The sequence below is a fragment of the Lissotriton helveticus genome, chromosome 7 (genome assembly GCF_964261635.1).
Source record: "Lissotriton helveticus chromosome 7, aLisHel1.1, whole genome shotgun sequence".
Classification (NCBI taxonomy): Eukaryota; Metazoa; Chordata; class Amphibia; order Caudata; family Salamandridae; genus Lissotriton; species Lissotriton helveticus.
The window spans coordinates 1096593299-1097100856 of NC_136068.1; the positions used below are offsets into that span (position 1 = coordinate 1096593299).

At 45.9% G+C, this 507558-nt stretch overlaps 1 protein-coding gene across 1 annotated transcript; it reads right to left on the reverse strand.

The window, feature by feature from the left end:
• Window positions 1–178880: 178880 nt before the first annotated feature.
• On the reverse strand, window positions 178881–487330 carry FAAP100 (FA core complex associated protein 100). Its single transcript, XM_078654230.1, has 10 exons — window positions 487256–487330; window positions 449693–449894; window positions 430123–430241; window positions 385071–386005; window positions 292771–292927; window positions 265742–266541; window positions 220776–220912; window positions 218312–218428; window positions 201779–201865; window positions 178881–180011 (listed from the first exon to the last, which is right to left on the reverse strand). The coding sequence occupies exons 2-10, from the start codon at window positions 449855–449857 to the stop codon at window positions 179880–179882; spliced, it is 2649 nt and encodes an 882-aa protein (XP_078510356.1). The 5' UTR covers window positions 449858–449894; window positions 487256–487330; the 3' UTR covers window positions 178881–179879.
• Window positions 487331–507558: the final 20228 nt, after the last annotated feature.

Consider the following 507558-nt stretch of genomic DNA (forward strand, 5'->3'; position numbering starts at 1 on the left):
TATGGTGCCTGTCATAGCAGAAAGAAGCATAAGGATGCGAAGATTATGTAACTGAGTGCCTCGTAATGTGTGGAACCAATTGTGTGTACATATTGACTGCAATTCATATAAAAACAGTACATTCTGGGTCTTAGCAATGCTTCTCAAACACCTTGGCCTAATAACAAGAACAGTATCCCCACCCCGCCTCCCTCCTCCCACAACGGCAGCCCAATTCTGCCGAGGCCATATCTCTCCCTTAAACTTCAGATAACTCATAAACCGTGTGGGGAGTGCCCATGTAGGGGTCCGCCTAGGGCAAACATCACCATCCAGTGTATGGATGTGGACAGATCATAGTTAAGTGATAGGCAAATAATACATGTCATAGTAGAAAACCAGCTCAACCGGCCTAATCAGGGTGGTGACAGTAGCACAAACCATTGTCTAGGCATATTTCTAGTAGAGCACAATATGTGACACATATTCACGATTATTTACGCCGTCTCTTATTCTTAGTTATGTTCGTGGCTCTTACGTGAATAATCATTTGGGTTGTATCGGGGTTACTTTCAGGTAGTGTCCTATGCCGTATTCATATTGTTAATCCCCAAACAAGCAACAGTGCAGCCCACCCACCTCACTTTTCTCGTGTCACCATATGACCCACTAGCATAAACGTCATGATGGGCTCCGATCTACCTTGAGTCCCGCATATAACCTTCAGATACTACTGTGCATTGTAAAAGGCTCGTAGCTCCATATAGTTCTCAGCACTGAGCCAATCTGTGCAAGCAGGGTAGGTCCTGAGTGAAGTATTCCTGCAGTCCTGAATACTTCGTGGGTAAGTATGCTGCATGCACTACACATGCCTCCTCGCTATACAGTTTTGCTCATTAGCGTCCTAGTAGTATAATGCAAAGTCGTTACACCAGTTAGAGACTGCGAGGATGGGATAGGAAAGTGCGATGTGTGCACAGGGAGCTAGTTTATTATAGTTCACTTCGTGTCCATTCCTAACACTCACCAGTGCCCCAGTTATCATGTGTAGCGCAGTGTCACTTACCACTTTTGGAGCGAATGGGTTCGATCAATCACGCTGTCAGAGTGGTAGACCTACCATGTGCATATACTAGAAACTGCAGTTACGTTGGTAGCCATGTCTTATACATGACCGTGTCCGTTATCTCTCAGTCCGCATCTTGCGCTTGATTTGCTTGCTTCCGTTCTTTCTGTCTAGTGGCGATCTTCTTGACGAATTCCTGAGCTGCTTTTGGGGTGGAAAGAATCGTTTGCTTACCATCCAGTGTGATTTTCAGTTTAGCCGGCTACAGCATTGCGTATTCTACCTGCATGTCACGCAATTTCGCCTTGACATTTGCATACTCTTTACGTGCCTGTTGTACTGCCACAGTATAGTCTGGGTAGAATTCCAGCTTGTTGTTTTGGTAGATCACCTGTTGCTTTTCCCTCACCATGCGTAGTATGTTATCACGATCCCGATAGTTCAATACCGGGCCACTATCGGCCGGGGTGGTGTCCCCGGTGGTGGTTTAGGTGCAAGCGACCTGTGGGCTCTTTCCACTATAAAAATCGGGGAGAGATGATCTTTGCCAAAGACTTCACGGCAGAGTGCCTCCACATATGCCTCCATTCGGCCTGTGTTGGTTGACTCAGGAACGAACGCTATGCGGATATTATTTCGGCGTGATCGCGCTTCCAAATCCTCTGCTTTGTGTCGTATAACTTCCAGCACCTTTTCCATTCCACTACACTTGGAGGCATTCGTCCGCGCTTCTTCTTCTACCGCTGACAGTCTGTTCTCCGTCTCATCTAGTCGCTCACCTTGAGTGTCCAACTTCATCGCCATGTTATCCACTCGGCACGTTAAGTGGTCGAGTTTGCCATTTATATCCTGCAGACTAGACTGGATCGCTTTCAGGATTGATTCCATTCCATTTTCAGGGGTATTGTCAGCTTCCGTCTCAGTATCCGAGTGATTTGTCTGGCCACGCCCGGTTCTCCGCGGTTCAAAATTTAGTTTAGGTTTTTGTCTATCAGGCTTCCCCATATCGTGTATCGGTGTAGTCAACAGGAACGCCGAGACAATGCGTGTCCGAGACTCCCTTGTGCGAAAGTTAGCTTCAGCTGTACTTCCAACGTTAATAGTCACGTTGTGTGTCTACCTCCGCACAACAAGGCTCTCTGCATTAGTGTTTCAGGGATTGCCTGAGTAGTCCACAGTGTTTCAGCAGATCATCGATATGGTGGCACAGAGATTGCGGTATACACGCGGGAAGTAAGCCGAGCACTCAATACCTAGGCTGGTGACCAAATCGCCGCGTGTACAAGAAGTTCAGCCAGGTGCCTCAGCGTTGCGTGATACTGGTAGTCAAGTCTTACATGGCACTGATCATGTATGTAAGTAGTCTCTTTATAGCCTGTCTGTGCAGTCTCTGGACGTGGCAGTTTTTCGTCCTGAGCTATAGCGCGTGGAGTCTGCAAACCGCTTCTATAATCAGATTCTCCGGTTGGCACGCAATCAGTAAGTGCCCAAGATGGCGGTTCAGTTTTTCTACAGGAGCTCCAGCCAGTGCTGTTTAGCGATGCCACCTCTATCAGCCCCTACTTCCAGCGCCGCTGGCAATATGCAAATACCTGCCTTCTCAAACTATCGTATACATAGCAGTTAGCGGTAGGCGTTTAGCATGTTGTCAGTCGCAGCGGTCCGATAGGGATTCGATTCCCGGAGTGAGGTGGAGGGTGATCGCTCAATTCTCAATTATTTATTGTAACTTTTTAAGTGGCTTGGGGCATTGTCACCGTCGCGAGCGCCTACCTCCAACTGCAGCTGGGTGGTGCAGGAGCCGGAGCGCTTATACTCCACTCGTCAGTTGTGGCATCATTGCTGAGCAGTCACTGGGCGCCGCCATCTCGGTTTCTTGGCTCACGCTGTCGATTATTGAAGTTGCGCATCAAACCTCTTATGTTTCCCTGGTGTCTTCTCACCGTCCTCCACGAGTCGTGCCCCACTGCAGCTCATTTCCACTCGTCACCCTCATTATAGGTCCGTCGATGTTCGTCGATGTGCTCCGTAACTGGGGTCTGTATGATGGCCGCCATTTTGCTAGCCTCCGGTTACCGCCGTCAGCAGAGTTGAAGACTTTTCCACCTCCTACAATCCAGATTTCAAACGCTCGAAGCACACCTCAGGTTCGCTGTAGTTTCCGATTGCCGAATGTATTGCTGTATCCGCTGAATTTGCCCATTTTGCGATGTAATTGTGCAAGTCATGCATCCCCCCGGCGGAGCTGTCACATTAGCCAGCCATACCGCAGTGCGCCCTCTAGCGCTGCCCAACACACGGTGGTTCTTGGAGCAGATCGACTAACTACTTGCCCGACGCCCTGCAGCAGCAAGTGCCGAAGGAAGCCGACCCTCCAGCAGACGCACTGAGAGACGCTGTTTCTTCTCTTGCCGAGAAATCCAGCTCCAGTGTTTCTAGCTTACTCTTGCGGGTATCTGGGAGATCGAGTCCTGAGAGAGAGATACAAGACCTCCTTCATTCTAAACCAAGGTACAGAGCTGATTAGACCCTTAGAGAATTCTTGAATAGACTCTTGGCAGATTCTAGGCAAAGAATACTAAACTTAAAACTACTCCTAAACTTATTTCTTCCCTTGTGCTAGTCTTAGGTCAGGTACATCGGGGTAGGCGTATTTTAGAAGCACCAGTTGAGTACTTTTAGCCATCTCTTTTATCATTGTATGTATTTTATGCATTTTATCTATTTTAAGCAACTTATGGCTTAGAAACCATATCATGCTTTTACAGTACTACTTTATAATACTGTTTGTATTATATGCCTTGTACTTTATAATCAGCATTACTAATATAGCAGTACATTTCTCATGCTTGAGATAGAAGACTGTTCAATAAATACCTTTTATTGAAAACGCCCGTCTCTCTAATTTCTCAGCAACTCTGGTGAAGCTAAGGGGCAGATTTACAATAACTGGCGCATCCCCAGGGATGCGCCAGTTATTGTGCGCCGCCGCTCCGCCACCCATGGTGCGCCGCATTTACAATGCGGCGCACCATGGGGCAAAAACGGCACAGATGCATGACGCATCTGTGCCTTAAAGGTGGTGCATTGCTGGAGTTGCGTTGCAAGCGCGACGCAGCTCCAGCAATGCTCTGGGGGGCCCTATCTGTCCAATGCTGCGTCAAGCCTTACGCCTGCTTCAAGCAGGCGCAGGGATTTGACGCAGCGTTGGCCTAAAAGTGCCTGTGTGAAATCTTGTAGATTTCATGCAGGCACTTTTGCGAGGCGCACCTGCCCCGGAACGCCCACCCTGCGCCGGAAAGCCCACATGTGGCGCAGGGCTTTACAACGTGATGCATCTGCCTAGATGCGTCACGCTATAAATGGGTCGCAGGGATGCGCCACGTTTACGCCGCTGTTGCGTGACGCAACGGCGGCGTAAACGTGGCGCAAGTCCGACATAAATCTGCCCCTATGTATACACGATTGACTGAGTAAAATAGTTATCTATTGTTTCCACGACTCTGAAGATTGATTTCTTATTCTTGGGAAACAAAGTTGTCATGTTATATGGTTGTCAGAAACGAATCCCTTCTTGTACTTTCGAGAAAGTTTCTAGTTACCTCTGAGCTAGCTGGCACACACATAATTAAGTCTAATATATTCGGCAGAGAACTAGTTGACCTTAGTCCTACGTCTAAGCTGCAGTATATATTATTCCAATGCGCAGAGCCTATTGGGAATATAGGAACTACACTACAGCTTGAGCAGGGAAAACAGACAGGTGGTGGCTCACGCGTCTCTGCTGAACTTACCCAGAGGGAGTTCTCTTTGAAATTTAACAGTATTACAATAGTAAACCACACACAAAAAATACGAAGCATTATTTTAGAAGGCTTTATTTTTTATCTGAAGCACCTTTTAATGCATAACATGCAAAGTATTATAGTAGATATGTAAATAAAGGTAACAATTAAAAAAAAATCAGAAAATAAATATTACAAACAGAGACAGCATAATAGATTACATTTAGTAAACCCTGGCCAATAATAATCAACACCGAAAGGTCTGTCACCGTGTGAACGCACATAGGACACAAAAGGTGCTGCCTCTAGGACCATTCACACCCCTTTGAACCCAGGATGTCGTCAGTATGCAGCTTTGAAAGAAAGACAAGTTCCACAAAGTCAATCCGTTCCTCTCTCCCGGAAGTGAGCGAAAACGCTGCCCTAAAACCTCAGAAAAATATATTTTACCCTCCCCCATGATCAACATGAGAGAAAATCCATGAGAACTACTTCGCTATTTTAAACATATGTTCTCTGAATTCTGATATTAAAATGCTATTAAAAATACAGGCTGATCGATATGCAAATTGAAAACACACTATCAAACTCCATGATATACCTGCAAGTTATGCAGGAGTTGCAACTATGAATATGCTATGGTACTTTTGATTTATTTAGCATTTAAAAAAATGTGAATGCAGGGCCATGACCCGGACTGTACCATGAAAACCAAATAAAATATGTTGTTAAAAAAATCCATTATATATATAATACATATTATCATATATTAATAATCATAGCATAGAGAATAAACGCAAGGGTTATAAACCTGTGTAGCCTTTGGGCCGTGAAAGAATGATGGGCAGGTACAGAATATGATGGGGCTGCAGAACAAGCAAAACAAAACCCCCTGCACCTCAGCATTATAAAGCCAATCCAGCACCACAGTTCTGAATGGCCTAATAATCGTCATACGTCAGACCTAGAGGGTCGGCTCCTATTCCCCAACACTTGGACAGCTCACCTCTAATACCACAGCATTGCCTCAGTGCAGAAAGTGACGTGGAGTCCATATACATCCACATCCACGTCGGTCTGCTGTTACTACGACCAACTGTATCAATCTAAGGATGCCAAGAGCCATCCAGGTGAAGTGGTCCTCGTCTTCAAAAGACAATTTCAATACATCCATCTGTCCTTGATGGACACACTTTATTATTACTCTGCAAACACTACATGGAGGTTTGAGTAGTGTGAAAGAAGTGCTCTTCCTTTGCCACAGTGGTTGCCATGAGGATGGTAGTCCCGTCTGCAACTGTTGCCATGGTGATATTGGTGCTGGCTGATGTAGTTATTAGGGTGAGCCTATTTCTGTCTTTAATGGCCGTCGTTGTGGCGTGATTTCTATCTGCCATTGCACTCATGGAGATACTGGTCCTGGTGATGAACATGGCGCTGCCTTTACTGCCGCCATGTTGGCATTGTTTCAGTCTGCAAATGTCACTCTGGTGATATTACTTCCGCCTGTCATGATTATCAGGGTCAAAGGAGTTCTGTAACCCAGTCCTTGCAGGGCTAATAGAGTAACGCATTCCTTGGCCTCTTTGCTCGGGTAGCGCCGCACCGCGGGCCCGTTTCCTGGTCTAATGGTCCTCAGCCAACCCGCCGCACGTGATCACATCTCATTAACCCTCCTCGAGGCATAACGCAGAGGCCCGTTGGCAGCAGTATGTTAAATTAATGCTAGCGTTTACTATGACACGGTGGGAATTTGTCAGAATAAAAGTTGCTTTATTTGTCCTCTGGGTCGCATGGAATACAACGAAATCCACTTAGTGACCGAGCTGCTGCAGGGGGTGAGACATTGCCTGTCAGAGCTCCATGGCGCGCGGGCGGGCATCCCTCCTTCCAGCTGGGGCTGCCAGGGGCAGGCGGCGCGGAGTGTGCGCGAGGCCTGGGCAGACTTGGGCACAGTGCGCTGTCAGGGGTGTAGGCTTACTACCAGTCAGGAACAGACCCGATGTTTAGGATAAGATCTATTAGGCGGCAGGGTGTGTTTTTGCAGGCAGGGGCGTAGCTTGAGCAGTAAGTTCGGGGTCGGGTGGGGGGGAAGGGTGCAGGGGGGGTGGGGGGGGGGAGGCTGAGCTTCTGATATTCCAACAATCACTTTGGCACGTAATGTTAAACTACATTATGCACAAACAGGGTGCGCACAAGAGGGACTACGGGGCAGTGGAAAAGTAGAGGAATGCAGATTGACAGGGGCACTAGTTGAGAGAAAACACATTGTTTTGTGACATAACCAACATTTTTGAAGTCTTTCCAAACAGCGAGAGGAAGAGAGTGTGTGTCCGTTTTTGTCTGTGTGTAAAAATTCCTGGATTCCTGGTGAAAGCAGACAAACCCCTTAGCCATACACGACTGAATGCACCTGTATCCAACTATTTATCAAAAAACATACATTTATTACACACACACCCGAAGCTACGCCACTGTATGCGGGGCTGCAAGGTTCAACATTTACTGTGACCCCTACGTTCCCCATGTCTGTCTGGCCTCAATGGGCTTTGAAGCCTCCACCGGCAATCCGCACTATGTGACGCAGTTTATTGGGGAGAGCGCTTAACCCTCGCTTTATTTTATGCGTTTGTTTGTTTATTATCCCTTAAAATATGATGGACCATTTAGGAGCATGCGTCATAAACGGGTGTGATTTTGCACATTTGGACAAATAGTAATTGCGTCTGTTTTCACATTTGGACAAACAGTAATTGCGTCTGTTTTACGTGCATTGTGTACCCCTTTGCACTTGTGTTTCCACCAGCACTACCCGCCATGTGAAACTGGACGTAAACTCCTATGCAGTCACAGGAGGGAACCTGAGCCTAATCTACATTCAGCTCTAGTTTAGCCCTGGTGTGGGCGGACACCGCGGTTTCACCATTTTCAGCATTGTCTAAATGAACCAGAAGTAAAAGTCCACTCACTCTATTAGGAAATCAGCCACTTGTTGCTGGTGAAATGTTGCTACCTTTTGAGAAATGCATGTCTGCAGAGGGACCGCCGCGGTTCCCATGGTGATACCAGTAGTGTGTCACGGTTACCGGAGTGATATTTATTTATTTATTTATTTATGGTCTTGTATCGCGCCTGAATCAGCCCCGAAGGGGTATCTCTGCGCGTAGCTTCTGCATGAGTTGGTAATTTTGTAGTGAGGGGGAAAACAGAGAGAGGCCAAATTATTCTTATGCGAAAAGGTGAGTCTTTAGTTTTTTCCTGAAGGAAAGGAGGTTGGTGATTAGCCTCAGTTGGGGTGGAAGAGAGTTCCACAGCAGGGGGCCTTTAAGGGAGGGTGCTCGCCCTCCCTGCCTAGCTCTGGTGACTTTGGGTACCTGCAGCAGCATAGTGTTGCTGGAACGCAGAGCGCGTCCAGGGGAGTAGGGTAGAAAAATCTCTTTTAGGTATTTGGGACCCGACCCATATATGCACTTGTGCATGATACAGCAGATTTTAAAATGTATTCGCTGTTGCACCGGTAGCCAATGAAGGTGGGAAAGAAGAGGGCGAGAAGGAGTGCGGGGAGGGGCATTCAGGATGAGTCTTGCCGCAGTATTCTGCACCACCTGCAGTTTGCGTAGTTGTTCTTGGTTGGCGGAGATGAGTAGACTATTACAATAGTCCACTCGTCCAAGAACTAGTGCCTGTACCAGTGTTTTCCTATGGGTGTTAGGTAGGAAAGGGAAGATACGCCGTAGAAGACCTATTGTACGGAAACATGTCCCCGTGACCTGACTGACATGATCTTTCATAATCAGTGCTTGGTCCAGGCGCACTCCCAGATTTTTAATGGTTAGTTTGGGCGCTGGGACAGGTCCTAGCTCGAGTGGCCACCAATCTGGCGACCAGAGCCTGGTGGCCCCTCCGAACAACATGACTTCCGTCTTGGACACATTGCATTGGAGGAAGTTCTGGGCCATCCAACCCGCCACCGCTCTCATTCCGTCTTGGAAAGATTTCATGACTGCAGGTGTAATGGTCTGGAAGGGGAACAGCAGCTGAGTGTCGTCAGCGTAAGAGATTGGAGAGAACCCGTATGATCTTATAATCTCTGCCAAAGGAGCCACGTATACGTTAAATAACGTGGGGCTCAAGCACGAGCCCTGTGGCACACCCTTGGTAAGCTTCCTGCAGACAGATTTATGGGAGCCTAATTTGACCCCTTGCTGTCTGTCTGCAAGAAAGCTTTCAAGCCACGCAAGTGCGGTCCCTTTTACTCCCACTGCCTTCAGACGGTCGAGGAGAATTTTGTGCGACACCGTGTCGAAGGCAGCGGACAAATCCAATAGCACCAGAATCACTGAGCTCCCCCTGTCAAGTGACATTCTGATGTTATCTGTCACTGAGAGGAGGGCTGATTCGGTGCTATGGTTGGGCCTAAAACCAGATTGCGAGTGGTCTAGGCCGCCCGCTGCCTCGATGTAGCTGGACAGGTGTGTATTGACATGCTTCTCGGCCATCTTGCTGTAGTAAGGCAGAAGGGAGATGGGACGGAGGTTGGAGAGCTCTGTCCACGGGAGCGCCGCATTCTTGCGGATGGGGTTCACTACTGCATTTTTCCACTCAGCTGGTACTTTTCCTTCTTTGAGAGACTGATTGATTACATCCTGAATGTGGGGGGCTAGCAGGGTGCGGAGGGAGGTTAGGGTTTTAACAGGAATAAGGTCATTCGGTGATCCAGATTTTACTTGGGTCATTATTGTGTAAAGCTCTTCAGTGTTGACAGGAGGGAATGTAATTAATATGAGGTTGGTATTTTTGTTAGGGGAGGAGACATTCAGGATATCGCTATTTGGTTGGGATACAAGAATTTTTTCATAGATGGCTTCTATTTTGTTTTCGAAGTATGATGAAACTTCTTCACATAGACTTTGTGAGAAGTCATCTGGACTTATACAAGCCATGGGTTTTGTAAAAGTATCAAGGATCCTATACAATTCTTTAGGAGAATTACCGGCTTCTGTGAGTTGTTGAGCGATATTGTTTTTACGGGCAGCTTTGATATGTTTGTAATAGTTGTTTTGCGCTGCACGATGTGCCTTTTTGTTCTCCTCGGAGTGTGATTTCCTCCATCTTTTCTCTATCCTCCTGCATTCTTGCTTCTCTTTCCTGAGAGCCTCGGTATACCATTTTTCCTGTTTAGCTACAGGATGCTGTTTAAATGTTTTCAGGGGGGCAATTTTATCCATGGCTACGGTAAGAGATTGCTGGAACATGGTAAGCTTATTTTCTACTTCTTCAGCATCTCTGATCTCGGGTTTTTCCCACACCTTTTGTAGCGTCTCCAGTGTAAGTTTGTGCCACTGTCTGCGTATGGTGGAGGGTAGAGGTTTCTTATGGTGGCCTACATTAGCTTTAAAAATAGTAAACTGTAATAAAAAATGATCTGACCAGTTGATTTGGGTAGGTTTATGACACAATATGTTGTCAAAGTTGGTGTATATCAGGTCAATACAATGTCCACCTTCATGTGTGGGGTCCTGATTTTTTTGTGTCAGACCGATGGTATCCATGTCAGTAGACAGGCTTTTTGCGCCTATGGAGTCAGGTTGGTCAGTATGAATATTAAAATCTCCAAGAAGGAGAAAGTCCTCATTGGCCCGTAAATGGGGGCCTAACATCTCTAACAGAGATGTAGAAAAGCTGGGACATGGAGGGGGAGGTCTGTATACAAGTGCGCCTTTACAAGTCTTTCTGTTTGAGGAAATAATTCGGAAAACCATTGTTTCCATTTCCTTGCAGCATTGTTTGTCCAAAATGTCTAATTTAAGGGACTCTTTGTAAATTATGGCGATACCGCCACCTGTTTTATCAGGGCGGTCAGAGTGATAAAATTTGTATCCCGAAGGTACTCCCAATGTAATGGCAGATACCGTGTGGGGCTTTAACCATGTTTCAGTAATGAAACAGAGATCTGGGGTCAAAGAGTGTATTAAGTCCCAGATCTCAATTTGGTGTTTGGGCATTGAGCGAACGTTGATAAGGATACAGTGCAAATCATGTGTTGGCTTGCTAGAGTCATGAGAGTCAGTAAAAGGCATAGAGGAGTAATGGCATTTTTTGCAAGAAAACGGTCCTTCAAAGCAAGGTCTACTATCCTCAGAGTGACATGGGGAAGTATATTGTTTTAAGGTTTTTAGATATGGAGCCTCATACCTGATTTGTTTATCAGTGCGAAGGAGCGGCATGATGAGAGTATCCCGCCCCGTCGCCGACGGGCGCAGACGGGCAGCTCTTTGGCTGGTCTTCGGCTGCTATGAGGCTGCGCGCAATCGCTGCGCGCTTTCTGTGAGGCGATGGCTAAGTAGCCCCCAGTGGAGAACTAGAGCGCTGACCGCTCCCGGAAGTGCCTGGCCCTCACCTGTCCGCCCTCCGCACAACGGTAATTAATTACCGAGTCGGACCGAGGCGGGCAGGCACAGGAATCGAGACCAGCACTCCGGTGAAGATTTTACAAATACTTTAAAATGCTTTTAAAAAGGAATTAAACAGTTTTGAGCAGTGCTCTTTTAAGAAACGTGCACAAGTGATTAAAACAACAATTGGTCAAAATGCGCTAGTGATTTTAAGCGCTCTGTCAGTCACTCACTCTGATATTAGTTTCCTCGTACAGCAAGCTAGCTAGCGGTGTGAAGACACTGCCACCGGTTCTGACTGTCATGGTGACCATGGTGATATTGATTCGGCCTGTTCTCATTAGCAAGATGATACTGCTTCACCGCTGGTTATGCCTTGATTTCTGTATCGATCTTCTTGCTACATATGGAACGCGTTTGTGACGAAATAACACAAATGTTTTGCTCCTGTGGATTCCTAGGAAATAGCAGTATTTAAGGAAGAAAGAGAATGTATCATTTCTTTCTTGTACATGAAGGAGGTGACTGGTCTGCGTCCTGGGCAGCATCTAAGACTTGCTTCATTCCTTGGGGCAGTGATGAAACTCTTCTGTTGCAAAGATGCAGCCTGGGCCAGTTCTACAGACGTTAAGACCACTCTTTATTTAACTCTTGTCATTATTGTGTATTCTTCATAATACAAACAGGCAACTCAAAAAGCAGGGTAGATTACACCAAAACCAGTATACCCGTAATAGCAGGCCCATCACATCACCAGAAGAAGAACGCCATAATAACTTCTGAGTACAAGTACTTTGATGGGACCAGTTGTTTTAGTAAAATCTTAAGGCATGGAATTCTGGACTGAAGTTGCAGAGTGGAAGCTTGAGCTTCCGGCTTGTGCATGTGAGACTCTGCAACCACAGGGTAGAAGCCTGTAGAGCTGCAGCCGCCTGGGACTCTGCAACCACAGGGAAGAAGCCTGCAGATGCCTGCGACTCTGCAACCACAGGGAAGAAGCCTGCAGATCTGCAGCCGCCTTGGACTCTGCAACCGCAGGGTAGAAGCCTGTAGAGCTGCAGTCGCCTGGGACTCTGCAACCACAGGGTAGAAGCCTGTAGAGCTACAGCCGCCTGGGACTCTGCAACCACAGGGCAGAACCCTGCAGATCTGCAGCCGCCTGGGACTCTGCAACCACAGGGCAGAAGCCTGTAGAGCTGCAGCCACCTGGGACTCTGCAACCACAGGGAAGAAGCCTGCAGATGCCTGCGACTCTGCAACCACAGGGAAGAAGCCTGCAGATCTGCAGCCGCCTGGGACTCTGCAACCGCAGGGTAGAAGCCTGTAGAGCTGCAGCCGCCTGGGACTCTGCAACCACAGGGTAGAAGCCTGCAGAGCTGTAGTTGTCTGGGACTCTGCAATCCTAGGGTAGAAGCTTGCAGAGCTGGAGCCGCCAGGGACTCTGCAATCCTAGGAATGAAACCTGCAGATCTGTAGCCGCCTGGGACTCTGCAACCACAGAGCAGAAGCCTGCAGAGCTGTGGCAGTCTGGCACTCTGCAAGGCAGTGCAGAAGCTTGGAGAGCTGTAGCCACTTGTGATGCTGCAACCGTCGGGCAGAAGCCTGCAGAGCTGTAGCCGTGTGGGACTCTGTAATCACAGGGCAGGAGCCTGCAGATCTGTGGCCCTCTGGGACTCTGCAACTGCAGGGCAGAAACCTGCAGATCTGTGGCCGCCTGGGACTCTGCAACTGCAGGTTAGAAGCCTGCAGAGCTGTAGCCGCCTGCAACTCTGCAACCGCAGGGCAGAAGCCTGCAGAGCTGTAGCCGCCTGTGACTCTGCAATCACAGGGGAAACGCCTGCAGAGCTGTGGCCGCCTGCGACTCTGCCACCGCAGGGCAGAACCCTGCAGAGCTGTAGCCGCTGGGACTCTGTAATCACAGGGTAGAAGCCTGCAGATCTGTGGCCACCTGGGACTCTGCAACCACAGGACAGAAGCGTGCAGAGCTGTAGCCGCCTGGGACTCTGCAATCACAGGCCAGAAGCCTGCAGAGCTGTAGCTGCCTGGGACTCTGCAACTGCAGGTTAGAAGCCTGCAGAGCTGTAGCTGCCTGCAACTCTGCAACCGCAGGGCAGAAGCCTGCAGAGCTGTAGCCGCCTGCGACTCTGCAATCACAGGGGAAACGCCTGCAGAGCTGTGGCCGCCTGCGACTCTGCCACCGCAGGGCAGAACCCTGCAGAGCTGTAGCCGCTGGGACTCTGTAATCACAGGGTAGAAGCCTGCAGATCTGTGGCCACCTGGGACTCTGCAACCACAGGACAGAAGCGTGCAGAGCGGTAGCCGCCTGGGACTCTGCAATCACAGGCCAGAAGCCTGCAGAGCTGTAGCTGCCTGGGACTCCGCAACTGCAGGTTAGAAGCCTGCAGAGCTGTAGCTGCCTGCAACTCTGCAACCGCAGGGCAGAAGCCTGCAGAGCTGTAGCCGCCTGCGACTCTGCATTCACAGGGGAAACGCCTGCAGAGCTGTGGCCGCCTGCGACTCTGCAACCGCAGGGCAGAACTCTGCAGAGCTGTAGCCGCTGGGACTCTGTAATCACAGGGTAGAAGTGTGGTTCTGAAACTTCTGGACTCGTGTAATTATTCTGAACTCGAGAATTAAACTTCGTCGAAACATGACAAATTTGGTATCAAAAGACCGAGAATGACGAGCACACCATGTACAAATATTTTCAGCATATTCGAGTGACGATTTCACCTCAAAATCGTCATTTGCGTTCTGAACCCTTGGCCTCCATTTATGTGTTGCCCTTTACATAGGCCTTAATCCAGCTGAATTCAATTCCACAAGGACACATACTCCTTAATCGACTTTCCTATGACCTGTGCAAGTTGGAACCATTGCCCCAGGCCGAACTCGTTAGGTCAGTTCCCCTCCCAGTGGCCGAACAAGATAGCATCAAGGCTCAACAAGCCATAAAACCATTTCAGCGCGCACACCTGCCGTATCTTGCTCACATCTGTCTCTACTCTTTTTGCTTCACTTACTTTATGGTGGGGAGGTGCCTGTTTTATTGGGGGTCCACCGATATCTGATGAAATGTTGGGCCTTGCCGGGTGATTTGTTGTGGGCAGCACGAAGTGAAATATGTACATGTCATCATGACTCTGCTTTTCTTTTGTAACAAAGAACTGTAAATGATATACTGCAAATTCGAAGAATGTTTGCCTGAAGCTGAATATTCTGTATAAAGAGAGAAGCCTGACTTTGTAAATTCGAGCAGTCTCCTGAGAATATACTTCCCCGTGTGTTGTACCTCTAGGACACTTGTTACCTTGGTTGCAGCCAATAAAATCGATCCTTGACTTCACCTAGAAGACTGAGTTTCTGTGGTCTGAATCAGGAAGAACCCGAGGTCTCTGGGTGTACCCTGACACCGCTGGGTTGCCGGTTCTGTGCCGGTTCTTAAAAACCCAGTACCTCAGCTGGCGCCCAACGTTTGGGGCGATTCCAGTGGTACCAGTCAGCCAGAGGTTCGTGAGGAGCTTCGTGTGGAAATTCTGGAGGACGGCCAACCACTTCATCGACCCCTGCATGTCGACGTGGTCCGAAGGTCTTTGCTGCGAGGTTCCCTGCTTCCCAACGGCTACAGAGGACTGCTGCCCTGGCTATCGCCCTGATTTGGACCCTTGAAGTTTGGTAGAGCGAAACACTAAGACGAGTCTTCTGGTGACGTCATCGATATCTCAGTTAAGTATAAGTGGAGCGTCTCCCAGTCCTTAGTTGGTCTTAGTCTTGGGTATCCTTTGGGATAATTGTTGGTACTTTCAAGCACCAAAACCGAAGGACTCGTGTATTCACGAGAAATATCGTAATCGATAATCCTTTGAAGTTTGGAACTAGACTAGAGAGCGAAGATGCCTAGTCTTAGACTTGGAAATTTGTTTTGTCTTGGTTGTAATAATAGGGACTCCCGATTGGAGGACTCATGTCCGGTTCCTCCGGTTGGAACTCCAACTTACGAGTTATATGTGAAACATGGGGTAGGCCCCATCACATACAATGAAGTGTGGATCAAATAAACCAGAAAAGATGGTGTTTTAAAATGGCCCCCAAATGGTAGTTTTGATACCGAAATCTTAGATAACCTTGAAGTTAAACTTTTCAAGAAGAAAGCCCGGCAGGCGATGTTTGACTCTTTCCGCCTATGGCGTAAGGAGGCCAAACAGAAGGAAATCAAATTAGCTAAGAAAAATAAGAGAGAAGGGGGACTTTCAGTAATGCAAGCTGCTATGCAGTTTAAAGACAATGAAGAAGAACAGATAAGTGAGCAGTTGCACAGGCAACGTAAAATGGCAATGGATAAATGCTATCCAGTTTTGCCGTCTCTTCAGCAAGAGGCAGCAAAAGAGCGTGAAAAAGATCCATTTATGTCGCATTTATTAAATTCGCCACCCCCTATGCGCAAAATGCCACGGCATCCCCGCAATCTTTAGTCGTGCAAACTATGCCTCCTGTTTTTTTTTTGTTTTGTTTTTTTGGTGTAAGATGTTTATTGCACTTTCCATAGTCAAAAAATAATATACCTTCAAGGCGCCTACAACCGCAACGGGCCGGCTACAGGTACACACAATAGACAAAGATGTCGTTAGGTTTACACAGCCCATCAGCCGACATCCAGCGGACCGGCGGCGTTCTGTTTGATGACCCCAGATATGTCGGTCAGTGCTATACTTGCTTACTAGCATGACATTGTTCTTACTTTATCTTATATTCGGCTTAAAGTAAACTAAACATAACAAGACATTACTCAACTTGTATGTGTCCTCTAGCTACAAGTGCTCTGCATCACAGCATCCTCCCTCCTCAGTACCATTATACCATACATTTTCTACCTTATGTCTTTATTCGTAGACTGAAACGTTAGCCTTTGTCCGCTTCCGAATCTGTCGTGCCATGTTCAAGCAAATAGGCACGTAAAAACTCCCAATAGTCTTTGGGCCTAGACCTGACCGGCAACTCTTCCTCATATGTTTTGAGCGTGTCCCGACAATATGTCATATCCTCCAGCCAATGCTTTACCTTCGGGCCCCTCCTGCTGTTCCAGTGGAGGGATACCCTTCTTTTGGCCAACAATAGTGCCACAGCACAGAATTTGCGTTTCAAAGCTCTTAGTTGCGGAACAATGCCTAACAGACAGACTTTCGCCTCACACAACATTGAAACTCCAAGCATTTCAATCAGAACTTGCATGACCTGTTCCCAGTATCCCGCCACTTTACGACAGTGCCATGCTAGATGCATGAAGTCCGCATCTTCCTGACCACACCGGCAACATTGTGAGGTCTCCCTCAATCCGTATCTGTGCAGTCGTTGCGGCGTGTAGTATACCTGGTGTATGTACTTGTAGTGAATGATTTTCAAGTTTCCGTTTGGTGTCAGCATGTTAGTAAGCATACAAGAGGCAGCCCATTCGTCATCCGTTAGAGGCGCCTCCAAACCAGCACTCCATTTGTCCTTAGCTTTGTTCGTATTTCCCCCCACCGCATCCTGTATGCTTGCGTACAATTTGGATACCAAGTGAGAAGCCGTGGGCGTAGTGAGGAGTAGTTGTAATGGTTCAAGTATCTTTGGCTCATCTGGGTGTGTAGGATAGTGTTCCTTAAGTGCCCTCTGTAGCCTGTAGTAGTTAAAACTGAATAATGGGGATAGGTTGCTGATGTATTGTAACTTGTCCAGGTTCTGAAAACCACCCCTCACATACACGTCGCCCAGTGTGTCTATACCAGCCCGTTTCAACAGATCCATGCCAACTTGCTCCTGTGTCACCGAAATGGCTGGGTGGTGTGCCAGTGGAAGTGCAGGTGCGCATAAATAGTAAAGATAGAAGTCTGGAACCTTGAAACTCCCCTTAGCATATGGCAGTGTCATGGTGCGCAGTTCCATCCTCGCCTGTTTTCCCGCCCAAAGCAAAGTGAGCACCAGCGTATTAATATTTTGGAATACTGCAGCTGGAGGTCTTATCGGGATATTGTTGAATAAATATAGGAACTTGGGCAATAGTACCATCTTGACGATCGCGGCCCTGTCCGCCAGGGATAGAGGAAGTCTATTCCATCTTTTAATTTTATCTTCAAGAGACGCTATGGCTCTTCCGTAATTAGTCCTGATAACCAATTCAGGATCTCTATGGAACCATATTCCTAAATATTTCGTTGGTTCTTCCTGCCATTCTAGCGGGTAGTCTAAGTGTGTTGGGCACGTGCTGTCCGTCAGTGACAAGACAAGGGATTTATCCCAGTTGATCTGCAATCCAGATTGTTGACCGAATTTTATGTATTCCCTTAAAAGCGGATTTAAGTGTTGTTCTGGATTCTTAACATACAACACCATGTCATCTGCATAGAGCGAGATGTGGATGGGGCGTGTAGGCATTTGTAGTGCTGAGTAATGATGGTGTTGCCGGATCTTACAAGCCTGCGGCTCTAATATTAACGCGAATAATATCGGCGAGAGTGGGCAACCCTGCCTGGTGCCCCTGCAAATCTGAATGGGTTCCGAAATATACCTGTTCACTCTAATTCGTGCCGTTAAGTTTGTGTACAACATCGATATCCATCCTAGAAAGATAGGGGGAAATCCCATGCGCACCAGAACTGCCTGAATGAAGGACCATCCAATAGTATCGAATGCCTTAGCAGCGTCAAGCAACACTGCCACAGCCTTCGTCTCAGGAGCTAGATAATGTGCCAATGCAAACAATGTGCGGGTGTTATGTGTGGTGGCCCTATCAGGGATGAATCCGGATTGATCAGGTCTTATTAATAGGGGCATAAGTGGTTTCAGCCTATCAGCCAGCAGACTAGCTATAATTTTTGTGTCTACATTCAATAGCGACAGGGGGCGATATGAGTCACACTTGTCTTCCTCCTTGCCCGGCTTTAAGAGCGTAACTAGCAATGCTTCCCTCAAAGACGCTGGCAGCGTCTGGGCCTCATGTGCTGCCCCGTACAGCCGCACCAGGTGCGGGGCGAGCAAGTCTGCATACATTTTATAAAATTCCGTCACAAAGCCATCAGGCCCCGGCGCCTTGTTAGTGGGCAAACGCTTAATGGTATCTGTGACTTCTTCCACTGTTATAGGGCACGCTAAGTATTCCCTATGCCCATCTGCTAGCCATGCTATCTCCACATCCTCCATATACGATAGCAAGTCTGCCTGCGAGGGTGACGGGCGCGCCTTGTAAAGCGTGCCATATGTAGTCATAAATTCTTTCATTATCCCCTTGATATCTTTAATCACCTCTCCGGTCGGAGTGCAAATGGATGTTATATTTTGTGGCGTTTTCCCTGAGCATATTTTTTCAGCCAGCGCCCTGCCTGGCCTGCCCCCCTCTCCATATCGCCGAGCAGTCGCTCGCTTAGACACATATTGAAGTTCATCTGATGCAAATTTTCTATGTTCCGTCAACAGAGCCTGAATGTCCCCCAGTACTTTGGTGTCCCCCGTCTGCGTGTATGTCTGTTCCAGTGCTTGTATGGCCTTTTCTCGTGTGTGTAGTTGGCGTTGTATATCCTTGAGAATGCCTGAAGTTGTACTTATACACACTCCCCTAATTGTGGCCTTAAAGGCCTCCCAAAGCAAGCCCGGATCTTCAGTTGTCGGGCCGTTCAGATCAAAGTAATCAACTATTGCTGTATGTATTGTGGTGACGTACAGGGGGTCTCTCAACGCAGCTGCATTGAAGCGCCAGGTGAAGGGTGGTGGCTCATATTGTGGGATATCAACTTCTAGCATCACCGGATTGTGATCGGACAGTGTTCGTGGTAAGTGTTTGATACATGCAACCCAAGTTAGTACCTCTTGCGTACCCAGCCAGTAGTCCAGCCTGGACCAACTGTTGTTTGCCGCGTTAATGTGTGTCGCTGCTGTCACCCCCGGGTTACCAACCCTCCACAAATCCACCATCCGCAGGTCCTCCATGGCATCTTGTAGCATTGTCCTTGCATTCCCATGGTGTTCCAACGTGTGTGTCGCCCTGTCTAGAGTGTCCTGCAGTGTCACGTTAAAATCGCCTCCCCATATTACATGAGCCATCTGTTGGTCAGCAACGGTGTGCCATACCCTACTGAAAAACCCCGGGTCATCTACGTTAGGGCCATACGTATTTACCAACAGTATACTCCGTCGTCTCACCGTACCTGCCACCACAACGCTCCTCCCCTCTGTATCTCTGTGTACGTTCGTTATCTCAAAGTTCGTCCCCTTCCTTATTAAAATGCTCACCCCTCTGGAGTAAGATGAGTAATTCGAGCTGGTTACAGATTCAGCCCATCTAGTACCCAGTGTGGAAGTGCTGTCGTGTGCCCAGTGCGTTTCCTGTAGGAAAACTATGTTAATATGCAATCGGTCAAAATATGCAAACATCTGCCTGATCTTTTTCGGGTTGCCTAGGCCCCGGACATTCCATGTTAAGAATTTCAGCGTACTATTCCGTGACATGAGCGTGTGTGTGGATGGCATTCATATTCGTTAGGTGTCGACTCTTCATCTGGTGATATAGGTCTGCAGTGCCACATAATACAGAAATCAAAAGCAAGAAAGGCTTATTCTGAAGGAAATCATTACCGCATAGTATTTCATGACCAAGGAGTTTGCCATGCTTCTCAGACACAGAGGTTGTAGCTGAATAGATCCCGGAATCCCTGCCCTCCCCCCTCCCACTTTAGCACCCAAACTCTGCCAAAGCCATCCCTGAACAACTTTTAACTTTAGTGAAAAACATGTCTTGGGGCGCACCCTCATGGGGGTGTCACCAGGTTCACACATCTCCATCCACAGAGTGGACGTGGACGGACGCTTGCGTAAACATCCATGTAGAGCATATATAAATCCTTCTCTCACCCTCCAATCCTCCAAACAGAAATAAACAGTGTTATACGGTGCAAACATAGTCATCCAGACCCACCACAGCCCTGTGACTTAAGTTATCAGTTACTCGAAATCGTGTTACTCACTCATTCCTGCAAACTAGACAGGCAGTTCGATGATTTGTGCAAGGAAAGTGTCTGCCAGAGGCTCCCAGCCCATCTCCCGTGCCATGTGGTCTGCACCACACCCTCCCACTTTTGTCCGCTCTCCAGATACTCACTGCGCAAATGTTCCTTCAGCGGCATACCGCTATCGAAGCCCATACTCACAGCATGTTCGTAACAACACCGCCATGTCATTGTCCATTGCAGTCGCGGTCGTCGTGTTTCTCAGTAGCGCCCACTGTCGGCTTGAGCGACTGCAGGCTGGTGTCTTTCTCGTGAGCTCCGTAGTGCAGTCCAGAAGTGTCACGAACAGAGTCTATCATTCCACATCACTCGTCGGCTCATTTCGATCTTGATCTTTCCGCCGCTTCCCTTGTTTCTTGATATACTCGTGTGCCGCCTGCACTGTTTGTAGTATAACCGGCTTCCCTACATTAGTGATTTTGAGTTTCGCCGGGTATAACATGGCGTATTCCAGACCAAGTTCCCGCAACTTCTTTTTCACCGGAGCGAATTCCTTCCGCGCCAGTCGTACCGCCATGGTGTGGTCAGGGTAGAATTCCAGAGTGTTTCCCTGATGGGTAATCTTGCCCATTTCTCTGGCCAGCCGTAGGATCGTGTCTCTATCTCTATAATTGAGCATGCGGGCTATGATCATGCGCGGGACAGCGCCAGGTTTCGGTACAGGAGCCAGAGATCGATGCGCACGTTCTACCAAGAACACTGAGGACAGTTTTTCCGAGCCAAAGATTTCTCTCATTAGTGTCTCGATGTAGGTTTCCATCTTCCCCGTGTTCGTGGACTCCGGCAGGCCCGAAATCCGGACATTATTGCGCCTAGACCTGGCTTCCTGGTCCTCCACCCTGGCATGTAGGCTCTCTACTGTTTTCTCCAGGCCACTGCAGGTCTTCGACGTGGTTCTGTGGTCGTCTTCCACCCTGGAAATCCGCTGCTCTGCCTCCACGATTCTCTCGTCGTGTTTTTCAATCTTCGCCGCCATATTGTCCACCCTCTGCATCACATTGTCCAGTTTGCCATTCATCTCCTGCAGGCTCTGCTGGATCGCTCGTAATAGTGACTCCATGCCTGTTCCCTCCGTCAGCTCTTGGCCGCCTTCCGCTTCAGGGTCTGTTGCGGTATTTTTAACTTGTTTCCGTGCTTCAAACGGGAGCTTGGTTTGCTGCTTGTCTGGTTTCCCCATGTCCCTGTGCAGTTGCGGCGAGTTGTGCTTGGTCGTCCTCGGGCTGCCAGCCGTTGCAGTGCTGTTAGTAGATGTGGCGCGATGCGCTGATGTCGCGGCCCCCCACCTCGTAGTGCGTGTAGTCATCGGCCGATTAATTAGTGTGGAGTTACGGCTGTGCCCGTGATGGTATTGCGCGTTGTAGTATCAACGGTCGTTGCCGCCTGGGGACCTCATGTGGCACATGTATTACAAGGTGCGTCTCCCCAGCGCCCCCTGTAGAAGAGAGATTCTCCCTGACTCCGGTCGTGTGTTATGTTGATAGAGAGAGGACCCTCCGGGCAATGGTAACTTCCCGGGTGTCGCTTACATCATGTGCCCCTCTCACCCTGCTGGATCCGCGGTCCTCCCCGCTCACAATGTGCCCATCACCTTAGGTACGTTGTCCTGGGGATCGCGGCACAGCCCCTACAGCCACATCCACTGGGCGCGCACTTCTCCCGTTCACCTCCTGAGCCCTTTTCATCCGCTTGTCAGCAATGTGAGGTTCCGTAGTGTCTGCTCCGTTCATCCGCCGTTATGGGTCATATGCGTTCCAGCGGCGCCGCCATCTTGTGTTCGCTGGAACGCACGGCAAAGCACGGCGCTACTGCTCTTAGCCGCGGTCCTCAGTCTCCGCACAGCCTCGCATGATGTTCAACACCTCCAATGCAGTCGGCGCCAGGTAGGTAATTGGTCACACCCCCCTCAGTCGTCCTTTAATTGCAGGTCCGCCGATCTACATGAGCGGCCATTTCGGAGCGTCCTCGGCAGCGCTTCACCTTTTTGCCCGGAATCTCCTTGCACAGCCCTCGTAGTGTCACCTACATGTCATAATGCCATGGGTCTCGAGTTCCGACACCGAATTCTCGCTGTGTCTCGACAGTAGCTGGGAACCGGAGGGGTCAAAGGCCGCTGGATTCGCGCCCATCCGGCGGAGCTGACACACTAGTCAGCCATTCCGCAGTGCGCCCTCTAGCGCCCCCTCCCAGGCAGACCAACTATGCCTCCTGTTCCTCCGCAGCACCCACCAGCTGTTCTTCAGCTGACTCCTGTCTCTATGGTGCAGCCGGCTCCAGGACCACCAACCACATCTGTTTCACCTGTACTTTCTACGATTTTGCCTAGTGTACTTTCTACTTCTCCTAATGCTCCCTCTACGATTTTGCCGAGTGCTTCTTCTATTTCTCCTGATGCCTCCTCTGCTATTATCTCTGCCCCTGCCTTATCTCACCCCGTTTTTCCACCCGTTCTTCCTTCAGTTTCACCTTCCATTCGGCAGAAAATGGCCAACACTGTCACTAACCTTTTCTCACCTCTTTTCGGGTCGCCTACTACGACCCCTAACATGGGACGCAGGCAGTTGCAAAGTCGACTGCCTGACTATCAAGAGAGAGACTCACTGAATCGTTTGGCACGGAAATGGGTTATGGACACTGTAAAGTATGATGTAGAGTCTGTCATGGAAGTCTTCCATCAGTGGGAAGCACCGACGCAGAGATATGTTTTTGAACAGATATGTGTTTTCCTTTGTGAGGATTTGGAAGACAATGATCTGGAATGCAACCCGCAAGAGTTGTGTCATGTACGGTTTAAGTTTGGAGAGGGCATGATTGTAGGTCCCGATGTAGAGAAAGCGGTTGAAATATTGTTATCATATCGGAGTAAGGGGAGCAGTTCTGGGTAACAATCTCAGCCTAGTGCATCTAGTAGGAAAAAGGCGCGACAATACCCGATGAGAGAAGTTCCCCCACAATGGAGGGAGGGCGACACAACTGTTAACCCAGCTATTCTGCCACACTTTCAGCGTGTATGGGTACATGTCCCATGGAAGCGAGCTGAAGTTTTAGCCCGTAAACAAACATTACCTGATCCGCGTAAAAATCCTGCAGGGTATTACAAAGAGTTGTCACAAACTGCTGGATCATGTATAATGAATTTAGCCGATATCGATATGCTATTTGGGAATGTTGTTCCACAGCCTTTATGGGGTAAGATTCGCCATACAGATCATGATCAGGAATTAGGTGACTCGTGGGCTAATATTGCCGCTGCAGATGCCCGACAAGTTGGTGGCGCCAAGCCTGAACCTTTGATAGCAGAACTCCCTGGTAAAATAGTTGATTACATGAAAACGATAATGCCTGCAATACGTGTAAATTGGGATAAGTTGTCTGCATGCAAGCAGAAGAAAGAAGAAACTGTCTCAGATTTCTTCACTAGGTTTGAAGAGACATTTATCGACCACAGCGGTCAAGATATGACCACAGAAGGTGGTCAGAGATTGTTCGTCGATAAAGTCGTGCACAATCTACTTCCAGAATTGTGCAAAAAGTTAAAAGATTTGGAAAGTTCTTGGGCTGTGTCATCTTCAGCCCAGATATTGGCTACTGCACAATATTACGAAAATAGAGACAAGGACGAGAAAGATAGAGCAGAAAAGAAAACCAAGGAGTTGAAAACAAAGGTTTTGCTACAGCAAGCATATCCGCCACGTGGTGGTGGTAATCAAAATAATAGTGGCCAGAATCACTCCGAGAATAATTTTCAGCAGCCTCAACAGTATCAGAGGAACTCGCAAAGAGCCGAGTACACTCAGCCACGTGTCCCTGTAGGCCCCAACCAGTGTTCATATTGCAAGGAAGAAGGTCATTTCAAGTATAGTTGTCCTATTTTGTTACAACATGCAAATGGTGTTTCTGGTGTAAGAGGTCGTGGTGTTCAGCAAGCGCCTAGAGGTAGAGGACGTGGAAACGTCCCTTAGAACACACGTCCCTTTCCACCCCAAAATTCTATGAATAGGTTCGATCAGCAGAACAACGCATCTGACAGGACAGCTCAATACTATGTTGATGATTACTACACAGAAGATGAGTATTTGGAGGGTAATGATTGCTAGGACAGCCATAGACAAAGAGAGGGAGTTGTTTCAGTTCCAGTAGATCAGAGCGGACCTTACGTTGAGGTGATTACATCAGGTGTGTCAGAGCCTTTTCTGTTGGATACTGGTGCTACAAAGAGTTCTATTATGCACTCCAAACTCCCTGGCGCACCTTTGTCTGGCGAAATGAACGTTTCTGTAGGTTTTTCTGGCGCCCCAGTTAGAAATCCGATTTCTGACCCTTTGTCTCTTTCTGTTGGTCCTTGCGAATTCGAAGCACCCCTTATTCTGACAACAGGTTGTGGTGAAAACTTGCTAGGATTGGATTTGTTAAAAAGATTGTATGCGACTTTGTACTGTTCTCCTTCAGGAGTACAGCTTACTTTAGGCAAGAAAGTGGTTTCTCCAATGTATTTGTCGAGGGACAAACTTCCAGCAGAATTGTCGTTTCTTCCAGATATTCTTTGGGCTGCTGGTCCTAATGATGTGGGTCTTTTAGAAATTCCGCCATATGTTGTAACATTGAAAGCCAATGTTCAAATGCCACGAATTCCACAATATAGGATATCTAGTGAGGGTGAAAAAGCTTTGCTAGCGATCGTTTACGAATTGATTGAAAAGGATGTGATTGAAGAAACACGAGGCAACGTTTGCAATAGTCCTGTTCTGCCTGTTTTAAAACGAACTGACCCTTCCCAGCCACCTGTGTACAGATTCGTGATTGATCTTCGAGAGGTGAATAAAATAGTTGTGCCACAATTCCCAGTTGTCCCCGACATTACCACATTATTGACTATGATTCCAGCATCTGCCTCTTGGTTTTCGGTGATTGACCTGAAGAATGCTTTCTTCAGCATCCCGATTGCTGAGGAAAGCAGGGATATTTTTTCCTTCAGTTTAGGAGGTCGCAGCTTCCGCTTTAAACGCGCTCCTCAGGGCTACTGTGAAAGTCCATCGATATACAGTCAAGCTCTAAAAACACAGCTTGATACGATTGTTTTACCTGAAGGTGCTACTCTTGTACAGTACGTGGATGATTTGCTCATTGCTGCAGACACTGAGGAAATTTGTAAAAAGGCCACGCTGTCATTATTGCGTCATCTGTGTGATCTTCATCACAAGGTGTCACTTTCCAAATTACACTATTGCCGACAAGAAGTGACCTACTTAGGTCACCTCTTATCAAAGGAGGGAAGGAAACTGACCCCAGAAAGAATTCAGGCAATAGCGAAATTAAGTGTGCCAAGAACACAGAGAGAAGTGCGTGCTTTCTTGGGCATTACATCGTACTGTAGACAGTGGATTCCAAATTTTTCGTTATTAGCCAAACCCTTGGTGGCATTAACATGTAAAAATACACCCAATCCCATTCCTTGGTCTGAAGAGTGTCAGAAAAGTTTTCTCGACCTGCGCACAGCATTATGTTCGGCTCCTGTGTTAGGCACCCCCAACTACAGTAAGCCTTTCACATTGTATGTCCACGAGAAAGAGGGCTGTGCATTGTCTGTGTTGACTCAGTTATTTGGAGGTAGGCAGCGTCCATGTGCCTATTTTTCGTCGACTTTGGATCTGGTAGCTAAAGCATTGCCAAGTTGTTTAAGAGCCACAGCAGCAGCAGCTGTTTCTATTTGACAGTCTGCTGGTCTAGTAATGAATAATACACTAATCGTGATGGTCCCACATGCAGTAGACACGTTGTTAAATAGAACCAAGACACAGCACTTAACTAGTGCTCGATTGTCCAGTTACGAATTAACATTGCTAGCGAGTCATGTGCACATAAAAAGGTGCAGTACTTTAAACCTAGCCACATTGTTGCCAATTGTAGAGAAATCAGGTGTTTCAGAACAGCACGATTGTTTTCTTAGAACAGAGGAAGAGACGAAAGGGAGAGTAGATCTATCCGATACTCCTCTTGCTGAATGTGATGGTACATTGTGGGTGGATGGTTCATGCTTCAAGTTCCCGAATGGTGACACGACTGCAGCATATGCTGTTACGACTTTGCATACAGTTGTTGAAGCTGCACGTGTCCCACATAACTCAGCTCAAGCAGCAGAATTAATTGCACTCACGAGAGCATGTGTGTTGTCTAAAGGGATGAAAGTGACTATCTACACTGATAGTCAGTATGCATTTGGAGTGGCTCACAGTTTTGGGCGATGGTGGAGAGAACGTGGGTTCCTGACTTCGCATTGAGCTAAGATTCAGCATGGTCAGTTGGGGAATGAGCTTCTTGAATCACTGACCGTGCCTCTGCAAATGGCGATTGTGAAATGTAGTGCTCACAAGAAGGTGACTGATGATGTTGGTCGTGGAAATGCATTTGCTGATGAGATCGCGAAAGAAACGGCAAAGAATGTAATGAGCCGAATGTATGTCGTAGGCCCTGCAAGATGGACTGGTGATGTTGGAATGTGTGAAGACACAATAGAGAGTGTGAAGTCCATTCAAGCTGAGGCCACAGAGAAAGAATTGAGCACGTGGAGAGAAAGTACGGGTAGAATGGATGCAAATGGTTGTTGGATTGAATTGACAGAGCATCAGGTAGATGGTTGTTACCCGATGCATATGTGCTTGCAGTGGTTACAATGGCTCATGGAATGGCTCATATCAGCGTGAAAGGGATTTGCGAGTTGTTGGCCCCAGTATGGCAAAATTCAGGGATTCCCAAATGTGCAGAGAATGTTGTCAAGAATTGCATGGTATGTTTGAAACACAATCCTGGTAGGGGAACCCCAACTCCAGCTGGTCATTTTGCGCCTCCTACGTATCCGTTCGAGGTTTTGCAGCTAGATTTCATTCACATGGAGATGTGCAACAATTTAAAATACGTACTCGTTGTTGTTTGTGCCTTCTCAAGATGGGTAGAAGCCTATCCCCTAAAAGACAACACTGCCTTGTCCACAGCAAAAGCCCTTGTGAAAGAGTACTTCCCCAGGTTTGGAATGCCTAGAATGGTCTGGTCTGATAATGGAAGCGAATTTGTGGGTCGTGTGATGAAGAGAGTGTGTGAAGGGCTAGGTATTCGGCAGAAGTTCCACGCTGCAAATCACCCCCAATCAGCTGGATTAGTAGAATGCTACAACGGCACTTTAAAACTTAAACTGGCCAAAATCCAAGTGAGCACAGGTCTTAAATGGCCTGATGCTCTACCCTTAGCACTCCTGTCCACCAGAATGACTGTACATTCACGAGTGAAACTCAGCCCTTACGAGATCGTTTTTGGCCGGCCAGCCAACATATGGGGAGTGCCTAGACCCACTAAGTTCAGCGAGCTTGAACACCCTATTTTGCTTGATTATCTGTATGAATTGACGGCTAAATTGCGTGTTTTGCATCAACAGGTTCACGACACCCTGCCTCCGGTCTCTGAGACTCCGGGTCACGCCATTGACCCTGGTTCCTGGATTCTTGTTAAAAACTTTCAGAGAACGAAGAACGACCAGCCCAGGTGGACCGGACCGCACCTCGTCCTTCTTTCCACAAAATCAGCCGTTCGGGTGGAGGGGAAGGCCAACTGGGTCCACGGGATCCATTGTAAGAAAATCCCTTTTCCTCTGCCTCATGACCAGTGGGTCCAGAAGGGTGTCGCTGACCCAGAACCTAAAACAGTGCCACATGTCATCCCTTTTAATGATTTGCATGTAAAAGGAACTGACTCTGAACGAGAAAATGAAAACATTTTGCACAAGGCTGTGCCGCCATCCAATCGATTGAACACTACAGAGTCTGAACTCTTGTTCCAGGATCAAACAGTACCTGGAAGGCAACGGTATAATTTGAGACCAAGAAAAACGAACTAATAAAAACGATTTCTTTTGCAATTCTGAGACCGAGACCCATGGACTAATAAAATATTCTCTTTCCTTCCGAACCATTTTTTTGGGGAAGTGCAGCTCTCCCATCTGAGAAACTTGCTCATTTTTGTTTTTCGAACCGGCATCCGGGTTCCGCTGCTAGGGCCGCGGTTGATTAAAGTCTTTGGGGTGCAGCTGACGACGTTAGGTCGGTAGTTCTGGTTGGTCCAAGGGAGTTGCCCAAGACTGACAGAAGCATCCCTTAGCAGAGGCAACTTCCCACCGCGGGCAGCACTTTAGAGAGGATGGAGTTTCCCGATGTGGAGAGACCTGCCAAACCAGCGAACCTTAAATGCAAATTATGTACAGTGATGACAAAGAAAAGCTTTTTAATATTGTGCATTTGTATGCTATTCAGTGTAATGATATTTTTGATAAGTTATGTTTTATTCTCTTTTCGTGTAACATTTGCACCCACTGCATCACCCATACCTCCTCCTACTGTTTCCTCTCACTCTTTCCACCCTCTTCCTGACCATGAATCCAATAGGAGATTGGAGTTCATTAATAACTCCTTTGTTCAGCTCTTGCACCAACACCAACTCGTAATGAACACAACTAACTGTTGGGTGTGCGGTCTTATGCCTCACACCACGGATAAAGGTATCCCTTATCTGGTCCTGCCATTCAGTCACAATGGTTCTGTATGGGCATATAGGACAATGTTCATATATGCACACGAAATCTACCCCCTACGTTCTGTAACAGACAATCCTAGAAAAAGTGCTCTAGTCAAGGGTATAGTAGACATGATTAAGGAAGGTATTTCTTATGAGACTATCCCGAGAGATGAGAAACTGGTATACATAGGATGGAACATGACTGGATATGGAGCTACTCTGAGTGAGAAACAGCAAGCTAAGAGATCGTCCCCGATTTGGATTGTACCCCACCAGGGTCATCTGTGTCTGCAAGGTAATGGCACAAATCCCAGGGCTCAGTTAGGGAAGAGTATCTGCACTAAAACATATGTTTTCGCAGCCCAGACTTCCCCCGCGTTTTAGCAGCTAAGGGTACTTATTTCATCTGTCATGATAGAGCCTATACATGGTTGCCCCCTGACTTTTCGGGCTCATGTTTTGTTTCATTTCTGTTGCCCCCCCACCTACACAGCAGAGGCAGATTACCACAGGACAAGGATAGTTAGAGGTGTCTTGAGTACAGAAGACACTGCAGGTCAAGAATTTGGGGACTTTGCAAAGGGTTTTCTGCCGTTCTGGGGTTCCATGGCTAACAGCAGGAACATAAGGCAATTGACAAGGGTAGTTGAGTCCACCGTGATTGAAACTGCTGGTGCCCTTAGTAACTTGACCGCTGAGCTCCAGTCGGATCGACTTATGACCCTTCAGAACAGGGTCGCTTTAGATGTCATACTTGCAGACCGAGGTGGAGTATGCAGATTGATCCAATCGAGTTGCTGTGTTTTCATCCCAGATAACGCTCCAACAGTGTACCAGGCCATCTCCAAACTACATAAGATTTCCGAATCTATTCATGTGGATAAAGGAGATTGGTTGTTAATGGGATGGTTCTGGGAACTTATATCCGCCTGGGGATGGAAAGTTCTGATGGTCATTGGGATGGTCTTAGCCATTCTTTTCCTGTTCTGTCTATGTGTGCAGTGTGCTCCTGCAATATGTGGCCTTTGTGTCACATCATGTGTAAGGAAGCCTGTATCAAGAGATGAACTGAGTACTAGAATGATGTTACAGCAACATCTCAATGACTTTAGGAATATAGATCTGGACTCAGATTAGCATAAGGACAGATTAATTGCCTATGTAAGGGCAAAAGGAGGGTTTGTGGTTCTGAAACTTCTGGACTCGTGTAATTATTCTGAACTCGAGAATTAAACTTCGTCGAAACATGACGAATTTGGTATCAAAAGACCGAGAATGACGAGCACACCATGTACAAATATTTTCAGCATATTCGAGTGGCGATTTCACCTCGAAATCGTCATTTGCGTTCTGAACCCTTGGCCTCCATTTATGTGTTGCCCTTTACATAGGCCTTAATCCAGCTGAATTCAATTCCACAAGGACACATACTCCTTAATCGACTTTCCTATGACCTGTGCAAGTTGGAACCATTGCCCCAGGCCGAACTCGTTAGGTCAGTTCCCCTCCCAGTGGCCGAACAAGATAGCATCAAGGCTCAACAAGCCATAAAACCATTTGAGCGCGCACACCTGCCGTATCTTGCTCACATCTGTTTCTACTTTTTTTGCTTCACTTACTTTATGGTGGGGAGGTGCCTGTTTTATTGGGGGTCCACCGATATCTGATGAAATGTTGGGCCTTGCCGGGTGATTTGTTGTGGGCAGCACGAAGTGAAATATGTACATGTCATCATGACTCTGCTTTTCTTTTGTAACAAAGAACTGTAAATGATATACTGCAAATTCGAAGAATGTTTGCCTGAAGCTGAATATTCTGTATAAAGAGAGAAGCCTGACTTTGTAAATTCGAGCAGTCTCCTGAGAATATACTTCCCCGTGTGTTGTACCTCTAGGACACTTGTTACCTTGGTTGCAGCCAATAAAATCGATCCTTGACTTCACCTAGAAGACTCTGAGTTTCTGTGGTCTGAATCAGGAAGAACCCGAGGTCTCTGGGTGTACCCTGACACCGCTGGGTTGCCGGTTCTGTGCCGGTTCTTAAAAACCCAGTATCTCAGAAGCCTGCAGATCTGTGGCCACCTGGGACTCTGCAACCACAGGACAGAAGCGTGCAGAGCTGTAGCCGCCTGGGACTCTGCAATCACAGGGCAGAAGCCTGCAGAGCTGTGGCCACCTGGGACTCTGCAACCACAGGACAGAAGCGTGCAGAGCTGTAGCCGCCTGGGACTCTGCAACCACAGGACAGAAGCGTGCAGAGCTGTGGCCACCTGGGACTCTGCAACCACAGGACAGAAGCGTGCAGAGCTGTAGCCGCCTGCAACTCTGCAACCGCAGGGCGGAAGCCTTCAGATCTGTGGCCGCCTGGGACTCAGCAACCGCAGGGCAGAAGCCTGCAGAGCTGTAGCCGCCTGGGACTCTGCAATCACAGGGCAGAAGCCTGCAGAGCTGTAGCCACCTGGGACTCTGTACAACCACAGGGCAGAAGCCTGCAGATCTGTAGCCACCTGGGACAAACCAACTTAACTGGAGCCTTAATACTCAGGCATCACAGCAGCAGACATGGGGGCAGATTTTCAAAACGTATGCGCTGGTTTAGCATCACAAAAGCGATCTCCCCCATAGACTGCATTGCAAAGAGGTGCAGCAACCCTGGAGCGCAGAATCCAGACTCAAAGCTGCAGATGATAAGGGCGGAGGACGGCTTTTATAGCCATGATACAAGAACATTTGATAGGTGGAGGCGGGTCAGAAAACATCCAGTGTCCATTCGCTTTGTACAAGATACAGAATAAACATATCATCATAATAGTACAGTGAAAGGGCAGTAGTATCCCATATACGAAATATTTGGCAGAGTTAAATGTAATTTTGAGAAAAAAGATACATCCTTAATCAGCCCAGTATGGTGGATAAATGATAATGTTTTGTCCCTTTATTCTTTCTCTTCCCTTGCCTTAAAGTTGTCTTTCATAATACACAAATTGTGTCCTCTCTGGATTTTTTCTATGGTACATATTGGGTGCAAAGGTATCTGTATCTATGTATGTAGTATTTCTATTCAACAAACACTCAGAAAGGGGTGAGGTACTACCCTTCCTTTGTGCTACCTAAGTACTATCCAATCACACAAACAGAAAAGGAAGAGGAGAATTCAATACACCTATTTCCTCTTTGGAAAGCCCTCAATAATTTTAAAATTGCCCTCACCCACTAGATAGTGGCATGCTTCATCATAGGGCCTGCTGCTACAGTTTGGCACACACAAACACTCAGAGTGGGGCAAAAAATGTATACGTTCCGGGGCAAAATATCCCCTCAAAAGGAAAGGGATTTTCTACGCACAAAAAACTTTAAAAACTACCTAGGCAGGTACCCTCCTTGTTTAAGTCTAGGCCTCTCTGGGCACAGTTAAAAAAATATATAATTCGGGGTATGCCTCGATTATTTGTCCCCTATACCCCTTTTTGCCGTTATCAACCTGTTTCGGCCTTTCCAATGCCTCTTAAGGTCAATGGCCTTCATCAGGATAAAGATCCCTTATATTGTTAAACCTATACATTTCCTCGCTGTACGGACTTAATGGAGATATGGAATCCCTATTCTGCCATACTTGCCAGTTTAGGAGACACTTGTAGGAACTTCCTGAGTTTCACTTGATTAATTCCGTAACCGGCATTGGAATGGGAAGGCGTCATGTAGTCACATATTTGTCAAGGGTCCGACATTGCCTGTAATGCCATTCTCTGCCCTCTGAAATAGTATTTCTTTAGCGTAACTCTAGCCAAAAGGCAGAGGACTGTTGACAACCCTTACGTTTTCCCTTCTTGCACTTGGGCTACAGAGTGCATCTAGATCCTTGTAAAATGTCCTTATGTTGGCAGGCATTGTATTTGCTCACAAGCTTATTTCCACCTGCTTTGCTTTACTGATGAGGTCTTGGGGGGATTCTAACGAATGTTGTTGGGCAATCAGGGGTCTACAGGCAAAAAGCCATATTGGTACCCTTGAGGAGAATCTAGTGAGGACAACATGTTGAAAGTCTGAGTAAATATGCAAGGTTAGGTCTTGATGTTTCATTCACCAGACAGGGGACACACTGTTCAGAAATAGAAGCACCAAGTTGGTGAGGTGCTCTAGGAGAGAATCCGGAATGGGGCTGGTGGCTCCTGAGGCTGGAGAGGATTCTGCAATAAAATCTTCGGTGCTGGTCTGCATTTCTTGTGATTTTCCTTCCTTCTCTTTGTCTGCAAGCTCACAGTGAGTATCGAGTAAAATGCACGCATGCCGCCTAGTAGAGATACAGACAAGCAGCCATCAAGGGTTGTTCCATACCCAGCAACGACCAGAGTTGGTGGAGTCATTGCCTGTGGTCTGGAAGGTTATCTGAGCCCCAATTTGCTAGGAGCAGCCTATACGCGGCATTAAGTGCCATATCTATCTGCCGCCCCCTAATGGACCAGAGCGGGTAAGTGAGAGCATTGGGAAGTCCCAAGAGTATATAGGCGGGGAGTCGTGGAAGCTCTGTTCTAAACGCGCTGTCTATGACATTCAAGATTGACTACCAGTATCTTGTAAGCTTGGGGCAGTTCCAAAGGAGGTGTATTAATGTGCCACAATCTCTCCAGCACATACCATCACAGAGCGCGTTCCATTTCTGGACACGTGCTGGCGTGTAATACCAGTATGTGTCCTGTTAGAAATGGGGTAGCATGGTGCAGAGCAGGCAGGCCAAACTCCTGAGGACATGTGTAAAGCACCACGCAGTACACACAGACGACACACAAGGCACACCACAAAAAGAGACACAACACCAGTTTTGGTGAAAAAGAATAACTTTTGTATTGTACCAAACCTACTCAGGTAATCACAATTATCACTATACTGCGCCAACTGGCGCCAGGGCAATATTTACAATGGGGATTATGTACAGGGCAGGGCCAATCGGGCCACCACCAGAACCATGACGAAGGGCAAAAGAAAAGGAAGAAAAAGGTAAGTCCATCAGTTCCAAGGATGTCATAAAAACATAAGGCATTAACCTTTGGCATAGAACATCAGGCTGGAACACCTGCCATAAAACCTCTTAGCAGGACATACACCCTAGGCATAAAAGCATTCTCATCCAACATGGACCTGTGGGCATCAACATTAGCCTAAACACATTTAACATGGGGCATGAAACCTCTGAGGCCTAAGAACAGCAGGGTAGGCCTGGTAGCACCTAGAACATCGTGGCTTAACATTAGGCACTAAGCGCGATCATTAGGCCTGACATGTGAGCATAAAGCATTAGTCACAAAATCATGAGTAGGGGACTGAGTCCTAACCTAAGTCCCACCCTGCATCGGGCAAAATCCTAGGCATGAATCACAGTCAACATGGGGCCTATGGCGTCAGCCTAAATCACATGGGTAGGGGGACGTTCACCATTAGCATGAACATCATCGCAGTCAGCTCGCATTAACCCCTACAGTCACAAAGGGCCTCTAGACTCTCGAAGGCCCAAGCACGGTGCAGCTGCCACCATCAAGCGGGGCCAGCTGGGTACTCAGCACCAGGGGCGGGCACCGACAATGTGCCCTGACTTGCCCCCAACCACCATACCACTTCCAGGGGCTCCTCTCTACTCCGAATGTGCCCCCACTACTAGTGCAGCCAGCCTTCCCCCTTCCTCCTCAGGGACTCAAGGGGGATATCCTGGGCCCCTCGTTGTGGCAGGGATGAGCGAGGGGACGCGGGCAGCAAGGTGTGAGCCCCCCTTCTGGGATTCTAAAGAAGAAAGTGCCCTTTGGTTGCAGCCGCCTGCTTCTGCGGTGCAGCTGTGAGGGCAGGGACTGGTGCAGACACCTGTTTGGCTTCGGGGGGCCTCAGGTACCGACCCCGTACCTCGGTGGGCCCCCCTTTCTGGTCTCAGGACCCCGCCCGCACTCAGCAGAACTCCTGCGGGGGCTCCCTGGAATCCGGGCTGCAGGCGCGGCAACATGCGGGGCTCTCTGCACTACACGAGAGCCCCCGCCCACAGCAGTGCTACGGCGGACCTCACCCGGGCCCGTCCTGGGATCCGGGACTTGGGCAGGGAGCCTTCAAGGCTCCGGACGTCTTTGCCAGGCCGCGGGGTTCCATACGGCTTCTGGGGCCTCCTTCCTTTCTCCAGCTGTGTGGCTTTGCCCACGAGGGCACTGACCGGAGGGGTGTCTGTCGTTACTCCCGGTGCTCCCTCGTCACTACGGGAGCCCCGCAACGTCACCACTCGCTCCGGCTTCCTCTCCTCGGTCGGCGGCCACGCCCCAACCATGCGCGCCTCAGCCTGGCTTCTGGGTCGCTCCCTTTACTCTTCTGGGCTGCCGTAGGCAGTGCGGCGGCCCTAGCTAAGTCCTCGGGTCATGGCGGTGAGTTCTGCAAAAGCGCTTCCGACGCGCTTGCACCCGGGCCGCAGTGGTGATTCATGGCGGCAATGAGGGGTAGACTCCCTCTCACTCCGAAGTGGTCGGCGGGGTGGGCACCCGCCGTAGGTTGAAATTAGGCAGTTCTCCCGGGCTGCGGCGGTGATCCCACGGCAACTCTGAAGTGCGGGATAGGCTTCCGCCAGATTAACACACAAACCCCGGGGTCGGCTCCCGCCGGGTTCAAATCGGCACACGGGCTGCCATTACACAGGGTGGGCACCCGCTATGCAAAATAAAGTACACAGGTGGCAATCACGCGGGGTAGGCTCCCGTGGTCCTTCACAGTAGAAGAGTTCTCCCTAGCCCCACAGCGCTTAGGGGTTCACAGCGCTTCCCAGGTAGCACAGCACTTCTTCACAGGGGCCAGCCTCTGCAACAGAGCGCTTGGCAGGCAGCCATTCTTCCCAGTCCTGGGCAGGCGGCGCTTAAAGGCTACACAGCGCTTCAGTAGCACAGCGCAGGGGGTGGCCCAGTTCCCTCAATACAGCTCTTGCGAATGCCTCAGTCCCACCAGGGCTTTGGGGACGACAGGTAGCGCTCCTCACCTCCTTCTGGGGAACGGGCAAAGGTGCTCCTCGGCAATCAGGGAAAGCGCTCTTCTTCTCCAGGCGCTTGCCAGCAGTCAGGGCCCTGGGATAGCGCTCCTTCTTCAGGGGCCAGGTAGCAGAGCAGCAGGCACTACTGGACAAGGTCAGCAGTCAGTGGGTACTCATCAGGACAGGGCGGTAGGCTTTCACCATCCTCCACTGTAGGGTAGCACTCTTCCTGTACAGCAGCCTGTACTCCTGCAGTAGGGCTTCCACTAGCCCTGTGGACAGCAGAGGGGTTTTAGTTGGGTGCAGGGTCCAGCACACAGGCTCAAGTGGCGGTTCCCTCTGGCAGCAGGTCCCCTCACGTTCCTGTCCCTGCTCTGACTGAGCACATGGTGGCACAGCCCCCTTATTTATACGCCCCTCACCCCACCTACCAGGCAGTGCCAGAAGCGTCTAGAAGCCTCTGGGGAACTGGTTGTAACTGGCTCGGGGGGGGGGGAGTAGAGCACCCTGGGTGCCAGGCTTTCCCTCCAAAAGCTGGGATGGCTGGGAACCAAACATCTAGACTGCTAACCCACCACAGTCAGATGGCACAACACACAGCCATGGCATCCATTTTAAGAGCGACATTTCACCAGGGTGCATATTTACAATGGGGGGTTAACAAGTACGCACACCATTGCAGTACATTTACTAGGGCATCTCACACCGCACATGGCCTATACAACTTTCTACCATGGGGGAGACATCCTAAAATAGGGGGGTGAAAAGCGAAAAATTTTGGGAAAATGGGCCAAGTCCAACATGTCCTGTGTTATATGTTGTGTGGTAGGCCCTATAGTATATGTCCTCCCAATCCTTATCAAAGAGGCTATGCCCGAGCTCAACATCCCATCAAAGTTAACCTGGAGTCTTGTGTGAAGTGGAGGCTTTCATCAGAAAGCGATATATTTCGGAGATAAGTTTCTTATCGTCAGTCTTTAGATAAAGCCATTTTTCGAAGGGGGTCATGCTTGCCTTAGATTGGATATCCGGGCGGAGCAGCCAGTGCAAAAGTTAAATGTGAGTAAACCTATCGGTCTCCTCTAGGGAGTATTGCAATTTCAGCTGATCAAAGGGAATTAAGCCAGTGTGGTCAAAAAGGCAGCCAATCCTCTTCCAGCCACCTACCAGCCAGCGTTTAGCAACAGCTGGTGATGACCCAGGGGGAAAATCCGGGTTTGTAAATAGTGGGGTCATCGGGAAGGGAACAATGAGAGTCCGGTAGTGGTTGCCAATTTGTCCCAGAATTTTAGGGTGTCGCTTGTGTCCGGGGAAGTGTAAAGACCCCAGGATCTGTGCGACCGGGGAAACCAGGCTTCCCTCCAGATATGTGAGCCCGCCACAGTCTGGTCCATAAAGACCCAGTGCTTCTCTGTCATAGGGTGGTTCAATTCTGTCAAGTATCTCAGTTGGGTGGCCTGGAAGTATCGCAAGATTTTCGGGACTCCCAGTTCCCCCTCCTGTTTAGTGCATTGGAGCAGTTATTTTTGCAATCTGGGCTTCATCCCTCCCCATATAAAACGATCTATGTCACACTAAAGTTTGTTGAGTTACCCCAGAGGTGGGGAGAGAGGTAGTGTCTGGAAAATGAAAAGTGCCCTGGGTAGCATGTTCATCAATCCTGCCGAGCCATGACAGGGGTGGGCGTCGCCATCGTTCCACGTCCTCACGAACAGCGGACCTGAGATTCGAATAATTGGTGCACACAGTTTTCGGGAAGTTCCGGGACACTACTATCCCCAGGTACGGGAGCTCAGCCTCTACCCAGTGGAACGCGTAATGTGAGCGCAGGATTTGCTCTGTATTGGGCTGAACAGAAAGATTTAGGATTTGCGACTTTTGAAGGTTTATCTTGAAACCTGATACAGACCCAAACGTATCCAACTCTGCAATGATCGCAGGGAGGGAGGAAAGGGACTGGGCAACCGAAAATATAATGTAATCGGCATAGGAGCTGATCAAGTGTTGATCAGCTCCAACCTTTATGCCTACTGCAGTGGGGTAGACTCTCAATCGCTGGGCAAGTGATTGCATGTATAAAGCGGAGAGGAGCGGGGAAAGCGGGCAACCCTGTCTCGTACCAAAATTGTTGTTTTCCAAATAAGAGGCAATAGGAATAAGATTCAAAAATAGGGGTTTATTCAGAAGAGCACAGTACAGATGTTCACAGCAGAAGCTCCCAGCCAGAATGCCCCCATAGCCCCATTCTGAATGATGTAACACAACAGTAACTGCAAACACAACAATGATGGACAGAATGTGGATCAATGTCACACATTCACCCCAGTCCAAAGATCTGGGCCCAAATCCATCGTTTTTCCACTCCACACCACCCTGGGTTAGACAATGGCGATATGCAAATCAGCGCTGACCCTGTGCCCCATGGGAACAGTCCAGTCCGAACTACAAAAGCCATGTCCTTCCCAGAACGGAAACAAGCATCCGAGGACCGGCCCGGTTTCGAGGTAACACCTCTCTTCAGCCCGGCTAGCTTGATTCCAGTGGTGTGGAGTGCCTGGGACTCACGTCTGAGCATCCCCAGTACACTTAGAGCGGTAACTGCAAACACAACAATGATGGACAGAATGTGGATCAATGTCACACATTCACCCCAGTCCAAAGATCTGGGCCCAAATCCATCGTTTTTCCACTCCACACCACCCTGGGTTAGACAATGGCGATATGCAAATCAGCGCTGACCCTGTGCCCCATGGGAACAGTCCAGTCCGAACTACAAAAGCCATGTCCTTCCCAGAACGGAAACAAGCATCCGAGGACCGGCCCGGTTTCGAGGTAACACCTTTCTTCAGCCCGGCTAGCTTGATTCCAGTGGTGTGGAGTGCCTGGGACTCACGTCTGAGCATCCCCAGTACACTTAGAGCGGTAATTGCAAACACAACAATGATGGACAGAATGTGGATCACGGGGCACAGGGTCAGCGCTGATTTGCATATCGCCATTGTCTAACCCAGGGTGGTGTGGAGTGGAAAAACGATGGATTTGGGCCCAGATCTTTGGACTGGGGTGAATGTGTGACATTGATCCACATTCTGTCCATCATTGTTGTGTTTGCAAGTAACACAACAGTAAGGCATGAGCCATGGATTGAAAATATACAAAGGATTAAAAGGGAAACACAATTAAATGGGAAACACAGAATATAACACATTTCTTCTCTTACAAAAAAAACTGATAAAAACTAAAAAATCAAGTAACATTTATTCTACACTTAGAGACACGTCTCATATTCCAGACCTGTCCATCTTGGGTCACCACACTATTCTTGTTTACCTTCACAATCTTTACAGGTCTACTAAATTTAGGTTCATGCTTAAGAAGAATCCCTGGTTTACGAACTCTAACAAAATCCCCAACTATTAAATCAGGAACTTTAACTTTCATACGAACATCATAACTGTTCTTGCTTTTAAATTGCTTCACTTCCACTCTCTTCGCTACCTCCCCCATGTTTAACTGAGGAATCTTGTTATCAACCATCTTTTTAAACCACCAAGGACACAACTTGGAAACCGGATCCCTACCTTTTAACAAGCGAAAAGGAGAAACTCCAGTGGTAGTATGGGGAGTTATACGGTACAACCACAATTTTTTCCTCAACTTATCCATCCATTCGACTCCAAATGTTCTTGCCCATAATATATCTTGTTTGAGAACTCTGTTGTATCTTTCCACTTGACCATTACCTTGTGGATCATAGAGCGAAGTGGTAACATGTTTAATATTATGTAGACTCAAAAATTCACCCATTTCACCAGATTTCAATTAAACACTATTATCCAAAATGATAACCTCCGGACATCCCTCTCTGGCAAAAACTTCCTTTAAAAATACAATGACACTATTGGTAGTGACATGAGGAACCAACTTCACTTCCGGCCATTTAGAGTGGTAATCCACCATAACAATCGCAAATCTTGAAGCATGAGGCAAAAAATTAAAAGGTCCAGAAATATCTGTTCCAACCTTTTCCCAAGGATGATCAAGCCACTTAACAGGGACAAATGGAGCAGGATTACACCTAAGAGACTTCTCACTGTTCACACACTCAGGACACTCCCTAACAATTCTATCCACAAATCTGTCCAAGCCAGGCCACCAAAAGAAAGATCTAATAAGCCTCTTCATAGAAGACATACCTAAATGATTCTCATGACTCAGATTTAAAATAGTTTCACGTAGAGATACAGGTGGGATACACTTACCCTGCTTATAAACAAAATCACCTTCCACAAAAATCTCATCTGATACTTTCCAAAATGGGAACAACTCATCCGAAATATCCTTCCTGGAGAGCCAACCAAAACCAAAAAATGTAATAATATCTTGCAAATTTTTGTCTTCTTCCATAGACTTTCTCCATAACTCTTCAGAAATTGCAGAATACTTATCAGACATCACTTCAGAAAATGTTGCTACAACTTCCCCTTTACAGGGAACCTCACTCTCATCAAACGGAAGACGTGATAAACAATCTGCCATAACATTCACCTAAGCAGGAACATATTCCACTGTAAAAGTATATTCTTTCAAACGTGACATTAACCTAGTAATTCTAGCTCTGGCATTCGACCCCCCACCAGGGGCTAAAATGGTAGTCAAAGGTTTGTGGTCCGTTTTCAAGACAAAACGTGCCCCCCAAATATAGTTCCTGAAGTGTTCAACACCCCAGACACAAGCTAATAATTCACGTTCTATAACAGCATAACGTCTTTCCGTAAAATTTAAAGTACGTGACGCGAATGCTACATTCCACTCATCCTTTCCAGAGCACTGCGATAAAACACAACCTAAACCATAAAGACTTACATCCACAGTAAGAACACAAACCTTACCAACACAAAATGGTTTGAGAGATGGAGCAGATACCATTTCTGTTTTAATGTTTTCAAACGCCTCCTGTTGACTTTTACCCCACACAAACTCCACATTCTTCCTAGAGAGTTCCCTCAAAGGCTCCATTTTAGAAGCAACATTTTTAATGAATTTACTATAGTATTCATACAGTCCTGTAAAGGATAACAACTTCTCTTTGCAATCTGGGGCTGGAGCTTTTAGTAACGCATCTACAAGTGACCTTTTTGGAACAACACCATCCTTAGATACTGTATGCGCTAAGTATTCCACAGATTCTTGAAAAAATTTACATTTTTTATTTTCAAAGTGAGGCCATGTTTTTTTAAAATCTCACACACATTATCTAGGTGTTCTGCATGTTTTGTCACATCAGGTGAATAAATCAATATGTCACCTTGAAAGCATTTCACACAAAAGTCCATTTGTTTGAAAAGATGGCACATGGACCTTTGAAAAACAGATGCTGCGGACGCCAGTCCAAAAGGCATCCTTTTGAACTGGAACAAACCTTGTGGTGTTATAAAGACAGTTAAATGACAAGACTCTTCCGCTAATTCTATCTGATGATAAGCCGACCTGAGGTCAAGGGTCGAAAACACAGTAGCACCCCCCAACAAACTCACAACCTCATTTATATTTGGTAACGGATGACAGTCGATTAAAATACTTTCATTCAATGCTCGAAGATCCACACAGAGCCTTAAAGAATTATCAGCCTTCCGCGCCAAAACAATCGGAGAAACCCACTCTGATGACTCCACTTCTTCAATCACCCCTTTATCCAACATTCCTTTCAATAACTTTCCAAGTTCATCTCTCACATTTATAGGTACATTTCTAAGTTTTTGTCTAACAGGACAAATTCCTTTTTTAAGTTTGATTAAATGTGTGAAACCTTTCAATTTACCTAATGTGTCAGAAAACACTTCTGGAAACTTTTCCTCAACCAAACTTGGTTACACACCATTCTTCATGACACTTACACAATCACTGTTGTCCAACATCATCACAGGATCCTTATTGCGTGGATTTAGCATGATACCTAATTTCCACTGATCCTTCCATCCCAACACATTCACACCTTTCCTTGCTACATACAACTTAATAAAGGCAGTCTTCCCCTTAAATTCAACATCTGAAGCAAGATATCCTATAAAATCAATAGTAGATCCATTGAAACTTCGAGCAGAAATATCAGGACTAGTCAGATCAGAAATAGATAAACATTTTCTAAATTTTTCATCAAAATATGTTTCTGTAATAATGGTCCACGGCGAACCCGAATCCGCCATAAGTTCCAAAAACACATTCATGAATTTCACGGTACATTTAGGCGAACTTAACTCTTCCTCCGTATTAACAGAAGACACATCCACAATAGACACAACCACACCTTTCTCCACTCCAGAATCTTCCTCTGCTAGGTCTATACTCTTTACAGCAGACACATTCTTGTATCTAGAATTAAAATTCTTTTGAGGTTCAACAACCCTCCTCCTATCGTCTCTGCACGCAATAGCAAAATGTCCCACTATGCCACATTTATTACACTCCTTCCCTATGGCTGGACAAAACTTAAATGATGCCACATGACTGTTACTTCCGCACCTAAAACAAACAATGTTTTTGGAATCTTTAGAAAATTGTTGAAACGGTTTAGGTGGCATTGTTTTGACAAAACTGACTTCATCAATACTTTTACTACTATCCCCCTTTGCATTAACATCCTCAATTGTTTTCCTCCACTTATCTGATTGTTCAAAAGCCTTAGCAGTAGATATGGTGTCATTAAGATTAGGATTTCCTAAAATCCACGATTGTTCTTGCATTTTTTTGTTCCTTTGATTAACAATAATCTGATATCTTGTCATCTCATCAGCCAGATTACCAAAGTTACATGAAATTACCAAAGTCCTGAGAGCAGTTAAAAAATCATCAAAATTCTCACTTTCTCTCTGAGCTCTGGTATAAAATTTATATCTATTAAGGGCAATGCTAGAAGTTGGTTTGAAAAGGGTTCCCATACGCATAAGAGCTTCGTCAAATGTACCATAATCCCCACTAGCTAATGGTAATGTTCTAAAAATCGCTTGTCCCTCAGAACCTAGACAATGCAACAAAATACTTTTCTTCCTTTCATTACCCATCCTTTCCCCGTCTATAGCCTTTAAATAAATTAAAAACTCTTCTTTCCAACGAGACCAGGGAATGGGAGGGTCACCCTTAGCTTGTAAAAATTTAGTGGGTGGATCAAACTGCATATTGCCAACAAAGGAGACAAAGTATTAAAATACAAAATTAGCGCACCGAAAAAAAAATATATAAATTGTTTAAATAAGCTTAAAACTTTAAATGTTGTCCCGTGTGCATAAAAAGTACTCTAATTGTATTCCTGAGTGCATCCACGATGAAAGAAATATAATTGTACTCTTGTTGCGCCAGATAGTTCATCAAACCATGACAATGTACCTTAAATGCGCAGCCGTGCGCATCAACGAGGAATTGTAAAATGTAATTCCAATTTCACCAATAAACGCCTCCTTAAATAAGCAAAACACTTTAAATGCGCAGCTGTGCGCATCAGCGAGGAAATGAGTATACGTCGTTCCTTTTCACCCCTCGTTCCACCTCCGTGAACGGTAAATAGACTTGCTATTGCGATGCGTTGCCAGGGTGAATCAAAATGCCCGCGGAACTCGTCATCACATCGGCGTAGGCGTGCAACAGCGTGATGACGACAGTAACTCTCTTTCCTTCGTGACGTTGCAGATCCAGTCGTCGTGCAGCTCGTGAACTTGCGCGCACAGCAACTGAAGCGCGACTTATAAACACGAAACGGTAACGGCCATCGTATTAAAGTAATACTTATCTTGAAATTGTTTTACCAGCGCCGGAATGAATATTGCAGTTCTAGATTGTCAGTGCAGTTTTAGATATTAATTTCTAAATGGTAGATGCAGCTTTAGATGGTAGAAGTAGAGCGAACACGCACTTCAAAGTTGAATGAAAATCCCAAAATGTTTCAGAATGGTATTAAAACCACGCCAACAAAGTAGGAAAATGAAAGACTCCGGTAAAATCCTCTCCAATGCAATCAAAATAAGTTTCTATAAAAACGAATCCAAAATAATAAAAAAATCCTTGAAAACATTTAAATCCCAAAATTGTACCGCACCTGTGCTCAGAGAAGTAGCAGGTACATGTCCTTGTCGCCAAAAATTGTTGTATTCTAAATAAGAGGAAATAGGAATAAGATTCAAAAATAGGGGTATTTTAACAAACACTGTGTATGCCAACAATATCTGGACTCACAGTTAACTACTTGAGGTTGGACCTTTATGATTATCTGAACCATTTACTGGAGGAGGGTGCGTCCACCTTGGTGCTGATCAGCACCACCTCTTCACTGCCTAATTTTGATTTTTGTTGGTTCTTTAGACAGCGTACAGCTGTGGGAGTCTTCTGTTTCTTTTCTGAGCCAGAAATTCTGGCATAAAAAGGATACATCCATTTGCTTGTCTATCCTTTTCCATGACACTCCTTTTATGATTCTAAAGGGAGTTGGTTACATTCACAAACACGACACATAACTACACACGCATAGCACACACACTTAGTCTGAAGATGGAGGAAGCAGGCGGCCTAAGTTTTGATGATGAGGAGGTCGACAGGATTTTAGCCACTCTCAACCCATTTGAAGGATTGAGTAACTCAGACTCAGGCCCGACCACGGGGGACTGGGATGAACTAGCCAATTTGAGAAGGACACAAATCAAGACAGCTTTACATGGTCTAATGATGACCGAGTACTTGAAAGTTAAGACAGCCCCACCTGGTTTGATAGTGAAAAATGAACTGTTCATTTTCACACATGACATGGCATTTAAGAAGGATTAGTCCTTGATAAGCTGGCGCTGTACCAGGGACTGGCTAGTCCTTATTATAAAAACAGCGACCAGACTCACCCAGGAACTTAAAATAGACATCCAGAAGCTCGAGGTCCAGATCAGGAGTTATCAAACACCAGCGGTATTAAAGAAAAGGCTAGATGAACTAAATCAAGGAATGACTGAATTCGAATTAACCCCTTAAGAAGAGCAAGTACAAGAAACATAAAAAAGACACTGAAGGGTTCAGCCACGTGCGCGTATATCCATACACCAAAAAGGATTATGTGTCTAGGAGCAATAGTAGTGACCAGGACACTGACCCTTCGGACACAAGTTCCAATAGCTCAGGCTTGAGTAGGAACAGCAACCCAGGAACCAGGGGAGGTGGACGTTTTTTCCACCAACCACATACTCATGCAGGGAGAGGCTGGCCACCGTACCAAGCCCCCCCACGGTATATGCACTATCCTCTAGCGCCACCTTACATGAACAATCAGTTCCAACTATGGAACCAACAGGCACCCCTTAACTTCAACTACTATGGCCTTTTTTAGGCCAGCGCCATGGTCCAAGAAGAGGCAGGAACAGAAGGGGCAACCAGGTCCACTGGAACCCCAACCCAGAGCAACCTCCACGCGTGTCAACACGCAGCATGACGGCATCAACCAGCCGGTGCACCTAGTGGTCAATTTGTCTGAACTACAACTGACCGAACCACAACACCAGGTTCTGGAAAAGGGACTTGGTTTCGTACCGACAAATAAAAAGGACAAGTTCAAGATTTGCCAGGAAATGAAAGAGTTCATGCGCAAACTGAAATTAAAAGCTTTCTTTGCTAACCAAAACGAAAGTTTGACTAATCAGAAGGAAACAACGGACACTGGCCTAAGGAATAGGTCCACGTTTACCCCTCCAGACTCTGCCATGCCAGTTGAGTTACTAGCTTTTGAAAAAGCTGTCATGGAGGAGTTGATGTCTTTACCGGATAACAACAGTACTACATTTTAAAATACCTCACAGAGGGAAAGAGAGGCTCTGTCAGCATTAGCTAACAACCCAGAGATTGCCATAAAACCGTCCGATAAAGGGGAGCGGTTGTCATTCAATCCCAGACCAACTATGACAGGGAGTGCCGGAAATTCCTAGATGACAGACACAACTATGAGGTATTGAGACAGGACCCAACGGAGGAGACCCGGATCCAAATCCTCATGATGGTTGAGGAGGCCACCGCCCATGACTGGATATCTAGTAAGGAAGCAGAATTCCTGATGAAGAAGACCCCAATTACACCGTACTTTTATACGATACCCAAAATCCACAAGGAGACAGCTTACCCTTCAGGCCGACCTATAGTGTCGGGGATCGGCTCCATACTGGAACCTCTATCTAAGTTCTCAGATGCTTTTCTAAGGCCGCTGGTACAAGCAACCAATACCTACTTGAGAGACACCAAGGCGGTACTTCAACTCATTGAAGAAATACCTTTTGACCCTGAAAATGACCTCTTTTTGGGGTTGGATGTAGAAAGTCTCTACACGAGTCTACCACACCAAGAGACTCTTGAGATAATTAAGGAAGTACTTTTTGCATCACAATGGCAATACCAGACCCCCAGGCATGTGGTTCTGGAATGCATCTCTCTGGCTCTAAAGAGTAACTTTTTCATGTATGAAGGCACATATTACCTCCAGAAACATAGGACCAGCATGGGAAGCACATTTGCTCCTAGCCTCGCTGGTCTCTATGTCCACCACCTAGAGATGACCAAAATCCTGCACGCACAGAACCCCTTCCACAATCATGTGGTCACATGGAAAAGGTACATCGACGATGTGCTAGTGATCTGGAAGGGTGATCCAATCGGTAAACAATTTCATGACCTGGTTGAACCTGCAAGATCCGTTTTTGAAATTTACACATACTGCATCCAATGAGAACCTGGTGTTCCTAGACTTAAACATTTACCCCAAACAGGGTAGACTTCACACATGTACGCACTTCAAGCCAACTACCAAGAACTGTCTTCTTCTCTACAACAGCTTCCACCTGAGACACCTACGGGATAATCTGCCCTACGGGCAATTCCTTCACCTCAGGCGTAACTGCTCTGATATCACGGAGTTCAAGAACCAGGCAGTGGATCTAGAAAGGAAACTACTAAACAGAAATTATCCCACAACTATTGTTAAAAAAGGTTTCAAAAGAGCAAGGAATAACAATAGGGAGGCCCTTCTCGAGGACACAGTTCCTAAGGAACCAGAGACCCGCCCCATCTGCATAACAACTTTCAACTCTAACTCTAACAGAATCACTAAAATAGTGAACAAACATTGGAGGTTTCTTGACGGGGGTTCTTTGAATTTTCCAAAACCTATGTTCTCCCATAAAAGAGGTAGAAATCTTAGAGACATATTGGTCCATAGCAGACATAGAACCCCTGTGGAAAACGGTCCACCCAAACTAGCGGATGTGGGTGGACACCATCCTTGTGGTACCTGCACCCACTGCGAACTGACCAGTAGGAGTAGGACGATACATTTTTCTAACGGAACAAACTGGGAACAACGGGCATTGACGAACTGTAATAGTCATAATGTGATCTACCTCTTTACTTGCCCGTGTGCAAAATAATACATTGGAATGACTTCTAGACCTGTCAAGGTACGCATAGGTGAACACCGTAGCAATGTACGTTGCAAAAAAGCAACTACTATAATGGCCACCCATTACCTCTTGATGAGACACAGTACGCAGGACCTACACTGGACAGTGGTTGAGTCCTTCAAAACTGATAAGAACCGTCTGGAAAAAGAACAGCGATGGGTGTTCCGTCTGGGCACTCACATCACTGGACTTAACGATGACATACCCTGGGCGCAATTGAACCTGTAATGATCACCCCTGAGTTTGGAGCTACAAACCAAGGGTCATCATTTATAGACTACCAATCATACACACAGAACGATGAGAAACTATCTGCGCAACTGAGCCTTTATTGATCACCCCCGTGTTTGGAGTCACAAACCATGGGTTATCTTTTTACATTACACACCGTATATAGCCTCATTAACAAACGGAGGGACCTCATAGCATACTTCCCACATTGTTTGGCAAGTTTGTAGAATTGTACACCCATTTTTCACCATTCCAAGATAGCACCTATAGTCAACCTAGCCATAGTTATCGCCAGTCACCATTCCAAGATGGCGCCTATAATCAACCTAGCCTTAGGTATCACCAGTCACCATTCCAAGATGGCGCCTAAAGTCAACCCAGCCTTAGTTATTACCAGTCACCATGGCTACTTCCCCTGCTGACCAAACCCATGTGCACGTAATTAATCAATTCAGACCAGTTTATAGCAGTATATAAAGGGCATCCCCTTTCGTACCGGCCACAACACGGAAGCCGAGGACGAGGGAGGATGCGAGAACTATTCGTGGCCTAGTAAGTACGGCATAGCCAAGCTAGGGAGTGCTGAGGACTCATTATTGTCCTGTGTGCCGTAATCTCCACTACTACAGGCACAAATCCTTGCTATTTTTAATCTCCACAGATGGAAGTTCCATTTACCACTCATCCCTATCGGCTCATGGGGCATTAACCCCTGCTTGTGACAGTATGTATCTAGCAATGTTTTGCCTCTATTTGTCAACCTGGAATCTGTGTCCCCATCTTTTTACATGTGTGTCTATGTTGTGTTTTGTGTCTATTAACAACATGTAAGTGTGTCCCTTCATCCCTTAACAAAAACCCTGGACCTAGTATTGTCATGATCCATCATGGACATGTTTCTATGTCCCTGTAAAAAAAATTCTCCCATTTTAGGAGACCTATTGCGCTTTGGGATTCGCGCTAACAACATTAACATGCTCTTCCTTGTTTCTTGCAGGCCCACTATTCAGCAATACTGATAGGACTGTACACTATAGGAATTACGTGGATGTTAATAATTCACACGTTTGAGTAAAATAGAGACAAATAGGTTAATTTTCTCTATGTCTAGACCGAATGTGAAATATACATTGCGGATTTAAAACAAAAATAACATATTTGGCTGGAAGTCTAGGGCTGTAACTCAAAGTATAATGATTCCCCACATAGAATACATCAATAATTTTTGGATGCGTGATTTTATTTCATGTAGAAAACTAGTGCTACACCTGCGCCAACTTGAACGATGAAAATAGATGTGGGCCTCTAAAAATATCTCATCACTACCAACATACCGACATTGCATAAGGTTGGTGATTATGAAATAGTTAAACTATATACATCCATGTCAATGCTTTTAGCGTTTTGGCCAGCTCTTCCAATATGTGTGATAAAGAACTATGAGTGTGTTTTCTATCACCTAGTACTGACTGACGCTCCCTAGGTAATTACAGGGATTGATATATATAAGGGTTATCCCTTACAATGGTCTAAAATGAAATGTGTCTAAATTCAGTACCCAGACCTTTATATATAGAGATAGGTTATAGCTAATTGCAACCCTAAACAAACGTGGAATAGACGATGTAGACGTATGTATATAGAGATATATCTGGGCTATTTGCAATATTTGAACAACGTGAAATATGGGCTGTTTTTATTGGAGGCTACTATTTGACCTGTTATATTTGTGCCATTCGTTACACTAGTCTAAAATGCAGGGACAGTTATTGTAAATCTGAGACTTCTACACAAGAAGGATATGTTCCTGTAAGGTCTATATGTCAATGGTCTCATGTGATCTGTTGTCTTCCCCTTTTACAAAATGAGTTACATTTATCCAGATGTAATGTTTTCGAGGAATTTAGATCAAATATATACACTAGAACAACTGTCAATTATGTATATATGTTATATAAACACTGTCTTGCCTGGAGTCGAAATAAGGGTAATACCTATTTATGGTATAAGCTGCTTATGTAAATAATGTATATATAATTGTAAATAATGACTTATACCCTCTCTAAATGTAAACTGTAAATATGATTATGCTACGACCTTTTAAATCTCTAATATAAATTTATATTTATGTTTTGTATTTCTATAGTTTGTTGTCCTGTACAGTATACACGCGAATGACGGTCACCTGATGAAGGCAGAATGCCGAAACGCGCGTAGTGCCAAAATTCACCGCTTTTGCCTACCACAATAGACTATTGACCGACTTGTCTTTTTGGTTTTTTGTGATATATGTTTATGTTTTCATGTCTTTCTTTAAATGTGTGTACCTTTAGAAAATGTAATATGGAATTTTGTATTATAAACATCCATGTGTAAAGTCCATATAGGACAACTAAAAGAATCAAATAATCATTGATATGAAATAAAAAGGTTTTTTGTATATCAAAATATATATCTCCTTGCTACTATAGACATATAGGAATGTGTGATTGTTGTAGCTATACACGTCAATGTATGAGTGAGAGGTTTTGGCATGTAATTATCTGTTTGCTATAAGTCTTTTTCAAAACTGTTATTTCCCTACCTATAGCAAACCTATTCGCGTAGGGGTCCCCTGTTTTTCAAACTGCACTATAGGAATTAATACATACCACATAGGTATAGATTATCTTCACCTGTATATACACATTGCACATACTGTGAATCAACATTAGTGAGTGACAGAGGGATCAGACCCCGTCCTGACGAAGAGGCGTTCTGCCTCGAAACATGTTGACGCCACTAGGAGATTAAGCTCATTGTCCAGCCTTTCAGTCTCCGCTACACCTTTTTAACGATACCAGCTTGTGACTAATAAATAGTTTTTTGCTTTCACAAAGCCAGGTATCATTTTAGATTCACTTTTCCAAACACCCCTGACCCTACCTACACTCACTCCAACTCACATAGCACTTCAATTATTTAAGGTGCTCCAGCGTAGTCGCTAGTCGTAGCACGCCCCATCCCGCAGCGGAACGGGAAGACCCCGATGATGAAGCTTGACACCAAGGGCCCTTTTGGTGTGTGAGGGGTATTTTAACAAACACTGTGTATGCCAACAATATCTGGACTCACAGTTAACTACTTGAGGTTGGACCTTTATGATTATCTGAACCATTTACTGGAGGAGGGTGCGTCCACCTTGGTGCTGATCAGCACCACCTCTTCACTCCCTAATTTCGATTTTTGTTGGCACCTACAAAAATAGCCTGATCTGGAGACTGGAGAGGGGGCGTGGCTAAGAGCCGATCATGGCGGACGTGTAGTTTCTAAGCTCCGTCCGTAGCCCGCGATACCTGCTGTTTATCCTTCTTCCCGATCTCGCCACCCACCAGAAATCCATCCCAGGTGCCTCCGCTGACACTGGCGAGGCAGCGACGACCGGCGGCTGCCTTCCGACGCTGTCCGGAGCTGAGTGCGACCGCGTTGGCTGACTGGGCCTGCGCCGACCAGCGGAGCCACGACCTCGATTTCCAGCGCACCCGGCCCTGCAGTGAATGGCCGGCGAGACACTGCGTGATTACTGGAGGTGCTCGGCGGTGCGGGTTTGCGGCTGCCCGCCTGGCTCCCTGCCTTTCCTGCCACGATCTGAATTACCTACAGGGACCACCTTAGACCCACCGGATCCAGCCCCCCTTGCCGACGAGCTCGGACCGGCACGCCGGCGCACCCCGCCGCGGCGGGGCCAGCGCTTCCTTGGGGACCGACACTCTGCACGACGGCAACACGGTGCTGGGGGATTGCCAAGGTGCCCTGAGACCTGCTGGGTCGTCCTGAAGGCGACCGGCGACTACGCGACGGGGCCCGGCCCCACAACTCCACTGAGGGTCGCCATTTTGCTTTGCCTCCGGCCATTAGCCCACCACACCATCCAAGGGAGGGGTTGCCAGGCGCGGCGCCCGGAGGTACGAACTCTACTCAGCGGTAGGAGAGGCACACAGAGGCCTTCATGAAGTCCGTGGGCATGAATGGGCGCTAGCGGACCCTGGCGACATCCTGGGTTGTGACCCGGGGGCGGGCCACCGCGCCCTGAAACAACACTAAGGGGGCTGCTGCGCACTATTACCGAGGGCCCTTCCTACCGCCCCCGGCGTGACGATACAGCCCGCACAGACTCACGCTGCCCCAACCAGCTCCACTGTGGTGCACTCGACACCGGGCATAGCGCAACAGCTCCCACCCAGAGAGCTGCTCTTGTCTGGGAGCCAGCGAACTCCTTTGCGCTCCGCAAGCGCCTACGCCATTGGTACTCCATCTCCATGCGCCCCCGACTGCAGCGAGGATAGCCCTGACCCCCCGACATAGTGGACCTGCTGGGTCGACCAGAGGGCGGACAGAGACGGCGCGACGGGACCCGGGTCCGCGTCTCCATCGAGGGACGCCATCTTGCTTTGCCTCCTGGGACTCCAGCCCACCACGCCGTCACCGAGAGGGGTTATCGAGCGCGGCGCCCGGAGGTACGGCCTGTATGCAGTGGCAGATGATGCCCACCGTGGCACTCCTTGCTTCCGTGGGCGCACGCAGTAGCTAACGGACCCCGGAGCCTACCTGGGTTGGATCACAGGGGGTGTAATCGCTGCGCCCTGAGACACCGCTGCGGGGACTGCTGCGCACTATTGCCGTGGGCCCATCGCACTGCCTCCGGCGTGCGGGACCGCCCTGCACCGACATACGCTGCTCCACCTTGCGCCACTGTGACGCAGTTGACATTCGGCATAGTGCGCCAACGCCCACCCGGAAAGCTCCACCTGCCATAGAACTGACAAGCTCCTTCACTCCTCACACGTACCTGCGACGTTGGTACCCCATCTCATCGCGGCCCCCCCTGCTGCGAGGCCAGCCTGCTCCAACGACATTATACACCGCCATGCCGCGAGGGCTGTTTCGGGTGAGAGTGCCGACCACAGCGGCGCCCTGCACACCAGATCTATGGGGAGACATAGGGGCAGAGCACCGGACCAGGGAGCATCGACGGACATGCAGTCCACCGGTTCCGAGGACCCGCTGGCCTCCTCCAATGTAGACGTTATCCCGCCGACAGGGAAAGGGTCGCAGGACGCCAAATTAGACCTAATCCTGAACAAAATTAGGGCCACGCGGGAGGCGCTGGAATCGCGCATAGACAGCATGGCGACAGGCCTCTCCCTGCTCCGAGCAGATCACAACAAACTTGCTGAGAGGGTGTCGGAACAGAAGATAGCGCTCAATGACTTGATACCTCAGCAGACGGAACACTCAACGAAGCTCGAGGGCATGGAAAAACAACTCAAACAACTTTGGGACAAGGTGGATGATGCGGAAGGGAGGGCCCGGCGCAACAACTTCCGCATCCTGGGCATTCCGGAGCGCAGCGAGGGGAGGAATCCTACCCAATTTGTGGAAGACTGGCTCAAACAGATGGTAGGCCCGGAAGATCTGACCGCCCTCTACAGTGTGGAACGGGCGCACAGGATGCCCTCCAAACCACCACAGCCAGGGGCGCCTCCGCGTCCATTGATTGCTCGTCTCCTCAATTACAAGGACCGGGACACAGTCCTGCGTGCAGCCCGGGAGAAAGCACCAATCCATTACGAGGACAAGACTGTGTCGGTGTACCCAGACTTTACACCCAAGGTGCAGAGAGCCCGGTCCACCTTCCTGGGGGTGAAACGCAAACTCCGTGAGCGGGAGTTGAAGTATGCTCTCCTGTTTCCCGCCCGTCTCAAGATCCTACATGGCAACAAGTCACACTTTTTTGACTCACCGGAAGAAGCGGAGGAATGGATGGAAGTGACGCTCACGCCGCCAACTTCGCAGGACCCATTTGCCGAGGGTGGGAACGGCGGTCGTCAACGCCGGCCAGACCAGCGACGCTCTGCTTCTAACAATGGCCAATCCCCCTCCACTCGGAACCCCCCAACTAGACAAGACACAGAGACCGGCTTGGAGGGGCAACCGACGGTGGTGGAACTAACAGAGGCAGCCCTGGCTGCTCATGACGCGGGCACAGTGAGGGAAATCGCCAGCGTGTCGGGCACACGCACTGAGGTCTCAGGATCGGCGGACAGCCTGCAGCTCTTCCCCAAGATCACGGCGCAAATGGCTGCGGAATTCTGACTCCAACGCTTTGGACGCTGACTGGGTGGTAACGTATGTCCTGCATGCCTGTTGTGGTTGGCCACAAATGGAAGGGTGACCTTAAGGGTTAAAACCTGCTTAGGGCTTGCTATGCCATCGCGGCCTAGCACTGATCGGAATCGAATTGACTGCACCCCCCATCATATGAACATGGTTATGTTTGATTGTCACCCATGTTGGGTACCGAGGTTTGGACCCCCGGTCTGTTTATCTGGTGACCTCATTGTTCAGGGGTTAACTGTTTATTTGGCACTCTCCCTCCTTTATAGGGTACACTTGGTATGCTCACCTACGAGCGCAACATTGACACAGACCACGATCAGTCATGGGGCCACTTAATGTTTACACCTTGTGCACCTGGAATGTGAGGGGCATGGGCTTGGTCTATAAAAGACATAGAATACTGGCGCAGCTCAACCGTAGAGGGGTCACGATAGCTTGCCTCCAAGAGACACATTTGAACACTGCTGAGTCTATGAAACTGTCCAAGAAATGGAAGGGCCAACTCTTTGCCACGTCCTACTCTGCATTTTCAAGGGGGGCGGCTATCTGGCTTCGCAATTCTGTGCCCTTTCAACCCATGGAGCAGAGAATTGATAGAGAAGGGAGATATGTATATGTGAAGGGTATGCTGGATGGGGCTGCAGTTGTACTCGGATGTGTTTATGCGCCTAATTCGGGACAATCAGACTTTTTAACCAGTCTTAATGGTGTGTTGATCGATTGGGCGGGAGATCATTGGATCATTGGGGGGGATTTTAATGCTGTGCTGGATGTTACGTTGGACAGATCACACCCACCACTACACGCCACAGACAGCCGGAAACAGGCGGCGGCACTGACGCAATGGGCAGATGGGTGGGACCTGACTGATGCTTGGCGTAATAAACATCCATCTGACAAGTACACTTTCTTTTCACCACCACACCAACTGCACACTAGAATAGACCGAGTGTTCTGCTCCCGCCCGCTGTTAGAGACGGTCCTCACGGCACAGCACATGGGGAAGACGCTTTCGGACCACAACCCTGTAGAGCTGATGATACAATGGGGTAGAGTGCTGACACCAATCCCGACATGGCGATTGCCTGTGGAACTCCTAGAGGACACAGTCTTCAAATCGTCAGTGGCGTCCGCCATTGAGACCTATTTCACTGCAAATGCTGACACTGCTAGCTCCAGACAAATAGAGTGGGACGCGTTTAAAACATACATAAGAGGGGAGGCGATGGCCACATGGGTGGGTATGAAAAGGGAGGTGATTGAGGGCCTTAAGGACGTAGAGGGCAAACTGGCCATGCTGGAGCGGGAGGCAGCGGGCACGAACCTACCGTTTACACCACTACAAGAAGCACACATTCGACACGCTGAACTGCTTGAGGACTTACGCTTATTAGACTACCGAGAACACACTGCCAGACAACACACACAGGCCGATAGGTCGGGACCACTATTGGCTCGTATTATACGGGACTCCCCGACGCATCTCCCTATATTGGAAATTGTGGACCAGGGAGGTACGCTGACCTCGACTCAAATGGGAGTCAACACTGCGTTTAAAGAATACTACACTGCACTGTATGGCCGGCATCGGCCCGTCTCTCAGGTAGCATTAGAGAACTTCATGGAGGGGTTAGATCTCCCCCAACTGGCGGTAAGACAGAGCGACGACCTGAAACGTCCTATCACTACGCCAGAGATTAAACAGGCGATACGCGCCCTCCCGAGGAATAAAACCCCTGGGACGGACGGTTTGCCCGTAGAATTCTATGAGGCGTTTGCTGACATCCTGGCCCCAAGGCTACTGATTATTTATCAAGAAGCGCTGCGAACTTCCGCCCTGCCGCAGACGTCCCTACAGGCACTGATAACTTCCCTCCTAAAGCCGGGTAGAGACGGGATGCAACTGGCTAACTACAGGCCCCTGTCCCTACTTAACACTGACTATAAAATACTGAGCAAGATTTTGGCCACTAGGTTAGCGCAATACATCCCCCAACTGATCCACCCCGACCAATGCGGGTTTGTGCCTGGTAGAAGTACAGCCATGAACCTTCGTAGACTGGCCCAACTGATGCCGCGAAACCGAGATGACATGACCACGGAGGGTTGTATCTCCCTAGACTTGAAACATGCCTTTGACTCCCTCAGGTGGGACTTCATGTTTGCAGCGCTTGCCAAATTCAGGCTACCCCCGGAATATATTGCGTGGGTCCGACTACTGTACACCAAGCCCACGGCTCGGGTGCGCACGTCTAGATGAATCTCCGATTCCCTGGCCATTCATAAAGGCACCAGACAGGGGTGCCCGCTCTCCCCACTCTTATTTGTTCTGGCGCTCGAGCCGCTCCTCTGTCGGCTGCGGGGGAAGCTTCTCACCGGGGCATTCAGAGAGGAGGGAAGACTCACGTGGTGTCCGCGTACGCGGATGATATAATCCTATACCTCCGTGATATGCGAGGCAACCTAGACCCAATACCCACGCTTTTCGAGGCATAGCGACAACTGTCGGGCCTAACGATTAGCGGGCCCAAGTCATACGGATATTGCTTTAATGCCGCCGGTCCATCTGATCCGCTGTCTTTCCCGCCTTACACTTTTCAAATGGCGGACACCACTCTCCGTTATTTTGGAATTCAAATCTACAGAGGAGCGGAGGAGATGATAGACGGCAACCTGGGAAGAGAGATACGGGCGCTGAAGTCGCAGGTACAGTTTTGGATGTCGCTGCCACTGTCAGTGATGGGTAGGGTAGCGATCTCTAAGATGGTGGTGCTCCCCAGACTCCTTTATTTCTTCACTAACCTACCGTTCCTGATCCCAGCGACAACTTTTAGGACACTGGACACGCTACTGACGGAGCTGATCTGGGGGTCGGGGCGGAGACGCCTAAGTCTTGCCAAATTGCAGCTGACTACTGAGACAGGAGGACTGGGGGTACTGGATTTCAGAGCCTATAATTTCGCCTGTCAACTACAGTGGCTGGCATACTGGCTAGCAGGCCGGAACTTACATGAGATAGACATGACGGAAGAGGATCGCTCCAAAGGGAGGATCCATGCACTACTCTTACCTCGGTCGGAATTCCCTAGGGACACCCCCCCTCTCCTCCAGCTTGCAGTACGCTACTGGCGGAAGGCGGTCAAGTACACAACTCCAGAGATTGCATACGCCCCCACAATCCCGTTACTGGGTATTCCACTAGCGTCCGGAACACTCTCGGCGCAAAGACTAACACTGTGGCACGACGCAGGGGTCATGCATGTTGGGGACCTATTTGCAGATGGGCGCATGCTGTCATTTGAGGACTTCCGGACCGCACATCACATACCAGGAGGTTCTTTCCTCTTACATGCTGGTATATGTCATTTCATGACAATGATGTGGACGCGAAATGGTGATGAGCCTTCCATTAACCTGCTGCTGTCAATGCAATACCTCATGGGGACGGGTAGCCACCTGACTAGATGGCTTACCACCGGCATCAGAGCGGGGAGGGCGATGTCTCTGTTGCCCCTAAAGGCAAAATGGGAAGCTGACACGGGACGGCCGTTCAACGATAAGGAATGGGAGCGTATCCTACAATATCCCAAGAAAGTGGCTAGGAACCCGAAGTTCAAGTATATTCAATTGATGATAATGCATAGGGCGTATCTCACACCTCACCGTATACACGCTATGTTCCCTGACGCGTCAGACTCCTGCCCTCGGTGTGGTACGGATGATGCCTCACTGCTGCACATGCTCTGGAGCTGTCCGAAGCTGGGCTACTTCTAGTCCATTGTGCAGGAGGGGCTCACTACGGCAGGCGCACCCTTCCTACCTCACACATTGGAACGTGCACTATTGGGGTTGGGTCCAACGGTGCGCAAAAGGAGTGTGTCGACACGCTTCACTGACTTGGCTCTGCTGCTTGCGAAACGTGCTATAACCATGTGATGGAAATCGCCCAAACCACCTGACCCTGACATGTGGAGATCTGAGGTTGTACGCTGGGGCGGGGCGGAGGGGGCAGCGCTACAACGCGAGGAACGCAGAGGCCATAGGAAGACATTGATATCACTAGACTGGTTCACGTTGCTAGGGGCTTTTGAGGCAGGGGGAGATGATGAATCTACTGTCCCATCCCCTGCAGTTTGAGTTGTACCTGGTTTGCAATGCTTGGCCAATTGTCACGGACATCCATGGTGCACTACGACAGAACTGAGCAGGGGTAACCCGCCATAATGTCGATTATGCCTCTAGTTGACTGAAATGTATACTGTGTTTCTCAAATCTGTTTATGGAAGTAGCCGATGCCAATGTACATACTCGACTATTCATACATAATACCAAGGGAAGAGATGCCGATTCTAGGGGTGGGGGATGAGTTGAAGGGGGGGGGGGGGTTTGTTTCATTATTTACAGATGCAACATAACGGAAAATGTATACTCCATATGCCTTCAATATGCTGTATAGACTTTGTTATTGTCCTCTTACCTGTATGTTGGCAGTGGCATGCTGCGCTTTCCCTACTATGCCAATAAACAAATTTTCAACAAAAAAAAATCTGGAGACTGAAGGGTCCCTGCAAGTGCATCTGTGATACATTTCTCCTGCCCTTTGTTGGGGGCGTATAAAGAGGCGATTGTGAAATAATATGTGCCCGAATTTCCAATAAGCGCCCTTTGATCTCATAGCATGCACCAATAATTATCCTTCGAAAGCGATTGGAGAATAGTACTGCCACTCCCGGCCCCTTCTTTCACCTCCCAGCCGACCAGAACTGATGTGGAAATTTCCTACGCTGCATTCTATGGGTGTCTTTTGCTATTAAATACGTTTCCTGAAGAAAACAGATATCCCCTTGTGCAGGTTCTAAAAGAGAGAGTATCGCAGACCTTTTAGTGGGGTTAACAAGGCCTTTTACATTGAAACTGATTAATTTAACCGCCATAGTGTGAGTAGTGGTGAAGGCTATGGAGGGGAACGTTGAAGGTCCGAATTGCTAGCTGATTCGGGGATATGGTCTACATGTCAAAGGAAGGGTCGGGTGACGGAACAGCAAAGTAGTTAAGCCGGTTGATAGTTAGTCGGAAGAGGAGCCCTATACTCAATCCCAAATCCCACAACTAACAAGAAAGAACAATAAACAAATAGTCCATTGAGTTCTTCTGGACCTAGAAGTCTGGATATATGGGGGTTACCAGGGCCGAGCGGGCAGTCATGGAACGAGATGAGTTGACACCTCCGCCCGCGCTCAGGATCATCAGCCCCTCTTGCCGTGTACAATACCTTATAAAGGAGGGTCAGCCCCCTTTTTGTCGCTACCTGAGAGGGAACGCAGCACCTCCAACCTCTGTCTTGCAATAGTCGCCGGGTCTGGCCGGTAAGGTGCAGATCTCAGGCCACTCCTGGTCCCGCAGTCACTCTCCCCTCAAGACCCCCTAAGCTGCGATGGGCGTAAGGAAGCAGCCTCGGTAAGAGTGATCCCAAGAAGTTTGTGCGCCTCTGTCATGGAGCTTAGCTGGTAGGATTTGCCATTCAGCTTAAAGATAAGGCAAAATGGATGGCCCCAAGAGTAGAAGACACCATTGTGAGCGAAGATGGCTTGTGATAGAACGGAATTCCTTCAGTTTCAAAAGGGTAGATGCTGCTAGATCTTAGAAGAGTTGGAGGGAGTGTCCGCGATACTGTATCTTTTGAGTCGACCTGGCCGCTTTGAGGATTTCCTCCTTTTTTGTGAAATTGTGGACACACACCAGTATATCCGCAGGTGGATGAGGAGGTGCCCTGGGGAGCCCCACCATGTGAAATCTGTCCATCTTGATGCTGCCTGACGCGCCCTCGCCCATGATTTCTTGAAATAAGGTTTGGACATAGCCCTCCAGATCAGAACCCTCTGCACCTGTAGGGGCCCCCGTATGCGAATGTTGTTTCTACGTGGTCTATTTTCTAAATCATAAGTGTGGGCCTGGAGGGCTAGATGTTGATCTAGTAGGTGAATGATCTCTTGCTTCAGAGCTTTAATTTCAGCGTCTCTAGTAATGGAGCCCTCCTCCAAGAGCGCCACATGTCTCCCACCTCGTCAATGTCTCGGCGTGCCTCCCTGAGCTCCATAGTGAGGTCTTTTTTAACTGAATGGAGATCCTCTCTCAGCGCTGCTAATAGCGCTTCCAAAAACTCACATGTCACAGAACCCTCTGCACCCCCTTCGCCACCTGGCTGCTCAGCGTCCTCAAGGGTGGTTTTCTCATAGTGAGAGTCCGCTGCACCTTTGATGAACATATCTTTGACGTATCTGTCTTTTTTGCTTTTGGTAGAAGTCCTAGCTGCTCACTAGTGTGTCGGAGGAGTGCAGCATCCCAACAGCAGGAAGAAGTCCTGCTGGGTCCCCCTCTACAAACTACAGGGACAACTGAATGAGTTCCAGCCTCTGCGCTCTGTTAGCCGGCACTAGCAGGACCCAACTAGCTCTCCCTGAGTTGATGGCCATGCCCCACTGAGGATGCTAAATCCTACTGCATCCGGGCTACAATTGTCCAGTACACCATGGCTGTCTTCTCTCAGAGGCTCCAAGGTTCACAAGAGGCCCGATGAGTCGCCGAAGCCTCCCGGAACCAAAGCGTGCATCAGTGTAGGCCCCTTGCTGCCGTTTGCGGGCCAGACAAGTCTCCACGGGCCACAGAGACAGAAACAAGGTTCTCTCTCTTCTAGATGTAAGGGAGGGCCCCGAAGTGCAACCCAGGGAGGTTGAGGAATATTGTGCCCAGAGACTCCGTTAGGGGCGTTAGGGGCGATGTAGGAAAGGGCTTTGGTGGGGCCTGACAAGAACCGCAGGCCCAGGAGACGGTCCCTAGTTGATCGACCCTTCCAGTACTTGGGGCTGGGCCCCTCCAGCAGGCCTGTTGTAGAGTCCAAGAGCAGGGGCATGAGTGCCACCGATCCTGCCGCTCTCGCCGCCCCCCTCTAGGGATCGTCAGGGCCAAAACACATAGAACAGCAGGAGGGCAAGTGCTGCAGCAGGGATTACCTACGGAGGTCGGGCTGGCATACGCTCACTCACTGCCACAGCACCACAGGCGACCGCTCTCTGCTAGGCCGCTCCTGCGCAGATCACCAGACCTGGGAGGCAGCTTCTCCGTTTCTCGCCGTCATCGCGGCAGTACCGAAAGCCGAGCACCAGCACTGGGAGCAGACAAAAGCCACTTTGGGTCAAGGAAAGCCCTAGGCGGAGGCCTGCACCCACTGTCGCCGCACTCCCACTGCCGCGCCCAGCCAGGAATGCCTCATCTCCTGCTAGGCCGCAGTGGACGCCCATTCCAATCTGCCTCGATCCGGGGTCTGGCGCTATGTCGCTGCTCTGTACGCTTGGTGGGAACCCTCTGACCATTCGTTGACCCCCACCGAGCAGATTCAGGCAAAGGGTCCGCTGTGATAAGTGCGAAATGGCGGGCGGGGACAGAGCGCTGGAAAGGCGCGACCGCTCACTCCGCCATCTTGGACACTCCCTTTTTTGAATGTTTTTAATACAAGAAAAAAGTCTTTAAAAGTAAACAATATTATTTTTGGGGACTTGTACTAACGGTCCTTTGTACCCCGTCAATAATACTAGTAGGATACTTTGGTATTCACAGGCAAGGATGTATGTTGGTAGACCCAGATTGAAGGAGGATACAACACTGGCCTTGCCCTCCTTTCCCCCTCCCTCACACGTCCATTGGCTTCTCCTCAATCCCTTCATTTCCTGTTCAGGTCATTGCCTGTCTTGAGAGCAGAGTTGAACGGTGGGACCCCAAGATAAAGGAGAACCTAGCACTATAAGTTCAGTACAAGATGCCCTAGGGCGAGTAACATGTACTTCCAACAGGCATGGGAGAGTGCATCGAGTTTAGATCTTATTCAAGAGGGATGTAGCAGGCACATTATTAGGAGCCAAGGAGGCAAGCGGAAAAAATAAGACGTGGCATCAGAGTTCGAACCATCACCTATGGCATCATGATTGCATAATGGATGAAATGTAGTCCCAAGGGCGGTCTTCAATATCAAATCCATGTGCAGGTGACTTGGAAAGTGACAGTGCTGCTTAACTCTTACAGGATAGAAATATAACCCTGTCCTTTGGCAGCACTCGCCTATCAGGAAACAACCAACTGCCCGATGGCATCCTTAGTAGACTCCTTATAGGTAGATGGGTCAAGAGGTTCCTGGTCTCACCAGGGCAACATTTGAAATCCCTACTCCATCCAGGCTTGAGGGACTTGTCCTGCGCGCTAATATTTAGTCATGAAGACACAAGAAGGATTATTTCTTCACTGACATAGGATTCAGAAACCACCCTGGATAGGAAGGCAGGATGCAGCCTTTCACCATCTTTGTGCTTCCCGCCTGAAGGGTACAGCATGTCTCCTACCCACGTTCGAAATCAGCACTAAACCATACCAGAGATCAGTCGCTGGTGGCCAAAGGACTAGCACAAGGGTTGAATCCCAGCATGAGTGGGGCTTTCTGGCTGAGGAATACAAGAGGAGAAATCCCTCAAAATGCCACGTGTAAATAATGAATCTGTGCTGGTGTGATACACTTTTGTCTGTACCCCTGTGAATGACCTTGGTCTTAGTACTTTTTCCAACCTTCAAATGTTCAATGGTAAGGTAATGCCAATGCAAACTGCAGCTTCTCCGATGGCAGACATGCTGCCTTCATTCATTTACAATGTGCAGTGTTCACGAGGCCTGCTTTATTTTTCCTGCCAAGTCTGTGTCTTTAGCTCAGCGTAGGTAGGTACAAAAGCATCCTTCTTAAGCAAAGTGGGATCATTATTTTAAATTGTTTTTCAGTGTGCTGATCCTGCACAGCCACCTCTGCTGTTCTCACAGACAGGGGCATTACGGGTACATGTTTATTTTATTTAAAATCTATACAACATGTGCCAATGACACTGGGTGCACACACTATCTGCAAAACATGTGCCGAGCAGAAACAGTATGTAAAATTCCCTAAATGATGTAGCAGCAGTTTTGATTTAATGAAGCTGTATATCAAAATGTTTTTGTATGACGATGACAGGCTAGGTACCCTGTCCCCACAAACACAGCATAGCAAGGCAAGGATAGAAAATGGATAATTAATCTTGGAATTTTATTAAAATTAGTTTTAATAGTGAATTATGTTGCATTAATAACATTGTAGTTTATCCAGCATCAGAGATCTTGTCTGGTGTATAGTTTATACACTGCCAGCCACATTGGTGTTCTAATACTGTGGGAACAGATTAGACCTCTTAAACACCCCTTTGTGCACAACACTTCACTTCTAGAATTGAATGTTCTGTATATTGTTAGAAATGTACGATTCTCGAACACTGTCGGGAAGTTGGGTCCAAGGCTGTGGTTCAGCTCAGAAAAGCTTTTTGGTAGCCATATTGGCAAAGCAGGAAGTCACACAAGGGACGTGAGGGCCCTGAACCCACTCTCCTGAGGTTACTAAACGCCCATTTTGCTTAGAAACAGATGGTTGGCAAAACTAGAAAAGCCCCCTGTCTGTTCTGGTTGACAAACATTACAAGCCCGATTTACAGTTTGTGTTCAAGTGCCTCAACCATTGCATAAAAGCGTAGTAGAAGTTAGAGTTCTTTAGTCTGTCAGAGTGGAGGGGTCAGAATAAGACATTCTGGATCAGCTGTGAAAGGCATCTTTCATCCAGCTGATAGTATTTTGCCACCATCAGTGTGCTACACTGAAGGCTCACATTGTGTTGACCAGAAGCTGTAATAACCCTTGCAGCCATCTTCTGTGACCAGTTTCAAAGCCTAAGGTAACCTTTGTTACCTGAATCAACCATCAAGTGGTAGCCTCCTGGTCTACATAGACCTCACCAACCCTTTTGTTGGGACGGAACATGGTGACGGACATGTACCTCTGCCCTGAGCGTCCTAGCTGCAAAGACATCTGTATTCCTGGTGCTGATTTTTGTTGTCATGGGCAAATTTGGTCATGCATGTGTGCCATGACATAGGCCTGTTTCAAGAAAGCACTAGCTCATTTTTTTAAACAGATTTTTATTGATTTTCAAAGAAAATAACAAAAGTATAGAGGAATAATCTCATGGGCAATGCAAAGAAGCAGTAAGGAAGACAAAATTCATTGCAAATACAGTCATCAATATTCCTAAAGTCCTCGCAGATCCAGCCGCAACCGGGTTCCCATCAAAAGGCCCTTGTGAGCGGTCAACTTGCCCCCCTCCCTCCCGGTGGCCAGTACAGCACTCAGGTCATCAATTCTCCTCATCCTATACAGCCCAACAGCTAGATTCAAATAACAACTCCTAGATCCGGCACTCCCCCCCAGACCTCAAACACCCCAATGCAAACCCCCCACCCCTACCACCCCCCAGGCATGCCGCTGATTCAATGAGACACACACATAGTCACCTAAACCCTCTGCAAACCACGCCAGGAAACCTGCCGCATAGACAGCATCCTAATGTGGTCCAGGACCACCAGAGGGATTCGTTGCCAAGTCGAATCCGGACTCATCCTGTTCTACCTCCATCAAGTGCCCACCGTTTCATTCAGCCTCACTCAGCCGCGTCCCCCCAGCCCCCTCTGGCAATCCCTCACCATCCTCAATTGGGTGCTTTACCAGTTCCACGAGCGCCACCCACGGCCAAGCCATTTCCATTGATTTCTCACTCTCAGTGCGCTTAGCCTGTTGTAGCCTGCAGTTCCCTTCACTATCTGCCCACTTCTCAAACTCCCTGCACCAGCACATAAGAGCAGGCCCTCTGCATGCCATCCAATGGGTAGTCAGTTCCATTTTTGCTAAGACCAGCCACAAATCAATGAAGTAGCTTGTGACCCCTCGCCAGTGGTCCTTCAACTGTGGGCAGTCCCAAAACATGTGTAGAAACCCATCCCCCTCTAGAGCACACCAAGGGCAGGCAGTCGACGCCCCAAACCAGTCGTTAAACTTGCCGGGAGTTAAGTACGCCCTATGTAACACATAGTATTGGATCAGCTGAAAGCGTGCATTCCGAGTGCTTTTCCATGCTCACTCAACAACCTCCCCCCATGGTTTCTCCGCAATGGGTTCCCCAAATCAACTTCCCATTTAAGGCGTAGCGCCGTCAGCGGTTGGCGCAAGTCCTAGGTAATCCTCCGGTAAAGACAGGTCGCCGCTTTAATAGTTCCAGCTGCCATCACTATGTATTGACAAGCGAGAGACAGATTAGGCTCCACCATACCTCCCTGCCAGTGCTTTCTAATAGCCGCAGTAAGGGCAGCATGAAATAGAAAGTCCCCCCTCAGGAGATCATGACGCTGCATGAGGTCATTGAATGAGAGGAGGTTTCCATCCTTGTAGAGATCCCCGATTGCGATGACCCCTGCCTCCTCCAAAGTTCGCAGCTAGCTCCAGTCCGCTCCATGTGGTAGCACCTTGCACATCCCCAGCGGAATCTCGGGTGCATAGGGACTCGGACATGCGCTCGCCTTGTCAATCGCTTCCAGCACTGTTGCACCACACGCAAATCCAGTGTCATTTCCCCATCTCTCAGCGGCGCCCACAACAGTACACAGGACAACAGGCGCCAACTCGGATCTGCCCCCTACACTTCCTCCGGTTACCGTATGCGACCCGCCACCCATTTTGCGAACCATTGAAGCTGCGCCGCATGACAATAGGCCTCGGGGTACGGCAGCGCAAGGCCCCTTTCCGCCCTGGGCCGTTGCATAGTGACAAGGGCAACCCTCCTTCTCCCGGTCCCCCATAAGAACCCTGTGATCATGGTATTGAGCTGCGCAAACAACCTACTCGGTATCCAAACAGGGAGTGTCCCAAAGTGATAGAGGAACCATGGGAGGGTGACCATCTTCACCAAGGCAACTCTGCCCGCCACGGATAAAGGAAGAGTCCCCCAAAATATGAAACAAGTCTTTGCACTGCGTATCGCTCGCCCCATGTTGCCTTGCAAAAGAACCTCAGAGTCATGGTAGATCCGGGTTCCTAAGTAAGGCAAACAGTGGGCCTCCAATGCGACCACTTCTGCACTCTGTAGATCCATCCTGCCTGATTTGGTGGGAAACAAGCACAACTTGGCCCACTTCACGCGGAGTCCTGCAATTCTCCCCAAAATTTCCAGTAAGTCCTTCGCTCCCCGTAGTGCTTCCCCCGAGTTGGCCAGGAACAGGAGCATATTGTCTGCATACAGCGATATGTGTTGCACCTGCCCCTCCACCATCAGCCGCGGATAGAATCTCCCAGTCCTAGCATGGGCAGCCATGGGTTCCACCACCAGGGCAAACAGCAGAGGGGACAAAGGGCACCCCTGCCTCATCCCTCGAGCCACCTCGCAGGCAGCAGAGATCAAGCCCCTCGCTGTAACCCTGGCGATGGAAGCACTATATAACATTGCGGTCCATTTTATAAAGTTGTTCCCCAAACCAAACTCCCGTAGAACATTAGAAAGATAAGGCTACTCCAGGCTATCAAAAGCCTTCTCAAGATCAACCGCAAAAAAGCTGGCCTCCTCTTTATCATAAGTGTCGACCCCAAGATGCGCATGAGTCTATGAAGATTCATTGCCGTATTCCGAGATAGTAAAAATCCAGCTTGATCCCTGTGAACCAGCGTCGCCATATGAGGCAACACGCGACTAGCCAGTACCTGACTCAAGATCTTGTAGTCCAGGTTAAGCATCGTGGGGGGCCTGTAAGAAGAGCGATCCCAAGCGGGTTGGCTGGTTTGAGGAGGGGAACTATGATTGCTTCTCGGGTGGAAGCAGGGAGGACACCCTCATGCCGTGCTCTATTATACATTACTACTAGGGAAGGAACCAGGGCCTCTGTATAGGACACATAAAATTCCACTGGCAGTCCGTCAGTGCCCGGGGTTTTGTTCCTGGCCATATGCTTTATAGCGCTCAGCATTTCGCCCGCCTCAATGTCCCTACCGAGAGCTTCAGCCTCGTCAACCTCACGTTTATGGAGGCCTGCTCCCGACAAAAAGTCCTTATCTCCGGGGAGCCCAGGGCCCAACCTGCTCCGATATAGTGCGGTATAATACTGCAAGAATTGGTCATTAATACCTCGTTGGGTATAAAAAACGTCGTCTCCCTGGCCTCTCAGAACTAAGATCCCTGTGCCTCTGTGTGCTGGGTTGGTCAACCATGCAAGCAGCGCACCAGACTTGTCCCGCTACGCATGCGCCTTATCCGTATAAGCCTTATAGTCAAAACATCACAATCTCTTGACTTGAACCACCATTTCTTCCCAGGCCGCAAGCAGCTCAGCATGTTTGTCCGGCTGCTCTGGGCGCTCTTGCTCTACCTCACGTAGCTTCTTTTCTGCCCTTGCTGTATCCTGTAACAGCACTTTTTGCACTCCCACCACTTCTCCTATGCAGCGCCCTCTAATCACCGACTAAAGCATCCCACTCAACAAGCAGGGTGAAGGCCGTGTTAGCGTTAAGCCGAAAATACTCTTCTATCGCTGACCCTACAGTGTGACGGAACACTGGGTCTTCTAATGTGTCCGTCTGAGTCACCACGTGGGGATGGCAGGACGGTCTCGCAGCCAGTGTAATACCGCCAACAGTGGATTATGATCGGATGACGTTCTAGGTAAATATTTGCTATGAACCATTCCCCATGCACATCCGGAGAACAAAGGATCGAGTCTAGCCTAACATGCAGGTCATGCAATGACGAGAAGTAAGAATAATCCCTGTTGGTGGGATGATGAGCCCTCCATGTATCAGTCAATCCCCACAGTTGCTGCTAGGCTCGCCGCACCGCCGCCAGTCTATGTAAAGGGGCATCTACAAGGGGACGGGGGAGCGGTCGTAGGAGATGTCAGTTATACAGTTGAAGTCGCCCCCCAATAATACAGAGCCTGTCAGCATAGGTGCCAGGTTCCCGGACAGACGTGCAAAAAACGAGGCTTGATCAATGTTAGGGGCATATATACTCCAGAGAGCAATGTCCCTCCCGTCCAGGCGCCCCATCACCACAACATACCTGCCGTCAGGGTCAATCAGCTTCCCAGTACACTGGAATGGGACCCCGGCCCTGATCCAATTCAGTGCACCCTGTGCAAAAGCCGAATATGATGTACAGAACACCTGCCCCGCCATCTCCGCTGTAATGCCAGACCCTCCAGATTGTTTAAGTGCGTTTCCTGCAGCAGGGCAATCTGAACCCCTCTTCGTGTAAGATATGTATGTATCCTGTGGCTGTGTTGCATAGTATGCATTCCCCTAATGTTCCAGGACAAGCACTTAATACCTACGGCGGTTCCTTGGCGCACCTTCCCGTACATTACCTCCCTCGCCCCCCCTCCCCCAACGGCATTACTGGACCCAAGGACCCCCTTCCCCCCGTTCCCCATTTTTCCCAACTCCCGCTCCTCAGGACAGGTTCCCTTGAACTAGTTCCCATCCAAACTAGCACTACTAAAGTGTGCATACAAAAATTAAATGTAGTGAGGCGTGTGTTGACCCTATGGGACCCACAGCTCCTCCTGCCCCCCCACCCCCACTCTGTATTAACTCAGGGCCATCCAGCAGTCCTGTTCAACCAGTGCCACCAGCCCTCCCTCCACAGAACATAGCCCATTCACTGGTTCATTCTCAGTAATGATGCAAGTCCCTCTCACCCATCCGACGGTCCGCAGGTCACACTACTATATCCGCAGTCTGTGGAGTGACCACTGGCAATTCAGACTCCGAGTCCCCTGCTGTGCTTCCAGGCAGAGAGTTCTCAGATCCACCCAGCTCTCGTCCAGTGGAAACAGAGGTTGGGCTGGCCTCGCCCAGGCTGATCTCTGCAACTGCTTGCACTGCTCTGTCCCTCTGGAGGCGATGATCAGGCAACGGAAGGGCTCTCGGCAAGCCCCCATGTATAGGATATCCCCTCTCTGTGCGGTCTGTCGCAGAGTTCCACCTGGATCTTGCCTGGTGCATGTCTAGCCACTGCCAAGCCTCGTCTGGAGTGGTGAAGAAGTGTGTTTCAACACTAACTACCGAAAAACACAAAAGATGATGGACAGAATGTTGCACAATGGCAAAACATTCACCCCCAGTCACAGATCTGGGTTTAATCCATTGTTATTTTGCTCACCAAGCCACCCCAGTTCAGACATGGCCATATGCAAATCAGTCTTGACCCTGTGCCTCATGGGAATAGTCCAGACTGAACTGCCAAGCCATATCTTCACTGGACCGGAATCAAGCATCCTAGGACCGGTTTCTGGCAATCAGCCTTCATCAGCCAGGGTAGCTTGACTCCAGTGGCGTAGTGAGCACGGGACCCACGTCTGGGCATACCCTTCCCATATAGGGTGAACAGAAAAACACAAAAGATGATGGACGGAATGTTGCACAATGGCAAAACATTCACCCCCAGTCACAGATCTGGGTTTAATCCATCGTTATTTTGCTCACCAAGCCACCCCAGTTCAGACATGGCCATATGCAAATCAGTCTTGACCCTGTGCCTCATGGGAAAAGTCCAGACCGAACTGCCAAGCCATATCTTCCCTGGACCGGAATCAAGCATCCTAGGACTGGTTTCTGGCTATCAGCCTTCATCAGCCAAGGTAGCTTGACTCCAGTGGCGTAGTGAGCACGGGACCCACGTCTGGGCATACCCTTCCCATATAGGGTGAACAGAAAAACACAAAAGATGATGGACAGAATGTTGCACAATGGCAAAACATTCACCCCCAGTCACAGATCTGGGTTTAATCCATCGTTATTTTGCTCACCAAGCCACCCCAGTTCAGACATGGCCATATGCAAATCAGTCTTGACCCTGTGCCTCATGGGAACAGTCCAGACCGAACTGCCAAGCCATATCTTCCCTGGACCGGAATCAAGCATCCTAGGACCGGTTTCTGGCTATCAGCGTTCATCAGCCAGGGTAGCTTGACTCCAGTGGCGTAGTGAGCACGGGACCCACGTCTGGGCATACCCTTCCCATATAGGGTGAACAGAAAAACACAAAAGATGATGGACGGAATGTTGCACAATGGTAAACATTCACCCGCAGTCACAGATCTGGGTTTAATCCATTGTTATTTTGCTCACCAAGCCACCCCAGTTCAGACATGGCCATATGCAAATCAGTCTTGACCCTGTGCCTCATGGGAACAGTCCAGACCGAACTGCCAAGCCATATCTTCCCTGGACCGGAATCAAGCATCCTAGGACCGGTTTCTGGCTATCAGCCTTCATCAGCCAGGGTAGCTTGACTCCAGTGGCGTAGTGAGCACGGGACCCACGTCTGGGCATACCCTTCCCATATAGGGTGAACAGAAAAGCACAAAAGATGATGGACGGAATGTTGCACAATGGCAAAACATTCACCCCGTCACAGATCTGGGTTTAATCCATTGTTAGTTTGCTCACCAAGCCACCCCAGTTCAGACATGGCCATATGCAAATCAGTCTTGACCCTGTGCCTCATGGGAACAGTCCAGACCGAACTGCCAAGCCATATCTTCCCTGGACCGGAATCAAGCATCCTAGGACCGGTTTCTGGCTATCAGCCTTCATCAGCCAGGGTAGCTTGACTCCAGTGGCGTAGTGAGCACGGGACCCACGTCTGGGCATACCCTTCCCATATAGGGTGAACAGAAAAACACAAAAGATGATGGACGGAATGTTGCACAATGGCAAACCATTCACCCCCAGTCACAGATCTGGGTTTAATCCATTGTTATTTTGCTCACCAAGCCACCCCAGTTCAGATATGGCCATATGCAAATCAGTCTTGACCCTGTGCCTCATGGGAACAGTCCAGACCGAACTGCCAAGCCATATCTTTCCTGGACCGGAAACAAGCATCCTAAGACCGGGTTCTGGCTATCAGCCTTCTTCAGCCAGGGTAGCTTGACTCCAGTGGCGTAGTGAGCACGGGACCCACGTCTGGGCATACCCTTCCCATATAGGGTGAACAGAAAAACACAAAAGATGATGGACGGAATGTTGCACAATGGCAAAACATTCACCCCCAATCACAGATCTGGGTTTAATCCATCGTTATTTTGCTCACCAAGCCACCCCAGTTCAGACGTGGCCATATAAAAATCAGTCTTGACCCTGTGCCTCATGGGAACAGTCCAGAACGAACTGCCAAGCCATATCTTCCCTGGACCGGAAACAAGCATCCTAAGACCGGGTTCTGGCTATCAGCCTTCATCAGCCAGGGTAGCTTGACTCCAGTGGCGTAGTGAGCACGGGACCCACGTCTGGGCATACCCTTCCCATATAGGGTGAACAGAAAAACACAAAAGATGATGGACGGAATGTTGCACAATGGCAAAACATTCACCCCAGTCACAGATCTGGGTTTAATCGATCGTTATTTTTCTCACCAAGCCACCCCAGTTCAGACATGGCCATATGCAAATCAGTCTTGACCCTGTGCCTCATGGGAACAGTCCAGACCGAACTGCCAAGCCATATCTTTCCTGGACCGAAATCAAGCATCCTAGGACCGGTTTCTGGCTATCAGCCTTCATCAGCCAGGGTAGCTTGACTCCAGTGGCGTAGTGAGCACGGGACCTACGTCTGGGCATACCCTTCCCATATAGGGTGAACAGAAAAACACAAAAGATGATGGACGGAATGTTGCACAATGGCAAAACATTCACCCCCAGTCACAGATCTGGGTTTAATCCATCGTTATTTTGCTCACCAAGCCACCCCAGTTCAGACATGGCCATATGCAAATCAGTCTTGACCCTGTGCCTCATGGGAACAGTCCAGACCAAACTGCCAAGCCATATCTTCCCTGGACCGGAATCAAGCATCCTAGGACCGGTTTCTGGCTATCAGCCTTCATCAGCCAGGGTAGCTTGACTCCAGTGGCGTAGTGAGCACGGGACCCACGTCTGGGCATACCCTTCCCATATAGGGTGAACAGAAAAACACAAAATATGATGGACGGAATGTTGCACAATGGCAAAACATTCACCCCCAGTCACAGATCTGGGTTTAATCCATCGTTATTTTGCTCACCAAGCCACCCAAGTTCAGACATGGCCATATGCAAATCAGTCTTGACCCTGTGCCTCATGGGAACAGTCCAGACCGAACTGCCAAGCCATATCTTCCCTGGACCGGAATCAAGCATCCTAGGACCGGTTTCTGGCTATCAGCCTTCATCAGCCAGGGTAGCTTGACTCCAGTGGCGTAGTGAGCACGGGACCCACCTCTGGGCATACCCTTCCCGTATAGGGTGAACAGAAAAACACAAAAGATGATGGACGGAATGTTGCACAATGGCAAAACATTCACCCCCAGTCACAGATCTGGGTTTAATCCATCGTTATTTTGCTCACCAAGCCACCCCAGTTCAGACATGGCCATATGCAAATCAGTCTTGACCCTGTGCCTCATGGGAACAGTCCAGACCGAACTGCCAAGCCATATCTTTCCTGGACCGAAATCAAGCATCCTATGACCGGTTTCTGGCTATCAGCCTTCATCAGCCAGGGTAGCTTGACTCCAGTGCCGTAGTGAGAACGGGACCCACGTCTGGGCATAACCTTCCCATATAGGGTGAACAGAAAAACACAAAAGATGATGGACGGAATGTTGCACAATGGCAAAACATTCACCCCCAGTCACAGATCTGGGTTTAATCCATCGTTATTTTGCTCACCAAGCCACCCCAGTTCAGACATGGCCATATGCAAATCAGTCTTGACCCTGTGCCTCATGGGAACAGTCCTGACCGAACTGCCAAGCCATATCTTCCCTGGACCGGAATCAAGCATCCTAGGACCGGTTTCTGGCTATCAGCCTTCATCAGCCAGGGTAGCTTGACTCCAGTGGCGTAGTGAGCACGGGACCCACGTCTGGGCATACCCTTCCCATATAGGGTGAACAGAAAAACACAAAAGATGATGGACGGAATGTTGCACAATGGCAAAACATTCACCCCCAGTCACAGATCTGGGTTTAATCCATCGTTTTTCTGCTCACCAAGCCACTCCAGTTCAGACATGGCCATATGCAAATCAGTCTTGACCCTGTGCCTCATGGGAACAGTCCAGACCGAACTGCCAAGCCATATCTTTCCAGACCGAACTGCCAAGCCATATCTTTCCTGGACCGAAATCAAGCATCCTAGGACCGGTTTCTGGCTATCAGCCTTCATCAGCCAGGGTAGCTTGACTCCAGTGCCGTAGTGAGCACGGGACCCACGTCTGGGCATACCCTTCCCATATAGGGTGAACAGAAAAACACAAAAGATGATGGACGGAATGTTGCACAATAGCAAAACATTCACCCCCAGTCACAGATCTGGGTTTAATCGATCGTTATTTTGCTCACCAAGCCACCCCAGTTCAGACGTGGCAATATGCAAATCAGTCTTGACCCTGTGCCTCATGGGAACAGTCCAGACCGAACTGCCAAGCCATATCTTCCCTGGACCGGAATCAAGCATCCTAGGACCGGTTTCTGGCTATCAGCCTTCATCAGCCAGGGTAGCTTGACTCCAGTGGCGTAGTGAGCACGAGACCCACGTCTGGGCATACCCTTCCCATATAGGGTGAACAGAAAAACACAAAAGATGATGGACGGAATGTTGCACAATGGCAAAACATTCACCCCCAGTCACAGATCTGGGTTTAATCCATCGTTATTTTGCTCACCAAGCCACCCCAGTTCAGACATGGCCATATGCAAATCAGTCTTGACCCTGTGCCTCATGGGAACAGTCCAGACCGAACTGCCAAGCCATATCTTCCCTGTACCGGAATCAAGCATCCTAGGACCGGTTTCTGGCTATCAGCCTTCATCAGCCAGGGTAGCTTGACTCCAGTGGCGTAGTGAAGATATGGCTTGGCAGTTCGGTCTGGACTGTTCCCATGAGGCACAGGGTCAATCCTGATTTGCATATGGCCATGTCTGAACTGGGGTGGCTTGGTGAGCAAAATAACGATGGATTAAACCCAGATCTGTGACTGGGGGTGAATGTTTTGCCATTGTGCAACATTCTGTCCATCATCTTTTGTGTTTTTCTGTTCACCCTATATGGGAAGGGTATGCCCAGACGTGGGTCCCGTGCTCACTATGCCACTGGAGTCAAGCTACCCTGGCTGATGAAGGCTGATAGCCAGAAACCGGTCCTAGGATGCTTGATTCCGGTCCAGGGAAGATGTGGCTTGGCAGTTCGGTCTGGACTGTTCCCATGAGGCACAGGGTCAAGACTGATTTGCATATGGCCATGTCTGAACTGGGGTGGCTTGGTGAGCAAAATAACGATCGATTAAACCCAGATCTGTGACTGGGGGTGAATGTTTTGCCATTGTGCAACATTCCGTCCATCATCTTTTGTGTTTTTCTGTTCACCCTATATGGGAAGGATATGCCCAGACGTGGGTCCCGTGCTCACTACGCCACTGGAGTCAAGCTACCCTAACTGATGAAGGCTGATAGCCAGAAACCGGTCCTAGGATGCTTGATTACGGTCCAGGGAAGATATGGCTTGGCAGTTCGGTCTGGACTGCTCCCATGAGGCACAGGGTCAATACTGATTTGCATATGGCCATGTCTGAACTGGGGTGGCTTGGTGAGCAAAATAAAGATGGATTAAACCCAGATCTGTGACTGGGGGTGAATGTTTTGCCATTGTGCAACATTCCGTCCATCATCTTTTGTGTTTTTCTGTTCACCCTATATGGGAAGGGTATGCATAGACGTGGGTCCCGTGCTCACTACGCCACTGGAGTCAAGCTACCCTGGCTGATGAAGGCTGATAGCCAGAAACCGGTCCTAGGATGCTTGATTACGGTCCAGGGAAGATATGGCTTGGCAGTTCGGTCTGGACTGCTCCCATGAGGCACAGGGTCAAGACTGATTTGCATATGGCCATGTCTGAACTGGGGTGGCTTGGTGAGCAAAATAAAGATGGATTAAACCCAGATCTGTGACTGGGGGTGAATGTTTTGCCATTGTGCAACATTCCGTCCACCATCTTTTGTGTTTTTCTGTTCACCCTATATGGGAAGGGTATGCCCAGACGTGGGTCCCGTGCTCACTACGCCACTGGAGTCAAGCAACCCTGGCTGATGAAGGCTGATAGCCAGAAACCGGTCCTAGGATGCTTGATTCCGGTCCAGGGAAGATATGGCTTGGCAGTTCGGTCTGGACTGTTCCCATGAGGCACAGGGTCAAGACTGATTTGCATATGGCCATGTCTGAACTGGGGTGGCTTGGTGAGCAAAATAACGATGAATTAAACCCAGATCTGTGACTGGGGGTGAATGTTTTGCCATTGTGCAACATTCCGTCCATCATCTTTTGTGTTTTTCTGTTCACCCTATATGGGAAGGATATGCCCAGACGTGGGTCCCGTGCTCACTACGCCACTGGAGTCAAGCTACCCTAACTGATGAAGGCTGATAGCCAGAAACCGGTCCTAGGATGCTTGATTACGGTCCAGGGAAGATATGGCTTGGCAGTTCGGTCTGGACTGCTCCCATGAGGCACAGGGTCAATACTGATTTGCATATGGCCATGTCTGAACTGGGGTGGCTTGGTGAGCAAAATAAAGATGGATTAAACCCAGATCTGTGACTGGGGGTGAATGTTTTGCCATTGTGCAACATTCCGTCCATCATCTTTTGTGTTTTTCTGTTCACCCTATATGGGAAGGGTATGCATAGACGTGGGTCCCGTGCTCACTACGCCACTGGAGTCAAGCTACCCTGGCTGATGAAGGCTGATAGCCAGAAACCGGTCCTAGGATGCTTGATTACGGTCCAGGGAAGATATGGCTTGGCAGTTCGGTCTGGACTGCTCCCATGAGGCACAGGGTCAAGACTGATTTGCATATGGCCATGTCTGAACTGGGGTGGCTTGGTGAGCAAAATAAAGATGGATTAAACCCAGATCTGTGACTGGGGGTGAATGTTTTGCCATTGTGCAACATTCCGTCCACCATCTTTTGTGTTTTTCTGTTCACCCTATATGGGAAGGGTATGCCCAGACGTGGGTCCCGTGCTCACTACGCCACTGGAGTCAAGCAACCCTGGCTGATGAAGGCTGATAGCCAGAAACCGGTCCTAGGATGCTTGATTCCGGTCCAGGGAAGATATGGCTTGGCAGTTCGGTCTGGACTGTTCCCATGAGGCACAGGGTCAAGACTGATTTGCATATGGCCATGTCTGAACTGGGGTGGCTTGGTGAGCAAAATAACGATGAATTAAACCCAGATCTGTGACTGGGGGTGAATGTTTTGCCATTGTGCAACATTCCGTCCTTCATCTTTTGTGTTTTTCTGTTCACCCTATATGGGAAGGGTATGCCCAGACGTGGGTCCCGTGCTCACTACGCCACTGGAGTCAAGCTACCCTGGCTGATGAAGGCTGATAGCCAGTAACCGGTCCTAGGATGCTTGATTCCGGTCCAGGGAAGATATGGCTTGGCAGTTCGGTCTGGACTGTTCCCATGAGGCACAGGGTCAAGACTGATTTGCATATGGCCATGTCTGAACTGGGGTGGCTTGGTGAGCAAAATAAAGATGGATTAAACCCAGATCTGTGACTGGGGTGAATGTTTTGCCATTGTGCAACATTCCGTCCATCAAATTTTGTGTTTTTCTGTTCACCCTATATGGGAAGGGTATGCCCAGACGTGGGTCCCGTGCTCACTACGCCACTGGAGTCAAGCTACCCTGGCTGATGAAGGCTGATAGCCAGAAACCGGTCCTAGGATGCTTGATTCCGGTCCAGAGAAGATATGGCTTGGCAGTTCGGTCTGGACTGTTCCCATGAGGCACAGGGTCAAGACTGACTTGCATATGGCCATGTCTGAACTGGGGTGGCTTGGTGAGCAAAATAACGATGGATTAAACCCAGATCCGTGACTGGGGGTGAATGTTTTGCCATTGTGCAACATTCCGTCCATCATCTTTTGTGTTTTTCTGTTCACCCTCTATGGGAAGGGTATGCCCAGACGTGGGTCCCGTGCTCACTACGCCACTGGAGTCAAGCTACCCTGGCTGATGAAGGCTGATAGCCAGAAACCGGTCCTAGGATGCTTGATTCCGGTCCAGGGAAGACATGGCTTGGCAGTTCGGGCTGGACTGTTCCCATGAGGCACAGGGTCAAGACTGATTTGCATATGGCTCCAGTCATAGTCAACAGGTAGAAGTCTTAGTCTAAGAAGCGCTTAGAGACCCCTGGGTTATAGTGCGCTATATAAGTCACAATAAATAAATAAATATGGCCATGTCTGAACTGGGGTGGCTTGGTGAGCAAAATAACGATGGATTAAACCCAGATCTGTGACTGGGGGTGAATGTTTTGCCGTTGTGCAACATTCCGTCCATCATCTTGTGTGTTCAGCACTAACTGCCACCAGCAGGTGTGCCGGAAAGAGCATGGCATACGGTATTTGAAGGTGGCACAATTTTCGTTTTAGCACGAGAAAGGAAGCACGCTGCCTCTGGACCTCCCTGGTGAAGCCTGGGAACAACATCACCTCGGAGTTCTTGATTTGGAGATGTTGCTTTCCCCAGGCCTGTTGCAAAAGATGGTCTCTATCATGGTAATGCAAGAAACTCACCACCATCGGTCGCAGGGGCGCTCCCAGCTTCGGAGGCCTGGCCGGGACTCTATGGGCCAGCTCAAGGGCAAAGAATGGTGAGAGGCCTTCAGGGGCAACCTCTGCCTTGAGCCAGCCTTCCAGATAACGTACAGCATCATCTCCTTCCGCCTGTTCCGGGATTCCCACTATATGGATGTTATTCCTTCGGGAGCGCACTTCATTGCCCTCTGTTGTCGCTTCCAAGATGCAAACTTTGTCCTCCACCAACTTCAAGGAGCGTTGCACGGTGGATATTGCATCCGGGATCTCCTCCAGGGTTTTCTCAGTCGCTTTCACCCACTTTTTGAGTTTCGTGGGATCGTCCTTGAGTAGCGAGAGGTTCACCCCAATGGCATCAATTTTTTTCTCCAGAGCCTCCCTTGACAAGGTAATGGCTTGCATTATGTCCACCAGCATATGGCTCCCTGGGGCAGCTGCACTGTGATGTTCCGCCACTTCCTCTTCATCATCAGACTGGTGCCCCGCTCCGTCCATCCCGAGTGCTGCAAAACCCTTTTTTTTGGAAATCCACCCCATCGCTGCGGGTCAATGAGGGCCAAGTAGTACCTCACCAAGCACGGGAGCAACCAGTCACCAATGTCGTAACAAAGCCCCCTCTGGCTGGTCGAACAGGTCCCCATCGGACTGCAATGGGGTACTTGGCCTCCCAGGCTGCGAACACAGGAGAGGTCAAAGTCCACCGAGGTGTTCCGCAACAGCGCAGTCTTATCCAGTAATCGCCCCCTCGAGGTCCCCCAAGATGCGCAGGACGCCGAGCTGGCCCTCTCGTGCTGTAGGGGACCCGGGCAGACTGTGCCCCCCCCCTCAAATGCTTCAGTGTACTCTTCCTGAGGAAGTTGGTCCCTTCGGAGCAGCTTGGTATTCTCTCTGCCCCCCCAATTAGAGTGGCAGCGCTCCCGCGCCCCTCAGCCAGCGCAGCACAGCGGCGAATGTGATAAGCCTGGCTTCCTTCAACCAGCACCGACCTCTGGCATCTATGTCTCCTTCACCGGGTCTCGCCCAATTCCAGACTCCTACCCCGCAGCCACAACGGATTGCTCCACAAGTCCGCTGGATCGGAATCCCAGCAAGCACCTACTGTAGTAGTCCTCCCAGAGTCGGTGCCTTACTAGTGATAACGCTGAAGCTCCTGGATTAGGGCCCTTCCGATTCCTCTCACCCTCCTGCTTACAGGCAGCCGCCGGGACCATGGAAGAGCTGACTCTCCACGGTCCTCAGATTCTCCCAGATCTCGCTTGCTGAGTCACCAGTCCGTGGCTGTAACCAGATCAGTTTCCAAGAAACGCGAGCCTCGCTGCCCCCTCGGAAAGGGCGCTTTTACCGCCATCTTGTAGGCTCCACCCGTGCACTGGACCCTACTGTCTGCGACGAGCTGTGGGCACCGGGAGGTTCTCTCCCTGTATCAGTGGTTCCGCGCTGCCGCCCAGCCTGAGCAGGGAGCTTCCATGCCGGTCTCTGCACGGAGGTACCGATCTCAGCAGGGTCTGGCCGCAATCTTGGGAGCTCCGCGCCCGGAGCCGAGCCAAGAGCATTTCACCATTCCTCCGTTGTGAGGGCACTTCCGTCACTCTTCGAGTGTTCTCCGGTGGCACCAGTAGTTCCACCACCGATTTTGGGATATGGGGCCCCCTCACATAATCAGGATAATTGCGAGCAAGGGGAAGCCGTGGACAGAGCTCCGGAGTCCACTTCCCCTCACATCGGCACCAAGGATTTAAGTAGCATGGGCACTGTGGTGGCAGCATAACATGTATGATTAGTAGGAGTGAACAAGCCTTTTTTACAGTGTCGCTGGAGTGAGGCCAACAGTCCCACTCATCTAAGGTTCCTATGCTTGGGCTACATTAATCTATGTAGCACTGTGCAAGCCATGTGTGGTTCCATGCATATGCTGGGTGTATGTGTGCCTGTGTGGGGTGCAATACACCGAAGACTCTGGGAGACCTAGGGATGACTTGAGTGGCATGAGGAGGTGGAAGACTCCCCTGAGATAGAATTGTGGATTGCTACATTACTGAGACCTGGGTAGATCACACCCTGGAAGAGGGAAGAGCCAGGCTCATCCATGCACTTCAAAGGATGTTCTTTGAGATTGCTACGTATGTGCGGTACCTTATAAAAAGGAAAAATAACGTTTTAATCTAAAAAAAAAAAAGGATGCACTTTGATTTGGAGACAGTTCACTGAGAAGGTTTTGGGGCACAGAGAGGAGACGGGGCTGATAAGAGAATCAAAAAGAGAAGGGTTGGGCCTTTGGATAATGCCTTGATGCATATATCAGTATGGCTGACATTCAGGTGTTAACCTCCAGTTACTCCCATGGCCTGTGTTCTGGAGCTATCAGATTTGGAGTCGCTCCTGCTGAGACAAACTGCTTTTTGGGGCATGGGCAAGGCAGAGGAGTGGGCACTTCAAAAGACTCAGACACTAAGTCACATTTTGTATCTGGAAATGGACTATAAGAAGGGGAGCTTGAAGCCCCAAAAACTGTCAACTACAAAGTAGCCAGTTGGGCTGTATGTCGAGGAGGAGAAGCTCTGCAAGACTTCTACCTGTTGACTATGACTGGAGTCGAAGGTCTGCCAGTCTTCCAGCTAGATGAGGGGACATCACCCAGGGACTTCCAAGACCACCAGGCCTGGAGCACCAGCACCTGCCTGCTTGCCAAGGATAGTGTGCCCTGTGAGGGAAAGGCGAGTGCTTGGAGGGTCTAGTGGGGGATTGTGGTGAGTGGATCCCCATGGTGAGATGCGAGGAAGCAAATATTTCACCGATCGGACTGTTCCTATTTGCAGATTCAAGTCGCCGACTCCATATGCCAGAGGCCACTGTGAAGATTGCATTACTGCAGTGCCAACTAGGCTGAAGCCTGTGTGCAAAGTAAAGTCGGCAACCATGTATGCCATAGGTGGGCCACCATAAAGAATGCATAACTGTCATGCCGATCATGCCATTGCCTGCGTGCAAAGTAAAGTTGGGGCTGCAATGAAGATTTCATTACTGTCATTCTGATTGGGCCATAGCCTGTGTGCAGACTAAAGTCAGCGACCCAGTATGCCAGAGCGGACCACTGTGAAGATTTGAAAACTGCTGTGCCAATAGGGCCATCGCTCGTGTGTGCAGTAAAGTTGTTGACCCCATATGCCAGACGAGGCTGCAGTTAAGATTGCATTACTGCCATGCTGATTGGGCAGTCACCAGTGTGCGGAGTAAAGTCAGAGAGCAAGAATTATTGCCTGGGCTCTTCAATGTCAAGAGGAAAGGGTACCATCGTGAGTCCCAACTGAAGTATTGGAACCATAGCCATCATCCTCTTACCTGTGAGAAAGATCACAGAATTTACCATGTCATCGGAAGTGTGCCGTGGATGACCATGTGCTGCCCCTGCAAATCCAAGAGGGCTACCTACCATCAGCAGCCACTGCAGCCCTCCATGATGTTCAAGTGTGGAACACACCCAGGGACTTCCGCAGTGCAATCACTGCAAGAGTGGGTAACACTGATTGCAGGGCTGAATGGCCCAGGGAATCTTGATCTGCCTCATAGCACTTCAGGCGGTGGAACACATTTGGCTTTGGAAGAGTCGAAGTAGGACCCCTGAGCCATGGACTGCTAGTGGGGCCTAACATGAATGCCCCCTATCATGAATGTGGAATAACCACTACCTTTAGAGAGAGGGATGTAGGATTCAGGGACCTGCCTATCAAGCACATGAGTACTGACCTCAGGGGACTGTGTTCTACTTTTTAGGTCAAAGTCTACCAGATAGCGCAGCCGTCTGGTTTGCCAAAGACGTCTTGTGTACATTTAGAAAGCTTGTCTGGAAATGTATTCTGCGCATTGCTTCTAACTCACATTTTCTGGCTTTCTGGTGCTGGCTTTATTTGTTTTAGGCTGTCTAGTGTGAGTTCATCCCTACCAAGGAGCAATGCCTTTTCACAATACCTCTCCTTGTATTCTTCCACAAGTATTCCCTTCTGTAAACAGGCCTGTAAATCTTCTTATCGTGTCACATTTGCTGTGCACTCAAAGACAAAGTCAAATGCCAAGCTCTGTCTTTGAGGGTAGCTTTGTATTTACTCTTCTTACTCTGACTTCAAAGTGAGAGGATTTATGTGACAATCTTGCTGTATAGTGGCGAAAGGAAAGTATTTTTTTCTGGAACATGCCAACATTTAAATGACTATGGGGGTATTTCAGAATATATCAGAATTAGGAAAGCACAAATAAAGCACTTTTTTTTGTTAATTTTGAAGTGTGTTTCAAACATACTTTAGTATGATCAAATCAAATCAATGCAGTGAATGAGGCCATTTCCACACATTATTGTGTTTGTGCTGTATAGTTTTTATTAGTAGAACTGTATGTCTGTGCAAATGTAATGGTAATTTCCATTGAAAATGTGTTTTCTGTACCAGCAGCCTGCTACCAGGCCATGCATACTCCACTCTACTCTGCACCACTCCAAGCCACTACACCCTCCTCCACTCGACACCACTCCACTAGAGTAGAATGGCATAGAGTACAGTGGTGCAGAGTAGAGTTACTTAGAGGAGAGTGACAGAGGGCAGGGGCATAGAGTGGTGCAGAGTGGTGTGGTGTAAAGCAGAGTGATGCAGAGAGCAGTGGCATAGAGTGCAGTGTTGCAGAGCAGAGTGGTGTAGAGTGCAGTAATGCAGAGTAGAGTGGTGCAGAGTTCGGCGGCTGTGAGTGCAGTATGATAGAGTGTCATAGAGTGCAGTGGTGTAAAGTAGAGTGGTGTAGAATGCAGTGACACAAAAACACCAACTTACTCTACACCATTGCACTGCACTCTACTCTGATGCTGCATTGTACGCAGCTGAATTCTAGGCAACTGCACTCTATACCACTAGTCTCTGCATTCCTCTACAGCAGTCCACTCTACTCTACGCCACTCCACTATACTCTACTGTGCACCGCTCTACTCTACGCCACTGCACTCTACTCTGTATCACTGTATTCACTGCCACTGCACTCTATGCCCAACTACACAACACACTCTACGCTACTGCACTCAGCGCCAATGCACTCTACACCACTGCACTCGGTGCACTCTACTCTGCACAACTGCATTCTTTGCCAATGCACTTTATGCCACTGCACTCTATGCCACTCTATTATTCATCACTCCACTCTATGCCACATCACTCTGCAGTACTCCATTCTATGCCACTGCACTCTCTGGCACTATAGTCTACTATGCACCACTCTACGCCATTCTACTCTGCATCATTTTACACCACTGCACTGTATAGCACTCTACTCTCCTCTAGACCACTACACTCTACGCCACTCTACTCTACACCACCCCGCTCTTCACCACTGCACTCTACTATGCAACACTCTAAACTATGCCACTGCATTCTACAATACTGCTTTTTACCCTAATGGTATGCCGCTGCACTCTACGCCACTATACTCTGCAACACTCTTTGCCAATGCACTCTACACCAGTCCACTCTACTCTACGCCACTCCACTGTAGGCAACTCTACTCTATGCCACTCGAATACACGTCACTCTATGGCCCTTCACAACACTCTATTCCACTCTTCGCCATTCCACTCTACGACACTCCGAGCCACTCTCTTAAATGCCACTAACGTTTAGCCATGCTGAACAGAACGCTGGTGTCCAACTTGGCTGAAACACATTGGCAAAGCCAAAGCTCTTCCATAGGCAAGACCTATTGGCTTTGCCAATGCTTTTTCATGTAAGCAAATATTTGACTGGACAACAATTTATTGCTGCTATTGAACCAAGCCTAGAAAAATCATGAACATTTTACCAGACCTATGAGTCTAGTGACTTGAATAATCTACTCAACTTAGCTGTAATATGCTTGACCTGTAAACTGGTACCACATTGTGTGATGCTAGGCAAATATTTTATTTGAAAGAATTGCCTTTTTTTAATTTTCACATATGAGAGCACCTTCAACTATGTGAGCTCAACATTTCTGCTGTTCCAAAAACTCTTTTGTTTGATTTAAAAGACTAAACGTTTGCTCTATGTATAATAAAAATCGTACCCACATATAGGGTACTCCTACCGTGCCTCTTAGTTCACTAACAGCAGTGTCATCAGGGCACATACAGGAATGTTTCTCAGTTCATGATTAAAAACTCTCACTTTTAATACATATATCACTAAAGCATGATGTGGTAGCACACTTTCATTTACACACAGCACATTTTCCATTGAAATGGCCACAAATGTTCCCACTAGCATGCAGTGTTACTAATAAAACTATAAAGAGTATAAACAATAATGTATGGAAATTGGGTTTCAGCAAAAATATGTATCATTTCCAAATTACTTAGTATACAGTGTCCTGGTTTGTTTGGTTCCTAATAAAATTGCTTTTTCCATCACACAGAATTCCAAAATATGTGATTTCTTAACTATTGAGACACGTTTAGAAATATTTTGACAGGTCATTTAAAAGCAATTTAGAAGTTATGTGTTTGGAAAAAACTGACATCCTATAGCCTTTCATTTCACACTTGTTTTACAGCAGGATTGTCAAACGGCTCACTTTACAAAATCCTCTAACTTTGCAGTCAGAGAGAGAAAAGTAAACACCAACATTCAGGACAAAATAAACAGCAAAATGTAAGAAAACATAAGCTGACAGATTACCTCTGTCTTTAAACGCATAACAAACGTGACAAGATAAAAACACGATTTAAAGGCATTGTTATTGCTCATTCACTTTCTGAGTGAACAGACCCAGCTCTCTAAAACAGGTGAGTAGGTTTCTTGAGGCCTGTGAAAGTATATTGGGTTGTCAGCTTGTTTTCACCCTCTGCAGCTAGCCCCACCCCTGAGAAGGCTTGAACTGCTCGACCTACACTACTACTGAGAGTCAAATGCAGAAGGGGTACTTGGCCAGTTGCTCAGGACCCATAGTAAGGCAAGTCCCTGGACATCAGGAGCAAAATACCTCAACCCCCAAGGTTGGGCCCAGTAGCTCCTTCTTCCCATGTGGATCTCTGACAGAAGTTCTGACACCTTTGTTCAAAATCTTACCAAAGGATCCACAGAGAGACTTTGAAAGGTAGTCTCTTCCACAACCTAACCTAGCCCCTGCTAACACAAAAGCAACATATCTACTACCATATTAGCAATGTCAGTAGTGCACTCAGGCACAAAAACTAGAACTCGTTACAAGTGTCTCTTGAGTTATTGACCTAGATCACTGTTAGCCAAGCAGAATATTGGAATTAGAGTCTGAACCTTCATGTGAGCAATTAAAATGAAATGGTTTTGCTCCACTAGATTTCTCTCAGAAAGTTTCTGTTATTTGTGTTCAACTCTAGGCGAAGCAAGGTCAGTTGGAAGAAATAACAACAGGAATAGTTAGGCCTAGTTGTACCTCTCATTCCACGAAGATTGTCAATTTTACTATGTAGACTTTTTTGAAAATGGTGGGTGATTTTAGGTTGTAGGAGAGAAGAGACCAAAGCAAATTCTTCAAATCCAGCAGGCAAGACGGAGAAGAAAGAAACTTGTGGTGGTGGACTGTGGTTGAGAGGCAATGATAGATATGGAGGAGTGAGACGTTTGGGGAGAGGTTAAGTGATTTGAAAGACAAATAGGTAAACCTTCACATATGCTCCTACATGAACCTCTTGCAAAGGAAATTATTTCACAACTATTTACATCTCAGGTTTACTCATGGCGGCATTCGCTTTCTTTCAGTATTAAGCCTTTTTTAGTTAGTTTATATTTCCTACCTGTTCGTGCACTTCCCTAACTCTTTCCAGTCTTTTATGTAATCATTCAATTCCTTGATATGAGCATTGAGAGTCAGTAGACCCATTTTCTTCACTTGAATTCATTCTAAAGTATTTAATCAAGCTCCTAGTTTTATATAAATTAATGTCAAATGCATCTGCTAAGTCTTTAAGCCTGTCAAATGCTTCACATGCACACCTAGCTGCTGAAGACAAGTAGTCTTTCTGCACTGATTGTACTAATTTCTCCAAATTCAATTTTCAAATGAGCAACATTGATTTTTCTTTTCTCAGGCTCTATTGGCTGCAGTGTAGAAATGACAGCCTCCATCACAGGAACTACGGTGTCGACAACAGTTGAAATTCTAGTAGGACCAGGTAAAGCATCCTCAGGTGGAGCACATGTAATACCAAATGCTTCTATTTCACATGTACTCCTCCTTGGTTTGCCTGCACCCATAACATGCAGTGGTAGTCTCAGTATCTGTGCATTATCCATGTAAGGAGGAGGTCTAGAATCCAACAAGTCATTTAATAAATTATCCACCTCATCAGAATCATTTCCCTGTTTCTCTTTCATTTTTGTTTCCAGACTCATCAGATGTGTTCTCAGTTTTCTTTCTGATAGTCTCATTAAATAATACAGGAACCATGCCCATGCATAAACATTGTATCTTCTCTACATGCATTTCTCTGCATACCCCACTTTGACTCTTGCCAGTGACTCACTGCATAATTATATGCTTTCCCATTATTTTACTATCCTTTACATTCGCCATTCGATAACATACATTTAAATACTTCAAACTGTATAGGTCTAAGTTGTTGCTTCTTTTTGTGCATCACATCTCATTTATTCAAGTTGTCTGACATTAAAGGTACCCTCTAAACGAAATTGCTAAATCGAATCACCCAATGTAATTTCATTCTAGCCGTTTAACCACACACACATATGAAACCCCACATCCGTCATCATTTTGAACGCAGGTGAATCCACAGGAGGAATCTTTTCCCTTTCAACCAACTAGTCAAATACAGCACACCTATGGAAAAGTTCAACCAATCATAGTGCAACCTACAACAGCTACTGACCAATGACAGCGCAACAGCAATGTCTCACCAATTCCTGCATGGCTCACCGGAAATGTTGAACCAATTGCAGCGTGACTTCTTTGTGAACTTAAATCAATGCAATGCCGTCACCTGCATACAGACAAACAAATAAACCCCATCCACTCAACCAAACTAAGAGAAAAGAAAACAAGCATTGGAATAGCCAATAGGTCTCGCTTTTGGGACCTTATAAGTATTTAGTTATGCAGCACAATATCCCTGGTGCAACAACATCAACTGTTGCATGGCTAAACACTTATGAGGTCCCAAAGGCGAGACCTATTGGCTATGCCAATACTTGTCTTCTTTATTTGAAAACATGTGCAGAAGTAAAGGACAGCCGACACGTGTTTCGCTCAGGGGCCAGCAGGCCAGTGCTTTCTCAAGGCTGACTAAAAATGAAAGATGAAAGAAAAGTGAGATTGCATAGGGTGGACATATCAACAGATGGGTACCGATGACGATCTGGGAGAAAGAAAGTAAGGAGGAGTTAGAGAGAAGGTAGGGAGAGTATAACACTGAAAAATGGTAGGTGAAAAACAAAAATATAAAAATAAATAAAACCGATGCATCACATGTGTGAAAGTGGGATTAGTCAGGAGAGAAGGAGGGGTTCAAACACAAGTATAAGTGAATAAAGGTAAAACTGCTGTATGATTACAGTTGCGAAAATTGCACTCATACTGTTTAATGGTCCCATGATATATACATAAGATGTGGTAGTAGTCATAATTGAGATTATCATTCATCTTTCACATAAGGGTGGTGAAGCACCCACAGAGGTAAATCAACTCAATGCATAGACAAATTAGACAATATACATAGTATGATGAATAGACTAGTTTGCAGCATAACATGTGAGATGTAGGCCACAGAAGCTTTGTAGAGCAAAATCCCAGCCTGGATAAAGACATTTTGCAGCATGTGCAGAAAATCCGGGAATAGGGATCGTAAATTAAGCAAAGGAATGATTTACAATGACTCCTGTTATGTATACATTCATCCATAATTTGAGAAATGTGAAACCTTAGGTTGTATTCGAATCTGTAAAGGTCAGAGATCAGTGTGTAAGCGGAAAATAAACTCGCCGAGAAGAGCAAGTCACCAGTATGGGTAGAAAGTGAGGGAGCGTGATCGCGTTGAGAAAAACGGTTTAAGTGGGCAGCTATCGCGTTAATGAAGGTGGGCAGCAATTGGAATAAATCCGGGAAAGAAGCAAATACGTGAAAGTAGGACCATGGGTAAATGGCGGTGAGCGTAATGTCGATATGTTCCTATGGGCAGAAAAGTGTGCTAAAGTGGACGGACTAAGTGGCCGGGACGGTATCGTCCAAACATATGGCACCCTGCGCATTGAGGGAACTTACTGGAAAAGCGTAAAATCGTCAGGTCATTGTGCCGCTTAGATTAGTTATTGACAGTGGTGGAAAAAAGGAGTGTGGAAGTCGAGGAAAAACAAGCGATAGGAAAAACAAGCACTGAAACACAAGCGCGGCCCAGCAGCCGCGAAAGTTAATTAACAAGTACGTGTGCACGCGCAACCTACTGTTTTTTGAAGCACATCACATAAACAGGTTACCATTTGCAGACATGTTCACCATAATATCTCAAGATTTCGGATTACGCTGAACCTGATTATTTTGCCAACAATAAACATACAAATCCAATATTTCCCTCGTTGCAAAACGCAAATCAGACCCTAACTGTCAAATATGACAAAATAACCCAAGTCACTGTAATCAATCCACATACTGAGCCACAAATCAAAAGCACAGAACCCGATCTCATATACGGTGTAATTCATGACTACGTACAAATCTGCATTCTTAAAATACAAATCCTACAATGCACTAGCAAAGTTTCGCAACCTGTCTTAATGCATTCCACCCTACTAATACTCACACTCCTCTGCTCAGGAACAGTTCTGGAATGCTAAAAGACCACAGATATTCCAATTGTGATCTGGTCATTAAAACTGAAGAGTCCAGTCAGATTTCAGAATAGGGAAAACAATTTCGGGAACGATTTACCAACAAAACCTGTGGACACTATCTCTTGGATAATCTACATAATAGTCATACATAGTGTTCATAGCACTCAAATTTGTGGTCGGATGGTGTTGTCCTCATGAATAGATTAGATAATATTTCCATAAAGACAATATTCCAAACAGCATTTCAAAATATAATTCAAAATTAAGGATAGACTGAAAAGTGAGTTTGAAATCAGAAATTTTGAAAATCATGAAGGTTTATAAAAAAATTAAAGTTGAGCAACATTTAAATAAATCAGCTAACGAAAATAGAAATGTATTGCCTGAAGGGCTTAAAGAGTTCAAAATAATTTCAGTATAAATAAAAATAGGCTAAGACCCAAAGCACAACAAATTGACGACGATTTGGGCAGCATCCGGCTGAACCAGACACTGGAGATTTTTTATATTTTCTATGAGTTGACCAACCTAGACAGCCTGAAAAATTTGTGTGACGGGTCAATACTGCGAGGACTAGCTATTAATCTTCCAATCCAAATTCGCCAAAATTCAGCACCTGTCTCCTGTAACACCATAGATTCAACTTTCACCTCATCTCTCCACTTTCAGTTCAATCCTCCATCACTGCCTTCCGCCCAATGACCAAGGAGGATATAGCCAGATTGGCCCAAAACAACCTAAGTGTCTAACCTGTCTAAAAAGCCTCACTTTGCAGGATGTGTGAAACAATTCATCCTTTCTCTGTGAAGTTGTTCAGGAACCACTGGAACATGGCATCATCAAACTACGTCTTATCTTAACAATGACCCCCAAGGTCCTTTGATATTACCAGCCTTTCTGCAACCTTCATGTACATAGCAAGACCATTGGATAAAAAGCAACAAAACTGCTCCAAGAGTACGTCAAGCACAACCACATTTGCACAACCACAAGTCACTATTCAGATCTACATAGGGAAGTGAATCCACCCTGCTCACAATTGCAAAGAACTTCTGATGTTTCACAGAAAAAACATCTGCTCTCTTACATCTTGACCTCTCCGAAGCTTACAATGCAGAAGACCACAACAACTCAGTAGAAAGACTTGAGGAATGAGCTGGAATTTCCAGACCTACTCGGTTCTGGATTAGATTGTTCCTCTCTGATCCCTATCATCTATCTTTCATAGGGCCAGTAGAATTGTTTCCTCAGTCAGTATCCCATTGAGTACCACAAGGTTCATCAATATCCTACATGCACTTCAATATTTAATTGTGCTCCTTGGTTTAACCTCTAGATCATTATAGGGTGAGTCTACAAATGTACACTCTTGATACTCAAATCCAATGCCAGCTGGAAACAGGACCAGCAACTGTTTTTATTTAGCCCACATATTCCACTGGACAAATGTGCATCTCCTGTCTGAAAAGAAGGAAGACTGTGATCGTGGTGTTGAGTGGAATAGAAAGTCAGGCTGCAATCTTGTATTGGCCTCCCAGTCAGGAGGACTAAAGACCATGGTTTGAATGGTTTGACCACTGTTTTTAATGTATGGATTTTGGGAGTCATATCTGATTCACAGCATTCCTTCTAGCCATCAAAATGAAACAGTAGTCAAGGAATTAACCTGCAGCTCACCCTCCTTCAAAGAATCTTCTCAGTAGACAGACGGAGTTCACTAGAGCCCTCTTTGATGAAAAGACTAGGCTGAGCAATATTGTATATAGAAGACTCCTAACAAGAAATATTGCCAGAATGCAAAAACTCCAAAACCAGGCAGTGCTACTCTCTCTGATCCTGAAGAGGAGTGACCACATGTAACCTGCACTGAAAGCTTTAACTATTTCCCAGGAGATGTGAGTATCAAGTTTAAATGACTCTGTACCATCCATAAAACCAGCTGGGGCAAAGGTTTGCGATACCTACTGTCAGAACCTATTTCAGAAGTCGGAGTGGCACGCAGGAGCTACTGATCCAACCGTGGTGGTTGAGGTCTTGTACTCCTGGTGTACTTAGCAATGTCAAAAAATCAATGTCCAGTCAAATACCTATTTTTACATCATAAGGAAGTATTTTATTTCACACTACACATTCAAAGAGGAATTATGAAACTCGTAAGCAATAACACTAGCCCCATGAGGTCGGGGCGCTAGTGTTTAAAACTCAAATCTCTGTCCTAACCTTTTCTTTGTAATGTAGTCTGGGTTATTCCCCATTCACAGGTGGCTGCATCTAGGGAATGTTCACTGATGAGCCTTACTCAAGAGTCCGCTCTGACTCATAAGAAACACCCAAAAGTGTTTATGGTGTCACAACACCTTTAGCAGCAAATCCCCAGGGCCAACAGGCCCCTTTCAAGTCTTACCCCCTCCAGCACCAAGGAAGAGTCCAGGGTTTCAGTGAGTGCCCCAACCGCGGGCACTTGCAATACTCCAACAATGAGTGGTCGATTTGGATTGCATGTGGCAAGCTTGGCAGCAACCGGCAGGCACAGGTTCTCTACTTAGCAGCACAGCAGGCTTCCTCAGCAACCAGAAGTGCTCCTGGCTTCCGCTGTTCCACTAAGTTCAGCTTTTCCCGACACACAGAGGTAAAGGGATGATCCTTGTGCTCCCAACCGGGTCCCATTGATGGAGTAAATTCCACTCTACATCTTTCGGTGTCCACTGGGCAGGTCAGGGGACAGGTCTCATTGCTTATTTCTGACCCACAGGCCGCAGCTTCTGATTTCCCAGGCAACGATCTGAACTTTGAAATCCCTGGTACCGGCAGGCCCTCCTGGTATACGGGGTTGCTGTGGCACCCATTAGCGAGGAAAAATATCTTTACTGTGCCCTTCCTGGCATATGAGGTCACCGCTAAGGCCCGCCAAGGCCCGCACAGGTCTTGGCACTTTGTAGGCAACAATGACTTCCACAGTGGACCCTCGTGGCATACCGAGTCCCTGCAACAAGGCGGTACAGGTTTCACGCTCCCAGCACAACACATGATTCATGACTAAGTTCACAGTGGTCCTCTGATGGCATATGTGGGTCACCAATTCGATCCTGCACATGGGCAGTTATCTGTTCAGTGCACACCCGTCTCCTCACTCCTGGTATCGGAAGTCCTCTTGGCAGGGCCCCCACTGGACTTTGCTCCAATCAAAGCACTCCTTTTCCTCACAGAGCACACTGGTCTTGGCAAGCAGGCAGGCGCTGGTGCTCCAGAGCAGGTGGTCCCAGTTTCCCTGGGTGATATCCCTGCACTCAGCAGGGAGACTAGCAGGCCTTGGACCCCAGTCCTGATCACAGGCAGAAGTCTTGCAGAGGTTCCCCTCCTTACACACCCCGTCTGTCTGATTGGCAGATGGCAAAGTTTAGGGTCTCATCCTCTCCTTCTTCTCAAACACCAAATGTGATTTAGGGTCTGGGTCTTTGACGTTTTATGTTGGGGGTTCTGCTTGTTTTGAAGTTTATCATTTTCTCTGTCTTATTCCTCTTGAAATCACAGCAGGAGAGGCTCTAAATCTGATAGTCCTACAACACAGGCCATGGGAGTGACTAGAGTTCACATCTGGATGTCAGCCTTGGTGATATGCGCATTAAAAGGTTAAACCCGGGCTCTGAGCCCTATTCTTTATGATTCCCTTATCAGTATCATCTCCTTCCCAAAATGTGTCCAGGCCCTTTCTTTGTTATCTATCGCTGAATCAAAGAGTTCTGTATGAAGTGCACAAGAGGAGTCTCTGTCTCTCTCTCTTCTCCAGTGTGTCCTACCCAGCTCCCAGGAATACAGCAATACAAAAATCTGGAGGGATTCCTCTACTCCTCATGTCTTTACCAGGCAGGTCTGGGCTTCCCAAAATCAAACCAAGGTCCTCCATGTATTGCAATGTACCATTGCAGAAACACTTGCACTCAGTGTATGGGCACAGCAAACTTTGAGATAACTATCAAGGATCCTTTGCATCAGCAGTGGACACAAAGTCACCCGAGTCATACCCACTCACCCTCCAGCCTTTGCAGCTAGGAACTAAGCACACCTCAATTCAACTCGCAGTGAGAGCCTGCCAATAGCGCTGCTCTTTTCAGACTACCACCAGCGATTTCCATCACCAGAAAAAGCGTCCACCCATCATAACCAGAACATCCATCCCAGCCATAGCCAACAGAGTCCATGAGGGGTTCTACTTCTTTTGAAGTTTTTCATTTTCTCTTTCTTATTCCTCTTCAAAGGCTATCTTTCACGACAGGGGAGACTCTGAAGCTGACAGTCCCACAACACAGACCATGGGAGTGACTAGAGTTCACATATGGATGTCAGCCTTGGTGATATGCGCATTAAAAGGTTAATCCTGGGCCCCCAGCCCAACTCTTTATGATTCCCTTATCAGCTCCATCGCCTTCCTGAGTTGTGTCAAGGCTCTTTCCTTCTGGTCTATCAGTGAATCAAAGAGCACCTTTTGAAGTGTACAGGGGAAGTCTCGCTCTCCCGTCTCCACTGTGTCCCACCAGCTCACAGGAAAACAGCAATACAAAAATCTGTCTGGAGGGATAACTCTACTCCTCTGTGCCTTCACCAGACAGTCCTGAGCTTCCCCAAATGGAACCCAGGGTTCTCCATATAATATACCATTGCAGGCACAAGTGCTCTCAGTATATGGACACAGCACACACACTGTTCACTACTGTTACGTTCACGCACTGTGCCCTCAGACACAGAACCATTCAGCACACATATTGATTTTAGCCACTGTTCAGTAGTGTAGCCTTTCTGTGTTGTGCCATTGTGTTTTACTTACAAACACACACACTGCCACTAAACACGCAAGCACTGCATAACACTTAACCTTTCATGTATTGTACTTTTTGTAAGCACATATACACTCAGCATTGGCTTCCACTGCGCAAGCACTGCACAGCACTACATCTCTCATGTAATGTATTGCTCGCAGGTATACATTCACTCACTACATGCACTCACCATGCTGGCACTGTACAGTACTGCTCTATCCCTGTACTGTACCATTCCTAGGCACACATACAACCAGAGCAGAGTCACTACTCTGTTGCATAAGTTACGACTTTAGGGTACCTCTACAAGGTGTGTCTTCCCACCCACAGGGAACACGGGTGAACTCGGTTCAATGCACCGGTGATAAATGTGAAAGACAGATTATTGCAGCCCCGTAAATCACTATTCAATGTGTAATTCACCTGGAAGCCTTGCTAATTGGGTTTCTAACAATCCCATTAAGGGATCGGAGACACTGTGGAAACAGTAACAACCTTTTTTTGTTATTCCCCATATCACACACTGCAATAAGAAGAATGAACACTTTTAAGTTAAAAGTCTTTATTACTACAGGAACAACCTGTTTCTTAGTACATCTAAAACAACTACAAAGAATGTTACAAAAACAGCAGGAAGGAGCAAGAACAGAATGAACATTTCCAGCATTTCTAAAATATCATTAAAAATGTAATCTAGAACCTGACACCCTAAGGGCTACTTCTGCGTGGTATATTAAGAAAGCATGGAAGGCAGATCAACTTGAAGTCTAGGGTTCTTAGGGAGAAGAGATGCACTGCATACCTTGTTGACAGCAAAGGCTGTCTTCATCAGTGGAGGTGCGAAGACAGTGTTCCATGCAAAGGGTAAACACACGCTGCGGTAGCAGTTAGTCAGTCTTCCTCTGGGACTTAGCGTTACCAGCTTCAGGCGAGATGTAGCATCTGCGAAGGGCCAAGTGTGCTGGCAATAGGTGAGACCATCTCTGGCAGAATCTCGGGTGATACTCTGCATGAATACCGCTCCTGACAAGAGGTCGTCTTTATATATTAAATCTTATCAGAGATTGGAATTTCTGACATAAGTTTAAGAATGTATGACATAGATAATGTCAATCAAGGTTTGCATCCTAAAAATGTAAAAAAAGATGTAAATTCAGACACAATATGTTGGTTATATGTCTGTATGTGTTCTTAATCAACCATAACATGGTGGAAAGTAGACATTTAATACAGACAAATGTTGCATTGATGATCTTATCTGTGTCATCGATTGAAGGGCGTGACGCTTTCACAGTTCTTAGAAAGAAAAGGTCAAGCGACATCTGCATCTAATAGCAGACATGACAATGATTCTATATAAATCGGATAAAAAAGGAGGCTTCCATTGTTTGAGAGGCCTCCATTAATCAAGATGGAGTCGAGGCCTACGTAAGATGGAATCGGACCGTAGGAACTTTACATCAACTCCGGCGCTACGCAGCACTTTACATCGAACTGATGTAGGCCAAGGGTGTTAAGTACACAGCAGCAGAATTTTTTTAAAAGATGAGTGGGCCTGTAGACCTCACTCCGGTGACAAAAGGTAAAAACAGGACCTTTTCAGCCCCACTGATCACTGCACAGTACGCTGCCACCATCACGCTAGTACTGCTTAACTCCTGTTGAAGGCAGTAGCCTTCGACCACTATAAAAGTAGTGCTTTTGGCACCTCTCCCAGTCCAACAAAGACCACAATCCATGAGACAGGCCGATGTCATGGTGCACACACAGGATCCGTGTTTGCCTATGACAACAAAAATAAGCATTAGGGATCCAGAAAAGGGTACAGTTGCGCAGCAAAACACACAAGATGATGAACGGAATGTTGCACAATGGCAAAACATTCACCCCCAGTCACAGATCTGGGTTTAATCCATCGTTATTTTGCTCACCAAGCCACCCCAGTTCAGACATGGCCATATTCAAATCAGTCTTGAACCTGTGCCTCATGGGAACAGTCCAGCCCGAACTGCCAACAGTTGTGCACCCAGGGCAGGGTACATGTCCTTTACCATGCAGAAGACTTTTCCGTCCCAACACCTACAGAGATCAACAGCGTTTGCCACCTGACCACCGCCACTAAATCCTTGAGTTTGGAACCCGGGAAACAATGGCTTCAGCGTAAACACACAAATTGTAATTCAACCAATGTCGTCTACTTGATCAACTGCCCCTGCGGGCTCAGGTATGTGGGCATGACCACAAGAAAAATAAAACAACGAATCCGCGAACACCATAGTAATATAAGATGTTGCAAGAACACTACAAAAATGACTGAGCATTTCCTGCAATTGAATCACACCCCAACGATATCAGGTGGACAATCATTGAGCAACTCCAGATGAACACAGGGTCACAAAAAGTAGTTTTCGAGAAGGAACAAATGTGGATTTATCGTTTATCCACACACCTTTCAGGGTTAAACGATAATATACCTTGGGGTTCAGTGATGCTACGCTAGTAGAATTGACAAACTGTTAGTAACACAAGTCTAGTATTACGGTTATACACCGTGGGTCCATTTACTTAATACACCATATTCCAATATTACACAATATTAGGATAAAAGTATATTGATGGTAAATATGCAGCAAAAACAGCCGATATCAAACAATAGCCCCAACCTTTGTTTTTCTTCAACCATGATGGTGAAAAATAATCTGACCCTACCAACTACAAAGGTCGCAGCAAACACATAAATATGACCTTTCTTGCACTGCATTATTGAGCTGGCTGAGCTATCCAACATTCACTCGCCCCAGTGTTAGGTTTTGCGACCATTAAAAGGGTTTCTCAAAATGCTTCCCATAACACTTGATTATGAGCTTGATAAGATACACATTCTCCATGAAAACAAGAATATGCGGGTACATACCCTTTTATTATATATATATTTTTTTGCGACTTTTCGCGCGTCCTGGCAATAGACATTGTCTGTTTTTCAGGATCACATTAAAGTTTTGATCGAGAGCTTTGACCCATTAACACAGTTCCCTAGACGTCACGCCGCTCACCTCCAATCGTGACTCCCACGTGACTAGTGAATCCTACTTCTTCCGCTTAGCAACGCCCAAGCGGCAACATTGGGGCCGCGGATGTTTTCAAAACAGGTCGCGTGAGGGATCCTCCCTACAAACAAGTTAGATAATGCGTGTGAGAGTGCGTGTTGGGCTGTAGCGGTATACTAATAGATGGCGGCACGGCCACTATACGAAGTTTTCAAAGTCTTTCTTCTATTTACTTTAAGATGTTACATGGCGAATATACCTCCGCCGCAGACCCCATGACGTGAAGCCATTCCTTTCTTCACGTAAGCCTTTTTAAGCAAACCGAGTTTTTTCCATGCTACAAAACACACTCTCTTGTGAAGTGTGTATCGTAAAAACGAACCTCTCCTTTTTAACTGTTGGGGGCTAACACGATATGAGTGGATACTCCATGGGTTACACACGGTGTGACTTCTCCCACCTATTTTCCTGAGTACGCTCATAAGCATAATTTGCTACAACGAAATCAACTGACAAACAGTGAAGCACTGCAAAACTTGACCTCTGTCATGAACAGACAACAGCAGTTTTTCACGAGTGTTACAGTAAATTTCAGCACTGATGGGGAACTATGTGATCCAATTGTTAGGGGTCTCAGATGGTTGAACACCTCGTTTTAAATCTGAAAGGATGTAAATTTTCGCAACTGCGAATGCCTTTATGTGTTGTCCCTTGTGTTTTTTTCTTTCAGATTAGGGCCTTTGAAAATGCCAGAAGAGCCCACTGGGTAAAACCGTGAGTTTTACCATACACACATACTCCCCAGGTTAGGGTACGCCTTAGCGTGCGTATACCGCCGGGGATTATTATTCGGTCCTGTTGAAAGCTTTGCTAAATTAGAAGATATAAGCAGAAACTTGTCGACCACTTTTGCACAGTAAAATTAGGATTCATCTGACTCACTTACAGGTCAGCACGTGTCTGCACCACTGATTTTAATGATTGCTGGATGCCCTTCTATTAAAATTGGTACAGGGTGCAGCTCGCCATCTTTTAATCCCCACATCACTCACTTCCTTTTTTGCACTATCACATAGTCCAAAACAAAACGCTCCGCTGTAGTTCAGGCGTCGCAGCACACCAGGGAGACATTTGGTTTCCCTAGTGGGAACCCGATGATGAAGCATGTCACCAACTAGGTTGGTGAGTGAGGGTTCTTTTTAAAAAAACAGAGGTTTTTCCCCATCGCACCCAGCCCTTGTTTTTTGTTCCACATTCTGTGTTTATTTGCGCCAATAGTCACTCTTTTGTTGTTAAGGAATAACTCCTGTTGAAGGCAGTAGCCTTCGACCACTATAAAAGTAGCGCTTTTGGCACCTCTTCCAGTCCAACAAAGACCACAATCCATGAGACAGGTTGATGTCATGGTGCACACACATGATCCGTGTTTGCCTATGACAACAAAAATAAGCATTAGGGATCCAGAAAATGGTACAGTTGGGCACCCAGGGCAGGGGTACATATCCTTTACCATGCAGAAGACTTTTCCATCCCAACACCTACAGAGATCATCACTCAGATATACACCATACAGGATCCTTTCCTCTGCACCTGTACATCTGATTTCCCAAAGAGCATTCAATCAGATGAAGCACACAGAAGCCTCACAGGTCAGAGCACTAACCTGTGTAATTCTTTGAACCCAAATCTGAGCACAGAGCAGAACTATATGCTTTTCAGGAGTGGCCTGGAAACTGAACTGTACTGCCTTGCCTTTACCTGAACCCCTGTATAAGGGAACAGTGATGAAGAAAATAGAATTGGGCTTCTTGGACGCTAGTGCCTAATGTCAGGCTCTTACATCTAGTAGCACTCTGACTTAGCCACAGAATTCAGCATTTTGAAAAATTCCGCAGTAAATAAATAAATGACTACATGGCTAAAGCCACAAATAACATTTTTAAATTGTGATTAAATAAAGGGTACTGCAATTCAAATAAATAGTACTTATAGTGTCAAATGCAAGGCGATAAACGGCAAGTAGTACATCCTGCCTTGCTGAGATTTCTCGGTGCACCTTTCATATTATCCCAGCTCTTTTGAGGCAACCGTCCAACCCACTGAGCTAACTTACCACCTCATAAGTACAAATTATTACCAGCTGGCATTCATCTGAAAAAGCCACTGCACTCTCCACCGGACATGACATGACATTCATCGTGTTTTTATACTATTCTGTCCTCCCCTTCCAGCAGACACGACCAATCCCTGCTGACAGCTGATTCCCAGTGCTAGAGAGAGGGATGGCATGGTCCAGGCAAGGCACTGAGCTAAGAGATACCAACCTGAGCTAACTCATCTTCTTTGGCCAGCCCTCTGGGGTTCTCAGATAATAGCAGATGTCGGAGCATGGGCTAGGTGTGATGCCATTAAAAGGGGCTTATTGAAATCGTAGTTATTCAATGATCCTTCCATTCATGAATGAGTGCCACAGTGTGTGTATTGATGGGATTATTCACGTCCTGTTAACCACAGCTGATGGGGCTGGACACCTAGACAATGTATGTGATGCCTCTGTAGACCTCGTGCACTCTAGTAACGAGGGCACATGGTCAGTGTTAGTAGGCCTGTGAGTTACAAACTATGCCCGGCCAACTCATGAGACTCCAAGCACTATCAAACTCTGCACTTCGATACCTCATATTCTGAAAATCCACAACCATTAGATGTTTAGGATAAAATGTTTAAATATAGGCAAGCTGAGTTTAAATACCGGGGGGCTGGGTTCTAGCTACATTTCACCCACATATTCTAAATCATAAAGGTCTCCAAAGTAACTTGTGCAGAACTGCTTATGTGTACGTGTTTGTGCAATATGTTAAATCCTGATTATTTTCATAGCACAGATTTTAAAGTCATTATAATTTATCTGCAACTAGAAGATCTCTTTGATTAGAAGAAATAAGAGACAATAGACTTGAACAGGTGGGTGCTGATGATAGGGAGATCATGTATTAAAAAGATTAAAATACTCCCTAGCATTAGTTAAAAGGATACTACAATTGTGAGTCACATGCTATTGCATTGTATCTGTCAGAAAAAAACATGTAAGCCCTGTTTGCATGTGGTTTATTTGTTGTATATCAAAACTGAAAATAAACATGACAAAAAAGTATACTGCAAATCACGTTATGTGACATAATATTCTCAGTAACTTTAAATATCATTACAAACTACAGTAACAGTACGTTATCTCATGTATAGTACATGGCATTCTGTGCTATGTATACAAAGGCAAGCCTTCATTTTATACATACAAGCAAAGGTTGATGTCAAGCTGTAACTGACTAATATAGTATAGTCAACGTGTAATGTCACAGCAGCCACCGAACCAGCAGAGCACTGGTCTCACAGCTTCCTCAGCCTTCTGTACGTGAAACAGAACAGCATTCAGGGAACTGATGTTGCTAGCATCATTGCTTTAATTTCTTGGGGACTGTAAATTGACACGAACACGAAACAAATATCAGCAAAGCTAATAGTTCTGGCTTGCATTTTGAGTCCCAATTAAAACATTAAAGAAACCCTGCTGCACTAAAAAAAGAAAGCAAATAACAGTTACTTTCTGTATAGAATGAATCTATGAGATAAATGTGTGCTGATACACCTTAGACCGAGATGTAAAATACTCCTTCATGTACTGCAAAACAAGCACTCCATAGGAGGTGGAACGATTCACCAAACAGCCAACAGCATGAACAGTCACATCCACGGTCCGGCACGGCTTGCGGTAGCAGGGCAGGCAGGCAGGTTGTGCATGGGGGAGGCGGAGTTGCAAGGGTCACGCATATATATATATATATTTTTTAAATGTGCAAATAAAATAAACTTACCGTTGCACCGGGTCCCGTGTCTTTACTGGTGCTCTTCTCCAAACTGAAGCACAGCCAGGCCCCACTAACCAATCACAATGCTGCAATGCAGAGTTGTGATTGGTAGGCACCCAGGCTCCCCTGACCAATCACTATGCTGCAATGCAGTGTTGTGATTGGTTGTGAGCGTCCTGGATGTACGTTCAACCAGGGAATAGGAGCCTGGGCTTGTTCTCCATGTAGGCTGTAATGCCATGTGCATCATGGAGAAAGGGGAAAGTGTGCATGACTGGTTTGGGCGGCCCGAGAAGGCAGACCAAACAGTCATTGCGCACTTAGGAGTGGGCAAACCTCTCCTGTCCAGCTCTGTGAGGAGGGCAGCCCCGCCCACCCGCCTGCAATGCAGCAGAACACGTCACAAAGCATAAAATGATAATAATTTGTAGTTATTATCATTTTATGCTTCTTTGCACTGCTCCTCAGCCATAGCGGAGGAGCCGCCACTGAGCGTGAGGTGAGAGAGGAGGTGTAAGGATACACCAAACAGCCAACAGCATGAGGTGATAGAGAACCTTCCTCTCGGTGGGGTCAAAGCCTACTGCTACGTATGGGCCCGATTCTTCACCAAAGTAATCTGAGACAAAATCCTAACTTTATGACTTTCGGTATTCACAAAGGCCGTTTAGGAGTAGTAAAGTTAGGAATCCTAACTTTACTACTCCTAAATGCCATTTGTGAATATCGAAAGTCGTAGAGTTAGGATTTTGTCTCAGATTACTTTGGTGAATCAGGCCCTATGTTAGGAACTAATAAGCACACGATTGCCTAAAAGATGTCCTGGCACTAGCCGACTGGAGACAGCTATACCCAGGCCAAAAGCCAATCAGAAAAACAGGAAATAAACAAATAAGCAATCAATGGAAACAAATAAAGATCACACAACAAGAACAGTAATCCAAACCCATGCGGTCATGTAAACAACAAGCTGTCAAGACAAACATAAATAAAATTGTCCAAAGAAGAAAAGGGACATTAGGCAGCAGTTCCAGAATAGTTTGGTCACCTTCGATGGCGGTTCGATTGCAACATAATATCGCATGAGGTGGCTGCAGTGAATTTCAATTGGTTTTATTCGCACTTGATGCTTCTGGAGTCCAAACCCTTGGTCTCCGGCATGGAAAGAGCAGAGGTGCTGGTGAAAGGGACCAGTGCCTACAACCTGAAGGCAGATTCCAGCACCCAACTTCCAAAACTAAAACAACTCAATGTTTTCAGACACTACTGCTACAATTCAACATAGTAATTGAGTGAAAATGCGCACTCACAAGTTGCTTTGTAAAAATACCTTTAATCAGTCTCTACGATTTGTCCTGCATTATTAAGTACATGTATACATTAGCCAAAGAGTCCATTAGTCTTTAAAAACACCGTCCCTGTTGTACATTAGAAGTCCTAGCCACATGGAAGTCGGCAACAATTGTGTCTTCCTTGATAGACCGACGAAAGTGGTCGTATAACAATGGCAAGGCTTGTTTCGGTGGCAATTCTCAGAAATCTGCTCCACTTTCTTCAGGACCATCTGACAAAATTGATTGATATAATCAGAAGTCTTGGATCTGATCACATGGCATAATGGTCTGGTGCAAAAACATATATAATAATAAACAAACTTAATGTAGAGCAAATGTTATTGCATAGTTTCATTATAAAACAGAAGTCACTTGTGAGTCATAAACATCAAACCTCTAGACCATGGGTACTCGCAAACATTTGCCGAGGGGCCACAAATTATGTCTGTGGTGAGACCGAGGGTCGCACTGATGCCAGCTGGGTGGCGGTAGGGGGTCCGGGTAGGTCATGGATTGTTATAAGGAAGTCTAAAAAATGTTTTAAATAAACGGACAAGCATTTATTTTCAGGTTAACTAATGTTAATTGGTGAAGGACACCACCATATAGCTACTTCATAAATTCATTTAACCTGCTAATAAATGCTTGCCCGTTTATTTAGCACTTGTTTTGTTGAATATTATAATAATAATAATATGCAATATTTATTCGGCCGTGATACCACCATAAAAGAAATCATACATTAAAACAATATTAATTTAATTGGAAAATATTTCATCACACAGTAATCAAACAGATATAATTATCATTCTACTAACAAACAGGCCAAAACTTGACCTAAAATTACTCCAAAAAATCCTAAAAGACAGGACTATTCTTTACATACCTTCCACGTGACATAAATACACTCCTAATCAAACCTGTACATTTAATTCTTATATCATCCTAGCCTAGTCCCACCCTATCCTTCCCGAGCTCAATCACGTCTAGATTTCCTTGATCTTATCATTGCTCTTAATAAATGAGTAACCACACTCAGTGTACGAACATCTTGCAAATGTAAAAGAGCGACACGAGCTTGCCTGAACCCCATATCTTTCAAGAACGGTTTAAGAAATTGACGCCTTGGCAGTGTAAAATATTTACATAAAAATATAAAGTGTAAAATATCCTGTGGATACCTACTGTCGCAGTCACAGGGCCCTCTATCCTCGGTAGGTACTACAAAACCAGGAGGTGAGGCAACTAAATGCTGAAACAAATCCAATTTAAAACGAGTAATTAAAAAACGCTTGTGGAAACTATTTGATAAAAATAGATAAGGCTCCATACCCGGCGCAGATTTAACTAAAGCGTGGGCTCTTACCCAGGCTTCATAAACTCCTTACTTTCACGTTCAGCGCTAAATGTTTTAAAAAATAAATGTTTAATTAACATTTTATCCTTCCTCTTCACTGTCCTATAATATATATATATATATATATATATATATATATATATATATATATATATATTACCTACTGGCGATAGCCAGTAGGTATATATAGTTAGGATTTTTTTCCTATGGGATTTTTGAAAATTCTATGTCGAATAACTTTGGCCTTTGAGGACAGAATTGGCTGACATTTTCAGGAAAATGGATCATTTTATTTCTGAGCAGCTCCTGAAAATTTGGGGGGGTTTCGTCAAGGGGGGGCCGAAAAAAAGGGGGGTCCCAAAACGTGTTTTTCCCATGCAATTTTCCATGGGGCGGTTGGCCTCACTTTTAGCCTGAACGGCTGAATGGATTTACACCAAACTTGGCAAAATTGTAGGGACTGGTAGCCCGATGTGCCTTTGCTATGTCTCAAGATATAGGCTCCAGTGGTTTTTACGAAAATTAACTTTGAAAAATATATATTGGGCTACATTGGGCTATATATATGTTGGAGCCCAAATGTAGCCCAATGTAGCCCAATGTAGCCCAAAGATGGCCACCAGAGACAAAAAAAAACAAATGTAGCCCAAATATCAGCCAGATGTAGCCCAACTATAGCCCAATGACAGAATGTCCCAGAGTGTTCTAAAGAACAACTAGAGTGCTAACAGTCCTACTTATTACAAAGGTATGGCACACCTGAAGCCATCTTGATTGGAATAAAGTGTAACTCTTAAAACATTTAATTTAAAAAGGAACAAAATGAGGGGGTTCATTTTGCCATAGAAAGTATGATTAGCGAATATATGACGAAATCCCGCATACCATCAGTCCGCAAAAAAAATCCCGCATGTACTATTAGGCCGCAAATTAAAATAACGAAAAGTTTTAGAACGAATATGCCTTTAGCATACACTAAACAACTAAACTACCCTAAACCCTAAAACACTACCCCCAGCATGACCCTACACTACACAAACAGTACAACACTACCCTAAACCCTAAAACACTACCCCCAGCATGACCCTACACTACACAAACACTACAACACTACCCTAAACCCTAAAACACTACCCCCAGCATGACCCTACACTACGCAAACACTACAACACTACCCAAAACCCTAAAACACTACACCCCAGCATGACCCTACACTACGCAAACACTACAACACTACCCTAAACCCTAAAACACTACCCCCAGCATGACCCTACACTACACAAACACTACAACACAACCCTAAACCCTAAAACACTACCCCCAGCATGACCCTACACTACGCAAACACTACAACACAACCCTAAACCCTAAAACACTACTCCCAGCATGACCCTACACTACGCAAACACTACAACACTACCCTAAACCCTAAAACACTACCCCCAGCATGACACTACACTACGCAAACACTACAACACTACCCAAAACCCTAAAACACTACACCCCAGCATGACCCTACACTACGCAAACACTACAACACTACCCTAAACCCTAAAACACTACCCCCAGCATGACCCTACACTACGCAAATACTACAACACTACCCAAAACCCTAAAACACTACACCCCAGCATGACCCTACACTACGCAAACACTACAACACTACCCTAAACCCTAAAACACTACCCCCAGCACGACCCTACACTACGCAAACACTACAACACTACCCTAAACCCTAAAACACTACCCCCAGCATGACCCTACACTACGCAAACACTACAACACTACCCAAAACCCTAAAACACTACACCCCAGCATGACCCTACACTACGCAAACACTACAACACTACGCTAAACCCTAAAACACTACCCCCAGCATGACCCTACACTACACAAACACTACAACACAACCCTAAAACACTACCCCCAGCATGACCCTACACTACGCAAACACTACAACACAACCCTAAACCCTAAAACACTACTCCCAGCATGACCCTACACTACGCAAACACTACAACACTACCCTAAACCCTAAAACACTACCCCCAGCATGACACTACACTACGCAAACACTACAACACTACCCAAAACCCTAAAACACTACACCCCAGCATGACCCTACACTACGCAAACACTACAACACTACCCTAAACCCTAAAACACTACCCCCAGCATGACCCTACACTACGCAAACACTACAACACTACCCAAAACCCTAAAACACTACACCCCAGCATGACCCTACACTACGCAAACACTACAACACTACCCTAAACCCTAAAACACTACCCCCAGCATGACCCTACACTACGCAAACACTACAACACTACCCTAAACCCTAAAACACTACCCCCAGCACGACCCTACACTACGCAAACACTACAACACTACCCTAAACCCTAAAACACTACCCCCAGCATGACCCTACACTACGCAAACACTACAACACTACCCTAAACCCTAAAACACTACCCCCAGCATGACCCTACACTACGCAAACACTACAACACTACCCAAAACCCTAAAACACTACCCCCAGCATGACCCTACACTACGCAAACACTACAACACTACCCAAAACCCTAAAACACTACACCCCAGCATGACCCTACACTACGCAAACACTACAACAGTACCCAAAACCCTAAAACACTACCCCCAGCATGACCCTACACTACGCAAACACTACAACACTACCCAAAACCCTTAAACACTACCCCCAGCATGACCCTACACTACGCAAACACTACAACCCTACCCAAAACCCTAAAACACTACACCCCAGCATGACCCTACACTACGCAAACACTACAACACTACCCAAAACCCTAAAACACTACACCCCAGCATGACCCTACACTACGCAAACACTACAACACTACCCAAAACCCTTAAACACTACCCCCAGCATGACCCTACACTACGCAAACACTACAACACTACCCTAAACCCTAAAACACTACCCCCAGCATGACCCTACACTACACAAACACTACAACACAACCCTAAACCCTAAAACACTACCCCCAGCATGACCCTACACTACGCAAACACTACAACACAACCCTAAACCCTAAAACACTACTCCCAGCATGACCCTACACTACGCAAACACTACAACACTACCCTAAACCCTAAAACACTACCCCCAGCATGACACTACACTACGCAAACACTACAACACTACCCAAAACCCTAAAACACTACACCCCAGCATGACCCTACACTACGCAAACACTACAACACTACCCTAAACCCTAAAACACTACTCCCAGCATGACCCTACACTACGCAAACACTACAACACTACCCTAAACCCTAAAACACTACCCCCAGCATGACACTACACTACGCAAACACTACAACACTACCCAAAACCCTAAAACACTACACCCCAGCATGACCCTACACTACGCAAACACTACAACACTACCCTAAACCCTAAAACACTACCCCCAGCATGACCCTACACTACACAAACACTACAACACAACCCTAAAACACTACCCCCAGCATGACCCTACACTACGCAAACACTACAACACAACCCTAAACCCTAAAACACTACTCCCAGCATGACCCTACACTACGCAAACACTACAACACTACCCAAAACCCTAAAACACTACCCCCAGCATGACCCTACACTACGCAAACACTACAACACTACCCAAAACCCTAAAACACTACACCCCAGCATGACCCTACACTACGCAAACACTACAACAGTACCCAAAACCCTAAAACACTACCCCCAGCATGACCCTACACTACGCAAACACTACAACACTACCCAAAACCCTTAAACACTACCCCCAGCATGACCCTACACTACGCAAACACTACAACCCTACCCAAAACCCTAAAACACTACACCCCAGCATGACCCTACACTACACAAACACTACAACACTACCCAAAACCCTAAAACACTACACCCCAGCATGACCCTACACTACGCAAACACTACAACACTACCCAAAACCCTAAAACACTACCCCCAGCATGACCCTACACTACGCAAACACTACAACACTACCCTAAACCCTAAAACACTACCCCCAGCATGACCCTACACTACACAAACACTACAACACAACCCTAAACCCTAAAACACTACCCCCAGCATGACCCTACACTACGCAAACACTACAACACAACCCTAAACCCTAAAACACTACTCCCAGCATGACCCTACACTACGCAAACACTACAACACTACCCTAAACCCTAAAACACTACCCCCAGCATGACACTACACTACGCAAACACTACAACACTACCCAAAACCCTAAAACACTACACCCCAGCATGACCCTACACTACGCAAACACTACAACACTACCCTAAACCCTAAAACACTACCCCCAGCATGACCCTACACTACGCAAACACTACAACACTACCCAAAACCCTAAAACACTACACCCCAGCATGACCCTACACTACGCAAACACTACAACACTACCCTAAACCCTAAAACACTACCCCCAGCATGACCCTACACTACACAAACACTACAACACAACCCTAAAACACTACCCCCAGCATGACCCTACACTACGCAAACACTACAACACAACCCTAAACCCTAAAACACTACTCCCAGCATGACCCTACACTACGCAAACACTACAACACTACCCTAAACCCTAAAACACTACCCCCAGCATGACACTACACTACGCAAACACTACAACACTACCCAAAACCCTAAAACACTACACCCCAGCATGACCCTACACTACGCAAACACTACAACACTACCCTAAACCCTAAAACACTACCCCCAGCATGACCCTACACTACGCAAACACTACAACACTACCCAAAACCCTAAAACACTACACCCCAGCATGACCCTACACTACGCAAACACTACAACACTACCCTAAACCCTAAAACACTACCCCCAGCATGACCCTACACTACGCAAACACTACAACACTACCCTAAACCCTAAAACACTACCCCCAGCACGACCCTACACTACGCAAACACTACAACACTACCCTAAACCCTAAAACACTACCCCCAGCATGACCCTACACTACGCAAACACTACAACACTACCCTAAACCCTAAAACACTACCCCCAGCATGACCCTACACTACGCAAACACTACAACACTACCCAAAACCCTAAAACACTACCCCCAGCATGACCCTACACTACGCAAACACTACAACACTACCCAAAACCCTAAAACACTACACCCCAGCATGACCCTACACTACGCAAACACTACAACACTACCCAAAACCCTAAAACACTACCCCCAGCATGACCCTACACTACGCAAACACTACAACACTATCCTAAACCCTAAAACACTATGCCCAGCATGACCCTATACTACGCAAACACTACAACACTACCCTAAACCCTAAAACACTAGCCCCAGCATGACCCTACACTACGCAAACACTACAACACAACCCTAAACCCTAAAACACTACCCCCAGCATGACCCTACACTACGCAAACACTACAACACTACCCTAAACCCTAAAACACTACCCCCAGCATGACCCTACACTACGCAAACACTACAACACAACCCTAAACCCTAAAACACTACCCCCAGCATGACCCTACACTAAACAACCACCACAACTCTACACTACACTAACACAACACTACACTACACAACTTTACACTACACTACACAATCACTAACCCACGAAAAAATTTAACACAAACCCACTTACCTCTCTCGTCATCGTGGTTTTCACAACGCAAATGCATTTACCATACTTGCCTTTAAAACGTAATTCTTTGTAAAGGCATGCGCGATAAATGCACATGCGTTTTGAAAAAATGCGGGATAATGGTATGCGAGGTCAATGACCTTGCGGGATAATGGTATGCGGACTGAAAGTCTGCGGGATAAAAAATGCGGGAAAATGGCTGCAAACCATGATTAGCAGCAGACTTCCCTGGTGAGCACTAGCTTTACTACAGTGATCTAATGAGCAACTAGAGTGCTAACATTCAGAATTTATGGCAAATGTGTGACACATCTGAATGCCTTCTTGATAGAACCAAAGTAAACAAGCATTGAAAATGCAATAGATCTCGCCCTCGTTTAAGTTAAAGCCATTCTGTTTGTAATGAGGTGGCTTTTTAGCTTTGCTTTTATTAGTGTTTTTAAAACTTTCATGTAAATAACATGCATATGTATGCATATATGTATATGTATGCATGCATTTATATTTATATAGATATGCAGATTATATATGTATATTACCTACTGGCTATAGCCAGTGGGTATATATAGTTAGGATTTTTTCTCTATGGGATTTCTGAAAATTCTATGTCTAATAACTTTGGCGTTTGTGGACGGAATTGGCTGAAATTTCAGGAAAATGGCACATTGTGTTTCTGAGCAGCCCCTGAAAATTTGGGGAGGTTTCGTCAAGGGAGGGCCGAGAAAAAAGGGGGGTCCCAAAACGTGTTTTTCCCATGCAATTTTCCATAGGGCGGTTGGCCTCACTTTTAGCCTGAACGGCTGAATGGATTTACACCAAACTTGGCAAAATTTTAGGGACTGGTAGCCCGATGTGCCTTTGCTATGTCTCAATATATGTGCTCCAGTGGATTTTGAGAAATTAACGTTTAAAAAAATATATATATCTGTGACAGCGCTCCGGTTAGCGCCCCGGTTCGCGTACCTGACGCATAACGGAACTTCGCGAAGCGAAGCTGATTGGCTCTCCGGTGTCTGTCAACATTCTAAACAGTCCGGAACGGCCGCCATCTTGTCTCTCGGTACGATCGAGAGACAAGATGTGGTGAAAAACGAAGGGGGAAATGAAGGAAAGGGGGCAAGGTAGACCACTCCTGACCCCCTAGGATTGATGAGGGGAATATTAAAGTGCCCCGCGGGGCAAAAAAAAAAAGAGGCGCGTCCCGGTACGCAAACCGGGCAGCTCACCGGGCAGCTCACCGGGCAGCTAACCGGCAGCGTAGCTGTCAACATTGTAAACAGTCCAGAGCGGCTGCCATCTTGTCTCTCAGTAGGTTCGAGAGACAAGATGTGGTGAAAAAAGAAGGGGGAAATGAAGGAAAGGGGGCAAGGTAAACCCCTCCTGACCCCCTAGGATTGATGAGGGGGATATTAAAGTCCCCCGCGATTTTTCGCGGTAGAGGCGCTTCCCGGTACGCGAACCGGGCAGCTAACCGGCAGCGTAACGGGAGTCCGCCATCTTGTGTTTTTGGAGCGTCCGGTTCGCGTACCGGGTAGCGTCCCGGTAAGCGTAACAAGGGGAAAACCAAGAGAAACAGTAAAAAAAAAATGAAGGGAATAGATTTCCAGCAAACTTGGCAAAATTGTAGGGACTGTTTGTTTGATGTGCCTTTGCAAGGCCTCAAGATATGTGCACGTGTGGATTTTGTCTAATTAAGGTTAAAAAAAATATATACATCTGTAAGCGTGCTCCGGCACGCTTACGTTACGGGTTTTGTTTGCGCTGCAGAGCCGATACGTCACGGTTATGCAACGCGTCATGAGGCGTCTCACGTGGCTACGTGATATGTCACGTAATAAAGAATATATTTTACAGCTATAGATATTAGCTTTTAAAAAACCAATGAAAATTCACTGAAAAAACCATAGGTTATAGACCATATATAGTTAGGAATTTGCATTTACAAAACCTTGAAAATTCACTGAAAAAACCATAGGTTAGAGACCATATATAGTTAGCTGGACATTTTATTGACATAAAACCAATGAAATTCCATATATAATTAGTTGCACTAACTATATATCGCGCACCCGCAATCCACTGCTGATGATGTCACATATTACATCATTCATGACATGGTCAGTGACATCACTGATGACATCACTGATGACATCTCAAATGACATCACTGATGACATCACTGATGACATCTCAAATGACATCACTGATGACATCATGACACACCAATACCAGTTACTACATACGCACTCACTGATTCCTACGTCTACACACACATTCACTCATTCACCCATACAATCACTCATACATACAGTCACTCATTATTACAACACTATCATATGCACTCATACACCTATGCAGACACTCACACACTGCCACTCATCCATGGAGTTACTCACACACCTAGTCAGTCCTGTAAAGAATTAATTACACTTCCATTTCCTCATCTATACAGTTAAACACAGAACACCATACTTCAGTGACATCACTGATGACATCACTGATGACATCTCAAATGACATCACTGATGACATCTCAAATGACATCACTGATGACATTATGCCACACCAATACCAGTTACAACATACGCACTCACTGATTCCTACGTCTACACACACATTCACCCATACAATCACTCATACATACAGCCACTCATTATTACAACACTATCATATGCACTCATACACCTAGTCAGTCCTGTGAAGAATCAATCACACTTCGATTTCCTCATCTATACAGTTAAACACAGAACACCATACTTTTCACACATATACTAACACATACTTACTCTCTTATACAATCATTGATACAAGTACACATTGATATGCACAGAGTCACACACCTCCCAGCCAGCCACACACACACTCAGTCTTCCATACATCCACTCATTCTTCAATATGTAAAACATATTTAAACTTTACAAAAACACACAGACACTAGATGATGTCATCAGTGATGTCATTTGAGATGTCATCAGTGATGTCATCAGTGATGTCATTTGAGATGTCATCAGTGATGTCATCAGTGATGTAACTGACCATGTCATGAATGATGTAATATGTGACATCATCAGCAGTGGATTGCGGGTGCGCGATATATAGTTAGTGCAACTAACTATATATGGAATTTCATTGGTTTTATGTCAATAAAATGTCCAGCTAACTATATATGGTCTCTAACCTATGGTTTTTTCAGTGAATTTTCAAGGTTTTGTAAATGCAAATTCCTAACTATATATGGTCTATAACCTATGGTTTTTTCAGTGAATATATATATATATAAATATATATATATATATATATATATATTAATCCAAAGAAACAAAGTTCATCATAGGCTGTTGAGCTGAAACGCGTTGTGTAATTAAAACTGCAAATCCTATTATCGGGTTCCTTTGCCTCTTTGCCTGAGAGCGCACGATGAACTTTGTTTCTTTGGATTAATTGATTGACCGGACTGCTTCGCCGGTATTTGCGCCACCTTTCTCGGGGCCCAGCACTCCGGAAGAAGCGTTGCTTGTTTGTGGACATTAACGGAGGAGTGCACTGGACCGGCTCAGCCAGGTGATTCTCACCAACGACAGTAGAACAGTACGATGACCATACCGCAGCACCCCCCGTGGAAGGTAAGCGTTGCCATCTGAGGTCCGTCCCCTGTGTGGAGAAACTGTGACGACGGGTCGGCGGGCCCTAGCCATTCAGTTTTTCCCCGGGGCAGCGGCCTTATGTGCAGTGTTTGCCGTAGCGAGGGGTTCCGCAATAATTATTCCGTTGCTTTTCGATTGAGGAGAAGTACAGGAACCACCCTTGGACTCTAATCCATAAGGGTGAAGATATTTTTGACTGTGGCAAAAGGAACTTCCCACTATTTGGGAGGGGGCAATTGGCAAAGGGACTCATAAACAAATTACGACATCTGCAGTTTTTGAGAGCACGATAATGTCAGAAGAAGAGTCGGGGAGACGAGCAGCTGCTCTTGCTCTCTTTTGCAGAAAACCGAGTGGTATGACAAATACGAGTAACATCACAACATCTGTATCCAAAAACCAACCGATAGATGAGAAAATTAGAAGATTGGAAAAACTGAAACGCGCTGAAATAGCAAAGTGGTGGGAAGCGATCTCCCTCCAGAACTATGTAGACCAAGCTATGGTACCTCGAGGTCTGAGAATTTTCATTACACCCACCTATGAGGCGCCCAACCCTTTACTGCTAAAACAGTGGTCAGAACATTCAGCTAGCAGTTCGAAGGGTATGCTGGAAATACTTATCAAGTATGCTTGGATAGACCGTGAGACACTTCTGAAAGAGATTGGTGACATAATCTCTGAATTATCAACACTCATGGATGAAGAAACACTCAAAAAAACACTTGATAGCATGAAGGAACGACTCACAAAGCAAGAAGATGAAATCAAATTAAGAAAACAGCGCAAAATGAATCGTGATTATGCGGATTATGATTGCGGGAGAATACTAACTTTTAGCCGCAAATATGACTATCTATACAAACATGACAAGGCTCCAACTAGTTCTGGAAACACCAGTGGGACCCTGAATGATAACCAAACTATTAGCGACACGGAATCTGATATCACAGTGGAAAGTGCCTCTAGTGATGAAGTGGCCCACAGAAAGAATTTTTTAGACGAATTCCGGGTGATGCAAAAGAACCGCCACAAAGAAAAACAGAACCAAATGGAATATGCCTCACCGAAACCGAGGGGACGAGGACGTGGAAGGGGCAGAGGGCAGGGAAGAGGAGAAACCGTAAACAAAGACTCAGACAACGTTGGGAATATCGACAAAGCAAAGGGCGCAGTGGGAAGCCGAAAGACACGCTCAAACAAGAACTACTGATGGATATACATACGGTAAACAAAACTGTTGTTAACTTATCTAAGAGAGTAATTTCTGACTTTGAGAAAAAAACATTATGCCTGGGCCTTTCCTTTTGCCCCACTGCAGATTTCAACTTCACAGACACCAGAATAGATGTCTTCAAATTTGTGCGTAAATTAAAACTGAAAAAATGGCACAAATTAAAGGGATTAGGTCAAAATACTAGTATTTCTAATAACACAAGATCTAGTTCCTCCAATTTAATAATTGGAGATGTTGACACACTTCTAGCCATATCCGATCTTAATGATAACATTAATACTGCAGACAATCGCACTATTTCTACTACTCAATGTCTGGATGATATGAATGTGACACAGGATGCACCAGCTAAAACTCATTTCAGGGTTAAATCTACGTTTATGCCCATACTCCCACATGATTGTATAGATACCTTTCATGACTGCATCATCAAGGGGTTGGTTGATCTAAGAAAAAAGAAAAATACCCGAGGGCACAGAGGGTTCAAAAACAATCTCTCGTTCACTCAAAAAGCACTGAAAACACTATATGATGACACCAATATAGTGATACGTCCTGCCGACAAGGGCGGCAACATTGTTATACTTGACCGAGATACCTACATCACTGAGGCACAACAACAACTCAATGACACCAACTTTTATATACCAGTCAACATTGAAGTTTACAATCAGAGTATTACAGACATTTGGGATAAATTACAGATGTGGAAAGACAAGGGGCTCCTTGTTTGGAGGAATATTGTTATCTGAAAAGAGATTTTCCGAGACTCCCCATTCTATACTTACTACCGAAACTCCACAAACATGCTACCAACCCTCCAGGACGTCCCATAATCTCTTCCATTGGTAGTATTAGTGAAAATATCTCGAAGTATGTGGATCATTTTCTTCGAGACTTTGTCATAACATTGCCCAGTTACATCAGAGACACTAAGGATTTTCTTTGTCAGATTGAAACCATTAACTGGGATCCTGAATTCATGTTTATTGTTTTGGATGTACACTCATTGTATACTATAATCAATCACCAACATGGGTTACAGGCATGTGATCATTTTTTGAGTAATAGACCTATGTACTATCGAGAACATTCCAAAATGGTAATGGAAATGATGCAATTTTGCCTGACTAACAATATTTTTTCCTTCAATGGCGCCCTCTACAGGCAAACCAATGGCACTGCAATGGGTTCTTGCTTTGCCCCAAGTTTTGCCAATTTGTTTATGGGATATTGGGAGCAGGAAATCTTTAGCAGCAACACCTTAGCGAGGGACTTTGAGAAGGTCATCGTGTGGCTTCGCTACATTGATGACCTTTTCATCATATGGAGAGGCACCAAAATCGATGCTGAGAACTTTATCACCAAGCTAAACTGCAACAAGTATAACATTCTCTTGTCTGGCAATATCAGCAGTACCCATACTGAATTCCTAGATGTGAGACTGGAGATAAAGGATCTTAAGATATGCACCTCTCTGTATCGCAAGGCCACGGCAGGCAATAGTGTTCTTCATGCCCTCAGCAGCCATCCTGAGGCACTCAAATGGAGTATTCCTTACGGTGAGCTGCTGAGGGCAAAGAGAAATTGCAACACCTCAGATTCCTATTTAAAGGAGCAGGACACCATAGTGACCAGATTTGAAAGCAGGGGCTATCCCAGTTGGGTCCTTAAAAAGGCCATAGAGAGAGCCAATGGAATTGAGAGATCCCAAACTCTAGAGGAACACCAGGGTAGGGATACTGAGGAGAACGATGAGGCAACAAGATTAATATTGACTTTCAATTCTGAGACAGACAAAGTCAAAAAAATCCTCACAAAAAATTGGGACATTTTGAAAACAGACTCCATTCTGGGCAGTGGCATACCGGACAGACCATCCATCACCTATAAGAGAAATAAGAATATACGAGATCTAGTGGTCAGAAATGACATTACTCTGTATCCCGAAATCTCACAACATGGGTTGGTGGGCTTCTACCCCTGTGGTCATTGTAAGGCCTGTAAATGCAGTAAATACAGGGGATCTGTTGAATATGGTGGCATTACTAAAAATCTGCACAATTCCTCACATGCAGTACAACTTTTGTTGTCTATGCCATCGAGTGTACCTGCAAACTCTGGTATATTGGCAGCACTAGCTGTGCTGCCAAAAAAAGAATCCTTGAACACCTTAGGGCCATTACTAATCGGGACCCCAAGTATCCTGTCGCACGCCATTTTGAACAACAACATTTTTCCAATACTGCCGATTTGAATTTTTTCATATTGGAACATATTCCCAGGCATCCCAGAGGAGGCGATAGGGTGCTCAGTCTAAGACAACGAGAATCCCGGCTCATAATTGAGTTTCAAACCAGATTCCCTGGGGGGCTTAACATGGACGAGGAACTTGCCAGTCACTTGAGAGAGTAAGATGCTCACGAGCTCCTGTCCATCTAAAGTTTTATATAACTTTCATGTACTTTTCAACTCTTCTTCTGTGAATGTAATGAATTTTGCATATCCACTGATTTTAATTGTATTTGTTATGTCCTTTATTCCATAGGAGGAAAGGAAGGGGCCCATCACTGGAATACACCTGCACAGGCGTACCTACCCTTTGCACTCTGGGAATCACTGCTCTCCATTAAGTCACATTATGATTACCGGCTTGTAAGGTTTGATAAACGAAACTACTATCAACAGTTGGACTATCTATTTTTGCACTTTTAATGAGTATGCTCTGACTCCATTCACCTATGAGGACTGATGAATGTAAACTCTATTTTTCGGTCTGTGGTGACTATAAGAAATAGGATCTTGGACACTGTGATAATCATTTTCTGGTATCACCAGATCTGTGGTTTAGTAAATACCACGCGGAACAATAATATAAAATGATGGGCTGTGTATTTTACGTAAATTCCCTGCTCTATGTATTATTTGCCTGGAGTAAGTCATATACTTCCGTAATGATATCTTATGCCAGCACGTCAAAGTGGGAGTCATATACTGTCTTGCTGGACTTAAATGTCTGAAACACAAGACTGGTGCATTTTCTCCCTCAAGCAGAGAGATGAATTTTGAATATGTATTGAATATGTATTAGATGTGGCAATGAATACGATGTATTTTACATGAATTCAACATGTTTTTTCTCTTAAATCTTTTGAATCACCAATATGACGAAACACATACCTGTATCGTGTTTAACATCACTTACCATTCCAAGATGTCTGCCAATTTCATGCACTAGTCCTATGTCAGTTTTGGATGTTTTTCAATCTTGAACTTTACTTAAATGCCGGTTTGTGTTTATGTTGGGTTACACGTGAACAAGGCTGTTGAGCTGAAACGCGTTGTGTAATTAAAACTGCAAATCCTATTATCGGGTTCCTTTGCCTTTTTGCCTGAGAGTGCACGATGAACTTTGTTTCTTTGGATTAATTGATTGACCGGACTGCTTCGCCAGTATTTGCGCCACCTTTCTCGGGGCCCAGCACTCCGGAAGAAGCGTTGCTTGTTTGTGGATATAGATATATATATATATATATATATATATATATAGATAGATATATATATATATAGATATATATATATATATATCTATATATATATATATATATATATATATATATATATCTATATATATATATCCAATCTTCCCAGGGCACTAAATGAATCCTTAATGTATCTTAGCATGGTCCAAGGAGAGGCAATCCGTGATTACTGCTTGGTTAAAAGAAGCCTCTTCATTAGACCAAACATTCACTCAACAAAGCAGACGCCTGACTGCCACTAGGTCTGTGATATATTTGACCCCCAATTCCTCATGTACAGTGTGTGTAGGAGGTTCCTGAGGCACTTTTAAAATCCGCTTTAAACATTTTTTTTTTGTAATTTGTAATTTATCAGCTATCATATAGCCCCAAATCTCACTCTCTTACATGGCCTTGGAAATGCAAAAAGATTGTTGAATATTAGCCCTTGGCAAGTAAACAGCAGCGTGTGCTGCTGTTTACCAAGGGGGCCGCGTGTAAAGGACAAGAGGGCAACAAGCGGCCCCCGGGCCATACTTTCAGAATCACTGCTCTAGACAGAGATTTCATATCTTATCATTCTATTAACTGCCTATATAGACAGCATCCTTCAAATTCATTAGTGATCAAATATATTTCCTTTACATGCCTTTCTTCTCAAGCGATATTTAATTATTATAAGCACCACTGGAATTATGCAGTAGGGGAGAGCCAAGTTATGATGCAGGATTGACTAAATTATGCGGCAAGAAACGGCAAATTATGCGGAATAATGCGCCACATTTTGAGATAGTATTACTTCATTATTGTGTCATCGTTACACGTGTTAACACTGTCTGGGCATTGGTTGCACCTCCTTAGTAGCAGTCTAACACCAAACTATACCAATAAGAAACAGAAAGGTGACCGGTTCACCTTTGCTAAGGGCCTTCCACTGCACAGCAACATGCGTCGCTATGTTTCAGCAACATTTGGACTGTTTGAGGTAGAAACATTTTTCTTTGTTAAAATGTACAAAATATTCAGCAGATAATGGATTATGTGGTAAATTATGCAAACAATGCCATAGCCACACAATTGCATAATTCCAGTGCCCGTTGCCATAACTGTAATCTACTAGACAAAGAATTTATTCTATTCCTAATCGCACATATACATCTCAACACTACACCCATTCTACTTGTATTTAAACTAATTCATGAGATGTAGAAACTTTCAATATTCACACAAAATATTTTTAACACTAACTTATAGCAATAGTATCTATCCAAAAACCTCTGGGATTAATTATCAATTCGGAGAAAAATCTTAGAAATTAGTATTCATTTTCATAATAGTATATGAGAACATTGACATTTTGAAACACCACTCGGCATACCTCTTCCTTTCGCTTCTATAGATACAGTAAATTCAGTCCCAGAACACATATATTATTACAAACAATAAAAATGCTATAAAAGAAATACAAGCCATGCAAACACCACAAAAGAAATACAACATTATCAATGTATAAACTCAGTCTCCTAGTGTCTATTGGAAATTCATTGCCTTGTGTTATATTTGTCATTTAAATTTTCAAGACTTATGTGACTGCGTGCTCAACGGACTCATGGAATTGATTAAATCATTCCTTGCTACCTATATTCCACAATATTCCACAATAAAAAATAGCTGCCTGCTTGTCACATCAAATCTGAAACAAAATAATTATGCTTGCCAGAATACTAACATATAGTAGAAAATGTTCTATCTAAAATGATCCTTGAAACAGATGTCCATTGCATCAATTGTTTAGAAATAAACCTGAGGCCGAAGTTCTAAGAATAATCATGATACAAACTGCAATAAGTGTTCAATTCAAAACATCTAGTCCTCAATATCAACCATTACAGTAACCAAAGCAAAATACAGATCTCTACCATCTATGTTAAGATGTTTTTTTAATCAGCATTAGGTCCAAAGGAGAGTGTTAGAATGCCACTGCTATGTAGTGGAAATTAAGGAGCTCCAAAAACAGACTAGGCAGAATTCATTCAGCATCTAACCTTAAAACTGAGCGGAATATTTTAGATATTCAAACTGTGATCTCGGTTCGAGAGATGTGCATAATCAATGCCAAAGCCAAAAGACAGATGAACAAAAGAAATACCTCTATATATATATATATATATATATATATATTAGTGCAATTCACACTTTAATCCTGAAACAGACATACTTGTAACCATTGATGTGGAATCGTTAAACACAAACATTCTTCAAAATGAATTAGATAAAATAATTCATCAGTTTCTCACATTAAATTCGGAAACCTATCCTGTTGAGTTCTTTACAAAATGTGTTGAAGAAGTTATAGAAATAACTACTTCCTCTTCAATGGTTCTATAACTGAAAAGGACAAGCATGGGAGCCACATGTGCAACAAGTATTGCAAATTTGTATAGCAGCATTTAAAGAAACACATATCTACATTGAATTAGCTCCTTATTAAGAGAATGTCCACTAATGGCCTAAAGGTTAGATTGAGGATATTTCTTTCATATTGGAAGGCACAAAGAAAAATATGAATTAATTTAATCAGTGACTCAATCTTGATGATCCAGATTTAAGGTTTAACTCATAGTTGAGCAAGTCCAAGCTGGAGTTTCTTGATATTTGAATCTTTGAAAAAGGCAACAAACCACAAATAGAGCTATTTCTTAAACCTACAGCACGAAATACACTTCTCCATTTCTCAAGCTACCATCCTAAAAATCAATGGATACATTACCTTTTCGGGCAATGAGTCAGATTACGGAGAAATTGTTCAATCATTCCTGATTTTGTCAAGCATTCAGAAAACTTAAAACAGAAACTCACAGTAAGAGAATTTCCTAAACAAAGAATGAATCACTCCTTTAAGACAGCTCAGTTTGTATAATAGAGACAACATGTTTGAACCATCTAGACTGCAGAATAAACCAAAGTTGATTGTTTCACTAACCAAAGAAATGTGTCTAATGTCATCCGTAATTTGATTCTTTCTAATTGCCATTCTCTCAGCGTTGAGCCTGTTGAAAGATTGGAGAAGCCTAATTTTGGTTTTCGCAGAAATAATTACAGCAAATACAGACTAGTACGGGTGTGGCAATCAATAATAGAGACAGACAATATATCTTGACAGTAATTTTCAATGTAAAAGGTAATTACCATTGTGAGACTTGCCAAGCAACTTGGGATACTAAGTCCTTTGTGTTCCAAAGAAAACAAATTGCTTAAGTCTTTATATAATATATAGGAAGAGAGATGCAGATATGTTTTACAGAACCCAAATTGGCTATTAGAAACCAAAGAGAAGCAACCCCTCTAGTCAGCCATTGCTTAAAGAAACATCATAAGACACCGTTTTGAAGTAGCTTATTATTGAAAAGATTAAACAAGACATCAGGTGTGTTAATGTTACCAAAGAATGCAAATTCAGAGAAATATTGTGCATTTTCAACTTGAACACCCATATTACGCTGTTAACATATGTGCAATTGTATTGTCCTGTATATTGCTGGTTCTTATTAAGTGTCTGATGCTTAAAGATAAATACTATATGTCTATTCTGTCTACAGTACAAGAAAGTAAACTATGACACCTATGGACAATATGTGGAGCCATGGTACCTTAGGCTTATAGACAATGATATAAACAATTTGTCAAATATATGATCTACAGTTAATTATGTTTTTATATATATTCTTTTGTGGTTCCTTTATTGCCTGGTTTAGCAGATTTGCGCTATATAAAACTTTATAAATAAATAAATAAATAAGGCTCCCAATTTTTCTGTTTTTACTGATTTTTAGAGATGAATATAGATAGAGACCTATCTATTTCCTGCCTGTATTTATTTTTAAATGTGGATAAAAATGGAAACTTGCTTTTAAGTGATTCTAAATGCTGACAGTCAAGACTTCTAGGCATCCAGGCCAATAGCTGTGCAGATAGACAGGTAAGGCAATAAAAAATGACTGAAAGTTTTTTAGTGAGACCTAAACAGCTATAGATGAGTACAAGGTTGATACTAAAATGTAAATGTTTTCATACAACAGTATTGATTAATGATTAATAAGTATTCATGCCATTGAAACCGGTCAGGTGTTCAAGTATCAGTGTGTATTTATTGGTTGAATACATGTGGAAATACACTAGTTTCAGCTGAATTTTTTCACATAACCCAAAATACATATGGATAAATACAGATTAAATTATCAACGAAAAAAATATGGATAAATACAGACCGAAATGTAAAAAAATAAAAACCATAAAACCAAGAACCCTGATTATCTATATATATAAAAACGAATGAATGTCTGTCTGTCTGTCTGTCTGTTTGGCCCTTTATGCATTACTACACCATTCATCCGATTGCCATGAAACTTTGGGAAGTTGTTGAGTACACTCCTGCAAAGGTTTCTGGCATAATTTTTTTTTAAATATCGGCCCCCCAGGGCCCTCATAATCTTTCGAATACTGATGTACGCACCAGATGGAAAAACAACAAATCGTGTATCCACAAGCACTCAAATAAATAAATAGAATTAAAACACCATTCATCTGATCGCCATGAAACTTTAGGAAGTTGTTGAGTACACTCCCGTGAAGGTTTATGGCATTCATTTGTTTTAAATATCGGCCCCCCAGGGCCCTCATAATCTTTCGAATACTGATGTACGCACAAGACGGGAAAACAAAAAATCGTGTATCCACAAGCACTCGAATAAATAAATAGAATTAAAACAGCATTCATCCTATAGACAGGAAACTTTGGGAAGTTGTTGAGTACACTCCCGCAAAGGTTTCTGGCATAACGTTTTTTTAAATATCGGCCCACCAGGGCCCTCATAATCGTTAGAATACTGATGTACGCACAAGACGGAAAAACAAAAAATCGTGTATCCGCAAGCACTCAAATAAATAAATAGAATTAAAACAGCATTCATCCGATCGCCAGGAAACTTTGGGAAGTTGTTGAGTACACTCCCGCAAAAGTTTCTGGCATAACTTTTTTTTAAATATCGGCCCCCCAGGGCCCTCATAATCTTTCGAATACTGATGTACGCACCAGACGGAAAAAGAAAAAAATTGTGTATCCACAAGCACTCGAATAAATAAATAGAATTAAAACAACACTTTGAAATGTTTCCCATATTAACATGAATACGTTTCTATAAAAATGACACAATGTAAATTGAATGTTATCATAACGAGTTTCCTTGAATTTCCTTTCTTCGGAGATCACAGCAACGCGCGACGGGTAAGCTAGTTATGTATAAATATTATTACTATTTTTGGAGGGGAAAAAACATTTAGGGGGCTTTTCTTAGTGCACTTCTCAGGAGCAGTAAACTCGACTGTGGACTATGTGATTCCAGCAAATGCAAGTTGCTTGTTACACCAATACATAGCCTAGTTTTGTTTTTGTTGGTATTGCAACATCTCTTTTTGTTGGTGTGGACAATAAACATAACTACTTAACTGCATGGCTCATATATACCGAAGTTGTGTTGTATAACAATGCCTAATCTAGTGCTCCTGGTACCGTACCATCTTGCAAACTTTAGACATGGCGCTCCATGTTTCAGGTTGCCTAACCGTAGGATATTGAAGTACATGGTCTGTTCCACCTCGGAACTTATAGCTCACAAGACTGAACACCACCTACAGAGGTGTGGATTGCTAGTCCTTTTGACCCCTTTGAACGTCAAACAGAGGTGCACGCTATCAGTGCCAGGTGTATTTTAACCATCCTGTTTTTCCTAGTTCAGTTTCATTTTGATACACGAACTGGACTGCACAAATATATGTACAGGTATTTCATTCATTTGCCTGCCTTGTAGGAATGTATGACTTTAAAACACATGCAATTAGAACACATGCCTTTTCTATGCAGCCTTTACAATGCAGATGGCTTTACCACACATGCCTTTACTACACATTGCAAGTATATGTGATTTGGTGAAAATCTGTTCAGTAGTTTTGAAAAATGAAGGTACAAAATATTTGAATATCTGGATGGTTGGGTCCTAGGCACTCTTGTGAGAGTCCCTCAGACCCTAATTTAGAAATAGAGCAAACTGATTGGCCCAGGGAGTTTTTTTCCCCTTGGGCCAAGTCACTCCCATGGGATTCATACTCTCAAAGAAAGGCGCTCTCATTGACTGCTAGCAACAGGAGAAAATGTTGCTGCCCGCCATTAATGGACTCTGGAACTTAGTGCCCTGTCCTGAAGTTAAAAAAACATAAATAATAAGGGGGCAGTGTAGGATTCCCTGCCCACCTAGCTCTTGAGAGAGGGACCCCCGTGGAACAAATAAAAAAAATTGAATTACCAATTCAGCAATTTTTACTGCGATCCTGCGGACGCCTGCAGGATCACAGCTCCTCCTGAGCGCTTAAAGCCCCAGGAATCCAGCCCCTAGGACTTTTTTTGTTTGTTTTTTAGATAAAAGGGAGGGGGCCATGTGGCCCCACCCCCCAGCCTTTATATAGCCCGGGGATCCCATCCACTGAGACCAATTGATTAAAACAAATTGTCGAATGGGGGATGCGCAGCATGTACTCCATCCCCAGGGACCGAAAATAAGTTTAAACGTAGGCTGCTATCTGAAATTATATAATTGATTACATCACAGTTGACATCATCCAATAAGTGTATTAGTTTATTTCATAGTTTACATAGTGGAGGGTAACTACTATACTATATCACTACCTAATTTTGTAAAGCCTGGATACAGCTAATAGGTGTAAGTGTTTACAAAACACATGTACTTCTAATGCATCATAGGTGTATAGGGGTATTGAGCACTTTATACATCTTTGTATTCAGGAGTAACTCTCTGTGCAGGTGACAGCTGACGACGTGTGTCCAGTATGTTCCACACTAGAATTTTGGTTCTGCAGAGAAAGTTTCCAACAGGGCAAAGATTCTATGCAGTAGAAACTAAGTATTGCAAGCAGCCTTGAGTATTTAGACAGAATCGTCTAGGTATGACAATTTTTACATGAGATAGAAGACTGTGTGCACCAGGTACTAACCTATGTGCATGGGCTTGATTAGTTTCAGAAGATAGGCAACCTGTAAAGTTTTCGCCACAGTATGAAAACTTCAGGTAGTATGACCTTTTGCACCTTCAGACTTTGTTTTTTTTTTATTGAATAGTGTTTCTAGGACACGTTTTGCATAGAGTGAACACTGTTCCTTAGTAGATACTTTTTAATACTCTGGTGTATTTATAATTTCTACTTTTTTACTGTCTGCAAACAGTGTGGTACATAGTAAACTCTCTCTATAGAGTAAACACTTTACAGTACACACTTTTCTACTCATATCCACTTCATTTCTCACATTAGGTTCCGTGAATGTGAGGGGTTTGATACAGGTAAAGGCTGTCCTTGTCAAGATCCAAGGTGCCTCGGGACCAGTACCCTCCAGATGCCCATCTTCTGGTAGCACTGACTCTGCAATACGAAATTGACCGGAGGTTCAGAGTGGTCAGACAAAAGGAAGGGTGTGAGGGAGGGGACTGCGGGAAGGGAGAGGAATGGGTTTCCTTTTCTGTGGTAATTCTGAGTTAGGACCGCTCATGGTCCTATGCCAATGCTCACTGTAGTTTTTTGTAACAAACTGTGATTGCTCACTGTAGATCGTTGTAAAAAAATAAGGGAGATACACAGTTTGCCTGGAAATTGAGCGCAATCGGCACTCTGGTAAGTTGGAAACTCAGATAGCTCTTCAAATCAATACATTCAAATAGTAGGCGATGCGCAACCAGATTAGTTTTGTTTGACTTACTACAAGACAGAATTGTCCTGTTAAGATTCCAGAGATCAGTAGGAAGATAGACTTCCAGATCTGAGACACCCGCTGTGCTAATTAATGCTGTGTCACCAAAATATAAACACAATGGATCATACTTGGATTCTGAGGGGAAAAGAGATCTCACACTCACCTGCTGATGGTGTAGAGCGCTGCCAGGAGAGTGCGGTCCACAGTGCTTTGCAGAGTTAAGCTCTCGGCACACCTTCCCTGGGAACATCAGCCTCTGAACACTGCTCCACTCTGAACCACTATAATGAGGAACAGTAGGAAGCGGAATCCTCAACCTTTTATAGGTGCTGAATCGTCCAAAGATGGCAACCTCAGTTCACCTGATATCGCGAGATCTCGCTACTTCTAAGCATCCTGCTAGGTCTCGCTAGTCTTTTCACTAAAACAAATAAATAGGAGAAGGCAAAGGTTTAAACGTATCAACATCTGATATATTTTTACATTTTCACAGAAGCAACATTCAAACTCATTGCTCTGCTGATGGTGTAAGAATGATTCCCAAAAACACGGCCTCCGTAGTATGGAATTCACATTTTGATAGTTTGGCTTACAACCCATGTTGTCTCAGGGTAGATAGAACAATTTTGACATGTTTTACATGTTCCTATGGGGAGGTAGAAAACATTAAGAAGTCATCAATGTAAACTATGACAAATCGATCTAAATATTCATGCAGGACATTGTTCACAAAGAACTGGAATGCTGCTGGGGTATTGAATAGTCCGAACGGTATAACACAATACTCAAACAAAACATATGGAGTACGGAACGCTGTCTTACACTCGTCTTCGGGATCGATTCTTACCAAGTGGCATTCCCCTCATAGCTCAAATTTAGTAACTAGGGTGACGTTTTTGACTTGATCAAGAAGAACGGGAATAAGTGGAAGGGGATATCGGTTCTTGAAAGTGATGGCATTCAAGGCTCTTTAGTCTATGTAGCTTCTTAACTCTCAGTGGGCATAAGGAATGAAAAACAAGGGAGATGCTGTAAATATTTATATAAGTATTCACGAAGATGCTGGTTTTCATACTAATTCCAGGCATAGATTTGACTGGAAAGTATCTTTGCGCCTGACACCTAGTCAATTTGGTAATAATAACTGCGGTGTGGTGGTAGGGATTCTGCACTCAAAAACAAATTCTGAAAGTCTAATATTCCATGGGTAAGTTAGAATCATGTTCTGCTGCAGTGGCAATGAGATACATTGCTTATGGTTTTTGTTCTGATCCCAACTATGAACTTAAGCATGTCTGGAGACACCAGTCTGAATTGAAGGTAAGATTTAGTTTGGTCCCATTGATGCACGGGTTGTGGACCGTTAACCACGGTATGCAGAGGAAGATGCCAAAATGAGGAGTGTCAATAAGTTTGAAGCTTAAGTCCTCTGTATGACTCAGGTTCTGTTGCACAAAGGTCAGTTGGAGGGTCAATGTTTGATGTGTGATTAGTCCAGACGTAAGCAAGGAGCCATCTACTGACCTTACTGATTCAGGTCTTTCTTTAGGGATAGATGGAATTTTTAATGTAGTACAATATTTCACATCAATCAAATTCCCTGTGATGCCAGGTTCTATCATCGCTACTACCTGGTTGGTGGTGGTGCTGTACTTTAGTTGAGCATTCATACACAGATGCGGTACAGAACTTTGTAGAGTATTGGTGATGGTCTGCTCAGGGATTTTCCTAGTGAATCTCAAGGGATATTCCTAGTTCTTCCTTGACCCCTCAAGTTTTCCTCAATCTTGCGAGAATCCCACCCTGATAGTTGTGGCCCCAGGGGTCTTTGGAGGGGTTGGATACTCTCTTACAAAGAGCCCCTTCTTCCCACAGTAAAGGCACAAAACACTTTTCCAATGTGTCTCTTTTTCTATCTGGGTAAGAGGCCAATTTTCCTAGTTTCCCCTACGGATAGGTTACTTCTTTATCTGATCTTTACTGAAGGTTGCGTTTCAAACCATCGTCCATCCCTTTTCGTCTAGCGACTCTGTGATATACAGTGAGGGATAAGAGATCCTCACGGGAAAGTGGCTGCGGCTCTATTGGAGCTAATAGAGCTTTCATTTCACCCCGCAACTCCTAGTAAAAAAAGCCATTCTTTTTTCCTGAGGCCACTGTATCTCAGCAACTAAATGGTTATATTGTGTTAAATAACTTACCAAGTCTTTGTTTCCTTGCCTTAACTCCAAGAGATCTCGTTCCGCCGATCCTTTGATAGGTTGGCGTTCAAACACCTTTTTGAAGTCCTTTCTGAACTCTCTCCAGTTATACAACAAAGCACAATTTGTATTGACTAAAGGCACAGCCCACATGGCAGCGTCCCAGCCAAGGTATGAAATGAGGAAAGCGATGCAGGATTGATCATCTGGGAAAACAGTGGGTCGCAACATGAAATGCAATTGCACTTGTGTCAAAAAGGTTTATACTCGAGCAGGGTCACCTGAGAAGCTCTGTGAGGGAGCCAACGGGACTGGTGTAGGAACCATGACTGAGACTGTGAGGCACTTACTGATAACGTACCAATGGGGGCGCTGGGTGGGCGGAGGGCTTACCCACACCCTGTGCACTTGCGGTTGATGGACTTAAGTAGCCAATACAGCAATTTCGAGTCAGGCTTTAGATAAATCCTTCTGCATGTGAGTCATCATTCTGTAGAGGTCTTCAATTGTAGACATCACAATGGCATTTCTCAGGAGGAACGTATAATGTATCCAGTCCTTATGCACAGTACCAACTCTCTTCGCCCATAGGTCATGGCATAAAACCATGGTCCCAAAAAAGACCAATGGAACAGCATATCATCCCACTTTAATACCAAAATGCACTTTGGGGTCGCATCAGCGGTATGAGGCACTATGTTATGTATTTGTGAAGCGCACTATCACCAATTGAACATCTAGCAAGTTGTGCCTTCCCAGGGTGGGTTACTTAATTGAAAAGCCTGGTCTTCAGCTTCTTGCAGCAGAATTAAAGAAGAGAGGAGGAGGCTCTGATGAGTAGTAGGAGATCGTTCCATGCTTTAGGAGGGATGTAAGAGAATACCTTTTCTCGTGATCTGGTATGTATGTGAGTAGGAGCCTTGGGGAGGAGGGGTGTCTGGGTAACTACCCAGACACCTCTCCGCATGTCCCCGCGTGGAAGGAGATGTGTTCGCAGTGGAAGGAGATGTGACAGGTCAGGTAGGTAGAGCCCAAGTTGTGTAGAGCCTTGAATGTGTGTATGAAAACTTTTAAATGAGCACATTTGTGTATCTGTAGCCGCTAGAGAAACCTGAGGTGTAGTGTCCTGTGTATTCTGTGTGGGAGGTTCAGGATGAGTCTGGCTGTTGAGCCTTGATGGTCTGTAGGCTTATGGTGTGTTATTGATGATTGTGGCGTAGAGGTTGTTCCCGTATTTCAACTTGCTTGTTACTAGGGTGTTAGTGATGATTTCTCTGGTGTTGCTTGGGTGCCATTTGAAGATCTTCCTCAGAATTTTCAGGGAGCTGGAGCAGAATGAAATCAATGCATTGACTTGTGCAGTCATGTCCAGTTTGCAGCATGTGATGATTTGAGGTTCTTGGCATGGTTCCTAGGTTTGGGTCCTAGTTCGGCTAGTCACCAGTTGGAACCCCATGGCAATGTGTTCTTCTGAATATCACTCCTTCTGTCTTGTTGATGCTGAGCGTGAGACAGTTGGCTTTCATCCAGTTAGTAACTTCGGTAATGCAGGCAGTAAACTTGTTTCTTTTGTTGGGGGTCCGGTCTGAGACACTCATGAGAGTAAGAGTTGTTTTACAGTGCAGGTGTTGTTGTTGTGTGTGGGGGTGGGGTTGGCCAGAAGGATCATTTATGCATTGAAGAGGGTGGGGCTGAGTGATGAACCTTGAGGGAATCTTGAGGCACCATGCAGATGAGTTTTTGGGCTTCCGCGGAGTAAGGTGCCAGGCTGACAGTTTGTGTTTTATCCTTTAAGAGAAGGAGATCCAGTGAAAAGTGGACCCTTGGGTGCCAATCATGGGGAGGTATCTGATTAAGATGGAATATGAGACTATTTCAAATGCTGCAGAGGTTCCAAAACAGAATGAGGGCTGCCATGCCTCCTCTGTCAAGGATCATGCGGATGTCAGTGGCAGAAATGAGTGCTGTTTCTGTACTGTGTTTGGGTCTGAATCCGGACTGCGCGGCATTGGCAAGCTGGTGGTTGCTGAGGTGGTAGTTGAGGTGTCGGTTGATTAGTTTCTATAAGACCTTGGACAGGTATGGTAGGAGGTCTATTGTTGTAGAGCGAGGTTGGGTCAAATAATGGTTTCTTGAGCATGATGGGGGAGTGCTTACAGGTGTCTGGGAATTTGGCTGAGTCGATGGAGGCATTGAAGGTGGTTACATCAAGTGGAAGCAGTTTTTTTTAATGCAGACTGTTTTCCTTAAAGGAAAACTGGCTGCATTTAAAGAATAAAAATGAAACATTTCAGTTTCATTTTTTAAGAGCAGGCAAAAAAGTTTTTCTGCCAATCACAAACGGGAAGGTGTCCCCTGCGGGCCCCTTCCCATTTGCGACTGGCTTACCACTAATTTGAAATTGGTTTTAAATGCGATTATTTTGTGACTGCATTTTCAGTTGCAAAACAATCTTACATCCCCCTTTGACTCGCTATTAGGAAGGGGCACCCTTGGTGCGCCCTTCCTAATAGCAACTCACAAAACCTATTTTACTAGTCGGTAACAGATTACTGACTCACAAACTAGGTTTGGTACATGCTACAACCCTTTTTAGCGATCACAAACGGGCTGATTTCCCGTTTGCGACCGTTAAAAACAGTCGTACATCTGGCCCATAAACTTGTATATTTCAAACCGCGCAAAAGGACTGAGTTAGCCCTTAAAGGCAAATGCTATTATTTTCTGGAATAACTTTTTAAATGAGTGAAAAAACATCAGTCCCTCTTGCCCCAGCCCTGCAGCCCCCTTGGTTTTTTGGAGTTTGAAGACCACTACGTCAACATCCTCCTTGTTCATCTCCAATTCTTTTAGGTGAGTTCATCTTCCCAGCTCACAGACATTGTTTACCAAACCTGGCTTTTAATACCTCTCCCAATATGGCCACCCACTAGTATTGAAATATGTCATTTCCTGAAGGATATCATGTGTTATTTCTTCAGCAATTGTGGTAAGCTTTACCTTCCTGAGTGATGTAAATGCTTTTGCAATAGTTCTGTGAGTATTAACCTTACTTTCTCTCCTAAATGAGTCTTGCTCTAGCAGTCTGTCATACAGCACCAGTCGTTACTGTCTTGCTGAGCAGACAAAGACCATAAATAATAGTGCTGGGCAGTTATTGTCTCTTGTGGTTTGCGGGGCAACCATACTTGAAATTGCCGATTGCCTGGTTTTCTCTAAGCTCCTTGTACCCCACTGCCTGTTCCAATATGGCGACCCTTGTGAGATTACACAAGGCCATGTTATGTTGCTGCTATAACAACCAGGCAAGCAGGAAGTCACACGCTAGTAGTTTTCATAGTGATATGGAGCAGCGTAAGGACTCTGTGGCGATAAATTCGGCAGATGCATTTCCTTCTTCTATTCCCTTCTCGGAGGTTCCCAGAATGGCAATGCTGCAGAAAAGAATTGAATCGATTGTCGAAGCTGCCTTTCAGGCACATGAAGATATTCCTCCCCCTTTTCCAGCTAAAACTCCAGGGCTAGATACAACTGATGTGCCTGACGTAGACTCTGATGACGAGGTAATGAGGAGTCAATTTGTATAGGTGGCAAAACTGTCAGACCTTTTGCAGGATCACAGAGGCTATCTAGGTGTTGATCCCCTGGTACCTGAAAAAGGGGATGATGAATTTTTCTTCCGCTACTAATGGGTACAACCAGAGTCATTGGCTCTACATAATTCTGTATGGCGGATTATAACCAACTAATGGTATGAAATGGATAAGCAAGACTTTCCCAGGTTCCTTAGGAAGGGATATCTGTAGGAGAATTTCTCTGAAGATTTTCCAGTTGCAGTAAAATTCAATAACTTGACTGCTGGATTATCAAGTCAGGGAACTGTGATTTCTGAGGGCACACTACTATCTGACTGCTGGATTATCAAGTCAGGGAACTGTGATTTCTGAGGGCACACTACTATCAGACCCCGTTGATAGAAAGGTGGCGGGAGCTGTAAAAGAACATGCGCACCATCAAATTTTGCAATTAGAGCAAATGTGTGCGCAACATACACAGTTCAGTCACTTGTAAAATATTTTCATTCCTTGGCTGAGCAGATCCAAGACGGGGTTGATTTTTCATCAACTTTAGCCAGGATGGAACACCAAGAGCGCTTTTTATCTAATATCTCTTTTGACAACTTTTGAGTTTCAGCTGCTACTTTGAGGGCAATCCATAGCTGCGCGCAGGCATATCTGGATGAGATCATGGACAGTGGATGCAGCTCAAAAGTCTATTCTTATGAAACTTCTTTTCTACGGTTCTTGTATCTTCTGACAGCAACTAGAAGAGATGATAACTAAATCTGTAGGGAATAACAAACTCATGGAGCCAGTCCGTTCCTTCTCGAAGGGCAGAGGATTTGGCTATAGAAGTGCTTTTGGTTCGGGGGCTTCGAAGGTTAACAATCAGCCCTTTTGAGGCAGGGGTTGTGGCCGGGATGACCCTGCTGAAGATAAGCCTGGTTCTAGCCTTCTTCCTCCTAAACCTCATCAGCCCCATCTCAGCCTCCCAAGTCATGACTATGCTGAGAATCTTCCTGTGGGAGGCCATCTTCTTCATTTCCAAGAGGTATGGCATGAAACAGTGTTGGATTCCGGCATTCGATAAGTACTCTCTCAAGTCTACAAAATAGATTTCACCAGCTATTCTCCTCAGCATTTTCAGCAGACTCCGCCTCTAAAGAAACTGATTTGACTTCAAGCCTTGTTAGATGGACTCCAATCGTTGAACAAAGCAGTAATAATCCCTGTACCTCAGGCAAAAGGTTTCAGAGTTAATACTCCATTCTATTTCTGGTCCAGAAACCTTCTGGGGACTTCCAACCGGTACTGAACTTGAAAGGGGTGAACCTCTTCATTCCCCACAGACCATTCAATATAGTTTCTCTTCAAGTCATTCAACCTCTCCTAAAAGAAAGAGGCTTTTCCCTGACATGACTGAGCTTCATGGATGCATACTTATACATGGCAATCCACCCATCGTGCCAGACATTTCTTCGATTCGTTGTCTTGCATGACAAAGAAATTGAGGTATGCCAATATCTCAATGACTGGCGAATAGCTTCTTCTTCTTTCCATAAGGCAGAGTAAGGGTTCCATCAAGTATTCTATCTTCTTCGGGCCACGTTTGATTTTGAATGTGAACAAGTATCACCTCCCTCCTTCTCAGAAGCTCCAATAAATCGTGGCTCTGTTTTGTATGGCCATAGGTAAGTCCTGCTGTCCCATGAGGAGAGACTTAAGGTGTGAACTGTCTTGTCATCCCTTCTTCACAAGCCACAGGTTTCAGCAAGATTGCGGTTAAGTAGCCAAAGGGAATCGCATCAACACTGGACATTCTTCCTTGGGCTTGACTTCATCTATAGCTCTCGTTCACCACTTGCTCCATGTTGGTCTCCCACTTCTCAAAACTACAAGACTTTGATACCGGTTGTACCAGGAGTACATCAAGATCTCTAATGCTGGCTAATTCCAGAACATATCCACAGAGGTGTTTCCTTGATTCCAGCAGAATTATTGATTGTGAGAATAGACACAAGCAAGATGGGTTGGGAAGGGCCACCTGCAGTTCTTCCTCGGCTCGGGGCAGATGAACTAAGAAGGAAATTCCCAATTCTTCCAACTAGAAGGAGCTTGAAGCAGTTCACAGGGCTCTTTTGTTCTTTTAGCCCTTAATTCAACATCAAGCAGTTTTCATTCAAACCAACAATCATTTACCCAGGGCATACCTGAATTGACTGGCAAATGCCCACCACTCTGTTTCTCCATCCGCGAAGAATATGCCTGTGGATAGAGGGCAATCTTCTCTCTCTGTCAGTGGGAAAAGAGAACGGGCCTGCAGACAAACTCAGTCGGAAATTTCTGTCACCAGCATCCCTATGTCCAGGAGCGGCCAGTACAGAAGAGCATTGGGAAGGGTGGAGGAGCGTGGGCGGCAGATGACGGGATAGGTAAAAATAAATAAAAAAATTATAAAACCATTTACCTTGCGCTTGCCGCAACCCAAACTCAGCAATGCGGCAAGTGCAGGGTAAGTGGTTTTATTTCTTTTTTTATTTAATTTTACCTATCCTGTTGTCTATTGACTCTCTGGCCTGTTTCGCCCCACCGCACCGCTCTTACCTGTGCCGGCCACGCCTGCCTATGTATCTGTCCTCGACACTTCAAGACAATCTCAGAGACGTTTAAAATTCCCTAGCTAGATCATTTGGCTACCCAACAGAACTCTCTTCTTCCGACATTCTGCAGTCTGGTTCCTTTCAGTCAGGCCTGGGCAATAGATGTTCTTTCAATGAAGTAGTTTCTGGGTCTCCTGTACTGCTTCCCCTCATTCCAATTAGTCCTAAGGGTGCAAGATTTTGAAGGGCCGGGCAGAGATTCCCTTTGTTGCACTCCGTTCGCTGAGCTGGCCATGTAACACATTCCTTCTGCAGATGTCGGTTAGTCCACAATGGTTGTTCCCAATTAACCACTTCCCTCTGAGTCAACTTCTTCTTCCATTAGATTGCCTTTGGAGACTCAACCTCGGGGTCAGCACTTGAAAGGAAGGCCTTAGTGATGCAAGGTTGTTCTCTAGAAGTTGTGCAACGTATCCAACAATCCAGAAGGCCCTCCACTCTAAAGATCTATGCCTATCACTGGTACAATTTTTTTTATGGTGCAATGAAAAATGTATTTTCCCTTTATCCCGTGATCCTGCTAAAGTTTTAGATTTTTAAAGGGATGGCTTTCTCCTGGGTTGGCAGTGTCTGCCATTAGGAACTAGTGGAAAGCCGCTTAGACTTTCAATGGGAAGCAAGTGCATTCAATTGCAGCCTTAGCCACCCTTTTGCCGGAGAGTTTTTTCCTTAGAAGACTTCTTGTATATTCTCCACCCCCACTTGAGAGCTTACTTTTAGTACTACAAGCTTTGCAGTCTCTTCCATTTGAACCACTTTCATCAGCAAATCTTAAATGTCTCACAGCAAAGGTGTATTTTTTTGTAGCTATTTGCTCAGGCAGAATGATCAGTGAAATTGGTGCCTGTTTTTGAAATTCTTTCCGCAATAGGTAGTGCTAAGGCCACGTCCCCATTCCTGCCCAAAATCCCATTGGTGTCTCATTGCTCGGAAGGCATGGTATTGCCTGACTTTTCTCTTAATCCTCTTTCAGAGGAAGCGATTAAGCTACATGCCTTCCATGTACACAGGGTGTTAATGTTGTAAGGAAACTTCACTAATGTTGTACATGTTTGAACTTAGCTATTGCGAGGTCAGAGGTTCCAGCTTTGAATCAAGCTAAAATTCTGGCACATATGGGTTTGTCAGTTGCTGCCAGGGACTAGTGAGACTAGATTTGCTGTGCGTCATGGGCACTTGGCCATATAAAGACTTAGCTTTTGCTTCACTTCTTGTTTAAGTCTACACTACATATTGGTGACGAGTGGAGTTTGCGAGTGCCCACAGATGCAAGTCAGCACCGGCATGCGTCTGCACTACTCCTGGAGCTTCAACGTGGAGAAATTGCAGTGCTGCTCTCAACAGGAGGCCACAGAAGGCATGCAGAGAAAGCGTGAAGGAAGCAGACGTGTAAGCAATCGCTATGCTGCGATTTTCAACTTTCTTGTTTGGTCCTTGACCTGCAGAGGGCAAGCGGAGTTGTTAAGCCTACCCTGCTGAGCTAGGGTTATGGAACAGGAGTTCCTCCCTGCATGTGCTCCATGCGTGAGGATCCTGTACGCGTTCCAAGCATAATACTTGGTTCATCAGAATAATGTTTTCTCAGTCTCACTACAGATTCTTTATATTGATCCCAATCCCTTTCCCCAGATTGACCATGTGGAGCTGTCAAAAGTGGTAAATTGTCAAATAGTCCTTGAGCGGCATGACCTAACCTACCAAAAAATAATGTCAACTTGTGACCAGATGGGTAATCCATGGCATCTATTGCAACCAGGCAATTCTTGGTGTTTGTCAAGAATAATGAAACCCACAATCAAATTTTAAAGGATGTCTTATTGATTTTGACACCAGTTGAGATGAAAATGAGGCGGAACAAATGTCATTTTGTGGGCAGGAGTTATAATATTTAGGCCATAATACTTCATCTTCTGGGATAAAATCCAAGTTTATGCTAATATGAGCTATTAAGGAAGCAAAAAGACAGGGCCAGCCTCCGGTTCTTTCTGGGCTTAGCCAAATATTATGCACGGTACGTACAAGGTTATGCCCAGTTAGTGGAAACATTGAGTACTCTCCTTAAAAAAGGGTTGAAAGTTGCATGGTCAGAGGACTGAGAACAAGCATTTTGCAAAATAAAAGAGCTCATAGTAGAAGCTCCTGCTTTGAATGCTTATAATTATACTAACAAACACAATGTCTAGATAGGTCGTTTTTTAATTACTCATACAAGACTTCAGTGCTTTGTTCTAAAGCCCCTGTGTTTTTTTATTTCACTTCTTTTTATACTTTTTTTTTAAAGAATTAAACCATTATTCTCATGTCTCTTATCGGGCCACACAAATATTTCAAAGACATATTTACACATTCAAAACAATATGTAGTACTGGACTACCACAAAATGCAAAACAAAATTCACAGTGCAATACATATAACAATACATGAACAATACAGATACAGATGACCAACTCGTAATTTACAAATACACTTGGTGGACACTCAAATGTGACCCCAAAGGCTGCTGCCTTTTGTCCTGCCTATGTGTAACTCTCACAGAATACTTAGTTCAAAAGGTGTTGTCTAAGGGGGGCCAAACAATATATGCATTCCCTCGTGGCACACCCAACTGTTGATCCCATGAGCACAAGCCAACGCGTATCAAACCCTATGCTGCTTAAGGGTTCTCCTCAGGACTCAGACTTGGTGGTCTTGGTATACTAAAAAAATTCAAACCAAAGAATGTGTCTTTTAGTATTGTGTCCCTTGCCCTCACCCTACACCCTATGTATATTAAGAAACTGTTTTTTTTTTAAACCTACTTTGTTTCAGCTACTGATGTGGCTGTTTCCTTGTGTAACCATTTTACTCCAATTAGCACTGCTGTATTGAAATGAGAAATAAGTATACTCTAGAGCAGAGCACTTTGAGCCAGTTGTCATAGAGAATTTAAGGGGGACATATGACGTGTACCTTATTCCTTCTTTCTGTGTCGGTGTCAGAATTCTTTGAAGCACTCTAAATTCCGTAGGAATCTTGTTACTGAAAACCAAAAGATTGCATTTGTGTCAACGAAGACTTCTTCCTACAAGTAAAATGGTCAGCCATGACCTGCCCCTTTGCGCCAGAAATGGCGATATTATACATGGACCGTTACGAACATCGATTTATCTATAATAACAACCCATACAGTGATCAGATTGTACAGTGGTACAGATATCGTGATGACGTCTGGTGCATTCCTGGACGTTGAAGTAAAAACATCAACCTATGGATTGATTATAATGCTGCATACCAACAAGCCGACAAAAACAATGCATTGCATTTTAGAAGCTACCACCCAAAGAAACTGAATAATAATTTGCCATTTGGTCAGTATTTACGCATTCAGTGCAACTGCATGAGAAGCAAGGATTTTGTACTACTTGCAGACGTGCTGACTAAGGAATTAATGGAGAGGGGATACCCCAAGAAAATTCTTAAACAGTTGATGAAACAAACCTGGTTTACACCCAGAGAACATCTTTTAACGAAAAAAATCAAACCACCAATGGACCGGATTGTTTGCGTTACCACCTTTGGCCCACATACTCAGACTGTCAAGAAAATAATGATGAACGACTGGCATCTGATTGAAGGCTCGATATCTGGTGTAGGCCTACTGCTATTTGCATTAAAGAAAAATCGGAGTATTGGCCAGCAAGTGATTCGTACCTCCCCTCCCACTCAAGAAAGATGCAATACACTGAGGACGATGCTTAACTTGCAACCTGTCCAGGGGCACCATAAATGCGGCAGTTGCTCCGTGTGAAGCACTTCAATAGAAGGCAACATTTATAGCAATGGTTGAAGACATTGGCGCCACAAGGATTTCACTAATTGTAAGACCTGAAATGTAGTATATGCAATCTTTTGCCCATGCAAATGATGTATATTGGCAAAACCAGTCAGGAAGTGCGACAAAAGATCATACAACATCACTCCAGACTAAAGAATAAGGTCTTAACAGCACCGATGGTGAATAATTTCATTGCAAACAACCGCTCTGAGAATGAGTTCAAATGAACAGTTCTAAGTTCAATTAAACCAAAATCAAGAAGTGACTATAACACACTGCTGACTCAAAGGGAAGCATTTTTGATCATGAAATTTGACACTGCAATAAGAGAACTTAATGAACTACCAGAAATAGCGAGGTTGTAAGACACTCAACTGAAGTTACAACTTTGCAGACTACAATACCCAGAACGCAATGCACCAAACTGCTTGGTTTAAACCCCACTCAGGGATTTGATATTTGCTGACTGATTTTTAAAAAACAGTTGAGCTGAATTGGGTTTTGGAAGCAGAACGAGCGAGGACCTGTGAGCTGAAGGAGATCCAGTCGAAAGGCAAGTGACTGGGAACTGTAGCACGCAGTAACTAACCGCTGAGATATAATGCTTGAAATGCGAAGAACGCGCGCTCTACATGCATTTAGTTAAAAAACGTTCAACTGCTAACAACCACGCGCTGTTAAACGCTGAGACCCCTCTGTGATAAAAATGTGCTTAGACAAACATGCGGTTTCGCTCTTAAGTGTAACTGAAGGAGAACAGAAAAGTAATGAACAATATAAATTTAGAAACAGTTTTGCTCGCCAAAGAAGATAACTGCCAAAATAATAGCGTTTTAATCGATAGGTCTCTGACACAAATGCAATCTTTTGGTTTTCAGTAACAAGATTCCTACGGAATTTAGAGTGCTTCAAAGAAATCTGGCACCGACACAAAAAGAAGGAATAAGGTACATGTTATATGTCCCCCTTAAATTCTCTATGACAACTGGCTCAAAGTGCTCTGCTCTAGAGTATAATTATTTCTCATTTCAATACAGCAGTGCTAATTGAAGTAAAATGGTGCCACAAGGAAACAGCCCCGTCAGTAGCTGAAACAAAGTAGGTTTTTTTTTTAAAGTTTCTTAATATACATAGGGGGTTGGGTGAGGGCGAGTAACACAATACTAAAAGACACATTCTTTGGTTTTAATTTTTTTTCAGTTTGCCAAGACCACCAAGTCCGAGTCCTGAGGAGAACCTTTAAACAACATGCATAGGGTTTGAAATGCGTTGGCTTGTGCTCATGGGATCAACAGTTGGGTGTGCCACGAGGGAATGCATATATCTTTTGGTCCCCCTTAGACAACACCTTTTGAACTAAGTATTCCCTGAGCGTTACACATAGGCAGGACAAAAGTCAATAGCCTTTGGGTTCACATTTGAATGTCCGCCAAGTGTACTTGTAAATTACAGACTGGTCTTCTGTATCTGTATTGTTCATGTATTGTTATATGTATTGCACTGGGAATTTTGTTTTGCATTTTGTGGTGTTACAGTACTACATATTGGTTTGAATGTGTAAATATGTCTTTGAAATATTTGTGTGGCCCGATAACAGACGAGAATAATGGTTTAATCCTTTGAAAAAAGTATAAAAAGAAGTGAAATAAAAAACACAGGGGCTTTAGAACAAAGCACTGAAGTCTCGTATGAGTAATAAAAAATTACCTATCTGGACATTGTGTATGTTAGTATAATTTAAGAGTGGTCTAGTCCAGCTAGTGCATAGACCCAAGCCTTCGGTGTTCATAAAGCTTGAATGCTTATAAGACAGGCATGATTATGGGATCATTCCAGCCTGACAGGTCTTGGAGCAGTATTCAGCCAGTGGTCAGTGGTCAAAGAGCAGACAGTAGACTTCGCTTCAAGGTCTCTCAAACAGGCACAATCGGGAGGGAAGCGTTAGCTTGCATATGGATTGTGCACAAGTCCAGAATGTACATATGGGGACGTCAATTCGAACTGTTCAGCGACCAGAAGCATCTAGTTAATATCCTTAATAGTAAAGGGTCAAGTCATCTGTCCGCCAGGTTAGTGAGTTTGGCATAGAAACTTCAAGAAAATAATTTTGAAGTCAAATATCTTTCTGAAAGGAAAACATTTCGGGCTGACTGCCTAGCGCTCATGTCTTCAGAGGATAAGGAGGAGGATGGTAAGGATGATACTGACTGGTTGCTGCTGCTGGTTGCTGTTGTGGATGCTGTTTGTCAATTTGAGAACATTTCGGAAAGTAGATGGGTGGGGGCATGTTGTGAGGACAAGAACATGCAGAAGATTATGAGGTTTGTACTGAATGGTTGGCCAGAGAATAGGTGTCTTTCTCAGGTGGCTGAGGAATTATCAATGAATTATCAATGATTCATGGAGTTGTCATGCATGGTGAAGTATTTGTATACCACCTGTGAGTGTGAGGCATGAGCTGGTGGTGCTGGTCCATTAAGGGCATTTAGGAATTTCAAAAACTTCCACGAGAATGAAGCAGTTTTATTGGTGGCCGCTGTTAGACGCCAATGTAAAACAATTTGACAAATGTGCTGAATGTTTGACTTCAGATAAGCACTGTAAGACTAAAGAAATTCCTTTGTGGAGGGTAGCCTTTCCTGGGGCACACTGAGACAAGGTGGACTAGATTTTTCTGGTCTGTACTCCCTACTTTCCAGCAACATGAGGTACCGGATATAATTAATTGACTATTATTCAACGCAGATATATTTCTCATTTGTTGATTCCCCTTTCACTAATGTAGCTGTCATTTCTAGTAAATGTGTTTGACCTGTACGGTGCTCCAAAAGAGGTTGCCACAGACAGTAGGAGCCACTTTGTTTCAGACCGTATGTGTTCATTCCTCAAACAGCATGGCATTAAACATGTGATGGTTGTACTGTACTCACCTACTTCAAACAGATTAGTAGAAAGGGCGAACAACATTATAAAAGAATGCATACAAACAGCTATAACTTCAGACCAGGACGTTTCAGTGTTTTTGAAGATAAGGGTCTGGAACTACAATGTGACTCCTCACAGCACCACACCATTCACAATGTTGAGGGGATGCAAGGCACACACTAATTTGAGTCCAAATTAGAGGACTAAGGAGGGCTACATCAGTCCTGAGGTAAGGAAAAGGTTTCTGCCGCAGTAGCTTTAAAGCAATTTAAGATTAAAAGATATTGTGATGAAAAACACAGTACTCGTGATAAAAATGTTAATGTTGGAGCTTGGGTGATGATAAAACATCCAAGGAGAGTTAAACAGGGTGAGTCCAGGTTTTCATTACCTCTGCAGGTTTTGAAAGTCCACAAAGGTGCTGGTTTAATACAGGACAAAGGTTGGCGGAATAGGAGGCACCTTGTAAAACTGTCTTCAGAAAAAGCAAACATTATTAAAAAAGAATGTGTGTCTGAGTGCTGCTCTGCTTGGTTGCAGCCTGAGAATGTTAATGATGGCCCTATCCAGCATCCTGCAGTTCAAGAACAAGCAGGTTGTCAGCAAATTGATGGTTTGAGGAAGACCAGTTCACGTGCAATTAGAGTACCTACCGGCTCGCTTTAATGATTACATTACGTATTAATGCAAAATTTATGATGCATTTTATTTATGTTTTTTGTTTTGTTCAGAAGGAGGAAGGTGTTGTAAAGACACTTCACTTATGTTGCAAGGACACTTCATTTATATAGTTATACATATTTGAAGTTAGCTATTGTGAGGCCAGAGGTTTCAGCTTGCAATCGAGCTAAGGTTTTGGCAGTGGCGTCTTTGTCAGTTACTGCCAGGGTCTTGGCGAGACGAGATGTGCTGTGCGTTGTGGGCACTTCACTATATAAATAAAGACTTACCTTTTGCATCACTTCTTGTGTAGGTCGTCACTATAGTTAGCCAGTTATCTGAAAATATCTCCAAAAGTAGACGCCCTGTTGTCACATATGGTCTCTCAGGTAAAGGTCTTTGCTTTTCAACTTCCTCTGTATCCAGGTAGATTAAGCTGGTCATTTCCAAAGCATGTGAGATCTCAGGGAAGGCGATCCCATCTCAAATTCTGGGTAGATCAACCAGGGGTTTGGGACGCTTCTTACGCAGCCTTTAAAGGAGCATCCATCCATTCGAGGCATCTGTTGTGCTGCAGTGTGGGCATCCCCCAATACATTCATGCTTCACTGTCGTTTACGGCTGAATGGGTAAGTGGTGACACTTTGGCTCACGTGTTTTACCTTCTGTTCATTCTCTTTAAAAGTATTGTTCTGGTGTGGTTAAACCGCAATAAAATTCAAGGTTGTTGCATTAAGCTTGTGTATATTTTCTTTCCTTTTCAACGAGTATATTAAATGACTCAATATTATATTTGCTTGGGTATTTTCCCGCTTGTAAGGACTGGATGAGGAAGATGGCGAGGAGGTAATAATGATCCTGGTTACTTACTTGTATCTTCATTACTCCGAATCCAGGCCTTCCAGGTTCCAGTAATACATCCCTTCCGCCCTCACAGTTTCCATTGATTGATTTATGTAACTAAATTAATCAGCACAGGAAGAATTCCTCAGGGAATTACATATTTCAATTCTTGTAGGTAGTTGGGAGGGGTTTAAAAGTCGGGCTTGGTAAACAATGTCTGCAATGTAGTATGAAAAACTTACCTGTAAAAACCGAAACGTGGTTAGACCTGGACTCGTAGTAATGGCAGATGATTTTGGTTTCCAAGGAAAAATTATACACCATAGGACGAGTTAGAATGGTTGTACAAAATGAGATCAAATGTGGTTTGTTTCGTTAAATATCAAGGCCTAACATGACCCTTTTTGGTTGTGATGAGATGGAACTGAATCAGACTGTGATCTTCTGCTCTCTTGGTTAATTTACAGCTGCCTGTAGCCTTGTTAACCCGTGCGTTGCCTGAAAAGAACTAATACGCTAGATTTTACTGTCAAGTAGTCTTACAGGTCACCAAATAGATTTTACTAGTGAAACGCGGAGGCAGGGCTCCCTCTACCGGCTATCAGTGTGTACTGCAACTTGCCCACGGATCACGCTTCCTGCTTGCTGAAAATACCACCGACCCTGCTAAATAAATATTTATTGCTAGTTGTATTTTTTTTTTTTTTTTTGCAGATTTATATAGCGCGAACTCGACCGGAAGGTATTGGCGCGCTTTACATGAGCACCGGTTACGTAACACAACATTAATTTTTTGGGTAGGCATGGGAGGATTAGATGGTTTGCCCAGAATCACAGGATGTGGATGCGACCCTGAGGATCGAACCTTGGTTTCCCAGCTCCAAAGTCGGCAGTCCAGCCGTCAGACCACACTTATTTATTTATAAAGTTTTATATAGCGCTGGCTAGACCCAGAGGTATAAGAGCTCTTTACATAAGAATCAGTGCGTTACAGGTTACATGGTTACAGGATCAGCAAGTTACAGGTTACATACTTACAGCAATTAGATCAAAGAAAACAGAGGGGGGAGTAAAAACAGCGGGGGGGGGGGGATGAAGAAAACAGTCAGTTGTCCGGCTGGGTAGGTGATGGCCAAGGGGAGGGAACCAGAGCCAGACTCCTCAATAGCTGCAAAGAACAGCTCCACCGGGCATCAGCCAAGGTACTCGGGCTCCGCATTAGGTACAAAACAGTTTTGGAATCAGCCCAGGGGGCATCGTCATACCTCCTTGAAAAAGCACCAGGTCCCAGTATTCCTGGGGAGTGCCGCCCGCCTCGTCTTTCAGCTTACCCCCAAAACACAAGTGATGGGAGGAGAGGAGGAGACAGTTCCAAAGTCTGAAAAATTCACACTAAGAGCTGGCCTGGGAAAACAGCACAGGAATAGCCGGACATTCGAGAGAATTGCTTGCTTCCATTATTTTAAGGACGCTCTGTATCTCACCAGATGCCCAGGCCTTGCCGAAGATTTGGAAGGGCGGCTGTTTTTCATCTCAACCGGAGTGCAAACTGGGATGGATGAATCGAGAAACCCGCAGGCAGTCAAACTAACCTCAAGGTAGAACGAAAGATGACACGTTTAACATACAAGGTGGATGTATCCCATCCAGAGTCCCTCAGGAAGAGAAAATAAAGCACAGGGCTGGACTGCGTGAGGCAAATCCATACCATGTCCAGAACAGAGAGCTATGCAAATACATGTGTCTTTCCCAATTCCCCTTTCCCTTCTGGTCTCACGACTGGCTTTCAGCCTTCTTACAGTACAAGGTCTTAAAAAGGAGTTATGGAAAGGATAAAGGATGAAAGGTTCAAGCTGGGAAATTAAATCAGGTGATGTTTTAGATCACTGTGACCCTGTTTTCTAATTTACATGTCACAAAACACAGACAGTATATGAAATTGAGTTAATGGTTGACGGGTGTGAAATCCTCCTCAAGCAGCAACCACAAACCTTGTCAGGATGAAGACACAAGCAAACCTCAAATTATGGACACTTGCTAGCGCTGATCTGATGGCCGGAGCGGCAATTTGATGAAAACCAGCAGATATACCGAGCAAAGCCGTGCTGAAGCAAGAAAATCAGCAACCGGAGGTCATGCTGGGCACATTGTTGTGACTGACCGGCGATCGATTTCGCGTTTGGGAGAACACCCGAAGGATCACTCAAGGATGAGATTGACTACGAAAATGGCGCCATGTGCAGTCTCACAGCGATTCAAAAACCCTTCCTTGAACATGCCTGAGCCGGCGTGATTGACTGCAAGCGACCTCAGCTTCTAGTTCGGTACGGGCGGACTGCAATAATAGATCAAAAAAAAAAAAGAGAACTTTGCTAGAAACCCTACCTTTAGCCTCTGAGTGGCGCGGAGATGTCTCCCTGCAGGACTGGTTGCGGAGTTGATTACAGCTGACGAAGATCCGATGTTCCGATCCTTCCTTGTGCTAATACTGCGTCGCATAACACTGCTGGAGCAGACTGACCAGGCCACGGGGATGCCGACGTAAGTGGACGATGGAAGTGCCTTGCTGTGACAACGCCTTTCCCCAACATGGCGGACATCACGAACGAGCAACGCGACTGGTAACGGTGATGTTTGTGGGGGGATGTAGAACCACCAAAGGGTAGTTTTGAGGCAGAGAGAGACTCGCTAGGGCTATGGAAAGCATCGGGGGCACCGGATGAAGAACTACATTTGGATACACATATATCCCGAGTGCCTGACCCTAACATGGCCACCGCTCCCTCTTTACCGCGGTCTTCAATCTCTGTCCCGCTTGAGGCTCAAGAGGAAGGTCCTTGTCATCTTGTGCATCTTGTGCTTCAGACCCTCGGGGGGGCAACGCCAAACATACCCCCCCGGCAACGCCTCACACACCGCACCAACCCCCCCAACCGGGCAACGCCCCAGACACTGAAGAATAAAACCCCGCACCCCCTCAGACACCGAACCTACCCCCCCACTCCCCTGGGCAATGCCTCAAACATCGAACCGCCTGAGGAGGAGGGGAGCCTGGAAGTGTCCGCACCGGTCCCCGCTCAGAGGGAGCGCATGGAGGACTCCATTGTGGCACCTGTGAAGAAACAGACCTGCTTTTTGAATGCCTCGCAGCAGATCCCTGGGAACTTTTACCGAACTACCTACCCCCTATCCCTCCCTGCTCTACTCCTCTCCTCTTTCCTGCTACTAACATTTGCCCTCACCTGTCCTTGCCTTAGTCCCCACCCTGTTTACCTGTGAATTTCCCACGTCATTTGAGAGCTAGCTATTTTGTCTGATGCCCAATGGAGCTACCTGGTTTAGCTATAGGGGAGACAGGTCGGGGATTCCCTCCTTGGACGTCACCTACCCAGTCGGTCTTTAGCCAGACTTCCTTTCGTCTCTCCTATCGTCTCTTCCTGCTTCCTCCTCTATTTATATCTCTACTTCTCTCCTCTCTCAATGTATTGAGACTGAACTATTTTGTCTAATGCCCAATGGAGCTACCTGGTTTAGCTATAGGGGACATGGGCCGTGGATTCCCTCCTTGGTCGTCACCTACCCAGTCGGCCTTTAGACAGATTTCATTTCATCCCTCCTTGTTGTCTCTTCCCCTATCCTCCCTTTCTCACCTTCCCTGTTCCCTCCCCTCTACGCTCCATTTATTTTGCCCTCTATGTTATTTAAAAGTTTCCCATTGAGACCTAGCTATTTGGCCAAAGCACGGTGGAGCTACCTAATAGCTATAGAGGAGATGGGTTTTGGGACTTCCCCCTCGACCGTCACCTACCCAGCCGGTCTTTGGGTAGACTTTCCTTCGTCTTTCTGCAGTTTCTCCTTCCCATCCTGTTTTTCTGCGAACCTCTTCCCTCGACACTTGAGACTGAACTACTTTGTCTGATGCCCGATGGAGCTATCTGGTTTAGCTATAGGGGAGATGGACTGTGGATTCCCTCCTTGGTCGTCACCTACCCAGTCGGTCTTTAGACAAACTTCCTCTCGTCTCTACGGTTGTCTCTTCCCTTATCCTCACGTTCTCACCTCACCTACCCCCCACTTCTTTTCTCTCTCCTGTCTCTCCTCTCCTAATGTATTGCTGATTGTTTGATGTAATGTGTAATTGTTGATCTTTTTCTGTTATACTGTTAAACCACATTGTTGCACTTCCTTTCGTCCCTCCTGTCGTCTCCTCCCGCATCCTCCCTCTATTTATGTCTCTCCTTCTCCCCTCTCTCAATGTATTGAGACTGAACTTTTTTGTCTGATGCCCGATGGAGCTACCTGGTTTAGCTATAGGTGAGATGGACCGTGGATTCCCTCCTTGGTCATCACCTACCCAGTCGGTCTTTAGACAGAATTCTTTTCGTTTCTCCGTACTGTTTCTTCCCTTATCCTCCCTTTCTCACCTCCCCTGCCCCCTCCACCACTTTTCACTCTCCTTTCTCTCCTCTCCTAATTGTATTGCCTATTTTTTGGGATTTATTGTGTAATTGTTGAACTTTTTCTGTTACATTGTTGATTCTCATGTAAATTGCTCTGATACCTCCGGGTCTAGCCAGCGCTATATAAAACTCTTTAAATAAATAAATCTCTGAAACCAACGCCTGTACTTCATAGCTGTGACTAGTCCGTATAAGACCAGGGAAGCAGCACTGGGATCCCTGAAACCAGAGCCCATTCTCTGTGTCTGAAGCCAATCCGGAAACTTGCAAACCCAGGCCTCACTGGAGAGACAGTGGCAATAGCCATCTTGAGGAGTGAAATAACTGGCAGGTCATCATTCTCGCAGATGGGTCCCAGCTCACCGAGCTCCTTCACGCCGCATCGTTGGGGTCAGGCAGCGTATTCTCGAACCCTCCCCAAGTCGCCCTCAGGTCGTTATTGCTGCCGCCAACGAGACCGCCAGGCTCTGGGATGTTTCCTACAGCTGAAACCGGCATCCCGGAGCGGCCAGGCCCCCTGGGTCCGCTAAAGAGAAATCAGAGCGGCAGAGCCGTGCAAGTAGGCTACCGCCGGGCACCATCTTAGACCTACACGACATCCTCTCCACTACTAGTATTCCACTATTTGTTTGTGGATTTTGAATTATTTTGTTCAATTGTCGAGCTTTTTGGGCATGAGGTGTTTTCTGCACCTTGTACAGAAATAATAAAATTAAATAGAGAAACGAAGGTTCCGATCGGTAGTTGCAGTACTCCACCTGAATAAGAAATAAAAGTGTGTTGGGGGAGAATGGAATATGCCTGTACCCGATGCTTGCAAGCTCATTCATTTTGAAAATACTTTTAACCCTAAGTGTCACTGGGTTGATTGCCAGTTTCAAGTGCTTTAAACGGGTTTGTGGAAGAAAAGATGGGAATCGGAAGTAAGTCTCCGCCCAAGGAAGGTAGAGTTGGTAAAGTGATTGGGAAAGGAGTGTTCTCCCGGCTTGTGCAACTTCTGGCATTTAGTTGGATTCAAAGATGACCAGCAGTGAACGTTCCAAGCTAAATACCATCTCTGTTGGAAATAGGTTTATAAGAAGCAGCTCACTTCTGTGCAAAAAAACACGGCCCTTCTGTAAAAAACAAAGTTTTCAAATTACGGAAGCAAGGGATGCACCCGGTTTGCCTAGTCCTCGAAGCCTGCCTGTATGATGAGCCAATGTGCTGTAACACCACTGAGTTGTACATTGAACAAGTTATTTGCAGTGTTGCCAAATTAAAACACTATATCAGGCACTATGTTTAAAAATGCGCATGTCACCACCCTTGGATAGCAAACCAGTAGAGCTAATGTTGGTGGGTGCGTAGTCAAAGCTAATAAAGAGACCGGTTTTAATTTATAAAGTTTTATATAGCACTAGCTAGACCCGAGAGTATCAGAGCGCTTTACATTCACAAAGGAAAAGAAAAGATTGCACAACATCGCAGGGCTGAGAATGCATAAAGATGGCATTTAAATTATCTATGGAGAAGTAAGCTTAGAGGGCTCATAGAAGGCCAACAATAATAGCGCGTTATACATTATAGTGACTGATATCGCTAAGCTCCGCACCGCAGAATAAATCAAAAGATAAGACGACTTGGACTGGCCTGCTCTGATATTAATAGCATATAAAAACTCTCCCACACATGAACAAAAATTATATTTTCGTACATCAATATAATAGGTTGAACAGAACAAAATTGTGTTTCTATTGGCTGGTTTTGGAGACTTTACATCCCGCCGAAGAGCTTTAAGAAAATTACTTTTTTTCATTTGGTCAAAACGGCAACATCTTTCTGAAGAGCCCTCAAAACCCCATGAATACGTTGTTTGGTCAAAGTAGTACTTTCACTAACTGAAGGACAACGCGCTAAAAACAATAGGCCTCTCGGTGAACCTTTCCATAGGCACTGCATCTGGATGTGTCTAGTTTCTGGGGCTCATGAGGTCTTTTAATGCTGCCTTGGAGCTCCGCCTGGTGTGCATCTTATCTAGGGAAGAATGCCTTTCAAAAGCACATTCTGTCATCCCAAAAGCAGTAACCTGATGAATACCACGCATGTACTTTGAGGCACAAAAGGAACACTTCACAGGCACCTTGGGAACACATCACATGACATCTGGAAACATCACAATACATCTGGGGCACCCAGGGAACAGGGCAGACGGGGAACACTTAATTGAGCACCGGGACAGCCAGAGGGCACATAACACGGCAGCTGGGGAGAGCTTCACAGGGCAGCTGGGGAGCACATCACAGAATAGCTGGGAAGCACTTCACAGGACACCCAGGGAACTCCTCTCAGCCAGGACACCAGGGGGAACACATCAGAGGATACCAGAATAACACCTCACAAGGCACCTGGAGAACACCAGTCAGGATACCTGAGAATATTTTATAGATACGCTATCCTGTTTTAGGTTTAAACCTATAATAACTGATGAACCCCCACAGAAAAGGAAAATAGCCCTCTCCAGAGTAAACATAAAAAGACTTAAAGAACACCTTTGCTACCACAAGCTAAATGCCATTCAAAGAAAGGAAAAGGTGAGTGAAACAATCATTTTTATTTCTTCCTGAAGGGACCAATACAATATAACTGTTATATAAGGCAGCAGCAAAAAAGATTAGGCTAACAGTATTCTGCTTGATTTTTTGTTGTTTAGAGATGTCACTAAAAATTGTTTCTTCATCCTCTTTTCAGTTTTATGGTCTCTGGTCTAAAGATGCAGGGTTTAGAAGCATGTTTTAGTTCTTATTTAATTTTTTTATAAACTGTAGAGAATCAGAATATATCTAAATCATAATTGATATTTTGGCTACTTTTGATTCTTTCACTGATAGGTAAAATGACTGGTTTCATAAGAATCTTTCCCAATATGTACCATCACATTTACCCACAGATGGAGAATGGATGAAACCCTTTGATATATCAGCTCCCTTTTCTGGTGAGTCAGTATTGATAGTAGGTGAACTGCCAAACACCCCAGGCTTTAAACATTTAATGCAAAGTGTAGTGACAGGTATATGTGAAAAGAGTGCTCTCACCAAGGATCTGAGATAGTGGTGGAAAACATAGAACGCAGTGTCACTTGGAATGCTGCTGAAAAAAAATCTTACCAAGTTCAACAAAGATTGGAGTTATATTGTTTGTATTTGTAGTAATTCAGCTACGTATATGAAAATGTTGTGTGATGACCTGTCAAAATAGATACCTGAGATGAAGCGCTTCCTTATAAGACATCCTTTCCACTTGCTAGATGGTATGCTGAAAGCATCTTTACAATCTTCAGAACATATATTTTACAGTGTATGAGAAATGACTTACAATGATGCATAGAAATGTCCATTCACCAACCATGGCATTTCAAGTCAATGAAGCCGCGCTGAGGTACTCTGCACAAGTACTAGATACCTTCCATGAAGGGGAATTTTCTCTGGATTTTGAAAAGTACCGCTTCATTTTTGACCGCTTTAATAACTGAGGGCATATGAGCCCAGTGCAACGTATATGCTGCAGAACCTGTCCCAGAGAATCACAATCTTCAGGTGCACCAGTATTGGCATAGAAAGCTATGTCAGTGGCCAGAGTTAGCAAATTGTGTACTGGCTGTTTTAGCCTTTCACGTCTCAAATGCAAATGTTGAGAGGGCCTTTTCACACATAAACGTTTACATGGGAAGGAAAGAGCGAGCACCCATGACCAAAGACTCACTAACGAAGTATTGTATGGTGTACTACAATAAGTTTGATTTGTAAAAATGTATTTGGACCTCACATACCCTGTACGCACAGTCTATACACGTGCACTATCAGTGTAGAAAGCAAACAATAATAAAATTAAAACCTTCCATAAACACCTGAAAAACACTGTTTATGTTGTTTTTAAATGCGAGAAAATGTGTAACCACTTATAACCACTATTTTTTAAGGTACTGAAAACACTGAAAAAACCCTATCACAATTTACCAAAAATTGAAACTGAAAACAGGAAAGCCTACTCATAGAACACCTCTCAGGGCACCTGCGAGACACAGGGAACAACTCACAAGACCCCTGGAGAACACCTTGCAGGACATCTGGAGAACACCTCGCAGGACACCTGGAGAAGACCTCACAGGTCACCTGAAGAACACCTCGCAAGATACCTAGAGAACACCTCACAGGACACCTGGAGAAGACCTCACAGGTCACCTGGAGAACACCCCGCAAGATACCTAGAGAACACCTCGCAGGACACCTGGAGATGACCTCATAGGACACTTGGAGAACACCTCGCAGGAAACCTGGAGAACAGCTCATAGGAAACCTGGAGAACACCTCGCAGGACACATGGAGAACACCTCGCAGGAAACCTGGAGAACACCTCGCAGGACACCTGGAGATGACCTCATAGGACACTTGGAGAACACCTCGCAGGAAACCTGGAGAACAGCTCATAGGAAACCTGGAGAACACCTCGCAGGACACATGGAGAACACCTCGCAGGAAACCTGGAGAACACCTTGCAGGACACCTGGAGAACACCACAGGAAACCTGGAGAACACCGCAGGAAGCCTGGAGAACACCTCATAGGAAACCTGGAGAACACCCCGCAGGACACCTGGAGAACACCTCGCAGGACACCTGGAGAACACCTCGCAGGACACCTGGAAAACATCTCGCAGGAAACTTGGAGAACACCTCGCAGGACACCTGGAGAACACCTCGCAGGACACCTGGAGAACACCTCTTGGAAACCTGGAGAACACCTCGCAGGACACCTGGAGAACACCTCGCAGGATACCTGGAGAACTCCTCGCAGGACACCTGGAGAACACCTCAAAGGAAACCTGGAGTACAACTAGCAGGATACCTGGAGAACACTTCGCAGGACACCTGGAGAACACCTCGCAGGATACCTGGAGAACACCTCGCAGGACACCTGGAGAACACCTCATAGGACACCTGGAGAACACCTCACAGTACACCTGGAGAACACCTCACAGGACACCTTGAGAACACCTCATAGGAAACCTGGAGAACACCTCGCAGGACACCTGAAGAACACCTCGCAGGAAACTTGGAGAACACCTCATAGGAAACCTGGAGAACACCTCACAGGACACCTGGAGAACACCTCACAGGACACCTGGAGAACACCTCGCAGGATACCTGGAGAACACCTCGCAGGACACCTGGAGAACACCTCGCAGGACACCTCGCAGGACACCTGGAGAACACCTCAAAGGAAACCTGGAGAACACCCCGCAAGATACCTAGAGAACACCTCGCAGGACACCTGGAGATGACCTCATAGGACACTTGGAGAACACCTCGCAGGAAACCTGGAGAACAGCTCATAGGAAACCTGGAGAACACCTCGCAGGACACATGGAGAACACCTCGCAGGAAACCTGGAGAACACCTTGCAGGACACCTGGAGAACACCACAGGAAACCTGGAGAACACCGCAGGAAGCCTGGAGAACACCTCATAGGAAACCTGGAGAACACCCCACAGGACACCTGGAGAACACCTCGCAGGACACCTGGAGAACACCTCGCAGGACACCTGGAGAACATCTCGCAGGAAACTTGGAGAACACCTCGCAGGACACCTGGAGAACACCTCGCAGGACACCTGGAGAACACCTCTTGGAAACCTGGAGAACACCTCACAGGACACCTGGAGAACACCTCGCAGGATACCTAGAGAACTCCTCGCAGGACACCTGGAGAACACCTCAAAGGAAACCTGGAGTACAACTAGCAGGATACCTGGAGAACACTTCGCAGGACACTTGGAGAACACCTCGCAGGACACCTGGAGAACACCTCGCAGGATACCTGGAGAACACCTCGCAGGACACCTGGAGAACACCTCATAGGACACCTGGAGAACACCTCAAAGTACACCTGGAGAACACCTCACAGGACACCTTGAGAACACCTCATAGGAAACCTGGAGAACACCTTGCAGGACACCTGAAGAACACCTCGCAGGAAACTTGGAGAACACCTCATAGGAAACCTGGAGAACACCTCACAGGACACCTGGAGAACACCTCACAGGACACCTGGAGAACACCTCGCAGGATACCTGGAGAACACCTCGCAGGACACCTGGAGAACACCTCGCAGGACACCTGGAGAACACCTCGCAGGACACCTGGAGAATACCTCGCAGGATACCTGGAGAACACCTCAAAGGAAACCTGGAGAACACCTCGCGGGATACTTGGAGAACACCTCAAAGCAAACCTGGAGTACACCTCGCAGGATACCTGGAGAACACCTCGCAGGCCACCTGGAGAACACCTCGCAGGACACCTGGAGAACACCTCGCAGGCCACCTGGAGAACACCTCGCAGGACACCTGGAGAACACCTCGCAGGACACCTGGAGAACACCTCGCAGGACACCTGGAGAACACCTCGCAGGATACCTGGAGAACACCTCATAGGAAACCTGGAGAACACCTCGCAGGAAACCTTGAGAACACCTCGCAGGACACCTGGAGAACACCTCGCAGGACACCTGGAGAACACCTCGCAGGACACCTGGAGAACACTTTGCAGGAAACCTGGAGAACACCTCGCAGGACACCTGGAGAACACCTCATAGGACACCTGGAGAACACTTCATAGGCCATGTGGGCAACTATGCACAGGACATATGAGGCACACGAACAGGGCTCGTGGGCACCCAGGGAACACCTAATAAGGCACCTGGGGAACACCACTCAGGACACCTTGGGACCACCCAACAAGACACCTGGAAAACACCTCCGGCCATCCGGGGAACTACGCACAATACACCTGGGGAAAATCTCACAGAGCACCTGGAGAACATTTCAGAGCTTACCAAGGGACCACCTCATAGAATACTTGGGGACCGCAGGGAGCACCTCAAAGGACACCTGGATGACACCACATAGAGCACCTGGGTCACCCTGGGAACACTTGGCGGACATCCAGGAAAAGACTTCCAATGTATCAGGAGAATACCTTACATGGCACCTGGCTAAAAATTCACAGAGAACCGAGGAACACCTAACACGTACTAGGGAATCTGGGACACCGTGGGAACACTTTACAGGACACCAGGGAATTAACTCACAAGGCACTAAGATACTGCTGATTGGAGTGGGCACCTGGAGCACCCGGTGTATACCTTGATGGGCAATTGGGAAACACCAGAACCCGAGTGCACCAGAAACTCGGGGGGGGGGAAGGGGGGAGGTGTCACGTACTAGTAAGGAGCTAAAAAACACATAACAGAAACTAAGGCTGCTCTCTGTAATGCAGCAGTGCACACTAAATGTTCAAGTCTTCAAAGATCGTTTCCCACCATCACTGTGACAATGCTCCTCCAACGGCCTAGTCTATAAATGTCTGTTCGCCGCAGTAGTCGAAGTGCGCAGGATCATCAGGGCAAGGTGTCCCTTTCCTTTTGTAATTTAATAGAATCCGTCCCCCTACTTTTTTACTTTAAAAATGTGTCCCAGGACAGCAGTCATAGCCAAGGCCTGCAGATAAGGCTTGGCCATTTGGGGTTGCACAGGATGGGCAGAGAAGGGAAACGGCTAAGTATTTTCCTTCATGCCCCGAGAAGGCACGAGCAGTGTCCACTTCTCCTGCTTTTCTGATGTGTGTCCCCCTCTCTCTTTCATCCTCTTATTTCCTCTCTTTCTGTCTCTCTCCTCCTCACTTGCCGAAAACTGTCATTTCAAGCACTGTCATTTCAAGAAATGGCTCTTACCCTCTCGTTCCTCTCCTTTCCTTCATCAGTTCTCTTTGTGAAATGGATCCAAAAAAGAAAAACACTTTCCCTGGAAATGTCCTCTTTTTCTGACATTTTTCTATTCCAAAGTGCAGCCTCGGACGGAGAGAAAAAAAGGTTAAAAATACAAAAAATTTACTAAATTAAGCAAGACAGAGTGGTCGCACAATGACCAGATTGGGTTTATTCACATCCAAACACATTAGCTCCACTTTACAGAGTTTGCCAGTGAAGCACTACTTTTGAATTCTCGTCTTTCTTTGAACAACATTGTTTTACCCGTGTGGGGAAGTGCACCATTCCTGGAGGTACAGCAATAGTAGGTTGATGCGTGGAGTGGAAAACGTTTAATGTGATCCTTATCAGCTGTTTTCCTTATTTAAGTTTATAAAATGTATACCGCAGCTCTGTGTTCAGGGATGTGGTCTTTTTAAACCACACTACTTACATTTTATAAGGATCTAAAGGATATAAGCAATGGACATTGAAACAGGTCCTTTCTGGGCTCTGTAGTCATGTTCTTAACTTTTCAGGCATAAACACGCATTGATTTCTGAATGAGTGTAAAAGTGTTAAGGTAACCATGTTGTTCTAGCTTGCCTTTCACATGCTTTACTTAATCTTGCATTCCCTATGAGTGTTTACTTTTTCTAGGATGTTCTAACTTTTTTTTTCAGGCAGCATATTACTCTTGTCTATTGCATAATTTGTATTGAGTCGAATCCAGGTGTTTATAGCGGGCACATTTGGGTTGTAGCTGAAGGCAGTGTGAATTTCTCTTGGTGGGGCAGTATGGTATTCAATGGGGGAGAGGATGTGGCACTATGGCCAGAGCTGTGGAATTTAGAACTGGGGAACCAGGTTCAGTCTTCATGACCAATCCACCAGACCACTCTCCTGAGAAAGCACATTCCCATGCTAGACCTTAGAAGCCCTAGTGTCTTACCACCTGCAGGTAGACCTTAGCGGTGGCAAGTGTGGGTTAACCTTGAAGGCCTGTCCACCACAATCCATACTAAAGTTCACCTCCAGTCTTGCGGGCAGGTCTATGAAGCAGCACACCCTAGAGCAACAGTGACTCTATCACTGAGGTCACAGGACCTTTGAAGCCGGTCCACCTCACCCATTGTACCTCCATTTGCCTTGTTTCAGCAGTAGTAGTGCATGTCACCAGGAAACGGCAATGCAGGATTTGCATGCACACCAAACTAAGTTCGCAAATGTCACGGTCTCTCTGCTTCATGCACAAGCACTTTTAACATGTGCTGCCTGCTTTGGGCCACTGAAATTATGCAGCAATGGAGGACATTATGTTGCAGTGTTGACAAAATTATGCAGCAAAAAAATAAAGGCTGCAGCATAATGCGGTACATTTTCTGATACTTTATTATTTTGACATTTTTACACATACTAAAAGTTCTGCCAAGCCCATTAAATACTGAGAGATGGGAGACTCCCCCTCCCCACCCATTCTAAAGTGGGCATAATTTTGCCTTACGCCACTTCCCAGTCAATGTTAATCAACGAGGCCTAGTCCAACTTGCGCCTCTTTGAAACAGAACTGCTAGTAGTGGCTCTGTGGCTGGGTGTGCATACAGATGCACCACCAGGAACACACACCCAGCGCAAATCACGCGGCGACCTCCAAACTCGTTTTTTCCCCATAGTTTTTGAAAGTATTGCCAACCGAGGTCAAAGTACAAATTTCTGAGGTGAAAGGCCCTTGTGTGGTCCCAATGCACCTCATGGTGAGGTACATGCGAAGAGGTGGGGTTGCAGTCTGTAAAGCACACCAGGCTCGGCGGCCTCCTATCCGTCAAGGAAGGCTCCTGCACAACTGGTCCAGGCAAAGCCCATTTGTTGCACGCGGCCCGTGTGCGTAGCAGACAGTGACCAATGTTGCATTAGTCGTCAGGGCGAGCACGCCGCTCCCTCTGCACCTCTCCGCCGTGCATCGGCCTGGCAGTTGGCTGAAATCCAATTAGGTTAGCCCTGCAGGGTGATGGAGAGGACCCAGAGCCCCAGATCTGTCAGCTCGCAGATTCAGAGCTGAGTGAGCAGACCAGCCGACCAGCATCACCGTGGGCCGGGGGGGAGCCGGAGGCACCCGAGTGGCTAATTCCAACAGACAGGGACCACGGTGCCTTTCAATCCTTTTATCTTTCCAGGCACAGGGGGGCGTCGGGAGCAGCATGCTGGCCCGGCGCCCACTTGTGCGGCCTCGCGCTTACAATGTGTCCCGTGGTGCCCGGGCTCGTGCAGCGAGGCCCTCGGGCCCTCCACTGCACCACACCAATGTCATGTTTCATATTTCTTTTAAATTTCAGTTTTCACGTGGCATAATTGCATTTACATAAGCCCTATTATCCAAGCAGGGACCCATCCGAATGCATGACCACTTCACCTTGGAAAAGAACATGCCACTGAGCTTGCAGGGCATACACCTTCGGTGGATCAGAAGTAATGCACTTACCAAGGCAGCCTCGAGCCCTGCGGGAGCGGCAGTGCAGTAACCACACACACAGCCCAGCGATCACTCGGCCAGCTGCAAAGACAACGGCGAACTGAATGCCAAGAATACTTTCCAATATTGTGGCTATTATTAGGCGAGCATTACGTGCTAATCTTCCTCCCATTATCGTGTCGGTCAAATCTGATTAGGCATGCAAGCAAGTTAACTGCCTGCAGAAACCTGGACAGGGATAACCGTGCAAGCTTTGAAAACAACACTCGAGCATTCTGGGCAATACACCCCCCCCCTTCATTGCAACTTTGAAGATTGCTGTTTTCAGATTTAAAATTGAACAAATGCACCACAAATCCATCCGTTACACTAACACACTGCAGTAAAGTGAAGACATCATGCCACTTCATTGTCTTGCACCACATTCAATGGGTCTGAGTCACAAAGGTAACTTTACACCTGTAGATGTACTCGCGTGTTAACCTACTATCGCACCTCGAGGTAAAGCTACATTTTTTTTGCTATTCACCAGTTCCTTTAAAAAAAAGTATTGCAGTTAAAAAAAAAAAAAAAAAACACAGGAGTCACCAAAAGAGCGAACAAAACATATCCTTCCCATGACAGAGACCCCAAAATACACATATATCTTGGTGAAGTAATAGATAAATTAATGACGTACAGTATAAATATTATCACTGAACTAAGTGTAAAATGCGAAGACCAAATACAGTATTACAAGTCCAGACAACATAAGTAGTACATTCCCCCTCCGATTTACCCGGGCATTATAACCCAGTTGAACCATCACATTAAACTCAGCCTAGCCACGTTTAATTCAGAATATAAAAAAACTGCTATGAATTCTAACAGACAATACAAAGTGCCAATACTTAAATAAAGTGGAACGTGCATTGAACATAACTCGAAAACCTCCTACATATCGATATCTGTTATTGAGCAGTTCAAAACACATGCAACGCATAGACAAGGTACAAGATATGCTCATATTATTACTAAAAGCAGCTGGAAAAAATAGTTACATATTGGTCCAGACAACAAAGGTGAACGGTGGTTCAACTTTAATCTTACCCATCTAACACATGGTAGCCACACACAAAATCTCTTTTATACCTTTATTTAGCACCTGCATCCTCTTAATCTGACTGAGCTGGTTGCAGGGCCCCGATCAAGTCCTGGATAGGAGCCCAGATTCGGCCCCCTTCTTCCTGGCTTTCCTCCCTTTGTGCACATTCCAAGTTTTCCAGGTTGTATAATGACAAAAGACGCGCAAGCCATTGATGGAATGACGGGGGTGAGGGGCCAGCCAGCCTGAAGAAAAACAAATGCATCCCATTCCCAGTGATCCCCTCATGGTACATGCCCAACAACATTAGCTGGGGGGTCAGAGTTACATTAAGTTTTAACATAGTTTCCATAAACTTTGTTATATCACGCCTGAGTGATTCTAGGGCAAGACAGGTACTGAACATATGCCCCACATCCGCCCCTTGATTTTGACATCGTGGACAGATGATGCCAACCAACTCCACCCATTTGGCAATTTTAGCCGGTGTATAATATATATCGTAAATCGTTTTATATCCCTGCACCTGTAAACCAGCAGAGCCCAGCAGCCTGTGGCATAGCGCAAGGGATTCGTATAAACCACAGTCTGACGTGTCCAACTTCTTCTGCCATTTATCGTTATATTTCTCCAGCTCGTCCTGGGACAAATAATTCAACCCCCCCATATAGCTGTCTGATTGTACACTCCTCCCGGCAGATTAATAGCCCCAGTAGAGAATCTTTAGAAAAGCCTCTTGGCCTCCCAGCTTTCTTTAGAAGAAAATCTCGGGCATGCAGGTAATAAAAAAATTCCTTCTGCTTGATCCCGAATTCTTCTCGTATTTCGTCAAATGAAGCTAAACTGCCTTACCCCGACATACAAATCTCCCATTCTTTTGAGTCATTGGACCTCCCAGCCATGTACATTAGAATCCTGAAAAATTCCTGGAACTGCCAGGTTCCTTTGCAGTGGAGTACAATAGTTGAACCTACCAGCCCTATCTTTTTCCTCACAGCTGACCAGATTCCAAACGCAGCAAAGGGAGTCTTACATCGAAACTTGTTGTAGTAGCTGGGTTCTATGTGACTCAAAAAGCAACTTCTGCCCTCTTCCCCAAGTAATAGCTCACAAATGGAGGTATACTTCCTATATCACACCAATCGTTCGTATGCTCCCAATGAGGGGGCTCATGTATTGAAGCGTAGCAACCCACAAATAAAGTTTAAAAATTGGAAAAGAACAACCCCCTCTATCACAAGAGAGAGACATGCATTTCAATGCTCTTCTAGTGTTTGCATATGTCCAAATAAATCTGCATATCTTATCATCGATCATTTTGAACCAATGTGCTTTAAACATGAGCGGGATTGCTGTGAAAAAATACAAAACTTTTGGTAAACATAGCATTTTCACCACAACAATAGACAACCGCAGGTTATCCAACTTCCACAAATCTTTTTCGCCTTCTGGATGGTCAGGGCTAAATTGGATTCTACAATTTGGTCCACATCTGCTACTATGCTCACACCGAGATACACAGCTTTCTCTACCAAGTGTGTATCTGCAGATTGTATCTGCCTATTGGCCACCACTTGGGTGTTATGCCAATTTAGAGAATATCCAGAAAACTTCCCAAACTCCAGGGCCTCTTTATCTATCTCCATCAAAGCCGATCCAGGATCGGGCATCTCGATTGCTCATCTGCGTAGACGAGGATCTTAGTATTCCACCCTTGGAGATGCATAGGCCTTATTAACTCATTGGCTTCAAATTTCCCAATCAGAGGGTTTATATGTAAAGTGAATTACGAGGGGGAACAGAGACACCCCAGCATAATTCATCTCCCTATTTCAATTTGCCTAGACTGCCCCCCTCCCCCTTTCCCCACAATCTGGAGCCTGGCAACAAGGATGCGAAAGACTGCATGTATGTCCTTAATAATACTTATCCCAATTCCAAACCATTTCATAACAGCCCACAGAGAGCCCCAAGAAACTCTATCAAATGCTTTTTTCTGCGTCTAAAAGGACTAATGCCATAGGATCCCCTGAGATAGCTGATGCATCAAAAAGCGTTATGACTCGCTGAATAAGATCTGTAGTCCCCATCCCAAGAATAAAACCGCGCTGTGTAGGCGAGACCACCATCCGCATTACCTTACTTGGTCGCGAGGCCCGAACTTTAGAATATATCGGAGTGTCACTGTTGATAACAGTAATTGATCTCTTGGACCCAGGGCCTTGCAGGTGTTTCCGCTTTTTCAAGAACACTACAATATTAGCTGAGGACCATGAATCCAGTGCCGGTTGTCCCTTTTGTACCTATGAGAATGTTTTTGGGAGGTAGGGTTTTGGATATGCCAGAAAGTGTGGTGCCTTGCTGTATGTGCGTATAGTGATAGTAGTATGTGTGTAGGACGGTGCTGCCAGGTATAAAGGAAATACCCTATAACCCCCGTATGTATATGTGGGTGTCAACCCACATAAGTTACTGAAAAGCCAAGTCCTCGGTACACGTTAGTATATTAGAAAAAATGATTGTTGATGTTCTGAGCATTTGAAGAGCTGTTATTGAAAGTCCACCCGAATAGACAATGTTAATAGTTTTAATATCAAATAGAAAAAGACAAAGGACAACCGGGAAAATGTCTCCAACTAAATCAGACTCTAGTAGGGAAAAGAAACGTTGTAAAATTCTAAGAGAATCCTATCGACACATACAGCTGTTTCAGACGGGAGAGTCTGAAGGACTGTCTGGACTTCCTCTCCCGTTAAAGGAGCATCTAAAACAGGGCTGGACTGGGAACCACAAGCGGCCCCGGCAAGGTGCTCGGCCGCCCCCTCCCTCCTCACTCGGGGGGGTTGGAGTTGTCTCCGAGCTCTTTGCCGGGGCCGGGTTTCGGACGATTTTGGTACAGGGCCGATTTTGCAGCTATGCTGCAAAGACGGCCCTGTAACAAAAACGGCCCCCAGGGGCCCAAAATCAGCCCCAAAACGTGCGGCGCACCGGGGGATTGCACGGTGCCCGCAATGGCCAGTCCAGGCCTGATCTAAAAGATGCAGATCCTCAGGTTTTATCTTGTTTACTAAAACTGAGTCAAGATTTTGCCTTCTACGTTCCTTCTCTTGTACTTCCTCAGCACAATGCAGCCTCTCGTAAAATACTCAAAACTCTTCCTGAATTTTATTTGGATCAGTAATAGAATCAACCTTACAGTCTCTAATTTCCTGTCTCCGTGCCAAATATTTTTCTGCAACTCTTTTTGCCGAAATATCTTTGATGACTCCCTCAGCCAGTGCAAGTTTATGCTGCACTCTCTCGAGGTCTGACCCTTAGGAGACAGCTACAAGCTCTCCATACAGCTCCCTCATATGCTGCCTTTGTCTTTTCAGGCGGTTCAGATTGAAGCTGAGTGTTTTCCCCCTTAGACTGGCCTTAAATGCATCCCAGACTGTACCAAATGAGGCGCTCCGTCTATTGTGTTCCAGAAATTCCCAGAATCAAGTTATATGGGAGATATAATCTTGATCCAAGAGTAAACCTCTCTCGAATGTCCAATTCTAAACATCCCTATCTTGACCAGCAAGCGGGATCCCCATAACCAACAGGTTATAATCCAACATGACCCTGGGAAAATTTTCAATGTGGAAATTTTGTAGCAGACTACGAGAAGTAAATAAATAGTCCAGCCAGTTGCGCGTCCTGTGTGGAGCCATGAAAAACGGAATAGCCAGGGTCTGGCGCTTCAATTTTATGCCAACATCTGCTAGACCATGATCTTCCTTCAAATTACAAAACTTTAGGTTTGAGGCCAGTATAACTATTAATACCAGTTTCAAAAATCCCTCTGACCACAATGATATTCAGGTCACCACACATTATGATTGAGGTTGGCCACGATGCCAGCTCAATGTCCAGAAAATCAAAGGTCGTAGGGTTGTCTACGGTTGACCTATAAATTAAACAGAGTAAAAATACCCATAGCAAAATGGCACTGAGATTGCCCACCTGCCATACTTGTCAGCCAAGCAATGCTTAAAACGACATACATTTTTACATGCCATATTGCAACACCTTGAGTCCTAGTACCTCAAGTGGAATATGTTACAAGTGTGAAACCAAGACATTCCATAAAAAATGTTCTTGACCCCTCGACATGCGTCCCTTGCAGGCAGAGAATATCAGCACACAGCATTTTAAAATCTTCAGACACTTTTCACCTTTTCGCATTATCATTCCGGACACAGATATTAACAGTTGCACCCGAAGCATCGTCGTATGGGTCAAAATATAAATTTAATCAGATCACCATAACCACCTTCAGCCCCAGGTTGTGGCGAGTTTCCCAGAAGCCTTACAAGCTCTGTCAAGTTTATTCAACTCTCCTCTTGCATTGTTCCCCCCCTCTCCCAGACCCCTACAGTGAGCCCTCCCCCATAAACCCCTTTCCCCACCCAGGGCCCGCCTAGAACCTTCCCTCTCCTCACTCCCTCCCAACTGACAGCCCACCCTCCCAACTCCATCGTGAAGCAATCAGGCGTCCCAAGGCCTGAGCGATGGATCCCATGTTCACCCTCTGCTGCCTCCCACCCCGTACCACCCAACTAAATTATAAAAAGTGAGATCTAAATCAATGGAAAAACAAACCTATTCATAAGGGAATATCCTAAGCCAAGCGCGCTCCAAATCGGTTAATTATAGGACCAAAAGAGGGAGATGACCAAATAATTTAAAGAACAACATGCAATCAACATTTCCCAGCCAATATGCGATAAACAAGCCTCTCAGTTCCCAGCTGAAAATTCAGTCAGATATTCTTTGGCCTTAACCTCTAACAAAAATGTACAAATCTTGCCTTTAATGTTAACTTTCAACCGAGCAGGGTTAATCAAATGCACTTCACCCCCCCAGAGCCTGAAATGATTTAATAAGCTGCCTCAGCCTCAATCTCCCCTTCATTGTGACATAACAAATGTCTGATTGTACAAAAAGTCTTGGCATGCTTGGCATCTGGGCATGCCTCTTCATATATTGCTTTCCTAAGCCGATAGTTCCCGAAATACACAAAGACCGCTCTAGGCAAGTTGATACTTTCTTTTGAAGTCTGTGTTCGATTCTTGAACATCTGCGGAAAGCGATGCACCCTCTGAATCTCCTTATCTCAGACCCACAAGGCCAGTTTGGGAAAGGCCCCCTTGATAAGACTCAACATGAAGGCTCTAATGTCGTCACCTTCTGTACCCTCTGCTAGACCAAGGAACCTCAGGTTAGTCCGCCTTTACCTGTTCTCAAAATCTTCAATTTTCCATAACATATCAAAGATCTGGGATTCATGAGAATCAGATTGGTCCTTAAGAATTTCTATATCAGTTTCCTACACTGCTGCGCATTCTTCCACTGAGGGTATCCTCTCTCCAATCTTGGTACAGGCTTTATTGACTTTCCTTATTGCCTCTTGCAGTTTATTCGTAGCAAGTCGAGCAGTGCGACTTTCATTGCGAGTTTCCTCTTGGTGCTGCTTTATAGAGCTATATAGGAGTCGCAAAGTGGGCTCTTCTATCTCCTCTGTGGGGTTCGGTTGAACTCTCAATAAGGAGAGAAATACAGACTGCTGGTCATTGAGCTTGGGATAAATCTGCTGCATAGCAGAATAATCCCATTTCCGAGTTGAGGCTCCCTGACGATTATTCAGACCTTCTGATAGTCGGGCTTCAGAAAAGCGGGCTTGGTTTCTGTCCTTCAATTTACTTTGTTGGTTTGCTTGCATGACTGCCGCACTCGGCTCCTCTGATAGCCTTCTTACACTGGCCCCAGAGATAGAGAGGCAGGAGTCATCATCCAGATCACTAGAGCCATACTAGTGGCGAAAGAGCCATCATTGAGTGAAAACAAAATATCTCCTGGATCAAAAGAAACCTCTAGACTTCTGTGAGCTCACCACAGTCCACTAGGGACATATGACCATTGTAATGAGAGTCAGACAACTAAAGATCTCAAGACCCATCGCTGGCATCCCCAACCCCTTCTACCTTATCCACCTTGTGGGGGCAAGTGTTGGCGCAGTCCGATGTCTCCCCTAATAACGCCTCAATAGTTCTTTCCCCTTGGGCTCTTGGTGCTGCAATACTCCCACCTAGAGTTTGCTTTATTAAACCTTTAGGATTATCTGAAGCGTCCAGCTCAATACTATCCTGCCCGCTTGCCCTCATGATGGCATGCCCCCCACTGACCAGCAAAATATCCAGCAGCTTACAGCCACCTGGGTCCGGGTGCCCTTCCGAGGTCGATAATTCACCTGGTGGTCATCTGAGATAAGCGAATCAAGGTCTTTTGTTAGGGTCATATTGCAGCTTTGGTCAGTCATGAGCTTGACCGTGTTAAAGTCAGCTTTCGTCCTCGTATCACTGATGCTTGGCGGTTCCTCACGAGACAAACTGCCCCTGAGGTTGAGGCCATAAAAAACATCATAATCAAAGGCTGAGATTGCATACTTGAACCTTGCTGTCCATGTTGTGAGCACTCATGGTTGGTAGGTATCTTTTCTCCGGTTGCTTGTTCCTCTTGCTTCCCCTTTATGTACCATTTCCAAGGGTAGATTCATCACACCTAAGTGTAGACTTACAAGTCTCCACAAATCGCGGAGCCTCTACAATAGGTTTTATGAGCTCAAAGTAAACTTTCCACACGTGTGGAGATTTCTGGCACTGTGGCAGAGATCACCATATGGGAAAGTATAGGAAAATATTTGATTTATTCTTTACAAAAATATTTTAATATAAAATATATATATATTTATAAAATTATAAATCTGGAGGTATTATAATAAAATGTTATATCACGAACTCATTAGGTTAAATGTGTATTAAATAATTAATACAAATATAATACATTTGGCAATAATATTTGTTGAAGATAAAAATCCACGAACAATGTTTTATTTATATTTAAAATAAAATGTATTACATTTTCTTAAAAGTTATGTGCAGACATTATTTAACATTTTGAACAAATGTTTAAACATTTCACTTTGTGTGTAAACTAACATTAGGATTACATAATGAAATAACTTAATTTATATATAATGTTTTATCATTATACAAAATATATAAACGTCTCTTTAAAAGTCTAAATAATTGTGTTTATTTAACACTATTTCCTTTGAGGTGTTATTTTAAGCCCATGCCAACATTATTTTATATGGGAGTGTGCAGCAGTATCTGTGAGTGTTCCTGTGTGGTACTTGACTTACTCCAAGACTGGGCTCATGTACATTTGCACCTGTTTTCTCACCTTTAGGGCTGTATTAACTATGGCATTGCTATTTGTGAACAGCAACAGGCTTATTCTCTTGCGGGTGGGTGGTTGTAGCAGCCTATTTCTCCATAAACCCCTCCCACTTTGTAGTAAGTATTTTCCATTTCCAGCCACTCTCCTTGTCCGACATTAACTACTAAAAGATAGGCTTACAAGTGCGGAGATCTCTGCTAACGTAGCGGAGATCTCAATACAAAATAAATGAGAGGCCAAGGACTCCACCTGTAGATTAGAGAATATCATTTTGCATTACATGAATTATACTACTGCAATACGATTCAGACACTAGAAAATAAACTTTGTGAATAGGTCCAAATGTGTCTAAAATAAACTGTGAGGTAATCTGAATCAAGACACTCAAGGGGCTCATTTTGGCGAGTATGAAACATGCTGCAGCAGGAATACCCTTATCGCTTGCCATTTCCTTGTGGTTTTGCCTTTAGTGCTTCCCTCCTCCAATCCTCTGTCTTGCTTCCCACACACACCCACATAGCATGTTTCTTCCCCCATCCTCCTGTTGCTTCCCCAATCCTTGTCTGCCATGATTCCGCCCGCACTCCATATTGCTCTGCACACCACTACCCTCCCACATTGCTGTTTCTTGCCCATGTTAGTCCCTTTGCGCTGGACTCCCAGAGACATTGAGGACATGTAGATCTGCTTTGCCACAGAACACTTTAAATGCTTGACGTTTGAATCAACTTAGCCAGACAGCAAACACTGCAACTTCACCTCTAAAGGGGGTGTGGTGGTAACAATTGCCCCTGGACCTACAGTCTCTGCCTGGAGTGTCACCGTGTAGGAGGTCAGGCCCTCAGCTTTCTTCCACTGAAGTGCATGTCTCGCCCCACTGACATGTAACACCAGCTGTACTCCTGCCCTCCCAGAACCGCTGCAGAATGAGTGCCGCAGAGGGGCAAAATGATCACCCCTTTCTGCTCCATTAAGTTTTAGATTGGACCCCATGGACTCGATGGTTTTACATCATCACAATATTAAGGCCTTGCCTATGAAACATCTATCAGCTGGCTGTAGGCAAAAGGCTTTTGTGTACCACAATGCCGTAAGTGGGCCGAAAAGGTTTGGGGAGGGGATGTAATTATCGGTGTGGCTTAAAACATGTGGACTATCACCCTATGCTTTAGGCAGCATGCTCTGAGTTTTTGCTATTGCATCTAGACATATCACACAACAAACATATGCCTAAAGCCAGTCCTATTGGCATTGTGAGTGCTTGTTAGCATTTTAATGAGTCAAACAATGATTCTGTTGTAAATAATTAGAATAGGTAAGTAGTAGTACTGGTACATATGTGATTATCACTATGCAAGCACTGGAGAGAGGCCAAGGATTGGATGAGCATGTAATCTGAACACTATGGCCCACAATGCCTTCAGCCTCAGCTCTAATTTGTGCCCCATAATGAACAACCCCTTCCCCCCATAGCCATAATTCATCTAGACACCTGTTATGTTATGTTAAAAATCTTTATATAGCGATTTAAGGCTTGCCGGGCGATGATGGCGGTCGCAGCGTTGTAGAGCTCCCGCCTGCCCTGACACAATCCTACCATTTATCCTGACCCCCGAGCCCGCTACCTGCCCTACCTGAGTGGCGATTGTCCCTGGCAGCATCTGGACCTGTCCGGTGAGGCGCGCTGTCCCCCCGGCTGCTCTGGTGAGCCGACATCGGATGTGGAGTGGTGCGGCCTGGGGCCGGCAGGCGGAGCCGGGACCTCAATTTTCGAGGCATCGGCTGGCGGCCGCTGGTCGGACCGGTGGGAAGCCTTCCTGATTGGTGCCTGCGACACCGGAGGTGAAAGGAGCTGCGGCGGTGACCAGTGGAGCGGACTCCCACGCCGGGGTGGCCCCTGGAAGCTCCGGTACCACTGCGGCCTATGCTGACCCCGAGAAGCCGGGGCCTCGATTTTGGAGACGCTGAGCTGACCCGCGCCTGGGAGGTGGTGAGTCGGCGCTGGGTGCCCCTGGGGTTGGTGGACCGAGCTCTTGCCACAGGACGCCATTCGTCGTGAGGAGGGGGTGCCACGGGAGACCCCCCGTGACTGCGGCCCATCTGCATTGTGGGTTGGCCCCCCTTTTGGTGGCGTGGGTCCGGAGGTACAATTCCCTTGCCTGGGACTGAGGCTGCCTGGTTCCCGGGGACGTGACGGAGGGCTTCCCGGACTGCCTTTGCTGTGACGACTGGGGGACCTGGCCCCCGGGGACACCGGAGTGGTGCTGTGCTCTGCTGGGCCTCTGGACGCCGGGACCTTGAGGTTGGCGGTCCCCGCCTGGCGCAACCGTCTTTGGCTCTCTGTTGGGGGAGCCGACGCTGTGGTCAGTGGCGCGTGGGGTCGAGGGCCCCTCTGCGACTGGACTGTTACGGATCCTGCGGCTGTGCTGGCTGGGCAGTGGATCGGTGGCAGGCAGTGTCCAGTGCAACCTATCCCCGCCAGCCTGGGGATCGCGCCTGCTGCCCAGGAGTGGACTGTGGCCTGATCCGACTGCGACACACAGAGAACTGTGAGTGCCCCCCGATTTGGTGTGTCCACCTGCGGTGTGCAGCTAAGCCCCCGAGTGCATTCTACGTCTACTTTACTGCGGGTGCGGAGGGGTTCGCCCGACTTCCCCTGATCATGACAAGAGGTGGGGGCGGCGCTGGACCCAACAAGCAAGGTTCAATCGACAAGTTTACCGGACCCAGCGGGGGGTCGGGAGCCTCGGGTGGCAGCCAGAACGCGGGACCTGACAACGCGGCCCTGATGGCGGCCATCACGCAATCCAGGGACTCACTGGACGCCAAGATCGGGGCCGTTGGGGCTGATGTCATGCTTCTGCGCCAGGACCTTCGAAACGCGGTTGCTCGCATCACGGAGGCTGAAACCAGGATCACGGGAGTGGAAGATGATGTTGGTGCCCTAAAGAAGAAAGTGGCGGAGATGGACAAGATTCAGAGGGGTCTGGCACTCCGAGTTGAGGATGCAGAAGGGCGAGCGCGCAGGAATAATCTACGCTTCATTGGCTTTCCGGAGGATTGCGAGAAGGGGCCCATAGATGCGTTCTTGACGCGTTGGCTAGAAGGTTGGCTCCCCCCAGATGTCCTCTCGAGCTGTTTTGTGATCGAACGGGCCCACAGAGCCCTGATGCAGAAACCGCCTGTGGGAGAACGACCGCGCCCAATCATCGCAAAAATCCTCAACTTTCACGATAGGGATACCATACTTCGAGAAGCAAGGGCCACGGACGCGTTGCTGTTCGATAATCATAAGATCATGATTTTCCCGGACTATACCAGACAAGTGCAGCAGCAGCGTCGCTCCTTCCAAGATGCGAAAGCCAAGCTCCGGGGTTTGAAGATTCCTTATTCACTGCTCTACCCGGCCCGTCTACGCGTCGTTTTCCAGTCCAAGACTCACTTTTTCGATACTCCAGAGGCAGTGTATGGTTGGACGGATGAGACTATCCGGCTCCGGCCGAACGCCCAACCGGGCCTGAACCCAGGGCCATCACGTGGATCGTCGCAGGAGAGGAGTGACTCCTCCACTAGGGGTAAAAGACGCAGGAAATCTCGGTCGCGGAGACGCTCCCATTCCGGGAGCGCCCCGCGGGATGGTGTACAGTCCGACACTGATCAGTCCGGGAAAGGGCTTTGATGATCATGAGACCTCCATTTCCTAAGTCAGTTCTCTTTTCATCAGTGGACTATCCGAGAGGCCCGGAGCAACTGCCGCGATGGCCGAGGAACTAACGCCAGGGGTGGTGAGACCCAGACATTGGTTTGTCTCAGGTGGGGCACTGTTGGTGAGGCCTGATTGCCTCGCCCTGACCGTGTTACAGGTCACTAGTGGTTCATTGGGGCTCGGGGTGTTGACATATGGGCAGCCTTGTCCTCTCACGTTGGGAGGCGGCCCCGAAGGGTAGTTCCCGTTAGTTTGGGGGGTGTAGTGGGATCCATTGGTATGGGGGGTTTTGGGCACTATGTTTTGGGCCCGAAGCTCCCCATGCCGCGACAGGTACTTCAAGGTTTCATGAGGTATAGGGGTGGGGGGAGGCGGAGTATTGGGTGTTGGGTGGTTTGTGGGGTTGTGTCAGTTGGGGGGGCTGGGAGGGCTGGGGGGGTGTTGGATGGGATGCACGTGATTTTGGCTACAGTGATTTGCATGCTACAGGGTGCCTGGGCTGGGTCCTGGGGCTTTGTGAGACTTTTTCGTCAGGACAATGGCTGATCCCGCACAATTGACACCTACTAGTGGATCTATGAGAATTTTAAGCTGGAATGTGAGGGGGATGTTGGACAAAATTAAGCGTGGGGCAGTGTTGCGCTGGGGCAAGAGAGACTCAGCTGATGTCATGCTATTGCAGGAGACACATATGTTGGGAACAAAGGTGCTAAGCTTACAGCGCTTTGGCTACACTCAAGTGTTTCATGCGGGATTTTCTAGAGGTTCGAGAGGGGTGGCCATCCTTATACACAGGAGACTGTCCTATACCCACGAGCGTCATTGGCTGGATCCCCAGGGTCGATATGTCTTTGTCAAAGGGGTGATAGGCGCGGAGCCGGTGGTGTTTGGCTGTGTGTATGCCCCTCCTCCTCTACAATGGTCCCTGGCTGAGCGCCTCTTTGCGTTGTGGGCTGAGATTCCGGACTCTTTGGCTGTGATAGGTGGTGACTGGAACGATGTGGTAGATGTGTGCCTGGATCGGCGAAGGCTGCAGGAAACTGCGGTGGCCACCTCCCCTACTCGCTTGAAGGCGATGGTTGATGGGCTGGGCTGGGTGGATGTCTGGAGGCATTTGCATGCCAGGTCGCGTGAGTACACATATGTCTCTGCTGTGCATGGCTCCTTCTCCCGACTAGACTGTGTGTTTGTGCCGGGGGCCTTTCTTGACAGAGTGAAGCAGGCCATGATTCAGCCTCGTGGGCTGTCGGACCACTCCCCAGTCGTAGTACAGATCACGCTGCACAGGTCGCCCCAGCCGTTTCGGTGGCGGATGTCCTCGTGGCATCTCCAGCAACCAGACTATACTACTCACATGCGCGGAGCGATTGCCCACTACTGGCACGAGAACCTGACTGAGGAGATTGATGGGGTGATGGTCTGGGAGGCCATGAAGCCCACGTTGCGAGGCGTCGACATAGCTTGGTGTGCTGCAGCCCGTCGACGTCGTCGTGAGGCTATAGTGGCGGCGTCAGATAGAGTAGGGGTGTTGGAAGCTCGGTGTCGGACTGACGGTAATGGGGTAGCTCTCAGGCTGCTCCTGCAAGCGCAGCACTCTTACGCCTCAGTTTTACTTGACGAGGCGCGACTGGCCTGGCTGGCTACGAGGAGCAGGGTCTACCAATGGGGCGACAAATCTTGCACCATGCTCCATAGATTGTGCCAACAAACACTGCAGCCGGTTACTGTGCCGGGCCTCGTGGACGAAGACGGGTTGGCCATGACGGATCCGGCTGCCATTGCGGCGAGCTTCGCTCGCTATTATGCGATACAATATGCCCCTCGGGACAGTCTCCCGCCGGAGGCTATTGACAAGTTCATCGCTGACCTTCCCCCTCGCGCGATTACAGACGAAGCCAAGACCGCCCTTGATCTCCCCTTGACGGCGGAGGAACTAGGCGATGCATTGGGTCAACTCAACACTGGCAAGGCGCCCGGACCGAGCGGATTTCCCAGCGAATTTTATAAGAAATTCCACTTGCAGCTGGGGCCGCATTATAGGCGGGCACTAGAGGCAGCGCGGGAATGTGGTAGCCTGCCGATTGACTGGCGTCAGGCAGAAATTGTGGTTTTTCAGAAACCAGGCAGACCACCCGACAGACACGAGTCATATCGTCCCATATCCTTGATCAACTTTGAGGCCAAATTGTTGGCCAAGGCGTTGGCGAACCGCCTCCTCCCGTATATGGCGGATTTAGTCCACCCGGATCAAGCGGGCTTTATGCCCGGTAGGGCGACGCGTCACAATATCAGGCGCGCGCAGGTGGCCGTCGATGCGATGGGAGCGACGGGAGAACAAGCGGCGCTTCTACTAGCGGACATCGATAGGGCATTCGATTCAGTCAGTTGGACTTATCTCTTCGCTCTTTTGCCGCGACTCAACCTCGGTCCAATTTTTGTCTCGTATGTCCGGCTTCTATACACAGACATCACCGCCTCGGTGCGTGTTTCGGGGGCTGTGTCGGAGAAGTTCCCAGTTGCCAGGGGGACTCGCCAGGGGTGCCCCCTCTCCCCGTACCTTTTTGCCTTGGTCATGGAACCATTGGCCGCGTGGGTGCGCATTGATGCACAACTTCGGGGCTTTGTGTGGGGAGCTGGACTCTCGGACAGGATTGCGTTATACGCAGACGATGTCCTCTTCTTTCTGACAGACCTTCACCGTTCTGGCCCGCGGATCCTAGACATAATGCGTATTTTTGGTGAAGTGTCGGGACTCTTCCTTAACCCGCGTAAATCGACTTTATGGGTGCTGGGCGGGAGATCGGAGGTGTTCCCCTGGGCCTCGGCCTTGCAAGTCGCGGTTGGTGGTCTAAAATACCTGGGAGTTTTCCTGTCTGAATCTGCCGCGGTTGCATGGGAGCGCAATGTGTTGCCGGTGTGGGACAGAGTTCAGTCGGACGTCAAGACCTGGTCTCGCATGCCCCTTAACATCTATGGCAGGTCGGCGATTTTTAAGATGGTCGCCCTCCCTAGACTCCTTTACCAGCTTCAGAACTTCCCATATAGGGTTGACCCACAATGGTTCCGTCGCGTGAATTCGGTACTGGGACGTTTCCTGTGGGCAGGGGGTGCCTCCAGAGTGGCACTGCGGACTTGTTTCCTGTCCACGTACTGTGGCGGTCTCGCTACATCAGACATACTATCCTACTACCAAGCCTCTCATCTGCTGGTTCTGAATGAGTGGTGGTACGGTGGGCGTGATGACCCGGCATACGCCCTGGCACGCTTTCTTATGGGGGATGCCACGCTCCACACGCTGTTATACTCGGCCAGCCGGCGGCGGAAGCTGCCGCAGGCTACTCAGGTGGTTTTCATGCTTTGGAGACAGGTGCTACGTCGTATGGGCTGGTGGGGTCGCCTAACAGCGGAAACGCCACTCTGGAACAATGGCCGGCTCCCTGCACTTGCCTCACTGTCGGGGTTTAGTGGATGGGACTCTATTGGGATCTCGACGCTAGGCCATGTCCTTACTGGGACTACTCTTAAAACCTTTCAAGCCCTTAGCGCCGAATTCGACATGCCCAAGACCCAATTTTTTAAATACTTACAACTGCGTCACGCTCTCGCGCCGAGTCTAGTGGGGTTAGACCAACTCCCAGAATTTAGCCCCGTTGAAGCCAAGCTCTTCATGGGGGATCTGGGGGATAAAAAAGTCTCCAAAATTTATCAAACCTTAATTACTCACTGCTCCTCTTCCCTCTTGTCGTTGAAGGCCTCCTGGGAAGTAGATGTTGGCCCCTTGGATGAGGATGATTGGAGGGAGGCACTGGAGTCCCCCCGTGGGGCAGCCATCGCTGTGAGACTCCGATTTATACAGTTCAAGTACCTGCATCGGGCCTATTACACCAGAGAGAGACTGTGGAAGGCTGGCCTCATTGCCACCCCTGTATGCCTGCGTTGTGGGACGGAGAGCGGTACGCTGCTGCATACTGTGTGGTCGTGTGTGGGTCTGACTCGATTCTGGAGTGGGGTTTGGTCTTGCTTGTCAGAGGTGCTGCAATGGGACCTTCCTCGCACGCCCAGACTAGGTCTTTTACATATCATGGATCAAGTAGGGGGTAACATCTATAAGCGTCACCTCCTTCTGTTGGGCCTGACGATCGCCAAACGGGATTTGGCAAAGGCGTGGAAGAGTGACCGCGCCCCCCCACTCAGCGCATGGAGGGCGGGACTAGATTTTCTTATGGGACTGGAATTGCCTGTGTTTGAGGCCAGGGGCTGCCCCCGCAAACATTACAAGATCTGGAAGCAGTGGGCAGAATACAGAGACTTGCCATTGGATCCTCCCGTTGACCTGGATGATGGACTGCCTACCGGCAGTGACCTCGGGGCCTAGGTGGCTCCAGGACGCCTATTGTGCTTTACACTATATGCTGCAGCTGATGGTGATCACGTGCACTGGGTTAGGGTGGGATAAGGGGTGGGTAGTCGGGGTTTTTTTTTCTTTTTGGGGTTGTTGGCGGGGGGCGGGACGGTGGGTGGGGGGTTAGTTGAATGTCTAGGCTGTTAATGCATTCTATTATGTGTTTTCCACTGGCAGTGTCCTCCTGGCTATGGAGTACTGTATGTATGATTTGCCTGAAACCCTTAATAAACACAGTTGTGAAAAAAAAAAAAAATCTTTATATAGCGCACGTACACCAAGAGGTTTTCATGGCGCTGATGAGGCAGAAAGAAGGTGGTAGGAAACGGAGATTAAATGTTATATGATTGAGCAAACAAACGAGTCTTGAGCAGTTATGCAACACTGCTCACATGTGCAATGTAAGCAGTTGAAAATCCAGCAGCTCACTTTTTTAGAACCATTACCTTTAGGCTTTGCCAATACATCGGAAAGTAAATTACAATACAAAATTGTACTAAAGCAAGAAGAATTTACAAATATTAACAAATTCAAAGCCTTTACTTAAGTAAATTATGCAATGTATATACAGTAATATATTGCTAAAATAATTTAACAGGTCCAAAGGCGAGACCTATTGGATTTGACAATTCTTGTTAAAATGTAGTGTTGATAAACATGTATTTTGTAAACACAAGTCACAGTTATGTCCACTAGGCTGCCTTTTCCAGCACAGTTCAATATGAACATAACATTGTTAAGTACAACTGAATATTTTTTAAATATTTTACAAAAGCAAGGGCCAAATAAATGTGATACATTTGATCTGGTTGCTACAAATGCCTGCCAATCAGCAATGCCAGTTCATGAAAGATCCCAGAAGCTTATAGTCCTTATGTGTCTTATATTGATTCAATGTACCTCACTTCTGGGTGAAAACGAATTACTGTACTAGCCACAGGCAGATAATTTACTGGCCAGCAAAATATCCCTCTACCAGCCAGGCAGGAGAAAGCACCTGGGGTGCACAGTGGCACTCATGTAGCAAGAACATTTACTCCGACAGTAAGGCCAGGGCAGTAACATTGCTCTCAGGAAAAATAGGGGTTGCCATCTTGGCTACCCAAGAAGTTACTTATGGGATTTTGTAGGCCATCCACCAGCTGTCCCAGCATGAGGTGATGTCATGCAGTAACAAAAGGGGTAGCAGCATTAGCTTTGATAAGGCCTGAAAACCCAGCCCCGCCGATAGCTAGCAAGCTCACACGATACTCAATGTTACATCACTGTGGTGACATTTTGAGCTTTCAGAGCCCTTCCCGCCTGAATACTGTGTACAAGGGCTGTGGAAAGGCAGCATCCGTGCCATTTGGATATGGAAAACTCTACGGGCCTAGATCCAGTACTTCATTTGAGCCAGTGGTTGCAGGTGGGGCTTACCAGCACACATTTTTGGGGACCGGCATTTATTTTTCCGCATCAGAATTTCACCCAGAGCAAGAGAGAAAATATAAAAGGGGAAAGAAAGAGGTAGTGGAATACAGAAAAATAGAGAACAAGCATTTACAATGCAACGGTCTTGCCTTCGCAAAAGTTAGAGCTATCGGCATTGTAAATGACAAACTTTTTATTTATGTGTTAATTTTTAAAACAGATAAATAAATGGCAGTCATTTACAATGCCAATAGCTTTAGCTCTCGCAAATGCAAGACCTATTGCATTTGCACACACACAGAGCCCCACACACACACACACACACACACACAGCCACACACACACAGCCACACACACACACAGCCACACACACACACACACACACACACAGAGCCACACACAGAGCCACACACAGCTACACACACACAACTGCCTCACCCACCAAGCTTGGGAGACCGGTCCGTGGCTCTGCCCCAGCTCTCGGCCACACAGCAACGGGAGCAGGCTCCCGGGACTCCCCGCTGAAAAGAGGTTAAACGGCTCGTGGGGGGCGGGGGGAGCAGCGCACCAGGGGTAGTGGAGGAGGGCACCGGGAGTGGTTGAGGGCACCAGGGGTGGCTATAGGGAGCACTTACACACTTTACACGTTACTGCATGCAAGAGATCAATGATCCAATAGTGAAAGGCCACGCTGGCGGCTGCAGCACCACGAACCCAGGACCATGCGGGAAACCTACATAGCAGAGTCAGTTGGGGCTAAAGCTTTAGTCCAAGGCCCAATCCAAGCGTGCGACAACCACCAGCAGGCCTCAGCAATGCACGGGCCCTCCCACTGGTCGCGGCTCGCAGACCGCGGCCCGGCACTTAGGCCCACACCCGCCTCCGCAGCAGCAGGCCCAAGCATGGCCGCGCCCCCACTCACCGCAACCAGCTCCGGCACCACTATCATCCCGCAGCAGTGAGTAATTCCTCGGACTGCACCCCGCCAATAACACCAGGCCTCCACACCGAGTCCCAGCTCGAGGGGAACGGTTAGGGGCACTCCATGGTACTTTGTGAATGATGTACCTGTTTGCACAGGTCTATCCTTATATGAATAACGATGGGTTAAACAACATCGAGCGGTGGATTTCTTCATAACAGGCGCTCCATTGATACAAGGAATACCATAAACTTAATCTTTCGGGAAGCACTACAAAAAACAAACCCTGCAGTGGGTCCTCTTGGAAGTAAAGTTCTAGTACTGGACGCTCGGGGATAACGACCCAATGAGGGGAGTGGACCTGTGTTTCTAAATGCGTGGATGGGATGGCAGACCGACTGTAAGGATTCGTGGAAAGCCGCATACAAGACAGCTATCCCATGAACCGGTGGGAATGGCGGAAGGTCTGCTTTTGCAGACTGGGTAGAGGGGCCCTTGGACTGGAAGAACAGTCTGGATGAGGGCCCTCCAACCATTCTGCAGGGGCGCCATCAGTATCATCACCCAATGGACCTGTACGGAGTCTGAAAGAAACAACGGCAGAACAACAATGTAAAAAGGTACTGGCAGGGGTTTCGCCGCGGCTCAAGAGCTGCCGCCTCCTTTGTCCGTTGGTGGCTGCACACTCCGTAGGCCTTGAGCTGACTTGACCTATGCGCCCAAGATGGTCAGCAAGCCTCTCTTACCTGCTTTTTGATGCGGTCCGTCCCGCTGTGGCTCCGCCTGAAAGGTGGGAGTGTGTTGTATCCCGCTCAGGGTTTGAGGCTTGGCGGTTGTTCGTAACTCGCCTTCCCACACGGCTAATGGAATGAGAGGCGGTCACAGAAAGCAATAGAAGGGGGAGGGGCGATAGAGCGAGAAGCTGGCAAGAGCGCCGTCAAGCCAAAACAAGCGTGAGAGCGCCACCTAAAACACCAACCCAAATGCACGGCCGACTGCTCAATTACAGTAGTACAAAAAAATATCTCAGATCTAATTTGCCCCTAGACAATGGTGTTACGTTATCCTGGACTTTACGTACTAGTTATTCCAAATAACTGCTACGGCGTCTTCAACTGAAAAAGGAGGGTTTTGAAAAAGAATAGGTAACAAACGTTTTACTATGCCAATGAATGAAGGGCTCCAGAGGCCTTGAACACTGCTGTCCTTTTTCTATGTCTTAAAATTGGAACTTGTTTCATAGATTAAACAAGCAGTCAGGAGGGCAGTCGAACACCACCATGTTTCTCCGAGGTCAAGCAGAAATGCCTCGGAGAAACACCCCGTCATTTTCGGACTGGGGGCGTGTTTTTCTTTCTCTCCTCTTCCCATTGGCTGGAATGTACAATTCCAGCCAATGGGTAGAGAAGAGAAAGAAAGTAAAGAGCACACCCCTCAATCCCAAAAAGACGGGGCTTAAATGGAAAGACGCCCATCTTCTCCAATGGCTGGCCAGCATTTAGGAGGCCAGCAAATGGAGAAGGGGGCGGGTTCAAGCCCCACTCTGAAAAACATAAGATCTCGCCAGCGATTCTGCGCAAGCGCAGCCTATGCAGGCCGAGACCTAAAAAGGGAAAAACAAAGAAAGAGAGAGCCAGGGATGGTTTGGTGCAGGTTGAAAGGGACATGAAGTGGAACCGAGACTACGCATCCCCAATATTCATAGTGCTGACAGTAAGCATCTGAGCACTTATTGTTTTACAAAGTAGGCACTGCCTAGATCCTGAGTTTTCCCCTATCCAAATCAAAAATACATCTTGGAGCATGGCATCCCATTCCATCGAAAAGAACTTCCCACCACCGATACATCCATTTTCAAAGCACTGTGTTTGCTTTATACTGTGTGAATAAATCATGCCTCTGCTTGTTGGCACTAAGCAAGTGTACTGTTGGGGACTTGGGTGACTGAGCTGCTAAAGATTTTTCCAAGAACAAAGAGCTACACTCTTAAAAGCGTGCCAGGACCCATTTTCGGAGGGGACTCCCACACTTGGATCTGTCATGTCCGAGTATCAGAAGCCATGGGACGAAACTGCACCAATGGTTCCATGAAGACTACCTATTCCGGCATCGTCAAATTTTTGTGGTTTGTTCTGCCGATTTTCTCCTTCAAAGGCATAAACGCAGTCCTCTTGTAGTTCACAGTTTCACCCCCATGGAGTTAGTGACTTATACAGAGACCCTATCAGTGGGCTTAGTAGGTAAAGGAGGGAAACTACTGGTGATGTCTCCATGCACTCATTAGTTTGAAGCTGTACAGTTGGATTGCCTGTACTTTTATATAGGGAAAGGGCAATTAACTGATCTCCAACTCAATGACCGAGCACCAAAGTTTTCATCCAATAGCAACTCAGCCTTCTATGCCATCTGCTTCAGCTCAGAGGACAATTGCTTTGGCTCACACTTGTATAGCACCTTGGCTCTAAACAACCAACAATGATGACCAGCCTAGATCTGGCATGTAGCACCTAATAATAGAGGGACTCCACGACACCAAGGTACTGTTCCTTACCTAAGCTCATTTTACTCATTAAATAAGCAGAAGCCAAGGCACTTAAGTTCTTTTCTGGATTTGCCCACCTTCTAACTACAGCTAGTAGGCCCCTGTCCTCCAAGTATAGGAGGGGTTAGAGATCGACATAGTTGATCCATGCCTCCGACACACAAAGGGTCAGTGTCACCAGTCTTATATAAGATTTAAAAAAAAAAAATTACACATTGTTGATCCATCATAGGCTGACACTTGCGTTAAAAACACACCCTCTGGCCTTACAATGCCAAACAATGTCTAGCTTATATTATGTTAAGAACCACAATGAGGGGTTTGTGCAACAGATTCATGGTACGCGGACAGCATTGCTAAGCAATATATCCAAAAGGAGGGAGCTGGGGTAGCGTAGAGCCTTTTGCGTTCCCTAATCAGAGCTCCATTGTGCCAAGGATCCTTGGGCACAGTGTAGGTGAAAAAGACTAGGCCCATTTTGGTTCAATCCACCTGAATATTTTTAACTCAGGTTTGAGCCCTAGCATTTTAGAGTATTTTAAAAGACAGCTCTCAATGCCGACACCTACACTCTTTGGTGCCATGGCTATGTAAACAAAACTGATTTGGCCAGATACCCACTGTTTTACCCTTCTCTATTACCAGAACTATCCCCGGCTTGACCAGGGGAGGGTCTTTGCCCAGTGCTTCTACACAGAGATTCACAAACTTATAAACTGCTTCACAGCCCACAGCTGGTACTGGTGTTAACTGATCCTGCACAAGGGTTGGAAATTCTTTACCTGTCCTAACAAGCAATCACACCTATACCACACTGCATCCTTCATTGTAAATGAAACAGAAGGTAATCCTAGCTTTACACCGCAAGACAATCACAAACCACTGGCACCATGCATTATAACCAGAGACGCAAGGTGTGGATGCCACACGCCGCGGTAAGCCCTTCTCTCTTGCAAGACTATTAATCTTCTAGGGCATTCATACCTGTGCCATTAGAATGCATGCCCATATTAGGGTTGACAACTCCTCAAGCGTCGCACGAGCATGCCGAGACAATGATGCAACAGGACAGAGGGCTGATGGATTATATCAAAAGTTTTCAGTAAAAGCATTGAAGATTTTTGTCCATTATGTGTGCCTGCTTTCTTCACTTAATTCTTATTTTTCATGATTTTGTGTGTGCTTGAGAACCACGGTGCATGAAGTGCTTGCACTGTCGTTAAGATGGTGTCATTTAACTGTGGCTAAGATGGTGACAATGATTAATGTTACAACTCTGTTCTCGTTTATTTTATGTTTTGTTTAGGTGCCGGTGATCGTTATCTTTTCAAGTACTTTTCTGGAGTAAGTGCACCTTAGGAATCAAATAAACAAACAATGTAAAATAAGCCAAAGCAATGTTTTAAAGTTCCTGTTGAATGTGGGTTGCGCGTAATGCTGAGGTGCTGAACGTTTGGTCTACAGCCAGTAGGCTTGATTGGAAGAATCCTTTACACCACAGCTGTGGACAAATATTTGTTATGTAGTGTTGTACACTCAATGTGTACAAGTATACATGAGAAGTGGAACAAACTGTGGTCGCACCAAGTGAGAAGCATAATAAAAAGTCACTTAGACCACAATTTGCAGTAGGAGGCGAGTCACACATCTTTCATACACTACTCAAAGGACAATAAGAACGCTCAATTTTAAGCGAAAAAACCTTCTAAATACATATAGACTTAAAACAGGAAAATGATAGGAAAGAAATTTAAAAATCACATCAACCAGTTTATTCGTCATCTCCTTTATTACAAAAGTAAAGATGATAATTTCTCGCTTCCACCCCCAAAGGCGATGAATTGGATAATTTTTACCTGAATTGAAATGGAACCTCCTTTTAATTTTGCATATAAGTAGGCTCTTGCCTATTCTCACAGCACTTTTACTGTTTTACATTCTTTCCACGACCATCTATTTTTTCCCCAAAAATGCTATTCATCCGCAAGAATATACGAAATGTTCAACCAGATAGCAGTTAATTGCCTGTTCTACAAACGCTTACAGTTCTTATGAGCTTTTTACGAGGTGAAAACGTTTTATTTGCTTCTTTTTATGGGTTAGGTAATGGGCTGAGCGATTTGGTACTTTCTAAGCGAGATTGACAGTACTAGAACGAGAAATCGTATTTCAGCCCTATAGAACAAGTTGCAGCTGCAGGTCAGGGACTGGGTGTTTCCCTTCTATTAATAATTCTGAGAGTACAGGATTCCAAGAATGAACCTCACATGTGCTCTAGAGGTAAAAGCCTTTATATGCACGCAGCCACATGCACATGTCCATAACAGTGCAGCACATTTAAAAAAAAATATTGTGTCTTTGCTTTATCTAGACAGAACAATGTGGCTCTACAAAAATGTCCAAAATTTAGACCTGGAAGAAACCTCCATTTCTGTTTCAGTCTGCATAGGGTATCCTTGTAACAACAACTTAGACGAAACTGATAATTTCTTCAACTTATGAAGGAAAACATCCTTTTTTTGACCAAACATGTTCTGATCCCTTCCTTACCACTAAGAAATGCCCTAATCCAATTGAATGGGAGATTAGTAAATAACTCGGTCTCCACCCGCCTTTCCTCTTCCGAATTCGTTTGGTCAGTAGTCCTGTAAGGCTGAGCAGTGTCCCTTGGCACCCCAGATGCCTTTCTGCACAGTGTTCAGATGCAAACTGGTGGGTGTCAGTCACTCCACGCGTGGAATCCCATCTTCACAGGATGACCAGGCTCGGGTTCCGCAGGTCTCTGTAGATGCTGAGGAGTTTCTCTCTCGTGCCACTCGAACTTGAACCTTTCCCAAGACACAACTGGTCTCGCAGGGCCTGCGCTTCTTTTAACAGCGTCTAAGCAGAGAAGAGATGATGAGGAGAGCGAGAGAAATAAATGATACAAAATAAGGAAGGGGTCAATAAAGGTGAGGAACCCAAAAATTAAATAAGGCATACATTCCTTATCAGGGACCAACCACCAGTCACACACTTTTAGCCACCACAGAGAGTGCATCTGTTCACATAACCCCACACTTATAAGCAAACAAGCACATATTACAGTGGCCAACTGATAAAAGTAGGAGTCTATGCAAAGTTCAATCATTTTGAGAACCAACATGAAAAACAAAACAGGAATGCTATGTCGCACATCTGCATGGAATTCAATTTGCTTTTACATTTTCCTCAAAAACACACCGGTTATCAACAAACAAGACAAAATCACACTCTTGCCAATCTGAGGCTTGGTATGGTGCAATACGACTTTCAAATACGACTCTTAGCAATGCTCTTAAAACAGTGAAAATCAGCACACCAATGTTTCAGATAAACGCTTTGAAAGAGTCAGTTAGTGTTTAGATTACTAAGGAGCACAACAAAAACAAGCATTTGCAAAGACAATAAGTCTGGAGTTCATTGCCAGCCTTTTGGCTTCGCCAATCTATGTTTTGTTATGGCTTTTGATAGACATGTTTTTTGCTGGGGAAGCTGTTGTGCTCTCATCAATCTAAAAAAATCATTGGCTAAAGCAAAAATATTCTTTGTCTCAAAATTTCCACATTACCGTGGTGTCCCTGGCTTCTAAGGAAACTACCTTGTGGTTATGTGCGCATTGCGAACTGGAAGAATGCAGTCACTCATCGTGAAGTTAGTCAATGGCTAAAGTGGGCTGACCCATTGCCTCTTGCTGTATGGCTTCCTGCAACAGGCAGAACTAAAATGTGAATGACACACTGAAGGTGAAGAGGGCTGGCTAAAAGACCCTTTAAGGAAGTATGTTATATACATAATTTTAGTACAATCAAAAGCTCTTAGCTAATGCCAGTTCTAACTAGACCACTGGTTTCCCCACCAGCTTTAAAGAAAACTAAATGACACATTTTCGGAACCACTCAAAAGGCTAGAAGTTTAAAGTTTGAAAATAAGCAGTCTCATTCACATTTTGTATAATAATAAATCGTGTGAATGCTACACAGTTACAACAAATTCAACATTTCATTGGCTCGTGTAATTCATTTGAACTAAAAGGATTATCAGCGTCACGGAGTTCTGGGAAACTTTCAAGCTGTCTACTACGTTTCACCTTTCTATAATTATCTACTTTTCTAAGGTGTTTACTTGAACATTTTGCAATGTTTCAGAGCCCCCGGGGTCTTAAAAGGGCTTGTAACCAAACCACCAGCATCAGACTTAGCTCAGGCGAGAGAAGTGACAAACACGTTTTCAGCAGTCCCCAACCTTCTCTGCCAGTTACGGAGGCCTCGAGTAAAGAAGCAGCCAAAGTCACTCTAGCCATTTGGACGGTGTCTGGCATTATATAGAGCCACACTCCACATGGCCTTCAGCCTCGGAGTACCCCTATTTATGTCACCAAAGCAACAAATGTTCACATGAGTGACCCTATTTAGACTATCTACACAGATGCCGGCCTGCTCCTCACAGTCCGCGAGGCACCTGCTCCCCACACGCTAGGACTTAAGGGATAAAGAAGGCACGAGTTATCCATTTGTGGTGATTTACAATAGGGTGAAGCAGTGGCATCCCTTCTTGAATACTAGCCAGTCACTCGGAGAGATGGGTTATATTCAGAGGACATTTTCCGGTGGTATTCTGCCATCAGCCTTTGGCCACATTCTGAGGCCCATCTTTTGGATCAGTGCTCTGTGGGACCCTGTGAACATATTAAAGCGCTTGGTTGTGGGACTAGGACTGACCCATTGACACATTCCATAGGGCATCAATATGGAATCTTTGATTTTACCATACTTTCCATCAGGATGTGTAGACATGTCTCATGGCCCTTTGTGCCTATACTCCGTGGTAGTTTGGAAAGCTAGTATTAATTGTGGAAGCGGTCAAAGGGACTGGTCGGCTCAGCGGCAGGACAGAGCATCCACCCATTCATCCATCAGAGGGGGCACAGGACCAGATGAAGCTTGCAGTTGTTGAAACGACTGGAAAGGTAGCTAAGTAAACGTCTGTGCTGATGGATGGAGCTGGTAAGCCAGTCTATTGTGTTTGTGCACTGACTCAAGTTATTTTGACAGCTTAACACTGCCTCAGCAGTTTTTTCCTGACTTATTGGAAGTCACGCCCAGTGACTCACCCCCTAATCAAGAACTCAGGTGTGCAGCTAATCCTTTACTGTCACTGGGCGACAAAGCAACTTCATAACCTGGGGGTTCACTAGCCGAAGGTGGAGAACTGAGTGTACAGCACACACAGAGTACAGTACCAGCCAAAGATGTGCTTAGACCAGCCCGTCCCCTGCCCTTGAATGGAGAGCAGAGCAGGCCGTTGCATGAAATAAAGCTAATTTGAAATGCTTTTGTGTTGTGTGCACATTTGAGAGAACAGCGAGGCCTGCAAGTAGGAAACGCCATCCAACAGCATTATGCATCTTACCCTTCACATTTCCTGTGCCAAGGGCAAGATAGGCCCAACCATCCCACTCCCGCACACACACCGCTTGCACTATATTCTGTGCTTTGAAGACCAAGGAACAGAAGAGCTCCCTCAACAAGGGAGACAGTGGAAACAACTCCCCATCACCCCCACTCCTGTTTACCCTCCTACTACAATGCTTACCCTACTACTCCACTGCTTACCCTTTTACAGCACTGCTTACTCTTCTACTGCTCTGCTTACCCTTTTACTCCACTGCTTACCCTCCTACTCCACTGCTTACCCTCCCCTCCGAATACACTGCTTACCCTACTACACCACTGCTCACCGTCCTACTACTCTGCTTACCCTCCAACTACACTGCTTACCTTCCTTCTCCACAGAGTACCCTTCTACTCCACTGCTTACCCTTCTACTCCACTGTTTGCCCTTCTACTCCACTGCTTACCCTCTTACTCCACTGCTTAACGTCCTACTCCACTGCTCACCCATCTACTCCGCTGCTTACCCTCCTACTCCACTGCTTACCGTCTTACCCCACTGCTTGCTGTCTTACCCCACTGCTTACCCTCTTACTCCACTGCTTACCCTCCTATTCCACTGTTTAACCTCTTAACCTACTGCTTACCCTCCTACTCTCCTGCTTACCCTCTTACTCCACTGCTTAACATCCTACTCTGCTGCTTACCCTCTTAGCCCACTGCTTGCTGTCTTACCCCACTGCTTACCCTCCTACTCCACTGCTTACCCTCCTACTCCCCTGTTTAACCTCTTATCCTACTGCTTACCCACCTACTCCACTGCTTACCCTACTACTCCACTGCTTACCATCCTTCACCACTGCTTACCCTCCTACTCAACTGTAACCTCTTAACCTACTGCTTACCCTCCTACTCCACTGCTTGCTCTCCTACTCCACTGTTTAACCTCTTAACCTACTGCTTACCCTCCTACTCTACTGCTTACCTTCCTACTCCACTGCTTACCTTCCTTCTCCACTGCTTACCCTTCTACTCCAATGCTTAACATCCTACTCCACTGCTAACCCGTCTACTCTGCTGCTTACCCTCTTAGCCCACTGCTTGCCGTCTTACCCCACTGCTTGCCGTCTTACCCCACTGCTTACCCTCCTACTACACTGCTTACCCTCCTACTCAACTGTAACCTCTTAACCGACTGCTTACCTTCCTACTCCACTGCTTACACTTCTACTCCACTGCTTACCCTCCTACTCCACTGCTTACACTTCTACTCCACTGCTTACCCACCTACTCTACTGCTTATCCTTCTACTTAATCATATTTCTTGATCATGGCCATTTCGAGGGTTTCGTTGATTATAAAAAAAAAAATCAAAAATTATGTTTATTAAGATAAAGCCCATACTATTCCTAAAAGAAGATCCTTTTCAAAAGAAAATATATTGAGCCCAGGCCAAGACACTGATCACCTTCCAAGGATTAGAGCCTTGAAGCAGCTGCTATGCCCTGCTCAGCCCCATCCCCTCATCTCCGTGAGGTCATTTACGGAGGGATGGACATGAAAAAGGTGAGTATGCCCATTGGTCAGAACTAGGACGACAGGGTCAGTAGCGTTTCCTTCTCCCCAATATGGGACTTCCATCAGGTATCAAAAAAACAAAAACCGGAACTGCAAACAGGACATCTTGGGAGATGTGAAAACAGGAGGGGGCCTTTCAGCAAAATGTTTCATTCGAGAGGGCTGTCTCAGAGTGCATCGTGGAATCCATGTTTAAACAGATATGCCTGAAAAGAGAACGAAATGGATTTGAGGTCGTTGAACAACAGGCGTCTCAAAATGAGATGTAGCCCAGGAAAGTCACGTTGGCAACTGTTCTCTTGATGAGGGAGTGCTACAGTTACCAGAAAAGCTGGAGTTAACGTTTCATGGAAACAGCTGATGAAGAAAGCGTCCCATTTAAGACAATTAGTTGATAAACGCTGCACCTCGACCTGCAGTGGCTTACAGCATTAAAAGTTGTCTCGAAGTTCTGATACCTTCTTCTCACATAACACCTCTTAATCAATTGCATTAAGAATGTGTCAGACAGCGCAGTGTACACAATCAGGTTACCAAAAAAGACTTCTGACAAAACCATTGGTTATAATGCAAATCAGTAAGATCCCTGGGTAAAAACATGCACGGGTCTGTAAGTTTGTGAAGCTAAACTATCCCTATCTAACATGGTGTTAGGTTAATACACAAAGAATGCTGGACCTACTACCTCTCTAGTACAACTTTATGAAAGCCATCTTATATTGAACATGTCGGTGGCCTGAGCTGTGCGTGGCCTCGAAAGGAGGCCATCAATTAAGACGGTGTTACGTTCAGCTCACAAACAGCAGAGTCTCAGACCTGCGGGAACTGTGACAGAAGAAGTCTCACAAAAGACGATTATAATACAGCACTCATTTTTTTTTAAACTGTTTCTACTCGAAATGATATTAAATCGTAATGGAGAACATCTCATCAGAATGTCTATGCAGTCGGCAGGAGTCTTAAATATGTACACATGTAGGTTTTAATAGTCATATTACGATTATTCCTGGGCAGTGAAAACCGCTTCGTTTGTGGAGTTTTCTGCACTCCCCAGAGCACGCAGAGTTCAGAAAAACTCTGCTCCGCGTAGCAGTCTTTTTTCCTGGCTCGCCAACATCAAGTTGGAGAGCGCGAGCATAGAAAATCCACCTCCCGGAGAGATTTCTCAACGTGAGCATCAGATTTCTCAACACGCGTGGTTGTGAATGGTCGCAACCGCTCGCGTTGAGAAGCCTTCCGTTTGCGTTGAGAAAGCTCCAGCTCAGGTAGAAAATCTACTCGAGCGGCAAGAAAAGAAGCAGCATCCTCTTTCACTGCAAATGGTGCAGTTTGTGCTGATTTCACAGCATGGGACAAACATGTGAGGGTCTTCATGTGTACAGAAATTCTGAAGATTCTGTCTTCTTTGAGAACATGGGGCACACTGGGTGCGAATGGTTTCCGAGAGAGTTAGGTTTAAGGCAAATCCATCTTTATGGGCAGAGATCGTAACACCTCTATATAGTAACTCCTCACCAAATAACATCTTTCTTGATAGATGGCAAGGCTCGTTATTCGTGCAAAATCCCCGAAAAGGGTCCTAGTACTGCCTACCTAATTACAGTATGTTATGTTATGTTATTTTATTTTATATAGCGCACGGCTGCCACAGCCAAGTGGCGTCCCGGCGCTTTGGAGATTGTGTAACACAACATAGTAGAAATGACCCATCGAAGTAGAAACCAACAAATAGGGCTAAACTGTAGAGAATAGGAAGGTTTTAAGTGCCTTTCTAAACGGGAACAGGTCGGGGATGGAACGGAGAGGGGCAGGCAAAGAGTTCCAGAGAGCTGCCGCCAACACTGAAAAAGACCTTCCGCCCATTCTAGCTTTTTTGAAGCGTGGCACAATGGCAAGATTTAATCCAGCGGATCGTAAAGCTCTAGAGGGGACATAATGAAGAATAGTCTGCGACAGAATAGGAGGGGAAGCTAATTTAAGAATTTTAAAAGTTAAGCATAGAGCTTTAAACCTAATTCTTTGCCCCACAGGTAGCCAATGGAGATCTTGGATAGTTCGACGGGCAGAGACGAACTTCGGAAGGCCAACCAGCATCCTGGCCGCCGCGTTTTGGACCCTCTGGAGGCGAGTTAGCTCTGCCTGATTCAGGCCCAAAAATAGAGAACTAGCATAGTCCAGTCTGGTAAGAACCAGAGCTTGGACTATGATCTGTCGAGTGTCCGCATCAAAAAACTTGAAGATGGGTCGAAGGCACTGCATGGTACCAAAACACGTGCCTGCCACACGTTTTGTGTGGGAGGTGAAAGAAAGTTTGTCATCAAACCACACCCCGAGGTTTCTAACTTCATCCGCGGGAGTGGGAACGGGACCTAGTTCAGAAGGCCACCATTGATCCCCCCATAACCCTCTATCCTTACCAAAGATGATAACCTCGGTCTTAGAGGCATTGAGTTGAAGTCGGTTGTTCGCCATCCAGTCTGCCACGGCTTTAAGAGCTGACTGAAAGGCGGGGGCGTCCATGTTGGAATCACCATTGAGTGCCACGGCCAGCTGCGTGTCATCGGCGTATGACACCAAGGAGAGACCAAAACTGTGGGCTACCTCCGCCAACGGCTGAACATATAAGTTAAATAAGGTAGGGCTAAGGTCCGATCCTTGAGGGACGCCTTGAAGAATAGGTCGAGGAGCAGAGACAAAAGGAGGGGTAGAAACTTTAAAGGTGCGATCCTTAAGAAATGAGCGGAACCATTCAAGTGCTACCTCTCCAACTCCTGCCTCCACCAGACGATGTAAAAGGATCTGGTGGGAAACCGTATCGAAGGCGGCACTGAGATCCAGTAGGATCAGTGCCGCCGTCTGACCTAGATCCAACAACTTCCTAATGTGCTCCACCACGGCCAAGAGAGCAGTTTCCGTGCTGTGGCCAGCACGGAACCCATTCTGGGAATAATCCAATATCTTGGCTTCCTGCAGATGGGATGCCAGAATAGAATTAGCATGAGCTTCTGCTAGTTTGGCTGGCCAGGGGAGAAGGGAAATAGGTCGATAATGTTCTGGTTTAGTAGGGTCAAGGGCAGGTTTTTTAAGAATCGGAATGATAGTCGCCTGCTTCCAAGCAGTGGGAACACTACCCGTGTTAAAGGACAGATCAATCAGACTGTGCATGGCCGGATAGCAGCACTCGGCAAATTCCCGGAATTGAGTGGGTCTCATTGGATCGTCTGGCGAGCCGGATTTGACTTTTGTCGTCAAGGCTTGGAACTCCTCCAGAGTAGGACTGGGAATGACCAGCAATGGTTTAGAGGTCCCTAATACAGGTGTCTTATCCCTACTAGGAGATTGAGAGAATGACCTGTAGATAGCTTCCACCTTTTCGACAAAGAACGAGGCCAAATCCTCGCAATGTGCCATGGAGGCTGCAAGAGTAGTAGTATCAGTCCTCTTGCTTGTAAGGTCCTGACAAACCCTGAAGATAACCTTAGTAGGATTCGTGCTGTTCTTTATCTCCTGGGAGTAGAAGGCAGCCCTAGCTGAGCAGATGGCCCGATGATACACTCTAATGCAGACCCTGTAGGCTGATTTAAGGTCAGCCTCATAGGTTTTGCGCCATGCGCGTTCCGCTTTTTTACAGGCGGCTTTAAGTTTTTTAAGAGATTCATCATACCAAGGGCTGGAAGGACTAGATCTGGTCTTACTCCACCTAGCCGGTATAAGCATATCTAGTGAGTGATTTAACCACTCACAGAAGCTGTCATAGCCACGGGAGACTTCGACAGGAGGTAGAGGATGATGTTTCATCAGAAGCTGATGAAAATGCTCTAAATTCAGATTTTTCCAGGGGCGTCTAAAACTGGCAGGGGAGTTGCTTCTAGGAGAAGAAGTAGTCGTGGTAATGAGAATTTCTATCAAATAATGATCTGTCCAAGCCATAGGTCTGGGATGGAGCACTGTGATATTAGTGGCGAGATTCGTCATACAAGGATCCAGTAACTGACCGCCTATGTGGGTCGGTAGATTTATCCTTTGGGTTAATTGAAAAGCTTTGAGATCAGCTAACAGGCTAGACACCGGATTAGAAAGTGGGGCATCCATGTGCAGGTTAAGGTCACCAATAATCATGAAATTAGCGGTTTTCAAGACTAGAGAAGATACCACCTCCGGGAGACTTTGACGAAAAGCGCCGTCCGAACCGGGGGGCCTGTAGATTAATAATCCCGAAAGAGTAAAGTGGGGGTTCACTGAGATGTTAAAATACGCACTCTCACATCCTACTATGGTGATAGGTTTCCAGGAGCAGGGGTAGCAGGTTTTTACCGCCACTGCTATACCTCCGCCTCTAGCATTACGTGGGAGGGAGTGCATGGTATATCCCACAGGAAGGGCTAAATTCATGACAGCCGTGGATTGATCGTGCAGCCAGGTTTCAGTGAGAAAAAATATGTCCGGTTTGTCATCAGTAATCAAGGAGAATACTTCTTCATAGTGACATGCCAGAGATCTGACATTCAAGTGACAAACTTTGAGGGCAGATTGCCTAGCTGTGCCTGCCATAACATTTGGTTTGTAGACAGCTGTAGGCTTAGCTTGCGGACCCACAATGGGCAGAGGCGTCGGGAGGGTAAAGGAACACGTGGGACACTGAAAAGGCCCACTAAGAGGATCCAAGGTGCCATGGTGGCAGTCTCTTACCTCGTGTCGCAATTTGCGTACATTCTCGGGAGAAATCATCCTATGGGCGCCAGAGTCCCCTGCCCTAGCCCTGCCTTAGCGCTGACGGGCGCAGACGGGCAGGACTCTGGCGAGACTCAGGCGTAGCGAAGGCGCGACCGCTGCGCTAGACCGCTTCGTGTCAGGCGAGCATTAAATAGGCGCCTGGCGGTAAAAAGCGCTAGCGCGCTAACCCCCGATCAGAAGGAAGGGAGCAGCCTTCCCAAGATGGCGTCGTCGTCACGTCATCCAAAGAGCCCCAGGAGCCCGGACCCGCTAAGTAGCGGTGCTAGCTACAATTATATGCAGTAAGGACCAGGGGAGGTCGCTGCATCAGCAGGGTAAAATCAGGTAAAATCAGGGGAAAATAAACAAAAAATGCACAGAAATACAAAACTGGTAATATTAAAATAAGGAGCGCGAGCTACAGCACAGCGCAAATGCAGGCAATCGCTACAAACACGGTGGTCACCTTCTCCAGGCTGACCCCGTGTGAAGACACACCTTAAATAGGCGCCTGGCGGTAAAAAGCGCTAGCGCGCTAACCCCCGATCAGAAGGAAGGGAGCAGCCTTCCCAAGATGGCGTCGTCGTCACGTCATCCAAAGAGCCCCAGGAGCCCGGACCCGCTAAGTAGCGGTGCTAGCTACAATTATATGCAGTAAGGGCCAGGGGAGGTCGCTGCATCAGCAGGGTAAAATCAGGTAAAATCAGGGGAAAATAAACAAAAAATGCACAGAAATACAAAACTGGTAATATTAAAATAAGGAGCGCGAGCTACAGCACAGCGCAAATGCAGGCAATCGCTACAAACACGGTGGTCACCTTCTCCAGGCTGACCCCGTGTGAAGACACACCTTAAATAGGCGCCTGGCGGTAAAAAGCGCTAGCGCGCTAACCCCCGATCAGAAGGAAGGGAGCAGCCTTCCCAAGATGGCGTCGTCGTCACGTCATCCAAAGAGCCCCAGGAGCCCGGACCCGCTAAGTAGCGGTGCTAGCTACAATTATATGCAGTAAGGGCCAGGGGAGGTCGCTGCATCAGCAGGGTAAAATCAGGTAAAATCAGGGGAAAATAAACAAAAAATGCACAGAAATACAAAACTGGTAATATTAAAATAAGGAGCGCGAGCTACAGCACAGCGCAAATGCAGGCAATCGCTACAAACACGATTGCACTCTTAGACACAGACGGGAAATGTTTTGCTAAACTTCTCAATGTGGAACTGGAGTATTGGGACAATCACAAAGGGATTATCCCACAATATCAAATGGGCTTTCAGAAAGGATGGGAAAGAGAAGATAACTTAGTAACACTCTTTTTAATTATTAAAAAAGCAACTGTCCCCAAAAGTAACCCGCTGTACACCGCCTTCATTGATTTGGAAATGGTTTTTATTAGCACAGACAGAGGGAGATTATGGTAAAAACTACTAAAATGCCGCCTCTGTTGACCACTATCATTTCAGTTTACACACAAGCATTGACAAGGGTGTGACTAATCACACACATGGTTGTGTCAGAGAAGATCTTTACCAACAAGGGGCACAAAAAGGGCTGCATATGTGCACCTTTGTTGTTTACCCTGTATGCACCAGATGTGGGGATATACTTAGAACATGAGTTCCCTACCTCGATAAATTTAGGCTAGCAACGCACAGGTACGGTGCAGTAAGAAGGTGACACTGTTCTCTTAGACAAGACTGCAAAGCATTTCAAAACCCCTTTTTATGTTGCAAAACGCTTATTACTACCTTGAAAACAGTCCTAGAATTGACAAAGAAAAACAAAAATAGTCATTCTGGGGAGTAAACGTAAGAAAGAGGGCCACTGTCAGTTAGATACCAACACCCTAGAATGAGTTAAAAGCTATAAATATTCTTATTACTCTGCAACGCACAACAGTCTGTCTAGAATTGACCACTTTCTCACGTTGGGGTCAGGCTGTCTCACCATCGAGGACACACAAATCATGCCACGGGGGGTTTCTGATCACTCGCCTATCACACTAACACTCTCCAGCCGTTCAACCACCCGTAGAAGGTTATACCCGATCTATCCGGGCTATTTCAAGGTCCCGGCGATTCGCAAGGACCTACAGAACGCCACCAAGCACTACTTTGAAGAGAATCACGCCTCAGTGAGTTCGCCCGCAATACTCTGGGAAGCCTACAAGGCTGTCTTTAGGGGGCAGGCGATAGCTGCGATCTCACATCACAAGAAACGGCAGGGACTGGTGACGTCTGAGCTGGAACAGCAGCTCGACGAGGCCAACGCTGCCCATATGGCGGATCCCTCCAGTACTACCCTCCACTCCCTACAGCTACGTCAACGGCTCCACGTGGATCATATGCGACGCCTGACTAAGGCGGACATTGCGGCCACCAAACACAGGGTGTACGACATCGGAGACAAGGCCAGTAAACTTCTAGCTTGGCTGGATAAAAAACAGGGCAGCGGCAGGAATATATTGCAACTTACTGATGCACTCGGGAGGGTACACACTCGACCAGGGGACATAGTGGAGGTTCTGGCCGATCACTTCAGTGCGGTGTATACGCCGACGGTGGTTGTTACGGAGGGCGAGGCCCGAGAGGCCCTAGGCCGCGTGGCGATGCCCACCTTGACTGACGATGCCATGAGGGAATTGGATTCCGGAATAACTGTAGATGAAATTCAACTGGCCATTGGCGCTCTCCGTCCAGGCAAGGCTCTGGGCCCCAGCGGGATACCCATCGAGTGGTTTAAAACTATGTCTGAGTCTCTGGGTCCGCCCCTCTTGCGGATGTACGAAGACAGTAGGGAGAGAGGCGCACTACCACTGGACCAACGGATGGCAACTATTGTGGCCATACCGAAACCGGGTAAACCGCTTAACGAATGCACATCCTATAGACCTATCTCACTGTTGAACCCCGAAGCTAAGATTCTGGCAAAACTGCTGGCGACCAGACTCATGCCCCACTTAGGTCAGCTGATCCACCCGGATCAATCTGGGTTCATGCCGCGTAGAAGTACGGCCCTGAACCTTCGTAGGGTGCAGGGTGTCATGGCAAGAATTCCACTCCTAACGGAACCGGCGGCCATCCTGTCATTGGACGCTAAGATGGCATTCGATATGGTGGAGTGGAGTTACCTCTTCGCGGTCCTCTCCTCTATGGGGTTCGGTCCCAACTTCATTGCTTGGGTCCGGCTGTTATACAAGGATCCGATTGCACGTGTGGTGGCGAATGGCCACATATCACGAGATATACAACTGGGACGGGGTACCCGGCAGGGATGCCCTCTCTCACCCATCCTGTTCGCGTTGGTTCTAGAGCCTCTCGCGATTACTGTGCGGACTACGCCGCTCCTGAGGGGCATTAAGTGGGATTCGAGTTGGGAAGATAGGGTGTCACTATATGCTGATGACATGCTCATTTATCTTACTGACCTTAATAACAGCATCCCTAACCTTCTGGCCATCTGCACCTCCCATGGTCGAGTGTCGGGCTATACTATCAATTGGTCAAAATCCATCCTTTATACTCTTAGGGGTCCTCTCCCGGCGTTACCGGACACATGCACGTTAGGAGTAGCTCTCACCTCCTTCAAATACCTGGGATTACATATCACCCGGGATGCAGCAGAATTCTCTGTTCGCAATCTACAACCTCCTCTCCTCCGATTATGGACTGATGTACAACACTGGCAGACGCTCCCGCTGACGTTATTGGGCAGAGCAGCTCTGTTCAAAATGATGGCACTACCTCGTTTTTTATACGTCCTCGAGAACGCCCCGTCACTTATCCCTCCCAGCTACTTCCAAAAGGTGACAGCACTGCTGTCGGGCCTACTGTGGGGTAATCGGCCAGCACGAATTGCGCATGCGAAACTTAATAGGAGCTGGTACGACGGTGGAATTGCCCTGCCTAATATGCAGTTGTACTATTGGGCGGCTCAACTCAAAATCCTTAATAAATGGATACACGCACCTCAGGATGACCCAGCCTTCAAGGCGGACCGTGCCCAACTGGGCACCAACAGCATGTTGGCGCCTCTATATCACAAGGGTGTTGCGTCAAAACTGATAGGGCCCACCAAACACACAGTACAACTATGGTATAAAGCACAATCGAAACTACACTGGGCGGGAGTAATTACAAAACTAACACCATTGTGGGACACAAAAGCGTTGGGCCATCTGAGACGTACTAAGGGGTTCGAGCAGTGGGATGCCATTGGAATCTCTACTGTGGGAGACATGTGGTCCAGGGAGGGGGTAGTCCCGTTCACTTCCCTCCAACAACAATACGACCTGCGCGACACGGAACGATTCAGGTATATGCAAATCAGACATGCCCTCCTAGCAGCAATCCCACCGAACACCACACCTCCGGAATCCTCCCCGTTAGAAGACCGCCTGCTCACGGACTGTGTGCTGGAGGGTGCGACTTCTCTAACTTACCAAAAACTGCTTAATAACTTACCGGAGCCACTAGGTAAACTTAAGGATAAATGGGTGGAAGACCTTGGGGATTTCGATGAATCCGACTGGAATGCAGCTTTGGCATCCCCGCGTGAAGCCGGCATCTCGGCTAGGTTCCGCCTCATACAATTGAAGGTCCTCCATAGAATCTACTACACTCGAGTGGCGTTACACAAACTCCAGAGGGCGGATGACCCGCTATGTCTGCGGGGCTGTGGGAGGGAGGGCACACTCTTGCATACACTCTGGAGCTGCACCTACATATTGAGCTACTGGCAGCGGGTGCTCCGAACCATGGCACAAACGTTGAATGCCTCTGTGCCCCAGGATCCCAGGGTGTGCCTATTGAATGTTTGGGGCCCTACTGACCTGACATACTATGGTAAACTGTGGGTCACGATAGGTTGTATGGTGGCCAAACGCGACATTGCACAAAAGTGGGGTGCGGCTGAGCTCCCCACACTGGCGCAGTGGCTAAGGAACATGGACACGCTCATGTTAACGGAGAGGGCAGTGTATAAGGTGAGGGACAATCCCCGAAAGTGGAATGGGGTTTGGCTACAATGGAACTCCTACAGAGGTGACATCTGTGAACCGTTGCCTGAGAATGATAGTGAGAGCTCGGATGAGGACACTGACAGTGACTGAAGGTGGAAGAGTGCCTCCTGTACCATGCGGGAGACCCGCTTAGGTGTATTGTGTTAGGGGCAGCCGTTGTGGGGTGGACTCCATGGAGGGTGGCGGGAGGTGATGTGCATAGTGCTTCATACTGCCAGCTGCCAAATGCGTAGTTCCCTGCGATATTGACTGTGTCGATCCATGTTGAGCCATATGTCTAGTTCTTTGTTTTGTTGTTCTATAAAATACAAAATGCAAGCGTATATTATGTATGACAAAAATGCTTTCGGTAAGTCCATCAAGCCCCGTACACTGAGTGGAACCAATGGCCTGGACGGTCTACAACTCATGTATGTTTCCCTTTATGTGATGATTGATGCTTCTGACCGTCCCACATGGCGGCAATTGAATGTAACCTTACCGCAAAATGCTAATAAAGTCTTGTTTAAAAAAAAAAAAAAAAAAAAGCTATAAATATTTGGAAATATGGTTTGAAGAACGAGGTGGAACAGCAATGCAGTTAGAGATGTTAAAAGCTAAGGCCCTCACCTTAAGAGGCACACTCAAATAATTTTTTAACAAACTCTCCAGCCCCACTGTCCTACCCCTGATTCGTCTAGTGGCGAGCAAGTTCCTCCTTACAATGACATATGGCATGATAGTTTTCCATGGACCTTTAAAGGGGTGGACAAACGTAGGAAAATGGAAGGTGTATAGAACTCTTTTCCATCTTCCAGAATCCACGCCCGAACCACAAGTACTCTTGGAATTCAGTCTTTGAAGTCAAGCTTACGTTCTTCAAGTGTTTTTCTTGTCCTACTATGTAAAACTGAAAGCAGTTCCGCCACAATCAGTCAAGGTTTTTTTTCTGAAAGATCTTTTGAAGGGAAAAAACCCATGAAGAGAGTACCTTCATTTCGCCTTCAACAAAAGTGTAATTTTGAAAAACTGGTCAGTCCCACAGATTAGGTAACTATCAATGAACCAAGCCAAACATGTCTCCTTTCATGAGGATTTACATAAACTGAAAAAAGACATCATTCATAGATAGTGAGCAGTACATACAAATGTATTGAAAGACAACTATTTTAAAATTATCCATATACTTTAACTCAAAGGCTTATGAATGTGAGACACATGCTTTTTTCGGTACCCTTAAAAAACTTTAGCTGCAGCAATGTAAATGCGGATTTGAACACTAGGTGTCAGGTGTGCAGTAAGCGAAAACAGTCCCCGATCCATATTTTAGGTCTGTGTGAATCCTTGCTTTCAGAATGACGATCTTTGTTAAGACAGAAGGTCGACCTTTTAAACATTCAGCCATGTCATTACATGGTTAAGTCCTTTTAATCAGGCTCAAATACTCAAATAAAAGGCGTTTTTTGTCAAATTTATGTTAACCGCCTGTAATAAAATAAAATCTGCGCCTTCATACCATCGCTAAAATCCCTGGTCCCATGAATCAAAGCGAGGTAGGTGTAATTTTACTACAATATATGCTATAATTAATTTTATTGCCTATAATGTATATTGATTAGCAATGATTTTAATAAATTAGGCAATAAAACCCTAATTACTTTCTTACTATGTACTCAGCTGGTTCCAGTATTCTAGAAACTGAATTAAAAAAATCCAGAAAAAAAATAGGACTACTCCATTAAAAAAGTATTCGAAACCCCAGAAGCAAGGAGGGAGGTTGTAAAAGAGGCATAGAGCAATCACCAGCACAACATACAATATTACCAAAGAATCGCGAAAGACAACTTAATATAGAGTCCTCCAATCTTGCATACCCCAGAAGTACCTCTAGAACCTTTACCACCAGTTTTGCACAGTTTCAGTTCATAGCGTTTGATGAGACCAGACTGCCATATTAGAAAGTCAGTGTACCACAATGCACTAATCTATCATGCACTCACAGGACTAAATCAACATCTACTATTGCCCGAAGCACACTGCTGTCCAGGCAAACACGCACAGTCTCAATTGCCAAGGTCCCAACACAGAATCTGAGGGGCAATAAATGAGATAACTAGAGGGAATGTGCAGGTACTGAGGGTTGTGTAATTGTCTCTATCAGTGAAAAAGTTGAATCCAGAAGGGATCAGTGAAATACAGCTACCAAGAATGGTGCTTGAGAAGACATGCTATGAATGACATTCTTCTTGTAACTCCACTAAATGAAGAAGTCTAACTTTCTTGGTCATCCCAATCTCCTGCAACATGTCTCCCTTACTGGTCTCGAAAATCTCATGTGGGAACCTGTCATGGGGAATCCGAAAAATATGTGATGTCCATGAAGTCCAAAAGAAGGTTCACTTTTCTCACTGCTAGCCAATGGATCTAAAAGACCTGAGTGCTTTTGCAAGGGACAATGAGGGACTCCATAAAAGACAGAGAGACTTTACTTATCTCTCGCAAGTACAGTTAACTTCGGGAAGCTCCAGTGCTCAGCCATAACCATCCTATGAGAAGAGCTAGTCGTCAAAAAACGGGCAAAAGAATACTGTTCTTCCGGAGACAGGTTGCAAGTACCACCATGCATTGGGGAAAAGCTCATGGAGCGCCAGGCATGAAGCATGAAACCAAGGATGAATCTGGTTGTAGTTGAGATCTCATAATACAAGATCCTCTTCTGGGACTACACTACACTCTCAAACATGACTGACAAATGAATTGGACTGGAAGAGAGTAAACTATTAAATAGCTTAACTGTGCTAGGCACCAAAGGACCAATCACAGCACCAAATGTGTAAATGCCTGTCAATTACAGCACTAACTGTTTAAATGCTTGCTCATCTCGAGAGTGTGACTGCCTCACAAGCGGAATTGTATGGTCAATAGGTAAAAACAATGTCTAAATCTTCCAGGTCTGAACCCATGTCCAGCTAGTAAGTGAATGGCGAGTGGCTGGGAGGTGTATAGGGTTACATTCAGCCACAAGTTAGAACAGGAGGTTTAAAGTCAAACTGCATGGAAGGTATGGGTATGTCCGCCTGCTGTGACACTGAACGGAATCTATGGTCACAGGGACAATTAATGATGTCATGATCAAAACGATAAGTGGCCAGATGTACTTCCCTAAATTGCATGCTCAAACGGGTTTGCGACCTCTTTGCGCATGAAAAATGGCCCAGGGCTATGAACAGTTCCTAAATAGCGAGTCGCAATTTATTTGCAACTCGCTATTTAGAAATTGCGAGTCTCTATTAGGAAAGGGCGTTCCCTTCCTAATAGTGTCCTCAAAGCAATGTAGAAATGATTTGTGACCGAATTGCAGTGCGAAACACTCGAAAATGACCACCCTCTACAAGAGGGTGGTAATGCAGTCGCAATTTGGAAGGGGTCCCCAGGGGACCCTTTCCACTTTGTGACCGTCTCTAAAAATATGTTTTAAGGGCAGGCAGTGGTACCAGTGACCACTACCTGCCCTTAAAAAATAAAACGAAAAAGTTTCATTTTTTTTATGCATTCCGTTTTTCTTTAAGGAAAAAAACTGCTTTATTTAAAGCAGTCCCAGATATGGTTGTCTGCTGAGCCCAGCAGCCCACCATCCCTGGGAGGACCTGCCATTCCCCATGAGCTTGCAAATTGCGAGAGGCTCAATAAATATTCATGAGCCTCGCAATTTGTGATCCCATTGGGAATCGCAAACAGTGTTAAACACACTGTTATACATGCCAAATATTGCCTCGCAAATTGCGAGTCGCAATTTGCTAGCCGCTATTTGGCAGGTCGTACATCTGGCCCAAGTTGATTTGGCATTAACCTGGTTGTTATCCAGGAAATCTTGACTTTGCATATTCCCAGGACAGACAAGCTAGTCTCACAGGCACCCCAAAGAAGCAGTAAAATATCAAGATCCTCGAATATGAATGCCTCAACAACTTGCACATCAATGGTAGACTGCTTGCCACCAGCAACCTCTTCGACAATTAGTGCTTCAAAGACAGGCGTCTCAAGAGTGAGTTTAAACACAGCTTAATGTCTAAAAGAGGCGAACAGGTGGTTTCTCAAGAGGGATGTCTGGTGTTTTCAGGTCGAGTCCAAACAGATAACATATCTACAAAGAAGGAATCTCTTTGGAAGGGGACAGTATGTTAACTCTATCTGCGGACTACACTCGGAGCATTCCAAAAGTGAGTCCTTGCCTCCGACAGCTGCAGCTTCCCTTCTTTAGAGCCCTGTATGGCCTAACGCTATAATGTAATCACTTGCTCGTGTTTTAAACAGCCGTACCAAAGATACATTAACACATTCGAAAACAGAAGAAACATGTTGCCAAAATTATTAAATGCCGAATGTGCGTGTAAGGAAAACACAGAAAAAACCAATCTTGTGAAACCTGCAAAACCATCTGAACAAAAAAAAAATCACGAATGCACAGAAATGCTCTTGTGAGGAAAGGGGCCAATTTTTAATGAATACAAAGCCTGAAGAAGAAGCAGCCATGGACAACTTCAAAAAGCACCAAATAAAAACATGAGAGGACTGAAAAACATTTTGGGTGTTCCATGGCTCTAAACCTCAAAGAAAAAAGTTCTTCATAATCTTTATAAGCATCCTAAGAACAATTTGTTTTTATTTAACGAAATGTTTATTTAAAATTAATTTGGATTCACAAAGTTTAATTTAAACACTATAAAACACAATTAAAATCCCATGATGGAAAACAGATGCACACATGGACTGCAAGTGTACCAGAAAACAGCCACCAACCATGACAGATAGCTAGAGTAAATGCAGCAATAAAAGAACTGTAGAAGGCTGAGCCTTAATAGAGTGAGAAGTCAGGAGTGGAGTGCAGGTTACTGAAGTGTATCTACACAATTAAGACAGTACACCACTAAAAGAGTGGCTGTGACAGCAACCCAGAGACCCGAGTTGAATGCAGACTACAGACCTCAAAATTCTTGAGCGGACACTCACAGGATGATTTTCTTACTATTATTCCCTGCGAATGCAAATGATTCATTTGACACAAATGCTATTTGAAAGCAGTTATTTTTATTTAAGAAGATTGGATGGGAGTTGTTAAATTCACCCTCAAATTTAAAACTGCACCCAAATTGTGAGGGTATGGTCTAACATGAAAGATGTTTTTTTAATTAGAAAAGGTGATTACAGAAGAACAGTAAGACCCACACATTCTGAACATATCGGGGAAGACAGATCAATTAAATTACAGGCGGATAAATAACCTTGGACTATCATGTTTAAATGCACTATGATGTATAATGAGACACACATGTACTTCATACAAGAAAAGTGAGATGTACTCTTATGGTGTTCTTTGTTTTTAAAAGAAATAAAAATCTGTTTAAAAAGAAAAAATCAATTAAATTACTTCCCAAGAAAAATTCATCCATAAATCGTAAAATACTGTCAAAGAAATCTTCTACTTCAACCAGCCCTCATCGTCTCATGTTCAGTCCATCGAGGTCTTAAAAACCCATTAAATAAAACATGCTCTCCTTTCCCCGGCTCCCGCTTCATGGCCTCCCCCTGCGATGCAGTTCTATCATAGCATCTCCCAAAGGAGGCACTTAACTCAGTGAGTACACCTCCCTGACTTCTAAAAAAAGTACTAGTGCATACCCTCTTCTCTCCTACTAAAAAAGTGCCTGTACCTACCCTTCTATTCCTTACTAGCCCAGCTTCTCCAATTTCTGTAATGTGTAGCATACATATTCATCCTGGTATGGAAGCAGGCTTCCCACTAACTGACTTTCCACATCTTCGTTACCCATTGCTCAAAGTTAGACCCAACAGAGCACTTCCAATGGGCAGCAATTAGTCACCGAGCAATCACCAGTGCAATAAAAACTTAATTCCGACCTGAAGGCCCAGAAGAGCTACTCTCAACGAGGGGGGAACATTTTCTTGGATGGTCCCTACTTACTGTGCTGAATATCCCTACCCAAAGAACCTTAAGGGAGTTGAAGGAGCAGAACATCTCTAGCCAATCTCCCTTGGAACTACACTTGGGCACTTCCCAGGCACTGAAGGCAACATTTTATTCAGAACCTGTGGTGTTAGACAGAGCATCCACCCATAATAAAAGCCATATGCGGGAATGTTGCACCCTTAAAGCAGGTGTAGCCCAAGCCAAAATACCTCTCCCTTTTCTGGTCACTTACATCAATCTCGGAGTGTGGCATCTGTTTACTTCTTGTCCCTGCTACTAATTGCAAAGTGTCTGGGCTCAGTGATGGTACAGAAACCTGAGAGAGATGGACTCCATCCTCCCTAAACAGATACTTTGCTATCTTCCTGAAAGACTCAATGTCGACCCCGTTAATATTGCAAAGGATCGCGCTTATTTGGGTATACATAAAGTGATGTTGGCTATTGAGCGTTTTGCCTGAAAACAACATCTGTGAGGGCTTGAAACTGGGACCCACGAAAAAGTCCCCAGTCTTCATTAAATTTAAATCTGCCCATTTACGAACAGTTTATTTAGATAAACTGGGAGACAGAAAACTAAAAGAACCTAATGGTGTTTCAGCATTTATAATTGGTATGCCCTGACTTGAAAAGATCTTCTGCCGGTGACTCACGAATTGGGATAGTGCTTTGCATCTCCCTTTTTTTCAAGAGTGTGGGTGTTTTTGCACAACTGCATTGCATCAGTATTGTTTTGGAACTTCAGCATCTGGAGCAGAACTGAACTGTCAATACAGGAAGCCCACCCGTACTCTTGGACAATTATTAACGCTCAATTTAACTCAGGAGTGATTCTGGTTCTACACAAATAAACGTAACATCTGATCCAATCAAACAAAGAAAGACATTTCTAGTCTGCCAGGATAGAGCCGGTCTTGAAAAAAAGGAAAATTCCATCCTCCCCAGGAAGACCACACAGGGCAGATTGCCTAAGGACCCAGCCAGTTAGCTAGGATCATCACTGACTGGGCCATAATAACTTCCTACATTAATTATGTGGTTCCCAGCTGTACTGGAAGAATGGCCCAATACCCAGCATCATTCTAAACTACCTGATATTTCACCTGTATATATTTGCTTACAGGAAGGAACACCCCTGTGTCGTCATAGTTGAAAAACAAATGTGTCCCATGGCTCCAGATGTTTATCCTATGTGTTTCCTGTAGTAAAATGATACTGCGCTGCCCTCATTTTCTGTTAAGACCATTAGTGTTAAAGCTAACCAAAGTTAAATTAGTCATTGAACAAGCAAGTAGCTCAACCTTCCTGCACGACCCTTAACACGTCCTGCCTCCCAAACAAGCGTCCACCAGCTGAAATTTTGGATGGAAGAACCAACTAAAGAAGACACCTCCGGACCTCATGATCTACATCCTCATATCCCCTACACCCAAATACCTCAGAATCACATTTCCATTTTTGTTCTGCTTCCTGCACCCGTACGTCTTTCCTACCCACACGTCCCTACCCCCTGAGCCTACCCGATTGCAAGACAGCCCCTCCCCTCCCTAGCAAAATGGATGCATTGTTGTGCATCTTCATTCAACTATGCACCCGCCACAACCTACAAGCATAAAAAAAGAACGGAAGTTGAAAAACCATAACAAAAAAATACTTTCTTTTTGTGAAACATTTTATTTTGCAAGATAATGTTTCTGCTAAACGTGTTCTTTGTAGTGCTTTTCTCCTACAAACCTACTTTAACCAGAAATGTTCTTAAACTATTTATTTTTTCAAACATCAAAAACTACATGAAGTTCAGAAAGAATTAAATGTTTTGTAAAGAAATCCACAATGTTACAGAGGAATAACTGCAACTTCACAAACCAAAACTGAGAAGCTATTGGAATCATGGCACACAGCCGTCACCTGGCTCATACTGATCTTATGTGGCAGAAGCCGTCTCTGTATGTGCAATCCTACCTCGTTCTTCGTGATCATCTCCCGGAGTTGTTTCACCTGGAGTCTAGTAGGAACGCCACTGGTTGGAGCATCGTGGATTAGCACATTCTGTTTGAAAATGTAGATTCATAACATTAATATAGAAATGGATACATACGGCTTCCTGCCAAATGCTGTTTGTAGTAAATACAATCTTCACTGTTCCTCTCTGGCTAGACAATACTACAATACTAATGACATCATAGAATGCCAGGATGTCCCTCTAGCAGATTGTACCTCTCTATTCCCTGTTGTGGCAGTTGGTCACCTGAGGCTGAGCTAACAACAGCGAGCTCCTGGTGGGGTTTTCCTATCTATCTACATTATAAAGTAACCTGTCTGTCTAACCTGGAAGGAACCTGAATAAAGGATCTTAACTACTAAGTGGACTCTGCACCATTCATTTATTACAGTTTGGCGACGATTTTTAAAAGGAGGAACCTACGCGTGGTAAAGACTACTTACAAGAATATTCGAGAAAAAGGAAGGAACTCAAGAATCAAGAATAAACAAGAGACTCTGTTTTCAGAAAAAAGGTAACGCCCTACTAACCCCACCAGTGTCCTAACACACCTGGACAGCCTGCAACCTGGGTGAGTGCCTTTACTTTGATGTCTACTTGTGAACAGACTGCGACCTAAGAGGTTTGATGCTATCTTGCCTGCTGTCACCTTGCTCCTGTCTGTGAAAAGTTTTCCAACATTACTCTTCCTTGAGGCCTGCTGTATGTTTTGTTTCATTTGGCCTTCATCCAGTGTAGGAAGCGTCAAGCGTTGGCAGAAACCGGCAATTTATAGGCGAAGTGGTCAATTGGCACCATCAGTGACAAATGCTTTGAACGTTACTGATCTTTGAACTGATCAGTTAGCAGCTTCAGTGACAAATACTGTGAACGAGTCCTTGCATATATACGCTATCATTATACAGCGCCAGAACTCGCTATTTGCTGACCATTAGTCTAGTTGCGTGTTACTCTGCTTGAGAAATTTTGTGTGCAAGCCGGATGTTATTCAACAGTGCGCGAACACAGCGCCGCATCAGCATGACTTTCTGGCAACATTTCGCTTTGCCGTGTCTAGTTTCTCACCTTACTTCATGTTGATGTCCGTTGCCCGACGGTTGGCTGGGAGCTATCTTCACACTTGCTCTGCTCCCGTCCATCTGGTCACGTCTTTAGAATGCTTCGGGGAATTGGTGATTCTTCGCTCCTGTGACGCCTTCCTTTGGAGACACGTCCCTCACGCCGACGTGGCGGCCATTTTGTGTCAGTTTGGTTGCCACGACAACAACTTACTCTGTTCGCCGTGTGTGAGGACAGCTGTTCGGTACTTCGTTTTCTTCACGATGCAGTCAATTTAGCAAGTATATCCAAGGAAGTAGGAGCGCATCTTATCATTCCACACAAATCATTGACTTTGAAGGTAATTATCCGGCGCTGATGCCTGCAACTACCGCAAAAGGAAAATTCTGAGAGCAAGTGTTCAGTACATCGTTTTTTTTTACGATACAGTCTTCTAGAGAAATGTTTATGTGGAAAGTGGAACACACCTTTTCATCCATGATTTTTCTTCGGTAATGGCATTCAATAAACAACCTATTACCTTGTTTGTGTGGCAAGTCTCAACTTTGACTGTAGACACCAGTACTGATTTTAAGTCGACCCGCAAGCCCTCTGCAAGGACACAGCAAGTTGAATTTATGTATGTTCTGTTAAAATTTGGTCTGGGTATTTGGATCCCGGGTGAGACATCGCTCACCGGAGTTGATTTTATTAATGTATTTGTCAAAAAGTACTCAAAGCCTAATGTATAGCATCCAACACAGTGTTATTTTGTTTTGGGGTGTGTATTTAAGTATGTCCAAATGGTGCTTGCGTGAGTAGTTCAATTTCCTTATTCTAGTCTATGCTCTTCCGTATTATCAGGCCTGGTATCATGAAGTGTAACCTATCTGGGGGTGGTAGTTTCTGAGTGGGTAGTCCATGCCCCATGTACACAGTGTTGTGGGTAGTCCAAAACCCATCGTTTGTCCCAGAGTTATGGTGTTTATCCTGTGGTGTACCCTAGTCTGGGGATGTTAGTATTTGAGGGTAGTCCATGCCCATATCTTGTCCCAGGGTTATAGTCTTTACTCTGCGCTATACCCTCTCCTGGGGACATAGGTATCTGTGGGTAGTCCATGCCCATGGTTGGTTGTTTGGGGGTGTTAATGGGTAGTTCATGCCCATAATTTGTTCCATGAGTAATAATGGCTAGTCCATGCCCCTCTTCCCAGAGAGACATTGTGCTTACTCTGCGGTGTACCATTTCAGGGGAAGTTAAATGTTTTTTTGGCTAGTCCCATGTTCCATAAGTAGTTAGGGGTAGTCCATACCTTTTCCCAGAGATATCTTGTTTACTCTGCGGTGTACCCTTTTTAGGGGAGGTTTTGTGGTCTTATTGGGTAGTCAACGCCCATAGTATGTTTTTGTGAGTATTATAGGCTACTCCATGCTTTTGTTCCCAGAGATGTTCAGTCTGCTCTGCGGTGTACCCTTTTTAGGGGAAACTTTGTTTTTTTTGGGTAGTCAATGCCCATGCTGTCCGGCAGAGTACCCTTCTTAGGAGAGGTTCAAAGTCTCCTGTTATTGAAGAAGATTGTGTGTACACTAAGTTTTACCTGAATCTACCTTCTTGTGGCTACTGGCCAGGGCTTCATTTAGGAAAGATTCGAGTTAAATTCTTATCATACTTCAAGTGTCGACATTTCATCATCAAGGGTTGTCTTGAGGGTAGTCTTAGTTTGTTTCACTCTTTTGTTAAGGAGAGGGGATGTGGTATATTATGTCATAATCCTGATGTCATAATGCTGAATCTTTGTTCTTTTCTCAAATAATAATACCTCATGTTAAAGTCATCTTTTATTGTATACTACTACTTTTAGTTATTCTAAAATGTGAACTTCCTTGCTGTTTGAGACATATGAGGTATTATTGCTGATTATTCCTTTGTTTTGATATTACTCCATAAAGAGAGAGGATGTGTAGTAAATACAATCTTCACTGTTCCTCTCTGGCTAGACAATACTACAATACTAATGACATCATAGAATGCCAGGATGTCCCTCTAGCAGATTGTACCTCTCTATTCCCTGTTGTGGCAGTTGGTCACCTGAGGCTGAGCTAACAACAGCGAGCTCCTGGTGGGGTTTTCCTATCTATCTACATTATAAAGTAACCTGTCTGTCTAACCTGGAAGGAACCTGAATAAAGGATCTTAACTACTAAGTGGACTCTGCACCATTCATTTATTACACTGTTCCTCTGAATGTATCAGTATATGCAATTCATTAGTCATTTCCCACCTATATTTTGGCATGGCCACACCACTTAAGGATGTCCTTTACTACACCCCCACACTCATCAACTGCAAAAGGAAAGTTAATCTCGTCACCCCAGTCTTAAAAAGACCCTCATTGGCTTCCCATCGAAGCAAGGATCACATGCAAAGTCTGCTGCCTCACATGCAAACCAAAGTAAAGAAACAACCTTATCTCACCAAACTCCTCACCATTTCCAGTGGTCAAAAAAGCATTAGAAGTAATAATGTACTCAATCCGGATTCACCCCAATTCAAAACCTCTCAAGCACTCGATGAATCATTCACAGGATCTGCATCACAAAATTGCAGGAAACATTTTTTCTATCTTCATTCAGACTAATCTCTCTGTTCTCTCAGAGTGTCTCGTGACCATTCTTATGATCATTGGTTCATTGTTTAAGCAAAAGTCCCGGGCACACGTGATGAGGATAAGAAATACTGGTAGAACATTCTACCAGTATTTCTTATTCTCATCACGTGTGCCCGGGACTTTTGCTTAATAATTGGGGTGGGTTCCCACGACCCACACATCTACGGGGGTTACAGGGTATTTCCCCCGACCCGGCTGCACCGTACTTACCTCTCTCACTCAACACATTACGCATATCAGCTTGAGCGCCAAACTTCCTGTCTTACTAAAAACCCTACATCAAGACATTGGTTCATTGTTGTTTCCAATTGTCTGTGCTTCTTTTGTTTTCAGTGTACCAAGACCATCAAGTTAGTTAAATAAAAAAATAAAACATTTTTTATCACAATAGACTTACTATATAATGCCATCTGGCTGGACTTGAAAGCAGGAAATGATTGTCCTCTAGCTCTACAATGCATATAAATTGCTATATGTGACATCGGGCCGGTAGGTTTAATCAACAAATATAATATATTGTAGGATTGTCAGAAACTTCAACAGTTTTCAGCTTGAATAAGATCTGCTGCTAAAGTAAGTCAGGGAAGCATACAGTAACGACAAGGAAATCTGAAATGACTTTTGTAGTGAAGAGAGGATATGTGTGCAGCAGCACTGTGTTTCTGTGAAAATGTGCAAGGCTCTGAAGTATAAAAAGCTTGGTGTTCACTAACTTGTTTGCCAAAAGCAAGTGCTACCAGGCACGCTACCTGTGAGTGAGCTCAGGAAAATGCACCGTCACCAGGAGGTTGGTTAAGGAAAATGTCCCATCATGATTACACCTGCAAGCCTCAACCTGTTAAACTGTGTTTTAAGTGCCAACTTGTATGTGTGCAGCGGCCAAAATCTCAAAAATGTAATATTCCCAAAAGAACAACTCAGAGGATTAAAATTCCCCTACAAAGGCCAGAAATAAGCCCTTAACTATTTGCTTTTGCACTAACAGCTGTCAGAATCTCTTTTACCTCCATTGTTAAAAGGCTGACAGACTAAAAGCTGAAAAGATAAATCTTTAGTAACCGGTTAGAAGAAGTCATGGGATAAGGCTGTGTCTCTATATCTCAAATATGAAAATGGGGTGCAGCCTTTGCAGCAAATGGACATCAGATGCCTTCTGTGGATAAACGGAGGGGACCTCAAGATGTTTCTGCTCAGAACATATCCTTAATGAAAAATGGGCCTCAACACTTTTGCATCCCACTTGTTCAGGCAATGCCATTCTAAGAACAGCCAAAGCATATCTATAAAAAAACTTGGACAAGGCACACGTGGAGAAATTCTGTGTGAAAATCTACTGGGCCTCTATTGTATAGGTGCTAGTGCCACATGGGCACATGAATGAGGGGTGGAGGAAGTGAAATCTATACAAAGATTTCTCAAAGGACAGAAACAAGCATTTGCAATGCAATAGAACTCACATTTATGAGAGTTTGGGCTATTGACTTTGTAAATGACAATTCCTTTAATGTATGTGTTGTTTTTAAAACAGATCAATCAATTAATCAATCAATCATAAAATTTGTAAAGCGCACTACATACCCGAGAGGGTCTCAAGGCGCTAGTGGGGAGGGGGGTGCTGCTACTGCTTGCCTTGAGTAGTCTCCTGTAGGTAAGAGGTCTTGGGTCTGCCGTAGGAGGATGGGAAGTGTGTTCCAGGTCTGCGGCCAGCGGTCGTTCTTCGAATGCGGTGGACGGTAGCAAGAGCACGAACGGCGGAGCGGAGCTGGCAGTTCGGGGTGTAGAAGGTGAGTCGGCTGTTGAGGTAAGCTGGTCCGGTGTCGTGGAGTGCCTTGTGTGAGGAGTTTGAAGGTGATCCACTTGTTGACGGGCAGCCAGTGCAGGTCTCTCAGGTAGGGTGTGATGTGGTTGTGTCGAGGGATGTCGAGGATCAGGCGGGCAGAGGAGTTCTGTATGCGTTGTAGTCGTTTCAGCAGTTTGACCGGGGCTCCCGCGTAGAGGGCGTTTCCATAGTCCAACCTCCTGCTGACGAGGGCCTGAGTGACCGTTCTTCTTGTGTCGGTTGGGATCCACCTGTAGATCTTCCGGAGCATGCAGAGGGTGTTGAAGCAGGAGGATGAGACGGCGTTCACTTGCTTGGTCATTGAGAATATAGAGTCCAGGACGAACCCCAAGTTGCGTGCGTGGTCGGTGGGTGTTGGTGCTGCTCCCAGGGCGGTCGGCCACCAGGAGTCGTCCCAGGCTGAGGGGGTGGAGCCGAGGATGAGGACCTCCGTCCTCTCCGAGTTCAGCTTCAAACGGCTGTTCTTCATCGATTCGGCGATGGCTTCCATTCCTTCGTGGAGGTTGGTTTTGGCGATGAGGGGGTCCTTGGTGAGGATCAGCTGTGTGTTGTCAGCGTAGGAGACGATGTTGAGGTCGTGCAGTCTGGCGACGTGGGCAAGCGGGGCCATGAAGATGTTGAACAATGTTGGGCTGAGGGATGACCCTTGGGGTACGCCGCAGATGATCTTGGAGGCTTCGGACTGGAAAGGGGGGAGGAGGACGCTCTGGGTTCTGCCCGTGAGGAAGGAGGTGGTCCATTTCAGAGCCTTGTCTCGAATCCCTGCGTTGTGGAGGTATTTGCGTAGGGTGCCGTGGCACACAGTGTCGAAAGCGGCTGACAGGTCCAGGAGGATGAGGGCAGCGGTTTCGCCTTTGTCCTGCAATGTCCTGATGTCGTCGGTGGCGGCGATGAGGGCGGTTTCGGTGCCGTGGTTGCTGCGGAATCCGGACTGGGATGGGTCTAGGATGTTGTTCTCCTCTAGGTAACGGGTCAGCTGTTTGTTTGCGGCTTTCTCGATGACCTTCGCCAGGAACGGGAGCAGAGAGATGGGCCGGACGTTCTTGAGGTCTCTCGGGCCCGCCTTGGGTTTCTTGAGCAGGGCGTTGATCTCAGCGTGCTTCCAGCTATCCGGGAAGGTCACGGTCTCGAAGGAGATGTTGATGGCCTTACGGATATGGGGTGCGATGGTGGCGCTGGCTTTGTTGAAGACGTGGTGTGGGCATGGGTCTGACGGGGAGCCGGAGTGGATGGTGTTCATGATCTTGATAGTGTTGTCGTCGTTGATGTGGGTCCAGGTGCGCAGGGGGTTGCTGTGGCTGGTGGCCGTGGGGTCTGAGGTGTCGTTGGTTGTTGGGGAGGTCAGGTTGTTGAAGCTGTCCTGGATGTCGCGATCTTGCGGTGGCAGAAGGTGGCAAGGGAGTTGCACAGGTCTTGTGATGGTTGGATGTCGTTGGTGTTGAAGCTGGGGTTAGAGAGTTCCTTCATGATGTCAAAGAGCTCTTTGCTGTTGTGTGCGTTGTTGTCGAGGCGGTCCTTGAAGGAGGCCCTTTTGGCGGCTCTGATGAGGTGGTGGTGTTGGCGTATGGCGTTCTTTTTGGTTCTCCGGTGTCTGTTCGCGGTGCCATTCCTTCTCTAGTTTTCGGTAGGTTTGTTTGGAGGTCTGGAGTTCTGCAGAGAACCAGCTGGCTTTCTTGTTGGTGCATCTTTTGGAGGATTTCTTCAACGGGCGAGAATGTTGGCGCAGTCGTCGATCCAACGCCTGAGGTTGCTGGCGGCGGTGTCGGGGTCTGTGGGATCGGCGGGTGGGCATCGGCGAGGGCGATGTTTAGCTGGTCTTCGGTGATTTTGCTCCAGGTGCGGCAGGGGACATGTTGGGTGTGGTGGTGCGCGGTGGGTTTCTGGAAGGTGAAGTGGATGCAGCGATGGTCGGTCCAGTGGAGTTCGGATGTGTGGCTGAAGGAGACGTGGGGGCTGGCGGAGAAGATGGGATCAAGTGTGTGGCCGGCGGAGTGGGTGGGCGCAGTGACGAGCTGTCTGAGTCCGAGGTTGGCGAGGTTGTCAGTCAGGGTAGTGTAGTGGAGTTGGTGTTGTTGTTGTTCTCGAGGTGGAAGTTCATGTTTCCGAGGAGGACGTAGTCCGTGGAGGCGAGGGTGTGCGTGCTGACGAAGTTGGAGATGGAGTCACTGAACTGAGGCCGGGGTCCGGGGGGTCGGTAGATCAGCGTTCCTTTGAGGGTGGTGTTGGGATCAGTGTAGATCTGGAAGTGCAGGTGTTCAGCGGTGCTGAGGGTGTCGTCGGTGTTCGTCGAGACCTTGAGGGTGGTCTTGTGGATGATGGCGGGTCCACCTCCTATTCCGTTGGCACGGTCTCTGCGGGCGATCTTGTAGTCGTCTGGGGTGGCTATGGCGATGTCGGGTGCCAAGGAGTCGTTCATCCAGGTCTCTGTCAGGAAGGCTACGTCCGGGGAGGATGTGTCGAGCAGGTCCCAGAGCTCGATGGCGTGGTTGCGTGCGGAGCAGATGTTCAGTAGTAAGCATCTGAGGTGGTTGCGTTCTGTCCTGGTGGGCAGGTTGGAGGCTCGGAGGTTGGTGAAGCTGCAGCTCCGGCATGAGAAGGGTCCTTTGGTGCGCTTCGGGCTGGCAAGGAAGCAGGCGTGTGCTCGTCCGGTGTTGAGTGTGTGGAGGGTGTAGGCATCGTAGCGGCGTTGGGTGTCCTGGTGTTCGTGGGGGCCAGGGGTATGGTGCTGGGCGCGGACGGGCACAGACGGGCTTGCCTTAGGCACACCAGCAGCGCGGCCGCGCTGCGGCCGCCATAAGAAGGGGAGGTGGGAGGGAGGAGCAGGTGGGAGCAGACGAATAGGAGAGCAAGGGGGGCGGTTCCGCAAGGGACGCAGCGGCAGGAAAACGGGACGGCGGGGAAACGGAGTGATGGAACGGCCAGGGGTACAGATGGCAAAAAGGGCAAAAGGGCACAGCAAGGCACAAGAGGGAAGGAGGAATAGCCAATAAGACAATAAAACAAATGAAGGAAATTACAGAGAACACAAAGGCAAAAAAGGGCAAATAAGGCAGAAGGGCACAGTAATGGCACAAGAGGGAAAGAGGAATAACAAAATAAGACAATAAAAACAAATAAGCAAATTACAGAGAACACGAGCAAGAGCAAACATTTGGCCACCACTGGCCACCAGGGATAAGGCGCAGGTGGTAGCCTGCGGGTGGAGGAGGTCCTCGAACTCCGTCAGCAGCCGCGGCAGCTGGGCTAAGGGCACAAGCACATAGGTGGTGCTGTGCGGCATGGGGAGCAACCTGCCTAAAGGGTCACGGGTTGCTCTCCTCACCGCGCCGCGGCTGCCATAAGAAGGGGAGGTGGGAGTGGACGAATGGGAGAGCGGGGGCGGGCTGCAAGGGACACAGTGGCGGGAAAACGGGACAGCGGGGAAACGGGAGTGAAGGAACGGCGAGGGGTACAGAAGGCAAAAAGGGCAAAAAAGGGCACAGTAAGGCACAAGAGGGAAGGAGGAATAGCCATTAAGACATTAAAACAAATGAAGCAATCACAGAGAACCCAAAGGCAAAAAAGGGCAAATAATGCAGAAGGGCACAGTAATGGCACAAGAGGGAAGGAGGAATAACAAAATAAGACAATAAAAACAAATGAGCAGATTACAGAGAACACGAGCAAGAGCAAACCTTTGGTCAACCACTGGCCACCAGGGATGAGTCGCAGGTGGTAGCCTGCGGGTGGAGGAGGGCCTCGAACTCCGTCAGTAGCAGCGGTAGCTGGGCTAAGGGCACGGGCACACAGGTGGTGCCGTGCGGAGTGGGGAGCGACCTGCCTAAAGGGTCAAGGGTCGCTGATAAATAAAAGGCACTTTCATTTACTTTTGGAATATCTTAAACTCTCGCAAATGCGAGACCTATTGCATTGCAAATGCATGCTATACATTTTTTTTAAGTGTTAGGAGAGAGCATATCCTGCCTGCAACAGAAAGCAGGACAAAGCTATTTGAGTAAATAATGCTCAGAGGCTGTAATTAAAGCCTACCTACCGGGCAACGACACACGTAATGGGGTGTCGCCATGGGAGGTTACAAAATGAGACAAGGCGGTACTAAGGAGGGACTACTAAGCCTTTTGACCAATGAACAGCCGCAGTTTACAGTGGACAATGACACAAGCCAATGAAAATGTGGGCGGGGCTTCAAGTCCCTACCTGAATAAAGTATGCCTCGTAAAGCAGTGCATGCGCTGCCCGGGCTCGATCTAAAAATGTATATCAGAGAACCTTCGTGCGAACAATGAGAAGGTTACTGTTCCTCTGGGAGTTGTGTCTAGGGAATCTAGACGTGGGAGCCAAACACCAACTAATCAGTGATGGTGGGGGGGAGTTTAGCTGGATGCACTAGGAGAAAGGGGGTTGTGGGAATCCCGCTTAAGCAGAACTAGGGTCCTCACACACCCAGCAAGCTAGGTGTCATGCTTCATCATCAGGACCTGCTCCTCGTTGGGCCGGCGCTGCAATGCCCAATGGGCACCCGCGAAGGGGCTCTTTGTCGCAGATCTTTTGTTCCTTTGCCGTATGATGAAGTGGGGGTGTGTGGGCAGTGGTGGTGTAGATATGGTGGGGTGGGGTGCGGTGAGTGCGTTAAAAAAGGTTGGATATTCCAAATAAAGTTTTATTCCAGCTGGTAATCCACCTTATTATAAAGTATGGAGTGGCAATACCCCTGTGGAGGGGTGGTCAGTTGACACTATGCTCAGCTCTCAGGGTCGACATGTTTCTTGCCTGTTGGTTGAAAATACCGTGGCAATTCTTCAGGACCTTTAGTGTGAAAAAAGTATGTATATATATCTACACTAAATGGTGCTGCTAATTGCTAACTACCATCCAGAGGGCACTACTACTGTTTGCTATTGTAGTGCCTGTCTGAGGACCTAGGGCAGTGGTTCCCAAACTGTGCGCCGCGGCACCCCGGTGCGCCGTAATGAGGTGCCAGGGGCGCCGCGCGCACACTGTGGGAAATTGCTACTAACGGCCCTCAGCCGTCTGTCATTCGGCGGGCACGGCTTGGATGTGAGTGAGACACACAACGTGAAACAGAGAGAGCGCGAATAAGGAGAGAGAGAGAGATGGAAAGTAAAAAGACAAAGGCACCAAGAGATAGGTAAGTGTGACAGAGAGAAAGGCAACAACACAGAAAAACAGAGAGAACAGGACAAAAATAGGGAGCGTGATAGAAAGTCTTCGAAGAGATCATAGAGCACTAATTTCTGGAGTTTTAAATAGCGCAAATTTGACCCGAAGGCATCAGAGCGCTTCACAAATTTTGCATAGCAGTAGTTAACCGCATGCGTGCGGGCGGAATTCCGCCCGTACGCTGGGTTTTTAAAAAGCGCACTTTACGTGACGAGCTGGGCTCGTCATGAGCGTGCGAGGAGGCTACGCCATGACGAGCCCAGCTCGTCATGAGCGTCGAAGGGGTTAAAGGGTTTACAGATATCTCCTTGTTGGCATTTCGCGCACTCGCTCCCCCGCCGGGGGACCTCTAGCGCCTGGGAGTCAGGGTGGGGTCTGTGCCGAGCGCCTCCATGCGTGGCCAGTACGCGGCTCAGCCCCTCTGGGTGTTTGGAGTCCCCTAGTTGGGAGAGCAGAACGTGCTCCTGCCAACAATTGGGCAGGGAGTACATCTTTTTCGTAGTTCTGCACCGCTGACCCAGCCACGCCTGTCCTGACTCTTATTACTTTTCAGGGCACCTACTTTGGAGGTGCCCGTGCAACTCCCCGTATCAGCTTAGCCAGTTCTTTGAAAACAGGGGGGTGAGTCAAAGCGCGACACCGCGCCTCCTCTTGTCCATGAATGAGAGTCACCGATGGGCTCAGCCCTTGATAGAGCACTATTTAACACGCTGAGCATAATACCTACCTGCTGATGTATGTCTGATTATTAGATAACCACCACTTTTCTTCACCACAGTCAGGAAGATAAATGTGCTTCCACATTAGGTCATACCTTGAACCAGATGGGGTTTTTACAGATTTTATGGATTTTAATGTTTGTCATTGCACTTTGAATATTGCCTGATCACTGTAATTAATAGGCATTAGGAGGATACAGATATCATTAATGACCTAATGGGGAGTACCTAGTAACTTCATAGGGGAAAACTGATGTGATTTGTTTTTTTTTCCCTGCACTCCTTTTGTCTCCCTAGGTCCTCAGACAGGCACTACAATAGCAAACAGTAGTAGTGCCCTCTGGATGGTAGTTAGCAATTAGCAGCACCATTTACTGTAGATATATATACATACTTTTTTTCACTTTTTCACAATATAGGTCCTGAAGAATTGCCACGGTATTTTCAACCAACAGGCAAGAAATATGCCGACCCTGAGAGCTGAGCATAGTGTCAACTGACCACCCCTCCACAGGGGTATTGCCACTCCATACTTTTCAGTAAGGTGGATTACCAGCCGGAATAAAACTTTATTTGGACTATCCAACCTTTTTAAACGCACTCACCGCACCCCACCATATCTACACCACCACGCCCCCCCCACTTCATCATACAGCAAAAGAAGAAAAGATTTCCGACAAAGAGCCCCTTCGCGGGTGCCAGTTGGGCATTGCAGCGCCAGCCCAACGAGGAGCAGGTCCAGATGATGAAGCATGACACCTAGCTTGCTGGGTGTGTGAGGACCCGAGTTCCACTTAAGCGGGATTCCCGCATCTGTCTTTCTCCTAGTGCATCCAGCTGAACTCCCCCCACCATCACTGATTAGTTGGTGGTTGGCTCCCACGTCTAGATTCCCTAGACACAACTCCCAGAGTAACAGTATCCTTCTCATTGTTCGCACGACCTGATAGGGCACGTTTACTGGACCTCTTTAAAAAGCCCAACTGTCCCCCCTTTTGGTAAAGATATCAGAGATCTTTATCAGACACCATGCAGAGCCATGAGACCGGTGTCTGTTGAAGAGTGACGGAGGGAATCCGATAGTTGATAAACCTCGGAAGAGTGACAATGTTTAGTCTTACACCACTGTGAGGAGCGCTGCAGTCTGCTGTGAGAATCTCATGGTTGCAAAAGAGCGCAAACATGCTAGGCCACTTCTTCATACATGCACAATAAGCAACTATAGATGCATTTCAGCCTCTATGGGCAACGTAAGTGAGGTGTAAGCTATAAGGGCTCGATGCGTGGAGACGTGTCCATTTCTTTCCTTTGCCCTTCTATAAGCAAAAAGAAAAGAATGATAGAAAAGGACAACAAGCCGCAACAGTAACAATGCAAGTAGTTAACGATTTAGGCTTATAGGTATTCCCTACATTTTTGTTCTCAAATTAAATGTAGAGCTTTTCTTGATATCCAGATGAATTATTCCAAAATATTGGGAAAACGAAGATATAGGACGAGAGCAGCCACACAATTGGGCTGCCTTCTCGGGTCACACTACACATCCCCGTGGAACGAGGTTAGCCCAAATATTATAAGCCAAATTATGTGAAAATGCCTCCCTTTATTTAACAAGTCCCGTTTTTAGGTCTCGCCTGAGCCAATGCGCTTGCGCATTGCTCCGGCGAGATTATAGTAAGGGGAAAAGAACAGTCTACCAAAACGGCGAATTGGACACAGTTCATGTGATCTATGTGCGTGCACAAACCAGCCACGTCGCACACCACCATTTGTCTGTGCCTCGCATCAGACTTCCGAGGCTGCCGCTCCCCCGCATCAGACTTCAAAGGAATGCACTCCCGCTCCCCCCCCACCACAGCAATGCCGAGAGCTTGTCTCCGCCTGCTCTCCCGTGTGCTTGCATCTTCCTTCCTTGGCCCTGGGTGTTTTCGGTGTTCTCCCATTCAGTGCCTTCTCTACCCCGTACTTGATTGCTGTCCAAGCCCCAGCCCTCGCTGCCTCTATCATTATATACTCTCCCTGTGTTTTCCTGTTTCCCCTTGCTTTGTCCCGGCTCCATCATTATGTGCTTTGAAACTGAACGCACTTTGTAGCACTCAACCCTGCGTGTTCTTAGCTTCAGTCTCTGTGCTGCTGCACCACATCACTCAGGGGCACCACACCATCACTCAGGGACACCACCACATCACTCAGGAACACCACCACATCACTCAGGGGCACCACACATCACTCAGGGGCACCACCACATCACTCACAGAGACCACCACATCACTCACAGACACCACCACATCACTCAGGGGCACCACCACATCACTCAGGGGCACCACCACATCACTCAGGGGCACCACCACATCACTCAGGGACACCACCACATCACTCTGGAACACCACCACATCACTCAGGGACACCACCACATCACTCAGGGACGCCACCACATCACTCAGGGACACCACCACATCACTCAGGGACACCACCACATCACTCAGGGGCACCACCACATCTCTCAGGGGCAGCACCACATCACTCAGGGACATCACCACATCACTCAGGGACACCACCACATCACCCAGGGACACCACCACATCACTCAGGGACACCACCACATCCCTCAGGGACACCACCACATCACTCAGTGACACAACCACATCACTCGGGAACACCACCACATCACTCGGGAACACCACCACATCACTCGGGAACACCACCACATCACTGGGGGACACCACCACATCACTCAGGGACACCACCACCTCACTCAGGGACACCACCACATCACTCAGGGACACCACTCAGGGGCACCACCACATCACTCAGGGACACCACTCAGGGGCACCACCACATCACTCAGGGACACCACAAAGGGGCACCACCACATCACTCAGGGACATCACCACATCACTCAGGGACACCACCACATCACTCAGGGACACCACCACATCACTCGGGGACACCACCACATCACTCGGGGACACCACCACATCACTCAGTGGCACCACCACATCACTCAGGGACACCACCACATCACTCAGGGACACCACCACAACACTCTGGGAACACCACCACATCACTCGGGAACACCACCACATCACTCGGGAACACCACCACATCACTCGGGGACATCACCACATCACTCAGGGACACCACCACATTACTCAGGGACACCACCACATCACTCTGGGACACCACCACATCACTCGGGGACACCACATCACTCGGGGACACCACCACATCACTAATGGGCACCACAACATCACTCAGGGACACCACCACATCACTCAGAAACACCACCACACCACTCAGAAACACCACCACATCACTCAGGAACACCACCACACCACTCGGGGACACCACCACATCACTCGGGGACACCACCACATCACTCGGGGACACCACCACATCACTCGGGGACACCACCACATCACTCAGGGACACCACATCATCACTCAGGAACATCACCACATCACTCAGGAACACCACCACATCACTCAGGAACACCACCACATCACTCAGGGACACCACCACATCACTCAGGGACACCACCGCATCACTCGGGGACACCACCGCATCACTCGGGACACCACCACATCACTCAGGGGCACCACCACATCACTCAGGGACACCACCACATCACTCAGGGACACCACTCAGGGGCACCACCACATCACTCAGGGACACCACCACATCACTCGGGGACACTACCACATCACTCAGGAACACCACCACATCACTCCGGATACCACATCACTCAGGGGCACCACCACATCACTCAGGGGCTCCACTACATCACTCAGGGGCACCACCACATCACTCAGGGACACCACCACATCACTCAGGGACACCACCACATCACTCAGGGACACCACCACATCACTCAGGGACACCACTCAGGGGCACCACCACATCACTCAGGGACACCACCACATCACTCAGGGACACCACCACATTACTCAGGAACACCACCACATCACTCAGGAACACCACCACATCACTCAGGGACACCACCACATCACTCAGGGACACCACCACATCACTCAGGGACAGCACCACATCACTCGGGATACCACATCACTCAGGGGCACCACCACATCACTCAGGGGCACCACTACATCACTCAGGGGCACCACCACATCACTCGGGGACACCACCACATCACTCGGGGACACCACCACATCACTCGGGGACACCACCACATCACTAAGGGGCACCTCCACATCACTCAGAGACACCACCACATCACTAAGGGGCACCACCACATCACTCAGGAACACCACCACATCACTCAGGAACACCACCACATCACTCAGGGACACCACCACATCACTCAGGGACACCACCACATCACTCAGGGACACCACCACATCACTCAGGGGCACCACCACATCACTCTAATATACCACCACATCACTCTAATACACCACCACATCACTCAGCCCAACCACATCATCACTCAGCACCACAACAGCACTGTCCTTGCTTGCTACCAATAAGCCTTGCCATAGCCAATAGGACTCACATTAGTAAAGTGTAAGCTATTGGCTTTGTGAATAACAATGCTATTAATTTATATATTTTCAAAGGCAACACATATTGAAAAAAATTGTCATTTACAATACCAATAGCTCACACTTTCCTAATGCGAGACCTATTGCATTGCAAATGCTTGTTTTTTTTTCCTCCTACGACTGGTAAACTTGCTACCTTGGTCTGACCTTTCCTACTTGCCAGTTCCAGCTCACGTGAACATCCTAATCTTAACAAGACCTTTGCCTGAAATGGCTTCATTCTCGAAAACTGCTTCCGGTCCCCATCGCTTTACTTCCACTGTGCCCCTTTATGCTCACTGTTTCAACATCAAGGGCCCTTTAAAATCATAAACCCCGAAAATCAGTCATTTCTGAGGGGCGCAGGCTCACGTGCATTGAGTGTGAAAACGGCCGCTGTGTTCCTCAGTACAGTGAAGTGTATACCAGACATGCAATTTTCAGAGCACACGCACACAGCTCTGTACATACTTAAAGATAATAAATTGCCCATTTGTGTCGATACCTGCACGCGCCGGAGGACAGCTTGATGCATGCTGCAAACGACAGCCAAGGATGTGCTTTCCATCTTAATTTCCACCGCTGGGACTGGCCCTTCCGGACAGAGGTCATTCAAGGTCACCTGGAGAGAGTTAAAACTTTACAGCACAATCTGCCGGCACAAACCCGCCCCACACTAAAAGGTGCGCTCATCACTTAACAACACAAGGTGGGACTCGGAATCCAACAAGATTAGCATTTCCGTTTCTGCAGATTTAATCCACTGTTAAAAGCTTTAGCCTAAATAGCATCAGCATATTCACTTGGGGGAGATTAACTTCCCTGCACTTAAGCATTCTCAGCCGGTCTTCAATTAACTGGAAAGGCTTCATAATTACAAGATTTGAGTGCCGCGCAGGCTTTTTAGTTTTACTCTGAGTTTCCATTTCGACAAGCCTGTTTCAGAGCTGTTTTATTATCTCTGCTGAGTCCCTCCTCTGGTCGTGAAAAGCGTCGTTTCGTGTCTTTAGGCGCACTTTGGCAACACAAGCTGTGTGCCTTTTACAGTGAAGAATAATGCATGCTTCTTCCCACGGCTAGTTAATTGGACACTGCAGCGAGAGACTGATGACAGCCACCCAAACAGGTCACAACATAGGCACAGCACACTTTAAACACTAGCTGGGGGTGAAATTGTAGGCTGCGGTATTCTGCAAGCGCCTCGGGAAGGAAACATGTAGGGGGCCCTACAATACCCTATTGACCCATCGTCCCTAATATTCTTATTGCACAAGTCGTCCTGCAGCTGTTAACCACTGGAAACTCAAGTGTGAGTGCAGCGTTTCGAAAGGTGGCGGTAAAATGGCGTTCTGGAGTTCTCCTCACATGGTATGGCTGGGACTGAGCGTGCTCCGTCGTTTTGGATTAGTGGGCAGGATATCAGGTATGTGTCTGGGATGGGGGCACAGTATCACATATGTGCTCAGACTGTGGAGGGGGGGGGGGCAAGTGCGTTACTGGATGGAGGGGACCAGGGTACCAGGTGTGCCTTTGGGTGGAAGGGAAGCAGGGCATCAGGAGCGCCTTTGGGTGGAAGGGAAGCAGGGCATCAGGTGTGCCTTTGGATGGAAGGGAAGCAGGGCTTTGGGTGTGCTTTTGGGTGGACGGGAAGCAGGGCTTCAGGTGTGCCTTTGGGTGGAAGGGAAGCAGGGCATCAGGTGTGCCTTTGGGTGGAAGGGAAGCAGGGCATCAGGTGTGCCTTTGGATGGAAGGGAAGCAGGGCATCAGGTGTGTCTTTGGGGGGACGGGAAGCAGGCATCAGGAGCGCCTATCGGGTGGAGGGGGAGCGGGACATGAGGTGTGCCTTAGGGTGGAAGGGAAGCAGGGCATCAGGTGTGCCTTAGGGTGGAAGGGAAGCAGGGCATCATGAGCGCCTATCGGGTGGAGGGGGAGCAGGGCATTAGATGTGCATTTGGGTGGAAGGGAAGCAGGACTTTGGGTGTGCCTTTGGGTGGACGGGAAGCAGGGCATCAGGTGAGCCTTTGGGTGGAAGGAAAGCAGGGCATCAGGTGTGCCTTTGGGTGGACGGGAAGCAGGGCATCAGGTGTGCCTTTGGGTGGAATGGAAGCGGGACATGAGGTGTGCCTTAGGGTGGAAGGGAAGCAGGGCATTAGGTGTGCCTTAGGGTGGAAGGGAAGCAGGGCATCAGGAGCGCCTATCGGGTGGAGGGGGAGCAGGGCATTAGATGTGCATTTGGGTGGAAGGGAAGCACGGCATCGGGAGCGCCTTTTGATTGAAGGGAGAGCAGGGCATCAGGAGCGCCTTTGGGTGGAGGTGCAGCAGGGCATCATGTGACCTTTGAATGAAGTGGGGGGTAGGGCATCAGGAGCGCCTTTTGATGGGGGGGGGGTCAGTGCATCAGATGCCCTTTGGATGAAGGGGCGGGGAGGCCATCATGTCCTTCGGATGTATGGTTGGGTTGCCAACCGTGCGCCAGCGCCAGTCTATGATGTACAGTCACTTGCATCATGTGATCAGTTCCAAAACCACATTTTACTTTGGTCCAACAGGGCAAATGTTGCTCCAGTAACGTTACATCAGCTTCGACTTTGGCTTAACATTCCACCAGTGGCAGCACGAAGGTGCCGCGTAACGGTGCGATCTAGAGAACAACTGCCTGGCGATTTTATACAATTGAGCGGCTGGGGAGGGCACCATGGACTATACGGGATAAAGAGTTCCCACGCCAACACGTATGGAAAATGTTATGCATTGAGTCAGAGGTACTCTGGAATCTGTATGGTGCCCCAACTCTCTAGCACCAATAAATGAGGGTCCTTCGCCCCACACTGCTAGCGCCCCCACAGAAGACAGAACATAACACCCCACCCATCGGCGAGTACATGGTACACTTAGCATTCCGCCCCGTGACTCCTGCAGCGCCCGGTGGGGAGGGCGCGACAGGCCTGGGGAGGGTGATCAATCCTTGCCTCGGTGACAAGCAGACGGACGTCCCTTCCATCGGGAGCGACGCCCTGCGCCGCCGACAGCTCCTGCTCCTTCACCGCATCGACCCGGGCGTTGTCAGCCAGCAGCCACTGGAGGACGGCCCGGCACGGGGGGCTTCCTGCGGGAGGGGAGAAAGCAAACACGGCAGCATTACACAACCTGCACACACCTCCCGCGCCATCCATCAGCTCAAGGCAGGCAGCATCCGCGCGCACGGCTGTCACATTATGTACATTAACCGGATCCACTTAGAGGGATGCCGCTGAGTGCCCGCTCCAGAGGGGATGACAGTGTCTGAGGCGGACGGAAGCCGGCAGCCCACCCCAACAGTACACACACACAGCAGCGCAGCAGAAAGTTTAGAAACAGAGGTGGCCTCACAGGGCACTAAAAGGTTCGCTTTTTCCTGTCGAAGGCAGCGAGATGGAAAATGAACAATGGAAAAACCCGGGCTGGTTTCTGCGAAGCCAAGGGAAGGAATTACCAGCCATGCTGTCTTTACTGGGCAGATGTGGGGCTGCCTGGAGGGGCTGCGTAACTGCCCTACTGAGTGAATAAGTGTCAGCTCAAAAGACTCCTACAATTACAAATGTTGTAAAACGGAACAGGCGAGGGACGGTGGGAGGAAGGCAACCCCTGGTGGGCCCGGTCTCCATTAAAAAACACAAAGTATTTATTTAAAGTCATTTGAAGTAATGTCTCCTGCCTAAAGCGACTGCCACTGCGCACTGCATTATTTCAAGCGCCTCTTGCCCCAGGCCCTCCCGCTCTTCTATTTCATCATCAGTCCCTTTCTTCGTAGACCTGCCTCCTTACCTCGGTCAAACGCACCTCCCTTGGTGCTGCACCTCACCCTATGTCAACAGGACACTATTTTCAGCCAAGACCTTTAATTTGACAAACACATTCATTCTGGAAGCTCTGCACTTGGTTTGCTCCCATTGAACCAAATGGCCCACCTCACCTAATAATAATGATTTATAAAGGCCCGGAAGCAGGGTGTCCCAACAACAAGGCACACGGTGGCTCCCGAAATAATCCATCGTTACACCCCAAGAACCATCCTTGTTAAGCACGAGATACGGACCATTTTCAGGAGCATACTGCAAATCAGGGCCATTATGATTTTTTCCAGTTAAGGAAGGCTTGCATGTTTTCAGAAACTGAAGCATTACAAAGAATCAGAGAACCGTGATCCGCACAAGAGTCGGAAGAGAAGGCAAAGAGGAACAGACGGGTTAGCAGATTAGGATGGGTGCCCACGATAGTTTGTTTGACAACAGATATATATATATAACGTCCGAAAGGAGTTTAATAAAATCTAAACTTGCCTGTCCGTCTCCTTCTTTCGCCACACTGCCGGTGTGGAGGTTTGAAGATATATATATATGTATATATGTATATATATATATGTATATATGTATATATATATATATATGTATATATGTATATATATATATATATATATATATATATATATATATATAGTTTTTCATACCAGACAGGCTACAAAGTGCGCAGACTTGCACGGGGTTTCTGGGTGACCTTTAGGGAGAGAATGGTTGCAAAGGGGGTTACTGGTTGTTCAGAAGTGGGCCATTCACAATCAGTGACTCCACGATCACCCTTTACGTGAAAATAAGCACAACTTGGGGCACTTGACTCTCAGGGTAGTAGGGCAGAACAGTCCATGGACTACTCAGGGGAGGTGGTGTAGACTAGTACTCGTGCCTTACGTAGCAACTAACCAGGGCCAGCTCTAGTGCTGGTGGTGCCCAATGTGACAACGTTTGTTGGTGCCCCCCATCGGTTCTGGAGGCGGTTACCACCTCCGCCACGGATTCCCTCACCACCTTTTAAGAGTGCCTCCCAAGACTCCATAGACACTCTCTTTTAGACGCATTTAATTATGTATCACCACTAATACCATTTTGATTCACACACACACATTACACAGAGAGAATTAATCATACATGTGTAAATCAGTGTATAGGAAATTATACCTTAATCAGAGGCCTACAAGCTGTAGAAGTAACATTTCATCCATACTGGTAGGCAGTATAGTTTAAGAGTGCTTGGTGTGGAGAAGCACAAACTTAGAATTGAAAACGGAACACCATAGTTGGGAGCAGGGCCGGACTGACTATCGGGCAGTTTGGAATTCTGCTGAGTTGGGGGCTGATTTCACTGCCGTGGGGGCTGATTTCGTTCATGGAGACCTGCGTGTGCTTCAAAATAATTAAAGCAAAACGAATTTTGTTTAGCAGGTCTCCATGAACGAAATCAGCCCCCAGCTCAGCAGCACTCCAAACTGCCCGGTAGGCAGTCCGGCCCTGGTTGGAGTTATCTTTAATAAAACAAATTGATTTCTACCCAACTGAACCCTTTTTGCAACATTAATCTATGCTCTAATCTATACTTTGCAGTGTGCATGCAGTTCTTTGATGACAATAATTCACTGTTCTATATTCGGATTTTAATTTATAAACTGCAAGTAACAAAAGTATGTATCTTAGAAAATCAGTAATCCACTGACCTATTTACATTCTATGCACTTTGTGTTCTGCATGGTACCCATTCACCCCTCTGTGCTGTTTTATGATCAGTCAAAACCTCAACTAGATAAAACTATGATCTCTCTCCAGGAAGAACATTAATCACAGTAGTTATCTTGATATTTTTTATTGTTGCCTGGAAATTGTTTGAGGCAAGGAACGTGGCAGCGGGTGCCTTTAAAACTAAAACCTGCTTTTAAAACCAAAATAAACTTGCGAACTCTGCGCCCCTTGAAATTAGCACCGGGTGCAGTGGCACTGGTCACCATCCTAGAGTCGGCCCAGCAACTAACAGCACCCAATAAATCACTATCCAGTCCATGTTTTAATCATGAAAAGGAAAAGTAATTTATTACACATACACTACTCAATGCTACGCGTTAATTTGCAAATATATACATGATATTTTATTTTATTTAGTGTATTTTATATAGCGCGCAGCTACCCCAACGGGGTGTCCCGGCGCTCCTGCACATTAGCTGAGTCTTACACAGATGAGTTTAGCAGAAAAGAAATGTTTTCAGTGCCTTGCGAAAAGGTAGCTCCTCCTGAATCATCCAGCTGGAGATGGGAAGTTTGTTCCATTGAGAGGAGGCACATACCTGGAAGGTTTTTCCCCAGAGCGTGCTTTTTTAAACCTAGGGGTAGACAGCAAGCTTTTTGAATTAGATCGAAGGTATCTAGCATTGCTGTATGGGCGAAGACAGGAAGAGAGATATGCAGAGTCCTTTCCTTTAATAGCACGATGAGCTAAGGTAAGAGCTTTAAATTCTGCTATTTTATGAACTGGTAACCAGTGTAGCCTGCGTCAATGTGGCGAGATGTGCTCACGAAGAGAGATGCCTCAGACCAGCCGGACTGCTGCATTCTGGACTATCTGTAACCGGTGACCGAGACCAGAAGAAAGTCCAAGATACAGACCGTTGGCATAATCTAAATGGGATGTTATTAATGCTTGGACAATAGTTTTCCTGGTGTTACTAGGGAGAAAATTGATACATTTTTTGATCATCCTAATTTTTGAGAAGCAGGCAGCAGACACAGTCTGGACTTGGTTACGGAAGGAGAGACTAGAATCCCATCTAACCCCCAGGTTTTTTACTGATTCCTTGGGGGAGGGGGCCGCACTCAAGTCAAGTGGCCACCAAAGGTTCGAGTCCAAAGGAGAGGATTGATGGAAAAAGAGAACCTCAGTTTTTCCTGCATTCAGCTGAAGGAAATTATTGTCCATCCAGCAGGCGATGTTACGAAGACAGTCTTTCAGAGGGTCAAAAGTGGTCTTAGTAGGAGCATCATAAGAAAACAGGAGCTGAATATCGTCAGCATACATGGTTACCTTAATTCCTGACTGAGCGATAAGCTCAGCCAGGGGGGAAAATAGACATTAAACAAAAAGGGGGCTCAGTGAGGAGCCCTGAGGGACTCCCCACTTTAGCGGACGGCTATCGGAGGAGTAGGGAGGCGTAAACACCGCCTGTGTCCGATTGGATAAAAAAGAGGAGAGCCAGTCCAAGGCCCTACCTTGAATACCTTTAGACCGAAGGCGGTCAAGTAGGACGGGGTGAGAGACGGTGTTGAATGCTGCAGAGAGATCAAGCAGCACCAACACCGCTCTTGAGCCCCCGTCCAGCTTCCATCGCACGGAATCAGCCATCTCTATCAAGGCAGACTCGGTGCTATAGCCTGGTCTAAATCCATGTTGGGAGTCATGTAATAAGCCATGGGTTTCAATAAAGGCTCCTAGTTGCTGATGCACCAGCTTTTCGAGAACCCTGGCTGGGGCGGGCAATAGGGAGATGGGCCTGTAATTGGCCGGTTCATCTGGGTCTGCGTTGACTTTTTTAACAATAGGAACCAATTGGGCATGTTTCCATGAATCCGGGAATATGCCTGTGCTAAGGGAGTCATTCCAGATGCCACTGAGTGTGGGATTAAGAAGAGGGGCTAGTACTTTATATTGTTTGGCCGGCCAAGGGTCACTTGGAGAGCCTGACCTACATTTTAGGAGTTCTGCCAAGGAACGATCTAAAGTGATCTCCTCGAATTCTAAAAAAACAGGAGCAGACACTGGGAGGTCCACAGATTTTTCTCCAGTGCCTGGACTGCTACTACAGGGGAAGGAATCATAGATGGATGCGATTTTTTCTTCAAAGTAGTTGGAGAGACGAGTACAGAGGGACTGTGACACCGGGGATTGGCGTTTGAGGGCCATAGGGTCAGTGAAAGTTCTTACTGTATTAAAGATTTCCCTAGTAGAGCCTTGTGCTCTATTAATTTTCTCCTCCAGGTAATGATAGCAGATGGAAATACATAGGGTGACACCCTCTTAACAGTTCACACCCCAGGCAGGTTTTGAAATGTAAAACTAAATTAGCGGTCGACATATACTATATGCAATATATTGTGGAGGAATTATAAAAAACAGTCCTGCTGGCACTGTACAACACTCTCCTCCACTGTTCGCCATTCCACTCTATGACACTCCACACAGCTCTCCTCTGTGCCACTAGCTTTTAGTCATGCTGAAAAGCAGCCACTCTAGTGTACACATTGGTAAATCCAATAGCTCTTGCATAGGCGAGACCAATTGGCTTTTCCAGTGCTTGTTTATGCAGTCAACTAGTTCTTTGATATGTGCTCATAGAGGCAGTAGACCTTTCTTCTTCTTTATCTCCTTTCCTTCTTCCCCCCGATCAAATATTACAACATCTGAATTTTACACACACTTTCTGCATAAATCGTACCCTGTAAAAGTTCTCCAAACTACATTTTTATATTCTCAATATTAATTTCTGGTTTTATAGAAGCGACAGCCTCAGTAACTGGAACACCCCTATCAATAGCAGATGCAGCAATGATCCCACTAAGACCAGGTACAACTGGTCCCAGTGCTCAGTCGATGCAGTGTGTAATATTCTCACATAAGTGCCATGCTTGGTTCAATTTCATCCATATCATGTGCTGGCAGTTTTGTTGTCTGTGCATTGTCAGTAAAAGGAGGAGATTCTGAATCTATAAGATCATTTAGGAAATGATCCTCCTCATCACAATAAGTTTCCTTGTGACTTTTTCTTTTCTTGTTTTTAGATTAATCAGATTTATTCTCAATTTTCTTTTGTATGTCTTATTAACTGTTGCAGGAAATACACCCACTCTCAGCATTGTTTTCTCACCATTTTTTATTACACATGCTTCACTTGGCTTTTACCCATTGGCTCACTTAAATACCAGCCTGTTTTCTCATTGTCTTCCTTTCCATCTCAGCAGCTACTTGATCCTATTCATTAAAAAAAATGTCGGTCTAGGTTGCAGCTTCCTTCAACACATCATATGCCTCAATTAGTAAAGATTTCTGATATTAAAAGTAACATCTACAGGACATTGGAAGTTTATGTCAAGTGATCTCCTGCTGCAAGCACATGCATGTAGGAAAACCCATGTCCTCCATCATCTCATATGCATGGTTTTTCGTGACAATAGTGTGAAAAAATAAGTGAATTAAAAAATGCCAAAGAGCTTTACCAAACAAAAACTTTATTCTGTGGTCAGTCAGGTATTGGTTAAAATATATGTGTCAGGAAACTTACCAACTAATGTGTTGGGTATTTCCACTTAGAGTGGGGACCCCAGTTTTTGTTTGGTACAGCTCTTTGGCATTTTTTAATTCACTTATTTTTTACACTATTGTCACGAAAAACCAGCTCCGCAGTAACCTGGCGTTGTAGCACACCAGGGAAGCATTCGGCTTATCCTGATGGGCCCGATGATGAAGCATGTCACCACCCAGGGTGGTGAGTGAGAGCTTCTAGAAAAATCCCTAAATGACCTCCATTGTGAACTTTTAGGTTGATTTCATTTTTCTCAAAAACTGTGCTTAACTATATCCTCTTCTGACGACACTCTTTTGTTGTTTGACATAAAGGTCAGTCAATCACAGCCCAACCTACAACAGCAGCAGACCAATGACAGCGTGACTCGTTGTGATGTCTCACCAATTCTTGCAGAGCTCTCTAGTTACAAGTAACCATTTGCAGTGTGACTTCCTCTTGAATAAAATAATCTCAATGCCTTATAGTCGCAACAAACTGTACACACAAATAAAATAAATCTTGTCCAATTAACCTAAATAAGAGTAAAGAAAGAAATCAAAATGAATCTCTCTAAAATAGAAATACTCAAAATTGTCTCTGTACTTTCAATCACACACACCCAGGCTGGACTGATCCTTTTTATGGCTAACCTTTGCTGCGCCACTCAAATTATAACAAGGGAAAACCTAATCTCTACCAACTTCATGATTGACTTTGATTTTTTTTTTGTTACAGTTTTTGGATAGCCCAAAAACCCAAAGGTATTAAAGCGCTTTACATGAGAACCAGTTACATTACACATGGACACATTCATTTAAATGTTTCTTCATGTAACATGCAGTTTCTATCCCTCTTCAAACAATGCAAACTGCCCACTTACCAACTACCTGCTGGGCAAATCATGTTGGACCTCAGCTGTAGTGGTCTCTAAGAAGCAACAGTGGTGGACTCATTGCTGACACCTGTTCTCTCTTTCCTGCTCAGCAGGAGTCGGACTCACTAAGCAGGCGGCACATGCAATGGTAGCAGGCTCGGCGCTCTGACCTAGGGTCTGCAGGGGGCGGCACAGGCAGTCTAGTGCAACTGCAGTCACGGTGAGATGAGACCGTGACTGCACGCCAGGTCAGCCGGCCTCTGCCTTTTAAAGAGAGCCATCGCACAGTGCAACCGGAGTGGAGGGCAGCAGGTGAGTTGATAGTTATCCCCGACTGCACCTCGGTGGCAGTGATGTCTTCATGGCTCTGGGGTCAGCTGCTCAGGTGGGGGTTATCTAGCTGGACTTTGCAAAACATCCTGACTGGTACCAGTGATGGGCAATGCTCAGAAAGCAGCACTGACGGGTCACCGGTGGACTAGAGGCTCCACAGTGGTGGCAGCGGGCACGACAAACAGAAACAACTCCTGCCTGCCACCACAGTGTCTTAAGGGCCAATCACTTTTCTTGGTCTTGGTGGGGTGGCACCATTTGCCAGAAAAACAAACCCACCCTCCATATTCACAAGAGTGCACTGCTTGGGTGCCTTACTCAAGAAACCCAAGGCGGATCCGAGGGACCTCAAGAACTTCCAGCCCATCTCCCTGCTCCCGTTCCTGGCTAAGGTCATCCAGAAAACCGTCAACAGACAGCTGACCCACTACCTGGAGGAGAACATCCTGGACTCGTTCCAGTCCGGGTTCCACAGCATCCACAGCACAGAAACTGCCCTCATCGCCGCCAATGATGACATCAGGGTCCTGCTGGACAATGGCGAAACCGCGGCCCTCATCCTCCTGGACATATCAGCCGCCTTCAACACTGTCTGCCACCGCACACTATGGACCACCTCCTTCCTCTCCAGCAGAACCCAGAGCGTACGCCTCCCCCTTTCCGTTCCGAAGCCTCAAGATCATCTGCGGCGCACCCCAAGGATCATTCCTCAGCCCGACATTGTTCAACATTTACATGGCACCGCTCGCCCACGTTGCCAGACTGCCCGACCTCAACATCATCTTACGCCGACGACACTCAGCTGATCCTCTCCCTCACCAAGGACCCCCCTCACCGCCAAAACCAACCTCCACGAAGGAATGAAAGTCGTCGCCGACTAGATGAAGAACAGCCGTCTGAAGCTCGACTCGGACAAAACAGAGGTCCTCATCCTCGGCTCCACCCCCTCAGCTGGGACAACTCCTGGTGGCCGACCGCACTGGGAGCAGCACCAACACCCACGACCAAGCACGCAACCTGGGGTTTATCCTCGACTCAACACTCTCCATGGCCAACCAAGTCAACGTCGTCTCATCCTCCTGCTTTAATACCCTCCGCATGGTCCGCAAGATCTACAGATGGATCCCCACCGAGACAAAAAAACGGTCACCCAGGCCCTCGTCAGCAGCAGGCTGGACTACGGAAAAGCCCTCTATGCTGGAGCCTCGGCCAAACTCCTGAAACGACTACAACGCATACAGAACGCCTCTGCACCTGATCTTCGACATCCCTCGCCACAGCTACATCACACCCCACCTGAAAGACCTGCACTGGCTTCCCTTCAACAAGAGAATAACCTTCAAGCGCCTCACCCACGCACACAAGGTACTCCACAACTCCGAACCGGCATACCTCAACAGATGAATCACCTTCTACACCCTGAACCACCAGCTCCGCTCCGCCGACCTCGCCCTCACTAACGTCCCCCGCATCCGAAGAGCGACCACTGGCAGCAGATCGCTCTCCCACTTCACCGCAAGTCCTGAAACAACCTCCCCATCCTCCTAAGGCAGACCCAGGACCTTCTAACCTTCAGGAGGCTTCAAGACCTGGCTATTCAAACAGTAGCAGCACCCCTCCCCCCAGCCCCTTGAGACCCTTGCGGTGAGTAGTGCGCTTTACAAATGTTCTGATTGATTGATTGGGTGATCCTGAATAGAATGTTTGTCTGTTTATAGAAACCAATGGCGTGTTGCGAGTGTGACAGACCATGTGGTATGGGGAGCAGTCAGGCTCTGCTTTAGTGGTTCAATCTCGGCCACCCTTTTCCGTTTCATTATTGTAATTAACTTTCTACTAGGGTGGAATTCATTGCCTAATATCAGATTGTGATAAAGTCCAGCATGCATTTTGATTACAGCAAGTTCAGTCTCGGGCAGCACTGTGTGCACTGAGTCACTGCCAGCAGTGCGCATTCTGTTAATGCAGCTCCTCAGTCAGCATGCCTCAGGGTGTTAGGGCAGCGCTATAAATGCGTGACTAATGCATTTTAATGCTGTGATGCAGATGCCACACTAAAATGTGGTTGTCTAACCCCTGATGCGTGGTACTTGCTTGGGCTGCCATTGGAGGGTAGGCAACATGTTTATCCTGAAGAATAGACGAGGCAATGTCTCCATAAAGGCAAGATTCAAAACGTCATTTCAAAATACAGCCAATCATAAAGACTGGATCAAAAAGGGTTTTCGAAATCAGTAAATAGGGAAACCATGAATGTTCAGTAAAATATTAAAGTGCAATACAGAAGGCAAAAATAGTCAGTCTCAACAAGGGAGTCACATCACATAAAAAACAATTGCCATAATGAGTCTTTAGCATTTAAGATAGATGCACCAATGCAAAAATCTGAATAATAGACTGAGTCCAAAATGTGCAGCAAATCCACACATACACGGACAGCATACCTTGTACAAATATTGAGGACTTTTTCAGTTATTTTCACCATTGAAAGCAATGGAAAGTGCACAGTCAGCAGTGAGTGTGCAAATGAAGCAATATGACAGCAAATCAAAATAGAGTACGATAAAATGTCATATAATACCACCACCCAAGTACTATCCCCCTAAATAAATAATAATTATGTCTCTTCTCTCCTAACGTCATCAGAGGTGTCAGAACAAAAACAATGGAAACAAACGATTTCCTATGCACACACAATATTAATTCCAATTCAAAGTATTATAAACATTCGTCCGTTCAGTATAATCCTAGAAATTATTTTCCACTTCTTCTTGTATGAGCAATTTTTCTTTTATTGCTCAAGCAATCTCACGCCAGCCGACACGTGTTTCGTCAGAGTACAGATTGCTCTGACTCTTCAGGACTGGAAGTAAAACAAAATATACATAGTTCTCAAAATTCTGTCTCACAGCTCAGTATGCTATGCGATTTTACATGTAAATGGCAACACTTTGAGAGAAAACTCTTAATGTTGTACTCCAACATTTTGTGCGACATATTCACGGTCGATTACAAAAGGGGTTTCAAGAACACTAATCCAATCCATGTACAAAACAAGAACACAAAAATATGGGAAGAATTATGTTAAAGAAAAAATACCATACTTGTACATTTCACTCGTGGAAGTGACATGCACATGCACAAGAAAGGTGAAAAAGTGACCAAAAACACGACGCATCATTGCGCAACAATGCGTAGAAATTATAGCTGTTCTCGTACACACCTGCATGTAGCAGAAAAAACACATTTACAATTGTCTAGAACAATGCCTGTACATATTAAATGCAAGGTCATGCGAAAATATCGTGCTCATAAAGGTGAAAACACAAAAACAAAGATGAGAATTTAATTGCCAACGTTAAAACCAACAAGGAAAGACCCTCCACCTCAGTTATTGTGAGCGATGAAGCAGGGTGTCTAGCAATAACATGGGCCAAAGCCATACCTTTCTTCTAATGATGGCGTGTGTTGTAATTCCTATAAAAAATGGTAAACCTGAGTAATGGTCTAAAAGTGGCTAGGAATGGAAATAATCAATATAAAATCCGAACCGATTTGTTTAAAAACAGCAAAACTTACCACATGACCGGTGATAATTCCAACCCGGTAAGGGTGTCATGTGTGGTCGCTTGTAATAAAGATCTTCAATCGTTTCTTCCTTGATGTTGAAAATAACCCGCAGTGATATGTACAACCACTGCGGGTTGGAATTATCACCGGTCAAGTGGTAAGTTTTGCTGTTTTTAAACAAATCGGTTCGGATTTTATATTGATTATTTCCATTCCTAGCCACTTTTAGACCATTACTCAGGTTTACCATTTTTCATAGGAATTACAACACACGCCATCATTAGAAGAAAGGTATGGTTTTGGCCCATGTTATTGCTAGACACCCTGCATCATCGCTCACAATAACTGAGGTGGAGGGTCTTTCCTTGTTGGTTTTAACGTTGGCAATTAAATTCTCATCTTTGTTTTTGTGTTTTCACCTTTATGAGCACGATATTTTCGCATGACCTTGCATTTAATATGTACAGGCATTGTTCTAGGCAATTGTAAATGTGTTTTTTCTGCTACATGCAGGTGTGTACGAGAACAGCTATAATTTCTACGCATTGTTGCGCAATGATGCGTCGTTTTTTTTGGTCACTTTTTCACTTTCATGTGCATGTGCATGTCACTTCCACGAGTGAAATGTACAAGTATGGTATTTTTTCTTTAACATAATTCTTTCCCATATTTTTGTGTTCTTGTTTTGTACATGGATTGGATTAGTGTTCTTTAAACCCCTTTTGCAATCGACCGTGAATATGTCGCACAAAATGTTGGAGTACAACATTAAGAGTTTCTCTCATAGTGTTGCCATTTTCATGTAAAATCGCATAGCATACTGAGCTGTGAGACAGAATTTTGAGAACTATGTATATTTTGTTTTACTTCCAGCCCTGAAGAGTCAGAGCAATCTGTACTCTGACGAAACACGTGTCGGCTGGCGTGATATTGCTTGAGCAATGAAAGAAAAATTGCTCATACAAGAAGAAGTGGAAAATAATTTCTAGGATTATACTGAACGGACGAATGTTTATAATACTTTGAATTGGAATTAATATTGTGTGTGCATAGGAAATAGTTTCTTACAATTGTCAGGTGTTGTGTAACAATACCTTTTGAAGGGTTTAGAGGGTTCTCCCTTTTTCCTGTGGCATCACCAACTCTAATTTTCAGCCATACAGGCAGTCAGAAACTTAGCGGAGCGCAAGTATTCCCTGTGAGTCAAAACCCTGTCTTCTTTGTAAAAACAATGGAAAGACCCATAAGTGAATGGACTATTGGGCACTAAGAGGAAGAGCCGTGAAAAGTATTCTAAAGGCTTCCTTCTGAATTATTTGAGAACAACGTATCATTACAAAACAAACAGTTCACCTTCTGCTACGTGTGATGTCAATGAGAAATATAAATACACAATCAATATTATGAAGCAACAGCCATTTTAATACAAAATAGAGGTGAGGCCTAGTTTGCCATAGGTCAAAATTAACACAGTCCTGTTCATCATAATATTGTCATTTCAGTTGCATAAGGTTCATGTTAATATGCAGATATGATTTAAATCAGAAAATAGCTTTGTCAAACTCACCCTCTGATGATTAAAATCATCAACAAAAAAACACTATTACATTCATAATACAGTATGCATCACTTTCTGTCTATTGCGACTCAATTCTTCCAACATCTTGAAGTCATCATAGCCTTGTGCTTTGAATTAAATCAGAAAATAGATTTGTCACATTCAGAAACAGCAGGCAGAGACTCGGGTGAGGCAGTAACTGGCCAGTTGTTTCAGCTGCAATCGTGCGACAGGACCTGGGCTTTAAGTGGGGAAACAAAACTGGGGATGCTCTAAAGGGGGCGTGGCAAATTTCTTAAAGGGGTGTGGCCTATCCGAGTAGGGGCGTGGTCTAAATCAAGGTAACTAGCATTGTGTGCTTAAGAAAATCATGAAGTCGCATCCAGCAAAGGATAATAAAATAGGCAAAAAAGTATATTTATTAAGTATAAGCCATAAAATACCAAGCACTTTAAAAAAACATTTGCTATTTCCAAACTTCGAATTTAAAAACCACCTTCACTAAATGATGTGTTATTAAATTCTGAGTTCAGGCAGAGGCGCAACTAAAGCCAAATTTCGGGGGGGTTAAGAAAAAATTTCGGGGGGGGGCTGAATCTTTAAGCAATAGTCAGAGTGGAACTGCAGGGGCTCTTAGAAGGGGTGAGACAACAACAATTCTTCATTAATATGCAAATGGTCTTTTAAAGACCTGTGAAGTGCTCGGGTGCAGCTGTGTGTGTGCCCGGGAAGTGCCTCATCCCGGGCTGCCACACATGATGGGGGGAGGGGGGCGGGGGTTTGAAGCCCTTTGAGTCCAATGGGTGTTGCGCGCCTGAGTTCAGGGATACCAGATTCCATATGTCTATCTTGCTGTTATAGGAAGATATGCAGCTAAACATGTTACACAGCATTCCTCATGTTATCCTATGGGCAAGATAGCCTTTCAATAGTGAAAAACGAAATTGGCAGTATTTCACTATCAAGACATGTTACCGACACTAGTGACACCAAACAAAAACCGGGACGTCTGCTCACCTTACCTTTGAGGCCCGAAAATAGAGCCCCCTAGAGCCCCCTTTCAAGGCCCTCCCAAAAAAAACTGGGGGGGCTCAGCCCCCCACAGACCCCTCCCCCCCCCCACTTAAAGCCCTGGACAGAACCACTATGAGTAAAGTCCAGTTAGAGAAAGCCCGCCTTGCCTTGGATAGTAAATGTTCACCTGCACCAGCCTCAGGTCTTCAGCTGCCTCAGCCAAGTTCAGTCTTGAGCAGTGGTCACTGGCATCAGAATCGAAGCAGAACAGAGGCATGGGCAGCAAGAGAGCTACAGTGAACAGAACCGCCATTTGGATTGCAGAGCATAAGGTCGTGTGTTCTGTTCCAGCACCTCTTCATCATAAACAAACTGTAAAACACTTAATTTCCTTGGCACGTCACTACCTGATCCAAAAACGAATAGTTTTCTTACCTGTCGGTGTAGTTTTGCAGCTTGAAGATCTTTCTGGATTCACTATGCTGTGCATTATTCCGCGGTCTTGTGGTTGGGTCCGGATTCGTAGTCTTTTATTTGTTTTGTTTTTTTGTAGCCCAGGTGGGCGTCGGCGTCACACCCCCTTGGGTGTATTTCCGGTGACGTCGGCATGCTTCCTGCGGAAGCTCCCACTCTTGGGCGCCATCTTCGGGTTCTTTATTTCCGTGTTTCTTTCGTTTCCGAAGTAATGGCAATGTTCTATTTAGTTGATATTTTACCGCTTTGTACTTTTAAAAGTCCTTTCTTTTTTTTTGTTTTTTTTGTTGACCACCTCTTCTCTCTCCAGCCTCATCTTTCTGGCGGAGGTGGGTGGGTTCGCTAGTGAATCCAGAAAGATCTTCAAGCTGCAAAACTACACCGACAGGTAAGAAAACTATTTGTTTTGCAGCGTGAATCTTTCTGGATTCACTATGCTGTGCATAGATTTTGTAGCGGTTTCTCATCTCTGTGGCGGCTGGGTGGAAGATGAGCGTTGGGAGTTGAATATGTGCTGTGGCACCTTCTGTCCAACTTGAGCTTCCTTGTTCATTTGTATGTCCACACAGTAGTGCTTCGTGAACGTGTGCACCGAAGCCCATGTTGCCGCCAGGCATATGTCCTCTATGGGTGTGTTAACCAGGAAGGCTATTGTAGCGCCCTTCTTCCTAGTGAAGTGGGCACGTGTCCCCTCTACCAGCTCTTGTCCTGCACGCTTGTGGCAGAGTTGAATTGTCTGTGCGATCCATCGTGCAATGGTCTTTTTGGTTACTGCTTTCCCCATGAAGCTGTTTGCGAATGACACAAAGAACTGTTTTGTTTTCCTGTGTCCCTTCGTCCTTTCAATGTAGTGCATGACTGCCCTTCTGGCGTCCAGGGTGTGCAGAGCTCGCTCTGCGCTAGTTGTTGGTTTTTGGAAAAAACTCAGTATCTGTATAGACTGGTTCATGTGAAATTTGGATACCACCTTCGGCATGAAGTGTGGGTCAGTCCTCATTACAACTCTATCATTGTGTATTTGTATGTAGGGTTCTTGTAGCGTCAGCGCTTGAAGCTCGCTTACTCTGCGTAAGGACGTTATTGCAACCAGGAAGGCTGTTTTCATAGTTAGCATCTTTAGGGAGGCCTTGTGAAGTGGTTCAAAGGGCTCTTTCATGAGTTCCGTTAGGACTGTGTTCAAGTTCCATGCAGGTGGCGGCACCCGCTTGGGTGGTGCGATCCTTTTCGCTCCTTCTAGGAATCTCTTCACCACCTGTGATGTGAAGAAACTCCTGCACGTTTCTCCCCTTGTGTAGGCGACTATCGCTGCCAAGTGAACTCTTAAAGAGGATGAGCTAAGGTTCTTCTCCAGCAAGTGCGTCAGGTACCTTAGCACTGTGGAGTCCCTCTTCATTTTATTGTGAAGTCTTTCTTGTCTGCACCATATTGTGAATCTTTTCCATTTCGCAACGTAGCACTTCCGAGTGCTGGGCCTTCGTGATTCCCGAAGGACCCTCAGGGTGCTTTCTGGAAGTCTCAAATGTGCGAACTCTATGTCCTCAGGAGCCACGCTACTAGGCTCATGCTCTCTGGCTCTGGATGTAGTACCTCTCCGTTCTGCATGGAGAGTAGGTCTTTCCTCCTGCTGAATCTGTGGGGTGCACACTGTGTCATCCCCATGATCTGCGAGTACCATGTCTGCCTCGCCCACTGTGGTGCGACCAGTATCAGTGTCATGTTGCTCGCTCTGCACTTGCTCAGCACTCTGTGCATCAGTGGTATCGGGGGAAAGGCGTAAGCAAATGTCCTTGACCAATCTATCCATAGGGCATTCCCCAGTGACCCCTCCTCGGGCTGCCTGGATGCGAAGTTTTGGCATTTTGCATTCTGGCGTGTGGCAAACAGGTCCACCGATGGTGTCCCCCATCTGTCGAACAGGCACCTTGTCTCCTGAGCATTGAGCTCCCACTCGTGGGATGCCGATGTCTGCCTGCTGAGCCAATCGGCTTGTATGTTGTCCTTCCCTGGTAGGTGTATGGCTAGCAGGTATATCTTGAGAGGGATGGCCCATCTCCATATCTCCTGCGCCAGCGTTGAAAGCGGGGCTGACTGTGTGCCCCCCTGCTTGTTGATGTAGAACATCGCAGTGGTGTTGTCTGTTTGTATCAACACCTTGTGTTTGTACAGTCTTGTTTGAAAGGCTTTCAGTGCAAGGAAGATTGTCTTCAATTCTAGGTAATTGATGTGCTTTGCCGCATCTGTTGGCGTCCACAGTCCCCTCACCTTGAGCTCCTCCATGTGAGCGCCCCATCCCTTCAGGGATGCGTCTGTGGTGATGGTCACTGTTGGCGTTGGGGGCGTTCGAGGCTTTCCCCTTGTTATGTTCTCCATGGTCCACCATGCCATCTCCTTCTGCACTGCGTGCGTTACAACCACTAGATCCTCCCAACCGCCTGTAGCTTGTGACCATTGCTCCTGTATCCATTCTTGAATGGGTCTCATGTGGAGTCGTACATTTGGTACCAGGTGGATGCATGATGCCATCATGCCCATGATCTTGCTCGCAGTCCTCACTGTCCGAGCTTGTCCCTTCCGGTAGAGGCGAGTTTCCTTCACCAGCGCCCTCGCCCTCTTCTCGCTGGGGAACACCTTGCCCTGTAAGGTGTTGATCTGTGCTCCCAGGAAGATCTTGACTTGTTCCGGCTCCATTGATGATTTCTTCCAATGGATGGAGAACCCCAGGCTTATGAGCGTGCTCGTCACTGTATGTGCGTGCTGCTTGCATTTCTGGTATGAGTTTGCTTTCACCAGCCAGTCGTCCAGGTAAGGGTATACGTGTATTCCTTGCCTTCGTAGGTGCGCTGCGACTGCTGCGAGGCACTTTGTGAAAACTCTTGGTGCTGATTTTAGTCCGAAGGCCAGTGTCGTGAACTGGTAGTGGCTTTCTCCGATGGTGAACCTGAGCATGTGTTTGTGCTTTCTGTTCATTGGGATGTGCAGGTAGGCGTCTTTGAGGTCTATTGTGACCATGAAGTCCCCGCTCTGCAATTGTGGGAGCACCTCTTGCAGGGAGGTCATTTTGAATGTTTGCGTTCTTATGAATTTGTTCAGGAACCGTAAGTCCAGAATGGGTCTCATTGTCTCGTCTACCTTTGGTACCAGGAAGTACGTTGAGTATATTCCTGTGTTTCTTTCCTTGAAGGGTACCCCTTCTATGGCCTGCTTCCGCAGGAGTTCCCTTGCCTCCTCCTGAAGACACTGCAGCTGCTTGCTTGCTAGTGTTTTTCTTTTTGGTTTTCTGCTTGTTGGTCTCCCCTCCAACTCTATGCAGTATCCGAATTGGATAATGTTGAGGATCCATTTGTCTGATGTGATTTCTCTCCATTTCTGGAGGTAAAATCTTAATCTTCCACTGGTGTTATGTGGTCGTAGGTGTCTATTTTGTCCTGACCCCTCTGTACGTGCTGCCCCTTGGGATCTTTTCTGTGGGCGGGCACACGTAGTTTTTTGAAGTCACTTAGAGGCGGGCTGCTGGCCCCCTCTTCTATTTTGCCCCTGTCCATTTCTCCCTCGAAAGGACTGGCCTCTTTGTTGGTACTGCCAGGACTGCTTCTGCTGACCATGCTGAGCCTGCGAGTCTGCCTGGTGCGTTTGCTGGAAAGCCTGGTGTGATGTACCTGGCTGGTTTCCGCCTCTCCCGCCGGGCCTCCGTGACGGGGTGCCCCTCTTGTTCCCTCTGAACTGCAATGCTCCCATGGATCTTGCTGTTTCGTTATCTTTTTTCAGTTGACTGAGCGTTTCATCAACTGTTGTTCCAAAAAGTGTGTTGCCGTTGAACGGTGTGTTCAGGATGCTGTGTTGCACCTCCGGTTTGAAACCTGAGATCCTGAACCAGGCGTGCCTCCTTTCCGTGACACCCATCATCATGAGCCTGCTGGCGGTGTCTGCCCCATCCAGGGCCGTCTTAAGGCAAGAATTTGCTGCGTTTTTTCCCTCTTCAACCAGCTTTTCGGCCTTCTGCCTGGCATCCTGGGGCAAGTCCTTCACCAACTGCCCCAGCCCTTCCATGATCTGGTACATGTGCCTGTTTATCAGGGCGTTGGAATTAGCCATGCGCCAGTGTGTTGCGGCATTCCGTTCGATCCTTCTGCCCACTAGATCAATCCTTTTATTCTCCTTATCCGGTGGCGGACCCGAGGTAGTGGGTACGTTAGCCCTCCTCCTTGCTGTTGCCATGATAATGGAGTCTGCGGAGACCGTGCCCTGAATGTAGGCCGGGTCCTTTGTGGAATGTTTGTACTTCTTCTCAGTTCTGGGAGTTACTGCCTTGCATGTTGCAGGTTCACTGAATGCTTCCTTCCCCTGAGCCAAGACGCTTTCGAGCATTGGAAGGAACTGGCTCCTCGTTTGTGTTGGGAGCAATGTCTCTAGAAGGAAGTCTGCTTTCTGCTTTTCTTCGTCGAGCTTGAGCTTGAAAGCTGCTGCGGCAGATTTTATCACCGAGTTGTAGGCCCCGATGTCGTCCGGCGGCGAGGGCCTCGAGGGGTAAGTGTCGACCACCTCCTCCGGGCTGTCGGTGTCGACATCTATGTAATCTACCTCCTGTAGGTCAGAGGGTGCCGACTCTGTGTCCGTCCTGCTTTCCTCTTCCTCCCCATAGTTGTAACTATCGTAGGGATTCTCGTACTCCTCCTGGTCGTCGACCACCTCGACGTCCTGGTCTTGTTCCTCGGCGACTTCGGCGATCTCTTCTTCCTCCTCGACCGCCTCCACCACCGGTGGCTTGGTCTTGTGAGGGATCGTGAAGGCTTTCATCTTTGCATCTAAATCTTTCTTCCGCTGCATGATGTTCTCCATTTCGGCCTCGAGGCGCCTTCTCTTCTTCTCCATCTCGGCCGCGTGTTCCGCGTCGGATGGGTCGGCCGATCTTTTCGGCGGATAGCTCGGCGCCGTGCATTTCGGTGTCGAAGTTTTCGACGTCGAACCGGATTTTGGGTCTCTGGTCGTCGTCGTCAGTTTTGGGTCTTTCTCCCTCGGCGTCGATCGATCCTTTTCGGGGACGATTTTCGACGTTTTCTGCTGATCAGCAGCTCTCGGCGCCGGGGACTCCTTCTCGGAGGATCCGCTGGGCCTGGGAGGAGTCGCGGACGCCGCCTATTTTGGCGTCGGCGCTTTCGGGGTCTTGCCCTCAATTTTTCTAGACTCAGAGTCTCTCGGGTTCTTGGGGGCCGAAGAGTCTCCTACCTTGTCTGAAGTCTTCGTGTAATCGGTCTCTACGACCGTGTAGCTGTCGTCTTCGGCGGCAGCGTTGTCTTCTTCCTCGGAGGACATCCCCAGCTCGTAGAGGGACGGAGTCGGGGCCTTCCCCTGCAGGGTGGCGTGCGCTACCCTCTGACTCGCTCTCACACGAAGGGTCTTCGGGGCGAAGGCGGAACAGGCGTTGCAGTCTCCGCTTTCGTGGTTCACCGGTAGGCAAAGGTTGCATACCGGGTGCTGGTCCTTCTGCGCGTACTTGTGGTGGCAGTTACGGCAGAACTTGAACGGCGTGTTGTCCATCATCGAGCGTCCAGGGCCTCCCTGGTCGCGTGTTCGTCGACGGTCGTCGAGGATCTCGATGAAAAACGCTTTCTCCTTGCTGACTGTTCGTCGATGAAGTCCCCTGGAGTCTTCAGATGACTTCTCCTCATCTTTTCTGTATTTTCTTTCTTCTTTCTCCAAAAATGTCTGGAGCCCAAACGGGAACGATCCAGACCAGACCGCGGAAAAAAAGAATCTGAAGATGGCGCCCAAGAGTGGGAGCTTCCGCAGGAAGCATGCCGACGTCACCGGAAATACACCCAAGGGGGTGTGACGCCGACGCCCACCTGGGCTACAAAAAAAAAAACAAAGAAAAGACTACGAATCCGGACCCAACCACAAGACCGCGGAATAATGCACAGCATAGTGAATCCAGAAAGATTCACGCTGCAAAACATACTAGGCACCGACAAAGCCAATAGCTTTTGCCTGGTAGACCTATTGGCTATGCCAATGTTTTTTTCCAGAAAAAGCAAAAGGCTTTTTGCTTATGCTGTGCAGCGTCAGCAAAAAAAAAAAAGAAAAGAAAAACATTGCAATGACCAAGCTACTGTTGCCGGCACCGCCATTCTGTAAGCATGCAAATACATTATGACATATATGCGCACATGTCAACCTACATGCTTAGGGAATGACAGAGACACCATTTTTTTATTGACCGATCTAAGATGGTAGATGCCACTTAACTCAGTAAATTAAAAAAAAAAATAAGTTCGTGCAAAAAGACTTTTTGTGCTGTGGAGGATACCGTAATTGTCAGACGCCGGGCCTGGTTTCAAAAATGCAAATGCCCACAAGTGATGGGGGAGCAATGGAAGAATGAGAGGAAGAGGAGAAAAACAGCGCACGCGGAAGAGAGCATGAGCTATGAGGGAGACTGGCGGGGAGAAGCAAGAGAGACACAGAGAGAGAGAGAGAGCAGCATACGAGGGAGAGAGCAACACGGAACACGGAGGGGAGAAGCACATGAGGCAGAGAGCTAGAAAACAAGGGCACTGTCATGAAGTGCTTAAGAGGAGAACCACGTTCGTGAGAGAGCTGGAAAACACATGAACTCTCACAGCATGCTTAACAAAAAAGAAAAATAGCTTCATATAAGTTAAGTGGAAGGATATAAGCCAGAAAATGAAATGGATGGTACAGAAGTTACGCTACCGGGCACAAGAAGAGGAAAGCAAGCCATCAAATACAAAGCAAGCAAACAACGGAAAATAAAGCAGACCAATGGTAAGTAATGGCCAGGCTTTAAGTTCGCTGTAAGTTGATGGTACGCCCACAAAAGGTCTTTCACAACCAGACAGCCTGCACTGAATGAGGAGCTCCCAAGCCCAAAAGAGAAACAGGCCTGAAGCACATGGCTCCAACCAGAGAGAAGCAGTTATGAAAGCTACTGCCAAGCAGGCGCCACATCCCGATTGTTGTGGAAAACGGGAAGGGAGGAAAACGCCTTGCAAGTAATACTCAGGTGGTAGCGTACGCATGTGTCGAAATCTGGATTTAACAGGAAGTTAAACGAAGAGTTGTAGTGCACTTGCTACGAGTGACATTTTTTTTAGCAAGTTCGGTGCAGTGTCTAGGAGTATGAAATGATAACCACCACCCTACCTTCAAGAGTCTCTATGGAGTGGGCTTGTGGTTAATTAACCCGTAATGGCCCAATGAAGGTGTTTTGCCAGGACAGGAATACCTTCGGGAATTTGCAATGTTTCGCAGAGAAGAACTATCAACCAGGGTGGCACGGGTGCGGGCTCCTGAATTACAGACTGTCTCCTGAACACGCCCTTCAAAACTCCATCACGGTTTGTCTTCAAGTTGTCTACTGACATATTGCTCAAAGATGGAAGCAAAAGGAAAACTGTTGAAAGCCAAGTTCGGCCTGTGCAGTAGCTAGAGTTAAAGGTAGACAATGATAGGGGCAGGCAGGATTTTGCCTTATAGTGGGGTGAGAATTTACAGAGCAAAGTGATTCCAAAAAGCCAGCAAGCATATCTGGGAAAGTGGTACCCGCACCCTAGGTTTTCTCTTCTCACTGTCCCTACTTTATGTGGGGGTAGTGGACCTGCTTTATAGAAGCTAGGTCTGGATGCCTCACCATCAGTTCACCATTAACTCCTCTCTTTGACAGCACATTCTAGAGGGAAATCCGAGAACATCTCTCAGTGTACATCATGGCAGAAAAAGATCATGCAACAGGACACTGATGCAAAACACATCAGTAAATGACTGAATGACTGGGAAAGAGAAGAATCAGAATTTTCAAATGGTCAACTCAAAATGCAGACCTCAACCCCATTGAGATGTTTTGGCGAAAGTGAAAGAGAGTTGTGCATAAATGACTTCCCTCGTAATCATTGAGCTTAAGGAGATTTACAAGGATTAGTGGGCCAAACCCCCTCCCAGGAGACATGGGAGACTGATAATTCTTACAGGAAATGTTTACTTCAAGTTATGGATACTAAAGGAGGTTCTACACATTACTGAATCACAGGCTGCACTTATGTTTTCACAAAAGCCTACTCAAGGGTGGCTGGTTTTTGCTTTACTGAATATTGACAAAGTGAAATTGTGTCTGTTATTTGTCAGATAAGGTTAGCTTTATCTACTGTTAGAACCTAGTGAGCATTAGAAGATTGAGAAATGTATTTCAACATGTAAAACCACAGAATCTTAACAGCGTGTACTTACTTTTTCACATCACTGTATCTTTGTATGGCATTGTATGTATGAAAGTCTTCAATGATGGTATGAGTGTATAGGGAGATAGGAGTATGTCAGGGTGAGACCTTCAAGTGTGCTCTCATGTCACTTTAGGTTTTCTGCTATATGCCCCATTGCAGAACTGCCAACCATAAATGACTTTTTTTGGGATATTGACTTGATTTTGATTGACCTACTGCTTCTCTAATGTCTGAGGCAAGCTCTATTTAGAAAAGGCTGAGTTCCTTATTCTAGAAAAGGCAGCAGGGCTGTTGTGAGCTGAGCGTGCTTTCTTCACTGTCTACATTTTGGAGGAGGAAGAAAGCCTGGGACAAGTGAGAGCTGTCCAAGTGCCAATGGGCCATAAGCAACCTCAGTCTTCTTTAAAGGAGGAAGGGAGGTATTAGTAATTAGTCACTGCCCCCTGCCTTGCTGAATGGTTGGGAGCATTATGGGCACTTAGCCTTCCATCATATAAAGGGCAGGGGTAAATTATTTTCTTGAGCTGGCATAGGGGGTTGTTGTTGGCCCACATATAGCCTAAGAGCAGAGGTGAATGCATTCTCCTGTTGTCCAAGCGTGAGGAGTGCTCTAAGCTTGCCCCAGTCTTGCCCAAGGATGTAGGAGTTCTCTCTGCCTCTCCCCTTGCCTAAAGGCAGAGTTGTGTTTGTTTTCCCCTTCCCTTTCAGTAGGACTGGGGTGTATTAATACCACGTGCTTTAACTTAGGGTGGGGATTGTTGGCATCCGTCACCGTGCCCATGTGCGAGAGGTGTAATCAGATTCACAGTGGTAGAGATAAGGAAAAATATATACAATGCAATGTCAGTATTTCCAAGGAAACTGCAATATAGTAATGAATATGGTTAATTTACAATGAGATTGCAATGAAAGCATAGCCCTGCCCAGCACCAGCATCTTCCCCACCCTGTTCAATTGGCGGTATATTCCTCTTGTCTTGCCCAAGGCGAGGGAAAGAAGGTTTAATATCTGTCAATGTCACAAATATCAGGTGAGATTACAAAATAGTTAATGCCCTTGACCAATGGCCGGTGACACCCAATATATTTAAACTCTTCCTGGCACAGTGGTGGGGCATTTGTTAATATTTACCCCACTGCCTAACCGAAGGTGGGGCAGGGTGGAGATTGTTCCCTAGCCCACCTTGTTGAAGGCTGTGACTGTGTGTGGGAGCCTACCGCCATGATCAAAACCAAAGTCCTATGGCAGAAGACTCTGTTTGCAATTGTGAACAGGGTGCCGGGACTACTTGACACATATTTTTTATGACAGTCAAGAAAGCTGGGACAGTTTATAGATGCCCCTGTGCCTTGTCTGTAACTACACAAAACCTAAAGTGACATGATATTCAGACGTTTTGGTAAAACCTCCACCTTTACTCCCAATCCTCGCAAACACAGTTTTAAACATCAAACATGTCTTTAAGCACAATTACACATTAGATAACAACAAGTTAAATTACGTACCTTCTGTAACAATAATTCTGGTAAGTCGCTTCCACTAAAATTTACATGCGCTAGAACCCATCTTCCTGACTGATCTGTTATGGATGACCTAATAGAACCTCCACTGCCAGCCTTAATCAGGATTGCTACTCCTTTATTTGCCACCGAATGCTCAGAGCAACAGAAAGCTTCAATCCATCTGAGTTTCCCAAAGACCTCTCTGCTAGTTGGGGTATACAATACTATTCAGATTTTGCCCCAATATGGGATTCCCCCGGCACACCATCTTGTCTCCAGGATATTCTGTCCCTTCCTGTTAGGAGAGCAGGAATAACAACTTGGTCAGACCTGGTAACATCAGAGGGAGTACTCCCCTGGGAGGTCTTGAGATCAAAAATCGGGGACTCCTTTTCTAGGTTTAAATATATCCAACTCTGTTCCTGGTTTTCCGCTGAGAAAGAGAACATTGGCGGTAACTGGGACATTGAGTTTGCTCTCCAATCCTCAGGTTTTAGGAAAAGGGAAGTGGGACTATGGTACAGGAAACTGATGGAGGCAGATGAATTACAGGCACCCTCATTACATCTTGTTTGGAGCATGTCTAGTTTGGATGTTGTCTCGGACACCCTTTATGATACATCTCTCCAATACCTGTATAAATATGTTAGGTCTGCCTCTCTTAAGAAGAATCACTTCTATGTTGTAAATAGGCTTTACTATACGCCAAAGAAAATTGCAAAGTTTGTTAGCCCATCCCCCTTGTGCCCCAGATGTGGTATGTTAGAGGCGGATGATATCCACGTCTTTTATGAATGTTCTATTCTGTGTAATTTCTGGGGTACTGTGGAGAAGGCTTTGGAGAGTATTTTTAAGGTGACATTGAGACTGAACGCTGTAAGGGTCTTGTTTGGTCTGGACATGGACCTCATTAGCAGATTTAGGGGGACACAGGTTGCTCTATTCTTTACTCTTATACTCATTGCACGTAGAGAAATCTGCAAGTTGTGGAAAGATGCTAGTCCCCCCCCCTATATGAAAATTGGCTCCGGGCTGTATTAAGAATGGCACATTTGGAATCTAGAATGCTACATAACACCAATAGCATTGTCTGGCAACCCCTGATAGACTGGGGCGTAGAAATGAGGCTGGTTCAAAGTCCTGAGAATGTCCTATGATTACACCTGGCCCTGGAATAAAGGGGCAGCCGGGAAGGCTCCAGGCAAAGCAAGAACTTCAGCCCTGGGCGCCCAGGATCCAAGTGTGCCGATGCACAATGGCAGCTGTGTTCCAGACTGAAAACTGTATCTGCAGCTTATACACTGCATTTCAAGATCTGGTTCAATACATCCACTCTTTCCTTGACCAAATCTGTAAACAGCTATATTAAATGGTCTGGCAAGCTGATCAGCATAAGCTTCGCCAGTTCGCATAAGACATGAACATCACAACCATGGATGCAGGGGGCATTAGCAGCGCAGAGGGCCATGCTGCTAGAAGTAGACTTTACAGACCATAGGGTCAGGTTTCTTCAAGTCCTTATCAGAAAGTGTCATAAGGAGGCAATTTGGGTTCTGCTTAAAGGAGAATGTTTGAACCAGACGTTCTGGTGATGGGTGAGGTGGCAAGACAAAGTGGGGATCACTAGGAGCAGAGTTATGGCATCTACCAATCTGTCTGTGGAATGGAGGGCCCGAAAAGGGTTTCTCCCATGCAGCCAATGGAAGCAAGGGCTCTGTTACGAAGGAGCAGAGTTATAAGATCCTTGTCAAAATGTCTGACTTTCCCTCAGGAGAAGGCCAATCCCAAGGCTTCAGCTGCTTTGTGTACAACAGTCATACTCCTACAACTTCCTCTGAAGCAGGGCCAGACACGTAGGGCATATCACCTTCTGGTGATGCGTCCAAGCCACTTTCATTTTTCAAGTCCAGATATAAGCCAGCATCGGTATTCTAATTGGTAAGAATGGTTTCAACCTCCATATCATCAACCTCTGTAAGGTCGAAATCTTGATCAGGCATTGCCATGGATTTACATTTGGAGTGAAAAATCTCCTCCATCTCTGAAAACTTTCAAGGGTTAGGGATGTGTTCTACCAAGGTAGCAGCATTACACGTCTCTTTAACTTTCCCCTTCACATCAGTGGCTTCAACAGTGGCACCATACTCAGCTCCGTGGGTGGATTTGCCATGCAGGAGGCTCTGACCGTACATCAGATAACTCCTTGGAAGGCTTCAACCTCTTTTGTGGTGCTGGGATAAGAGTCCCTGGAAGCAGGGCATCCTAAGATGCTGGGTTTGAAGCCATCAGAGTCACCAAGCCTCCAGGAACATTCCCCCATAGCACGGCAGCTCCTGAACAGCTCCATCATAGCATATCAGAAGGCTTGAACCCGTGCGGGGTTGACCGATGGACACAGGAACTCCAGTCTCATGTTTTTCAACATTGGGATCTTCTCCAACACTGAGGGAAATTTCAGTGTTAGGGACCAACATCGAATCTCTGAACAGTGGGAGAGTGGGAACATTTCCTAAAGAAAAAAAATGCCCTCTCCTTCCAATGGAACTTGTGTTTTTTTTGTGGGGAAATGTTTTAGAAGATCCTCCCCCAACAGGTGACTTACCTATGTAGGAAGAAGTTTGCTTATAAATGTGCCTTTAGGAATTAGCCAGAAACAGCAGGGTCTCCCAGTCTTTAATGGCCACGGGTAAATGGAGCAAACACAAGGAGATGATGGACGGAGCGCTGAAATTCTTTAGACACTCACCCCAGTCATAGATCTGGGTTGAATTCATCATCGTTCTTTAGTTCACGTCGCCACCCCAGTACAGACACAGCTATATGCAAATCAGAATTGGCCCAGTGCCTCATGGGAACAGTCCAGCCCGAACTGCCAAGTCATGTCTTCCCTGGACCGGAAACAAGCATCTTGGGACCGGTTTCAGGCTAACAGCTCTTATCAGCCAGGGTAGCTTGAATCCAGTGGCAAAGTGAGCAAGGGATCCACGTCTGGGCATACCCTGCCAACTTAGGGCGAACAAAGCAAACACAAGGAGATGATGGACGGAGCGCTGAAACTTTTCAGACACTCACCCCCAGTCACAGATCTGGGTTGAATCCATCTTCATTCTTTAGCTCACTTCGCCACCCCAATTCAGACACAGCTATATGCAAATCAGTCTTGGCCCTGTGCCTCATGGGAACAGTCTAGCCCGAACTGCCAAGCCATGTCTTCCCTGGACTGGAAACAAGCATCCTGGGACCGGTTTCGGGCTAACAGCCCTCATCAGCCAGGCTAGCTTGAATCCAGTGGCAAAGTGAGCAAGGGGCCCACGTCTAGGCATATCCTGCCAACTTAGGGCAAACAAAGCAAACACAAACAAGATGATGGTCAGAGCGCTGAAACATAGGTACATGGAGGCACAGGAATAGCAAGTTGTGGCGCCATGCTCCGATCCGAGACTCTCCATGAAGTTGTCATGTGGATCTGAAAAGGACACACTCTGGCAGAATATGTGACAAGACTTGAAACCTGAAAGGTTTGAGGAAGACAGAAGGAGATCTTTGACCTAGTTGTAGTAAGATGCTGTGGAATTTTGTCAGTGAAACACAGTGAGAAACCGTTTCGGGCTTGGGTGGATGATATGCAGGGTGCCGCCTTATATAATCTGGTGGCTTCATCTCCAAAGGTTGCATCGCAGCTGGATCCACATGGCGCCACCTGTTTGTGCTGGGGAGTTATTGCTGGGGAAATGGTTTTCAGGACCAGTCTGAAGCTTGGAAGGATAATTTATATGGTGGGGAATGTGCTGGAAGGTGTAGTACTCTGAAACACCACTAACTACATCTATAATGTAAAGAAACCTGTTCATACTTATTCTATCTTTCCTTCCCCAAGTAATGGAATTGGGTGGGAATTACAGTAAACCCTGAACCTTGGCACCCACCCACACAAGGACTGTGATCACAGATGTTGTTTGTGATATTGTAAATGTTAATGTTAAAAATGCTTATAAAGCGAACGTACACCAAGCGGTTTTATGGCACTGAGAACAAGAGAGGAAGCGGTATTAACAACACAGTTGACTTTACTGATACGACTGAGAAAATAAGAGTCTTTGGTAATTTCCTAACTGCACATAGGGGGTTGCCAACCTCCCTTCCAACAGAAGCGAGTTCCAAAATTGCGGAGCCAAGACCGCAAATCTGAGACCCCCATGTTTTTTGCCCTTAAATGAGGGGGTAATCAACAGATTTAAATTGGAGGAACGTAGATACCGAGAAGGAATGTAGTGCTGAATCCTCGAGGAAATAACATCTGGGACGTTCCCGGCTAAGGCTTTAAAAATGGTGCATCCCAGCTTGAAGGCGCAGCGCTTGGCCACCGGAAGCCAGTGTAGACTCTTTATCAGAGGTTTAACATGATGTCGTATAGGCTGGCGGGCAATCAGCCTTGCCGAATGATTTTGCACCAACTGTAAACGATGCAGTTGGTATGCCGGAATACCGGCATATAATGAGTATGCATAGTCAATGTGTGAAATTACTAATGCTAAGACGACCAGAGTCAAGGCCTCAGTGGTCAAGAATCTGCTGATCTTACAGATTCTTCGTAGATGGTAAAAACAAGCGGAGACACACTGAGCTGATCTGGGCCTTCATGGATAAGTCACTACTAATCAGGACCCCCAATCTCATAACCGAGCTTCCTGGAAGTGGAGGGTTGCCCAGCATAGAAGGCCAAAAGTTAGAATTCCACGGATTTGCAATTCCACCTGTAAGAATAAGCTCAGTTTTATATGGATTTAATTGCAGTTGATTATCATTCATTCAATCACTGATACAACTCAAGGTGGATTGGAAATTGAACACTGAGGAAGTGGAAGAATTGATATCAAACACTAGATGTAAGTTGTCTGCATAGTTGAAAGTTTCGACCATCTTTCCACGTAAGGACCGGATCAAAGGTAAGAGGTACAAGTTGAACAAAAGTGGCAAAAGGAAAGACGAACCCCACAAGTTAATTTATTTTTATGAGAAGAGAAGCTAGCGAGGCGAACTGCTTGTAATCGGTCGCTGAGGTAGGAAGAGATCCATTTCAGCGCCAGGCCCTGGATTCCGGCGTTGCTGACACGGTCGCTCATGGTCAAACGCAGCGGATAGATCCAGGAGTACCAGAGCCTGGGTGAGGGCCTTGTCAGCTACCCCTCTGAGGTCATTCATGACTGCAAGAATGACTGTCTCGGTGGAATAAGCAGGTCTAAATCCTGCCTGGCGAGAGTCATGAAAGTGAGATTGTTCAATAAAGGAACAAAGGCAATCTGTGACGTGAGCTTCTAAAATTTTACCTAAATAAGGCAACTGAGAAATGGGGTGGTAATTGCTGAGGACCAGGGGATCCGAATTAGGTTTCTTCAAGATGGGAACAATCTCAGCAATTTTGAAGGAACTGGGGACGATGCCCAATTTAAGGGAATTGTTCAGAAATAAAAGGGGAGGAACCGGAGAGGTAAGGAAAGCTTCACGTAGAATATGAGGAGGGCAGCAGTCAGTGGGGGAACCAGAGCTGACTTTTAAGTAGAGAAAAAAAAATCCTTTGAGATTGGGGACATTTGCTCTAATTAAAAGTGGATCTTACATAAATCTGGAGTTGGCAGTGTAGACATGGGAGAGGAAATACTAGCCTTGATTGATAAATCATTGTGGGAAGATTTTTAATGTTGGAAACTGTGTATTGCGGGGTGAATGGTGGGGGTGGGTAGTAAGGTAACAGTAAAACTGCAAATTGGGCCACATCCATTGTCTCAACAACATTTAAGCAAGAACTGCAAGGGATATGAACAGAAGCAGAACTTCATTCGGATAATCTGTGGCAGAAACACATTGTTCCTATGTTGTAGCATTACCAACAAGCACTTTGAGACATGCAGCTAATAACACTACCCAGAAGAGCTGCCTCTTGAAAGTAAAAGGAATATGAAGGGAGAGAAAGAAACCAGTGAACATGCCCCATCTATAAACAAGCACTGCGCCCACATGGAATCTCACATTTTACAGACTCGTCTTTTTACAAGTAATTTCAGAGCCTGTTTGAAATATAGACAATGGGACAGTCGTATTTTCTAAACTGACAGAATATATAATAAAAACACTCCTGGTCTCCATGATGGGAGGAAACCGGTCAGTCGCAAAGCTGGTGAGAATGAACACAGCGCACGCATAAGAATGAGAAAAACAACTCCGTTCCACTGTGTGACTGTACACTGTGCAATGTGTAACAGCAGATGATTAAGGAACTCCAAGAACAAAAAGTGAGTTGATTTAAGGCCGCTTTCCCACTCCCTTGTGTGATCATGCAATGAGTGAGTCAGTATGTTTCATTTGATTAACAACTCTGAAGCAGTTACTATGATATATGTGCTTTGAAAGTAAACAGTTTTTCACATGCTAAATTCCCGGAAGAAATGTGTTGACTTTAAGAGCTGGTGCTCGGATGGAACATGTGTTGACTTGAGGGGTGAGTGCTGATTGAGAAGCTTTGGGAGTTGGGCAGAGTTTGTTTGCTGTGAAAGGCCATACGCAGGTGGAGGCAGCAGGTGGGGTGGAGGTTTTGTTCAATTGTATTACATGGGAAGATGGATGACTGGGGTGCAGATTGTGCAGAACTTGAGAAGAAATGTGTCTGCTGATGTTATGAATTAGATGAGACAAGCAGTTGCTTCATAAAGACTATTTATTGCTGGTTGACTCATACAGGTTTTGATAAGAGAAAAAAATCTGTTATTTGGGAAGTGGACTGAATGTTTGGATGGGGTCTGTATGGATGGTTTACATGGTCCGTGGCATAATTCAATGAACAGTCTGAACTTTCTTAAGCTGCTTTACAGCGAACACATTGAAAGCAATCTAACCTAAGCAAACAATTGCAGATAAGGGAAATTCCACACGTAATCTGTGTCTTATTCCATCATTTTCTGCTCACAGCAATTGTTTGGAATTTTTAGTAAAGACAAGGTGATTATTCGTAATCCCACTTCTCTAATTTGGGCAACTTCCTTAAAGTCATACACATTACAATATCACGACCAGTGTGCGGGCTATAGACAACACAGAACATTTCTGTGGTAAGATGGCGATGTCATGGTAGAATGTAGAATGTGAAGGGAAGATGGGATTGTTCCTAAGGTTCTGGCAGTGACAGGTAAGCAGTTGCTGCCAGGATGTTGGTAGGAGAAGGATGTATACGGCTGTGTTGTGTCATGGGCGTTTAATACTACAATAAACCTAAATTGTTTTTCAACTTGTGAAAAGTTCGACTACTTACTTCATATTATTTTCATTTCTGAGAATTATCTTGTAAAAAAAATAGCTTTAGGAGGCAACACGTGCCAATCTTTTATTTTCAAGAAAGTCAATCAGAAATAAAGTTATGTACAATAAAATACATTTGCCTGAAAAGTACACAATCATTTGACTGAAAAGCAAACTTTGATTGTCCTGCGAACCATCAGAAAACAATGTCAGAGGCTTGACATTACTTCATGGAATCTAAGTGATTTATTGTTCCAGAATACAGACTGCTGTCAGTAAGGCAGTTCATTTTGAAAAGTTCAACAAAAGGATCAAATCAAACCAATTTCCAAATGTATTCCTGGCATAATAGAGAGGGAGATGGCATGTTAATACATTCGAAGAAGATACTCATACTGGAGAACCAGAACCCCACCCTGAGGTCTTCTATGATAGCTATAAACATTAGAATAGAACAGGCAACTCATCACTTCTACTGAGAGGGTTGATAAATGAGGACAATAGGTGGAGGAAAAGGTGAACAAGTTAATCTTATAATTTGCACAGGGAAGCCTGGCTCACTTTGGTGTTACTTCTGCACCAGAAGCAATGAAAAAAGTTGCAGAAAGTAGAGATTGGGATGTTTTCGCGAGGGCACCACTAGTTGTAACATCTGTAGAGTAATGGGTTTTAGGATTTCCATACATATACTATCTAACTGACTATGGTCTGCTCGGGATGCAAAAACTGTGCAGAGATCCAGTAGTCACAAATAGCTGTTTTGATTTTTGTACATCTTTTATTTTGCAGGATAATACGTCAGGGCTCATCTCACAACCAAGGTCTGAAGCAACCTTTCAGCTGCTGTCCGGGATTTTGTCTCATAGCATTCAATCTTATCAAGCGCAGAAAGGACTTCAAAGCTAAAGGGACCGCTCTTTACACTAGCATCCTTGAAACAGTAGGATTCCTCGACAGAAGACCATTTTCCATGTCCCATGTAAACGCATCAGCCCTGTATTAAGGCAAGTATTACAATAGGTTGATAATACAGTGTTAACATGTTCTTCTGGCACCACCAAGGGAATACTTGTAAAGCTTGTAAAGCTACTAGGAATACACTCAGGAATACAGTTAGTTCTCTTAATCTCCTTCTGCCAGGCATCACTTGTCCTCTAGACACTACTGAAAAGGTCCAATATGGAGTCTGGTCACAGAAGCATGCATTGGGGCCCAGAAAAGACAAAAAGTGTCTGGCCTTCCGATGCTGAAAATAATGTTGCATAAAGAAGAGTCTTTCCTGAAAATTATATATTTTTTGTGGAGTCAGTTTCCATCACAGCTTCTAAGCATTAGATAACTTTGTCTGAAGTTATCATCGTTTTCGTGTAATTTAAGCAAACAGAAGACTAAATCATGAAGATTTGGGGATACCTTTTTTTAAATCCTGAAAGTCTGCCAAGGATGTGTCTAAATCTAGGCCAGCATGGATCCATTAGCGATTTAAAATGAGGCAGAGTTTCCTCAGTACTTCTCTGGGAGATAGGTGCATGCCATCAACAGTCTCTTGCCTTCCTAGGTTCCAGCAGAAATCAGACTTCCGGTTGGTGTGAGCACACACTTTACAGAGGTAGCCCAGCAGCAATTGCTGGTAAGCACTACATCTATCACTGTAAAACATCCATGATGCTCCCAACTTTGGCAGTATCCAGACAGCTTTTAGGGTACCTTTGATAAATGACACACCACTTTTTATTGGTGTACCCCAACAAGCAAAATACACATTCGGTAAAATGGTCTATCTGCACTTTGGTTTTTCTAGTAGGACTAAGGAGAAATTCTTACATCTTCATAATTCCTTAGTATTTATTTTTTTACACCTAATTGGACAACTTACATTATCGGAATCAAGTATCAATTGACAATGTAATAGTGTTTCACAGGCCCAATGCTTCATCAAGGTTAAAGATCTTATGCTTGAAGAGCTGGACACAATAACGAGCATATGTGATGTCCTCCAATATACAAATATCCCTAAAGTGCAACCTCATTCACAGTAGCTTCACCTTATAGTTGCCAGCCATCAAAATCTATCTTCTTATTTTAAAATATTGGATACGGATTGTCACTGTTGTACTATTACTCACCAATATATAGTAGACCTCAAAGTACATGAACATCAGTCAATCAAGGATACACCACCAACAGTGACCATATCCTCACACCACACCCAGACCAGCATGCACAACTGGAAAATGTTATATCAGTATCTTCTTTTACAGAGCCAGAAGGTGCTGAAATGACTCTCCAGGAGTTCATGTCGCTTTTTGTCAGAGATGTATCAAGGGCTACAGGATCTTTTCCCTTTGCACTGTTCGGGCCAGGTGAAAAAGTCCTGATGCCCTGGAAGAAATGTTGAGCTGGGAACTCTAAAACTGGGCTTTTACGTATGTATGTGGAATTTCTATAGCTTAAGCCTAGCTAAAAGGCAGCAGAACTCTGTTTAGGATCAAACACAACCATAAAATCAATGAGTGACCGGAGAGATAGCTGGTTTGAGGAATTTTGATGTGTCGTAATGCGTTCTATCTATTCTTTACAGTATCTAGAAGCCATTTGTACCTGTGCTGTACTCTGCCATTCTAGAAAATGGTTGAATTGGCTTCCAACAAATGCAGTGCTGAGTGGATGAGAGAAGGCGAGTCATTGTTGTGTGGATGACAGCCATTGCAAGCACTGCAAACAGCCACTGGTTTCCTCTGCCCCAGGGGGATTGTCTCTACATTTGCTGATAAAAGGCCTGAATCTTGCTCTGCTCAGACTGCCTGAATCCAATGTTGGGAGAAGCCTCCGCCACATGACTCAAAAGTTCACTTCTTTACACCAAACATGCCTATTTTTGAGTCTCTGCCTGCATTTTCATGTTTTAGATCTTTTTGTCAGCATGAAATCCAAACACTGTGTTTCTAAGGAAAGAGGGTTTTTAAAAATGTGTTGTGCATTTGGTATAAGAAAGGGAAAACACATTCCAGGGCCACTCTATGACAATAACCATGTACAGATAGTGTGACTGAATATTTGCTGAGACGATTATCTGTTCTAACGTGATAATCCTCATCTTTACAATCTCTCAAAAATCCTCCCTGTGTTCTGTAGAAAAGAGGACCACAAATGAGAACATTTACAGTAGAAGAGGAGGGCTATAGAACCTGACGCCAAGAGACATATATTGTTGCTGACTGGCATATTTTATTGGACTGACTGGCAGTTCTTATTGATTCATGCCTAGAGAGTCTGCTATGTCCTAGAGCAGCAGTTAATGTATAAAAGAGAGATTAAACATCTTAAAATGAGCCAAACCAATCAGGGAATTAGGGGGGTTCTTCTAGAAAAACATAAGGGATTGTTTGGGGCCTTAACGTTCTGGTCCCCCCTCATGGACTAGCTTGGTTACAGCACTGTGCAAGATGCACTGCCCTGATGGTTCAAGAATTTAGGGAAGCAATAGCACTAAAAGACTTGCTTGTGGCTTTTGTTGTAAAATACCCCCAAAATGGAAACAAATTTATACACAATGCAGTTTTTCAGCAACATCCTAATTTGGGTTTGCATGCCAGGTCTTGTCAAGGGTTCCCACTGAAAATGTGGAATTGAACATATTCTGGATTCTCACACAGCCATAGGATTTGTCAAAAAACTCAGCATCGAGTCATACTGGTCAAGGCACCCAGTTTTGGACACTCCCCTGTTTCCTTATATAATGGCTAGAAAAATATCAACTTCTCCTGCGATTTCTACATTTTAACCCGTTTACTGTGCCCGCGATTTTGCGGAAGTGCGGCACTTCCGCAAAACAGGCGGGGCCGCGTCGGCCATTGGCCGACGGCAGCACTGGGGAGGTAGTGCTGCCGTCGGCCAACGGCCGACGGCAGTATGGAAGGGGTTAAAGACAACAGCATGGCCCTCCCAAAGGAACATCGTGGACATGATTGGCTGCACAAATGCAGGCCTTTTACTGAACCTCTGTGCAATTCTCTGAGGTGTACACGCTTACCCAAAACATCTCAATGCATGAGTATCACCTGCTCTACAAGGTAGGCTTATATTAAAGAAATATTTACCTCTGAAGCACTTATGGTATGGCTTAAAAATATGCAAGTTATGTGAAAGTTCAACTGGATACACACAATACTTCAGTGTGTATATATACTGGTAAAGACAGTCATTTGACCCATCCATATTGTCCTGCAACTCTCAATGTAACAGAAAAAATGGTTTGGGACTTGGTTCACCCTATGTTAAATTGTGGCTACAACTTGTACATGGAAAATGTTTAAACTGGCTTGCCTTTATTCGAAGTCCTATATGCCAACAGCACTCTGGCATGTGGCACAATACGCCAAAATAGAAAGGGCTTTTCAATAGAATTGACTGCACGAAAACAGGAATAAGTGGAAATCATCAGCAATGTGATGTGCAGAACTCCTAGCACAGACAAAAATGACGTCTATCTTTTGACGACCATCTATGATGAGTCAACAAAGGAAATTACTGTCCATGGTCAGGGCACTCCTGTCAGAAAAATTCTATGAGTAATCATGGGTAGCGTTGACAAAACTGATCAAATGATGCATTCATATAATGCCACGAGAAAATCTAAGCAAACACAAGGAGATGATGGACGGAGTGCTGAAACTTTTCAAACACTCACCCCCAGTCAGAGATCTGGGTTGAATCCATCACCATTCTTTAGCTCTTTCACCAACTCAGTTCAGACCCAGCTATATCCAAATCAGCCTTGACCCTGTGCCTCATGGGAACAGTCCAGCTGTTTGTACGCCCTAAGTTGGAAGTTGAAAACAAATGGTTTTGGCATGATTCTATTGCCCCAGGTGTGATACCAGCAAACAAAAGGCAGGCAACCTAAACAGGGATTTTGTTCTCAGTCGCTTTCCAAATTTTACTATACCCAGTTTATCGCCTATGGGCACCACAAACGCACAGAAAACCCATACATATCTGGTAACCCCACACACTGACCGACCCCCAACATCCAGGGGACGGTCAGTACACAGTAAAGTCAGACGAGCCAATGGGAATCATTATCTAGCCCCTTTTGGATCTTGCACAACTGCAAACTTTACTGGTTACTATCAAGTCCGGCTCCCCGCTTGATCCCCTCCCACCATCAAAACTTAGATTGCTTGAAGAGGCGGCCCTCACAATAGTTTTGGATCTCCTTGATCACTGGTGTGGTACCTCAGAATTGGAAGCATGCTTTGGTACTCCCTCTGCTCAAGAAGAAGGACCTTGACCCTCGGTGCTGGTCAAACTTTAGGCCAATTCCGCTTCTCTCTGTTTTATCCAAAAGTTTGGAAAAACCTTTTAATACTCACCTCTCCTCTTTTGCTAATGCCCACAACTTGCTGCATTCATCCCAGTCTGGGTTCAAGGGGGGGCCACAGCACCGAATCTGCCCTACTTGGAGTTACGGAATTTCTGAGGCAAGAACTCAGCTCTGGTGGGACAGCCGCCCTTATCCTCCTAGATTTAAGTTCGGACTTCAATAGAGTCTCACATTCCACTCTTTTGGATAGATTGGAGGCTGCAGGCATTGCCGGCAATGCATTGAATCAGTTATCTTCTTTTTTGAAGAATCAAACATTTCAGGTTTCATCTGCAAACAACACCTCTACTACCCTTACACTGACATCTGGGATTCCCCCAGGGTTCTATTCTGAGCACTCTGCTTTTTAACATTTACCTATGCCCCTTGATGGAAGTGATTGAAGAGTCTGGTCTCATCGTATTTTCGTACTCAGATGATTCTCAGATTATTTTTTCACTCTCTGATGCTCAAATAAAAGATCCTTCCCCTCTCTGACAAGGCATGGCCAGCTCGCCCTCTGAATGAACAGAAACGCCCTCAAACTTAATGGCAATAAAACCAAAGCCCTGATCCTGGGAAACAGCCCTGAACTTTTGAGAGTCAGCCACTGGCCATTCATACTGGGCCTTTACCTGCACCAGTGGATAAGGTGAAGAATCTCAGTTTTATTATCGACAAAAATCCTTCCCTGACACTACAGGTCTCCAAGCTCACAGCCTACTGTTTTTCCATTCTGAAATGGCTCAAGAAAATACTCTGGCTTATTCCTCTAAGTTCTCAGAGAACAGTGCTGCAGGCTTTGGTAACATTCAGATTGGACTATGGGTATGCACTGTATCTGGGTGCCTTGATTCATCCTTTGCAGATCATCCAGAATGCGGCCACCTGCCTTATTTTCTGACTGCCAAGATATTTTTCTGTCTCTCCCTTGCTCCACAAACTGCACTGGCTGAGGGTTGACAAACGGATTAAATTCAAGGTCTTATGTTATATTATGTTTCGTACCAGACATGGCCTCGCTCCTTCCTATATCAAAGAGCTGGTGTCTCCATATGTCCTTACCCGAACGCTGAGATCAGCTAACCTCGCACTAGGTTTCGTAGAGCTCGTCTTAAGGGGTGCTACTCCTCTGTTTTAGGTCCAAAACTATGGTATTCTCTCCTGGAATTCTCAGATCCTATATCTCATTGATTTATTTCCGTAAGAATCTAAAAACTATTTTCTTCAACTGCCCTGACTGAGCCTTTGCCACCTTAGGTATTCGTCTTGCTGTGCTCCTGTTATTTTCTGCCGAAAACGCCGGGAGACCCTTTTGGGTAGCTAAGCTTCTTAAATAAATAAATACTAGTACACTTCTAAAGGTCGAGAACCCCAGGGGAGGCACTTAGAGATTCACATGGTTGGTGTCAGGCAGAGGCCAACAGCAGGGTCCAATTGCCACTAGTCATCTGGGTACTTCTGGAAAAAAGGGTTCTCTGTAGCTTTTTGTACCCCAGTAGCTTGAACAGTAGGTCAGCCTCATGACCACTGGAGTCTATTTCTTTATCCTGGTTACAAGAGGGCACAGATTCAGTTATTGGGGGCTCCTCTTAGGTCACCAACAATCAGTTCAGTCCTCTTCTGATCTTCTCCAAGTCCAGGACGTTTTCTGAAGTGGGTGCCAGGAAAGGCCTCAATTTGGTCTGGCTCTAGCTAGTGGGTGGGAATGACTCATGGACACACACTTACCAATGGGATAAATGTTACTGGGGCCAACCCTACCCACTAACTTTGGGGTTATCAAGATAGCAAAAGTCTTCAGCCAAACTAAACGTGGGCTATGTGGGTTGGATGTGGAAGAGGGGTAGTAATCTTAGTGTCCGCCCACATTTAACACTAAAATCTTGTTTTAGGCAGCCACTGTACTCACAAAAAACTCAGAGACAGAGGTTTGGTAGGACAAAAATAAAGTCCTTCAGCAACCAGACAATGAATCCACAAGAACTGTCTTGGAATCCTACTCAATCTCCTTTCAAGTGTGCCACAAGTGTGCCACAAGTGGTGGAGTGGTGTGGCTCACTGGTTAGAGGCGGCAGACCCGGGAGCAGAAGTCGGCCCGGGACCAGGGTTCAATTCCCGACGCGGCAGGGTCGTGGACCAGGGTCAGCGGACTCGACAATTCTCGCCTTGGTGCCTACTCTAACCTGGTGTCCCACTCGGCAACTCTGGGCATTAGCTTGCCTCATCTCCACAACGGCCCCATCAACGCCGGGGATGCCTGGCTCCACCTTGGGGATTCCCGGTAGGGACCATCCCACAGGGAAAGCCAGGACGGGTTCCCCAGCGGTATACAGCGGCGGGACGCCCCTTTGCTGGGGCAGCTGTGCGCTTTACAAGTATACAACATTTACATTTACATATGTGTGTGTATATGTGCACGCAGGATTTGACATGCAGGAAGGATGTGACACTGTATTGTCAAAAAGTTTGCCTAAAGCCCCCACACTGCATATTCTGTGTGGTTCAGGAGTCATCTCTGTCCATTCAGGTCAGATATTCACACCTACTCAATGCTAATTACTTGTTGGAAGAAGCTAGGAAGCCAATGCACATTAGCCTCTAGTAACTTCAGACAGGGAAAAGCTAATGTTTTAAATGTTACTTTCCCTTGATATTTATTAGAAATCCAACTTGACCATTAAATAAGATTTTTAATAACTATTAAAAAAAAGTAAAAAGCTGTTTTCCTAGCTGGTCCTGTTGCTTAAGATACATTATTAGTATTTTCATTTGTACTCTAGTTTTCTGCATTGGAAGCTAGGCCTAAGTACAAGTTAACATTACATTTCTACATGTCATAATTTTAAATGCCAGGCACCCTTTCTTATGGGCTACAAGGCTTATATGGGGTGACTTATTACTATCTATCTAAAAAGAAGGATTTTCGCTGCAAAAAGGGTTCATTTTGACAGGTTGCAGTGCATATTTTTGCACGGTTACAGTCAGGTTACAGTGGTAGGCCGGAAGCCATGTTTGCACAGCCACTGTAGTGGATGGCACAATTAATGCTGCAGTCCAAAAGTTGTATTTAACTTTCAGGCCCTGAGTACTCTTTCTACCATATACTAGGGACTTATTAAGCAACTTAAATATACTACTTATTACTACGCCAAAAGGACGATATTAAAGGAGGGAGGGCGGCACAAGCACTTTGCTACTGGTTAGCATGGGTAAAGTGCAGCAAAAATATAGCGTCTATAAAAGACACAAAATCAGGGGTGTCTATGCAGAAATGGTGGATTTCCTACAACAATTATCGATTGTGTTACAGATTACTGGCAAGAGGACGGCCAGGCCCATTGAGGCCTAGAGATAATATACAAGACACACACACAAAATAGCTCTAGAAACAGTCATGCACCGATACCTGGTAGATAACGACACAGGGGAAGTTTCATTGAGCACTAAAACAGTAGTTAAGGAGTGCAAGGAGAGACAAAAGGAAGAATTGGGGAAAGGAGTGAAAGAACTGGAGGCTATACAGAACAGAACTAGTTCCTTAAGAGTACGGTGCAAACTGCATGCCCAAATAAAGTGATTGGATTTAGACTGGATGGCATAAGTCACATTCTCTCTCCAACACAAATTCTATGTTAGTAGCAATACAAGTGGGAAGCTTTGTCACTTAAACTCCGCTCCAAAATAAATAGATGGTAAAATATATATTGAACCGGAAAGGGGAGGAGATTACAGGGAGAACAACCAGTTTATGACAACCTTCAGGGAAGACTACCAGACCCAGTATACAGCACATGATTATAATAACACCAATATTGGCCCATAATTAGACAATGGGCACTTAAATAAATTGTATCGCCTTCACGCTGTAAAACCTACGAGAGACCCTTTGCGATTCAAGAAGTACAGCTGCTATTGCTAGACTGATACCACAGGCTCAGATGGTTTTACGGCATATTTGTATAAACATTTTTGACCTTGGCAAATTTTTACCAGGCTTTTTATCTTATTTAAAGATGGGTACACTCACATAATCTATGCTTGAGACCCTCTAGGATTTCGAGATTTGCAAATATATTGTGAATTCGGGACTTATGTAAAAATGTTGCGATTATTACAAAAGCCCCTGCAAAATCTTAATTAACCCTTTTCTTTAAACCTTCTTTTATTTGCCCTGCACTGCTGCACTGGGCAAATAAAAGGAGGCATGGTTGGATAGAGGTGTTTTCATACTCTCTTCCTTGTACATTGTGATGTAAATATGCAGCACGTGCATCCACAGCCAGGAGCAAAACAAAAAACTGCAGAAGGTATGTTAATGTCCCAGCCTCCTTTGGAAGTCTTTTGCCCCTACACCGTCCCCGCCGCACAATAAGTAAAGTAAATACAAGGGGCTGGAGAAGAGTTGTTATTTTAGCCCTCACTGCCCTCCTCTCACTTTAACTTAAGGTGGAAGGAGGGCAGAGGGAGCTAAGTAACCGCTCTTTCTAGCACTGTGTATTTGATACCAGGAAGGATAATTGAAAGGTGGCGACAGAGAGGGTGCAGCTTTAAAATTTAAATCTGCACTCTCTCTGGCACCAATCATTTGTCTTCCTCATCTCATGCAGGGCCTGTGTGCTGACCCACGCCGGGGCCACTACCACACATTTTGCTTTCTTTTTGCCATAATTGTTAGGTCAAGGCTGGAGTCAGCCCGCATTCGCTGCTATTTTTCTATTTCTATTTAGGGGGTTTTGTAGAGCGCTTGGTGACGCACAGCGGCGTGTCCCCGCGCTAATGAGCTAATGTCTACCAGACTGATAAATGCAGAAAATTACTGTGAAAATAGAACAGTCTTCAGCTTGGCTCTGAAGAGTGTTTCTGAGGGTTCTAGTCGCAGTGCCATTGGTAGCTTGTTCCATCTGGATGCTGCAAGGAGCCTAAAAGATCTTCCACCCATCCGGGCTCTGGACACCTTGGGAATTGACAGGAGTCCTGAACCGGAAGATCTCAGAGAGCGAGATGGCTCATAGGGTGTCAGCAATCCTTTCAAAGGGAGCGGAGCTCTCCCGTTGATGATCCGGTGGCACGTGCACAGGGCTTTGAATTCCACCCTGCTGCGAATCGGGAGCCAGTGCAGAGACCGGAGGGCTGCTGCGGAGCCCGCTCTTCTAGGTAGTCTAAGCACTAGTCTAGCAGCGGCATTCTGGAGAACCTGGAGACGACTCAGGTTCTTTTCCAAGGTTCCCAAGTAGAGAAGATTGCCGTAATCCATCTTTGACGTGACTAGTGCATGCACCAGAGTTTGGCGGGCTCTGATAGGTAAGAATTTTAATACCTTCCTGAGACTTTTAAGGGTCCCAAAACATGATCCAACCACCTGATTGATCTGAGGACCGAAGGCAAGGTCAGAATCAAACCAAATGCCCAGGTTCTTTGCTTTCTGGCAAGGGGCAGGTAGTGGGCCCAAGCACGGTGGCCACCACGCCGACGTCCATGCTGATTGGCCTCCCCCCACTACCAGTACCTCGGTCTTGCCTCCGTTGAGTTTGAGGCAATTGGCGGACATCCAGGCCGCGAGATCTTGCATGCAAGCTCTGAAGATGTCCGCCGAGGGACCGGGGGTACGTGATAGGGAGATGACCAACTGCGTGTCGTCGGCATATGATACCATTTGGAGGCCGTAGCTCTCTACCAAGGTAGCAATCGGGGCGACATAAAGATTAAAAAGAGTAGGGCTCAGGGACGAGCCCTGCGGCACCCCCTGATCCAGAGAGATGCGCTCAGAGTAATGGTCACCCTGCCTCACTTGGAAACCCCGGCCTGTAAGAAATGAATAAATCCACTTCAATGCTGCCCCTCTCACCCCGCCTTTGCTCAGACACTGTAGCAAGATGGAATGTGCTACAGTGTCGAACGCGGCGCTGAGGTCCAGGAGGATTAAGGCCATGGTTTGTCCCTCATCAGCACCTTGCCTGAGGGTGCTCTGGGAACTTGTTGTAGTGGAGTATTTGATAGAACCACCGCCAACTCTCCGCCCATATTTTCCATTGGCTTGTGTCAGTGTCCTCCGCAAATGCTGGTGTCTGATTCGTAATGAGGCTTGTTAGTCCCTCCTTAGTGACGCCTTGTCTTCATTTGTAACCGCCCATGGTGACTGGCCCTTTTACTTCGGCTGTTACACAGTACGTATTTTTTAGGCTCATGGAGCGTATCGTCTCCTCCTGTCACGGGAGGAGACGACATCAAAATTGAACAGTCAATCCCACAGGAGGACTCATAAGAGGAGTCTGTCCATATGTGACCTCATTCATAAAAGCTGGTACGAAAGACAGAAGCTATTTGAGGTCTACCATAACGGTGTGTCCAACTGTGGTGCTTTGGTGAAGTGTCTGGCCCTGAAGAATTTGCCAAAAATTTTGGTGGCAAAGAAACATGTTGGCATGAATAGCAATCTGCCTATTTTAATGTGACAGCACACACTCAGTAAATAATAAAGTGATTGCGACAGGAGTGTGTATATCAATTTTAATCACTTCTGGTCACGATGTGTGATGTGAATTAAGCACTTCACTGCACCTAAGGTTTTTTACAGTTTCTTTTGGACACTTTTTCTTTTGAACAAAATGACCACCGATGATGATAAAAGTGGGCACAACTGGTGAGTACCTCCCAGAGAACCCGTTGGTGGTGTGCACGTGAGGGGTCATTTTGTTCTTCCCACATTTTTTCTACAATTTTTCACAAACATATTTGTGTCTTTCACAATAATTGCCTGCTTATTCAGGATATCACTGCGGGATTGTATGTACACGGAGTCCTTCTGGAAAGACTTCAGTGTTTACCAGTCGGTGGCTGTCAGTTGCAAAAATATGTTTTAAATAGAGGTGAAAAACGTGATGGGCTACCTCAAAAAATAAAGGAATAAGAGGAGTTTATGTAAAGTAGAAAACTACAGTATTGTGCATACGTTTTAGAGGGAGTGCTTGGAAAGTAGATGCCTCAGAAACTAGGTCTTTGTGTATGAATAGATTCTGAGTGGATGGCGACCTGCTTTTCTTTTTCCCTCTGTGCTCCTTGTTGAAGATATTGGGTCTATAAGAAGCCAAAACTAATACACGGTCTCCTGGGTATAATTTTGTACAGAAAATTAGGAGAAACTTGTATTTTATGTCATTAATTATATGCCATTATGTTTAATACAAATTAACTGTGGCTGTGATTAACAATCCTTAGTTTCTGTACTGATACTTCCAGTCTAGGTATAATGCTAGTGTGACCATTTTAATTACAATAAAAGACTATTGAACTTTTGCCGTTTTTTAAAATACCTTACCTCCAGAAAATTCACTAAGGAAAATTTTGATAAGGAAAATCACCCACTCCCTAAAAAGGCCCAGCTTTGTGAGGGAATCCTTGAATCAGAAAACAGAAAAATGATTAGCCAAAACACAATGCTGTATGCACATTTTGAAACAGTGGAGAACTTGGATTCCTTAAATAAGCAGTGTCAAAAATACTTTCAAGTAAAAGTTGATGCCCAAATACGCCATATCCTGCTTTGTTTTTGGATCTAATTGAACAGACTTTTCATCAGATTGTACGTTTGATTGTCTCTATTAAAGAGGACAGAACATGTGACCACTAATAAGTAAGATTTAAGTTGGACATCATTTGCAGAAATTACAATTTGCTATTACTGAAATGTGCAATGGTATCCCATACATAGGCAAACATATTCCTTTAATGTTTATAAACATCAAACGAGAAACCTACGATGGAAAACAGAAACTTACTATGCAAGGTGTATACTGATTTCAAAATGTGGGACTGAGTTTGGCCTCTGAATTCTAGAAATGACTTCACAGAGGACAGAAGAGCAAACCTAAGTACCGGGATGGTTTTGTGTTTTCTGAAGCACAAGATCACTAGGTATTATTTCCAGACAAACATTGGGAATATGTTGCCACTAATTATTTGAAATGCTCTTTCCGTATTATGTAGCCCCACCTCTTTAAAACGTTTTTGTGCTGAACAATGAGGCGGCTATTTGGGTGTTTTTATGGGATGCGCTGGTTGATTTGGTATTTCACCTGCTGTGTGTGCTAAAAGGCAATCTGGTTTATAGTAAACACTATACAAAATTCAATACATAAAAACAGTTTATAAATAAATGCCATCAAGAAAGAAAATCGGGCTCTTACTGTTACAGATGATACAGCAAAGCCTGTATCAACAATGAAACCACATGTCAAAAGTGCAGAGAAAGAAGCATTCCAAATTACAACCCAACATAAAAACCTATTTACAATTTAGGCCAGATATTTTCCGGTACATGTGTAAGCAATTACAATGTCACATTCACAGCAGGTTTTGAAAGCTTCAAGATGAGAAAGTAGCAATTTTCCTTGCATTTTTACTCTTTCAATTATTGTGTTTTACTATTTGACCTGAATACATTTTTTTTCTTCCAGACTGGCTTTAGACGAGAGCATGGGTAAAACTGTAGTGCCTTTTTGGGTATTATACGAAAACCATAGCAAGCTAGGCTCTTTACATTTATCATTCATGCAGACATAAAGAAGTATAAACTTTATATTACATACCTGTAGAGTAGTCTTTAAAAGCCTTTTTCAGAAGATCTACCGACAGTCGAATGGACATAACCAAAGGTGAAACGTAGGTGCTGTCTTCCATGACCTCCACTTCTTGTAGATGCTTTCCAGACTCAGACAGAAAGGTCTTCTCTGGCTGCTTCATGGATGTTCTCAAAAATGTTTGCACAACATCCAGTGTCACGGTCCTACTTTGTGGCGTTGAAGATGTGATACTCTGATCTGTACCACTATGTATTTGAAGGCACTGCAGCATATCAATGACATGTTCCTTCAAAGGTAAACATACAACACCTCTCTCTAGAAGATCCACGGGAGGGGAACATTGAGAAACTAGGGAATAAGATGTAACCAAGTACTTCTCAAGGACTTCCGCAAGGCTGTAAAACAACATGCAGGAGACAACAACGGGCAGCTCCAGGCAACCGTTTCGACCACGATGATGAGGAAACGTCACATCTGTATGGTTTCCTGGAAGAAGTCTGTTGATTGGAAAATTATAGATTGTGGCTGAACGGTGCAAATTTGGAATGAGATTAAAGTCACTGGTGGATACATGAACACAAAGAGTCCACCCATGGTCTAGGCTGTAATCTGTCAAATTTTTAAGGCGGCAAGTAATCATCAGAGAGTCTTGCAATAGCAAACGGCTCCACGCTACAGTAACAGTGCATCCAAACTGCTGCCTGTGACTTTCGTTAGTTAGCATGGCACAGCTCAAGTTGATTACCTGGTTGAGGTGCGACAAAGATCTGTTTTTCTCTTGAATGGCATGCTTTAACCAAGACACTCTAGGGAGGGAAAGAAAATGTTAATTTAAGTCTTTTTTGGTTGTGACGAATCTCTGAACAGTTTCTGTCAGCATAAACTCACTGAAGAAATCAACAATTTCAATGGGTATCACTTAGCAGGTGAGTGCAGGCAAGGGATACATTTATTTTGTAAATTTTACATTTGCCACAACCATTTGCTTCTGAAAACTTCACATTAAACATCTAATTAGCCACAACTACAGGCTTAGCTGAATCTGAACATGAAAAAAGGAAAACAAGCATTAGCAGAGCCATTAGAAAGGGCTTTAAAGTGACGTGCTACGACATGAATAACTGTGCTTCTAACCATTAACACATTAAAGCCGTGTCTCCTGGTTTGTCTGTCGGGGAGCAGGCACTGTTGTGGAGGGTGATGTGTCCTGGGCAAAGTGAATGCAGGCCAGCGTTCGGGATCAGTGTGTTGTTTCCTAGAATGGGAAAGAAGATAGTATTCTCACAAAGAGATGTCAGTGTCTTGTGGGTTGCAGTGCACGGTCTCGAAATGGCAGGCAATGTATGAGGGTAATATGTGCTGGAAGAAGCCAAGGAAAATGTGGCTGTAGACAGTGTCCTGGAAGTAGTGTATGGTATCAAAGAAGGCGCAATGCACCACTGTCTGGCAGTGGATGCTATCCAAGGAAATATTAAAACAAGAATGGATTGCTTTATGTATACACCACATGTCTTAGATAAATAATTTAACATGTGATGGTTCAGTGTACTTTCTAGATGTAAAACACAGTTCCCAAAAATTGATGTGTAAGCATTTTGTAGATGGTGGAATGATACACCTGTGGGGTGAGGCGAACCCACTAAATGTGGACTCCTCAAATTATTACAGTAAACATTTGTCCACAGGTTAATGAATCGAAGACGGTGTTAACCTCAATTTCATGAGGCAATGTGTTCTGAAATAAGGCACCTCATAACATATTAAAATATAGTCAATTAAGTGAGTACCCACTCAAAGACTGAGTTTGAGATCAGAAATAACATTTGAAAGATATATTACAAAATTCAAAAGCTACAATATGGAAACAATAAGTGCTATGCCATGAAGGCTCTCAGAACAAATAATTTCAGAATAATGTGCAAATCAGAAAAGTTCTGAGTTCCTAGTGAGCTGCAAAATCATTAGGAAAACGGACAGCATCTCTAATAGCATTGGAAATTCATCAGGTTACTTTTGGCTGAATCCCAAAATCAGGGGTTTGCATACAATTTTCTTTCATTGGAAATCAATAATTCTACAGACTCACCCTGGTGTAAAAAATAGTTACATTCTCAGCAAATCCGAGAACAGCTTTCTAAATTGTCATAATGCATTAGCATCTAAGCACTATCCAACTACATGAATATCGACTCTTCTCACTCTAAGCTAATATCATCCGGAGATGGCAGAATAAACTAGTTAACATGAACAACAGCAAACTATTATGAATGAATAGGGTATAGTGAGGTAGTTGAAAGTCCTTTGGAGGGAAAACATAAAAGAACATTCTCAGGTTCACAGCACACTTAAAGGGTTGATTGTAGGAGATATCGTCAGATATTAATCCTGCAGCTCACCTCACAATGTGAGAAGCAAAAGTAAGAAGAAAAAATAAAGGTAAAAAGAAAACGTGCATGCATACCTTAAACCTTTGACAATGCCCAGATGAACAGCTAGGGGGAAAACTAACCCAGCTGCTATTCTTCATAACACCTACATTAACAACCGATGAGATCGTAAACAATAGCCTGCAAAGTGGCAGCAAGTCAAACAACTCCTAAGACCGACAGCCTGTGTCTTGACAACATGCATAGTTTTATACAAGACAAATAATCACTTACATTTTAAAGAATGCAGTATTTGCTGCAATAAGAGCTGAATTCTCCATTATGAACATGACTAATAGAACCTCAGCAAATTTAGCTTCAGTGTTTGTCGGCCAGCTATTTCTTTGGTCAAGGAGCAGGGCTCCTTCCTCTCCACTAGTGACATTTCTTAGGTTTTAAAGGTAGGTGTAAAAGAAAACAGACAATAAGGATAGCTCATAGACGTCTAACACATGTTGAATCCAAAATAGCCAGTAAGCACAAAAAATAAAGTTAAGGCCAGATCGCAATGTCAACGGACCAGAGCTTTATTCCCTCGTCAGCTAAAATCCATATATTTCAATGCCTCATTTATATCGTTTTTCTCAACGCAAAATAATGGTGAGAACAAAATGAGGTATAGTAGAAGTTACAGATAGGCACCATTGAGCAGGTTGGTGGGCGCTTCTCATTGGATGAATATGAGCATGCATTGAAAACTAGATACAATAAGCTTGGATAAAATGGCTGAATTTACTATTTTCTGCAGTTCTCGCTTTGTTGTGTAAACTTCAGAATGAGAATATGCTTACTAGAAATGTGAGGCTGAAATGTGCAATGTACAAAATGGAATAACAAAACGACCGCATTTTAAATGTGGGTACATGCGCAACAATGCTAAGGCTTAGATGCACTTTTTTATCAGTTAAAAGAATAAAATTGCAATTGTTAATGCAAAAAATACGAAATTTAGCATTCTCATAAAAGTTAGTCAATGTTAGAACAAATTCAAGTATTACAAATATTGCTTTTAAATACTATGAAGTTTTAAAACCTCTAGCATTTTTTTATTTTATGTTCACGCTGAATTACCAAAAGCATCCCACTCTTGAGAATCTAGTATCCCTGCAAACATGATAAAGGATATATATATATCCCCGTCCCTCTCATACGATGCTCATGGAGCAAGAAGTAATTCCTCTGCTTGATGGAGTGAGCAAGAACAGTCACACCTACCTTGCCCTTGAATCGATCTCTGTCCAATTAATGGGCTTAAAGATGTAAAATCTGAAGATCAGATTTTGCATTATACACAGGGCACATTGGGCCAGTTAGAGCCATGGCACACCTTATAAAAAGGTGCACCAAAGGACCACCTACCACTTCTCCAGAGGGCTGCCCTCAGGGGGCACAATGACAGTGCACAACCTCTTTGTGGTGCACTGTCAGTGCACCTCCTAATTGATTGCGTATCTCTGCGCCTGTAATAGGGTAGAGGCCCAGAGGTAATAGGATTGCCTCTTTAATGCAAATGATGGAACACCCCTCAAAACAGCGTTTGCGATACAAGTGCACCAGCACGACCAGTATTACAGAAGGGATCACACAAGCATCTCCGGATCACACAAGCATCTCCTCCCCTTTCTGTAAAACCAGTGTCCCAGAAGTGCACAAAGTGGGAGCACACACCTGTTGCGTTTCTAGGGCACTATGCATTATACGCATTCAGATCTGAAATGAAAAAATATATTTATATAGCGCGTAACTACCCAAAGGCCTCGCAGCGCTTTAACTGATTACTATGGCGAGGTGCAGGGCAAGTTAACACGCTTTTCCAAACAAGTGGGTTTTTAAAGCTTTCCTGAAGACCATCCGGTTGTTGTTCTCTCTGAGATCCAGAGGAAGAGAATTCCAAATTCTCGCAGCAGTGTGCGAAAATGACTGGCCGCCCCATCGGGCTTTGTTGATTTTCGTTGTGGTGGCTAGATGCAATGCACTGGAGCGGAGGGCTCTGGAAGGAACATAGGGCACAACTAGGGGAAACAGGATGGCAGGACCTGCTCGATGGAAGGATTTATGCAGAATGCACATGGCCTTAAATTGAACTCGTGCAGCCACTGGGAGCCAGTGTAGTTCTCTTAGGGCCTTCTTGGTTGACTGCCAACGAGGAATGTTAAATAATAATCGGGCAGCGCAGTTTTGAGTGACCTGGAGTCTGTTGGTCACTGCTGTCGGGGCTCCCAGATATAAAGCATTTCCGTAATCCGGGTGGGAAAGAATCAGGGCCAGGACCATGATTCTTCTCGCCTGGAGTGGAAGCAAAGGGAGCACCTTACGGAGCATTCTCATTAGCCCGACACAAGTAGATGCCGTTTTAGTGGCCTGGACAGAAAAATCCAGCGCCTTATCGAGCCAGACTCCAAGGCTCTTTATCTGAGGTTTAGGGAGGGAGGGGGAGGGGAGCCTAGACATGTGGGCCAGATGGAAGCCAGAGTGGTCGGTGCAGGGTTGCCCAATAGCATAATCTCCGTCTTCTCCCAGTTTAGTCTGAGATAAGAGGATTGCATCCACTTGGCTACTGCCTCTAGACAGGGACCCAGTGTGTTGGACGAACCCTCATTGTGGTCCAAAGAGACCACCAATTGGCTATCGTCCGCGTAGGTGACAATATGCACACCGAAAGGATGGACTATCTCTGCTAGAGGTCTCATGTAGACATTAAAAAGTGTGGGGCTCAGGGCAGAGCCCTGAGGGACCCCACAACTAAGTGGTTGCTTGGAGGAGGTTACCTCGCCCTCAAACACCTGGAAGAAGCGCTCATCCAGGAAGGAAGTCAGCCATTCCAGGGCCGCGCCCGACAGGCCCATGCCTTTCAGACGATGTAATAGAGTGGCATGGTTAACCGTGTCGAACGTGGCGCTGAGGTCTAATAATATGATGGCTGCTTTCCCTCCCTGGTCCAGCACAGATCTAGTTTCTTCCGTCACTGCCAGCAGAGCTGCTTCGGTTCCGTGTTGAGGGCGGAATCCCGTCTGAGAGGCACAAAGCAGATTGTTAGATTCTCAATAATCTACTAAGATGTTATTAATGTGCCTCTCCAGCAGCATGCTCATCCAGGGAAGCAGGGAAATTGGGCGGAAGTTGGCCAAGTTATTTTGGTCTAGGGTGGGCTTTTTCAAAAGGGCTTTCACCATCGCACATTTCCACGGAGCTGGAACAGAGCTTGAGGTGATGGAGGAGTTGAGGACATCTAGAATGACCGGGCGAATGGCATCAATGACCTTAATGAGGGCCTGCGGGGGTGCTGGGTCATTGGGAGATCCCGAGATGACTTTAGGGATCATTCTGTCTAATAAGACGGTGTCCAAGAGAGGGAACTTGTCGAGCGAACAGGGACTCAAGAGGTCAGAACTTGTAACGGCGGTATCCTCCGAATCATTTCTACCAGTGGCAAAGGAGGAGTAGATGGCCTGGATCTTCTGGGAAAAAAAGGTGGCTAAACTATTACATCGGGCTTGGGCGCCATCACATGACAAACGCTCGGGGGAGGGGGAAACCAGTGACTTGGCAATTTAAAAAATTTCTTTGGGGGAGTTTGCAGCTAGGTTGATTTAAGATTCATAAAATTGGGCTTGTGCGGATTTCAATTCATTTTTATATAGCCTAATTGCGGCTCTGTACTCAGCTTTCTTAGATTGTGAATGTTCTTGTCTCCAAACTCTCTCCAATTTGCGACAGGATTGTTTCATACTTCTCAAGGCAGGGGAATACCAGGGGGCTACTTTAGACCTTTTTATCAAATGCAGAGCTTCCTTCGGGAGAACTTGATCAAGAGACTTAAGAATCCAACTGTCAAAATTGACAGTGGCTGTATTGGGGTTGGTCACCTTCGGAGGAAGGTGTTCGGCCAGGGCCGATTTCCACTTGGAGAGGGGAAGCGATACCCATTTCCTCCCCCAGTATTTCTTATGGTTTTGTAGGATAGGGGGGGTACTCGTGGACCATATAAAGGGAATTAAGTAATGGTCGGTCCAAGGCAGTGGTATAGGTGACTCAACTTTTAGGCTGTCCAGATTACTGTAGATATGATCTAAAAATGCCCCTTAGTATGTGTCGAGAGGAAGCCTTTCTGTAACAGATCAATGGCTTGGAGATTCAGTCAGAGACTGTTGGCTGCTGAGTCAAGCGGATCGTCCAGATGCAAATTCAGGTCACCCAGCAAGGTAAAATTTGCCGAGGTGAGCACTAAGTTAGCAGCGACATCCGTCATATTTGTGACAAAGTGGCTAGGGGTACCAGGCGGTCGATAAACTAAAATGCATGAGAAGGTAGTGGTAGGGGTGAATTCGAGAGTGAAGTGTAAGCTCTCATAGACTGGGTGGTGGAGGGAGTGACACGGCACCTATAGTTGTCTCTATAGATGATGGCCAGCCCTCCGCCTCTGCCTATCTTACGATCCAGTCGCTTTAGAGTGTAGCCCTGAGGGGTGGCCCACACCGGAGCAGGATCAATTTCCAACTGGAGCCACGTCTCAGTTAGAAAGAGGACGTCAGGGCTGAGCTCCTCTATCAGCATGGCTAGTTCAGCGCAATGTTTCGACAACGATCGACAATTAAGAAGGAACAACCTCCACTTATAAATTGGGTGGGGTAGGAATAGACAACCCCCAATTACATGTTTTACAACGGGCCTTGTTGTTTATAGGGAGGTGTTTATAGGGAGGACCGAGTGTAGACATAGCGGGCTAGCGGTGGATCTTAATGCGTGCAGGGAAGGGGAACTATATATGAGTCGATTTCCTACCATAATGCTGGGCCGAGACTGGGGACTGGGCGAGACTGGCGCAGACTGCCTTCTCTTAGGCGCCTCTTCGGCGCGTCTACGGCACTCCCGCTGCGCGTGCCGCTGCGCGAAGAAACAAAAGTTTTATATAGATTGGGCTCGAGGAAGACTGGAGCGTCAACCGAATAAGATGTCCGCCGAGTATTGGCACCACCAGGAAGTAGGAGTGCTCTGTTCTCCCTCCACAACAAACAGCCTAAATCGCTGCGGTGGACCGGGGAGTCAGCGCACAATTAGCATTTAGCAACAACAGCAATATTTTTAAAATAACCAGAACGTAGTTTTAAAAAACACTTGCAGCAATATAATACGATGTTGTCACCCAGAGCGCTAGCGCAGGAGTGATCAGTTCAAGATTGACTCGACGAGACAGAGCTAGGAGCCTTTGTAGTCAGGGCTCGAGGAAGACTGGAGCGTCAACCGAATAAGATGGCCGCCGAGTATTGGCACCACCAGGAAGTAGGAGCGCTCTGTTCTCCCTCCACAACAAACAGCCTAAATCGCTGCGGTGGACCGGGGAGTCAGCACACAATTAGCATTTAGCAACAACAGCAATATTTTTAAAATAACCAGAACGTAGTTTTAAAAAACACTTGCAGCAATATAATACGATGTTGTCACCCAGAGCGCTAGCGCAGGAGTGATCAGTTCAGTGCAATGAATATGCACATAAAACTCAGTCATAAACTCACCAGGCAATCAGTATTACTGCTAATGGTAGCTTGACCTGTACTACCTAAATAAAAACTGTGGAAGAAAACCACTCGAGCAACAGGGGCTCAATCATTTGTTATAATCAGTTGCAGTCACCAAGGTTTGTCGATTCATGTATCAATGTAGGTGCATATGGGATTATCAGTTTGGGTGCTGAGTTGTACTGGTCAAGGTCTGGCTCCAGCGTGTTTATATAAAAATATAAATATAAAAAATAGAAGATGCATCCGATAAAGGACTGTGTTCTTTCCACACATTACCCCTGCCCATTCCTGACGCACAGATCATGTGTAATCTTTTGAAATGTATTTAATCAGTAATATTGAACTCTTGAGTCTGTTACACTTCTGAGTCAGCAACGAATTACTCTCAATGCTCTGAAAAAAACACAATAGCTTTTTTTCACTTTAAAATGCAAAAGACAGTCAAAGATGGAGAATAAAACTTAGACCCCGAGATTGTCAGTGTTCTGAATCGCCAAACCTATTATTACTTACTGAGTTACAAGAGACAAGAACAGCAAGGCTTGGAAAACTTGGAGAATATTATCTGATCCACATCCACAACTGGAATCCCAAATTATAGGATAACTGGCAACCATTTGCCGACCCTCCTCTGTGCTATTGGGAGCCCAGACCCAATGGTGGTATTTTGGCCCTCCTCTAAGTCACTAGAAGAGGTTAGTTATGAAAAAGGATTATCAGATTTTCCAAACCAAAAAAAGTGGATGCAGTGGCCCTGCACGCAGGCTGGCTGATACTATGAGAAGTAATTGTATTTTTCTTTAGTCCTGTATTAAAATATGAAGACCTCAATCAGCCAACAGGAACTCTAATTTCCCCTTATTCTTACTTTACTTTACTTACTTTGTAAAACTTTATTTCGGTCATTTTGACCATAAAAGCATTTGAACAGAATCTAACATTTCATTTATATTATAACAAATAAAAAATATACAGACATCCTATGACAATGTATACTGAATACATAATGTAACCTGCGGAAATCTATATTGCAATCAATCCTGAGAACACAATCTGCATTTAGGTACATATGCAGTGCATAAATTCAATTTACAATATCAGGATATTTTTCAGCTCTTGCTCTATCTCTCAGATCGACTAATTAAACGAAAATATCTATGTTTGTATAAGGTGCTTGTATCAGTCAAGGAGATTATTCACCTCATCACTGGTTACATTAAAGTGCTTGTGCAATATATATTTAAGCAATTTACAATGCCTTATTTAATTAATAAAAAGTTCATATATTAAAAATTTACTTCAAAGAGAGAGTTAAAAACATTGTTGTAGGCCCTTAGACAGTAATTCTACTTCTTAGTAGTCCTGCCCGCCAAAGTAATGTACACAATGATTATGATACATTGTTAAAATATTACTAAAATACATGTACAATTCATATAAAATTCCTTCAGTTAAAAAGGGGTGTACACAGATTTAATCACCATCTTTGGGGGACATTTTTAGGAAAACTCTACGGGTACACCACATAGAGAATAAAACGCCTGCCACAGAAAATGCAATGGGGAGACTAGCATCACATTTCAGTAACCTAAAAGCCTCTGTACATTTCCTAGTTCCCAACTTTCTGCATATCTGGATCAGCCATCGTTTTCTTGCCAGTGCAAAAAAAATAAACATGTGGTAATCAGATTCATCTGTGCCATTGCATGCCGGGCAACCCAATATTTGTTGGCCCGCCCATTTATTCGTAAAAGCACGCAGTGGCAATACCCCGTGCCTAAATTGTAAATAGAGCTTCCTTGCGGCAGCCGGCTTAATGTCATTAAGTGCTGCTCTAGTATGTACTGCTCTTTAATTTCCATGACGGTGACAGTAAATTTTCCTATTGTGTGGTTCCCCTGTAGTGGGGCCAGTTTATACTCCCAGTAGCAAACCTTAAACTCTTTCCTGGACACTGTGGGACATGTTGTTTCTGGATTTTCCCAAAGATTACCATGACCCATGAGCGTGAGGGTGTTCCTGATATAGGTAAGCCATGGTAGTATCCCCGCCCCAGGTAGATTCATCATCTCTCTTAGTTCTTCTTTGTACTCAAACAATTCTGGAGTAACCCACAAGCGTCTCCAGAATAAAAGGGGTCTCAGAGAAACTTCTTCCTCAATTGACCTGATCCCCAGATCTAATCTTAACGGTATGAGTGTGTTACTACGGAGGAGGCCAAACAAGTGTCTAACAAAGGAGTTTCCACTTGTGTTAGTCTATCAGTTCGACCGTGGCCCCACATTTCTGCTACTTATAGAGCACCACCTCTTGCTTGTATCATGTACATTTTTAATACTGGGCCCACCAGTTTATGGCTAGAGTTTCGGAACACCTGTTGTTTGCGCTAACTTCAGGCTGGATTTTTTAATTTGTACCCCCCAGTCCATTTTTTCGGTGATTGTAATGCTGAGATAATCAAAGACAGATAACCTCTCTAGGAGTCTGCCGTCTAAACATGGGTTTTGTCGGGTACTTTGGCTGAGTTAAATAACATAAATTTTGTTTTTTGCAGGTTAATCTCAAGCCCCCTTCCCTTACAGAAGGCATCAAATGTATTTAGGACCCTCTTTATACCCATTGGAGATTTCGATAATAGCAAAGTATCGTCTGCAAACATCATTGCCGAGATGTTACGTGCTGCCAGCTTGGGTGCATCTAAATCCTTCTCAGTATTTAAAAAAACAACTAACCCTTTTATAAAAAGACAAAAAAGTGTTGGGGCAAGGACGCAACCCTGGCGTACTCCTCTACCTACAGGGATGGGTGTGGTTAGTTCCCTGTGTTTGCCAAATCTTATTTGCGCGTAGTTTCCTTCATGTAGCCGCCTCATGATCTGACACAAATATAACGGGACCCCCATCTCCAGCAGGACTGCCCACAACTTATCTCTTGGGACCAGATCTAATGCAGATTTCAGATCTACAAAAATTAGATAGAGGCTGCCACCCTCTACACACACGGTCTTCCAGTGTAATAATTGTAGCCTGAAGATTTGGTCCAATGTGGACATTTTTTCTCAGAACCTTGCTTGGAACGGGCTAAGAACTTTATGTTCCTTCATCCAACTCTGCTGGCGGTATAGCAACACACGTGCAAAGATTTTTGGCTAATGTCAATAAGGCTGATGGGCCTATAATTTGTGGGTGACATTGGGGATCCCTTTTTATAAACTGGTATTATTTCAGCCCCGGCCCAACTAGTAGGAATTGCCATGCCCTTGCATGACAGCATTAAATAAAATGCAAAAAATATGGAGCCCAAAAGTAGGCTCACTACGGAACAAATCCCCGGGAATCTGGTCTAACCCGGGTGCCTTACCGGGTGCAATTTGACTTAAAGCGCTGGTTACCTCTGTGAGAGTTATCATCGGGTATCTCTCTAGGGGTGAGCATAGGTACATTGGAGCAATCGGTTTGTGGGGAGTGACATCCGTTGTCCACAGGGCACAAGTCCTATAAAAAGAAGTGGGGGGACTGACAATATGTCCTCATGACGTTATGTGCTCAACGTGTCCCGGTGTCTGAAAATTACACCGGGACACGTTCAGCTTATTTCTGTGGGTCCCAGCTTCTTGGCAGGGGGGATGGTATCCACCCTGTGAAAAGAGTGGGGGGACACCGTCCACCCACATGCACCCTTGACTCGAGCCCTGGTTGTCCACTACAACGACCTCCAGCTTTACCCTTGAGTAGAGAGACTCAAAATGGTCCTTCCACACATTTGCCCCTACGTTTGGCTCTATCGCTGGCTTTCCTTCAGAGCTACCCGGGTTTACCACATTCCAAAATGTCTTCATGTCACGGGTGCCCAAGGAGCTTCTAAGAGTTTCCCACTGTCACTTTCCCACCCTTTTTTTGCCCCCTCAAAATTAGTTTGATAGGCCGCTCTATTGGTTTTAATCAAAGATCTATCATTAGCCTTAATGGCAGAAATCAAAGCTATTTTAGTCTTTCAACATCTTTCCTTATAACAAGGATGGCAGGGTGTCCTATTATTTCTAACTTTTTTGATTGGGAAGAAGAAATCAACCATAGTGGCCGATAACCTAGTTTGAATTAGGGCGACCTTCAATAAATCAATTTGGGTACTGTCAGCTAAAACAGATTAAATAGAATCCATGAGAATCGGAACAACAGTTTGGTACAAGGCGCCTAACTTTTCTTGGGATTGACTTAGTTCCGCCCATCGGACTCTCTTCCTACAATTGGTGAGAGTCAAACTGCCATCAGCTGGTGTAGCCAAGTCTGTGATACTCCCAGGGTTTAACCCCTTCTGCGCTTATGACGAGCTGAGCTCGTCATGAGTTGTGCCGCTCGCACGCTGATGACGAGCTCAGCTCGTCAGGTAACGCTGCTTTTTGAAAACAGGCGCGCAGCAAAAAAAATAGCGGCCGCACGCATGCGGTTAATGTGAGCAATTCTAAAACTAGGGCATTATATTCACTATCGTGATGCGGCTCGATAAATCTTAAAGGCAATATATGCCCTCAAACACGAAGGGACGAAAGAGGAAGGTACAATCAGGGAACATTTCAAAAACATACTGATGGAGCGAGATAGAAAACAAAATTTTGTTTAAACTCGCAAAGTCACATTTCCATAACATGAATAATAATATTAATGATTTGTGTTATGTTATGCTAATACAACTTAGATTAAACTTTACACGTGTGGGGACTAACATGTGTGCTCATAAACGTGCATAAATGTTGCATCTTTTTGTTCGTGCAAAATAATAAAATAATTTATTGTTTTCGTTTTTGTCATTACTAATTGCTGCAAACTTAAAAGAAGCATGTGCTTGTTTTGCTTTTCCTTGTCTGTGTGATGTCATTTCTACTATTCTAGGTGCATATGGGTCTCTTGGAAAAACGGAGACTGGTAGATATAAACGCTGCTTTATTTGTTTGCAATGGCTAGGTAACATTTTGATTAATCGGGTGGGTTAATTAATTAGTAAACCATGGGGTGGATACAGAATCTACTTTATTTCTTACATTAATACTTTTCTTGTGTTTGTTTTATACTAGAAAATATAAGTTGCCTGCTTTTGGGCCTAGTCATTTGAACCGCAGAAAAAGAGCTGACATATAATTCTGCAGAAAGTCACGAGACGCCCATTCTGAATTAAAACGTTTATTGAAGCTGCATTCACAAAGCAAAAACTGATGAGCTGACATCATTCTGTCGGACATGGCCAAGGTCGAAAGTGAACATTTTGTCAGTCCTTAACTTGGCATCCGCGGAAGTTGTATTGAAAGTCTATGGACGCTGCGAGAATGACTTAATACATTTGTTGCAATCTCAGGAAGCTTCTGGCTTCACGTGGAAGAGACAATGGTCTTTATGAGACATGATTTAATGGAACTTTTTGAGAAACGGGTGACATGTCACTTGTCACTCTCAGCCAATGGGACGTCGAGGATTTCTGAAAATTTTCCTTTGCTAGTTTAGTTAGCGTAGAAAGGTATAAAAAGTCATACCCTTAGAGTTGGGCTGGCTGCTGCTTTCTGACTTTCCGATGAGGGTGATGTGCTGCTGGACTTTGCGTGGAGCACGTAAGAATCCTCAAAGAACTTTACTTTAATTTCTATCTATTTAGCTCAGTTAGGGAATTAGGTTTTAGAAATGCTAAACTTTATATATTTTCTTTAAAATTGTTTCATTTGCTTAAATAGTAATTTTCTCATATTTCATTATAATCATGCTTGCATTATTGCTAATAAATTTCATTCATAAAACTTTCAACTTATATACCATAATTTAGTAAATAAAATCTTACTTTTGACAAACAAGCTGGTCTTGGTTATTCAGAAGTGTAGGTTACTATTAGCTAGATCACGTCGCCTATGGTGGTTGTTTAAATGGTTGGGTTTTATTCTAATGACAATATTCTTTCTGCAAATGTATAAATATGTATATAGTTTGTAGATAATGTGTATATAGATTTATTCTGACCACCTGATTCAGTAGGCCCAAAATATATCAGGTTTATAAATGGGTCCATATTTAGTTTAGAATTTTGTTTATAGGTTATGAAGTTGGGTAGCGTTGTTTATGATATATTTTCTATAGCCCGCTGGATCAATTCTCTGGTAGCAGAAATTGATGGTTGCTAAGGGGTAACCAAGGTAATATGTTGATTGCTAAGGGTTGCGTTATGGTATGGAAATAGGATCGATGTTTTAACACATGTTGAGTTCGTTTTTCGTGCTATCTGTAAGCTATACCGGTATAGATTGTGTGGCGAGAAATTAGTCACGCAAGCCATCTGTTCTGTTTGTAGTGATATCGCCGAGTATCACAAGAGGTATCGCCGTGTACCATAGTGTTGTCGCCGAGCAGCACAGTTTTAGGGCTAGGTCTGAATCTTGTATAGTGAGGGTTTTCTAAGAAATCAAAGCAGCATGAGAATAGGGACAAAGCGCCTTCCATAAAACTCACTGTGATGAGAGTATTAGTTATATCCGAGCTTGAGTGAAGGGTAAAATTAACGTCGGTGCATGATTATCTATAAACAGGTTAGAGTCCTGTACGGGTACATGTTTCATATCTATAAACAGGTGAGAGCCCTGTACGGATAACGTCGTTATTTTGCTAACGGTGCATGATTTCTATAAACAGGTGAGAGTCCTGTACGGATTTCATGTGTGTTTGAAATTAGGGAATTTTCCGTGTAAAAGTGCGAGTTTGAATTGTATTTTATGTTCAAGTGGAACTCTTAGAACTTTCACTTCGCGGTGGGTTCAGAGCAAAGCGAGTTCATAATTATACGTGTTAGAAGGGTGGGGTAAGGTTACTCTACTGACAATTGAATATTATCCTTAGTGTGAATAGCGCCGCCTATTCCGAAGTGTGGATACTTGAATGTATGTAAACTATCCTAAATAGTGAAACGAACAGATGTTGTCTTTATAGTCATTGTTAAGAATTAATTTACACTGAAAAGTGTCCTTAAAATGGCGCTGTGAAAAGATTTTGTGAAGGAGGGGTAAGCGCCAGGAGTGAGAAGCGAGAAACCGCAGCTGCTGTGTACGTCACAGAGCCGCGCTGGGATTGGGTGACCTACGTCACAAGCTGTATTCTGATTGGCTCTTGAGTCTCTGACGGCCAGTGAGCTGATTGGTCCTTCAGAAAATCTCCAAATTTATTGGTTGAGCAGAAAAGTGACGTAGCTCAACTGTTATTGGCTTGTTGGTGTGTTTCGCGCACGGACTGGTTGTTTTGCGGAACATCCCGGAAATATTTTTCGAACGATTTTGTGAATTAGATTTAACTCTTAAAAATGAGTTATCATTTTAAACATGTTGAGAAAAGGACAACATTATTTCAGAAATTTAAGAATTTATTTTCACCTGACAAGAAAATCGAAACGCGAGGTGGTAAACTACTTCATAAGTATAAAACACCTGCAGCGTATATGGAAGGTGAATACGGATATCATACTGTCTTATGGTTCGACAGTTGGAAACGCTATACTAAAAACGACTGTGTTTTAGCTTGGCCTGATGATGGTTCATTTAATGTAAGAGTTTTAAGAAACTTACGAGAGAAAATGAATGCTCTTGTTCCAAAACCGAGACCAACTCAATTTGAAGCTTTAGTTGAGTGGGAAGACGAGATGTATCAGTTACAAAGAGAAGCTAGTGGAATTAAAAGACCTTCTAAAAATCCATCTTGGAAAAGAGAAACTCATGAAGATAGATTGCGAATGTGGAGACAGGGAAACATGAGTGAAGGATTGTATTTAATTCATGAAATGGTAATGGGTTCTCCTACAGGGAAATCTATGGAAAGTGAATCTGAGGATGCAGTTATGGAAGAAATATATACAACTACTAGAAAGAATCAGCCTAATCAGCCTTTGAGACCTCCTAGATCATGGTCTACTCCGGTGGTTTCTACTGAAACTTCACCGAGTGCACCTCCAATTAGTGAAGCTCCTAAACTTTATCCAAATAATTGTGAAATCACTGAAACTCCTAGAAGATCAGAATTCGAGAATGCTCGAAATGAAGGTAGACATTTTACGATGACTCCAAGAGCAAGGGAACCTCCAAAAGATTATGCAAGAGAGGCAAGAAATGTTGAAGATGTTGATTATAATGAATATTTAAGATCTAAAGAAGAATTAATTAAAAGAATGACAAAAGGCATGGAAGCTGTCACAGTTCCAGTAACAATTGGTCCTGTTCAGCCTGTATTTGATCAAAAGGATACAAACAAAAATGGATTAACTATTCCTTTAAATACAGAAATTCAAAAGACTGCTGAAAAATTTTATTCAGAATTAAACACTTCTAAATCAAGAATGCCTGATTTAACTTTTAATGAGGATTTATCTCCAAAAACACCAATGGGTGCTATGTCAGATATAGGGAGTCCTGAAATCAGGGTAACCACACCAAAACTTGATGTGGCCAAATTAAAAGCGAATATCGAAGAATTAATAATTGGAACAATTGGCCCAGATAGTTTAAATTACTATCGGGATGATGAACTACTATTCATTTGCAAAAGCATTCAGTGGAAAACGAAAAATAAATATGATCAATTAGAGGATCTAGCAGCAGAACTTGAAATCGATGTGAGTAAACAAAAGAATTTTGCAAAGCATTACAGATTAGATTTTTCAGAAAGCGACATTGAGAGTTTGAACTCAATGGGAAGAATAGTTCACATTAAAGATTTGATTGTCTATATCAAAAAGCTAGGAGAACTGAATAAATGGAGAGTAAAATGGACGAAAAAGAAGGAAGATGAAAGATTGGAAAAATTGTCAAAACAATTTCCAATGAGAGAAGTAGCAGGAGGAGGATATGTTCATGTCCCTTGGTCGAGACAGGACATTCTGTTATTTACAAATGACTTTCCAAAATTGAGGGAAAAACCAGTCGAGTGGTACAGGCAAGTTGATAGATTTATCAAAGTGTCAAAAGTTCTGTGGATTGATTTAGATGGATTTTTTGACATTGTAGTTCCATCTGATCTTTGGACAGAATGCAAAATATCGATTAGTTGGCCAAAAACAGAACCTGAGCGAATTAAAGAAACAGGTGCCCCAAATCCACTTGTAATGGATTTCTATGAAAAAGTAATTGTTTGGATGAAAAACAAAATTCCACCCAAAGAAGTCGATTGGGTTAAAATAGAAAGAACAGAACAGGAAACAAAAGAATCAGTTCATTCTTTTTATGAAAGACTACTATTAATCTTTAAACAATACAGTGGTTATGAAAAATTAGATGAAAAAGACATGAGCCATTTTGTCTATAGATTTGTTTATGGACTAAAACCTGAAATTGGAGAAATGATCAGAACTAGTATTGTAGGATGGCAATCACTATCTGTAGATGATATTCTAAGAAAAGCAAAGTATTGCAGCGATGAAATAGAAGTAAAACAGAAGAAGCTGAAGGAGAAAGCCATGTGGGCTCAGGTAAAAGTGGCTGAGCATCAAATTGCCAGCTTGGGAAATAAGAACACTAATTTTGTTCAAACTGGAAATACAAACCAGATACAAGGAAAGTTTAAAGGTAATAATTTCCCAAAGAAATTTAGCCCAAAGATAGAAGAGCTGAAACAAAGATTACCTTGTTTTAATTGTGGCGAAATTGGACATTGGAGGGACGAGTGTCCTCATCCTCCTAAAAACTTAAAGAATCCCTTATTGAATCCACAGATGCAGAATGGTGTTGACCTGCAGCAACAGCTACAGATGCAACAGGGGTTAAACGAATTTAACATTCAGCGACAGTTACAGCAACAGCAACAACAACAGGTGAATAATCGTCAAGACCAATTGCCACAACCACCTTTTCCGAATTGTGGGGGAGTTCAAAAATATAATCCAAACGTGGGATTTCAGGGAAGTGAACAGGTAATAAAACCACAAAAACAGCAAAAGCAGCAAAGGGTTCAAATGCAAAATGCTTCACAACAATTTTTATTAGCAGAAAGTCAAGACAGTGATTCTGATGATTATTGCTGACGGTGCCCGAGAGAGGAGGAAGAGTGTGTTGTTGGAGCCACTCTTGAGGTTGACCAGTCTGGTCCTTATGTAAACGGGAAAGTTAATGATGTAGACATCACTTTTCTAGTGGACACTGGTGCTACCCGTTCTACTGTTAGATCAGTGGAAATTGAAAACCTACCTCTCTCTGGGGATACCATCCAAGTTGTCGGAGTAAGTAATCAGCAAATTAAAACAGACTTAACTGATCCAGTACCAGTTGAAATTGGAAACTACAGAGATAAACACAGATTTGTGGTTTGTAATAGTAGTCCAGTAAATCTATTAGGCAGAGACATCCTATGTAAAATGAATTGCAGAATATATTGTTCTCCTGATGGAGTTGAGTTACAAACAATGGAGGAAGATGGTTTATACAGAATGACAATGATGATGATGGAAGCAGAAGAAACAAAATTGTTTCCTGCATTTGAAGAAAAGGATTTACCTGAAGAGCTAAAGGAAACAGTGAAATCTGAAATATGGGATTTTACTGGAAATGAGATGGGTCTGATGAAAAACGTAGATCCTGTAAAAATTACATTGAAACAGGGAATAGATTTTCCTAATACTCCACAGTATAAAATGAAAACAGAAACAATTGAAGGTATTACACCTATAATTGAAAAATTAATCAAGCAAGGTGTATTAAAGGAAATGAAGAGTAGCTCTTGTAATTCACCAATTATGGGAGTTAAAAAGTCTAACGGAACATTTAGGATCGTACAAGATTTGAGAAAGGTTAATCAAATTGTCGTTCCATGTTGTCCTGTGGTTCCAAATCCAGCAGTAATTCTATTTCAGATTCCACATGATGCTGAATGGTATACAGTCATTGACCTTTGCAATGCATTCTTTACTGTTCCCTTACATCCAGACAGTTATGAAATCTTTGCTTTCAGATTCCAAGGTAAGACCCTTGGATGGACAAGAATCCCTCAGGGCTATACAGAAAGTCCTTCAATCTTTAACGAACTATTAAAAAGATCATTAGAAGATTTAGACTTACCAGGTAGGTCTACGTTGGTGCAGTATATTGATGATTTGTTAATAGCTGCAAAGACAAGAGAAAATTGTGTAACAGACACAATAATTCTGTTAAATCGCCTTGCAGAAGAAGGACATAAAGTGTCCCCAGCAAAACTACAGTTTTGCAAACAAGAAGTAAAATATCTTGGCCACAGAATTGCAAAAGGAAAAAGACAAGTAACAATAGAGAGAATAAAAATGATTCAGGCAATGTTACCACCAAGAACACAAAGACAGGTCAGAATGTTCTTGGGAATGGTAGGTTACTGTCGACAATGGATAAGTGGATTTTCAGTAATTGCAAAACCACTACAAAGACTGACCAAATCAGATGTAAAAGATCCAATTATTCTCAATGATGCTGAGATGGAATCTTTTGAGAACCTGAAAAAGAGCTTATGTCAAGCTCCTGCTTTAGGTATGCCAAATTATGAGAAAGATTTTGAACTGTATTGCAGTGAGAGAGAAGGATGTGCATTATCTGTATTAATACAGAGACATGGAAATTTAAAGAAACCTATTGCATACTTCTCTGCAGTTCTTGATCCAATTGCAAAAGCATTACCAGGTTGTTTGAAAGCAGTTGCAGCTACAAGTATCAGCCTCGAACAAAGTGAAGGAATCATTATGGGATTTCCTGTAAAAGTTTTTGTGCCTCATTCAGTTGAAATATTACTGACAAGAGGTAAGACTCAACATTTAACAAGTAGCAGATTGACAAAGTATGAGAAAATCATACTGGGAGCAGATAATGTTTCGATTTCAAGATGTTTGAATCTGAATCCTTCTACATTACTGCCTGATTCTGAAATTGTTGATGACATTGAAACTGAACATGAATGTTTAGATGTCATGGAATTCTGCACTAAACCAAGAAAAGACATCAAAGACAGACCTTTGTCTGAATCGGATTTTGTCTACTTTGTAGATGGCTCATGCTTAAGATCCGAAGGAGGTGTCTTGAAAGCTTCATACTCAGTTTGTACAGTTGTAGATGTTGAAGAAGCATCATGTCTTGAAGGAGTTCGTTCAGCACAAGTGGCTGAATTGATTGCTTTAATTCGTGCATGTGAAATATCAAAGGATATAAGAGTTACCATCATTACTGATAGTCAGTATGGGTACGGAGTTGTACATGATTATGGACAACTCTGGTCACAGAGAGGATACATGACATCAACAGGATCACCAATTAAAAATGCAGTTTTCATTAGAAGATTAATTGAAGCAATACAATTGCCAAAAGAAATTGCCATTGTCAAATGTGCAGCACATACTAGAGGAACTGATTATATTTCCAAGGGAAATGCCTTCGCAGACGAAACAGCAAAGTACTGCGCAAGGAAAAATTATTCATACAATCGGGAGAGGAGTAAAGAAACTGATTCAAATTCATTAATGCTAACAACTGTTGTAGAAACATGGCATGAGATTAGAGATTTACAAAACGAAGCAGATGATGAAGAAAAAGACCTATGGTTAAGATCAGATTGTAGACCACGTGAAGAAGATGGAGTGTGGGTTTACAAAGATGGCAGAGTAGTCTTACCAAATTGCTTGATTGCTGACATGGCCAGATTATATCATGGTCCAGCACATCTAGGAAGAGATTCTATGGTCAGACTTTTTAGAGAAACATGGTTCAATACCAAATTTAGAACCATTGCTGAATCTTTTTGTCAAAGGTGTTTGTCATGCCAACAAATGAATCCAAACAGAAAATCAGTGGTGGGGACAGGAATAATTGGTCGAGAGGGTGGTCCCTTTACCAGGTTACAAATGGATTTCATTGAAATGCCCTTACACAACTGTTTGAAATATGTACTTGTAATTGTATGCTTATTCTCAAGATGGGTAGAGGCTTTCCCTACACGACATTGTGATTCAATTACAGTAGCAAAACTATTGCTCAGAGAAATCATCCCAAGGTACGGTTTTCCAGTCACTATTGAGAGTGATGGAGGAAGCCATTTTGATAACAAACTGATGAAGTTAATTTGTGAAGCTTTGAGCATTGAGCAGAAAATACACTGTGCATACAGACCAGAGGCATCAGGTGTAGTTGAACAAATAAATGGAACAATCAAAAACAGAATTGGAAAAATGTGTCTTGAGACAGGTATTAAGTGGACAGATGCTCTTCCACTTGTTTTGATGTCATTAAGAAGTACACCAGATAAAAAGACAGGTTTGAGTCCTCATGAAATTTTAATGGGAAGAGTTATGAGGCAAGCTTTTGTACCTGTAGGTAAACTGTTGAGCATAAATGACAGTGCAATTTTGGATTACTGTAAAAGGTTATCTGATATGGTAACTTCTGTGTCTAATCAGGTGGGAACTGAAGCTCAATCAAATGAAAAAGTTTTGACTCATGATCTGAGACCTGGCGATTGGGTCAGAACGAAAGTACATCGGAGAAGGAATTGTCTAGCTCCTAGATGGCAGAAACCTAGGCAGATAATCTTGATCACTACTAATGCTGTAAAGTGCAGAGGATTGAAACGTTGGATACATCCTAGTCATACTATTCCAGTACCAACTCCTGAGAGTTCTGATATTGAAAGTGATACCACAGATGATTCTGATTCTGAAGCAGAAGACAGAACAGAAGGTGAAGTAATTCCAGATTCTGAAGATCGACAAGAAAGTCGACATCTGGAAACTGTACCAGTGAATGGAAATCTGACAAGAAAAGACTTAGAAATAATTGAAATAGATTCTGAAGGTGAAGAGAATCTGTTAAAAGGAAAGATAACTGAGGATTCGGTTGTCTCTTTTGAAGACAAAGAAGCTGAACAAAAAGAAGTTTCAGACCAGGAGAGTATCGAAAGGCAGAGAACAAACTCTGAAGTAAGGAACAAAAATCCGAAATCTGGGAAGTTGGAGGTAATTGAGGAAGAGGAGGAGAACGAATTACCAAGTACCAGTGATGGAAGACAAAGTGAAGTTCCTGAAGGAGTGAAATTGCCGAATAGAGAAGTTCCTGAGTCAATTGAAATTTCAGACTACGAAACTGAAGAAAGTGACGTGGAAGGTGGAAGTGAAAACGGAAAGAAAAGGACTTGGAAGTCAGAATCAAATAATTCTGAACCAAAGAAGAAGTACGTGAGAAAAGCAGACTACTGGCCAGGTGGAAGATTGAGAGTCAGATTGATCAAAAAGCCAATAGAACAAGTAGAGGAAATAAGTAGTCAAAAGAGTCCAGGAAAAGAAGTTGGAGTTGGAAGAAAAATTGAAGTGATATCGAGAAAAGGGAAGAGAATAATAAGACCAAACCAGAAATACAAGTCTCCTGAGTGGACTTACTTAGTAATTCCACCTGTTATTGACATATATGATAGTAGTGAAGAAGAAAACGAAATCCAAGAAATTAGTGACAATGATTGAAGTACAGAATTATTAAATTGGCAAAAGGCTGAAGAAAATTTGTTAGTTGACACAAGGTCGAAGAAAAACTGTTTAGTTGAAGAAAACTTATGTATGACATAAGGTCGAAGAAATATTGTTTAGGGTTATAAAAGAAAAATATATTTTAAAAGGGGGGTGTATATAAATTTTAAAATTTATTTTTATTTTTGAGGCTAAAACTAACCTAAAAATGCCTTATGTTAAGGAGAGCACTTCAAAGTGTTCTGTTTTTAAAAGATGCTGTAAGATGACTCTGGTATGTCTGCTCATTTTAATTCTGCTCTGGTTGGTACTAGCTGTGATTATCCCTTTAGAAATGAATAGAGAATTACACAAAGTTAACATAACAAGTAAAGCTCTGGTTAGCCAAACTAAACATAGTGCATCTGCAAAAGTTATTGATCATCAGCCTAACTTTCATCAAGATAAATCAATAGGTGATTTTTCAAGTAATACATTCACAAAACTATTGAGTGAATATGTTAAGGTAATGAATGCAAAAGACTGCTATGTCTGCGTTAAGTTACCTGCTTCTGTTTCTGAGGGAGTAACATATAATATGCTTCCTCTCACTTATGCTGTAACATGTAGTGTATTAACTAGTTTATTTTATCAAACTGGACGTTTAGAATATTACTATTCAAATTATGATGAAATTTTTGCTAATGTTAAGATTCATAATGCTTTAAATAAGCATAAGAAAGCAAAACAAATGAGAGAATATTTCCTTGTTACTAACGAACTCACATATGAGTATGCTTACAAGAATAATCTAACATGTAAATTAAGTGCTGAAGGAAAGAAATTCTTGAATATGGTTGAGGAGAGAAGAGCAATTTATAAGAGGAACGAATTAGTCAAACAGACTAAAACTGCTTTCTGGCAGAAAGAGGATGAGAAGTTAAATGGTAAAATGCTTGAAAATATTGCAATTCACATAGACAAACCAGTTAGTGGAAAACTTTGCATTAGAAGAGATAATACACTTTTTGATAATTATTTTGTAGGTGCAAGTAACTGTGAAGATACTTATCAGATTATGGGAGGTTGGGGATTTAAAGGTGGGAAAGATCCTATCTTTCCTGGGATTTATTTTGTTTGTGGTGACAAAGCCTACTACAACCTTCCAGACCATTGGTATGGAACTTGTTATGTGGGAATTGTTTTTCCTAAAGTGTTTCATGTTGACAGAGATTCAGAAGGATTGTTTAAAATTCATAATTATGTAAATAGAGCTAAAAGAGAAACTTTTACTGAAGTTCTGGGAGATATTTTTCAAGCTGTAATACCTTTTGTTGGTATAACCCTAAATGCTGGGAGAATTAGAAAATTGTCCACTATAGTTGATAGATTATCAACTGACACTGCTGATGGATTTCAATTAGTGAATGTTGAAGTTATTGCAATTAGATCTATGGTAATTCAAGACCGACTTGCTTTAGACATACTCCTAGCAAAAGAGGGAGGAGTCTGTGGCATTTTACATGTCCAACATTGCTGTACATATATACCTGATGAAAGTAAGAATATTGAAATGTATATTAAGAATATTACTCAAATGCATTCAGAGATAATTCCTTTAGAAGAAGAAGATTTTACAGGGAAACTTTCAAAAAGGTTTCAAGCAATTAAAAACTGGTTTCATAATATCGGAAGTTCAATTCTTGGCAAGATTCTGGCACCTTTGATTATAATAGTATTCATTTTTATTTTGACCAAATTAGGTTGTTTGTTACATAAAAGAAAGAAACAGTTGAAGGAAAAGAAAAGAATCTATAAACTCAGAAAAGAAGAAGAAAGAGAGATCGAATTACAGGAGTTACATAGAGAGCGTCATGTTAATTGCAAAGATTATGCAGAAACAGACTTTTAGGTTTACTGATACAAATGAATTTGAATCGATTTCTTAAAAATTTAATTTACCAAAATTTTGAGTGCTGGTGTGGTGATTTGTTAATCACCAGATGAGGGAGTTGATGGAGCGAGATAGAAAACAAAATTTTGTTTAAACTCGCAAAGTCACATTTCCATAACATGAATAATAATATTAATGATTTGTGTTATGTTATGCTAATACAACTTAGATTAAACTTTACACGTGGGGGGACTAACATGTGTGCTCATAAACGTGCATAAATGTTGCATCTTTTTGTTCGTGCAAAATAATAAAATAATTTATTGTTTTCGTTTTTGTCATTACTAATTGCTGCAAACTTAAAAGAAGCATGTGCTTGTTTTGCTTTTCCTTGTCTGTGTGATGTCATTTCTACTATTCTAGGTGCATATGGGTCTCTTGGAAAAACGGAGACTGGTAGATATAAACGCTGCTTTATTTGTTTGCAATGGCTAGGTAACATTTTGATTAATCGGGTGGGTTAATTAATTAGTAAACCATGGGGTGGATACAGAATCTACTTTATTTCTTACATTAATACTTTTCTTGTGTTTGTTTTATACTAGAAAACATAAGTTGCCTGCTTTTGGGCCTAGTCATTTGAACCGCAGAAAAAGAGCTGACATATAATTCTGCAGAAAGTCACGAGACGCCCATTCTGAATTAAAACGTTTATTGAAGCTGCATTCACAAAGCAAAAACTGATGAGCTGACATCATTCTGTCGGACATGGCCAAGGTCGAAAGTGAACATTTTGTCAGTCCTTAACTTGGCATCCGCGGAAGTTGTATTGAAAGTCTATGGACGCTGCGAGAATGACTTAATACATTTGTTGCAATCTCAGGAAGCTTCTGGCTTCACGTGGAAGAGACAATGGTCTTTATGAGACATGATTTAATGGAACTTTTTGAGAAACGGGTGACATGTCACTTGTCACTCTCAGCCAATGGGACGTCGAGGATTTCTGAAAATTTTCCTTTGCTAGTTTAGTTAGCGTAGAAAGGTATAAAAAGTCATACCCTTAGAGTTGGGCTGGCTGCTGCTTTCTGACTTTCCGATGAGGGTGATGTGCTGCTGGACTTTGCGTGGAGCACGTAAGAATCCTCAAAGAACTTTACTTTAATTTCTATCTATTTAGCTCAGTTAGGGAATTAGGTTTTAGAAATGCTAAACTTTATATATTTTCTTTAAAATTGTTTCATTTGCTTAAATAGTAATTTTCTCATATTTCATTATAATCATGCTTGCATTATTGCTAATAAATTTCATTCATAAAACTTTCAACTTATATACCATAATTTAGTAAATAAAATCTTACTTTTGACAAACAAGCTGGTCTTGGTTATTCAGAAGTGTAGGTTACTATTAGCTAGATCACGTCGCCTATGGTGGTCGTTTAAATGGTTGGGTTTTATTCTAATGACAATATTCTTTCTGCAAATGTATAAATATGTATATAGTTTGTAGATAATGTGTATATAGATTTATTCTGACCACCTGATTCAGTAGGCCCAAAATATATCAGGTTTATAAATGGGTCCATATTTAGTTTAGAATTTTGTTTATAGGTTATGAAGTTGGGTAGCGTTGTTTATGATATATTTTCTATAGCCCGCTGGATCAATACATACATATATGAGATAACTATTAAGGATTCCAAATAGGCAAGGAATTTGAGAAATAAAAGAGGCTACAATTTACAATTAACAGACAGTAAAAAAAAGAGGTTGGAAATCAGCAGTCTATACTAAATTGGCAGCCAGAGAGGCAAAAACATTTGGTAGGTATATTAGCAGCTGAGGGTTTGTGTAGATGTTAAACCAGTGACGGAGATTTGGAGTACATTCAAACTTTCTCTGGAACATTTCAGAATAGGCTAAGGTCCATCTGAATTTTGCATATTTTAAATAATTTTGGGATTTGTCTGTGTGTCTTGCACCCGGTGGGACATCTGGGCCATCCTGTTTTGTAACTGCACAGTCTTTATTCTCCCATCACAAATTCTACGTACTCCTCTTTTGCCCCCTACCCCCTCCCCCTCCACCTCGTGCTACTTACTTTCACTGTCTACAGGGCAGACCAACGCTACAGTTATGTTGCTGACCTGGAATAATACTGTTTAAAAAAAATCTGATTGAAGGTTGATGACACAGCGCCGATGAATGGTTATGGGGTATTAAAACCTGTACTGAAGGGGTTAAATGCGTGCAGGGAGCTGCATGCATTGCGAGGCAGCAGCCGTTGTAATGCACTCTGTCCCCGCGCCCTTCTCTCTTTTTATTATTATTAGCTTGGATTTTTACTGAGTTTCACCAGATGCAGTCCACGAGTACAAACAACACATAAAAGGCAATCAAACCCAGGAGCATAAAAGACAAGACTACAGTAATAATATAAATCCATGGTCCAAAGGCCCCAGTGTCTTGAATGTGCGTTTAGACGCACAGCTGATGCCTCCAATCACTGCGCAGAGACGAGGCCCTTGTCAACATCCCTGCTTAAGTACGTACCAGTCGCTTACATTACGCGGAAACCGCAGGCTGCTTAGGCAAACACGTAAAATAAATGCAAAGCAAGCACTCTGCGTTCTGCCTGCTACCTTTTAATGGGGCCCGATAAATCCCCTTGGGAGTCGGTGCCGAGTTAGTTTTACACTTCTAAATATTAATTCCAGCCGAAGAGCAGCTCTGCGGTTTCGCTACTCACCTCTCGGAGACAGTGCCAATCCGAGACAGCAGCTCTTTCATCTTCGGGCCCTCCTTGGCCGCGGCGCGCGGAGGCCGGGGCCTGTCGACGCCCCGGCTCAGGCGGCAGCCCATCAATCTGCCTCTCGCGGACAGCAGCAGCAGCAGCTCCGCGTCCCCTGCACGGCCAACAAACCACAAAGGAGAGAGGGCATTTAACGCTAATGATGCACTGGAGCAGCCTCCAATTCATGGCAATCTGCCACGGCGCTGTGCCTACGGTAACTTTTTCATAGGTTAAAAATGACAGACAAACGGTTAACATCCATGACACTTCATCTGCAGTAAACGCGGCCTGTGAGTGACCTAGCGGACGTTGAAAGGGCAGCACGTGCAAATAACTTCAGCAAAAACACAGGCTCTAAAACAGACTAGCTTCCCTATTAAATGACATCGCAAGTGGCCCAAAACTGTTTTCTTAAACTATTAATATTTTTTAATTGTCAATGGACGTGTAACCGGTTTAAAGTTGCCACTCGACCAGTACTAATATAGCAACCCCATACATGTTTTCAAAATATTAACACCAACAGCAATATAGCATAATAGTATTTATCCCGTTCAAGTTACACATCTCTCTGAGATAACGCTACATTTTCATCCGGACCATGAGTGTTATTGCCATTCACCAGATAGCTGTCAAATTTATTTAGGCACTCTCACACTGGCACATACCCTTTCAGCCTCCACACATCAACCAAGATGGATGCACCAAACATTCACTCATGGCATTGCTTGACTCCCCTGTTTTTGGACTACGACATACCCTCACGTCTAAAGTCTAATTTCCGGCTGGAATTCGTTTACGTGGGTGACTGTTGTTTTAAACTGAAGTAACCGTTTATAATGTCTTTATGTATTCTAACCTATTCAACGCTGCTTTTGTAAGTTGTTTGCATGTAGAAGTATCTGTTCTATGTCCAGCGCTCAGGCACTCTTTTAAGACTTTTTTTGTGCTATATAGAATGACAAAATAAATACATATCTTGATTTGTCGCAACCAATGCCAGGGTAACAAACACTTAGAGATATCCTTAACTCTCCATGTCTTCCCGTTGTCCCAGTAGCGTCAATCACGTGGACATTTCTTTTGGGGTGCCAACTGTTTCTTGTAGCTGTCCCAACGCCATTGTCCAAAAAACACAGCATTATAGGTTATGGCTGAGTGTTCTTGAGTAATTAACTGTGTGGAATTTTAAACTGCACTAATCTAACATTTTCTATTACAGACACTTATCTTGGACACATCAAAGTGCCTTGCCAGTCACTTTCTTTATGACTGCAATACCTCTGTCCTTGTTATTTGTCAATTTTACAAAAGCATTCATGGTATTGTTTGTCAATGCTCTATATATCAATTCGACTGCCTTGTTCCCCATTGTCTCTGTCAGTACCCGATTATTAGGAGACGAGTTATGTAGATATATCCTCTCCCTTCTAGACAGCAATGCCCACTGCATTACACAATTGAAAATATTTACAACATTAGCTATGTGTTCCTCGCTCAGTTGAGCTAAAGCCAGCATTGCTTTCCACCCCCATATATCGGTCTTATTCTAGATATACAACCTACACCACCAGAGGTTTAAATACAGGTTGCATTTTTACGTCTTCCACGAAATTCTCAATCCACTATGGGGATTCCATTGTTCTTTTCCCCTTCCATCCAATATCACTAGCTGCCTTTTCCCATACCTTCATTAATACCTCAGTCAGAGAAGAGAATCGTGTTGATGTGTCGCTGCCATGCAGGTAATGCACACACCCTTTCAAACCCATTCTGCATCTGCCCATCCTAAACTAAGGGCCATCCTGTGTTATAAACACCCATCCGCTTATTACTGCTAAGCAGGGTGCCGAATAGTAGTGATGTATATTAGGCAATGACATTCCTCTGTTGTAAACCACTTTAAAAAAATGTTTTTTATTGAAATTCCGTAAGTCCCACCTGGCCATACGGAACCCTGTAATATTGTTTCATATGTAAAAGAAGGCCTCTACGGCCCAGAAAAAGACAGTATGCAGAATATATACAGAAATCTAGCTAGCGCAATGATTTCATATGGCATTGCCATTCCCCAGCGTGCTGTCTCAACTTTAGAAATGTTCAAGCAGCAGCTTCAATTTATGATAGTAGAACCTTTGCAAGTTCCTTGTAACTTACACAGCCCACTAAGCGAAGCTATCACTTTCTCTACGAAATGGGGATGCTGTGCTTATCAAAGGTGGCCATTCACCTATTGGGATTATGTTGATTTACCTCAATACAAAATCCAGACAATGGGCCATAACTTTTGACCAATTTTTAACACTCCCTCTATGATGTCATCTGAATTTTTTACTTGCAATCAAATATCAGCTGAATATAATTGAACCCTATCTTCCCAATCGGTACTCCCTCCAAACTCCGGATTAGTATAGCTTTACAAATTCAGCAATGTCCCAAAACTGCTGACAGCAAGTAAAGGGACATTCTGGCAGCTAAAGGCACTACCCTAGCTCAGTTTCCCCATGGACAAAACACGTATGAAGGGGTTTAGATGTGGATAGCTGCTTTAAGCAGAATGCAGTGTTAGAGACTGAGATTAGCCAACATGAGACAATCAAAAGAGGACTAGAGAGGAGCAGGCTAGTAATGCCACTTCCACACTGTACACTTCTAGGCCCTATGTAAGCGCAGTATGAATGCAATACAATCACAGTGGATGACAGAAGGTTGTAATCGTAAAGGCCACCTTGGAGTCCAAATATCAGCTCGACGATTTCTACATAAAACGTTTATTCAGACACTGTTATCAAACTGTAAAGAACTATGTTGAGAAATTCTAGTTCCTACACCCTCAAATAAAACAGCTGTGGATTAGCTGCCCCCGTTAGTCATGGATGTGATACTGCAGCCCCAGCTCGAAAACCTATATAATGTAATTTAATGCAAGAGTGAGGAGCACATCAAGTGACTGCTCCAGAACCTTGTTCGCTTTTGCCCAGCGCCTGCTGACACTGGTCAGATCTCCAGAGACCCATACTGGAAGTAAAGGATGCAGTTGTGAGTTTGATGGATCGGGGAATTGGAGATGATGACCGAGTTATAGAGGATAAGACTGTTAAGAGAATCGTGGACAGAGATACTAGTCAGTATGGTGCAAGGGGGGCCAGGATGGGAGGAGCCAAAAGGTATAGAAAACTCCAAATACGAGATGGTGCATATAGGTAAAAAGACAATGGAAGCTAGGGAATGATGTACAGATGGACAGGGAAATCATGCATGGTGAAGGGAGCCCTGGTTTCCCAGAATGAATGGTAGGAAAGATTAATTGAAAATGCAGATGAACACAGCAACTAACTTACAGAAACAGCTAGATGGTGTGGGAGGCAGAACCAGTGACGCATGCTTGGACATGAGGTATGGTAATGGTAGAGGAGGCAACCTCAAGCAGCCCTCACTCGAACGCATTCTGAGACAGGACAACTCACTCCTTTAGAGGATTTCTTTAGGGAAGTAGAAGAGTCATATTGTTGCTCGGAAGAAAAAGTACCATGCCCACAACCAAAGGTTTGCCACAGAGATACAGAGAGATAGAGTCACAGAATTGGCAGGGGTGACTGGAATGGCTTTGCAGCTGTACAGGAATTGGAAGGTGTAGGAGAAGGAAGTGAGTTGTTGGCTATATACGACTGGATGGTGATGGGAGTGTAGCTGGATGTCGTTGGGTGCCTCATCTCGATGGAGTAGGTCGTGTAATGTACCTTTTGACTATGACTTCATGAAATGTGGGAGAGGATGGAGGAACAATCAATCTTTGGAGCAGTAGTGATATGTGCAGTGTATTAGTGGCACAGAGTGGAAAAAAGAGCCAAAGAGTGGCAAACAGTGGCAAAAAAGGGGAATAGAGTGGCAGTGTAGAGTGGCGAAGAGTGGAGTAGAGTGGCGAAGAGTAGAGTGGCAAAGTGGAGTAGAGTGGCGAGGAGTAGAGTGACAAAGAGTAGAGTGACAAAGAGTAGATTGACCAAGAGTAGATTGACCAAGAGTAGAGTGGCCAAGAGTAGAGTGGCCAAGAGTAGAGTGGCCAAGAGTAGAGTGGCCAAGAGTAGAGTGGCCAAGAGTAGAGTGGCCAAGAGTAGAGTGGCCAAGAGTAGAGTGGCCAAGAGTAGAGTGGCCAAGAGTGGAGTGGCCAAGAGTGGAGTGGCGAAGAGTGGAGTGGCAAAAAGTGGAGTGGCAAAAAGTGGAGTGGCAAAGAGTGGAGTGACAAAGAGTGGAGTGGCAAAGAGTGGAGTGGCAAAGAGTGGAGTGGCAAAGAGCTGAGTAGAGTGGCGAGGAGCAGAGTATCGTGAAGTATTATGGACTGGAGTGGAATAGAGTGGAGGGTGTAGCGTGGTGGAGCGTGAAGTGGAATCAAGTGTCATAGAGCTGTGTCCTGGAGTGGCATAGAGTATAGGGGAGTCGTAGAGGGAGTAAAGTCGTAGAGTGGAGTGGCGTAGAGTGGAGTAGAGTCATATAGAGGAGTGGAGTGGTGTAGAGTGGCCTGGAGTGGAGTGGCGTATAGTGGCATAGAGTTGAGTAGAATGTAATACAGTGTAGTGTAATAGAGTGGTGCAGAGTAACGTACAGTATCATAAAATGGAGGGACATAGAGTTCAGGGGCGTAGAGTGGAGTAAAGTGTCAGAGTGGAATGGCTTAAAGTGGCATGTAGTGCTGTAGAGTGGCATAGAGTGTCATCGAGTGGAGTGGCTTAGAGTGAAGTGGCCTATAATGGAGTAGAGAGGCCTAGAGTGAAGTGGCGCAGAGTAAAGTGGAGTGTGATGTAGTACAGTATTGCGTCGTAGATTTAAGTAGAGTGGAGTGGCCTGGAGTGAAGTGGCGTAGAGTAGAGTGGAGTGGAGTTATGTTATGTTATGTTATGTTATCCGGATTTATTACGCGCACAGATGCCCCAGCAAAGGGGCGTCCTGGCGCGAGAACAGAACTTAAAAACCGGACAGAAAGAAAGGAACACAACACAGCACAGCAAAACTACGGAGCTAAAGGAAAAAGGAAGGTTTTAACTGCCTTCCTAAAAGCAAAAAGCCCCTCGATGGCACGAATATGGACAGGCAAGGAGTTCCATAACTTGGCGGCAAGGACTTGAAAAGAGCGACCGCCAGTCCTGGATCTCTTAAAACGAGGAACTGTGGCAAGGTGGAGAGCGGAGGACCTCAGAGTGCGAGCTGGCACATAGGGAGAGATAAGATGCTGGAGAATCTGAGGGGAAGAAAGTTTGAGGATTTTGAAAGTCAAAATCAGAGATTTAAACTTTATTCTCTGTGCCACTGGGAGCCAATGGAGATTGTAAATGGTTTTCCTAGCTGAGCAAAATTTGGGCAAGCCAACCAGAGCCCTGGCGGCGGCGTTCTGAACGCGTTGAAGGCGAGAGAGCTCAGCCTGGTTGACTCCAAGAAAAAGAGAGCTAGCATAATCCAATTTGGACAGGATCATGGCTTGCACGATAAGCTGACGAGTGGGAGCGTCAAAATATTTAAAGGTGGACCGAAGCTGACGCAAAATCCCAAAACAGGATGCAGCCGTCTTTTTAGTATGGGTGGAAAAACTCAAATGAGAGTCAAACCACACCCCAAGATTTTTTACTTCAGTAACAGGGGTAGGAGTGGGGCCGAGCTCTTGAGGCCACCAGCTATCGCCCCACAGATGAATTTGCTTCCCCACAATGAGCACCTCGGTTTTCTTAGCGTTCAATTGCAGGAAATTGTCATTCATCCAGTGGGCCACAGATATAAGTCCCTCACGGAACTTAGCTGCCTCGAGATCGGAAGCCCCACTAATCGCAACCGCCAACTGAGTGTCGTCTGCGTAGGACACGATGGAAAGGTTCCCACGCATGGCGACATCAGCTAGCGGCTGGACATAAAGATTAAATAAAGTGGGGCTTAAAGCCGATCCCTGTGGTACTCCCTAGGCAGTCGCATGTGGTTTAGATTCAAAGGGGGGAGTGATGACCCTGAAGGAGCGATCAGATAAAAAAGATCTGAACCATTCAAGGGCCAACTTATCCACCCCGGCCTCAACCAGACGTTGGAGTAAAATGTCATGGGAGACAGTGTCAAAGGCGGCACTTAGATCAAGAAGCACAAGTGCCGCCGTATGACCCGAATCCACCAGCATGCGAAGGTGTTCAGCCATGTATAGGAGCGCAGTCTCGGTACTGTGACCGGGCCTAAAGCCATTCTGCGTAGGATCTAAGATATTAGCAGAATGGAGATGGTTTGCTAGAATGGTATTTACGTGAGCCTCAGTCAGTTTGGCAGCCCACGGGAGGAGAGAGATGGGGCGGTAGCTTTCAGCTTTTTCGGGGTCTAAAGTGGGTTTCTTCAGTATAGGGATTACCTGTGCCTGTTTCCAGGCACAAGGTACAGAACCCGAGGACAGAGACAAATTAATAAGCTCACAAAGCGGGGGGAGACAGAGAGAAGGAGATTCCCTGAATTGTGAGGGCCGCAGAGGGTCTTTAGGCGAGCCTGATTTCACTCTGATAGCAAGCTTATCAAACTCTTCTATGGAGAGCTCTGGGAGGTAGGATAGTGACATAGAGGTTTTAGCAGTAGCAGTAATACATTGCCGAGGGCCAGTAGGGTTGGGAAAAGCACGATAAATACCTTCCACTTTATTGATGAAAAAGGTGGCCAAGTCCTCGCAATGAGAGGGAGAGCAAATCACGGTAGTAGAGGTTCTACAGGTGGCAAGATCTTTCAGAGCTTTGAAAATAAGTTTGCTAGGATTGTTGCTAGCACTAAACTCACGAGAAAAATACGATGCACGGAGTGTGATGAACTGGAGTGTCAGAGTGGTGTGTCGTAGAGTAGTGTGGTGTAGAGTGGAGTGACGTAGAGGGAAGTGGCGTAGTGTGGAGAATCTATGGTGTGGTAGTGCCAGGAATGAGATAGTCATAATCAAATCTAAGGTGTTAAAAGACGTTCAAAAGACGTAGGTATCTAAAAACAGGATATATCCAGATTGGATACATCATCATCCAGGACTAAAAGTTCTTTGAAGCAGTTTCCTGAAAATCATACGAAAACTTACAAGAGAGAGATCCAGCATTGAGTCCGTCATTCCGAGGAGCAGTGAATCAATTCTCTAGTTGTTTCATGCCTTAGCACGAGCCAGCCCTAGATGGCAACACGCATGCGTGAAGGCAGAGCTGCGCACTTCAACCGTCACCTGAGAGAAAACTAGTGATGTCTCTGCTTCGCTCCTGACAAAAAGCGAGCTTTTGACAAAGATTTGTTCTCGTCCATGATATTTCCTGTTTTTGTGTGTGCACTTAGCGGGTAATTCCTCCTTTTTTCAGAGTGCTTCGAGAGAGGTATTTGCAGTTCTTTTCTTGTCAAGGAAGTCATGAGGAGAAATGCATGTTCATTGAGTAAGTGGATGCCTTCAGATATCAGTGTAACTATGAAAATTCTAAAACGAAAAACATTATTGAAAACAGAACTACCTGAGAATTTCAGTTACAATAGAGAGACTCATTCAGAGACTTCTTTCGTGTTATTTTATCCAGGAAGAGAGAGAGAACTATAAAGCTATATAGAGTCTCAAGAACTTGGTGAAAAAGTCCAGTACAATGTATACAAGTTGGAATATTGTACATGACGTGAGGAGTATTCTTCTTGCTTAACATCTACCAATTCAGAGAGAAGCTAGTCCATAGAGGGAACAAGGCAGAGAACAACTAGTCATTGTTAGAATATTTAATGAGTGATAGCATTTGTTAAGTTTTATTTCTGTATTTGTGCTTATCAGTCATATGTTTGATTGTAGATGCTTCACAACTCCACCTCCCCAGAAAACACATGCAAAAAGGGTGTAACAGTGACAGGGGTGAAGAATAACAAGACACAGAGAGAAGCACCATCATCCTCTGAGGCAGTCTCTGTTTATCCCCATCCCCTTTCCCCCCTGCAGGCGCATGATGGGAGTGGAGTTCACAGCTCAGTACTTGTAACTGTGGAGGTGCATTGGGAGTAACCATCTATTCCTGTGAAAATCGTTGGCACATGGTCGTTCTGACAGATAGCGCCCTGCCATTACATAAAACACATTTTCAATTGAAATGACCATTACATTTGCACATACAGTTTTACTGATAGAACGATACAGGGCACAAACAATATATGTAGAAATGGCATCACCTATTGTACTGATTTATTTTGATCATGTTAAAATATTTATTTCCACCACACTTCCAAATTTCAAAAAATGTCTTTGATTTGTACTTTCCCAATGCTGATAAATTCTGAAATATTTGCGAAGTTCATTTACAGACTTCTCTATTTTGCTGTGTGCTAGAAAAAACCTTTTCTTTCCCAGTACAGGCAAGTTGTCACATAAATCCTCTAACTTTGAAGTCAGAGAAAGAAAAGTAAACACCAAGCTCCTTCGGAAGACAGAGCCTGACATCTGACCTATGTCTTTGAAGCACATCAAATGTGATAAGATAAGAACAACATTTAAAGGCCTGTTTACAGTAAGCAAGGACTCATGGAAGAATACAAGGAGTGATGGTGAACAAGCTTTGCTCCTCAGGAGGGACGAAGACATGCTGGATAGCCTAAAACAAATAAAGCTAGAAAATATGAGTTACACATCACAAAACCAATGGTAAGTAATGGGCGGAATGCATTCCCAGGGAAGCTGCCAAAGACTAAGACAAATGGCTAAAACTCAATAAAGACAAGACAGAATTGCTCATCTTCGGGACACCAAATCTCCATGGAACGCTGTCTGGTGGCCCCCTGAACTAGGACCTTCACCCACTTCGAACGAACATACAAGCAACCATGGCATCATCCTGGACAGTAAGCTCACCATGAAAAGACAGATCAATACAGTTTGTCTGCCCGCTTCCTCACCTTTTTCCTGCTCCACAAGATCTTGATGTGGGTCCTCATAGACACCAGGTGGACCGACACACAGCCGCCTGGACTACGGCAACGCACTCTAAGTAGGAATCACCCGCCCCTCCTCAAGAGACTGCAAACAATACAGAACTCAGCAGCCAGACTCATCCTAGACCTCCCTAAATGGACCCACGTCACCCCCCACTTCAAGAAGCTCCACTGTTGATCCACACTTTCAAAGCCCTCCATAACCAGGGAACAGTTTACATCAACCACCAGCTGAACTTCCACCTTCCCTCCAGACACCTACGCTCCGCCTCACTCTGCCTCGCCAACACCCCCGCATTTGCCACAGCAACAATGGAGTACGCTCTTTCTCCTACCTCACTACAATGTCCTGAAACAACCTTCCACTTCAACTACGGATCTCATCCTCTCCGCTGGAATTCAGAAAAAGACTCAAGACCCGGCTGTACATCTGAGACCCCCTGCAGAAGCACTCTCAGCGCCTGGATACCTTCACTGTTGATTAGCCGCGTTCTACAAATACAAATACAGATTGATTGATTGACTGATTGATTGTCTAGAATTTAAGGTTTTGCATTCCCCCTGTGAGGAACAGGCCAACCCCTTTATCACATTTCAAGCGAACCAGAATAGAGGTGAAGGGGGCAGCACAAAGGAGCATTCAGTCGCGTGAAGGGGCAATGTTAAGAATGCACACCGAGACCCACCATCCTGTTACGTGCCGAACACGGGAAGATCTGATGCGTTGGAACATTCTCCATCTAAATATTATGGTCTGAATAGCCCTGTTTAAAATGAAGGTTCTCCCTAGACTGCTCTATGTTTTGCAAAACTATCCTACCTATATCCCACGTGAATGGTTTGATACAATGCAGGCCATGGGACGCAAGTTTATCTGGCCGGTAAGGTTCCCATGTGGGCCTGCAGTAAACGACAAATGACAGAGGATGGCAATGGCTGACATGTGGCTGTATTACTAGGCAGTGCACCTTCGTCCTATTAATGACTGGCTGCGTGGAGGGTGGAACGATCCAGCCTGCAGAGGCAAATAGGCTCTGCTGGTCTTAGACAAGGTAATTGGCCTCCTGTATAGAAATCCTACCCCCCCCCCTCTCCCCGAGATAATACAAGCTGCTATTTGTGCATAGAGAGACACGTTTTGCTGGACTGGGTGCAATCATAAACTTACACTAGAAACTCTGCTGTGGGAGGGTAGGTAGTTGGAGCAAGTTTCATCTTTGAGGGGCTTCCGAGGCTGGGACTCTATAGCAATCTCAAGAGTGTGAGATGCTTGGGAGAAGGATCATATGAAATCCTGTCAAGACCTTAGATCTGAGTTTCAGATCCCAGCCCTTTCGTTATCTTCAACTTCGCCATGCCATCTCCCCATACCAAGCTGAACTGGATGATGTCACTGAGTGCTGCGTCCTAGAATCAAAGATACTTATGAGACATCTGGGCGTGGGTGGGATATCTCAAATATATAAATCCCTGGTTATCCACTCCCCTACAACGCTGGATTATCAGAAGGTTAAATGGGAGAGCTGGACAAAGCTGATTGGAGAGATGCACGCTCCATGTCTCCTCGGATCCTGGCGATATCCTCAATACTCAGTCGCATACAATAGCGATATCTCCATTAATCCTATTTATCACCACATCACTTATGAAAGGCCAGCAGTCGCAGCTCTTCCACTCGCCCTAGTTGTCACTAACTAAGGGGTGATTCCTTCCATTGGTTTGGTCATGCTCGGTAATTCACGCCTATTGGTCTATCATTCTCAGTACCCACTCTGCGGTGGTGGGGGTTCCCAGCTAGTTGAATCCACGCAATATATTGTTGCGCATCATGGAGGATGTTGGAGGGCCCAGGGGAAATAGAGCTTTCATTTTAATCTCGGCACACTCATAGCAAAAGCGATATAGCTTGCAACTGGACATCCCTCACAGCCACTGCTGTTAGAGCCTGGAAATGAGGCACGGACTGCGTGGCAAATTGGAAGAAGCAACATATGAAGGGAGGGGATGACCTCCGAAGAACATTAAAATATGGAGTAAATGGTGGGAATTTTGTGGTCTGGTTGGTTAATATAATGCATTGGTGCAATATGGCTTATCCCGGGGTTGGTAGGGCATTGCGGCTATGGGGGGATCTTATTTCACACTGGATTACTGTGTATCTGTTTGTAAACTGAGCAGAATCATTCTGTGTGATAACTTGCTTTTGAAAACAAAAAATAAAATCTTTCTATAAACAAAATACAGAATCTACATAGATTCTGTAAAAGAATGACCCCATTCTTTTACTTGTGCCCCTGATGACAAAGAGTTCAAGACTCCACTCTTTGAAATAAATACGATGAATTTCCAACATGTTGAAAGGCATGTTTGTTCCACTCCCACAAGGTCAAACTCATTCCTGCCTCCTTTATTTCCTAACACTGCATGACTGATTATGCTATCTTAATGCAACATTTGCTGGTTTCAATGTGTTCTGAAAAGTTTAAGCCATCCACTCAAAAATATGCACCTCTAAATTTCACTCACCTGACATTAATTTTAATTAGCCCGCATAACAAATCAGTGGCAATGTTAAACACCCAACAACCACCACAGCAGTGCTGTTTCACGCCACACTCGTGGAACACCTGGATCTGCAAGAACCTATTTTCAACCAAAGACAGTACCAGTACAACAATTCTGTAAACTGCTATTTAAATAGAAATGAAGGCACATTACAATGAAGTACAACAGCTGCAAGATTTACTACTTGGTTCTGCTTCATTTTCGCTGATCGCCAACATACAAAATGATACCGTGTCCTCTGGAGTTTGCCAATGAAGAATTATTCAGGATTTGTAGATACGCTTAATGTATACTGGAGTCATTTATACTGGAATGCGTACTGGATTTCCTATCGAGCTAAATGTCATTGTTACGCCTACATCTGTGTTACCCTACACTACATACACTTGAAACTATCAGCCTGATTCATCAAGAAAGGAAACAGCGACTCTCAACTAGCGAATCACAGCGAATCGCAAATGGAAAGGCGCAGATCGGAATTCATCATAGATAGCGAGTAATCTAAGCGATTCGCACACGGGCGCTAAAATCGATAGCGAGAAAATGAAATCGCCGAAAAAGTCGCAAAAACCCAGATATTCCGTCTCTATTTAGCGCCACGCAAATCCACATTTGCGACATCTCGCCAGTAGCGAGAACTCACCAACGGGAAGTCGCTTTACGAGCGCCGTGATGACGTCGCAACCAGGAAGCAGCCAGTTGCCACACCCATTCTGAACTGCGAGGCTGACCGCGAGTCTGCAGCGAAACTGAGAGCTCCTACCGGGACACCTCCAAAGTAGCGCTAGTCACCCTTTAGCGACAGTAGCAATGACAGAGGAGACTGCACCCGGGCCCAGTGACAGCGGGCGCAAGAGAAAGCTCAAGTTTACCGAGCCGGAGTTGGAGCACCTCATCGAGGGAGTGGTTGAAAACCACGCTAAACTCTTCGGAAAGGACTCCCGGAGGGTGCCACAGATGGAGAGACGTCGCATCTGGCTAGGAATTTCTGCCAAAGTGAACGCTGTGGGCGTGACACACAGGTCACTGGACGAATTAAAGAAGAGGTGGTACGACCTCCGAGGTCGTGCCAAGGAAAGGGTGGCAGAGAGGCTGGGCGAGACATCTGGTACTGGGGGCGGAGACCCTACTGTCCCTCCCAATACCCCCATGGAGGACCGCGTGGAGGACACCCTCGAGACAGAGGCATGCATAGGTGTCACCAACCTGGACTCATCCCGACCCAGCCAAGACAGCCAAGGTAAGTGGCATGCGACTGCGACCCTGTCCCCTACCAATGGCCATGGCCCTATAGCCTCCCATATGCATTCCAAGTCATACAAACAATGCACATGAGATCATGGCCACAAGCAATGTCGGACATGTACACTGCCCATAATGTAAAATAACCCCAAAGCAGCCAGACGTAACCCAAAATGAGCTATCGCTAAGCTGTACGTGTGACAGATACATGGCATTAATGTAAGTCCAATTCCCCTCACAGGTGGCGGCGACTACAGCAGCGACAGCGACATGCTGCAGATCGCTGAGTCAGAAGAGGATGCGGAGGAGGTGCCAACACCAACACCTCATGCACCATCAGGCGTAGCCCCACACACCGCAGCCAGGCCAACACCAACAGGTCCAGCACCATCATTGGCAGCACCAATCCCTGCAGCCAGGGCCAGACCAACAGTGCCAGCAACATCCGGCGCTGCACCTAACCCTGCAGCCAGGGCCAGAGCAACAGTGCCAGCAACATCCGGCGCTGCACCCAACCCTGCAGCCAGGGCCAGACCAACAGTGCCAGCAACATCCGGCGCTGCACCCAACCCTGCAGGCAGGGCCAGACCAACAGTGCCAGCAACATCCGGCGCTGCACCTAACCCTGCAGGCAGGGCCAGACCAACAGCTTCAGCACCATCAGGTGCTGCACCTTTGCCAAGCACAACTCCACCACCCGTGGCACCATCTACTCCTGGTGCATCAACTGCGGTGACTGTGCACACACCCACTGTGGACAGCCAGCAGAGCAGCCATGTCAGGGCTTCCCACCATGACACATCACACAGCAGCAGGAGGGGGATGGCTGTGCGCAAGCCAGGCATGAGCACTGAGCGTCGGATGCTACGCATTCACCAACAGCAGGCACGACGGCAAGCGGCCATCCAGCTGCAACTACATAAAATTGGCCGCAATGTGGCCAATGTGGGTGATAGTATTGAGCGCATGGCGGCGGCCATGGAGGCCAACACTGCTGCAGTTATATCGCAGCGCACCTCCGCCCGCCGACGCCACCGGCAGCTCCTAACGCGCCTGACAGCCTACACCCGCTCAAATTACATAATGGGGAATGCCACCTCCCAGCTATCACGACGGTGCCTGGCGCAGCAGCAGCAGCTGATACAATGTGTCGAGGATGTTGGACGGGTGCTGGAGCAGGTCACCACTGCGGTACTGGCACTCCATCCTACTGGTGAAGGCAATGTGGGGAGGGACGACACCAGTGAGTGCGCCTCCAGTGCCAGCAGCTTGTCTGCCTCAATGGTTGGCGTGTTACGCCGCAGCACCAGGCCCACTGCAGGGACACGTGCCGTCCCAGAGGAAGAGCCAGAGCGTCGTTTGGGGGCTGCGCGGCGGAGGCGCAATTGAGTTCCTTGCAAGTTGCCTAGATAATGCTGATGAAACAAGCATGTCCAGTGGCTAGTTAGGAGCAGTATGGCGCAATACTGCTGCAATATTATGAATGTATACTTTACGTTATTATTGTGGATTTAACAATAATATTTATTCATGCAACATACATGGGCCTCCTGTCATTTTTTACATTGCCATGCAGGAGTGAATGTTGGGTGAGTGGATTGTGGCCTTCAGAAACTGTTCATAGTGATGTGGTTGCGCCGTCTGTGTCCTTCAGCAGGGTTCTCCCCGCGTGCATGCCGCACATGTGCTGGTGGACGGTCGTCCCCTTCAGACTCACTGCCAGAGATCTCGACTGGTATCCGGCGCTTGGTTGCAATGTTGTGTAATATTGCGCAGACAGCCACAATGCGGCAGCACACATCAGGACTGTAGTACATGGCCCCACCTGTCTTGTGCAGTATGCGGAACCGGCTCTTGAGTAGGCCGAATGTCCGTTCTATACAATTCCTTGTCCGTATGTGAGAAACATTGTACCGCCGTTGCTGTGGTGTAGCCGGGTTGAGGTATGGGGTGAGGAGGTATTCCCGGAGGGCGTAGCCGCTGTCACCTGCATGTGAGGAGCTGAGGGTGAGTGCCTGAGCTGCGCAGCTACATCATTGCAATGTGTATTTGTTGACAATGTGTACTTACCAAGTAGGTGTCCTTCCCCAAATTCTCCCCTGGCCAGTCGTGTGTGGAGGCCGCTGTGCCGGAATATAAAAGAGTCATGGGTACTCCCTGGGTACTGGGCCACGATGTCAGTTATGGTAGTCTTGGCATTGCAGACCATCTGTATGTTGAGGGAGTGGTATGACTTTCGATTCCGGTACATGTACTCCGTCGCAGCTGGGGGGCAGATGGCAATGTGGGTGCAGTCTATGCATCCTATCACAGATGGGAAATGGGCCACATTGTAGAAGTTTAACTTTGTCAAGTCCAGTTCCTGTTGGCTGGTGGGGAATCTGATGTGTCGGTGTAGCTGGGTGAGCATTGCGTCAACAAAAGTCCGGAGGCAGCGTGACATGGTGGGCTGGGATATCCCCCCTGCTGCGGCTACTATCCCCTGGAAGCTACCAGAGGCCAGGAGGTGCAGGTTACACAATACCTGTACATGTGTAGGCACAGCATTGGTCCGCCTTGTTGGGTGCTGCATCAGGGGGTCAAGGTCGTGTATGAGTTGAATTATCATGGCCCCATTCAACCGGTACTTCGCATAGATCTGCTCCCTGGTTTGTCCCAGCAGGGTGATCCGCTGGTGGAATATCCTCTCCTGTATTCTGCGTCTCCTCCGTGCTGCTCGCTGTAGCCTTCGCCGCCTGACCACCATGTACATTCCTGGCATTGTGAGACACCAACTGCTGCTGCTGTGTCTCCTTATGTGTGTTTGGTCAGCCCTGTCCCTGTTCCTGATTGGCCAACAGTTTTTCAAAATTTTCGCAAATCACTTTTATGGTTACCACCTGCTTTGGGTTGTCCTTAATTTGCGCGGCGCTAATGGAGATTTTGAGGTTTTTCGCTATTAGAGAATTTTCATGAATTCCGATTGCGCTAGTATTGCGAATTCGCTAACTTTATTCTCTAATTCCGTGCTTTGGCGCAAATTATTAGCGAATTCGCAATCTGTGTTTTGCGCTTTGGTTATTTTCTTCATGAATGCCGATTTGGGTAATTGCGGGCGCAATGCCATTTTCGCAGCTATTGCGCCCGCAATTTAGCTTCATGAATCAGGCTGTAAATCTTTAAAAGATTTAAAGTCAAAGTAACAATAATTCACAATAAAAAAGTAGAAAATGCAGGGTAAATTAAGTATTATAGTGCCATTGCATACTTATATCACTCTCAGAGGTGCTTTTTTCTTTGTTTTGAACCTGCTTACTTAAAATATTTTGTTATTCCTATTTTATGCAATGCTGTCTGTTTAAGTGTTGCATGCTCTCCTGTAGACTAATTTCACTGTGAGTGATGGCATTCGGCTCGTTCACAAACAGAACATCCAAGCACAATAGTTCCCTTGAGTACAAGAGACTTTGATAGCAAAGTTTGCTTTATGAAGCCAAAAAATATTTTTGCTTCTAGCCATTTTTTGAAATTTAGACACGCATTAGTCAAGACCTTCTGTTTTTTAAAAATTATATTTATAAATAAACTTACTTATAGTCACTTTCAGCTAGCACTGTTCATCCATTAGTCTGTTATTGCATCATTCAATTTTTTTCCACCCACCACAGGACATGGTATGGCACACTTGGTGTGCCTACTTTAGACATTGGCTAACTTCATTCTGAGTGATGGCATTCTGTCCTGTGATATGGAGCACAACCACACACAAGGTAGTTAGGACTGATATGACTGGGAGACTGGGGCAGGTCTATCCCAGCACTTTCCTGTGTAGAAAACAGCAGTGTTCCAGGGGATGAGGTCCAGAGGATACTGCTGCACCAGGCTCATGGTGATGGGGTTCCCAGAGCCAGTGTTCGGTTTGCGGAGGGTGGGGCCCGCATCTCCCCATGCCCAACATTTAAAAGGCCTTGAGGAATGGAGTGCCTGGGCCAAACAGTGGCTCGGGGAGGAGCTCGCATGCCCTCTTCCTCTTTTATATTAGATACGGCCTAAGGGGGTGGGGTCCCCAGGGCCTCAAGTAGGCTTGTGTGAGGGATCCACACGTCCCCCTCTCCTTTAAATAAAGCATCAACCCCAGGGGGTGGGGCCCCTAGAGCCCAACAGTGGTTCAGGGAGAAGCGCTGCATGCCTCCTCCCCTTTTATATTAGATAAGGCCCTTGGGGAATGGAGTCCTCTGAGCATGAAGCAGGCTTAGAAAGCACAGCCACATGCTTGTGCCCCCTTTAAGTAAAGCACCGGCCCCAGGGATGGGTTCCCTTGGGCCTCAAGCAGGGTCCGGTAGGGGGGGAGGGGGGCACCTGTCCTCTTTAGTAAAATAATGCAAAGCGTCGCGCCCCCGGGCCGTGGCCCACACAATATTTTTTAAAAAGATAATCCACCACAAATTTGCTGTAAAATTAAAAAAATGTATGTTTTTGGCCCTATGGGTTTGAAGGTCTCTCTGGGATCTCCCACCCGGCCAAGGGGATGGATGGGGGGGGGGAGAGGGACGGGACAGTATCGATACCCTACCCTTTATATCTTTTTTTACTCTTTCCAAAGGACATGAGTCCTAAGATGGCTGCCACCACATGTCGATATGGTGGCAATTAATTAGATCTCATCTTCAGATCTGTCAACTCCTCGGATCCTCCGTGGCATGATATATACATACATTTCGAACCTTAATTTCTAAAAAACTACTGAACAGATTTGCAACAAACCACAAAAAGCATGCTTTCTGGGCCAAGATCTAGCTTTTTGCCAACCTTGGTGTAATTTAGTTTTGCAGTTTTTTATGTATCACTGTTCAAATTTCCTATGGAAAAATATAAATGAATGGGAAAAACATGTTTGTTGGCCCCAACTTGACGGATCATCTCGAAACTATCCAGGAGTAGCTAACGTGGATGACACTTTTTTTTGAAAGTTTTGTGAAGATTCCTAGAACAGTGCCAAGGTTATAAGTACACCATAAAATGCTTTTCCTGTGGAAACGCAGACCTAACAGAACAACCCAGTGACGCTTGCCATTTTTCACTGCACAAACTGTAGGGATACAAAAAACAATATTTTACAGTATCCTGTAAAATATGAAAATATTTCACAGGCCTCTTCTCAAAATGGGTTTCAAAATCATGATGATAGCCCCAAAACCACTCTTCATAACTTTACCATTTTCCTTTGTTTAATGATATTTTATTCATGAAAGGTAAACAAAAGTTGCCCATTCTAATTTCACGTCAAGACCGGAAGCTAGCAATATGCATAACGTTTTATTGCTACTCCAAACTGCAGCACTTTATCGAAAACTTCTACGACACTTAAAATTCTGGAATTAGAACCCCTTACAGTCAATATATGCCCAAGCCCAGCAGCCATCTTCCTCTTATTTGCTGCTCCTTGTCAGTTAGGTATCTGTTAGCACTACTTTATGTTATTCAGATAGAGTCTAAGTTTATGATCTGTAGATTATTTTTTTAATAGGTGATGGCGTTTTATACATAAGTAATATGTTTTTGGATGTTTAAAACTTTAATATCGTGCGTTTGGTGTTTATTTTCCAATTTACGTGATTGTTTGTTGTTTGTTTTACATCTATTAGCTGAGATTTGTTTAATGAAGGTGAGAAAGTTTCAAGGTTTAGCCTTTTTAAAAAATGAAATTAATTTCAGTCTTGTCTGGATTTCTTGCGCACCGTTCGTTTCTGGCGGTGCTGCGGTAACACCCTCAGATTGAGGTATTTTCTTTCAAGGGCCTGGCGCTGATGCTCACTGCCCAGCATTCAGTCCTCTAAGCGCAAGCTGGGATGAGTTTCTGTGGTCCCTGAGGAAGATGATGTTGTGCATGGTGCACCAGTCATTACGTCATCGTGTCAGGTAACCATTTTGAGGGAATATCGGTTGCCATGGAGTTTGTAGTTTTACGGGCAACGTTTTTCCTCAGAGTCTAGTGTCGGAGGTTGCATTTTTACTAAATCTGTGTTTCTTACTCATTTTTTTGACAGCGCTTTAGTTTTCAAAGGTAGTAAGTTTGTTTTACTAGGTCAAAAAATTATAAATATATATATATATAATATTTCGTCTATATTTAATAATCACATGATGGGGGGGTGAAAGCATCACAACAGGAAAAAAAAACGGAGTATAAAAATAGAAAGCGGACTGTGTCTAGTCAATTAAAAAAGAATACTTGTTATTCGAAACGCGTCTGACCTGGCACAAGCTGTGAACGAATAAAGACCTGCTTAACAACGCTACCTGGTGTCTGTTATCCCCAAATGTTTCTCATCATTCCCACTCCTATATATACAGTTTCTAAACACATCTATTAGATTCTGTTTCTCCTTGCAAAGAAAAACATATGAAAAACATAAAAGTACGTCCACATATCTCAATAAAAAGTCCAATTGATTATAAATGTACATAAAGTTCCTCACTCAAATTTAAACCCCAAGGGCTCATCGTACGGAAGTTTAGAATTTGTCTTGATTCCCTGCATCTCAGTTGTTTTTCTTGGTCTCCGCCCCTTTCGTGTGGCAATACACATTCCAGTGCATAGGTTTTTAGGAGTTTCCAGTCGCTGTTGTGCATCAGTTCCATATGTTTTGCAACAGCATTGTTTTTGTCTTTATTTGTTGTTGCTCTGATGTGCTCAAGGATTCGTAGTTTGAATTGTTTCTTCGTGCTTCCAATATATTTTAGTGCACACGGGCATTCGATCACATATACCACGTGTGTGGTTGTACAGTCTATCAATTGGTTGATCTTCCACAATTTCTTATTTGGCAACATTACTTCTTTTTTATTTGTAGCAATTTGACAGACCTTACACCGTTGGCATTTAATGAATCCTTTCGTATTCATCCATTGGATTCCCTTTTTCTTTTTGGTCTTGTCCTGGAAGTGACTTTGTATCAATTTGTCTCTCAGGTTTTTCGCTCGACGAAATGTAACCAGAGGGTGGTTGCCCATTATTTTTCCCATTGTTTGGTCTAATTGCAGGAATTTCCAATTCTTTCTCAGGGAGTTCACAATTTGTTTCGATTCTCTCGTGTAGTCCAGTATTAGTCTCACTTTTCTTTCACTGGGTGAGTTATCGGTGGCGTTTATTGTTGTTTTCTTGGTTCTCAGAGCATCTTTTCGTTCTTTCTGATTTGCTCTTTGCCACCCCTTGTTTATAATAGCTTTATGGTATCCTCTGGTTTTAAATCTTTGAGCCATGATTTTACTTTTTGATTCCCATTCATTCTTTTCTGAGCATATCCTTCTCGCCCTCAAAAACTCTCCATACGGTATATTCTCTTTGACAGAGGGTTTATGGAAGCTGTCGAAGTGTAAAATTGAGTTGGTTGCCGTCTCTTTTCTGTGGAGTGTGGTTTCCACCTTGTTGTCTTTAATGTAAATTTCTGTTTCGAGGAAGATTGCTCTGTCTTTACTGATATGGTATGTAAAGCGAATGTTTGAGGTCGACGAATTTAAAATCCGAAAGTAGTTCTCAAATTCCAAGGCTGTTCCTTCCCAAATTATTAGGAGGTCATCTATAAATCTGATCCATTTGGCTATTTTCTCCACATGTATGTCATTGTCAATGTGCCAGGCAATCTGTTGTTCCCACCACCCCATTGTGAGGCATGCGTACGCTGGGCTGAATGAGAAACCCATGGCGCAGCCATGGATTTGTTGGTAAACTTCCTCTCCGAATAGAAAAACATTTTGGGTTAAGCACATTTCCACCATGTCAATTAGCATCTGGTTATGTTGTTGGAAATGAATGTTTCGTTCTTTCAAAAAGAAGGCACAGGCCTTTAGTCCCATGTCGTTGTCAATATTAGTGTACAGCGACACTACGTCCATTGTTACCAATAGATAGTTGGATTGCCATGGTAGGTCCTCTAAATGCTGTAGAAGATCTGTGGTGTCACGTAAGTAAGAGCTCAAGCTGGTAACAAACGGCATGAGGAAGAAATCAATATAGTTAGCAATTGGTTCCATTAGTGACCCTTTCGATGACACTATGGGTCTCCCTGGTGGGTTCAGTGGGTTTTTGTGCACTTTTGGCAAAAAATAGATCGTCGCCATTTTGGGATGATCTGTGCACAAAAATGTCATTTCCTCTGTGTCGATTAGATTTAGTTTGTTCCACAATTGAAGTTTTTGGTCCAATTTTTCTTTAAATATTTTCGTTGGGTTTGCCTCTAATTTTCTGTAGTATTTTTTATTTTCCAACTGTAGATGTGCCTCTGCTACGTAGTCGGTTGTATTGAGAACCACAATATTCCCGCCTTTGTCGGCGCATTTTATAGTTATAGTTTTGTCTTCTCTTAGGTGATTCAAGGCGTTTCTTTCATCTTTGGATAGGTTATCTTTGAATTTTTGTCCCTTGATTTTGTAAATATCTTTCACAATGGCCTCTTGAAATAGGTCGATCTTGTTACCTTGGGGTAATTGGGGATAGAATTTTGAGGGTGCTTTCATCCCACTTAGGCCTGCGCCTTTTTGATGTACTGTCTGAGATTCTGAGATGTTTTCCCCTTCATTGTCTGTGTCTAGATTTGTTAGTAGAGTCAATGCTGGTAAATCCGCTGAGGTTAGGCTTTGTTCTATACACGATTCATCTGCTCTGTTTCGATTTTTGTTTTTTGCATAAGATGCCATTCTTTCATTTTCTTCAAAGATTTTTACGAGTTTTATTTTCCTGATATATTTGTATATATCGATTCTTGTCTGTGCTATGTCCATTGATTCAGTCGGGCAAAATGTTATTCCTTTTTTCTTCAATAAATGTACAAGTGTGACAGACATGCTCACCAGAGAGTTTGAATTGAGAATGGTTGGTAAAATAACTGTGCCCACTAGAGGGCAAATACCCAACACCCTGATTAATTGCGAAAAATTTTTGGTTGGAATAAGCGTCATCCCTGAAATGTTGTATAAATTGTACAGAAATGTATTAAGTAAGTAATTATGCTTAAACATCCATTTAGAATACAGACTGTGTTAACCCTAATGTTAGAACTAAAACACTCGTTTTTTTATAAAAAACTACAATTCCTAAGCTACTTCCTGTTGTTGGACAGGAAGTGAGATCAGATTGATGGCTCTCAGGCGGTTTTTTTGAAAAATATAAGAAAGAACTGCAACATTGTATTCCTACCGTGATCAAGCAACAGTACGTTGCGAAACGCGTTGGTGCTGTGCGATGAATGCTGCCTCTTTGAAAAATAAATGGTAAACTTTGGGAAATATATCCTTTGTTGAGTGCTGACTTACGCTATCAGTTGATAGCTTTTGGAGATTATACGAAAGCGGGGCTCTGCTTTGTAGTCGGCACCGGTGACAAGAGCGCCATTGGACTACGAGTTTGGAGCCAAACCTGTGGATTCTAGGAGGTGGTCCTGGTGAACGCCAACCCAGTCGAATTTACCGGCCAAAAAGCGAGACGCCTGGAAGAGGGAAGTACACGGAGCCCGGCGGACCAACATCGAAGGGTGGAGGTAAGCACGGTAACTGCGTGTCAGTACCTCTGACATTTGTCTTGATAAAGGCTGTGGAAAATAAAGTATGGGTTTGGCTGCATTGTGAATTGGAGCCGTCTGAAGCACTGAAGAGTAATAAACACCGCAAGAAATTGTGTAACATACACAGAAGCGGAGTAAAAATTACGCCACAGTAACTTCTAAGTACGGTTTTTCTCACACAAAGGATTTCCCATTACTCCTACAAAAATAAAATCAAGAGGAGTTTGTTGAATCGAATTTTGAAAGAATAAAAGGAGAGGAACAGGTGAGGCTTTTCCTTCTCCAAGCAGCGAAAAGCACAGTAATTTGTGTGATACAAAAAAACACTTTTTTTGTGATACATAATGGATAAACGTGACGCCGAGAGAACTGAACTATTGGATTCACGTTTCTTTGAACAAAGAAAGACGGAAATGGACAAAAATAAAAACAAAGATAAAAATAAGGATGATAAAACGGATACTAAAAGCAAGCTCAAGATGTGGGAAAGACTAAGTAAGAAAGAAATTAATAAATGGTGGGAACTAATCACATTGAAAAAATACATTGAAGTAAAAAGAGTCCCGAGAGGACTACGGATCTCATTAATGCCAAGCCAACAAGACGTGTCGGATGAATTGCTAAATGAATGGGGCGAATTTATACTGGAATCATCCTTGGGATTAATAAAAATTCTTGTGAAACATTTGGAATTGACATTGGCCAAAATAAAGGAGGAATTGGCAGAATTAGAAAAAGAAATAGCGTCTTTGGATTTGAGCCCAGAACAAATTAAATTTAAAGAAGAGTTGGAAAAATATGTAAGCAAACATGAAGAAGTGGTAAGGAACCGCAAACAAGCCAAATTTCAAAGGGATGAGGAGGATTATAATAACGGGTGCATCTTTACATATGCCAGAAAATTTGATATTTTCAAAAAACAAAGTAAAGTTTTTAACAAACAAAGTTCATCAAGTGCTACATCATTGACCTCCACGGGTACAAGTGAAGATGGAGTGCAAAACGTAGATCCCGCTAGCAAGGATTTTTTAGGGGATATGAGACTGGTATTAGAACAAAGGACATGGGAGTTCAATCAAAATCAAAACATCAGAGGAAGAGGTCGAGGACGCAGATGGGTACCCAGGTCAGGAACCTCTCAAAAAAACCAACCAGAAGGGGACAAAGGAAAAAATGGATCAGAAACTGTAGGTACGGAAACAAGATCGATGCGTCAGAAGAGGGGCAAATGAATAACGTAATGCATGATGAATTAGTGGTTGTGAATTTGTCCGATAGAGAGATCAACGAATATGAAACATCTTTACTGAAAAAAGGAATAACATTTTGCCCGACTGAATCAATGGACATAGCACAGACAAGAATCGATATATACAAATATATCAGGAAAATAAAACTCGTAAAAATCTTTGAAGAAAATGAAAGAATGGCATCTTATGCAAAAAACAAAAATCGAAACAGAGCAGATGAATCGTGTATAGAACAAAGCCTAACCTCAGCGGATTTACCAGCATTGACTCTACTAACAAATCTAGACACAGACAATGAAGGGGAAAACATCTCAGAATCTCAGACAGTACATCAAAAAGGCGCAGGCCTAAGTGGGATGAAAGCACCCTCAAAATTCTATCCCCAATTACCCCAAGGTAACAAGATCGACCTATTTCAAGAGGCCATTGTGAAAGATATTTACAAAATCAAGGGACAAAAATTCAAAGATAACCTATCCAAAGATGAAAGAAACGCCTTGAATCACCTAAGAGAAGACAAAACTATAACTATAAAATGCGCCGACAAAGGCGGGAATATTGTGGTTCTCAATACAACCGACTACGTAGCAGAGGCACATCTACAGTTGGAAAATAAAAAATACTACAGAAAATTAGAGGCAAACCCAACGAAAATATTTAAAGAAAAATTGGACCAAAAACTTCAATTGTGGAACAAACTAAATCTAATCGACACAGAGGAAATGAAATTTTTGTGCACAGATCATCCCAAAATGGCGACGATCTATTTTTTGCCAAAAGTGCACAAAAACCCACTAAAACCACCAGGGAGACCCATAGTGTCATCGAAAGGGTCACTAATGGAACCAATTGCTAACTATATTGATTTCTTCCTCATGCCGTTTGTTACCAGCTTGAGCTCTTACTTACGTGACACCACAGATCTTTTACAGCATTTAGAGGACCTACCATGGCAATCCAACTATCTATTGGTAACAATGGACGTAGTGTCGCTGTACACTAATATTGACAACGACATGGGACTAAAGGCCTGTGCCTTCTTTTTGAAAGAACGAAACATTCATTTCCAACAACATAACCAGATGCTAATTGACATGGTGGAAATGTGCTTAACCCAAAATGTTTTTCTATTCGGAGAGGAAGTTTACCAACAAATCCATGGCTGCGCCATGGGTTTCTCATTCAGCCCAGCGTACGCATGCCTCACAATGGGGTGGTGGGAACAACAGATTGCCTGGCACATTGACAATGACATACATGTGGAGAAAATAGCCAAATGGATCAGATTTATAGATGACCTCCTAATAATTTGGGAAGGAACAGCCTTGGAATTTGAGAACTACTTTCGGATTTTAAATTCGTCGACCTCAAACATTCGCTTTACATACCATATCAGTAAAGACAGAGCAATCTTCCTCGACACAGAAATTTACATTAAAGACAACAAGGTGGAAACCACACTCCACAGAAAAGAGACGGCAACCAACTCAATTTTACACTTCGACAGCTTCCATAAACCCTCTGTCAAAGAGAATATACCGTATGGAGAGTTTTTGAGGGCGAGAAGGATATGCTCAGAAAAGAATGAATGGGAATCAAAAAGTAAAATCATGGCTCAAAGATTTAAAACCAGAGGATACCATAAAGCTATTATAAACAAGGGGTGGCAAAGAGCAAATCAGAAAGAACGAAAAGATGCTCTGAGAACCAAGAAAACAACAATAAACGCCACCGATAACTCACCCAGTGAAACAAAAGTGAGACTAATACTGGACTACACGAGAGAATCGAAACAAATTGTGAACTCCCTGAGAAAGAATTGGAAATTCCTGCAATTAGACCAAACAATGGGAAAAATAATGGGCAACCACCCTCTGGTTACATTTCGTCGAGCGAAAAACCTGAGAGACAAATTGATACAAAGTCACTTCCAGGACAAAACCAAAAAGAAAAAGGGAATCCAATGGATGAATACGAAAGGATTCATTAAATGCCAACGGTGTAAGGTCTGTCAAATTGCTACAAATAAAAAAGAAGTAATGTTGCCAAATAAGAAATTGTGGAAGATCAACCAATTGATAGACTGTACAACCACACACGTGGTATATGTGATCGAATGCCCGTGTGCACTAAAATATATTGGAAGCACGAAGAAACAATTCAAACTACGAATCCTTGAGCACATCAGAGCAACAACAAATAAAGACAAAAACAATGCTGTTGCAAAACATATGGAACTGATGCACAACAGCGACTGGAAACTCCTAAAAACCTATGCACTGGAATGTGTATTGCCACACGAAAGGGGCGGAGACCAAGAAAAACAACTGAGATGCAGGGAATCAAGACAAATTCTAAACTTCCGTACGATGAGCCCTTGGGGTTTAAATTTGAGTGAGGAACTTTATGTACATTTATAATCAATTGGACTTTTTATTGAGATATGTGGATGTACTTTTATGTTCTTCATATGTTTTTCTTTGCAAGGAGAAACAGAATCTAATAGATGTGTTTAGAAACTGTATATATAGGAGTGGGAATGATGAGAAACATTTGGGGATAACGCATTGTCCTATGTACATTATGGAATAATAATGACATGAGAAGGGTTAGAATATATGAAATTGTATGGATGTATGTTGGGGTGCTTAAATAACCCGAACGGAAATTATATAACAAGGTGTAGAGCTCAAAGGGGTGTAAGGTGAGGACCATCAGCCCACTAGAGGGCTTCAATAAATGTACAAGTGTGACAGACATGCTCACCAGAGAGTTTGAATTGAGAATGGTTGGTAAAATAACTGTGCCCACTAGAGGGCAAATACCCAACACCCTGATTAATTGCGAAAATTTTTTGGTTGGAATAAGCGTCATCCCTGAAATGTTGTATAAATTGTACAGAAATGTATTAAGTAAGTAATTATGCTTAAACATCCATTTAGAATACAGACTGTGTTAACCCTAATGTTAGAACTAAAACACTCGTTTTTTTTATAAAAAACTACAATTCCCAAGCTACTTCCTGTTGTTGGACAGGAAGTGAGATCAGATTGATGGCTCTCAGGCGGTTATTTGAAAAATATAAGAAAGAACTGCAACATTGTATTCCTACCGTGATCAAGCAACAGTACGTTGCGAAACGCGTTGGTGCTGTGCGATGAATGCTGCCTCTTTGAAAAATAAATGGTAAACTTTGGGAAATATATCCTTTGTTGAGTGCTGACTTACGCTATCAGTTGATAGCTTTTGGAGATTATACGAAAGCGGGGCTCTGCTTTGTAGTCGGCACCGGTGACAAGAGCGCCATTGGACTACGAGTTTGGAGCCAAACCTGTGGATATGGATATGGATATGGATATATATATATATATATATCACAAGGTTGCCCCAGTTGGAAGAAACCACGAGGTAAGTGTAAAGTATCCTCTTTTATTCAGGCAGCTGCATACAGAGGGACGCAGGAAAGCAAAAATCCCATTGTGTCGCCAGACCGGTTTCGGGAAATCGTCCCTTCCTCAATGGCTTGCTTCATGAAAAGCGCTGTTTCTTCATGCACTCCTCATATTCAAGAACCTGCCCCAGTGGGCGTGGCTGTACACACAGCCTGCTGGGTCTTGTAGTGCTGAACTGTCTATCTCAAGTGAGTCCGTTAATTCATGCGGCTATTAAAATGTTTATATATATATATATTTTTCCACAGCCAGTCTTCCTTTCAGCGAAAGTAGACTAAGGGGCACTCCAGATTTAAAACAGAATTCTTTATTTACAGAGGATCAGCATGACGCGTTTCAGCATTTAGCCTTCCTCAGATGCACCCCCCATGGTTGAGTGGCGCTGCCACTGCGAGTCTGAGTGTGAAGTTTTGGCTTTCTAAAGTAGATTGTAGCACACCTGAACTTCGTTGGGGCGTGTTCGCTTCAGTAGTCCAACACGTGAGACTGCATCTCCCAGAGTGCAGTAGTGTTCTTTCAGCGTGTTGCAAGGGGTGATCCACTCTACCAGAATTGTTGATACCCCACAGTGGAGGCTGGTAGACAACGAAGGCAGGTAAGGGGTCACAGTGTTTTTCTGGGCTTTTGTTCGTGCAGTTAAAAATCCGTGCTCCTGCCTAGAAATCACAGCAGGTTACAGGTCCGGGACATCGCTGAAGTAGCAGTGTCTCTCCATTTATATATATAAAGAAACAGAGGGCATTTTTAAAAATTAAATATAATTAATAACAGAAAATGAGTCAAAAAGGAGATCCATTTGAGAATAAGGGTAATGATTACTTAAGGAAAATGGTACAGGAGGAGGTAAGGTCTTCTGTGAAGGATTTTTTAGGTTCAGTTATAAAAAGAAAAATGAGAGCTTCAGATCTCTCGTAGGAAGAATATTGGTTCTTGGAGGAAGAGGAGCAAAACAAGACCTTAGGTTCTGGAAATAAAAGGACGAAAAGAAAGAACAATGAGAATGAGGCAAATGCTAGTTTATTAGCATGGCAGTGAGGTCCCCAGTCTAGGCCCCACGCAAAAGGAAAGTGTCCTAAGCGGCACACATGAGATTCAGGCAAGACCTGAAAAGGAGGATTCCTTTAATCTAGATGGGGATAGTGATGATGAGTTTGTTCTTGACAACTATAAGGCGGATGGTTGGGATATGGATAAGGAAGAAAAAGTGAATAAGGAGAAAAGAATTGGGTGTTGACATGTTTAACCCAGACATGATAAGACACCCCACAAGTGCAGACTGGTGGACTCTAACATGTTTCTGAATTTATTTGAATTTATTTTAAGTCATGGATTAAGAGGCCTTTGGGTAAAGAGGCACGAGCAGTAATGAGGGCTGAGTGTTTTCATACCGTGACTGAGAATAAGGCATGCATGCTCCAGATTTAGATCCTGATCTGATTAGTTTTCTTTTTAAGATGCATCACAATCCCAGAAAGAGTCTCAGGTGGGAACTTAAACAGTGCCAAGATAGACTGCTGGGCGTCATTTGTCCTCTTGCATGGACATTAGATATACCTGAAGAAGCAAGGTCCAAGTCAGTTTCTGTGGCTACCGGATTGTTGAGAGGTTGGTCGCCACGAGCGGTTTGTTTTCTGGGAAACGCAAATGCAGCTATGATGGTGAAAAAGACTATAAGGTAATCCTCATGAGTATTAGCCCTAAATTAAGGAATTTTGCTGGAAAAGAGCCTAGTGAGGATCCTACAGGGTTCGTGTTTGATGAAGGCTTAGTGAAAGGTGTGGGGAAATACGTTTCTACTTTCACAAGCCTACATAAGGCACAGAATTCCTTGAAATATTTTTGGGAGGTCGTGTTTTCGACAGGACCAGAGCAAGGGGAAGTTTCTCTGGCCTCTCCTACTAAACGTCCCATTACCAGTCCCAAGGATGTGCGTCCTGTCGGCCACTGGTTTCGATCCTCAGAGAGGAAAAGGTATCAAGGGGCGTCAGTCTAGACTTGGAAGTCAAGGTAAGTACGAGGACGATTTCTGGATTTTTCCAAGAAAATGTAGGGGGTCTCTAAAAGAGCTTTTGAGTAATTGGATTTTTTTAAGCTAGGAATCAATGGTCCTTCAAACAGTAAACTGATACATAATAGAGTTTAGAGAGGCACCTGTTCAACAGAAGGAGCCAAGGGAGATGGTGTTTCAGGTGGATTAACAAATGCTAGTGGATTTGGAAGTTCAAGAAATGTTGAAGAAAGGAGCAATAAAGAGGATATCCAGGAAAGATGCAGGTTTAGTGAGCACAATATTTTTAGTCAGAAAAAAAGATGATGGCTGGCACCTTGTGATAAATTTGAGGACTTTGAATTAATTTTTAATTTACAAACACTTCAAGATGGATGGTATCCATCTTTTAAGAGATATTCTGGAAATAAACGTTTGGTTGGAAAAACTGGATTTAAGGACGCCTATTTTACCATTCCAATGGCGGAGGAGAGTTGCAGATTTCTGCAGTCCAAATGGTTGGGAAATCTGTAACATTTCACTTGCCTACCCTTTGTGTTTGCTTCGGCTCCTTGGTGTTTTACGAGGGTGTTGAGGCCAGTGTCTTTTATGAAAGAGAGAGGGATTCATATGATTTTATTTTTTTAAACATACTTTATTGTTTTTTCTCTTTTAAACTGTGCATGTTATACCATCATGTTACACTTTAGCGGTTTCTGTAATCATTACTTTTGAACAATTGTACATATTTACTACATAGGCTTATTGCAAGGTAACTACACATAATCAGTCTACATAACACTTGTAGCAGGATACAATACTTTTGGGATAGCCATTCCCATTGATGGTGATCCGTTGTCGCATTAATACCAAAAGTAAACATTCCCTAAGTCCCCCCTCCCAATCCACCCCTGTCTCACATGTATGGCCGCATCTATCACCTTCTGCATCTTCCTGTCTATACTCTTTCCAAATCTATACTCGCATACCACATATCTTCCTGTCTGCTGCGTAGTTAACTAGGTTCAGCTACCTTTCTGCACCAGTAGTAGTGTATGCTGTTTGGGTTCTCAATCTATCTCTGCTGATTTCATGGCTTCCAGTATTTCGAGGGATTCATATGATTATGTATCTGGACGATTTCCTTCTTATGTTTCAGGATCTGGAGGAGTTGAGAGTATAGTTGTCTGTGGCTCGTCATCTGTTGGAGTAGTGGGATTCTCAATAAATTTAGAAAAAACGGTGCTGATCCCTTGTCTCCTAGAATTTCAGGTGAACACTATTCGTGCAACCTTGATTTTACTAGAAAAGAAAGTGGTGAAAATCAAAGCAGAGGTGAGGCTGGTCCTAAATAAACCTTCCATTATTTTGCGGTTGCTATCAAGGGTTATAGGTTGTGTTTCTTCTTCAATCCAGGCAGTATTTCCGGGTCCTCTTCATTACAGAGGTTAACAGAGACTAAAGGCTGAAGGCCTAAGGAAGGGTTTATGGTATGGAGACCAAGTACAGCTCACTTCGGAAGCTCAGGAAGAGTTGAATTGTTGGCTAGATAATTGGAAGCATAGAATGGCCAAGGGATTTTAGGATATGCCCAGATTTAATTTTGGAGGCAGATTCAAGCCTTTTTGGCTGGGGAGCTTGTTTGAATCAACAGGAGATAGGTGGCAGATAGTCTTGGGAAGAGAGTCAAGGCCATATACATGGATTGGAGATGAAGGCAGGTCTTTTTGCTCTAAAAAACTTTGAGAAAACTTTGAGGAACCGCAGTGTTTTGTTGAAAAGAGACAATGTGCCAGCTGTCCATTATATAAATCGATTTGGTGGCAGCAAGTCAAAGAATTTGACTCAGGTTGCAAAGGAGAATTCGTAGTAGCAAATGAACAAATGAGGAACACACTTGAAAATTTTAGTGAGTGTGGGCAACTTTAATCGCTATTTAATCAACAAATTTTAGGGAACAGTGCTGCCCAAAATATTTACGATCGCTAAATATTGCACGAATTGAAAATCTACAAATGATTTAATTGGCTATAGGAGTAGACTACTGCATTGTTACAAAAACAATCCACAGTCCGCTACAGAGTATGATGTTTGACAACTATGCTCGTCTGAACAACTCCATATAATCTTTGAAATCTAAAATGTTTCTCCCACAAACAAGTGCAGTGCAGAGAGGTGGTGCAGGAATCAAGGCTACTTCATAACATGCTTTGGCTACATTTGGTTTTCTGCAAGAGAACCATAAAAGGATAGCTTTGTACCACGCTTTTTGGAAATGACAGAAGTGACATCATTTAGCACGGATAATTGCAAGCTAGACCACTAACCCACCCACCGAAACGTGATATAAAGCAAGCTCTGAGGCAAATGAGAAGCGGTTGGTGAAGAATGTTGAAGGCAATAGGTCTTAAACGCACAGCGCAGGATTAAGACAATCACTGACCAAACTATGGCACGACTAAATACGATCTATGTGTAATGGTGTCCAGAATTAGGACAAATTTGTCACCTATCAAGAAAGTCAGTACTTTAAAAGTGTATAATTAATATGCTGAGTGAAGGAAATATTATTTATTAAAGCCTGTAGTGGCCAATAGGGGTTTGTCTTTTATACTGCATGTTGGCCATATAATATCAGAAAGATTTGTGGGAGAAAAGGCATAGAAAAGGGAGAAAGTTAAAATAGGGAAGAATCGTGGCGTGAAATAATCAATACCCCCAGGGAGGCAGTATACAGACTTCAACTAAGCCAGCTAGCTGAACAGTTCCCCATCACAGCTGAGACCTTTCATGTTTTTGGTGTCAGAGTGTGGTCTGTACTGTGACTGTGCAAAAATATAGTGGATCTTAGCAAAGGAATGTTGATAGCCGAACCTTGAAATATATTGATGATGTATAACCTAATGTGTGAAAACCAATTTCAAAACAGATAACAATTCAATAAACAGATTTAAAAACAAAAAACAAAAAAAATGAACACAGAGACCCTATAGAAAGTGATCCGGAAGTGGAAGATTCAATATAGAACATGATGAGAAATGAAAACCAGAGGCAGTTGCAGGGCACATGATTTCTACAGGTGAAAACAGGCCTAAACACAGGTCTGAACTCACAAGAGCAACCAATACAAAAACGTCAGAGCTTATTTAACAGTCAGGAGGTGATTCTGTGGCCCAAGACGAAAGAAGGATTTCTGACCTGTGGCCCAAGACGAACGAAGGATTTATGATCTACCTGCCCCAGAAAAACATCTGAAAAGGGCTTGGGAATTAATGAAGAGGGCTCTACGTGAAAGGCACTCGACCTCATTTGGAGAATAGTGGTGTAGGAACTCTCTGATCTACCTGCGCTCGAGGTTGTATCTGAAGTTAGATCTCGTGTTTGGGCATGCCTTAGAGAGTGATATTCCTGACAGCCCTGAAAAAGCTGCCACAGCTAGTTCCCCCAGACGGTGGGAGATGTGCTTTTGGAGTTCATGGGCCGAGTCTACGTATGAGTGATGGTGCACGCAGTCAGTTGACAGATTGTGACTGGGAGTGACAGTATGTATAGATTATGTCTGAATGCTCCAGGCCGAATTACACAATTACTGTAGGAGATCCGGAAAAGCTATGGTGAAGGGACATGTTCAATGCTGGGTGTTGGCCTTAGTTTTCACCCAACTTCAAGGGGGTAGCGCGATCTTCCTCCTGGAGGACTACAGGATGCCATAATCTTAATAGGTCCTCATCCCAACAAAAGCAGAAAAAAACCAAGCTGTGGACAAGAATAATGGTACTCTGGATCGAGCCTTTAGCATTCATAATGTCTGAAGACTCCTGGACCACTGCAACCTCTGCAGTGTAGAAAAAAACTCTGGATGTGAACAAAGGTCAACTGAAACCCAGATCCACTGAACGCCTACTTGGTAGATGCTGCATGTCATATCACCATTGCAGGCCTAGTAACAAAGATGGAGAGATAGGGCTGAGGAGAGGCCTTTAAATTAACTAGGTGCAAGACATAGATTCCAAAGCAAGAATCCAAGGCCTGGAGGAGGAGCCTAGCCTGCAGCCGAGATGGCCGCCTAGTCTCTCGGCTCCGCCGACCCTTGTGCCTTTCTTCACTATCCTGTCGCATATCCTGTGCCCTCACACAACAAGTGAACTCGAGAAGTGCTCCTGATCACGTCGATGTGCTTCCCGGTGCAATCCGAGCGCTACCGGTGGTGAGGTGTCCCTGTTCTCTTCCCGGCCCATCGAGGGATCGCAGCCGGGCCATAGCCTGTGGGATACGGCCGGAAGCGGCCACAACAACAGCGGCCGCCGTGGTGGAGGAGGAGCCGGTCGGCTGGAATTGCTTTGCTGCGCTGGGCTTAACGCCGCAGCGCTTCCCTCCACTCGGCGACCCTACGCGACTGGAAACTTTGTACCGGCGCTCACACATTGTATCCTTGCACAGCTTGGAGGTGACGGGTCTGCTTCTTTGTTGCTCTCCCCCGTAGCGGACGCCATTTTCCGCATCGGGCGCCCAGCGCCTGCAAGCGGAGTCATCTGCTCGTTTCGGGAGCTAATTGTTTGCCGGCATTACCACAGTTGGAGCTGCTTCATGATCAGCTGTCCTCATGTTTCTGTCCCAGCGGTGCCTCGCAGATCCTCTGCAGAATTGTTGTAAGTCAATGTTTGAAAATGGCGACTTGCTTTCGGAAATGCTCTGCTGCCGTTCGCCCTGGACGGGGGACAATGCTGCATCCTCCAGTCCGGATACACCGCTGGGGCCTCGTGATGTTTTGGATGCTTTGGAGGAACTAAGGATTGCCTTTCGTGACACTGCTCAAGGATTGGGGGACCGGCTCGATGCGATTTCACCGGCTGGCCGTGATTGCCTTTCAGTGCTGCACACTATGCCACATCCTCACCCGGTTTACGGTGGATTGTCTACCCTGGAGCGTGTGGAGGCGATAGCTGGTCAGGCCTCAGTTTCTGCTGCAGGACTCTCCGTAGTTGCTTTGAAGAGGTCTGGCGATACTGATCTTTCTCGATGGCTGGTGCATCTGCTTCGGACGCCATGTTTTCCATTTCCTTTGTCTTCTGGTGGCGTGCCTCTTTGCTTCTTCCTGGATTTGATGCTCTTGCCTCGGCCTGCTGCTACGGTTGAACTTTTGTTTTGTATTGCTTCCCACTGTACTATCTTCGGGCAAGCAGCAGTGGCTTCTATTGACTTATGTGACCGACCTCCCAGCCAGTGTGACTCATCTCAAGTGCCTCGACTTCTGCAGTGGATTTCACGGTTGCCTTCTCCGTCCACGTTGGCTGTTTTAGACCTGGACTCCGCTGTCATGCTGGATCGAAGGGGACAGGGCTGAGGATGTTCCTCCTTTTTTGTTGCAACCTGCTGTGTGTATTGCTGGGGCTGTAATGGACAATTGTTGGAGGTAAATGTTGGCTAGGTACTGGGGCGGGGTCTGGGGTTGGGTGGCCGCGGGTTAAAGTGCTGATTGTTTTGGTTATTTCTCTGGCCCTCCTCCGGTCTTATGTGATTCTCTTTTTCCTTCTTTTTCTTTCTTCTGAATTTCGGGTACTCTTTTGGGGCGACAGACACACTGCTAGGGGGGGGGGGGTAGGCCGTAGCCTCTGCATGCGTGTAGGGTGGGGGGTGGGCGGGGGGGGGGTTTCTTTGTTCGTTTCAGTTTCTATGGGCCTCAATTTTTCTTCTTCCTCTTTTACTCTTTTCTTCTCCTATTTCCTTGGGTCATGGGGTGGATTGGGAGATGTGGGTAGTGGCTGGGGTGTATTGTATTGTGTGTTTCTCATTTATCCTGACATACTCGCCTCCAGCCATTTGTTTTATGGATAATGTTTGCTGATTTCTCTGATGATCGTTGCCCACCTCTGTCCTGGACGTATTGTTTGGACTCTGATCCTTCTTGACTTCTATTGCTTTGGACACGTTTAAAAAAAAAAACTTTAAAATTAAACCTTCACTTATCCTACTTCTCGGCAGCGCAATTACTTATAGTGTAACTCGGATTAATTCTGCTTGCTTGCTGTGCTGCTGAGTCGCCTAACTGCTTGTTACTGTGCTTTAAATATTGTCGAGGCCGGCCCGTGGGTTGTAGGCCCGTATTTGTTTACTTATATTGTCTAATAAAGGTTTTCAAAAAACAAAAAAAAAAGAATCCAAGGCCTGCCTGATCAACTGGTGCAACCCACCAGGATTTAGGAGGATTAAAACCCCCTGTCCACATCAGCATGTTTCGATCCTTGTGCACCAGTTTGTTATCAACCTTAGGTGAGGTGAGAAGACCACTAAAATCCATGAGAGAGGAGATTTTGGTACGTCATTTCAGAGTGGTTGAGGGTTGCTACAATAACAAATTACAGAATATATGTTCAACTGAATAACTGTGTGGCCCAACTATTTTGATGGCTGCACTGGTCCTTTAAATAAACACTTTTAATTAATTCCTCATGATCCAGCACATCGGTCCAAGACCAGCCCTCAGATTAGGAGTATCTACATTAATGAGACAAACACCAGAGTGTGATACATATCCTAAATCTTTATTCATCAAGGTAGTGAGACTTCCTTTAACCACATACCAAGGTGAAGGCGCTAGGATATAAAATAATGAATTGCAGAATTCAACTGGGAAAAAGAGAGCCAGGGAGAGAAATAGAAAGACACACACAGCCAGTATTCCAACTCATGATGTCTGTCTGATTCATCTAAGGTAAGTGCCAATAACACTATGGGCCCGATTCTGATGCAGGTTGGAAAGCATTCCCACCCTGATTCTTATGCGGTTACGAAGGCCTCCTAATGGCATTTGCTCTTTCCAAATAGGATCGGGAGCGAACCAGTGCCCAATTATGATGCGATTAGGAACATGTGCTCCCATTGAAGTCAATGGGAGTCCAACCAAATCGTATCCGGATGCATAGTACTTGGTCCGTCGGACTCTCCTGATCCGAGTATGTCGGAAACCATTTCCAACCCAATTCGGTCGGGAAGCATTTCCAACCCGCATCAGATTCAGCCCCATAGTGCAAGGGAGGTGGGGTGCACGTAGTATGAACAAAACGCTACAGAACTGGAATCACCAATATGAATTATCTCAATCTAGTATTCAAAGATTTCAGTTACACCCCATATACAATAATACTCCATAAGTGGCATTACCTTAGATTACTAGTTGTCCAACAACACCTAAAACTGAAGGAAATACTTCATAACAACCAAGTGTTTTTCTCTGGGCGTTGGCTGAACTACGGCACAAACACCAATACTACCCCCATACCAAAGAGTGATCTAATTCCAAACAACCTGCTAGACATTTCCAAAGATGCGTTTTTTTGGCCTTTCCTATCCCAGGTGATTGGCTCATGCACACAAGTGAGGTGTTGTTTCTATTAGAAGCCTGGGAACACAAGGTGGAAGGGCATTTGCTGTTTCCTATGAACACAATAACTTTTCATCCTTCTTAGGTCTCTCAGACCAGACCAGAGATTCGCTTTTAATCTCTTGTCCCCGAACAAGTGACTTTTTTGTTGTTTTCATTTTACAATCCCAGTACTTTGTTTGGGCCTATTTTGACTGTATCCCACTAGCGAAAGCGCTGTGTTCAAAACATTATTCAAGAGGCAAACTTGTTTACCTGTGCCATCTTAGTGGTGGTCATTAAACACATGCCACAGCAGGGTGTGAACATGCCCAGGTCCCGGTGAGGCCACTCCTCATACACACAATGGCATTGTCATTTAAGCCATTTACAATGCCAATAGCTCTAAATTAAGCCAATGCGAGACCTATTGCATTTACAATGCTTGTTATACTGTGTTCTAATCCATAAGACACACCATTTGGACTCCTCTAGTTTTCAGAAATGTGTGGGTTTAGTAGGATTTCTTGGGGGCCAGCACACCTGGCGACAAAGACGGCACACAACCTGCACCACAAAAGTTTATGTTATCCAGTTATCATTTCCACTCTTCCTATGGCCGTGACTAGGGGCCTTCCCTGTCCTGTGTGACAGTCTACCCACACACGTGGATACCATTTTTATCTGGAGAGGTGCGCCAACGCAACATGGTATAAACTTTGTCACAAGCTACTTAATTTGTCTATATTTTTTGCTTTCAAATGTAAATCAATGGTCACAATAAACACATATTGAAAATAATGCTCCCAGAATCATTTGGCATTGTGGGCAAATCATAATACATGCTGTATAAATACACCCTATTGCCAAACTCAGATTTTAGGGGGCATTTCTAATATACAGAGCCATCCTTCACATCCAATCTATATTAATTGGATTAATTATGAAGTGGTGCATGGTTACTACACAATGAAAAATCATTGTATCTGTCGTTCGACTGATGCCTTTGGGTTTTGAAGGCTTTCGGACACCATACAAATACCATATAAATCCCTGTAACCTAAAGAGTCCGGTGAACGTTACATTATTTTATTTTCATAGATTGGCCTTCAGTGTTAAAATGTACAGATATAAACCTGGATGTTTCCCTTTTTTGTCCCACTTACACTCACTAGTTTTTATTTCAATGATAGGTTTATTTGGGAAAACCTTAATTAATCTAACCTAAAGACCCCACCGGCTGAATTCAAAAGAGCGCACACTTTTCAGAAATTTATAGATTTTGGGCTCAGCCTTCGGTTTCATGCCGTTTCCCTCACAAATTGCAAGTAGGTAGAAACCACAAACATCTGAAAGATTGACCATCACTTAAAAAACAGTGGACAAAAAATTATTTCCCCACATATTTCTGAAAGCTGGCAAGAGGATATTCTTAGCACAATAAACCTTCTGTTAATACACACACACTTTCTGGAAAGGAAAAAATAGGGCCCTCCAGGGCAAATCACAAACCTCTTACAATCCTCAAACTGTTGGGAAATAAGAACTGAAATCTGACCTGGATATTTTTTGTTGAAAAAGATTATGAGCCACAGCCTGCCCTAAATATCAAAAAGGGATGTAGTGGAAAGCAGCTTAGCAGCAAAGTGGTTAAATAAGAAATCACTGGCTGGCAAGATATAACGTATCCATAGTAATGTCATCCATAATGTCAGTGGTAAGGGGATGTGTAATGTCACCAGTGTAGTCATCAATATAATTTTAATGCCATCTGTCATATCATGTGAGAGGTCATGCACAACTGATGGGTGAGTTACAGTGTTGTATGGCGGGGTGTGAGTAATGGTTTCCATAGTTAACCATAACTGGCTAATGTCACGATATTTTCAGTTTTATTTTGCAACCAAATCTTCACGTTGTGTGTTTTAAGGGTATATTCGTTTTTATGTTCATTCATTCTCACTCTCCTGTTTCTCTCTCTCTCTTGTCACAGGCTCAAATACTATTAAAATATTCCAGTGTATCAACGATTTTGTCTGAGATCCTTGTGTAATGTGAGATTTAAATCCTTCTAACCTAGCGCTTCATTCATCCATGTTGATAAATTATGTAAATGAGCTGGACAGTGATATTACTAAGTGGAAAAGAATTGTTTATACTGCGTGCTATATAAACGGCAAGCATTTTTATAATTAGACATATATGCATGACACACTGGATAGTATTGAAATTATCAACACAGGGTTCAATAGATCTGCTTTCTGAACTCTAAATACTTTTTTCAGGCAACTAAAAAATTTATGTTTTAATAATTGTGCATGAAAAGCTTTCATGCCTGTCATCTCATGGCCACCGTGGTGACAAAGAGGCATAGTGAGTGTGAATGGACTTCTGAAACTTACATTAGACTTACATTAGAATCATATTACAAACTGCAAATAACAAAGGAGCAAACCATTTTATAGCCCAGACTTTTTAACACTACATCAGGAGGTTGGGTTTATTTATGCCGCTCACTTTCCCTTAAGACGATGCACCGGTGTTTGAGGATCACTGTACCACAAGATCAAATTTTAAGTAGAATAAATAATGAGAAAAGCTAGTCTGGAGGATGCGAGTGAAAGCGATATTGTCAAAAAAGCACCATTAATCCTTGGTCTGGTGTTGACATAACTTTCATAGCTTAAAGTAAAGAGGACCTGGGAACAAAATAAAAACTAAGAGGCATAGTCAAAGAACATAAATGTGAAATAAAAGATGATAACAGGTGCAACAACCAACTTTAAAGTTAAAAGAGAATACCCAGAAGTCGAGAACAGCAACATGTTCTCGGCTCAACCACCGATGATAAGGTTTAGTAGTCGAGAGACATGACGCAGATTAGCACAGGGCAGAGCTGCAGTGAAACACTAGGAAATGACTTTCAAACGCAATGATGTACCTAGAAGAACTAAGGCTAGAACTGTACATAAAACTGTATCCCCAAGGCATAATATGGATGTAATAGGCAGACAATGAAGACACAGAAAAGTAAGAGCATCAATGCCTTTGAAATATGGTGTTGGGGGCGACCACTATGAATTCCCTGAACATGATCGAATAAAGTCAGAGCTTTAATTATAACCACAGTCGGCCAGACTGAATCTCTCATATTTTGAACACATCATGAGAAGACCCAATGTCCTGAAAAATACTGTGATGCTAGGAAAAGTCAAAGGAAAAAGAGGAAGAGAACGACCAGAAGCAAGGAACCTTTAAGAAGTCTGAGAACCAAAAAAAGAAGGTCGGGTGTTCTGGTAACGCTCTATCTCTGTGGTCGCTGGGCATTCAATTGCAAGCTAACAGTGGCTCTCATGCTGAGGTTGAGTAGCTGGGACATGAGAATTGCCTGTCAGCTGGTCTGGCAATATGCAGCTGCCCGAATGCTAAGGCAGCACTGTAAAATACCACCTTCTGAAAAATGTGTTTTTACTTTTTTACCTTCTTATTTCTGTTTGCTTGGTTCATTCTCTCACTACTTCTTTTCGTCTTGCTCTCCTTTATTCTTTCCATATTAGTGTACCTAAAGTTCTTTAATTTTTCTTCTGCTTCCTTTAACTCTTTCTCTTTTCTCCTCTTTCTAGCTTTTACAACCACTTTCCTTTTCTCATTTATTTGCCCTGCATTCTTTCTGCTTCTTTTCTTTTTTTTCAATTATTTGTTTCTTTCTTTGGAGGTTTTTTTCTTTCTCTACTTGTCGTCTTTTTCCTATCTTGTTTCTAACTTGTTCCTTCCTCTTTCTTTCTTATCTCCCTAATCTGTTCCTTGCCCTGTTGTCTTATTTGCTCTTCCTTCTTTTGTTCTTATATTTTCTACTTTTTCTTCCCCTTATATAACTTTCACTTACATTTTTCCCCTTTTTCTCACCTACTCTTCTGTTCTCTTCCATTCACTTTCTTTCTTGGTTTTTCCGTCAACTTTTATACTTTTTCTTTCTTTGACTCCACTTCCTCAGCTTCGTTTCTACTCTTGCTCCTTTTGTTCTTTATTTCTTCATTTTCTTTGTTTTCACTTCTTTCTGTTTCTTTTTCTCGCTTTCTCTCTAATGTTTTCCCTTTCTTTCATTCTATATTTCTCTTCCTCAGTCTCCTTTCTCTCCTGTCTTTTTGTCTCATTCTCTCATGTCTTTCTCGCTCTCAAGTAGAAGTTTATTCATGATTTGGAACTCCTAGGAGGTCCACATAAAACAAAACAAAATACAAGGTACACACACAGTAAGTTAAAACAGGATCTCAAAGCCTGATGTACGAGTTACTTACCTTCGGTAAAGATGCATCTGATAGAGACGAGTCTAGCCGCAGATTCCTTAACGTAGAATTATCCCCAAACGTGAGACTGGACCCGAAACTTTTGCCACAGCATCCCTGCGCGCCGAGGGGACGGCGCCACGCGACTCCGCCCAGGCGTCGGCTGCATACGTGACATCAGCGAGGTCACATAAGTCCCACCCCGATGCGCCTACGTCAGTTTTCTTCTGAGAACTTTTCAGCCCCACAACGCGGAGCCATCAGACAAAACTGTGGGAGTATGGGAACAGTGTGCGAAAGAGCAGAAAAAGAATGGTGATGAACAACACCATAAGGAGCAGTGTCAACACTGCAGCAGTCAAAGGCAGGGAAAAGAAAAAAGAAAAGAAAAAGAACAGAGCACAGCCCGGAGCAGCCAACCTGCCAGGATGTAGACAGCCCCCTCTGGAGACAAGGAACACATGCAAAAATGTCAAGACAACATACAGCAGAACCACAACCCCAACAAAGGGGAACTGGTGTCAAGACAAACAGGAACGACACATCTCCAGGGGAACCCAGCACAGAGTGCAACAACCCCCCCCCAAGGGGCAAGGGCACGGTGAGATGACCCCAACCCAGAGGGTAGCAGAGGGACCAGAACCCTTAGCAACCAAGAGGAGAGGGAGGGGAGGGAAGGAAGTTAAGGCAAGCCCCTAACCTGGACCAGAGCAGAGGGGCACAGGAGAACTTATAAATCCATCCTCCAAAGTGTCAAAGAGGAGGAAGGAACAAGAAACAGAACAAATCATCTCATTAAAAGAGCGAAAGAATGCACTCACAGAAGATATAGCCACCCCTCGGGAGGCGAGTGCAGAACACCAAGCCAAAGGCCCTCGCACAACAGGGAGGAAGGGTGGACAGTGAATGAATCTGCGGCTAGAATCGTCTCTACCAGATACATTGTTACCGAAGGTAAATAACTCGTACATCTGATAGAGACTACTAGCCGCAGATTCCTTAATGTAGAATAGATACCCTAGCCATACCCACGGGGAATGAGGGTCTGCGAAAGGGCCCCACCGGCCTGGACATAACAGAGGGTCCCACAGGGGACCAGTCCAATGGACAAGGCGAGGAATCTCATCCCCGCAGGCAAGGGGAACCCCCACAGCAAAACGCCACTGATCCCACCGGGGCGGGGGAAGAAGAAAAGGAGAAAAGAGGAATCCCACTCCCACTCAACAGAGGAAACAAGGCAAGGCAAGGAGAGGCCGAAGCATCCCATGTCCTTAGAGGGCAACAGAACCTCCTTCCAAGGCAAGGATGAGGAAGAAAATCAACCCAGAGGCTCCAAGGAGATAAGGGAAAAAGAAGGAAGAGCAGCCCGGGGCACCCAGGAAGACCGGCAGGCAGCGCCTGAAAGAGGGAGGAACACAAGAACCCTCCCAGCCCCCAGGACAACAAACATGAGGGCGAAGAAGGCCCGCACACACCACGGAGAGGGGTATGTATACATGACCCAAAAGGAAGCAGAACCAGAGTCACGACGCCAGGCTGCAGACAGCAGATCAGGCCTGGCGAACAGCGCAGCAACCCCAGAGAAGGACACTTCGGGGTGCCACCAAGGCATTCCCACTCAGCAACAAGGAAATTGCACCTGCAAGTGCATAAGTGCCACAGAGAGCAGAGACCCGAAGGCAACCACAACTCCCCAGCACATAACAAGCTATATAACAGCTACCATTACCCGACATAGGGTATGTTAGTCCCCAAAATGGGAACCCTCTTAGGAAGAAACTTCGCAGCAGAGGTAAACAGAAAGAGCTGCGAGGGAAAAAAAACAGCAGAAGGCTTGTCAAGCAGCCAAGAGAAGAACAGGAGGCCTAGTGTCAGGGCCAACCTGGTGTGAATAGCCTACAACAAAACACACACAGTCAAGAAGGTCTGACCAGCAGCCAACAGAGCCACAGTCCAAAACAAAGAGGACTCTCAGGCACATGAAGCACACAGATCACACAACGGGGGCGACTCGCACCAACGAAAGAACAGCTCACAAAATCAAGACCAACCCACAGGTCACTGAGGAGGAGAAGAAGGAGGAGGAGGAGGCCGAAGCCCCGCCAAGAACCGCCGGATGGCTGAGTCTGCCGGGTGGTGGAACAAAAGGGTGCCATCAAAGGGAAGATCCACCAGCCGTTCCAGCACATTTTCCCGGAACACATTGTCCCGAAGCCAAGCATGGCGGCGAAGGGCAACCGAAGAATCCATGGCACAACCAAGCACCTCTGAAATGTCCAGAGCGGAGCGAAGAATAAACGCCGCCAGCTTCCGGCCATCTAATGCATGGTGCCGCAAGTCAACACCAGCACCCTCCTGAGAAGCTGCAGATCCAAGGGACTCTGCCGAGTCCCACAAGCAAGATGTTGCCCTAGCCAACACACACAAAGTGTTAAGGGCCCGCAGAGCCACACTGGTCGAAGCAAACATATTGCGACCCCAAGAGTCCAGCCAGCGGGCCTCCCATGAAGGTGGAGACAACAGCGACGGCAGGGAAGGAAAGGCGGTCCGCAAAAGGGGGCCACTGGCAGATTGGTGGAGGGAAAGACACACCGGGTCACGCGATGCTGGAAGGTGCCAGTGCAGAGGGTGTTGGGGCAGTGGATCCCCGGTGGCGGGGCGCCCCCAAGTCCCCATCAGAGAAGAATGGAGCGAGCCCTCAAAGGGAAGCAGCAGCTCCCTCCCACCAGAGCCCTGGGGAAGAACCTCCAAAAGATGATCCGTGGGGAAATGGGCAGCAAGATCCCCCATGCGCAAAATTCCCACAGCCGTGGAAACAGAGCGAGTGAAGGCCGCACCCGCCTCCATAGGGCCCCGCGGCAGAAAAAAGCAGCTCCTCCGTGGACAACGGCTGCAAACTAAGGTGGTCATACCCTAAACTAAGCGGAGCGGGGAAGGGCCAGGCCCGGAAAGGAGAAAGAGGAGCCGAAGAGTGGGGGACCTGTGGTTCCTCCGGTGAAAACCGCGGCCCCGGCAAGGAGCCGTCTTTTGATGACGGGGAAAAAGCCATGACGCGGCGGCCCGTCTCCAGCGAGAACGACACCAGCAGGCGCCCAACCTTTGGGGAAGAGGGGGCATCCGAGGACGAATCCATGACCTGACGCCTGTCCGGAGCTGTAGAGTCCGCAACCTGGAGCAGGGCGTCGTCGTCGTCCAACACCACAGGAGATGCCTGACAGGCCTCCACACGTCACACGGCGCAGGGGACCGGGGCTGGGCTGGAGCCGAGATGGCCAAGGGACAGCGCAGGAATGGCGCGGACTCGACCTCCGATGAGGCAGCCGTCTGCATGAAGGGACGAGAAGCACCTGGATAGCGACAAGGAGTTCCCCGCCAGCCTTGACCCATGGGGGGACAAGAGGGGTCCACCGACCCCCATGGCGGCACCAAGGCCGACTCAACCTCTGGCGAGGCAGCCGCCTGCGTGGAGGGACAAGAGGGACCCGGGGACTGACAAGGAGTCCCCCGCCAGCCTCGACCCATGACAGGATGAGAGGGGTCCACCTCAGCCTTACACAGAATAGCCACCTGTCTAAAGGGCTTAGGGGGGCTTGGGGATGCGACCCGAGCCCCGGCGACCTCCCGAGTCACCATAGGGGCTCCCGCAGGAGTTTGCGGTGAAGCAGAGGCGCCGTGGTCCGAAGGAGGGACCTCCAAAGTGCCGCACCCCAACGGCACGACATCCTCCGAGCCAGGATCCGAACCAATCGGCGCCAGAGCCGCAGGCGGTGCCGCGGAGGACCCCGCACAGTGCAAGGGATCCGTCAACGTCCCAGGAGGTGAAGGAGGAGGAGAAGCCAGGGAGGCCTGCAAAGCCGCCGCATATGTCTCCATCTGGGCTCTTAACGCCCCCTCACCGGGAAACGGTGGATATGGGGACGATACGCGGGCCACATTACCTGCTGCGAGCACATGCCCCCAACAGGCCGGAAACCAGCCCTCGGGGACAAACTGCGACACTTACCGACAGGGGAGTGACTCTCTTGTGGCACAGGAGAGGGATGAGGACGATGACGGCCGCTTTGAAAACCTTCCGCAGAAGCTGAGCGAGGTGACGTTGCCGATCTGCAGATGCGAGCGAAGAAAAGTTTCATCTGGCGTTCCCGCCCCGACTTTAACTTCAACCGTTGGCACGCCTCGCAATCGGTGCAGCCGTGATCCTCCCCCAAGCACCACATGCAAATGAGGTGAGGGTCCTTCGTTCGCCAACATCAAGCGTCCACAAGACGAACACGTCTTAAAGCTCGAAGGCATACGCACACTATTCCCACAACACACGCAAGAGCGAAGGAAAAGGCCTAACAGGCTCGGAGCACGAACCGGATCCACGTTGCACGCGGAAAAGGAAAAAAACTGACATGGGCGCGACGGGGTTGGACTTATGTGACCTCGCTGACGTCACGCGTGCGGACGACGCCTGGGAGGAGTCGCATGGTGCCGTCCCCCCGGCGTGCAGGGATGCTGTGGGAAAAATATCCGGGTCCAGTCTCACGCCAGGGATAATTCTACGTTAAGTAATCTGCGGCTAGTAGTCTCTATCAGACACTCCCAATATCACCATCAACGGCATTCAACACAAATGCAAAAAATATTTAAAAAGTTAAAACCATGAATACACAAGTTTTAATTTGGCAGTTTGAGCAATAAATACATGACATCAGCAGTCGCAAGCCCAGAGAATTTTAAAAAGAGGTTTCTCGGAGGGCGTGGCCAAGATGGCGACCTGAACAGCAGCAGGTCTCCGAGGCTCCCCGCTCCGGACCCCCATTCCCAGCCTTATACGAGCTAATAACCCCCGACTCAGCGAGCATCTGGCCCGTAAGAGCACAGGGTCATCAGCGCTCGGCCCACAAGCAGTTTTGGACCCCGAAACCCGACGGACGGCTGAGACAGCCGCGAGCGGCTGCCGTTCACGAAATGGCGGCCATCTGAGCCCAGAGCAGAGGGACGAGCGGCCGGGCCTCCGAAAACACAAGTGGCCAGGTCCCTAGCGGCACGGGAGCCAGATACCAAAACGACGCAGCTCCTGGCTTCCCTTCCCAGCGGTGGTGGCACTGTCATCCCGGCTGCTGCAGCCGACTGGAGCACCTGGCGGGTGTCGAGGCCCCCCCCGGGCTGTCGCCAAAATCGAGGTCGCCAGCTGAAGGTGGCCCGGCTGCGCTCTCACCGACACGGATCCCCCCGCGACGGGGGCGCCACCCGGTGAGTGCAGCAGCGACCATCCTAGCAAAGGGCACGAACATTGGACTGCAGCCAGAGGCAGCACTGCGGCGCTCGAGATCCCCGGCCGCCGTGAAACTCTAGGCCGGGGTCTGGCGGCCTACGCATTCTAGCAGCTGCGTTCCTGCTGGGGCGGGGGGGTTCCTAGCCCTCAACTTAGGCCCCAATTGCACAAACGGACGCCTGGCGGCCCCTGAGACTTTTCCCACATGGTGCTCCATTGGCCGTGCCGTTGGTGAGTGCGGGGCCTACGGCCACAGCGGGCAGGCTGCGACGCGAGTCGAACACACACCCCACATTGGGACCCTGAGACCTGCGGCCGATCCACCAGCGGATCTCCCTGTGAGGAAAGTCAGGAAAATGGTCAGGCGATTTAGTCGATGTTTCTTAAGTAATTTTGCCCGGCGTTAAACGCCTCTAATACCATACGAAGGTTATCAAATAAAGAGGCAGGCGCTGGAGACAGGAAGACAGGAAACAAGTTTTATTCCGACGGAGTAGAACACATCAGATCGGACAACAAGGTATCGTCTCGAGGTGCTCTCTAGCAGCCTCTCTGAGGCCTGGCCTTTTATACACTGGTTTACGACATGTGGCCGCTCTTTATTACAATAAAGACATTGTGAAGTAATGAAAAATGACATCCCCGGTACCCCCCCAGTTCCGGCTCATTCCAACACGTGGCTACAGTAGAGGTCCTCACCCCCCATACAACAGGAGGGGGGCTATCACGCAGCTGAGTGTTCCGCCGATTTCTTTGGAATGTGTGCGCCTGATCGAATCTCAGGGGGTGGGGAGGTCATGATCAATAGTAGCTCCTTTGAAGAGGGGCGAGTGCATACAGTAGTGGGCAATAAACTGTATCCTCAGGCCAAGGGATGACCAGCGGTCCGTGCAGACAATCGGGCTCAGAGGAAGGGGTTATCAAAGGAGAGATATTCATGAAAGAAAGGATTGGTGTGGACAATCGAGCATAGAGGAAGGGTTTATCAAAAGAGGGGTATTCATGGAAGGAAAGGAGGTGTTGGTCAGGCGCGGGGTGTGATTCCCAGAGACAGAGTCATGCGGAAGAGGAGGGTTCATGACTTGTGCATGTGAGCGCGGGGGCAGCCAGGGTGCATGGGGGATGCTTGCAGGGTCAGGGAGTGCGCTGATGATCGATCGTGAACAGGGAGACCATGGTACCTAAAATGGCTGTCGTGTATGTTCATACGTGAGTCTGAGGGATGGGCAAGATGGCGCAGATGATCAGTTCACAAACTAAAATTCCACAGTCCTCCCTTTTAACATGTCTCGCCAGCTTGTCAATTCGGATCTATCCCCATAAGACCACGTATTTCTATCTCATAGAGGGGACTCATGTGCTCAGTTCTTAAGTCCAAAGTCTTAGGGCACATACAGTTAGAAATGAGTGAACACAAAGGTGGCAAACATTGAATACCTAAGCAACACCCATCACGACTGGTATCAGTATAAATGTAAACAACCTCCATCCCCAGTCCTTCAAAGTGTCCCAAAACCAGCTTCCAAGCGACCATCCTTCTTGCTCCTGGTGAACCTCTGAGGATAGTCTGTGGAGGTGTTCGATTGCTTTGTAGACTGAAGGCGAGTTATCTGGCACGTAGGTGCAACAGCTGGAGCCGACGATGCGGCATGCTCCTCCACGGTCGGCCAGAACCACATCTAGAACAAGGCGGTTTTGAAGAGCCACCAGGCGGACTGCCTGAAGCTCAGCCGTGTTGTTAGCGAGGATGCCAGCCGTGATGTTAATGGTTGTTTCTACTGCCTGAGTCAGGTGTCGGATAGCGCGGCTATTTGCCATTGGGCCCCACAGAGGAACAAGTCCCTTCACCGCATCCAGGAACTATGCTCCGGTGGAGTCGGCTTGTCCAATGTCTCCGGCGCGCTTTTGCCGGTGATGGTAGGCTGGGGCCACATACGTGGGGGGAAGAATGAAGGCGACGTAGCACGTACCCCTCCAACCTTTCGGAAGCCAAGTGTAAGCTTTGATGCCACAAACAAAGTACATATTCGGAGAAGCAACAAAGGAGGGGGGGTCAACTGAGACCAATGTTCTGGTGATGTGGCAGGAACTGTGACCCACCAGCTGTGTTCCCTGGCCTTCGAGGCACACGAGACCTGTGACATTGATGACAGACAGGGCCACAGTCAGAGTGGCAGCCGTTCGCTTCAACAGGTGGGAGAAGGTGGGTCTAGCTGGATTGTGGAGCACTTGCATTTCAACTCGTTCTTTGGCAGGGATGTTCATATGGAAGGAGGAACCTGAGGTCACAGGACAAAAGGGGGCAGACGTCCTTCCTGTTTTGTTCAGCCAGAACCCATAGTAGAAGTGTGACACTGTTTGACCAGAAGCGGCGTTGTCCTTGTGGCTTTCCTGCAAGAGGATCAACCAGGCGAGGCAGGAGCCGTGAACTGAGAAAGGAGAAGGGATGAAGGGGATGGAGTGTCCAGTGGCATGCGGGAGCAACCCGCAGACCCAGCAGTTTGTGGCATTTGCAGCAAGGTTGTGCTGGTGCCATAGTTGCACGAAGGAATTGTTCCAGAACTCCTTACGCCTTTCTCGGAGCTGAGGCGAAAGGGAGATCAGGTGATGCTCTTTCATGGTGGTTGGCTGTGCAGTGGTCAGCAATATCTGATGAGCGGGTGTGCTGTCCTCCAAGATCCAGAAGGAAGTCATGAGGAGGAGGCAAAGGAGGAAGAGAATGAAGAAGGCGATTGTCTTTGATTTGTGCAAATTGTCAGCCTTTGGGTTCCTGTAGTGGGTATTTCCGGTTGCGTCCATCATCTTCTTATCTGGCGCTTCCATCATCTTCTTATCTGGCGCTTCCATCATCTTCAAGGTGCTCGGTAGTGGGCAGAACCACAGACTTTGTTTAGCTTCTCTCCGGGTAACCCGTGGTTGTTTTAGGCCACCGTTCTGTGATTTTAACTTAGTCCGTGGTCTACTTAGCCGAAGCTCCCTCCTTTCGACGCAGGAAATACCCTTCCCGGGATGGCACAGTGGGATCAGGGAATTTTGCAAGTTCAAGTGCCTCGGTATCAGGATAGCAGTTCAGTGATGGCCGGTCTTTGTTCAGGAGCTTCTTGGGTGTCGACATTGTCTGTCGTGGCCAGGGTCGAGGAGACCTTCTTGCAGTGGTGGGCGTGCAGCCAGTGCCTTTTCCCCTCTACTCGAAGAGCCGTCCGAGTGGTGATCAGTACTTGCCAGGGGCCCGTCCACCGGGGTTCCAGACTCTTTGCCCGTTGAAAATTCCGGACTAAAACATAATCTCCCGGTTGGATATCGTGACCGGGACCCCTGGAAGCATCGGGGATGGCCTGCTGCACCTGTTGATGAATGACAGACAACGTTTTAGTTAACTTGTATAAATAATCTGACAGCAGGACGTCGGGGACGTCGTGAATGGATGTTGGTTTGGGGGCAGTCCAGAGGTTCATTGGTCGCCCAAACACAACCTCGTAGGGGGTCAAGTGGTGCTTAGTGGGAGTGGAGCGCATCGATAGCAATGCCAGTGGGAGGGCATCTGGCCACTTAAGTCCTGTAGTGGCCACTATTTTTGACAGTTTCAGTTTCAGTGTAGCATTGTGTCGCTCAACTAGGCCAGAGGATTGGGGGTGGAAGACCGCATGGAACCTCTGCTTTACCCCCAGCCCCTTCAAGATTAGTTGGATAACTTCAGCTATGAAGTGGGGGCCATTGTCGCTCCATAAAATTCGACAAAGGCCGTAGCGAGGGAAAAACTCTTTCAGTAGTACTTTGGCAGTAGTCATGGCAGTGTTATCACGGGTTGGATAGGCTTCCACCCATTTGCTGAAGGCGCATACAATGACTAATACGTACTTCAGGCCTTGGCATCTCTCCAGCTGGATGTAATCCATCTGGAGGACCTCAAAGGGGTGGTCGGGGATCCCAAACCCTCCCCGGGGTACCACAGTTCCTTTCCCAGGGTTGTGTTGTAGGCAGATAAGGCACTGCTGGACCAGGCGTTTGGCTGAGTCGGGGATTTTGTTGTTGTGCCAGACTTTGGAAATGAGTTCAATCATGGGGGCAGAACCTATGTGTGCAGGGGAGTGTGCCATAGTCAGTATGGGAATCAAGTATGAGTCAGGCAGCAACCATTTGTTAGTGTCTTTTGTCCGCCAGCAGCCTTCATCGTCCTTCAGACCCACCCGTGCCCATTCAGTCAGTTCGTGAGGTGTGCTGGCCGATTGGATGTCCCTAATCGTTTCCCTAGCGTCAGTCCATTTTTCCGCTTGTGACCTGGTCACATATACGTGTCATTGTCCTATTCTCAGCTGTGGTTCGGGCAGTGATGTCGGCCAGTGCGTTTCCCTGTCCAACTAAGTCCGTCACCTTCTTGTGTGCCTGGCATTTGATCACTGCTAATCGTTTGGGGAGGAGAACTGCTTCAATCAGGGCGGAGACTAGATCTCCGTGAAGGATGGGCGTGCCGTGGGACGTCAGGAATCCCCTTTCCCTCCACAAGAGCCCAAAATGATGAACCACCCCGAAGGCATACTGGCTGTCCGTGTAAATGTTCGCCGTGGTTCCTGCTGCTATGATACATGCTCGTGTGAGGGCAATTAGCTCTGCCGCCTGTGCGGATCGTTGCGTGATGCGGGCTGTTTCAACTACTGTTCGGGCTGTCGTCACCGCATAGGCAGCTGAAGTGGTGCCGTCTGGGAGTTTGATACAAGAGCCGTCTACCCATAGTTCTCCATCAGGGTCTGTAAAAGCAATGTCTCGGAGGTCAATTCTACTCCTAGTCTGTTCGTCCGTGAGGGTCACACAGCCGTGTATAGGGGGCACATCGGGGCCATTTTCAGGCAAGGGCAACAGTGTAGCAGGATTCAAAGTAGTGCATCTCTTCAGAGTGATGTGGGGTGCAAGTAGGGTCAATTCGTACCCCGTCAGTCGTGCACTAGTCAGGTGTTGAGTCTTGGTCTGGTTCAAAAGGGTATCAACTGCGTGGGGTACTAACACCGTGAGAGAGTTTGAAAGTACAATTCCCTCACTCTGACGGATAGAGACAGCAGCGGCGGCTACTGCTCGAAGGCAGGCAGGTAAAGCTCTGGCGACTGGGTCAAGAGTGGCAGAGAAGTAGGCACAATGGCGTTGTTTGGAGCCGATGGGCTGAGTTAGAACAGACAATGCGCATCCCTCCCTTTCGTGAGTGAAGAGGGAGAAGGGCTTGGAGTAATCTGGTGTCCCTAGGACGGGGGCTGAGCAAAGGGCATCCCGCAACTCCTTAAAGGACGCTTGGCATTCGGGGGTCCAAGGGAGTGGGAAGGAAACATCTTTGGCCAACAGGGAAAGTAGGGGCTTTATAATGAGACTGAAATTTGGTAACCATTGTCGGCAAAAAGAGGTAAGGCCCACCAATGAACAGACTTGCTTCTGTGTCTTTGGGATGGGGGTGTCTAGGATGGTTTGGATTCGGTCGGGTGTAAGTTTCCTCCCTTCTTTGGACAGGAGATGGCCTAGGTATGTCACTTGAGGCTGGCAGAACTGCAGTTTCTTTTTGGAGACTTTGTGGCCATTCTCTGCAAGAAAGTGCAAGAGTTGGATAGTGGCCGTGATTGCAAGTGGAGTGGTGTCGGCCGCCAAAAGGATATCATCGACATATTGGATCAACACCACTCCATCTGGTAGCTGGACGGCGTCCAGCTGTCTTTGGAGGGCCTGGCTGTAAATGCTGGGACTTTCAGTGTAGCCCTGGGGAGCTCTACAAAATCGGTACGAACGGTTTTTAAAGTGAAGCCGAAGAGATAACGGCTGTCTGGATGGATGGGGATAGAGAAAAATGCATTCTTGAGATCAATAACGGTGAAGGTGGTGGCAGTGGACGGGATGAGGGTCAGAATGGTGGTGATGTCTGAGACTACGGGGTACTGTGGCACCACCACTTTGTTGACTTCTCGCAGGTCGATGATGAAGCGGTACGCTTTCTCATCTCCCTCACCTTGCTTCTTAACAATGGGTAGGATAGGGCTGTTGCAGACATTACTAACCACTTCCTCTACCACTCCTGCATCTACCAGGGACTGAATAATTGCTACCAATGCCTTCTCGCCTTCGGGCGATATCCGGTACTGTGGGAGTTTCGGGAGTATTGCGTCTGGTCGAACAGTTATGTGCACAGGGTCGATCATCATTCGTCCTACATCCGAGTCGTTTCTGGCCCATAGGTACAGGGGTAGGGTGTCGAGCAAGGTTAGGTCAGCATCAGTTATAGAGTACATATGTCGTGCGGGGCGGGATCTGGACATGCTCGAGTTGTCGTACAGGATGACTCGGACTCCATCTGGGGAACACCTAATAGTAGCTCGGAAATGTTTTAGTAAATCAATACCCATAATGGCGTCAGGAGAGTTGGAGGAGAGCAGAAATGTTGTGTCAGTGGGGTTGTTTCCTAGGTCAAAGGAGATAGGTACAGACAGGGGATTAGTGGAGGGCGTTCCATCGAAACCTATCGATGTAATGTGTGAGCCAGACAAGGGTGCCCTTGGAATCAGTCGCTTTGATAACACACTACGTGTCGCTCCAGTGTCTACCAAGAATGGAGACTTTGTACCCAGGACCTTAGCGGTGACGTAAGGACCTTGCTGGTCAACACAGAGCTCGACTGGATCCCTCCCTTGCCCCTGGCAGTCCTATGCGAAGTCGGGAGTGTTCTCACTGTCAGATAGTTGGTACTGGTTCTGTCGGGGACGGTCAAATGTGTTCGGTCTTCCTGGTCTGTCGCTGTTGGTGTCGTTTGTGTACCCCCGTCCCTGTCCTCTAGTCCTGGGGCCATTCGTCATGTCCCTCGTTTCTTTATTTTTAATTAGTTCCAGAAGAGCCGGACATTGAGACTTCCAATGCCCGAATCCTTTGCAAAATGCACACTGATTATCTTCTATGTCCCTTCGTCCAGAGTAGGGAGTGGGTGTGCGGTCCTTTGGGGGTGGATTTCTAGGGGCGATCGATTGGTAGCTCCCCCTGTGTAGTTCTTTCCCGACTGCCACCCCTTGTATCTGGGCTATCATCACCCTTTCTTTCAAATCTTTCTTCTTTCTCTCGGTTGCCCTATCATTCTCATTCTTTTGGTGTTCGTAGTACTGAGCCATTTGGAGGATAGCGGCGGGTTTGGAGGCCCCCCAATTACTCTCGCTCGTTTGTAACTTTTCGGAAACCTCTCGTGACAGACCCTTTACGTAGTTTTGCACAAATAGGTGTTGTCCGGTTGCGGTGGTCATGTCTTGGCCACTGTAGTCGGAGAACACCGTTTCAAATCGGGAGAAGTATTCTGATACGTCTTCCTGGGGTTTCTGACGGCAAGCCGTGACTATTGACCAATCTACCTTTTTCTCTGGGATCAAGGTTTTTAGCTTCTGAACTATTTTGTCCGGAAGTTCCAGTATGTCTTTTATCGGTTTCCTTCCGGGCTCTCGTCGTCTATCTAGCTCACTGAGTTCATTCCAGGTATGTCCGAACAGATCTGTGTGTTCGGCTTTCCGGATTTGCTTCCACACGTCAGCCGGCAGACATAACCCGAAAAACAAATCAATGTCTGCTAGAGTCATTATCGTTGAGCCCAAGGCTGTGACTAATTCGGTGTAAAATGCTGTCGGGTTCTTCCTTAAATCAGGCAGGGTTTGCCTAAAGGTTAAAATATCTTGTCGATCCCAGGGTTGGTAAACCCAATTGTACACAACCCTTCCTTTTGCATCTGCGTGGTTGATATCGTCGTTTGTTCCCTGACCTCTTGGGGGAACCCAGTAGGGGGCGGCTTCTCTGATAGGCATCATAGTGTTGGCTACTTCTAATGGGGACTCAGCCGTTTCAGGGACTGTGATCTTAACCTCTGGTTTCTGTTCTGTGAGGTGGCGGAAGACTTCAAGCGTTTGCATGAAGAGGTCCGTCACATCGCGTTCAGTCCCATCTCCAACATCGACCTTTCTATATAGAGCCGTCAGCTTAGCAGGACCCTTAGTTTAATACCTATCCTCATATGCGTTCAGGGTGTGGTAGCTGAACCGTAAAATGAAATGCCGTCTGTGGCTACCGGCATGTGAATTGTGCATATCCATCGTATATTCTTCGCTCTCCTTCCGTTCTACCAGTGTCTTTGCTATCTTGTCAATCCCATCCCGCTCGTCTTTGCTCAACCTATTTGGTCTGGCTGTTGACTGCTTGCTAGTCTCGAGTTCATCTGATGTTGTTACCAATGTGGCCGGTGCGAAGGCCGTAAGAGCCGGGGCACTAGCGCTAGGGTCACCCTCGCCCGCACTCAGAACTGGTAGGTGCTGTGCCAGAGGCTGGCAGGGGGCATAAGGAGGGGGCATGTAGATAATCGGAGGACCTAGCCGTAACTCGTCATTTGCCCGTTGTTTGGAGGGCATCTCCGGGTAGAGCGTAGAGGGGGTCCTAACAGGGCATTGGCCTGCCGACCCTGATTCTTGTGTTTGTCTAATTCCTCTCTCCTTCTTATTTCTTCGTCTAGTTCCTTAGCGGCCAGGTGGGCTGCCTTTCGTAACTCTTTCCCTATTCTTGCTTCTTCTCTTTTCCTTCGTTGCTCTGCTTCTTTGCGCCACATGCCGATACTATCGAGCATGGTGGGTGTTGCCTTATTTGTTCTAACAGCTGCTTCTAGCGCTTTTATTTTATGATCATCAAAGGAACCTATCAGTGGCCACTGACTTTCGGGGTCCTTTTTTGTATATTTATGCCATAACTTACTATAAGCTATAGCGACTAGTCCTTGTTTAGTGAACATGTCCTTATTAGCGGTGCCTTCCAATGGAGCTGGATGGTTCATCTCTAATAAGCGGTCCGGGTTGTACCAACTACCAATCAGTGGGGAGAAGACAGGCATGACAGATTTCAACGGGGGACAAAGGTCCGCACTACCTATCTCTCACTGTTTGCAAAGACTAGACAGAATATGGCTATTCTACGTTATTTGCAAGCAGAGAACCTCAAAAGAACTATACTCCAAACAATCTATGTTCGGACAATCAATCAGTGGGGAGAAAAATAGGTACGGCAGATTACAATGGGGGAAAAAAGTCCGCGTTACCTACCCTTCACTATCCGCAAAGGGAGATAGAATATTCCTATTCCTCCCCGTTTGCAGGCAGCGAATATCTCAAAGAGCGACAATGCAAATACTAGTATTTCAATCAATCAAACAATTAATCAATCAATTCGCAATTCGTCGTGTGTCGCGACCTTACCCGGACCGCATGGACAGTTTCTCGTCTTCCGCTTCCAGCGCCCGATCGTCCTCTACTCTCTGCTGCTACCGCGGCACTCCTGATGGTTCCCAGTCAGGACCGTAGATCACTCGGGAGAGGTCTGCTTGGAACCAGTGAAGTTCGGATGATCGGCTGTCAGATGAGGGTCTATCGGACAGGAGCTCTCCCGATCGTTGCAGTCGTTCACTCTGTCGTCGGGACCTCTCCCACTGGATCCACGTGTCGCTGATGGGCCCCACACTTGGGACGCCAAGTGAGGAAAGTCAGGAAAATGGTCAGGCGATTTAGTCGATGTTTCTTAAGTAATTTTGCCCGGCGTTAAACGCCTCTAATACCATACGAAGGTTATCAAATAAAGAGGCAGGCGCTGGAGACAGGAAGACAGGAAACAAGTTTTATTCCGACGGAGTAGAACACATCAGATCGGACAACAAGGTATCGTCTCGAGGTGCTCTCTAGCAGCCTCTCTGAGGCCTGGCCTTTTATACACTGGTTTACGACATGTGACCGCTCTTTATTACAATAAAGACATTGTGAAGTAATGAAAAATGACATCCCCGGTACCCCCCCAGTTCCGGCTCATTCCAACACGTGGCTACATTAGAGGTCCTCACCCCCCATACAACAGGAGGGGGGCTATCACGCAGCTGAGTGTTTCGCCGATTCCTTTGGAATGTGTGCGCCTGATCGAATCTCAGGGGGTGGGGAGGTCATGATCAATAGTAGCTCCTTTGAAGAGGGGCGAGTGCATACAGTAGTGGGCAATAAACTGTATCCTCAGGCCAAGGGATGACCAGCGGTCCGTGCAGGCAATCGGGCTCAGAGGAAGTGGTCATCAAAGGAGAGATATTCATGAAAGAAAGGATCGGTGTGGACAATCGAGCATAGAGGAAGGGTTTATCAAAAGAGGGGTATTCATGGAAGGAAAGGAGGTGTTGGTCAGGCGCGGGGTGTGATTCCCAGAGACAGAGTCATGCGGAAGAGGAGGGTTCATGACTTGTGCATGTGAGCGCGGGGGCAGCCAGGGTGCATGGGGTATGCTTGCAGGGTCAGGGAGTGCGCTGATGATCGATCGTGAACAGGGAGACTATGGTACCTAAAATGGCTGTCGTGTATGTTCATACGTGAGTCTGAGGGATGGGCAAGATGGCGCAGATGATGTTCAGTTCACGAACTAAAATTCCACACCTGGCGGTGCCTGCGACTGGGACGGGGGTCCGTACCTCCCTGCAGAGTGTAACTCAGACGGTGATTGAGGTGAGGGGCGCCTGGCGGATCGCTCCGGGTGTGATGGATGTCTCCCGCTGGCGAAGGGGAGAGACACCGCAAGACCTGCTGAGTCCCGCCCCCCGGACGACTGCATGGCGGACCAGCGTGACCCCGGCCTCCCTGGGGTCCCCTTCAGATCTTGGCGCTTCTGCCCGGGGCCTGTGCTAGCCGGTGGGTGGCAGCTCGCGGGGTGACGCAGGTGGCTGCCCCCCCTGACTTTGAGGAGACAGTGGTGCCCAGAGGGCCGTCTGCTGTTGGATCTGCCCCCGGCGACACCTTGCCTTCACTTCCTTCCTGAGAGGGGCGCCTGCTGCTGACGGCGGGCCTGGATCCCCTCCCCCCCGACATCGCTTGACACGGGACCGGCAGAACCATATCGCACCGCGAGCGTAGGGGAAGCGGCCCAGGCAAGGAAGATGGCTAATACAGGAAGACGAGGCAGGCGGACGATTACCGTGATGCTCACCAAAGGCCCCCCCAAAGGTGACAAGAACCCACCTTCGCCCTCAGCCAAGCCCTCTGCCGACCAGTGGGACGGAGATGTCCCAATCACCAAATCCTTCTTGGAAACGCTATTTAACTCCCTACAAGACGACTTCCAGGCTTTGAAGCAAGATATGGCCAGGGAGCACCGGGAACTTCGCCGGGATGTGGACGGGCTGGGCGAACGAGTGGCAGCTATCGAGGAGGCAGAGCAGTCAAGGGACGAAGAAGTGGAGCAGCTCCAACAAGAGATTATTCGTCTCCGTGATCAACAAGTGGACCTACAAGCGCATACGGAGGACCTTGAGAATAGATCTAGACGGAACAACATTAGAGTCCGCGAAGTGCCATCCAAAGCAGAAGGGGAGAGTGTCACTTGTTCTGGGAGTAGACCGAGACTTCGACATCCGCATTGACAGAGCGCAAAGGGTCGGCCTGGCTCGGCGCGCGCCGGCTCCCCTCCTCCCCCGATATTTTGGCCTTTCTCCCGGACTTCCCCTTAAAAGAAAAAATCCTGAGGGAAGCGCGCCTCAAGCAACCTCTTAAGGGCAATCTGTGGCGCTCTACCAAGATCTTTCAGCAATCACTCTACATAAGCGGAAAACCTTCAAAGTGGTCACCACGTTCCTGAGTGATAAAGGGGTTCCATATTCCTGGAGACACCCCTTTCAGCTGATCTTTAAATGGAATGGGACTCTACACCAGATGAGGTCCCTGCAGGACAAATAATCAATGGGGAAGGATCACTTGTCCTGCATGAACCAGGGTATGCAGGAGAAAGGTAAAGTGTCTCCGATAAAAAACCCTCATGCACGTGTTGGGAAGTGTGGGTAGCGGTATATCTTGGTTCTCCGCTCTTCATACACGTGTGTGCATTATCATAGGGTTAGTGGTATGCAGCCTCCACCAGGAGGATCTTACCCATGGTAAAAACAGTAGTGACCCAGTGATGTGGACAGTGTTCAATTAAAAATACCCATACAACCAGATGTTGAACTTTATTAATTCTGGGTTCGGGTAGCCCCTCTAGGGGAATGCTTCAAAAATAGTGTGTTCTAATGAAAAGGTTAAGATTTCAGAACGCACTAGCATTTAGTGAATAATAAAAATGGCCGACATGTTTCAGCCCCATTTGCCGGGATTCGGACTTATGGGCTTTCTTCAGGACCAATCGTGGTGAGTGAGAGTGGCGCAAGTCTACAGTACTATTGTAAACAAGTGTGAGAAAAGGGAAATTATCAACCTGTTTCTTCTTTAATGGTCTCAATGTACCTGTGAACAAACAATGTGAACATATAAAATAACATTAAACAAACAAGGGTAAGGGTAAGTGGAAACACACAAAGTAGTAATTCACTACTGTTCAGGAAGTAAATTTTGACGCAACTTAAAACCGCAATATTTTATAAGCCCCCAGTAACTGGCAGTGTCAACTCTCTCTTTCTCCACAAACGTGTTACATGCAAAGAATTTTGGTTATATTGGTGTTGTTATATTCTTTTGTGATCATGCAGGATCAAACTCGCTAGTCTCTAATCTAAACCAAATGCTTGTCTGATAATGTTCATATTCTGTACAGAAGCATACGCATGCGTAAATACTGGTATGCTGATTGTGTGGTCATGCAAAGTCAATTTATTCATGCGCTGCTGAAAAAAGGGGCTTCAGTATTTTAAGAAAACGCCACTGATAACATGCGTGCTCGTAACATGGGTGAGGCCGCTAGTACGAGTGAAGTTGCAATTTTACATACCTGAAGTGTAGAGAACTTACAACTCCTTCGGGTATTACAATGGCTTCGAGGAGGCTAGACCCGAAAGAGGACTGAGTATACTTGCGGTTAAGTAGGGATATTTCAGCTGGTGCCGTGTACCTAACGCTGACACCTGCGCCCTGCTGGGCCTCGACCTCCCTGACAACACTTCTACCCAGGGCACCGCACAGCAGCAGTCTTCGGATCACCCACCGCGCCAGTCCCGGGGCAGGTGGCAGAGGGTTGCCCGCAGAAGCTCATCCAGGGAATCCCTGAAACTGGACCCAGCCACTATGGCCCGTGAACAGGCCTCGGCTGTTCAAGAGGTGTCCAGGGACACAGCATCGACAGATTGCCCATGAGGAGTGAGGGGTTTTTGATGCTTTACCGATGCGCCGGCTTGGGGGGGGAAGGGGCAGGGGCCGGAAAGGTCGCCATTCCAATGTGCTCCCTCACACACTTTCATCACATGCCAGGTCTATGTACTGATTGGCCTGGGTCTTTAATGACACAATGGGGGGTTTCGTTGGGGTTAGGGAGAGAGAGGGGCAGGGGGGGTTGGGGTGTTGGGGTCAGGGCGGGAGGGGGAGGGGAGCTGTTGGAGTTGGAGGGGGGGTCAGGGGGTGAGTAGCGGGGGAGACAGGGGTTGAGGGGGAAGAGGGGAGGGACCAGTGTGCCGATCGGGGCCGTGGCCCATGAGCAGGAAGGGTTGCGGGCCTGCAGGGTAGGACACATGGCAGCCGACATCCTGTACCCCGATGGCTGACACGCCTTTGAAAATTCTTACCCTAAATGTAAAAGGCCTAAATAACCCAATCAAACATCGTGCAGTCTTGTCATATCTAGAGAATTCAGGTGCCGCAATCTGCTTACTCCAAGAAACACATTTGCTATCCAAAGATTGCCACAGGATGCAGTCCCGGGCGTTCCCCCACCAGTTTTTCTCCTCCGCGCCTGACAAAAAGGCGGGGGTAGGAGGAGCTACGCGCGGATCCAAGATGGACGCGTGAGCAGAGGGTTCCCGAGACCCCTTCCGCCACCCTTATCTATCCTGACACAGATCCTGATTTAGACGACGGGTGCTTCTCGTTGATGCCCTGCTGATATCGAAAGCTTTTTCCGAAATTCGATTTGGCCGCCGGGAACTGGACTTGTTGCACCCCATAATCTGAGGCCTACGGCAGTGGCCATCCAGGGGCTCGAGTTCCCGAGGTGCCCAGGTGGCAATCGAACAACAACGGCTGGAGAGACGCCTCCGCTGCCCCTGTGGTACTTTCGGTTTCGATTTCGGTCATTGTTGGTGCCGACTCCTTGCTGGTTGATACTGCTGCTCTGCTCTAGTCGCAGACTCTCATTCGGCTGTCGTTCCTCGACCTCTCGATTCCTTCAGTTTGCCATAGGGGGAATCATTCTGACTAGCTCTCGGAAGACCCTTTGGAGCTCGTCGACCATTATGACGGGCAAGACGGACCCCGAGAGGCGCCACGCCAGAGGCACGAATCGAGGGGGGGGCGCTCAGACCCAGACTATAGACCGCTTTACTCGCCCGAAGGGATCCCCGGGGGGATCGAGCAAGTCCCCCGGAGAGGCTGGTGACGGTACCCCTGTGAATGAGGAGCCGACTTTGGCAGATGTTATGGGCGCCATTGCCAATATCCAGACTGCGATGGGGCAGCAATATGAAACTCTTGCTACTAAGTTGGATACGGTTGCGATTGAGGTCAACCTTATCAGGACAGACCTGGGGAAAACCAACGAACGGGTCAAATCTTTGGATGTGAAGACGGCAAGCTTAATTACGGATGTCTCGGATCTTCAGACCGAGGTCCGTGATCTTCGCATGGCCAGGGACTCGTTTGCCCGTCGACTGGATGATTTCGAGAGCCGGGCCAGACGAAATAATGTCCGCATCGTGGGCGTTCCGGAGACTTCCACGGAAGTACCGACGGATCTTCTGGTTGAGGACCTTATCCAGAACTATTTGTCACCAAAGGGTCTTAGTAGTCTTTTTGCAGTGGAGCGCGCTCATCGGATTCCAGGCGGGAAGCCCAAGCTTGGGGCCGCTCCAAGGCCTATCATAGCCAGGATCTTTAATTACCGGGACAGAGACGCTATCCTGCAGGCCTCCCGTGTCAATGGTCCCACTAAGTTTGAAAATGTTTCGATCAGCTTCTATCCGGACTTCACTAAGGCAGTGCAGAAGCAACGTATGGCCTTTACGGGGTGAAACGACGCCTTAGAGACATGGACCTGAAATATGCCATGCTTTTCCCGGCTCGCCTGCGGATTGAGCATAACGAACGTACATTTTTCTTTGATCGCCCTGAGGCGGCCAGTGACTGGCTGGACACTTTGCAGACACAGCATACCAGCTCGGAGAATATGAGGGGTGCCGAGGGCGGCCTGGAAGAACTGGAGTAGTGAGTCGGTGCCGATGAGCCATTATTGGACGCTTTGCAGTGGCTCTGTGATAGCGATGTTTATACGCAACGAATACCCGGGGGTGGTTGGACTCGGGACTCTTCCTCCTTAGGGGACACTTTTCTCTCTTCTTGTAGGTTAGTTTAATGGGGCGACAGGCACACTGCAAGTTGGGGTGGCTTTCTGGTCTACCGCAGGGGTGCAGGGAGGGGGGTTGTGTGTTGAGGGTTCTTCGGGGGGTGGTGGGGGGTCTTTTCTTGTTTGTTTATTTCGAGGCTCTGATTTGGTCGCTCTTTTATCCCTTGTGCTTGCTCTGTGGCGGGGGGACTGTTGTTTTTTGTCTGGGATGGGGGGTAGGGGGCTGCGGGTGCTGAGCTGGAACGTTAATGGTCTAGGGGATCGAATTAAACGGGGGATAGTTTTGCAGTACTTGAAGCGACACGCCCCAGATATTGTTCTACTACAAGAAACGCATTTGGTGGGCAATGCGTGCCGTGCGCTGAATAGAAGAGGCTACAGTTTGGTGGCCCACTCTGGATTCACCACTGGGTCGAGGGGGGCGGGTATCTTGGTTAGGAACTCCCTCCCCCTCGAGGTAGATGACGAGGTGCTGGATGATAGGGGTCTCTATGCTGCTGTCGTGGGTCGATGGTAGGGGAAGACGATTTCCATTTTGTCTGTGTATGTTCCCCCTGGTCTACAGTCTACCACATTTTCGGATTTGGGTGGAGTAATCCTGGGGCTCCCCGATGGTTTGCTAGTAGTGAGTGGAGATTTTAACTCGGTGGTCAGTGGAGAGGAGGATCGACACCCTTGTAGAACCCTCCCCACGTCGCAGTTATGGTTGGGCCGTTTCATGGATACACTGGGATTAGCGGATTGTTGGAGACAACTTCACCCTGGCCAGCTCCAGTACACCTTTTTCTCGGGGGCCCATGGTAGTCTATCGCGACTCGATTATATTCTTATTCCGGCGGCACAGATGGTCTCCGTGAGAGAAATTAGACATCTTGCGAGGGGGATTTCAGATCATTCCCCACTAGGGCTTACCATTGATGTGCGGCTAGAGTCCGGGGGTCGTGTTGCTCCTATTAATCAGTGGCATCTTCGTAACCCCAACATTCGCAAGGAAGTGGTTAAATGTATGGATTATTACTTTGCTGAGAATGAAGGGTCAGTATCCTCCCCTATTACTCTGTGGGAGGCGGGTAAAACTGTGATCCGGGGTCAGACAATCTCTTTGATTGCCAGCGAAAGGGGGCGCAGAACTAAAGAAGTGGTACGGCTTGAAAACGATATCTCTGAATTGGAAGAACAGATGGAATCTGTGATTACGCCTGCTAGCCTACACTCCTTGGCGCTTAAACAGTTTGAATACAGGGCTCTGGTGACTGATGCGGCTAAAGCGATGAATCGTGAGCAGCAGGGATGCTTGTATGATTTGGGTGATAAGGCGGGGAAATTGCTTGCTTGGCTTGATAAGCGGGATAGAGTGAATCGTGTTGTGCCTGTTATTGAGCGAGGGGATGGTGTGCGAGTTGTGGACCCGGTCGAGATCGTTGAGGTCTTTGCCCAGCATTTTCGGAAGGTGTACTCGCCGGTCTCGGACAGACCTGAGGAGGACTCGCACCTGTTGCTCCGTGATATCACGTTGCCTAGCCTCTCGGATTCGGACAGAGAGCTTATGGAGGCGGATTTTTCCACCGATGAAGTAGCGCTCGCTATCCGTGCACTTCGTTCTGGTAAGGCTTCGGGCCCGAATGGTTTACCAGTAGAGCTGTATAAGTTGTGTCCTGATAAAATGGCGCCGTACCTTCGTCGGGCGTTTTTGGCGTCGCGAGATCTCGGGCTTCTTCCCCGAGATCAGAGACTGGCGTCCATTGTGGTCATCCACAAAGACGGAAAGCCACGGGAACATTGTTCATCATATCGGCCGATCTCGCGTCTGAATGCGGAGCCTAAGGTTCTTCCTAAAATTTTGGCGAACTGCGTGATCACGGTGATCGGCGAACTTGTGCACCCTGATCAATCTGGGTTTATCCCCCACCGTAACACTACCCTCAATCTTCGCCGTCTACACGGTGTTTTGGCGAGGGCGGGGTCTCTTGCGGAATCGGCCGTTTTGGTTTCCCTTGACGCCTCGATGGCCTTCGACACGGTGGAATGGCCTTATTTGTGGGCTGCCCTCGCTAAATTTGGCTTCGGTCCTAAGTTCATTGGATGGGTTCAACTGTTATATGAACAACCGCTTGCGCAGGTGGTGGTTAACGGAAGGGCCTCGGATCCCTTTGTCCTCGGACGTGGCACAAGACAGGGCTGCCCTTTGTCGCGTCTCCTTTTTGCGCTTGCTCTTGAACCCCTTGCCGCGTGGCTCCGCTGGGAGCCCTCGCTCCAGGGCATACGGTGGTCTCCTACCTTTGAGGATCGGGTATCACTTTATGCTGATGATATTCTATTGTACCTCACTTCTCCCCGTAAGTCACTGGGAGTCCTGTTTGATGTCCTGAGCTCTTTCGGGAAGAATTCTGGTTTGGTTATTAACTGGACTAAATCCTGTATTTACCCGCTTGCGGGTGGACAACCTTCTCTGCCTCGCTTCTGCCCTATACCTGTCTCCAGTGGTGGTTTCAAATACTTGGGGATCTACATCTCTATGGACCCTAAGGTCCGATTTGAGCGAAATCTACTGCCTCCGCTTGCCCGACTTCGGTCAGATGTGGCGGCATGGTGTGGACTGCCTCTTTCCCCCCTGGGGAGGGCGGCCATATTTAAAATGATGTCTCTTCCCCGATTCTTATACACACTCCAGAACACGCTGGACTTGGTTCCAGCTCGCTATTTTAGTGAAATCGAGGGCCTCCAGAGGAAATTGATTTGGGGCGGGAGACCGCGTATAGCGCTGGCAAAATTGACTTTGCCCTGGTATGATGGTGGGATGGCTTTACCGGATGTCAAACGTTATTATTGGGCGTCCCAGTTGAGTGCTATTAATCACGCAATGTATGGCCCTGTCCCTAATCCCGCTTATGATATGGATAAGTGGCAACTCCCGGGGGCGATTATAATAGAGCGCTCTATTCCAAGAGTGACAGGAGGTGTTTGACAGGCCCCACTGCAGTGGCACTGCGTGTCTGGGGCAGTGCAACATCGGCCACGGGTTGGACTAATAAACTCACTAGGGCGACTCCTCTCTATGCAGCTGAGAGATTGGGTGGTCTATGGTCCTCGAAGGGATTCGATAGGTGGGACCTTATCGGTATCAGCAAAGTGGGTGATTTTTGGGCCACCAATAGAGTCAAAACTTTTGACGAGTTACAACGGGAATATAAGCTGAGTGATAAGGAATATTTTCGATACCTTCAGATCCGCCATGCGCTCGATTCGGTTTTCCCTGCTGGCACCTTGATCCCTGATTCTTCTCCCTTGGAGGATAGAGTGCTTGATGGACATGTCCCCGACAGCACTATCTCCCTCATATACAAGAAACTTATTAATGTCCGTTCGGACCTTCTTATACAGCTGCGTGAGGCATGGACTAGTGACGGGCTGGAGCTAGACGAAGACTGGCAGGCTGCAGTTTCTTCCCCAAAGGAAGTTGCTATTCCGGCACGTCTCCGAATTTAAAATTTGAATTTAAAAATATTTCTGTAGCGCACTTTTACCACGCGGTTTCTTGGCGCTTTTGAACAGTAGGAAGGCCAACAGGGGCGGAGGGAAGACTAAGCATTGTAGGCTTGAGAGAAGAGCAGGGTTTTTAGACCTTTCCGGAACTCAGTGTAGGAGGGTGTCCCGCGGAGTCCCGCCGGGAGAGAGTTCCAGAACGCAGGAGCGAGAACTGCGAATTTTGTTCCGCCTGCCTTTTTCTTTCTAAAGCGTGGGATGGTTAACAGGGCCTGATGAGAGGAGCGGAGCTCTCTGCCCGGCGTATAGGTAATGATAGCGGAGCAGATGAACTCCGGAGCGGTGCCCATTCTGGCCTGAAAGGCGGTACAGCCAAGCTTAAACAAGGCTCGCTCTTTCACCGGCAGCCAGTGCAGGGCCTGCAATAGAGGAGTGACACGATGGAATTTAGGCAGGCCATGAATCAGGCGGGCAGCCTGATTCTGCACTAGCTGCAGACGGCGAATGGCATAGGCTGGGGCGCCATTGTAGATGATGTTGCCATAATCAAGGCGCGAGAGCACCATAGCCATTACTATGATCTTTAGAGCGGGCAGAGAGAAGAAGCGAGAGATCTTCCTAATGGTTCTCATGGAAAAAAAGCTGGAAGAAACAACTGAGTTGACCTGGGAGTGAACAGAGAGTGAGGAGTTCAAAAGAATACCAAGGGTTTTGACCTTGGGAACCGGGATCGGAGGGACACCAAGTGAAGGAGGCCAGTAAGAGGGGGACCAGGGACTGCAACCACCTCCAGTTAGGACTAGTTCCGTTTTGACCGGATTGAGTTTGAGGTGGTTGCAGTTCATCCAATCCTGAATGAACAACATGATGGATTGGACGTTCAGGGATGAGGAGGAGGCATGGGAAAGGTTAAAGATAAGCTGGAGGAGCTAAAGATTCTTCATCGCACCTATGTCACGGGTCCACGATTGATGCATATGGGTTACTCGATGGATGGGCTATGTCGGCGTGGATGTGGTTTGCTTGCTACTTTCCTCCATATTATATGGGAGTGCCCGGCGGTAGTGGTTTTTTGGACTCGAGTGCATGAGGTGATGGGAGAGGTGACGGGCGTCGGGCTACTTCCTGAGGCCCGGCGCTGCTTGCTGAATATTTGGGAACCGAATGACTGCACCAGACTCAATGGGTCACACTGGGAAATATTATTGCCAAAAGAGATATTGCTCAACTCTGGGGGTCTCATAGGGCGCCACTGGTCTTGACCTGGGAGGAGAACATGGACTGGTGCATGTTTAGGGAAAAAATTGTATATGTCTCCCGGGGTAGGCCTAAGAAGTGGGGGAGGATTTGGGGTCCGTGGAATTCGTATCGTGGTGGGATTTGTGACCCTCCTTTTGTAGAGTCCCATGATGATACCGGTTCTCCCTGATTGTACGTTCCAGTAATTTTGAATTTTTGCTCAATGTAAAGTATTGCTCGCTCTTGGTCCCCACACCCCACCTCCATGATTTCCTGATGCTTGCTTTTCGTTGTCCCCCTCAGGTCACACGTAGCAGCCTTTATATTAGTAAATTTGCCTAGTTTCTTTTTCTTTTGGGTTTTCTTTTTTGTTCTTTGTGTGTTATAAAATGGAAACCTTTTATTCCTCCTCATTTACCAAATGCTTCTGACCATGTCATGCTTTTCCGCTGCCGGACCCTCGGGTTGTCGGCTGATGAGCTGTGTACTGCTTTATTTTTACTGTTTCGTATTGCTGGCCGGCCTTGGTGGTTGTAGGCCTATATATGTCCTTATTTTGCAAATAAAGGTTTTTTTTTTAAAAAAAAAAAAAAAAAAAAAAAAAAGGCGGGGGTAGCGATCCTAATCGCCAAGCACTTTCACGGACAAGTCCGGGACAAGGTGGGGAAAATCAAAGGGAGGCTCCTCGCACACAGCATTACAGTAGACACCCTGACACTCACAGAAGGATCCCTATACGCCCCCAATTCAGGCCAGGAACCCTTTCTACGGAACGCTCTGTCGGAGACCCTGCGCTCTCCTGATCCCATCATACTCATAGGGGGACCTTAATTTAGTAATGGACAAAGAGAGAGATAGGTCAGGCCACCGTCACGGCAACACTGGCGCAATATCAGTGGAAGGGAGGGAGTGGCTGACGCTGAGAGGGCTGCGCGACTTATGGCGAGCTAAACACCCAGAGACCTCACACTACACCTTTTACTCTCACGTGCACCACACCTACGCCCGACTAGACCACTTCATAGGCTCCACTGAATTAAAATCCCGGGTGGCTGAAGTTGATATCTGTCCGGCAGCCATCTCTGACCATGCCGCTGTGGAACTCACACTTAGAGTCCCTAACGGCGCGAGGCCGAGGGGCGGATGGATGCTGCGGGAATCCCTCCTGCAGCGCCCGACGGTGGTCCAACAACTCCGTCAATGCATCACGGGTTACCTAGAGGTCAATGATCGCCCAGATACGTCTACGTCGGCGGTGTGGGGGGCGTTGAAAGCAGTAGTGAGGGGAAAGCTCATTGCCATTACTGCAGCGGAAACTAAGGACCGAAAGGCTAAGCGGGATTCCCTGACAGCCACGGTAACAGAGCTTGAGCGTGCGCACAGTCGCACTGGGGCCCCACGTATCTGGAGACAGTTGAAGGCAGCCAGGACTCAGTTAGCGAGCCTAGATATGGACAGGGCAGAATACGTGGCTCTCCGGCTCCGACATTCATACTACATAGGGGGAATAAGACCGTCCGTCTTCTTGCGAGCGCATTGAGGGCCAAAGTTCAGCGTTCGAAAATTCAGACCATATGCAAAGGGGACGGAGTGGCACTCTGTGACGATGCGCAAATTGCAGGGACGTTCAGGGACTACTACGAGGCACTTTATAGGGCGGACCCTACCCCGCCGCAGGGGGCTGACTCCTACTTACGGGATGCGGCTACCATAGCGTTGAATTCGGCGACCAGAGATTCCTTAGATGTACCCATACGTCTTGAGGAGGCAATCAGTGCTATCTCCCGCCTTAAGCCACTAAAGGCACCAGGAACGGATGGGTTTTCGCCGGTTTTTACATAACTTTCTGTCCGATACTAGCCCCGATTCTCACCAGACTTTTGAACTCATTCCAGGGCCCGGCTCCATCCCGCCTGACATGCTGGATGCAGACGTTGTAGTGCTGCCCAAGCCGGGCAAAGACCCCTCTCAATGCTCCGCTTATCAGCGAATTTCCCTACTCAATCTTGACCTGAAACTTTTTACGGGCTTCGCGGCTCGGCCCATGTCTACCGGGGATCATAGAACCGGACCAATCGGGATTTATCCCTGGTAGACAATGTAGCGACAACACCAAAGACCCACTTCCAACAGTCCGACTCCGTACTCTTAGCGATTGACGCTGAGAAAGCTTTCGACCGGGTCTACTGGGATATTTTTAAGACAGGACTTGACGTATTTCGGAGTGGGGGAACGTTTCCAGGCATGGATCGCAAGCTGTTACCATCGCCTTCAGGCCCGAATCTGCATTAACGGTGAAAGCTCAGGTCCCTTTGAAATACAACGCGGTACCAGACAGGGATGCCCCCTCTCCCCCCTCCTTTTCGCGCTTTATATTGAGCCGCTAGCGCAGAGAGTGACAGACCACCCGGACATTCATGGCATAAAGTGTGGCGGGGTGCCTCATCAGATTGGCCTCTATGCCGATGACATCTTGGCGACACTCGACAATCCCGAGCGTTCGGTCCCGGCCTTTCTGGAGGAACTCGATACCTTTGGAAAGGTGTCTGGTTTTAAGGTAAATACTGGGAAATCCATGCTCTTGCCATTAGGTAAAAAGCACAGCTTCACCGAGACCCACCCAGGCACAGCAAGGGATTAAGTACCCAGCCACAGATCACCTATCTCGGCATTACCCTCACATCTTCGACGGACAAAACGGTCAATCTGAATTAAACTAGAGTGGCCTCACAAATACAGAGTGATCTTAGACACTGGGAAAAACAGCCACTATCGCGGCTCTGTAGAATTTTAAGATTTTATACATTTTCCAGACCATCCTGGTGTCTCCCCCGCCCGGTACTATCCACGCGCTGCAGGCAGCGATACAGCACTTCATCTGGGGTGGGAAGCAACCGAGAATGAATAAACACGCTACCTACCGGAAGCCTGATGAGTGGGGCCTGGGGATCCCCAATTTACAGCAATATTTCCAGGCGGCACAGCTGAGATACCTGGTGGAGTGGCACAGGCCTGAATCGGAGAAGAGGTGGCTCTTCCAGGATAGGGCAATGGCACAAACCTCCCTGCACATACTCCGTCGCACATACAGACCACGCTATCTCCAGAGGTCTCCTATCACACGGACCGCATTGGCGGTATGGGACTTAGTTCCCATCAGACGAGAGCTCACATCCTTCCCCTCGCCTCTAACCCCTTTATGGGACATCCCTGATTTTCCACCTGGCATCGCTGCTCGCTCGTTCCCTCAAGGGAGAGACTCCAGCTGCAGGTCAGCGGGGCATCTTTTTGACCTGGAGGGGTTTATGCCGCTATCCACCGTGGCCCGAACCTATGAGATCAAATCACCGAAACTCTTCCAATACTTTCAAATCAGGCACTGGCTTACACAGCCCGAGATTGAACCACTGGTAGCCAGACGCTTGACGACATTCGAGAAATGGTTGGTTACCAAAGAGTCGGATCATGGCCTGATTACCGAGTTATACCAGATGCTGAACCCCCCCCCCCCTACGGGGACAACACATAACTGGACAGAGGAGCTGGGAAATAGAAATAGGGAGGGCATTGTCGCCCCGTGAATGGCAATCAATATATTATAGGGCCAACCACACGGCCAAGCACACAGCTGGCCGTGAATAGGCTGTGAAAGTCACTACATACTGGTACCTTACCCCGGCAAGGCTGCATAAGGGCAAATTCGTCCAGGAGCCCACTTTGTTGGAGGGGATGCGGCGCCGAGGACACGCTGACTCACTTCCTTTGGGACTGCCCGGAAGTCACAGGGTACTGGACAGAGATTGTAGATGACATTGATAACTCCTTCGACACCGTAATCCCCAGATTCCCTGCATACATTATACTGGGACGCCCGAACGCACTCACATATCCACTGAAATCCGTCAGGGGGGGACAAATGGGAATTGCGTTACAGGCAGCCACCCAACACATCCTGTCTCTGTGAGGCACCATCACGCGACCAACACATACAGGCTGGCTCCATAAACTATGGCATATACTTGGGATGGAACGCATCCAAGCTACACTCACACAGTCCACCGCTACATTCCAAACAGTCTGGCAACCACTTCTAACACTTCTCTCCAAGGAATTTAACGAAATTACATGCCCACGATACCTCCACCTCCTGCGCCTGACAGATAATTGCTGGGCTACATCTGCACCTGGAAATGGGGCACCATAATCGAATCACGTCTGCGAGACATCCACTTCACAAACATCGGCACACTGGTCGGGGGGGGGGGAGTTTTGGGAGGCGGGAGGTGGGGGGTTGTTCATGTTGTTCTTATCTACCTGGCACAGTACTAGCCTTTTGTCTGGATCCACACCTCCTCACAGCGGCACACTCCACAGCCTCCGGTGGGGTCACGGGACCCTCGCGGGAACCGCAAAGCACTACATGCAACGAAGCAGTTGGTTTGTCTTATGCTATCCTTTGTGTGGTCTTCATATGGCAATGTACTGCATATGTTTTCTATCGAAACCAATAAAGAAATTTGAACCTAAAAAGAGGTTTCTCAGCCACTTACGGCCATATAGCAGCAAGGCAGGACATATAAATGAAATAGGTTTCAACTCCTGGCTTCCATTTTTACAAACGTGAGGATGTGCTTGACGTACCTTACCATTCAGATGTTAAGATATTCAGCAGAACAAATTGTAGGCGAATTAGTGCCCAGAGACATCGAACCCTATGGCTTTTCTCGCTCTCCTTTATTCTCTCTTCTTTTCTCCCTCACTCTTCCTATGCCCTTCTTTCACGCTCCCTACTTTTATCTCGCTTGATTTGTCTCTAGCACATGTTTTTCTATCCTTCCACTTTTTTCATTTGCTCTTTCTTCCTTCCTCCTCCTCTTCCACTCCCATACTTAAACTCTTTTCTTTCCTTCTCTTCTTACTATTTTTATCTTGCTTACTCGCCTTTTTCTTTCTCCCTCTCCTTCCTTTCTCACCCTCCTTTTTTCTTCTTCTCTGTCCTTCCTTTCCCTTTTCTTTTCTCTTCCCTATTTCCTTAAGTACTTCATTCCTTTTCCCTGTGTTTCTTTGCTTTCTGTCTTCTCTAAGGCAGACTTAGCTTCTTAAAGAAATCCCTTTAAGAATTAATTTGCATGTCATTATTGACTGACCATCATATACTGTGATCACAGCAAAGATATGTTTAGTTTTGGAGTACTATTAAGTCTGTATGTGCCTTACAAAATGCATTATTGCTAAAGGTCCTACTTAAGGGTGCAACAAGCATGTTAAAAATCAAAAATCCGGATTTACTTGATAGTGGACATTAGCCAACGAACGTCATGACAATTAGCTTGATAGATAGATAGTGGACATCTTTTGGGTACCTGCTCTCTTAAAGGGAGAACTTCCATCCTAAGTGTTACTTTAAATTAGAACACAAGACCCAGAGAGACTCTTGTCTCTCAAAGGTTACCTTATGGTGATTTGCATAGCACACTAATCAACAGAGAGGGTATTCAGGTACTTGAGTAGGTGTGTAGTTGTGTGGTCCCCAAGGTGCTTGTATGAAGAGCCAGGTCTTCAGCTTCTTGCAGAACTCAAAAATTGAGGCGGAGGCTCTGATGTGTTGAGGGAGGTTGTGCATAACTTTGGTGTGATATAGGAAAATGAGCAACCTCCAGTTTAGCTATAGTGGATGCAGGGAGTGTGCCCATGGAGAGTGAGGCACAGCATAGGCGTCTGTTGGGTTGGTGAAAGTGTATGCGATTGTTCAGGCTTTCTGGCCTTGAATTGTGTAGGGCTTTGTATGTGTGTGAGTGAGAAATTGGAATTGGCTGTGCTTGTGACTGGGGACCCAGGGAAGCTTCCTAAGGTACCGTGTGATGTGGGTGCAGTATGGGAGGTAGAGTTTGAGTCTTGCAGCTGTGTTCTGAATAGTCTGGAGTCTGTGTAGATGTTGTTTGGAGATTCAGCGCTGAGTGTTGCCATAATCCATCCTGCTGGTGATGAGTGCTTGTGTGATGGCCATTCTGATGTTCTGAGGCAACCAGTTGAAGATTGTTCGAAGCACGTGTAAGATGTGAAAGCAGAGGTGCCCGCTGCTTTGACTTGAGCCTTCATGTTGAGCTTGTAGCCAATTATGATCCCTAGATTTCTTGCGTGGTCTGTTGGTGTTGGTCTTAGCACCGACGGCCACCAGGCAGAGTTCCATGGGAAGGTCTTGTTGCTGAAGACCAGTACTTCAGCCTTGTCGGATTTGATCTTCAGGCAGTTGGTTCGCATCCATTCTGCTACCATGGTCATGCAGTTTTCTGAAGTTGGTTCTGGCAGTGGTTGTCTTATCCATCAGGGAGAGGATGAGTTGGGTGTCATCGGCGTAGCAGATGACAGTAATGTCTTGTGATCAGATGATGTTGGCGAGCAATGTCATGTATATGTAGAAAAGGGTTGAGCTGAGGGATGATCCCTGTGGGACTCGGCATATCAGTGTGATGATCTCTGATTTGAAGGATCGCACCCTGGCCCTTTGGGTTCTTCCTGTGAGGAAGGAACGGATCAATTTCAAAGCGAATCCTTGTATGCTAATCTCTTAAAAGTCTTCTGATGGGGGTGTTGTGAGAGACAGTCTCGAAATACCATGCAGAAGGCAAGCAGGATAAGGCTTACTTTTCTCATCAGTCCAGTATGATTTGAATGCCGTTGGTGGCCGCGATGAGTTCTGTTTCGGTGCTGTGTTTCTTTCTGAATCGTGATTGAGTGTTGTCTAGAAGAAGGTGAAGTTCAAGGTGGATTGTGAATTGCTTGATGATGGGCTTCTGATCACTTTGGCTGGATAGGGGCACAGGGAGATGGGTCGGAAGTTGCTAGATTGATTCAGGTCGGCGGGGGGCTTCTTGAGGAGTGCGTTGATTTCTGAAAGTTTCCATTCATACAGGAAAGTGGCGGATTTTATGAAGGTGATGATGATGTGGATCAGAATGGTGCTGATTGGTGATGTTCACAGGTTGTAGACATGGCGGAGGCATGGGTCCATTAGGGCTCCTGAATGGATGGTCCGCATGACTGCCTCTGTGTTGTTTCTGGTGAGGGTTTTCCATTCAGTCAGATGGCCACCATGGTTGGTGGTGGGTAGGTTAGAAAGGAGTTCTCTGGTGTTGGGTTGATGTGCGAAGTTCCTGTAGATTGTTGTGATTATGCTGTGGAAGTAGTTGGATAGGTGGCTGCAGAGTTGTTGGGAAGCAGCGATGTTGTCGGCAGTGGTTAAGGGTAAGGTGAAAACTTTAACGATCAAAAAGGATTCCTTGCAGCTGTGGGTGCTTCTTCGCTGCGGTCCACTAGCACTTCTTTTCTCGGTGTCTCTGATTTGCTGGTTATAAGCGTCTGAGTGCAGCCTTGTAGGTAGCTCTGTATATGGTTTGGGGCTGACTCTCCATTTCCTTTCTAGCTATTCACAGTGTTGTTTGGTATCTCCGATGTATTCTGTGTACCAGCTGGCTTGTTTGATCTACTATGCTTGTTGGGTTTGATGGGTGCGAGGGAGTACGCACAGTTCTTGATCCAGTTGTTGAAGCTGTTAATGTCCTTCACAAGGTCGTCAGTGGGGCTAGGTTGATCCATGCAGTTGGTGCGAGGCCAGTCTGTAGAGCTTCTGTGATTTTGCCCCAGTTGCGGCTTGAAATACTGAACCTGGTAGGGGTGTTGACATGAGGTGTGTTGATTTGCAAGTGGATGAGTGGTGGAAATGAGGTCCAGTGTGAGTTGGTTCTGAGACAAGCTGGGTGTGTCCAATGTTACTCAAGCTTTCGAGAGTGCTGTGGGGCAGGGGTCGTTTCGATCTTCCAGGTGAACGTTGAGATCATCGAGGAGATTGTAGACTCTGGAGTCGATGGTAAGCAGAGCGACAAAGTTGATGATGAGGTTGTTAAAGGTGACTTGTGGTCCGGGTGGTCGGTAGGAAACGGTTCTGTTCAGGGTGACGTTTTCGTAGATTTGCAGCTTGAAGTGCAGGCAATTCCAGGAATGGGGTGGCGTTCTCTGTGGATGCTGTGCAATTGATGGATTCCTTGCAGATGATAGTGAGTCCTCCACTTGGCTTTTGAAGGCGGTCCTGTCGAACGATCTTGTAGCCCGCTGGGATTGCGTTGGTGATGTCTGGAGCCGATGAGGGGTTGGGCCAGGTCTCTGTGATGAAGGGGATATTGGGTGCGTCGCTGCTCAGCAGGTCCCATATTCGGTTGCGTGTTTGCTGAGTTATGTGTTGAGAAGCAGCATGCGAGTGGGTGTTGATGTGCGGGTTTGTTGTGATGTATGGTATGGTGGGGTGTAGGCATTGTTGGTCCTTGTGTGGCGTGTGATAGGACATTGTTAGTATTTGTGTATGGGGGGTGTGAGTGGGTGGCTGCCTGAGAACCAGCAATGGGTGCAAGTGAACGTTCTTACCATGGTGTGAGGCATGGAAACATTTGGGGGAATGGCATCTGGGGTCTAGCAACTTAAGGAGTGCTGCGGAATATCGCTTGGTGGTGATCAGATCAACATTCCTGGCGCAGGACGTGGTACAGGAATGGATGAGCTTGGTTTTAGTGCACCTTCAGAGTGTCAGCTGTGGGTCCGAGTTGCAGCTGCCTTTAAGTAGGTACTGGAAGGGAGAGGAGTGCAGGGTGCCGTGATATCATTTCCTGTGATGATGGGTGATGGGAAATGAAGCCCTCTTGCTGGGCTTCTTCTTCTAAAGACGGTTTTGGCAACAAGTCAATAATGTCATTTTCTGTCCAAATGGGCGATAGGAAATTCAGGGATGTCACTTCTTGTGCAGGTGGATGATGGGTTACCCAGGGAGTCACTTCCGGTGCTGAAGGGTGATGGGAAATGAGGTGATTTATAAACAAGAACAAAGGGAGAAAACTGGTCCTTAGAGACCCCACAAGTAAACATGTGCATTGCAGCTTTAGCTCATAAGTTTAGTGTATATGTATGTTTGGGTACAAAAAAATAAAACATGTCACTTGAACTGAGTAATTGCGGGCCTAACTCAAATATTTACTCTTCATTGTTTGATAAAATGAGTATAATTGAGTATGGTAGTACCAATGGCCATTTTGAATTCATTGTGCCCATTATCAATATAATTATATGCAAACACCTGCATACGTATGTCACGCTGTACTACATGTAATAGGCCTGATTGGCAAAGTCACAAAATGATTCCTAGTTGGTATAAATGCTTTTAATATTGCCGAATTGTACACCATGACTAAGTACAATTAGGCGGTACTAAGCCCCATACAAAAGTTGGGCAATGGGCAGATCAAGTCAGCATTTGATGTGTGAATTTGGGAATGCCCACAAACAAATGAGTTTATGAGCATTCACAGGCTCCTCTCGAACTCTTTCCCAACCTAGTAATACTCAGGAATGTGCTCCTCTCAAAGACAGAAGTAAATCCACTTCTATGGTGGGAAGCACAACAAAACCCCCCAAACTTAGTAAGGTCTAGGAGAAAGGGTTCTCCATGGAAAAAAACATCCCTTTGGGGAAAAACAAGTACAGTTTTTCCAGGATTGGAATGGTACTGAATGCGTATGATTTCCCTATGGAAAATGCTAATGTCCAAAAAAGTCTCTTGACTTTCCCAGAATTCCGCATGGAAATACATCTGTGCCGGTACAGCTGTTCAGGAAAGATTTGTTTATTCAAAAAGTAGTTCATTGCACCTGTTCGTACAAATATTTGTACAGGTGCAGGTTCACTACTTTTGCGTGTATCAGCCCAAAGTGTGTGATATTTTCCTTACTTGTATTGAAGAATTCAATCCCTTCAGAGTGTGCAGGAGGTTCAAGTTGTGCTAATTTTCACCTTTGGTAAAAGGCTTTCTTGACTGCCCATCAAGTGGGGTAATTATCAGTCACAGGGCTACACTGCAGGGAACGTTTGTGTGAAGTCAGCAAGGCAGACTCGCTGGCCATGCGTTGGACGCACCAGGTATGTCTAGACCGGAGGTCTCAACCCTTCCTCTAGAAAGAATCGCATCTGATCATTGAAAACCACCCAGGGGTACTAGCTAATATAGGGATCTATGGAATTGGACTTCAGTTTTATATTCGGGTAAGCATTTCCTTCCACAACTAATCTGGCACCTCGCAGACATTTTATGGTAACAGATTACAGCTGGCACCAAATATCACAACATGTCATTTAATGACTGTCACTTTTTGCGATATCAGCCATGAAAAGAAGCCAATTTACTATAACATATTGTATTGTAGTATGAGTAGTCAAGATGGACCTGTGTATCTGGTCTTCCATGTTTAACTTTAATTTCTGCCCATCAAGCCTAAACTGGTACTTTGAAAATAGAAGCCGGATCCCCTCACGGGAGGGGGTGCATGAGCAGCGCATTGGGAATTGAAATGTTCACTTGTTGAGAGGGCAGCTTCAAAAACTGAGGAGTCAGGGCAAAGTAAAGTGAAACACCTCTCCATCAATAACAAGAGAGTTTTAGCAAGCCCAGGGCTGCACCATATACCCTTTAACCCTTGACGTGTTGCTGTTTTATTATCCTTTCAGGAAAGATCTCACACGTGAACACTGCTAAACTGAATCATAAGGCGTGGTGGACAAGCTGTTAAGACCAGTGGATCAAGTGCCTACTGAAAACGTGTTTCAAATCTACGCACAAAGAAAAGCTGCAATGATGGGAAACCTTTTATTGAAAGACGAAGCGGCCACACCCAGAGGGAATGCCTCTGGGATCTCGCATTCTCTGCAAAATGATGTGCAATGAGAACTGTTGGACTTGGCCCTTTTCCCCAAAACTTTTTCGCTTTTTGCCCCCCCTAATTTGAAATGTCTCCCCCATGGTAATAAACCTGTATAGGCCCACATCGAAAAAATGGCCCTAAACCACAAACGGGTCGTGGGCGCCATAAGGAGGGAGCATAGATCCTCAGTTTCAAGACCTATAGCCCCTGCCTTAGAGATCTATTCAGCAAAAGCAGTAGGCAGTGCACTGTACGGGGCAGAGCTCTGGGGCTTTAGTAATGTTGATCTGCTAGTAATGGCTGAAAATCAATTCTACAAGGAGCTGTTGTCCATCCCCAGGAGTTCCCCCAGCAAGCCCATTCAATACGATCTTGGACGCAGATCTATCAAAGATCTTATAATTCTGCGTCCGCTTCTTTATTGGGCCGCCTGTGGCGTACACCAGAGCTAGAGAGCTACGCAGACAGCCTCAAAGAAATCATGAGCTTGCAGGGGTCACATAAAATAGCCTGGCTTTCTAAAATAAAGGAACTTCTGTTGGCCATTGGTCTTTGGGTGGCATGGGAGTCCGGTGCTTCATTGTCCAAACTAGAAGTCAAGCGGGCTTATTGGAGGTGGGTGGACGCCCAGGAATCTAAAGCGGACAACTTGGGTAGACTCACCGATGAGTTTCGACTGTACAAAACTGTACCCTCACTTGAACCCTACATGGATTTTATTAGAAAACCCAAAGATAGGGCATTATATGTAAAGTTTAGAATAGGATCCCTACCAGTCCGTGAACGCACCTCTAAATGGAAACCCCCCCACCAGACGCCTGCCACCTGTCCGCACTGCAGCACTGAATTGGAAACTATCCCACATGTCTTCTTTGTCTGCAGTGCCTATAATAAGCCTAGATCCAAATGGCTAAAACCTGTCTGTCGCCTTCTTGAGACCAGAGGCTATGCCCCAGCATTAAGAATTTTACAATCTGACCCTAACACAGTACTGGCGTGCGGGGTAGCCAAATTCCTTAGTTGGGCGTGGGTGATCAGATGTAAAGCTATGTGACGAATCCTCTTCTAGGCAATTCTTGGTTCCCTATTTCTCTTAAACTCAAAGCTGTAAATTGTTTAATACTGTTTTAAACTGTCTTTTTAACTATTTATTGAGTGTTTTTAATAATATGAATTGTATTTTAATTGTCATGTGCTTTTAAGATATCATTATATAGAAATAAAGCTTTGTACTGATACTGTATAGGCCATGTGTGGTGTGAGACACCTTGTTAATATGTAATGTCATGCAATGGTGTGAGCACTTGTCAATTTCCCCCATTGTAAACATGTACCCTGGTGAAATGCTGCATTTGTGTTTTGCATTTAAAATGGCTGCCAAGGCTATGCATTGTGCCACCTGACTGCAGGAGGTTAGCACTCTAGTTGTTAGGTACCCAGCCACCCCTGCATTTGGAGGGAAAGCCTGGCACCCAGGGTGCTCTACTCCTCCCCCTGAGCCAGTTAGAACTAGTTTGCCTATCTGAGGTGGGTTAGCGGTCTATTTGTCTGGTACCCAGCAATCCCAGCATTTGGAGGACCTGCTAGAAGCTTCCAGCCTTTCTGGTATAGGGAGAGCAGTAGAGATGTGATGTGCAGAGACAGAGCTGGGACATGACTGTGAGGGGACCTGCTGCAGGGGATACCGCCACTTGGGCCTGTGTGCTGGGCCCTGCACCCATCCAGAACCCCCCTACTGTCCCTAGGGCTAGTGGAGCCCCACTGCAGGAGTTCAGGCTGCTGTGTAGGAGGAGGGCCACGCTGCAGTGGGGATGGTGAAAGCCTACCACCCTGCTTTGATGATGCCCCCACTACCTGCTGACCTGGCCCAGTAGTGCCTGCTGCTCTGTCCCCAGGGCCCCTGAAGAAGGAGGGCCCCCCTAGGTCCCTGAAGCGGCCGGGACCTTGCGCCACACAAGCGCTGCGCAAAGAAGCGCAGAGAAGGGAAGGAGCCTCTTGGACCCCACCACCCAGGAGGTGAGGAGTGTTACCCTGGGGTTCGCTGCTGGGACTGTCCGCCCCCCCTTGCGCTGGGTGCCCCTGGAAACTACTGTGCCTCGTGAGTGATGCCTGCTAAGCGCTAAAGCTAAAGGATTGTGTCCCCCAGGAGCTATAATCTGGGAGCGCTACACTGCAGAATCCTACAGCGCTGTATTTCCGTGGGAACTGCTATTGGGGAGCGCTGTGCTGAGAAGAAGCGCTGTGTGCCTGGAAGCGCTGTGCCTAGAAGAAGCGTTGTGTGCCTGGAAGCGCTATCCAGCCTAGAACTGTGCCCTCGGAAGCGCTGGCCTGCAGAAGACTGCTTGTGTCCCCAGAGTGCTGTGACCAAGACTGCCCTGCTGATTGCCTGCCCAGCGCTATAATCTGGAAGCGCTGTATCTGCTAAGCGCTGTATGGGGAGGATTGTACCCCCAAGGAGCTGTGCTGTGAGGAGCTGCCTGTTAAGCGCTATAGCTTCGAAGCGCTAGAGAAGTGAAGCGCTGCTGGCCTTTCAATCGCGCTGTGATCTGCCTCCCAAGCGCTGTCCTGAGCGCTGTGCTGCGTGGGACTTGCCTGCTCCACCCCAGCGCTGTGATCCCATGAAGCGCTGTATGCCCCGTGGAACGCTGTAGCGCCCGAGACTGCTGAGTCTGGGCACAGGGTCGGTGCTCGCCCCCCCCCCCTCTTCTTTTGGACACCGGGACTGGCACGGTTGGCCTTGGAGTTACACAGAACTGGGCAAGAGCCCGTCCTAAGTACTGAGCGACCATCTGTTGTGGGTCTACTGCTCCTCTAGAGGAGTGCGATTTACCTGATGAGAGATTTGGGCTTACCCTAAGGAAATATTTATTCCTGCACAGTGACCGGGTTAGAGGAAATGTTTGATTATCCCTGCCCATGAATGGTTGTGACCTGTTACTACTGTTACTGATGCCAATGTATACTGAGGTTTTGCGCCGGTTGGTTGATCTTATGCTGATTCCCGGCCGTTATACCCATGAGGATTGTGGGGCCCCTGCGGATGTTATTTACCTGCCTAAGTGAGCCTAAGGTACGCAGTGGTTAGGTGCACAATGTGTTGGATGCCCATGGTATTGCTCAGGAATAATGCACCAGTGTTGATATGCTCATGGTTAAATGCCTAACGTCACACCGTAATGTGTATGCCTAAGGTTTTATTGAATACAAGGTGCCTACTTATCTGATGAGATGGTCATCTCCCTGGCCTGAGGTGATGAGACCGATATCTAATGCTGATGCCCTCATGCTTTCAGGCATGTCCCAGGCTGAGAAGTTATCCAGTACCGGTTGATTCCAGATATGCTGTTGAGGCCCCGTGTCCAATGAGTTTGTGCCTAAAGTTGGATGCCAACTGGTTTACGCATTACAAGTTCTGCCTAGTGTTTGACGCCTTCTACGCTCATGACGAGCTGAGCTCGTCATGAGTTACGCCTGTCGTGCGCTCATGACGAGCTGAGCTCGTCATGTAACGCGGGTTTCCGCAAAAGTCAGCGCACAGCGGGAAAACCGCCAGCGCGCAAGGGGTTTATTCCCACAGGTTGAGGGTGGAGTAAAACCTGGATGTGCCCTTTTACTGCAGCTGTCCTGCCCCTATGCTGGCCTGACGTGTCATTCCAGGTCCCTGGTTGTATCCCATGCTAATGAGCAAGCCTGCTGCTTTATTACAGGTGTTCCTGTCGGGTTCATACGTTATTGATGCCAATGCCAGCTATTTTGGGTTATTACCCCTAATGTTTGATTGTATGTATAATGGGCTACCACGCCTAGTGTTGTCTTCCCTCATATGGATGTCGCTGATGTTACACGCCAAGTGCTAACCTTTTTTATATTTCAGCTGGACAATTTGGACTTATTTACCTTTTCAGCCTTGTTCCCAATTACCTTGTAAATAATCCCCCCTGGGTTTATACTGCCCAGTCGCTCGCTAGCGCCTTGTTGTGATTACGGCCTATGTTATGTTTACCCTTGCAGGTTGGAGTCAATAGAGAACTTAATAATTTTCCAACTCAAGCTGGTGTCATGCCTCTTTTGTGGTGTGCCTGGTGTGTCGTCAGTGGGTACTGCGTGAGTGCTTCACATGTCCTCCGAAGTTTGGCCTGCCCGCTTGGGTCCGTGCTACCCCCCTGGAGATTTGGTAACCCCACTTCTTACAAGAACCTTTTTAGTATTCTGCTTTGAAGGCAGTGAACCAGCCACAAACCATTTGTTGCATTGGAAATGCAATAATCTTTAGTTTGAAGAACAATGAACGACTCTGGATTAAACAAAAAGCCATTATATTTAAATATGTAAAAACCATAAGACCCAGCCTTCAGTGGGACAAGTTGCAGGTCTCACTTCTATTCCTGAGAACTTGATTTAGATAAGTAATTCTTCTTTAGGTTTCGCCTGCACAGCGTTTGCACTGTGCTTGAGAAATCTATTGTTTTTAATACAAGCTCAAAAGGGAATTACATCTGCCTCCTCTCTTTACTGGCATCTTATTAGTTCCTGTGCGTGCCACTTACCTCTCCTCCTTTTCTATTGGCTGTGGCATATTTTTCTGCATTTACCAATGCTTGTTCCTTGTGTGCTTCTTCTATCAGTTTCCCACCCTGAAATACTGTTAAGATCCGCTTTGGTAGAACTATATCTTTATAAAGTTTTGCCTTTTACTCTTGCAACATAGTTATATAACAATTTATCACCTGGAGAGATGAATTGCATAGAATCACAGGATGTTGCCTGGCGCCACCGAGACTCGATCCCTAGATCACGAGTCAGCAGCTCTGGCTGCTGGGCCACATTCTCTCCACTCCCATGTTATCTGTCAGGGAGCTCATTCCTTTTACCAGATGATGATTGATGAAAGCAGCTCTTTATTAATCAAATAGGCGAAACCGATGCATTACCAAAACCTGTGTTTAGAACTTTCTCTTTGTGTTACGCTAGACAACGTTCCTATGGGTTCGACTGAGCGCCTCAACCCTGCATACATTTGAAGTCATGTCATCTGATAGATCCTCAACAGTACTGACTGAGCTTTTTATTCTTCAAAGGTTTATTTATTGTAGGACAATAGAGTTTCTGCACATAACACTACACTCTATAAATCACACAATACACAAGGATAGACCTCTCTGTGACATAAAATAGAAGGGTATTGAGTGTGGTAAATAAATAATTAATTACCGGTACTATTTTTCTATGCATAAAATAAAACAGATAGCTCAATAAATAAGAGGCAGGATCCGGGGTATCTGAGTCGAACAGGCTTTAATCAGGCATAAGGGAAGGGGCAGGATCAGAACAGCCTGAAATAGAATGGCATGGAATGGCAGCTGCAACGTCTCATTAACAATACATAGTATATATAGGAAAACATTACAATTGCATTGAATACAGTAGGCGTAACAAGTGACAAACGTAAGATAAGAACAAATGGGCGTACAAAGAAGGCGTGTACGTAGACATGTGATGAAGACGTCACAGAAGTGTCATAAATGGGTGGATACATGGAGGGGGCTACCTGGGCAGCTGGAACCTTTAACCTAGTGGTGCGCGCAAACGGGCCATGACGTATAACTAGGGAGAGCTGGGGCTCTGACTTCTGCACTAGAAGAGGAGACTAAAGTCTAAGATGTCAGGACGACATGTACCTATAGCATATCTGGTATCTGGTGTTTAGAGAACATGTTGATAGAATCTAAAAGTCATCAGAGCAAAGGCTACTTGACACTAAGGCTGGTGCATGCATATATTCTTCATGTATTGCGTGTGCTATGAATCTTCTATGGATATTAATACAGAAATTCACTTGCATGGAGACAGAAAGACTAGACTATAGCTGAAGATGTTTATGCGGTTCGTTAGCTTAGGAATGTGAAGACGGAGAGCTGAACTGATAACTGTAGGCATAACATATTCTTGGCAGACAGGCAGGCAGAGCCAGGCCGGGCACCGCGCTGCGCGGCAAGAAGTAAGCAAAGGGTCAGGGATGCGGGAGGGGCTGCATCGCTCCTCGGAGTGGTTTCAGGAGACTGGAGCTTGAATCTGGTGTCCAGGCCCTGTAAGGCCTAGAAACGGGGACAATTCGATAAGTCTAACGGGCATAATGTAAAACGTTGGCAACATAGGCCTAGAAGCCTAATTCACGTTGCTTTCACGGGGACCGGATAACTGACATACTAACGTTGGACACAACTATAATTGCGTCTTTAATCGATCATAAGGGGATATATGCATATCGATCATGCACATATAACATAGGATGGGGAACACGTAGGCACACATGACAAGGCAAAATTCAATTTTCCTCATTCCCTCCTTGTGCCCTACGTTTCCTTCAGGAAACATCAATAGTCATGATACCATCTATCTGTTCATAGAGCATCATTTGCTCGTCTCGAATCTTCTTGGAACGGGACTTAGGACTAGGAATACAAGAGGTAGCGCACAAGCCGCAAATCGCAGGGCCACATTGTAAACATAGGCAACAACTGAATATGATCATTACTACTATACCCAGGAATGACAATACTTTCCATCCCCAGGCAGATATTATACTCCAGAGCCAACCGGACCATGTCCAGGTGCCTGGATTCTGGTGTAACTGATGGGCTATTTTATGAAGTCTGGTTATAGCTGAATATACAGACGGTGCGTTATTAGGAATGAAAATGCAGCAACTAGATCCGATGACTCTACAAGCTCCGCCCCTATCGGCCAGTATGACGTCAAGAACGAGACGATTTTGAAGCACGACAAATCTCATAGCAGATTGTTCTTCGGTTAAGTTACCTAGAGCGGAAGTAGTCTCATTCACTACTGCTTCAAGGGTTCTGGTTAGCCTACGTATTAGCTTACTATTCTGGACAGGACCTATGAAGAAAAAGAAACCTTTATTGAAGTCTTGATACTGTTCTAAGGCAGTTTCAGTTTGATCGACAATGGGGGACTCGATCTCCCTTCTATGTCTGATGTGTACTAGATGTGTATTTCTGTGATAATCGGATGGGGCTAGAAAAACTGGTGGCAGTAGGAAGGCAATGTAACATGTTCCATCCCAATCGAGAGGCAGACGTACATATGCGGTCTGACCACACACAAAATAAGAATGACGTGAGGCTTTGAAAATAGATTTCCCACTGTCACTATACTCGACCACAGTAGTACAATCACTGCGTCCTAGATGTACTGAACCATTCTTTCTGACACATAATTCGCCTTTCACTGGTAGGACTGTAATAGCAGGCAAATCTGGAGTAGTCTCGGACTGAACATTCAAAACCATGAAATTTGAGGAATAATTACCTAGATCATATACTTCATTTTCTAGATCTCACCCTGTTCTATGGGAAAGACCTTCCTTGTCTGGAAAACATGTTCTATTCAGAAGGGACATATCGTTTGAGGATGACGTTAACGTGGACCATGCTCCACACGAACCATTGTGTGAAAACGGATAGGGAAAGAGTGGCAGAACTCCCTTCGGTGTCTGGAAAGGGGGGAGTCGACCACACACCCAAAAATTAGTGGCATTGCTAGTCTGGTGTGAATAGTGTAACATTCGGATAAAAGTATTATTGCGCATGGCAAGACGATAGGATAACCCGTGAGGAGGCAGTTCACTAAATGTGTGCTCTACGGTAACATTAGAGGAAAAATTTACATGTGAAACAGTAGGAGGAAAACATAGACGTAAGGCATAACTTATGCATGTAACCATAAGACTCAGGAATAACATAATTAATAGAGTAACAATGCATCGACTTCGAAGATTTTTCCGATAACGTGTTCTCTTAGAGTTTCGACTAACTCTCTCACTATGGGGGTCTATCTCATACATGTCAGGAACCTGTCTAACCGTTTCACCCGAGAGGGACTTAGACAATTAAACTGGCTGACTTACTAGACCTTAATTTTTCTTTATACTCCTGCTGTGGAGTTTTCTCTAACAGGGGAAGTTTAGAGTCAGTATCTGGGCAGTCCTTGAGAACGGGGCAGTCCTTGAAAAAAGTCTTTGGACGGAGTCCATGGAATCGTTTAACGTGACTGGAATGCAACCAGCCTTTACGGCCCTCCACCTTGATCGCAGTCCTTGTTGTCATCAGAACGAGCTTTGGTTCTTTCCAGCGGGGCTCCAGCGGACTTGAACGATCAAAGTTCCTAATCAGAACGAGGTCGCCTGGTATGACCTCGTGCGGTTTCACTTGAGTGTTGTCTGGAAAAGCAGCGGCAACCTGTGAACGACAAGAGAGTAGTGCAGACATCAAGGAAGCCAGGTAATCTGTCAGCATATTACTGTCAACATCAGTAATTGTACGTGGTCTAGGTGTACCCCACATGTTTGGGGGACGACCGAAAACTACCTCGAAAGGTGAGAGACCTGAACGGGAGTGAGCGACCATTCTCATGTAAAAAAGGGCGACTGGCAGTGCTACCATCCAATCTACACCTTTCTCTGCGCATACCTTGGCAATGCGGATTTTCAGGGTCTGATTATGTCTCTCTACGAGACCAGCTGCTTGAGGTCTGCGTACGTAGTTACTTTTGGCGTGTGCTGTAACGCTGCGTCTCTCAGCGTCAGGCGTTTTGTTTGAGGCGGGTTGATAGGAGTACCTCCCCCTGCTCCTCCTGAACTGGAATCGTCAATTAATACTGAATGTGCTGGTGCTGGTAACGTGACTGGTACAGTAGGAGTACGTAATGTGGGTTGATCCTGGGGGACTGGCGCATGGACAGGACCAACGACTGGAGGCACAGGAATTACATTAACAGGAGGCTGGACTTGAACTTGGACTGGCTTAGTAGGATCTGTATTAGCATATTCTGGGACAGTGTCGTCTAAATAGGACGAAAGGAAAATTTCAGCTGCAGTCGGTTTATGACGCAGTTTAGTCGGGACCAATGGTGGCGGTAAATTACAGGATACTTCCGGGGTTGCCTTCGGCAAGCCCTCGGCAAGAAGAGGGTACATACCTTTAATTAGGGCATTTCTCTGTCTGTCTGATTGTTCTGCTCTAACTCGTTCACCTTCTTCTAGAAGTTCCCTTTCTTGGGTTTTTTCTGAGGATTCTCTACTTAATTCTGCTTTTCTAAATTCTTTTTCGGTTCTTCTGAGATTCTTTGCGCCATAACTCTATGGCATCTTTCTGGGACTGTCTGGCTTTCTTTTTCCATAATGCTTCTTCTACTCGCATGATGCACTCGGCATCCCATGTACCTGATACAGGCCATCTATATTTCTCTTCAAGATTCTTTGTATAATCCACCCATAAGTCTAGATATAATATGGCATCTAAGCCATGCTTGTGATACATAAAGTGTCCAGGACTGTCCCTAGGAGGGACAGGAACTGCTTCTTCGAGTAACCCTTTTCTGGTTTTTATCTGACGTAACTTTGAAAACAGAGGCATATTTGAGTCGTACTTGAATTAAACACAATACACAATGAACACAGTAATGAAATGGCAAACAAATCACTCATACCACGACGTAGAAATACATTAATAACAGTTCGAACAGAATACTACCTAATACACTGAAAAACATAACACTTGAATTTCTCGAGAAACGGACTTACTAGAATTACTGGATGCACTGCTAAAACAGTACAGAACATACCGGTCTCATAAAGAGACACGTCATACCGTATCCACCTAGATGGACACGTCGGACTGGATCTGTGTACCCAAACCCATCGGACCGGAGACAAACTAATGACCCCGTCTAGATACTCCCCCAGCAACGGTACTCACCGGGAAGCAAAACTTGAAGGCCTCGGACTGGACTGGACTGCTACGACGTCTGGTTACTACGCATGCGCTTCGAACTTCGGGCTTCAGAAACAGGTGGGCCTCCGGATACCTCGGACCTTGCTCTCTCGGCTTGGGCTCTGGTCGGGACGAACCGCATTCCTCACCGCCTCGTCTGGATGCCGGACCGCAGTCTCCGTCTCCTCCGTGGGCCTGAGGGAGACTTGATGAAGCAGAAATATCTGCACGTGCACGGTAGAGTTCCGTCACGGCTGTAGAAGGGTCAGGGGGCCTGCGTTACATCGCCGGCGCGTGGGGAAGGGGCTCGTCCCTATTCGGGCGCCATTATGTGGTAAATAAATAATTAATTACCGGTACTATTTTTCTATGCATAAAATAAAACAGATAGCTCAATAAATAAGAGGCAGGATCCGGGGTATCTGAGTCGAACAGGCTTTAATCAGGCATAAGGGAAGGGGCAGGATCGGAACAGCCTGAAATAGAATGGCATGGAATGGCAGCTGCAACGTCTCATTAACAATACATAGTATATATAGGAAAACATAACAATTGCATTGAATACAGTAGGCGTAACAAGTGACAAACGTAAGATAAGAACAAATGGGCGTACAAAGAAGGCGTGTACGTAGACATGTGATGAAGACGTCACAGAAGTGTCATAAATGGGTGGATACATGGAGGGGGCTACCTGGGCAGCTGGAACCTTTACCCAGTGGTGCGCTGGGGCTCTGACTTCTGCACTAGAAGAGGAGACTAAAGTCTAAGATGTCAGGACGACATGTACCTATAGCATATCTGGTATCTGGTGTTTAGAGAACATGTTGATAGAATCTAAAAGTCATCAGAGCAAAGGCTACTTGACACTAAGGCTGGTGCATGCATATATTCTTCATGTATTACGTGTGCTATGAATCTTCTATGGATATTAATACAGAAATTCACTTGCATGGAGACAGAAAGACTAGACTATAGCTGAAGATGTTTATGCGGTTCGTTAGCTTAGGAATGTGAAGACGGAGAGCTGAACTGATAACTGTAGGCATAACATATTCTTGGCAGACAGGCAGGCAGAGCCAGGCCGGGCACCGCGCTGCGCGGCAAGAAGTAAGCGAAGGGTCAGGGATGCGGGAGGGGCTGTATCGCTCCTCGGAGTGGTTTCAGGAGACTGGAGCTTGAATCTGGTGTCCGGGCCCTGTAAGGCCTAGAAACGGGGACAATTCGATAAGTCTAACGGGCATAATGTAAAACGTTGGCAACATAGGCCTAGAAGCCTAATTCACGTTGCTTTCACGGGGACCGGATAACTGACATACTAACGTTGGACACAACTATAATTGCGTCTTTAATCGATCATAAGGGGATATATGCATATCGATCATGCACATATAACATAGGATGGGGAACACGTAGGCACACATGACAAGGCAAAATTCAATTTTCCTCATGAGGATAATGAATGAAGATAAAAGGCGAGGCATTACACTAATGTGATGTGTTACACCTGTGTGCGCTATAAATGTTCGCGAGCAGATTTGGAGGCGGGAATGTATCACCGTGATTAAACAGCGGAAATGTAACTGTGTCCCACCTGTACGGAGCACCTTGAGAGTAGTTTTGCAGCGTGGTAGAGAGGAAATGCACCAGAGGTCAAGCTGGAGAGCGTTCCAGTGGAGCAGTGTAGATGGAAGCCACAAAAGAAAGACATATAGGAGTTGGAAACAGTAGAACCGGGCTCCTAACAGAATACAGAGTTCAGTAGGGCAAGTCACCGAAGAGAGCTTCAGACATGTCAGAGCAGCTAGGGCATCAAGAGAACTGAATGTCAAAATGAGAAGCTCGTACTGAGCTCTGGCAGGAAGACAGCCAACCTGATGCTGAAGGGGAAGGAGGGCAGATAAAGAGGAAGGCTGAAGGGCACATAAGTAAAGTAGATAACTATGGTAATGGCAGAGAAAGAATATGTTGGAAGAATAATATGAACCCTATTTCATCAGTTAGGTTTCCTTATGACTAATGACTTCATGAGCAATTTAGCAGCATGGAAGAGCAGGTAGGGCAGATTTTTCTAAATGTTTAATCGTTGGTATCTCACTCTGACTGATGTAGATAAAAGGGACATTGGCTCTATTTCGAGTCAAAAGAGACGTCAATGTTTCTGGTGGACAGAGAAGGAGCAGCAACGTTAGGAGGAAATGTCGACAGCGGAATTGACGAGTGAGGATGGGGTGGTAAAAGGAGGGGGGGGATACAGCTTCAATCTTTGTTTGATGTGTCAAGCATAAGAGATAACAAGGCCAGCCACTGCATGACTGCGGGAGGCACCTTGAGACAAGAGTATGAAGCGGAGGCATGAGAGGAAAATAGAGAAGGACAGAGAACACTAACAAAGGAAATCACACTGGCCAAGGATAAGACGGGGGACTGACTGGGAGATAGGGAGCAATATGGTTGCCCCAAGCTCGATGTTTGTTGGGAGACCATTGAAGTAACTCCTTACACAGGTCTCAGTTGGAAGTATGTTTTTTGTAGTGACTTGGCATGATATTACAACTCTTCATCCCACTCTACCAATGCCTCCTTCTCTCCGCCAACTGTCAGAGAACCTTGTCTTATCAATGTTCTGAAATGACATCATAAAGGTTATTCGTCATGCCCCAAGCCCTACACTGTGCAATACCAATGTATAATGCTATACAACAATATGAAATGCTATACACAACCATCATTCAATTCCTGGACTTTTTCGCTCAAAACCATTGTTTTCAAGTGTGGCAATTCCATTGCTTTCATGGAATGTCCCAGAAGACTTGTGACCCTCAAATAAAGTCCCAGAACTGGAATCACTATGTCATAATAACATGGATGGAGGTGACAACAATCGTAGAGGGCAAGGACCATGTTGAGCACCTAAAGACAGCAACCGAACGGTCAGAAACACTAAAAGCGGCACCAAAGATGCCATTAAATGAAGGGTGTTGAGAAGGACAACACATATGCTGATTGAGTTCTGATGTGATGTAGTTGGTAATGTGGAAGCGAACATTCTGCGAGCAGTGGGTAGGCCAAGGTCTGACTACCAAAGATCAGCAGATAAGTAGGCCTGGGCAAAATTTTAATTAAGTCTGCAAAATTGGCGAGATTTTTGATAATTTAACATAACTAAATTTACATGAGATTCCACCACCACGCGGAATATCGAGGATAAAAAGATGTACTGTTCGAGTAATTTTTTTAGGTGAGGTGCATTTAAGGCAGATTTCCTCAGTCTTCCATGTCCATCTATACAGAGAAAAGGTACTCGCGTATTTAAATAAAAATAAAGCTTATAAAAAAACAAGAATAATAAAAGTAGAAGAGAAGACTGTACAACCTTTCAAGAAAGAAATGAAGCACAGAGATAACCAGAAATCAAGATAACTACATAAAACATAACCAGAAATCAAGATAACTACATAAAACAAACAACTAGCTAAAATAATTACAACAGCAGAAAACAATTCAGATTCAGTAAAATTACCAACAAACATGGAATTAATAGGAAGCTCTGATGAAGAAACTATTTCAAGTAAAGTTTTCATGTGTTAGATTCCCAGACAGTTGGAGCAAGACGGGAAAAAAGGGGCATAGCTATAAACAATATTTAAAAGCACCATGTAAAAATGACAGGTATGAATAAACGAGATTTGTTGTGTGGGAAATGAAGTGGAAGAATTGTTAATAGCATTTCGAAAAGAACAAATCCAAACGTAGCAAAGCATGCATACATATTAAAATGAATGCTTTAACCCACAATAAAACATTGATTTTGAAAGGTATACATTTTATACATCATGTTAAGGATCCGATAAAACACAGGTTGATTCAAAAACCAAGCTTAGAATATGAGTCACACTGTGAATTTTATAAATTCAACAAGTAAGCAATATTCCTATGTATTATAGATGGGTTGCCATTCAACAGCATTTAGAGAAAATGCTAAAAGAACCACTAGAAATGTCAAAAACTGTATAAGTGGCCATCAGAAGCCAGAGCGGATCTCAAGCAAGGGGCATGGAAGATGGCCATCTCAAATATTAGAACACTTCAGTAAAATGTCAGTAAAAAATAACAATGTGAAAAAATAAGAAATCAGGCAAAGCATGTTACAGACGTGAACTGTTATTCCCACATGTAAGAGCATGCCTAGCAATGGGCCAACAATTTTAAAAATACAATAACCAAAATAATTTTGCTAATGTATTCAAATCAAATGTTAGGAGATAGAGAGGAGACTTTAAATAACTTATAAGAACGACATAACAGAAACCTGATAAGCAGTTAAATGCAAAAATTGGATAAAAAGGGTGATTCTGATTTTTTTCCAGTATAAATTAGCAATCGAACTTAAGGGAAGAAAAACAAATCGGACATCTGGGAGAAGAACATGAAAGAAAACAATGTACTGGACTGACAGAAAATAAAGAAAACAGCATCAATTGGCCTCAAAGTTGGCCACCACACTACTACATTTGTGTCAGACAGTGAGGCTAGATGTAATATAATTTGAGCAACAGAATATGAAAAAATGTCTGTCAAAAATTACAATGTCGCTACAAAAAACAAGATTAGGGAGTGCCCTTCGTGTGCACAGGAGGTGGATACGTCCTCAAAAATTCATACAAAACCAAAAAGATCCACCGTCCAGGGGTTCAAAGGAATGTGTTTCATATCATGGTAGGATGCACACAGTGTTTGCTTAAATTCCCCTCACACACCAAAAGGGCCCTTGGTGTCATGCTTCATCATAGGGGTCTTCCTGCCCCGCTGCAGGGCGGGACGTGCTTTGACCAGCGACTACGCAGGAGCACTGAAAATGCAGTACTATGTGTGATGTAGAGCAAGTGATAGGAAGGCTCAGGGGTGGATGCGAGAAGTGAGTTATAAAAAACACCTGACCTCGTAGACATAAGAAACTTTAATAGGTCGGGGAGGTTGGTGTTGTTAAAAAGGTGGTGCAGAGTAGTCCTGCGTGTTATGTGCTGGTACTCCTAATCAAGTACCCATGTTTCGAAGCATAAAAGCTTCTTCATCAAGACTAGAAATGATCCCTTCTGTATTCACTATGTTGCTATCAATTTCGTGCTAGAAAGGGGTGCTATATACAAAAAAGTGAAAAAGGATGCAAAACGTCATGCATTCCAAACGGTAATGTTAAAGTGTAAGCCCAATCAATATTTCTGAAATGTAAGCTAGAGTAAGCAGGAGACCTTGCTTCTTGAGCCTTTAAACGGCTGGGAAGGATGCTGCCACTGTACTGCAGTGATCACCAGGCCCTCGTCTCTGCTAACGCCATTCCGCGGCTCCGTGGCACCACTCCCTTCAAAACCACCCCAGAGATACGCCATCAATGAAAAAGAGATTCTTTTGTGATGCACCCCCATATACATGTAACCTATCATTTATGCCCCCTACTTTGTGGTTGGGCTATAGAAAGGTAAGTAATTAACCGCAGTCTAACTGCTTCACCACTGATATACCATTTATTGAACATGACCCACATCTAGAAATACAGCTAAACACAGCCAAATGAAAACCATGGCCTTGCTGTTAAGTCATAACGTTGAATGCCCCCTCTATCCCTTCTCCCTGCCAAGAGGTCAGCTAACTACATTAAAATTCTCTATAGTAACTCAATTCATCCCAGAACTGAAGCTAAAACGTAATGTTTGTCACAGGAAGCTAGTACAACGAGGGACTGACTGAACACTTCCCAAATACACTCTCAACTTCTCAAGTTAGTGCACTGCATCATACTGTACCTCCTGGAGTCCTGGGAGTGACGGTCATGGCAGCAGCACTGCAGATGTTCAAGTTCACAGGCAGCAAAGCAGGCAGTCTCTCGGTCTTCCAGTCTTCGGATGATTTGTGCACGGCGAAGACGCTAGAAGGGGTACTGTAGTACAGGCTGCTGCCACTGCAGATGCCACTAATGATGGGTCCTCCGAGGTGATACTCCTTAAAAACGAGAACAGGCGCCCCTTCTTTCATACCGGCAGTCACAGTCACACACTTGCCTTGATGTCCTATGGCAACGATGCAGACAGAACTCAAGCCTGCAGAGGTGGACTCTTGGTGCCCACCATCACCTTCTCCAGGATGCCGCCTCAAAGCCCCGATGTGAACAACTGGCTGCTCCAAGTGGTAGAGGAGAAGTTGTGGCCCTGAAGGGTGGTCTTGAACTGAAGGGCAGACACTTTTCAGACTATGAACTGCCACCGTCTTCAGAGGAATGCAGCACAAACGTCCATCTGGGAACCCACAAAGAACCATGGGAGAATGCACCATGGCAGCATCAACTCCAAAAAGAAGACTGAAAAGGGGAGCTTCCACCATGAAGAGTCTACTGTGAGCGAGGTCCTTGTCAGGTGGTTTGCTTCCACAAGGAGCCAGGCAGCACAGGAAAGGAAGAAAACGCAATTCCATTTTTGTTTCATCGACTTCCGATTTGAAGTAAGTTGGAATGTCCACTTCCCCAATTGGCTGATAGTTTACAGTTTGTTGATGTCCAGGATCGCTTTGAAATTTCTGAATCCTCCATCTGCCTGGCCACTTGGACACAGTCACCAGGATGCCATTCACTATTGTGAACGTGCAAATGGTGGAGTCTGTCAAAATGCAGTCTTCTGAGCCCACGGTGTGAACAATGGGAGGGCAGCTTCCTCCACTTCGGTCAAGATCTGGTTCTTTCGAAGACCTTTAAATAAATAAGAAATACTAAGAAATCCAGCACAAGCATCATTCATCAAGCAAGGTAAATGAAACGCATATAAATTATGGATTAAGATATTTTCTAAAACAGAATCTGCATGTTTTGAACGTTTTATGAAATGGTAGGTCTGCCAGACAGCATCGCCCCCAGCATGGATTCCTAGGCATAAACGAACTGCGAATGAGAGCCGAAAGTTATTCTCCACAGTAACACCTGAATCCTTAGTCCTGCAGCCCCCATCAGTCACACATTAGGGATGTCCCGTCCTGGAGCAAGACACCGTGCATTTGTACAAAGCTTAAAAGTGAAGCTAGAAACCCAAGAGTGGGCAGCTGACAGGCTGTGTCTCCTTCACTTACCTTCAGCCCCCATCACCACCTCTGTCCCCTTCTCTATGTCTGCACGGTGGGGCTATTCACAGAGAGAAAGAGGTCGAGAAAATGGAAAGAGTTGTATCAAGAAAAGGGGTAGAAGACTAAGAATACAGTAGTCATGTATGTGAGCAGCCTTTACATTTTTTGTATCCTAGGCTCTTAAGTGCTACCTTTAGGAATATTTAATAGCATGAATTAATGTAGGAGACAGAAACCATGACTTTAGTCTAGCTGAAAATGTTCAAAAGAGTAAGACACTTTCCATAAGGAACCGAAGCTGCTGTCCAAGGCAAGACATTTACTGAAGGCATGAAGGGTTCCCCAAGTAGTGATTGCACTGTTAGGACCTGCCACTGAAACAAGATACCAGCAGCGTTTGCCCTCGGTACCCGTCATGAACACTCTTCAGAGGCAGCATGAAGAAACAGCTTCCTAAAATATGAGAAACAATTCAACAAACTATGGCAGCACTGATTGCTCCCTAGTTGACAGCAGCACCCATTTAAAAGCAAACAACTTTAAATGCAGGCAGAACAGTTGAGACCTTTCTAATTAAAAATGGGGAGCTCTCCTAAATGCAAAAAAATGTCTTTGTGTGTAACAGGGAGGATTAAAAAAAGGCGAATAATAAAATTCACTATTGTATTCATTGTTATTCGGAAAAAAAGGCAAATAAAAGTCTTGATTCAAGTAAAACTGAGACAACTTTTCGCAAAAAGAAGCATTTTGTAGAATCCTCTCATTTCTCATTAAAAAAAGAAAAATTATTTTCAGTCATGATAACCTGCAGCTATCTAATTCCAAGGACTAAAGCAACTGCTGCTATAAAAGATGTTTCCACATAATAGCTTTGCATGAGGTGTCACAGGATCGAATGGCTTGTGGTCTATTCCACTGACAACTATGGTAGGATGATAAACCGGTTGGAGTTTTCCCACAAGTTAAAATAACCAGAAAAGGACAGCGAAGTGCCTTCAATACATCTTTTTGTTAAATGCATAGAATTAATATGAAATTCTCCTGAACGCCCCTTTAACAGTAAGATATGCTTTACATGACTCTATTGCTCTTGTAAGTCATGGGAGCAAGACTATTTTGGAATCAATAGCACAGCAATGAGGATAAACATTGCTGCCTGACACCTAGAGCACAGGCAGAACCACCTACGGCTGTATGGCTTCCTGGTAAAAAGGCATGCTGGCCATATGACGATTTAATAGGTTGGGTGTCGGACTCTCAAATTCAAGCAGTTTTGGAAATGGATGGGTTCATCTGTGACAAAAGGTCTTTTTCTTACATTTTAATTAAAATAAGCAGGAACTATCACTAACTTGCTCAAAAAATAGATCTGTTTGGCCCATAACAATGACAATCATGGGGCACTGGAAGAAGTTGTGAAACTTGACACTGGCTGACAGCCGGAGAGAGAACGAGCAGCAGAGAAATACTCCTCTTCACTAGAGGAGGATATCACCCTCCATGGTAAGCCCTGGCTTTTTCCAACCCTGATGTGTAGCTCAGAAAATGTGCAAACACTTCAATGGGGAGTAGAAGAAGCCTATTTATTACAGCAAGTGGAAGAGACTATTTGATAGGAGACGAGAGCGGTCTACTTGACTTATAGTCCACACGGTTTCCCTGAAAGTATCCCAGTTCTAAAGTTCTGTGATAGATAGCAAAATTTGCTCCACTGCCTTTTGCTGTAGATGCCTAAAGACCTGTGCCATGCTGCTGCGTAAAGGACTATATTAATGCTAAAAACATCGCTCACTGCATTGATATGCAAGATCCCTTTCTGAGAGGGACATGTTTGTTGAGATTCATCTGTATCTGGAGGAATCTAATTATATAAATACTAGCAGCCTGTCCCGACGTTGTCCGGGTATGAAATAGAATGTGTGTAATGTGTGTATTCAGATACGGTCATTCGCGTGTTCCCCTGCTTGAGGCCCAGCTGCAGCCCTGGTTCATGTTAGCAGGCGCGTGTCCCCCCGCTTGAGGCCCAGCTGCAGGCCTGGTTCATGTTAGCAGGCGCATGTAATTAGTGTAGTGATCCGCCGCCTGAGCCCGGCTACAGCCCTGGCTGATGTTAGCAGGCGCGTGCAATTTGGTTTAATGTGATAGTTCAGTAACAGCGCGCATGAGAGGCTGCAGTAATTGTCCCCGCAGACACGCTCAGTCGCGTGTGCCCCCGCTTGAGAGCCAGCGTCGACCGTCTAACAATTAGAATTGTGTGAGTCTTGAATGATTGTTTCCCGCTATTCTTATTTTTTTATGACCCACACCGATGCTCTTCGGCCCGAGTGCACCCAGGCCAAGCCACACATTGCGTTCGGCCCTTTCAGACGCACCCAGGCCAAGGCACACACTGCATTCGGCACCCCCAGTATGTGTGAGACAACGGGCAGTCCCCCAAGGGAGTCTTGCGAATGGTTACTTACCACGCTTCGAGGTGAACGCCTTTGTGACGCCCCCAGCACACGGCCACAGCAGACGATCTGATTAATGTACGACCCAGATGGCATGAAGTGCGGAACGTCGCACACGCCCCCAGAGTTTGTCACACCCCCAGCGTGCCCCTTGATGCGGCGCAATTGTGTAATTGGCGCTTCACAAGGCATGAAGGGTGGACACACACCCACAGTGCGGACACACGCCCACAGCGTTTGTCACGGCCCCAGCGTGTCACGCCCCCAGCGTGTCACGCCCCCAGCGTGCCCCTTGATGCGGCGCAATTACGACTCACATGGAATGAAGGGCGGAACGTACCACGCGCCTCCAGCATTTGTCACACCCCAGCACACACCCACAGCAGAACGCAGACACGCCCACAAGGGACTACTTTGCTGGCACGGTTCTTTTACCTTTTAAATGTATATGGTGGCCGTCTGCATAGCCTATGTCCTTCTGCTGCAACTGCCCTTTCCAACGCTGTATTGCGTGTTGTGATTGGTGCTGTGGTTACTGAGATTACCTGCCTCAAAGGTTTGGGCTCTCTCTTTATAATATTAGTATGGATCTCCCGGTCTGATGTCTGAAAAGGAGCACTTTGTTGAAAACCCTCCCTCCAGAGAAACCTCGTTCACTGCACCTGGCATGAGATATTTCAAGACTGCAAGCCTTTTGTCTCATTAGAATATCCAAAAAATGATTCTGAGCCTATCTTGTGATTTCTGCCACTCGGTACTGCTAGGATGAAAGATAACATTAGAAAATGGATTCACCAAGTGGATATGTTACCTCTTGCGTTAGTGTAACACAGGACTAAGAATTGCTCTGATAGTGGAAGTGCCTGGCAGACCTTTGTGTCCAGAAGTACCTGGTGACTTGAGGACAGAGCAGGCACAAGTATTTATTTCTTGACAGTTATCAAGAGGTCAAGATGAAAAAAGGTTTGCAGAACTGAAGTGGATATTTACGTCTTGTACAGACATCAACCACATCAGCCAAGCATAGAGTTAAGGAAAAGTTTGGATCCTTTAATTTTGTAGATGAGGTACTGCAGGAACAGTCTGAGACGTGAAGCAACATTACAGAAAATGGTACTAATAATGTTCCTCAGACTCTTCCCCTTACAAATCAGCAATGCAGTGGCCAAACAAAAATGAGGATTTAAGCATCTTCCAGGATGACTTTTGACAGCCAGTCCCATATATGACTTCATTGTAAAATGCTAGTGAAGTTTGAAAATATAAAATACTCCGCTTCCTGAAATTCATTAAAGTAGTAAGGGGAAGCATGTCTCAGAGGCTCCCGCCCTGTCCCCTTCACAAAAGCGGATCATCTTGAGTAGAAGTCCCCCACAATCGTAGAATGGGAAAATAATTCTAAAGATTCTATCTTCACAGGTTACTAAATCCATGGGTTCAGGATACACAGATGAGCAAGTGGGGATAGATAGTGGGGAGTTTAGAAAAAGTAAACCAAAACTTGTCTCCCTTCTGAGAAAGCCGAAGGACTCTCGGTAGTTCATTTTAAATGCTGACTTTGAGAGGAGATCCTGGACCCTGCAGGGAGCTGGCTGAGTGGACAATTCAGGTCCAACAAGTAAGTCAGTTCTGGACATAGAGACTTGTTTATCAGAGGAAATGCAAAACCTTTTCCATTCATACCAACTGGACTTCCTTTACTGTTCTTAGAAAGGAATGTCAATGGACGCTTTGAGCTGCAAAATGATGGGAATTACGTGCATATCTCTATGCCTGGACAAAAAAGAGGAACGGAATTGGAAAGCTTATGTTGTGTTAATTTGGAAATAACCAATAAAGAATTGTCAGTAGTTACAACAGTTCTTACACTGCATAAAAAGTTGGGTTAAAGAAAACGGCTTCATCCAAAAGAGGGCCAATAATCTACCCTGGGCTTGGTGGGGTAAACAACAAGATTGAAGCAGTGATTGGCATCTTGTCATGCTGTCTAATGCATGCATTTAGGCGCATTCTCTGCCGGATGTATGACATTACAATGCATGCTTTTACCACGCATGCCTTTACAACGCGGTTTTTACAACGCAAACCTTTACAACGCATAGCGCTTTGGGGTGCTGGATAGTGAATAGTTTAATTTACTATTCCAACTCCAGTCCCCGTGGACACTAGGGAAGGTGTTGGATAGTAAATTAAACTTATTCCCTCTCCTAGAGCGCCCCCCAGCGCAATGCGTTGTAATGGTTTGCGTTGTGAAAGTTGCATCGTAAAGGCACTCCGTGGTAAAAGTTGCGTTGTAAAGGATGTTTCCCTTCTCTGCCAAACCATTCAGTAGTGCTACAATTTGACAGGCAATTCCTCAGCAAACTCATCTCACCCTTGCATGTACAATCCTTTTTACAAACAGTCTTTTTAGGAATCTCTCTTTAGAAAGATCTGCCCAGCTCTGTTGGTCATTTCTTTCACAAGTGCCCTTGATTACATGGCAGAAGCCCCTTCATCAGAAATGAATGCTCGGTGAGTCGCCATGACACCTTGGTCCACTCCCCATTCTTCTTTGCTTCTCAAAAACACATTTTCTCTGTGCTTTTTGTGGTCATTATTGATTTTCCCTGCCTCAAATAGAGGACCTAAGTTGGCAAATTCTGCACTGCGAGGTCTTCCCTCAATAAGTCGGACCTCCCAATCGGCTAAAGGTAGTGGCCCGGTATGGAATAGACTACAGCCAGTGTTTGCATGCCAGCTCCACTCCCACACAGTCAGTGGTTTCCCACCTCTAAATGGGTGGGGGGGGCGATGGAGGAGCGGGGGCTACAGTTTTGCAGTAGGAAGGTTTCGCTGTACCAAAACCCCAAAAGAGGTCTGAATCATTTTCCAATTTAGTAGAGCACAGTTAGCCAGTCTAACTTGAAAACTAACTAGTCTTAGGACCACCAGCACAGTTAACACCTTCCGTGCTCCCGTCGGCCGTCGCGAGCATGTTAGCTGGTTAGAGGAACTCTCTGAGACTTTAGGTGGTGTTAACATGGTTTTTATTGGCTTTAACAATTTCTTTCGCCTAGGGCTGTATCTGTAATAAGGTAGGATCGCTTCTTGTTCCTTGTCGGGGGATAGGCGTCCTCTCAGAAGGGATTTTCCTCTTTTCCTCCACTCCAGTGTGCTCACGGGGCCAGTCGCCGGTCCGGAGTACAGATTAAAAAAAACAAAAGACTTGGTTTCAGTCAGGGGTCCCACTATAATCAGTGGTAGGGAAGGGTAGTGAGGAGTCACACGGTGCCCAAAACCACACAATAACAAAACAAGCAGGTCGGTGCTCCGTGCCGGTAGTGCTCGGGAAAAGGGAGTGATTGGGTTTAACGCCGGTGTAATTACGGGTGTTTAAAACCCTTCCTCCCAGCCCAACCCGAGATGCGCACCCGTACCTGAGTGAGCAACGCGTCTCCTGACGTGTGGCTGGGCGATGCGCCGTATCGTTGGCCTCCTGGCTCTGTCGTACGTCGATAGGGTTCCTCTCCGCTCTGTTCCTTTTTCAGCGGACTCCTTTCGTTCAGCTTGGCAACTTCTCCCCGCTCGCGTTCTCCTTCAGGTGTAGGACACACCTCCCTGTCCTCGCGTCCGGGTTTTGGCGGGTGCGACTCTGTGACGTCCTGGGGGGCGGGGCCTTCCTCAAACTCGGCCCAGTTAAAGAAACATGGTCCGGCTTCATCGTCCGGGCGGAAGAGTGTTGTTTCTGCCCGGTTCCAGTTTTCGGGTTGCTGTAGGGAGAGAGGTGAGACCGATATAGCTCTGGTCTTTATAGCGTTTCTCTTCTTGTTTCCGTACGGGTCCCCCTCGTGACAGAGCACTACTTGGCTGGTGCTGTGAATGTCCAACGGCCGACGCGGTCCTGCCCACTCCTTAGATCGCCCGCACTGCGCCGAAATAACGGCCGCGGTAAACGGGTTAAATGTTCATCCCATCTGTATCCAGTTAACGCTCTGAGGTGCCTCACCTACAGTCACAAACAGAACACCTAACTATGCCTGGTGGAGGAATGCAGCTGGCCTTGTCTACTGGGACTCTACAAATATTGGCAACTACATTAGATGCTTTAAGTGAGATCTTTCCATATCAGCAATTTAATAACGGCATGTGGAATTGAACTGCCTAATACGACGAAAAAAGGTCAAAAAGATCAGTGTTTCAAGTGTGGTTTATTTCAGTCTTTAGAAAACTTGATCAGCTGGAGAGTGGTGTAAAATATTTGAGATGAACCAACTCTGGGACGTTGCATATGCGACTGGGGCATTGAAGGCAAATACAGAAGGTGCCACGAGAGCCAACTGGTATTTGGGGAGACTTGGGCTGGACTGGCTACCGGGCATTTTGGCATGCTGCCGAGCTAGGGGCTGATTTTGTTGATGGGGACCTGCGTGTACTGAACGAAATTCGTTTTGCTTAGGTTATTTACAAGCACACACAGGTCTCCATCAACTAAATTAGCCCCCAGCTCGGCAGCATGCCAAAACGCCCAGTAGCCAGTCCGCCCTTGGAGAGACATTAATGGCAGTACTAATGCACTGGGCATTGGTGTACAAGGCTGAGGTACCGCATCAGTGGTATCTGAATTTGGTATAAACAGAGATTGGGTGCCGAATCAGAGGCATGTAAATCTGCTTACACCTGTGAGGAACCAAATCAGTGGTATCTGGATCTGAAATACACAGCTGAGGTACCGAATTAGGGGTATCTGGATCTGCTATACACAGCTGAGGTACCGAATCAGCAGTATCTGGATCTGATATAGACAGCGGAGTTACTGAATCAATGGTATCTGATATAGACAGCAGAGGTACTGAATCAGTGGTATCTGGTATAGATGGCTGAGGTACCAAACCAATGGTGTCTGATCTGGCACAGCCGTAGGGGGTTGACTTAAAACCACATTGGCGGTAAAGAAAGCTCTTTGAAGCATCATTCATAGCAGCGCCTCATCTGAGCCTCCACATACTGCTCAATGAGGGTTGCATCTCATTGGTGCACGCTTCCTACAGGCTGGCTGATGAGCAAGGAGAGGCAAATCTCCAGTTTTAGGGAGAATTTTTAAAACACTAGTAAAGATCTTTTGATCTTTGTGCTCTTTATCCGCCTTTGGCCTCAGAAGAATTGGTTAAACATAAGTCTTCTCTTGATGGTACAGGTATCAGATTATAGCAACACAAAAAGTAGACGGACGGAATGCTGACCAACTGGCATGGGTGTAAATTCAGGACGGTGAGTGTAAACATTCAGGTCAAAGGGTCAAAATTCAGGACAAAACTTCAGGAAAGGAGGTCAAAATTTAGGACAAAACTTAGGGACAAAAGGTACGTTTTGCAGACACATCAGAGGAAGTCGCGCAATAGTATATAAGTAATCCCATCTATATTCAAACATATTCATCAATTTCCAAACCTATCCATCATGTATACTTCCATCCATCATTTCACTCATCCATCCCTCCATCCACACTTTCACTTATCCATCCTTTCACCCTATCCATCTGTACACTCATCCATGCACTTTTCCACCCATCCATCCACTCATCCATCCAGCCATTTACCCTTTCACCCACCCAGCTATCCTTTCACTTATTCATCCATCTACCCAGTCACTCATCCTTACACCCATTTACCTTTTCAGTCATCCATCCATCCTCCCTTTCTCTCTCCATTGACTCTTTCACTTGGCCATCCTTCCTTCCATCCATCCACTCTTCGTTCTACTCATCCACTCATGAATCCATCCATTGACCCGATCACTCATCCATCCACCCATTCACGCGACGATCATCCACCCTTTCACTCATCCATCCACCCTTTCACTCATCCATCCATCATTTCGCTCATTAGCCATCTATTCACCCTTTCATTCATCCATTCACCCTTTCACTAATCCATCCACCCATTCCTTCACTTACTCACTCGCCCACCTTTTCATATTAATCATGAGCTGAGCATTTGTCTGCAGAGTTGCATACAGAAGAGGCCCATCAAGAATTTCACCCTTGCTGTAGTTCCTAAAGCAAGGGGTGGGGATAGGCTTCACTATGCCCCTGCACATATGCAGTCTGAAAAAGTGGAAGTCATGAGTCATGCATGATGTACAGTGCCATGCCATGAGGTGACTGTGACATGGTGTTGTTTCCAGGGCTTTAAGCGGGATGGAAAAAGGGGGGGAGGGTCTTTCCAAAGAGGGTGTTTGATGTAGTTATGGGCGTGGCTTAAAATACCTAAGCTAAAAATCTGTGCTTAGCATAGTGTGCCGCCGGACTGGTATTTGCCTCTTCTGTCATTGCATCCAGATATATAACACAATAAGTAACATCACACCTACAACAAGCCAGAACTATTGGCTTTGTCAATGGTTGTTAGTTGCATAAAATAAAAATGCAGCAACTGTGGCTTCGCTGAATATAATATTGAAAATGCACTTTTCTTAAACGAGGAGACTGAAATAACTCTAGCCCCTTCTTTTCAACTTGTTTCACCAACTTCTTTGAATGAACTGGATTCTCACGTAGCAGCATGGGCGTTTTTGCACATTCCTTCCATCTGACAGAATGCGCTGCCCTAGACCGTGGCAGGAGGAGGTCACCTCATGCAGTAACACTCCAAACTGGCCCATTGTCATTCTGTATGTGGCAATCAGTCGCAGACAGAATGATAATGGACGGGGTGGGGCTGCTCTTGTGCTCCCAGGAAGAGTGGCAGGCGGCCCCATTAGGGTGCTGAGGCTTCATGCAGGAAACAGTGCTGTTCCCTGCAATCCCCAAAATTAAGGACAAAAGGCTTCCTTAAAAGGGATCCTCATGAACAACGGACGTGAGGTCCAAATCATGGATGATCCGTGAAATTTACGGACGGTTGGTCAACCTAAATGCTGAACATTGTCAAATATTCACCCCCCAGTCACAGATCTGTTTTAAATCCATCGTTTGTTTGCTCGCCATGCCTACCGAGTTTGGACCCATCTGGTCTCAGGATGCTTGTTTCCAGCACTAGGAGGAACTAGCTTGGCAGTTCGGGCTGGACTGTTCCCATGGGGAGCTAGGTCAAGACTGATTTGCATATGGCTGGGTCCAAACTGGAATGGCATGGTGAGCAAAAGAAAAAAAATGGATTGAGGCCCAGATCTCTGTACTCTGCACAGCAATCCGTCCATCAGCTTTTTTTGTTGTTACAGTTATCAAATTTAAATTACCTTGAGATCTCGAATTACTCTGTGATGAATAAATGAAACAGTGACTCCAAGCACCGTTTCAGTTAGCTATTGAATTACAGATGAACTTGTGATATGTTATGCTTTGCTGCCACCTAGAGGATGACATGTTAACAGCGACCCCACAATTGTCTTTTTCAAAAATCAGAGTAGAAATTAATGTTTTTGGGCATTACACTCTGGTGCAAGTGCTCTGGCAACTTGTTTTCCGAAGACAGTGTGGTTTACAGTCCATTGTACTTTGTGTCTCGCATTCTGATGCAGCTTGTGGGATACATGCGGTGCGGAATCTATAACAACAAAAAACTAAGTACAACTCTTGTGACCGTGTTGTCAGACGCATGTACGGTAAGTGAGCGGGAAACAGAAGCCCTGAGAAGGCCCTTGTGGGATTCAATGAAGCAGTGGCCTGTGTGTATTGTGAAACACAGTGGAGATTCAAACCTTAAAATCTACCAGATGCCCAGATTCTCATGTTGAGGTCTGAGCTTCAATGCACCACAAAGATTTCTGGCAACTCAAAACGCGGATGAAGGAGTTGTCATGAAAAACAAAGTACCGTTGCCATGCACTGGCGATCAGAAACTTTCGGCTGGCATTGCAGGGGGGATAAATCACTATGGTCCGCTCGCTGAGTAGCCAGCGGGAACCCGTCTCAGGGCCACCAATGACACCGGGCAAGCCGTGTCAATGCATAATGCTAGCAACTGACGGGTGTGTAAGGCACCAAGAAGCAGGAATACCTTTAAGCGATGGAGGTGGGCGTACAGTCGGAAGCACGCTGAAGACCTGATCAGTGAAGATAATTGTCTGGGCTGGTGCCCGAGGGTGAGAGCCCGGCGAGGTAGAGGGTCTAGGTTGTCACAGGGAGTGACAGTCCATGCAAAGCCAACCTGAATAGAGGCTGAAGAGTGCCACAACGGCATATCCTTGAGGTGCAAGGAGTGCGTCCTCAAGAGAAGATACCTGCAAGAGATCGAAGAGGAGACCTACGAGAGGCAAGAGAAGAGACCTGCAAGAGGTCAAAGTGGAGATGTGAAAGGTCAGAGAAGACCTGCGAGAGGTCAGAGAAGATGACCTGCGAGAGGTCAGAGAAGATGACCTGCAAGAGGTCAGATAAAATGACCTTCAAGACGTCAGAGAAAATGACCTGCGAGAGGTCAGAGAAGATTCATCGAAAGTAGAAGGAAGAAGACCTAGGAGAGGTTGTGAAATGAAGGAGATCACAACGTGAGGTCTAGTTGCTGGAAGAGGAGAAAGCATCGGCCTAGGGTAGGACAAGGCCAGGGAGGCCTGTGTAAAGTGCATGTCACTTGGAGAAGAGCAAGACCAGAAGGAACCAGAACGCGTCGTGAAGAGAATATTGTCATTAATTATTTCACCATCCTGCAGTTAGAAGCATTACTGCATTCGCCGAAGACTCTGCAACAATAAACAGGATGTCATCCATCGTAGGAGGCTTGATGTCCATGGAGCCAGAACGTCTTTGCGAAAACATAACATTCACTGTATTCACTATCGCTCCGCATGCCCAGTCACAGTAAACTGTGCATATAGACTTTGGTTGTAAACTTCCACACATTGCGTCCAGGGAGGACCGGTTCCGCAGTACACCGCTGAACTGTGCCAAGTAGAACTGGTGATCCTAGCTGCACTTGTACCATCATCTTGTTCTGAAAGCAGCCGATTAGACTCCGTGGAGTTTGCTGTTGGTATTTAATTCTCTCCCACACGTTGGACTTGTTGTTCCAGTTTTAATAAAGTTTGTGAGGGATGTTCAAGTGAGGGATCCCTTATGAGGGATGTTCTAGTGTTTGTGGTGCCAGCCACTCCCCGAGGGCTGGCGTGCACTCCACACCCACACAACTCCGGCGTCACAGGACATGTGACTCTGCTAATAAAAGGGGCCAGGCGCACGTGGCTTTGGCCAGTTCCAGTAACTTGATTCCAGTGTCTGTGTTGTCTTCTATGTGCATGGGGGCCTGGGGCCCCACTGCATTACAGCAATGCATCAATCGCTTCTGACTAATTGGCTCAGCTAGACGTTTTTGCACCCACTCCATTCATTTCTCCCTTTTCCGTCTAGTCCACAGCGGAGAAAGCAACTCTGACAGGGGCAGGACTCACAGCGCCTGCTTATGAGGCTCTTCTTCATGCCGTTCAATAGATGTCCTATGCTTAGAATTGTCAAATCGTTACCCCAAGGTTTATGAGTAGTATGCCGGGCCTGCTGTGCTCGCCTTGCAGTCTCTCTATGACTCCTGCTAGGTGCCCCCTTTTCATGCCCGGAATGTCTATCTGCGTCACCTTTGCGTTGTGCTCTTGCTGCCACGCCCTACCTTTCATCACCCATTTTCCTGACCTTGTTATGAATGAATATCTCACAAAGCAAACTGTCTTTGTCATGTTGCCCCGATCACCTACTGAAAAGAATTGCCGTTGTGGCACTATTCTGAAGGACTGAGTCCTGAAGCACATGTGGCGGAATCCCACCTGCCCCAAAGTTAGGTGCAATACCCCCCCCCCCCCCCGTGAATATGAATCCGCTAAGAAATAACCCATTCAGATGCACCAGGAGCAGCAAAATACCCTCTGGCCACCTTTGCATGTTATCCCTTGTTAGGCATACTAAGCAGCACTAAGGGCTGCCAGACAACTCATTCTGCCTTTACCTGCTTGGTCAGTCTTTGATTTCCTCATCTTTAATGGCAAGGAACCCTCTCACAGCTGCATGCCTTCCAACATTATGCAGTAATCCCCTGCTACAGTTTTTTTACAACACCCATATTGCCTCACAGAATGTGATAGCCAAAGTTCCTGCGAATAGTACTGTCTCGTAAGCGCTGCTGCATACCACAGCGAGGGCCCTTAACAACGCTGAAAATCGTTCAAAGTCATTTTGGCAGCTTGTTGTCCTCTGTTCATGTCTCTATGTGACCCCAGTATTTCATTGCAGCCGTAATGTAGAAGCCTTTTGTGGGGTCCATGCCATGGCTAGTTTTGCAAAGGTGGGCTACGGCTGCTAGTTGTGCTTTTGCCCATGATCTGCAATTCACCCATTTGAATGCCCAACCAATGAAGCACTCCAATGCTGATTGAACCGTAATCATGTCCTTTAGCTCCCCGATCTAGACACTTTCTTGAATGCCTCCAAGCTTTTGCCTGTTTTTGATGCCACAGAGTTGTCTATCAGCCAGTCCAATTCTACTTTATCAAAATCCACACTTCCCAGAAGAACAGGGCAATCTGCTGCTCTGCTTCTTGGTGCCAGCTCCTTCAATCTCTTCCACTTGAGAGGAGAGGGCATTCACTCTAGCATTAGACAATCCTTGAATGTTCCTTGCTCCGAATTCAACATTGGACTTTAATTGGATCCACATCAGGTTTCTCAAGAGACACATGACCCAAAGGCAATTAGCAGAGCCACCGTTTATAAGCTGCACTACTGACTAGTTGACTGACGAGAGCATCAGTTTATCATCTTTGAGTTTCAGTTTCCATATGTAACCGGCTGCCACTATTGGGAAACGTTCCTGCATGGTGATGCTCTTAGTGAGCACCTGTGCCCGCCAACTTTTCAGCCATACCTGTGCACACTACGCCTTGCCTTGGGCCATCCAGAAACCTTGGCTAGCAGCCACGTCTGTGAACAACTCTAGTTGTTGTGATGTGACCCACAGCTATATTCAAACTAACATTCCATTGAACTTTTCCAGAAACCTTGTCCAGTCTTGCATGTCTTGTTGCACCCCTTTACCCAGCCTCATTAGCCGCCATTGCAAATATCCAACTTACTAGGATGACCCTTGCCACTAAGTTTAGGCCTGCTCAGTACCTCCTGAATTTCTGCAAGGGTTGTGTTTTCCTCCGCCTACCCCAACCACCTTCAGATTGGTTCATGGGGCCTTGATCTTTTCTTCTGGTAAACTGCATACGCTAGTTTTCAAGTGTATCTTCATGCCCAAGAAAACCGACCTAGTTGAGGAACCTTTAGTCTTCCCCCTTGGTCTGTATGTTATCTTTCTGAACGCCTTGAGGATGCTGTCACACTGCTCCTTTCCAGCGACTTCCACCAGTAAGAAATCATCTAGGTAGTGTAGAACTCAGCTTTCCGAATTCTCCTTCATGAGGGTACCATCTAAGTGCTGAACATCTCAAAATAGGCGCACGCTATGGAGTAGCCCATTCGGAGGCATTTGTTACAGTAGTAGCTGCCCTGAAATTTGAAGGCTAATATGTGGAGGTTGTCTGGGTGCATGGGTAGGAGACTAGATGCTGATTCAATATACATCTTTACCATCAGAGTTTCCTTTGCCACTGTCCTCACCAGTTCGACTGCCTCATCGTTTGGGCTGTAAAAGACTGCATTCTTCCTGTCTTAACTAGTCGTTCACTGAGTCACCTTCTAAGAATAACAAATGGAGAATGAGATTGTATTGACCTGGCTCCTTTTTAGCTACCTCCCCCAGTAGGGATACTAAGAGATTTGGGAGGAGGGAACTTCTATCCTGCCCATGCTCAATTCCTTAGCAATCTTTTGCATGACCACTTCTTGGTGTTCAGTGGCTGATCTGAGATTCCTACATTCCTTGCTCCTCTCTGAGCCCACGTATGGGATTCTGAAACCCTCCTGCAATCCTGCCATCATAAAATTGGTCTCCTTTTGCTTGTGGTGACAATTTATCTGATGTCTAAGCCTGGTCTTGTATATTGGGGTCTGTGCTAGGAAAAATTTCAATGCCTTGCTTGAGGGTGCCTTGAAGTCGTTGACCGTTGTCTCCTGTGCTGATGTGTCTTTCTTTTCTTCCAGTTCTTTCCTTTTTATCCCCACTGCCTTTATCTCTTTTACAATCTATGGTGGAGCACCCCCTTCCGCATGCACTGCATGTGTGTCTGAATTTGCAAGACATGCCCCACGGACAGTCGCCTTTCTTGTATTTCCAATGAATGGCGTTGGGGTCCTTAGTGTAGCTCTGCCCCTTTTGTCTTCACAGGGTCTTTTGTTGTTGTAAGGCTGAAACCTCCCCTGTTTGTATTGCACCCGAAAGGGCTGCTCTGTCTTGGTCACCCCTTGCCGTAACCATTTTGCACATGTAGCCTGAGACATTCTTGTGATCTTACTCTAGTGTGAGCCACTTCTGCATCTTCATTCTGAAACCGTCATACTGCAACTATGACTCTTCCCCAAACATGTTTTGGGCCTCGGGTATTTTGTACTCGTACAGCCATAGGTCCATTGCACAAAGCGGGAACTTTTCCACTATGATGCAAGCCATCAGCAATAGACATCCAGTTAGTTCTCAATTTCCCTTTTCTTTCTAACATGCTAACTCTCTCCAAAGACACCTCTAGGGGTGAGAAAATCCTCTTTTTTATTGATGTGGAAAGTAGCCTGCTAGCCCTGTGAAATTGAACATCATAGATGGCTGTCCTGGAGATGCTCTCATGAACTGCACCGCTGCTTTTGTTAACCAGGAGCTGAACCCCATAAGCTTCTGCAATCACATATTGGGCTCACTGTTGTACCAGGCTGGTTGTTACTGCTGCCGACCAGGATGCACTCTCTTTGAGGGGCCAGCTTGGCTCGAGTTCATGTTAATCAGCGGTTGCCTCTTTTCTATGGAATAAGAGCAAATTCCTGACAGAGTTTGTGGGAGGAAGGTTCTCAGGTGTGCGTGTAGAGTTTGTATTATTTGGTGGCATGGTGCTCATTTTGGCCCACCCATTCACTACTAAAGGGTGCCTGCTGTTTTCCATGGTCCCTATGCCGCCCGAAATGCATATATACTATCCAGTACCCCTAGCTTTGCACCAGTAATGTCTGCCCACTCACCAGTGCTCCTCAATCCCAGACAATGCACACAAATAGATTTAATGCATTCATTCACAATTGCACTTACATGCTCACCTCTTCATTGTAGTGCTGCTGAGCTGGTTCCTGCCATCGCCGTTGTGGCTGCAGACACCAAGGGATGAGTTGCTTGCTCTTGGTGACTCTGTCTTACTTTACTTCTTCCTGTGGCCTGCGTCGCTTTCTTCTTTGGATGCGGTTTTCATTCTCCTGGCCCTTCCACCTTGAGGCTGTGCTCGTTTCCCTGGTCCTTTCTTTCTGCAGCTCCACTCTTGTGAGTCTCTCCTTCGTTCCGGGGACCTTGCAATCACTGGGTCCCTCCCCAACCATCTTATGCAAGAAATTGTGTTTCCCATTTTCGCACTGGCTTCCCTAGCAAACTGCAGAAAGCGCTTCATCTCTTCCAGCCTGTCCTTCCTCCCTGGCAATTCCTGGCCCTGTAGCTCCATGTCTCTCCTTCCTTGTTCTGTGTCTCTTGTCTACTTATGCTTCTTGTTCAGCATGAAGTCAGCATTAAGGCTGGTCCCTCCTTGGTTGCCTCTGGGGCCTTGCCTCTGCTCAGTTCATTTGTTGCTTTTGCTGGATGGAGCACTGCCTCAGATGTGTGCCACTGACCGCTCGCTCGTATGGGCTCCTGCTCTGTTAACGCTCCCTCTTGCGTGGCCTGCAGGCGGACTGCCCTGTCTTCTCAGTCTCATACATTAATCCACAATGGGATGACCCTGTGCCTTCAGAACCTGAGTATAGTTCAGTATATAAAAACAATTGGTTCTGTCGGAGCGAAAACAAACTTCTATATATGACAAAAAGACAAAATGCAAAGGAAAAAGAAATGGGGAAATAAAGTGAAAGGTGAGGGGAGGAGGCTGTTAAAGAAGGGATACCCTTCTCGTAAAGAGTGAAAATGGGCAGAGTATGCCCTGAAGCAATGGATGGGGTATGGAGTAAAGAGAGGTAATGAAGGTAGAATATATTTTGAGGGAAGTGATACAGGGATTGAAATGAATTGGCAGAGAAGACGGTGAGGCAAGAACTTGTAAAGTGTAAATTGGCGGAAGAGGGGCTTTCAGTAAAGGGGGGGGAATCAAAGGAGTATGGGGGGCAGAGTAAAGAAAGCATGGGAATGAAGAGTAGCTAGATTCTATGAGAGATGCACGGGATGAATTGAAGAGAGTGATTTGGTCCAGCCTGAAATACCTCAGAGAGTCTCCGACTTCTGGGGGTTGCTATTCACTTAAGTGACCCCAGCTAGGCTTTGCAGAATGAGACTGGAGCAGAATTGACCCTTATAGGCCAAGCTGTGCGTTGGCTATGCACCCATGATTAGGGCTGAGGGCCTCTGCTCGCTACTTGTCGGCCGGCGAGCATGAGAAAAGAGTCCACAACTCCCTATTACAACCATCCCATGGCCATACAGGCTTGGTTACTGTGAGGTGATCACCGGGGCCCAAACTAAGCTAGGAAGATAAGATCCAATGAAGCTTGAATTCTTGATCTGCAGGTTAATAGGAACCTCAAACTATCCTTCAGTAAGAGTGATCTCATTAGGTTGAAATCTATTCCACCCACCATCAGAATGAACATCCACTGAGAGATCTTAAAAAGCAAAATTAAAAAAGACTACTATTCCAACAATTCCTCTGTATTTGACAGCTATTCCCTTACTGACTAAACACAAGAAGGTGGACCCAGACTGAGTTCGGGAGGCTCTGGATGAGAGGCAGCTTCACGACAATGCTGGTCACCTAACCTCCTGGTCCGTCTCATTGTTTGTATCATTTGCTGTTGAATTACTTCTTGGTCCTGTCTCATTACAATAGGCTTGGCCTTTTTTGGTACATGAGAGCTTTTCAACAATTCCTGCAGGTTATGCACACACGACATAAAACAACAAATAAATAATTTTTAGGCATGGGCCACTATTAATGTCAAACGTTAAGTAGGTGCTGTGCCTGCAAGAACTCCTTGCAAGCTGAGTAGCTGTACGAGGTCGATTAATGAGAAAATTAAATACCTTTAACCCGCATGAGGAAAGGGCAAAAAACGTTCCTTCTGGTGTTGAATGCAAAAACAACACAATCCCTCCGGATGAATTACAATAGGAAGAAATAATCTCTCCTACAGCAGTTGCACATCAGACTGCTTGTACACCAGCCAGTGTGCACATTCATAGTCTTGTGAGGGATAGATACAATAGAGCTGGACTCTGATTTCGACTATCCTTCAGACACCTACCCCACCCGCCCACTTCCCTCCTGTTTCCCTCATTCTCAGAGAACAACCACTGCTTTGCACAGACTCTAGGATCGTGATCAGATATTCCTATTCTCCTACCCCTTTCTCCTTTATGTTTTTCTGAGAGGAAGTCTCATAGACTCTGAGGAGGGAGGCAGTGGATTAAGTGTGTGCATTGGTGTGTATGTAAGTCAACCATCTCTCTGAAACCCACGATGGATGTCTTTGTCGATACCTGGGTTGTAGAGAGATGGTCAATCAATTGTAAATGCTGGTTCTTGGTCCTGAGTCTACATCAACATTTCGACTGGCGCAGACATCTCTCAAGAATAGCAGAAACCAGAGGCAGGCCATCTAAAATCTAAATTTAGCAGACAGAGGGCCTCATTTACAGTTTGAGGGATAGGTTACTCCATCACAAACGTGTCCGCTATCAGGGCCACTTTATTACAAGAGTGTTATAACCTTCTGCACTGGTAATAAGGCAGGCAGGATATCTGTCACATTTGTGATGTAGCAACTATCCGTCAAATTCCACATCAGGCCCGGAGTCTTTTAAGGGATTTCAGGTCTTAGGCAGTTCAGCCTTTTCTCCAAGTCCAGAGGAAGTCAGGAGTTACTATGCAGTTAGAGTAACTGTCATTCACCACCGGTGTCTCAGGTCCTTGTGTACTTTTGCACTGCTCAAATGTGAATGCCAGAGGCTAGCATATGGGAGTCAAGTCTCAATACAGAAGGTGTTTGTGGGGCATAAAGGGAGGGGATTTTATTGATGAATACCTAGTTAACCAAACAAACATTAACGGTCTACCCGTTGGCAATGTTCAATTATCAACTTGGAAAAGGTGCTTGTTAGTGACAAATGGCCACAAAGTTTAGTTTGCACTTTGGTGCGGCTTGTATCGTGCCACCAGTGAAAGGCAGACTCTATAGAGAAGTTCAGTCTGGTCGATGCGTTTATCTCCTGAAACATCGCATCCAAGTATGACTCCTTTTGAAGTGACTTACTGATGGAGAACACAGGGCCACTGTTAATTGATACCTCACCAAACAATTGGATTCCTGTAAAATAACCAGATTTTATTTATGGCCTTTCACATCTTAGCATAAGATAAATAGCAAATGTCTCAGTTTTATAAAATCTGTTTGACCCTGGTCACCAAAGGATTCCCTCTTTTTTAGGTCGAGCCTAGAGTCAGGGCGCATGCACTGCACTGCAAGACTTGTTGCAGTGGAGTAGGGAATAGATGCCCCTCCCACTCTCTGCCCATATTTGCCATTGGCTTATGTCATGTCCTCCCTAAATGCTGGCATCTGATTCATAAATAGGCTTGTTAGTCCCTCCTTAGTGCCGCCTCGTATTAATTTTGAACCTCCCATGGTGACTGGCCCTTTAACTTCGGTTGTTACACAGTACCTGTTATTTAGTTTTTAAGCACGATTTTCTTTATCATGTTTCACTTTCTGCAGGCACGGCATGCTTTGCTTACATTCAACCCGTTGTGCCTTCTTTTAACTCCGCCCTCCCTCCCGTTGTCGTGCCTTCTTTACCCCCGCCCTCCCTCCCGTTGTCCGAGTGAAGTAAAACGTTGCTCAAAATTTCAGTTATGTCGTACGTTAATGAAATATAAGGCACGGACAGAATACTATTTACCTTCAAATATTGTTTGCCCACTACACCATTTGATTGCGATTCAAGTGTTTTAGAGCTAAATTAATATTTGAAATCATAATGTATTTAAATAGTAATATTACAGATGTTTGGTGACTGATTTAAGATGGGGTGTGCCTCTGGCCGCAAGCTGTAGTTTTTCTTCTGTGTCTTTTGTTCTCTAGCTCTGGCGACATCAGTTAGTGACATCACATGTCTCTGTGATTGGTGGAGTAGGATTTCAAAAATACGGTGTGACTTGTCTCCGGCAGGGAGCAAGTTGAGAGAACCAGAGCCTGGAAGATTATACCAGCGCATAGTGAGTGTAGATGTATCAGGACAGATCACAAAGATGAAGCCAGCGTAAGTGAAGACAATGCTCTTCTGTGATCGCTCTCCGATTGCATTATTTTTTCCTGTTGTCATTGTGGCTGTTTCTGAATTCCCCCTTTCCTTCTGTCTGCACCTTCCTTTTATAGCTACTTCCCTTTGCTTAACCCCACGTTCTCATTTCTCTCCCGCTGATTGCTATCTTCTCTCTATGTTGATCTCGTGTTGTACTCTTTTCTCTCCCTCTCTCTGGCTGCCATCCTCCATTTATCCTTCTGTGGGCGCCTCATTTATTTGTAGCTTTCTATCTGATTTGCTACTTTATTCATTCATATACTTTAATGTGGTGCAAACCTTATCCAAAGGTATTCTTTACAATAGAAATGCATCATCGCATAAGATACAAATGTACAAATCCAATCGTTGGAAATGCAAAAAATTACATTATCAGAAGATGTTGGTAGTTTAAATGCAAGAACATTGGAGTGTAATCAGGGCAAAAGAAATTATGCATTGGGGAGGGCCAAATTATGCAGCAAGAAAAGGCAAATTATGAGGCGTAACGAGCATAGTTTGTGATAGTATTATTTCATTGTTTTGTATTTTTTAGGGTCAAGCATGTGAGAGTATGCGTTAGAAAATGCCTCTCGCTTGAGAGGCACTATTGTATACAACAAGCATTTGCAATGCAATAGGTGTCACATTTGCGAGAGTTTGAACTATTGGCATTGTAAATGACAATGCCTTTTATTTATGTGTTGGCTATCAAAACAGATACATAAAAGACATTGCTAATTACAATGCCAAATAGCTTAAACTCTTGCAAATGTGAGACCTATTGCATTGCAAATGCTTGTTTAGTTAAGGTTTGTCCTAGATGTCCCTCATGTGCTAATTTGAAAATGTTCTCCTTCAAACCCTTTGGCACCACGAATTCAAAATTTCTCATGAGTACTTCCTCGCCACACATAGTAAGCTCATCCAACACCTTCACAACAGGCCTCACAGGGGGAGACACTGTACGCTCCCTTTGCCCACCTTCCACAACCAATTGTTTCACTGCTTTCAATACTTGGTCAGATTCCTTACACTTGCCCCACTCCTTCACAGTGAAGCGTCCACACACACATTCTTCCACATCATACAGCTTGCTCTTTGGCCAAGACAGCCTCTCTGTCAACTTTAGTCCAATCTAGACACACACAGCAGTCTGCTTGTGCATTCGCCACCCTGGAATATGATCAATGTTATACTTTTATTCCTGTAGACTATATGCTAACCGTGCCAACCGTGCCAACCTGGCAGATGCTTTACCTGCACCACCTGGAGTCAGAACTTTGATCAATGGTTTGTGATCTGCGTGCACACAAAACTCTAAACCCCACAAAAATGTCCTGAAATACTCTACACTCCATGCTGCAGCTAACGGCTCTCACTCTATAATTTTATTCACTCTCAGTCAATGAGTGTGATGCAAATGCCAGGGTGTACTCCACTCCTCCATGCAACTGGGACAGTACAGCACCCACATCACATTCACAAGCATCCACTGTCAAGATGGATTTCAATTGGGAATCAAAAGGTGTCAAAATTCCCGCCTAACACACTCCCTTCTATATATTATCGAATGATACTGGTTTCCTTTGCCCCACACAAACGTACACCCCTTCCTCAATAATTGTCTCAATCCCTCAGTTTTTTCTGCAAACTTATTCACAAATTTGGAGTAATATGCTATGAGTTCTATAAAGGATCTCAGTTGATCTTTAACTTGGGGCATGGGCGCTGATCTGATTGTTGTAAGTAAGTCTTCCTTGGGTTTAACCCCATCACCCGAGATTGAGTGGCCCAGGCATTCAATTTCTTCCACCAAAAAAATGACACTTATTGCTCCTGAGAGTAAGACCGGCCTCACACAATTTATTCAACACCAAGCTTAAGGTGTAATTGTGCTCCTGTATGTTCTCCCCAAACACCAAGATGTCATCTTGGAAATATATGACATTTTTGAGAACCTTGAATACTTCAGTCATCATGAGTTGAAAGACACTTCCAGCAGAATATAACCCAAAGGGCATCTCATAAATCGAAAGATGGCCTTCATTGTAATAAATGCTGTCAAGTTCTTTGAATCCTCAAGCAAGCAAATTTGGTAGTACACACTCTTGAGGTCGAGTTTGGAGAAAAACTTTCCACCTTTGAGTAACCAAAGCAGTTAATTTATATTTGGTATGAGGAAGGTGTCTGTAACAATGTTCTGATTAAGGGTTATTAGATCCACACAAAATCTCAACCTTCCGCCACTCTTCTTAGTTATGACCACTGGCAAAACCCAACTGGTACATTTGACTGGCTCAATAATGCCTTCGTTTAGCATATCACTCCTCACTTTCACAAATACTCTTCTCAACCTGTGTGATGGCCCCCTTTTTCAAAACAATTTTGTGGACATTTCCCTTCAAATGCCCCAATTTTTTGTCAAAAACATGAGCCCCATCATTTAGCACCTCTACAACTCCGTTATCATCCACCACCATGACCTGACTAGGAGCATGTCATTTAATAATGATGTGTAGTTCATACTGATGCACTCATCCCAAAATCCCATATTCTGCCATATACGATTTTCCTTCTATGTGCCTAGTCAAGAACTTGATGGCGGTTTGGAAATATCCCAAAACGTCAATCCTTTTCCTTGATATTGTCTTGGATTGATGTCTTAGGCATTAGTGTTATCTGAGGCCACTTCCTCAATCAATCAATCGATCAAGTCGTATTTGTAGAGCGCTGCCTGTCACCCCGGGGGATGTATCCAGGTGCTTCATGCTTTTCTCATTCGAACAACCATGTCTTGAGTCCCTTCCTAAAGGAGGTCAGTAATGGTGCAGTGCGGAGGTGGAGAGGTAGATTGTTCCAGGCTTTGGAGGCGAGGTGGGAGAAGGAGCATCCTCCGGTGCAGCTGCATCGTATGCGTGGTATCTTTGCAAGGACAAGGTGTGTTGAGCGGACGTTCCTGTTTGGCTCTCGAACATATTCTTTGGGACAATGCCAAACAGAGATCCAGACTCTACCATCAGATCAACCTTCTTGCCCTTAACCTCAAATGAAGCCGAAGGCCTGATTTTTCTTTCTTTATGCGCCACTTCCTTATCTAGTCCCAGTATGCGTTCTCCGTGTCTGTCTTCACAGTCTTTCTCTGTGAATGCCACTTGAGATTAGTTGACCGCTTTACACACACGGGCATAATGTCCATTGCGCCCACACTGCCTGCACTCCTTATTTGCTGCATAACACAATCTAGATTCTCCAAAATGGAATGAACTACCGCCCCTATGGACAAATCTTGACATTATTTGTGTAACTATTTGCCACTTTTCTGAATCTGATTATTGTAATTGTTGCTGGGATTGACTACACTCATGTTCTCGTGAAAATATTCATTCTTATTAATCACGTATGCCTCCTCACCTGCACTTGCTAAATCTTTTTTTCTATTTCATAAACAGCTCGGATTCTTCCACGACTTTGGATATAGCAAGTTCATTCTTTAATGAAGGATTCTTCGATGGCCATAAGTGTTCTTGTGTTTTTGCTCCTGCATTGGATGTTTAACTTTAGATTTAGACAGTCCGAGTAGTTAGAGGCGGATTCACATAGACATTAAATATGCTTTCTTCTCCCATCCTGTGGTCTGTCCTCTCCCTGATTTGAAAAAGGAAGAATGAAACTCCAGGAGGCAGAAACAATGGTCCCCCCCATATCTTCAGCCACATCAACAACAAAAGTGTCTGGGTCCAAGACATCTGACAGACTCCTGTGGCCCGCCTTTGTGGAGAAGATAAAATCGACCACTTACTCCTGGCAACCTAGGAATCCAGAGAGTAGATGGAAAATAAGACTGACTGCAACCACTGAGTGAATGAATATATGATATTGAAAAAAAGTGACATTCGAACTGGGAGTGACTGACCTGAGTGAGTGAAAAGGTGTCAAACCTATTGGAGAACGGTTTGGGATTCTGGGGTACAGAGCAGAGGATGTGGAATAACGTTCCAGAAACAAAAATATCCACAAAGAAGATCTTTATGAAAAGCCTGCAGAGCTTTTTCTGGAACACTCTTCCAAACGGCAGCCTCAAGGGGCCTCTCCAGATTGTTGTCTACAGAAAAATCAAACAGAGCCCCAGTGCCTTCTCTGTCCCCCTCCCCCTCCACCCCGGCATCCCGTCAAGACGGATCATTGCCAGGCTGCTACATTTCAGGGACTGAGACCTTATCTTGCAGTGACCCTGATAGATGGGTTCAGTACACATTTGAAAACACGTCTGGGCTGATAGTGTTGGGCTTCTCACAAGCAGTCCAACAAGTGTGTGATTTGTATCTCTCCAAGGGGAGAGAAGGTTGAAGAAACTTGGTCTTACTTTTCCCTGTGAAACTTAAAGTGATAGCAGTCAGGAAGAGCTATGCTTTTTCACTGAAGATACGGCAGGCTTGGGAATGGGTCATGGATAAGGGAGGTCATTTGGCGTAGCGTGGACTATCACAAAAACAGATTGAGAAAAGCACAAAGCAATAGTCAATGTATACGACCAATGAAGGCCCAAGCAGGAAGAGATAGAAAGTCAGTGATTGTGCACCTACTTGCAGACCAATTAAGCTGTTATCTGCCATATCAAGCGACTCTGCAATGCCATGATCTGGTTTGGGCTTAGAGTCTACTGGCATGTTGTTCAACAGGATAAAGGGCCCTCAAATGACCCTGATGACCAAGGACGACTCGTTATTCACTGTGTGACATTTTCCTTTTCCTCTTTCTGACCACTACTTAGTGTTTCCTATGGAGGAGTTGTATACCACACACTCAGGAGACAGTGATACAGAGCCAATCACATTATATATGGTTTGTCGCTATGCATTATAAGTGGCAGATGTCGGATGCCTGCTCATTCGTTGACTGACCTTTCCCACTTTCTAAATTGAACCTCGCTATTCAAGTCTTTTATTGTAATTGTTAAAGTTTTTATTGTTCCTTTTATGTGCTGTTTCCCCTGTTATTTCTGGGAAATGTTGGCTGAGGCTGTTTGGAATTCTAAATTAGGTATTAAAGTTTCTGCGTAGTTTAAATGAGGCCATGTCACTGAACTAGCAGTCTTTTAGTGCTACAGTGGCTCTGATGACTGGAGCACAGGCGTGTTCGGGGTGTGTATCACTAATGATGGACTCTGCAGCTATTTCAGAGCATGCACTGGCTGAAATACACAAACCGCTAGAAGAAATGTGATGCCTGCACAGGGTACCTTGTTCTTGTTCCTTATGCAAGAGGTATTTCAAGCCTGTCGCCTTACTACAAGATGCATGCTTACATCAAGTACAGGGTGGCCAGTAAAGCATTCTTTCAAGCTACACTCCTACAGAGTGAAGAATTAGGAAGCTGAAAAGCGCTGAAAAAGCCAAGTGTTTTACACCAAGTATCCTGCATATGTTAGGAGAACCCCTATCAGGGTGAGATGAGGAGCACCCTTCCAAAGCACCAAAAACTGATCGACCTGTGGGGCACATATGTTTACATTGAGGATAAACTGGATGGAGAACAGCCTCCAATGATCTCTATCGATCCAAAAGTCTTCTAAATGGAACTTCCAATCGACACTTCCTCTAGGCTGGCATATATCCGTTATATTTTGCGGTGATTTAGATTTAAGGTGGCAACTAAAGTTAAGGTACGGATCATAATGCGGAATCCCAGGGACGCCTAAAAGGACTCCCATCTATCACAGAATATTCTCTTCCCTCCAACTCCCCATTATACGACCTACAGTCAAGGCTAGACGTGTACTTCAAATCAGTGCATTTGGAGGGGAAGATTTCTAACATTGAATACTTGAGAATGTAGCGCTTTGATCACTGTCCATTACAGATTACCATGATATGGGATAGATTACTGACCTATCTCCCATCTTGGAGATTGTAACCCTCAGCCCTACAAGATACTGCTTTTAAAGCCAAGATACGTAAAACCACTGCCCACAGTTATGAAGAGGACACTGTAGTGGCCTTTACAGTAGTATTGAGAGGAATGTTTATTAAGACAATACAGAAGGACATAAAGAGAAGATACGGAAAGTTCCCGGATAAAACAATTGAGCTGGATCACTCTCTTTCAGACACCATACAATTTTGCAGAGGGCATTGTGGCACATTGTTAGAAAGGTAGACATGTCACGCCTATCTGGAATATTCTGCCAGACTGCATGCAGAGGGGGATAAATCTACCCTCCCACTTTGTAATTTATATTGGTTATTATGCCTATGCAACACATCGCTGCCAGAATAGACTGCAGAGCGCAGAGAAATGCTGGAGGCTCCTATCACCCTAGACAAGCTCTCAAGAGCAATTAGCTCATGCCTAGAGGCACGATATTGAGCCCATATGGCCTTCCTGCTCAGTTCTATTCAGCATGAGTGTCACAAGTGGCGTTCCGTTTATTACAACTAAATTACACCAATATTACTCCTTGGTGGGAAATGTGCTCCTCCTAAGACAACATGTGCAAAGTAAGGTTTTAACCTTTTCCATTTGTCGGTGCTTGTGCAGAGGACAGCCGGTGGCCGTCCAAACTGCGCACGTAATTTTTTTACGCACCGCGGCGGAATGTCCGCCACATCGGAGCGGAGCGGTTAATTTTGTGGGAGACATTTATAAAAACAATTTCCTACTCTCTATAGTGGAGCTGACTGAGAGGTTGGTCTACAACAGTGGTTCTTAACCTGTGGTCTGAGGACCCCTGGAGGCCTGTGAGGCCAACTCAGGTGGTCCACAACTATTTTACAAAATGAAATATTAAAACCTGTAGAAAGAAAAACAATGGTAAAAAATTCAGAGGTGGGCAGGCGTTGTACTAAGTTGCACCCCCGCCACTCCTGTGCAGGCAACTCCAGTACATCGTGCGCTAGAAAATCGTGTCCCACTGAGAATAAGTGAGTGCAAGAAACAAGTTATAAACTAGGGATGGGGGGGCAGGAGGTCTCAAAATTGCAAACAGTCAAGGGCGGTGGCAATGGCACGAGTAGACTGCTTTGACGCATGGAGAGTGCTACATCTGGCGGGACTGGAGTTCCCATACCACTCAGAGATACATAGCATATATAGTAGGGTTGACAGGATCCTCGAGCTACTGGAACTGGGCGAGCAGGTGGTTGCAGTGGAACACCTGGGCGGTTTTTGTCAGACCATGCTCCGGTATTTCTGGCATACATGTGGCACCAGGATGCCACACATATACCCTCATGGTGTCTAAACCCAGAAGCACCGCGAGACGGTGCTGTTTAGACAGATATACAGGGTGTCCTAGAGAGTTTCTTTGAAGGCAATTTGGGGTCCACTCTCACTAGGGATAATGAAAGGGTCGCCCTTAAGGTTATTGTTATTGTTATTGTTACTTTAGTTTGTATAGCGCCAGCTCACCCACCGGTCTCAAGACGCTTTCAGACCAAGAAACACAACAAATTTTCCAGGCTAGCGAGGAATAAAATACCCTATAATTAAAAAGGGCCAAAAGCTTCCCTGAATAATGTTGTTTTCAGTTGTTTTCTGAACTGTAGAAGATTGGCCTCCTTATGAAGCATGTCTGGCAACTTATTCCACAGCTGTGGAATTTGTATGGAAAAGGATCTTCCGCCCTTTGTTGCTAGTTTGAAACGAGGGCAAACCAGCAGTTGGGTATCCGAGGATCTAAGTGATCGTTTCGGATTGTAAGGCGTCAGACGATCCTTGATGTAGACCGGAGCTTGTCCATATATTGCCTTATGTGCAACGCACAGGCTCTTGAATTCCACCCTCTGCTTCACCGGGAGCCAATGAAGTGTATGTAATAGAGGGGAGGCATGGGCTTTCCTGGGAAGCTTAAAAATCAGGCGTGCCGCATCGTTCATAACCACCTGTAGTTTCTTGATCAGACTATTTGGCAGGCCTAAATAAAGGACATTGCCATAGTCTAATCGTGATATAATCGTGGCAGACACTACCGTGCGGAGCATCGACTGAGAGAGGAGAGGGACAAGCTTACGCAATTGCCTAATAAGACCGATACATACGCCAACTACCGTAGAAATCTGGGCAGACATTGACAGATCACTGTCAATTTTTATGCCGAGACTTTTTGCATTTGTTACTGGTATTGGAGTAGGACCAAGTTCTTGTGGCCAATATCCATCACCCCAGGGTGATGTTCCTGTAGATATCACCAGTACTTCTGTCTTTTCAGGGTTAATTTTCAATAGGTTGACAGTCATCCAGCTGACTGTATACCTGAGAACTTCTAGCATATGCGCCTGGGCTTCAATAGAATTTTCAATGCTGAAAAGCAGCTGAGTGTCATCTGCGTAATTAAACACTCGACAACCCATGTGCACCAAAGCCCCAATCAATGGTTTTAAATAGAGATTAAAAAGTAGTGGAGATAGTGCTGAGCCCTGCGGGACTCCACACTCCACCATGCCTACTTTCGAAAGATCATCTCCCTGTTGGATCCTCTGTTGCCTCCCAGTTAGGAAAGATTCTAGCCACTTATAAGCTACACCTTTTATTCCCAAACTGGCCATTCTTCCCAGGAGCAGGTCATGGCTGACAGTGTCAAACGCCGCTGACAGATCTAGAAGTATCAGGGCGCTTGGTTTCCTACTGTCAGCCATGCCTCTGAGCTCATCCAGCACCGAGAGCATCACTAACTCGGTGCTGTGATGTGCCCTAAAGCCCGCCTGACGTCCATGGAGCAGATTGTGCGACTCCAAAAGAGAGGATAGATCTTGCAGTACGTGTTGCTCCAGAATTTTTGATAGAAATGGTAGTTGGGAGATCGGTCGATAATTTTTTAAGTTGGCTGAATCTGCTCCTGGTTTTTTTAACAAAGGTCTGACCCGAGCCTCCTTAAGGCTAGGTGGAAAGCAACCCTTCTGCAATGACATATTAAGGAGAGAGAGGATATGTTTCTCCAGGATAGGACGTGCTGCCCGGAAAATTCTAGGGGGACAGGGGTCGGCAGGAGAGCCAGATTTGGTATTATTCATCAATTGTTCAAGCTTGGTAGAATTTATTTCAGGAAAGCATGAGATAATACATTCTTGAGAGACAGCAGTATTCTGCAATGGAATAGAACCGCTAACTGTATTATTTTTAATCTCAGAAAGAATAGTTTGCACTTTTTCTGAGAAGTACTGTTGAAACGTGTTGCTGTCAAATTTTTTCTCAGTTTTGACCGGTATCTTTGTCAGTTCATTCAAGATAATAAACGTTTCCTTCTGGACATTTTGCGCCTGTTTGATGCGAGTATCAAGATACTCTGCCTTGACTGTCAAAATCAATTTCTTGTAGGCGTTTAATTTGATTTTATAGTGTTCACGATCTATTTCCTCCTTTGTTTTCCTCCAATGCCTTTCTACGCGGCGGAGCTCTTTCTTACATTCTCTCAGAGGAGGAGTAAACCAAGGAGCGCCTTTCCTCAGCCCTTTGGCCTTTTGTAACTTTTCCGGGGCAATCTGATCGATCGCCTGAGTGAAATTTTTAGTTAGGTTCATGTAATCCTGATCTAGATTGCCACTGAGGGGCTTAATACAGTGTGGAAGAGTGACTGTCAAGGTTTGCAAATCAACCTTCTTCCATTGACGAACCTTTTTCGTTTCTGAGGCTGAGCATATAGAGTTCCCTTTAATGGGAATACCAAAGTTGATCAGATAATGATCCGACCAAACGCAAGGTAGGATGTCTTGAATCATCACTTCCGGGTCCGAGGTCCAGACAAGGTCAAGCGTATGTCCCCTGTTATGCGTGGGACCTTCTACCAGCTGCTTCAAACCACTTATGGACATAGAGAGCTCCAGTTGTCGAGCTATCGAGTCTCTAGGCGTTTTTTCCCAGTGTAAGTTGAAGTCACCGGTTATTATTACCTTTTGGTATCTAGTACTGATATCTGATAAGATGGGGGCAAAAAGGTCATTGAATGTTGCGGTGGTATTTGGGGGCCGATATATTGTAAAAAGCGCAAAGCAGGAGTTATTTAAGATCACCTTTATTCCCAAAAGGTCTGCCAAATCCAATGATTCCGCCAAAAGCTTTTCGACTCTCAGATGCTTTTTAAATAGAATTGCAACTCCTCCGCCACGTGACCCATTTGCACGATTATGCCATATCGCCTCATATTCTTCCGGGAGGGCTGCTAAGATATCCGGTACCGAATTGTCATCAAGCCATGTTTCGGTTAGAGTTAGAATATCTATATCTCCCTCTTGCAAAATGGTAAATATTTCTAGGTGGTGCTTATTAAGGGATCGAGTATTCAAGCTCACAACCTTCAAAACAAGTTGACCCAAATGGGAGCTTGTTCTAATGGGTTTCAGGATATGTAAGTCTTTTAGCGTGCCGATAATGTTTGGGCTCAGCCTTACCTTATTAGAATGTAAGTCATGTAGAGTATCTGACGAGTATTTAATAATAAAATTGGCGGTCCTAGCCCCTAGGCCCGTCCGTGCACGGACGGGCACAGACGGGCTGGACTCTGGCGTGACTCCGGCGTGCTCCCGCTGCACGCGACCGCTGCGCGCCGTCATGATCTTTTTAAATAGCTACCAGTAATTGACGCCGCCTAGCACGCTGCCCTGAGTGGCGCTGCTGTGAAAAGAATACCCCCAAGATGGCGCTGCCTACTTCACAACGAGGGACAGAGGAGCCGCAAAATACGGTGAGGTCACGATTAATGAGCAAGTAAATGGCGCTAAAAACAAGGGAGAAATAACATAAATTAAATTAGATACAAAACGGGTCCTTTTAAAATTATTCCGAAATCGAGCCTGGTGCTTGACAAAGCGCTGCTGATCTAAGCGCTGCGCAGATAGTTGTGGGTCTTGCCTGGTTAGAGGTTGTCCTACGATGGAAGTGCCTTTCTAGGGTGTATGGAATCAACCATCAGCTGCTAAGGGCTTAGGAAGATACACTGACACACCTTCAGTGGGGGGGGGGGGGGCAGAAGGATCCCTAGTTACAGGGTAAGATAGCGGAGGCTAAGTGAACAGTGATGGAGACACTGGATAGGTTAGACAAATTCACGCTGAATGATTACAGGTAATTACTGCATAGAGAGGGGGACAGACCTGGCTGCCTTCTGGTATGGCTCTTTCATAGAGAAAGGCTGACCACTCTGATCATGTCTCTAAAGACTGAAGATGAGAGGCTAGTCTTGTCCCAAGTTGTGATTAAACGGGAACCCCAAAAATAGTTGGTGAGGCTTTACCAGAGACAAAATGACTGTGCTGTCATTGAGGTGAAGGAGTTCCTGGCAGGCTTAGACTTGCTGGAGGTTTTGCAAAGAGATGCCCTTGACCTGGCAACGACTAGGAAGGAGATACAGGAGTTTATAGGGGACATGCCGAGAAACAAAGCTCCGGGTCCTGATGGGTTTCCAACAGAATTCTACGTTAGTTATGCAGTTGTGTTAGATGAGAAACTGCTAGAAGTCTACAATGAAGCAGGGGACATGACCACGAGGGAGGATCTTAGTTATGCTTCTTAAACCAGATCGGGACACGGGAAAGATAGGCTCATACCGCCTGCTCTCATTCATTAACGTGGATGTGAAAATTCTTTCTAAAATCCTGGCTAACAGACTGTAGAGTGTAGGGTGTAATCGGGCTGTTGGTGCATGAAGATCAATGTAGGTTCATGCTGCATATGTTTGGAAGGTTGCGGGTCTAAGGATGCAAATGGCCAAATGCCTAACATTTCCCATCACCAGGCGGGGCCGGCAGTATTGCAGATCCCCTCCCGTCCTGAAATTGAGGTGAGAGTTAGATAGTTTCCAGCATCTGGGTATGAAGGTGACACAGAAGATTGAGAAACAGTATGAGTATAACATGGCTAGAGTCCTGGCGGGCCTAGAAGCCTCAGTGGCCTTTTGGAATAAATTACAATTGTCGGTTGCCGTAGGGTAGCAGTAGCCAAGATAGCGTTCCTGCCCAGATGGCCTCTACGTTAGGTGTCTCCAACCAGTCGCTCATGATCTATTAGTAGCTCACAAACACCTTCAGAGTAGCTTATAGCCTTGAGTTCATTATAAATAAGCAAAGAGTCACATTTTCCTTTTAAAGTTAAAGGAAGGCTGTGTTTATTTGACAGTATTACCGTCAGGCTGTAGATAGCTGGGCCTAATAATGAAGAGTGATGTAGTCAGATTTATGGCCCATGGCACAGAGATGAGGAACTGAAGTACAGAGGTATTTAAGTCTTATATAAATGGGTTTAGCAGCTCAATATAGGGTGAAAAAAATGATGCTTTTAAAAGGGAGAAAATTAAAATGAAGAGTTACCTTAATGATTAAGTTAACTCTTTATTTAAATGTTATCCATTTCAAAGTTTCCCATTTACCAGTAGACACTGTGCCATAATAATAACCAATAAATACAGTCTTTTTTTTAATTGGGAGAAATTTAAAGTGAAAAAATTATTTCTATGAAACACTGAGTCATAGTTTTTCTTAACTTACAATTAAGATAATTATGTCTTAGTATTTCATGAGGGATACCAAAGGTTATGATGGACGGAGCGTTTGAGCAAATCAAACACTCACCCCCAGTCAACTGATCTGGGTTTAATCCATCACCATTCTTTAGCCCACTCAGCCACCTCAGTTCAGACATGGCCATATGCAAATCAGTCTGACCCTGTGCCTCATGGGAACAGTCCAGCCCAAACTGCCAAGCCATGCCTTCCCTAGACCGGAAACAAGCATCCTGGGACCGGTTTCGGATTCATAATCCTCATCAGCCAGGCTATCTTGAATCCAGTGGCCAAGTGAGCAAGGGACTCACGTCTGAGCATACCCTGCGCATACCCTGGATTCAAGCAAGCCGGGCTGAAGACGGCTGCAATGCCAGAAACCGGTCCCCGGAAGCTTGTTTCCGGTCCAGGGAAGGCATGGCTTGGCAGTTCGGGCTGGACTGTTCCCATGAGGCATAGGGTCAGACTGACTTGCATATAGCCATGTCTGAACTGGGGTGGCAGAGTGGGCTAAAGAACGGTGATGAATTAAGCCCAGATCTTTTGACTGGGTGTGAGTGTTTGATTGGTTCAGATGCTCCGTCCATCACCACCCCCTTTTGTACCGCTTAGTATTTCATGAAGCATGTTTCTTCACTTTAAAATCCTCCCGTTTAATGACTGTGTTTTCCGTTATAAATATGACAATTTGTTTACAGGTCACTGGGTGCAAGATGCCTACTGTTTGTAGATGCCACACTTTGAAATGGGAGAAAATGTAAATTATGAGTTTTATGGAATCCATATAAACAAAGTTAACTCTTCAGTATAATTTTCTCCCATTTCAAAGTGTTGCATTTACACACCACAACAATCTTGCTTTGCTCCCAGTGGCAGGAGACAAGGTGCATTATAAATATAACTGAAAAATACAGCCATTTTTCTGCACTTTAAATTTCTCCCACAAAAAAGGGGTGTAAGTTTGAGTTATACAGGTAACAGTGCCACATATGGTGACATGTATGTCCTCTGCCACTAGTACATACTACATAAGCTCTCATTCACCCATACACATATATCCTATTCATACACACTCATGTTTATACATCCCAAAAGACCACATTCTCACTGTTATAATGCCCCTAGTCAAAGTATTTTATTCAAACCATAGTATCTGGCTCTATAGACATTAGGCTTAAAGTCAATGAAGCTGGGGCGTGGGGAAGTCTGGTTACACTGCACAAGTGGCTTGACCTTCCGCTTACAATGATTTTGAATGACCAGAATCTCACTAGAGAAGTTTGGAGACTCCAACCCTATGTCCTGAAGAACACACAGTGTTATATAGGCTGCTTGACTTTTAAAAGACTGGACAGTCTCTTGATTGCACTCATCTGGGCTGTAAAGAGTAGCAGAGTGGGCCACAGGGTACTCAAGCTGGACATGGAGGAGGGAGGGTTAGGCTTACCGGACATGAAATTGTACTATATACCGGCACAGCTATAGCACGCTACTCAGTGGTGTATGGATGGTCCCAATGGGGGAGAAGTGGTTATTGGCTGGCACAAGGGGTGCAGATCATTTTCCTAACTGTCTTATGGAGGGGGTTCATTTAGATAAGTGCTACCCATATGTAGTTCAGACAAGCAGCGCAGACATGAGAACAACCAATTAGGTCTGTACTGCACATGCCCCCATCAATACAAAAGTCCTGCTTAGGAGGTTGAAGCCCTTCTTGCATATCAAATGTGTTATGTCACTGTCAGCTTGGATAGATGGGGGATGCGTGACATTTGGGTATCTGTTCCCTGGGGATAGGTGCATTACGTTCACGGAAGCACAAGAGGCATTTGGGGTGGGCCTTGGTCAGTTTTTACAATTTGCTAAAATTACCCAGATGGCTATTGAAATTTGGACTGGCTTTCCGCATGCCCTCTATCGTCACACACACTAGTGGTGCTGCTGGACACGGTCCCACCCACCCGCCCGCGGATTGTCTCTTGCTTATATGGTGGCCAGACAGGGTTGGGACAGTGACCTCGGGGAACATTTGACGGATTGGGAATGGGCGAAGGCCTGCGCAATGTAATGCACGTTTTTAACTGCCACAATTCTATCTTCTACATCACGCCAACGTATCGCCTAAGAGATTAAACAGCATACACAGGACTAAGGTCAGCCACCTGCCCTAAGTGTGCAGTGCTGAAGGCGTACTTCCTGCAAATGGCTTAGGGGGCACGGATTTGGCGCCCTACTGGGGTAAGATCGCAAGCGACTCTGGCAGGTGACTGATCTACATATAGATAACATGGTCAGTTACCGTCTACTACACCTCATACCCTGCCCTAGTGGGAGAAATGTTCATTATAAATTCGCTCTGCTGGGTCTTGTATTGTTCACTAGAAGAATTGCAGTTAGATGGATGTTGCCCAGGGGGCCCATGTTCGACCAGTGGAGTAGGGATGTGGGGAAGTGGGCTCTGGATGAGGAACGTCGGATGCTGGAGGTCAGAAAGGATGAGCGAGATGGAGGACTATTTTGAGTAGGAGGGAATACTGTACAAACTGCTGGCTTCATCTCGGAGAGGAGCTCAGCTAAGGACTCAGATTCCTGTACTCCGGCATAGCGGGACTGCATTGATTCTTTCAATGAGTGGCTTCTGTTTGGGTCAGATAGTGTTGGAAAACCAAAGGAGGGAAGTTTGGGTAAGAGAGGCGATTGTGTATATATGGGAAATGGGTATTGTATATTGACATGCCCGAGGTTGTGTATTGCTGTTATGCATTGAAAATAAAGATTTTTTTTTAAAGAGAATTTGATAGCTATTTTTTTAACTCTTTATTTATAGCTTTTTCAGTCAAGAAAACATAGTTACATAATTATGCACCATGACTTGTAATGCCAGAATTACAATAGACAGTGAATTTTTATACAGATCTTCAGTACATTGACATTACGCACTTCGCATCATACCCAGAATACCTTGCAGAGCCTGGGGCAATTCCTGTTACATCTTGATAGCTAAAGTTACATTGAAATCACAAACACAATTAAAAAAACAAGCATTGGCATAGCCAATAGGTCTCGCCTTTGGGACCTTATATGTGTTTAGCCATGCAACACTTGATGCTGTTGCACCAAGGATATTGTGCTGGAAAACTAAACACTTATAAGGTCCCAAAGGCAAGACATATTGGCTATGCCAATGCTAGTTTTGTTTGCAGTGGAGTGATCCTATTTTTATAGTGCTATTGCCATTTGTATAGCTTTGCGGTGCTGAAGAACCAGAAAATGAGCAATAGATTACAAGGGAAAGGAGGTGGAAAAGAAAACAAGCACATGAAAAGAAGAAAAAGATGCGAGCACAGTGTGAGGGCTGAGTGCCACTCAAGCATTGTTACTTCGACTCCACAGCAATAAAACACAGCTTTGTTATTTCCGCGCTGTTTTACTCGCAAACTAGCAGCGGCGCGGCCCTTTCCGTGTCTCCTAGCGCTGTATGCACATCTAATGCATGCACAATTGTCCCGTCGATCTAAGTAGGAATTTACTTTCTACAAAGGTGTTCTATTAATGCACGGATGAAAATCAGTCCTGTATGATAGTTAGGCACCATGAGGAGACTGCAGACGCTGGGGCATTACACAGCATTTGGAGCGGGACGCAGAATATGACTTGTTTCACCGGTGATCTTTGGAAGTGCGTCGTGCACGTGCTTTGTGCACTTCCTTAGTTTAACGCGAGCAGACCAGGGTGAAACAAGTTAAAACATCACTGTGAACAGCGGAGATCAAGGCGGTATCAAAACACTGGCTGCATGGCATTGTGGTCCAGTGAGCAGATGCCGTTGTCACTTAGAAGCATGCTACATGTGTGTTTCTTGTGCAAACTCGTGCCCAGTGGCGGCGTCTGCCCGCTGTGCTTGAGGAGTGCTGCTCGGCTTGTGAGGCTGTGGGAGGGGGCCGCCAAAACTACAACAAGCACATGAAAAGAAGAAAAAGATACGAGCACAGTGTGAGGGCTGAGTACCACTCAAGCATTGTTACTTTGACTCCACAGCAATAAAACACAGCTTTGTTATTTACTTTCTACAAAGGTGTTCTATTAATGCACGGATGAAAATCAGTCCTGTATGATAGTTAGGCACCCGGAGGAGACTGCAGACGCTGGGGCATTACACAGCATTTGGCAGAAGAAAGAAGGACGTGCATGCAGAAGTGGAGGGGTGGACGAAGGAAGTTGGAAAGACGTGAGAAAGGAAAGAAGTGAAAAATTAGAGAAGTGCGCCAGGAACAAGGGAAAGAAAGGAGGAAGGAAATGGAAGATGTGTGGCGACTTCGGAAAAATGCGATGCCAGATAGGTAACGAGGTGAGAATATATGGAGACATGACGAGGAAATTAATGAAAGGCAATGGAGAAAGTGGAAGATGAATGATGAGGAAAACAATGATGCACAAGTACAGAACGAAGGCAGGATGGGGGAAAAGGAGGGACAAAGTGGGAGCCGTGGAATGAAGAAGGGAAAACGTGGAATGCCAAGAGGATGAAGACACATATGTTTCCAATTAGACTGAAGTCGATGAAGGGGGAGACATTAGGAACAAGAGCGGCCGGGAAACTGAAAGTACGGCCGGCCACCGGCCAGCCATGAATAATTAGGGGAGGAGAAGCCGCACAGCACACGCTGGGAGAAGCCCTTTGATGTGCTGTGCGGCCGTGAAAAAATGCAATTAGGAGGGAGGGAGGGAGGCTGATGCGCGTGCTTGTTTGGTCACGTGATTCACGTGAACTCAAAGAAAACCGCACAATGAAACCCTTGGTTTCACGAGCATTTTGAGCACTTGAATTCTCGCTCCGCTCAATGCGCATGCGCATTGATAGGTCGCGAGACCTAAAAAAAGATCAACATTACCGGAAAAAACAAGGAGAGACATTCCAAGCAGATGAGATTAATTGCCCTTTACTCTGAGGAACATAATTATATATAAAAAGTAATTTGTAAACATTGGCACCACATACCTAATAGACCAATATTATCAGATGCTTTTTCAAAAACACCACAATTGAATTCAAAAGGATGTAAAACCCAAAGGACATACTTTGTTCTTTGGAATGTATAGATTTAAGAAAAACAACCAAGTGAATTAAAAAAGGATGACATACGTTTAAACTGCAATAGCCAGTACATCAATTATTTCATGATATGTCTGTGCAAAGGATCTTATATTTGTAAAAAGATACAACTACTAAAAATACCCATAGAAGAACACTTCCGTACTATCAATAAGTTGGACCTTTCAAAACCCTTCTCTGAGTACTTCAAGCAATAATATGAATATAAAAGTCCTTCTCTTTTAATGGCATTGACCCCATACAGAAAAAAATACATGTAGTAGTGACCATCAATTGATCTTGCAGGGAAAAGAAAGTGAATGGATCCTATACTTCAGAAGAGTCTAACATGACGTTAAAAGAGAGGCTGTACTGACACTACGTAAAAAGATATATTACTATCACCTACAGGTCAAAATGTAACACATTATGCGACAAACACTGGAAAAGCCCGGCAGTCTGGCACAGGCTGCCAGCCTTTTGACTTTGTCAGTGCTTGTTTTATTTTGCCACTGTTTTATATGAAACATTGTTGTAGGACCTGCCGGGCCCTTATTTAAAAACAAGCATTTGCAATGCAATAGGTCTCGCATTAGGAAAGTTTGAGCTATTGGTATTGTAAATGACAATTTTTTTATTTATGTGTTGGTTTTGAAAATAGCGAAATTAATAGCTTTGTCATTTACAATGCCAATAGTTTTAATTTTCGCAAATGTGACACCTATAGCATTTGTAATGCAATATGAGTTGTATTTATATGACTTAGATGTATTAATATTACAAATAACAATGGCTTTTATTTTTTTAATAACTAATACTTAAATAAAAGTTATTGTAATTTATAATGGCAATAGATTAAACTTTTGTAAATAACTTTTGGGAAGATTATGTTCAGTGTATTTTATTGTGATGAAAATCCATGAACAGAGGTGAAATATTAACATATTTTTGTGACATTTGTAATAAAGCTTGAAACATTGGGAGAACATATTAGAAACAGTTGTTGTTGAATGGTTGCACAGAGTGATGCTGTGGCGTTCAGTGGGGCTGAGTGATGCTGTGGCCTTCAGTGGTGCTGAGTGATGCTGTGGCATTCAGTGGTGCTGAGTGATGCTGTGGTATTCAGTGGTGCTGAGTGATACTGTGGCGTTGAGTGGTGCTGTGGCGTTGAGTGGTGCTGTGGCGTTGAGTGGTGCTGTGGCGTTGAGTGGTGCTGTGGTGTTGAGTGGTGCTGTGGCGTTGAGTGGTGCTGTGGCGTTGAGTGGTGCTGTGGCGTTGAGTGGTGCTGTGGCGTTGAGAGGTGCTGTGGCGTTGAGTGGTGCTGAGTGATGCTGTGGCGTTGTGTGATGCTGTGGCGTTGAATGATGCTGTGGCATTGAGTGATGCTGTGGCGTTGAGTGATGCTGTGGCGTTGAGTGGTGCTTAGTGATGCTGTGGCGTTGAATGATGCTGTGGCATTGAGTGATGCTGTGGCGTTGAGTGGTGCTGTGGCGTTGAGTGGTGCTTAGTGATGCTGTGGCGTTGAGTGATGCTGTGGCGTTGAGTGATGCTGTGGCGTTGAGTGATGCTGTGGTGTTGATCGATGCTGTGGCGTTGAGTGATGTTGTGACGTTGAGGGATGCTGTGCGCTGAGTGGTGCTGTGTCGTTGAGTGGTGTTGTGGCATTGAGTGGTGCTGTGGCGTTGAGGGGTACTGTGGCATTCAGTGGCATTGAGTGATGCTGTGGCGTTGAGTGGTGCTGTGGTGTTGAGTGGTGCTGTGGTGTTGAATGGTGCTGTGGCGTTGAGTGGTGCTGTGGCGTTGAGTGGTGCTGTGGCGTTGAGTGGTGCTGTGGCGTTGAGTGGTGTTGTGGGGTGCTGTGGCATTCAGTGGTGCTGAGTGATGCTGTGGCGTTGAGTGATGCTGTGGCGTTGAGTGATGCTGTGGCGTTGAGTGATGCTGTGGCGTTGATCGATGCTGTGGCGTTGATCGATGCTGTGGCGTTGAGTGACGCTGTGACGTTGAGGGATGCTGTGCGCTGAGTGGTGGTGTGGCATTGAGTGATGCTGTGGCGTTGAGTGATGCTGTGCGCTGAGTGGTGCTGTGCGCTGAGTGGTGCTGTGCGCTGAGTGGTGCTGTGGCGTTCTCGGGTGCTGTGGTGTTGAGTGGTGCTGTCGTGTTGAGTGGTGCTGTGGCATTGAGTGGTGCTGTGGCATTGAGTGGTGCTGTGGCATTGAGTGGTGCTGTGGCATTGAGTGGTGCTGTGGCGTTGAGGGGTGCTGTGGCATTCAGAGTGTTGAGTGATGCTGTGGTATTGAGTGGTGCTGTGGCATTGAGTGGTGCTGTGGCATTGAGTGGTGCTGTGGCATTGAGTGGTGCTGTGGCATTGAGTGGTGCTGTGGCATTGAGGGGTGCTGTGGCATTGAGGGGTGCTGTGGCGTTGAGTGGTGCTGTGGCATTGCGTGGTGCTGTGGCATTGCGTGGTGCTGTGGCATTGAGGGGTGCTGTGGCATTGAGGGGTGCTGTGGCATTGAGGGGTGCTGTGGCGTTGAGTGGTGCTGTGGCGTTGAGTGGTGCTGTGGCGTTGAGTGGTGCTGTGGCGTTGAATGGTGATGTGGCATTGAGAGGTGCTGTGGCGTTGAGTGGTGCTGAGTGATGCTGTGGCGTTGTGTGATGCTGTGGCGTTGAGTGATGCTGTGGCGTTGAGTGATGCTGTGACGTTGAGGGATGCTGTGACGTTGAGGGGAGCCGTGTCGTAGAGTGGTGTTGTGGCATTGAGAGGTGCTGTGGCATTGAGGGGTGCTGTGGCATTCAGTGGTGCTGAGTGATTCTGTGGCACTGAGTGATTGTGGCGTTGAGTGATGCTGTGGCGTTGATCGATGCTGTGGCGTTGATCAATGCTGTGGCGTTGAGTGATGCTGTGACGTTGAGGGATGCTGTGCGCTAAGTGGTGCTGTGTCGTTGAGTGGTGTGGCATTGAGTGGTGCTGTGGCGTTGAGGGGTACTGTGGCATTCAGTGGCATTGAGTGATGCTGTGGCGTTGAGTGGTGCTGTGGTGTTGAGTGGTGCTGGGGTGTTGAATGGTGCTGTGGTGTTGAGTGGTGCTGTGACGTTGAGTGGTGCTGTGACGTTGAGTGGTGCTGTGGCATTCAGTGGTGCTGAGTGATGCTGTGGCGTTGAGTGATGCTGTGGCGTTGAGTGATGCTGTGGCGTTGATCGATGCTGTGGCGTTGAGTGACGCTGTGACTTGAGGGATGCTGTGCGCTGAGTGGTGCTGTGTCGTTGAGTGGTGTGGCATTGAGTGGTGCTGTGGCGTTGAGGGGTACTGTGGCATTCAGTGGCATTGAGTGATGCTGTGGCGTTGAGTGATGCTGTGGCGTTGAGTGATGCTGTGGCGTTGAGGGATGCGGGATGCTGTGCGCTGAGTGGTGCTGTGTCGTTGAGTGGTATGGCATTGAGTGGTGGTATGGCATTGAGTGGTGCTGTGGCGTTGAGGGGTGCTGCGGCATTCAGTGGTGCTGAGTGATTCTGTGGCACTGAGTGATTTTGGCGTTGAGTGATGCTGTGGTGTTGAGTGATGCTGTGGTGAGTGGTGCTGTGGTGTTGAGTGGTTCTGTGTCGTTGAGTGATGCTGTGATTGCTGGGAGCCCCAGGGGCTCGCAAGTATTTACAACCCTGTCTAATGTGAAGGTGGAATCTCCCCCATTTAGGGGCCATCCTGTTTTCTCAGTCAGCCATGCGTTCTCGAATGTGCAACGCCGGCCCAGACTGTTTTTGAGAGACCTTCTCAATTGCTTCGGCTTTAGCCAGTTAAATTGCTCTTTTATTTCGCGGCCCGAAAGTGAAAGCACAGCATGAGGGCACATATTTTGATGCGAGGTGGTCTACTAAAAATAAAAATTAAATCAAAAGGAAAGACAGCCATTAGCTGCACTGTGCCTGGAAACCCATTTCGACATAGGCTCCCCTCAAGCGTTGGAAGTCTGGCAGTATGGCAGCTGCGAGTGGTGTGCACGCACGCACGCGATGTAAGGAAAACAAGCCCTCACCCCAATGAAAAAAAACAAGAGCTGCTGCTGGCTCTACTACGAAGGAAGCTAGATTACCGCTGCTAAAGACATGCTGGCAGAGGAAAAGCCTGACAAAGGAGAGAGAAGGCTGCTGGAGGTGCGGGAAAAAAAAAGCGCTCGCAAGGAAGAAGGGGCTGTTCTGCTGGAGACGGCTGTAGAGTAGACGGAGGGAGAAGGCTGCTGGAGGTGTGAAAAAAAAAAAACACTTGCGAGGAAGGAGGGGCTGTTCTGCTGGAGACGGCTGTAGAGTAGACGGAGGGAGAAGGCTGCTGGAGGTGCCGTGAGTATGGGTGCCTGAAGGGGAAAGAGAACACGAAAAACAAGTCGGATGGGGGTGGGGGCAGGGGAGAAGGGGAGTGAGCGAGTGGGAGGGGAGTGCTGGTGAAGCGTCGTGCTTCAAGAGCCTGGTTGGGGGGGCGGGGGAGCCTGCGGGTGGGAGGGAGGAAAGGAGCATATGGGGATGGGGTGTGAGTGAGGGGGAGCAGAAGCCTTTGATGGTGGTGTGCAAGGCCAAGCGCGCGCTGGAGAAGCGTCACGCTTCAAGAGTTAACATGCATTGTGAGAAATCCGCTTGGAATCTGCTTGGTCAGAGAGTTTGTTTCAACTACATTACTCTCGTCTATTTATCCCTGCGGGATAGAATAGTAGAGACCTAAAAAAATGAAAATGGAGAAAGAACCTAAATATTTTTTGGTCTCAAAAAGTGCACATTCTATAGTAGTCCATTGCAATGAAAGGAATAACTTTTGGGTGCTGATGTATTCCTTGAGAAAGAGAAGAATGTTTTCACTCCCAGCCAAAGGCTGAAGTGGGCTGACCGTTTGCCCCATGCTGCATGCTTAGTGGCCAGAAGAAAATGTGAGTGGCACAACAGGCTACTAGATTAAACGGGCTAGCTGAAAAGCCCCATGTAAGTAAGGGTGTCATATTGACACTTTTACTAAAATCAAAAGGTCTTGACTAATGCCAGACCTAGAAAGAAGATTATGTATAACAGTTTACAATTAATGAAACATGACATAGACTAAATATAAAATCCGACATCACCTTAAAAGGGATTCGATTAGAACCACTGTATGTGACCGTAGAACACATTGCTTTTTGACTATAACAGTCGACTTCCCCCAACATTGTCTGCTATAAATAAACCAGAGGTTCATTGTAAATGAAAGCAAACAATGCATTAGTTCACCCAATTTGGCCACTAATGGAAGGACAACACAGGGCCTGTAGCATACCGCACAACATAATCAAACCACAAAGTGACACTGCATGCACAGACCGAGACTATACTACCTCTTCGCTGTACGTATTACAATTCTGATGTTACAATACTGGAAATTAGTCTCAAAATATTATGTTGGCCTCAACTTGATTGTTTCAAAAATGTACTTTTGAATCCATCCACACACCTCTGTGTTCAGAATGAAGTGCAGGAGGGATGGGGGTTATAGACAAAGCAGATGGCTTGACGGCTCCAGGATCTATGCGCTCAAACATATAGAAGGGGCATTATTTGTTACCTCCATGGAATATATTATCTTTGATTAATGCCCTTACCATATACAAAATTGTGGATCACTCCTCTTACCAAGCTATGTTCAATTTTTCAATACATGTATACATACAAAATCTGTGTCCTTAAGGCGATGTCGCTCACATTTTACAAGAAAGGCAACATTCCAGAGATGAATCTCTGGAACTGTACCAGCTTTCCCCTCAAACAAGGGCAAGGGTGAGCAGACTTCTGTATGATATGGATAGATCTTTAAGTAGTCGACATGTGGACCTGTGGTCCACTATCTCATCTTAAATTGTTGAAGGAAGTTAGTGTCGACATGCTTTCGGCTCCAGTCTGTAGGCTATAAGTTTGCCTACTTGGGTATTCGCATAACATTCACCTTGAGGTCTTTAAGGACACATAGATTTTCCCATCATGTTTTCTAGAGACTGGCTGCCCTAAATATACTGAAAATATTGAATTGATTTTCATTACAGTGGAAAGTTGCGCTCCTGTCTCGAGGTGAAATTAACTAATGATACTTATTATTGCAATAAACATTTTCATAGCATGAAATACAAACGGCACTGTCAGTATGCCTACACTAAACGTAGTTACTATCACTGCTTGTTTTTTTTTATTAGTTAAGAAGGATAAAATATAGGGATGTTTGTGCCAATATTCATATATTTGACCTAAAAGTTACATAAGGATCACATTGGTGGGTGCCTAGCCCATGGAGCTATTTTATGTGACATAAATTCTCACAGTTGTTGTTTAAACCCCTTGTATCCCAGTCCTATTTCTCACCTTTCTCGTAACTCCGTGGATACAAAGTAGATTCCTTTTCCAGCACACAAAACATATAGGAGTCCTTGCTGCGAAACCAGCTCTATGTTCCAAATCTTACCAGGAAATTGATAGATAGCCTAGTAAGGAAAATAATCATGGTTATTCACCAGAGGTGAAAATCTGGCATCCCAGCTTATGAATGTTAGAGTGGAGTAGTTAGTTAAGTCTACCTACATAGCTTTGCGAACAATGTGACTATTAGTTTCACTTTAAAACTATGCACAGTCATCCAAAGTTATTCAAACAAAATATGTATACTTCATCTGAACATATATTGTGAAACAAATAGACATATAATGTGTTCTTCAAGACAGAAATAGAAATTCAATACGACAAAAGCTTATGTAAACTTATTTGAACATGCATTGTTACAATGACATGCTTTAAAGTTCCTTAACACTCTATGCCCCCTACCTCAGTTTATGGCATTTGAGTTACTTACCTCTTTCCACAAATGCTAACCAGGCCGAATTTGCATCAATTTTTCGTCACCTGTTGTGGATTGTAACTTACTGTAGAGCAACTGGGCAAAACAAGCATTTGCAATGCAATAGGTCTCGCATTAAGGAAGTGTGAGCTATTGGTATTGTAAATGACAATTTTTTTTAATATGCGTTGGCTTTGAAAATATATAAGTTAATAGCATTGTTATTCACAAAGCCAATAGCTTACACTTTCCTAATGCGAGTCCTATTGGCTATGGCAATGCTTGTTGGTAGCAAGCACAGACAGTGCTGTTATGGTGCTGAGTGATGATGTGGTTGGGCTGAGTGATGTGGTGGTGTATTTGATTGATGTGGTGGTGTATTAGAGTGATGTGGTGGTGTCCCAGAGTGATGTGGTGGTGTCCCAGAGTGATGTGGTGGTGTCCCAGAGTGATGTGGTGGTGTCCCAGAGTGATGTGGTGGTGTCCCAGAGTGATGTGGTGGTGTCCCTGAGTGATGTGGTGGTGTCCCTGAGTGATGTGGTGGTGTCCCTGAGTGATGTGGTGGTGCCCCTGAGTGATGTGGTGGTGCGCCTGAGAGATGTGGTGGTGCCCCTCAGTGATGTGGTGGTGCCCCTGAGTGATGTGGTGGTGTCCCTGAGTGATGTGGTAGTGCCCCTGAGTGGTGCCCCTGAGTGATGTGGTGGTGTCCCTGAGTGATGTGATGGTGCCCCTGAGTGGTGCCCCGGAGTGATGTGGTGGTGCCCCTGAGTGATGTGGTGGTGCCCCTGAGTGATGTGGTGGTGTCCCCGAGTGATGTGGTGGTGTCCCCGAGTGATGTTGTGGTGTCCCCGAGTGATGTGGTGGTGTCCCCGAGTGATGTGGTGGTGTCCCCGAGTGATGTGGTGGTGTCCCCGAGTGATGTGGTGGTGTCCCCGAGTGATGTGGTGGTGTCCCCGAGGTATGTGATGGTGTTACGGAGGTATGTGATGGTGTTCCCCCCGAGTGATGTGATGGTGCCCCCGAGTGATGTGATGGTGCCCCCGAGTGATGTGATGGTGCCCCCGAGTGATGTGGTGGTGTCCCCGAGTGATGTGGTGGTGTCCCCGAGTGATGTGGTGGTGTCCCCGAGTGATGTGGTGGTGTCCCCGAGTGATGTGGTGGTGTCCCCGAGTGATGTGGCTGTGTCCCTGAGTGTTGTGGTGGTGTCCCTGAGTGATGTGGTGGTGTCCCTGAGTGATGTGGTGGTGTCCCTGAGTGATGTGGTGGTGTCCCTGAGTATTTATTTATTTATTTAAGTTTTGTATAGCGCTAGCTGGACCCAAAGGTATCAGAGCGCTTCACATCGAATACAAATAAGCATCAACAAGACAGGTAGGTCGAAGTGGGGTAGGGAGAACATGAGGAAGTAAAAGTCAATACAATATCAGCATGAGGGCACAACATGGAGGAGATCAAGGGAGAGTCATCTGGTTCTCTCTAGGACCATAGAGATAGTTAACTATCAAAGTCAGACGAGGTATTCTCGTTACGATCCAGCCCGCTCAAGAAAGAGGGCTTTGAGTAGTATCTTGAATTTCGGGAAGGAGGCGGTCATCCTGATGTGGGGGGGTGGGGTGGAGTTACATATATTTGGAGCATTACCCGCAAAGGACCCATTAGATGTTTTACGTTTCTGTGATTTCAGAGGAATGAGTAGTAGCGTGTTGGAGCTTCTGAGGTTCCTAGACTGACCGGCTCTATTGAGTTTATTGGCCAGATATTCCGGTTTTCCTGTATGCAGGGCTTTGTGTGTGAGGCAAGCTGTGAGGAAGTTGCCTCGTAGGTTAATAGGAAGCCATTTCAGATCCTTGAGAGCTGGGGTGATGTGCACATATTGTGATGTGGTGTTGCCCCTGAGTGATGTGGTGGTGTCCCAGAGTGATGTGGTGGTGTCCCCGAGTGATGTGGTGGTGTCCCAGAGTGATGTGGTGGTGTCCCCGAGTGATGTGGTGGTGTTCCTGAGTGATGTGGTGGTGTCCCTGAGTTATGTGGTGGTGCCCCTGAGTGATGTGGTGGTGTCCCTGAGTGATGTGGTGGTGTTCCTGAGTGATGTGGTTTGTGGGGGTGAGGGTGAGTGAGGGTGAGAGGGTTGTGAGGGTGAGGGGTGTGAGGGTGTGTGAGGGTGGGTGTGAGGGTGAATGACGGTGTGTGAGGGGGTTTGAGGGTGAGGGGGTGTGAGGGAGGGTGAGGGTGACGGGGGTGAAGGTGATGGGGTGAGGGTGGGTGAGGGTGTGTGAGGGGGTGTGAGGGTGAGGGTCCGAAGTAAATGGTGGCAGGGCAGAGATCATAAGACAGAGAGAAGAGACTGCGTGGTGACTGCGTTGGTCGGTTTCAGAATACGGAGGGGCAGAGTCAGCACAGTCTGCGAGGGATCAACGTGTCTAGAGGCAAAGCATAGCGGATGTAGCATTGCAGCTAGCAACTCGAGTGTTTTCAAGCTGAGTGTCCCTAGAGAGATGGCAACACAGCAACAGCATTTGAGGAGCAAGGCTACTGTAAACAAGCACGGTAGGCTTTCACTCTCGTCCAGAAACAAGCTCTCGGCATTGCTGTGGCGGGGGATGGGGGGAGAGCGGCAGCCTTTGAAGTCTGATGCCGAGGCACAGACAAATGGCGGTGCGCGATGTGAACGCGGGGGGCAGGGGAGCGGCAGCCTTTGAAGTCTGATGCCGAGACACAGACAAATGGTGGTGTGTTATGTGGCTGTGCACGCGCATAGTTCACATGAACTGTATGCAATCCGCAGCCGTTTTGTTAGACTTTTCTTTTCCGCTTACTATAATCTCGCCGGAGCAATGCGCAAGCGCATTGGCTCAGGCGAGACCTAAAAAGCTATGGCATAGATATGTTTTTTAGCTGGAAACAAGGGCTGTGCAAGAACGCATTTTTTTTGTTATTTGATATCAACATAAAGTTTGCCATGCATAAATCACACAGTTTACATCTTTCTGAAATGTTTGTTGGAGAAACAAATTACTTTTTCATATTATGTTACAATTTTCTCATTAATTTAGCTGCATATACATGCTTCCAATTTGTGGGGAAATTAGGCTAGACATTTGTAAAAAAGATAAAATTGTGAATTCAGCAAGGGGACATTGTGTAGATTGGTCAAGATTTTCCCCAAGGGACATGGGCAAGCCTATATAGCGAATTAGACACACTCAAACAGACCTCTTGTGCCAGTGATGAAATTTGCCAATATCTTGAGGCGAATGGCATGAGATCAGGTACCGACTGTTCATCAGGGTGCAGTGGAATTGGTGTTTCTGGCTCCGGCGATAGAGTAAAGGGCTACAGGGTTTGAGTTTGGACCTTTGCAACCCCACACAGCGTGGATGGACGTCAGAATGTGTGTACCACTGAAGGTATGAAAAGGTGTGGGTCTCGCACTGAGTGTTTGCCACAAGGGTGACTGGCATAACCAGCAGACAACTGAGGCGGTGCTAGAGTGGGAGGACTCAAGTGGACAGTCCCTCGATTCTCAAGTGGGAGGTGGCTGAGGAAAGATGCAAGGGCCCACGCTACAAGAGGTGGTACAGAGATAAGACCCTGCTCTACTGGACAGAACCAAGGGGGCTATGCCCGGTTCATTGCCATGTATATTTAAGTAGACATAAGGAAGCAGCTGTGAGCTGCGGGACAGGCTGCATAACAGGTGATTTGTCCTTGATATAATAAGTAGCAATAAGATTTCAGCAAAACAAGAAAGTGGTCCCATGGATGTTGAATAAGCAGAGAAAAGTGAGAAAATGTGTCCGTCTCCGAGGGACATAATGACTCTTCGAAGGAGTCTTTCCCACCACCCGACCCACATATTACCCATTTGATGATGGCATGGCAGGGGGCTGCCCGGGATTAGTGCTATGAGTGCACTGGGGGAGAGGTGTGGAGATTAGGCCCATAAGTTATTGAACTGTGTCAGATGGGAGGTGACATAAGTGGTGGGATGTTGGCCTGATAAAGTATGGCTGACGCATAATAATTGAGGGGCCGACCAACCTGCTTCCCAGTGGTGTCAGAATCGATTTGCACAGGCCATTGATTGGCAATACGACTTGAATAGAAATGGGCAGAACAAATGACTGGGTGACGTGGAGGAGCAAAGTCGTCAGGGGCTGCCGACACACAGTCAGACAATGGTGAGAACATTGGTACCACCATGGACCCAGCCAGAGTATACAAGTTGATGCAATATTGGAGGCAATAGCGGTATCCTGTGAAGACCTGGAAAGCATGATTGATACACTAGCAACAGATTTCTGCCTCCTGAGGGCAGACAAATGAAAGCTGTCTGAGAAGGGAACAGAGGTAGGGTCAGTACTGCCAAGTACTCACCCAGCAGTGCAACAGATGCAAGAAAAATATAACTGAATTGTAGACCAGAATGAGGACACTGGAAAACAGCACAGAGGACTCCGAAGACCAATCCCGGAGGAACAATGTCAGAATTGTGGGAATACTTGAAAATGTAGAAGGCCTCCTTATGTAGCTGTTTTTGGACGACTGGCTCCTGCGAGTGGTGACCCCTAAGGCCTTCCAAAGTTCTGTTCATCTTAAAGTACTGGCAACTAACTCCCCAACCCCTCCACACCTCCAAAAGAACTAGAGTACCTCTACACCTTATAGTTGCATGTCGACTGAACTACAGGAACAACATCCTCCAATTAGAAAGACATAATGACCCATCTGTAGTGGAAGACAGCAGGGTGACTCCATTTGCTGATTATAAATTGGTTTTACAACAACAGTGAGTTGCATTTTCAGCAGTCAAATGAAACCATAGGAAACCAAGCTTGAAAATATATGCAACTTTTGCCTGCAAAACTCAGGAGTTTAGAGAATAATAGAAAATACTATTTCTTAGACCCAGGAAAAGCTATGTCAAAGACAGAAAAGAAAGGGTAAGCTAAAGTTGATCTTGGATGAACCGATGGTTGGCAAGTTGGAACGAGGAAACGGAGGAAGAAAAACAAAAGACATTTCACTGCCAACCAGAGGTCAATCCAAGGTTGAGTAATTTAAAGTGTATTGAACTGTCTCATTGGAGAGACGTGTAATGCCAAGGCTCTACTAAAACATCCGAGGGAGAGGGCACCAATACAGGCACAAAGTCTGAACAAATAAAAACAGAAGTTGATAAGGAGGAGGCCCTGAAGGTCATGCACAGGAAGGTGGGCAAACTGATTGGACTGGAAATGCATGGGGTGAATTCATATGGGGGACGGGAGGTAACACATGTACAGGTAAATGATAATGTTCACGGCCGAAGCTCTGCAATCAATACCTAATAGTATAAGTGATAGGACAAAAATTGAACAGCACATACAGATGGGTACCACGAGTCCCAGATGAGCCATGTAGGGCAAGCAGGAGTTTCTTGAGAATAGGCACAGAGCCAGTATCCCGATGCGTTCAGGAGCCCAGGAGTGGCCCCCCTGAACGGCTTAGTATTGTATGGTTTAGTTCCTTGAACAATGGTAGTTTCTTAAAAAAAGTTCTACTGAGCCTTCAACCTTATCCAATTATTTCCCTATTTCTCTGGTGCCTACTTTTACAAAAATGTTGGAAAAGTTTGTTAATATTAAGCTTTCCAACTATTTGAAGGTGAGCACTCTGCTTCACTGTACTCAATAGGGCTTTTGCCCGCAGCACATCATTGAAACCGCCCTTCTTGAGGTGATGGACTAATTAAAGTTGCTTTGGATGAAGGTAAAGTGCAGCCTTCATTTTGCTCGATCTGTCTGCAGCCTTTGATATTGTGTCTCATTCTATTCTACCGCATTGGATGGCTAAAATGGGAATTGCTGGTTCGCTTGGTGCTGTGCTAAATAATTTTTAAAAAGGAAGAGAAAAATACATTTGGCTTGCATCCAATTCTTAAGCAACAAGTTTGGTTTTTAGGGTGCTATAGTGCTCTTCTTTGAGCTCCACTGTGTTTAACATGCATATGGCTGCCTTAGCTTAACTTTTTGAATTGCATGGTCTTGTGACCATTTCATAGGACGATGATACTAAGCTGCTCCTCAACGCTGAACTTTTTGCCACAGATAAGGCTTCATCCTTTGTTGTATTTCTGAAGGATGACTTGTATTGGATGCTTTAGAGTCCCCTTCAATACAATGCTGATAAAACGGAGATCTTGTTGTTTGGGAAGGTTAGGGATCTTTGGAGAAGTAACAGTGGCTTGAAGATCTTCCCCCTTTCTCTCCTCCTATGCCTGTTGCTTAAAATTCAGAAGTTATGATAGACAACAAGTTTTACTTGCATTCTGAGATCTTGTCAGTGACTTGTACCAGCTTTGTCTTGCTCTTGTCAACTGGGAATTTGTTTGATATTATACCTCCAGTGGTGTGCAAAGTGGTAGTCCATGCATTGATAACATCCAGGTTCGACTATTCGAATAGTCTATATCTTGGCCTGCCAGAGTGCATGATTAGGAAACTCCGGGTCGTGCAAAATGCTACCACTCTCTTTAGTTGGAGTATACCCACGAGGGAATCAGTTTCAGGTCACCTCCGGGTTTACACTGGTTCCCTCTTAAGAAAAGAATTTTGATTAAAGCACTGACTTTTATCCATCAGGCATTTTCATAAGCACAGTCCTTTGTATGTGATTTTCAGGACAGTACAGTACAATCCTGTTAGAACCCATCGCTCGGCTGCGGGCCTGCTCGTAGAGGTACCAAAATTCCGTCAGGCCAGGACCGCGAGCATTCTTTCTCAGTACTCGCAAGTAAAGTATGGAATCAGCTTCTGCTACCACTCCATGCCACTTCACAAGAATCGCTGCTCTTAATACTCACGTCTCTCTTAGTTCACTGGCTGGTTTGCAAGCTGCCTGAACAGGTTAGTGATGGGACAATCTCGGAGTTCATTGATTAGTGTCAGTGCTTAGAATATTGGTGATTGGATAGGGTGCGTTCACTCTGCAGTAGTACTGTAATATGTAATCTCCTACGAAAGTAGATAATCAATATAGGGTCATGTACTGGAATATACAGGGAATGGGGAGCACAGTTAAACAGTATAAAGTGCACAATTACCTCCAGACACAAGGTGCTGACATAGCCTGCCTGCAGTAAACCCACTTACGAAAAGAGGAAGGAGCGAGCTTAGGAAAAAGCAGAGGGGTTAGCTGCACTGCACAACCTATTCTTTATATGGGAACGCAATATTCATATCGGTAAGACCTGATACTCCCTTCGTCCTGCAGAAGATGAAAAAGGTACATGATGCTAGATTTGTGTACATTCCTGATGGGAATTAGGTGCACTAGAGGCCTAGAATACCCATGTGGAGTCTGCAGGATGCAGCTCTGTAAGAGAGGGCGTACAGCGACATGTTAAGGTCACACACAGTGGAAGGGCGCCAGAGAGCCGGCAAGCAAAATGGCTCTTACCGTTGGAGGCAGCCGTCAGACGTAATTCAACCTTTAGCACTGGAAATATACCTGGCAAAAAAGTAGGTGAATGCATTGTTGTTCCCTCTCACCAACTGCTAATGCTTCTATTTGCCAACAAAGAGTAGTCTGCCATCCAGGGAACGAGGCCTCTTTGGAGGGAAGTAAGATGGCTAACTGCAGATCTCTTGTGATAAAAGCAAGCTGATTGAATAGGGTGGGGGTCACGCTTATGAGAATAGATGCCGGGCAGCCGAGCGCCCCCAGTACCACTCAAATCCGCCCCATGATTGTGCACCCCTCATGATCTCCTGTGGCTCATATTACATAGCAAGGCAAGATCTCAGGCTCCAGGCCAAGTCTGGTACAGGCAGGTGCGTGCATAAACTGAGGTGACGCTGTTCTTACAACACCACAATATAGGTGCAGCCAGCCCTCAGTGACATTTGCTGTTCCGTCCGCCTTTGCTTGAGACCCCTCAAGCCCACTGTAGGGGCAAATTACACCCCCTCGGCTCTCCCACTATTTTGACAGACCCCGAGGGAGCTGGGCCTACCTGCACTTTACTTTTGGGTGCGTGAAATAAACATTCGTACTTGGTGGTGGCTTGAGCATTGCCCACTGGGTAGTACAACAAGCTGTCCTGCATCCCCTTGTGGTTTAAACAGACCCTGTGGTAGCTTGGTCGATCTACCACTTTGAGGAATAGAGTTGCACCTACTTTGGAGTGGAGAGGACATGCAATCTCCCCCCACCTCCCCGACTCTGCAATGGTTTGTTCTCCCCTGATGGCTGTGGTAAGCCCTCATGGGGCCTGAATCTGCTTGTGCTTACTCTCTGGAAACCAAAAAGCTGCTTGGGGAAAAGGCGGGACCCTATTATGTATAAGTGGGGCCTTCCTTTTTGGATGTACTTGCATTCTGGTACCCTGCCTTAAGTGTCTGCGCCAGCTGGATATTACTGCCACCTTCAAAACACTAAAACATAGTTGCAGGTGATACGTTACTAGACCAATTCTTTGCTGCTACTCCACTACTGCAGTGAGCGAAGAGAACCCAGGTCCCAGTGTTCGTTCTGCCATAGTCACCAATGACCCAAAATGCCCATTTGCCCATTTACAAATTTCAGACAAGGTAGCATCCTGCAACTTGGGTCTGCTACCTAGCCCTCACAGTGGTATCTCCATCCCCTACCCAACCCCTTAGATTAAGTCAATGCTCCCTGTGAAGATAGTGAAACTGGAAGACCGACAACTGCATCTGCAGTTCAAGGTCCGGTGAGGGATGAGGACGGCAGCTCAGTCAACTCAGTGCTGGAATCTGACAGTGGTGATGATATGAGAACTCTTCTCAAGGCCATGCAGGAAAGCCTGGTCTAAAGCAACAAGATGGTCACCCTCAATGGCAGAATAGACTCCATCTCCCAAAATTCGAGAGGCACAACAACAGGCTGGTATAGGTAGAACAGTGAATCTCTACTGCTGAGCACAATCAAGCGGCTAAAGGGTAGACACTTCTAAACATGGAGAATGTACTTCAGGTCATTGCAGTAAAAAGTAAATACCTAGAGGCGAAATTTGGCTGGAATAATATTCACATTCTGGGCATACTTCAATCTACTAACACTGGCTGCTCCAGACAGTCTTTGTCTCAGAAGCCTTCTCGTGCCTGTTGGTGGTGGAAAGGGCTCACAAATTTCTAAGAGCAAGATCACCCTTAGGGGCATTTACATGGCTCCTACTCCTGTGACTCCCTAACTTTTGGAACAAAGACGTGGCCTTCAGACTGGCCCAGAAGAAGTGCAACATAGGGGTTGTGTGCTATGACATCTCTTTACTCCCATACTTTACTATCACTGTCTAGAGGTCAGAAAAAAGTTATCATATTCAAAACAGCAGTTATGTAAATGTAAATGTAAATGTAAATGTACAGGAATTTATATAGCGAAAATCACCAAGCGGTTTCTAAGCGCTTGCTTAGGGAACCCGTCCTGGTATTCCCCTGTGAGATAACCCCGGCAGGGTATCCGCAAGGTGAAAGCCAGGCATCCCGCCGCGAGGGGCCGTTGTGGAGATTAAGCAAGCTATTGCCCAGAGTCGCAGAGTGTGAACCCGTGAATCGAGTAGGCACCGGAGCGAGAATTGTCGAGTCCATGGACATTTTAGGACTCAAGATCCCGCCGAGCCGGGAATTGAACCCTGGTCCCGGGCTGACCTCTGCTTCCAGGTCTGCCTCCTCTAACCTGTGAGCCACACTTCTCCACAGTTGCTTAACTCAAACATCCAATACATGATGTGGTATCCAGCTTGCCTAAAAGTCTCCCACCATGGTAAGCAACGCATCTTCCAATCACCACAGCATATTACTGAGTTTGTGAAAAAACTGCCTCATGAAAACCAACTATGCCATGAACCTCCTTAGCCTCCTTTGCATCACCGTGACTCAGACTAGTGATCTATTAATTATGCCCTGTGTACTCAAAATACTAACAGCAGCACGCCACAAACTGCTAAAGACTTGCTTCTCTCTTATTGCATACAACAACTTAATTTGATGCGCTGACCTGTAGACATGAAGGGAACACATCTATGCATGAACTTGCTGCTACTCCGGCAGTCTGGTATGCTCGTTGGGTGACCATCCTGAGTGAAAAAAGGCACTCAATTGAAAGTAATTGGCTTATACCTGGACAAGCATGGTAGACATGTCATCCTATGGGGCAGACTTGGTGCTGTACACATCACCACTGTGAATTGTAATGTCACAAATTTGATGGCCCTGGGTTTTGAGATACTTTATGGGGCAAGGTATTCTCCACAGAGCCTCACTTTCTGATTTGGGGTGGATATTTCAACTGCACACTCCAGGAACAGTTGGATAGTGCCCAAACAGTAGTAGGGGGAAACCTGTGGCAGCCAAATTAGCTGTGTGCTATAATGAGAGAACATCAACTCCTGGATATTTGGAGGCATAAAAATCAGTGAACTTAGAATGGCACTTTCTATTCTGCCTTGCACAACGTGTGGTTGAGGCTAGATTACTGGTCCGTCATAGAGGATAGTAGGCGCTGGGTTGCTGAGGAGAGGCACTTGGCCCGTACACTTTTTGACCGTTCACCTGTGCTCCTTTGTCTGGTGGTTCTAGGAGTAGTCCTTCTTGGGAATCGCAGGTGTTTGAGTCTTTATTAAATAGGGTATTTTCTGAAGAATTGAGGGCCGCAATTTCAGAACACTTTCATCTCAATCTTGGATCTGTGGACCATATAAACACTGTATGGGAGGCTTTTAAGGCTATAGTCAAAGGTAAATGTATTGCTAAACAGAACAGCATTTTGAAATTCTTCCAACCATATATGTCAAGGCCCAATCAGTCTGGTTTCCTTCCTGGTCAGATGACGACTGAAAATTTACAAGCCCTCTTTGCACCTCTACAGGACTTGAAACCAGACCTGGATGCTGCAGCCGTCTTACTGGACGCATCAAAGGTGTTCGACTCCTAAGAGTGGGAGAGCCTTGTTGCCATACTATACAGAATGGGCTTACCTACTACATTTACAGAAACAATGAAACTGCTTTGTTCATCTGCCGTGGTCAGAGTGTAGATTACTGGTGTTTCTTCAATGGCCGGCAGGGCTGTCCTCTCTCACCCATTCTATTTGTGTTAACATTCGAGCCTCCAGTCAAAGCTCCGGCAGTTCTACTCAGATCATGCATTAAGATACGCTAGTCAAAATGTTCTAATATCTATGTACCTTAGGAGCCCCAGCAAATGCCTTATCTACATGAGGTAATATATACATCTTGGGGCTATTTCGGGTGTGACTGTTAATTGGAACAAATCTCAAATATTCTCTCATACTAACAACATAGTAAGCTGTATGCAGGACTTCCCCATTGAGTCGTGTGATGGATGCCTAGAATGCCAGGGCATCTGGATCTGACGTGACATAGATAACGCTAAGTGGGATAGTTATGATGTGGCAGTTCATAAGGAGCACTGAGCCGGTCACGTACTTGTCATCTCTGCCATTGTCACTAGCTGGCAGGATAGGACTAATGAAGATGGTAATCCTCCCCAAACTACATTATGTATTTGGGAACCTACCCTTACCCCTCACCATTTTTTTTGTCTCGAATGCTCTGAACCTAATTACACAGATTGGCGTGGGCTGGCAAGCACCTCAGCAGAAAGTGGGATACATTAACTTTGTCTTTCCATAGCTGCGGGTTTGGGGAACCTGATCTGGAGCTATAATACCTGTGCGTTAATGCACAATTCGCTCACTTTTGTTTTCTGTCATCTCCATGTATTGCAAACCTTGCAATTAATTCAAAATAATTGACACATCGCCTTCCCACCATACCGGGTCTTTAGCCACTACTACATGACTATTTAGAGCCTGGGACAGGCTGAATAGAAAGGCAGGTCTCGATATACTGCCCCTATTCTTTCAGCCACTGTTACCTGTGACAGATGAAGTTAATGCAATGTCTCAATTGCCCAACAGTGGCCTGTTGCACTGGGAAAGTCAATATAACAAATGGTTCCTCCGTCATTACAGTCTTAGACTTTAAGAGAGACTATCCTTATACCCCTCTTATGCCCCACCCCTAAGATATATTTTTTATTATTGACCATGGGGTATAAGCAAGGTGGCTATTTTTACCTTTCCCTCAGAACCCAGCTCCTTCCAAACACTGGAGAAGCTTCTAGCTGCTACCAGTTTTAAACATCTGATCTCTAATTTATATCTCTCCGATCAGGAGGAGAGGCCCACAGCATCCCAGGCTGCCTGGATTGGGAGGTGGAGGAGTTGTGGAAGTTTTGTTGTACCCAAAGTAGCATGATTTCCTAAAGTAGTAGGCTGCATATTATCCACTTTACATTTCTTCAAAGGGCTTATCATACCACTATGGGTCTTTGGAAATTTACCCTTAGAAAGGACTCAAACTGTGTTAGATGTGGCACACCAGAGGTACACTTTCTGCACTTGGTATGGTCATGCAGCGGTGTACAGACATTGTTTCCAATGTATCTGCCATGCATGACTGTGAGATGCCCCTGGACCCTTGGATTGCATTGCACTCCTGGGCTGGTTGGAGGACATTCCCACTACTCATAAGAATTGGTTTGCCTTAGCACTTCTGTTGGCTAAGAGAAGAGTGGCTTGTTGTTGGGGTAGGGAAAGGTTGCTGAAGGTTAACCAATGACTTGACTCACTTGTGTACTGTAATAAACAGTTGGAAATGTATGCCAAAATAATGCCACCTTCACCTAGACCTAGAAATATTTGGGGCCTACTAAAAACCTATTCACTGACCTGAGTCCTATCCTGTAACAAACCTGTCTGCTTGCAGCAAAATGGATTTATATAGCACTGCTAATCACCCGATAGGGTATCCAAGCGTTTGCAGGTTGTAGGGGCTCATTCGAACAGCCTGGTTTTGAGTGCTTTTCCTCACCGAATCAACATCTCACCTCTCCTCCGGGAGCTCCACTGGCTGCCACTCACAAGCGCAGCTAATTTAAACTCCTCACACACACCTACAAAGCCCTACACAACATGGGACCCGCATAGCTTAATAGCTGCATACACATTCACAACCCATCAAGACACCTATGCCTTGCCATCAAGACACCTATGCAATGCACTCACTCGCACACACCCCAGCATTCAAAAAGACAAAACAGGAGGACGCTCGTTCTCTTGCATAACACCCAAACCATGGAATGACCTCCCACAACACATCAGAGCCTCCTCCTTGCTACTTGAGTTTCGCAAGGAACGGAAGACCTGGCTCTTCGAGGATAATTTGCAGCTTAAACAGTGTACTGGTTGATCTTGTGTGGGACAGCAAGAGGCACAAATGCTCCCTTGGCAAGGTCTAATTGCTGGTTATAGAAAGAGGTTTGGGGGTGCCAGATTCTGAGCTGTACTATGTTACGGTTCAACTGCAGTGGCTGGCCCAGTGAGCCACATATGCTACAAATGGAAAACAAATATATTTAGGGGATAAATACGAAATTCTGCGGCCGCATATGCCCCCGAACTACAGTTGGTTCTCAAGTTGGCCAAATGAACTGATGCAAAGACTTTGGAGAGAGGTGTAGTAACTTGCTTGGTAAAACTTGTTAACGGATGCGAAGTCCTGCAAACTTCAGACTCTGACTCAGAGATTCCAGCTTCCGGCTGGTCAGTTTCAAACCTATAATGCGATAGTCTGGCTGCTACAGAAGACTTGGGAACTGCACCCAGAGGCGCCAGAGACACATGGAGTATAATCTGCATATAAACAACGGGCAATTGTAAAACAGTTGTGGCTCGTATGTATAAAATGGTGTTTGCTAAAACAAAGGTGTCACTGTCAACACTCAGAGAACCGTAGGCTCATTACTTGGGGATGAAATTACTGGATAATGAATGGAAGTGTGTCACAGGCTATCCAAAGTCGATATCGAGAAACATGAAATTCCAACTGAGAGAATATCACATACTGCATCGTTCGGATGTGACAGCTGGTAGGTTACAAAGAATGTTGCCGGATGCAGTGGTTTAGGTGTCCCCAGTGTGCAGGTGAGAATATTGATCTTGTATACATGATGTGGCCGTGCCAGCGTTATCACCTTATTGTCCAAGTGCACAAAGACACATGAACAAAGTAAGGGCTGGAAATAAAGGGGGAACCCAGGTTCTGCTTATTAGGAATAATGAAAAGGTCTAGAAAGCACAAGGAAGCGGCCGACTTCACTCACCAGGCTTGATACAGGTTGCCATGTTATGGAAAAGTAATAGCTCCACCCCCATTACACAAATGGAGAGTTAAGCTTGTAAGGTGGACTGACAAAAAGGCAACAACCCTGACAGGTGAGCACGACAAGTTGGTCGATCTCACTAGTCAGAGAATGAGACACATTTCTCTCCAATATAGAGTGTGTTACACTAAGGATTATGTTACACCACCAAGACACAGCGGTGTGCTGGAGAATCGAGAAGGGGCGTCAGAGTGATGGTTACGATGAGTGTGAGTGTGGCTGTGACCTCTGTTTGTGTGTTGGACAGAATTGCAGGAATGCCTTGTAGTAGCAATTCCCACAACCCTGAATGAGTACAGGAATCACTGTCCCAATCTTTACAAAGCTAAAAAACAAGTGGGGGACAATTTCAGCACGTGACACATGCTATGAATGCCCGAGGCCCGTTTTGATATCTACTATTTTGTAATGACTTCGACCCCAATTCATACATTTTGGGATTCTTAATTAGATATGTGAATATTGTGTTAGCATATGCGCACACAACAGTGCCCAATAGATATGCTGCATGTGCATGTGCTGTTAAAAGCTAAATATAATTAATTAAAGACAAACTACTTATTAGAATAACGTGTAACTTTTTTGAACTAAAGATTTTTTTGGAAAAGCAGTATACTGCTATATAACCAGACTCCTCGAATTGCCAGACTCATCGGAAAAAAAAACTTTTATAGTTTTTTCCAAAACAATCTAAAATCTACAAGCACGGACGTCAATTCACCAAACTAGTGTAAGTAAAATTCACACCTCTGTGGTCCCCAACAGTTTTGGAATAAAAGGGCAACAAATTGGATATCTGCTCCAGCAGCTATTATTCAGCAGATGGAGGATCCGTCTGGCCCCTCTAAAATATGCTGAATTTGTCCGTGTGTAATTTGCCAACACCGGGACACAATTCTGCAACACCCGCAACGCGAAGGAGGTGAAGGGGCTTTTTAGGTCTCGGCCTAGAGTTGCACAGCGCAGCAGTGTTCGCGCAGCCGAGATTTAATGTTTACAGTATTGGGGGCTTAAACCCACCCCTCTTCTCCATTGGCTGGCCTCGTAAATGCTGGCCAGCCATTGGAGGAGAGGGGCGTCACTCCATTTAAGCCCCGTCTTTTTGGGACAGAGGGGTGTCTTTTTGCTCTTCGTTCTCTTCCTGACGTCATCGGGAGAGAGCACGCCCCTCATCACGCTGCCTGCACGCGCCAGTCGGCCCTCTGATTGGTGTTCCTTATTAACTAATCAGAGGGCCGACTGGCACGTGTAGGCAGCGTGAGCAGACTCTGCCTCGCTTTTCTTGCCGCCGCCATCAATCACCCAAGCGGTTGAAGTGCCGCTTGTTTTTCTTTTTTGTCGTATTTTGGATTTTCTTGTTCGCTACCTTTTTAAACCACGTGGATAATATAAACATCAACAAAGTGAAAAGACAACTTTCTTTTGCGTATAAGTTGAATTTGGAGCTTGGCACTCGTGGACGAGATGGCGACGTTATGAGTCTTTGGTTTGACGTTTCTCTCCTTGGTTTTGCAACAGGTAAATAAATGAGCGGTGGAGGCAGGCGTCGCGGAGGCCTGGGTGCTGGGTGGGGGGCAGGCAGTCAGGTCTGACGTGGGTGTCTCTCTTCTGTGCAGGTGTCCTGCTCGGGGGTCTTCCAGCTGCAGGACTTTGTGAACGGCGACAGTCTCCTAGAGTACGGGCGCTCCTGCTGGCCCGACTGCCGAACTTTCTTCAGGGTCTGCCTGATGCACTTCCAGAAGGTGCCCTCCCCAGAGGCCTGCACCTTCGGCAGCCTCGTCACCCCGGTCCTGGGGGCCAACTCTTTCGCCATCACCAAGGTCCCGGGGTTCAGCAACCCCATCAGGCTGCCCTTTAACTTCACCTGGCTGGTGAGACTGCGGGATGAGTGCAACGAGATCGGGGTGTGTGTGTGTATGGGAAGGAGGCGGGGGCGCAGGGGGACATCAGAGCATTGTTTGCGAGACTAGGGTGGTTTGCGGCGTATGACTGGGGGGCTGCAGGGATCATGCGTGTGAATGGGGAGGCTCAGGTTAATCAGGATAGCTGTGTGTGTGTTTGTGTGTTTGTGGCTTTGCCAGTGAGGTGCATGCTAGGATGGATCGGATGACAGAGGGAAGCTTTTGCATGTGAATGAAGATGTCCCGGTGTGTGCAATTAACACAAACTGTATGCGTGTAAAAGTCTGAGGGGCTCTGCTGTGTATGGTTGAGTGACCGGAGACACTGTTGTATGTATGCCCAAGCAGAGAGAATAGCGAGAGTGTGTGTGTGTGTGCGTGTGCGAGCGCGTGTGTGTGCATTGCTGTAACCCCCTGAAACAAAGACCTAAGCTAAAGTAATAGAAACTACTGATGACATAAAAAACAAATGCATCAGTGGAAACTTACCAAATAATGGTGGAAAGGGTTGGATTGTGTCAGACATGAACAGGATGGACTGGAGGATGATGTCTATCATTAATATAATTACACGTTTAAATGTACATTATTTAAATAGCTTTTTGTTAATAGTGTCTACAAACGAGCACTTACAGGAACCCCTCAATTTTACACGTAATCTACTGACAGAAATGTAATAAACACGCAATTACATTGCAACCTAAAATATACATATTCGAACAATATGTGTTTTCCCAAATATTTTATTAAGCAAAAAAAAAAAGAAACTGATATTTTAATTCATAGGCAAAGAGGGGTGGAGTGGGTTTAGACAGGCATCACAAAAGGTGCCGTTATAGAAAATATGCCTGAGTGCAGAGTGAGTGTGACTGCAGTGTGAGTGCAGAGTGAGAGTGAGTGCAGAGTGAGTGCAGAGTGCAATGAGTGTGAGTGCAGAGTGAGTGCAGAGTGAGTGTGCTTGCAGAGTGAGTGTGAATGCAGAGTGACTGAAGAGTGAGAGTGACTGAAGAGTGAGAGTGACTGAAGAGTGAGAGTGACTCAGCAGTGTGAGTGTTCCAGAGAGAGCAGGGTATGCTTGTGCGCTTACACGGTGCACTGACACACAGGAGCTAAAACAAAGAACAGCTGAACACATGTCTTGGGAGGGGGGCTCTGTGTGTGTTTGGGGGGCTGTGTGTGTGTGTGTGTGTGTGTGTGTGTCGCTCTGTGTGTGTGTGTGGCTGTGTGTGGCTCTGTGTGGCTGTGTGTGGCTCTGTGTGTGTGTGTGTGGCTCTGTGTGTGTGTGGCTCTGTGTGTGTGTGTGTGTGTGTGGCTCTGTGTGTGTGTGTGTGTGTGGCTCTGTGTGTGTGTGGCTTGGTGGGTGTGTGTGTGGTGCTCTGGGTGTGGGTGTGGGTGCAAATGCAATAGGTCTCGCATTTGCGAGAGAGTACGCTATTGACATTGTAAATGACAATGCCATTTATTTATCTGTTTTCAAAACCAACACATAAATAACAATTTTGTCATTTACAATGCCAATAGCTCTAACTTTGGCAAAGGCGAGACCGTTGCATTGTAAATGCTTGTTATTTTCTCTACCAGCTTGTGCCCTAAACAAACAAAACAATGGGCGAATTTAAAGAGCCACCAGTCCTCCTTTTGTTCTATTATCATTCTGGCTGGCAGCTGTCTGCAGCCCAACACCTAATTGTCAATGCAATGGGGAAACAAAGGTGCACAGCTTGCTATCACTTCACAAGTACTTAAGAGATTTGGAGGCAGAATTTTTACTTTTTGCAGCTCCTATACGCAAGAGATATGCATGCCCTGTAAAAATGTCACATGTATCAGTGTGTATGAGTATTTACACGAATAACAATTTAAATAGCCCTTGCTAATTTTATTTTATACTATTATAGCACTACTCATCACACTGTAAGGAGTCAGAACGCTTTACATCACATGCACACATATACATTGACAATAAATCATACAACTGTCTAGCATAAAACAATGTGCAGGATGTTACAGAAGATAGGTGTAGGAATCACACATTGTCTTGGACTTTATACTAAGATTGCATGGCCAAGAGAAACGCAGAGTCAGGATTTAAAACATTATGCAGTGCTTGGTGTTGTCCTTTATTACTACCCAAAGAAGCCCTTTTAGCAGCCTTATAATAACAGATTGAGAAAAATCAATAAGGTTTTTTACCAATGTCTTGCAGTTTGCATGCCGGTTCATAGCTTACTGCGTATATTAGAAGGATTGCCATTTATGAACCGCAAGTCATAAATGGATGTGTGTCAAAAGCGGTAACCCACGTACTGATCTACATAAAATATAATCTTTCATCTCTGCATGTTGCACGATGTGCTTTGTTGAAGACATATTAACCCTCTATACTACTTAATGAGTCAAAACTGTGACTAAACACAACACAGATATAGCCAGCAAGTCCTTTAATCAACAGATTATCCTACCTTTATTGTGTTTCCCTGAGATTTACTGGGCACAAAAACTCTATGCAGCAGGTGCTTTAACCCCAGAAGATATTTTGAAATGCAGCCTTTGCAACCAATTAAGCCAAGAAAAGTTTTACTGTCACATTTCTCCTTTGCACCAATTTCTTTGTGCCATAATCTTTATTAAATGTACACATTTTTTTTATAAATGTACAAGTTGACTTTCAGAATGCATTTCATGACTCAGCACTCTTTTGTTGCCCACCTTGACCCCCAATTTATGGTTTCCCAGGGTAAAGTGTTTCCAATTCCAACACAGGTCCCCAAAGATATCACGTACTCGACTCCTTCCACACCCACACTAAGCACCTAAACATCTTTCCATTTTTTGCTGTAGCACTTTTCCCTGAGTGTCAAGTAAGGGACTCACAACTGACTCTGTGGTTAGCTATTAAGTTCAACGTATTAACTCATTGTGCCATAAATTCCTTTATTTTCTGCTTACCTTCAAACCTTTTTCTTCTTTATTGTACACATATGCAAACTCACTACCATTACACAGGTAGATCGTTGACTGCTGGCACAGTATGCGACTGTTACCTACAGTTAGAACCTTTCTTGGGCAGCGAAATTCAGCCAAGTAGGAGACCTTCTGGCAAGACTCTGCCATGTTCAGAGCAGCACCATATGTTCTCAGCTCCACCTGCCTGCAATGAATAGGACATATAATAGCTTATTTGTAACCCAGGTCTCAGCATTTACTTTTCACATATTATGCAATACAACCAGTATGAAGGCAATAAACAGAAAATGTTTATAGGTTCCACTAACCACGCATTTTACTATCACACATTGTGTAATACAATCGAAGTGAATGCATCAAAGACATCTTGATATTTCTCGTTTTCAGCTTTTTAGCAAACTAGTATTCATTTTTTGCATAGTGACTACGCAGAGATGGCGCTGTATACGAATGTACTTAGATTGTTCGTCTATATAAAGGAAGGACATGTTTATTCATTTGATAGCTGTTGAGGATTACCTATGGTGATTGAATCATCTCAACAAGATCACATATTTTTGACTCTTTTGGCAAAAAACGGAAACGGAAACAGCACAAAATAACTCTTACTAATGCAGTAAATCACTAATTTGATTAGAATGGTTCTGGTACTTCCGTAAACAGAAGATCAGAACCAGAGTATTTATTCAAAGGACATTCTCTTGAGAATCCCAGTTACATTATATCTTGTAGTGACCCACATCCTGTTCCAAAGGACAAAATAAAATGTTTTGCCTACCATTTTATCTCCTGCCATTTATTTCTTCCGACGTTTTTCCACGTCTGTAATTTATTAGTGGAAAAATATGTGTCCTCATTTGTTCCCTTGTTTTCATTTTCTCGAATTTTGACGTAAGCCTTTTTGTAAATTATTTACGAACAATTTACAGTACTCACCATAACTGTAACTTTTATCTTTGTTCAATATTACATTTCACTTCAGTATTTCAAATCAATGTAAATGCATTTAATGGTTTGTCCTAAACCTGACTCAAACACGTCTTACATTTAAATTGATTTTATTATTGTTCATTTGTTATTCATTTAATGTAATTATTTTTTTATTTCGGATTTGAATCATTTCTAATTAATGATGTCATTAATTTATATGTATGTTAACTGTTCCTATTATTTCATTTTTAAGGTAATACATTTATGTATTTAATTAATTAATTTCTTAAATAAATAAATCAATTATATGAACATCCTTTCTATATCAGAGAGGGATGAGGACCCATTGCAGGGATGATTTTTACTGAAGCACCCTTTTTTTTTTCTTTTTAATGATTTGCCCAGAATCACAGGATGTTGAGCGTCGTTGCCCAGACTCGAACAGGGTTCCCCAGCTTTGAGGTCGACAGCTCTAACCGCAAGGCTACATCCTCTCCCCTGCAAGTATTTTCTTTGACTATCAGATGCTTTCACCACAGTTCATCGTGACACTCTATTCCACGAAGCCAGCATAGAGGGGACTCCTCTCGACAGAATCATTGGTCTCGATTGGACTGGAAATGTCACTCATACTCCTTTCTCATCTAAACCCTTCATCATAAAAGCAGGGGTCCCTCAAGGCTCCATCATCTCACCTATGCTTTTCAACATCAGCATGAAGACATTACCAGCAATGATCAATGAATTTCAGCTCACATGCTGAAATACAACGCAGAGGACACACAAATAGTTATTAAAACTAGAAAGCCCCAAAGACATTGGAACTTTAAAATCTTCATTTGCCTCTGAGCCGTTAATCATTGGATGGCATGGAGCCATTTCAAATTGAATGTGTCTAAAACTAAAATACATGTGGCGATTGGAAAAATCATGCCCCACTCAGTGCCTGGACTGATGATCTGGGATCACCTCTTAAAGCATTCAAGGCAGTAAGAAACCTTTGAATTGCCATGAACTCCAACTTATCAATAAATGTCAAAGTGGATAAGTTAGCAAGATCAAGCTTCATTACCATGAAAACTCACCGATGTTTCCTTCCCCATCTAGGATTTCCAGACAAGGTCCAAGCCACTATCACTCTTGTACTGTCTAAACTTGACACCTATAGCATTTGTAATGCAATATGTGTTGTATTTACGTGACTTGGGTGTATTGATCTTACAAATAACAATGGCTTTTATTTTTTTAAAATAATTAATACTTAAATGAAAGTTATTGTAATTTATAATGGCAAGAGCTTAAACTTTTGTAAATAAGTTGTGTGATGTGAGGGCGATAGATAGAGTGAGGGAGATGGAGTGAGGGTGATAGATAGAGCGAGGGCGATAGATAGAGCGAGGGCGATAGATAGAGCGAGGGCGATAGATAGAGCGAGGGCGATAGATAGAGCGAGGGCGATAGATAGAGCGAGGGCGATAGATTGGGCGAGGGCGATAGATTGGGCGAGGGCGATAGATAGGGCGAGGGTGATAGATAGGGCGAGGGTGATAGATAGGGCGAGGGTGATAGATAGAGCGAGGGCGATAGATAGAGCGAGGGCGATAGATAGAGCGAGGGCGATAGAGCGAGGGCGATAGATAGGGCGAGGGCGATAGATAGGGCGAGGGCGATAGATAGGGCGAGGGCGATAGATAGGGCGAGGGCGATAGATAGGGCGAGGGTGATAGATAGAGCGAGGGCGATAGATAGAGCGAGGGCGATAGATAGAGCGAGGGCGATAGAGCGAGGGCGATAGATAGGGCGAGGGCGATAGATAGGGCGAGGGCGATAGATAGGGCGAGGGCGATAGATAGGGCGAGGGCGATAGATAGGGCGAGGAAGATAGATAGAGGACGATAGAGAGAGGGTGATAGATAGAGCGAGGGCGATAGATAGAGCGAGGGCGATAGATAGAGCGAGGGCGATAGATAGGGCGAGGGCGAGGGCGATAGATAGGGCAAGGGCGATAGATAGGGCGAGGGCGATAGATAGGGCGAGGGCGATAGATAGGGCGAGGGCGATAGATAGGGCGAGGGGGATAGATAGGGCGAGGGCGATAGATAGGGCGAGGACGATAGATAGGGCGAGGACGATAGATAGGGCGAGGACGATAGATAGGGCGAGGACGATAGATAGGGCGAGGACGATAGATAGGGCGAGGACGATAGATAGGGCGAGGACGATAGATAGGGCGAGGGCGATAGATAGGGCGAGGGCGATAGATAGGGCGAGGGCGATAGATAGGGCGAGGGCGATAGATAGGGCGAGGGCGATAGATAGGGCGAGACGATAGATAGGGCGAGGACGATAGATAGGGTGAGGACGGTAGATGGATAGATGGAGTAAGGGCGGTAGATGGATAGATGGAGTGAGGGCGGTAGATGGATAGATGGAGTGAGGGCGGTAGATGGAGTGAGGGCGGTAGATGGATAGATGGAGTGAGGGCGGTAGATGGATAGATGGAGTGAGGGCGGTAGATGGATAGATGGAGTGAGGGCGGTAGATGGAGTGAGGGCGGTAGATGGATAGATGGAGTGAGGGCGGTAGATGGAGAGATGGAGTGAGGGCGGTAGATGGATAGATGGAGTGAGGGCGGTAGATGGATAGATGGAGTGAGGGCGGTAGATGGATTGATGGAGTGAGGGAGGTAGATGGATAGATGGAGTGAGGGCGGTAGATAGATAGATGGAGTGAGGGCGGTAGATAGATAGAGTGAATCTGTTTGTCACAAATTAAGCACTAGGAAAGCAGCACCAATTCCAAAGGCCACACAAGAAATTCTGTAAAGACACAAACCGTGAGCAAAAGGCAGGACTAAGAAAATAAAAGTCACATTGAGCGAACAAATGTACCTGTTTCCCCCCCGCCTCCCCAACACCACCTTAGGAAGGATGCTGTAGGCGGTTATATGTAGATGGCAGCACTATTGCCTTATATTTCCACAGCATAAGCCTGTGTGGGCACCACAGAGAAGCACCGCAAACAGCGGATACAACTGTGTTCTGTTAGTGGCATGGTGAGCGTTAAAACGGGTGTGTTCATACAGCGAGAGTAACGCTTGCCCAAAAGGATATAGTTTTAAAAACGGAAATTGATAATTTGGTGGGGAAACTGGGTCACTAGCACCACTGCAGTCCTTTATTAACTACTACACATGCCTGTCTTCATAAACACATTACTTACCTGTAACCTGCCCCATAAATCTATATTTACATTCACATGTAAATCTATGTGGCAGTGTGTGTCCGGAGAGCACCCAAAAATGTTGCTGGGTTGACGAAATTATGTGCCCCAAAAAGTCAAATTTACTGAAAACAGCTGCCGCTAAAATCCTATTAAAGTTTAGTCCATATACTCTTCTTTCAGGTACGTTCCCCCCCCCCCCCCCCCCAAAAAAAATCATATTGTGAAGCTGCTGCCTCATGAAACACCGCCACTTCATTATTTGCAAATTAAGCATTACGAAGGCAGCAGTAGCTACGTGTTTACTGAGCAATGTAACTAAAAGGTTTACGAAACTAAAAGCCACATATCAAGTTTAAAGGGCACGCCTAAAACATTAAAAGCAGATATCGTGAACAAAGGCACAATACACAGTGAAGTGTAAAAGCCAAACGTTACGTCCAAAAGACTCGTATATAGGTAAAGAAGGTTTGTGTGGCCTGAAAAGTACACATTCGGATTCCAAAGAATGCACAAGAAGCACTTTAAAAGCACAAATGGTGAGCATAAAGCACATATAAGACAAAAAAAACTCACATATAGCAAAGAAAAGTACATGTTTGGCCTCCCCACTTTAGGATGCAGTAGGCTGTTAGGTGTACATGGCAAGCCCTATTACCCTTATATCTCCACAGCATAAGCCCTGTGGGCACCACAAGGAAGCACAAAGTACAGCCGCTGAGTAGAAAGCAAATACAAGGACTGTGGTCTGTTTCTGGGATGGCGAGCTTTAGGCAGGGTGTGTACATACAGCATGACTAGCATCTGACCAAAAGGTTGTTGGAGAAAACTCTGTACACGGTTAATGCGGTGGGGGGACCGGGTCACTAGCACCATTGCACTCCTACTTCATTAACTACTCCACATGCCTGTCTTCAAAAGCACATTACTTACCTGTAACAGTAGCTTTGCAACATAAATCCTGATGTCCATTTGTGTATATTCCAAACATCAATATATCTGTAAAGCCACTGAAATTATATGGCTGACGACCACCCAAATATATGGTCGGGTTGACTAAATTATGCACATTAAAAATTACAAATTTACGGTGCCTTGTCTGTATGCTAAAGATCGCAATGCAAAACCCGTAAACACATATCGTTTTCAAAGTATAAGTTGTGCATAAACCATTCACAAGCACTAACAGGGCGGCAATAGCTAATTATTCCCATCTACATACAAAATAATTTCATAGCATAGCACCACTTGCGTTCAAATGTATTTATTACATGTATCAAAATTAACAGTACTTCGTCCACAATAAAAGATGAATAACTACAACTAAACAATAAAACATATTTGCCAAACTCGTACGGTGCCACTTTGACCGTTTAACAACATCCCACCCTTATTTCTACAGTTTATATGCTTTATGTTGTGCAAGCTAAACAGAAAACACCCTGTGTGAAGCTACCGCATAATTAAAACGCATGCATCTCTTCTCTTAGAAATTAAAGTGTTAAAGCGGCAGTAGCGGAGGCCCTATTAAAATTCAGATGATCAACTCTGTGTAACGCAAGTTACAAATTAACCAGTACCAAAACGGCTATACCTACATGTTTGCAGCTACACACCAACAATGTTTGTAGCTTTAAATTGAAACAGAATCAATTTGTTAAATTAAACTTAAAACTTCGGTTTTTTTTTTACAAAATTGCTTTCACGAGGTTTGTAACTGTGTTAATTACATAAAATACATAAACATATGTTATGGGGAAGAGAGCAGGCTCAAAGTCTGCTGTAGTGTAAGTTTCGGTGTAAAATTCTACACTTCAGAAAGGATTCCAGCACACGCTAATAAAGCGTAAACAAGCCGAGCAAGACATTTTGAAAGTAAAGATAAGAGAAAACTAGCCAGAGTCCACGAAAGTCTCTAGTTACAGACACAGGCTACAGCGTGGGAAACAAGCACCGTTTGTGAAGCATCACCATACAAAACCTGACGGCGATAATGCATTCCATTCAGACTTGCATAATCACGGTTTCACTCCCTCAGTCCTAAACGCCAAACGGATTGCAATAAGCCTTCGGTGACATTTACTCAAACACACGCAGTCAGCAGGTGGCGCTGTAACTCCTTCATTGCCGCTTCAGGAATTTGCAAGCGCAGATTAACAAACAAGTACGGGAAATGCAAGCGGGGGGGGGGGGGGGGGGGGGGAGTAGCTCATGGCCAAATTAGCAGTTTCATGAGGATCGAAGAGAACAATAACAAAAATCCGTAAGAAGTGTCACAAACTCACAGGACAAGACCAGAACTGCAGTAGACCAGGATGCGAAGACAGCACCAGTTCACGGGCCCAACAAGGGAGCCCTGGACGAAAGTGAGGCCTGGAGCGCAAAGGGGGCGGGGCAAGAAGAAACAACGAGCACCCGCGAGAGCAGCAGCCGCAGCCATCTGAAGAGCCCCGGTAAGGATCGTCAAAGTCCCTCTCTCTCGCTCATTGTGAGCCTGGGACTGCTGCGTGGGCCCCTGGGGGCGAGGAGATGCGGCTGTAGACCCTTCGGCCGGAAGACTGTTACCAAATAGACCTGCCTGGGCGAGGAGCCCCCTTAAATTACCAGTGGGACACTGAGGGGCACACAGCTGGAATTGAAAGTGCCGTAACCGAGATGCACACCGGCAGAAGCACCCGGCTGTAATGAAGAGTGCAGCGAGATGCGCGTCAGGGGGGGCTAAATAAGGAGGTAGGCCCAGCGCGCCTGTTAGGGGGGTGGGGGGGTAGAGGGCGGCGGCGGCGTGTGCATGCGTGCGTGTCTGTGTGTGTGCAGGGGGGTGGGGGCGGCAGCGTGTGTATGTGTGTGCGTGCATGCAGAGGGGTGGGGGCTGGCTGTGTCTGTCTTTGTATATGCGCGCGCATGTGCACGGCGCGGGACGGAACGTGCGCACCCAAATCCAAGCTCGTAACACCCTTTTGTCCCTCATTCCCCCGAGTCAGGCAACTAAAAGGCTCCAGCTGGACGCATCCTTCGGATGCAGTACCAGCGAGCCCTAAAAAAGACATGGGCGGTACATCTTTCTCTGTTCAAGCAGACAAACTATGGAATTCATTAACCCCAAACATAAGATCTACAGATAACTATAGTATCTTCAGAAGACTACTCTGGCTCTTTTCTACATGACCACCATACTCAAAAACAAATGTACAGTATATGCATGTTTATGTACAGTTTATGATTGTGTATGTAAACATGTATTATTGGATTTTCTGTATGTATTGAGATATGTGCATTGCTTTGTACAAATATATATATATATATTATGCTTAATCTGTATATGGGTCACTTCACAGTTTACATATAAGTTATTTAATTATATGTGTATGGGTCTCTTGTTTTCTTAACAATCACAATGTAAATATGATCATAACGGCTTCACTATTGAAATGTTGGGGAAAATATAAATAAATATAAACAATTTAAAAAAAACTAAATTACAATTAATTAATATAAATAAATAAGAATTTCTTTACGTACAGCAACACTTGAAAGTCTGCGTTTCTCAATATTTATCCATGCATGTACATATGGGACTCATAATACATGTTTTTAACTCTTTAACATGTTCCATATACATGTATATATTTTATGGAGTTATGCATCTATATATTTATTTCTTTACTCCCACAGTAGAAAACAAAATCATCACCTCTCTCCAATACATTACTCTCTCATCCTATACCTCTTTCTATATATAGCCTCTTCCTCCACTCTCTGACTCATCCCAAATCTAATTTTACTACTCTTCTCCCACTTTATCCTATTCTATCCAACTAACAGATTCACGAGACTACCACTCCACTTACCTTGTATATCCCTATACTGATCCACAATAAATCCTTTGAGTTCCGGAGAAGCATTATATAAATGTAATTACAAGTTACTATTCAATTCTTATAAGAATTGAGCCATATCAAATTTCACATTTTATATAAAATGTACACTTTTTACCAATAAAATCTGATAAAACCCAATCAATGGTAAATCATGGAAGACGAGTAAAAATCCTTTCCAAATAGCGCTGCTAATGTCTGCAGTTACGTTGATACGTCAGTGAGCCAAAGCACTGGAAGTGCGGGAAGCTAATGGTTTAAGTTTATCTAGTCTGCTACATTTTATTGCTTCATTCCAAGAAGGAACTGCACTGATGGGAACGGCTTACTGGCTGGATTGTGGCACTTTAAATCGCCAACCCAGTGTAATATCAATATCAGGACATGTAAAACACACAATCATATGTCCTACCTTTCACATACACTGTAACTTGCCCATGGGGGTACCCTAGGCCTACCTGAGGGGTGTATTACATATAAAAAAATAAGGAGAACGGTAGTGCCTGGCAAGTGGGTGAACTTGCCAGGTCGACAGGGTCCATTAAAACTGTGAGCGCAGACATTGCACTGGCAGGTCTGAGACACCCTTAAAAGGCTACTGGTGTGGGTAGCACAATCAGTGGTGCAGGCCCACTAGTTGGATATGATTTACAGGCCCTGGGCACACACAGTGCACTTTACTAGGGACTTACCAGTAAATCAGATATGCCAATCATGGAGAACCAATCATAATCACACTTTACACAGAGAGCATATGCACTTTAGCTCTGATCAACAGTGGTAAAGGGCCCACAGTCCTATTGCCAACAAAAACAGGGTCAGAAAAATAGGAGGCAAAAGGTAAAAAGTTTGGGGATAAACCTACAAAAAGGGAATGGTTTAACACCATCCCAATGTAAGATGCTGCATGGCAACTAGACACTCAATGACATTCAAAGATCGTTCCTTGGCATACACTAGGTCCTGCACCAGGTGTTCTTTTTGTATTTGTTACTCTAACATTTCTCTGATCACCATTAATCTTACACCTCAAGATTACTTTCTTTACCTTGCTGATGGGCTCTTCATAGAAGGCAATTCCAGGGATTATCATTGCCGCTTGAAGAGCAGCTATGGAAGTCATTATCTCCTACTCCCTGGAGTTCACAGAATGCCTAGGGGATCTTACAGAATATGTTTGGCATAGGCTGTTAAATTCCTGACATCTTGAGTAAAACAATTTAATTCAGTCTCCCCGCAACTATGGTGAGATGGTACACATGGGTGTGGAATTTAATAAAAATATCTACTTCTCCGTGAGACAGATTGCGTCACAAATCTACTTCTCCTGTAACAAAATCCACTTGTCCCTTTAGTGCCATGTACTGCAGCAGCAGATTATGGCAGCAATCTCATTATATAAGAGCTCTGTTAATAGCCTCTATGACTATGCCAGCGCTCATATCATAGTAGGGTTTTAATACTAACACTTCATTTAATTTGCCACCTTTCCGCAGATCTACATAATGTGGATGGAGGTAGCGATAAGCAATATTTCCCCATGGTTGGAATGCCCTTTAAAGTCTGTGCAAACCTACTAGCATGTTTTATGGGGGTTTTTATCAGCTCGTCTCAAATATTTTACCATACAGAGAAAGGCTGGATATTTACTCCTGTCAAGGGCAGAAATAAAACTTCCAGTGTTGGGGGGGAAAAGTGGGTGGAGGGAAAGTGAACTTGTTACTGCTCAACAGATTTTCGCATGAGCAAATCTACATTTGGTTGGGCTAAAATACAGTCCACAAGTATTTTCTAGGAGTACGATTTCCTGACCTACTCCTATAAATTCTTTAATGAAAGCCATAAATCTGCACTAATGCATGGACATATACCAATAATGCATTTTTGTGACTTTAAGAAGTGGGCCTATATTTAGGTCTGGCGTTAACCAATACCTTTTGTTTTTATTAAAATCTTTCTCTCTATATCAACTGGCTGGCTTCACTGTCAGTGACAGCATTCTGCTCTTTCACAAGGAGCATATCGGCACACAAAGTATTTAGCTCAGTGCCAGGAACTAATGTGTGGTTTAGGAGACCCAAAATATTTTAGATTTTGCCAATGTTTTTTATAATGATAGGGCCCGGCTGGTCCTACAGCAATAACGTTGTACAAAAACCATGTGAAAACAAGACACGCATTAACAAAACCAAAAGAATGACCATCAATGTCCTACCTGTTGGCTTTGCCAATGCTTGTTTATTGTTATGTTTCCTGTAATATTACCTTAACTGCAGATAATGCCCTTGCCTGTTCCATAATGTGGTACTGTAATCTGGCACTCAAAGGGTTTGTGCTTCAAGTGGGTTGGGCATACTTGTTCCGAGGACAAAATAAACATGAAAACTTGTTGTCTTTGACCTCAAACAATAGCTCCTGGTTGTGTTCTTCTACTATAGGGAATATGGACAATACGGCATCCAGAGCCTGTGGGATGAGGAAGTTTACTGGACACTCTGAAATGGGACCACTGGTCAAAGTCCACACTTATAAGGTTAGAGCTTGAGCGGAGAGGAGGAACATGGTGGCAGGCTGACGTCTGCCGTGAGAGCTCCGGACTGGAGGTGGTTTCTCCGTGTTAAGGCTGAGCCACAGGCTCCGAAATGGTGAGAGAACATATGCAGGCTTTCCTTTTAATAGCGTGCCTGTTCTGATGACCTTTCTCCTTTATTTGTTTTTGATGTTAATTGCCGAGAGTCAACTGCATCGCGGCCGCGTCCTGGGCATCCCCGCACTTGACGAGCGTTAGGACCCTGCAGAGGCGGGTAGGACGAGGCGTGGCAAGCGAGTGACGCAAGCACCCGGGCTATGGGTTGGTGCAGATACTCTTCCTGGAGCACGGCGGAACGGGACCCGGATCAGGCGGCTGGAGAGGCAGCAGATGATTGTCCAGACGACTTAAGGAGGGGATATACCGGTGTATCAGCGAGGCACACAGGAGACCGGGCCAGTATCTGGCGGCGCTCTAGGCAGCTGTTGGCGAGAATCAGCCTCAGCTCTCCCTTAACCAGCAGTCGACATCCAGCACGGTCAGTCAAGGGGACACAGGTTTTTTTCCAGGATTGAACTGCCAAACTGTGGGGGTAGCTGGCTCGGAGCTCTTTGGAAGGGAGCCACAGAGGGCTGATACAATACATTCTGTGGATTCTGTGAAGTGTGCCCCTCTTTTCCTAACCCTGACGCAGCGTGAGGGCATGGACTCAGGTATAACCCCCGACACAGAGTGTTTGTACCCCCCCAGATAATAGTAACTGACAAAGCTTCCTCGATTAGCCCCTCTAAGTGCAGCCTGGGTGGGGAGGGGTGCAAATCCAAGAGTAAGGGCAAGGGCAAGGAGCCTCCGCTCGTTCCCCTCGCTCCCCTGACCAGGAATAGATACCAGCTAAGGTCTAGATTAGAACTTCAGAAGATTGTGGCTGGGTGCCTGGGTACCTCGAGGGTAGAGACTGCACCGTTAACCCCCAAAGAAAAGAGGAGGGAAAGAAGGGGGAACGTCGCAAGATTTGGTGAGGTTAAGAAGCCGAAATCCCCGAAAGTGTGCTTACCTTTTCCGAAGCCTACACCCTCTCTAAAATCCTATTTCAAAATCATGGAGAAGGTGGTTGGTCCTAAGGAGGGGGGCCTATCACCCCGACCTCGGAATCTAGTATAGGCAAGGGAGTTACGGCTAGTATCTCCAGTACTTTAGGCATGCTCAGTATCAATATTCCCAGCCCACAGCTGGCTGATGGTCTGAATGGGACAGATTCGTCTAACCTTCAAAGCCCTCCAATCCACAGCTCACCCAGTGTACCAGATATGCTTAGTATGCCCGCACCAGTACCTCTCAAAAATAGATACACTGTTCTGGCAGAAATAAATAACGTAGAGGGGTTGGTTGAACGGGCAGAACAAACAGAAATGGAAGGGGAAGGGGCAGAAGGGGCGCTTCAAAGTCAGACCTTCCCGCAGGCAGATCAAGTGGATCCCTTTATCCCTGCGATTAAACCAGCGATTGTAACCGGGAGCGATAAAACTACAACAATTCCATCAGGGACAGCAGAAGTGGGCATATCGCGGTAGAGACTCGTCTTCTTAGCCTGAGGGAGGACCTTCTGTCAAAACTAGACAAAAAATGTGATACATCCGAAGCAAACCAACAAAAAAAGCAAAAAAATAAAATAATCCTCATATACAAAAAAAATTTGGGGGGAGCTGGTTAATGAATTATTCTGTGGATTTATCTTAATTCGGCCAATATGACATGTAAATTAAAATTCATTAGTTGGAATGTCAATGGGCTGAGGGACAACAAGAAAGCCCGCAGGATAATTGATTATCTGTATAACTCGGGAGCACATATTTGTCTACTGGAGGACACTCATTTAGAGAAGGAAGAATTTAAGCAAGTTTTTAAAAAATGCAGGTGGATCCAGGATGTTGTGTGCTCAGAGCAAACGGGCAGCACGAGAGGGGTGGCTATAATAATTAGAGCAAATGTAGGGATAAGGCTTACGAAACATGAGACAGATCACTCTGGGAGATGGTTGGTGACATCTCTAATGTTTGGGCACACCCATTTCACATGTGCAGTTTACTATGGTCCGAATCTGGAGGCTCTAGGAGCATTTTTGAAACTTAAAAGCAGCTTAATTGAGACAGATGGTCCTATAATTCTGGGGGGCGATTTTAACCTAATTTTTGATAAAGATCTGGATCGTACCTCTAGAGTGAGATTTACTCCCCCCAAAAAAACTAGATTGGAGCTGAAAAACATCATGCGGGATTTTAATCTAATAGATATTTGGAGACTTAAAAACGCAGGGAAAAGGGACTACTCCTTCTACAGCAGAAGGTACGGCCACCATTCCAGAATAGATTTTTTTCTATTGGATAAACCTCTTTCCTCGACAGTGGACTCTATAATTTATATACCAGCCATTTTGTCCGATCATTCAGTTGTGGAAATGGAGATTCAGCTGCGGCAAAAAGTACAGCAAAGGAGGTGGACCTTAGACCGGCCACTATTACTTGATGAGGGAGTCAGACAGGACCTGGTGACTCAGTCGGAGGAGTTTTTTAGGGTCAACAACGAGCCAGAAAGTAAACAAACTGTTTGGGAGACATACAAAGCTTTTACCCGTGGTCTTCTAACCACCCTGATGATAAGGAAGAACAGAATGGGGAAGAAGAAAAGGGAAGCACGTCTACTGAAAATTAAAGCAAAAGAACTTGAACTGCAGAGAGCATCAGCAGAGCAGTCTCATAGCAGGCTCCCCCTCCAAAGGGAACTAGATATTCTGCGAGTGGAATACCAAGCAGAGCAGGATAAAGACCTAAAGGACAAATGGGACGTGAGCAAACTACAACAGTTTGCGTATGGGGAGAAATGTGGGCGCCTTCTCGCGTGGAAAGCCCGAGCAGACAGGACGAGGAATCAGATTGATAACCTACTATTGTCAAGCACGGGGGAAACCACGAATGAAGATGATTCCATCAGAAATGAGGCCAAGAGGTACATGCAGTCCCTATACGGTCCTAACACTTCTCTGATCAGGGAGCAGGCAGAAACCTGGTTACATAACATACAGATCCCAGAGTTGTCAGACACAGAAAAGTCTTTTCTTAGCTCTGAAATAAGGGAAGGAGAGCTCAGAACTCAATTATCAAAAAATGGTTAAAGGCAAGGCAGCAGGCCCGGATGGGCTCCCTGTGGAACTCTACAAGATAGTATTGGAACAAATAGCTATAGTCCTGACATTATTATTTAATGAAATTTTACTTCAAGGGGGGCAGGCTCCAAGGTCATGGGCTGAGGCCATAGTCACACTACTACTGAAGCCGAATAAAGATCCAAGTAGGATAGAGTCATACAGATCCATCTCTCTATTAAATGTCGATTATATGGTGTTTGCGGAGGTATTGGCAACTAGGCTGGCCAAGATAGTAAAGTCTGTCGTGCATTGTGACCAAAGGGGTTTTATCCCAGATAGACAATTTAACGAACTGACCTTTCAAGTAGTCGCGGCAATAGATGTTGCTCAAGAGAAAAAGCTACCCCTGACCATCGTGGCAGTCCACGCCGCCAAGGCTTTCGATCAAGTAGATTGGGAATACCTCTGGATGGCGATGGCCAAATTTGGCCTCCCAAATAATTTTATTACAGCCACAAAGTCACTATATTCTGTTCCAACAGCAAAAATCCTAGTAAACGGCTCCCTCACGGATCAGATCTCTATTGCACGAGGCACTCGACAGGGCTGCCCCCTGTCGCCCCTTTTGTTTAATTTATATATTGAGCCTTTTGTTTGTTTGTTAAGATCAGACCCCCTAATTAAACCATTTAAGATCGCGGACTTAGAGCTGAAATTTGCATTATATGCAGATGATCTGTTGATGTATACTTCAAACCCGGAAGAAGCCATACCTAGACTCATACATCTCGCAGAAGGCTTCGGTGAGATCTCAGGGTACACAATTAACAAAGAGAAAACGGAAATAATGGAATGGAATCAGCAGGTAGACACGCTAGGGAGTAAAAACAAAATGAGGTACTTAGGAGTCCAGCTAGCCAAAAAAATTGAAGAAATCCCAAAAATTAATTTAGACAGAGTAAGGACACAAATGCCTTACTACAACGATGGTCCTCCCTCCCCTTAAATATCTATGGGAGGGTGAACCTTCTGAAGATGATTATCCTCCCCAAAATCACATTTCTATTCAATTCTATTCCTTTATCATTTCCATTATCTTTAATTAAAAAGCTGCAAGGGAAATTGGGATAATTTATCTGGAATTCGAAAGCCCCGCAAATCTCTTGGAAAAAACTCAGAAGAAGCCTAAAAACAGGAGGGCTGGCTTTTCCAGACCACCTCCATTATTGCCAGGCATTCCATTTCAAACATTTTAGATTAATGGCTGGCCAGGTGGATCAATCATCTATGGGGCTGTTATTCTCCGCCTTATTACAGGACGTCCCACTATGATCAGACTATTTTCTTTTTAAATTTGGGGACCCGAAAATTTTTTTTAAAAGTAAGGCTGAAGATCCTGGGGACAGCCCTGAAAAATTGGGTATTCGTGAGGAACAAGCTGAATATTCCTTACTATGCGCTACAGGCCCCTATATGGGATTCACCAGGCCTCCCAGCATGCCTAAACGACCACCTGTCACTGCCATTAAAACAGGTGGGGCTGATCTGTTGGGGAGATCTGCAGGAGGAAGGATGGCTTTTGAGTTGGGATAGGTTTTTCAATCTGACAAGGGGAACCCTCACCAGATTTAAATACTATCAATTATCTGGGTGGTGGGCAACCAGGCCAATAAGACCTACAGAAAGTAAAATTCCTAATCCTAAATTTGATGAGGTGATGAGAGGCGGCAGGTGGAAGAGCCAAGTATCGTTTTGGTATTTAGCGCTGCTAGAGGGTGAGGAAGTGACAGAAGTGGAGGTAAACAAACTATGGTGCAACACCATAACAATGGGCAGTGGGACCTTTATGGACTTTTGGTATGACTCTTTGAGCATTTTAAACGCAACAATCAAGCCAGCAGCATTAAAGAGAAATCATTTGTACACAATGTATAGGGTGTACATAACTCCAAAGAAACTGGCTAAATATTCTAACTTAGCTCACCACTGCCAGAGATGTGGATATCCAAACGCAGATGACGCCCACATGTTTGCTGAATGTCCAGAACTAAAAGAATATTGGGGCAAAATTAGTGAATTTCTGGAAATTGTTCTTTCTATGCCCATTACAATCTCTACCTTCACTATACTAACAGGGCTTATTTCGGCTTATAAGGTAAACGATCTCTCCACAAAATTTGCATTTTATGTTATCTTACTCGCAAGGCGTGAGATTTGTAGAGCCTGGAAGGACCCAATTCCCCCCACCTTTCCAACTTGCTTACAGCACATTATGATAACTAGTAAGTCAGACATGGCTTGTGATCCTGTGAGTCAGGTTAATGTTTGGGCGGCCTTGGAGGCATGGCAACTTCGATGATTGGTTTTCCAATGATTTATCTGGAGCCCTGCTGGTTCCCTGGACTCCTAAGTAGCCTGGGCGCCCACAGGTTGGTGAAAAGGAGTTAGGATGGGAAGGCAGCGGCCACTTGAGGGTGCAGGTTTACTATCTTGCTTTTTGCCGATTCCAACAAGGGCCGGATCAGTACGACCAAAGTGCATTGAGGCGCCAGTCTCCCGTCAAGAGTTCCAATCAATGGTATATGAGGATTACCAACAAAAAAAAAATCCACACTTATAAGAATCTGCTTTACCTAAAATTGATAGACCATGCAACACTGCATGTGATTAGGATGCTTTAAGATTCTTAATACGCACTTGAGAGCTAGTTATAAAATGACATTTTTCCTACCCTTTGTGCGCAGAAACCTATGACATTTTATAAACACAGAGGCATGTATTATAGTTTTCAGAAAAAAACTCCACTATGTATGGAATGAGAAAAAAAATGTATAATGTGCACCCACTGTGGGACAGATAAGGTATATGATATTTTCCAGTGGTACGAAGTTCATTCTAATAAAATACATTTGTTTTTACATGTTTTAAACAGTATGCATAATACTCTTTTCTTTCGTTTCTATAGAAGTTCAGGCACCTTCGAGATGCTGGTGGAAATCACCAATATGAAAGAACCTATAGTTTGTATGGAAAATCCTCGATTTCATGACTTAATGATTGCCAAAATCGAAGAAAGCTTGTCTGAGGATAATTTGCACCAGAAAGGTATCAAGGCAATCGTTTTTGTAAAGGGGTCTTTATTTTCTTCAGCACAAAGCTTTATAACCTAAAAGATTTGATAAACATTATACTGCTGTATGATCTGCTTTTTTGACATCTCTGGAGCAATCATAAAGAGCTGTATACACAATCAGGGCCATTGGAATTCTGCGATTCTGCTGCTGCATTTTCACCATAATCATGGATTTGGCACACAATCCAACTTATGCTGCATAATCTGCATATTTCACAAAATAAATTGGTTTCTAGCTCAAGCAGATCAAAAGTTACAAAATAAAAAGCCCCATTTGTGTTTCTACGCATTGGCAGATCTTTTCCAAAGATTAATGGATTAACTTTCAGTTGCCAATTACTGTTATCATGTAATAAATAAATTGGAACAAATGAGGTGCTAGCTGTTAGAATGCCAAATAATAGACTACTGCTTCACAGTGTGCAACATTGTGCCACATTATTTTCCTTGACTTGACGGATAATTTTGTCAGCTTTGCAGCATAACATTGTCCTCCTCTTCTGAATAATTCTAGCATATAACACAGGCAACAGAAAACAACTAGCTCAGAAGAATGCATACCTGTGGTCTGCTGGTACTTCAGGCCTCCATTCTATTCACCAGACATAGCTATCCTCTACATGAAATGTGTCAATGTAATCCAAGCTGATGAGACCATCAGGCTCCACCAACATGCTTATCCATTGACAACATCAACCACCTGAAAGATTTGAACTCCACATTCAAGCTTAGATGTCAAAGGACAACCGGAAATAAAATCCCATGCAAATAACATTCTTCTTCAAGGGGAAAAACAAGAAGCATAAATGTTACAACGATTACCGGCTATGAATATGGACAGATTCACACCCCATCATAAATAGACACCAAACCAGTTGGCTACTACATTGACGGCAAACTCAGATGCAAAGCCTGCATATCTAAGATGGCAGTAGTAACTCTAGTTCATACTTCCGTTCAGACGATTTATTTATTTAGTTTTTTAAAGTGCTAGACCTTGCCTAAGTCAATCCAGAATGATAGAGGAAAACTAAAGCAAAGCGGTATGAATGAGAAAAATTGAGCTGCAATGGAGTCTAGCTGCATGCTTTGGGAGGTTGTGATTCCAAATAATTCCCTTGCTGAAGTTGAGCACTGAACATAACAGCAGTTTGAAAAGTTACGTTTTTTCCTGTCTAAATGTAGTGAAAACTCACACTGATTAGAGGACTAAGGGTATTAGATAGTTTCCTGCTCTCCAACCTGGCAGATCTTCCTTCGTGCTTTAGTTTCTTGAAGAGGCTTTCTTGGATCTGATGAATTGAGGAGGTCGTACTTCTGGATGTTACACAGTGGCATCCTAGATTGTGGAGGTAGCCACAACCCTTGCTCCAATACGCTTTGACAGACAAAATTGAGATTTCGCAACACATGTAGCCTTCACATTGTCAGGCTAGAGACCAAGAAGTGCAAGGACAAGAACACCAGAAGAACAGCCTCCTCCTGCTATGCATTAGAGATCTGAAAGAAGCTGCCCAGCAAAAATAGGACTAGCAATATTACTGCTTCAATCCAAGAAGGAACTTAAAATCCACCTCTTCAACAATTAGCTCACCCACAACAGTTAACACTTCCTACATTCCAATTACCGAACATGGTTTGAAGACCAGCCACTTCACTTGTGCTCCAAAGGAGAAATGTAATCCCTCATATCATGTGTAATACTCATTTACATTATAGCCTGGTCTGTGTTCTGCAAGTAGCATACATTTAAGCCTGCTTATGATTAGTAAAATCTAGTTTTTAGATATACATATACTAGAAAATCACTGTGAGACTGGAATGACATCGTGTTCCAGGTGCAAGCATGTTTAGATCAGCCTCCAAAGGTCACCTTGACCTTTACCCTTGAGGACATTGTACACAGTGCAGAGAAGTTTGAATTCCATATTTTACTTATCCCCAGGCCTATTGAATACCTTTCAGGTGGATTTTGTGTGCTCTTAATTTTTCATGTTGAAGAAATCAAACCTCTTCATTGTTGTTGCTCTTTAATTTTTGTTTTGCGTGAGTTTATTGTTGAAGCCTGTTGGGACAGGAATGTCACCTGCATAGTTTAGTGTGTGTGCTCCCTGCCCTCAGTTACCCAACAGCAAGTCTTTCCGGTATGTTGATATTTTTGTGGCCCCACACAGTGGAAATGATGAATATGCATGGTGAATTAGGCCTAGTAAATGGACTGAAGACCAGGAGAAAAGCTCTTTGGTCTGGAAGGGTGCATCAAGTGTATCTTTCTTAGACAGAGGACTACTGTCCTCCTGCCATCTGACATAGGTTTGGCAGTGCAGGTAGGGTATTTTTAATCATATATTACTTAATAAGCATTTTCCTTATTCTCTGCACTAATTAGTGGCCTAGCAGCCTTGCACCTTAAGTTCTGCGCAAGTTATATAGCGGAGTCCTTTTGCTATTTTCCATGTGTTTGACTAGTACATGAATAAGTGGATGGTAGTGTGAGCTAGTCATGTGTGTAGCCTGTATCGGTATTAGTCACAGGGATCATTTTTGGATTGTCACTAACTGAAAGCTGTACAAGATGAAGGTTGACGGTAGCCTGTTAGACTAGCATTGTGTATTGCTGGCATAATGAGGCTTTTGTGAAGCAACAAACTTTGAAGCATGGGAAGCGGAAAAAGAGTTCCCTGTAGAAATGCAGAAGTAACCATTTGGTGGGGTTCTAACTTTTGTATCTTCCTCGAGTGCTCTCATTACTCTGGATGGAGGGTTTCAGGAGGAAGACAGTAGCCACCCAAGCCTCTAAGAGAGAACTTACCAAACCAGACAGTTTTTTATGAATAAGGAGGAACTGCATTATCCTCCAAAACAAGAAGGAACAAGCATCTCCCCTAGCATACAAATTGAGAGACATGAATTATCCCTAAAAGACCATACAGAAAGAGTTGAAGATGGCAAAGAAAAACAACAGGGAAGCACTCTTGGAAAGCACAATAAGAGAGATTAATGACGACAGATTAAGGTGTGCAACTACATGCAATGTGGCTTCCAAGCATATCAAGAAAAAAAAACAATCATAAAGACTAGCAAATACTTAATACTGATCACCTTAATTTTGAGAAACTCATGTTCTCTCACAAAAGAGGCTAGAGCTTAAAATACATTTTGGTTAACACAAGACCTCGCAGGGTTGAACCCGAACCAACGAACTTGACCAATATGTGGGATCTCCCTAGTATGGTTGGTCATATTCCTTGTGGCAAGTGTATGTTCCCTCACAGTACCAACTAAGACATTGAACTTGGGCCTAGGGAAACCTTGGATCCTGCAAAGACTTACCAATTGTAACTCAGCATAGGTTATATCTATATATGATAACCTGTCCCTGTGGACCGAGATACACTGGAATGACTTGCAGAAAAATAAGAACATATTTCTGTGAGCGCTGCATCAATTTACGATGCAAGAGGAACACAAATGAAATATAACATTGGGTGATCTTAAAGAGAAGGTGGTCAACTGCACAAGTAATGCTGAACAAGTCATATGAGAAAGAACAACGGTGGGTGTACAGGTTAGCCACGGATAAGGCTAGATTTAATGACGACATCCCTTTGGCCCACTTTTACAAATGACAAGTGACCCCGCCACTTTAGATAGATGGGATTCACTCCTGTTTTCAGCAACCATACGGGCATGGGCATAAATGGCAACTCGCTATTTACCCTATCACTCCTCCCCGTTTTTTATCAGTAGCACACAGTGGAACATAATACACATGGCATCAATACAGTTCATACTAGCAATGCATTTGAATTATTACATGAACCAGTATGGTCAGCTGAGTTAACAATGGGAAATGAGTATATGAAACATTATAGAGTAGTTTACAATGATAATGATATAGCACTTAGCCACCGATGCGGAGTATTGGGTATTTTCTGACATCATTTGAAAATGGACTCTTTGTTAGACACACAGCCAGAGAAATGTATATACGTGTACAGGTTATCAAAGAAACAGCCCAAAACGACCGAAAGAGAAACATAAGGGGGCTTGGTAGGATTATGCATCATGTGACGCAGTCACACGACAGAAGCACCCAGTAGTTAATTGAAAAGGCACCTTTTCCTTCTACCCGGTTCCCCATTCAAGGGCTGGAGAAGGTACCTCGGTGCACCTGAGAACATTTGATTAGGTGAGTAGAGACAAGCATGTGGTGGTTCCCTTTACAGAACTTGATGTTTCTTACTAGATGCACTCATTAGATCTTGTCTATCTATTTATCTGATTATTCAACAGTGTGTGATTACAAGGGATGCCCCTTCCTGTACTTTATGGGTCATGGGAGTTATACCGATCTCGTAAGTGTACTATATTTGTTTCTATTTATATCTGGGGGAGAGTGTGAGTATAATACAGGTCTGCCTGACTAAAAATTATTTTTTTAAAACACCAGTATTGATCTCTTGAAGTGTGCACCAACACAGTCACTGTCACTAAGGAGGCTAACAAACTACATGAATGATTTGGAAGTAATGAGGGGAGTGGGTTGGGTGTATACAATGTCCTCTGGACATGCATGATTGTCTGGTTCGGACACTGGAATGAATGCACACATTGCAAAAGTGAAAAAGTACACATCAAAAATAAAACACAAGTATGAGAACTATATATACATTGCTCATTTGCATCATTTCTCCCTATTTCTACCTACAGAATACTGAGGAGTCCTCCAGGATTGGTGTGTATGAATGTTTTGTTTGAATGAGACTGGGCGAAATGTGCTCTGTGGAATAGATTACAATTATAAGAATCTGAGTATTTTAGGGATCTGATTAGTTTCTGATGAAAGTCACGTGATCATTTTTTGGCTGTGAGGGCCACACTTCCGCTCTCGGTGACGGGCCGCATCTCCTTACTTAAAATGATAGCGCTACCGCGGCCCCTCTACTACTTCCGCACGATGCCGGTGTGGATACATGGCTCCATTTTCCGGCAGTTGAGATCACTGGTAATAGCCTTTCTGTGGGGAACAGGCAGACGCAGGGTGGCGCTCGACACGTTGCTTCGACCAAAGGACGAGGGGGGCATGGCAGTGCCTGACTTTGAGTACTACTACCTGGCGGCTCAGTTGCAGGTCTTCACACAAGAGGTAGCGAAGGTGTATCGAGGCCCGGAATAGAGAGAGACGGGGGCACCCCACGGCATGTGCTTGCTGACATCACCCTGCAGCAGAAGCTCCTCGTCAGAGACCTATCCCTAGAGGAGCAGACCTTCCGGCTCTGTTGGAATTGAATGCGGCAGAGAGCAGGGGTACGTCGAATGTACGCACCGGAGATACCGCTGGGCATGGTGACGGCACTCCCCCACGGCGAAGAATGGTCACGACTGCAGGGGTGGGAGGATGCAGGGCTACAGATGCTAGGTGATTTGTTTGAGGACGGGGTGCTACTCCCATACCAAACCCTGCAGGAACGCTTTGACCTGCCGAGAGGGGACTATTTGTTGCATGCAGCTGTGACTAGAGCCATGCAGGCCCACTGGGGGGAGGGGTTGCAGGAACCCGCCACGTCCATGGCCTGCCAGTACACAATGATGGCAGCTGGCACTTATAAGGCCGTGACCTGCCTTTATTCTCGAATGATACGAGAAACGTTGAAACCACTGTTGACACTAAAGGCCAAGTGGGAACTAGATCTTCAGATGGAGATTCCTGACACCACCTGGGCGCAACTGGTACAGCGAGCGAGGAAAAGCACGAGAAATGCACGGTTTCAATTGATACATTTCTATATCCTTCATAGGGCCTACCTCACTCCGGGGAAACTTGGGAAGTACTTTGGGGCGGAAAACGCAGCTTGCCCCAGGTGTAACACAGCAGAGGCGGATTTGGGGCATATGTTATGGGATTGTCCGCAATTACGGGATTACTGGCGGGAGATTGGAGAGGCACTGAATAATGCTACGGACAGGGAGCTCCACTACACTAAAGCGGTAGGAGTGCTGCATTGGTTTCCGCACACACCCAAGAATAAGGTTACCAGTGAGTTCATAGATATGGGACTAATACTAGCCAAACGAGAAATTACTAGGAACTGGAAATCAAGAAAGGGACCCTCATACAAGCGATGGTATACTGAAAGTCTTCGATGGGCGGCGAGCGAAAGTACATTGAGGTATCAACTAGCCCGACGCACTGCTGATGATAGGGCGCTCGAAAGGGCGACTGCATGGGAGGCGCTAGTGCAAGCGCTCTGAGCTGGTACGGGGGAGGTGGAAGGAGGGCACACTGACTCAGAAATTGAAGACCCTGCTAGCGCGCCAGGAACACACCCTTAGCGAATAGTACATTCCTCCTGGCAATGACCGGCCACGTACACCACTTGAGAGCGCAGGCACAGGCATTGGGAGGGGGGGGGGGGAGTTGGGGTACTGGGATAGGTGAGAAGTTTGGAGGGAGGGGGAGGGGTGGAAAATGTAAAAGCAGACTGCTAATGTACTGGCACTGAGACTAAGAAAACTCGGGGGCTACTAGAACGAGTGCATAATTGACTAACGCCGCCCGACCCCTGGGTTGTGGGCTCATTGGCTGTGTAGACTGATCGCCCGAGGCAATATTTAGTACTGTTGTCAGTATTGTGAAGTGCTCATAACTGTATGATATACGTGTGATTTGGCTCTGCAATTAAAATGTTTTTTTAAAAAAAATCATTTTTTGGCTGTGAGGGTGGCTGAAACATGTAGACCAAAGTAGATGCTCGAGTTACTGAAATTAGGGCATCATCGCCTGTTTTCAATCTTGCCACACGGGCCCATATTGAAACAAGCATTGGCATAGCCAATAGGTCTCGCATTTGGGACCTTATAAGTGGTTAGCCATGCAACAGTTGGTGTTGTTGCACCAAGGATATTCTGCTGCCTAACTAAATACTTATAGGCAGACCCCCCGGGATATAGCGGCATGGATTAGCAAATTTAGCGGCACAAATATGGAAATTTAGCTGCATTTATGCTGCACTTTAGTTTACTCATAATCATTCATTTTCAGCTTCAAAACAAAGGAAACTGTTTTAGCAGAGTATTCCACTTTGAAATAGGCCCTGATGTGATGTAATTTCCTTTGATGTCCCTTCCACTACCCCTAGCATTTTAGCGAATTGACGCCCATGCTCTAGTTAACCATGTAACTCCCTCACCTTCCATGTCCAATGTGCCTGTATTTAAAATATATCTTGATGCATTGAGACAACCCATACTTTCATATATTAGAGCAACTTCTGAATTAGAAAGGTTTTTCGGTCCTACATGGAGAGACGGGCGGCTAAGCTTGGGGTCGCCTTACTGGATGTGGCCGAAATGGGATTACTGAAATGACAGTAAAACCCTGTATCTTGTTTTTAACTACACAACAAACAGCTGCCTTTTGACTCGGGTTGGTGGATTTTCCACCCCCCATGCTGGCAGACTTACTCCCTCTGATAAGGCAGCTGTTGAAAATTCACCTTATGAAGGATTAACCAGCAGTGCACAGGAGGGTTGTCCACCAAAGTTGCAGCATCCGCCATGGGAAGAAATACTTTGGTGGGTTTCGGCCCTAATACTTCTGCAAACATTCCACTCATCATCTTCTGTTGATATATTACTAATAGGAGACACATTTTTCCATTTATGAACTTTCCTCTTACAGACATCCTTAGTCCAACTGGTTACAATGAAGTTGGCCAATACTACACATCCACTAATATATTAGGCTGCTAAATTAACACCCACCACGGAACAGACTCTATTAAATGACAGAGCCAATGGAAAGGTTTTAAAATGCACAATGTCAAGCATTAATGGCAATGAAGTGCAACAGGAAACTCAGAGTGCGGAGACAAACTCATCTCTGCACCTATTGAATTGGTCTGCGAAGCCACACAGCACAGTGCTCGATTATTCCCATCATCACCTCGGTCTGTCATCGAGCTTCACTGGTACAAGAAATACCAAATGCAAACCCAGACGGAGACCGCTCGCGCCCTCGAATATCCAGCTCCCACTGAGACAGAGCTCGCCTGTAACTTTAGCCAAGGCCTGGCTGCTCTGCTGACCTTCAAGCGCTGGGTCTTGTGCTCGAGGTGGTGCATCCAGTGAAATGCTGCAGCTGGAGGGGGGACACCTGAGGGGGTACACCAGTGACAGGAGCTGCGGTTAGACGCTGCACAGCCCGACTTCCAGTGACTTTGCTCCCAGGAGGCTGGGGCCTGGATCGAAGAGCTACTAAAGCGGTGAGCTAGGCGGTATTAGCAGATACCCTTGGGGACATTAACTGGCACAAAGGAAAGCGCCCCCTGAATTGATGTGCTGGGGCCTTCTTGGGCCCATGAACTCGCCCCACCTTGAGTCTGAACTGACCCACAGTGACATCAGAAGTGACCTTCCTGGGATACCTCTTCCCTGGCCTAAATATTGAGCTGAATCGCGCTGGTTGTTTGGGGTGTGGCATGCTCCCCTCCACCTCTCCTTGATTGCTTTTATGGGGCACTTTTGTAACAATCGCTGCATTTTTACAAAAGTGCCGATTTCGCAGGCACTTTTGTAAAAATCAGGGCAAAATGAGAAAAAGCCTGGTGCAGGCGCAATTTACAAGTGTGGAGTGAGTGAGCCCCAGGCAGCACGACTCACTCACACAGGAGTTCATGCACTGCACCTGCATACTCAGCATGGTTTAAAGAAACTCGACCCACTCCCTCCCAGGAATCTAACACATATTTAACAAGAAACTCTGAGAAGAGCCTGCCTGCTGCACTGACGGCTGGTGGTGTGTGTGCCTGGTGAATGCGTGCACTGACGGCTGGTGGTGTGTGTGCCCGGTGAAAGCGTGCACTGACGGCTGGTGGTGTGTGTGCCTGGTTGAAGCGTGCACTGACGGCTGGTGGTGTGTGTGCCTGGTGGAAGCGTGCACTGACGCCTGGTGGTGTGTGTGCCTGGTAGAAGCGTGCACTGATGGCTGGTGGTGTGTGTGCCTGCTGGAAGCATGCACTGATGTCTGGTGGTGTGTGTGCCTGGTGAAAGCGTGCACTGACGGCTGGTGGTGTGTGTGCCTGGTGGAAGCGTGCACAGACGGCTGTTGGCGTGTGTGTGCCTGGTGGAAGCGTGCACCGACGGCTGGTGATGTGCGCCTGGTGGAAGCGTGCACCGACGGCTGGTAGTGGGTGTGCCTGGTGGAAGCGTGCACTGACGGCTGGTGGTGTGTGCCTGGTGGAAGCGTGCACTGGCAGCTGGTGGTGTGTGCCTGGTGGAAGCACGTGCACTGAAGGCTGGTGGTGTGTGTACCTGATGGAAGCGTGCACTGACGGCTGGTGGTGTGTGTGCCTGGTGGAAGCGTGCACTGACGGCTGGTGGTGTGTGTGCCTGGTGGAAGCGTGCACTGATGGCTGGTGGTGTGTGCCCCTGGTGGAGAAGCGTGCACTGACCGCTGGTGGTGTGTGTGCCTGGTGGAAAAGCGTGCACTGAAGGCTGGTGGTGTGTGTGCCTGGTGGAGAAGCGTGCACTGACGGCTGGTGGTGTGTGTGCCTGGTGGAGAAGCGTGCACCGACGGCTGGTGGTGTGTGATCCTGGTGGAGAAGCGTGCACCGGCGGCTGGTGGTGTGTGTGCCTGGTGGAAAATCGTGCACCGACGGCTGGTGGTGTTTGTGCCTGGTGGAAGCGTGCACTGACGGCTGGTGGGGTGTGTGTCTGGTGGAAGCGTGCATTGATGGCTGGTGGTGTGTGTGCCTGGTAGTAGCGTGCACTGACTGCTGTGTGTGTGTGTATGCCTGGTGGAAGCGTGCACTGACGGCTGTGGGTGTGTGTGCCTGGTGGAAGCGTGCACTGACGGCTGTGGGTGTGTGTGCCTGGTGGAAGCGTGCACTGACGGCTGTGGGTGTGTGTGCCTGGTGCAAGCATGCACTGAAAGCTGGTGGTGTGTGTGCCTGGTGGAAGCGTGCACTGAAGGCTGGTGGTGTGTATGCCTGGTGGAAGCGTGCACTGACGGCTGTGTGTGTGTGTGTATGCCTGGTGGAAGCGTGCACTGACGGCTGTGTGTGTGTATGCCTGGTGGAAGCGTACACTGACGGCTGATGGTGTGTGTGCCTGGTGAAAGCGTGCACTGACGACTGATGGTGTGTGTGCCTGGTGGAAGCAGGAGCATTCACAGCAATAGAAGACACAAATGAAACTGACGAAGAGGGAGGGGGAGAAGGGAGGGGGGAGTGCGAGCAGAGGAGCATGATTCACAGTGATAGAAAAAACAAATGAAACTGAGGAAGAGGGAGGGGGAGAAGGGAGGGGGAAGTGCAAGCAGAGGAATAAATAAATAAATAAATATCCACATTTGTAAAGCGCACAATCACCCGTTAGGGTCTCTAGGCGCTGGGGGCCGTCGGGAAGATTAAGCAAGCTATTGCCCAGAGTCACATGGTGCTGGGCTAATCTGCCGCCGGTGCCGGGGATCGAACCGTGATCCCCAGAGTCCGGAGTCAGTCGCCCTGGCCGCGGCGCCACACCTCAGACTGATTACAGCAATAAAAACACAGATGGCAGCTGTGCACGTGCTCGTGAATGCAAGCTGAAGGCCAGCAAAAGCCTCTGGTGACACTTTTAAAAGCCACTTACTAAATTTCTCGAAGAGACAGCATGAGCTGTCTCAGGTGAGACCTAAAAAGAGATCAAGGTACAGTGTAGACAATTTTACATTTCAAGATCCCCACCCATTACACCAGTGCTACCTTGAGGGTCTAGGTAAGAAGCACTCCCCGCTACACCTAGTATCATATAGCACAATGAGCGACCCAATATACCCTTGAGGGTTTTGGCAAAGAGATGAAAGGGTAAAGACACCTTCAAGGGATTTTGATTGTAAGATTTTAAATAGTTTTAATGATTTTAACCTAAGACCCACATGAATGATAGTTTGTAAATAAATTCAGCAATTTTAGTAAAACCAATTTTGATATGGTCACACTGTGTGATCCAAACATAGAAAACAGAAGAACACGGGTGTATGTCAAAAATATATTTTATATGTATTCTTAATCGTATAAAGGGTACAGAAAGTATAACAGAGATACAAGAAGTGCATATATTAGACATCAAACAACTTCATTGTAACCGTTGTACACGCTTTTCCTATATATTTAAGTTTGATAATTAAATTCCAAGAGGAAAGAGCGTAGGTCGACGTTTCGGTCTCTATAAACAAATTGCCGAGACCATCTTCAGGACAGAAAAGATATACAAGATGACCCCTGTATAGTATGTAGCAGATAGATGTCCAATAAAAGAAACAGGTATCCAACAGATCCTTTAAGTGAGATGCCAGACAGAGCTGATGGAAGATTACGAATGGGTGTCCTCCTCAACGATTTAATAACCAGAAAGAATACTGAAATAATTTCTGTGGACTCCTATAGTTGATCAAATTCTTGCCAGCAGTTCTGTGTCTGTAATTCATGAAAGTCAGTTTGTCACGTTTTTCCAAGTTCAATAAACACTCGGGAGCACGGTTGTGAAATCAATCTGCTTCAAAAGAGTAACCTTACTCTTTTGAAGCAGATTGATTTCACAACTGTGCTCCCGATTAAGGAGGTGGTGCGAGCGTTTATTGTTCTTCTGTTTTCTATGTTTGGATCACACAGTGTGACCATATCAAAATTGGTTTTACTAAAATTGCTGAATTTATTTACAGACTATCATTCATGTGGGTCTTAGATTAAAATCATTAAAACTATTCAAAATCTTACAATCAAAATCCCTTGAAGGTATCTTTACCCTTTCACACCTTGTATCAGGCAGGACTTTGATGAAGCATTCCAATATAACTACCAGTGGGGGAGAGTTACTTTACAGAAAGGTCCATGGTGGACTTAGGGTGTTCTCACTGCCTGAATTAGTGGGCTGACTCTCCCTTGATTTCTCACTTACACGGGGAAGCTGAATTAACTCTTGTGCATTGCTTCTCAACTCCCTCATATTAATTATGGTTGGACAAAGGTCACTTTTATAGGACTGGATGAACCATTCAGGGTAGGGCCTACTTTTCGCTCCTCCATAGGTGCTGCTCACAAAACGCTGATGGCTGTGAGGCGTGAGAGCTTAACTTCTTTGTGCTAGTGTTATGGGTGCATTTGTAGATCCACTTTTTAGCACCCTGCTGCTACATCAGCACCTGAAAACACAGACTGTCTGCTCTGATTTTTAATTGACCAGAGTAGGTGGCACTCTGGTCAATTAAAAAGTCACAAAAATGCCACTAGACCGTCAGGTAGACCGATAGTGTCATCCAGGGGTAGCACATTGGAAAATGTATCAAAGTATGTAGATTATTTTCTACAGCCATATGTGCAGAACCTACCGGGCTACATAAAAGATACAGGAGACTTTTTAAACAAAATCAAGGGGATAAAGTGGCAAGAAGATTACCTGCTCCTTAGTATGGATGTTAGTAAAAAGTCACAAAAATGCCACTAGACCGTCAGGTAGACCGATAGTGTCATCCAGGGGTAGCACATTGGAAAATGTATCAAAGTATGTAGATTATTTTCTACAGCCATATGTGCAGAACCTACCGGGCTACATAAAAGATACAGGAGACTTTTTAAACAAAATCAAGGGGATAAAGTGGCAAGAAGATTACCTGCTCCTTAGTATGGATGTTAGTAGTCTTTACACGAGCATTCCACAGAATGCTGGAGTTGATGCTTGCAGACACTTTTTAAAGCAAAGATCTTTGTCATATTTGGTCCACACAGAGATGGTACTGGATATGATTTCATTGCGCTTGAAAAATAACTTTTTCATTTTTGATAAAATTCTGTACAGGCAAACCCAGGGGACGGCAATGGGGACCTGCTTCGCCCCCAGCTTTGCAGGTCTTTACCTCGGCTGGTGGGAGAAGCAGGTGGTCCGGAACATCAGATTGTACCAAGACCATGTCGTCCTCTGGGCCAGGTACATAGATGACATATTTTGTATTTGGAATGGAGATCAAATGAAAACAGATTAATTCCTCCAAATACTGAATGTGAATAGCTACAATCTCCAGTTCACCAGCCAGAGCAGTAAAGAAAAAAATGTTTTCTTGGATCTAGAAATCTTTATTGAGACAAATTCGATACACAGCAGACTACACAGGAAGGAGACAGCTGGTAATAGTCTGTTACTCTCACAAAGCTGTCACCCCAGAAATCTTGTTGCGAGTATCCCGTTCGGAGAACTTTTGCGTGCTAAACGCAACTGTAGCTCGATAGAGGACTATAATAAAGAAGAGGAAAGAATGTGCAACAGATTCAGAGATAGAGGGTACAGAGAAGACACCATTTTAGCATCGGTTGAAAAAGTGAAGAAGCTTAACAGAGATGAGCTTTTGAACAAATCTAAAGAAATTAAGGAACCAGATAAAAAACTCAGGTTCATAACAACTTACCACACCCAGGCTTGGGAGGTACGAAAAAGTTTAAACAAATTTTGGGAAGTATTGAGAACAGATGAGGACCTTAAGGAACATGTAGGACTATACCCATCTGTCACTTTCAAACGTTGTAAGTCACTAAAAGATAGCCTTACAAGCAGCTTAATAAAGGAAAAGAAAAGATTGAACCCTGTTGAAGGCTTTTTCACCTGCATGAGATGCAAGGCATGCAAGTACAGTCAGAATTGCAAAACTGTAAAACTTAGTAAAGATAAATCAGCATTCAGAATTGCTAGACATTTCTCCTGTGATACTGAGTTTGCTGTGTACGCGTTGAGATGCCCTTGTGATCTCTATTACATAGGGAGCACTACCAAGAAAGCGAAATTACGAGTTCTGGAACACCTCAGAGCAAATTCCAATAACGATAGGCAATATCCAGTTGCACGCCATTTCCATGAAGTACATAATCAGAATCCAAATCTCCTCAAATTCTGTGTGCTAGATTCAGTGCCCCAAAGGGAAAGAGGGGGAAATCGCACGATTGAGTTAAGAAAACTCGAGTCCAAGATGATTATAAGGTTTAACACCATGATCCCTACAGGGTTAAACTTTGACGAAGAATTGGCAATTCATTTGAGATAGGAATTCAAGTATCACTTTTGTTTGTGTCTGTACCTTTGCGTCTATTTGCACTTTGATGATTTTTTAAACTGATTGATTTTAATTTTTTATGAGAGAGTTCCTTGGCACTAAATTAGAAATTATATGTTGTTTCCATTACAGAAAGAATTATTTGACAGATTTGAAGATCAGGATTATGAATTGACTTATGCTCACTTGAGCGGGACTTTATTTTTCAAAAGAAACTTGGAAAACCGATAGCAATTGCTATTACAGTTTGTAATATGGTGCAATGTTTGGTCTGTTTGGTATTAAGCCCACTGGGGCAAAACTACATTCTTATTATTATGTATTAATTTTTTGAATCAGGCCTAATTATGCATCGCCCACCTGGGCTTAATATCCTTCATTAATATCATTTGCAGTGGTATGCTTATTAAATGCTCTATCATATTTACATTTAAATTTTAAATTCACGGAACTTCACTGTTTAAGATTGCTTTAAACTGATAATGGAGTCTTTTCACTATTTCTATCGATTGTAGACGGAACTAGTCTCTTTCCCTTTAAATGAAACATTGTATCGGTAAATCTCCACCAGTGAACAAGCTGTGACTGCAACAGCGAAACGCGTTGGGCACCCGTTGCAAAACTTAATAAAAGCGTTTGTGAATAGAGGCCACGGCACCAGTGTGAGTTTATTCGCAGCAAACTGGATGTGTTTGGATATTGTGAGTGGCGTCCCTGCCGTGTTGCCCGCCGCCATTGAGGCTTAGCGTCTGCCGGAAACTTGATGTTGGGATATGTATATATATATATATATATATATATTCTCCCTCTCACACTAACTCACTCTCCTTTTGCTTGAAACACGTGTTTTCACAGTTCCCCAAACATGCATTCACAAAAAAGAAGAAAATTGTCTAAGACCCTACATGGGAGAATTTTGGAGAATATCAAGTTGACGATTCGAGTGACTGACGTCAGGTGTTAGCAGATCAACCTCTTATTTCATTTTCCATTCCACTCCAGGACTTAAAATGTGATGCTGTCATCATAAACAGAAAACTAAATCTAACTTCTACTACAGTTAGTGCAGTGCATACACATATACCGGCCCATGGTGTTGAGGATACTTGACTATTGCAATATTCTCTATGCCTGTGCCAGAAAGAAAATTACAAACATTCCAAACCAAACATCCAGACTTTGTGCCTGTCAGACCCCCTTTCTGAGAGCCAGGGACAAGCAGGAGTTACTGGGCCCAAAAGTGGAGGGCCTCCTATTGCTGATATCCCGGGGCCCGACCTACAAGGGATCTTGAGCAACTGGACCACGTACCCCTTCAGCACTTGACCCACAAGAATAGCGTATTTATAGAGAAGTATTTTTATTTTACTGCTAACACCACCAAGTGAAATACGACATTTACAGACTAATCAGTCCACTGAGGTCAGAGCTTTAGTGTTTCGTAGAAAGTTCCCTGTGTCCCAAGCCCTGCTCACTATAGCGATTGTGTTTATTCCCCATTCACTTTAGTCAACATCCAGAGTAGGCCCACTACTAGTCCAAAACTCAAAAGTTCACTCCGACTATGTATCAAAGTCAAAAGTGGTCCAACGCTGCAGCGCTATCTAGCTAGCAAGTTCCCCCTAGGGCCAACTGGACTGAATTCATTCTTATCCGCACCTACAGGATCGGAGCTTTCAGAGTATCGGAGCGGCAGCAGCTGGTTCAGGTGAGTTCACTGCATGCAACAATCCCAGAGTTCCTCACTCATGGTAGCTCCCCCACAGTAACCAGAGTATCCTCGCAGCTGCACGTGGCAGGCTAAATCTTTGGCCCATCCCACAGGAGGAGTGTACGGGAGGGAGAGATGGTGTAATGCTGATCCCTCATCCCGGTGTGCCTACCTCCTCTAGTGACTCTCTAGGCCAGCGCACACCTCTTGCTAGGTCCGGTGACCCCATCTTGCATATGGGGTCACTGTATATTTACCGTACACGGATACTGACCCGATCGGCCAGGTAGATGCCCACACGGCAGCCAAACATGGTATATGGGCTCACTGACTTCACCACGCATGGGCTACGGCCCGCTCCACATGGCAATCCATCCACAGCAGCAGCTCCTGGCATACAGGGTTGCCATTCCCTCACTGCATAAGGGCTTCGGCCCAAACTGTACAGCGATGATTACAGTTACTTTGCAGCTGACCCTCCTGGCATACAGGTTGCGACCTCCTCACCACACATGAGCTCCGGCAGATCAGCACAGAACTATCCAAGGCTCACTACATGGTGACCCTCCTCTGGCAAACAGGGGTCACCAACATAGTCCTACATATGGGCAATGACCAGATCGGTGCAGCAGCCGTTTCCACCTCACTCAGGGAGTCCACTCGTTAGGATTTCCCACTGGACCTCCCTCCCGCCGCCACTCTCCTCTCCCCCACAGAGCACACTTGCCTTGGCAAGCAGGCAGGCGCTGGTGCTCCAGGGCAGGAGGTCTTGGATTCCCTGGATGATATACCCTCACCCAGCAGGGAGACTAGCAAGCCTTGGACCCTAGTCCCAGTCACAGACAGAAATCTTGCATAGCTTCTCCTCCTCACACAGCCCGTCTGGCTGCTTGACAGTTGACAATGTTTGGGGTTTCACGCTCCACTATTTTAGTCCATTTCCACACACCAAAAGTGATTTAGGATCAGAGTCATTGAAGGTTATGTAGGGGGTCTGCTTTCTTTTGAAGTAACCACTCATCTGTCATCTCTTACTCTTGAAAGGAGTCTGTCACAGTGAGAGCGACTCCAAAGCTGATAGACCCACATCACAGACCATGGGAGTGAATTGAGTTCACACCTGGATTTCAGCCACAGTGACATGTGTATCAAAAGGTTTGCTCAAGGCCCCAACATTATTCTTTGTGATCTCTCTCTGAATCAAATAGCACCCTTTGAAGTATATGGGAGAAGCCTGGTGCTCCTGTCTCAAGCTTGTCCCACCAAGCTTACAGGAATTTAGCAGAATACAGCAATACACACCTCATGTTTGCCATGCAGTTCTGGGTCCCATAAAATGGAACTCATAGCCTGCCATGTATTGTACCAATCACAGGTACACGTACACTCAGCCCAGATGCACTACTCATAAGCTGTATAGCACCCCACATCAGACTGATGTAGGCCAATGAGTGAGGTAAGCACACAGCAGCGGAACTTTGAATGAGTAGGCCTGTTGGCCTCCCTCCAGTGACACAGGTTGAAGAGGACCTGTTCACTCCTGCTAATCACTACACGGCATGCTGCCACCACCGTGCTTGTGCTGCTTAACTCCTGAAAAAAAGCAGCAGCCTTTCACTACTAAGAAAGTAGTGCTTTGGTCGCCCCTTCTGGCATAAGACGGCAAACCATGAGACACACCTATGTCGTGGCGCATACGCATGATCCGTTTCTGCTAATGACAATAAAAATCAACATTAGATCCAGACATCAGTACAGTTGCCACTTAAAGCAGGGGTGCATGTCCGTTACCATGCAGAGGTGTTTTCTGTCCCAACAGTGTCACTTTAAAGAGATTGGCTCAAATCTTTGCCACCCTTGAAACCTATCATTGGCTACAAGGAGCATGCAGAGTAAAACTAAAACTGCTCTGTATTGCTTTCAAAGCCCAGATGGGTCTCGAACCTATTTACAGGTTAGTTTTCCACCTTGAACACCCAAACTTAACCTGCAAACAAGCAAAGCACAGATGTCTAAACAAAGTAGATTGCAGTGCAGAAGTAGGAAGGAAGATCAAATAGGGAGCTGGGGCGCAACTTTCCCCTCCCCAAAGCCCAACGAAATGGCCTAACCCAGGTTCTGAGGGTTACTGGGTTACCCCATTACTTCTAATGGCTACTTTATATTGGTGACGAGTGGACTTACCTGCGCTGTAACCACAAAATTGGTTGGAACTTTCTCTGTATCCCTGCAATGTTCTTCGCAAGGCTGTGCCTCTTTGTGGGGCCGCAGTGGTGCTTGTTCTACCACTGAGGCTGAAAACTGCTGACTAGGGTTTCTTGGAGTACATTTGTGTCATTGGGATATGCTAAAAATCAGACATGGATCTAGCGCTCCAGGAAAGACTATGGAGAACCCTGGAGTAGAGAGTTGCAGACTGTAGTGGCGTAGAGTGCAGTGGAATTGAGTGCAGTGGAATTGAGTACAGTGGCGCTGAATTCAGCGTCATACAATGCAGCATCGTAGAAAACGGTGGCGTACATTAGAGTAATGCATAATAGGGTTGGAATGTCGCGTACATTAGAGTAATGCATAATAGGGTTGGAATGTCGCAGAGTGCAGTGGCTTACAGTAAAGTGGCGAAGAGCAGTGTGGAGTAGAGTTGAGTGATGTAGAGGACAGTGGTGTAGAGTGCAGTGGCGTAGAGTTGAGTGGGTGCTGTAGAGTACAGTGGCATAGAGTGAAGTAATGCAGAGTGGAGTAGTACACAGAGTGGTGGAAAGTGCAGTGCTGCAGAGTAGAGTGTCAGTGCAGTGACTTAGAGAGCAGTGACGCAGAGTAGAGTGCAGTGGTTAAGAGCAGAGTGGCATCAAGTGCAGTAGCATAGAGTAGGGTGGCGCAGAGTGACGTAGAGTGCTGTGGCATAGAGTAGACTGCTTCAGAGTTGAGTGAAGGTGCATAGAGTGGAGTGGTGCAGGATAGAGTGCAGTTGCGTACAGCAGCATAGAGTGTAATGGCATAGAATAAAGTGGTATAGAGTGCAGTGGTACAGAGTAGATTAGAGATGCTGGTGTGCAGTGGATTGGCGTAGAGTGCAGGGGCATAGAGTTGAATGTTACAGAGTAAAGTGCATTGGTGAACATTGTATTCGCATAAAGTGAAGCGGCGTAGAGTGCACTATTGCAGAGTGGCATAGAGTGGAGTTGTGCAGAGAAGATTGGTGTGACCTAGATTGGAGTGGTGTCGAATGCAGGTGTACAGTAGAGAGGTATAGAGTGAAGTAGTGCAGATGCGTGATGTAAATTGGAGTGGTGCAGAATAGAGTGGAGGGGTGCAGATTAGAGTGGCATATACACGGTGTGGTAGGACACAGCCGTTACAGACAACGTATTTTCAATTGATATGACCATTATATTGAAATCCAGTATTTGTAAAGCACAAACAATTACCTGAGTGTGTCAAGGCACTGGGGAGAAGATTAAGCAAGATATTGCCCAGAGCCACATGGTGCTGGGCTTACCTGCCACCGGCACAGGGGATCGAACCGTGAGCCCCCGTGGACCGGAGTCAGGCGCCCTGGCTGCTACGCCACACCTCTTCCTATTTACACAGACGTACTGTTTCACTAATAAAAGCATACAGTGCACAGACGAAAATGTGTGCAAATTGCATCACATAGTGTAATGATTTGTTTTAATCATATTAAAGTATGTGTTCCCAACAAACTTCAGATATAACAAAAAATGTGCCTTAGTTGTGTTCGTAATTCTGATATACACTGAAATACAACACAGTTCATTTAAATGTTGTCATGTGCTAAAAAAACTCTTTCCTGCCCCCATTATCCAGCAAGATTATCACAGAAATCCTCTCATTTTGAAGTCAGGGAAAGAAAAGGAAAAAAGCACCCTCAGATTACAGCACCTAAAATTTGCCCTCGGTTTACAGAAAGGGAGCGCTCAGAACAATACTGTTAATTGGATTTAATCAAAGGAAGGTCCGAACTCAAGCTGGACAGCCTAAAACAAATAGAGCCAGCAAATGGAAAGCAAGAAAACGTGAGTTACAAACCACAAAGCCAATGCCAAGCAACGGGAAGAATACATTTCTAGGTCAACTTTCTGAATGTCCCCAAGATGTCTTTAGCAAGTAGCTTATGACCTAAAAAGGTAGAGCTATCTAAGAGGTGTGCTAAGTCTGCCATTAGGAATAATGCACTCAGTTCGTCGCCAGCTGAGGGTAGTTCAATTGTATTCAAGATTTCGTCCAGGAACTAAGACATTACCTAAGAGAAGCTGCCAAGAATTTCCGGTCCAAAAATGTGTTTGTACATTCTATATTGTGTTAAAAGAGGGGGGGGGGGGAAGAAAGTGTGGCAAGTTGTAGGAGACAATGGAAGGATAGAATGCGGGGGTGGAAGTGGCTACAGTGCTAGGATAGCAAACGGAACGCTTCGGGCACAGACGCTTCTCCCGCAAACCACCGCTGCTGCTTGAAAACACCAGCTGCCTGGGGTTTCCTTATATATCTGACAAATGTCCCTGTATCACACGTGCAGTCGCCAGTCACGTCACGCTGTACTGTTAACCACATATTGCATTGATTCTGGAACTTTCACTTTCTTGTCACGAATAGCACGAAGGGCTTACAAACCCTGGCATGCACAATATTGCTGCCTACAAAAGCTAAATCCATCTGAACACGTCACGGTACGTCCTGGGCAACTAGCAAGCGTTACATTACAGCATTTTATCAACAACAACGAAGAGAAGTGTTTTTAGCTAAAAGTGAACTCCCTAAAAGTGTCCCTTCCCATCTTCAGTCATAACCAGCCTATGTTGTTTACTACACGGCCAGGAAACCCGCACAACTTAAGAATTACTTGCAACCTTTCCTCGTTTAACACGCACTCCTGCGGAATCGAAAATAGCTAATATTACCTGCACAAATGGCGCCTTTGCTTTGCTCAGAGGACAGCGAAAGCCCTGATTGGTTGCAGCACGTCTACGCCCACTGGTTACAAGTAAATGAGGGCCTGTCTGGACCTAGGGAAGTGGTGGGAGGAGTCTTCGCAACTCAGCCAAAGCCAGGGGGAGGGATTTCCGTGTTACTAGGAGAACTTTCAGTTTCACTTTTTCGCTCCGACCTAATAGCAAGCCCTGAGGTTTACCTGCACACGTTCGTAAATACAATTAGAAAGGAAGGTCAGCTCCTGGGCTGGAGTGCAGGCTGGGAGAGAAAAGAAGCATTGGCAAAGCAAGTAGATCTCGCATTTGGGACCTATTAGATTTTCCAATAGCGTTTAACCATGCTGTGCAACGTCCCCAGTGCTGTGCAGCATGGCGTAATATAACAAGCATTTGCGATGCAATAGGTCTCGCACTTGCGAGAGTTTAAGCTATTGGCATTGTAAATGACAATGCCTTTTATTTATGTGTTTAATTATCAAACCAGATAAATAAAAGGCATTGTCGTTTACAATTCCAATCGCTTAAACTCTCGCACATGCGAGACCCTTTTGACAATGCAAAAAGCACCCCTTTTTTTAGACGTGCGGTGTCTAAAGAAAGGTGCTTGGCCAACATTAAAGTGAAAGCGCGTTATGGGGCGCGTATACTTAAAAAAAAAAAGCATTTGTCAAGTTGACAAATTGTTTTTTTGTGTAAAAGCACCCCATGCTGTGCTTTCACTTTAATGGCAGTCACGCCCCTTTCTTTAGGCGCGGCTTGTCTAAAGAAAGATGCGCAGCTGCCATTGAAGTGAAATCACGGTATGGGGCGCTTTTCCAAAAAGAAAGCACTTTATGAAGTTGGCCCAATAAAAATGTAAAAGTGGGCGCCGTACTGAAACCGTATTGCGGCGCCTGCAGGCAAAGCAGGCACCCTTGCAGGAAAGCACTTTGTGTCTGCAATGGGCGGAAAATGATTAAAGAAAATAGTGCTCACAGACTAGATAAAACAGGCCGTGTAACAACACAAGTAAAAAGTCCAGTCCTTATGGGAGGTTACAAATGCAGACAAGGCGGTACTAAAGAGGGACTACTAAGTCTATTCATGAATCAAAAGCAACCATTTAGAAACGACAGTAACAGGAGCCAATTGAAAAGATGGATGGAAAATGGGCAGAGCTACAAGCCAATACCTAAATACAGCATGCCCCGCAGAGCAGCACATGTGCTGCCCAGTCTCGATCTAAAAAGCCTATCCCATTATTTTGTAGGTGCACTCAAATAAATGATAAAATGGGCAATAACGACCTGTGTGTTTTTTGAAAATTGATGGGTCAAACAACATGAGTGCTAAGCGGGTGGGGGAAGCAACAGGGGGTTTGGGGTAACAGTGTGAGAGGGGCAAATGGGTGAGAGGGAGTGTAGAGCATGGTGTGGAAAACAAATTAGCTAGAGCACAATGTGGATCTGGAAGGGGAGCAGCACATAGGCAAGAAAGCAACACCGGAATGGGATCACACAAAGTTGAGAGCATGTGGGAGTCGAGGGGGGAGAGAACCACATGGGTGAAAGAGCAGTGGGGACAGGGGTAGATAAGCATGCTAGGGAGACAGCTGGAAAACACCTGCATTCTCATGGAGTGCTAAAACAAAAAGAAAAAAGTTGCAACTGAAAAAGTGGGCATTGTAAGGACACTATAATGCATTCATGATCCAGTTGACGGGCAAATAAGAGAAAGGAAAGACCACACATCCTAAGATATACTCCAGGATATTCAACAAATTTCAAGGTTCCTTCTGAATATTCTAAAATATTTGTCTTTCCATGTGTGCTGATCCAAAGTATATCATGGGTCAACAATGCACATGAACTCTTTTTAGGTCGAGGGACCTATAAGCTGCGAAGCAGCTTCCAGTCCGGAGATTTAATGTTACTTAGTAGGGCTTCAGAACCCGCCTCCCTGCCCTGTCTCTCCACCATTGGCTGGCTTCCTAAATGGAGGCCAGCCATTGGAGGAGAGAGCCGTCCCTCCAAAGAAGCTCTGTCTTTTTCGGATTTGGGGGCGTAAGTTTTGCTGTTCTTTAGACAGTGACGTTGCCTGTCACTCAAAACAGCAAAACACGCCCCCGAATCTGAAAAATTTCAGAAGTTTGAGGCCGCCATTTTGTTTCCTTCGCAGTGAAGGTGAGCTGTTCCTCGCTGTCCTCTAGCCTTCTTCCCCCTGATTGCACTCGTGTTTTTCTTTCTTGTCTTGCCTTCTGCCCCGCTATCCGTGTATGTTTCCCGCCCCCCTCCCGCTGTCCGTGTCTTTTTCCCGCCCCCCCTCCCGCTGTCCATGTCTCCTTTCCCGCCCCCCCTCCCGCTGTCCGTGTCTCCTTTCCCACCTCCCCCCACCCGCTGTCCGTGTCTCCTTTCCCGCCCCCCCTCCCGCTGTCCGTGTCTCCTTTCCCGCCCCCCCTCCCGCTGTCCGTGACTCCTTTTGTCAGTCCGGTATTTTTATTTTCTTCTCCTTTTTGTTAGGGAAGATATGCCGTCAAAACCTGAATCACCGAAAGGTATTATCAGCCGAAACTGGGTCACTGTGACTGCACGAGGAATCATACCCGCCGCCGTCTGCATCGCATTTCCACTCAACTGTGATAAAAAAAACTTAACAAGAAAAAATACAGCACGCACATTCCAGTCATTCTGCACTCAGCAGAATGCCGTGGTTGTTTGGGCCTCATCAGCAAGTTCGCACACTACTGCAGCAGTCAGGTAGGAATGAGCCTCTGGCCGGGCCGGCTACTTTCTTTTGCTAATGCCACCATTACACAATAAGTTATGCTGCCGCGCTGCTGCTTGCGGTCTAATGCCGGCCAGCAGCAGCGGCCAGGTGAGCGTGAAAATTATGCCCGCTCCACTCTCAAATCCTATATCTATCAGAGCCTGTCATCAGAGGCCCTGATGTATCAAAAGCGCAACAAAAAATATGTACATAATTTGGGCCGGGTTTCGGGTGAGGAGGGGCGGCTGATGCACTGTAATTGGAAATTATTTTCCTGATCGCGCTTTTAATAACATTTACCACAATATTCCCCTCATTGCCATATGTTCTAGGCTGTGGTCGCTTTTAGTGGGCCGGCCTCATGCAGCTGCAGTAAGATGGCGCCAGTACGATAGCTCAGAGGGTTAAAGCATCTGCTGCAGAGAGACGGTGCAAGTAAGGATGCAATATTACACCGGCACAGCAAATGCTATTTACAACCAGTAATGTAATAAAAGAGCAGAACAAAATCAGCAATGTTTTCGGGGTGGGTCCCACAGGTTTCCTCACCCAGGGTGCATCTATCATTAGTAATGCGGGGGGAGGGGGTGGTTGTGGAGGCATCAGGCCGAGGTATGTGTGCCCCCCACTTCACCCAAATCATGACTTTGGTTTACTTCCCAACAGGGGGCACAGACTCCACAGTTCTTCTTTGCATTGGAGAGCTTGTCTTGCTTCCAGCGCCACTGTCCTAGACAGGTTCTGAAGTGTACAGGACGATAATCAAAGCCTGCACTTTATACCACCCCAGCATCCCACTCGACTCAAAGAGAGGCGCAGTGTAACCCCTGGACACCGTGGGAGCCACAGCATGGTAACAGGACCTCTGTCTCTGGGGCGTTGCAGGGGGTCGTGCTTGGCATCTGGTGAGCTCCCAAGCATCACGGCGCGCGCAGGGGAGGTGGGATCGGGGGCGCTTACAAGGACAGTGCTGATCCGGAAGGGAGAGCACCACTGCATGCAAATGAGTTGCTATATTATTCATTAAAGGTCACGGAGCAATCCGCGTCTTTGTGCATCAAAACGCCTGACTCCGCACACAGGAGAAGGTGGCAGTGATTTATGTATGTCTCAGAGCAACCCGCTTGCATTAAAAAATAAAAAATAAAATATGCATGTGTGAGAAGTTGGCCTGATATATAATGTTCACTATTCTAGTGAGCACTTTGTATCAGTCCAAACAACCCTTATTGATGATTGGTTGTAAGTCAACCTTATAGACCAGCTATCCTAGTAGCATGGATACGAGCAGTCTAAGGCTAAGACTCTAGAGGGCGTGTTAAGCCAGCTGTTTTACCATCACATTACCCCTTGAACACCAAGTGAAAGGACACCACACAAGTTGTTATGAAAATAAACAGATATTTATTTATAACAAGACTACCCTGAACTCTTTATGAGTCAGGGAGCTAAGCACATAACAAAACTCTTAAGAAAATACTTTAAGTCGCACAATTTACACAAATGCCCTAGGGGCACGAAAAACCATATATTACAAAAGTGGAATGCGAATTACTAGCAGGTAAGTAACTATTCTCATAGACTTAGGAATCGCTTGGCCTACAATTCTAAACACTTAGATTAGATGCAGGGGGCCTGTGGACGTCGTGTGCAGAGTGGGAACTCTCACGCGTAAGGCGGGAAAAAGTCTATGGAGGCTAGCAGTTGCAAAGTTACTGTTCTCGGGCAAACCCGACTAGGTGGGTCGAAAACAAGAGTGGATCCGAACACTTAGAGTGTTGGACTATGCTGAAGCACCGGAGTACTTGGTTTACCTAGCCCAGGGGCTGCTGCTGCATAGGGTTGAAGTTACGTCGGAAACCCTCGTTGAAGAACCAGGAGCCTGAAGAAAGAAGTTGCTGGCAGGCGGCCAGTGAAGAAGGTTCGTGGTGATCCAAGCCTGGATCAGGGAAGAAGAAGACCTGAAAGCAGAGGGGACCAAGTTCTGAATCACTAGCCAGTGATTTAGGTGGGCACCAGAGTGGCACCGGACGAAGTCACCTCGACCAGGTGAGTGGGCGCTGCTGGGCTCTGCAGTCTCTCGGACCAGGAGGCGTTGTCGGCGACCAGGATGGAGGTGCGAGCTGTCCCACGAAGGTATCTGCTTCTGACGTCGCTGGACCCAGGATTGGGCAACAAGTCTTGGCAAATGCAAGGCCCATGCGGTGGACCTAAAATGGCGTCTTGAGTGGACCAGGAGGGTCCAGGGTGCTCCTCTGTTGGAGGGGAGCAAGGGCTAGTCTGGAGCAACCAGACCAGCAGTGTTTGTCGTCGTGGAGCGTCGTGAAAGGGCCACTAGCCAACGGGCAAGCGACCTGGACAATGCGGTGAGCAGCAAAAAGCAGAAGGGCCCCACGCAGATCTCGTGGATGCAGGGGGGCTGAACTTCGGTGCTGGAGCTGCTCAGGGTCGGGGCTTCTTTTACCCCAAAGCACTCAGTCGAGGGTCACTCGGGAGTCGTGCTGGACAAGCGTCGTGCAGTCTTTAAAGATGGCCGGTCCCTCGAGGTCTCGTCACACCCACGGATCACAGCTGGGCTGATGATGCAGGTTGAGGTCAGAGGTGCCAGGGAAGCCGGTTCTCGTCGTGCTGGGCAGTCTTGATCCGGAGGAGAGACTTACAGCAGACCGCGATGCTTGGGTGGTGCCTGCTGCTGCAGGGTGACTACTCCTTAGTCACAAGGGAGAAATCTTAGGAAGAGTCTTGAGTTCCTCTCGTAGAAAGTCGGTTCAGGATTCAAAGATTGATCTAATTTGGAAGGGGGCGAGTTCCTACCTTTATCCTGAAAAAGGGGGCTGGCACGCGACTAAGTCCTGCCCTATGGGTGGGACTAGGAGGGGGGTGGTTACACCCCTCTCCTTTGGCGTGCTTTTCCCCAGAGCAGGGGCTGGAGTGCCCCTAGAACTGGTTCAAGCCGGCCTATGCACAGTGAGCACCGGGGTGCCACTTGCAGTCACCTTCCTCTAAAGCCCTGCCTACCTAGGATACACAAAATCCTGTCTGGGACGGTGCTGGCACCGCCCCTGACAGGAAACCCTTTGTCCTTGCCTCCTGCTTTGGGAGGACTCCCAGCAGCAGGAGGGCAGACTTGTGTCTCGGTGGCAGCATCCATTTTGTGGAGCTAAGGCTATGTCTGACTTTAACCGGGGTTACAGGTTACATACATGTTGTGTCCCTCTAGAAGGGTGGAATGCTAACCCCGTCGCCAGAATTGGCGAGGGGTTAGTATTCCAATTCGTATGACACCTTACTCGACATGTTTTGATAAAGCGATACCATAGTTGGCATATAACCGCGAGGATTATAATGCACTTAAGAGTATATGGTATGCGTTATCATGGAACAGCTATTAGGACTTGGTTCCGCAAGCTGCAAACGGGCTCAGCTCATGCCAGAGCACCATTTCACATTATTCCAAGCACTCTGCCTTCAGGATTCTTAAGGCCTGCCATAGGAGTGACTGATAGGAATACATGTGTCCATTTTAGGGTTAGATATAGGTATACTATATCTAAAGCAAAGGGTGATTACACCACCTTGCCCCAGCTGTCGAGCAGCCAGTTGTGTCAGATTTGGATGGCCAGCCAGGGGTGGCATAATACATGGTGCAGCCCCTGGTAGGCCCTGGGTACACCTATGCCCTGGGTACCTAAGGTACACTGTACAGGGACTGATAAGGTGACTCAGTATCCAATTAGATATGTACCTAAGGTACATGGAATCCATTTTACAGAGAGAGCAGTGGGCCTTGGGTCCTGAATAGCAGGTCCCCAGGTCAACTAAGTCAGAAAACCAGCAAAACACCAGGCAAAAAAGTTGGGGGCAACCATAGTCAGGGATCTACCTTCCTACATAACCCCCCCCCCCAAACGAAAGGAGATAAGGCTATCCTTGACAGGTAAGCCTATATTGCCTAAGTGGCCATATAAGGAAGTACCAGCACTGGCATGGTTACCCCCTATCTCATGGTCCACTAAGCAATCCCTCACCCTAAGGGTGTCTGAGGGTCTCCACCATAGGGAATCTCTACCTGTGGTGTGTTTTGGCAAAGTACAAGGCTGGTGCTGAGATGGAGTACTGAAGTGAGGCTCCACTAATTTTGGGCTCAGCTTCCTCCAATCATTATCCACCATAGAGGCCTTTCTTTCCAAGACTGAGTTGTGTTGAGCTCTCAGGGTCAACCTCTGGCTACCTAAAGCTGGAGGCTGAGTCCCTCTGTTTGGCTTACTGGAGGGACAGGTCAGGTTTGGGGCCCTCAGGTCCCAGGTTTGGCTGTGCCCAACAGTGTCCATCTGTGGGAGGTCCCTAACTAAATTTAAGGGGGATCCCTCAGGAGTTTGTTTTATTTTCACTTGGCTAGGACTACTAGCTTCAGTGCCCTTAATCTGCTGATTGGGGGGTTCTTTTGGACAGGGGGCCCTTTGGGGTCCAACACTGGCCTCCCTGACCTCTACAGTCCTGGGCTGACTGAGGCAGGGTAGAGAGGGGCAGGTTACCTGCTCCAGACTGGGTCCCACCTTGGAAGGGTCCACTGACATCAGGGGTTCTGCCAAGCTAGGCCTGACTACCTCTGGGGCAATTTCTTCACAAGGGGTCAGATCAGTTCCCTGAGGAGGCTGATCCTTTCCTAAAGTCTGGTGGGAGGGAGATTTCTCTTCCTCCTCAATACTCTCTGTCTGCGTGGAGTGATCCATAGTTTCAGGCTTCACAACACTATTATCTGTCTGAGTTTGAGCTGTGGCCATCACAACTCCACCAACCTTTTCAGGAGGGGACTCAGTTTGGGTATGGGCTATTACCATCACAGCCCTGCTAACCTTTTCTGGGAAGGAAGCTGTCTGAGATTGGGCTGTGACTGGCACAGCCCTCCTGACCTGCTCAGGGAGGACATCTTGGACTGGGGCTGTGGCTATCACTGTCCCACTAACCTTACCATGGAGGTTCACCATTTTAAAATGGGTTTCTTGCTCTACCTCAGCCCAGGCTGAGAGCTCTAAATCATTCCCCAGTAGGCAATCTACAGGCAAGTTTGGTGACACTGCCACTCTCTTGTGGCCAGTGACACCTCCCCAGCTGAGATTTACCACTGCCATGGGATGATTTCTTTGTACTCCATCAATATTGGTCACCTGGTATGTGGCACCAGGTAAAAGTTGCCTTGAGGGGACTAGACTCTCAGTCACCATGGTGATGCTAGCCCCTGCATCTCTATAGGCCTCAACTTTTATACCATTGATGAGGGGCTCCTGTCTGTACTTGCTCAAAGTGTTGGGACAAGTAGTGAAGTTGGCAAACCCCATGCCATTTTCACAGACAAAAGTATCTAAGTCAGGGGACCTGGTTATGCCAGAGTCCCCAGGAACTCCCAAAGCAAATGCACCCAAATTCTTGGGGGCACTCCCACCACCTGGGGGATTACTACTAGTAGTAACAGGAGGTTTGGGAATGTTACTTGGGGGTATGTTCTCCTTATTGTTGTTCTTTGGGCAACTGCTGTCAGTTTTCAAATGACCCACCTGTTTACAGGGATAACAATAAGGTTTCTTCTGGGCATTGGAAGGATTCTGGGACCCACCCCCCTCAGAGGATTTTTGGGGCCCTGATGTGGTTTGATCTGCAGATTTATTTCCACCCTTCTCCTGAGGCTTGGTTGATTCCTTTTTCTGGTCACCACCTTGGTTCTTAGGCCTAATCCTGGTTCTGACCCATTTGTCTGCCCTCTTACCCAATTCTTGTGGAGAGGTCAGATCAGAGTCTACCAGGTGCTGGTGTAATAACTGGTTCTGACAATTATTTAAGACTTGCTCTCTCATAATAAGATTATACAATCCTGTGAAGTCAGTAACCTTGCTACCCAGTAGCCAGCCTTCCAAAGCCTTAGTGGCACAATCAACAAAGTCAGCCCAATCCTGAGACTGAGTTTTCTGGGTATCCCTGAACAGCAACCTGTACTGCTCAGTGGTTAAGCCAAACCCATCAACCAGTGTATTTTTCAGGACTTGGTAATTGTTAGCATCCTCAACTCTAGTAGTGAGGAGCTTATCTCTACCTTTGCCATCAAAGGAGAGCCACAGTATAGCTGCCCACTGACTTTGGGGAATGCACTGCACAGTGCAGGCCCTCTCCAAAGCAGCCATCCATTTCTGGATGTCATCCCCTTGCTTAAAGGGGGGCACTATCTTTGTCAGGTGTTTAGTATCTAAACCCTTCTCCTTTTCTCTTGGGAGATTGCTGCCACCAGTGGGAACTGTCCCACTCATCTGCTGCTCTCTAGCAAAGGCAAGCTTTTCTTTGGCCAGGGCAAGTTCTTCCCTTTCAATCCTCAGATTAGCCTGCTTCATCCTTGCTTCATGCTCTCTTCTCTGAGGGGAAGTCAATCTCCTCTGGGGAGAAATCCTTCTCCTCTGAGAAGAGGCATTAGAGTGAAGAGATATACTGGAGTCCCTAGAAGGAGATCTACCTCTTCTAACTCCAAGGTTAGGCCTCATTAGGGTCAGTACTGGGGGTCCCCCAGATCCTTGCCCAAGTAGGTCTAAGTTGGCCCTAGTGAGTCTGCTGACTAACTCAGGACCCTTTTCTGCCTCACCCCCAGAGAGTCTCTCTTGATCCTCCTCCTCAACTGCATTCTCAGTGTCAAAGAGGTCTGGATCACCACTGGTACCCTCTAAGGCTGGCATATTCCCATCTAACTGAGAAACTTTTCTCGCATCATATGTCTCTAAGAGACCTATCAGAAAGGGAATGGTGGGGTTAGACCCCTGTTTCAGTTTCCTGGAGGTACACACTTGTCTCATCTCCTGGAAACTGAGTGCTGCATATCTTGATTTGACCTGTGGAGGGTCAATGGCCACAAGGGGAGTCTCTGAAGACTCTCCATGGGTAGACATGCTTTTCTAGTGAGGTGTAAGTGGTGCACTTACCTACACTATATGTTTGCCTACTGATCCCTTGCTAGAGTTGTAGTTTAGGGTGTGCTAGGCCCTAGGAGCTACAACAGCTGGTTCAGTAGAACTCAGAGTATTCTAAGCTAAGTTATATGTACCTTAGTACTTATGTGATCTTTCAAATGATATTCTTAGGATATGTGTGGTAAAACAACAGCAAGCTCAAATCCCAACCGCTGCCCACCAATGTGAGAAGTTGGCCTGATATATAATGTTCACTATTCTAGTGAGCACTTTGTATCAGTCCAAACAACCCTTATTGATGATTGGTTGTAAGTCAACCTTATAGACCAGCTATCCTAGTAGCATGGATACGAGCAGTCTAAGGCTAAGACTCTAGAGGGCGTGTTAAGCCAGCTGTTTTACCATCACATTACCCCTTGAACACCAAGTGAAAGGACACCACACAAGTTGTTATGAAAATAAACAGATATTTATTTATAACAAGACTACCCTGAACTCTTTATGAGTCAGGGAGCTAAGCACATAACAAAACTCTTAAGAAAATACTTTAAGTCGCACAATTTACACAAATGCCCTAGGGGCACGAAAAACCATATATTACAAAAGTGGAATGCGAATTACTAGCAGGTAAGTAACTATTCTCATAGACTTAGGAATCGCTTGGCCTACAATTCTAAACACTTAGATTAGATGCAGGGGGCCTGTGGACGTCGTGTGCAGAGTGGGAACTCTCACGCGTAAGGCGGGAAAAAGTCTATGGAGGCTAGCAGTTGCAAAGTTACTGTTCTCGGGCAAACCCGACTAGGTGGGTCGAAAACAAGAGTGGATCCGAACACTTAGAGTGTTGGACTATGCTGAAGCACCGGAGTACTTGGTTTACCTAGCCCAGGGGCTGCTGCTGCATAGGGTTGAAGTTACGTCGGAAACCCTCGTTGAAGAACCAGGAGCCTGAAGAAAGAAGTTGCTGGCAGGCGGCCAGTGAAGAAGGTTCGTGGTGATCCAAGCCTGGATCAGGGAAGAAGAAGACCTGAAAGCAGAGGGGACCAAGTTCTGAATCACTAGCCAGTGATTTAGGTGGGCACCAGAGTGGCACCGGACGAAGTCACCTCGACCAGGTGAGTGGGCGCTGCTGGGCTCTGCAGTCTCTCGGACCAGGAGGCGTTGTCGGCGACCAGAATGGAGGTGCGAGCTGTCCCACGAAGGTATCTGCTTCTGACGTCGCTGGACCCAGGATTGGGCAACAAGTCTTGGCAAATGCAAGGCCCATGCGGTGGACCTAAAATGGCATCTTGAGTGGACCAGGAGGGTCCAGGGTGCTCCTCTGTTGGAGGGGAGCAAGGGCTAGTCTGGAGCAACCAGACCAGCAGTGTTTGTCGTCGTGGAGCGTCGTGAAAGGGCCACTAGCCAACGGGCAAGCGACCTGGACAATGCGGTGAGCAGCAAAGAGCAGAAGGGCCCCACGCAGATCTCGTGGATGCAGGGGGGCTGAACTTCGGTGCTGGAGCTGCTCAGGGTCGGGGCTTCTCTTACCCCAAAGCACTCAGTCGAGGGTCACTCGGGAGTCGTGCTGGACAAGCGTCGTGCAGTCTTTAAAGATGGCCGGTCCCTCGAGGTCTCGTCACACCCACGGATCACAGCTGGGCTGATGATGCAGGTTGAGGTCAGAGGTGCCAGGGAAGCCGGTTCTCGTCGTGCTGGGCAGTCTTGATCCGGAGGAGAGACTTACAGCAGACCGCGATGCTTGGGTGGTGCCTGCTGCTGCAGGGTGACTACTCCTTAGTCACAAGGGAGAAATCTTAGGAAGAGTCTTGAGTTCCTCTCGTAGAAAGTCGGTTCAGGATTCAAAGATTGATCTAATTTGGAAGGGGGCCAGTTCCTACCTTTATCCTGAAAAAGGGGGCTGGCACGCGACTAAGTCCTGCCCTATGGGTGGGACTAGGAGGGGGGTGGTTACACCCCTCTCCTTTGGCGGGCTTTTCCCCAGAGCAGGGACTGGAGTGCCCCTAGAACTGGTTCAAGCCGGCCTATGCACAGTAGTACCGGGGTGCCACTTGCAGTCACCTTCCTCTAAAGCCCTGCCTACCTAGGATACACAAAATCCTGTCTGGGACGGTGCTGGCACCGCCCCTGACAGGAAACCCTTTGTCCTTGCCTCCTGCTCTGGGAGGACTCCCAGCAGCAGGAGGGCAGACTTGTGTCTCGGTGGCAGCATCCATTTTGTGGAGCTAAGGCTATGTCTGACTTTAACCGGGGTTACAGGTTACATACATGTCGTGTCCCTCTAGAAGGGTGGAATGCTAACCCCGTCGCCAGAATTGACGAGGGGTTAGTATTCCAATTCGTATGACACCTTACTCGACATGTTTTGATAAAGCGATACCATAGTTGGCATATAACCGCGAGGATTATAATGCACTTAAGAGTATATGGTATGCGTTATCATGGAACAGCTATTAGGACTTGGTTCCGCAAGCTGCAAACGGGCTCAGCTCATGCCAGAGCACCATTTCACATTATTCCAAGCACTCTGCCTTCAGGATTGTTAAGGCCTGCCATAGGAGTGACTGATAGGAATACATGTGTCCATTTTAGGGTTAGATATAGGTATACTATATCTAAAGCAAAGGGTGATTACACCACCTTGCCCCAGCTGTCGAGCAGCCAGTTGTGTCAGATTTGGATGGCCAGCCAGGGGTGGCATAATACATGGTGCAGCCCCTGGTAGGCCCTGGGTACACCTATGCCCTGGGTACCTAAGGTACACTGTACAGGGACTGATAAGGTGACTCAGTATCCAATTAGATATGTACCTAAGGTACATGGAATCCATTTTACAGAGAGAGCAGTGGGCCTGGGGTCCTGAATAGCAGGGCCCCAGGTCAACTAAGTCAGAAAACCAGCAAAACACCAGGCAAAAAAGTTGGGGGCAACCATAGTCAGGGATCTACCTTCCTACAGCATGTTTACCAGCATTTTGTGTGCGGGGGAGGATTTGGTGTTTTTGAACGCATTTAACTAGAATCTAATTGATAAAGTCAATAGGTCTGCTGTGTGTTTACAGTGACATCATTTTGGGATAACTGTTTTAAGGTGTGCTTTAAGTGTATAAGATTATGTTTGTGGAAGGGAGGTATTTTCAAACAACATCATTGATAAAAACGAATTGCCAAAGCCTGTAGGTTTGCATTTAATGTGCTAACGTATACAGAAAACCACCTTAAAACAAGACAAAATTTAGAAATGAAAACCAGTCCCTATTGAAAGCACTCTTGAATTCAGATCAATCCTGTTTTTATTTCTATGTAGTCAAATAAAGGTTGGGAGGAAAGAAAAGTCAGACAGCGAGCTATCGGCATCAACATGGAATTTAATTTTCTGTAATTTCTCATTGGTCCACTACATTGCGCTTTCAGTTAGGTGTCACTGGAGGTTTCACAATGTGTGCATTCACGTCACCAAGGGGCCATGTACCCTGAAATACAATACAATACAATGAGTATTTACAGTTACCTGCTACCAAGCCTCGACTGTTTACAGTATCTCCAACACGCTGCAAAACACCAACAAATGTACGAATTCAACTGTCCTATTTGCAAGTGTGGGACCCTATTTAGCTTTCGGGTGCTCCAGGTGCACGTGCCTTTTTCTGTCCCAGCCTCACCCCGCCTAACAGTGGGCATGCAAGATACTGTCACAGCACCCTGGCTGCGCTTGCTCTCCTGCCCCCTGGCTGTGCTTGCTCTCCTGCCTCCTGCCCCCTGGCTGTGCTTGCTCTCCTGCCCCCTGGCTGTGCTTGCTCTCCTGCCCCCTGGCTGTGGTTGCTCCCCTTCCCCCTGGCTGTGCTTGCTCTCCTGCCCGTGCTTGCTTCCCTGCCCCCTCGCTGTGCTTGCTTCCCTGCCCCCTCGCTGTGCTTGCTCTCCTGCCCCCTCGCTGTGCTTGCTCTCCTGCCCCCTCGCTGTGCTTGCTCTCCTGCCCCCTGGCTGTGCTTGCTCTCCTGCCCCCTGGCTGTGCTTGCTCTCCTGCCCCCTGGCTGTGCTTGCTCTCCTGTCCCCGGGCTGTGCTTGCTCTCCTGCCCCCTGGCTGTGCTTGCTCTCCTGCCCCCTGGCTGTGCTTGCTCTCCTGCCCCCTGGCTGTGCTTGCTCCCCTGCCCCCTGGCTGTGTTTGCTCTCCTGCCCCCTGGCTGTGCTTCCTCTCCTGCCCCCTGGCTGTGCTTGCTCTCCTGCCCCCTGGCTGCGCTTGCTTCCCTGTCCCCTGGCTGTGCTTGCTTCCCTGCCTCCTGGCTGTGCTTGCTTCCCTGCCCCCTGGCTGTGCTTGCTCCCCTGACCCCTGGTTCCCCTGCCCCCTTGCTGTGCTTGCTTCCCTGCACCCTCGCTGTGCTTGCTCCCCTCGCTGTGCTTGCTTCCCTGCCCCCTCACTGTGCTTGCTCCCCTACCCCCTCGCTGTGCTTGCTGTCCTGTGTGTGGCTCTGTGTGTGTGCGTGTGGCTCTGTGTGTGTGTGTGTGGCTCTGTATGTTTGTGTGTGAGGGGGGCTCTGGGTGTGTGTGTGTGTGGGGGGGGCTCTGAGTGTGTGTGTGTGTGGGGCTCTGGGTGTGTGTGTGGGGCTCTGGGTGTGTGTGTGTGTGTATGTGGGGCTCTGTGTGTGTGTGTGTGTGTGTGTGGGGCTCTGGGTGTGTGTGTGTGTGGAGCTCTGGGTGTGTGTGGAGCTCTGGGTGGGTGTGTGTGTGTGTGTGTGTGTGTGGCTCTGTGTGTATGTGGGGCTCTGCGTGGGTGGCTCTGTATGTGTGTGTGGTTGGCTTTGTGTGTGTGGCTCTGTGCGGGTGTAAATGCAATAGGTCATGCATTTGCTTGCTATTAAGCTATTGGCATTGTAAATGACAATGCCATTTATTTAACGATTAAGCTATTGGCAATGTAAATGACAATGCCATTTATTTAACGATTAAGCTATTGGCAATGTAAATGACATTGCCATTTATTTATGATTAAAAAACAAAAAAAAAAAACATGAGCAATGCCAATAGCTCTACCTTTAATAATGCCGAGACCATTGCATTGTAAATGCTTGTTTTCCTTAAATTTGGGCTTTGTTTCGTCAGATGTCTTTCTTCCTTTCTGTGTTTCCAGGCTGCGTCTAGAATTAGATAACGTAGCGCACCACTGAGTGTATTGTAAGAAGCTTTTATCAACTGTATACTTCATGTAGCTTAACTACAAGACCCAATGTAGTGATTATAACCCATTGTACTGATTACATACGCAAGTGTAATATATATTTTTATATGTACATAAATGTTTTATATCTTTTATGATTTTAATGAAATCGAATAAAGTATTTTGACTGACTCCTAATTCTTTAACTTTGTAACTTTACGCACCCATTGACTTCTATGTGTGCACGCGTGCGCAATTAGACACTGCACACGCATCCCGTGGGCCTCCTGCTCCCTAACAACTGTAAGTCCAGTGTAGCCCCAGCGATTCTCAAGGCCCTAGGCCTTACCATTGTTCGTGATGTGGTTCTTATAATACTATTTTAGTATATGGTTTAGCGGGCCACCAGGGCCTATCCATATTTGTGCAACTTATTGTATGTTATATTAAGTTACTTGTTATGCGCTTGTGCCTCTGCCCTCATAGAGAATTCAGAGGATTGACTTAGAAATAAACACATATATATTTTGAATATATAACCTGTGTGGTGTACTTTCATTTGGTATTAAAGGGATTGCATATGGTAAAACAGCTGGCTTCACATGCCCTCTTGAGTTTAGCATAAGACTGCTTTTGTCCATGCTACCACTAGGATAGCTGGTCTATAAGATTGACTTTACAACCAGCACCATAAGGGTTGTTTGGACTGGTGCAAGGTGCTCACTAGAATAGTGAACATCATATACCAGGCCAACTTCTCACATTGGTGTGCAGCGGTTGGGATTTGAGCTTTACTGTTGTTTTACTAATTGTAATCTTTGAGATATCATTTGAAAGATCACATTAGGTACCACAGGTACATATAACAAGACTTAGAATACATAAGTTCTACTGAACTTAGTTGTCGTAGACCAAAGGGCTTAGCACACCCTGACTACAACTCCTAGAGAGGTTCTAGTAGGAAACATATAGTGTAGGTAAGTGCACACACCACACCTCACTAGAATCATGTCTAACACAGGCCAGCCAAGTATGACTCGTCCTGTGGGAGGTGACCCTCCCAGGGCACCCTCTAGATATGAAATGCTCAATTTCCAAGAGATGAGACACTTGTGTACCTCAAGGAGATTGAAACAGGGTTCCAACCCTACCATTCCCCACCTATAGAACTCTTAGAGAGGGCTGATGCTGAGAAGGCCTCTAAATAAGGTCCCTCAGTTCATGCAGAAGAGGTCTTACCCTCTACAGATGATGCATCAGATCCCACTATCATAGGTGAAGAAGGGGATGAACCAGAGGAAGAATCTGAAGAAGAGGTTTTCCAAGATAGCCAGGTCCAAGTTGGGAGACTTAGCCAGGCTAACCTAAGCCTACATGGGGCTGAACATGGGCTAGCCCCATACTGACCTATTAGGAGACTTAACCAGGGGTATGAGAGGAGGAGGTCTCACTCAGGTGACTCTCACCACTCTCAGGCCTCTAGGGGATCTAATACCCTTGCTCAGAGAGGGATGACCTCTCCTGAAAGGAGAGAACATCAGGCTAGGATGAGGGAAGATAATCTGAGGATTGGGAGGCAAGAACTAGAAGTTGCCCTTGCCAAAGAGAAGCTTGCCCTAGCTAGAGAGCAGAAATTGAGTGGGTCACAACCCACTGGTCTCAGCAATATCCCTAAGGATAAAGACAGGTCCCAAGAGAATACCAGGCACCTGAGTAAGATAGTGCCCCCCTACAAAGTTGGGGATGACATCCACAAATGGATAACTGCTTTGGAAAGGGCCTGCATGGTCCAGCAGGTCCCCCAGAGTCAGTGGGAAGCTATCTTGTGGCTCTCCTTTGAAGAAAAAGGCAGAGATAAGCTCCTCACAGTTAGTGATGCGGATGCTAACAACTACCCTGTCCTGAAGAGTGCTCTAATTGATGGGTTTGGCCTAAGCACTGAATAGTACAGGTTGATGTTCAGAGATACCCAGAAGACACAGACTCAGGACTGGACTGATTTTGTTGATTGTGCCACTAAGGCTCTGGAAGGTTGGTTACTAGGATGTAAAGTTAAGGACTATACAGGATTGTATCATTTGATCATGAGAGAGCAAATCCTTAATAATTGTCAGAACCAGTTGTTGCACCAACACCTGATTGACTCAGATCTGACCTCTCCCCAAGAATTGGGAAAGAAGGCAGACAAATGGGTTAGAACCAGGGTTAAGCAGAAGCCCCAGAACCAAGGTGGTGATCAGAAAAAGGCAGACCAAAAGGGTGGGGATCAGAAACAAAAAGACCAGAAGTCTTCATCAGGCCCCCAAAATTCTAATGAAAGGGGGTCCCAAAATTCTAAGAAGAAGAAGAAAGAAGGTCCAAAGGAACCTTGGTGTAATTATTGTAAATCTGCCTCTCACTGGTTTAGTGAGTGCACCAAGAAAGGTACAGCCCCTACCACTGCAACCCCTAAGGCAACTGCACCCCCTATTACAGTCAGCAGTGGTAGTTCCCAACCCAAGGCTATAGTGGGGTTAACCATGGGTACTGATGTGGATTCTGGCCTAGTCAGGATTCCTACTCAGGCTGTTCTGATCTGTAATATGGACATGGCTATGTCCACTACTGTGAGTCCCAATACTTTGGGCAAGTACAGACAGACACCTTTGATCAATGATAAAGTGGCTCAGGCCTACAGGGACACATGTGCCAGTGTCACTATGGTGACACCTAACTTTGTGGACCCTGGACAGATTGTACTGGATGATAATTACCTGGTGACCAATGCTAGCAATGTCACTACTACACATAGTGTGGCAGTTGTTAATTTCTGCTGGGGAGGGGTAACTGGCCTCAAAAGAGTTGTGGTAAGTGCAGACCTCCCAGTTGAATGTCTTTTGGGCAATGATCTTGAAAACTCAGTATGGTCAGAAGTGGAGTATAGGACTCATGCAGAGATGTTAGGCATATCAGCTCATCTCCTTGCTGTGACCAGGTCACAGGCCAAACAGTGCCAAACTGAACAGGCCTTGGATCCTGAAACTAAGGACCAAGTGCCATCCAAGAGAAAGAATAGTAGGGTTAAGGCAGTACCTTCCCCCCTGACCTCAAGTGAGGATCAGCCTTCTCAGGAAGCTGATTCTGAGACTCCTGAATGAACTGTCCTGGAAGAGCTTGAACCTGAACAGGTTGAGTTTCTGGAGACAGGGGGAGCTTCCAGGGCAGACTTGAGGCAGGCTCAGTTAGACTGCCCCTCTCTTGAACCCCTCAGACAGCAAGCTGCTGCTGAGGCTGCTGGGAATGCTCAAGGTACCCATAAAGTGTATTGGGATTATGGGCTCCTTTATTCAGAGGCTATAGACCCCAAGCCCGGTGCTTCCAGGAGGTTGGTTATACCTCTGCAATTTAGGGGCTTCCTTCTTACCTTGGCCCATGATATTCCCTTAGCAGGACATCTAAGCCAGAACAAGACTTGGACAGGCTTGTCCCTCACTTTCACTGGCCCCATATGTCAGAAGATACCTAGGAGTTTTGTCGCTCCTGTGTGGCCTGCCAAGCAGTGGCAAATGAGGCGCCACAACAAAGGCCCCCCTCATACCACTACCTGTGGTGGGGGTACCCTTTTAAAGAGTTGGGATTGACATTGTTGGACCAATGGATCCCCAAACAGCCTCTGGGCACAGATTTATACTGGTGGTAGTGGATCATGCCACCAGGTATCCAGAAGCTATTCCCCTAAGGACCACAACAGCACCTGGGAGTTTTCTCAAGAGTGGGCTTTCCAAAGGAGGTTGTCTCAGACAGAGGTGCAAACTTCATGTCTGGGTACTTGACTGCTATGTGGAAGGAGTGTGGTGTTAATTACAAATTCACTACACCTATCATTCACAGTGCAATGGGCTTGTTGAAAGATTCAACAAGACCCTCAAGGGTATGATCAAGGGTTTACCTGAAAAGCTTAGGCGAAGATGGGACATCCTTCTACCCTGACTTCTGTTTACTTACAGAGAGGTCCCACAAAAGAGGGTTGGCTACAGCCCTTTTGAGCTTTTGTTTGGGCATCCTGTAAGGGGTCCCCTATGTCTGGTGAAGGAAGGATGGGAGTTACCTCTCAAAAAGCCTAAACAAGATATAGTGGACTATGTACTTGGTCTCCGCTCCAGGATGGCTGAGTATATGAAGAAGGCTTCTAAAACTGAGGCTAGCCAAGAACTTCAAAAAGCTTGGCATGACCAAAAGGCTGTGCTGACTGAGTACCAGCCAGGACAGAAGGTGTGGGTGTTGGAGCCAGTTGCCCCAGCAGCACTCCAGGACAAATGGTCTGGACCCCACACCATTGTTGAGAAAAAGGGAGAGGTCACCTACTTGGTGGACCTTGGAACCCCTAGGAGCCCCCACAGGGTGCTCCATGTCAACAGACTCAAAGCATATGTTGACAGGGCAGACATGGGCTTGCTCATGTCTACAGATGAGGGACAGGAGGAAGAGAGTGACCCTCTCCCAGACCTGTTGAACCCTGATGATGGTTCAGTTGATGGTGTGGCCTTAGCTGGCAGCCTCACTGACCAGCAGCAACAGGACTGCAGACAAGTTCTACAGACCTATAGACATATGTTTTCATGGACCCCTAGTCAGACTAACTGGTGCACCCATGAGGTGGACACTGGTGACAGTCTGCCTGTGAAGAGTAAGATCTACAGGCAACCTGACCATGTCAGGGACTGTATAAAGACTGAGGTACAGAAAATGCTTGAGTTGGGAGTAATTGAGCCATCAGAGAGCCCCTGGGCCAGCCCAGTAGTCCTTGTACCAAAACCTCACACCCAAGATGGTAAGAGAGAGATGAGGTTATGTGTGGACTATAGAGGTCTCAACGCTGTCACTAGGACAGATGCTCACCCAATTCCAAGAGCAGATGAGCTCATTGATAGATTGGCTTCTGCCAAGTTTCTGAGCACATTTGATTTGACAGCTGGCTATTGGCAAATCAGGTTAGCTGAGGATGCCAAGGCCAAAACTGCTTTCTCAACCCCAGGAGGTCATTATCAATTTGTGGTAATGCCCTTTGGCTTGAAGAATGCACCTGCCACTTTCCAAAGGTTGGTGAACCAAGTCCTCACTGTGTTGGATGACATTTGTGCAGCTTATCTTGATGATATTGCTGTCTTCAGCTCCACCTGGGAGGATCACCTGATCCACCTGAAAAAGGTTTTAGAGGCCCTGCAAAAGGCAGGCCTAACTATCAAGGCCACAAAGTGCCAGATAGGGCAGAGTAAGGTTGTGTACCTGGGCCACCTTGTAGGTGGAGGTCAGGTTCAACCACTGGAGAGTAAGATCCAGACCATCAAGGACTGGGCTCCTCCAACCACCCAGACACAGGTCAGAGCTTTCTTGGGCCTGTCTGGTTACTACAGAAAGTTTGTTAAGAACTATGGGTCCATTGTGACACCA

Bases quoted from the DNA above. Each gene is read 5' to 3' on its own strand.
- FAAP100 (XM_078654230.1), bottom strand. From the start codon at position 449,857: ATGGCAGAGTCTTGCCAGAAGGTCTCCTACTTGGCTGAATTTCGCTGC. The intron at 266,542-292,770 runs GTGAGTAGCGAA...TTCCCTCCCTAG, and splicing joins ATTGGCACTGTCTCCGAGAG to AGTGTCTTGGTTAAAGCATG. The intron at 218,429-220,775 runs GCAAGGATTGAT...AACTCTCTCCAG, and splicing joins TCCGTCTGCTTGTCACCGAG to GTGACCTTGAATGACCTCTG.